Consider the following 576,716-nt stretch of genomic DNA (forward strand, 5'->3'; position numbering starts at 1 on the left):
GGCCAACACAGGGAAACCCTGTCTCTACTAAAAATACAAAAAATTAGCTGGGCATCCTGGCAGGCTCCTGTAATCCCAGCTACTCAGGGGGCAGGAGGTTGTAGTGAGCTGAGATTGTGCCCTTGCACTCCTGCCTGGGCTACAGAACAAGATTCAAAACAAACAAACCCAAGAAAAAATGAAAAAACAAATAAACTGTCTCTGAAAGATATGAAAAAGAGAAACAATTAAATTTTATGAAAGCTATGTGATGGCTTTACCACATCATCTTAACTTTCTCCTTTGTGAGAGTGTCACTCAAGCTCCCATCAAGCACATATATACGTTCGACACCTCCTCTTAGCAGGGGCGGGCAAGCTACAGCTCATGGGCTCAATCATCACGCTTACCCCTAGTTTGTAAATAAAGTTTTATTGAAACACAGCCGGGCTCACTTGTTTGTGTATTGTTGCTGGCTGCTTTCTGGCAACAATGGCAGAGTTGAATATTTGTGACAGAGACTGTCTGGCCTACAAAGTCTCAAATATTTACTCTCTGGCTCTTTACAGGAAAAGTTTGGGGACTCCCTGCTCTTAGCACCCACCTCACCTTCAAATTTTGTTTATATATATCCTCCAAGAAACTACTTTCCACAAGAGCCTGGGTTTATTTTTGCAGAACATTTTAAAAGCATTTGATTATTTACTTTTGCCTGAATTAAAAAATATGGACAATAATTTGAAAAATATGAGAGAGCAACATAGCTATCAGCTGTGATCTCGCTGGGCAGAGCTATGGACTGCAAGTGTTTTAGTCCTGGTTCAAGGATTCAGTCAGCCAAGAAAGGCCAGGCCCGTCAACCCTGGGCATCAGAGGTCCCTGAGTCTTCTATAAGCAAGTAGTGTGTGTTGAGTTTCAGGGTAGGAAATAGAGATAGCTTAATTGTTCTGTATAATACAGTGGGGAATTCTTCATCATATGTTTTAAAAATTTGGCTTTTCAAGCTTCTGGAAAGGAGGAAGTAGAGGAGAAAGAAAGATGAAATGAAAGAGCAACAAAATGGAGAGTTCAAGGGACTTTGAAGGAGAGAGGTGGAGGTTATGTAGTTTTAAAGTTTTGAGTTGCTGTGATATAAACTTTCAATCATCTCCCCCAAACCTTCAATAAATTCGACCTCACATCCTAAGATCCCGGGGGAGTAGCATGTTTGGCTACTCTTTGAATGTGGGGGAGATCCATGGCCAGTTTCCCATCATGTGGATCAGGTTCCTCACATGCCGGGCAGTGATGCCCTGGGCAAAACAGTCTAGCGGAAGCAGGGGCTCAAATAAAGAAGCAACCGTGTTAACCTAATACCCTTGGAAATTCGGATTGCTCTTGGCAAGGTCACTGAACTTTCCATAAATTGTGGAGTTGGGAGATCTGAGCCCATGTTGTCCAGATTTTAAGGCACAATGAAAGTACACACAGCCCAGAATATGAGTGTGTATGTGTGTGTGTATGTGTGTGGCCTTTGTATATGTAAACTAGTTTCTTTTCACCTTCCCCGTCTTCCAAAATAACAAAACAACTAAGTCAAAATTGCAGTTGGTTATTTCTTTTCTTTCTTTCTTTCTTTTTTTTTTTTTTTACACTTTAAGTTCTGGGGTACATGCGCAGAACGTGCAGTTTTGTTACATAGGTATACACATGCCATGGTAGTTTGCTACACCCATCAACCCATCACCTACATTAGCTATTTCTCCTAATGCTATCCCTCCCCTAGCCCCACACCCGCAACAGGTCCCGGTGGGTGATGTCCCCCTCCCTGTGTCCATGTGTTCTCATTGTTCAACTCCCACTTACGAGTGAGAACATGCAGTGTTTGGTTTTCTGTTCTTGTGTTAGTTTGCTGAGAATGATGGTTTCCAGATTCATCCATGTCCCTGCAAAGGACATGAACTCATCCATTTTTATGACTGCATAGTATTCCATGGTGTATATGTGCCACATTTTCTTTATCCAGTCTATCATTGATGGACATTTTGGTTGATTCCAAGTCTTTGCTATTGTGAATAGTGCTGCAATAAACATACATGTGCATGTTCTTTGTAGTAGAATAATATTATCTTTATAATCCTTTAGGTGTATACCCAGCAATGGGATTGCTGGGTCAAATGATATGTCTAGTTGTAATCCTTAAGGAATCACCACACTGTCTTCCACAATGATTGGGCTAATTTACACTCCCACCAACAGTGTAAAAGTGTTCCTATTTCTCCACATCCTCTCTGGCATCTGTTGTTTCCTGACTTTTTAATGACCACCTTTCTAACTGGTGTGAGATGGTACCTCATTGTGGTTTTGATTTGCATTTCTCTAATGACCAGTGATGATGAGCTTTTTTTCATATGTTTGTTGGCTACACAAATGTCTTCTTTTGAGAAGTGTCTGTTCATCTCCTTTGCCCACTTTTTGATGGGGTTGTTTGTTTTTTTCTTGTAATTTTTTTTAAGTTCTTTGTAGATTCTGGATATTAGCCCTTTGTCAGATGAATAGATTGCAAAAATTTTCTCCCATTCTGTAGGTTGCCTGTTCACTCTGATGATAGTTTCTTTAGCTGTGAAGAAGCTCTTTAGTTTAATTAGATCTCATTTGTCAATTTTGGCTTTTGTTTCCATTGCTTTTGCTGTTTTAGACCTGAAGTCTTTGCCCATACCTATGTCCTGAATGGTGTTGCCTAGGTTTTCTTCTAGGATTTTTATGGTTTTAGGTCTGACATTTAAGTCTTTAATCCATCTTGAGTTAATGTTTGTTTAAGGTATAAGGGAGGTGTCCAGTTTCAGTTTTCTGCATATGGCTAACCAGTTTTCCCAACACCATTTATTAAATAGGGAATCTTTTCCCCATTGCTTGTTTTTGTCAGATTTGTCAGATCAGATGATTGTAGATGTGTATGTTATTTCTGAGGCCTCTATTCTGTTCCATTGGTCTATTTATCTGTTTTGGTACAAGTACCATGCTGTTTTGGTTACTGTAGCCTTTTAGTATAGTTTGAAGTCAGGTAATGTGATGCCTCCAGCTTTGTTCTTTTTGTTTAAGATTGTCTTGGCTATGCGGGCTCTTTTTTGGTTCCATATGAAGTTTAAAATAGTTTTTTCCAATTCTGTGGAGAAAGTCAATGGTAGCTTTTTGAATAAAGCATTGAATCTATAAATTACTTTGGGCAGTATGGCCATTTTCGTGATACTGATTCTTCCTATCCATGATCATAGAATGTTTTTCCATTTATTTGTGTCTTCTCTTATTTCCTTGAGCAGTGGTTTGTAGCTGTCCTTGAAGAGGTCCTTCACATCCCTTGTAAGTTGTATTCCTAGGCATTTTCTTCTCTTTACAGCAATTGTGAATGGGAGTTCACTCATGTTTTGGCTCTCTGTAGCTGGTTATTTCTTAAACTGTGTACAAGAGGATACAATTGTTTAGCCATTTTCTGGATGACAGGAAGGGGAAAGAATAGACAGGAAAGAGTGATGATGAGCTGCATTATTCAGCCTCCATACTCTAAAAGCCAGTAGTGGAACAGAAGTCTGAAAAAGAGTTTTCTTCCTTTAAACAATGACCACAACACTGTCATCATCCTATAAACACTTTTGGAGACTTACCATGCTCACAAGTGTACAATTCACCTTTAAGTGTCTTGTTATGTACACTATTGGGCACACCGCACTACTTAAGTCATGAATAGGGACAGATGCCTAAATGTGTCAATGAAGAAATGTTCCTGAGGAGCACAGATGAGGGGGAATATCCTCTTTTATAACCTTCAATTTGTCCTTTTTTCCATCGGTGCCAACACACACTGCACAATGAACGTAATTTTATTTTCAATTGACAAAAAACTGTATATATTTATCATGTACATGTTTTTTTGAAATAAGAACACAGTTTCAATACATGATCCTTTAGTTTTAAGTTTTTTCCTGTACTGCATTGAACAGGATCATACATGATCCTTTATATAGTGTTTAAATCTTTACTCTTTGTTCAAATCTGATGAGTGTTGCAGATGTTCCATATTTCTGAAATATCTTAAGTAAAAGTATTTTTTTGTTACTCTAAGAGATTAAGATTGGGCAGAAATCACACATTTTCAGGTCAGTCTTAAGTGAAAACAGGGTAGTTGGCCCCTTACAGGATATGATCTGAGAAATATCTGCACCAATGTTCTCTGTACAACCTTGTGATTCAGTTCTGTATTTTTGCCAAATGAGATGAATTTCTCTAAGTTGAAGCATCATTCCTTGTCAAAGTCTCCAAGGAAGAATTAACCCTTTAGGACAAGCCTATCACACCACTTTCCAAATTAAAGCTTGCCAGTGGCCCTCAATCCTCCCAGAGAGAGGCCAGGTCCTTTGCCGGTGCACCTGGCTTTCACAACCCAGCCCCCGCAGCAGCTGGCCCACTTCTATAGGAACTGCAGAGAACTCACTGAAGGGCACACTTGAAAGTGTTTTCAAGCCAATGCCAGCTCCTAGCACCTGTTCCTCCCTCCCTGACAGCAGGGCCACCTCCTCTCCCGCTAGGAGATTAACTGCATCTCAACAGAGCACAGCAGGGCCCCATGCAGCACTAGTGTGTGTGTCTACTCAGCTGGACTGTGTTTGTTCTTGCTTCCTTAATGAGGTAGCGTAGCAACCCAGCACATCTTACCTCCCGCGCACCACACCCACGACTTCCCTTTCATCCCAGCTCTTAGCAGCCACCTTCCCCTACACATAGCCTGGGCTTGGACCACGAGGCACAGTGTGGGTGCCAGCAGGGGCTCTGCTCTTTCCTGCCTTGGTGTACTTGTGCCTGTGTTCTTTGCTGGACTGCCCAACCCACCCTCGGATGTCTGTAAAACTCTTACGCAACCCTGAAGACGCTGGCTCAGACACAACTGCTGGCCTTCCAAGGTATAGTTCATGACATCCGCGTCTGTGTTTTTCACTAGCATCTTGGGCACACTCTTGCAGCATTTATAGTATTTGAGGTTTTTGTTGGTGGTGTTTATTTTCTTTCTCTTCCTCTAGATTTAGTCAAAGAAGAATCATCGTAATAATCTTTATACATTCAGAACCTGTTATAGTGCCTAGCTCCTAATAAATAAATACTGGTTGAATCAAGGTAATGTAATAGCTACTAACACTCTAGGGAGAAATACTTTATTATAGCCTTTGTGGGTGACCAGCTAACATCAGGCTCTTCACTTCAAAATTAAAGTCAGAAAATATCCAACCCAGTATTTCCACTAAACTCTCCATTCCTAGGCCCAACCAAGCTTATCAGTATCACTCTTGAATGTCTTACAGAGTTTTGAAGCAGTGTGCACCAAACTGAATTCCAGATTTTATCCCCCAATTCTTATCTTTCTGGTTTTCCCCATTTCAGTTAATGGCAACTTCATTCTTTCAGTGGCTGAAGCCAAATATTTTGGAGTTAGACTCTGATTCTTTCCTTTCTCTTATTTTCACATCGAGGTCTTTAGCAAATCCTGTTGGCTCTTCCTTGATTCCAGCACTGCTCTGCTGGTCCATGCCACCATGCTTGCTTATGTTTCCTGCCAACAGCCTCCTAACTTGTTTTCCTGCTTCCACCTTTGCCTGACTCCCACCCTGTTTCATGGTCTTTTCTCAATATAGCAACTCGAGAGGTTCTTTAACATGATAATTCAGATCATCTCACTTCTGCCCTCAAAACTCGCCAATGACCATTTTGTTCCCTGCTGTTCCCCAGCGTCTGAACAGTGCCTGGCATATAATAGGCATTCAGTATTTGCTGAATGAATAAATGAAAGTTTAAGCCTTGGTTTAAAAAACAGATGCCAAGAAGTTGCAATTTATCATATTATTTTTTGGTCACCTAATAGGGTATATAATCTGAATGTGCTACATTTTAAATATAATCATGTTTTTAATATCACCAATATGTTCTGGAAATATCATAGTACTGAAGATAATCTCTTTCTATCTAGCAATAAATTGGCCACAAAATAACCATTTGGTCCTGGCTGGTGTCCTAGCTCTTAGGGAGTTGGTTTCTTCACCTTTGAAAGGAGAGAACTGGATTCAAAGATTTTTGTAATCTCTTGCAATTCAAAATGTCTATGATTATTTTATTTTATGTTATTGTTTGGGGCGAACTTCAGCTCTTTCCCTATCTCAAAACATGGACTGGACTTGCTTTTCCTGAATGGCTCTTCATTGGACCTGGTTTTTAACATACAAGTTAATTTTACAGAAGAAACCTACCCAGACACTGGAAGAATTCAGACCTGGTAAGGTGGGGTAGGAGAGCACTCCTGGAGAGGCAGACCCAGTGTCTTGGACCTAATGGGATTTGGGGAGAGAGTGTATGAGACTGACTGTGAGGACAAACCTCTTCTACTGCCAATCTTTGTCCTTTTCTTCCTTTGAGACCTGGGCCGGGGGGTTAGTGAAGTGTTCTTGACTTTGGAAAGTAATGTCAAGGAACAAATTTCCAAGTGCAGCTCACTTACACTGTTTGGGAGATTGTATTTGTTCAAAAAGCCATTTTAATGCTGAGGTTATTTGCAATAATTTTTTCAGTGGTATATTTACATAGGAAGCTTATATAAGATGAAGTCATTGGTGTCAACTCTAAGGGAGTTTTGAGTAATTGGGTGGAAAGGTTGCTCACCTAGCCTTTGGGTGGAAAATTGTAAAAACAAATCAAGTATGTAAATTATAAAAACTTCACATTTCAGTATTTTAAAATTAAATTGAATTCTATTTAAAAATATTTATAGTATAGGTTTCAGATGCTGCACTTCAAAACCTGCAATTATTTGTGTATGACTTTTAAATACTTCATTTAAAAATGAGGAAATTGCCTGCTTATGTAACTTTAAACTCTAATAATTTCAGTTCTCGCTCATAATCAGAAGATAGCAAATGGCATACAAAAGCAAGGTAGTTCGAATTTCCCAGCTTCAGCCCAGCGACTAACCCTCATCAAGCATTGTTCAGAACAATTTTCCAACTCATTGATGACATTCTCCGGTTTCTGCTGAGTGATTTTGCAAATTGCTTTCATCATCCTTGCTCCAAGCTCTTCCAAACAATGTGCCATCAGTGAGTAAATAAATATTTTCTGCTTGCTTATATCACACCCAAATCCAAAGTTAATAAAACTTGAGTGTGATTAGAGCTTGTAAATATCAGATCTAAACAATCATTTATAGAACTGTTTGTCCTTAATTACTAACATAATAAATAATAACAGTTGTAAAAAATTCAAGAATCACAGAAACGTACAGTGTAAGTTACAGAGTTCTTCCTGTCTACTCTCCCATCATCCCCAGGCTCACACCTGGAGGTAGCTGGAGTTATCAATTGGGTATCATTTCAAAAATCTTCTCTATTCACAAACACACATACTTGTATACACAGAGTACACCTAAGTATGAATTTCTCCTCTCTCTCTCTCCCTCCCTTCCTCCATCCCTTCCTCCCTCTCTTCCTCCCTCCCTCCCTTCTTTCCTTCCAAAAATGGGATCTCCTCTGGTTATGTCATTAAATCCTTTTTCTACCCAACAAGCATCATAGTGATCCTTCCACAATAGCACATACAAGTTTGCCCCATTTTTAAAATGGCTTTTTGGTATACTGAATCTCAAACGTGCTATAATTTATTAACTATTCTCCTACTGTTTGGCATCTAGGTTGTTACCAGTTTTTCAAGGTCACCAATAATGTCACAAATTTTGGAATAAGGGATGAATAAAATAGTTAAGGTAAAGGAACAAGAAGAAAGTTGATCTGTGCCATTAGATAATCTGAGAACTCAAAGTCAAAACACAGTCAGAATTATGTTTCATCAGGCCTTTGATAACTGAGAGTTGACCTCAGGTTACCATACCTCAGATACGATGGTGGCAGTCCACTTGCTGGCTGAAAGTTGCTGCCTCGTGAGTGTCCAGAAGCTACAACCTACACAAGTGGGCAAAAGAGACTATGGCACCTCCAAACTCATAATCTCTGGCAGAACATATGAAAGACTTGACTTCTGAGATTATATGTGGGAGGGCTCCTGGGCCAGTCTACACCTGGACACATCCTCATATGTTCTGGTAAGAATCCTGATGCCACTGGGTTTCTGGAAAGGCCTGAGGTCTTAGACTACCCAGGGGCTCACCTAGAATCTTGAGGTAGGTCAGTTCATTCCACCCTGTTTCTCATCCTTGTCAGCCAGACACAGCCCAAAATGCAAGCCCTTCTGCCCATTGAACTTTTGCCTCTCATTTAATCCTTCCATGGCTGTCTTCCCACCCAGCCTTTCCATTGGTCCTTCAGAGTCCTCTACACACTCCTCCTGATCACAGAGCAATTCCTTTGACTTACTCGTTCTACACCTGCATCTGACTATCTGAAGAAAACATCATTAATTTTGTAGTCTTTTCAAGGATTGTGTGGAGCCTGTTGATTCTTCAACATCTTCACCATCTCTGAGCCTGAGTCCGAGGATGGGATGAGGAAGAAAAACATCAGAAGCGAGAGGAGAGTTGGCTTCCAAATAATATCTTTATCCCCTTATGGATGGCTCCCTGTAATGTGGGCTCTATTACTACCTTCCCTTTCTTGTCACTCTTATCTTCTAAACTCTTGGTCATTTTTCTAAATTTATGGAAAAGTTTGGTTCCTGTGTGCATCATAATCTTCCCATCTTTATAAGTCCCACCTTCAGCCTGGGAGATTCCATTTGCAATGTGGATACTCAGTGAAGATCCTGGTCTAATGGACTCTTGACTGTCTCTTCTTCATGAATCACCACCTCCGCTCTCCCATTTCCGTCCTCCACACCCATGTGCACGTCTCATCCATCAGAACATTTTTCCTCTAAGTTCTTAAGTTCCCATCTCTCTCTCTTTCTCTGCCTGAATTTCCTCTCCTCCCAGCCCTCTCACTCCTTCACTCCCACCTGCTTAGGAGCCTCATCATGATCCTCACGCTGACATCGTGAGCCCAGAGCCTCTGCCTCGGACTTCAGACACTCATTGTATGTCTTACCTGATGAGTCTTGGTGCAGATTTATGTTTCATCTCTATTCTACCTGTCTTACCCTCTCCTTCCCTGTGGTCAAATCCATGTCCAAAAGCCAACTATCCTCCACCTGAGCTGTTTTAATTTTCTTTGGAAAGCCCCCCGCCCCAGTTTTTCTTTGTAATTTCACCTTGATCAGCTTCCCCGGATGCCATACACACTATTCCATGACAGGGAAATCTTGACTTTCCCTTTCTTCCACTTGATTGAAGATTCTCCCTATTGCTGTCGACCCCCCACACCCCAGTCCTTATTGTGATTGCCTTCTGCTGTTCATCAGTCTGGCCTTAACCTTCTTCCGCTCACTTTCATGGGGCTCTAGAGCTGCCTGCCAGCCCAGAACAGCTTCATTTTGGAGGCCCAGGGGTGCGTCAGAGGATATTTTCAAATTCTCTTATAATATATTATGTCTTGAAATCAAAATGGGACAAATTGACTTTGGCAATTAAAATTCTCAAACAGACCAATATTGCTACAAAATATAAAACCTAGAAACAGGAACAATAATTATGATAATAATAATAATATTGCATACCAGTATATAATAAGAGTTATATACTGCTTTTATTATTGAAAGATGGATTTCTATCTATTATCTTATTTGATTCCTATTCCACAAAGTTCTAAAAAGTAGCACTCTTTCATTTTTATAGATGGGAAACTGAGTTACGGTGATGTAAAGTGACTTCTGTTGGTTTACATACTATGTAGCCTAGGGAAAAAAAAGCACATTAGAGCACATGATTTCTGAATCTAAACTTTGTGCTCTATTTTGTACCTTGTTGGCTTTCCAAAAAGTATCTAATTTTATTCCAAAGGGGAGGAAAACTCAGTAAAGTTTGAATTAATATAAGACTTTGTGACCCAGAAAAAACCCTGTCCTTCAGGATAATAGTGAAAAGACATCATGATTTTGCACTATCCTTGAACCATTCTAAAGTTCAAGCAAGGACATGGTTAGTAAAATACCAGCTCTAATTTTAGAAAGGATGAGAGGGGGGACAGGGAGACATGTGAGGTTTAATCAAAAGTGTTATCATTTGGGGATGTTAATAAGCCATTATCAAGCCCCTTGTGGGTCTGGCACATTTGACCTCATTATCTGGGGAGGCACATGACATTGGATACCAGCTTCTGGTCACCAGGCAGATGACTCAGAGCCATGGTTGCTGAAAGCCTGCTGGAGACAGAATTGCAGGATTCAATCACAGCCAAGAACTCCTTCCACACACTCTCTAAATAGCATGTGATAACTGCTTTTATCAAACAAGAGCAGCACCTGGTTTTTCTTCTAACCCCATTAAGTTTGGATGCTCAGAGGGTACAGTAAACGCCTCATCAAGAAAGCATAATATTTATTCTGTTTTCAGACTCTTCGTAAAGGTACCTTTAGATAGCAGAGTCTAGTCTGTTTTCAAGGTGAACCTTGTTACAAAAAAATCCAGGGTGGGGGTAAAAACAATTGAATAACCTGATTGAGTACTCAGGCTTAGGTCTGAACAACAGGATATATAATCATGTCCTTATGTCCAACCAAGGTGACTTCTGACCAGAGCTATTGGAAGCCACTTAGTGAGAGGATTCCAGATGGCTTCAACCACAAAATCTTCACTAACATGAGATTTACCCGTAATTGTACAGGAAAACCTCATTCCCACCAAACATGACCATGTTTTTGGAATGTCTTAGACATATACTCCTTTTGGAAATGTGAATCTAGATTCAGAAAGTCCTGGAGTCTTCAGCTCTGAGAAAGCTGAGCAGCCCAGGTCTAAGTCAGCGGATGCTGCGAGAAGACTGCACTGCCCTTTGGTCATCTTGGTGGCTTGTTTTTGGATCAAGAAGATTCTAGGGGGTCATTACCTTCTCCAGTTTCTAAGACTTCTTCTCTGGCCCTTGGGAAACTCATCCTCTTTTCCAGAATGACTTCAGGGGTTGGGTGTGTTAGGATTGTTGAGGGTTGATAGAGCCCTGGAAGGGCCAGGATGGAATAGAACTCAAAGGGTCTGAGAGGCGCTAAGATGCTTACGTACCAGTGCCTGTTCCCTTGGCTGTCCATGCTGGGTTGACATGCGTCTTAGATATTGAGGGCCATGGAACTTGGATTTTTTTTTTTTTTTAAATTTTAATAGGTTTTTGGAGAACAGGTGGTGTTTGGTTACTTGGATAAGTTCTTTAGTGGTGATTTCTGATATTTTGGTGCACTTGTCACCTGAGCAGTGTACACTGTACCCAATGTGTAGACTTTTATCCCTCTCCCCCTTCTCACCCTTCCCTTTGAGTCCCCAAAGTCCAATGTATCCTTCTTATAGTGCTTGGACTTTTCCCAACACTCAACGGAAAGGTGATTACTCCCAAGAATGGTTGAAGTCATTCAAAGGCCTTACTAGGTTAACTATAAACAGATGCTAGAGTATTCCCTAACTAAACATTGGTAAGTGAAAACGTCTGTGGGCATTAGGTTTATTTCCTCTTAGGCTTTGACCAGGTAAAGCTATTTAATCTTGATGAGAAATAAGTACCCAAAGAGCCCCCAAATGACATAGCTATCAGATACCTGTTTTAAAAAGTGGTTATTAATAGCAGAAAAAAATCTGTCCTCAGAGTAGACCTTTCTTCTGGAAGCTGAAATATATGAATAATACATTAGTTGTTGCTCCATTTTCTCAGAGGGACAGCCTCCTGCATGTCTCTGAGATTCTGAAATAGCCACAGGCATGTGCCATTCTTTATCTGCTTTCGAGCATGAGCCAGAATGCTCAACACAAGACAGAACCCAGGCCATTCTACTTGGAATGTTGGCTTCCAGTTTTCTACTCATCAAGGAAGCACATGGTGGGAAAGATTAAAGTGACTGGAGGTGCCCTTCCCTCTGCTCTGGCAAAGTGGACATTCAGGCCCTCTTCTTCTGTGTGCCAAGAGGCAGAGGAGCAGGGAGTTGGCCTGGAGAGAGGTGGGACATTGGAGCTTTTCTCTGAGTGCTCTGCCTTATTGTACTTCACACTAAATGTTTATTTGTGTATATATTAATGAATGACTCCTAGATGTGTGACTACCAAATAGTGTTACAGTGCAGTTTGAAGAAAATAAAAGTGGATTTTAAAAGATACAACATCTCTGGAAAACCTTCTGTTTATTTTCTTTCTTTTTTTTGGTATTTACTTCAACTTTTAGGTTCAGGAGGTATGTGTACAGTTTTGTTACATAGGTAAATTGCATGTCACTGGGGTTTAGTGTACAAACGATTTTGTTACCCAAATAGTAAGCATAGTACCCAATAGGTAGTTTTTTGACCCTCACCCTCCTCTCACCTTCCCCCCTCAGGTGGGCCCTGGTGTGTCTGTTCTTCCCATCTTTGTGTCCATGGGTACTCAGCACCCACTTATGAGTGAGAACATGCATGCTTGGTTTTCTGTTCCTGCATTATTTTCCTTCGGATAATGGCCTCCAGCTACATCCATGCTGCTGCAAAGGACATTTTTTCATTTTTAATGGCTGTATAGTATTCCATGGTGTGTATGTACCAAATTTTCTTTATCCATTCCACCATTGATGGATATTTAGGTTGATGCAAATAGTGCTGCAGTGAACATATGCGTACATGTGTCCTTATGGTAGAATGATTTATATTCCTTTGGGTATATACCCACTAATGGGATTTCTGGGTCAAAAGGTAATTCTGTTTTAAGTTCTTTGAGAAATCTCCAAAGTGCTTTTCACAGTGACTGAACTAACTTGCATTCCCATCACAGTGCGTAAGTGCTTTCTTTTCTCTGCAACCTCTTCAACATCTGTTCTTTTTTGTAATAGCCATTCTGACTGGTGTGAGATGGTATCTCATTGTGGTTTTGATTTGCATTTCTCTAAAAATTAGTGCTGTTGAGCATTTCTTCATTTGCTTGTTGGCTGCATGTATGTCTTCTTCTGAAAACATCTGTTCATGTCCTTTGTCCATTTTTTTATGGGGTTGTTTGGTTTTTGCTTGTTGATTTAAGTTCCTTATAAATTATGGATTTTAGACCTTTGCTGGATGCAGAGTTTGCAAATATTTTCTCCCATTTTGTAGGTTTTCTGTTACTCTGTTGATGATACTTTCTGTTGCCACACAGAAGCTCTTTAGTTTAATTAGGTCTCACTTGTCTATTTTTGTTTTTGTTACAATTGTGTTTGGAGACTTTGTCATGAAATCTTTGCCAAGGTCTATGTCCAGAATGGCATTTGCTAGGTTTTATTCTACAGATTTAATAGTTTTAAGTTTTAAATTTAAGTCTTTAATCTACCTTGAGTTGATTTTTTTATATGGCGAAAGGAAGGGGTCCCTTTTGAATCTTCTGCCTATGACTAGCCAGTTATCCCAGCACCATTTATTAAATAGGGAGTCCTTTTCCCATTACTTATTGTTACCAACTTTGTCAAAGATCAGATGGTTGTAGGTGTGCAGCATTATTTCTGGGTACTCTTTTCTGTTCCATTGGCCTATGTGCCTGTTTTTGTACCAGTACCATACTGTTTTAGTTGCTGCAGCTTTATAGTAGAGTTTGAAGTCAGTCAGTGTGATGCCTCTGGCTTTGTTCTTTTTGCTTAGGATGATTGCTTTGGTTATTTGGACTTTTTTTTTTTTTTTTTGGTTCCATATAGAAAAGAAAATGCTTTTACTATAGCATTTTCTAATTCTGTGAAAAAAATGTCATTGGTAGTTTGATAGTAATAGCATTGAATCTGTAAATTACTTCGAGAAATATAGCCACTTTAACAATACTCATTTTTCCTATCCATGAGCATGGAATGTTTTCCCATTTTTTGTGTTGTCTCTGATTTCTTTCAGCAGTGTTTTATAGTTCTCATTGTAGAGATCTTTCACCTCCCGGGTTAGCTGTATTCCTGGTGTTTTATTCTTTTTGTGACTCTCGGGAATTGGATTGTGTTCTTGATTTGGCTTTCAGCTTGGATGTTATCAATGTATAGAAATGCTACTGATTTTTTATGTTCATTTTGTATCCTGGAACTTTACTGAAGTTGTTTATGAGTTCTAGGAGACTTTGGCCAGAGACTATGAGGTTCTCTAGTTATAGAATCATATCACCTGTGAAGAGAGATAGTCTGATTTCCTTTCTTTGTATTTGGATGCCTTTTATTTCTTTCTCTTACCTGATTGCTCTGGCTAGGACTTCTAGTACTACGTTTAATAGGAGTGGTGAGACATTATTTCTGGGCTCTCTATTCTGTTCCATTGGTCTGTATGTCTGTTTTTGTACCAATCCCATACTGTTTTGGTTACTGTAGCCTTGTAACGTAGTTTGAAGTTGGTAACATAATGCTTCCCACTCTGTTCTTTTTGTGCAGGATTGCCTTGGCTATTTGGGCTCTTCTTTGGTTCCTAAAATAAAAGTTAGAAAAAAAAAACCAGGAATGGTGAGAGTGGGTATCCTTGTCTTGTTCTGGTTTTCTTAAGGGGAATGCTTTTCGCTTTTGTTCATTCAGCACAATGTTGTCTGAGAGTTTGCCATAGACAGCTATTATTGTTTTGAGGTATGTTCCTTTGTTGCTAAGTTCCTTAAGGATTTTTAACATGAAGGAATATTAAGTTTTATCCAAAGACTTTTCTATGTCTATTGAGATGGTCATGTGGTTTTTGTTTTTAGTTCTGTTTATGTGACGAATCCCATTTATTGATTTGCATATGTTGCATCCCAGGAATACATCCTCCTTCATCGTGGTGAATGAGCCTTTTCATGTGCTGCCGGATTTGGTTAGCTAGTATTTTGTTGAGGATTTCTGCATCTGTGGTGGTGGGATATATATGCTTGTACTCAATGGGATTTTAAAAAAATTTATACTTTAGGGAGAAAGCACAGTTAGGAAAGAGTAGAGGGTCTGAGACCATGTCATGTTAAGACATTTAGAGTTTGGGCCAAGGGAAAAGTCACTAAAGGAGGTGGAGAATGAGTAGTCAATAGAGCCCAGCTGAGGGAGACATAGACACCCAGAGAGGAGAGAATTTCAAGGATGCAGTGAGGACCAAAAAGTTGCCTTTGTGTCTCACTGCATGAAGGTTATTGGTAAGCTTGACTATAGCCATTTCAGTGCTGAGGTGGAGAAGGAAGTCTGGTTTTGTCACTTGAGGAATGAGATAGTAGGATGTGAATTTGTGGTCATGAATAGCAAGTGAGCCCAACCAGCTTGATCGTGGGCTTTCTGATAACAGACACACCCACCGGGCACCAGCATTGATAATAGTCTGGGTGTCAGGTTAATATTGCCCTGCTTAGAATGCCTGGCCCCACTGCTCACTGAGGCATCACTGGTGTTTGAATTTGCAGTGTTAGGAGCTGGATGATGGTGATTCATTTTCCCCATGTGCACAGCACTCATGAACTGTCTTTTACTGGGGATGATGACACCTGCCCTGGACGTGATTTCCGAAGCCTATGGACATGACCCACATAAGCTGATCCAATCCACTTTAGCTGTTACGTTAAGAGAAAAAGCAGAGGCTTTGAAAGAAGAATAACTTGAATCAAAATTCAATGTCTACCATTTATTGCTTTGTAGACTAGTTTGGGTAAATAATCTTAATTCTCTGAACTCTGTTTGCTGATCTACAAAACTGGGATAACAGTACCTCACATCAGGATGTTACATAGATTGGAATTATTGCCTGTAGAATTTCTAGAAGATTGTTATGTACCTAATAACTGGTCAAACAATGGTAGTGTTATATATTACCAAAAAGCCAGAGTTGAAATTAATTGTTAAAAATTTTTATTACTTGGAGATATAAAGGTTTGGATGCAAAGATTTTTGTACCTTGACCAAACTGACACAGCAAAACTTGTGACTGGTGCTTGGGGAAGCTCAACTAAATGGTAAACTTTCTGGAGGCGAGATACTCATCAACATTCAGAAGTCATTTTAACACATTGTGATCTGAGGAATAACCCTGGGACTGCAAGGATGTTACAAATGAGAGCATTGGCAATGCTTCTCTCTAGTCACCATTGACTTATTCCATCGTTAAATGACTAGATTTGTTTTGACCTTTTTAGGGAAACCTCTTAAAAACATTGGCAATCAGATCTCATATCTTTGAGTCTTCTTTGAAACATCAGCTGGCCTAAGGACATGATACCCCACATTGGATGTTCAGAGACTGGCCCAAAATTTCCAGGTTTTTCCTGGACAGCCATTTCCTGATGGTGTTTGGTTGAATGTGTTCTAATTCACAAGTAAACAGCTGCAGATTTGAGCAGAGAGGCTGTTTTCATCAATTGATTTTTGTGAGTGTGTGCCAATTAGAGGATAAAGCAAGGTACTTTGAAACTACTAATGGAATAGTTTCCAGTTCACTAGTCACACCATCTGCAATACTATCTTCTTAAGAGAGTAACCATAAGCCTGAGAAATACTAAGAGCAGTTTATGGAAAGGCCAAGAGAAGCTCCTCTGGACATTGTTTTTTAACCCTCTCGAACTTGTCAGTTTCAACAGTCTCTCTCCAGAAGCCACATTTGACCTTATCTGAAATCTCAATGTTGGCTAGGAGTGGTGGTTCAGGCCTGTAATCTCAGTGCTTTGGAAGGCTCAGGTGGGAGGGTCCCTTGAGACCAGGAGTTCAAGACCAATCTGAGCAACATAGAGATCCTGTCTCTAAAAAATGTTTTAAAAATTAACTGGGGGGTGCTGATGTGGAGGCTGAGGCAGGAGGATAGCTTGAGTCCAGGAGTTCAAGGCTGCATGAGCTATGATCATGCCACTGCACTCCAGCCTGGGTAACAGAGCCAGACCTTGTCTTAAAACAAAACAAAACAAAACAAAACAGCCGGGCATGATGGCTCATGCCTGTAATCCCAGAACTTTGGGAGGCTGAGGCAGGTGGATTGCTTGAGGTCAAGAGTTCAAGACTAGCCTGGGCAACATGGTGAAACCTCATCTCTACAAACATACAAAAATTATCTGGTTGTGGTAGCACAAACCTGTGGTCCCAGCTACCCGGGAGACTGGTGTAAGAGACTCTCTTTAGCCCAGGAGGTCGAGGCTGCAGTGAACCAAGATTGCGCCACTGCACTCCAGTCTGGGTAACAAAGTGAGACCCTGTCTTGAAAAACAAAACAAAACAACCAAAAAACCCTCAATCTTTGCAGACAGCAGACTTGATACTTTTCCTTCACTTGCAAATGCCTATAGTGCTCTGCATCTTCTACACTAGGAAAGCCAGTGTTTAACCAAATATTTTGTTCTATTCATCTAACACATATTGTTATAATTTTAATTCTTATAAATCCCTGTTAGTACATTTTCTTTTATTTTTATTTGTGCTTAAGACAGAGTCTTACCCTCTTCCTATGTGTAATGGTTGGGAAAAGGAAGAAAAACAAGCACGGCCTCATTATTATTGGTGATGTAGTTATTATAGGCTAATAATAAGGTGGAATTTAACTTGTAAATCGAACTATAATTCACTTTCCGGGCTCAGTCAGCTGTAAATGTTCCAATGACTAGTTTTTCTTTTCCAGGAACTTAGAGCAGTTTTAATGAATTCTAGAGGTTTATTAGCTGCTGAATATAGCATGTGAAACTGCAGAGGTCAATATCAATTGAGAAGTGAGTGATTGTATTATGCTGTTTGTCTAGACAGAGCAAGGCTCTGAGACCAGTCTTCTTTTACTCATATTTCTTTGAGAGATTGGAAGGAAGACTGTTAGGGCACAACTCACCTGAAAGGGCTGAGGCTGCAGTGCTTCTGGGCAGGCAACTGGAAAGAGCATTTGCCTCTGAGAGACTGAAGCAACCAACCAACCTTCCTTCCTTCCTTCCTTCCTTCCTTCCTTCCTTCCTTCCTTCCTTCTTCCTTCCATCCTCCCTCCCTCCCTCCCTTCCTTCCATTTCTCTTTCTCTCTCTTTCTTCCTCTTTTTATCTTTCTTCTTTTCAGGGAAGCGGGCACTAGAGAAACAGAAGACCCAGATGAAAATACTTTCATAGAGGGTGATCATGATGGAGTTACTCTGACACAGCCTGAGTTTAAGTCTCAGCTCCACCATTTGCTAAATATTACCTTAAGCAAATGACTACTTATCCATATCTTGGTTCCCTCTTTGTAGAATGGAAATAATAACGGTGTCTACCTGTTTGAATTGTGTGCATGGGAGTGTTATGGTATCTCAATTGGCTTTAATTTGCATTTGTGAGATTAGTGATGTCGAACACTTTTTCATGTACTAATTGACTGTGTGTGTGTATATACATGTATATTTTTTTTTTTCCTGTAAAGTGTTTGTTTAAATCTTTTAAACATTTTAAAATTGGATTGTTTTACTATGTTGTAGAAGTTCTTTTTGTGTCTTGGTACCAGTCTTTTGTCAAATATATGTTTAGTGAATGTTTGCTTCTAGTATGTGGCTTTTTGTTTGTTTGTTTTTTAGACAGGGTCTTGATTTGTCACCCAGGCTGGAGTGCAGTGGTGTGATCATGGCTCACTGCAACCTCCACCTCTCAGGCTCAGCCTGCATAGGATCTGGGACTACAGGTGCACACCACCAGTCTAATTTATCAATTTTTCTTCTGTTATTGCTTTCGGTAACCTAATCAAACTTTGCCTACTCCCAAGTCAAAAAGATATATTTTTTTTATGTTCTCCTATAAAAGTTTTGTGATTTTGGCTGTGTTAAGACTGGAATACACCTCAAATTATTTTTTGTATATAGTGTGACGTACAGGTTGTTGTTCATTTTCTTTATAATAATAGTTATTTCAGCACTATTTCTTGAAAAGATTTATTTTACTTCATTGGATTGCTTTAGAGCTTTTGTTGAAAATCAAATAGCTGCATAGATATGGGTCTATTTTTGGCCTCTCTCTTCTGTTGATTATTTTGTTGATCTTTATGTGCATATCACACATTCTTGATGAGTAAATTTTTATTGTGTGTCTTAAAGACAGGTAGTCTAAGTCTTCCAATTTTGTTATTTGTTAGAATTGCTTTGGATATTTTAGGTCAGCACTTTCTAATAGAGCTTCCTGCAATGATAGAAAAGGTGTGTATCTACACTGTTCAATATGACAGTCTCTAGCCTTGTGTGGCTATTGAGCACTTAAAATATGGCTAGTGAGAAAGGAGAAATAAATTTTTAATTATATTTAATTTTAATTAATTAAAATTTAAGTATAAACAGCCAACTGTGGCTACTGTATGTATTAGACTGCCCAGTTCTGTGTCCTTTGCATTTCAGTATACATTTTAGAATCAGCTTATCAACTTCTATTTTTTAAAAGGCCTGTTGAGATGACTGGGATAGTACTGAGTCTACACAATGTGTGCAGAATTGATATCGTAAAAATATTAAACTTCAAATCCATAAATGTGCTCAATCTCTCCATTCACCTAGATCTTTTAAAATTTATCTCACAAATGTTTTGTAGTTTTCGGTATAGAAGAATTGCATGTTTGTTGTTAAATTTATTCCTATGTATTTTATGTTTTTGATGCTATTATAAATAATATCAATTTTTAAATGTCAATTTTTAATTGTTTATGTTCTTATGAAAAATTACAGCTGGCTTTGTATATTCATTATGATTTCTGCAACCTTGCTAACCTCACTTATTTACTTATTTTAACAGCTGTTTAATAGATGTCCTAGGATTTTCTGTGTAAACAATGGGTCATCCAGAAATAGAGCCAGTTTTATTTCTTCCTTTCTAATATTTATCCCTTTCATTTTTTAAAAACCTGTCCTCTTGGATTGACTAGGTTTTCCAGGACAATGTGCAATGAAGTGGACATGCTTGTCTTATTTCCAGTCTTACAGGGCAATAATTCACATTAAGTAGAGATGTTAAGCAGGGGTTTTTTTATAGATAATTTTATCTGATTGAGGAAGTTCCCTTTTATTTCTAGTTTACTGAGTGTTTTTCTTTAAAATCAGGAATGAACATAAGATTTTGTTAGATGCTTTTGCTGCATCTATTGAAATGATCATCTTTTTTTCTTTTACTTTGCTAATATGAAAAACTACATTAATTTTTAGATCTACCTTCTACTCCTGGCATATCCCTATCTGGTAAAATCTTTTAAATGCATTGCTAGCTTCAATTAGCTGTAGGTTGGTTAAGCATATTTGCATTTATGTTCAGAAAGGATATTTGCCTGAACTTCATTTTTTAGTAATGTCTTTGTCAGGTTTTGGTATTAGGGTATGCTAACCTAATTAAACATGTTCGAAGGGGTTCCATCCTCCTCAATTTTCAGAAAGCATTTGTGTAAAATTGGCATTATTTCTTCCTGGAAAATTTTATAGAATTCACTAATGAAACTGTATGGGCCTAGAGTTTTCTTAGTGGGAAGATTTTGGTGATGAATCTACTTTCTTTAAAAAATATTTACGGTTGTTCAGATTTTCTAGTTTATGGATATTTTTCAAAGAATTTATCTATATTGTATAAATTGTTGATTTGGTATTTAAAACGTGTAATTTTTAATTAAAAAATTTTAATTTAAAAGTAAATTGCATTTTTGTTTTCATGAATTTGGCTGTATCACAACTTGCTTATCAATTCACCCACTGAAAGCCATCTTGGTTGCTTCCAGTTTTTAGCAAATATGAATATAGCTGCTCTAAATATTGTGTGCAAGTCTTTGTGTGAATGTAAGTTTTCAGCTCATTTGCATAAATACTTAGGAATAGGATTGCTGGATTGTATGGTAAGACTATGTTTTAACTTTGTAAGAAACTGCCAACCTGTCTTCCTAACGACTGTATCTTTTTGCATTACCACCAACAGTGAATGAGAGTTCCAACTGTTTCACACCCTCCCCAGCATGTGGTGGTGTCAGCGTTTTGGGTTTTGGCCATTCTAATAGGTGTGTGGTGGTATCTCATTGTTGATCTAATTTGAAAATCCCTAATGACATATGATGTTGAACATCTTTTCATATACTTATTTGCCATCTGTATATGTTCTTAGATGAGCTGTCTATTCAGATATTTTGTCCATTTTTCAATAGGATTGTTTTTCTTGTTGAGTTTCAAGAGTTCTTTGTATATTTTAGATACAAGTTCTTTATCAGACATGTGTTTTGCAAATATTTTCTCCTAGCCTGTGGCTTGTTTTTTCAGTCTGTAATATCTAAAAATAATTGCCAAATGCAAGATTACCTATATTTTGTCTTGTGTAAATTCCAGAAATCTTATAAATTTACCTTTTACATTTAGGTCTATGATCCATTGAGTTAATTTTTGTGAAAGGTGTAAGGTCTCGATTCACTACTTTGCATGTGGATGTTCAATTGTTTCTGGTCCAACTGTTGAAAAGACTATGCTTTCCCCACTGAGTAGCCCTTGTTTCTTTGTCAAAGATCCATCAACAGTATTGTCTGAGTCTATTTCTCAACTCTTTATTCCGTTCTATTGTCTATTCTTTTACAGTATCATACTGTCTTCATTATTGTAGTTTTGTACTAAGTGTTGACGTTAGGTAATATCAGTCCTCTTCAGTATTATGTTGGTTATTCTGGTCTTTTGCTTCTCCATATAAACTTTAGAATCAGTTTGTTGATATCCACAAAATAACTTGCTGACATTTTGATTGGGATTGCATTAAATCCATAGATCAAGTTGGGAAAACCTAACATCATGACAATATTGAGTCTTCCTATCCATGAATGTGGAACAGCATAGCCATTTATTTAGAAATCTTTTAAATTCTTTCATTGGAGTTTTATACTTTTTCTTATGTAGATCTTATATGTACTTTGCTAAGTTTATACATAAGTGTTTAATTTTTATGCTGCCAATTAAAATGCTATGTGTTTTTAATTTAAAATTCTAATTGTTGCTGGCATAAAGAAACTGACTTTTTATATTAATCTTGTGTCCTAAAACTTTTTTATAATTGCTTATTAGTTCCAGGAGTTTTTTTGTTGATTCTTTGGGATTTTTCTACATAGCAAATCTGTTATCTGTGAGAAAAGAGTTTTATTCCATCCTTTTCAATCTCCATACTTTTTATTCCCTTTTTTATCTTACTGCCATGAGCCTGGGCTTCCAGGATAATGTTGAGTGAAAATGGCGAGAAGGGACATCCTTGCCTTCTTGATCTTAGCGAGAAAGTACCTCATTTATCACCATTAAAGTATAATGTTAGCTGTGTTTCTTTAAAATATATATATATATTTTTTTGTCAAGCTGAGGAAGTTCCCCTCTATTCCTAGTTTTTTTTTTTTTTTTTTTTTTGAGAGCTTTTATCATGAGTGAGTGTTAGATTTTGTCAAGTTCTTTTTCTGCATATATTTACATGATCATATGATTTTTCTGGTTTAGCTTGTTAATGCGATAGATTGCATTGACGGGATTTTGAATGTTGAACCAGCCTAGAATACATTCCACTTGCTTGTGGTGCATAATTCTTGTTTTTAAAGAACACTGTTGGCTGTTATGGATTTTTCTATCTGTCATGAGAGATACTGGTCTGTAATTTTCCTTTATTGTAATGACTTTATCCAGCTTTGGTAATGCTGGTCTCATAGAATGAATTAGGAAGTAATATCTTCACTTGTATATTATTGAAGAGATTGTAGAGAATGGATATCATTTCTTCACTAAATGTTTGGTAGAATTCAGCAGTGAAACCATCAGCTTAGTGTTTCTTTTCTGAAGGATGATTAATTGTTGAATCAAAATTTTAAATAAATATAGAGCCATTGAGATTGTTTATTTTTTCCTTGTATGAATTTTCATAGACTGTCTATTCAAAGAATTTCTGGACAGAGTTGTTCATAATATTCCTTTATTATCCTTTTGTAATGGTTAATTTTATGTATCTATATGACTACCTGGGCTAAAGGATACCCAGATAGCTGGTAAAGCATTATTTCTCGATGTGTCTGTGAGGGTGTTTCTGGAAGACATTAGCATTTGAATCAGTAGACTGAGTAAGGAAGATCTGCCTTTACCAGTGTGAGTGGGCAACACACCCAACCCATTGAGATTCTGGATAGAACACAAAGGTAAAGGAAAGGAAAATTTTACCTCTTTTTTCTTGAGCTAGCACATCATCTTCTCCTGCCCTTGGATGTTGGAGCTCCTGCTACTTGGACCTTTGCACTCTGGGGCTCACACACCCTCACCTGCCTTTATTCCTCCTCCCATTCGCTAGTTCTTACGCCTTTGGCCTCAGACTGGGAGTTACACTATGGGCTCCTCTGGTTCTCAGGCTTTCAAACTGAAGACTGAATTACACCACCCATATTCCTCTTTTTTTACATTTCTCATATTATTTCATTCAGATATTTCATATTCTGATAATTTGTGTCACCTCTCTTTCTTCCTTGGTTAGCCTGGCTGGAAGTTTGTCACTAACATTGATCTTTACAAAGAGACACTTTGACTTCATTGATTTCCTCTGTTGTTTTCCCATCTTTTAATTTCATTGATTTCTGCTTTAATTTTTATTATTTCTCTTTGTTGCTTCAGGTTTTCATTGTTTATTTTTTTCTAGTTTCTTAAGGTAAAAACTTAGATTTATTTTAAATCTTTCTTATTTTCTAATATATGCATTCAGTGCTGTCAGTTCCCCTCTATGCACTGCTTTCACTGCACCCCACAAATCTTGATAAACTGTGTTTTCATTTTCATTTAGTTCAAAATATTTTTAAGTTTCTCTTGAGATTTTTTTACCTATCTGTTATTTACACGTATCTTATTTAATCTGCAAGTATTCTGAGGTTTTCCAGATACCCTTCTATTATTGATTTCTTGTTTAATTCCATTGTGGTCTGAGAACATACTCTGTTTGATTTCTATTATTGTTCAGAATTTGTTAAGGTGTGTTTTATGGCCCCAAATGTGATCTATCTTGATGGGTGTTGCACGTGACCTTGAAAAGAATGTATATTCTGCGGTTGTTTGATGAAATATTCTATAAATGGCATTTAGATCTGGTTAACTGATGGTGCTGTTCAGTTCAACTACATCCTTTTCTGCTTGTTGGATCTCTCAATTACCGATAAAGGGGTGTTCAAGTCTTCAGCTCTAATAGTTTTAGTTTGTAGTTTTATCAATTTTTGCCTGATGTGTTTTGACATTCTGTTTTAGGCATGTACATATTAAGGATTGTTATGGCTTTTTTGGGGGGTTGGTTGTTATGTTTTATTGGAGTATTGACCCCCTTTGTTGTTATATAAAGTATTCTTTCTCTAGCCCTGATAATTTTTATTCGCTCTGAAGTCTGCTGTGCTTGAATCTACATAGCTATTTCTATTTTCTTTTGATTAGTGTCAGCATAGTATATCTTCATTCTTTTACTTTTAATCTATTTATGTCTTCATATATGAAGTGGATTTATTTTAGACAAAATATAGTTGGGTCTTTTTTTTTGGTTTGTTTGTTCACTTTATCCACTCCAATAGCCTCTGTGTTTTAATAGGTGTGTTTAGACCATTCACATATAAAGTGATTATTGATGTAGTTGTATCAGTATCAACCATATTTGTATCTGTTTTTTATTTGTTACCATGGTTCTTTCTTTTTTGTCTTTCATACTTTTCCTGCCTTTACTGATTTTAACTGGGCATTTTATATGATTCTCTTTCTTCTCCTTTACTACCATATATATTATCCTTCTTTACCAAAAAAAAAAAAAAAACAACTTTTGTTGTGGTTCCCCTAGAGTTTAAAATACACATTTATAACTAATCCAAGTCCAATTTCAAATAATACTATACTGTTTCACGACTAGTGCAATCCCTTGTAACAGAATATTCCTAAGTCCCTCCCTCTCTACCTTATTATATTGCATTTCACTTCTCTATAAGTTATAATCACTCAATGATTGTTTCCATTATTATTTTGAATAAACTCTTGTTTGTTAAATCAATTAAGAACAAAAAAAAGGACTTTATTTCACCTTCATTTATTCCTTCACCAGCTCCCTTTCTTTACGTTGATCTGAGTTTCCAACCTATATCATTTTCCTTCTCTCTGAAGAACTTCTTTTAATATTTCTTGTAAAGCAATTCTACTGTCAACAAATTATCTCAATTTTTGTGTACCTGAGAAAATCTTTATTTCTTCTTCACTTTAGAAGGATAAATTCAATAGAAACAGAATTCTCACTTAGTGGGGCTGTTTTCTTTCAACATTTAAAATATTTCCCTCCACATTATTCTTGCTGCCATGATTTCTGAATATAAGTCTGATGTAATTCTTATTCTTGTTTCTCTATAAGTATTTGTATTCTATGGCCTTTTAAAAATATTTTCTCTTTGTATTTTTTTTGCAGTTTTAATATGATATTCCTAGGTATAGATATTTTGGCATTTATCCTGGTTGTTGCTCTCTGAGCTACCTGAATCCATGTTTTAGTGTCTGACATTAATTTTGGAAAATCCTTAGCCATTATTACTTAAAATATTTCTTCTGTTTCTTTCTCTCCTTTTTTCTCTTTCTGGCATTCTCATTACACATATATTGCATCATCGTCCTGCAGTTTTATAATTGTCCCATAGTTTTTAGATATTCTATTGCTTTTTATTTCATTCTTTTTTCTCTTTACTGTTCGTTTTGGAATTTTCTGTTGACATATCTTCAAGCTTACTGCTTCTTTTCTAACCTGTGCTCAGTCTACTGATGATCTACTGAAAGCAGCCTTCATTTTTGTTACAGTGGGTTTATTTTCTACTTTATGGCAAAACATACACAACCTAAAATTTATAGTGTTAACCATTTTTAAGGGTACATTGCGGTGGCAATAAGTACATTCACAATGTTGTGGAATCATCACCACTGTCCATCTCCAGATCTTTTTCATCATCCCGACAGAAACTCTGTTTATTAAAGAGTTACCAAGTCTCAGTCTCCCTTTTTCCAGCCCCTGGTAACTTCTATTTTCTGTCCTTATGAATTTGCCTATTCGACATGCCTTACATAATTGGATTAACACAATATTTGTCTTATTGTGTCTAAGTAATTTTGAATTCTATCTTGGACATTGCCAATGTTGTTTTATGGAGACTGGATTCAATTATAATCCTCTTAAGAATGTTGGCAATTTTGTTTTGGTTGCCAGTGAAGTTTGTTAGACTTAAACTTGCAAACTATGCCTCTTGGCAGTCACTCAACTCTCCATTCCATCGTTTTATCCTTAGGTGGTTTGCTTGCAGACTACCCACCCATGCACAGTTCAGGGCTTAGCCAGAGATTCAGGCAAAAGTTTGCACACAGATTTTGGCTCTTTCCCTCTGGGTCGCTACTTTTTAGCTTTCCTCCTATATAATCAAGTGACCATGGTTACCCTGAAGTCTGTTCTCCTAGACTTCCGTTTTTTCATTAGAGTTTTAGCTGCTGTTTACCGACAGACTTCAGCATGACTGATTTGAGACTAAACGCCATAAAAATGGAAAAGCAACTCCTTACCAGTTTCTTTTCTCAGTGTTATCTCCCCCTCAGAATCTACTTGCTTTTGTTATTCTCCAGAATCTTCAGGTAGTGTTTCATTCTATTTTGTCCAGAGTTTTAGTTATATATGGGGGGGGGGGGGTTAATTGTTAATTAATAATCCTATTATTACTTTTGAAAACAGACACAATAAGTAATAGTATCTGAGTAACTCTTCAGCTTACCAAACCTCCTTGAAGATAATAATCAGCTGGGATGCGTATTGTATATGCAGATTACCATTCTCCTCCCATGGAAATTCTGATTAAGTAATTCTGAATTGGGAACCAGTAATTTGTTCTTTTAGTTAGAGGTTGCAAGTGACTCTCATTTTCCGGGATGTTCAGACAAACATTTTGTTAGACCCTTGCTACCCAAAATGTGGGAGCTTGTTAGAAGTATAAAATCTCAGCCTTCTCCCAAGTCATACAGAATCTGAATTCATATTTTGACAAGACACTAGATGATTTATAGGAACATTACACTTGCAGAAGTGCTAGTTTGGGCTACTATGAATTTTTAAGGTAGAATATGAAATGCTCACTGATTTTTTTTCCATTGTGTGCTCACTCATCAAATACTTTTGATGATAAATAAAATAGACATAAATCCTGCCTTTATGGTCAACAGCCAATAAATAAATAAACAAGCACATTAATCACTATTATAGCCTGCAAAGTGCTATAAAGGAAACAAATATGGTGAAAAGATATAGGCCAGTGATTCTAAAATTTCAGACAATTTAGAATCACCCGGGGGTATTTTAAAAATTAAATGCCAAGGCTCTACCGCAGACAAATTAAACCAGAATTTTTGGGGATGAGATGCAGGCATCAATGCTTTTTAAAATCCTTAGATGATTCCAATGTACAGTCAAGTTTGAGAATCAAGTATACAGCGCTAGTTGAGGATAACTAGAAAGGTCAAGAAAGGTCTCATTTGTTCTGAGACTTGAAGGGTAAATAGGTATGTAAAGACTCAAGGGAATAGCATTCCTGGAGGTGGGATCAGCAGGTACATAAATCTCAAGAAAGGAATAAGCTTGATGTATTTGAAGAACTGAAAGTGACAATGTGGTTTGAGGTATGATGAGTAAAATAGAGAAAGGCATAAAGTTGAGCAAAGCCAACAATGTTTGTTTGCATCCATGGGCCACATAAAGGGTGTTTGGCACACATGGAACTATCAATTTGAGATATGTTAAAAATTTGTCACAGGTGTTACAGGAATTTTGAATTAATAATAGTTGCAATGGATGGCACAGTGTGTAGATTTTTATCCAGGCTCCCTCTATCTGGCTCAGTGAGAGATTGTCTAAGCTTGGGGTTTTTACATGCAGCTAGTTTCTTATACTCTATTTTTTACTGAATTAGAAAATTCCAACTTGTCATCAGGAATGGCAGCAAGGGATTGATGGTTCAGGTAGATGATTTTGGATATTCTAATGGAACATGGACAGAGAAATTATAGCATAGTTGCTTGATAAAGATTATATTAAAGTTGCATTAGACTCTAAGTCAGCAAACCCTCCATTGCTTTTTCTGAGACTTCATCTAGTTACTAGTTGTCCATATCCTATGTTGGTCTGGCAACTGGGCTTCATTTCTTGTAGTAGGCAATTTATAGTTTATTAATAAGCAATAATTCAAGGTTTAGTTTTTGTTACATCTATTGTTCAAATTTACATGGATAGGTACCAGGCTGAAATGTTCACAAACTTTCCCTTTGTAAACTGCCTGCTATGCTCATAGAGACCTGGAGTGGGACTATCAGGAGACATTGGCTGTGGATCCCTCATCATCAGTTCCCTGGACACTGGTGGGTGTCACTAGCCATACCTGGGCCATCAGCAGACATTCATCACAGCCCCCTTTCCATCAACACCTCATTGATACATGGGCCATGAATTCCACAGGAATTGGCTCATTTTTGCTCTAGCAAGGAACTCTCCTGGCTACCTCATGTTGTCTTCCATTTTTCTTCTCTTCTGCTATAGTCTAGCTTATTTTTGTTGAGTCTACTGTTTAAAAATTATTTCCTGAGTAAATAGTATTAGTATTAAAGTGACTCGATGTAAGGAAAATCAATGTGCTGCAGTTAAGAGTAGGCCGAGGTGGCCTTCCAATGCAGCATGATTCAACAGGTTTGGAGTGCAGGTGCACAACTCTGCACATTATGAAACCACACCATGTGAGGCACATTAGGTGATCACCCATGTGAACTCGTGCTTGACTCAGAGCCACTGTTGTCTGCAAATGGTATAATTACTCTGCTAATGCTGTACATATGGGTTATGCCCAGGCTCACTCCCAGAGAGAGAATATACATACTGCTTGCGCTCAGGTTGGCTTGCGGCCAGGCTCACAGCCAGGCTTGTGCCCAGGTTTATGCCCACAGCTTGCACCTGGGCTTACTCACACCCAGAGAGAGTAAAAGCCATGTTGAAACTGTTTATGATTCCTTGAGTGTTTTTCCAGCTACCTGCCACTGGTCTACCCACTCCCCTCAGTCCTCAGCTTGGGCTGAAACCTGACACTTGGCATAACACTTGGTCAAAGGGCATGAATTTTATTCAAGATTCAAATCAAATTGCTGAATTTCTTTCAACAAATTTTCACATTCATCAGAGACATATAAATCCTTATTTCATGACGGTATTATCATTTACAACTCTTTGGCAGTCTAACAAAATAAAATAGCGCTGATTTGGTTGTATTAATCTTCAATTCTTTATGTTTTAATAAGATGGATTTCTTAAAATATATTTTTGGGGCATGTAATTTTTTTTGTCTTTTGCCCATTTTCCTCTTAGGTTATTTGTCCCATTATTTATAAGAATTATTTATGATGAAAATACAAATGAACTGTCACATTTTGCAAATATTTTCTCTTTGTGCTATTATACTTAAAATGTATTTATGGCACTTTTGGCATATTAATGTTGTTCAAAATTGTTTATAATAAACTGTACTACTCTTTTCCCTTATGATTTCCTTGTTTTTGTTTAACAAGTATTTACCCTGAGGTAAAAGAAAATATTCAGCTTTTACCCTCTGATTTTTTGGCTTACACTTATCTTTTAATTTTCACATAGGGAATTGATTTGTTTCATAGTGACAGGTTTAGTAGTTACCTTCATATAAGTATAAAATTGTATGATTTAATTGTCGATGTACCTTTCTCATTCCTGACTATAACGAGAATACCTCTAGCATTTTCCTATTTAGCCTAATGGAGGTTTATAGGTTGAAGTAGCCATATTTTAATTCATGAGCATTTTAGTGGAATGTAGGGAGGTGATTCAGTTTTATTTCATCTATTACTAGTATAACCCAGAAACCTGATAGATTTAAATGTATACAAGGGCTCTTTCCCTGATTTATAGATGGGTCTGATTTCTAAGCAAATTTTAAAAACATGTTTTTTAGAGGAAAAAGGGGACATATAAGTGGAAGCAGATATTCATGAACTATAAACTACTAGGCAAAGAGAGAAGCTTTCTGTTTTATCTGTTATAAAGAAAGTCTCATGTGATGTAGCCAGGTGAAAAATTTACACAGATTAATGAGTAAGACCTTTTTCATTTTTAAGCTGCTTATTTCACAGCACCGCATAGACCATATCAACTCTGGTGACCAGACCCATTTTGGGCAGTCTACTAGGAAAATGATTGTTAGTGGCACATACATTTATTTGAATTTAGAGTTCATACCGTAGTCATAAGTCAATTCAAAATCAGGAGATACCTTGCTATATTTATCCTTGTAAACTTTGATTTTGTAATAAACCAAATGATTTCCAAGAAAAGTAAGACAAAGATATACTTTATAGCATTGTGGATATGCATGTCATACTTTGGCTGGCCACTGCCTTTTGATCAGTCATTCTATATTTAGGGGCATTTCCACTTGAGTCCTACCTCTCCAATGTAGGAATTAGAATTCAGCTTACCAGCCTTTTTTGAACTAGGATGATGGCATGTGACCTGGCCTTTGCCAATGAGCCCACCCATACAAGCCTCTTCTGAAAGTAGCTGAGGTGTGGTTTTGCTTCCCATGGAGGGGTCTGAGTGGAATGAAAAGGCAGCAGCTTTCAGAGACAGCAGTGGTGGCTGACAGTGTGGTCCGATGCCCAGGACTGGGACAGCAATAAATCTACGGTTCCTGGCTGCTTAGTACCAAGTCCCATCCCCCTGTCTTCCTAGGGATTTTGGAAAAAGTTATCTAATACTCTCAAGAAATTGCTTTTCTGCTTACGCTAGTTACACTACACCCTATGCTTTGTGACTGACAACCCTAATCAGCAGCTGGTCCACAAGAAAAAAGACCACTGAGATGACAGTCCTTCCAAAAGCATAGCGGGAAGCTGAATTTTAAACTTGAATATTTAGGTGTATGCTCTAGGAACATGACTGTCTGTATAATGCCTGGGCAAGTGAAAAAAAGAAAACTTCAGTTGGCCAACTCTAGCTTTGTTGGAACATGGTCTACAGTATAGTTTTGTATATGTCAAACAATAAGTTGAGTTGATTGTTCATGGTCATTAAATCAGCCCTGTGTTTTGGCACCCCGGCAACACAGGTACAACTTAGAGCACACTGTAGATTCCTAATGAGCTTCTGTATCTGGGCCAGGCTGAGTTTTATAAACGCAGATAAACAGAACTCATCTGCTTATAATTTGCTAGTGTAAACGCGCCTGCCTGCGGGTTCCTGAAGCTTTGTGTCATGCTCTTTATCTTGGATGGTGGCTGGCGAGAAGCACATGATCCTATTTACAATGCAGCATATAGTTTCTCAATTGCAATCCTCACAGCATCTCCCCGAGGTTAGAACCCTTCCTTTACTCTAGAACCCATCTCTTTACTTTAAAGAGGACACGCCAGTGGATTTTCCACTTCATTTAGTGATGTTTTGATGTGAGAGCAGAGTGTAGATAAACTAGGATTAGAATACCCAAGGGCCTCCCACCTGTTGGAAGATAAAAATCTTCTCTTTGGTAGAATTTTTTTTTTCTTTTTTTGTGTGTCACCCAGGCTGGAGTGTAGTGGCATGATCTCTGCCTCCTGGGTTAAAGCAATTCTCCTGCCTCAGCCTCCTGAGTAGCTGGGATTACAGGCATGTACCACTATGCCTGGTTAATTTTTTGTATTTTTAGTAGAGATGGGGTTTTACCATGTTGGCCAGGCTGGTCTCGAACTCCTGACCTTGGATGATCCACCTGTCTTGGCCTCCCAAAGTACTGGAATTAGAGGCATGAGCCACCGTGCTTGGCCTCTTTGGCAGAATTTGGTACATAAATGGATCTGTAAATGGTAGACACAATTAAACCAAATTGCTTCTAGCCTGAGAAAGAATAGCATGTGTGTCACTTAGATCGGTGGGCTGAGGTTTTTTTTTTTCCCCCCAAGAAAGAAGCATTAGCTCCATTTTGATAGATGAAGAGTAAGTTCTAGTGAAGCCTAGAGAGGTTGGGGAATATGGCCAAGCTGACAGGTTAGGAAGTGGCAGAAGAAGGTCTCAAACCCGGATATGCCTGACTGTAGAGCCTGCCCTCTTATCCCCTGCTCCTGCTTCTTCCCTGCTGGGGCTCCCCATGTTAGTCCTGGGTGGGGCCATGCTGGCCTAGGGTAGACACTTTCTGGCATGGCCACTGGGGGCTCATTTGACTCTTGCTTTTCATGCTGGCTAGGAGCGGCTTCAGCTTTCTCTCCTGTTAACAGTAATTTGACTTTTACGTCTTTAAGACTCTCTCTGAATTTCCAGAACACACATTTCTATAGGCTAGAAGCCTCCCCAAGACAGGTTTCTTGGAGAAATACATCCTCTGGTTTTTGAATAACCACAAATGATAAGTTAAATTCTCTAATTCAATTACTTTCTTGAATGTCTACTGCAGGCCACATCCTTGTAATTTTCTGAACACCATGAAAATTAAAGTGTAGCAGTTCAGTCCTCAGGGAAGGCAAGCACTTAAGACACAACAAACTTTTTTTTTTTCCTTTTCAGTTAAATGAATTCTTTGTCCTTTCAGTTTTTTATTTTAATTTCCAATTATAAACAGTTGGAGATGCTGTGAAATTTTGAAAAGAAACAGCACAGTTTCAAATATACTGGACCCTGAAAGCTAAAGGACTCTACATTAAATAAACTATCTTTTAAACTACTTAGTCAAATCACTGCCCAAGAACATGGCTATTAGCTAGAGTGGGTCCTGTGTATCTGAGTGAACCGGGGCCATTTTGTATTTTTTCCAAAAGCTAAAACATTGCCAAGCTTTTGCATTAGTGGTTGAGCTATGCAACCTTTTCTCCACTGAGAATTTTCACTCCCCAAGTTCACCCCCAAGAGCCAGCCGCCCTTCCTGAGGTCATCCGGAGCTGTCTATTGTCCTGACTAAAGAATATTACCAGGTCGTCCCTTATGTCTTCACAGCTTTAGACAGAGTCAACTTCCACTCACTTTTCAACATAACTGTGCCCTTTGATGTCTGAAGTTCGCTATTTACCTCTGACTCCCTGGAAAAGCCAAGCCTCGATTCAACACATGCCCCAGGTGCAAACAGTCCCCAACTCCTGTAAATTCTGCCTCCCAGAAAACCTTCATAGCTGTAAGCTCCTCTTCTCGCCTGTCACTGCCTTGATTCAGGCCTTTGTCATTTCTCAACTGGATGGATGATCACAGAGCTCACTAAGTGGTCCTCCTTCCTGTCTAACCCTTGCATCTCCTTGCTGTCAGGGCGTTCCTACATTTCAGGCCTCTGCTAAAACATCTTTCATGACTTTTGATAACTTTAAGGATAAAATGCAAACTCCTTAATATGGAACGAAAAACAGAAGGAAGGGAGGGAGAGAGGGAGAGAGGAAGGGAGGGGGAGAGAGAGAGAGAAGGAGGATGAGAAGGAGGAAGAGAGAGAAGAAAAGAGGAAGACAGGTCTTTTCTTCCTCTGGCTCCTGCATCCACATTGGCACCATTCCTTGTTCCACACTCTCACTCTCCCTTCAGCCAAGTCACCAACACCTCCCTTCTTCCCTCCATCTGGCTAACACACACTTGTGCTTCATGGCTTAGCTCCTTGGGAAGCCTTCTCTAAGCCCCACAATTCCACATAAGGAGCCCCGCTCTGTGTCCCCTTGGTCATGACACCCATTGCTCAGTTTTGTCATGTGTATTTATTTGCTGCCCCACTGGACAAGGAAGAAGTTGGGGGAGATGTCTTCCTCATCCACGAATCCAGAGGATACACAAGCCTAGCAACTAGGAGGCACTGAATAAATGTTTGAATGGTGGCTGACTGAGGAAATCTCACTTCCTACTGCTCATAAGACTCCTTGCATCTTGGATTCTGCTCCTTGCTCTTCACTTTACAGATCCCAGAGCCCGACAAAGTTATTCATTCCCATGATCTACTTAGTAATATAAAGAGAAGACTTGGCCAGGCACGGTGGCTCACACCTGTAAAATTCTAGCACTTTGGGAGGTGAAAGCAGGAGGACCACTTGCATCCAGGAGTTCCAGACCAGCCTGGGCAACACAGCAAGACCCTATCTCTAAATATTTTTTTAAAAAATTAGCCAGGCCTAGTGGAACACACCTGTGGTTCCAGCTACTCAGGAGACTGAGGCAGGAGGATTGCTCGTGCCCAGGAGGTTGAGGCTGCAGTGAGCCATGATCACACCACCGCATTCAGCGTGGGCAGATAGAGTGAGACCCAGTCTCAAAAAAAAAGAAAGAGAGGACTTAAAGTCTCCCTCTTCTTTTCCTCTTACTTTGCTCCCAGTTGACCAAAAGCCTCACTTCACTTTAAGACATTGCTAGCCTGTTTTCTATTTGAGAGACTTTATCATATCTTATCTTGGTATCTCCAGTACCTGGCACAGGACTGGCTTATGGAAGATGCTCAATCAGAGGGTAGAATACACGTTCATATCCAAGATGAGGAATCTGAGGTCCAGAGAGGTTACTGACTTTCAAGCACCACTCAGCTGCTACCTGGTGCAGTTGGTGTGAACCCATTTATTCTGACTTCTAATCCCCTGCTCTGTTTGCTACAGCAGCCTGCAAGGTTGAAGTGTGTGATACATTTTATTAAAGTAATATTAATCCCTGAGAGGAGATTTGGGAATTTCTCATGGTAGACTTGAGCTGGTAAAATAAGGGTTAGCCTCTCCTTCCTCGCCTCTCATTTCTCTTGAAATTGAATTCTCCTTGTAAAAACTTTCCCCAAGAGTTAGTGCGTGTATTTCAGGTATGCCTGCCTTTATGTTATTCAAGTTTGTACAGTCTGTGTCTTAGCTCTGTTTGTAGAGTGCCTCCGCATTAGTTAGGACAGGCTAAAGTGCTGTGAAGATAGGCCCAGGCTGTGGTGACTTAAGTACAATAGAAATATCTTTTCCACATAGTAGATGTTCCAGGTCAATGGGGTGACAGGAAGGTGGCTTCTTCTTGCGGGTAGGTTGACAAGGGCCTCTGCTGTCTTCAAAATACAGCTTCTGAGCTTGCTGTTTGTGATGGCTCGTTAAGCAACCGGAAGGAGAAAAACATGGCAGTGATGTGATGTGCAGGAGGTTTTATGGGGTAGAACAGGAACTAGGGTTACCAACTCAGTCTGATTTTCTTCAAGTTATACTGGTTTTATTTTTATTTTTGGCCAGGAAAGGTAACTTTTGTATACACTGTTTTTAGAACAGAAAATTCCATATCCAGGGGAACACCTCAGTCCTAGATAAACAGGGACAGCTGGTCACCCTGCTTGGTCATGGCATACCCCGCTTCTGCTCATGTTTCATTGGCTAGAACTTGTCAACTGGTCACACAGACTGCAAGGGATGCTGGGAAATGTCGTTTATCTGTGTGCCCAGGAAACAGTCCCAGACTCACAAAGAGCTCTCTGCATAGACAGTTGGTGAACGTTTCTTATAGCTGTGAATACTGAAGCTGAGAAGCCTAAAAACTGGTTTACAAAAGGAAATTGACACAGAAGGGTGGAATAAGGACCCCAAATCCAGGCCAGGAAGTGATGCCAGAATAAAGCCTTTGTTGGTAGTTACTAACGATATGGGGTGCAGTTCCTGTGTTTCTTACCACAACCTTACTCAGGGTTTAGAGTAAGGATTTTTGTGACTAAGACTAAATACAATCGTGTTTTGAAATCTCACCTCAAGGATTCATATGGAGCAAGGATTCATATGGAGCAAGCCTCTGAGGAACAGAGAATTTGTAGTGGTGAAACAAAATGACTGGACTTCATCTACAGGCAGCTTTCAGGATTATGTTCAGTACCTTTATTCTTGGAGAACCTTGCTGGATCTTATTCTACTAACAGCCATGATTTGACCCACTGTGTATTTAAATCCATGCTGTATTAATCATAGTATCACTTGTTGTAAGCTTTCTATGTGCCAGGACAATGCTAAATGCTTTACTTGCATTATCTCATTTTATCCTCACGACACTAAAGGGCTTTAATTTTCCCTGTATTACAGATGATGAAATTAAGGGTGATAGAGGTTAAATGGTTTGTGTATCACCGCACAGCTGTATGTCACAGAATTAAGATTTAGCCCCAGCTCTGTTTCATTCTAATGCCTGACTGCATATTCTACACAAGAGAGAGGCCTGAGAGGGAATTATATTGTTAATTTTGGGATAAACTAAAATCTGCCCCAAGGATATCATATTTCTCTAGGATGAAATGAAAGGAGAGATAAGAAATACATACTCCAGCAAAATACTAGTTAAATGAGTTCTGTGTTACAGTTCATTATCTTATTTCTAGAAACACATGCATATTACCAAAGTGTGTATGCATGTGGGTGTGCATGTGTGTGTGGTGTATGCATGTGTGCGTGTGGCAGGGGTCAAGGCCAGAGTCAGTCAGCAAATACCTGTATAGGAGACACTGAGGTAAGCTGTTCCGAGCTCTTCTTTTTGGAACTCAGGTGTTTATTCCCCCAGCTTCTGGGAATGTTGGCAGCTTATAGCTCTTAGCTCAGTTCTTCTCCAGGACTTTCCCTCAGGCTAAAGAGAGATTTCTTGCCCAAGGTCATGCCCTTTTCCTGAGGGCAGTCCACACCCAATATGACTGATTCACTCAAGAGTACAAATGCCCTTGCCCCAGTTGGGGACAATTCTGAAGGCCATCCAACCTCTGTGTAGGATCAGTGGAGGCTCTAATTGCTATTGTGTCCTAGATCAACTTCTTCCTCTAAGCAATAATCCTTTTGTGCCTCTGCAAGTGATGACTCTGAGAGCAATCCCTGCCCCCGTAAACTTCCTGTGTGCTAATCTCCATCGCAGAGTTGCTTTCTTGGGAACCCAAACTCCATTTTGTATCATTATATAAATATAATATATGCCATTGCCAAAGCCTTATCTATTATCTTTATTATGAAGACTAGAACCTAGAACACATGGCCTCACAAATGTCAACACATACATATTTCTTAAATAAGCATAGATTTTTCAAACATGAATTATTTGTTATACCCCACTCCACTATTCCTTCTGCGGTGGGCCATGTAGAGCGAGGAACCCTGGATCTGGTATGTGTCTCTGAAAGTAAGGATGTGAACCTGCATGAAAGTCTTCATTTTGAATTTTAAAGAATGTTAGTTTTATCTCTCCCCTCCCACCCCATTTAACATTCATTATTGTGTTGCAAATACAAACACAGAAATAGAATCAGGAACAGGGTCAAAACAGGTCTGCAAATAAGTGGTTAGGTAGGAGGATGGATGTACTTTAGTGGAGAGAGCATCCTGTAGATTTCACCTCTTAAATATTTCTTGACTTCATCTGCTTCCCTCTTTCCTGTTTATTTTCTGTTGCCTGGTTTGGTCTAGCGTGTTATCGAGATTACTACAATAGATCCCTGGGTTTTTTTCCCCCATCTCCTGTCTTATTTGCTCCAAAAAATATCCATATTGCAGCCAGTGATTTGCAGTATAAATCTGTTATCCCACTTGTTTAAATCTTTGAGTGGCTCACTGTGGCACAGATGGCTAGCTGTCCTCCAAAATGTATGTTCCTCTTCCATAGGATGGTGTTATCTTCACAACATTGCAACCCCATTTGACCATTCTTGTTTCTGGGTGTGACCATGTGATTAAGCTCCTGTCAATGGAATGCTAACAAAAACAGTGTAGGTCACTTACAAGCCATGGATTTTAAGAAATAAATGTAGTTTTCCATGCTGTCTTCTTATCTTCTGACTGGAAAAAGATAAGTCCCTACAAGTTGATGGAGCAACAAGACAGAAGAAGCCTGAGTTCTTAAGGACTGCCCACCAACAGTTTGAATGTAATAGTTTGAATCTTCTGCTTCAAACTATTCCATGAGCAAGAAATGATTTTCTGTTGAGTTTCAGCCAATATACATATTGAAGTCCAATTGTTACAGCAACTAACCCGCTCAAACTAATAGATTCTTTATTACTCTTAGGATAAAATGTAAACTGTGTAACAGGACTTACAAAGCCCTGTGTGATTTATCTCCATTTTGCTTCTTTAGCTTCACTGCTGTGGTTAAGACTATAAGCTCCAGAGCACATTCACAAGGGTTCGTATCCTGGCAAGTCCAGGTGGATGCTGTACCCACAGTGGATTTGAATCACAGCTAACAAACCCTGAACTTAGGAATTCTAGCTCTTTTTAACGGGGCTGACAGCAAATCCGCCTGAATTTTGCCTCAGCAGGAAATAGTATCTTTATTATAATAGCGAACAAATCTGCCCTCTGCTCTAGGAGAGACATAATCTCTATCTCTGAAAGCTGTTTGCAATCCTTAAAAAAAGTCTGGAACATAAACTGTCAGTGCCTCTGCTCATAAGATGGGCAGAAATTCAAGAGAGCCGGGGAGATATGTCTCCCAACAATGTTACCTACTTCATTGGAATATTGTGAGGACTAAATCAGTTATTGCCTCTAATGACTTAGAATAGTGCCTGGAACATAAACCCTCAATACATGAGTCAGTATTATCATGAATCTCCATTCTCATATACTTACATGTGTTAATCATTTTGAGCTGCTTTCATTTACTCAAACACGTCTTGCTTTCTTTTGGCTCTGGGCTGTCAAACTGATGCCTGTGTCTAGAATATTTGGCTCCCCTTGATGCCCACCTAATTCCTGCTTCTCCTCAACTTTTATCCCCAACCTATGAGCTTAGACCCCGTACTCACATAGTCCACTCACTCCACTTCTCTCTTAGAATACTTAGCAACCATGTTTTGCTGCTTCTTGCTAAAGTGTTTTAAATTCCCCTTGAAGGTAAACTCTGGGAGATTAGAGGAAACATGAAGCAAGAGAAAGTGGCTCTTGTTAGCTTAAGGAAAAAAAAGAATGTATTGGAAGTTTTCTAGGTGATATGGTTTGGCTGTGTCCCCATCCAAATCTCATCTTGAATTGTAGTTCCCATAATCCCCATGTGTCATGGGAGGGACCTGGTGGGAGGTAATTGAATCGTGGGGGTGGTTACCATGCTGCTATTCTCATGATAGTGAGTGAGTTCTCACGAGATCTGATGGTTTTATAAGGGGTTTTTCCCCCTTTTGCTTCACACTTCTCCTTCCTGCCATCATGTGAAGAAGGACGTGTTTCCTTCCCCTTCCACCATGACTGTAAGTTTTCTGAGACCTCTCCAGCCATGAAGAACTGTGAGTCAATTAAACCTCTTACTTTATACATTACCCTTCCTTTATAAATTATATAATTATAATTAATCTCAGGCAGTCCTTTATAGCAGCATGAGAATAGGCTAATACACTAGGCTATCTCATGAAATCAAAGCTGAAATGGAACAATCAAGAATGTGAGGAGGTGGCTAGCAAGAAGACTGAATAGGAACAGTTCCAGTCTGCAGCTCCCAGTGAGATCAATGTGGAAGACAGGTGATTTCAGGATTTCCAACTGAGGTACCTGGCTCATCTCATTGGGACTGGTTAGACAGTAGGTGCAGCCCACGGAGGGCAAGCAGAAGCACGGTGGGGTGTCGCCTCACCTGGGAAGTACAAGGGGTCAGGGAACTCCCTCCCTTAGCCAAGGGAAGCCATGAGGAACTGTGCCATGAGGAACGGTGCATTCCGGCCCCGATACTATGCTTTTCCCATGGTCTCCACAACCCGCAGACCAGGAGATTCCCTCCAGTACCTACCCTACAGGGGCCCTGGGTTTTAAGCACAAAACTGAGCGGCCATTTGGGCAGACATTGAACTAGCTGCAGAAGTTTCTTTTAATACCCCAGTGGCATCTGGAATGCCAGCAAGACAGAACCATTCACTCCCCTGAAAAGGGGGCTGAAACTAGGGAGCCAAGTGGTCTAGCTCAGTGGATCCCAACCCCACAGAGCCCAGCAAGCTAAGATCCACTGGCTTGAAATTCTCACTGCCAACACAGCAGTCAGAAGATGACCTGGGACACTCCAGCTTAGTGGGGTGAGGGGCATCCACCATTACTGAGGCTTGAGTAGGCAGTTTTCCCCTCACAGCATAAAGAAAGCCATCAGGAAGTTCGAACTGTGCGGAACCCACTGCAGCTTGGCAGAGCCACTGTAGCCAGACTGCCTCTCTAGATTCTTCATCTCTGGGCAGGGCATCTCTGAAAGAAAGGCAGCAGCCCCAGTCAGAGGCTTATAGATAAAACTCCCATCTCCTTGGGACAGAGCACCTGGGGGAAGGATCATCTGTGAGTGCAGCTTCAGTAGACTACAACGTTCTTGCCTGCCAGCTCTGAAGACAGCAGGGGATCTCCCAGCACAATGCTTGAGCTCTGCTAAGAGACAGACTGCTTCCTCAAGTGGGTCCCTGACTCCCATGTCTCCTGACTGGGAGACACCTCCAAGCAGCGGTTGATAGACACCTCATACAGGAGTGCTCCAGCTGGCATCTGGCAGGTGCCCCTCTGGGATGAAGCTTACCGAAGAAGGAACAGGCAGCAATCTTTGCTGTTCTGCAGCTTCTGCTGGTGATACGCAGACAAACAGGGGCTGGAGTAGACCTCCAGCAAACTTCAGCACACCTGCAGCAGAGGGGCCTGTTAGATGGAAAACTAACAAACAGAAAGGAAAAGTATCAACATCAACAAAAAGGACATCCACACCAAAACCTCATCTGAAGATCACCAACATCAAAGACTTTGGTCTTTGATAAATCTTTGTCGGTAAATCCACAAAAATGGGGAGGAACCAGTGCAAAAACTGGAACACTTCTTCTCTTCCAAAGGATCACAGTTCCTCTCCAGCAAGGAAACAAAACTGGATGGAGAATGAGTTTGATGAATTGATAGAAGTAGACTTCAGAAGGTGGGTAATAACAAATTCCTCCAAACTAAAGAAGCATGTTCTAATCCAATGCAAGGAAGCTAAGAACCTTGAAAAACGGTTAAATGAATTGCTAACTAGAATAACCAGTTTAGAGAGGAACATAAACAACCTGATGGAGCTGAAAAACACAGTACAAGAACTTGGTGAAGCATACACAAGTATCAATAGCTGAATCGATCAAACAGAAGAAAGGATATCAGAGATTGAAGATCAACTTAATGAAATAAAGTGTGAAGACAAGATTAGAGAAAAAAAAATGAAAAGGAATGAACAAAGCCTCCAAGAATTGTGGGACTATGTGAAAAGACCAAACCTATGTTTGGTTAGTGTACTAAATGTGACAGGGAGAATGGAACCAAGTTGGATAACACTCTTTGGGATATTATCCAGAAGAACTTCCCCAACCTAGCAAGACAGACCAACATTCAAATTCAGGAAATACAGAGAACACCACAAAGATGCTCCTCAAGAAGAGCAACCCCAAGACATGTAATGGTCAGATTCACCAAGGTTGAAATAAAGAAAAAACAGTTAAGGGCAACCAGAGAGAATGGTCGGGTTACCCACAAAGGGAACCCCATCAGACTAACAGCAGATCTCCCTGCAGAAACCCTGCAAGCCAGAAGAGAGTGGTGGTGGGGGGCAATATTCAACATTCTTAAAAAGAAGAATTTTCAACCCAGAATTTCATATCCAGCCAAACTAAGCTTTATAAGAGAAGGAAAAATAAAATCCTTTACAGACAAGCAAATGCTGAGAGATTTTTTTCACCACCAGGCCTGCCTTACAAGAACTCCTGAAGGAAGCACTAAACATGGAAAGGAACGACCAGTACCAACAACTACAAAAACATACCAAACTGTGTCATTATGAAGAAACCACATCAACTAATGGGCAAAATAACCAGCTAGCATCATAATGACAGGATCAAATTCACATATAACAATATTAAACCTTAAATGTAAATGGGCTAAATGTCCCAGTTAAAAGACACAGACTGGCAAATTGGATAAAGAGTCAAGACCCATCATTGTGCTGTATTTAGGAGAACCATCTCACATGCAGAGACACACATAGGCTCAAAATAAAGGGATGGAGGAACATCTACCAAGCAAATGGAAAGTAAAAAAAGGCAGGGGTTGCAATCCTAGTCTCTGATAAAACAGACTTTAAATCAACAAAGATCAAAAGAGACAAAGAAGGCCATTACATAATGGTAAAAGGATCAATTCAACAGGAAGAGCTAACTATCCTAAATATATATGCACCCAATACAGGAGCACCCAGATTCATAAAGCAAGTCCTTAGAGACCTACAAAGAAACTCAGACTCCCAAACAGTAATAGTGGGAGACTTTAAAACCCCACTGTCAATATTAGACAGATGAATGAGACAGAAAATTAACAAGGATATTCAGGACCTGAACTCAGGTCTGGACCAAGCAGACCTAACAGACATCTACAGAACTCTCCACCCCAAATCAACAGAATATACATTCTTCTCAGTACCACATCACACTTATTCTGAAATTGACCACATAATTGGAAGTAAAACACTCCTCAGCAAATGCAAAAGAATGGAAATCATAACAAACAGTCTCTCAGACCACAGTGCAATTAAATTATAACTTAGGATTAAGAAACTCACTCAAAACCGAACAACTACATGGAAACTGAATGTCCTGCTCCTGAATGACTACTGGGTAAATAACGAAATTAAGGCAAAAATAAAGATGTTCTTTGAAACCAATGTGAACAAAGACACCAGACATACCAGACTGAAGGGGTGGCCTGCCCTTCCACACCTGTGAGCGTTTCTCGTTAGGTGGAATGAGAGACTTTAGAAAAGAAATGAGACACAGAGACAAAGTATAGAGAAAGAAAAAGTGGGCCCAGGGGGCCGGCACTCAGCATACAGAGGACCCACCCCGGCACCGGTCTCTGAGTTCCCTTAGTATTTATTGATAATTATCTTTACCATCTTAGAAAAAGGGAAGTGACAAGATAATAGGATCATTGTAGGGAGAAGGTCAGCAGTAAGACATATGAATAAAGATCTCTGTGACATGAATAAGTTTAAGGAAAACTGCTGTGCCTTGATATGCATATGTAAACATCTTCGTAAACCTTTTTAGTGCATAAAGAGCAGCATTGTGAGCTAGCAAGTCCCACCTTTCGCCCTAAGGCGGTTTTCTCCTTTCTCAGTAAACAGAACATACAATTAGGTTTTACACCGAGATGTTCCATTGCCCAGGGATGGGCAGGAGACAGATGCTTTTCTCTATCTCAAACGCCAACGACCGCCAACAACCGCCAAGAGGCCTTCTTTCCTCTTGTACTGGTCCTTCTCAGCACAGACCCTTCACGAGTGTCAGGCAGGGGGATGATCAGGTCTTTCCCATCCCACGAGGCCATATTTCAGACTATCATATGGGGAGAAACCTTGGACAATACCTAGCTTTCCTAGGCAGAGGTCCCTGCGACCTTTGGCAGTGTACGTGTCCCTGGGTACATGAGATTAAGAGAATGGTGATGACTTTTAACCAGCAAGCTGCCTTCAGGCACTTGTTTAACAAAGCACACCCTGCAAAGCCCAAAATCCTTTAAACCTTGAGTCACCACAGCACATGTCTCTTGCAAGGACAAGGTTGGGGGTAGGGTCACAGATTAACAGCATCTCAAATACAGAACAAAATGGAGTCTCTTATGTCAACTTCTTTCTATATAGACACAGTAACAGGCTGATCTCTCTTTCTTTTCCCCACACCAGACGTACCAGAATCTCTGGGACACAGCTAAAGCAGTGTTTAGAAGGAAATTTATAGCACTAAATGCCCACAAGAGAAAGCAGGAAAGATCTAAAATTGACACCCTAACATCACAATTAATAGAACTAGAGAAGCAAGAGCTAACAAATTCAAAAGCTAGCAGAAGACAAGAAATAAATAAGATCAGAGCAGAACTGAAGAAGACAGAGATATGAAAAACCCTTCCAAAAATCAGCGAATCCAGGAGTTGGTTTTTTGAAAAGATCAACAAAATAGATAGACCACAAGCCAGACTAATAAGGAAGGAAAGAGAGAAGAATCAAATAGACACAATAAAAAGTGATAAAGGGGATATCACCACTGATCCCACAGAAATACAAACTACTGTTGGAACCGAACTGTCGATTCCTTCCTGGGCAGGGGTTGCCGCGAAGGACCACCTGACACGAGATTCACAGCAGAGAGTTATTTATTACTAGCGCGCTAGGGTCCCAAGCTCTAAGTTGGCCCTGGGACCCCGACTGCTTGTTACAGGCTGTTTATATAGGCAAACACAAGTTCAAACACAGCTAATGGCGCGAAATTCAAACAAAGCTTAAGGCGCAAAATGATTGGGTCTAGCTATGGCCTGAGCAAGGTGTCTTGTTTTAATTGGTTAGAGCTGGACCTTATGAGGTTCTTTCCTGGAGTTGTTGATTCCGGGAACTTCGAGGCAGGGTGGGACCCCCGGAATTGGCAGGGTGGGACCCCATGAGGTTGTTTCCCGGAATTGGCAGGGTGGGACCCTACCGAGGCAGGGTGGGACCTTATCCAGGCAGGGTGGGACCCTATCCAGGGCCACCTGGTGTTAATTTTTTTTTTTTTAAGTTTTATGAGGCCTAGTTTCTAAGTTTTATGAGGCCTAGTTTCACTACCATCAGAGAATACTATAAACACCTCTATGCAAATAAACTGGAAAATCTAGAACAAATGGATAAATTCCTGGACACATATACCCTCCTAAGTCTAAACCAGGAAGAAGTCGAATCCCTGAATAGATCAATAACAATTCTGAAATTGAGGCAGTAATTAATAGTCTACCAACCAAAAAGTCCAGGACCAGACAGTTTAAAAGTCGAATTCTACAAAGAGGACCTGGTACCATTCCTTATGAAACTATTCCAAACAATAGAAAAAGAGGGAATCCCCCCTAACTCATTTTATGAGACTAGTATCATTCTGATAACAAAACCTGGCAGAGACACAACAAAAAAAGAAGATTTCAGGTCAATATCCCTAATGAACATTGATGCAAATATCCTCAATAAAATACTGGCAAACTGAATCCAGCAGCACATCAAAAAGCTTATCCACCATGATCAAGTTGGCTTCATCCCTGGGATGCAACGCTGATTCAACATATGCAAATCAAAAAACATAATCCATCACATAAACAGAACCAATGATAAAAATCACATGATTATCTCAATAGATGGAGAAGAGGCCTTTGATAAAATTCAACACCCTTCGTGCTAAAAACTCTCAATAAACTGGTATTGATGGAATGTATCTCAAAATAATGAGTATTTATGGCAAACCTACAACCAATATCATACTGAATGGGCAAATGCTGGATGAATTCCATTTGAAAACTGGCACAAGACAAGGATGCCCTCTCTCACCACTCCTATTCAACATAGTATTGGAAGTTCTGGCTGGGGCAAGAGAGAAAGAAATAAAGGGTATTCACATAGGAAGAGAGGAAGTCAAATTGTCTGTTTGCAGATGACATGATTGTATATTTAGAAAACCGATTGTCTCAGTCAAAAGTCTCCTTAAGCTGATAAGCAACTTCAGCAAAGTGTCAGGATACAAAATCAATGTGCACAAATCACAAGCATTCCTATACACCAATAATAGGCAAACAGAGAGCCAAATCATGACTGAACTCCCATTCACAATTGCTACAAAGAGAACAAAATATCTAGGAATACAACTTACAAGGGATGTGAAGGACCTCTTCAAAGCGAACTACAAACGACTACTGATGGAAATAAGAGAGGACACAAACAAGTGGAAAAACATTCCATGCTCATAGCTAGGAAACATCAATATTGTGAAAATGGCCATACTGCCCAAAGTAATTTATAGATTCAATGCTATCCCCATCAAGCTACTGTTTACTTTCTTCACAGAATTAGAAAAAAACTACTTTAAATTTTATCTGGGGCTGGGCACAGTGGCTAATGGCTGTAATCCCAGCACTTTGGGAGGCTGATCACGTGAGGTCAGGAGTTCCAGACAAGCCTGGCCAATAGGATGAAACCCCATCTCTAGTAAAAGTACAAAAATTAGCCAGGCATGATGGCAGGCATCTGTAATCCCAGCTACTGGGATTACAGGCTGAGGCAGGAGAATTGCTTGAACCCGTGAGGCGGAGGTTGCAGTGAGCCGAGACTGGGCCACTGCACTCCAACCTGGGCAACAAGAGTGACAGTCCATGTCAAAAAAAAAAAAAATTCATATGAAATCAAAAAAGAGCCCGGATAGCTAAGACAACCCTAAGCAAAAAGAACAAAGTTGGAGGCATCATGCTCCCTGACTTCAAACTATACTACAAGGCTATGGTAACCAAAACAGCATGGTACTGATACCAAAACAGATACACAGACCAATGGAACAGAACAGAGGCCTCAGAAATAATTCCACACATCTACAACCATCTGATCTTTGACAAACCTGACAAAAACAAGCAATAGGGAAAGGATTCCCTATTTAATAAAAGGTGTTGGGAAAACTGGCTAGCCATATGCAGAAAACTGAAACTGGACCCCTTCCTTACACCTTATATAAAAATTAACTGAAGATGGATTAAAGACTTAAATGTAAGACCTAAAACCATAAAAACCCTAGAAGAAAACCTAGGCAATACCATTCAGGACAGAGGCATGGGCAAGGACTTCATGACTAAAACACCAAAAGCAATGGCAACACAAGCCAAAATGGGCAAATAGGATCTATTTCAACCGAAGAGCTTCTGCATAGCAAAAGAAACTATCATCAGAGTGAACAAACAACCTACAGAATGGGAGAAAATGTTTGCAATCTATCCATCTGACAAAGGGCCAGTATCCAGAATCTACAAGAACTTAAACAAATTTGCAAGAAAAAACAAACCCCATCAAAATGTGGGCAAAGGAGATGAACAGACACTTCTCAAAAGAAATTTGCTCAGCCAACAAACATATGAAAAAAAGCTCATCATCACTGGTCATTAGAGAAATGCAACTCAAAATCACAATGAGATACCATCTCACACCAGTTAGAATGGTGATCATTAAAAAGTCAGGAAACAACAGATGCTGGAGAGGATGTGGAGAAATAGAAATGCTTTTACACTGTTGGTGGGAGTGTAAATTAGTTCAACCATTGTGGAAGACAGTGTGGTGATTCCTCAGGGATCTAAAACCAGAAATATCATTTGACTCAGCAATCCCATTACTGGGTATATACCCAAAGGATTATAAATCATTCTACTATAAAGACACATGCACACGTATGTTTATTGCAGCATTTTTCACTATAGCAAAGACTTGGAAGCAACCCAAATGTCCATCAGTGATAGGCTGGATAAAGAAAATGTGGCACATATACACCATGGATTACTATGCAGTCATAAAAAAGGATGAGTTCATGTCCTTTGCAGGGACATGGAGGAAGCTCAAACCATCATCCTTAGCAAACTAACACAGAAACAGAAAACCAAACACCACACGTTCTCATTCATAACTGGTCGTTGAACAAGGAAAACACAGGGACGCAGGGAGGGGAATATCACACACTGGGGTCTGTTGGGGGATGTGGGGCTAGGGGAGGGATAGCATTAGGAGAAATACCTAATGTCGATGATGAGTTAATAGGTGCAGCAAACCACCATAGCACATGTATAGCTATGTAACAAACCTGCACGTTCTGCACATGTATCCCAAAACTTAAAGTATAATTTTAAAAAAATTAATTAAAAAAAGTAATTGTCGTTTCCATGTGAGTTTAACTCTTACTTACCTGCAACTTCAGATCGTTGGGGGGAACTTAACGGTAGAAACATTCACTGACACAGTAGTATTTCTGAATTACCTTACATTTGGTTTTCAGAACCTGTAAACATGGTGACTGAAGCACACTGAGTATACAGGAGTCACTGCATAACATTTAATATGTTTCTAAGACATGGAAGGGGAAAAAAAGAAAACAAGAGGCAGCCGCACCTAGTGGAAATGAACCAGATGGTTATCGAAAGCATACAGCACTTTCAAGAGGCGGAAGAAGAGAAAATACAGAAGAGGATCAGTGGGAGGGAAGATGGGTGCTATAGCTGAGCAAGGGAACTGCTTGTTACAATGGCTTAAACCCATTTTGGCCGCGGCAAGATGGAGTTGCACTAATGAGGTGGTAGCACACTGAGTGAGGCATATGCTTGCCCCCTTCCCCTCTCCTTCCTCCCATGGTGCTTGTATATTTTTAGCCTGTGGGGTTGGAATAATGAATACCCAAGTGAATGCAGTGTTGGAGGGAGATTTTTCTTGGCAAAATGGCAGCAAGGGCTGCCAAGTATCTTCTAAAATGTAAACAAATCATCCACCTCCATCAGGGAAAGATTACACACAGTATTCCTGAGTCAGTGTGGGATTTTCACCCGCTGTGGTTTGCAGTTTGAATTCTCCCCCATCATCACAAGCTTTACCACCTGGTATGTATTAAGCACTCCATTACTCTGAGAAATCATTGGTGTTCCAGCTGCTAGAATCAAATAATGAGGCACAATTTAGGAAATAAAAATCTTCTCCCATTCCACATAAACAAGTTAGGAGGATACTGTGGAAGTGCCACTGACTTGGGGGTCTAGGTTTTCTTTTGGTTATATCACAAATCGCCATTCTTTGTATTTCTGCATTTACAGTTGTAAGGGAAGGGTGTGGGATTGAATGACATTTAAGATTCCCTCCGGCTCTGAAGCCTATGATCTAGTGTTCAGCGTGATTCTAGGCTACTTTGGGCAGAAAGCAGCTCAGTCTTCATATTCATAAAAACAAACTTCCAGAATTGCAGCACCCCCTTTCCCGTCTTTTGGAATGTCTCTTTGCCCCAGGGTCACACAGTGCCCTTACCATGCTTTCTGGAAGCTCATGACTTTCCACTACAAAGTATGGATTCTCCCTCTCGCCAGGCCTCATAGGCTTACTATGTTCTAAAACGTACCTTGTTTGAAATATCTGTGTCTCCTCCTGATGTTATGCCCAGACCGTTTATTCCCCGAAGAAGACCACCAGAGTCCAGAGTCAAAGCTAAGCAGCAAGGATCTTTATTACAGGTTCGAACCTGGAACTCTCCCTCGCTCGCGAAACGAGACGGGCAGGAGAGCTCCCCCACTGAGCTCCGAGCAGTGTTATATAGTCTAAGAAAAGTGGGCATAGAGTTATACAAATCAGATATATGATTGGCTAGTGTTTGAACAAGGCGATTTGGCTAACTATGATTGGTTCCCGCCATTTCTGATATTTCGGTTCAACCTTTGAGGCGGGAGAGCAGGTTTATGGCAGCAAGAGTTTTATCTTACTTAAACACGTCTTGTGACCTTGCCTCAGAACTTACAAAATCTCTGGTATGTGCAAAACAAAATCTCTGGTACGTGCAGAAAAACAGGTACTTCACAGAACTTATGAAATCTCTGGTATGTGCAAAGATTAGAGAGCAGAACAAAAGGGTGTAGCGGGGAGGGGGTGGGTACACATCTATCTTTGTGTCCTTTCACTGACATCAACCTCACCCAAACTAACCTGTTTTCCAGCTCCTTTCCCCAGTCATACTCTCAGCCAGATAGTTTTTTAAGTGATGCAATCAAAAAAATGCCCTTATAATGATTAGATGTCTATCTTTAGTATGGGCTTAACCCAAAGGAATGGTAGTGATTTCAGTTGCTATTAATACAAATGACAAAGGGATAGTTTCTTGCACCTACAACCATTAGAGGCCCCAAATTATATACATAAGCGACTGCCTACATGTAAAGGCTACTTATCTACAGGTAATTCAATCCAAGAAACATATATCAAACACCAGACATGCACATTTTGTTGTTGTAGACTCTGGTGGCATGGAAGGTATGTTGCAAAGATAAATAAGACAGTCCCTTCCTCGAAGCAACTTAAAATTAATTTAGAGCTACAGAATCTTGATGGATTTTATCTTAATGGATAGCATTAGATTTTTTATTGCAGTAAAATATATATAACATGAAATTTACCATTTTAACCATTTTCAAATGCTTAAGTCAGTAGCATGTAAGTACATCCATTGGATATTTTTATCCATGAAAACGTATTCATTTGTTGAGAGTTGTAAGTTTGAGTGTATAATAATGAGTGTTATGGTCTTCACCTCAGAGAGCTCAGCTTCTAGATGTGACTCAGCGAAACAAACATGATAGGTCAAGAATTTTACGGCAGTCTGACTACCTTCCTTCTTTCCTTCCTTCATTTCTTCTCTCTTTCCCTTCCTTCTATCCTCGCTCTGTTCCTAAAATAATCTACAGCAGATTACAAACACATACAAATAACAGGGTGAAATTAATGGAAATGTGTCAGGGAAAGTAAAGGCAAGAAAGCAAGATAGATCCAGAAGTGAGTTAGTACAAAAAATGCGTGCCTTAGAGCCTTGTAAACATGTAAGAGCCGGCCTTCAAGTTTTATTCTAACCCTCCCAGAGCCAGCTTAGCAGGGAAATATGATCCGTTACAAGATTCACAGTGTCCTGCTGGTGACATAAAACAAAAACAGGTGCTCAAGAGCACAGCTTTTCTGGATACTGAGAGCAGAGGAAAAGTTCTCCTGTGGGTTGCAACTGAGAACATACTGCATTCATTCATGCAGTCTACACAGTAATGAATTGTTGTGGACTTTCTCTTATTAATTCCTTAAATACAGATTAATGGCATTGCCCAAAAGGCCATTTCAGTGAAAGTGGAGTGAATCCAGTGCTCAGTGTCTGTTAACTTGGACTAATCCAGTTTAGATTTTAGAGAGTCTAGATGTTATTGTATTGAATGTGTGCCTATGATATGAGAAAAGGAGGGAAGTATTGTTTAGGGCTACTCTAGTTTGTGATGACGAAGCCTCATTGTCTACATATAAGAGACTGCCAAGTTCTGTTTCTGTAAATGGGAAGGCCTAGTATGAAGTGCTTTTCCTAAAGTAGTATTAAGTGTAAGCTCAAAAGAGGAGAACCAGATTGCATGGCTTTTTGGTTCAGTGGAAGTAATTATCCACATCTGTCATGAAGTTATTTCTTCCAATCTTGAGTCTCAATGAAAGTCACATTATGGTTTAGGTTCTACATGGACAGAAATGACCAGATTCTCTAGGAGTCTTAAAGATTAACTCATTTGTCATGAATTTTGGCTGTTGAGCATTTCTAGTGTGAGGAAATCCCTTATTTCGAGAGTCATGGTGGATGACAGGAACCACTGGAGAAGCTGTGAGTTGGAGGTGCTCTACCCCTTCCTTGTACCTGACTTGACTGAGTGTATATCCAGACTCTAAGTCTTAAGCAAGTGGTGTAGTGATGAAGGGACTGTGAGATTTGTTCCTCAGTGTTTCTCATGGTGGTTTACAACAGCGTCTATGGCTAGTGACAGCATCCAGGGGCAGCTGAGTAGAGTGGCCAGGGAGGTATTCAGCAGCAGCTTCCTATCTGACTATGTCTTTACCTTGGGTTTTGTGTGTTTTGTGAGCTCAATTTTTCAGCGTTCTCATTAGGCTTCTGAGTTACCCTATATTTTCCCAATAATTCTTTTTCTGCTGAAGGTAGTCAGGTTGCAATAAAGAATCTTGGTGATACAGCCCATAACTGATTCCTTCTCATGGAACTCAAAGCTAAGGAAAGGTTATTTTAGTCTTGTCCAATTTCTCCAGAAAATGATACAGGGGTAAGCTGCGACTCAAGTTTTAGTTATCAAATTAGCCATGTTTTCCATGCTCAGCCATAACACACAGGCCAAACCTTAACTGGTAATAGGGAAAGACACAGTTTAGATGGAATATTTCGTTAGCCAATAGGTCTTTAATTTAGGGAACTTACAAAAAATTGGATAGCCTTTACTCTGGATCTAACTTGAGAGGACCACATCTGTAGCGCTGATAAAGGTAAAACAAATGATCAGAAATCAGAGTCCACATAGAGAGTAGTTCTGGAACATCTCTTAAGGGTAGAAACTCTTTCTTCAGAGTATTATGGTGGGCTTGAGAGCTTGATCTTACTCATCAAGTAGAAAATCCTGGACTGAAAGGCAAGCATCCTAAGAATCATAACAGTCAGGTGGTTGGCTTTAACTTATGAAGATGAAAGAACAATCCCCTAAAATATGAACTTGGATCTGAATGTCTAAGTATTTACCTACTGCATTTATAAATATGCCTTATGGCTTCATAACTCAAATCTATGTCTCCATCTTCATACAGCCTTCTCCTCTGTGTGTCTCTGTTCTTTCCTCTTCCGTTTCTTATAAGGACTTTTGTCATTGGATTTAGGGCCCAACTTAGCAATCTAGGATGATTACATTTCCTTATTTGGATGCTTTTTCCAAATAAAGTGACACTTGTAGGTTCTAGGTAAACAGATTTTTGGGGGGCACCCACCATTCGACACACTATAGCACCATTTGGTCTGCCAGAGCCAGGCCTCTGTGTGAACACAGGACAGTGTCTGTGGGCATCTATGCTGACCTGAGAGCTGACTGAGCTAGTGTTGGTTGTTTGGGTTCAGTGGGGGTTCCTCCTTCTCTCCACAGTCCCCATTACTGGGAAGGTCAGGCTGAGGCAGAGCACTAGGAACATGATAGCTCATCCCACCTTTGCTCCCAGCGGAAGCTTTTCATTCGCAACTCTCTGCATGGCACAAAAGAAAAGAAAGTTCCTTATGTCCCCATTTTCTAAAGATTCCCGTCCTTGCATTTATTTAAAGTATTAAAAATAATTTTCTAACTAACTCTTACTTCTATGGTTGCTTATTTTAGAGGTTCTCCACGTTTATCACATTTATGCATAGGAAAAATTTATTCAATAACTCGGGCATTTTAGATTAAATTACAAGCTACACAATTATTTGGCTTTACATTGTTTAAAAGCCCAATCTTTTTTTGACTCTTAAGTATGGTGTCATAAAAGGATTGGGCTTTTAAACAATGTGAAGCCAAATAATTGTGACTCTCTTTCCTTTCATTCTCAGGTCACATTTTCCCTTTCCCTTGGAACTAATTCTTGAAGAATGACATTGACTGTAACCTGTACCCACATTCATTTTTTTCCAGAGGAAATTGCAATATCTGATGTCTAAGTATTCAACATCAAGTGTTCCTTAAAATATCTTCTCAAGAGGCAGAAAAGGATGTAGAAATTACAGTCAGCTCTTGACTATAGACCACCCACATTCCCATTCTCTAAAAACTGTCAGGGGTAGGCTGAAGAAGGAAGAGGAATCAAAACTCACATCTACCAACTTTGCCACTTGTTAGGCCTCTGGAAGAAACATCTTGTGAGGAAAAGCCCGGAGTTATTGACTAACATGAATGTTTTACTGTGATCTGAACATTTTACTCTTTCTAAATCATTTGTATCTCATATGTCAGATGACAGGAAGCTGGGCTTCATTTTGATATTATAAGTTTGAAAATTCCTCAAAGACTGAAATGTGGGTATAATATGAAGGATATTAAAAATTATGAAAGTTTGCCCCTTATCTATTTCCTTGAATTCGTACTTTTCATTACATTTATTCCTTTTCTTTTTTAGTTTCTTTTTATTTTTTTTCAAGACAGGGTCTCACTCTGTCACCTAGGCTGGAATACAGTGAGATGATCTCAACTCACTGCAACCTTGACCTCCCTAGGCTGAAGTTATTCTCCCACCGCAGCATCCTAAGTAACTCAAACTACAGCCACCATGTCTGGCTAATTTTTCTATTTTTTGTAGAGATGGGGTTTCGCCATGTTGCCCAGGCTGGTCTTGAACTCCTGAGCTCAAATGAGTCACCCCCATCAGCCTCTCAAAGTGCTTGGGTTACAGGCATAGGCCACTGTGCCTGGCGTATTACTTTTCTTTTTATTCCAGAAGAGGATCATCTCCTGGCATGATGTGTGAGTCTGTGGGTGTGATGGTTAATACTAAGTGTCAACTTGAGTGGATTGAAAGATGCAAAGTACTGATCCTGGGTGTGTCTGTGAGGGTGTTGCCAAAGGAGATTAACATTTGAGTCAGTGGGCTGGGAGAGGCAGACCCACCTTTAATCTGGGTGGGCACCATCTAATCAGCTGCCAGCATGGCCAGAATATAAAGCAGGCAGAAAAACATGAAAAGGCTAGACTGGCCTAGCCTCCCAGCCTACGTCTTTCTTCCATGCTGGATGCTTCCTACCCTTGAACATCAGACTCTAGGTTCTTCAGCTTTGGGACTTGGATTGACTTCCTTGCTCCTCAGCTTGCAGATGGCCTATTGTGGGACCTTGTGATTGTGAGAGTTAATACTTAATAAACATATATATATATATATATATATATATATATATACTATCAGCTCTGTCCCTCTAGAGAACCCTAATACAGTGGGGATAACACTGATGAGTCACAAAAGAAATGAAAATGCTTCTTAAAATTTGTGTTTAAGAATTTGTATAAACTCTTTTACAGAACCTTATTTTTCAATATGGAAGTGTGTTTATTTTATATGATAGTTAAGCTGACAAACCCTCAACTGTTCTTCATCAATAGTGCTGGAAAGTAATTACATTCAGTTCATATTACTAGGAAATCCTGTCTCTTTGTGTTTTTTTTTTGTTTTGTTTGTTTGTTTGTTTTTTAAGACTTCATCACTTAGGGAAAAGATTCAATCCCAACTTAGTGAATTGCACACCTACTATGGCAGGACTGTAATAATTGAAGCTTTATCATGAGAAAGCATTCATGCTTCAGACATTATTGTTTCTAGAATGTACATTGTGCTACATGCCAAGAAAATCCAGAAATAGCTATTCAATAAGAATATTTCATATCATGTTCAGGGAGCTTCCTTATTAATGTTTGCATTCATCTTATTTAAAAATAAGTTGCAAGCTTGATTTCAAGGGTTATTTCACTTTTACATAAGTATAGAATCCATTGTCCAGGCCCAAGATAAATTGTTTTCTGATTTTCCTTTTTATCAGAATTTGATGCTCTGGCTGAGTAATTTCTTTAAGAGATAGTGTTCATCAACATTGTCATCTTACTTCGTATTTTTCACATAGAAATGTTTACTTCTTCTCTATAAATTGTTCTCTGTGCCCAGATTTCAGTAAATGGCCATTGGTTTATTGGTTAAAAGTTAGTCATTCACCACCCTATATATTTATGAAGGGGATAAATAATTTTTAAAACAATATGTTTTTGCTTTTTTTAAAAAGATGCTTCCTGGTGATTATGTGCCAGGTTTTGTCTTTCAAAGACATTTAAGGTGGTACCAGGAACATAAATGCGGTCAAAATTCTACCTCTGAGTCAGAAACCTTCCAATGAATCCCTTTTTCCTTAATGTAGTCAGAGTTGCTTCTGTTGCTTCAGACAAAAACAACAGTCTCATGTTCCTTCCAGTCTTACAGCGTTTATACTCTAGTGGAGAATATGGATAATTAAAGAAATATAGTAAGATATACTGTGGGTTCAATTTTGAAGCCCACGGTTTCTCTTCCACAGAAATTTACATTCTCTTCTCTAAAGACAGAGAGAGGCAAAATCTGCAGTGCCAGAAAACCTTGAGGCAGACTTTAAGACTGTCCCCAAATCCTGAGACTCAGTGTAGAAACCATGGATCAGGTCTAAAGTCCCATCTGATTCTTGGTTTCTATCAGCTTCCTTCCTGCATGTTCTACCACCTGAGACAGGGCACCCCATACTGGGTCAGCTGTGACTTTGAGGAAGTCCTTCTTTATGTTGAGCTGAAATTTGTCTTCCTGAACTTCCTCTTCTTGGTTCTAGTTTTATCCTTTGTAGACTGAACAAGTCTAACATGTGTTTCTTCTTCATTCAACAAAGCTTGCTGGGTGTCTGCTCCAGGTCAGACACTGTGCCAGATTGTGCCTAATGGGCTGCATTTTCCACGGGGTTGGGAGGGGAATACTGACATTAGCCAGTCTATTTTTTTCTTTTTCTTTTTTTTTTTTTTTGAGACAGAGTCTTGCTCTGTCACCCAGGCTGGAGTGCAATGGTGCCATCTCAGCTCACTGCAACCTCCGCCTCCTGGGTTCAAGCAATTCTCCTGCCTCAGCCTCCCAAGTAGCTGGGATTACAGGTGTGTACCACCACACCTGGCTAATTTTTGTATTTTTAGTAGAGACAGGGTTTCACCATGTTGGCTAGGCTGGTCTCGAACTCCTGACCTTGTGATCTGCCTGCCTTGGCCTCCCAAAGGATTTCAGGTGTGAGCCACCCTGGCCAGCTAGTCTTTAGAAAGAAAGGAAACAAGAGCTAAGAAGGCAGAGAGCCGTGGAAGCATGCACCGGTGGACTAGACCTGTACCTCACCTGGGAGCCAGGGAAACGTTTCTCTAATAAGTGATGTTTAACCTGAGCTCCCAAGGATGAGTGGAAATTATCTAGGCAAAAGGAGAGGAGGGGAGAGTCTTCCAGCAGGAGAGAAAGTGCCACGGCCCTGGAGCAGGAAGGAGCAGGATGTGTTCAATGAACTAAAAGAAAGCCAGTTTCACTGAGGTACAAAAGCAAAGTGCAGAGACATGGGAGATGAGGCTGGAGAACAAGGTGGTGATTCTCTCATACTGGCCCTTGTGTACCATGGTCAGGGCTTTTGAATGTCATTCATTTGTTCATTCATGAATTCATCCAGTCATTCAACTGATGTTTGTTGAGATCCCTCGATGTTCTGGGTACTCTTACACATGCTTGGGATAAAGGAGGGAACAAAATGGACAAGATTCTTGCCCTAAGGAAACTTACATTCAGGTTGGGGGAGAAAGACAAACAAAATGTGTACTGTGTCAGAAAGTCATAGGTACTACAGAGAAAACAGGGAAGGAAACGGAAGTGTGGGGGTTGAGGTTTTATCTTAAGGGTAATGTGAGTGGCCCCCAAGAGTTGTGCAATAGGATAATGCTGCCATGGACAGCCAGGGAAATGCGTTAAGTGGGACTATGACTGGATGGAGATTGTGCTTTAGCTGCTGAGTGGAGAATGGATCAGAGACAGGCTGAGTAGGAGGCAACTATTCAGGTGAAAGATAAAGTGAGCTGAAATTAGGATCATGCCAATGGGGCATGGGGACAAGGGGACTGATATGGTGACATTTAGGAGGTAAATATTTCTTGTCTGGCTTGGCTAACCAGGAAATAAACATTCCTACTCATTTAAGGGCCTATATGTTTCCATTGAAAGTCTGAAAAGAACTACACCAAAACTGACTTATTTTGTGAATAAAAATATTTGTGTACATAAATATTTATTTTCATAATTGCTGTTGGGGTTCCAAATATCAAAAAATATACCAGGAATAAAAGTTGGCTTCACTGGCCCCATGTAGATATATAAATAAACATGAAGTTTCCAGGGCAAGGTCATGATTTATGGATGGATACTTCTAAATCTGGTCTAGATGTTTTTATTACTTGCCTAGGGGAAGAGGCTGAGAAAAACTGAATGTTAGTGCTTGAGCTGTAGCATCATCATTTATTCTTGCTCTATTTTAGGCTTATTTACAGGCCCAGGTGGGGAATTTCTGCCTGATGCTGGTAGCATGTTGGCATTGGTGATGGCACCTCAGGCCAAGTCTGGGGAGCAGTTGGGGGGTCAGAGCATCTGAAAACATCACTGCCTCTGAGTTTTCTAAGGTGAAAAAATAAACAGTGGAGCCAGGGTAGGTAGGCAAAGCAAAAATGAGCCCTTTAGCACTCACAGCAATTCCAACTTTTCTTTTTGTCCTGTCTCAAATACTTCTTGAGTGGTCAGAGGCACACTGCCTTTGGTCTGCAGTGAATTCTCATCTTACCTCAAATTTCATGTATTTGCACTTGGACTCCATTATGTGCAAGCAGGAAGAATAAAGAATACCAATCTCAGCAGGGCGCAGTGGCTCACGCCTGTAATCCCAGCATTCTAGGAGGCAGAGGTGGGCGAATCATCTCAGGTCAGGAATTTGAGACCAGTCTGGCCAACATGGTGAAACCTCGTCTCTACTAAAAATACAAAACTTAGCTGGCACCTGTAATCCCAGCTACTTGGGAGGCTGAGGGACTAGAACTGCTTGAACCATGGAGGTGGGAAGGAGCTTGGTCTATTAGAGAAAGAGACAGGTGTCCTATGGTGAGTGAGGGGAGAGCAGAAAAATGCAGGTGTGAAACAAAGCAGGATCCAGGTTTTGTGGGTCCTGCAAACCATGGTAAGACATTTGAATTTTATTCCAGTAACCACAGGAAGACACTGGAGAGGTTTACACAGGAAAATGAGAGGATGTAATTTACATGTTAAAAAAAAAATCTTCTTGTGTAGACAATGGATTATAAAGAGGTAGACAGGGGAGAGCACCTAGGATGCAGTTCCCACAGTTCAGGATAGAGAGCAAGCTGTCTTGGACCAGGGTAACAGAAGCAGTTGTGGCCAGGCATCCAATTCAGGACAGGAGTTGTAGGAGAAGCCTTACTGGTGCACTGGATGTGGGTGCTGACGACAAGAACAAAATCGATGACGCATCTGTGGTACTTGGCCTGAGCCACCAGGTAGATGGGGAGTTGTGAAGTGATAGGGGGAGGACTGGAGGAGGAACAGGTTTGGGGGGAATCAGGAGTTCTGTTTTGGACACATTAGGTTTGAGAGGTTTATTGGACATTCACATGGTGACGTTGAGCAGGCGGAGAGAGGTCTGGCTGGGGATGCCAACGTGTGAGTCATGGGCATGAAGCTGGTGTTGAAAGCAGTGAGAGTGAATATAAATTAAAAGGAGAAGCAAACTAAGTACAGAGCGGGGGGACCCCAGGGAGTTGTTATGGGAGAGAAAGAAGATCCTACACAAGATCCAGGTAGGAGCGGCCTGTGAGGCGCAGGAACACCACATGGTGGTTCCACAACCTCAGGAAAAGCAATGTTTCCAAAGGAGGGTGTGGCCAGCTGAGCCAGGCTGCTGAGAGGTCAGGCAGTGAGGGGCAAGAACCCAGAACGAGGTGCAGATAAGATGTCGGGGCTGGGGAAGGTCACAATGCCGCCTCAGCAGGAAGAAATGGGACCTGTTGAAGGAGGCAGGGATGTCACTCCTGACTATATCTTCCTACTTCTAGAGTTAATTTTTTTTTTCTGTTGGCCAATAAATTGTTTGTTGTTTTATTTTATTTTCTTCAGACCAGCTGTTTTTGTTGGTACCACACGAAAAGGAGTTTTCCAGTCACCCATTTCCCATATCAACGGTGAGCTGTTAACATAGTTGGCATAGGTTTCTTCACTAGCTGATTTAATCATTTTAACATAACTGACTTTTGACTTGAATTCATTCACTTCATTCCTCTTGTACACACTTCTTATCACTGTGTTTTTGTGGATAACTCCTCAAAGATTTTGTCAAATTAAATCCTTTTCTCAGTTATCATCAGACACACTCTGTTGTCTTTGCAGTCAGACATGCTTGGGTTGGAATCCTGGCCTCATCATTTGCTAGCTGTGTAACCTTGGCCATTTTGTGTAACCCATCTGTGCCTCCGTTAACTCATCAATAAAAATGGGGTACAAGTTCAAATCCTCCCCCACTAGGGTTTCTTTGTAAATGAGACAATCTCCACAATGCTTAACCCAGTGCTTAGCACACAGTAGAATGAATGATACCGGTTATAGCTGCAACTACACAGAAATCTATAATAGATTTCAAAAAATGCACTCGCTGAAAATTTGAACCAGGATTCTCCAAGACTGGCAGTAAGCAAAGAGTATCTAAGAGATAGACATCTTGAGGTCTGACGCCGAGGGCGAGGTTCATCCTCACCTCGAACATCTTGCAATAATGACTGCAGCTCCACATTATCCCCCAAGTGACAGGACGGTCTCCATTGTCAATTGTCAATATCAGAGGACCAGGGCTTGATTTTATAAAGGAAGCAACTGGGTTTTCTTTAGAGATGCAAATGGAAACGTTAGGTTTGGCATGTTCCAGGGATTTCATTTGCTCAACTGAAAAGAGCATTTCATCACCCTAAGCACAGCTCTCAGAGTTACATTCAGGAGGGAGGAATGTAACCTGACTGCTTTGTTCTCAGGCATTCATCTCATTCTGAACCACGGGATGCTGGGCCAAATCAATGCCTTTGGTCTTGTTATTAGTTGGTCTTGTGCTTCGCAGAGAAATCTTGGCGCCCTGAGTTGACATCTTTGCTGGAGACTGACAGCTGGAATGAGATGTTCAAGTGAAGAACATGAAGAGAAACACATCTCTTTAAAGTAAAAATAGACCTTGTTACTGGATCAAGTTATAGAGGAGTAGAGGTGGAAGAATTTTTGAATTTCCTTCCTTGGAGGAAATCTTCACCTAGTGTTCATAACTCAAATAGGACTTAATCTGTAAGCAAGTAGCTTAAAGGTGGTCTCAAGTCCACACGTAGAGATAGGTTTTGGATTTCCTTATGGTAACTCCAAACAGGAACACTATCAGGGGTAATTATGGGCTAATAGAAGGTGCCCCAGGTTATCGCGATTAACCTGGAATCTCTTCCCATCATCCTAAGTTTGCCTCCATGGGAGGCATGGTACATGGCTTTGCTGGCACCTGTTTTACCACACAGCTGAACATGTGAGCTGAACTAAGTCTGTCAGGATCCCTGTTTACCCCTGTTCATTTCCTGCAAGTCAGCCAGTCATGGACAGAACCTGGATTGGTGGAAAATATCTCACTTTAACCAAAACTCCTATTTAGGTTGGTTTTGGGGCCTAACCTTATTAACTTCTTGGATCTTCATTGTTAAAATTAACGTCTTTATTTATAATTTTGTTCTTCTAATGATTAAAGCATATAAGAAAAAGGGAAAACTTTCAGTTCATTGTAATCAAGATAGCATACAAGTTGGAATTACTTGCTATATATTATAGTCTCTACATTATTCCACCTGGTCATAATTTCCCCTCAAGAATATTTCTTTGGATGAATTAAAAAGTAATATAATAATTTTTCTTTGAAATGTTGGAAGTAAAAATATAAGAGAAAGGTAAATTAAAATAGCTAATGATTCCATTGAAGAAAATAATGTCCATTTTCAGGACAGATGGCATGTGCCAACTTCATTATCAGTAAAATATTTCACAGTATTCTGCTAATGTGGGAATCTTATAGTGTTGACAGGTAAGGACATTGAAAAAAATAGTAATTTTTAATCTTTTAAGGCCATGATTTGGTTTTAAAATATTGTCATTCAGGAGCCAGAGTGTTTTCATTTAATGAATATACAGTGTGATTTTTTTTTTTTTTTTTTTTTTTTTTTTTTTGAGACAGAGTCTCGCTGTGTCGCCCAGGCGGCTGGAGTGCAGTGGCACAATCTCGGCTCACTGCAACCTCCGCCTCCTGGGTTCAAGCAGTTCTCTGCCTCAGCCTCCTGAGTAGCTGGGATTACAGGCGGGCACCACCACGCCTGGCTAATTTTTGTATTTTTAGTAGAGACAGGGTTTCACCATGTTGGTCAGGCTGGTCTCAAACTCCTGACCTTGTGATCCACCTGCCTCAGCCTCCCAAAATGCTGGGATTACAGGCATGAGCCACTGTGCCTGTCTGCAGAGTGATGTTAAAAAAGCTAATTTGATTCAATTTTTTAAAACAAATGCTCATAAAGCCTGGAGACAATATCTGAGATATATTCATGCTCAGTGGAGTTTTCTCCTTTTCTTAAATGAATTTTAAGATAAAAGATCAAAGATGGTTACAATTAGTTCTAAAGTAAAGAAAACCATTTTCTTGAAATGCTCAAAGAAGCTGTCACCATGAATGAACTAGTGAAGTAGAAAGGCCAAGCTGAGAAGACGACAGCAAATGTGGACTGCTGCAGTGAAGCTGGGTCAATCATTTTAGGAAGAATAGACACAAATCATACGAAGGTGCCAGAAAGCAGATGCTACTGCAGTGGCGTTAGAAATAGATGGGAATTACGCTGTAGCCAGAAGAAGATACTCTACTTTGTCATGATAATGGAAATAATGAAAATTGCATTAGTACATAAAAGTCTATTTCTTTACAATGTCAAAAGTCAAGGAAAAGAGATGATGTTACAGAAACATTACAGACCAAAGGAAGCCATTCAACCAACTACAAGGGAAATTGTTGGAAGGGTGTTTTTACCAAACACACACACACACACACACACACACACACACACACACAAAACAACAACAACAACAAAAAACCAAAAAGCACCTCTCTAACCCAAGAGTAGGAGGCGGTGGCCCTATAATGCTCCTGTTTAGAGGGTTGTAAAGAGACTCTGGTGTACTTCTCAGGACAGGTAGGGACAGCTGTTGCTTTTAAAATTTCAAAGCTGCAATGATCTTGACTTCTTGCTCGATGATTTTCATCTCCCCACATCCTTACCGCTTAACTGAGTGGTTCATGTGGCTCAGGAGAAAAATAGACACTCCTTCACCTTACAGTGAAGTTTGGTTTTCATTCAGTGGCAGCCGAATTTTTTTCTAAGGGCAGCAGCCTCACAAGTGATGCTGACCTGATACAGGCCATTGGCGAATATAGTGAGTGGCAGCTAGTGCACGTCTAGGGATGAGAAATCCCCATGGAAGCAGTGGGCTCTCAACCCCGGCTTCGGCAGTTACAGATGGACAGTTGCAGCTCTAGCGGCATGTCTGGTTTGGGGAGTCACATGGGCAAGGCCAGTGCCAACGACCCCTCTGACACTTGTGTGTTGAGTAGGAATAGCAGCGGGACAATTCCCCACCTGCAAATTTTCCTAGAAGGACTCAATCCAGAAGGACAAAAGCAATTCACCATGGGCATGAACCACATGTTTTTTCTTTCTTCTTTCTTTGGGATTATACTTAAAAGTTGGTTGGCAATAGGGATCCTCCTAAGGACCTCTTATCCAAGTGCCTGAGAAGCTGCTCTGAGCCGCTTAGTGGGAAGGATCTACATTCTGCTCTCTGATCTTCATTTCTAGTGATCACAGAGCAGCCTTCCTAACTAAGGACTTACACACTATTGTGTTATCTGCAGAATTTTGCCAGTAGTGGATAAGGCTTTTGCTTCTCAAGGCTAAACATCTCTCTTTCTAGCTAAGCCATCTTCACACATGCCATGAAATGACTGGACTTGAGATTTGTCAACAAAATGATCTCCAATTCCTCTAACTTTCAAATTCTGTGTCTAAACTTGTGACTAAAATGAAATGAATTTCATGTTGTTTGGAAATCATGACTGTGAATTGAAAAGCGAATAAAAAGTGAAGTCTTAGTCTTCAACTAAGGATACCAAATTCCCCACGTTGAGTTATCCTCTATCCCTGACAATTTTCCTTTTAATTAAAACGCAGCCTGATAAGCAGAATCTTGGGGAACATAAAGCAGTTATGTGATTCACTCAACCATTTGTATGCAAGTGTGACCTATTTAGCGTTTAAAATCCTATTTAATGCCAAAAACCACATTAGAGAATTCAAACAAAAGCTCACAGGGAGTCCCATAATGACACTGTTTTGATTATTCCAGTGATTAGCTCATTTCCTCTCTCTTTAGTAATTTCATTTAGAATAGTAGTCATTTTAAGAGCAAGTAGATTTTCTTATTGCTTTACTAGTTTGCTGTGAAACTGGCAAGTGGCCAACCATCTGTGAAACTGCAATTATTACTGTTACTTAAAATTTATCAAACCTCTTCAGGTGCTATGGAAGTAATTCTCCCTGCCTATAAAGACAAGGCCAAGAAAAGCATTAACGAGATCCAACTTTGCACAAGAACAGACATTATCGCCCCATGTTTCAACCTACTAGCCCAAAGTTCCAGAACTGGTATTTGTGGACCCTGCTGGGAAAAAGTTGAGTGAATGATGGTTTTGATCGACTGCCATAGTCATCTACTCTTCAGTGCCTGGGAATCTATTTCTTCCTCTCATGAGAGCTATGCATTCATTTATGCAGGCGTTTATTTGTCATCAGCATTTCTTGAAAGGGATGGGTGTGTAGGCTTCTACTGTAATTTATGAATAATTTTAAATAATTCCAGCAGTACTGCCTCTTTTAGGGTCACCTGTTTCTTTCTTGCTTTTTTACATTTTTACACATTTAGCAATGAAACAGCGGGGAAGATGCTTGAGATACCACCACTGGAACTCCTCTCATTGCTCTACCAACCCTGGCCATAGATGATTCAAAGAAGGAGGTCTGAACAGTCAGGCTGAGGCCAGCGTGCTGCCCTCCAGCACTAAGAATCTACAAACACCCTTACCATTGTGAGCAGGTGGTTGCCTCCAGCCCACTGTTCTGCTGCAGACAGTGGCAGCTAGTGTCAGGAAGATGCAGCAATCCGCCATGCTGCTGGCCTCCCAGGGGGAGGGCAGGACCAGTGCATTTCTTAAAGCCAGTGACCACACAGGCAGGTTCATCTGGGATGGACCAGGTCTACACCTGTTGTCCAGGCATCATTATTAAGTGCCTACTTTCACTTTTGAAAGTGTCAACCGTTGGATAATGAATTGCATACTCAGCTTACTTAATGTCCCCTTGTAGCTCTGTCATCTATTATGTGACCTAACATTTACATTTTTAACCTATACCAGCGGTATGAGGCAGTGAGTTCAGGAAGATTATTCTCCATTGTGTAAAGTAATATTTACCTTTATCTGTCCTGAAATTTCTTCAAGCGTTATGGGATTGGTCCCAGCTCTAATGCTGAGGCTCAGTGAACAAGCTCATTTGCATGCTTTTACAGATTTTAGTTTTGTCCACACCAGGCCTTTGTCCATCCAGATGGATGGCCCTAGTCTTAGAGCCTATTCGCAGAGACCTCCACCCTGATCATTAGCTTTCCTTGTTAATCAGGCTGCAGTGGTGTTTGGAGGCAACTTGTCTGGCTGTCTGAAAAGTGATGCACAGTGGTTTGTCCTTTCAGGCACTGATGAAAGGCCATCTGGTAGGGGAAGGGCTTTTCAGCTGTATTACAATGTTTTTGAATTAAATGTTTTTTCTTTTCCTTTTTTTTTTTTTTTTTTTTTAACCACATAGACAATGAAAGGACCTGCCTAGCAGGTGGCTCACAGTGAACCCTCTGTTTATGCTTGCAGAAAAAAGAAAGACAGAAAAATAAACAAAAGAAAAAGAGAAGAAATCAAGGAAAAAAGGAAGAAAAGAAGGAAAAAAGAAAGATCAGTGTATATACTAAGAAGGAATATTATAAATTCAAAACACTATTTGCAGGAGAAAACGAAACAAAACTTTGCTTTGCTATTTCATACCTTGGGCCTGAATTTGAAGGGCCAAATATTGTAAGCGATTGTAAAAAATTCCCTAGAAGGGTGCATTTAAGTGGACATGGTGATTTCTTCCTTTCCAAGACGCAGGAATTTTACGGAAAAACAAAGTACTCAAGAGTAATAGAAGAAGAAAGGAACATTTTGTAATAGAATTCTTACCCTTGTAGTTTATATTTATGGTTTAGAAGCTTGATTCCTGTAAAACAAGATGTATGAGTGTCTTCCATGTGCAAGGTATTTTGCTGGGCACTGAAAATATATAAACTGGATCTAATTTCAGCTCCTGTTATTTTAGACATTACGATTTGTTTTCTTGTGGAACATCAAGACAATAAATTACAGCCTTCCTGCTGAATTTTACTTGTTTCTATTTTTCTCTCATGCTAATAGTCATGAGAATCACTCAAGTGCTTCCTTATCTTACTATTGCAAGAACTTTCAAGTTCTTTAGAAAACCCAGTTCTTTCTCTTAAGAAAACAAATCTTAATTCATTGGGGAAACATGACATACATTTATTGTATATACGATCTGAGCCCCCATCAATTGGAATTGCTGGACATTTGGACAGAGGCTAGGCTGAAGTTCAACTTTATTTCGTCTTTGATCGAAGAGCTTACTAAATGGAAGTAAACAATACTTTAGAGAAAGATTTACATTTTTTCAAGGAAAAAACTTATTTAAACTGAGTGTCACATTTCTCAAGCAAATTATTTATGTTAAGTACATGCTATTCCAACTATTTATAAAAGCAGCTCATGATGGATCTCAACCTGAGAGCACTTTATAAAGCACTTACTGTGCTACAATTCCTTTTTTCCTGAAAAATGAATGTTTTCTTTAAATATCAATCTTAATATATAACTCAGACACACAGTCTTCTTGGCTTATTTAATTTTTGAGGTCTGATTGCAAAAATTGACAAGAACATGTAAATGTATTTACAATCTAGGTACTTATGGGGTTGCAAAGTGACAGCAGTTAGTGGAGGAGGGATGATTATAAGATGCTGTGTAAGTTCTGAGCAGAAATATGAGCAATCTCTGCTTCATAAACATTGCACTGGAAGAATGCTCATCCGTTAAGTCTGTTGTGTGCCAAGGCCAGCATACACAGAACTTTCTTCTTTATGAGGAACCGTTTCTTGGGGGTAAATTTATATTGTCTTCCATGTGTTTTAAATGTGGGCTTGAAGCCCCAGAGAGTTCTTATGTACCCAGGTAAATAATTAACTTTGCAAACTATGAACATGTTTAATTTGGCTTTTGAAACGATAGTTCTGAGACCAATTGTGCCCTTCCTAATTTGGAAATATTTTCTTTCTGGTTTTTATTTTGACATGTACCCAGCCATCTACTTTTGTTGCTATTTCTAGCATCCCAAGGGAGCTGCTTCCATGGTTGTCATAGTGCAGACAAACACAAAAGAAAACCAAGAATTCGGTGCTTTCATAAAGCATTTATTTTTATTTGAAAACATTATACAGGCATTACATTGCCACAGCCAGTCCATAGGGGAGCATGCAAATATCAAAAATGGACAGTTTGTTGAACTTATCGGTGTAAATTTTTTTTGGTTCATATTTTCCATCTGCAGTGTTGTCAGAATTAGTGTGCTTTGTTATGTGGCTTAACAATAGAATCCTACCCATGGGGTAAAATCTGTACTGGTAGCTAGCTGGGGACTACTAAATAGTTATAAATCAAAAAGAAACCCAAAACAAACAATACTACACGCTTGTCAAAAGGTTAATAGCACAAGTTAGCAATATCTAAACTAAACATTGAAACAATTTCATGGGACATGGTGGTGCAAATTTTTCCATTGCTTGGTCACCTGGTCATGTATTTGAGAGTCTGTAGATGTGGGAAGGTCTGACCAAGGCAAGCGCTGTCCCCAGTGCAAGTTTTCATTGAGGAAGTGAGAACCACCATTTAATCTCTAGCAGGGTTTAGGAGAATTGTAGTTTGCTTTTACCCGATCAAATTTTGCACAAATTGCTAAAGTCTTATTCATTGAGGAGAGATTGATTGTGGACTTAAAAACTGAAATTTTTGCTGGTGTCTACTGAGGTTATGAAATCTCAGAAACTAAAACAGCTAAAGTTAATGTTGTCCTACTCCCATTTCCCACCCCATTCCCAAAGGATCAATGTTTTTTACACAGAAAAAGAATTTGTTCTTTGTAATTTTTTTTTTTTTTTCCTGAAGGGTCAGTCTGGAACTCCTGATCTTGAACAATTCAATATATTATCAACCTTTCTAAATGGAGACAAACCAACACATTGAGGTCACCCAGGGACATGAAAGTCTCAGTACAAGGACACTGAATGATAAAGGGTATACAGCGAATTCATTTTAACATTCACACTTGGTTTCCATACAATGGAGTCAATTAAAATATCCTATAAAATAATTCAGATGGCAACCTTTAGCCATCTGTTGATTGCAAACTTTTTGGAAATTTATGTTTTTAAAAAACTTCAGTCTACTGAGTGGACTTGGAAATAATTTCATCCACTTGCTTCTCATAAGACTTTACTAAGTGTCTACAAATCAATGTCATAAAAATGAATCAAAGACGAAAACATCTGGCTTAAAATAAATACTAAAAATGCAATAAATCAAGCAAATTATTCAAACCAAAGGAATGTAAACACAAAAATAAAACCACAGTCTTTAAAGGTCTTCGGATCTGAATGGACAAAATATTCAGAGAAAGGTATTTAATTGGTTGAAAGGTAGCAGAGAGATGATGTTGGCACAGTTGTTTTGATTTGATAGAGCTTTAACGCTGATACTTTCCCCACGGAAAATAAAACATGTTTCCTAGGGGGCTGAACTGAGATGACCATTACATCTGAATATCAGAGAAGAGAATTTTTCTTCTCCATCTCCAAGGGTAAGTCCACTCACCCAGTGTAGAAGGCAGGCAAAAAGGCAATGTGGGTGCTGACAGACAGTGTGGGATGCTTTTGCCTGCCAGATTTAGGCCTTGTACAGGCACTCTGGGATCAGTCCTTCTACTGTAGTCTGTCCTTTTACTTTCCAGAGACCCCACTGGTGTTTTGCTTTGCTTGCTTGTGTAACATACATTGATTTAAATTGCCCAATGTCTCATAAACATGTATTTTTCCCCTATAAACCCTGTAACTCCATTGAGGATCTTTTTGAATGGTATTGAAGTCAGCCAAACTAAAAGAGTACGTTACATACTGACACATAGACTCTTTTCTAAATAATAGAAGTCTGTGGTGTTTCTTAATTTCCTGTGTTTGAAAAAAGGGCTATTTTAAGGGTAACAGATTAGACTAGTGACATATCATTCATAGTCTTATCAGGATCCTGCAGTATTCTCTGTGTCCATAAGAATGTTGTGTCAATATACCTGTTATTGAATGGATGCCAAATATGACCAAAATGCCAGACTTTTTCAATGATGACTTCGTTACCACTGCAAAGTGGCCAGATCAATTAAGCCATTTTCAAAGACTGCTCCACATCAGCACCTTGACTTTGTTAGGAGGTGGCACAACCAATGATTTTCCACAATAAAGGTAATTTCCATGCTGGTGTATTTTTAAAAAGGTGTCACAGAATTAAAAGGGCAGAGAACCATGGCTTTTTCCAGCGCCTTGATTAATTTCCATATTATCACTAAGGAAATCTAGAAAAAAAAGAAAAGATAGTTTTTGAAGAGAGGCTACAGGGAGGGGCAGAAAGATTTTATAATTATATATTGCCCTAAACACAAATGATATTATTTCTGGGGGCTCCCAAAAGCCACAGAAATGGAACAGTCCTTATCTTGTTATTACAGGGACTTGATTAGCAGAATCATGTGGCACAACAGAAAGGCAATGGCCTGGAGTAATCAGAGATCAAAATATAAAAAGGCTAAAATGTTTCTTTTATATCTATTCCTAGAATAGAGAATTATATGGTCAGTTGCCCCTCCCTACAAAGGTCACAGCACAAAATACTTATTGAGCAGGCAATCCAACAGGTAACAGAGGAAACCATGAGCCACCAGGTCCCTAGGATAAGGAAACTTCTCAGGGGTGGAGCTCCTGTGGCATGCATCACTCATATAGTCTGTGCAAAAAAATAAAGTATGACTCTTAAAAAGTGAATTGCCATAGAAAAGTGGGGTTTATGTTGACTACATGTGGGTCTGGCAATAGTTTCCATCAGGAGTACAAAACATCCTCCTGAAAGTTGGTGTGATAACAGTAACAATAATAATAATACAAATCATAATAACAATAATACTTGCTTTTGATTCAAAGGTTTTCACAGTAATGAACGCAGGGGAGTTGTGATCAGGATACACATTAGCTAGGCATCTTTCCGAGTCAGGTGGATTAGAGCCTGTGTCTCCAGTGATGTTGAGCTTGCTCCTTTCACAAGCTTTCAGAGGATTTGCTACCTTGCAGTCTACCTGTGTAAACTGCACCTAGTAAATACCTTTCTCTATGTACAATACAGAGATGATGGGCAAAAACATGGCCAATGAGTTGGCCTCAGTGGGCAGGGCGGGCCTCACCCTAGGCCACACGAACATGAGGCTCCTCTTCGGTCTCCTGGCCCAGGCTGGTGTAGGTGACTGAGGGTTCCACCTGAGCTGTGGTCGGTAAGTCCACAACAGGTCCTGAAGGATTGCGGAACTGCTTATACACTCGGGGGTCCTGGGCTATGTAGGTGGAGGTGGAGGAGTAGAGCACCAGCCCAATGAGGATGGTGAAGAAAGACAGGAGATAAAGTCCTGAAAACTAAAAAAAACACAACAGTAAAGTCATTTGACAGCCAGGGCAGAACCACTGACACATTAACGAGGCACAGAGAGATGTGAGCAGAGCTGCTTCCTCTCAGAACAGGCAGTGTGATGAGTTGGCCAATACCCTTGATGGAGAATGAATTTTCTCATCCTACACTGGCTTGGTCCCATTGATTTCCCCTTATCTTTCCTAGACCCTGTGGCTAACACAGAGGAACACTTCGCTAATGGTCTCTAAAGTGCCAATCTGAGGATCTGGTATGGTGCGAGAACTAGTTAAGCACAACTTAAAATGCATCAAGTTAAAAGCAAAAAATCTCCAATATCACTCAATAAAAAGTTGGTTGTTTGTGGCTTCATTAAACTTAGAGAAATACAGATATCCCCTTTAGGGTTGTAATGAAGCCATAAACAATGAATGGCTCACTGACAGCTGCATCAGGGCACTCTCGTTACACCTTAATCCAATTCAGACACTATTTGTCTTCCTAGTAGGAATTGTTATTGACTTTGGTAAATATCTTTGCAAGATTAGATTATCCTCGGACAGAAAGAAATAGTATAACATTCCATTCCTGACCCACTGATCTATAAACAAAACCAAACAGGGCTGTATATACAACATTCTGCTTCCTAATCTACTTGCTTGACAATTCAGAGAGTTTGGGGGGAGAGGGAGAGAAAATACTGGTTTATACAAGTCGCAAGAATTTACGTATGTTTGTGGAAACTTATGACTTCTGGACCTTCTTGAGTAGTTACACTGGAAGTAGTTACTTCAGTAGTTACTGGGGAAAGAGTATGGTAACAATGTGAGTATTGCCATTTCTTGTGTTTCATTCATTCATTCATTCATTCACTCCTTCATTAAATGAATAGTTTCTTATATGCCTTCTCTATATCAGACACTGAACTATGTACTGGGGAAAGAGAAATGAAAAATATGTTGATCCCTACCATTTAGGACTTAATTGTCTCAGTGGCCAAACAGGTACAGATAGACAAAAACAACACAATGCACTTACAGCATGCCAAATCTCATTTCAGTCAATAGCTAATAACCCAGTCTTGACCACATCCTGTGTCCATGGGGAAAAAGGCATCAATTTTATTGTCCTTTTTAATGCTAATACTGAAAGAACTAAAAACTGCTAAAAAGACAAAAATTAATTGGAAGTTGGAAGAAAGGAAGACAGGAAAATGGCCCAGAGATCCTATGAAGTAAGTTACAAGGCTATAATAAAAAGCTAAAAGATGGCTCTAACTGTAGTTCAATAATAGGAAAGGGAGTCTTGAAAATGGCTCATAAAAAAAGGTATCCCTGCAACTAAACGTCCCTGCTACAGTGTTGTTTTCTTTCTTTCTTTTTGCAGCAGCAAGGGAGCTAAGGCTAAAGATGCTTTTCTGATTTTCTTTCTAGAGCACTCCACACCCTGTCCCTCAATTCCTTTATTTTTCACATTGAAACCATATGATAACCCTACTTTAGATGGATTTATGTACTAGACTCAGCTTGTAACAGCTTCATTTAATTAACTTGACATAATTCACTTTTCCCAATGAAAATAAATGTGCCTTATTCTTTGATTCATAAATTTGTAAAATAAAATGGTAGAAAAAGAAGACCACTAACGGTACAGTCATGTATGATCTCAGAAAACCTATTTACACTCAAACTTGCTTCTTGAAATTCTATATTCAGGAGCTTCACCCTTTACCTGAAACTTCGGTGAATGAAATAGGTCTGTTCCTAACATTACCATCACTTCAAATATTTTATTAATTACTTTCACTTTCAAAACTCCACCCATATGTCTCTAGTTTCAAGCAAAGGGTCTTAGGTGTGAACCTGCCTCTACTGCAGCATATGGAGGTAGAGAGACGACGAATGAGCACTTTATAGTTATCCCTGCATTCTAACCACCAAGCTGGCTTCAGATCTCAGCTCTACCACCTTCTAGCTTCAATTCTGGACACATTTCTTAACCTTTCCAGGTCCAAGCTTCCTTAGCAGTAAAGCACACCTATTATAGGGTGGTTAAAAGATTAGATTCGATAAGGCATGTAGAACACTTATCACAGTTTCTATCTTGCTGCAAACATTCAATTCACATTAGCTTCATTCTTATTATTTTTTTGTTATTACTATAGCACTTATTTTATCATAGTAATACTGATATATCTTATAATAATCTGATATAATCATTGATTAAATTGTCTTTTTTTTCTGTCTTCTTGAGACAGGGTTTCACCTCTGTCACCCAGGCTGGATGCAGTGGCACAATCATGGTTTACTGCAGCATCAACCTTCTGGGGTCATGTGATCCTCCCACCTCAGCTTCCCGAGTAGCTGGGACTACAGGCACCTGCCACCATGCCTGGCTAATTTTTGTATTTTTTGTAGAGACAAGGGCTTTGCCATGTTGCTCAGACTGGTCTCAAATTCTTGGGCTCAAGCTGTCTGCCTGCCTTGGCCTCCCAAAGTGTTAGGATTACAGGCGTGAGCCACCGCGCCTGGCCTAAATTGTCTTTTTTCAGTAGTCTCTGGATTACGAGGTTGTGTCTTGTTTGACCAATGCCAAGTACAGAGCTTGGCACCATGTAGACATCTACTAAATATTATCTGCTATTTCTTTTTTTATCTTGAATGAATAATGGGGAAGTTTCAGACTAAAGAAAGAAACATAATAAAAAAATCAGCCTGTACCAGTGGAGTAGTTCAAACATTTTAGCTTTAAACCAGATAATGCAATGCCTTTCTAGTACATAAAATGCTCAACAAAAACCCGTTAAGAAGGAAGTCCTAGTATGAATCTACAATCATTGACTCCAAAAATCATCTTCAAACCTGGGGTCAGTCAGAGGAGTGTGATAGGACGATGAATTGGAAGAGACAATGAAGAAAGCCAGAGTCTGGAGAGAAGACTCAGGGCTGTTGGTCAGTGGACTGGCATAGAGATGTCATAAACTTGGGGTGGGCAGGATTTGGCAATTGAAATAATGTAGTGGCAGAGACAGGAAAGGATTGAATACAGAGTATCCAGGTAGAAGGATTGGATTCCTCTCCATTTATGATTTTAGACTTGATCAATATGACAAAGAATATACTGTTAAATTTTGTAAAGCTAATGCCCTCACCATTGTAAGAAATGATACTTTAATGTACTGCTTAAAGGATCATCCCTTTTTTGGACATGGAACCATCAGGTTGAGTGAGAAATTCATTACAGAATTGTTTTCTTGGGACATAGCTTTAGCATAATAACACATAGTTTATTTTTAATGCACTTCTATTTAATTCATATGGAATTCAGTCAAAAAATAGCTCCAAAGATAGAGAGCATGGGATTTTATATGATGGAAGTATCTTGGAAGTCACCCAAGAGGCTTTATTAATAAATGGTAGAGAAATTTTTCATTTTAGATACAAGCCCAAAAAGACAGCAGTCAAGCAAGCATTATGATTAATCAGGATAAATGTTGAATGTTATAAATGTTGAGAGAAAGGTTTGCTGCTTAAAAAATAAAAGTAAAAAAAAGTTTTATTTTTCCCTCTTTTTAGCTTAACTTGAAAAAGAAAATTGAATCAGGGATACCTAATAGAATGACCTTCTATTCTGGATGGTGCACTTTTCTTGTAGAGCATTCATTTCAAAAATCAATCAATCAGACAAAAGTATTGCACAATCTAGGCTGCTTAACTTACTAACTGCAAATAAATACTTATTTCTACCTCCCCAAGTAACGAGAACAGGAACTTCTCTGGAATGCTACATGAGGACTGAAAGCTGTCTCTGAGTTACAGGTAAGGGAAGCTCAGGCAGAGGCTGGCTGTCTCCATTGGAGAGCTGGGGCTGCTTGCTGTCCAAAGTGTACTTGGAGGGCTTTCCCTTTGCAAACTGTAGCCATCAGAATATGCTGTTTTTTCTGTGCTGCAGACACACTTTTTCCTGCATTTTATCTAACTGGAAGCCTTAAGAATCTGAGAAAGGATAACTCCTGTATGAACACGACCATATTGCAGACGCTGTTTACTTTGCTGCTGTCTTTTTCACCTTCATGAGTCTCTTTGAGAACACAGGTCAGAAGGCACTCACTGTACATACTGAAAATCCCTGAGTGCTGCTTAAAACAATCTGACTGAGACACAAGCTATTATACAGGATGAGGTGGCTTGGAGGATGGATAATAAGGCTGTACAAAGCTCTTTAACTTCCAACCAGAGTTAAACCTAGCTCTTAGAAAGAAAGCTGGCCTGTCAGTTTGATTGCTATTTAGTTCCTGTGGCATTCAGCACATCACAGACCAAATTTTCATTTCATTTTTGGCATTCAACTTCTAAGTCAAATTTTAATAAACCTAAATCTATACAAGTAGAAAATCATGTGGTTTGAAAGTCATTTCAAAGTCCATTTATAAATACATCAACTAGACTATGTGAAGAAGAGGGCAATGCTTCAACGGCAACTTTCTTTTTCTAGCTTGACTGAAAACATGGCAGAGGTCAGCAGAGGAGAACATGAGTGATCCCTAGAGAGGCGCAAAGTGGACTCTGGGTTTCAGCTCTACTTTTGTTGAATATATGTACCAACCACTTCTATCTGGTGGGCCTGGGTTTTTCCTTTATCCCTGGGAAGTGTACCTTAAAGAGTCCCTTTAAGCATATGTCTCTGTGTAGCTTTTTCAAGGCTCCTAGCCTGGTGTGGTGATGCATGCCTGTAGTCCTAGCTACTCAGGAGGCTGAGGCAGGAGTTTGAGGCTGCAGTGAGCTATGGTCTTGCCACTACACTATACCTGCCACTACACTATACACAAGCTGTCTCTTTAAAAAAATACTCTCTCTTTCTCTCTCTCTCTCTCTCTCACACACACACACACACACACTACAGGCCCCTTCTGCTGACCTGATACCATCTGCCTTCTGAAATTGCATTCCTATAATGAATGCTTGCTTTCCTTGAGCACAGTGAGTAGCCTGAGAGAACACTGCCCCGATGGCTGCTCATGTACCACACATGAGCGAAGGCCAATGCTTTCAAGCCCTCAGATGTTCCCAAGGCTCTCTATGATAAGTGAAGGAAGCAAACACCAAATATTTCACACCATAGCTCAAGGGTGCTATTACTGTTAAACTTCAAAAGACATGTTACCTTTTGAGGCTGTATTGGATATGAGCCTGCCATTGAAACAGGCATACTACTTGGAAACATGATAATGGCAAGAGTTAAAACTGGTCCATGAACTGCATAAGGAGGCTGCACAGAAATGAATACAAGGATATTTCTAAGTGTTATTAGACATTGCTTCTGATGAAAAGGTATTTCGCATATATGAAGGATATGTGGCCATAACGTGGCCATAATAACCATGTCCTTTCTAGTTGTTATTCAGTTTATTCTTTTAAAAAGACAAAGATGTAATTAAACTTTCCCATATTTTTAACTCTTTGGTAGAAAACATCTATGAGGGTAAAGTCTTGGAATCTGCAAATTTAACAGTTGCTTCAAAATCAATGCAACCATGGGTAAGTAGAAAAATACCTTGCAATGATTGGTTATTCTCAACGTTACGTAGCACAACCCAGAAAATGTGGGTTTAGGAGCTACTAGGGAGAATTTCCACATAGAGAGATTGGTCTGTTAACTTCAACAGGCACATGATTCCTGGGAAAAATGAGACTTTTAATTAAGTTTGTGAAAACTGTCCTGCTTATTCTTTGCCATGGAAGACAGAGTGTCCTTTACTTACCTACTCTGTGAAATAAAATGCACATAGGAAAATAAATCAACTTGCACACTAACCATAACTTCTAGATCAAGAAGGAATAAATAAGCCCAACTCTGTTTCAATTGGAAGCAGATTACCAGTTTGGAGGTTCTGGGTACCAGAGTAGTTTTAAAGATCCATCAGTGACTAAATTAAAGTAACATGTGAATTAAGAATAAATCATTCACTCAATGTAATGCTGCTATAGTGAAGAATAACTAAAAGGGGAGTCCCACTTTATATGTGAATTAAAGGGTGGACCTTTTGGCAACTATCTTAGAAGAAATGAAGCCAACTCTCTGCGTGTCCTTATGGGGAGGGAGAGGACAATTCAGCATTGATAACACAGCTCGTCTCTTGGCAGCCCCGTGCTTCTCAGAGGGCTGAGGACCGTACCGGGAGCTTGGGTACAATTGCTTGGTGTAGGGCAAGAAGATGTTGGTCAGTGCTGAGCACGCTGTAAGCTGTGGCCTGTAACGGTAAGACCCTGGGACGAAAAGCTCTGCCAGGTCCTGATCTATTGCCATTGGGCCTGAGCCAATTGCTATTCAGGCCAAGACAACTAGACGGACCTGGCTCCATGGAAAAACCAACACAAACAAGTTGATGCCTGACCTCCTAATTTTGGCTCTGCACTAAACTAACAAGATCATTTTTATTATTATGAAGTACATTAAAAATGCAAAAGTTCAGCTTCTGGGCTTACTGAACTGGAAATAAATCGCCAGAAGAGACCAGAGCTGTTTCAGATACTTTCAAACTCCTCAATTACTGCTCTGTCTCCTATTCTCATGTCCTTTATTTCTCCTCTTTTCTTTTTTTCCTTATTTCCTTTTTTGTTAGAAAAAAAAGGACTAAATCTTTCTGGTTAAATATTGTGATATTTTGCTCTTCTAGGTCATTCCATGCAAAATATGAAATATGGGAAAGTCACATAATCTACTGACAGATACCAAAATCAGCTGTCTTTAGAGACTAAGAATAATGACCCCCACAAACCCCTGCCTCCCATTCTTTCTCCAGTTTGAGAATTTGAATCTCAATTCATGTTAATTTAATCAAGACAAAAATAAACAAACGAGTGCCTCCGTCAGAATGCCAAATGGATTCTGTATTCGTATCAGAAAACCAAGTCACTGCTAAGATTTCAATACTTGGGAAATAATTTAATCTCCAAGCATTGTGTTGTTAAAGCAAAGAGAAGTAGCAACCAGGGCCCTTGCCTCTGTGTGCCTATGTCATCACCCAGGGCAAGGCTCTGCTCTGAGCTGCAATCCCAGTTTGGCTTATGAGGTCTTCTGTTCAGTCTGCAAAACCAATTCATTTGGCAGTATAATTTGTGCAGCCAATCACATCTAAGGCCAGTAAGGGTTCTTTTATAGGCAAATATCTTCCCCGGTGGGTAATTTCACACATGAGTACAGCAATCGGGAACTAAAAATGGATTTCTGCCATTATCTTTTATATGACAAACAGACATTTTCACTTGGTCTGATGAACTGATAGAAATCCTTGTTCACACAGATTTCTATTTTCTGCATTCCAGCAAAAAAGAGAGGCCATAATAGCCAAGTCAGAAGTGGAACAGAGGGGCTTACTCTGTGGGAGTGGTTAATTATAGGCTCAATTACAACAAAGGCCATTCAATGGCTCATTTATGTCACCTTCCCGTGCATCCTTCTTATTATCAGTAGTCAAAAAGACATTACATTTGTGTGGGAGGCACACTGAGCAGTGACCTTCACTCCGTTTGGACTTTTGCATCACAAGACATCTATTTTCCCTCTGCAAAACACAGAGGTACATGCTGGGCTAGAGCAATTTTGTAAGAGATTGAATTTTAATGCCAGGGAAAAATACTGAGTTTGTAGAAGTGGTAGTGTAGCAGCTCAACAGATCCCAGAGACTCCTGCCCCATTACAATGGAATCAAGGGGTGGAAATGGAAGTGTCATCATTTTCTATTAGCTCTGTTGGCCACTAGCAAAATTTTTGCTTCCTGTCACTGCAACCTTTGCTCTGTTGATCTTAAAATTTTAGGGTCAGAGAGAAGAACGCTTCTGCCAGAAGATAGAACAAAGATTCCATGCAGGGAAAGTTGAGGCTGCCGTCTGGCCACTTTGGGCTCCTCATGCTTCTGAAACAATAGGCAAAGAAGAGAGTTTCAGTTCCGGGTGGGTGGCTGATCTCAATTACCAAGGGGAAACTGGACTACTACTTTCCCAGGGAAGTAAGGAAGAGTCTGTCTGGCGTTCAGGAGGAGATCCTTTAGGGTATCTCTTAGGATTATCTCTTAGGATTATCATGACCTGTGATAAAATTCAATGGAAACTACAATAAATCAATACAGGCAGTACTACTAATGTCCCTGACCTTTCAGAAATGAAGGTTTGGGGTCTCTTCATGAGGTAAATAATCATGACCAGTTGAAGGCAAAGGGAACACAGAAACCGTAGTGGAAGAACATACCAGCAGAAACCATGTGACCAGTTACAGAAACGAGAACTGTAATTCTCATAAATATTTCTTCCTTGTTATGAACACATTTATGTGTGTGTATATATAGCAAACATATTTGTTTTCTTCCTACCCTTGTCTCCTTATTATATAACATAACATTATATAGCATTGACTTTACATCATAATATGAAAGGATATGAAGGAAAAGAGAGAACATCATCATTTAAGGACTTTGCATCTGCCTTTAAGGCAAGGGTTAGTGTGTTTTCCAATTGTATGCAGGACAGTCATTCATGTTAGGCAAAAATAGCATCTTATTATTGTCTTTATTTAGAGATTAAGTATTATTTAAAGACATGTGTAATTGATGCCAAGTTGAAAAGGGACGGACTTGTGATGGTTAATTTTATAAGTCAACTTGGCTGGGACACAGTACCTAGGTATTGGACCAAATAGATGTTTCTGTGAGGGTATTTTTAAAATGAGATTAACATTTAGGTCAGTAGACTTTGAGTAAAGCAGATTACCCTCCATAATGTGGGTGGGGTGAGCCTCACCCAATCAGTTGAAGGTCTTAAAAACAAAAAAAGACTGAGCCCCCCCCCCAGGAAGAGAAAATTGTATCCCTAGACTGCCTTCAGACAACTCTTTCTTGGGTTTCTATCCCGCTGGTCTTCCTTGCAGATTTTGGACTTGTCAGCCTTCAATGGCCTGAACCAATTCCTTAAAATCAATCACTCTTTCTCTCTGAATACACACACACACACACACACACACACACACATTCCTGTCGATTCTGTTTCTCTGCTGACTAATATAATTGGTAACATGACAATCTGTGACACTAAAGATCTTTGACTCTGATGTAAACTTGTAACAACTCCTCTTTGTGGTAAGCTTTTAGAAGTGCAATGATATTTTTCAGGGAATATCAAGTGGTGTTTCATCATACGAGCTCTAGAATCAAAATCAAGGGATTTACATTCCTGTTTGCCTCTTCCTTGCTGTGTCTTGTACAAGTTCCCTACGTCTCCAAGCCTCAGACCACCCATCAGTTAACTAAGGACAATAATAGCACCTGCTATATGGAATCACTGTGAGCACTGAATGAGATGAGATATAAAATTCTTCGTGCAGTGCTTGCCACATACTAAATGTTAAACAAATGTCAGTGATTGTTATCTTTACATCACAAAGAGTAAATTCTAAAGCCAAGATTGGTATAAAAATCTTCCTCAGATGCCTTTCTGGAAAGTTCACCACAAATCAATTTGAATTGCAAATGCAGTTATGGAACTGGCTATTTAAAAAAAAGAACAGAACAATCAAACCATCTGGAATGGAACACATTTTTGTCAGTGCAAATAATCAACCTCTGGTTTATAGACTCCATGTTTGGGCCTGTTTATTTCAAGATTTCTTTTCCTTCTTTCTTTCTTCTTCTCTCTTTTTTTTTTTTTTTAAGAGATGAAGTCTTACTATGTTGCCCATGCAGTGGCTATTCACAAGTGAGATCATCACATACTATAGCCTCAAACTCCTGTTCTCAAGCAATCCTGCCTCAGCCTCCCAACTGAGATATTTTTAATAATGCATAATTACATAAGTCACAGGAATCCTCATAATTTTCTATTCTGTTTACATTGTTTATCAATTTTGAGCAACTACTCTGCATTGGCACAAATCATGTTTGAGCACCCATGAGCATATATGAGTAACTCTAGCAATTCACTTTGCTTCCTTGGTGTGGTAGGCTGAAAAATGGTCCACCAAAAGACATCCACATCTTAATTCCTGGAGCGTATACACATTATAATATTTGGAAAAAGAGTATTTGCAGATGTGATTAAATTGAATATCTTGAGACGAGAGATTATCATTGGTGCTATGGACTAAATTGTGTCTCTCCAAAATTCATATGTTGAAGCCTAACCCCCAGTGTGGTTGTACTTGGAGATAGGGCCTTTAAGGAAGTAATTAAAGTTAAATGAAATCATAAGGGTGGGACCATGGTCTGATAGGATTGGTGTCCTTTTAAGTAGAGACACCAGAGAGCTTGCTCTCTCTTATTCTAAGAAAACAATATTCAGGAAAGCAAAACGAATAACAATTCTAAATTAGGTATGATCATCTTAGCAAACAAAGCTGCAGTCTACTGCTTCCAAAGTATTTTTGTATATATCATTTCATTTCATTTTTAAAACACCAATCCCTCAGAGAAGCATAGAGTACCACGATAAGCATCTTGATGCTAAGGAAGGTGGAGGTGTCAGGAAGTTTAGTAGCTACTAGGAGGTTTAGCAGTGCACGTAGGTCTCAGATCTTGTAGTGACAGCTTACACAGTGCCCAAAGGCCTTGACCCTTGGCCCAATTCTCTTCCCTGTCCCCTAATTACTTTGTTAGCTACATTACAAAGTAGTAACTCTTTTTGTTTCTTCCATTCCCTATACTCAAGCTTCTAAGGGCAAGCTATCTTTCTTTTGCATAGGGGAAGGACTCAACTTTAATTCAGCATCTCTTGGAACACCCTTAATGAATTATTGATAAACTTGGAAGCTGTTCTTTTTCTATTTATAGCGATGAACAATCATCAGGAAATACTATCACGGCTGTGGGAAGGAGGAAACCCCTTGACAAAATGAAAAATGAGCTGCCCTGCATCAGTATTGGAATTCTATACTTCTTTCTTTTTCATGCACCTGGTGGTGGCAGGAAAGACAAAAAAAATGAAATAAGTGGATGAGTAAGTTATTTGGAAAGAATATTATGAAATGGCAGCTGTCAAAAAAGAAATCATATTATGGGTTTAATGTGTGTGTTTTTTTTTTTTTCTAAATAAGCTCTTTAGTTCCTGATAAATAGTTGCTACCTTCTCCCAAATAGCCTTCAATATTCACTTTTAAATTCCATAATATCATGGAGAAGTATGGGCATTGGGCTCAGAGTTTTGGGTTATTCCATGCTAAAACTTTACAAGGTCATTATTATTGAATTACTATGTGAAGTACTATACAGTACTGTATAGTCCTTGAAATCCATGGGGTAGTAGACAAAATGTAACTGAGACATTCAATAACATTGCTAGGTTCTTTTTCCTTTTCAAAATTAAACTTTATACTATTAATATTACAAAAATTAAATTGTCTAATGCCTTAAGACTTGAAAATAAAGTGAACTTTGAGTTATGCTATTATTATATACACAAATTTTTGTCCTCAAAATCTAGAGGAGTCTGCTAAGTTTGACATTCATGAACCAATATATTCATAACCATCTATATGTGTCTATGTATTTTTGAGGAAGATGGGCATGATGAGACATCACCAAGCTGTAAAAAGACCTGTAACCTGGAAAGGACTTCTTTGCTGTAAAATTAGCCTGTGTGTATAATGGTCTCTTTTATCTGGACATATGATTCTGGGAAAAATTAACTTGATAATATTATTGTTATTACCCAAAATGGTTTCCCCTGGGGTTCACTATATGTAAGAAATCAGTTTAGAATGCTCTCCCTGTCTCCCATGCTTTTCCTTCCCAAATAGCTCATTGTTCTTTATAAGCTACTGCTTTAACATTCCTTCTCTCTCACATCTTACCTCAGGGCTACTGGTTTGCATTGGTACCCACTCATTCCTTGTAAGTAATGAAAACCATAAACTATCAAACTGAAGATATTTCACAGCATGGTGTGTATGCTACAGATATCCTTATAACAAAACTAATAGATACTGCCTTAGATGCCACCAAGAACTCAAATAGGGGCCAGGCACTTCACTTAAAACTGGGTAGAAATAATTACAATTGGCTTTGAAAACAAGTTTGCACATTTAAAGTGCAAGGAAATTTGTAGTATTTTGTGTATAGCTTCAACCTTTAAGCAGCTTTATTAATGACATACTTTGTAGAGGAAATGGTTGTTTTCTGGTGCCAAAGACTAAAGAAAAGTTTGCAAGGACAGTTACAGTCTACATCAAGGGCCAGAAAACTAACAAATCTGGCATCTACCTGGTTTTGTGAATAAAGTTTTATTGGAACTCAGCCATGTCCACAGCAGAGTTGTGTAGTTGTGCTGGAGACTGTATGGCCTGCAAAGTCTAAAATATTTCTAATCTGCCCCTCCATGGAAAAGTTTGCTGACTGCTGGTCTACCAATATATCTGTATCTATACCTACCAATATAGATGCCTAAACATTGTATGTGATAATGACTAATTTTACAATGTGAGATGATATGAAAACTAAATCTAAATATTAGCTATAGTATAAAAATTTATTTTTTTCTACAAATAAAATTTCTTACCAAATGTTCAGCTTTTAATGTGAGTTCCATTCCTCTTACATAACCCCTTACACTGCATACAGTTACAATGGTATTGAACTGATTTTCTGATTTCCATGTTCCCTTGAGATGTTCCCTAAGCAATCCATCAATTCAGTCAAAGAATGAATCAAAACAGTGGCTCACTATTGTGTGGGATCTGAATTTTTGTTTTTCAGCTGGTTTCACCAACTTGAGACATAGAGTCGACATTGATCAAAAGCTTTCTGGCTTCCAATGTGAAAATTTCTAGATAATGTTCAGCCTAGAAAGTGGAAGATTAAACTTCAGTGTTTCCTGTGAAAATAAACCTTTCATTAAAAAAATAATTACCAAACACCTACTGTGCCAGGCTCTGCAGTAGGCACCAGAGACACAGCGCCCAGCAGAGAAGGAGCCCTGTGAGGTCTCTGTTATCCTGGAACTTAGTCCTGACCGCCAACGTAAAGCCACTCTTTCATTTAAAGATAGAATTGATTGAAACACAAAGGAAACACCAGTACAATTCATAACTCCTGAAACCCCCACAAAGCAAGGGGACACAGCTACACTCCTGCACCTCGAATGTCTGGTTCCATGAGCATCCTCAAGGAACTGGGTGTGAAACTGGTCACCAACATGTACATTCTAATGAAATTGAGTCACATTGCTAAAGCTGAGGCCTCACAGCATGGTTATAATGTATTTATTTAAAAAATAAAACGCTATTCTAAAATAATTCAAATGAGAAGGAAACTAGGCATATGACCGTAAGTTAGTACTTAGCAATCTAATGAGTGAAGAATTCTTAAATATAAAAATAGTCAAAACAGAAACAAAGAAAAACTTGGAATTTTTTGTTCATATTTGTCAATTAAAACTGATCATAAACCGTTTTAATCTTCTAACCGGGGTCTGTTATAATTTTGTCCATTTTTTCAATAGCAGAGATTCCTATTTAGAGTTCCTTCTTATTCAACGGGATTGCTAGCTTTGTTTTCAAACTGAAATAACTTTATTGTTTTGTGATTATAAAAGTAAAAGTAACAAATGTTCATGTAGCATTTTAGCAATACATAATTTATGCAATACTTAAAAGTGTGAAGAACATGAAATATAAGTATAGTCATCACTCAGTATCCATGGGGGATTGGTTCCAGAATCTTCCTTGGATACCAAAATCTGTGGCTGCTCAAGTCCCTCATACAAAATGGTGTGGTATTTGCATATGACTTCCTGTATACTTTAAATCAGCTCTAGATTACATGTAATACCCACTACGATATACCCGCTACAATACAGATGCTATGTAAATAGTTGTTATTTTGTATTCTTTAGGGGATAATGACAAGAAAAATAAAAGGTCTGTATAAGGTTCAGTGCAGATGTAATTTTTTCCCCTTAATTATTTTCAATCCATGGTTGGTTGAATCCATGCATGTGGAACCCATGGATACAGAGGGCTGACTGTATTAACAATTCTACCAGCCTTAATAACAGCATTATTTGTTGAATATTCACTGTGCTGGATATTGTAGTAAATGATTTACATATACTATTTCACTTAGGCCTCACAATTAATCTTATGAGAGAGATACTATTATGATCCCCTTTTGGTGGGAAAACTGTAGTTTAGAGATGTAACTTTTGCACAAGGTTGTGTAACTGGTTGTTTCAGGGATTCTTAACCAGGGGTCCCTGTATAGAATTCATGGAGTCTGTGAGCCTGGATGAGAAACCTGGACTCTTATTTTCACTGACCTCTAACTGACATTTAGCAGCTCTTCAGTTGCAAATGTAGGCATTGAGCTTCAGTGGTATTCGACGCACTTTAGCCTTTTCCACGAACATAAATCATATACAGTGTATATTTTTACTTTGCATTACAATCGCTGCAGATCTCTCCAAATATCTCTTATGCTAATCACTGCTTTGAAATGACAGTAGTTAATAGATCTGATTCTAGATCTTGTGATTTGTATATTACTCTATCATCACATTTTAAAATATTCTGATGTTATTTTAATATAGTTGTTTTTGAAATCCCATGTACTTTATTTTAGACATTTTAAAACATTATTAAAACAGATCTCTAGGCTTCATCTGACTGCCAAACTGAGCCACGGCACAACAAATTTATAGACCCATTGGTAGGAAGCGGAGCTGGAATTCACAGCCGGGCTGTGACAACTCATGACAACACTGCCATTCTGCCTGCCCTTGGAAACATTTACATTTTCATAAACATCCTTTCAGATATGTCTCTATGGACACAAACGCTTGCTTAAATGTTTATATATGAAAGTATGCATGTGACTATGCCAATAAAAGTTTTTATTGTTTGTTTGTTTTTGAGATAGGGTCTCACTCTGTTTGCCTAGGTTGGGGTGCAGTGGTGTCATCTTGGTTCACTGCAGCCTCGAGCCCCCAGGCTGTAGTGATCCTCCCACCTTAGCATCCCGAGTATCTGGGACCACAGGTGCATGGCACCATGCCTGGTTAATTTAAAAAATATGTATGTTTGTAGAGATGAGGTCTCCCTATGTTGCCCAGGCTGGTCTGAAACTCCTACGCTCAAGCAATTCTTCCACATTGGCCTCCCAATGTGCTGGGATTACAGGCCATGCCCAGCCCAATAAAAGTATTTATGAGTAAAGATGTCAGAGGAGAGCAGTGCTTAACGGAATGAACCCTAAAGTCAAAACCAGGCAAATTTTTGGTAGCAACCAAATAAGAAAAGGGGTATAATCATATGGCATAAACTTTGAAAAGTTAGTTAAGGGAGAATCTAGGAGATTCCAACATGACTTAGCATTATTGCTAACCCAGCATCACCTACCAGAAGTCATTCAGAGGAAAGAAGTGGAGTTGGCTGACTCTGGAGATTAACAGAGAACTTTGCAATTCAGAGAGGATTGATTGAAGTGGTGTTTGGGTGAACACAGGAAACAGTCAAGAAACTATTGTCAGGAATAGAAACCATTATGTACTTCCTAAGATTCTTGGGGAGGTAGAGAGTCCTTGGGGCTTGGCATTATCTGGGGATTTGTGGTGGACTAGAGGAGCAATTGAACTCCTCTAGTTCAAGGGGAAATAAGGTCACAAGGGGGTTATACTCCTGAGAGTGGGATGGGTCATAGGTCAAGATGACCTATGAATGTAAAGACATTAGAGATGTTGTCAGACAAAGAGAACCCTGAGATATAATACTTGCAAGCTCTTTTTTTGAAAAGTAAGTCACACAACTCCTTAAATGATAAAATCCAGTGACTCATGACATTGAAAAAGGACTGAGTGTGTATTAGTCCATTTGCATTGCTATAAAGGAATATCTGAGACTGGATAATTTATAGTTATAAATAAAAGAGGTTTATTTTGGCTTATGGTTCTGTAGGCTGTATAAGCATGGCACCAAGATTCGCTTTGCTTCTGGTGGGGGCCTCAGGAAATTTACAATCGTGGCAGAAGGTGAAGGAGGTGCAGGCATGTCACATGATGAGAGAGGGAGCAAGAGAGCAAGGAGGAAGTCCCAGACTCTTTTAAAAAACCAGATCTTCTCATGTGAATTCACAGAGCATGCAGTCATTACCATGAAGATGGCACCAAGCCATTCATGAAGAATCTGCCCTCATGACTCAAATACCTCCCACAAGGCCCCACCTCCAACATTGCAGATTACATTTCAACATGAGATTTTGAGGGAACAAACATCCACACCATATCAGGGTGCAGTGCTCAACTTAAAAAAAAAAAAAATATATATATATATATATATATAAAATTCTGAGAAAAAAAGTGCAACCTAGGATAGAATTATCCTTTGAATTTAAAGAGTAGACATGAAGTAAAGATTTAGGAATGCAACCCCATGAACATTTCCTGGTAGACTCATTGCGAACCCAATGGCACTTCTGCAGTGAAACAAGACACTTGATGACCACCTGCTTTTGCATTATAGGGAACATATTCTCTACAAATGGACAAATTGCACTGTGCACAGCCTATACAACCATACATAGCTGTGCTGCTTCCTGACAATACCAGTAGTGATGAAGTCCAGCCTACTAAGGGATTAATCAAAATAAATTCAGAAAAGGAGAATCTATATTTCAGAGACTGGTGGTACAGCAAATGTAGTAAGTGTGGAAATACGGTTTAAAAACCATAGGGATTATATTTACAGAAGTTAACTATTAAAATATTGATAATATAAAAATAATACAGTAAAAGGAAATGAGGGAGGACAATGTTAATCATCTTTCATGGAAGCGAGTAAATCACAACTGTTAACACTTTAAATATAGAGCTGAAAAAAGTCTTCAGTCCTTGGTGGCCCCTAGAGATGTGTAGAGTAGTGGTTCTGCTTCAGCCTTTAATGTTCGAGCCACTCTTTGTTTTATGTCTTAGCAAACTGACACTCTGATTTCTGTGAGCTTGGTTTATTAATATTCTGGTTCATGGAAGATGGATCCACACAGGTCTGCTGACAAAATTAGGTGACTGAATGGGCAAGATTGTTGCCATTCAATCTTGTGAATGTGACTGAACGGCCGGGCTGTTCACTTTGGTGACAAACACATCCCAGGCATTGTCCTGGGAGACAACTAGCTGTTTTTTTCCTGGCTATGCCCCAATCCAATCACAAGCCTTTCCATTTGAAACTTCTGCAGTACCTCTAGCCCGTTCAATCTTTCCTCACGGCTTATCATGATGACGTGAGTTCAAAATATTTGTTTTGTGAGGTGGAGTTAAAGAATAGATTTACGTAGAAGGAACTTTGGCTTCTGGCTATAATTCTGGGCTTGCCTCACCATTTATTCCCAACTTCTCTAGTCCTTCTCATATTTCTGGGAAACGGAAATTGCTAATGTAGCAGAGACCAGCTCCTTGTTCACTAAACCCATTTGCTTTTCATCCTGCATAGCTTGACTACATTTCCCAGCCTCCCTTGCAATTATTAGGTGTGGCCATGTGACTGAGTTCTGGCCAAGAGAATGGGAGGGGCTATAGACACATCATTCTAGACACAGCCATAAAAGTCTCCAGGCTGTCTAATAAGGAGTCCTACAGAGGACTCCAAGTGCCTAGCCCAGGCATGGGCAGACTTCTTAAAGAGCTAGACAGTAGTAACTATTTTGGGTTTATGGGTCATACACTTTGTCACAACTACTCAACACTGCCATTGTAGCACAAAAGCAGCCATGGATAATATGTGAAGAAATGGGCATGGCTGTGTTCCAATAGAACTTTATTTACTAAAACAGGGGGTGGCTCACAGGTTAGGGTTTTCTGACTCCTGCTCTAGAGGATGGCAGAGCCACAAAATGGAAGGCACCTGGGTTCCTGAATGGCTGCATGGAAATGCATCCCTTCGCCACTGCTAGAAGCTAGCAACACTTACCCTAACTTATTCAGCAAGACGGAAGCCTCAAAAGGGGCTGTACTGTTACAGTGCAGGGGAAAGCCAAAGTCAAACGTTCACAGATCTTTCACCTTGGTATTCCATGTGAAATGCTCTGGGCTTCAGAGACGCCAGTCTCCCTAATTCTCTTCTCACCAGCAAAACTTTAAAAAGTATTGTAGAGTCATAAAAGACTAAGTCTTAATTTTTAAATCTCCTATTTCTAATTACATTTGGGCACTATGAGCTTAACATCCACAGCCTTTTAAGATACAAGAAACCTAACAGGCTACTTATGAGGGCATTTTAAAAAATAAGAAGTGAAGTATTGCTTTTATTATGCTCATCAGCTGCCACAGGTTGAGGCTGCCTGCCCTGGTTTCAAGTGCAGTGACATTACTGAGATTGCTCACTGCCACAGAGGATTGGCTCAAGATACTGATTCATGTCTAATGAAAGATTCCACTCTTAATGAAACTTTCCAGTCTCTGTAAACTCTCTGGTACTGGGACTCAGATGTTAAGGATAGTTGAAATTGCTGTCTACTAAAGTTTTAGTGTTTTGGAATCTTATCCTTTGCATTATCTGCCTGGCGATATTTGGTGTTTCTATCATCTTCACCTATAAATAAAAAGTTATGCACCCAAACAGTGGCTGGCACATAACAGGTACAGAATAAATAAATATTATCTGGATATCTTTGTTTTAAATTTAATGCATAATAATATGTTATTATAATGACCTCAGGTCCAGAGTTTCTAAACTTTGCTTGCCAAATCTCTCATAACAACCACCACAACAAAACAGTAAGAGAAGCTGGCACATGTGGGATGTAATTTTAGGAGCTGACGGGGAGGGTCAGGGTGGATCGTGGAGCTCTACACCTGTCCTCATAGGATATCACCTGGATTGCCAACACAGGCTGCTGACATTTAAAAACTTTTCTGATTGTTTTGTAACTCAAAGCAATTATTTAAAAATTATCTGGTATAAATATGAGACTAAGACATACAGAACGCTTTTTAATGAAAACATGCACATGAAATCCCACAAAATTCACATTAATCACACTACCCGGAATAGTTGGAGTTGCGTTTTGGATAAATGATTTTGAAATCTCTCTCTCTTTTTTTTTTTTTTAGTAATTATTTGTATGATAAAAACACTCTCCTCATGCAAGAATAGTTTTATGGAGCCCATACCTTCCTAAGATATTCTTCAAATAGGATAATCTGTGGCTTCAGGCTGTTCAGCATGGAGAGCCACATAAGCCAATGGCCCAAGTGACGTGTTTAAAGGGGACTTGGAGACTACTTATGATGTTCATTTTTGTCTGTTAGTTTCTAGTTTATTTTAATAAAGTTACAAAAATAATATGTCCTTATGAAATTACTCTCAACTTTATTACAACAATTTTGTGGCAATATTAAGCCTTGACATGTTAATAGTAGATGCGTGAAATAAGCCATCGTCATTTAAATGTCAGGCAAAAAGGAATTTTCTATATATTTCATGTCAGCTGCTATTTTGCTCAAGAATGTTCAGCACACGATGGCATACAGTGAAAGAACTGATTGGTATTTTACTTTAACAACCCTCAGATGTTTTGTATTTCTGATTGTCACTTAAAAATTCCATGGTAAGCAATAAAGGAATCAAATAATTCAGTTGAAAATGCCTAACACAATGTTTTCTACATTTCAATGCATGAGACCCCAGGCTTGCCTTTTCAAACAGGAAAAAAGTTGGAGAGAACTCATACAAAATTGTTAAGCACTACATCTAGTTACAAAATCCTAGAATAAGGTTAATAGTCCAAAAATGTAATGAGATAGGAAATACTAATCCTGAAACACATGTTTAAGCAGAGAACTGTTATCACTGCTGGTCACCTTTTATACATTACCTAACTTAATCCCCTCTAAATTTCCATAAGGCAAATCTCATCACCTTGAAATTTAGAGAGAATAAGTAACTGGCCCAAATAACTTAAAGCATACACAGAAGCCAGTTTAAATCTAGGCTCCTTGGACTCTGAAGTCTATGCTCTTTTGGCCACACTATGCTGCTTAATTCATACTTTACATGGTAGATGTTGAAATAGTTTTCCCACTCCAATTTATTCTCTCTCCACATGATTTAGTGTTTTCTTTATTAAAATCACATACTAGCAAGAAACCTGAACTACTTTAAACATCAGTTAGGAAATTCAACAGAGCACAGTGTCTGTAGGCAGAGAATGTGTCTTCACTGCCCAGACACAGCTTCTGAACCACATGTCCACACATCCCAGCTGACCTGGCTTCTAGTCAGTATACCCATATTGTCCTGGTAGAATTAGTACTAGTCCCATTGGGGTAGGCAGAATAATAATCCCCCAAAGATGTTCACACCCGAATCCCTGAAACCTGTGAATATGTTACTTTACAAGGTAAAAGGGACTTTGCAGATGTGGATTTTGAGGTGAGGATATTATCCTGGATTATCTGGGTGGGCTGAATGTAATAGCGGGTCCAAAAGAGGGAAGCAGGTATGGCAGAGTCTGATTTGAAGACACCATACTGCTAGCTTTGAAGATGGAGGAAGGGGCCATGAACCAAGAAATGCAGGTGGCCTCTAGAAGCTGGAAAGGGTAAGGAAATGGATTCTCCCCTAGAGCCTCCAGAACCAACATACCTCTACTAATACTTAATTTTAGCCCAGGTAGGCTTCTGACTTTCAGAACTGTAAGACAGTAAATTTGGGTTATTTTTTAAGCCACTAAGTTTGTGGTAATTTGTTACAGCAGCGACAGGAAGCTAACATCCTTTCAATTTCAACAGTGTCTTGTTTGTACAATATTTATAAGACGGTAGACCTCAGACCAAGCTCTGACCTTGAAAAGTCAGTACGCCCTCCAATGGAAAAGCCTCCATGTCAGTCTCTTCCTGGGCTTAGTGTCGGGGGTCTCCGAGGCCCAGGCAAGTTCATTTCCTGTGCTTTCTGTGGATGGCTATAGATTTACTGCTCTGGATTCAATAATGTTGTCAGGTAATAAATAATAGAAATACATAACCACTTCTCAAAGTCTTGTAAGATTTAGAGTTTGCAGAAGCACTATGCCTTTCAGATAGACGAATTTAGAATTAGATCATTTGCTTCCCAGGAACATGGGGCTTTACTGTCCAGTCAGCACAGCAGTCAGCACAAGAGGCAGAACTGTTGCAGATAGTGGAATGATGGGACGGAAAAGGAATGGATTTTTTCCAAGAGTGGAAAGTGAAAAAAAAAACCCCAAAAACCCAAATAATCAATGTTAGGCAGGCGAGCTTCATTTAGTCATTTAGTTCTGCGTGGATAAGCAACATCTGTGAAAAACTAGCCCTCTCCTCCAACATGCAGATATTTATAACCAGACCAGAAAGCTGCTTAAAGACATCATCATTAAGTTAAAGAATAATCTGTAATTGTAGACCATAGTAAAACCAAGTGAGCTCTCAGAGGTTACTAGGTCACTGGTCCAATCCTCAGCACAGCAGCTGAGGCCCCTTGGTCCTCTCTCACATCAGTGTCCTGCTTCCTCTAGCCATGGAAACTCCTGCTTCCCAAGATAGTCTATTGCACTTTCAGGTACTTGTTAACAATGTGTCTTTATATTTAGCAATAAGTTTGTAACCTTCACCCTTTGGTCCCAGTTCTACCTGCTTGCAGCCATGTATGGTAAGTCTGAACCAGGGGCCTAACCCTGGCTGCACCCTGGAATCACCTGGGGAGTCTTTAAACCTCTGATGCTTGGGTGCTTAGAATCGGTGAGAGGGGGACCCAAGCATCAGTATTTTTATTTATTTATTTATTTGTTTGTTTGTTTATTGAGATGGAGTCTTACTCTGTTGCCCAGGCTGGAGTGCAGTGGCACGCTCTTGGCTCACTGAAACCTCTGCCTCCCGGGTTCAAGCAATTCTCCTGCTTCAGCCTCCCGACTAGCTGGGATTACAGGTCCCTGCCACCATGCTCAGCTAATTTTTGTATTTTTAGTAGAGATGGAGTTTCACAATGTTGGCCAGACTGGTCTCGAACTCCTGACCTTAGGTGATCCACCTGCCTCGGCCTCCCAAAGTGCTGGGATTTCAGGTGTGAGCCACTGTGCCTGGCCACATCAGTATTTTTTAAACTCTTAGTTTAAGCTTACTGACTAAGCCCTTTTCCACACAACATTTCATTTAGTTTAAAGACGCCTCTCCTGGTGGAAAAATTCAATCCCTAAGGGTAACATACTGTGTAATTCCATTTATATAACATTTTGAAATGACAGATTTATAGGAATGGAGAACAAACTAGTGATTTTGAGGAGCTGGGGGTGGGTGAGGGAAGTAGGTGTGGTTATAAAGGGCAGCATGAGCAATCCCTGTGCTGATGGAAATGTCCTGGATGTTAAGTGTATCAGTGTTAACATCCTGGTATTGTACTACAGTTTTGTGGGGTTTTTGTACTACAGTTTGGCAAGATGTCATCACTAGGGGTAAGTGACTAGGTAAAGGGTATAAACCAAGAATAAAATTCTAAGGTCCCCCAACCATCTGGATGGACCCTTCCTCTCAGCCAAAGGCATTCCAAAGTTAACCTGAAAAGCTAGTTCAGGCCATGATGGGAAGGGGGAGTTGGGCATGCCTCACTATACCCTCCTTCCTTTTGGAATTCAGGAAGAGCCAACTGGCATTAACATCAACACAGACCTTAAATATGATAAGAAACATTTATAATCTATTCTCTCTGAAGCCTGCTACTTAGAAGCTTCATCTCCATGATAAAACCGCAGTCTTCACAACCCCTTATGGTAAAGCAGACATTCCTTCCTACTGATAATAACTCTCTCAACCAACTGCTAATCAGAAAATGTTTAAATCTAACCTGTGACCTGGAAGCCTCTGCTTTGAGTTGTCTGGCCTTTCCAGATCAAACCAATGTAAATCTTACATGTATTGATCGATGTATTATGTCTCCCTAAAATGTATAAAAAGCAAGTTGTTCCCCAACCTCCTTGGGCACATATTGTCATGACATCCTAAGGCTGTGTCACAGGTGCACCCTTAATCATGGCAAAATAAACTTTCCAAATTGATTGAGACTCACAGATACTTGGGCTCACAGGGGTTAACTGGGCTTTCTCTATTATTTCTTAAAAGTGCATGTGAATCTACAATTATAGTCAATTTTTAAAAAGGCAATAGAAATAAATTTTAACTAGAAGAAATGACTACTCTGTTGGATCAATTCCTGCTTTAAGAAAATTTATCTTTCAAATAGTAACAAAATGTATGTGTATTTTGCCATACCAAAAAAACCCCCAAATCATTGCTGTATGAAATAAAAATATCCATTACAATTCTAAATTAGTGAATACAGTAATTTAATTTTCAGAAAACAGAGTTTCCCTTCTGAAGGCATAATGGGGGGTTACTACATGGTTTCCTCTTCAGCAAAGTTACTTATCCTCAATGAATAGGAACATACAAATAATAGGAGGAGAGGATGGATTGCAGAGAATTAGCATATCAGCCCTCTCATTTTCTGATGCTTGTAAATTTGAGGAACCCCAGGTTTAACCCCACATCAGCAGAAGTGTGGGAAAGGACAGGCTCAGACAGGAACAGGCGCTGTTCGAGTACACTCTTATCAAGGACAGTGGTTCTCAAACTCAGAGGGCATCAGACTGCCAGGGGGAACCTGTTACCAGCCACACTTCCCCAGACACATCTCCAGATACTGACTCTGTGGCTTAGGGGTGTGGCCCACAAATCTGCATTTTTATCAAGCATCCCAGTGAAACCAGACTTCCAGGAACACTGTTCTCAGGCATGCTGGGAGCTGGCCTGGATCTGAACCGCCCAAGCAGTGACTGCAGTCCTCAGCAGAACAACAGATTTTAATCATCTTTCCTTAAGGAAGATTAAAGGGATTCTTCTAGTTCAGAAGCTTATAAAGTAAATTACAAGATTAATTGCTAAGAACTGAGTTCACACCAAGTAACGGACTAGATGTGGATGCTTAACTGAAGAGGAGAGAAGAATATTGCTGGCCACCTGCTCTAAGGATGAACCCACTGCCAGGTGCTCCCCAGAGCTCTGGAAAATGACTGGATGTGTGAGGAGGGGGATTTTGAAGGAAGCTGGTCTTTCCGCACTGGTTAGGAGCAGTATGAGAGGAACATATTGTGACCTGGCTTTTTACCCTTTATGAGGACCAAGGTAGCTTGGGAAACAGCTTGTTCCATACAGACAAAACAAATTGCAAACAATAAACATTGCCCAGTCCTAGATACTTTCTCTAAGCTCTTAGTTTTGCCACTGTGTTCGGCAAAAGGCTTCATATAAAATAGGAACTTGTCGGGGGAATGGAGAGATGATAGCTAGAGGGTACAAACTTTCAGTTATAAAATGAGTAAGTTCTGGAGACCTAACCTACAGCATGATGATGATAGTTAATGGTAATCTGTACTCGAAATTTGCCAAGAAAGTAGATCTAAAGTATTCTCACCACACACAGACACACACACACACACACACACACAGAAAAAAGGGAACGATGTGAGGCGATGGATATAATTAGCTTGATTGTGGCGAACATTTCACAATGTATACATACATCAAAAAATCATGTTATACATCTTAAATACTGTATATAGTACAATTTTTATTCTTCAGTTATACCTCAATAAAGCTGGAGGAAAAATAGGAACATTATTCCTGTCTGCTGTCACAGCCACTTTCTCAACTTGTACCGTCTCTCAGATCTGTTTCTGATCCTCCTAGCTACTAACCAGCTTCATTTGTATTCTCTTTTTCACCCGTGTCTGCCCTTTTGCATTGGTTTCTTGGCTATGACTTTTGCTTTTCTCAGTAGTAATCCTGATGATTCACTTCAGCTGCTTTGCCCCGGTCATGTCAAGTACATGCTCTTTTTAGCTTATTGTTTCTCCAGGAACGTCTATACCCAGTTTCATCTGGATGAAGATGCTTTGCTCACCAAGGTGCCCCATCAGCTGGCCACCCCCAAGTGCTGCAGATGGTGGCTGTAATACCGTTGGTGAGGAACTTGGCTAAAAGTGGCCAGAGTAGTGTCTCTTTTCTTCTGCCTCTTCTTCTTTCAGCTGTCCAAGTTTGGTCTTATCTGCTTGGACATTCCATATTTGGCCTGTTTCACACTGGGTCATAGTCCCTGTTGACTCTTGTCTTATAGGACTAGTTAAGGAATGGCAAGTGGTATCTTCTAGCATGTCAATTCTAATTGATTGTTATTGGCAGCAGCGAGTGTGGGGTTAAGAGGAGTAGGATCTGACCTCAGTGTGCCATAATCAATTAGTCATGCTCCCTAGGGTGAAGATGTGGGCAGAGTTTTGCATTCTGAGAGGCTGACATTTTTGGACTGGACAGTTTCTTCTTTTCTTTAGGGCTGATGCATTCACTGCCAGTGCCTCACATGATCTCTTCGCATTCCTTTACTCAAACCCCAATCTTTTAGTAAAAAAACTATTTCTAGTGCATTAACATTTTCCATTCATATTTGCTATAAAAATATCTGCAAAGCAGAAACTGCAGGAATTGTGTCTTTTCTCCAAAGAGAACATACTCTGCCAAGGCCTTTGGCAGAATCCATTTGCAGCTGTAGTTTGGGAATTGTACAACTCTTCCTAGGTTCATATTGGAAAAAGAGTAGCTTCTGGGCTGAATGTTGTCAGGAAAACTGTCCCCAGTATTCAAAAGCTCTTTCCTTTATGGCTGTTTCTTATCTCTTACTATCAATGGTCCATAGTTACTGATCTCATAGGACAAAATGTCTCTGTCTTATAATTGAAATGTGAATACCCAAATCATGGAGGTTCGCACACCCGGTTACATTCTTATTCCCTACACAAAATCAGGGCATTTGACATCCAGGCATTCCTACCCATGTTCATTGTTTCCTACAAAGTATCATCTTCACAAAGGAGCACTCACTCAACTTACCTTGTAGTGGAAGAGAAACAATCCACAGAACAGGCTGTACAAGTCTGCTGTGAGCAGAGAGAGGTTGACTGAAGTGGCGCTGGTTTTCTTTATGACGACTGGCATAAAGCTGTAGAGACCAAACATGCAGGCACTAAAGCCAACGTAGAGCAGTCCTGGGGGAAGAGTAAAGAGAAGGCAGCGTCAGGGCCTCCTCCAGGGCATCTTCAGCATCCACAGCAGGAAAGAAGGGGAAGAGGGCACACCCCTATTCACTGGTGCTTATTATTGGATAACACAGTACAAAATAAAATAAGATCAAAAAATAAAAATAAAAATAAAAAAAAATAAATAAAAATAAAAATTTAAGTGTGAAAAATGAACTAATCTGCTTCTTATTGCATTGCTGACATTTTGCTTCTTCTGGGAAGGAGTGCCTCTTAGTGGCGATAGTCAGAACACAGAATCAAGGTTTTTGAATTCTCCCAATTGTGCTGTAATCAGCTTTTGCTATTCATCTATTTTTAAACATTTTTTTAGCTCTTAGTTTTTAATTTGAGTAATAGCAACAAAACCGCTTGCTATCATGTATTGCCCACAATGATGAACAACTACGTAGTCTTTAAAGTTGAAGAGCTTGCATGTCAAAGAGACCTGGACTTAGAATACTGAATTGGAATCTTGACTGTGTGGCTTTGGGTGGATGAATTCATTGCTGGGAACACAGGATGATCTGTCAGTCTCTTCTAGATTCGTGAATTCTGTTCTGCCCTACCCACAACACACAGAGTCCTGCCCTTCCATCACATATCCTGGCCTACTGTGAACTCTCACATGTGGGCTTTCATGACCTTAAAATATTATGTGGCCAATCTCTCATCCTCAAAATTTCTCTCTCTTTCTCTGTAATTAAGCCTAGACATGGGTACTCTATTTTGCAGGGTCCCAAGCAGGAGTTTACAGCTAAATCTGTACTTTCCCCAAATGTTGATACAATGCAAATGTAAAAAAAAAATAATAATAATACTCTTTTCTCTACCTTGAAAGAATAAGGCATAGGATAAGCATAAGTGCTACAATTCAGTGTCTGCCTGGGCATTACAACATAATAAAAACAAACTTTCCAAAGGAATTCTTGATTAAATGTGTCTGGTGTGGGCTGTGGGCAGATTTGCTTCCTCTGACTTATGGATTTTGGGGAGTGTGGTAGGTACCGAATATCTGGTCTTTCTGACTATGAAGACCAGGGATTCATCCAAAGATAAATTGGGTTTGCCCATATGAAAAGTGCTTAAGGGCACAAAATCATCATTGCATATGAAAAGCCACATCAGATCTACAAGAAAATTATTCTGAACATAAGTAAGTAAACTCAGTACAACAGCCCCCTCTAGCGTGGTGGAAGTGCCCTCGGACGAAGGGGGACCAGCCACTTTCCTATTTAGGAAAGGTAAAAGTCCTATGCATAGATTCTATCGCAGTAATATTAGTTTGGTTTTTAATTCCAGAAGTTTGAATTCCCTAAAAATGGATAGTTTTCCTGGATGTGTTTTCATGCTACTTGTAGTTCATTTTCCTTTTAACCAAGCTACTAAAAATGCAATAAATGTTACATAACTTATGACTAATACATGAAAAGACATAAAAATTAATTTGGTACTCCTTAGAGAAATCTGTGACAAGATCCATCCTTAGATTAATCCACTAAAAATAATAAAACTTGATCAGAACACAGTCTAGGCAACAGAGCCTTGTTTCTTTTGTTTTGTTTTGTTTCTTGAAGGTGTCACTAGTTTAAATACCATGACTGGGTTAGAAAGTTCTAGAATAATACCCTTCCATCATTTTGCGTGGACTTTGACTTGTGGGCTCTGTTGGTAGATTCACTCATTAATTCGACTATTATTCTCTGAGTACTAACTATGCCCTGAGCACTCTGCTATGGGCTAGGAACAATGAAAAACAGGATAGACAGGAAGCTTAGAGTTGCTATTAATGCTATGCAGAAAGACAAGGGTTTCTTAAAGAGAATGGCAGGAGCTTGCTTTAGACAGGGTGGTGGGGTAGGGCTGCTTTGTGGAGGTGGCATTTACCTCAAGTGCTGAAGGACCAAAAGGAGACTGCCATGAGAGGAAACCTGCACATGAAAAGTTCCTGAAAGGGACAGGGCCTCAAGTGTTCCAGATGCTGACCAAGGCCAGAATGGCTGAGCAGAATGAAGAGAACAGGCAGAGGAAGCTGGAAAATTGGGAAGGGAATGGATTATGCAGGGCTTTGCAGGTCTTGGAAAGGAATGTGTATCTTATTCTAGTTGTACAAGGAAGCCATTGAGGAGTTCGCAGCAGGTGACTAAAAGAATCTGATCTACATTTTCAAAAGATGATTTTGGCTACTCTGTGGAGAAGGGATTGGAAGGGGAAAAGCATGGGACCAGTTACAAAGACTAGTCAGAATGGCGGTGTCATAGTCCCGGCAAGAGAGGCTGGTAGCTTGCTTGGTTTTACTTGAAACGGCAGTAGAGAAGGGAAGTGTCTGGGTTTGTGAAGATTCAACAGGCCCTGGTGATAGCCTGATGTAGGTGGTGAGGGAAAGGATAGCATGAAGCATGCCCAGGGGTTCTGGCTAATTTAGAAACTGGGTGAACTGTGACGCCATGTACTGAGATGGAGGGTGCTAAAAGAGGACCAGTTTTCAGGAGAAATAAAATGCTCCATTTTGAGTGTGTTGTTTTAGACGCTTATGCATTATCCAAAAGGATCTGTCCAGTAGGGAGCTGGATATATAATTGGAGGACTCAGAGAAGTGGTGAGATTTTACAAGCCCAGTTGGTGGGCAAAAGAGAGTAGGAAAATAAATACATGGAACTTTGCTAACCATCCTACCTTAGGATGCTTCCAGCTAAAATATTCTCAACCTATTTTTAAATACTGCAGAAATTAGAGGTAGGGGGATAGGAGTGGAATATATACACTATCACAATTGACAACTAGGTCAACCAATGTTTTTGCGTGTGAATATACTGTTTCCTAAGCAAAGCATAGCCAGCCTAGTTAACACATGATTAAATTGAGAGTTGGAATGCAGCATCGCTGCCCTTTCTTGACTGTTCTTAGATGGACATTAGATAGTTAATGGACATTAACAATGCTTCTGAAAGTCCACCTTTCTGTCCAGGTAGGGTTTTCAATTGATCAGCATGATCATACAAAATGAACTGAATTGCTTTTTGACTGACAACTACAAAATGGCTGCAGTAAGTACATTTATAACAGAGTATGTGTATAAACATTTCCTCTTGGAATGTTCTCTCTGTCACTAACGATAGAATTTGGTCACTCTTGTGCTTATGCACTAACGTAATTTAAGCTACAGAGATGGGAAATACTATTATCAGCTAATATGGATTGTGCACTTACTATGTGTCATGTACTTTATGTACAGTAATTAATCTCCACAACAGTATAATGCTGATAACTATTGCTATCCTCTTTATATAGGTTAGGAAATAGGCTTATAGATTCAAGAAACACAGTCCATACTGGGTTAAACAGAGGATATGTTATATGGAGTACAAGTTACAAAGGTGTTCAAATGGGTGCTGGGGAAACAGGGATGGTGAGACAACCTGAAGATTAGCAATAGCAGGGAGTTACTCACAACCCAAGAGCTAGGGAAATACAAGAGGAAGGCCACGTTACCCGGGGTCAGAAGTTAGGGAAGCCCAGCAGGGGTAGAATCACAGAGGAGACTCAGCCACATCTAGAGGAGATCTGACCCCAAACAGAGGGATACAGAGAGAAACACCGGTTTCTTTCTTTCTCCCACCTCCAATCTCCCTCGACTGCTTCCCATTGGCCAAAACTGACTGGAATCCAGTCGACAAGGGAGGCTGGGATGTGGATTTGCATGAGCAGAGCAGAGGAAAGGGTGAAAGATGGATCTGTGAATAAACAGGCAAAAGACCAGCTTATAGAGGTTAAGTAACTTGCCCTTAGGTCACACAGGCAGCCTGACTTTAAATTCTGAGTACGTAACACTCATCTATATTGTTTAATTATTCTAAAGAGAAATAAAGTTTTGAAGGAACATCCTATTTGACTCTAACCAATATCTCAGTTAATATATTATATATATCTCTCTAGAGAGAGAGAGTTACTATATATATAGTATGTATCTGTATAGGCTACATATATTTGATCTCATCTTTTTCTTTGGGAAAAAGAAAAAAAAAGATGCTCTGACGAGCATCACCTCAACTCCCCAGGCCTCAGGTTCAACATGGGTAAAAAGAAAGGTATACTTTTTTTTTTTTTTTGAGACAGAGTCTTGCTCTGTTGTTCAGGCTGGAGTGCAGTTGTGCGATCCCGACTCACTGCAACCTCCACCTCCTGGGTTCAAGCGATCCTCAGCCTCCTGAGTAGCTGGGACTATAGGCATGCACCACCACACCAGCTAATTTTTGTATTTTTAGCAGAGACAGGGTTTCACCATGTTGGCCAGGCTGGTCTTGAACCCCTGGCTTTAAGTGATCCACCTGCCTCAGCCTCTCAAAGTGCTGGGATTACAGGTGTGAGCCACTGCGCCTGGCCAGGAAAGGTGTATTCTTAATTATCCTCTAGGTCTTTTCCTGCTCTGTAATCCCATAATTCCATATTCAGGGAGAGGCCAAATCTTTTGTTTTGGCCTCCAGGAAAAACACTAAAACCAAAACCAAGACAAGCATCAACCACAACATCAAAAGTGAAGAAGGTTCCTGCTTACCACAAGCCTGTGCTCACTGACCTGCAACACACTTTTTCTTTCCTCTGACATTTGGCTTTCACATCGATTACACTTGTTCACACATCCTTTAGCACAGTATGACCCACAGTATGACAGTATGACCCATGGGATAAAGGGAATGTTTAAGTTGTTTATTAGACTTATGAATGTGACTCTAACATTCCCGCTCCCCAGGAGGGTATTCTACTGTATGAGGTCATACGTTTGACTTGAATTTACTGATTAGATCATCACAACCAGTCTTTCTGTTCAGTAGAGTAAAACAATGGAATAAAAACAAACAACAGTAACTATTATCCTCTTGCTTTTAATTGCTCTGTATTTTGCAATTGACCAGTGTTTTCGGAAAATAACAAAATCTGTTTTTAAAAGTGCTTTAAGCTAAGAAAATAGAAAACATGTATCCCAAAGGAAAAAAATAGAAAACATATTTATTATCCCAAGGAAACAAAAACAACCACCATCTTTCCACTTTGATAAAATGGCAACCACATGAGTTATCTAAGAGATTACACAAGGTTAGATTACTAATGTGGAGAGTGGGGAGGCAGAGAAAATCATTGACAGACGCTGAGAAATGAAGATCTCTTGGATTCTGTTCTCCTAAACAGAAGAATGTGAGCTTTCCACCAGGACATAGTCATCAGAGCTTGGCCTCTCAGGTGATTTCTCAAGGAGTGTGGGGTGGGTTTGAGAGGGTGCTGACCTTCCCTTGATGTCTCCCTGCCTCTCTGGCCCATGAATTGCAGTGGTTGCTATGCCATCTCCCAGTTCCACAGAAAGAAAGTGCAATGTTAAGCTTAAAGTCTCCTGCCATTGTCTCCACTGCTTCCCTTTTGTCTGTATTTTGTGAGATGAGAGAGGAAAGAATAGGACCATCTTTGTTGCTTGTCATTCATTCATTTGCTCACTTAGTAAACATTTATCCCCTGCATGCCATGTGTCTAGAATTGAGCTAACAACAGAACCTTGCAGTAGGTCAGGGCGAGATAATGAGGGCCAAGGAGGCCCTGGTGTAAACACATCCCAAATGCAACCCTACAAATGCTTCAGAAAGAGGAAGATGAGTATTTGATTTCCCTTCGAGGCTATTTTTTGTTGATACATAATAATTGTACATATTTCTGAGGTACATGTGATATTTTGATACATGCATGCATTGTGTAATGATCAAGTCAGGGCAATTGGGATATCCATCACTTCAACCATTGATTAATTTTTTTGTGTGTGTTGGGAACATTCTAAATCTCTTCTAGCTATTTTGAAATACACAACAAATTATTGTTAACTATAGTCACCCTACTGTGCTATGGAGGCCATTTTGGCCTCATTTCCAATCAGAAATTAAATGGATGGCTCTGTAATGTGTTCCTTTTACACTGTCCTTCATCATCTTCAACTATAGGGGACTGACGTTTTAATGGCAATATGAGAGCTCAGAATAAAACTATCTTTTGTTGACTCATTTAACTAACACTGAATTATAACAGAACCTCAGTGGATATGCACATGGCATCCACATAGTTTGAGGACAAATTCTTTTTGATCATTACTATTATCATCAATATAAAATTAATTTATACTCATGGACCACTGCATGTGAAGTGCCACCAACAGGTAACATTTTGTTTTCTGGTGTTGTGGGTCACAAAGACAAATGCTTTCTGTAACCTGCATCTGGTTTCCTTTCCCTGTTGCCCTCCTCTTCTCTCTCCCCTTGCCCTGTTGATTTTCCTTTAATTATATCATTCTGTAGCACAACTGGAGAGAAATTAAACGGCAGGACTCTGAGACACAGGGCTGGTCAGCCCTCGAAGTCACTAGAGAGAACCCCTAGGGAGAGTCAGGCACCATTCTGTGGCTCACAGTGTGCCTTCAGAGGGAATGATGTCTGCAGTTAGTTGGCCTCATGTGCTTAGGGGATGGAGACAGGTAGGTAAAGTGACGCAAGGGAGTTTATGTTTTTATTGTGTTTCCTTATGGACACAGAATTTGGCTAAAGCTGTATCAAAAGTCATAGAAGGGAGAGATGGCTCAAACAGCCAGCTTCAGTGTGGGGAAGAGTCTGTAGCGCCCTCCCTTGCCACTTGCATTCACTCTGCACACATTTTCCATGCAATTCCATAAGCCACGTTACGTTCTGTGCTCACTGTGGAGACACGTTCTGAGGGTATTAAATGTCAGTCCCTTTTTTAGGGCTTGCTGAGATTGATCATTAGAGCATCTCCTAGTATCTTAAATCCTTGTCCTAAATTTCTTTGAGGAAAGTGGTTTTAGAAACAGGTGGAACCTGAGAAGTCCTGGATGACTTAACTAGCTCAAAGCATGTCTGGTATTTTCTAAGTCCATTTGGAGATCAATTAACCATTTCTTTTGTGCAAACTGCTCCCTTCTGAAAGGTTTTATGGGCTCAGAATGCCCATTACATTGTTTCCTTTCATGGTTTTTTGTTAAATTCAGTTTTTTTCCCTTTACTAAAGTAGCACTTTTTAACGGTCACATCAGTTTAGTGTTTCTTGGCTAAGGCAAATTGCTGTCATTTATGTGCTACCACTGCCTCAGGCCAGTTTTTTTTTTTTTTTTTTTTTTCTGTTGGTCTTTAACCTAATAACACACTTCTGTGTCTCCCCTAATGGCATCTTGGCGATGATAACGGGCAGAAGCTCAATTAGGAAACACTATGTATCATACAATTTAGTCTCTCAGAATGTACAGGATTTCCTGAAATGATGAAGGGATTTCATTTTCCCTTGTCCCCTACCATTCTAAATCCCTTCCTTGTTTGTGCTCCACTCGACCCACATCATTCTTCAAACACATTTCTCAGGTTATAAAAAGAGCATCTTAGGTGAGCCAACTCCTTACCTATTTGCCAATCCCAGGGCACCTTTAACAGCTCCTTATGCTCCATTATAGCTCTGCAAATTCAAAGAAAATGAACCCGATGAGCAAGATTAGAACGCGCTCTACTTTCGTTCTTTCTTTCTTTTTTTTTTTTTTTTTCACTTATCAGATTTATACAAATAATGAAGCAACCAGATGAATTTCAGAAAGAATTTTGGGTCACGTAGAAGCAAGTCTAATTAGGCAGCCTGCGGTTTTTCCCTGAAGAACCTGGTCTGTGTGTGAGGGTGTGCCACAGGGCCCTGGGGAGCTCAACCCTTCCTGCCCTTCTCATCCAAACAGTCTGCCTGCAGCCTTTGTTTCTGCTTGACAGATGCTTTTTGAAAAGCAAACCGTGAGGTTCAGAAAATGTCTGTGCTTGCAGGTTTAATCAATTTCTGATTGAGCATTTTCTAGGGCAATGATTCTCAAAGTTAAATGTACATGACAGCCATCTGGAGAGTGTGTTAAAATACAGTTTCCTGGTCCCAACCCTAGCAATTGATTCAGAGATTCGGTGAGATCCATGGATGTGCATTTCTGGCAAATTCTCATGTGATACCAGTGCTGCTGGTCAGAGGACCATATTTTGAGAACCACTGATCTAGAAGAGAATGGGGAGGTGGCATTGGCATCACTCCACCAGCATTACTTTGATTCCAGTGAGCCCTCAATATATCCCACTTGCCAAGGACACCCTAATGCCACTTCCATTATTTTGGCGGCAGTGTCCCCCAAAGGGAACACTCAACTCTAAGAGACTATAACTGAAGTAAATGAGCACTAGATCTCTGAACATATTTTTTGGACTCAAGAATAATAACCCATAAAAGAAGTCATCTATCTACAAAATGTTGGCTATGAATAGTTGAACTAGGTAATTCCTTTTCCTCTCACAAAGCTGACACACCAAATTTAGGGGCTTTAAAATGCCATCACTTTCAAAAATGAACCCCAAATAAATCCTTCTCAGACTGTGCCTTGTTTGCTGTGAAGTTTTTCACGAGTATCTCAAGACAACAAAATTTGGAGGATTGTTGAAACAGTCTATTTGTCAAACCTGTTTAAGGTGATGCCAAACTATCTTCCATAAATAATTTCAGACACTGAAGCCATGCAATTAGAAAGTGCTTGCTTTGTAGAAAGAGACTGGTAAAATCAGAATTACCTGTTTGTAGAAAGGGATTCAGTAAAATTTGACTGGAGGGTATACTATCATTCTTTATATCTTTCATGAAGCTAAAATATTGGTCTTTACCAGTGGAAAATTCTTTGATTGAAACTTATTCTCATAAAAAATTCTGAGGCAATAGTCAGTGATGACTTACCTGTTTCAGTCATAGAATTACTGCAAAACTGGTGCTTTTGACTTTGTGGTGCTTAGTGAATGTCTGTATTATATCTTCACCTTTTTAAGGAAAACAGAAATGCTAAATTCTAAGAGATAAATTTGAAATATGGTCCACCCTTGCAAATCCATGGGCAGTAAAATCACACATTTATAAAAGGATAATTTTAAACTATAGGTTTTCTACTGGTGGTTGTCACTAGTAGACAGAATGTTCCTTTCTGCAAATGCATTGAATTGGGGCATTTATGCTTAGTTTTTGTACTTCTCTAAGTAATAACCCACTCATTGGTTTCAGAGAATCAATCCTAACGCTTCTAATGCTTTCTAGCAAACTATCTTCAATGTTTTATAAAACATTAGGTGTTTTATAAAAATTTATATTAAAATTGTTTAATTTGGAGGAAATTTACTAATAAAGATATTGAGTTGGCAGATTTCATCAGTCCTTTGTACAGGAAGCTGGCGTCTGGATTCCAGCATTGATTTTTACATCCCAAGAACAAAAATTGTAAGAATAAGTCTTGACAGTCCCTCTACTATCTATATTTCTTGTTATTTTTACTCACAATTGAATTCCACTGAAAAATGCTCCAAAGAGACCAATCATTCCCAGGAATTCCACTCGGCTCAGGGTTCGGATGATGTATTCTTCCCAGACGTTAGAGATACCATAGAGTGTGGCTCCTCCTAAGACCAGAAGGTCCCCTACCAGCTTATTTTCCCCTAGGAACCAACCAAACAAACAAACAGAGGGAGCATCATTAAAACTTTCTTAACAAGAATCTGGCATCAGCAAATTGAGCTTCCCTTGCCTATTCTATTTTGACATTTTTATAGAAGTTTGTTTATCTGTGCTCTAGACATGTTCTGATATAAAAAGGTTGCCTATGTTGACACAATTAGAAGTCTTCTCTAACTAAGAAAGAGATCAGTCTCTTCCAGATCACACCCTGTCTACAAAGCCCACTATCTTCTGTCCAGGTATCAGATTTTCACTTATCAGATTTATACAAACATGAAGTGGCACAATCTCGGCTCAGTGCAACCTCTACCTCCCAGGTTCTAAGGGATTCTCCTGCCTCAGCCTCCCGAGTAGCTGAGATTACAGGCACCGACCACCACACCCAGCTAATGTCTATGAATATATGCTAGTACATGCACAAGTTATGTTGGTTTCAGGACATTTTCCAGCAGTTTAGTGAACATGGTGTAGAACAAACAGAAGCAGCATAAATTTCCACCCTCTGCTATTCAGGGAGGGAAGCTATAACAGAAGCTGTCAAGACTCCATTTTGACCATGGGCAAAATGTGTAACTGTTAGAAAATGAGAGTGAAAGGATTTATGGGTTGAAATTTTCAACTCCCCTGAGGTAAGTAACATAAGAGTGTAAATATATGAAATTCACTATCACATTAACATTTTTTCATTACAAATTCTTTTTGTGTTAAACTCAATTTTGGGCTGGGCGTGGTGGCACACGCCTGTAATCCTAGCATTTTGGGAGGCCGAGGCAGGTGGATCACCTGAGGTCAGGAGTTTGAGACCAGCCTGACCAACATGGCAAAACCTTGTCTCTACTAAAACTACAAAAATTAGCCAGATGTGGTGGTGGGTGCCTGTAATCCCAGCTACTTGGGAGGCTGAGGCAGAAGAATCCCTTAGAACAAGGGAGGTGGAGGTTGCAGTGAGCCAAGATTGTGCCACTTCACTCCAGCCTGGGGGAAAGAGTGAAATTCTGTCTCAAAGAAATAAATAAATAAAAATAAACTCAATTTTGGTTGATTTAAAACAAAATAAATGCTTTACCCAGGTATTTCCTAGAGTTGGGCAAACTTCCCACTCTAGGAAGTATGGAGCCAGGGAAGGAGGAGAGTAGAAATAAGCAGCTAGAATGACCTCCCTGGTGGGCTCTGTACCCAAGTGGTCTCTGGCTCTGTCCTGCATAAGTCAGCAGTTCAGGAGCTCAGCTTACCTGCAGCTCTGGGGCAGTGGAAGCTGAGGTTGGAAAGGGTGCTTACTCCAGCGTGATTCTAAGGAAAGGACTCACGATAGCTTAGCCCTGGATTTCCTGATGAGCCTGGATTCTCACTGTTCAGCGGGGAGCACTGAGTGTTCTTTAGGTAGTGGCTTCACATCAGAAAATCTGGGCAGGGCTTGCGGAAAGACTTTGGCACGTGGTCGCCTTGGAAGATTCTATCTCTAAATGGTGCCACGTTTTCTAAGGGAACTTCCTTTTCCTGTCAAGGATTGGAGAGACAAGGGAAAAGACTCCGAAGGTAGCATTGTGCTGGAGTCATCCTCATGGGAATGGAGCTGAGAATGGGATTTTGTGAGAGCTGGAAGTTCTCTTTGGGTTCATGGGGAGTTAGGCATCACTGCCCAGGAGATGAGCCGAGAACTTGAGGAGGCCCTAATGAGAAACCAGACTTGGTGAGAGGTCCCTGGGCAGATCTTTTAGGAAAATTAAGGTTGCTGTGACAGAATGTAAAATCTTTGGCAACCTGATTAATCTTTTTTATGTGTCAACTATAAAATAATGACAAACTTTTAATTTTAAGTAGTTCATCTGAAGAATGACCCATAAATAGAACGTATCTATAACTAAAATTGTAAAGTTATAATGAACATGATCCAGTGTCTTTTCACTCAGAAGACATTTTAGAGCCTTGTGATGACATGGGGTCATTATTATGAATATCAATTACTGTTGTACTAGTGAAGTGTGGAAGTGCTGCATAATATAATTCTTGGTTAATAAAATTAATTTTATAGAATGAATTGAAGAAAGCTAAATCATAATGACATATTTTAATAGAAATTAGGGAAGCATCAATCTACCTTTTAAAAGTCCTAAAAAGAGGACACACTATTTCAGTGAATAGTCTCACCAATATTTTTCAAACGCCACACGGTTATGGCCTCTTCTGTTAACTAGCCTTTGACTGTAAGAAATATACTCATCGGTACTTTGAGTTTTCACCAATTCAGTAATAATTATTGATCATCACAACACAATTTTGTGTAACCACAAGTTCACAAGTATTTTCTAAGTTATCACTAACAAAAAGATTAAATATTATTTATTATAATTTGCTGATAATTATATTTGTCAGTTTTTAAGTCATTTGAAAGTAGTACATATACATATAACATACATTAAAATTTAGTTAAACATAATTAACCAGAACATAATTTTATCCAATTATATAATGAAGTGCTTGATATAATAAAAAGTATAGGTACTAAGACTAATATTTTGTGTCTAAAATTTGTATCTAGTTAACTGGAAATTATAACATATTACATTAATAATATATAAAATATTAATATAGTTTATGTACTGTTAATGCAGTAGATACCTGACATGGTGATAGCAATTTTTGCACAATGTTCATGGGCAAAGTTATGCTAGAACATCTGTCATTTATGTGTGTATAAAACCACAATAGGTGATAATGATTTATAAATTTTGGGTAAATGGACACATTTAAAATTATGAAATGTCTGCCCAAACCGATAGTTCTCTCCCTCCTCTAAATTTCACAGCAATGGTATCTGTCTATGGCACCCACCATATTCCACTCCTTGTCTGTTACTTGTTAACTTGTGTATCTCATCTTCCCGCAGCCAACTGTTCTCTTACAAATCATGGTTGAAGGGCAGGGACTATGGCTCACTCAGCTGTATATTCTGTGTGGTCTCTAGCATGGACCCTGGAGCATTATACATGCTCAATAAAAAGCTAAATGAATTGAGTTGACTGAACATGTCTTAATACATCCTATGATAAATGTTTTCAGTGAGAACAGTTTTCAATTTATTGGTAGAGTTGGGTCTGATCACATCTCTATCACTTACTAGCTGTGTAATACTGGGCAAACTACAGAGTCTTTCTGAACTTCAATTTCCTTATTTTAAAATTAGGTTACTGTGAGAATAAAATAAAATATGACATGTAAAATGCTTAGCATTGTATCTGACACTTAGTAAATGTTCACTAAATGGTAGTTTAAAAAAGTGAATACATTATTTCCTGAACCACCTGTCTCTTTGGGTTGGGCATTTCTCATTTTGGATTGCTCCTTGATTCTAATCAACCTAGTTATAATTGTTTTGCAAAAACTGGCTTTCCTTATTAGATTTTTGTTTAAGTACTAGAAACATCATGTTTGGAGACATGTTTGTGTATGCGTGGTGGTGGGAGGAAAAAGGAAGGCTATTTGAAATCATGACTTACCACTAGGACAAGAAATAAATGGTGAGTTATACTATTCTAGAGTGTTGAAAGACTGTTAGTGCAGTTTCGGAAAATGTATCCATCCCATTGAATACATCTGCCTCTCAAATAGGGAGAACCAACTATCTCGTTTTCCTGGGACTCTGTTGGTTTTAGCACTAAAAAGTTCCACATCTGGGGAACTTCTCCATTCTGGGCAATCTAGGGCAGTCACTTACATTAATTTACTATGATAAAACATCTTTACATTTGTTATAGAAGTCACAATTATGGAAAAAGAAGGACTAAGTGTTATAGCAGAAAGAATAATGGCTAAATTTCACATCTGGGCCACGTAATTTGGAGATGGTGTGTCCTTAAACATATTGCTTATCTTCTCTGAGGCTTGATTTCTTCAGCTGCAAGAATGACAATAAAAATTCTTTGCATAGTTAGGAGGATTAAATGAAATAATCTGTATTAAAGTACCTGGTACCTGTGGGCACTCAGTAAAAAATGTCATTTTTACTTGATTTTGTTTGATTACCTGGCTCCTTGAAAATATTTTCTTTTCCTTGAAATAAATATAAAGTTAAGTGTAATAAAAAATTATTGTTGGCATCTAATATCTTTGATAAATGAACTAAAAGATGCAACAAATGTATTGTGTTAGAAAGAGGATATTTTGAAGGGCAAGAAGGATATTTCATAACAAGGAGTTATTTGGATTAGGTTTTATCTTAATCTTATTACCTTCTAACCTTGCCTTTTATATCCATTAAGTTTTCCCAGGCAAGTAGAGAACTCCTAGTGCTGAATCTTTTCAACTTTACTAAGTCATTTTTACACACTCTAACACATCTATAATATTTATAATATTCTCAGAAGCCACTTCCATTGCCTGTTAATTGCCCCACACATCAGTAAATGCAGAGATGATCTTTCAGAGGAGGCCTATACTGCTGACATGGAGCCAAGGTGACAAAGAGAATACACGTATTAAGACCACTGATTTTTTACCAGTAAGCTTGGAAAAGACATTTCCTTCAGGTGAGCTCAAAGGGCGTCCTATAGTGGGTGATCAGTTGTACATGTGACACACATAGAATGAGAACATAAGTGCTGTTTGCATCCTTCCCACCACATACACCACTCTATAGTCTCTAAGGCAGAGTCTTCCGGGCTGGGGACTAGGGTGCTTTCTTTCCACTTCTGTCTAGAGTGGGAAAACTTGCTGGTCAAGTTTCAACAAAAGCCCTATTCCTGGCACATCATTCTGTGTCCCGAAACATATTTTGTACATGAAGTACTTAATGCCATCTAAGAAGTTTCCTTCAGCCAGACTTAAATCAAAACAAGTAATTCCTGGATAGCTAATGAAGAAACATGCTGACAAAGTAGAATTAAAGCAATTGCTTTAATTATAAGGAAGTCAAAGAAACTTTGAAAGGCCAACATCAACGTGCTTGGAGACAGAATTGTCAAAATTCCAATGAAGATGAAACATAGATTAAGCCTTATAAAAAGGAAGAAGTTAGACAGTATCTTTTCCTGTGCAAAACTGTTGATACAGTGATGATAATTTTATTATTATTATTATTCTGATTTTTTTTGAGATAGAGTCTTGGTCTGTTGTCCAGGCTAGAATGCAGTGGTGCAATCATAGCCCACTATAACCTTAAACTCCTGGGCTCCAGCGATCCTCCCGCCTCAGCCTCCCAAGTGGCAGGACTATAGGTGCACACCACCATGCTGGCTAATTTTTTCTGTAGACATGAGGTCTCACTATGTTGCTCAGGCTGATCTCGAACTCCTGGCCTCAAGTGACCCTCCTGCCTTGGCCTCTTGAGTCGCTAGGATTTCTGAATGTGCTTGGCCTGGTGATGACATTTTATATGGAGTTGGATGCCTGACTTATGTTCTGGTGATTACCTGCAGTATTTTAGAAAAGTTTTGTGATCCTGGCTGATTAATGCAATTGAACCAACTCTGCCATAGAGGTGAAAAAAAGGAATATTTTTGATAATGATATATAACAATTTTAGGATTCTACTGACTTCAAAACCAGTGGGGTTTTTTTTTCTTTAAAAAAATATGTTCTCTGTGATAGCTTAAATTTCTGCCTACTTTAATATTTTTATAGAGGCAGAGCATGTCCAATCATAATTTTATAAAATGAGTCCTTGGATCCTATATCTGGGCTGGTCTTAAAACATCACTCTATGTACTTGGGCACCATTTCAATACCACGGAAAGTGCTCCACACTGATAAAGATTAATTCTAACACTGATGCTTTGTATATCACAAAAGCAATGATGCTGTGGGCCTTAAACAGATTCACATGCAGAAACCAAATTCCACTCCAGTATGTTTTAGCCACATCTACATTGTTTTTTAAAAATGACACTTTGGAAAGACTCTCAAATGGACTTACTTTCTTTTTCTTAAGTAGTTTTGCTTCTTTTCTAGCACTTCATTTAAAATCAAAACAACATTTTTTACAGGATTAATGAATACAATCTAGTGAAATCAATTCAAATTAGCTTAACATTTTAGGCTTAAATGTTCATCTTTATAGTTGACTATCGAATGCAAGATGATGGCCAAGATGAATGGCTGGGTTTCATGAAGGTAGAGTTTTTATAACTAAGGGTACTTGTTTCTGCTTAGCCTGTGTTTACACAGTGTGTGGAAAGCTGAGAAAGTATAATTACATTATGACTTTAGGCTGGCTGTGGTGGCTTATGCCTGTAACCTTGGCACTTTGGGAGGCCGAGGCCAGTGGAGCACTTGAGGTCAAGAGTTCAAGACCAGCCTGGCCAACGTGGTGAAACCCCATCTCCACTAAAAATACAAAAATTAGCTGGGCATGGTGGCAGGTGCCTGTAATCCCAGCTACTTGGGAGGCCGAGGCAGGGGAATCACTTGAACCTGGGAGGTGGAGGTTGCAGTGAGCTGAAATTATGCCACTGCACTCCAGTCTGGGCGACAGAGCAGGACTCTGTCTCAAAAAAAAAAAAAAATATATATATATATATATGTATGTATGCATATATATGTATATATATGTAATTATATATACATATATGACTTTAGAACAACTGGCCACATTGTATAAGACAAAAATATTATCTGGTCTGAAAAGATTATTCATATCAACATTACTACATGCATATAGCATAATATTGGCCCTTTCATATGACATCTATTGATCTGTTACGGAACCAGTGTTTCATAGAAGAGAATCTGGGAAACACTGAGGTTTTCAGATTTCTATTGAAGTGGGGACCGATGGTGTTGTATAGGTGGTATGGATGTGTGAGGCTGAGGTTGTCTCTCTTTTGTTCTATGTTGTATCTTCAGCTCCCAGCAACATGGGACAGAGAAGGAGGTCTGCCCTGGAGGCCAGGGGCCTTGTGTTCCAGTGTCTGCTTTGTCAGCTCTGTGACTTTGGGCAACTCACTTGGTTTGGATGCATCTTGGTGTTCACATATGTCAATCATAAAGGAGCTGAACAAGGTCCTTTTCAGTTATAAAGTTCTGTGGTGCAAGATACATCACATCGTTTCAGAGACTTCATGTGACCTTGTCTCATAAAAAGAAATGGTCCACTTTTGACTCTTTATCATCTAATTTCCTAGAAGAAAGGGCAATTCCAAGAACTATAGAAAAGTGGATACTTTCTATCCCATTTCTAATGTTAACAAAGAAGGTCATTTTTTTTTTCTGTTCCAAAAACCCTTCTGTAGCAAAAATTTTGGTACATTTTAAAGAACTCCAATGCTTTAAAAAGGGTCTTCTGGAAACCACCCTGGCTCAAGGCTCCCCCAGCAGATTCACAGCAATTTGATGAGTGAATCATGCAGCTTTACCTTGTAGGTTTATAAACTCTAATTGATACCAATAACCCCTCCTTGTAAAACAAATTAAAAACCGTGTGTGAGGAGACAGAACTTAACCCTCCCCACTAAAATTATGGAGCACTCCTAACTAGTCCTCAAACTTTATTTACTTGTGGGCCTATAAACCAACCTTCACCCAGTAGTTTGAAAGCTCAGTCTTTCTCTGGCTTGACAGAGAAAGGTTTGGGGTTGGGGAAATGTGTGGAAGGCCCTGTGACTCAGGAGTGAATTAACTCATTACCACCAACTCTACAAAGGACCAGGGCTTGGGCCAGGTAGCTGGTTCAGGAATGGATTGACCTCCAAAACATCTTCTTGGTAGGTCATGACTCTCAGTTTTAAACACTGTCTGTATGTTTCTGAATGGATGCAGAAAGGGCATGAAAGCTGTATTTTGCATCCTCATTCACTCAAGAAACATGCATTCAGCACCTCCTATGTGCCCCGTTTCAGGTGTGGGGGGAACAAACATGAACAGGACACAAACAGTGGGAAATCCAGGTTCCTAAGGTCCTTGTTTTCACCCAACTATGAACATTCCATTTCTTGTCTTGGCCTCACCCGCAGAGGTAAGGAACCTGGTGAACATCCGAAGACTCACCTGCTCCCTGATGTCTTCCCACAAGCACATCTGCTCCCACCATGCAGCCCATTCCCAGGATGCAGACGACGATGCCGATGAAATGCACAGCCTTGTACCGGATCAGCAGGAAGAACCAGGAGAGCAAAATCACGACTGGGATCACAAAACAGTCCAGGAGCTATTGAGAGGGATGAAGGTAAACAACAACAGGAGGTTCAGGAGGAAGCTTTCCATGTAAAAGGGAAAAGTAATTTAGTTCTGCAGAAAGGGTTCTGTCTTTCCCCTGAACCTGAGATTTTGTGTAGACCCAGACTTGATGTAGTTAAAACAGAATCTGAAATAAATGGAAATTAGCTTTATTTATTTACTTAATTGTAAACATCCCCCAAACTTTAAGGGAAAGGGGAGAAGGCAAACTGATAAGACAGGCTGTTGGTGAAGAGTCCCCTGCCTCCAGGTGCTGGGGCAACTCTGCCTCCTGTCTTCTTCAGAGCCAGGCCATGCTCCACGGGAACACCTTTGGTTTGGGGAGAGTATACCCGGTCTTTTTACACTGTCCCCCTATTTTACGAGAACATCTGGGAATAGGAGGTGAGGGTGCAGAGGTCTTATAATGTTTTATAAATTATTAGAAATTAGACAAAAGTTGAATTTAACTTCTCCTGGACAGCTGTCTTCCTGCTACCAGTAAAAATTGATCGGTTCTTGTCATTTCATTCTTAAAATAAAAAAGTGCTCTAAATATAAATGCAAATTTATGAGCCTCAAAAGTAGAAATACTTGAAAGAACTATTAGAAAAAAATTTTTAAAGAAAGTTGAATAGAGTATAGCAAAAAAATTTGATTTCATTTTTTTATATATTTTGTACAAATAGTGAGATTCCATCTGACATGTAAGTCCGAGGAGTTGATAGAGAATTTGCCCCAATTATGTAGAGAGATAATGTGGTGAAATAAGAAGACCCCTGTGCTAGGAGTCAGAAGACCTGAATTTGAGTACAAATCCTCATTTACAGCTGTGTGATCTTGGGCAAATCACAAGCTCAGGAGCTTCAAATTTCTGTTAGTAAAATGAAGATAACAACTTTCCCCAAAGATCAGTCTGAACCTCAGAGATACTACACATGAAAGTAATTCTTAAATCACGAGGCCCTCATTGCTGGTCTATAACCCTGCTTTCAAACACAGGCTTTGGGCTCCATGGAATTAATTCAGACTCTACCACACTGTGGTAAGACCTCTGGATACACTATCCAAGACAGGGTCTCTCTTAGACAAGGTGATGTCACACAGAAGTGCAAGTTCCTTGTACCACATGAGGAACTTGTGATTTGTCCAACTGCCCAGTATATCTCCTTGCTGGAATTCTAAACAAGTGGCCCCTACCACCCAGCTGCCAGTCAGTACAGGGCAGTGATCCTCAATACTCCTTCACTTTCATTGCCTATATCCTATTGATTACCAAATTCTGCCAATTTAATCTTCCAAACATCTCTCAAATCTACTCATGCCACCCTCTCCCACTTCTGCCACCTAGACTGAGCTAACATCCTCTGCTACATGGAACAAGCCTCTCCTTCCTGCCCCAGGGCCTTCACTTACGTACACCCCTCCTTCTGGAGTGCTCCACTGCTTGAACTTCCTCCTCCTTTTCCTTCAGGCCTGCACTTGTTAAGTTGCCTCCTCAGGAAAGCCTCTTAGATCCCCAAGCTAGGTCGAGTCCTGTTTGATGCTTTTGTTGAACCCTGTACTTCTCCTCTGTAGTTCCACTTGTAATAGTACTTAATGAGTACAGGATTATTGGCATCAGAACACTGCTGGGATTAGGAGGAGTATTCAATAAGAGATATTGAGCAAATATATACAAAGATTTTTAATGATCAGAAACATCAAAATAGAGTCTCCAAGATTCACTGAAGGCTGGAAAAGGTTTGTGTATTTGCAAAACATCCCTGAACATCAGAGTGGCTTCTTGGCACTGCAAATAGCATGCTGAATCCCCTCTATCCCCAAAGCTTTTTGTGACCTGGACAGATGCTCATGTTTCTCTGTGCACTGGTCTTCTCCTCTGCAAAATGAAACAAGCACTCAGAATAGTAAGCTATCCCCAGGGTTGCTGAGATGATAAGGTGAGGAAGGACCATGTGAATGCTAAGTAGCACTGTGATGGCTGGGGGCTGAGCCCAAAGGTCACAGCACTCTTGGAGGGGCTATAGGAAGGAGGTGGTGGCAGGTAGGATTTTACTACAGCACACAGTTGCTCACTGCAGTTAATTAGCAATGTAAGTTAATGATGTGGTAATATGCTCTAAGGTAGGTTTCGCAGCTAGCCTCAGATGCTATTTAAGTATATTAGGAAATTTCAGTTTGCCATTGAAAACTGTTCACTGGGCATAAAACAGTTGGTGTTTTGTGTTAAAAATTAAAAATGATTGAATCAAGTTGAAATATTTAGCTGCACACTACAGAATTAGGGTTTCATTATCTGGCTGGAAGCCCTTGGTCAGTGGAGCTGAAAGCCTCTATTCCTGAATTATTGAGGGCAAGCTAGGCCATCATCCAATCTTTGAGGAGGGCTGAAGTGAGCTTTTAAGTTCTCAGTGTCATTAGAAAACCCAAAGAACTTGATGAGTCCTGAGATCTATTCCCCTAATGGTTTGAGTTGGAAAATCCTTATTTGTAACTGTCAGGTGGTTCTGTGGGTAAGTGCAAACTTTTAGAAAGAAGAGAAGGGAAAGAAGAATATAATCATAATTTTTCTTAAAGAAGGATACAATAAAGCCAGGGTTTCTGGGGTATCTGAGGAGAGAAGCTTGGTGCTTATGATACAGTGGGGCCTCAGTAATTGGTGGCTGAATAAATCAATGAATGGTCAGACATGTGGTATCACTGACCGTCAGAAGGGACATTAGAGATAATCAAGGTTGCTACTGGCATTTAGGGTGGGACAATTCATTTTGCAAGATTGTCTCATGTTCTCTGCAGGGCAGTTAGCATTGCCGGGCCTTGACCATTAAACATTCTACACATTTGCAAAGGCCCCTGGAGGGCAGTCTCTCCCCAGTTTAGAATCACCAAGACCCCTTTATTTAACAGTTGAGGATTCCTAAGTCCCGAGAGGTGAAATGATGTGCTCAAGGTCACACAAATTGTTAGAATCAGCAGAAATTGTGTCATAATAATTTTTTGAACAATGTTTTAGTGAAGGTCAATGACAGGAATATTTAATTGCTACAGCTGAAAGTCTCACCATGGCATCTGTAACTATTGAGAGAAACTGTTTGGCAGCTGCTCTTACTAAACAGGCTATTCTTTTTTAGTGATTTTTGCCTTCAGCTTTCCCCTCGTGGTCATATAACATAAAACATGCTGACAAAATAATTTTCCAATGGTTTTCTCCTAGCTTAATTCCTTGGCTAAGTGGTTGTTAGAGTGGTAGAAAAGAGAAGCATTATAACTGAAACTGTTAAAAAAGAAAACAAACAAACAAACAAAAACTCCTCTTCTGATTGCCATTAATCTTTTCAGTAGATTTAACTTTCTTTGCATACATCTCTGAATCTAAAAAGAAATTATAAAATATCCATACAAAAAAATAAACAAATATTATTTTATAACCATCTTATGCTCTGAAAACTCTCCAAGGACATTAAAAATACTTTAATGGAAAAGTGAAGTGTTTATTACTCTTAGATTTACATAGCATCCTTTTTCCCCCCCCTAAGAATTTAAATGAATTTCATTCTCCTTATGCCTTGAATCCTCAGGCAACGTATGCCAGAGGTGTCTACGATTCTGTTTTCTAATTTTATAGAGATGGTTGAGCACAGTGGCTCACACCTGTAATCCCAGCACTTTGGGAGGCCAAGGCGGGAGGATCACTTGAGGTCAGGAGTTCGAGACCAGCCTGGCCAATATGGAGAAACCCTGTCTCTACTAAAAATACAAAAATTAGCCAGGCATGATGGTGCGTGCCTATAATTCAGGCTACTTGGGAGGCTGAGGCAGGAGAATTCCTTGAACCTGAGAGGCAGAGGTTGCAATAAGCTGAGATTGTGCCACTTAACTCCATCCTGGGCAACAGAGTGCAATTCTGTCTTCAAACCAAACCAAACCAAACAAAACAAACAAAAAGATAGAGACACGGAGGCACAGAGTACACAACGGCTTGGGGCAAAGTCTCTGAAGTCATGGTGATAGCAGGATTATTATTTGAAACTTGTAGGTGTTTTTAAACTTTATTAGATGGGGTCTCATTAAATTGCCCAGGCTCATCCCAATCTCCTGGGCTCAAGCAATCCTCCTGCCTCAGTCTCCCAAAGTGCTGGGATTACAGGCATGAGCCACTGCACCCAGCTTGAACCTTGTCATTTTAAATAACATTTACAGTTGGTTGCATTAAGTTTACACTTAGAGTTTGTAAAAACGATTATGTTATTTTTATGGTAGACAAAGTGAATCTTCACAACAGCCCTTTAAGGGAGTTATGACTGCATCTACTTTATAAATAAGGGAACTGACAGTCTAAGAGAAAAGCAAATTAGTATTAGAATTGGGGCTAAAACACTAGCATCTGGACTCCTAGAGTTCAAGTGCAGCTTCCAGAAGTTATTTAAATAAAAAAGGTTCATGTTGACATTACTTTTAAGATAACAGAAGAAAGTCAACATTAAGTAGCATTAAAATTTTAAAAATACGTATATGTACAGGAAGATTGAAGCATCATTTAATTTCCCCTCTCTCTCCCTACCTCCTTTTCTTTTCCACTCCAGCTGATCTGACCATCTTATCACTGCACCTTTCTCTGCAGCCTTTAATCACATTTGGTTATGCCCTCTCCTGCACACACGCATCCCATCCCTCCCTTCCTGCCAAAATCAACTCGAGCTTCTCTCTGGACTTCTATGGATGCCCCCTCCCTTTGCCAGCACTCCGCAGACCCCTTAACCTGGCTTTAGACACTCACACTTCTGAAAGTGTGCTCATCACGATGCACACAGCCCACTCAAACATGGTCATGAAGCTGCCTCAGTAGTGGACAGTCTCATGAAGATGGAACATTTTCTGAGTGTCTGTGAGATCTGCCTTCAGGCTGCAAACCCTCCTTACAGCTGGTGGGTCTCCCCAGTTGTATCCCGGTTTTACAGAATATTTTACAAGTCTTTGGTCCACAAGAGTTCACAATTCTATGTCTGGGATGCAGGAAGAGGCACAGGCTGTGGAGATATGGGATGGGGATTGGGGGGCTGTCTCCCCTTAACAACACTGCCAGTGGCTTTGGGCAACCACTGGCACACCCCAGCCCCAGAGGCGTGGGATAGAGGGAGCTAGGAAAAGCAGAGAGAGGAAGTCCTCTGGGTCATCAGTGCTTCTGCCTCACCCCTGCCAAGTGGGCGATCAGCTGCTACAGCCATCCTCCCTTCAACATCCAAGGGAACCTCACCCTCTTCTCTGTTTCCCTGGCTCTTTCCTGCAACGCCCCCTTGGAAGTCATGAGAGTTGAAGAATTAAAGGAAAGATAAAGCCAGAAAAAGTTTATTCTTCATTCAGCTGACATTTATTGAGCATTTACCGAAGCCCAAAGCCCCTAGCCCCTGTGTGCCTTCCTATCAATTTGTACATTATCTTTTTTATTGCCAATTTATATCAAATATAAACTTTTATAATTGTTTTAAATTTGTCATGTGATTACTGATGAAGCAAAACTTTTTCTTTCTATTGAATTATTAGTATTATTACTGATATATAAAATATCTTTATATATTATTAAGACTATTAGACTTTTATCATATTTGCTGAAAATATTTTTATAGCTTTAAAAAATTATGGGTTTAAATATTTATTTATAAGCTCATTTAAAAAAAAAAACTTCTTCTCTCTCCCCAAATCAGCAAAGTAGTCATCTATGGTAAGTGATCTATGTGTTCTTTTAGCTACTTATTCCTTTTTTAACATTTAAAATTGTAATTCATCTGGAATATTTTGTTGCATGAAATTAAATTAATAGCTAATTCAGTTTCTTATTACAGTCCACTTTCTCACTGCATTTGTTGAATAATCAGTCCCTTTCTTGTTGCTCTGCAATATTTTCTCTATAGTATATTTTATATATATTAAAATCCATTTTCGGGCCATGTTATATACCATACTACCAACAGTATCATGTTGCTTTAATTGCTGTAGCTTTACAAATGCATTTTTAATGTCTTCTAAGGCAAATTGGTTTTCGTTACTCATTGTTCAAAAAATTATCTTAGCTATTCTCATCTGTTTTTCCTTGCAGATGAAATTTACTGCCATATTTTTTAGTCTTCAACATCCCTCCCCCTCTTAAAAAATCCCCAGGGATTTCAAAGAGCTTTTACATCCATTATGTCATTGTCAAATGTTAAATGAAGGCTTTGGGGGAAAATCTATATCTTTCTCCAAACTCTTACGGAGTTTCAAATGAAATTTTGAATTTGGATATTTGTGTTTATTGCTGGATAATATCAGTTGGGTATAAATTACCCTTTTCAAAAAGAGCACAGTGATATTGATGTCAGATAAAAAAGATAGAGGGAATTTGTTAGAAAAATGAGATAGTCATATAGCACTTAAATGTTATACTTTAGCCTACTGTTAACTTTTCTTAGTTGATTACGCAAAATTCCATCAAATAATCTAAAGTAATAACAAAATTCATTGTACTTTCAAAAGAATGAGTAGCTTTGCCCAGAAGTGCAGGAAAAAGCCAGTAAGTTACTTCTTTCCATAAAAGCAGGAAGTGCTTTCTTCTAAAAGATCGAATTTGTAACTTCAGTTTTACCTGTTCAAAGAATTACTTTAACTCATGAAAAAAATAATCAGAGTGTAATAAAGTTAGTACATTACGGTATTTTATGTTTTCTGACTTATATGCTCTGCAACATGGATGAAAATGACAAGGAAATCTAGGTAACTAAGATGGGAAAACTGCTCTGCAAATTAAGAACAGTGATTTCAGGAAATCTCCATAGCATTCCCATTTTCACAAACCTAACAACTTGACAATGCTTGTTCTTCATCTTCAACTTACGGCTTTTAACTACCTTCAGAAAAGCTGAGTATGGTATTATGTTTCCATTCTAGTAAAATGTCTATTTAGAGACTGTCTTTTGTGTCTAAAATACTACCTGTTCTGTTTTTTTCTTTAATGTTGGATGCTGTGGTTCCAATCACTTAGTTTTCCTCTCTTCTTGGATTTAACTGGCAGAAAATAATAGCTTGATTCATTTGAAACTGCCATATTTGTAGGTCAACTTGGTTGTATTCTACATGGTTCACCTCAAAGACCCCAAGAACCAAATGGAGATCAAACAGCTGTATTAATTTTAAACCAGCTGTATTAATTTTAAATTGGAGAAGGCAGTGTTGCCTCCAGTCTCCCACTCCAATTTAACTTAGCCTAAACTTTCTTAGCCAGATATCCTAGGGGAAATGGTCTTCAGGTCTTAGACTCTGTATTTCAGGGGTCTTTCCAGCAAGGGACATAGAGCAGGCAGAAATGAAGCACTGCAGATTTTTTTCCCTCAAAACTTTCAGTTTTCTTTTAAAGCATCACATCTCCACCTAAGTGGTAAAGTCCGCAACTGGATATTAAATTTAGCTATTTCCTCTTTGGGGTGGAGCAACAAAGGAATGGAAAGATGGAGAGAGGGAGAGAGAGAGAGAGAGAGAGAGAGAGAGTTTTCTCCCATCATCTCAGCTTTTCGAAGGGAATTCAAGTCTTCCCTGATCTAGGTGGTCTCATGGGAAGGACAGGAGTCCTTCTACATTCCCTCTATACCATGCTTGCTTTAGATGACATACATGTTCATGTAAAAATTTGTTTCTTCATTACATATCTACATATCATAGTATTAGGCATAAAAATTTCTGGATGGAGAAAATCAGAATCTATAAGAATAAAATGTTAACAATAGTTATCTTTGAATGGGATAACTGAATCTTCACAACTCCATGGCCCAAACTCTCTGTGGTTTCCAGATTTCCTCTCTGGAGCATATACAGACAGTCCCTAACTTAGGATGGTTTGACTTACAGTATTTTCAATTTATGATGGGTTTATAGGGATGTGACACCATCGTAAGTCCAGGAGCATCTGTACTTCTTTCAAAATATATAAAACAACACATGTTATGTATGAGAGGGTAAAAATCTACAAGAGTCAGGTTAGTGTTTTCAAGGGAAGCTGATGGTTTATTTTAAAAAGTTTATTTTAAAAAACTTCTCCCATTCCAACAGAGCATAATGAGGTGACCTCATCCCTCTTTCTAATGGTCTGTGCCCAAAAGAGACTCCTCTGCCAGCCTTCAGATCCTCATTAACGCTCCCCTCTGGCTATCACAGGCCAAGAGCTCTCCTCAAGTGGCCCAGCTGTCAGAGGCTAAACCTGCAGCCACTGGTAGGTGATTCCAGGAAAGAGAACATCTCCCCACTCTCCCTTCCTCTGCTTCTAATTGGCAATTCTCCCATGTTTCTAAAAGTGACAAAGAGAAATCCATCTCCAGTGAGTAAAACTGAAGTGTTAACAGGGAAGGATCTTCAAAAGGACAAACTTCAGTAAAACACACACACACACACACACACACACACACACACACACACACCCCAGAAGTCTTCTTTAGGCTGACAGTCCAGCTGAAGAGAGTAGAAAATATTTTGTGCAACATACATTCACATACAATCAATAACCATTTTAATTCTGTGGCCTGGATTTGTCACCATCCCAGAGGCATTTGAAAATCTGACCAGGAGTGTAATTCCAAGGAGTCGTATATTTCGTCTGGAACAAACTTTTCTGGTAGACAGCCACTGCCTCTCTTACACTCTCTCCCTGAGATTTTTTTTTCCTTCTCAGAGCTATATTATTCATAACCCTCTCCCCTCCCAAACCCTATACCTTAGAACTTACTGTTTAGGTTTTACTGTCTTAAAATATTCATGTTGGATAAAGCCATGTTTCCATCACATTGTCCAAGAGAGCTAAGCTAATCAAATGTGTCACTGTGCTGACTATATATAACAGACTTTTTCCAGGAAATACCCTATTGTTTTGGATTTAGAAAATTATTTTTACCAAACTACTTTTCTTTTCCTACAAATAGGAATTTAAATGTGTAAACTATATATGTCCCCTTGTGCCAGTCATTCGAACTTTCTAGTTGCTCAAGTTTATTCGCTTTACTTTTTTGGCTTCAGCTCTCAAAGGAGAAAAGAAAGAAAGAAAAAAATGACACTGCTATGCACTGAAAATCTGGGACAAGTACCTAGAAATCTAGGTGACCGGAAGATACAGATAATTAGACACAAGCTCTCTAGCTCAGTTGCGGGGAAATCTGCCTTCGGTGAGAGCAGAGCTGTCCCAGGGGGCAAGATCCTTCTGGTTGAGGATCATTGGGTATCATCAAAGCCTTTATCAGCTTTAAAAACACGTTCTGATCATCAGCGAACCAGATTCTACAAGTAAAAAGCAAGGAATTAACATTTACTGAGTGCCTACTATATGCCAGGCTCCTGATACATGTTCTTATTTTTCCCATTTTACAGATGAGGAAATGGAATTCTAAAGATAGTAACTTTCTTGAAGTCACCTAGCAATGTCACAGCCAGGATGTGATCACAGGTCTGCTATTCTCCTTACATAAAACAAACTTAGTAATCAAAGCCCAGGTGGAGCAGAAACTATATAGGATTTATATATCGTCTAGTTGTCTAGACTGGATTAGCCTCAAATCAATCTAGCAGCTGTGAGCTCTCTCTTACATTGAGAGTACCATGGGAGACAGAGAAAACTCTCAGACTATTGAAAAATGGTCACGGGTTGGGGGAGCTCCTCTGCATTTTTTGTGTTAAATAAAGTATAGGTTATAAGACAAAGTGCATGAGAATTAGAACCATTCCTTTTCTGACACTGTGTGGCTACCTTGGGTATTTTTGGAGAAGTGGTTGTCTTAAGTCAGCCAAACTCTAACTTGTATGTCTAATTTTTAGAATTCATGAACATAGGAACATTAACAGTAACATTAAAGCAAGTACACATTTCAAAGTGCATATTGAAGGAAATAAAAGTTTTCTGATAAAATATTAATTCTACATTAATTTTGCATTACTTTTGATTCCTCACTGCATTAAAATAGTATGGAGAAACAATTTCAAGAGCTAGAGGAAAACATCTTGTACTTTTTGGGTTTTATTTCTAGGTTTATTTCCAGGTTTTGTTAGAAAAGAGCAAAAATTGCCAGCTGTGGTGGCTCACATCTACACTAGCGTTTTGGGAGATGGAGGTGGGAGGATTACTTGGAGCTAGGAGTTCAAGACCAGCCTGGGCAACAAAGTGAGACCCTATCTTTACAAAAAATATGAAAATAAGCTAGGCATGGTGGTGCACACCTATAGTCCCAGCCACTTGGGAGGCTGAGGTGGGAGGATCACTTGAGCCCAGAAGTTTGAGGCTGCAGTGAGCTAGGATCATACCACTGCATTCCAGCCTATGTGACAGAGCAAGAAAAATGCAAAAATCAGATTTTTATTACCTTATACTAGCCACTTATTTACTCATCCAAAAGATATTTATTGAATGCTTACTAAATGACCAGGATTGCTATAGATGCAGAGGATACCAGCATGAACAAAACACTCTACATCCAGGTGCAGGTGGACAGCTGCCAATGAACACGCATTTCTTTCCTCCAGTTGACACTCAGTTTCTTTCCCTAAGGACTTGCCTGGTGGGGAAGGTGATTCTGCCCTCTGTTCTTTGGAACCCTCCCCTCTCCCCTTCTGCTGTCTCTGAGGCCTTGCTCCAGCAGCTACCCCACTTCCCTCCTGGATCCTCATCCCTTTCTGCTTGCTGCGTTCCTTCACCATATAGGTCCTGGTCTTACTCTTGATGCCCACTGGCTCTGTGGCTATCTATCTTTTCCTCTTCACAGCCAGCCTGTGAAGATCAATCTACACTTACTGCCTCTGGCATCTTGGTCCCATTCATTCCTCAAGCTACAGCAATACTGACAGCTCCTTTCACTATGATCACCAAGGCTAAATTGCCTGGCCGCTTCTGACTTATCTTACTAAACCTCTCTGCAGTAGTTGGCATTGCTAACTACTGTCCCCTTGAATTTTCCCTCTCCTGATTTATCTGTCTTTTTTCCCTCCTACCTCTTTGGCCCTTTGTTCTGTCTTTTTGTGGATGCATCTTGTTCTTTTGGTCCCTCTCAAAGTTGGTGTTTCTGAGGGATCAATCCTTGGCTGTCTTATTTTCACATTCTACATGTGCCACTCTTTGGCTGTCACCCACCTCTTACTTCCTTTCCTGCCAAACTTCTTGAAAAGAGTTGCATTTAGCCACTGTCTCCATGTCATCAACATCCATTCAACACCTCGATTCACTGCAATCTGGTTTCTGTTCCCCAAACATGATCAAAATGGATCAAAAACATTCCCTGTTTTTGAACCCAGCAGACACATTTTAATCCTCTTCTCACTAAGTGAAGAATCTGACACTCCTTCCTTCTTTTGGTGCTTTCAACCACCCCCGCCCTTGATTCCATCCCTCGGGCCTCTTCAGACTCCTTTATGCGTTCCTGGCTTATGGGCTCCTGCATCTACTCTCATCTCTCAAATGTTGTGTTCTCAGGATTTTGCCATAATGTCTCATCTCACTGTTGTACATTTACCCTGAATGATTTCATCTACCATTCTGACTTTAAAAATCATCCCTATGTTGAGTACTTCCAAATGTACCTCACAAATCTGGATCTATCTCCCGAACTCCACAGCCATATCACCACCTACTTATCTAATGTGAATGTGCCTCAAATCCCCACAGCTCAGCATGGCTCAAACTTAACTCATCTTTGTTCCCAGATTATCCCTGCTCTTGTGATTCTTCCTTCCCTGAATGGGACCAGCAGTAACTTAGTTGCTCAGGTCTGAATCCTGAGTGTCTGACAATCAGAGGTCATACTTCTCCCCTTGAAACACTTTCTTGACTTGGCTTCCAGGACATACTACATTCTCCTTGTTCTCCTCTACCACACTAGCCTCTCCTCAGCCTGCTTTCCCCTAGTCTCTGAATGTGGCCCATGGCTCAGTTTCATTTTCTTCTCTTTTCTATTTATACCCACTCCACTGTGATCTAATCATACAATGACCTTTAGCGCCATCTATATGAGAAGGACATCCAAATGCATAATTCCACTTTCAGCCTCTCTGTTGAACTCCAGACACATATACTCAGCTACCTATACCAAGCTCTGCTTGGATGTCTAACAGGAAACTCAAATCTACATGACCAAAGCAGAATGCTTTGATTTTCTGCTTCACATCTTCTCTTCCCCAGTTTTCTTCATTTTACCACATGGCACAACCATCCCCCAGTGACTGAGGCCAATAACTAAGGAACCATTCTTGACTCTTTTTTTTTCTTTCCAACTTCCCCTATCCACTCTATGAATGCTAGAAAATCCTATTGGCTTTATCTACTGAATGCATCAAACCATCTCTATCCACATCCACAGCTAGCAAGTGGCTTCAAGTCATCATCATGCACTTAGTGGCCCCCTGACTGTCTAATCACATCCACTTCTACTCCTTAAAGGTCAGTTCTCCACCAGCAGCAATCACAATCTAAAAATACAAATTAGATCACATCGGTCCCCTGCCCAACACAGTCCAATAATTTTTCTAAGAGCAAATCCAAACTCCTTTCCTTGACTTTGCCTTATACAATCTGCCTCATCTTCGTCTTGAATTTAGTCTCTTACTACTAGTAACTTCTTTCACTCTTTCCATTTCTTAAACATGCCATGCTCAAGTTCTTCACCCTTATACTGTCCTCTTTGCTTGGAACTCTCTTCCCCATATCTATGCATATTTTACTCCCACACATTCTAATGGGAGGGTCAGAAAATAAAACCTAAGTATGCCTTAGAAAGGAAGCTTCATGAGGGTAAGAACAGTCTTCTTCATGCTATATGTCTAGTTGCCAATGGGAAAGTATACATAATATATGCTCAAAAAATACTAGCTGAGCCCTGAACAAATAAACATGAATTGATCTTTCTTTTTCACTCACACACCCAATAAGTCACCAAGTCCTTTCTTTTTAGCCACTTAAAACTATTTAGAATCTCTTTACTTGTCCTGCCTGTCTGATCTCATGTGAAAAGAGATCAGATCGTGCAAGGGATCTTTCTAAATTACAAATATCATCATGCTATTTCTACAGTAGAAATGCTCAGAATTAAGTCCAAACTCACGAATATGGCTTATAAGTTAGTCCCTTTGTGACACTGGGTACTTTTTCATCTTCTTTTTTGCTCATTTCCTCCTTCGAACTCCATGCTGTTAGTTATACAAGAGTTGTTAGTTTTAGAGATCTGTTGTACAACATTTGCCTATAGTTAATAGTATTGTATCGGGCACTTGAAATTTATGAGGGTAGAGCTCATGTTAAGGGTTCTTACTGTAATAAAAAAAATTAAATTTAAAAAACACACAAAACACAACCACAGACTCAGTGCTGAAGCCATTCCTTAACACACCATGGTCTTTCTTGACTCCTTTATTCACTTCGTCACCCAGGCTGAAGTGCACCTGGGCTCAAGTGATTCTCCCACCCCAGCCTTCTGAGTAGCTGGGACAACAGGCACATGCCACCATGTCCAGCTAAGTTTTTGTCTTTTTAGAGATGAGATTTTACCCTATACTTTAGAGGACCGTGTAGAACACCTGAGCTCAAGTGGGCCTGCCGCCTCGGCCTCCCAAAGTGCTTTCGAGGGTTACTGGTGAGCCACTGTTATTGGCGGCTCATTTCTTCTTTCTTTCTTTCTCTTTCTTTCTTTGCTTTCTTTCTTTCTTTCTTTCTTTCTTTCTTTCTTTCTTCCTTCCTTCCTTCCTTCCTTCCCTTCCTTCCTTCCTTCCTTCCTTCCTTCCTTCCTTCCTTCCTTCCTTCCTTCCTTCCTTTCTTTCTTTCTTTTTCTTTCTCTTTCTTTCTTTCTCTTTTCTTTCTTTCTCTTTCTTTCTTTTTCTTTTCTTTCTTTCTCTCTCTTTCTCTCTCCCTCCCCTCCTCCTTCCTTCCTTCCTTCCTTCCTTCCTTCCTTCCCTTCCTTCCTTCCTTCCTTCCTTCCTTCCTTTTCCTCCTTCCTCCTCCTCCTCCCTCCTCCTCCTCCTCCTTCTCTCTCTCTCTCTCTCTCTCTCTCTCAGTCTGGCTCTATCACCCCATCACTGGGAGTGTGATGGCATGTCACCGACTTACTGCAACCTCACCTCCCTGGGTTCAAGCCATTATACCTCCAGTCTTCTGGTAGCTTGGATTACAGGCCGCACCACATCCAGCTTTTGTATTTTTATTGAGATGAGGGTTTTATGCATGTGTTGGCCAGGCTGGTCTCAAACTCCTGACCTGAAGAGATTCACCTGCCTTGGACCCCCGAAGTGTTGGGATTACAGGTGTAAGCCACTGCACCTGGCCGCCAGGACTCATTTCTTTGCACATGTTGTTTCCCCTGTTTGGAGTTCTCATGTCCTTTTCCCTTGCCAGAGTTCAGTTTAGCCAATGCTTCCTCCAGGAAGCCCGCTCTGGCTCCCTAAATCCAGATTAGGTGCCCCCTGAGGGGCTCCCGTACATCTCTGTATTACTGAATTGTACTGATTACACTAAAATGCAATTCCTTTCCTTAAGGACAGGAATTTTTCTCTTTTCTGCTCAGTTTTATCTCCTGCAGCTAGGGTGGTGCTTGACACACAGTAGTGATCCTATAAGTATTTTATGAATTCATTCAAAAATATTGATGGAGCACCTTCTGTGTATAGGCACTATTCTACGAAATACAAATTCCAGGTAATAAGAAAATTCCCTGCCCTTACAGAGTTTATAAGAAAAGACAGCCAATTAAGTAAAATTAGTTTTGTCAGTGGTGATAAGAACTATGGAGGAAAATAAAACAGGAGAGAGGGGAGGCAGCATAGGAGCGGGTGTGAGGTTGCAATTTTAAACAGGGTGGTTAGAGAAGAGTTCACTGAAAAGATGACAGTTGAGAAAAGTCTTGAGATGCTCATTGCATCATCTGGCAGATAGTAGATGTTGAATGAATGAATAACCAATGAAGCAATGAATAATTTCTATTACTCTGAACCACTTGGGGAGCTCCACTGTCATTAAGTTAGCTGTACTGTATAAATCTACTTATTGAGATGATTTCTTCACGGGGAATCAAAGGTGAGCGCCCTAGGCAGCTGCTACTCCCTGTCATCGTTCTCTGGCCCAGATGGTGTCACAGCTCCTAAACTACTCACAGATCCCCCTACTTAATGGCCTCAGGAAATGCCCAGTCACGGTCTGTCTTCCTGTTCAGAGGCTCTTGAATTAGAAATGGCCCCAACTCAGAAGATATAAACAAGAGGGAAGAAAGGAAGGAGAGAGACAAAAATAACTCCTGCTATTTTCTCAGATGCTGGGGTTTCTATGCATTCTCATTGTCTGAGTCTTAAAAAGTTTCAATGGCCATAAGACTGTAACCTTCCATCATAAAGCAGCTCACAGGCTTTTACTGATTTATGAAAAAAACCATCTCCTCAAAAGTGTTGCCAATGGAAGCAGGCTTTGCATAGTTTTTCTTTTTCTTATTTTACATGAAAGGACACTTTCCCACTTTAACCATTTATTACAGGTGATTTTTTTACAGTGATAGACTCAAAATGAGCACGGCTGTCAGGAACCAGTCAAGGTACAGAAGTGTTTTCATGTGCATCTATTCAGGCAGAAAGCACCAGGGTGCTCTCCAAGGAGCCCATCTAGGCAGTATTGGGAGAATTGGCACCTTAGTAACCACAAAGAAGGAACATCTCCTGGGCAGGATACTTTTCTCAAACAAGGGAAACACAAGTACGGGTGGGCAGGAGAACCTGCTCTTACACTTATATTTCTGGTTCTATTTGGAGAAGGCTCTCAGATGATCAGTGCCTTTGAACTTGCCTGGAAGGTGGCGCCTCAGTCCATTAGGGCTGCTGTAAAAAAAATACCATAGACTGCGTGGCTTATAAACAATGGAAATTTATTTCCCACAGTTCTGGATGTTGGTGTCTAAGATCAAAGACTTAGACAGCAGATTCTGTCTGGTTGGGACCTGCTCCCCGGTTCATAGACAGCAGTCATTTCTCTGTGTCCTCGCGTGCATGGTAAGGGGAGGGGAGGTCAATGGGGTGTCTTTTATAAGGGCACTAATCCCATTCAGGAGGGCTCCACCCTCATGATCTAGCCAACTCCCAAAGGCTCCACCTCCAAATACCATTATATTGGGGGTTAGGATTTCAATATATGAATTTCGGGAAGACACAAACACTCAATCTATAGCAGGTGGGGAGGATTTAGATATTGCCTCCAACTGTGTTAGTTTTCCATTGCTGCTGCAATAAATGGCCACAAACTTAATGGCTTAAAACAGCACACATTTATCTTACAGTTCTGGAGGTCAGAAGTCCTAAAATCAAGGGGATGGCAGGGTTGTGTTCCTTCTGTAGGCTCTAGGAGAGAATCCCTTTCCCTGCCTTTTTCAGCTTCTAGGGGCTGCCTGCATTCCATGGCTTGTAGCCCCTTTCTCCGTCTTCAAAGCCAGCAATGTGGTGTTTTCAAGTCTCTCCCTGAGTCTGATCTCCACTTCTATTGTTACATCTCCCTCCACTCTGACTCCTGCAAAGGACTTCTCTTCAAAGAACCTTTATGATTACACTGAGGTCACCCACATAATTCAGAATAATCTCACCATAGCAACATTATTAGTTTAATAACATCCACAGAGTCTTTTTTGCCATGTAAAGTAACATATTTACATATTATAGGGATCAGAACATTGACTTCTTTGAAGGGCCATTATTCTGCTTACTGTTCCAGTTATGTTCATGCATAATGAAAGGTGTGCCTTGAAAATAATGGAAAGTTCTTTTAAGGGAAGAAGAAAATTACCACTTATTGAGCAGGATGTGCAGGTGTTTACATATCTAATCTTCTGTAATGCACTGGAATTCACTCATCCGAACATGGCTGTCATTCAAGATAGTCACTCTGGAAGGTTATGGCTGTATTTTAATGAATCTTTCATCACTCAAAAATATATTAACTCTTTGAAATTGCCTCTCAGCACTCATTGGAATATCCTTAATGGAAGCAATTGCTCATGCTTTTTGGGTAGGTTTTATTATTTGGAAAGAACCAAAATGCTGGATTATGCTAGATAATACTTTCTGGATTCAAATGAAGGATAAATTATAAAGAAACTTAAATGACTTAAAACTGGTTCTGAAAGATATTTCAAAAGAGAAATTCTAAATGGTAGCCACATTAGAATAAGTACATACTATTGAAAGATAGCACTTTGAAGAATGATATATTTGCCTATCCAACCTTATCCACCAAATACGCCAGGTAATTTGTCCATTAGTTCTGAGAATTTAAGTAGGAAACTGTGTGTGTGGTATAATACTGGACTACAGAAGTGTTTTACTCTTCACAGATTTAGTGTATAGAAAGAATATCTAAGGAAAAATATGATTTATTATTCATAGCACAAAATGATTTCTTTATTTATAAGAAATTGTCTAGTGTATTTCCCAGTATATTAAAAATAAAATCATTTGCAAAAATATATTTGAAAATATTATTTTGGGAAGCAATTCATTGCAGACAAAGCTTAGCTCCTGGTACTGGGAAAACATGATTCCAAGTAGGATACTACCACACTTGTTTGTACAATTTCCCTTGGTACTTTCACTCTAACACAGAGTGGGCTGGAAGAATTTTGTTCATATCTAGCAGCAGCGGCATTAATCTTTATGAGAGTTCACCTCCATTGATTGGTAATGGTCTTACCTGATATAACACCACAATCGGTCAGTGGCAAAGCTAATTGGAATGCGGGTTTCCTAACCTTGTCCTTGTCTCCAGCAAATTCTTTCACTTAGATTACTTTGCATGCAACTGAAATTCACCATTCCTCTTAAATTTGTTGACCAAGAGTAAGAGTGTATGAGAGGATGGGATGGTTAGGCAAAATGTATCTTCTTTATGTATTTTCCTTAAATTGGACTGATGGAAAGGACAGATGAAGTGGAAAATATGTGAGTAACAGGAGCTGGCAATTATTGAGCATCTATTATGTGCTGGAGACATTGCTAAGATAATAGGTGTCCCAGCTTGGCCATCTGACTGTCATATGGATCTCAGGCAAGCTTGAGGGCTTCAGGAGACCAGTGGGGACACTGTTAAAAGTTACTTAGTAGGAAGGACTGAGGAATTTCACCAGGGAGGGAGTTAGAGACTGCATTAGGAGCTGATGGCAGGATAAGAATAATAGAATGTTTTTTTGTTGGTTGCATCATTTTTGCCTTAGTGGACTATCAAATACAATGTTACATTTGCATACCATGATCACACCAGGGGAAAGGATTTTTATTCTCATTTATAGGTGAGAAAATTCATGCTCAAAGAGAGAAAACAAACATGTAAGGGCACCTCATTGATTTAAAACCTGTCTATGTGCACCATTGGAGCTGAAAATCACCAGAGAACCAAGTGGCCTGCTTTATCGTCAGATTCATGTTGTCAGTAAAACCTAGGTTTACAGATCCTGTTCAGGTGTCACCTCTGGAGTCCTTTCTGTCATGGGGTAGAGCCAGTCACTCCTCTGTAGTTCCATGGCATTTCGTATGGAGCTCCATTTTACTACATTTCACACTGCATTGTAATTCATTTACTGATCTATCTTCCAGCAAAATAGGCATAAAAGTTTGGAAATTTAATTTCCCCTGTTAAATCATGCTCCATACAGCCATCTACCTGTAAAACTGAGCCATGAGGAAAAAGGGGGCCGGTCCTTTATAGAACAAAGAGGTCATGATCAGCTTTAAAACCGAAAGCTACCTTTCTTGACTTCTTTAGCAAGGAAGCATCCTGGAAATCAGGGTCCTGGAGAAACAAGGGATTCTAAATTCTGAAATTCTCCTTCCAACAAATCAAGAATCCATACTGCCAACCATAACAGAGTTTCTTCCAGAATGTGAAAGGTTGCCTCTTTCTCCCTCGAGGCTGAACCGGGCCTGGTATCCCTGGAAGGAGGATGGAAGATGAGATGGGAGACAAGGAAGTCCATGCAAGAGAGAGAGAGGGAGGGAGAGCTTGTCCCTCCCTCCCATCCACTGATTGTGCAAAGAGGAAAGGAAACCGACAAGGGAGAAACAAGTGTTAAGTCGTATGTGCCCAAGATGTGCCCTCTCTGAAGTCCCAGAGGATAGAAGGAATGCTAGATAGTTTGAAGGGAAACCCCCCGCCAAAACACACACACACACACACACACACACACACAAAAAGCATCAGGTTTTTTTTGGGGGGGGGGGGGGCCCAAGCCCCACACCAAGCTGAGGAAGCTACATTGGAGAAAAACTGGAGTAATGTGCGCTTAGCAGAGCACTAAAGGTGCCGGAATTCTCCTTAGCTCCTGTGTTGCTGGAAGATGTTTAGACATCTGTGTGCCTTGCCTGAGAAGGTGTGCAGGCTGGGAGGTGGGGAACAGTCTATGTTGCAGGAATCACAAGGTTGGAAACCAAGTGCATTCACATCTGGAGGTTCACTTTATCAATGAGAATCAAGTGTAAGTGGGAGCAGTCCACCAGAAGACAGAGACAACTGCTGGGAGGAGAGAGCAGCAGAGGCCAGCAGAACGCCAGACAGTAGCTCCGTGTCCAGCACAGCAGGTGCACATCCAACTACTAGCCAGCTGCCCCTAGGGACATTAGGCACAGGACCAACATCAGGCCACAAGGTCACACAAACCTCCTAGAAATCCACAGACCATCTCAGAAATGAGTGTGGGGGTTGTGATGTCTGAGAGGCTGAGCATTTGTCCAAAAGCAAACGAATTATCTAAAGAGAGTTTTTAAACTGGAAGGGATTGGCAAGTTTTACATTTAGTCAGTCTTTTCCCTCCACCTACTGCTACTTAGCCAGCTGGAGGGTGTTGGGAGGAAGGTTCACTATAAAGATTAGATCTATATTATTATAGAATATAAAGAAAGTACAGTTTTTTGAACATCCAAGTGTAGCATGAATGAATCTGCATCCATTCTATGCCTATAATACTTAAAGCTTCTTCAGAGAAGGGATCATTTTTTAGTCATCTTTACACTTCCAGACTGTAGCAGAATACTGAAAAGGTGTTTAGTGTTCCATACCCATGTCCTGTGTCAATAAATGCACTTACTGGTGATAAAACTACTAGAGGTCACTTGTGTTGCCTTGCCCAATAACTGGCCTTTAGAAATTCATCCTTTCATTCATTGACTTGTTTTCAAATGTTTGATATATTTTTATCATCTATCACATACATGATACTGTGAAGGAAACAAAGATGAATTGTTTCTGCATTTATTCAAACACTAGGAATTGATTCAGTGCTTATTAAGTTCCAAGTACACAGGTCCCACTTTCAAGGATTTTTACAAACTTGAAAGAGAAAATATATAAATAAACAATTATCATATAAAGTAGAAAGTGACAGTTCCTATAAGAAAACTGAAGATGAAGAAATGAATAAAGAGTTCAGACAGGATCAAATACAATGTCTTCTAATCTTGCAAACATGGCTGTTACAGAATGTAGTTGAAGGAAAGGGAGAGAGATACGTCCCTTGCTTTCTGATGGCTTTGCCAAAGTTACTACCCTTTCCCTAGAAATTTCTGAATAAATCACTCCTTAATCTGCATGTAATTTAAAATGAGTATCAATGTGACTGCAAAACTGCCATAAGCTTCTGATCTCTGCCTATGGGGTAGCGCCACTCTACAGGAACAGTCAGAGAGCTGTAACACTGCCAGAGCTGTAACACTGCTGCTTCAATAAAGCCATTTTCTTCTACCTCTGGCTTGCCGTTGAATTCTTTCCTGGGCAAAGCCAAGAACCCTGTGGGCTAAGCCCCACTTTGGGGCTCACCCGTCCTACATCACCTTCTGTGGTAGGCAGTCGTGGAGAATGCATTTAACGATGGTGCAGGAATGGGCATAGTAATGGAATTAAAGAGAGATTGACAATAGCTCTACTGTGTTCCTCTGATGATATGCAGGTGTTTATGTCCCATATCAGGAAAAAAGTCTGACACAAGCTGTGCAGCACCCAACCAAATAGCTAGATTTGAACTGCTACATATTTAAGTTATTTTCACAGTCATGGCAATAGAAAGTCTGGAGCTAAGAAATCTGAAAGAGATTTGGAATATCATGTTTCCTCTGGGGGCAAGAACTTGTCTGGTTTTAAAAGCTTTGCCTTTTAATGTACCTTAAGAATAGCATTTGAATAGTCATTAAACTTCCACCGTCCTGCATCAGGGACAGATAAAAACAGTGAAAATATAGCCTTAAGAGCTGAGCTTATAGTCATAAACCCTAGCTCCTGGGACCCGTTTCTAATGTAAATAGGCAAGCTTTCTCTCTGGCTCATCCACAGAGGTCAACATTTAAGTTGGCTACAAACTTCAGAAGTCTGCTTAGTGACTTTCTCTCATCTGTCATACTTCTTGACTATGGAACCACACTTATGTGAAACCTGAGGGTGGAAGGTGTTTCTCCTGTGTCTCCGTGGAGCTGACTGCAGACGTTTATCATCACGCTTACTCTACTGTATTCCAAGTGTTACTATAGCTGTCTGTTGCCTCATAGCAGAGCTCAGGTCTGATCAAGGGTTGTGTCCCTAGCATTTAGCTAAGGCATTTTTTTTTGTAGAGTTGGGGTCCTGCTATGTTGCCCAGGCTTTCCCCAAACTCTTGGGCTCAAGCAATCCTCCTGCCTGAGCCTCCCAAAGTGCTGGGATTGCAGGCATGAGCCACCGTGCCTGGTCTAGGGCATTTCTTAATCAATAAAGTAATATATATGCCAAATCTACTCATATGGCTTAAACTTGAGATTCTAGACATATGAAAAAGTACAAATGACTTGGCCTTTCTCTGTATTTGATACAACTTAACCTACGGAAATTCAGAAAGAGTGAACTCAGAAAGGCCTGAGAGTTACATAAAGTGATGAGACTAACTGTTGCATGCATATGTTTTATACGCCCTGTGGAATTAGTCTCAAGGTTGGCTATCACGCTGCACATTAGGGAGACTGGCATTTGTTTTGTATTAATCTCTACTAACATGCCCACGTCAGAGGAGTGGTGCAGAAAAGAAAATAATCAGTGTTGGAAGGATTACCTCCTTGTCCTTCACTCTTGATGGAAACTGCTTAAAGAATCTGAAGAGCTGTGAAATATGCACTGTGTGAAGGAGGGCATAAGGTGTCAGAGGCTCAGACCCCTCAGCATGGTTAGCAAGGATACGGGAAATTGTTCCCAACGTGAGTGAATTTTAATTACCAAACTATCATGTTTGAAGAGATACACTTTCTTCTTATTTCACAGAAACACTAGTTTAATCTGTTTGCATTTGAGTCTGTATGCCTGAAAAAAGATGAATAATCTTTGGATAAGAAGTCATACAGCTAGTATTTCTACTGTAATGGTTCATATAGCACAGTTATAAAAATAGCATAGCTTTGAAAATATATCCAAATGTCATTGCTAATCTCTCTCAAAGTCACAGCACAATCTATTCATTCTCCACAAGTCAAGATACACCAGCCTACAAATGCATCTTTAGAATAAAATCCTTATAAATCCAACATGATAATGCTACCATCTCTCTTTTTACTTTCTAATAAGGAAAACAGCTAGATTTCTTCACTTCAATATCTTTCTTTCATCATCTTTTTCCTGCATAAATGTTATCATTTTTGTCAGTGTTAACTTTTTTTTGCTTCAGATTATAAAGCAAAGTTAGAAATATTTTCCCCAAAAGATATTCAACATAACTAGCCATTCTGCAAATACAAATTAAAACCACAGTGAAATATTACTACATGGCTTTTAAGTTGCCAGAAACAAAAAATAATGGTAACACCAAATACTGGTGAGGATGGAGAACCAATAGACGCCTCATACATTGCTGGTGGGAATGTAAAATGGTACAGCTGCTAAGGGAATTAGCTTGACAGCTTCTAAAAGTAAATATGCACTTACCATATGACCCAGCTATTGCACTTTTGTGCATTTATCGCAGAGAAATGAATACTTTATTGACACAAAAACCTGCACATGAATGTTCACAGCAACTTTATTTATAAAAGCCTAAAGGTGGACACAACACAAATGTCTTTCAACAGGTAAATGGTTAAACAAACTCTGGTTTATTCATACCATAAGAACAAACTATTGATACATGAAACAATTTAGAGGGATTTAAGGACACTATGCTTAGTGAAAAAAGTCGATCTCAAAAGGTTAAATACTGTATAATTTGGTTTTTATATAGCATTCTCTAGCTGACGGAATTGTATAGATGAAGAACAGATTAGTGGTTGCCAGTGACAGAGATGAGGGTGATGGGCTTCATAGGGGTAGCTCCAAGGGATTTCCTTTGTGGTGATGGGACAATTCTGTACCTGATTGTAGTGGTGGTTACATGAACCTATACATGGGACCAAAGTGCATAGAACTACACACACACACACACACACACACACACACACACGTGAAGGTAAAAATGTATGAAAAGTGAAATAGTTCTACAGTCAATATCCTGGATCTGTCATTATTCTAAGTAATAGAAAATGTCACCATTGGGGAAAGTTGTGTGAAGACTTCAAAGGATCTTATATTTTTACAGTGATTATAGATTTATAGGAAATTGCAACAATATTTCTTCAGTGATTATAGATTCACAGGAAATTGCAGCTCTCTCTCTCTCTATATATATATATATATAAATAAAAGGAAAATATATACATATATTTTCCTCTCAAGCTTCATGTATCCATTGTTTGTGACATTTGTGCAGAAACTGAAAGGGCAAGGGGATAGAGCAGGGAGTGACTCTTTATGCCTTTTTGTTTACATCTCTGTTTTTGAGAGAATCTGAGAACAAGAGCATTTGGTGCTCTACCAGTTATTAATGAAATCTCTCTTGTTAAAACAAATGTGCTTGGGTCACATCCTATCATTTGTTTCCTAAGAAAAATATAGGTTTTCTTTTACCTACAACATTAAGTCATCCTGGCATCGAAGACCTTCTACAATATGGCCCAGCTTAACTCTTGGCTCTCGCTTCCTCTATTCCTTTTTGAGTACCTATTGCTTCAATCTGTTCACATACCAGCCACAATGGTCTTTGAAACTCAAATCTGTCACATTACCTTGCAGATTAAAAATTTTGCAGTGGCTTCTGGTGGTACTAGCCTAAGGATCTAAACACTTGACCTGGCCACCCAGATCTGTGGGGGCTGACCCCTGCCTCTTTGTCTCACCATCTTGTGCCACTCTTCTCTTTGGTGTTTTTGCCCAGACACGTGACCCTGCTTGGACCCTCATCCTTGCCATGGTCCATCCCAACATAGGGGCTTGAACACGCTGTCTGCTTAGCCTGGATCTCTTTCCCTTCCAACTAATCTACTCAGTTCCACCATCAGTTAGTTCTTCAGGAAGATCTTCCCCAACCTTCCAGTTTGGATTAGATTGCTTTGACAAACATTCCCAGATAACTGTGTTGATTTCCTTCAGAATGTTTATTCTTGATTATATCTTCATTCGTTTGGTTATTTGATTAAAAGTTGCCTTTCCCACTTGACTGGAAGCTCTGTGAGAATATGTACAGGATTTATTTTTGCGTACAAGTGTATTCACCACCTAATAGTGTCTTGAACACGAAGTATTCAGTAATTACTTTTGAAGTGACTGTATTAATCAGATAAAAATAATTGTTCTCCAATCATATTCCTTGAGTTTTAGGCCCCCAGACTTCTGTCATGAGGTGTGTTTCATATGCAAAGTTATACCCACATTTTATCCTCTCTACATTTTATCCAATCTCAGAGACCCATCTGAATGGACACTTTCTTGACTTTTCATACAACTATCATCTCTGCCTCCTTTGAAAATCATGGCACTTAAGTGTCTGCTCTCTTGCCACACTTGGTGTTGCTATCATTAAGCTGTGCCTCTTATCCCCTTTAGAAGTTCATAAGCTCCAGTAGGACAAGGCTGATTCATTTCTCTTTATATCACCTGCAGTAACTAGTGCATTTCTCAGATGCTAAATAAACGTGTCTTCTTTATGGATTAATATAAGTAAAACACATATTATGTGTTCAATTAATGTTTATAGAAACAAGGGAAAATTGTTTTAGGTACTTGTCAGTTCCACCAATCTGTAGTGAATAAAAGATTGGTGGAACTGACTAAACAGCACTATAAATAGGGCTCACAGAGGAAATGCCTTCTGTTCTGATCACTTATTATTTAATAGATTTATTTGTTATAGGTGGCAAAGCAGTTCTAGAACTGTTAGACTCAACTTGCCTTTTTACTTCCCTGTTTCTTGCTCAGTAAATTACAGTGAAGACTAATTGACATTTCACTGAAATAATTTTTCTTACTACAGAATTAAAATAAACCTTTTCATAGAATGCAGCATTAAATAGGGTGCCAAATGGCTAACTTGAGAAAGATGGCAGGCTGGATATAGTGTCAGGTGTAGAACATAGGTTTGAACTAAATACCTGAGGATCAGGGGACCAGCTATTAAGAATGAATTGTCACTGTTCACAGGCAAAACACACTTGAAAAAACTTAAAAAAAAAAAAAAAAACTCACTGAACTTAAACAATTTGTTGTAATTTTTTCAATGCTCAACAGAAAAGTAAACCAAACAAACACCAACTATGGTTCCCCCTTAGGTCCTTCAATACGTCTTGACTCTGGGCTAATGGGTCCAGTTTTGGTGTGAAGACAACATTCCTCCCTCCCTTTCCACAGCTACCTCTATGAACATTCTGGGGGCTTCTAAATTTAGATAAAGGACCCTTGGGAGTTCCTGTGCTCCAAAATACTGGAAATCAATGTATACAATTAACTTCTTTAAACATTTATTGAGTATCTAGTATGTGCTGGGGTTTCCTCTAGGTACTAGAGATTCAAAGGTGAACAAGAAATTATCCTTGCTATGAAAGAGCACAGTTTGGTGGAGTAGATGGGAATATGCAAATGTCCTTCTTAGGTAAAAGACTGCAAATAGAGCTAAAAAGCAAAACACCTCGGAAGACAAAAGAGAGAGAGACTTGTTCTGATTGTGGGGTTTGTTGATGGGAGGTGGGAGCTACACTGGGTGTAGAGACATTGTGGTTCTTCCTCCTGCATCCATCTGTCTCACCTCTCCCTTAATGGGTGACAGATATGTGACTGGATGGCATTGATCCCACCCTGACTCTATCAGTGGGTACTGTTCACTCAAAATGCCAGGAGTACTTCTATTGAGAAACATTCAGCTAAACCAGTGAGAGAAATCTCATCCTCTATTGATTCAGCTACTCCAGGTCTAAGCCAATTAACTCACAACATTCCTCTTGGCCATTAGTGTGGCCTAATCAGAATACAATGTCAGACTTTTATTCAATGGTTGTGGGCAAGCATCTTTTCTGTCTCTCATTGGATATGAAGGAAGAAGGACATGTATCCCCAATTTGTGCTCAAACCCATCTCATGACCATGAGAGAAGCCTGCTTTAATATACTAGCAGAAGGGATAGTAGAGGGGAAACATGGGAAAAACGAAAAACAAAAATGAGCCCCTGATGACATTATTTGGCCAACTATCCTGAACATCATCCTTTTTCTAGATGTTTCAGTTATGAGAATCAATAAATTCCCTTTATTATTATTATATTATTATTATTATTACTATTATTTAAGAGATGGGATCTTACTATATTGCCCAGAACAGCCTTGAATTCCTGGCCTCAAGCAATCCTCTGGCCTCAACCTCCCCAGTAACTGGGCAGCTGGGACTACAGAGGTGCACAACTGTATGCTCAGCTTAAATTTCTTTATTTCAAAAGACAGTTTCCACCGGGCTTTCCCTTATTTATAATTTGAAAGCATCCTAAGGTACAGAGGACCTTGAAATAAATAGGACTTCAATGGGTAGGGGATGGAGGCGGAAAGGATATTCCAAGTAATAGAAACACCTTGAGCAGGGCATTAATTTAAAAAATGTAGCAAATTGTGTGTGTGTTTAAGAGAGAGAAACCTAGGTGTTTATGGGACATCTATAGTGGGAAATATTCTTATACCATTTCTAAGATGAGAAAGGGAAAGGGGAGGTGGAAAGAAAGAAGCAATGTTTTTTTCTAGTGACAACTTCAGATTGCACTGAATAATGAATGCTGATATACATAAACTGCCAATAATTTTTATTGCCATAATTTTTTCCAGTGTATTAGTATTTATCATAAAAATAAGATTTCAAAATTAAATGAGTGGTAAATTCACCAATTTTATGAAACTCATTTCATTTGTACACAGCATACCAAATTACTGGTGCTGTGTACAATAACAATTACATAGTTATGACATATCTAAAAGGTTTTTCCATTTTAAAGCTTTATTGTATGGAGAGGTGAATATGAAGGACATTATAACTATTGCTGTTAAAGAAGACATACAGGCTGGGCGCATGGCTCATGCCTGTAGTCCCAGCACTTTGGTAGGCTGAGGTGGGTGGATCTCTTGAGCTCAGGAGTTCGAGACAAGCCTGGGCAACATGGGGAAATCTCACCTCTAGAAAAACTACAAAAATTAGCCAGGAGTGTTAGCAACTTGTTGCTGAGGCCAGAGGATCGCTTGAGCCCAGGAAGTTGAGGCAGCAGTGAGGCATGTTTCTGCCACTGCACTCCAGCCTGGGTATAAAAGTGAGACAAAGGAAAAAAAAAGTTGTGCACTGAATTATTCTCCCTCTGGAATGTGCAGCCGTTGTGTGTGTGTGTGTGTGTGTGTGTGTGTGTTTTCTTAGAATTCATGAGGTCTTACACAAAATAAAGAAACTGTAATTGGGGAAGTCCTAGGTGATGGCTTAATCATATTTATAATTGGTGCGTTTATGTCTAAATGCTAATTTATGCATGATGCCATACCAGGTAGATTTATAAATTAATTTTAAAAAGTCATAGTCCTTGCTTTCAAGATCCTTAAAAATGTCCTAACAGCATTGACAATGTATAGAGAATAGAGAGTATGAGTATCCCCAAATATATTTTTTAACAAAAAGAAATGTAATATATTGTGCATGGGGGCATTTTGAGTCTCCTTTTCATCTTGGAAAAGATGAAAAAGAAACAAGAAGGCCAACTTTAGGGAGAGCAGGGCTCTAAAAGTTGGAGAAGAGAAAGTTCTAAAAGGGAGAGAAAGGATTTCATACAAGGAAATGTTTTTAAAAGGCAAGTGCCAAGAATGCACTCCTTCTGGAGTCTCATGGGGCATCTTGCTACTGCCTTGTATCTCTTCCAACATCAGTCTAAAAGTCACAGGATGCTAAGGATTAAAGTGGCCAGACAGGCTCAGGTCTCCCTTACCGGTTATCCATTTTCTTAAATATGCACCTTACTAGGAATCTGATCGCACAAAAGCTCTTGGAACACAACGTGCGTATGGAAGTGGTCCTGGAAAAATGCTACCATTAATTACTTTCATTTCAAGCTATCTTTGAAGTTCATATGAAAATCAGATGGTAGGAGAACTAAGTCAGGTTTAGATAGTTTCCCACCCACTGTATTTCATCTAAATTTTTTCAAGTGCTTTGCTGCTTATTTGTTTCTCCATTTTTGTTATTGCTGTTCATAAGCAAATAGACAAGATGGCAAGAAGTATCAAAGCTAAACTAAATCTAGTATAAGAACAATGTTTTGTTTTGTGTTTTATCCTAGAGCTTTGCAATGGTATGGAATTAATAATATTGTCATATAAAAAGAAGTGAAGATGAAACAAAAATAGTTAAGTTTATCATTTACAGTGCAATGAGGAATATATATGTCTGTCAAAAATTGTGAAAAGCAAAGGTAAACTTGCAATTCTGTGTGTGTGTGTGTGTGTGTGTTCATGTGTGTGAGAAAGAGAAGGAGAGGGAAGAAGGGAGAGAGGAACACAGTAGCTATCTTCAGGCATAACACATTTTAAGAATTGAATTCTTGTCCCTTTAGGAAAAATCCTGTCCCTTCAGGTTGCAAATTTTACACATTAAAAAAGCTAAAAGAAAAGATTATTAAGCAGTTCGATTATTTAATCAAAGTCTATTAACATTCTAAAAAGTTATAAGTTGTGATTAAAATTGATGTTTTTATATTTATTAATAATTCTCCTAACATAAGATTAGTTGACAGCATTCAAAGACACAGATTTTTTTACATTGTCAATAGTAATTGTAATATATTCAAAACAAAGGGATAAAAGATGTCCAATTACACTTAAATTAAAAAAATTATAAGACATATAAATAAAGTTCAAGTTAATTTTTATACAACCAGTTTCCCTCTTGTTGCAAAACTTACAGACTTATAGTATACAGAATCTGTATAGTACAGTCTGTATACTATAGTGTAGTATACAGATAGTAACTTATAGTATACAGATTCTCAAGGACTAAACTGAAAGTAAACTACATGTGGATAGAGGAAGTTGAGAAGGAAAGAAGAACCATTGGTACCTGGATACTAGTCAGCGTTGTGTATTGGTAAGCCTTGACCACCAGGTAATTTGCTTCCAGGTCTATGAGTCCCAAAATCATGTACTTCCACCATCTTCGTCGTAAAATTGCCAGGAGGTTTTCTTCTCCTGTGTTACAAAGTTAAGAAGAAATGGGTTAGGTTCCTGAAACAGACTAAATTGTATATTTAGAAGAATTCTAATATGTTGCAACATTATATATTTTTAACCTTATGTTTACCAAATATTTAAACAAATAAATCAAGGTATCAGATACCCACATGTTTTTACTTAGCAAATTATCTTTATTGTAGATTTGGCTTTTCAAGTTAGTTTCTATGCCAGAGTTATAAGACTGGGCAGGTTATTAGCTTACCACGCAAAACATCTTTTGTGTGTGAATAAAGGAACGATAAAATATTTACATCATATGAAAATAAAAAGAAAGGTGTACCAGAAAGGCTGCATAAACACACACATTCCAAATTATCCTAAATTTCAGGATTGTGATGAAATAGATAAAAATGAAAAGAACCAAATAGAAAAAGGCTTGTGCTTGGCAGCAGTTCTGTAGTAAGACTCTGAGATGCTATCCTGAGTTCCTGATCAGCTTTGAATGTTGCATGCACTCTGGTGGTCTGTGGATGATGAGAAGAGAGGAAGTTGGGTCATCACTCTCAGATGAAAAGGAGTGCCATTTGAAAACACTTTTAATACTGCCAACAACTATAATCTTCACCATCTTGCATTTTAAACTGGTAGCATCAGAATAGCTGAATCTCTTAGTTCTTCATTCTTATTTTGACATATATTTCAGGCCTGAGATAAACCTTATTTTTCAAGGCGGGGCAATCAGGATCAGGAACAATAATAACTCTCTGTAGCCAACCTGTGGGGTCTTCATAGAGGATGTAGATATACAGAAATTCAGTGAATGGTGACTAACCATATTTATGACTGTGTAACAAGGTATCCAGAGACAGAGATGTTTAAAACAAGAAATACTGATTATCTCTCAGTTTTTGTGGGTCAAGAACCAGGTTAGAGCTTAAATGAGTGTCTCCAGCTCAAGGTCTCCCAGTAAGTTGCAGCCAGTTGTCAACCAGGAATGCAGTGTGATCTGAAGGAATGACTGGGAAGGGACCTGCTTCCAAGCTCACTCACATGGCTGTTGGTGGGTGTTGGCCCCTTACCCCAGGGACCTTTGCACAGTACTGCCTCAAAACATGGTATTTGGTTTATCCCAGGATGAACAATGAGAGAGAGAGAGAGAGAGAGAGAAAACCAAAGACGGAAGATCAGTTTTTTATAACCTGTTCTCAAAAGTGACACTTCTACTCTACTCTATTCTTTAGTAAAGGGTCAATAAGTCCAGCCCACATTCAAGGGGAGAGAATTCCATAAGTAAGTGAATACCAGGAGGCAGAGATCCTTGCAGGCCATCTTAGAGGCTGCCTAAACAGTGACACACATCTTTAGTACTAGAGATGTACTTCAGCTGGTCCTCAAAGCCTCAGCAGAACACTGGATCCTCAGCTGTATTTGGACCACTCTCAGAACCTTGAGCTACTGATTTCTGCTCTTAGCTGTATTCCAGTGACCATGATATGACATGGTCTTTCCAACCCTATGGAGACATGTGAGCACAAAGCTTTCAGTTACATACAGACTGCCAAAGCATGAGTTGTGGCCAGTTGGCAATAGGAGAGAAGGGTCTCTTGACCTTTGGTGGTCAAATCAGTTTTCCAGCCTACTTTTTCAAGCCACACTTCTCATAGCCTTCAAGCCTTCAAGCATGCACAAAGTCTTTCTGTCTCAGGGAACTGCACTCCCCATCTTGCAAACTCCTATTCATTTTTCAAAATGTAGCCCTTCTCTGGTCTTTTGGCTAACCCCTTTCCTCAATCGGGCAATGCACATCCATCTCTGATTAATCCTTTCATAGGATTGTGATTACTGACTCTTCACTAGACTGGGCGCTTTTATCCAAAGGTAGAGTTAATGTCTTACTCATATACTTATCCATAGCATCTAGCACACTGACATATAGCAAGGGTTAGCTAAGTGTTTTGCAGCGAATGAATTAATGAATAGAAAAAAAAAAAAAAACCCTGTGAAATATTGTCTGAATATGTCAAGAGCCAGTGCGAGGATATGAGTCACTCTTTTCACGGTTTTGCACATGAGAAGGCTGGTAGATGTGATCCCCAAGGTCAGTTCTTCACTGCCAGATCATTTTGGCAGTCTTTGAACAGCTCTTCTGCCTCTCTGACTTGCCTTACATCTTTGACAATCAACACATCTGTCAGGATTTGTCTTGTCAGTCGGTGATTCTCAACCTGACTCTACATTCGCATCACCTGGAGAGCTTTTAGAAAGTCCTGGCCGAGTGCGGTGGCTCATGCCTGTAATCCCAGCACTTTGGGAGGCCGAGACAGGCAGATCACGAGGTCAAGAGATCGAGATCAACCTGGACAACATGGTGAAATCCTGTCTCTATTAAAAATACAAAATTTAGCTGGGCGTGGTGGTGCACGCCTGTAGTCCCAGCTACTCGGGAGGTTGAGGCAGGAGAATCACTGGAACCCAGGAAGCGGAGGCTGCAGTGATCCGAGATCACGCCACTGCACTCCAGTCTGGCAACAGAGTGAAACTCTGTCTTAAAAACAAAACAAAACAAAACAAAACTCAAAAAAGTCCTAATGCCTGGGACCAGCCCCTAGAGATTCTGATTTAATTGGTCTTGGGTGGGGGTCTGTGCATTGTGCTGAGGATCAAAACTAGGACTTTCAGATGATTAATGTTCAATGGCCATTCTCAGGGTGACTTGAGCTAAGAATCCCAAAGAGATACAACCACAGAGTGCTGAAGACTCTTCATACCAAAGAAATGACCTGAACATTTGGCCCAAAGTACGCTTTCTCTTGTCTCTGGGCCTTTCCATGTGCTGTTTCCTCTGCTTGGAGGACTATTCTTCCTTCAGTCTCCAAATGACGTCTCAGCATACACACTTCTATCAGGAAGCCTTCCTTGATACTCTTATCACCCTAGACTGGGCTAGGTTTTCCTGCTGTGTGCTCTCTTAACACCCCCTTTTTTTTGAGATGCAATTTTACTCTTGTCACCCAGGCTGGAGTGCAATGGCGCGATCTCGGCTCACTGCAACCTCCACCTCCCCGGTTTAAGCAATTCTGTCTCACGGTCTCCCGAGTAGCTGGGATTACAGGCATGCACCACCACACGCAGTTAATTTTGTATTTTTAGTAGAGATGGGGTTTCTCCATGTTGGTCAGGCTGGTCTCAATCTCCTGACCTTGTGATCCACCTGCCTCGACCTCCCAAATTGCTGGGATTACAGGCGTAAGCCACCATGCCCGGCCAACACCCTTTATTTATACCTAGTGCTTATCCTCCTGTCTTATAATTACCTACTTTCTTGACTCTGTTACACATTAGATTATTAACAATTTGGAGACAGCAGAATTGTCTTGGTCATCACTTTATTCCCAGATCCAACAGTGCATGACAGGCAGTCAATAAATAATACAACTGCATACATAAATTTCATGTTTCATAATCTCAGCAATGTTAAATGCCATTGCAATCGAGGCACTGAAAATATATCTATTAGAAATATTCATGTTTCAGCCTATGAGAATTGTTTTCTAGTTGGAATGTAGACAACATCTGACAAAATTAATTTGGTGAACATTTTACACACAATACACTGTACCTTGGATATAAAAAGGTCAATGGCATATTTAACCTCCACACTGCAATTCTAAAAATAATAAATAAAGGGTCACAGACCCTTGTCCCAGTTAATTTACACAGTGAACACAGAATTGCCAGACTCAGAGCACACCAGCCACATCTCAATACATAGCACTGAAAAAATGGGCTATGGTGCTGTTTGTTCCATCAATCAATAACATACTCAAAGTGTTATTCATTACATAGATTCAAAGGAATGATTAGTTGCCTTGCCATTCTGCTGAAGTTTGCAATGCAAAACACCCTAAATAAATGCTTCCATATTGTTTCATCTGAAGTACCTGAAAACAGACAACATGCTTGCTTAGCAGAATTATTCAGGAGGGCAAGAGGAAGGCTTTTTTATTTTTGGCTGAGCAAAAAATGCAACCGCTGAAAAGCCTGCTTGGGGATTTATCTACATGACTCCCATTAACACTGTTCTACAATAGACCATTAGAACTATTTCTAGAATAATGAAAATACATTCCTTAGAGTCCCTGTGCCAGCACTACCCAAACCTCATGAAACAGGGCCATCTATAAGAAACACCAGTACAGCTGGTAATATGCTAATGTTTTGAAATCCACCCCATCTTTTTTTTTTAAATTAACTGGGAGAAGTAATAAAATCCATGGGTGGAAACTTTAGAATTATGGTTTGGCAATTAAATGCATTCTGTTTACTATTTTTATTATCAATATGTCCAAATATAAATAAAAAGATTAGAGAATAATGTATCCTCCTCCCTGATTTAATAAATGTTAACAGCTTGCTGTCTTTTTCTCAGATCTTTATTTTTTGAGAAAGAAAATTTTACAGATGAAATCAAAGACCCCTCTCTGTCCCTGCCAGATTTTATTTCCATTCCTCCTTCCTCAAATCATTGTCCTGATATTGCTTTTTTGTTGTTGTTTTTGTTTGTGGGGGGTGTTGTTTGTTTGTTTGCTTGTTTCATACAGGGTCTCGCTCTGCCTCCCAGACTGGAGTGCAGTGGCATGACCGTGGCTCACTGCAGCCTTGACCTCCTGAGCTCAAGCGATCTTCCTGCTTCAGCCTCCTGAGTAGCAAGCCCAGCTAATTTTTGTATTTCTTTTTAGAGATGAGGTTTTGCCATGTTGCCCAGGCTGGTCTTGAACTCCTGGGATCAAAGAATCCACCCGCCTTGGACTCCCAAAATGTTGGGATTTACAGGCATGAGCCACCGTGCCAGCCTTATCATCTTGATTTTGTTATGTAACTTTTAGGCTGCTGTTTTTGTTCACATTTCTACATGTGCATGTATTCAAAATAGCATATGACTTTCTTTCATGTGTTTTTAAATTTTATGTGAAGGTTTACTGTAAATGCTGTAAATATTCTTCTAGGCTTCTTCATGCTTATCCTTGTTTTAGAAATGCATCCTTGTTTCATGGAAAGCTAATTCATTTATTTTAAATGATGTCTATTATTATGTTTTATGAGTATGCCACAATTTATTCAGTCTTCCACTGATAGACTTCTAATTGTTTCTAATTTTTCAAGCAATGCAGTAAAATTCCTTCCTTCCTTCCTTTCCTCCCTTCCTCCCTCCCTCCCTCTCTCTCTCTCTCTCTCTTTCTTTCTTTCTTTTGTTGTGTAGACGGAGTCTTGCTCTGTCACCAGCCTGGAGTGCAGTGGTGCAATCTCTGCTCACTGCAACCTCTGCCTCCCGGGTTCAAGCGATACTCCCGCCTCAGCCTCCCGAGTAGCTGGGACTACAGGCATGTGCCACTCTGCCCAGCTAATTTCTGTATTTCTAGTAGAGTTGGGGTTTCGCCATGTTGGCCAGGATGGTCTCGATCTCTTGACCTTGTGATTCACCCACCATGGTCTCCCAAAGTGCTGGGATTACAGGCATGAGCCACCGCGCCTGGCTGACATGTATGTCTTTATACACATGTATCTTTATAATTGATATAAAGTTTTGTTTTCACTCTCTCTTTAAAGGACTGTAGAGTATGGCAAATGTGTAAAACATAATGAAAGTTATTCTAATTTGAAGTAAGATAGCATTACAACAACTTCAGTGTTTGAGAACAGACAGGAAAAATCTTGGCCATGTGATTTATGTCTAATTTTGCTAAGCATCTGCAGGATGACCAATCAAATGTGTTTTATAATTTGTTAAACAAACACTTACTAGGATACTTACTATGTGTCAGTGTCCACTTGCTTTACAAATGCTATCTTATCCTCATTATAACCCTGTATATATTGGATACTACTACTAACTCCATTTACAGATGACCAGAGTGAAACCTGTAGGAGTTAAGTAACTTGCACAAGATCACATAAATAAACCAGTATTTGAACTCATGACAATTTGGCACCAGGCTTCATATTCATTCATATTGCAATATTTTCTTTTGCTTGCTGTTTTATAATTATACCATTATCCTCGTGAGTCATGCATTTCTCATTAAGGGATCTTTCCTGACCTACTGGTCCAAACTCACTTGCAGGGCACCCCACTGCCAACTCCAGGGATGCCCATCATACCGGAGTGCCAGTATATGCATGGTGCTCCCCAGGAGTTGCCAGTCCTCAGCTCTGAATCAGCTTAGAGACCAGAATGTGTCCCATCACTATCATTTCAGTATCAGGGATTTGAGTCTCCTTGCCTGATCTAAGTCTATGACAGAATTTTTCCTGTGAAATGTGAAATAAGGCTTTACATCAATTTTTTGGCTTAAAAAGTCTCATTACAAAAATAATCGTCATATGTTCGACTACTTGCTAAGGCCTCAGACATAGTAACAGTGGTCGCACATGGAGTGGGGTGAGGGTGGTGGTGGCTAATAAATGCTGAGCGAATGAAAATTTTTGTCCAAGGGCTGAAACATGGTCCACATTCAAGCCAATGACTGGAAAACAGAAGAACCTTGATTCATAGTATTCTTGTTCACTCCAGTGGTAGTCTGAGTATATAATAAAAGCACTGCAAGACAGCACCCTAAATGAATTCAGCTGAGGGGACAAGAAGTTGCGTTATTTTGGGAACTGCTTTTTCATCAAGGGATCTCATGGGTGGTGCCATCCTTCGCGGTGTTTTTACTCAAGAACAAATCTCAGCACACATTTCAGAGTCTGCAGCAAGAGTGATGCTCCTGCACAGGGGGCAAGATCCTTACTTGAATAAACACCTTTTTGGTTCACAGTGTGATGCCATAATATCATCTCTTTTACCAGAACTCCAAAGGGGAAAGTTTAAGTATTTTTTGTGTGTTTTGTTTTTGAGACAGGGTCTCATTCTGCCACTGAGGCTGGAGTGCAGTGGCGCGATCTGGGCTCACTGCAGCCTTACCCTCCCAGGATCAAGCAATCCTCCCACCTCAGCCTCCCAAGTAGCTGGGACTACAGATGCATGCCACCATACCTGACTAATTTTTATAGAGTCGGGATTTTGTCATGTTGCCCAGGCTGGTCTCAAACTCCTGGGCTCAAGTGATCTGCCCGCCTCTGCCTCCCAAAGTGCTGGGATTACAGGTATGAGCCACCACACCCAGCCTGTTTTACTTACCAGTGAATTTGAAAATAAGTATGACTTACGATGGACATGTAATTACTTACTTTAAAAGCTAAAATATAGTATTGGATTTAGAGTTTAAAACTATTATCTTTAGTATGAAAAGTGAACAAAATTAATGTCCTCATTATATAAAAAAGAAAATCTAAATTGTTTATGAGAAAGATTGCAATCAGTTGCACCTCATAATGCAAAGCTGAGTGAAGGATGAAACACAAAAAAGATACATAAATTTTATCTTGTCTTCTTTCATTTATTTTTATTATTAGATCCAGAGAGTGAGATTAGGAAAAGTATAAAAGGCAGCCCTTTGATATTTTGGCTTAGTAATAAACGGATGTGAGTTTAGCCACAGGCTGCCTCTTGCTGTATGGCACCTAGGAATTGAGTTAATGGCTCTGAACCTCAATCTTTCTACTATTAATGATACCACACATATTGCACACCACGTGCAAGACTTCAAAGAGGAAACTGCACAGAAGGGTGGAAAGAAAGCCAAGAGAAGAAACTTTGTGTTCATTCTCATTTTGTTCCCCTCTCACCAAACTCATAAAGCTCCTACTCATTCTTCAGGACCCAGTCTAAATGTTACCTCCCACGTGAAACCTTCTCAAATTCTCTGCCACCCCTCCCCAGTTCCTCAGCACTTTCTTTTCATTCTTTGTTGTTTTGTTTTGTTTTTGCCCACCCTGGACTGCCTAGCATAGTGATTGAGACAAATTAATTACTCAATGTAAGACCTTTAAAATCTGCTCAATCGCCTTTTTTCGAGAAATGCCTAATATGGATTTGGAAAAATATCTAAAAGCAAATACAATGAATCATCATTGCATAAGGTTCTGGTATTTTTTACTTTAAGCTGAGTACTAGGGAAAAATCCATAAATGCATAGATATCATTGCAGATAGAATAGATACAACACAAACCAACAGTTTTGTCCCGTATTTCTAGTTTTAACAGACGCATTTCTTCATAAATACCGTCAGCCTCCTAAAATGTAATCAATTTAAACTAAGTACATATTCATGCCCCAAACTCCGGTCCAGTTGATACCTGTTTTTGAGCAACTCCCCTTGAGGGCCATTTTACTTTACCTGTTGCAGTTTTCTACATGTGCAGGTTCTTGTTCCGATAAATAGTCCCAAGAGTTCCTGCCTTTTGATTTGGACAGTGAGTATGCCAGGTTGGGCCTTTCCCTCAGGGCTGCCATGTTGCCAGGCTCCAGAAAGCAGTCTTCTCAGAGAAATCAAGCCCGGTGTCCTGTGCAGTTAAGCATCAATGGCAGCCACATCTTCCTGCTGGCAGTGCACCATGATGGAAGGCAGTGGAGCCATTCAGCAGTGGGCTCTCACCCAGGCTATTCCAGGAATGGGGTGCACAATGTCGTGCACCTTAGTCACTATTTATTTATTTATTGATACATATTAGATGTACATATTTTGGGGGTACATATGACAATTTGATACATTCCTGTAATCAAATTAGCGTAACTGGGATAACCATCATTTTAAATATTTGTTTTTTCTTTACACTAGGAACATTTGAATTGTTCTCTTCTAGCTATTTTGAAATGTACAGTTGATTAAGGTTAATTAATTATACTGAGCTATCAAACAACAGGTCTTAAGTATATATTTGTACCAATTAATTAACCTCTCTTCATCCCCTACGACTCCCCTCTACTCTTCCCAGCATCTGGTAACCACCAGACTACTCTCTATCTTCATGAGATCTGCTTTTTTAGCTTCCATGTATGAGTGAGAACATGCAATATTTGTCTTTCTATGCTTGGCTTATTTCACTTAACATAATGACGTCCAGTTCCATCCATGTTGCTGCAAATGATAGGATTTCATTCCTTTTTGTGGCTGAATAATATTCCTGTGTGTGTGTGTGTGTGTGTGTGTGTGTATTACGCTTTCTTTATCCATTCATCAGTTGATGGACACTTAGGTTGATTCCATATTTTGGTTATTGTGAATAGTGCTGCAATAAACATGGAAACGCAGGTAACTCTTTGATATATTGATTTCCTATCTTTTGGGCATAAACTCAATAGTGGAATTGCTGGATCATATGGTTAGTTCTATTTCTAGCTTTCTGAGGAATGTCCATCTGTTTTCCACAGTATTGCTATACTAATTCACATTCCCACCAACAGTGTACAAGGATTCGCCTTTCTTCATATCCTCACCAGTATGTCATTCCTTGTCTTTTTGACAAAAGTCATTATAACTGGGGTGAGACTGTAGTTTTGATTTGCATTTCTCTCATGATTAGTGATGTTGAGTATTTTTTCATATACCTGTTGGCCATTTGTTCCTTCTTTTGAGAAAGGTGTTTTTAGATCTTTTCCCATTTTAAAATCAAATTATTTGACATTTTGCTATTTAGTTGTTTATATATAACACTTCATCTCTTTTGATTATTAATCCCTTATAAGATGAATAGTTTTCAAACATTTTCTGCCATTTTTTGGGTTGTCCTTTCACTTTGTTGATTGTTTCCTTTGCTATGAAGGTTTTTTTTTGTTTGTTTTTGTTTTTGTTTTTTTTTTGAGATGGAGTCTTGCTGTGTCACCCAGGCTGGACTACAGTGGCTTGATCTTGGCTTACTGCAAGCTCTGCCCTCCCAGGTTCACGCCATTCTCCTGCCTCAGCCTCCCAAGGAGCTGGGACTACAGGCGCCCGCCACCACGCCCAGCTAATTTTTTTTTTTTTTGTATTTTTAGTGGAGATGGGGTTTCACCGTGTGAGCCAGGATGCTGTGAAGAAGGTTTTTAACTTGATATGACCCCATTTGTTCATGTTTGCTTTTGTTATCTGTGCATTTGAGGTCTCACACGAAAAAATCTTTGCCTAGAGCAATGTCCTGGAACATTTCCCCAGTGTTTTCTTCTAGTGCTTTCATAGTTTCAGGTATTAGACTTAAGTCTTTAATCCATTTTGATTAGATTTTTGTATATGGTGAGAGCTAGGGGTCTAGATTCCCCCTTCTGCATATGGTTAACCAGTTTTCCCAGGATCATTTATTGAAGAGACTTCCCTTTCCCCATTAGAACACATTCTTGGCACCTTTGTTAAAAATTAGTTGGCTATAAATACATAGATTTATATCTAAGTTGTTTATTCTGTTCCATTGGTCTATGTGTCTGTTTTTATGCCAGTACCATGCTGATTTAATTGCCATAGCTTTGTAGTATATTTTGGAGTCAGGTAGTGTAATGTCTCTAGCTTTGTTCTTTTTGCTCAGGATTGCTGTGGCTACTGGGGTCCTTTATTTCTGTGAAGAATGTCATTGGTATTTTGATAGCGATTACATTGAGCCTATAATTTGCTTTGGGTGATATTGTCATTTTAACAGAGTTAATTCTTCCAACCCATGCTCATGGAATATCCTTTCATTTTTTTGTGTGTTGTCCTCTTCAATTTCTTTCATCAGTGTTTTATATTTTTCCTTGTATAGTTCTTTCAGGATGCTCACTTTTACCACTTTTTCTTCAATAATACTGGAAGTCTGGACCAGAGCAATTAGGCAAGATAAAGAGAAAAAGGGTATCCAAATTGGAAAGGAAAAAGTCACATTAGCCTTGTACACAGATGATATGATCTTATATTTAGAAAAACCTAAAGACTCCACCAAAAAACTTTAGAAGTGATAAGCAAATTCAGTAAAGTTGCAAGATACAGAATCTACATACAAACATCAGTAGCATTTATATACACCAATAGAGAGCAATCTGAAGAAGAAATCAAGAAAGCAATCCCATTTACAACAGCTACTAATAATATAATACCTAGAAATCAATTTAGTCACTTTAAGCCTTGATTTTCCTCATCTATACACTAGTGCTACTAGGTGGACCTGCTTCCTTGAGTGTTTGTAAGAAATAAATGAGTGTGCCTATAGTCCCAGATACTCAGGAGGCTCAGGTGGGAGGATGCCTTCAGCTTGGGAGGTGGAGACTGCAGCGAGCTGAGATCATGTCACTGTACTCCAGCTTGGACAGCAGAGCTAGACCCTGTCTCAAAAACAAAACAAAACAGTAAAACAAACAGTCAACTAGTTCCCTTTCCAGGTGATTTAAAACAATATATGTGATTATTTGCTATCTTCAATGAGTGCCAACATGTTGCACTTCATACCTAAATTTTCATCGTCATGAAGATGTCATTTACAATGAAAAATACTGCTCACTAGCTCAAAATGGTCAATGACAGGTTGGCTATACGTGGGGTGGATGCTTTGATTTGAAATTATTCAAAGTAATCATAATTAAACTATGTACTCATATAAATCTCCCTATTTTCCTAGGGTGAGCCTGCTGAGAGGAAAATGTATTTGTCCTTTTTAATGACAAGACTATTTTGCTATTCTTAATCCCACTTTGTGAAAAGTGACCCTATTTGCCTTTTGGAAGTTTCCTGTGATTGGCTCTGATGTCTCTCGACATTAGCAGATGAATCTGTCAGTTTTGTGAATTTTGTTTTGAACAAAGAGCCATGTAGCAGCTAATGACACACAATGTAAGGGGAAGAGGCCAAGACAGACTTGCCTCCGGACTACTGCCACTTGCTGAGTAGATTTAAGAGACAACATGACAGAAGGTGCCAGCCTGCACTCTTGAGGGCTGACCTTGAGCTCTGACATGAAAGCATCTGTCATGGTGGACACATAGGTTAGACCCAACATGGGAAATTAGCAAGATGGAGTGTCAACGGGCCAGAAGCCTGGTAAAGCAGAAAGCTGGCTGGCCTCCTCTGCCCGTCTGCCCTCCCATCTCCCATCCCAAATGCCAAGCACAGACCCACCAAGGCTACTTCTATGACCTGACATTTATTTTCCATTGAACACTGTTTGTCAGGCATTGAGCCAGAGGCACCATACATTCATTCTTTCATGTAATTACCACCCTATACTCTAGGTTAAGAGCATGGAGCCAGAGAGACCTGTTAAAGCACTGATTCTGCCACTTAACTGGCTGTGTCACCTTGGGAAAGTCTACTATTTGTAAAATGAGGCAAACACCACTTACTTGAAAATAACTGCTATAAGGATTAATTGAAAAAAAAAAGTGTATGTAAAGTGTCTGGCTTGCAGTAAATGCTTGGTAAATGTTAGCTTTGTTATTAACAGCCCTGTGAGAAAAGTATTTTTCAGATCATGAAATTGGATGTGGAAGAGGTTAAATTGTTTTTCCGAGGTCTCTTCTGGCTTTTTATTATAAAGTATTCACCATAAAAATCATGTTTTTGTTTGCGTGGCACATTTAATAAAACAAATCAGAAACATTTTTATTTATATTATTTTTCTGAAATCAAGTTCAGTAGAAAAGCAGCATTTTATGAACAATGCAATAATAGTATACTATACTTCTAGGATACATATATACGTGTGTGTGTATGTGTGTGTGTGTATGTGTGTGTGTGTATATATATATATATGTCTGCATTTCTAACTGAAAATATTAAAGCATGTATTTGTGGGGTTACAAAGTTTGCATTATAACAACCTAGGGACAACGAGCACCATAGAACCCAGATTATCATCATTAAATACCTTTCCACTAAAAGAAACAATAATAGTCTTTGGAGCAATGGCTGATTGCAGATCTGGGTCAGGAAATGTAATATACAAGTTAAGCCTGAAATATCTTGTTACACAAAATAGCAATGAGGCACTCAAAGACTACTAGGGTGGTATCAAAAGGACTGAGAGGCCAACCTGGAGAGTCTTTCACATGAAAGTAACAACAGAAATGGATTAAGATGCATGAAATATGTTTAAATCCATGAATTAGTGATGAATTTTAAAATAACAGCAACAACAACAGTCACCACTAGGGAAATATTTTTTAAAAATCTAAACCCTAATTGGTCACCATTGGAAGATGTTAGTAAACCAACTTATTATTTTGAAAATTGGTGAATAAAGGAAAACAATTAAGTTTTTTTTCTGGGATTCTTATATGAACTATACCACTAGGTGGTAGATGAGGGGAAATTTGTCTTTACGGTAATATTTTTATACCCCCTAATACATTAATAAAAATAGGCCTAGAAGGTCAAGTTACTAGCATTGCAAAGAAGGAGACAACCAAGCATTATGTTTTATGTGGTTCCAAAAAGAAAAAAAAAAAAAAAAAACACCTAAATTTGATCAAGTCTTTGTACTCAACTACCAATTTGGCAAATGTAAAGGTCAGAGGAACATGTTGAAATACACTAGAAAGATTCAGTCAGCAAAATCCAGATTGTGGGATATGCTATAAGCTGGCTACTCAAAGTTTGGTCTGTCGAACGGCAGCAAAAGCATTGCCTGAGATAGACTGAGAGATTTTTAAAATGCAGAATCTCAGGTCCACCCCAGACTTTCTGACTCAAAACCTGCACTTGAACAAATCCTCAGGGGATATGTGTGCATTAAAGCACCGATCATATAGGCCAAATGATTATTTCTTCAAAAAAATGAATAAAAATAAAAGAGAAATGTATAGGTCAAAAGAACTTAAGGAAAACATCAACCACCTGTAATATGCAGACTGTATTTGCATCCTGACCCACATAAACTGTTAAAAGATTATATATATATGTATGCAAAAATTAGACATTTGAACATTGACAGGATATTTGAAATTCTTGTTAATTTCACATGTGATCATGGTATTGTTGTCATGTCATTTTTAAGTTCTTTTAAAAATACACATTTGAAATAGTTACAGATTAAAACGATAAAACATCTGAGACTGGATTCAAAACAATACAGGAAGGAAGAAATGGTGAGGGTAGGGATAAAATAAGCTTGGCCATGAGTTGAAATTTGTTGAAGCTGATGTAGTGCTACATAGATCTTCATTATACTGTTTTGTCTACTTTTTTATAAGATTGAAATTTTTCATAATAAGAAAGCTACAAAAAGAAGAATTCTATTGTAAAGGGAGGGTTTAGCTATGAAGTGGCATTGGCTGGAACATAAGAATAGCAAAGGTGTCTTTGTGTCTGTGGCCTCCTTCCTCCCTACAGTGTCCTTGAGTTATACGTAGTATTATTCTCTTTAGCAGCCAGAGAATGCAGAATTTTGAATTCTATTACTTCCATGTCCTTATTTCAGTCTTGGAGGTCAGGAGGAATACTTGGCAACTCTTCCAGCAGAAGTTTTGACAAGCTCATAATAGCTAAGAACCTCTCTTGTTCATTTCCCGGCATTCTGTTTTTGTGGAGGTGCCTTGCCCTTGTGCTACTGGCCAAGTTGTTCCCTGCCCTTGTTGTTGCATTTACAGACAAAGCCTGTCTATGCTTGGACCACAAAAGTCCTTATAGAGGACCTTTTGTTGGGGTAGGGTAGTACAGTATCTGCACCCAGTATCGAAGCTTCAGAAGCTAGTCACCCTCTCAAGGCATGGTAGTACTGTCTTCAGTTAGGTAGATACTAATAAGGTAGACGCAGCTGGACACAGTAATATCTAACACAATTGTAAGAGAGGACATGATTTGAATTATGGTTCCCGCCAAGAACCAGGAGAGGAAAAGATGCCAAATAATAAGCTAACATCCCAAGCGAAGCCTTCTGTGTCATGCGGCAAACGTGTTGGGAAGCACAGATATCACAGGCCATAGTACAGTGAGGTTCCAGAGAACGACTCTATCCTTAACCACATACAGAGGCCTCAAAGAAGGCATTCAACAATGCCAAGCTACTTTGGAATAAAGATAACAAAGTAACACAAAACAAGCTTCAGTTGTCAACAAGACTATATAAATGTTTATTTACTTCCTGACTACATCAGATTTCTGCCATTCTCTCCCACCTCTGTCTACTCTGATTTTTAAACTTGATTGTGTTACACAGATAATCACTCTGGGAGCTTTGAAAGCTGTTGCTTTCTGGGCTCCACCCCAGACATTTTCACTCAGTAGGTGTGGGCTGGGGCTCAGGAATCTGTATTTTAAAAGCCTCTCAGAGACTGCAATGCTGCTTGTTTCGGGTTACATTTTGCCAACTGATTTAAAGTAATAAATAAGTTGGGCCTATTCCTCTCTGAGGCATTTTGCTCCAGGGCTTGCTACCTTCTTGTCTGGTGACTGGAACCAACTGTCAGAGTAACTATTCTTTTGGTATAAGAATATATTTGATATCTGTTCTAAGTTGCTCAGAGCCCAGGGGAATGGAAGGGGCTATTTTATCCACAAATACAATATTAGAAGACTTCTCCCGATTCCTGCCTTCTCAGGGAAATTTCCTCAATTTGACCCACATTGACTTTTCCTCTGAATTCTCACCGTCCTTCTGCATTGTTCTCTTGATTTGGGAACCTAATTGTATCCTTTCTGATATATTTTCTTTTTAAAAAATTATTTATTTATTTATTTTTATTATTATACTTTAAGTTCTAGGGTACATGTGCACAATGTACAGGTTTGTTACATATGTATGTACACATGTGCCATGTCGGTGTGCTGCACCCATTAACTCGTCATTTACCTTAGGTATATCTCCTAATGCTATCCCTCCCCCGTCTCCCCACCCCACAACAGGCCCCAGTGTGTGATGTTCTCCATCCTGTGTCCAAGCATTCTCATTGTTCAATTGCGACCTATGAGTGAGAACATGTGGTGTTTGGTTTTCTGTCCTTGAGATAGTTTGCTCAGAATGATGGTTTCCAGCTTCATCCAGGTCCCTACAAAGGGCATGAACTCATCCTTTTTTATGGCTGCATAGTATTCCATGGTGTATATGTGACAGTGTATCAATGATGGACATCTGGGTTGGTTCCAAGTCTTCGCTATTGTGAATAGTGCCACAATAAACATACGTGTGCATGTGTCTTTATAGCAGCATGATTTATAATCCTTTGGGGATATCCCCAGTAATGGGATGGCTGGGTCAAATGGTATTTCTAGTTCTAGATCCTTGAGGAATTGCCACACTCTTCCACAATGACTGAACTAGTTTACAGTCCCACCAACAGTGTAAAAGTGTTCCTATTTCTCCACACCCTCTCCAGCACCTGTTGTTTCCTGACTTTTTAATGATCGCCATTCTAACTGGTATGAGATGGTATCTCATTGCGATTTTGATTTACATTTCTCTGATGGCCCCTTTCTGATATATTTTCTAATGTTTCATGTGTGTATTTCTTTTGTCCTGGATAGTAGTAAACTTAAGAAAACAAAGCCTCTGCTCTGTGATCTTTTTCTGTTACACTCTTACGAACATACATTATTGTCTGCTTAACAAATATTTACCGAAATTCTATTACAAATAAATCCTGAAACATAAATAATATAGATCTATTCCACAGAACCTAAGGTCACTATTTCTATCACCTTCTACTACATTTACATATTCTACTGGGGACATTTTAACTTTCCAAAGATTTTATCCACTTATTTATCACCAATGGTGGCACTAGTGATTCAGCCCCTGTGCTCTGCCAATGACAAAACCTAAAGGTCCATGTTAAAATTCATAGAAACAGACTTCCTCCAAAAGGTCCATTTTAAAATATTATAAGTTTTTAAAACCCACGACAAACAAATAAAAACCCTGATGATCCACACTAATTGTCTTTCTTGAAAAATGGTTCTATTCTTGGATATGTACCCATGGATAGAAATTAAACCCCTGAGAATTGAAAGATCACTGTCTCTGAATAGTATCTAACTCTGACTCATGGCAGATGGCTTGTAAAATAATAATACTCAAGTAATAGTTTACCAATACATTTCCAGGACTCGAGGTTAGTTTCGACAACCACTGATGTGAGAGGTAAACCTTTGGGAACCAAAATTGATCATAATATATCCCAGAATCACTGGCTACACAGCTTTTAATACGACGTCCCATTTGTCTGTAGATTCCTTAGGACCTAAAGAAACAGTAGGAGCTTAAAGGTGAATAAAAGAAAACTCTTTGCATTACCAATTAGGAGTCAAGATAGGAGGTAAGAAAGAGGCATAGGCTAAAATTAGGATTCCTAATGTAAATCTGGAAGATAATTCAAGCTATTCTTCAAAGTAAGCCCATCAGCCCTTTTTACTTCCTCTGCTTCTTACATATTGGATCTAATTCAAAGACCAAACTTGGAGTACCCATCCCTGCCCTCCCTCCACCAGTCTATTTTTAGATCTGATTTCAACTGCTTTGCAAAGGGTATGGCTGGAAGTCTGAAGGGTGCCTGAAGGTTGCGGATAGTCCTCTAGCTGAGAAATGAAGCTTCTCACATTACTAATTTCTTAGTAAGAAACTTGACTGTGAACAGGTGTAACGTCAAATGATATTACGAGTGCTTCTTCCTATTTGTCTGGGCGCACCATACCTAGACACCATTGATACTTTCTCCCTTCTCCTTACTTAACTATTTTCCTGAGAGGCCTCTCATTTCTTCCTTGATAACAGAAACTTAGACTCATCCATGGCATGTTATGACTGAACTAAAATCTCAAGACTTGCATTCTACTTTGGAATGAAGATCAGGCCATCCGTCCAGTCTGTGGAACTGCCGTCTGTACCATGCCATCTGTCCTACAAGCTATAACCAGAGCAGGAAAAATTAGGCTTCTCTCTTGATATCTTCATGATGCCCTAAGCATGTGGCTGGCATTAGCAGGTAACTGGATAAATAAATAATGTTTCAAGAAAGCAATAGAAGGTGAAATTTCCAGGAGAGAAAATTGCTGATCTGATCTTGCAATATCCTACCAGAGTTTAAATTAAGGCATGTTGCAATGACACTTTTATATTTTTGAACCCGAGGTCAGAAAGGAAAAAACAGGACGGCATAGTTCCTGCAAGGAGAAATTCAAATGTTGAGTTAGGTGAGGCAATTATACAGTTTTTTAAATGATTATTGTTTTTTCCATGTGTGGTAAAATATACATAGCATAACATTTACCGTCTAACTATTTTTAAGTGCACAGTTCAGGGACATTAAGTAAATTTGCACTGTTGTGCAACCATCACACTATGCATCTTCAGAGCTTTTCATGACCCCATTCTCAAACTCTGTACCCATTAAACAATAACTCCCCATTCCTCCTTCCCTAGCCATTAGGAGCCATTGTTCTACTTCCTGTCTCTATGAATTTGATGATTCTAGGTACCTCATACAAGTGCAATCATATATTATTTGTCCTTTCGTGTCTGACATTTCATGTACTATGTTTTTAAGGTTCATTCATGTTGCAACATGTATCAGAATTTCATTTCTTTTTAAGGCTGTGTAACATTCCACAGTATGGATATACCACATTTTGTTGATATATTCATTTACTGATGGACACTTGAGTTGTTTCCACCTTAGCCATCGCAAATAATGTTGCTATGAACATTGGGACAAGTATCTGTTCGAGTCTCTGGTTTCAGTTCTTTTGAATATGTATGTATATAGAAGTGGAATTGAGATGATGATCCTTTATAAATAAATCATGGGAAGTCAAATGATAAATGAAGCTGTAGGGAACTTTTTTTTCCTGTTGTTTCGGTTCTTCTTTGTAGTCATCCACATTGGCTCTTCTGAATCACCGGAGCCTCAGGCCATTGCATGACAACTCGGTTTGAATCACGTTAGAATCTAACTCAACTTAAGGCCACTCTATGTGAAAAGGGGTGAGTATGAAAGTGGGACATATGCCTTATTATGTTCACACTTTGTGGGAAAGCTGGGTACGTACTGTTTTTAATTGAACTGAAATTCTGTAATATATCCATGTGATACTTCCCACGTAAAATGTGATACTTTTGCAATCTTGTAAACCTCAAAAATCATGACCATAATAAAGTGCTGCTCTGTGTTTAGCATTTTGAAGTCTTCAAATAAAGACGATAAGGAAATAATTCCTGTGCAATGAGTATATTATTGACAGTTAATAAATATAGTCAATTCTTGTAATATAGGTTTTCTTTTAAATAAGTTGCTATAAGGCCTCTGACACAATTTCAACCATTTCCTGACTGCTTTTGCTCCTCCAGCTTAAAATAATTAAAAAGTCCTCTGTTCACATTCTCCAATGGTTTTTCTTTCCTTTTTTTTTCAGTGGGGGTAGGGGGAAGAAGGGAACTTATTTTCTTTGCCTCCCATACAACATTTTAGAAGTAGAAATTATAAAATAAGAATTCTAAAGACTATAGCGATTGATCTTGGCTGGGTGCTGTGGCTCATGCCTATAATCCCAGCACTTTTGAAGCCAGGAGTTTGAGATCAGCCTGAGCAAAACAGTGAGATTCTGTCTCTACAAAAATTAAAAAAAAAATTTAGCCAGGCATTGTGGTACATGTCTGTAGTCCCAGTTACTAGGGAGGCTGAGGCGGTGGGATCACTTGACCCCAGGAAAACAAGGTTGCAGTGAATTGTAATTGTGCCACTGCACTCCAACCTGGGTGACAGAGACCCTACCTCAAAAAAAAAAAAAAAAAAAAAGACTAGAGTGATCTAGAATAAAAATGTGCATACCAAATATTCAAAATCTTTAAATCCTTAAAATGAAAAATATTATGCTCTTATGAAAATCTATGATACAAAATACACTTTAACAGCTGCCATCACCTGTCCTATGAATTTCACTTTTAAGAGGTAACTAAATACCTTTGATAGAAGAGTGATGGACTGAGTCCTTGTTTTTCCTTCTGAATACACCATATTCACAGTGCTAAGATAATCTAGCTTCGCCTCTGCCCGTGGTAGTTCTCTAAGAACTGTCTGTTCATTAGACATTGGTATCTGAAGTCCTGCAGCTCCTTCCACTAACAGAGTCATCAACTACAAGCTGCAAAGTTAGAAAAATCCCTATTAGCATAAACAGGCCATTCTACATTAATAAAAGTATTAACTGCATCATACAAGAACTGGGTATGTTAGACAAATAAAATCCAGATGCTTCACCTCTCTGTCCATCATATCGTCATTTCTGCCATTTCCCATTTTGGGAGAAGCTTGTTAGCCTGGCTGCTATTGTGACAGGAATTCATACTAAAACACACATGAGCTCCTCTACCTCCGTGGCCCACCATTGTCTCGGTATCTCCGTTGCCTAGCAACAAGACTGTCTTATCTATGCGGGCAAATAACCTTTAATATATATATTAGTTAAAAGCACTTCTTGATCTTTCTTTTATTTTTGAAAAGTTTCAAAAATACTCTTTTCTCACATACATTTTAAATTGCCTCATATTTCTGAGAAATAAGACCTCAAGGAGAAATTCAGCGTGCAGTTTTCAGATCTCTTCTGTTTCATCTACCTTAATACCTTGCAGTCTGGCCAAATATAGAAATCCCCATGGAACAGAACTTGTCTGAATGTCAAGGAACACTGTAGTTGACAGGTTTTTTTCCCCCAGGTTCTCAGTGACTCCTAACTCAAAGTCCGCTTTGCCTGAGCCAAGGGTATCAGTGACCAGACCCAGGAGAGAAGATAGGATTCTCCTTTGCCTCCTGATACCAGGGAAAAGAGTGTAACCAAGGTCCCTAGAGAAATGTCTTGGGACACGGATTGCTCACAAAAAAATACCTAGGCAGTGTCTGTCAATTATCAGTTGATTACTTTTAAAAGAGGTTAGGGAAAAGGGAGCAAAAACAAAACAGAAAAAGTCATACATTCATAAACAGAACTAAGGATGTCATTGATTCACAACCCTTAAGCACTCATGGCCTACCATTTTTTGTCTCATTGAGAGACAGTGTTCGGCTTACTATTCTTCACCTTCCTTCCCCACTGTAGACAAAGGTGTAATGGAGAGACATCCCAGGGAATGCTTTCCCATTGGGTTTTCAGAAGGTATTTGGTCAAATTTACCCACCTGGACCCAAAGCTGACAATGGAGCTACAATGAAGGTCCTCATCTACAAGTTTCTATGTGTGCTTGACTTACTAACTATAAACACTGAAAATACTCTCAGGTGAAATGTCTCTGTCTTATACTGGTATACCTTACTTTATATAATGGATATGTTGCCCAAAAAGGTTGGCGTAATGTGACTTTTTAAAATATACCATCACATTTCATATGTTCAGAAAGAGGCCTACAATGAATCATTTTTTTGAGAAGGGAATAATTCTCTTTTAAAGTGTCAATCACGCTCTAATTTAATCTTTTGTAGGTGGTAATTTTCTTGTTATGTTTTCATAGAGTGAAGCCCACCTACATGTAATTTCATGATAACTGTAACAATTTCATATCATAAGACTATTGAAAATATCATCACAATGAGGCATACCTGAACCTACACATACTTTTCCCAATAAGAACTTTTAATTTTTAAAGTTTTAAGATATTTGAAGACAGGACCATGTGTTTTTTAATACATTTTTGTTGCTTACTATGGTACCAAACAGTATCATATACATAGCAGACAAGTAATACATACTTGCTGAAGAGTGAATGAATAAATCAAGCATCTTGTGTCATAGTGGTGAACTTGAGAAAACATTTAGTTTTGAAACAATAAAAAATACAGAAAAGTAATTGGCTACACCAATGTAGCCATGACAGAAAACTGGTAATTTTAATAATTTTTTGAAGTATCTTCAAAATTATTTTAAAGAACAAAGTAAAATTAAAAAGTAAAACACTCCATGTCAAATTGAAGTGTTCACTTTCCTTCATATCCAATACTATTTCCTCCTATCCTAAGAAGCAATGCTAGAAAATTTATGAATTGCCTTGCAAACCATTTTTGTTTTTATACACATGTATATGCATATGTATGCATATCTATATATAATGTGTTTTTGTAATTTTTATCAAATTTATAATACTGGTATTATACTCTAGTTGATCTATATATAATTTTGCAACTTGAATTTTTTTCACTCAACACTATGTTTGTGAGTTATCCATGTTATAAACAAGTAAGTCTGCCTTGTGTTTTAATCTGCAGAGCAGTCTGCTATATTTTATTTACCCATTCTTCCCATTGTGGCACTCACAGTTTATTTCCAATTTTTGCTATTATAAACAATGCTACAATAAACATGTCTCTGGGCCTGTGTAAAACTTACCAGTACCCAAATATACAGGTCCATAGAATATGCACATTTTCCACATTATAGTTTGAATCAAATAAATCCCCAAAGTGTATGAATTTATACTCCACCAGCACTGTGTAAGAGTTCCCGTCTCCCCATCCTTGCTAACACAAACTGGACACAGCCTGCATGCTTATCTCACAACAAATAAGAAGGATAATCTCTCATCAGTTTAATGTTTTGTGATAAAGTCTAGAAAAAGTCCTTAAATGACTGCTAGTACAGGGCTAATAATTATAATATGCCATAACTTGTTGATTTTAGCTCTTTGATATTAATATAGTGGGTTATAATTAAAAGCTTAGTGAGAGGAAGAGGTGTAGAGCTGAGAAGTATAATCTGACCAGAACTGGAATACATACTTACGCATTGTTAAATTTTTTTTTTTATTATTATACTTTAAGTTCTAGGGTACATGTGCATAACGTGCAGGTTTGTTACATATGTATACTTGTGCCATGTTGGTGTGCTGCACCCATCAACTCGTCATTTACATCAGGTATAACTCCCAATGCAATCCCTCCTCCCTCCCCCCTCCCCATGATAGGCCCCGGTGTATGATGTTCCCCTTCCCGAGTCGAAGTGATCTCATTGTTGTTCCCACCTATGAGTGAGAACATGCAGTGTTTGGTTTTCTGTTCTTGCAATAGTTTGCTGAGAATGATGGTTTCCAGCTGCATCCATGTCCCTACAAAGGACACAAACTCATCCTTTTTTATGGCTGCATAGTATGTGGCACATATACACCATGGAATACTATGCATTGTTAAATTTTAAAAAGATGCCCAGATGGATTCAAACTTGTCTTAACTTGTACTAGCATGTTTACAATAATGTGATGAAGTATCCCACCTCTCAGTGTTCTTTCTTCAATACTTAAGGTTTTAACTTTTTATAGACAAGATTCAGGTTAAATAGGAATTATTTCCTGATATAAATGATGTTCAAACACTAGGATTTCCCAAAGTTAGTTATGATATCTACTCCTATAAGAAAACTAGATTAATTATTGTCCTAAATAATTTATAATAGTGCTGCTGAGAATTTGGATGAGTGCGCTTCCTTCCTTCCATCCTCCCTCCCCTCTCCTCTCCCTCTCTTTCTTTCCCTCCTTCCTTCCTTCCTTCCTTCCTTCCTTCCTTCCTTCCTTCCTTCCTTCCTTCCTTCCTTCCTTCCTTCCTTCCTTCCTTCCTTCCTTTCCTTTTCTCTCTCTCTCTCTTTCTTTCTCTTTCTCTCTTTCTTTCTTTCTTGATGGAGTTTCACTCTTGTCCAGGCTGGAGTGCAATGGCGCAATGTCACCTCACTGCAACCTCCGCCTCCCAGGGTCAAGCGATTCTTCTGCCTCAGCCTCTCAAGTAGCTAGGATTATGGGTGCCCATCACCATGCCCAGATAACTTTTGTATTTTTAGTAGAGATGTGGTTTCACCATGTTGGCCAGGCTGGTCTTGAAGTCCTGACCTCAGGTGATCCGCCCACTTCACCCACCCAAAGTGCTGGGATTACAGGTGCGAGCCACCGTGCCCAGCTATGATTATTTCTGAATCAAGATTTTTATAATTAAAATCAACAGACAGACACCAGCTGTAGTGGTTGTAATTAGAAAAAGTAAATGTTTGGAAGGCAGGGGAACTGGTTTTCAGAAAAGTCAGTATTCAGGACTTCTGAGACATCTGTGTAGTAAAAGCAGACAGTCTTTTTAAGATGCAACTACTGAAACAAATCAAAACCAACTGTTTTCACAGTTGTCCCACTCCATTCAAGATTCAAAGACATGCAAGAAAAGAAACTTTGGCCAAGCTTGAATGACATGCCCAGCTCTTGGTCAAAGAAAGACGAAGCACCTTGAATAAAGTTGCACCAAGAATGCATACATAGGAAAAAGAGCTTATTTACCTGAGGAAATAAGAATACTCTAGCTAAACTAGAGGGGATTGAATGTTGATTGGCTCAAAACAACAAATGTCTGTTACAAGTGGGTAGAATAAATATATATTTAATGTCTACCACATGATAGCCTTTTTATTATCCGTGGATGCCTGTGTATTAAATTTATTCTGAGAAAATAAACAGTTAATATCCTTACCTGAGAAATCCAATTATTTAGGTAATGCATCAACTAAGTTCTTAAACTCCTTTCCACTCAGCACTGCACAATTCTGGCTAAGGTCAGACATGGAATTTATTATAATAATGACCTGCTCATATCACTTGAGCTTCCAGCCCTATAGGAATAAGCAGCATGAAAATATTAAAATGCTATAGTCAGCATGACATGTTCTTGGTATTCTTGGCATAAACTCTCCTCAAGGGTATGTCCATATGTTCCTGGTTGTTGTTCTCCAATTGATCATGCATTCTTTAAGAACTGACATTTCATAATGATTGATGTCAGTCACTTGTTTCTTTGGAGTCACATTTATTTATTTAGCATATACTTATTGAGGGTCTAGTAAGATTGTTGTATATGCATAGTATGCACACGATAATCATTTACTGAATTAATGAGTGTGATGTGGGCAGTTCAAAAATGAATTTGACTAAGATTTTGTGCATAAAGACCTTATGGTCTGGGAGGAGAGTTATGAGACACAGATATATGCATAATTGAAACATAAGGTAGAAAGTAAGAAGGGGCAAAAAGGGCAGTGGAAGTTTAGAAGAAAAAGGGCTCAGTTCTGACTAGGGTTGTCTATTAGTTTACTAAGTCTTCCATACCAAAGTACCACAGACTAGATGGTTTAAGCAAAGAAATTTGATTTTCTCACAGTTTTGGAGGCTAGAAGTCCAAGATCCAAGGGTTGACAGAGTTGATTTCTTCTGAGCCTCTCTTCTTGGCTTGTAGATGGCTGTCCTGTCCCTGTGTCTTCCAGATGGTATTTTCCTTCATGTTCTAATCCCTTCTTAAAAATACACCAGTCATTTTGGATTAGGGGCCATCCATAGGACCCCATTTTACCTTAATTACCTATTTAAAGACCCTGTCTTCAAATACAGTCACATTCTGAGACAGTAGGTGTTTTAACATATAAAGTAGGATTTTAACATATAAATTTGGGAGAGGCATAGTTCAGCCCATAGCAGGTGGTTAGGGATGGATTCATGAAGAAGGGCAGCACTTGGACCATGGCTCCACACTGACCCAGATTTGGAACAATCAGCATGTAACTTTACCGTCGACAAAGTGGTTGATTTGGAATTGGATACATAACTTAACCAGAGTCAAGGAGACCCAACAGTTTTCCTCTTGAGTGAACAGGAAGAACCTCTTCCCCTAAATGCCTTAATCTGGAAGTTCAAAGGCTAGAGATGATGTGGATGTCTTAAATAATCACAAGGAGAGAAAAGGCTTGTCTGCGAATGGCTCTTACCTAGGGGAAGGCAGAGTACAGAGATGTAGAAATCTGGAAATCAGATGGTAAGGCACCACTGAGCCAGTCAAGCTACATTAGGTCCACACTACCCTTCAGTTTTTCTAGTCTTTTGTTTGTACTTCATTTCTTTTTTGCCGTTTTGTTTTTAATTCAAGCAAATTAAAATTACATTTTTTGTCCCTTGCCCCCACAAGAGTCCCAATATCCAAACAAGACTTTCCATAGATTAGGCAGTAAAATCTTAACAGGGAAAAAGTCTTCAGAAGGAATTAGAAAATGACGAACATGAAACATTTAAGTATATCAGGTGGACAATTCTTAACTGTTGAAGAATAATAGTGATAATCACAATTAGGTCTAATTTTAATTATGAGGAGGGTTACTCATTTAGAGAGATAGAAAACTATAAACCTGCCACCTTCTCTCATTTTCTGACAAGCTCCTTAAAGTGGAAGAGCTCTGAAAGGGCACATATTTGCATAATTGGGTTCCTTTTGTTCTTTTGCTTGCTCCAACTAAGTGTCTTAGCAAACTACTGTTATTGTTTCCACTGAATTATAAAATAAAGATAACTTTATATAGCAGGCCACTGAAATAATATTTGCCATTACTTGGCTTAGAATAGCAAAGGTACGAATCAAATCTTTGGAAATCACTTCTGTTCCTTTTTGTCATATGGATTGCCCTGGAGGGTAGAATTAAGAGAAATCTTGGAAAATTGTATTTAAGATAATAAAACATTTATGAAAACTTGGATAGGACATTGTTGGACTCTCACAGCACCAGGGACACATAAACTCTTTAAAGATTATTTAAGATAATTTTAGTACTCTAATGGCCAGGGGTCAGTGTTTTATTTTATTTTTTAGCAATTATCAAAACTCCCAAAATGTCACGGCTACCAAAAAGGAGAAAATATATATAATCTTTAATATAATATTAAACTGAAATACTATTCTATAATACTTAACAGACTTTAAGTATTATAGTTTTCAAAATTCTGGGCATTTAAATACTTAATTTCCAATTACAGAGGTATGCTTCCTTACACCCACTTGTTAGACTCTTTAGCAGTTATTTTTTAAAGTATTTTTATAAAGGCCTTGTAAAACAATGTAAAGATGCCTATGATAAAATACTAAGCATATAAAAAGCAGGTGTGGAAATTATAAACACAGTATGACTTCAACTATTTAAAAAGCGTGGGGTGGAGCAAGATGGCCGAATAGGAACAGCTCCGGTCTCCAGCTCCCAGCACGAGCGACACAGAAGACGGGTGATTTCTGCATTTTCAACTGAGGTACCCAGTTCATCTCACTAGGGAGTGCCGGACAATCGGTGCTGGTTAGCTGCTGCAGCCCGACCAGCGAGAGATGAAGCAGGGTGAGGCATCGCCTCACCTGGGAAGCGCAAGGGGAAAGGGAATCCCTTTTCCTAGCCAGGGGAACTGAGACACACAACACCTGGAAAATCGGGTAACTCCCACCCCAATACTGTGCTTTACCAAGGGTCTTAGCAAACGGAACACCAGGTGATTATATCCCACACCCATGGAGCCTCCCTCATTGCTAGCACAGCAATCTGCAATCTAAGGGCAAGGCAGCAGTGAGGATGGGGGAGGGGCGCCCGCCATTGCTGAGGCTTAAGTAGGTAAACAAAGCCACTGGGAAGCTTGAACTGGGTGGAGCCCACAGCAGCTCAAGGAGGCCTGCCTGTCTCTGTAGACTCCTCCTCTGTGGACAGGACACAGCTAAACGAACAAACAAACAAAAGCAGCAGAAACCTCTGCAGACGCAAATGACCCTGTCTGATAGCTTTGAAGAGAGCAGTGGATCTCCCAACATGGAGGTTGAGATCTGAGAACGGACAGACTGCCTGCTCGAGTGGGCCCCTGACCCCTGAGTAGCCTAACTGGGAGACATCCCCCACTAGGGGCAGACCGACACCCCACACCTCACATGGTGGGGTACACCCCTGAGACGAAGCTTCCAAAGCAAGAACCAGACAGGAACACTTGCTGTGCAGCAAGTAGCCTCTGCTGCTGACACCCAGGTAAACAGGGTCTGCAGTGGACCTCAAGCAATCTCCAACAGACCTACAGCTGAGAGTCCTGACTGTTAGAAGGAAAACTAACAAATAGGAAGGACACCCACACCAAAACCCCATCAGTATGTCACCATCATCAAAGACCAGAGGCAGATAAAATCACAAAGATGGGGAAAAAGCAGGGCAGAAAAGCTGGAAATTCAAAAAATAAGAGCACATCTCCTCCTCCAAAGGAATGCAGCTCATTGCCAGCAACGGATCAAAGCTGGACAGAGAATGACTTTGACGAGATGAGAGAAGAAGGCTTCAGTTCATCAAACTTCTCAGAGCTAAAGGAGGAATTATGTACCCAGCACAAAGAAACCAAAAATCTTGAAAAAAGAATGGAAGAATGGATATCTAGAATAATCAATGCAGAGAAGGCCATAAACGATCTGACAGAGATAAAAATCATGACATGAGAAATACGTGACAAATGCACAAGCTTCAGTAACTGACTTGATCAACTGGAAGAGAGTATCAGCGATTGAGGATCAAATGAATGAAATGAAGCGAGAAGAGAAGTCTAAAGAAAAAAGAGGAAAAAGAAATGAACAAAACCTTCAAGAAGTATGGGATTATGTGAAAAGACCAACTCTACGTCTGATTGGGGTGCCTGAAAGTGACGGGGAAAATGGAACCAAGTTGGAAAACACTCTTCAGGATATCATCCAGGAGAACTTCCCCAACCTAGTAAGGCAGTCCAACATTCAAATTCAAGAAATACAGAGAACGCCACAAAGATACTCCTCAAGAAGAGCAACTCCAAGACACATAATTGTCAGATTCACAAAGTTGAAATGAAGGAAAAACTGTTAAGGGCAGCCAGAGAGAAAGGTCGAGTTCACGCACAAAGGAAGCCCATCAGACTAACAGCAGATCTCTTGGCGAAACTCTACAAGCCAGAAAGAGAGTGGGGACAATATTCAACATTCATAAAAAGAATTTTCAGCAGAATTTCATATCCAGCAAATTAAGTTTCATAAGTGAAGGAGAAATAAAATCCTTTACAGATAAGAAGCAAAATGCTTAGAGATTTTGTCACCACTAGGCCTGCCGTAAAGGGACCCTGAAGGGAAGCACTAAACATGGAAAGGAACAACCAGTACCAGCCACTGCAAAAATATGCCAAAATGTAAAGACCATTGATGCTAGGAAGAAACTGCATCAACTAGTGAGCAAAATAACCAGCTAATATAATAATGAAAGGATCAAGTTCACACATAACAATATTAACCTTAAATGTAAAATGGACTAAATGGTTCAATTAAAGACACAGACTGGAAAATTGGATAAAGTCAAGACTGCATCCCGCTTTGCTGTATTCAGGGGAGCCATCTCACATGCAGAGATACACATAGACTCAAAATAAAAGGTATGGAGGAAGATCTACCAAGCAAATGGAGAACAAAAAAAAGCAAGAGTTGCAATACTAGTTTCTGATAAAACAGACTTTTAAACCATCAAAGATCGAGAAAAGAGACAAAAGAAGGCCATTACATAATGGTAAAAGGAATCAATTCAACAGGAGGAGCTAACTATCCTAAATATATATGCACCCAATACAGGAGCACCCAGATTCATAAAGCAAGTCATAGAGACTTACAAGAGATTTAGACTCCCATACAATAATAATGGGGAGACTTCAACACCACTATCAACATTAGACAGATCAACGAGACAAGAAGTTAACAAAGGATATCCAGAGATTGAATTCATCTCTGCACCAAGTGGACATAATAGACATCTACAGAACTCTCCACCCCAAATCAACAGAATATACATTCTTCTCAGCATCACATACATACCTATTTAAAATTGACCACATAGTTGGAAGTAAAAGCACTCCTCAGCAAATGTACAGAACAGAATTATAACAAACTGTCTCTCAGAACACAGTGCAATCAAACTAGAACTCAGGACTAGAAACTCGAAATCAAAACCGCTCAACTACACATGGAAACTGAACAGCCTGCTCCTGAATGACTGGGTACATCACGAAATGAAGGCAGAAATAAAAGACTCATTCTTCGAAACTAATAGAACAAAGACACAACATACCAAATCTGGGACACATTTAAAAGCAGTGTGGGGAATTTATAGCGTAGAAATGCCCACAAGAGAAATGGAAGATCTAAAATTGACACCCTAACATCACAATTAAAAAAAATAAGAAGCAAAAGAGCAAACACATTAAAAAGCTAGCAGAAGGCAAGAAATAGCTAAGATCAAGATTCACTTACAAAAGGGACCCCGAAGGAGAATAAATAAAAACCCTCCAAAAATAAATGAATCCAGGAGTTGGTTTTTTGAAAAGATCAACAAAATTGATGAATAGCTAGCAAGACTAATAAAAGGAGAGAAGAAAGAATCAAATAGACACCAATAAAAAATGATAAAGGGATATCACCACAGAGCCCATAGAAATACAAACTGCCATCCAGGGAATACTATAAACACCTCACATGGCAAATAAACTAGAAAATCTAAGAGGAAATGGATAATTTTCCTGGACACTTACTCAAGACTAAACCAGGGAGAAGTTGAATCCTGATAGAGAGAGCAATAGCAGGCTCTGAAGGTGAGGCAATAATCCAATAGCCTACCAACCAAAATAGTCAGGACCAGACGGATTCACAGCTGAATTCTACCAGAGGTACAAGGAGGAGTTGGTACCATTCCTTCTGAAACTATTCCAATCAATAGAAAAGAATCCTCCTAACTCATTTTATGAGGCCAACATCATCCTGATACCAAAGTCTGGCAGAACACAACAAAAAGAATTTTTAGACCAATATCCCTGATGAAGATCAATGCAAAAATCCTCAATAAAATACTGGCAAACCGGATCAGCAGCACATCAAAAAGCTTATCCACCATGATCAAGTGGGCTTCATCCCACAGGATGCAAGACTGTAGTTCAACATACGCAAATCCAATAAATGTAATCCAGCAAATAAACAGAGACAAAGACAAGAACCACATGATTATCAATAGATGCAGAAAAGGCCTTTGACTACAATTCAACAGCCCTTCATGCTAAAACTCTCAATAAATTCGGTGATGATGGAGCGTGCCTCAAAGATAATAAGAGCTATTTATGACAAACCCACAGCCAATATCATACTGAATAGGCAAAAACTGGAAGCATTCCTTTGAAAACTGGCACAAGACAGGGATGCCCTCTCTCACCCTCCTATTCAACATAGTGTTGAAAGTTCTGGCTAGGGCAATCAGGCAAGAGAAATCAAAGAATTCAGTTAGGAAAGAAAGAGATCAAATTGTCCCTGTTTGCAGATGACATGATTGTATATTTATAAAACCCCATCATCTCAGCCCAAAATCTCCTTAAACTGATAAGCAACTTCAGCAAAGTCTCAGGATACAAAATTAATGTGCAAAAATCACAAGCATTCTTATACACCAGTAACAGACAAACAGAGAGCCAAATCATGAATGAACTTCCATTCACAATTGCTTCAAAGAGAATAAAATATCTAGGAATCCAACTTACAAAGGATGTAAAGGACGTCTTCAAGGAGAACTACAAACCACTGCTCAGTGAAATAAAAGAGGACATAAACAAGTGGAAGAACATACCATGCTCATGGATAGGAAGACTCAATATCATGAAAATGGCCATACTGCCCAAGGTAATTTATAGATTCAATGCCATCCCCATCCAGCAAGCTATTCAATCAGGCTGTGTCAAAACAGCATGGTACTGGTACCCAAAACAGAGATATAGACCAATGGAACAGAACAGAGTCTCAGAAATAATACCACACATCTACAGCCATCTGATCTTTGACAAACCTGACAAAACAGGAAATGGGGAAAAGATTCCCTATTTAATAAATGGTGCTGGGAAAATTGGCTAGCCATAAGAGTAAGCCTGAAACTGGATCCTTTCCTTACTCCTTATACGAAAATTAATTCAAGATGGATTAGAGACTTAAATGTCAGACCTAATACCATAAAACCGTAGAAAGAAAACACCATTAATACCATTCAGAACATAGGCATGGGCAAGAAGCACTTCATGTCTAAAACACCAAAAGCAATGGCAACAAAAGCCAAAATTGACAAATGGGATCTAATTAAACTAAAGAGCTTCTGCACAGCAAAAGAAACTACCATCAGTGAACAGGCAACCTACAGAATGGGAATAACTTTTTGCAATCTCTCATCTGACAAAGGGCTAATATCAGAACCTACAAAGAACTCAAACAAATTTGAAAAACAAAACAACCCCATCAAAAATTGGGCAAAGGATATGAACAGACAGTTCTCAAGAAGACATGCATACAGTCAACAGACACATGAAAAAATGCTCATCATCACTGGCCATCAAGAGAAATGCAAATCAAAACCACAATGAGATACCATCTCACACCGAAGTTAGAATGGTAATCATTAAAAAGTCAGGAAACAACAAGTGCTGGAGAGGATGTGGAGAAATAGGAACACTTTTACACTTTTGAATTTGGGATTGTAAACTAGTTCAACCATTATGGAAAACAGTATGGTGATTCCTCAAGGATCTAGAACTAAGTACCATATGAGCCCAGCCATCCCATTGCAGGTATACACCCAAAGGATTATAAATCATGCTGCTATAAAGACATGCACCATTATGTTCATTGTGGCACTTGTTCACAATAGCCAAAGACTTGGAATCAACCCAAATGTCCATCAGTGACAGACTGGATTAAAAATGTGGCACATACACACCATGGAATACGATGCAGCCATAAAAAGGATGGTTTGTGTCCTTTGTAGGAGATGGATGCAGCTGGAAACCATCATTCTCAGCAAACTGTGCAAGAACAGAAAACCAAACACTGCATGTTCTCACTCATAAGTGGGAACTTGAACAATGAGAAATCACTTGGGCTCTTGAAGGGGAACATCACACACCGGGGCCTATCATGGGGAGGGGAGGAGGATTGCATTGGGAGTTATACCTGAACAAATGACTTGAGTTGATGGGTGCTGACGAGTTGATGGGTGTAACACACCAACATGGCACAAGTATACATATGTAATAACAAACCTGCCGCGTTATGCACATATGTACCTAGAACAAAAAGTATAATAATAAAATAAAAATAAAAATAAAAAAGCATGAAGTACTCAAGAAGAGTGTCGATGCTGAAAGGTGTGCTACCTTTCCCCACCCATCAAAAGGGTCACTGCTGACACTCCTATACCAAAAGACAGGCTGACAAGAGAAAAGCATAACAAATTTGTTTAATCAAAATTTTATGTGGCATGGGAGCTTTCAGAAATGAAGACCCAAAGACTCAGGGAAAACTCTTTTTAGGCTTAGGGTTGAGGAAGAATGGGCAGCAATGCAGACTGTGATTGGGGAAGAGGGAATGATCTAGTGGTAGCAGACTGAGGGGAAAACCCAGCAAGCCCTCGCTGTTCAGATTCTTTTTATTCTGTGTAGCATTTCTTCCTTTGGGTATGGCGCAGGACCCCTTGGAATGAGGGTCTTCAAGGGAAAAGGGAGAAGGAAGAGAGTGACCTTTCTACGTTTTATGGCTTCCTTTGGAGGAGAGAAGCTGTAGTTTCTATGACCTACCTTGGGGAAGAGAAATTTTTCTGGTTCTATAACTTGCTTAGGGGAAAAATAGGGGTGGGAGACAGAAGGACAGGAGAAGGTCAGAGAGAGACTTTGTTTGTGAGGCTGCTTCTGAAGCCTTCCAATCTCCTTTAGATCAAAGTACTCATCGTGCCACAGTGCCACACTTGGGGTGTTATTTTCTGAGCCCCAAAAATAAAGGCTCTAAAGATGACATGAGAATATTAACAGAGGTGTTTGTGATGGGATGGTAGCACAACGGGTATCTTTTCTATCTAGTTACATGTGTTTTCTGATTTTTCTTTAATAAGCATGAATTACTTTCATAATTAAAAAGCACTTATTACATTAAAAAGTCTGTGCACTCTAATAAAAGGGCTATTTTAAAATAAATTTCTTGTTGCAAGATAAGATTGAGCTCTCTTAATTTAAAAAGGTTTATAAAGAAATCAGAGAATTAGTTAATCCACAACACCAAATAATAAATGTCTTGGTCAAAGGAAATTGCAAAATCATTTGTCATTATTTTATGAGCAGTGCTCACACTCTGTGATAGGTTTTCGTTTCATTACCAGGTGTTTCTGGATTAGAGGGATACAGTTACTTCCCAGGGTCACATATGAATGGAACATAAAGAACTGGAGATCTCATCACAACCTGGCTGAGTGGAGGGTACCCGCCGGTCATATAGGACGTGCCTTATCCTGGTGCTCCAGCCCCTGTGTGCACAAGCAGCGGAAGCCAGGGCCTGCATGCAGGCAGTGGGGGTACCACTGCAGCAGAGGGGTGTGTGTGTGTGTGAGACAGAAAGAGAGACAGAGAGATAGAGAGAGAGAAGGGGGGCTCTCTTTCCCTTGATGTTTCCATTTTCTTTTTCTAAAGAAAGCATTGCCCTTTTCAAGGGCCTTGTGACTTTCTACTCAGAACAGAAATCATCACCCCCAATCCCAAAAGGGAATGATTTGCTGTTATCTTTTAATGTTAACTGGATTTCATTCATACGAGGTAGCTAACTCCATTAAATATTTAAGTGTTAATGGTATTTTTGCCTAACAATGGAAAAAAAGGTCTTTATCTGCAATTAAGGGAATTCTAGGTGATAGTAAGTCATAGTTTAGATGACGGGGAGGGTCGAGGTGGCAAGAGAAATAGCAATTTGTCCTTGAAATCAGATGAGGTCTCCGCTTTGGAAAAACAGAAAACTGCTTCAGTGTTTATTAGGTCCCTTGGAAGACCTCCTGACGCTGTCCTTCAACTTTCCTCCCTTTTCTGAACTCCACGCTTCTCTCCCAATCCCTGCACAGCCCCCAGCCCAAGTTTCTTTCCATACTGATGCCTACCACTTTGTTCTACCTTGCCTTTGAGTACGACAGTCTATTTCACATGTGGATAGAGAAACACTGCCTCTGATGTTTGTTGTTTGTGCATCATAACTGCTCAGAACTCCAGAAAACGATTCTAAATCATATTCTGCAAAACATGCTTCCTAGGCCTTGCAATTTATTACATACAAATATTCTGCAAGGAATTTTTCTTAAGATCAGTCAACTAAACAATCAACAAAATTCTGACTCGTTTACTAACCTTCAGTGACTGATTTATTTTAAATATGCCTTTTTATTCTAACATACAACTTAGGAATTTTAATATTGATCCAATCATTCCTTACAAAAATAAGCAAATATTTCCTAGGGCTCTTCTGAATCTGTGCTTCTACTCCATGCCCACAGATTCCTCTTTATGTTTATAATATACATTTGCCTATGTTTGTCCTACTTTATCCATTTATTTTACCTCAAGGCTACTTCTTGCTTCCCCTCAATTTGATTTTCTCAATTGAGACATTCTGATTTATTAAGGGTAAGGAAAGGAAGCCTTCATTCACTGCACATGTCAGAATTTGTTAAATTAATCACTTCAAAGTTGTTTTTTTTTTAAATTTTTTTTAAACAATAAGACAATTCAGTTGTTCAGAGTATTAGCTTCCCAGCTGCAACAAGTTGTTTAATCCTGAATTTTCTAAATGCTAAGAGCTTCAACAGGGAAAACAAGCATTGTATGCAAACGCTGTGATCTTGCCAGCTCACAGTACAGCTCCTTCGATTTGTCTCTTGGTCCCCTGTGATGGGCAGAAGATATTTGGTTTGGTAACAAGATGGCCTCTGTGATACAAAAGGTTGGAGTGTCCCACCTCTCAAGTGGCCCAACTACATGGTCCATCATAGGATTCCTAAAGTTTATTGAAATTGTTTCTGTTTTAGAAATATATATGTAAATAAAATCACACCATTCTCCCATGTGTCCTAAAAATCCAAAAATGATTTTTTATAACTTTGCTTAGCATAATATATTCATTATTGTCAGCATATGAATAATGAGAACTCATAGCTTCAAAATCTGATTTTATGTTGAAAGTTTTGTCTTTGGGTGGCTCTGCACTAACTCACAGTGCTGAGGTGATGTCCTGCTGGGAGAAGCTATTGAGAATAAGAAGTAAGGTTAGGGAAGGAATGGGTATAACCCCTAAGTACTTTCTCCAAAATTGGCCCCTTGTGAACAATTTTTCTACAGATAGCACATTAACATGATGACTAATAAGAGGGAAAAGTTATGTTAGAAAAAGTTGCATAAAAGCCAGACCATCAGCTGTATAGAAAAGGGAATCAAAGAGTAGTGGCTGTTTTCTTTCTTTAAAAAAAATTTAATGTGAAATATACATAACATAAATTATTTTAACTATTTTTAAGTGTATAATTCATTGGCATTAAATACATTCCAAATATTGTATAGCCATACATTTATAATATTACAAAATCACCATCAAGATCTGTACCCAAAACTCTATCATTATCCCCAGGCACAAACACTGTACCCCATAAACAATAACTCCCTATTTGCCCCTTCTCCAGTCCCTGGTAACCTCTCTTCTACTTTCTGTCTCTGTGAATTTACCTAGTCTATGTACCTCATATAAGTGGAATCACAGGATATTGGTCTTTTTTGTGTCTGGCTTATTTCACTTAGCATAATGTTTTCAAGGGCAGTCCATATTGTATCATATATCAAAATATCCTTCTTTTGTGGCTGAATAATATTCCATAATATGTAAATACATTTTGTTTATCCATTCATCTGTGAATGGACACTTGTATTGTTTCCACCTTTGGCTATTGTGAATAATGCTGCTACGAACATTGGTATACAAATGTCTGTTTGAGTCCCTGCTTTCAAGTCTCTTGGATGTATCTAGAAGTGGAATTGTTGGCTCATATGGTAGTTCTACATTTAACTGCTTGAGGAACTATTTTCCATAGCATGGCACCAATTTACATTTCCACCAGCAATGCACAAGTGTTCCAATATACCCACATCATGGCTAACACTTACTTTCTGTTTTTTGTTTGTATTATTGTCATCCTAGTGGGTGCAAAGTGGTAACTCATTGTGGTTTTGATTTGCACTTTCTCTAATGACCAATACTGTTAGAGAAAGTAGCATAAAAGCCAGACCATCAGCTATATAGATGTGCGTAGTGGCCATTTGTATATCTTCTTTTCATGAGAAATGTCTATTCAAGTCCTTTTCCCATTTTGTTTTTTTATTGTGAGTGGTGGCTTTTTAAAGGGCTGCTTTACCTTGAACCAATAGCAGAGACATCTTCCTCCACTAGAATCTGCTCATAAGCTCACACTCTACCCTAAAACTCCCACACATAGGTTTGCAATGTCCTGCGAGCTGCCTTCACAGCATTGTCTTGACTTCACGGAGGATGGGGAGGGCAGGCAGAGCTGCATCAGGAGAGAAGAGTAACATCTTCTGGGGCCTCCTGGATGTTGCAGGAGCCAAAGAAACCCTGACAAAAGAAGTAGAGGTGAAAGGCTTTCATGCTCTACTAGGGAGCTCCACTGTAGCTTTCTGTCAGCCTGGGTCTTATCTCATATTATTCATGGGATTGCTTGCCCTTTGGACCTTCTTACCATTTTTCTTGGCACGCAAGGAGCTTTAATGCTTAGTGTGGCTAATCAGCTAGTCAGTGGATGATGTAATGAAAAGATTCTTCGAACTCTGTATTTTGAAAGTAGACTACTAGAGGTTATGGGGATGCAGATTTCTGTTCTGAGGAGTGGGTAATACTGTTTCTTGATTTGGATACTGGTTACAGAGGTGGTTCAGTTTGAAAAATTCTTATAATTTATTCATACTCTCTCTGTATGTTATACTTCATTAAAAGCTCAAAAGAGAACGAAAGATAAAAACTCTGCCTACTCAACAGAGTCAATAGTTTCATGATATGTCTATTCAGTAGGTAAGTCACTTTTGAGGGCACAGCCAGATTTAGTAGCCTGAGAGCTGTACATATTTCAGAAAATAAACATAGGAATTGGCTAGTGGTCAGAAATTATGAGAAGATATGCTTCATTTGTCCCTTTATCACAGGGCAGGATGACATTATTTAAAAGTCAACGTTGATCACATCCCTCCCCAAAGTACAAAGTGTCCAAGGCTTCCCATTGCAGTTACAACAACACCTGCAATCCTTGCCATGGCCCAGGAGGCCTCACATGGTCTGGCCCACCTTTGTGTCTTCATCGTGTACCTCTCATTCACTTCCTTATCATGCTGTGGTAACACAGATCCCACTGTGTTCCTCAAGCCCACTCGGCTCACTCTCTTGCCCTTGCCTTTGTGTCCACTATTCCCTTGGCTGGGCTGAGCTCCCTGGCTGTCCCCATGACTTTAGCTCTCCTGCTCACTCTCACTCTCCCTTATGTCTTGGGTCTCATCTCAAATGTCACTTCCCTAATTAAGTCTTCTCTGACCATCCTAGATAAAGTAGGCCCTCCATCCTAATTATTGCTTTCTATATTACCTCCTAGTTTATTTCCTTTACGGCATTTATTACTATTAGCAATTTTCTTGCTAACTTGTCTTCCCCACTAGTATATAATTCTCCATGAATGCAGGGACTTTGTCAATCCTGTTCACTGCTATACTGTCTAGACCTCACACTGTTCAAAGCATGTAGGAGTGCACAAAAGCCTATTTGTTACATAAACGAATGAAGCCATGAATGGCTCTAAATTAATTGCAAAGAAACTGAGTCATAGTGGACCACAGAAAATGACATGTATAGTTGCCATAGTGCAATTTGGATTACATGGATATTCAGTGAGGAGTAAGAGAGAGTTTGCCATTTTTTTCTCCTCTGATGTCTCCCTATTGACAGGCGTTCCTACAAGTCTTGGCAGGAAACAGACATATGCCTCCCAAAGGCATGGTTCCCTTTCCTTCACAGAACAACGCTTCACTCCAATGACCTCAGATGCTTGTCCATTGCAAAAAGAGCCCTCAGAAGGAGACAGTGAGATTAAGCACTGTGGGATTTTGAGGGGCCCTCCTGAAAGGTGAGAGAATGAAATAATGGAAAGAGACTAGAGCAAGCCACTTATAGAAGAGGTTGTGTGGCCCTCAGATTGTAAGATCCTGCTTTGATTTCTGGAAAGGCAGCCCTGAGGGGAGGGTATCTTGTGCATTTGGCATTCTTTCACACAGCTGACCTTTGATGGCAGAGTACTAATACTTAAAAGGACCCTGTTGCTCAAAGGAGCCTGTGCTTCACTCAAGATAACTACTGTCCTCAGAGCCCTATGAACCTCAGACAGCAGTCAGCCCAGTTGGCTCCTTCATGAATAGGGTGGGAATGTGCACAAAGACACAGCCTAGCTTAGGAGTGAATATGAGGAGAGAATGTGGAAACTCACAGCTCAGTCATTAGATCTTGACTGCTCTGTGAGGGCAGCTGAGTTGTCTTTAGTTGAATGCTGTCTTCCAGAAATAAATGAGCCGTAGGTAGGAACAATGATCTCTTACTTCAAAGATGTTAGTTCAGGCTTTTTACTGCATTGGTTCTTATGCACTATTTGTTATAAAGGAATAAACACCTAGGGCTTTGGAATTACCATTTACACTGCTTAAAAAATTGTCATCCAAAACTTGATGTGGCTAGAACTTATTATTCAGGTCTCGGCTCAAATGTCGTCTCCTCAGAGAGGTCTTCCCTGATGACAGAGCTTAAAGGAGCATCCCACATTCGCCCAGCTACTCTCTGTCACTCAGGTCTATGTAATGGCTTTCAGAACACGTATCACTAAATGACATCACCCAGTGTATTTGTTTATGTGGTTGTCTGGCTCCCTTCACTAGATTGGAAGAACCATGAAAGCAGGAATTTTGTCACATCATAACTTTGGTGTTTAGAAGAATGTGTGGCACACTGTTAGCAGTCAATGAACTTATCTACCATCCAGTAGGTACCAGACACTGTGTGAATACTGGAGATTCAAGAAGTCACTCAATAATGCAAAACAGCGCAGCCACTTTGTTTTATTTTATTTTGGGACAGGGTCTTGCTCTGTCACCCAGGCTGGAATGCAGTGGTGCAAACATAGCTCACTGCAGCCTCAAACTCCTGGGTTCAAGCAGTCCTCCTGCCTCACCCTCCTAAGTAGCTAGGACTACAGGCATGTGCCACCATGCCTAGCTAATTTATTTTTTTATTTTTGTAGAGACGGAATCTCTCGATGTTGCCCAGGCTGCTTTTAAACTCCTGGCCTCAAGCAATCCTCCTGCATCAGCTTCCCAAAGTGTTGAGATTATAGGCGTAAACTACTGCACCTGGTCTGGTGCAGCCACTTTGGGAGTTCTTCAAACGTTTACACAGAGAGTTATCATATGATCCAGAAATTTCTCTCCTAGGTATATACCCAAGAAAAATGAAAACATATATCCACACAAAAACTGGTACATGAATATTCACAGCAGAATTATTCTTATTTTCCAAAAGGTGAAAACAACCCAAATGACCATCAAATGATAAAACGATAAATACAATAGGATATATCCGTAAAATGGAACATCCTCTACAATAAAAAGGAATGAAGTGATAGTACATGCTACAAAATGGATGAACCTTGAAAATATTATGCTAAGTAAAGAAGCTATTCATGAAAACCACATATTATATGATTCCATTTCTATTTAATATCTAGAATAAGCACATGGACAGATTAGTGGTTGCCTTGGGTTGGAGAGTGGCTTGAAATGGGGAATAACTGCTAGTCATACCAATGGGGTATGGGATTTCTTTTTGGGTGGCAAAAATGTTCTAAAGTTTATCGTGATAGTTGTACAACTATGTGAATATACTAAAAACCACTGAATTATATACTTTAATTGAGTCAATGCTATGTTCATTATATCTCCATAAAGATATTATTTTAAAAGTCATTCAACCATGCATGATACCTGACATTATTCATTCATTCAGTCTTTCAACACGTATTCATCACCTGCTTTGTAACAGGTTCAGGGCTAAATGATGGGGATATAAAGGTAAACTACTGTAGTTTCTACCTTAAGGAACAATCGATTTAAATGTTTGTTGTCTCTATAACATCTTCCTACCTTATTTCACATCTGTCAAAGAAATCTGATTACAAGAAATGATACGTGCTGGAAACTGCTACTTGTTCAGTAAAATCCACTTTCTCCTATTCTTGGACACACAACTAGATAACATTTCCTAGCCTCCCTTGCAATTGGGTGGCTGCGTACCTGATCTTCGGCTAATTCTGAGGGAAAGCAATATACCACTTCTGCCAAATTTGGCACAGAGAATCTCCATGCATTTCACCCCCTCTGCCCATAGAATGGAAATAAACATGCTCAGCCTGGGCAACATAGCAAGATCCTATTTTGAAAAGAATTTTTTAAATATGAAAAAATTAGCTGGGCATGGTGGTATGCACCTGTAGTCCCAGCTACTCGGGAGGCTGAGGTGGAAAGATCGCTTGGGAGGCTGAGGCGGGAAGATGGCCTGAGCTAGGAGTTTGAGGCTGTGGTGAGCAATGGTCACACCACTGCACTCCAGCTTGGGTGACAGAGTGAGACTCCATCTCTAAAAAACCAAATCAAATCAAAAAACAGAAAGAAAAGAAAAGGAGTAAGCACACTGATCTTGGAAGCCACATGATGTTGACGATTGCAGGATCTTTATCATTTTGGATGCTGAATGACTACATGGAGCAAAACTCCCAAACTGACCCATAATTGCACTGTTATGATAGAAAAATATAAACCTCTAATTCTAAGGCAAAACTTGATGTTACTCTAACTAACACACTGGGTTATAATAGAAATACGTAGGCTGTGAAGCCCTCCTGGTCCCTTAAAAATCTGGGCTGAAAGCGTAAAGGTGCTGCTTTCCTTTAGATATAAGGTGATAATTTTATTAGTTCTTGATTAGACTTCAGTTATGGTTTTTATTACTTAACCCTGGTATGATTTCTCCTATTCCTTGAGGCACTCCTGCTGTTTCAGCAACCAGGAACCTGGAAGGACACTGGAGGGGGACAGGGTATTACAGCAGTAATCCTGTCAAGTCGGTGTAGCCAGAATCCTCCCTTACTCCTGATGTTTCCTCTTAGTATTTTCGGTTCACTGACCCCACCCTGTTCCTTGGCTCTAAATCCCCAGTTGTGCATACTGTATTCAGAATTGAAACCAGTTCTATACTGAGATCTCTTTTCTCCTATTGAAATAGTCCCAAATAAAATCTGTTTTTGCCACTCTAACTACTGTCCAGCTCTGGTTTGCTATATATGTATGTATGTATGTATGTATGTATGCGAGTATGTATGTCTGTCAGGGGTACTGGCACTCACCTATGCTGCTGGTGACAGTGTGAATGGTATAATCTCTCTGAAGGGCAATTTGGTACTATGTATCAAAAGTCTTCACATGTATGTAACTCTCCACTCTCCCAAGCCCAAAACTGCATGCTCTTTGAACCAGTCATCACATTTCAAGCAATTTATCTTAAATTAAAAAATTTTTTAAAAGATTTAGTTGTCAAATGTACAATTTATTTGAAACATTTAATACAACAATGTGGTTGTAAGGAAAAAAATTGGAAATATTTTGAAATTTATTATGTGTCCTGTCTAGCTAGACAGCCATTATTTGTTTTTTAGTATGCTATTTGATGACTTCATAAAGATAGAAGTTCACACGTAGAAAACTCACAGTAATGCAAATAATTGCTGTCCATAGAAATACTAATAGTGTCTGGTGGAATGCATTGATTATCTCCCTGTAGACACTGACTAGTTTTACCAGTTTTGCATACATATGTGAATTTACTTCAGCATTATAAAAAATGTGACTAAATGTGGGATAATTTGAGGTCATTTTTGAACTGGTTGCTCAATATCTTACTAGTTTCTTCATTAATTAATGAGATAAAGAAAACTTTAACATATGTTCACTTAAACCTATATGGGAATCATTTAAAAAAATTTATCCCTTGATATGGAGATTGTTTAATTAATTATGACATGTTCATATAACAGAATGGTACGTAGCCTTACAAGTTGTTACAGAAGAAAATCTATTCACATAGAGTAAGGCAGGTTTCAGAACAATACACACAGTATGAGTTTACCTTGCATAAAAATGTTAATATAAGTGTGTGCAAGAGTACAGGCCCCCAGAGAACCTTGACTGACCCAGCTTTTCCCCCTCCCACTTGGAGTTCTCAGGTTTTCAGGGTAACTGTAGAACGTGTTGAAAATGCAGTGTCCTGAGATAAGAAAGAACTCTCTGGAATAGCCCAGGTCTTCTCCTCATCGATCCTAGAACAGGATATCCTACAATACTTTGGGTCAGCTATACAAGTTTCCCTAGGTGTGTAAAACTCAGAGCAGAATACTTTCAGGGTCCCTCAGCTTTGGTGAGAAATGGGGTGTGTGCAAATAAGAATCCATTTGCCCTGGGCAGCTTTTCCCAGGCTTGGAGGACTGGCTCACCATGGGTCCTAGGCTTCTGTTGATTCTTGCTGTCTGTGAGTCATAACGTTGCTTTGCCTGCTTGTCGTGACAGTGTTCTCTATCACTAGAATTCATTCTAACAGCTGGGTTTGTGCAAAACTTCCTTCCAGATGTGGGAAACTTAGCAGGAATTAGTAAGGTGCTTAGAGTCCTCCCCTGGGATTTACAACAGGTGCTGGTATACTGCTTAACAATGTGCATATGTGTGGATAAACACACATACACATACATATACACACACAGGTGTGTAAACATTAATGTGACATATGTGTATATATTTCAGCTCTGGAATACATCAAAGCAATAAAAAAGATGATCTCTGGGATGGAGGTATAAGTTTTTAATTATTCTATATGCTTAAATGTATTTTCTCATTTTTCTAAAATAAATTACGCTTACACTAAGAAGCAGTTATTTTATTTTTTTAAACTGCAGTGGGATAAATAAGAATATTTTTTATCTTTCACTAATTTGCTTTCAGATTTTAAACACTCAATCTTTCATATATAGCTCAGGGAAGTCCTGTTTGCCTGTTGTTCCCTCATGAATAATAGGGCCTCCTTTTATTCTCAAAAATGTTTCAGTTTAAAACACTTTAATGGTCATTTTACTTCTGTGATATCAGCTCAGAAGATCTGAAAGATGTGATGCCTCAGTGCATGAAGTGAGCAGCATTAAAGAGAAACTGGCATATCTGTGAGCAATGACATAATTCACTGGCTCAAAATCTGAATTTTACGTAGTCCAGAAACAGATTCTTGCAGAAACAAAGCATGTTTACCTTCACAGATTGCATGATTGAAGTCGAAGCTTATTTAATTGTCTGAATGTGTGGGGAAAATGATCACAACATTTCCTGCCAATTATATTTATCATAGGACTGAGAGTCCACAAGTCACCTAAATATTTTAGGGGACAAGCATTCACACGGAGAGTATCAATGATATAGAAAATGCTCTTAATAAAAGAAAATTTTCTTTCCTCTGTAAATTTTTCATAACTGCAAACAACATACAGATTTTAGGAACCAAAAGAGGCCTTAAATTTAAAGCACTATTTATCTTGTCAGCAAGTTATTAGAGTGATGCCTTTACAAATCCACTGCCAGGCACTGGCTCTCCCAGTGGGGAACCAGCTGTTTCAGAAAGTGAGCTTTTCAAATGTAAAGCAGTGATTTTTCTGCTTTCTTCCCCCTGAAAGCAGACAACTTAAGTCTTGAAAATTCAACCCTGTCTCAAAAAAAAAAAAAAAAAAAAAAAAATCCAACACTGAATTGTTGCAAGGGCATTTGTAAGGACTGAGTACTATTTGGGCCTCAGGCCACAATCTTTATTTGTGCCAAAGCCTCAGGAGGCAGGAGATCGATTTTCATAAGCTCAGAGTTCTGTATTTTCCCGAATCCTCTTTTATCGTGTTAATATTATCCTGGAATCAGATAGGGAAACTTTTACTTAATCCCAGAGATAGTAGAGTTGGTCTGATCCTCTGTACTTTCTAAACTAGATAGGGGAAAATAACTTCATATTAAGGTAAAACCTTATTTTATTCATGTATTTTACAATAAAGGTAGCACAAAGGCTCACTGAGTTTTTTAAAGAGAAAAATTCTAATGTTACTAGTTTCTCAGATCATCTAGTTTCCAGATATTGGGAGAGTCAAAGATATCTCTTAGGTTACCTACAGACAAAAAAAGAAACAGGAAGGAGGGATAGAAATGAAGGAAGGGAGAGATGGAGGGAGGGAAGTAAAGAAAGGAAAAGAAAAAAGAATGAGGAAATTAGCTGATTCAATTACTAGGCAAAATAAGATACACTTAGAATTTTTTTCTTATGGTATATATTTATGGTGTACAACTTGTACAACTTGACGTTTTGATATGCATAGTGAAATGGTTACCACAGGCAAATTAACACCCATCATCTCATAGAGGAATTTTTTTTTTTTTTTGGTGTGGCAAGAGCATCTAAAATGATCAAATAATTTTTAATAAGGGTACCCAGAAGACACGATGGGGGAGAAGATAGTCCCTTCAATAAATGGTATTGGGAAAATTGAACATTCACATGCAAAAGAATAAAATGGGACCCTTATGTTAGGTCACATACAAAAAATCAACTAAAATTGGATTAAATACCTAAATGTTAAGACCTGAAACCACAAAACTCCTAGAAGAAAACATATGAGAAAAGCTCCTGACACTGGTCTTGACAATGATTTATTTATTTAATTAATTTTTTTTTGAGACAGAGTCTTACTCTGTGGCCCAAGCTGGGGTGTGGAGCACAGTGGCGCAATTTTGGCTCACTGCAACCTCCACCTCCAGGTTTCAAGTGATTCTCATGCCCCAGCCTCCCCAGCAGCTGGGATTATAGGTGCCTGCCACCACACCTGGCTAATTTTGTATTTTTAGTAGAGATGAGATTTCACCACATTGGCCAAGCTAGTCTCGAACTCCTGGCCTCAAGTGATCTGCCCGCCTCAGCCTCCCAAAGTGCTAGGATTACAGGCATGAGCCACTGGCCCCAGCTGATTTTTTGAATATCACACCCAAAACACAGGCAACATAAGCAAAAATAAACAAATGGGACTTGTTAAAGCAAACTAAATATGGCCTGAGAAGGACTCTGTACATCCGTATTTGAATCCTTGTGGACAAACGGCAACCTAACTTAATAGGTAGACAAGATTGAAAGCCTAACTTAAGAGCATGTGCCTACAACAATAGCTGAGTCTTGGCCAATCCCAGCAGCAATACTTCAATCACTCATACACTGCTGAGTGTTCAAACTGTGTTCAAATAAGGCAAATGCCAACCTATAACTAATCCAGCTATTTCTGTACCTCACTTCTGATTTCCGTACGTCAGTTTACCTTTACTTTTTGTCTATAAATTTGTTCTGATCACGAGGCCCCCCTGGAGTCTCTGAATCTGCTGTGATTCTGGGGGCTGCCCAATTGTGAATCGTTTTTGCTCGATTAAATTCCTTTAAATTTAATACAGCTGGAGTTTTTCTTTTAATAGATGGTGTCAGAAGCAGGGTCTGAAGTACAGCTTTAACGACCCCAGGAATGCTGAGTGAACACGCAAGGTACCTGCAGGACCCACTTGTGTCCACTGATCTCTCAGAGCAGCTGGGAATCATGGGTAAATTCTCTCTTAAATGTTGGAGCTCCATGGATTTGTGTTTTGAGCTCTCTGAGTTTCTTTGAGCAAATTTCTGTCCCAAACTGGGTTTGGAAGTCACAATAGAAACTGAACTAGGTCCAGGATCAGATTTGATCCAGTAATTAACTGGCTTGGATCCAGTTAGAGGCCTCTTACATCTGACTGGGTCAGAAGAAACTGGTAGTAAATGATAATATTGCAGGGGTTGTAAAATTTGGCTTTTAAAAATTCACAGGGATTTTTGTGTTCTACTCCTTCATTTCACTTTTCTTGTGCACTTAGGTAGGGAAAAATCATTGGCTAAGTTAATCAAGGGAACCTGAGAGCAAAGCCAATATTTTAGGTAAAAATGGGATCCTTAATTTCTGAAAAACTGACTTCCCTTTCACTTATACATTAAACCCAGGAAGCAGCAAAATCTTACAGAAATGGTGAAATCTTACTAAAGATAACTTACAGTGGAACGTTCTGGATAAACAACAACACATTGAAGTGTATTTAAAAATGAGGGCTCCCAAAAATTAACTCTGCTAACCTTTTAGCTTAGTTACTATCCTGATCCAAAGAAACAGACTGCAGCACCTATTGGCTGACTTTGGATAAGTAATGGGGGTATATTTTACCTGAGTAAAGGATAAGTTTGGGTTAGAGGCCCTCCCTTCAGTAAAGTCCTTCTTGGTTAAAAGGGACTAAAGATGACAAGGCCCAACCGGGGGCAAGTTTGACCCTTGCCAGTTTAATACCGAGTGCTAAGCAGAGTGGCGAATGTCTCTGTTTTGTCACACATATTTTGCTCTGGCAGGAATGGAAAGTGTTAATTTGGTTACTGAATGGAACTCCTTGGACAGCCTCTTACAAAATTGAGAGGCTTCTGCCTGGGGTTCCATGAAACAGAGAGGGGAAAAAAAAGATTTTCTTTTGTGTTGCTGCTTGGTCTCCAGGGCTATAGTGTGGCAAGCAGGGTAGCTAGGGCCACTCAGGAAAAGAGAACTTAGAAACCTGACATGCCAGCAAAAGGGCAAGAATTTCTTACAGTCAGACTTCTGGCCTCTCTCTCTGTGCAAACCGGTTAAATGAATGGTAAAAATCACTGTTTATCTCCTCTGTAAAGTTTTGATTAATGTGAAAAAGGATTCTGAGGCTAGTTTTAAGCTGTAGCAAATCTGGTGTATTTTGTGCTAAGAATTTGTCTTTCTTTGTCATTCTGTCATAAAGAAGGGTACCTTAGGATAGAACATGGGCTTAGGACCTCATAAGCTCGCTCGCTATTCAAGATGGCCCAGAAAGCTGGTCTGTTACAAATTTTGCTGCAGATCTCTGAAGAAAAAAAAAATGGATGAGGTCTCCATCTTGTTTTATGTCCTTGGGAGCTAAACCTTGTAACCACGTGGCAGTACTTTCTTTTGATGTCTGCCATTTTACAATGGTGGTCCAGGTTGAATCCTGGCTTAGGGAATGAGTACTTTCTGGTTTAATATCTGCATGACCTTTATCTCTTCCCCTCTATGAGCAACTTCTGACTTCTCTTCTTGAATTTTCCTTTCTTTGAGCTACGTTTGAAGATTCTAAATTTTGTAAAAACTGCATGCTTTCCTGGTGCTATTCCTCTAAGGACTCCACCCTAAATCCAGTAATCCAATTAAGAAACTTCAAAACTGGCAAATGAAAAATCTTAACAACTATTGGATCTTCTTCTGTCTGTCTGTGTAGTTACATATGTATTGTGTGTGTGTGATGTTCATATAAAAGAACTCTCATTAATTGGCTTAAAAATAAGCGCTTAAATCAAATATTTTGATAGAAAAATAAAAACTGTAATGCCTTTTAGTTCATGTGACTTTTGTAATCTTTGAGAAATAAAAAGTTTTAAAGATAACTTAAAATAAAGACATTTGGTCAAATTAGGTCAGATATTAGGTTTGCTAAATGCTTTAAGGTTATAAACTGCTTCTTTGGCTTTTGAAAATTGTTCAACTTGCCTGCTTTACAGCTTGGTAAGGCCTGGGCACATGTGGAGTTAACCACACCCCTAGCTATGCTGGAAAGAGTCAGACCTTATCTGCCCTTCTGCCTGATTTCCTAGGCTCCACACCTGGTACATAACTAAAATAACTTACCACGTTTTTCACCAAAATTGAAAATTGCTGAGTTACCATTATCATATGTAATGGAGACCATTGAAAAAAATTTTTACATGCAAGGTAGGTAAAGAAAGTAAAATGTGTTTTTAGTAAAGTACTATAAGTGCATAAAAATGTGGATTTTCTTGCCTAAGTTTAGAGGGTCAAAGGATTGTTCTGTATTAGATAGGATAAAGCTAAAGGTTTGAACAAGTTGTGGAAGGTTTGTGAAGAATTAATCTTATAAAAAGAAATTCTGTGTGGACACTGACTAAAGTTAAAGGGGTATTATTAAGTTTTTCCATAAATTGAACATTGGAATAAGAGCACAACAGGGTTTTCTTAAAGCACTGATCTGCTCTTTAACCAAAATTTGTAAAGGCTTATAAAAGGTTTGACCTTATTGTCAAACTGATTAAGATTAGATAGATTTGTCTTGTCTATAAGGTTTTATTAAAAGTTGAGGTTGACATTAGTGGTACACTAATGCAAGGGTGAAATGTGGTTTTCTCTCTTGAACAAGATTTTCATGTAACATTAAAAAATAATGAAAGATTTTTGTTTACCTTTTGAATAAACTACCAAAAAAAGAAGGGAAAGATGAAAAACAGATTTTTTGGAAAGCTAAGTCTTCCCTCCATCAATGATTAAAGGTTTTTGCCTTTTTAAAACTTTTTGAGTCATCATTTTGGCTAAATGAATGACTTACGGTAACCTGGAATTCTATTTCATAATATCAAGTGTTTAAAACCTTTAATATATTTGATGGGCTTCCCAAAATCAAATTTCAGCTTCAAAATTGTCTTTTCTGACCTCCAACTTTGAGATGCTACAGAGGGCTCCTGAAGCATGCAAAAGAGAGGTAAACAAAATTATTTGACATGTTAATTTATAAGGGAAGCACTGTCAAAATAAAAGATAATGTTTAACCTTCTTCAGGTTATACTTTAGTGTATACCATCAATATGTTCCAAAATTGTATGGGTTTTCTAAAATTCTAGTATGTCTGAGTATATGCTATCAATCATAACTATGGTTATTATGTTAATTTATTGTAGACCACAGAAATAACCAAATTTCCTTGTCAATTTTGTCTTTAACTATTTAAAGTCATTTCCACAGTTAACTGCTTAATGCTGATGCAGTTTCTGAAAACTTCACAAGCATGGAAAATCCTAGAATATGGTGTCTTTTAGGAGGTTCATGAAAGGATGAAAAGGACTCTGAAAAGCACTCCTGAATATAGGTTTCTAATAATTTTAAAATCATATCACAGGTAAAAATTCCCCATGAATTCCCCAATTCCCCAAGAATTGGACTGGGTAAGAATTCCTGAAACTTTAATAAAAAGATTGACTGGTTTATAAAACTGCTAACCCCAGGAGAACAAAAATTAACTGAATACCAAAGAAATACTTTGCCAGATTTGCATGTTAAATCAGCCAATACTGAAGCTATACAATTTGAATGAACTCCATGGTCTAAATCAAGTTACCTATGATAACTCATCAGTTATCATTGCTAGGCACCTAATTTGGAATAACAACTCCTATTCAAGAGGATATAAGTCCAATGTTAAGCATGGACTCATGCCACCTTGTCCTTCCAGAGTCCTTAAAGCTCTTATTATTAAAAGTTCTGCATTCCATGACTCATAATGGAAAGGATAAAATGATCCAAATTAAATATATTGGTGTGGTGACTAATAAACTGCTAAAATAGTTTATAACAAATATTTGGTTTGTCAAATCCATATTCTTGGAAAAACAATCAAAGCCTCAAGTACATTTGGTTACCTGATGGGCCATTTAAACATTTTATAAAGGGATTTCATTCAATTGTCATTTTCAATGCATGTTTTCTGGTTGTATAGAAGCTCTCCCGTGCAAGAGGGCTGATGTGTTTACAGTAGATTATTATGCTACACTGTATGTTCACTCTGTAAAGAAAGGTTTTTATGGTTCACTGACGACAGTCAACCCCTTTACAATCTAGAACCCAAGAACTGTAACTTCTGAGAACATCAGAGAAAGACTGCCCTTGCTATCCACACTGCAATGCAAACTTTGGAACCTTGAACTTTTGGTTCATAATCTCACGACTGAGAAGGTCCCTCCATACTCTTGGAACTGTACACCCATTGGAATGCGTAAGGTAAAGCTAACCAGGGAGATTTCTTCTCAGAAGAAGATGGTTTCCTTGATGTGAACAGCTTTTCCCAAGATCACAGATCAAGACTTCTCTACTATCAGGAGACTCTTATCTATGAATATTTTTTTCGTTTATGCCTCTATGAACAATAGAAATGAATAGGGGGTCTGATGTGTGCACTTATGGGATATACTTTTATTTGTGAAGGATTTGTCAGCCAGCCTTATACATAAGTAATCTTATACTTTGATAGATGAAAGATGAAGGCCCAATGCAGATGAGAAACTTTAATGGTACATATATTGCCGCATAATCAGTAAGAAACAGAACATTGATTCACTTCTCTTAATCCACATCATGGGTTAAAGAGAACACTTCCAGGAGGACACTTCCAGGAGGCCTTTACTCTTATAGAAGGGCATCATTTGTTAGGTCCTTTTTCCATGGTTTGGAATAAAAGAGGCAATGATTAGAAGTGTATTCCTCATGATAGTCTGTATAGCAGATTCTACTGTAAAGGCTATGGTTACACAACAGACTTTAAATTCTCTTGTGAAAGTTATGCTAAATAATAGAATTGGCTAAACAGAAAACTATCTGTGCAGGTGCTGGCACTTATGGCCTATGGAGAAAACATTGGGTATTATAGAGATTTAGTTGTAGGGGATTAACAAAAAGAGTGCTTAGTTAAGCGAGTAGACTCTTTAATTCTTTGATCTATTTGATTTTAGGTGGTTTGGTTTATGGGAGCTCTGAGTAAGGAGCATACTGCAAACTCTTGGTATTATCCTCCCCATAGTCATAATAGTAGACCCCCAGGTGCGCCGCATTCTCTCAAATGTCTTAAATGTTTGCATGCAGCCCTCTCTAGAATGTCAAATGGTCTCTCTTCAACTGGAATGACAAGAACTGAAAGAAATGTGTGACCATGAGGATACCATAATGTATGAATGATATGCTCAGACTAGAAACCCAAAATCATGCTGAGAGTGGTGCTAAGGCCCGAGGTTTTTTTTTTTTTGTTTTTTTTGTTTTTTTTTGTTTTTTTTTTATCGTACTCTCACCTAAGTAAGAATCTGACCAAAAAGCGGGATTTTTTGTTTTTGTTTTTGTTTTTGTTTTTTTTTTGTTTAGCAAAATTATGGCAGGCAATTGTTTTGGACTGAGCTCATGCAATAGGCCCCAACAGACTAAACCAAACCAAAATGGAGTCGCTCATGCTAGATGTGACATAATCAAACTAAGATTTTAAGGAAACACATAGATCCTAGTCCAGAACAGACCAGGTTTTGTTTTTCTCCTGTAAATAGGATGTTCCAGTATAAGGAGGTACCCTTGTTCCTACCTTTGCAAAACTCACTGTTCTACTGTTTCCCAGTGGTTTTCAAGACCAAATAAGTACATTTACAATGGTGACAGTGACATCAATGACTAACGTTTTGGTCAATCTCTCAAAATTGAGAAAATGACCAAAAGGGGGGAATTGTTAAAGCAAACTAAATATGGCCTGAGAAGGGCTCCATATTTCTATATCTGAGTCCTTGTGGACTAACTGCAACCTAACTTAATAAGTAGACAAGATTGAAAACCTAACTTAGGAGTATGTGCCTATAACAATAACTGAGTCTTGGCCAATCCCAGCAGCTGTGCTTTAACCACTCATACACTGCCGAGTGTTCAAACTGTGTTCAAATAAGGTAAATGCAACCTGTGACTAATCCCGCTGTTTCTGTACCTCACTTCAGATTTCTGTATATCACTTTACTTTTTTTGTCTATAAATTTGTTCTGACCACGAGGGCCCCTAGAGTCTCTCTGAATCTTCTGTGATTCTGAGGGCTGCCCGATTTCTGAATCATTCATTGCTTAATTAAACTCCTTTAAATTTAATTCGGCTGGAGTTTTTCAATTGAACTCTGTTACATTTAATTTATCTAAAATTTTTCTTTTAACAGATCAAACTCAAAAACTTCTGCATAGCAAAAGATACAATAAACAAAATCAAAAGGCAGCCTTCTGACTGGGAGAAAATATTTGTGAACCATATATCTGCTAAGGAGTTAATATCTAAAATATACAATAAGACACTTATACAGTTTAATAGTAAAATGATAATAATAATCTGATTTTTAAAATGGGCAAAGGACCTGAACAGACATTTTTTCAATGAAGACATAAAAAATGGCCAAGTATATATGAAAAGGTGCTCAACATCACTAATTATTAGGAAAATGCAAATCAAATCACAGTGTGATATTACTCACACCTGTTAGGATGGCTCTTATCAAGAAAACAAGAGATAACACGTGTCACTGATGGTCTAGAGAAGAGGGAAACTTTGTACATTGCTGGTAAGAATGGAAGTTGGGTTGGGCATGCCTATAATCTCAGTACTCTAGGAGGCCGAGGCAGGAGGATTGCAAGTCCAGGAGTTCGAGACTAGCCTGGGCAAGATGGTGAGGCTCCCTCGCTACAAAAAATTTAAAAGCTAGCCAGGCATGGTGGTGCATACCTGTTGTCCCAGATACTTGAGAGGCTGAGGTGGAGGACTGCTCGAGCCAGGAGGTTGAGGCTACAGTGAGCCATGACTGCACCATTGCACTCCAGCCTGAGTGAGAGTAAGACCCTGTCTCAAAAAACAAACAAATAAAAATGCCAATTGATGCAGGTTATGAAGTTTCCTCAAAAAAGTAAGAAATAAAACTATCATATGACCCAGAAATACCTTTTCTGGGTATATACCCAAAGGAAATGAAATCAGTATGTTGAAGAGATATCTCTACTCTCATGTTCATCAAAGCACAATAGCCAAGATATGGAAATAACCTAAGTGTCTGTTAATGAATGAAAGGATAAAAAAAATGTGGTGTATATATACAATGAGATATTATTCAGCCTTAAAAGATCTTGTTTTTCTTTTTTTTTTTTAAAAAAAAAAAAAACCATGATACTGAATTACCAATGCTCTGTTCAGTAAATTTAAGGGATTTCAACCAGAAGTATAGTTTTTCTTGTTTTTTTTTTGAAACCGAGTTTTGCTCTTGTTGCCCAGGCTGGAGTACAATGGCACGGTCCTGGCTCACTGCAACCTCTGCCTCCCAGGTTCAAGTGATTCTCCTGTCTCAGCCTCCCGAGTAGCTGGGATTACAGGTGCATGCCACCACGCTCAGCCAATTTTTGTATTTTTAGTAGAGATGGGGTTTCACCACGTTGGCCAGCCTTGTCTTGAATGCCTGTCCTCGGGTGATCCACCCGCCTCGGCCTCCCAAAGTGCTGAGATTATAGGTGTGAGCCACTGCACCCGGCCTAGTCTTTCCTATACTGTGATTTTCTTTCACTGAACTTTAGTAAATGAAGACGGCTTGAAAGACAGAAACATAACAAATGTAAAAGGAATTTTCTGAGAATCTGGAGTGCTACTATGAGGAAAAAGTGAATCATTTTGTCAGGAGGTCAGCTGGTGTCCATGGCAGCAGACCTCCCCTTCAATCTGCGACTCTGTGTCAAGTTCTAAGTGACCCTGTAGCATTATTGCTCAAGTTAAGGATAGTCACACATAATGAAGCAATCACATTCAGTATTAAGTTCTTTGGTAAGTGCTGACTGCTCAATGACTTGACAGAATGTGAATTAAATGCTTTATGTAGTGGTCCCAGAGGAACTGGGCAATAGGAATTTATGCCATTATTTTTGAAACAACTCTGTGTCTGGCAAAAGCCAGAGACACCACCAGCCTAAGTTGACATCTTCCATGTGGCGCTGGTGAATGATTTATATGCTAGGAGGAGTTTCCCCTTTGCTTGTAACAAAAACTATTTTTAACTCTCACAGTCAAGAGAATTTTGTTTTCTGGCTCAGGCACCTTTTAGATTAATATGCTTCCTAAAATTGAAATGACTCATTAGGATCTGTACTTTGAGTGGGCTGGAGTCTTGGTTCATACACCTCTCAGAAAGTCATTTCATCTTGAAGCTTCGGGAGAAGTCCCTCCAGCCACCCACACACCGGATAACTAGAGGAAAACTGATTAAGGGCTGTCAAGGAAAAAACAGAGCAAAGTGTACATTCCATTATCATTGAAGAACTCTTGTCGTGACGAAAAGGTGAAACAGTGCAGGAAAAAATTCAACTTCTTTTTGTTGTTTCACTTTCACTTATCTGCTCAGATAACTATTTTCATGAGTTGGTTACAATTTTCAGGCCTCTTTTTTCTTACATCTGAGGGAAGGGGGGTTGGCATTAACTGGAACATTTGTCAGTCTCGGCAAAGATGGTGAGGGAGAAAGAAATAGAAATAAAAACAAGCTTTCAAAATGTGAGGGCTCCATTTGTCAGAGAAGCAGTTTCAGCACTGGCATTTTGGGGAAGGAGAAGGGAGAGGTAACATTCATGTGCCTGCCTAGTGCAGGGTGTTGTTACATACATTATCTCATTTCAGATTTCGAGTCCGTGACAGCATGGGGTAGTGAACAAATCACAACTTGTACACATCACAAGAAAATGAGATATTTCCAGAATAAAGGTCTAGAGAGACAGAATGAGATAGAGAGATAGAATGAGTTGAGATAGAATGAGAGAGAGTTGGGCACAAGTAATTGGATTGATATGGGAAAACAGGGGAATCTCTGGAAGGGCTGGGAGTCTATAGAAAATGTATGACTACATCAGCTTTAGAAGATAACCCAAAACCCTGGGAAGCTGGCTTTGGTTCAAGTTGTCTAGGAAACTTATCTTAAGTCCTTAACAGTTCATCAGACAGGAAAAGCTGTACTTTGATTTACATTGTGGGGTTCTCTGAGTTCACTATTTCCCTGGGGATGGATCATTTATGGCCTCATTTAGAGACTGTGGACTACAGGCCCTATTCACTTGTATATCTCTAGCACCTAGCTTGGTATCTAGCAAATAAAATCAGCTCAGTAAATGCTTACTGAATGAATGCCATGAATGTTGAGCCACTATGTATTCATTATTTGAAAACTGGGCAGACCCAATACCAGTAAATTTAGTCAAAATGAAATACTTACATTATCTTAGGAATAGTTTTAAAAATTAAAGATTGGGAAGGGAGGAGGAAGACAGTGATTCAGTACAAAAGGAGTAAATGCTTTTGCAATGCAGCTATGGCAATGTGTAAAATAAAGGAGCCTGAAGTAAAACATGTTTTGGTACCATGGAACTGTGCACCTGAGAAACATTTGGAATTTAAGTAAGGGTGTGGGGGTGGGGGCGCTATTATCCTTCTTTTACTCTGATTGAGTAGAAAGTATTCTTTCCGATGCCGGGTGCTGTGCTGGGCTTGGGGGTACAATGGTACCAGAACTCTTCTTTCTCCTCTCCCAGAGTTCACATTCTAGATGGGGAGACTGACTGACATTAGACACACAATGAGCGTGACTCCAGATACAGCTAGGGTATATGTTAGGGTGTGTGTGTAGAGGTGGCAGCCCCAGACATCATCACCATGTGGGTATTTCCTCTGGCTGGAGGCCACTAAAGAGAAGACTCGCTCTGCTCACCCTTGTATATGGCAGGTGTCAGGATACAGTTGTCATGTATAATAAATACATCAAATCCTTTTGGGAGGGAGGATTAATAAGGCAGAGCTGAATAAAAACAAAATGTGATGGGTTTGGGGAGGGAGAGGAGGTTTGAATATATTCATTCTAGATATACACATCAAGTCCTAATATGTACCAGACGCTGTGCTTGTTGTAATCAACAAAAAAGACCCAATCTTTGACATCACAGAACTTATACTGGCCTTGTCTATGTGGCCTTGTCTAGGTGGCCTTGTCTAAGTGGCAAGCCACAGCTCCCTTCCTGGGGTTGTGCAGGAAGTCACGAAGACTCACTGTTGCCAGGTCTGATTTTCAATAGAATATTTATAAAGGAGTGCCTACACTACTCAGGGAATGCTTCCCTGAAAAAAAAAACAAAACACATTTTCATCAGGTTACTATATGGATAAGGAGAGAGCTACTTAACACTGATTTTGTTTTCCTGTTGATTTCGTGGCTAGATACTGTTTTGAGATGTTTTCCTCTCCCCTTATTTTCCTCTATTCCTACCCTTATTTAAGCTGGTAGCTGACTTTCTGTTATGTTACCTCAGGGGAAATGTGGCAGGGCTAATGCAAAAATTAGCCTGCAAATCTTTCTGGCTTTTATTTTCCCAAAGCCTAAAACCTGAAAAGTAATTTGCAGAAGATAAGGATTTTCCAGTAAATGCACAGTTCTGGATAACCAAGGGACAAAGTAGCATTTAACTCCTGCCCCACACAAGAAAGATATTCCTCCCGGACTCAGAAGTGCTAGGGGGAAGAAATGGGGAAACACACAGGTCTCAGAGCAGTGAAGATACTGACTTTGCCTCTTGCTAATGCTATCACTGATACATCTAGGCAGAGTGGTCTGTTGGCAGCTGTAAAACAATATACCTGTGCTTCAAGCATGGCATCAGGAGCTGCCAAGAGCTGCTAGACAAGAAGGAGCTATGCAGCCAAGACAGCAGGTGCAATCTGGTGGTGACTAAATCTCCCGACTAAACCTGACCCTGACCATAGTCACAGAATCTCTACCCTATCTCTGATATGGGAAAAGATTTTGGAATCATGGCCTAAGATCTTTTCTAAGGGGAGGGGAGAGCCCTAAATGTGACTAATTTTAGAGCCCTAAATTTCTCCCTACTTTCAGTAGCGGCTAAGTTAAAATGGGTTGAGTCACAGTAAATACACGGATGTATTTTTCCTACATATGTGGATGTGCCCTGAAGTTCAAACCCACAGACATCACACACTAAAATACCCACGTTTTCCTGTAAAGTCCTTCCAGAAGACTTATTTGTGTGTGTGTGAAGACAGACATGTATGGTACATATTTTTCTTTTTTGCCACAAATCCCATATCCTGACGTTGAAAGACTCGAAAGACAGTTCATGCTGGACCCTCCCTAGAAATTCAGGTGCAGAATACTCTTGTCCTTTGGAGGACTAAAAGGGAGAAGCAGGAAAAGTGGAGTTGGGGCATTGGTTGCTTACTCAGAGGATGGATGGTATCCTGGTCCTGAGGAGAGAAGGTTTCACTTACTGTGTTGCTCCCTTTAGCTGAGTATCTGGGAGAGATTCCACACTGTGGTGGAGCTTGGAAATCCCTTGGACTGGATTTCTGGGAAACCTGCTCCACGTATGGTAGGGCCAGGTAGTCCATCATCTGGAAACACTTTTGAGAGTGTCGCTCTTGACAGTTATTCCTGTACACTGGCACAACACAGCATTGTTGTAGGCCAACCAGGATGTGTGGTCATCCTGTCCCCACCGTGGGGAGACCCTCTCATAGTATGTGTTATATTGTTACTTGTGTCCTGTGCTTTGTCAAGAAAACATCACATCCTAGAAAATAGCCAGAAATTGCTGTTTTCTAAATCACTCAGAGGAATTTGAACCAGTACCCAGGGCAAGCTGTATGCCGATTCACTAGCAGTTTGACAAAAGTCTTTGCTGTTGTAAGGTAGGTGGAGAGAGAAACAGATTTCTCTCTGCTTCCTGATATTCAAAGACTAGGGAAATGAATAAAAGGTCAAAGAATAAGAGAGTATTTGTACTCTTGCTTATAAGAAGGAATTCAAGTAAATGACTTTTTGAAAAACACAAAAGAAACAGTAGCAGATTATGGCTGGAAGAAATGTTCACAGTAATTTGTAAAATGTTTCTGCTAATGTTAAATTAATTGCAGAGTCTGTGGTAGACTTTAGGCCTACTGAGCCCTGTTCCAGGAAGGTGTCTCTAGCTAGGTTGGGTCTTCTTGAATTAACTAGTTTGAGATTCTAGGTAATAAGAGCTTACTGGGAAGTATATGCTTTGGGTCCCAAGGACTTACTATTTAAAAGGTGTTTCTTGATGGTCACTGTTGAGTATTGACCTCTACTAATGCTGTTGTCATTTCATGAGTTCTGTGCAATTTTTCTCTAAGTAATTTCTTTCTTTTCCATGCATGTCTTGGCGCCAAGAAAAATTTGGTTCAGAAACTTTTACTCTCTGTTGTCAATAATGGCTCTTAATCATCCAGGTGGAATTCTCCTCTAACCTTATCTTCAGGGAGTGAAATTTTAGCTTAAACTGTGACCATGAAATATAAACATGCCATCTAATCATTTGCTATCTGTTATGGGTTTCAAAGCTACCTAGAAAGCTTCAGAAAATACAGATCTTTACTGCTGGTGGTATTTCAAGACATCTAGAGTTACCATGATGGATTGCAACAATCGGAGCCATACAGTTCTACTTACTTTGAAACAGATTTTGAGGATGATGTTTAAAATTTTGAAGTCAGACCAAAGAGATCCTTCTAGAGTGCACATTTCCGAAAAAACAATAATAGATTTTAGTTTATTCATTTGAACAGAAGAATCATGAGAATAACTTAAGTTTTACTGTAATGGTCTTTAAGGATTAAATTTGGTTTTGAAAACATACCATCAAGGTGTTATTTTACATTATAGGTCTTTGATAATATCAGTCTATAAGAGTATAACTATGTTACAAATGTTCTTGGTCATAGTACGTATTACATATATGAAAATAAAAATGTCATTTCATAACGATGAATAATATAGAACATCCACATCCATTACCTTGTTTCTAAACTGAGTTTTTAAAAAAAATTTTTATTATAAAAATAGAGATGAGGTCTTATCATGTTGGCCAGGCTGGTCTTAAACTCCTGACCTCACACAATCCTCCCACCTCGGCCTCCCAAAGTGATGAGATTACAGGAGGGAGCCACTGCACCTGACCTAAATTGCTTTTATTTGTTGTTATTATTATTATTATTATTATTTTGACAGGGTCACTCTGTTGCCCAAGCTGGAGTGCAGCGGTGTGAACACAGGTCACTGCATCTTCGATTGCCGGGGCCTAAATGATCCTTCCACTTCAGCCTCCAGAGTAGCTGAGGCCTCAGAGGTGTGCCACCACTCCTGGCTAATTAAAAAAAGAAATTCTTTTTTGTGTGTAGAGATGTGGTTTTGCCATGTTGCCCATGTTGGTCTCGAGCTCCTGGGCTCAAGTGATCCACCCACCTCAGCTGCCCAGAGTGCTGGGATTACAGGCATGAGCCATAGCGTCTGGCCCTAAATTGCTTTTTTATGCTTGAGTTTATTAATACCTTGAATTTATTCTATTCTATGCTTGACTAAATTTCTTAAGCTCGAAGAATAAATCAGGAAGAAGATAAAAAGAAAAAGTGGAAAAAATAATGAAAAAGAAAACAAAGACATAACAGAAAGAATCATCCAAGTGAAAAGTTGTTTCTTTAAAAAATAAAACTAGCAAACACACTTTACTATTTCTTGCTCTACCATTATTGAAAGTCACTTTCAAAATCTCCCACTTTGATGGGACAATTTTTACTTTATCTATTTTGAATCAATATTACTATGTACTTTTACAGGCTTAGGATTGCTTACCTCTAACTAAAACTTTAATCAATAGGTAGTGAGTCTCATCACTAAGGAACTTTTTTGTCTTAAAGTTTATATCAAATATATTTAAAGTAGCTCTTTTTTTGTTTGGAGTTTACCAAATTTATTTTTTTCCATTATTGTATTTTCAATCCGTTTTGCTCTTTCCAATTTTAAGTGTACCTTTTGTAATCATCATACAGCTGGAATATTAAAATTTATGCTGCTGACTTATTTTTTAATTGGAAAGGCTTGTGCATTGACATTGATACTGATTTCTGATATATTCCTACTCATTTTGGCGATGTTTTGGACTTTTGGTTTGTCTCATATATTATTTCTTCTCTCTGCTGCACATTTTTCCTTCTCTTGGAGTTACTGAATTTCCCTCCCTCTTTTTATTGTCTTTCCTCTAATAGGTTTTAAATTAGGTGTTCTATTTCTATTCTTTTAGTGGTTACTTGAGAAATATAATACTCCAGTGTTTAAAGTTAATTTTACCCTCCTCCAAATCAATACAAGGACCTTGGAACATTTTAATCCCAACCACTACTTCCTAATTTGAATGTTGCTGTTGCCTATAGTTTTATTTTTTCCAAATTCATACCTCACAAACAAAATAGTATCATTATGTTTTGCAAAATTAGTATTTGTATAGATTTGCCTTCATGTTTGCCATATTCTTTTTTTTTTTTTTTTTTTTTTTGAGACAGAGTCTCGCTTAGTCGCCCAGGCTGGAGTGCAGTGGCGCGATCTCGGCTCACTGCAAGCTCCGCCTCCCGGGTTCACGCCATTCTCCTGCCTCAGCCTCCCGAGTAGCTGGGACTACAGGCGCCCGCCGCCTCGCCCGGCTAATTTTTTGCATTTTTAGTAGAGACGGGGTTTCACCGTGTTAGCCAGGATGGTCTCGATCTGCTGACCTCGTGATCCGCCCGCCTCGGCCTCCCAAAGTGCTGGGATTACAGGCGTGAGCCACCGCGCCCAGCCATGTTTGCCATATTCTTTACTTATCATTCCTTCTTCAATTTAGTTCCCTGAAGTACATTGTTTGAAGTTCCCTTGTTGAAAATCTGTTAGTAGGAAACTCTATTTTTATTTATCAGAAAATATCTTCAATATACCCTCTTTTTTAAAGGATAATTTTATTACATATGTAATTGTAGGTTTTGTTGGTATTATTACACTTCTCTAGATGTCATTGTTTGCCTAATTGTTATTATTTTGTGGGTAGTCTTTATCTTTCCTTTCCTGTATGTAAGATCGTCTCTTTAGGGTTCTGCAGTTTTATTATGATGTGTCTAAACGTGGTCTTATTTTTATTCCAAAGGTAGTGAATACCTTGCTTGGTATTCACTAGACTTTCAGAACCTAGGGATTTGGGTCTTTTATTAATTCTGAAAAATTAGTTGCCATATCTCTTTAGTGCCCCTCTCCCTTTCTCTCTATAATCTCCTTTCAGAATCTGAGTTCATATGGCACATTCTCATTCTCCATGTCAATTAACATGTTTCATATTTTCATCTTTCTATTTTTGTCCTGCATCCTGAATAAAGTTTGAAGAACTAACTTTCACTTTGCTAATTCTCTCTTTAGTAGAATCACATCTGTTGTTTTATTTCTATATTGAGTTTCTAATATCAATTATTACATTTTCATTTCTAGAAATTCTATTTGTTGTTTTTTTCAGATCTACCTGATCAACTTTTGATAATCTCTTTCTCCCTTGTCATACAATGAAAACCCTCTTATATTTCTTTAAAAATATTTACTTTAATTCTTTATCTGGTAATTCCAACATCTGTAATCTTTGCAGGTCTGTTTCTGTAGCTTATTGTTACATTGCCTCTTTCTCATGTTATTTGTTTCCTCCATTTGTTTAAAATGTTAAAAAATTAGTAGCTCATAGTCCTTAGAACTTGACCTATGGGAATTCTTTGAGATCTTATTTTAAAATGCATTTCTCCAGAGGATCTGTAATTGTTTATGCTAAACACCTAGGGAAGCTACCAATCTGAGACTACTTAAAATTAAATTTTAGCTTCAGTGGTTGGATAAAATGCTTTCTAGCTGCAAATATGCATACATATGGGCTATGGTCAGAAATTCTCAAAGGAAAAATTTTTTTCCTATTGATTTTGCTATCAACAGACCAAAACTCAGACAGGCACATTTCCCTATTTCCTTTCTTATGGGACAGATTTCATCCTAGCTCATCCACTGAGAGTTTCCCGGATTTACTCCAGGTCTCTGGTCCAACATTCCACATTTGCTGTGTTCCAAGCCTTTCCTTTTGAATGCTGTATTGGCAACTGTTAAAACCCAGGTTGTAGACCACTAAGAGCAGCAGTCACATGCCTCAGTTACATAACCAGTGTGAGAGTGTCTGTCTATAGGAGCTGCTGGCCTACAGCTTATGTCTGGCCTCCACAAATTCCTGTAACTTTACGAGAAGGTCAGTTATGCTTTTAAAAAGCCTTTTAAAAATATTCATTCCACAATCCCAAGAGTACTGTGCTGGGAAGAGTTTCTCCCAACATATAAACAAAAAAATTGAAATCTGTGATGGTCAATTTTATGTGCCAATTTGACCTAGCTAAGAGGTGCCCAGATGGCTAGTAAAACATTATTTCCAGGTATCTGTGACGGTGTTCCCAGAAGAGAATAGCATTTGAATCAGTCCACTGAGCAAAGAAGATTTCCCTCACCAATGTGGGCAGGGACTTCCAATCTGTTGAGAACCCAGAGAACAAAAAGGCAGAGGAAAGGAAAATTCAATCTTTCTCTCTTCTGGAGCAGGGACATTCATCTTCTGCCCTCGGATATCAGAACTCCTGGTTCTCAGGCTTTTGGAGGAACGGACTGACACCAACAGTTCCTTTTCATCCTGTTCTCAGGCCTCCGGACTCAAACTGAATTACATCACTGGCATTCCTGGTTCTCCAGCTCACAGATGGCAGATCATGCGACTTCTCAGCTTCCAAAATCATGTGAGCCAATTTCTCTTTTTATATATATGGTCTCTTATTGGTTCTGTTTCTGTGGAGAACCCTGACGAATACAAAAGTGAAGCATACCCAACCCCTGTTCCAAAAACTCCTAAGATAAGCCTGGCTCCAGTCACTTCTGCTCAGTTTTCAGTGTATAAGGGGTATTCATAGATTTAACTCAGAGGAAACATTAATTTAAACTCTATTTAGAAGAGGAATCAATTAAGTCATGTATATTCTGCATTTAAAAAGTCTTCATTAAAATTTTTAATAATGTGGACATAACCTTTCTGTTACGGCCCCCATAGAAATATTCTAAAGAAGAACGTTCAAAACTGTTTTGCTATTATCTAAGTTTAGTTTTGAGAGACTGAGTTGCTAAACCTCCATGGGTGAATCTGATTATATGTCAATCACAGACCTGGGTTTTTAGTGCACAAATCTACTCTCAGAGGGACCGAAATATCCTGGGAAAAAGATAAGAGAGTTATCTTTGGGATACATCTTATATCTGTCCTGTGGCTGTCTGGGTTTCTTTATAGGTATTGTCAGTCTCCTGTAGTTGACTGGGTAGGAGCAGGGTCTTCTCTGAGGCTCAGTGTAAGGAATTTTCTTCACATCCACGGTTTTGTGGAATAAAAAATGTACTTGGGCTTATTCTATGATTCTTCCTGAACTATCTGTGATTCCTCCCTCCTCCCCCTTAAAAGTAAATGATAGGTAAAAAGTATCATTAGAAAGATAAAATATGCTAAAATTCACTTTTAAGATTAAAGACATACCATTTACTAAAAATAAATTCTTATAAATAAGATGGTCAGCTGCATTGAATATAAAAGTAAAAAGGATATGAAAACTCTTTCAAAAAAACAGCTGTAGGAACACAGGGTCTTCCCACACATGGGCAAACAGTTGGGCCCTAGAAACAAGGGCTCTAACAAGAGAGGTGTGGAGGAGGAAGTGAGGCCAATAGTCTAGGTAGGGAAGGTGAGAGGGACAGAAGAGTTGGCAGGCTTTGGGGGATGGTAAAAAATCTAGATCACCAACCCCCAGGAGGTGTGGATATCTAGTGGTGTAGTGATCCCAGGAATTTGAACAGAAGGGACATAGAGCAGTGCTGGAGATCTGATTAGCTGTGGTTTCCAGTTTTGGGAGATACTTGAGCTACAAGATTGGGAAAGCTGCTATTGTAGGAGTAGAACATCCAAACCTCACAAAAGTGAGCATGAGATCATTTGACACCTACCTCACCCCAGTACTACCACGGCAGGCAGTACAGAAGTAAGGAGGAATGGGGAGTGGCTTTATAGTCAGCACTTAGCCCAGGCCTTTCCTTTCTGCCAAAAATCAGTGTGTTCTACATGACCACTGCAATGGGAAACATTTCTGAGTACGGACAGACAATTTTTCAGAGTTCTCAGAAGAGTTCAAAGGGACTTAGAATCTACAGTAGTAAGTTTAAAAAAAAAAAAAACCATCTAGAACAATGGAACTATAGCAGAGGAAAATTCTGTTTAAATTATGAATATTGACTATTTTTTTTTTAAAAGAAAACTAAGAATTTTCTGTAATTTGTAACCAGTCAATGGCAGGGTCAACAACAGGAGTTTAGAGGCCAATACACAGAAGAGGCCGGACCACACTAGAACAGAGATCAGTCTCTGTCCAAGGTTCTGGCATTTCCTCAAACTCAAGAGGAAATTCTTAAATTCAAGCCATCCTTTTCATTCTAAGAGTTTTTATAATGAAGCATCCAACTATTCCATGCAGCAGGAAGGGAACTGCTTAACTGTAGGGTATGTGGGAGGGATTATCTCCTTTACTTTCTTGGCCACTCCAGTAAGTTTTGATTTAGAAGAGGAAATATAAGATAAAATTTGTCTAAGATAGCAAAAGGATAGGGAGGCTTGCTCAGAAAAGATGAAGTTTGGTCAGTTATAACATATTTAACAGTATCTAATTTAGAGTTTCACATTTTTAGGAAGTGTGAAGAGATCAAAGAGAGTCAGGAGATGTGCAAGGAAAGCGATGATAGGCGTAGAAAATAGGACCTATCAAGAAAGCTTTAAAAAGCATGCAGCAGTCCTTAAAGATGGGAAGGTTTTGGTGATTTAATCTGACTTGAGGTGACTTTGAGGAATACAAAAGATTGTTAGAAAGAAGTGAGTTTATAACACCATGGAAAAACTTCTGGTCAGGTATCAGGAAAAAGATACAGAATTAGCTGCTTGGTAATATGCTTTCCTGCAATAAGGATGTAGGAGGATGTAAGAAAATCAATCGATCCCTTTTTCATTTGTGATCATTTAGGTGGAGTGACCTGTGAGTATATATAAAAAAAAAGCACAAATTTAAACTATAAATAAAAATGTGGCACTAGAAAGAAAAAAAAGGGGGAAGTGTCCCAAGGAAAGATGCCAACACAGCTAAACGATGTGCTTATTCCCAAGCTCAAAACAAAACAAAAGAAAAGCAAACACAAAATGAATGTACCTTGTAAGACTTAGTTATGTTAGCTATGTCATAAAACAATATGTACTGTATAATTACAATTTTTAAAGGTTTAATATATACATAAATGTATATACCAAAATGTATCTCTCTGGAGAGAATGTAGATGATTTTTTTTCATTGTATTTTAAAGGTATATTCCCAAATCTCTATAACCAACACTTTATGACCAGTAAAAATAAACAAATATTTTAAGCAAAAAAGGAGGCCCAGCACTATGGCTCATGCCTTTAATCTCAGTGTTTTGAGAGGCCAAGGCAGGAGGCTTGTTTGAGCCCAAGGGTTTGAGGCTTCAGTGAGCTATGATTGCCACTGCACTCCAAAAACAAAAGAGAAAGGAGGAAATTAATCAATCTCCTCCCAATCTGATCAGCAGAGAAGTGAGTCCTTCTGTCTCAAAGGGAAATGAACTGAACTGAAGCTGTTGAGAGGAGAGTCATAAGAATGAAGAGGGGACTGGGGATATTTACTTGGAAAGAAAAGTGTGCATAGGGTGTGCCTCTAAACATTTCAGTGACTATCTAATAAAAGAACAGTTTAATATTCCATGGGGTAGGGAAATAGATTTAAGATCGGAAGTATCAGCTGAAAGGAAACATTTTGGCTCATTATAAGGATGAAATTTAATGGTCAGAGCTCCCCAAAGATGAAATACATTTGCCTGGAATCCAATGAGCTCAAAATACTTAACATTGAAGAAATGGAGACCCCACAGTTGGAGTAGGTGACTCTAAGGATCTCCACCAACTTTTTTTTTTCCCCTCTCGCTAATTGGTCTCACTATAAATAAGAAAAGCTATTTTTCACCTTTGACTGTCTGAAATTACATTAGCAAACTATGGATAATGGAGTGACTATAGATACTTTCTCAAGTGGAGCAGAAGTGCCTGGTCAAACTAAGCCTCCTCTTCTGACCTTCAGGTATGACTTCTCATCTTCTACCTCAAGAAGCTTCTAGGAATACAGACAGAAAAGTGTTAACTTTTAAAATTGCCAACCGTGTTTGCTGGAAGTGTTCCCATGTATGCCTGTGACAGTGGTGGTGTTTGTGAAGGTGAGGCTGATTAATGTAACTAAGGTTGAAAACATCTGAGTAATGGCATGTGGACTTACATAACATCAGATAGCCTTGGTAGCAGGAAAACACATAAAACTTTCTGCTTTCTTTTATAAATCAAATAATTATGTTAGTGGCATTTTGGTAAATTGGTTAGAAAGTTTCATTTCAAAAGTTTTGATTACAAAGTTTCTGATGATTTTTGTTGACTGATAAAAATAGGATATCCTGAATTTGCATATTCAAAGAATTGAATTTCTTATTTTTGCTGCCAGTGAGGATTTTCCATAACAGAAAAGGCTTGACAAGTATTCTCACCACGACTTTTCACATCCCAGCCTGAGAAATGAGATCAAGGAAAGTGGAGCTTGCCTAATTGCTAATTTGCCAATTCGAGTCTGTAGGAAGTGGAAAATCGAGGCTTTGACTTTACTTTAATTTTACTTTCTATACTTCTATATGGACTGAATTTTTAACAAGACCATTAATTATTTTTTACAATAAAAACAAATTGTAAAAATTAAACATTTAAAGGTTAGCATTGCCAAAGACCTGTGCCAGTACCTAACAAATGCGATGAGGTATAGGCAGGGTGGAAAGTGGCTGAAAGCAATCTTCCCACTTCTGTAGCTCTGGTTCCAGTCTTGGCTGTGCTTCTTACTAGCTGTATGACTTTTAATTGTCTTCACATTTAAAGAGTACTTTTATTGTTTATAGATTTATATGATGACAGAGTTGATTTTTCTTTTCCTCAGCACTTCAAAAATGTTTTTAAAAAATGCCTTCTTGCCTCTATTGTTTGTGATGAGAAGTATATTTTCCCTTTGTGTATATATTTTCCCTTTGTGTAATGCATTTTTTTATTGCTGCTTTCAAGGTTTTCTTTTTCTTTTTGTTTTTTAGAAGTTTGACATAGAAAAGAAGGGTGATTTTCTTTGCATATTTTCTGCTTGGGATTTGCTGAGCTTCTTGGATCTGTTTGATGTGTTTCAACAAATATGGAAATTTTTCAGCTATTATCCCTTCAAATATTTATTCTGCACCATTGTCCCTCTTTTTCTTCCAGAAGTCCAATTGCATGCATGTTGGATCATTTAATATTATCCCATATACCTTGGATATTCTATTCTTTCTTCCTCTCCTCTCCTTTTTATTGTGTTTTAGTTGGATACCTTGTGCCCATCTACCTTCTAATTCACAGATTCTTTCCCTCTGTTGAGTCCTACATTCTTCATTTCTTTTACTATGTTTTTTATTTGTAGCATTCCCATTTGACTATCTTACAAATAGGTGCCTGATCTCTAGTGAAATTCCCAAGTCTTTATGAATGTCATTGACTGATCCCACTAGAACTTGATTTTTATCATAGTTAAGTTTGATAATTTGCTGATAATTCTAACATCTATGACATCTCTGGATCTGCTTCTATTGATTACTTTCTCTCTTGACCATGTGTCACATTTTCTTGCTTCACTGCATGTCTAGTCATTTTAACTTGTATCTGCACATTTTGTATAAAAAAATAGTAGAGACTGAACTAAGCAATATTTACTTCCAAGTCCATGCCCTTTCACTTGTGTCAGGCTTGTTAATCGAGAAACAGAATCAATCTGATCACTGGGATTGGGCTTTCTTGCAACTTTAGCTTGACTTAGTTTACCATTGTCTTCAAATAATTTGAGAGCAGAATCAGTACTTACTCTTCTTCAGGGCAAGGAATCTGAGTGGTGGGTAAGGTTCTGGAAATTGCTGCACTTTACAACTACGCTTCCAGCTTTCTGAAGCATTAGATACATCTCTTTGCTTTACAGTTCCGCTGTTATTTGGACTTTTGAGAATTCTCTTTGCTCTCCAGTCCTGTACCAGGATTTCTATACCTATGGAATTCTCTCTCTTTCTATGCCTGAAATGTCTCAAAAAGATTTTTCTCAGTTCTCCAGTCCTAGCTTGGCAGCTGAAAGTCTGGTGTATCTTAAATTCATTTCTCTCCGATCTCTTGTACTACTCTCCTTCATCTGCAAAGGATGGCTGCCATGCACTGGGAGGCTTCACAAACTTAGGCAGGATCGCTTTTAGCTCTCCTGCATTACCCTACAGTGTGTGGTATATCACATGCCCAGCACTAGGTGAAGACCCATGTAACAGAGTTTGCAGGTATGTATAGACCTGCCCTGTGGCTGAGGTCCTTTAGAATTATAATCTGCCTCACCAGTCCATATGTGGCCACATTTTTTTTTTTTTTTTGTAATCTGTTAGGGATGAGATAAATGTGAATATTTTTCCTTCTACAAATGAAATTTTCTGGAGTTTTGTATATTTAAGTTTCTTTTCCTCCTTAGCTTTCTGTTGGGTTCAGAAATCTGTAATTTTACAGCTTATTAGGCTTGTTTTTGTTGTTAGAATGAGAGATGATCTTTTGTGGCTTGTTATATGCTAAATAGAAGTCACTACACAATTTTTGGTAAGTTAACTAACTTCTCTGAGTCTCATCTGTAAGATGACCTATGGGATGCTTGTGGGGATTAAAGATGATGTGCTGTATATTCTCATTATCTTTTTCTTTCTCCTTCGGATGGTACTTGAAATAGTGCACAGTATGATTATAAAAACAAACAAATTCACTGTGCACTATTTCCTTCTCCTTCATTTAATTTTGTGCTTCTCTTTGTCAATGTTCATCCAAGTTGAATAAACTGAGTTTCACTTGTTGCTTCAGAAAATCTTATTCATCCTGAAATATACTAGTTTTATTCAGAGCTACGGCTTAAATAAATTAATAGCCAGCCCTAAAAAAGTCACATACAATTGGATACTGACTCTCAAATATCATCAGATAGATTAACATTTTAATGAAACAACCACAATTACAAATTCATATCTCCAAGCATATAAATACATTAATAAATACTTTTTATTTGACAGACATCCCCATTTTTTTGAGCCAGGAAATCTGAGCCACAGAGATATTAAGGTGGCCTGCTTAAGGAAAGAACATAAACCACAGTAGAGACTATACTTGAACGTAATTTTACTGTCTTGATTCACACAGCAGTCATCTAGAGCATGCTGCTAATTTACACAGATTGGGGATTTCTGGAACCTACTTCTATATAACTTTCATTATTTTTTAAAGAGACAGGAAGCATATATATTAAGTTCGCTTCATTTTTTTGGATGAAACATTAATAAAAATGTCACAAGACTGCAGAAAACCATATGTAAGTGACATTAGGTTATAGAAAAAGGCAGGATACATTTAGCTGAAGGGCATAACCTTGCACCGATAGTGGTTAAATTCCTCTATGTCTCTAATCCACTCTTCCCATTCAACACCAGCAAACCTACTATGGGATCCAAAATCCAAATGTTGGAAGATGTCCAAGGGTTATCCCTCATACTCTGCTTTCTAAGCAAAAAGAATCGGTTTTTTTGTTTGTTTGTTTGTTTGTTTTGAATGGAGATTCTGATTAAACCTTAGCTAAACTGACTCGAGTACTCTGGCTTACATGATGCCCTAAAGGATTATTACTGATGTCATTTATGTGATCGCAAGCTGTGTTTACAGCAATAAAGAAAGCCAGGCTTGGGTAGTATTAATAGCCCTACTAATTATACTACTATAAAAGGTTTATGGATGGTATAAATTCCTATATTATTATCCAGTGCTCTGGCAGTGGCATTCTTCCAGAGGAAGGTATCACAGGGCTCATTTGTTTTCCCTTTTTTTGCACTAATTCATGAGAAGATGAAAACAAGAGACTATGTGAAAGAAAGAAGAAAAAGAGTCAACTGGGACACACTCTTACACTAAGATCATTATGATTTCACATTTTTACTTTAGGACTTAAAAGTTATTTCCTGTTGCCAATAAACATATAAAAGGAAGCTCAGTTTACTGGTAATTAAGGAAATGAAATATAAAACAATAAAATACTTTTTGCCTTTCAGACTGACCAGAAAATTACCGATAATATTCAGTGGTGACAGTTAAGTGGGGCAATAGGTACTCTTGAATACCACGAATAGGCTTTTGAATTGGTAATGTTCTTTTTGGGGAAGGACTGTTAAGGGGAATTTTTATTAATGTTTAGAATGCCCATTGACTCAGCATTTATTTTTAGAAATGTAAACAAGAGGCCGGGCGCAGTGGCTCAAGCCTGTAATCCCAGCACTTTGGGAGGCCGAGGTGGGCGGATCATGAGGTCAGGAGATCGAGACTATCCTGGCTAAGAAAAACGGTGAAACCCCGTCTCTACTAAAAATACAAAAAAAATTAGCCAGGCGTGGTGGCGGGCACCTGTAGTCCCAGCTACTCGGGAGGCTGAGGCAGGAGAATGGCGTGAACCTGGGAGGTGGAGCTTGCAGTGAGCCGAGATCGCACCACTGCACTCCAGCCTGGGCAACAGAGCAAGACTCTGTCTCAAAAAAAAAAAAAAAAAAAAAAGAAAGAAAAAGAAATGTAAACAAGATACACTCACATGTATACAAAGATATACCTATAAATATGTTTTCTATAAAAAAGGATGGAATAATTCAAAATTGGAAACGATTTGTATGACCACTAACTGTGGGCTTATCAATATTATCACAACAACTAAAGTGAAAAAAGTAAGCTGCAGGCTGGGCATGGTAGCTCACACCTGCAATCCCAGCACTTTGGGAGGCCAAGGTGGGTAGATTGCTTGAGCTCTGGAGTTCAAGACCAGCCTAGCCAATATGGCAAAACTCCATTGTCTCTACACAAAATAAAAAAATTATCAGGGCATAGTGGCATGAACCTGTAGTTCCAGTTTCTTGGGAGACTAAGGTAGGAGGATCTATTGAGCCCAGAAGGTCAAGGGTACAGTGAGCCATGATCAAGCCATTGCACTCCAGCCTGGGTGATAGAGCGAAATCCTGTTTCCAAAAGAGAAAAAGAGAAAAGAAGAAAAAATAAAAAAGCAAGCTGCAGAACAACTTGTTTAGTTTCTAGCATTTACACAAAAACACATGATAATTATGTATATAAATGCATATGCACAGAAACATACCATGAAAGATAAATAACAAAATTTAACAAAGATTCCCTTTGGAGAATGGGATTTATGGTAGACGAGACAAACTATTACTTTAAACAAACTATATTTATGTCTATATTTGAAATGTTTATATTTACATAAACACTTAATGTTTATACTCATGTCTTACTTGGGTAATTTAAAAGATAAAAGTAAACTTAAAAAATGAGGTCATGTGCGGCTGGGTCATACCTGTAATTTCAGCACTTTGGGAGGTCAAGGCAGGTGGATCACTTGAGCTCAGGAGTTTGAGACCAGCCTGAGTAACATGGTGAAACCCTGTCTGTATAAAAAAATACAAAAATTAGCTGGGCATGGTGGTGCACACCTATAGTCCCAGCTACTTGAGAGGCTGAGGCAGAAGAATGGCTTGAGCCCAGGAGACAAAGGTTGCAGTGAGCCCAGACTGCACCACTGCACTCCAGTCTGGGCAACAGGGCCATATCCTGTCTCAAAGAAAAATAAAAAGAAAATGGTTTTAATGTTATCACCTCACATATAGCCTCACAGTCTCTTGGCTCTCCATGGCTTCTTTGTAGAATTTAGCATGTAAACATAATAGCAAGTGGACACATTAGCATGTTATATCTATTCTATAAAGTGGGCATGTGCCTTAGAAGCAGTCCAACAAATATATTTGATTCAAAGATTCCTTATTAAGGAGATCTTTCCATTTATTTTAACTCTCAATCAAATTGGATTGATTTTAATTGGAAGTTCTAGATAGTAAGAGATGAATGGAGTTCTTTGAGTTTAGCAAAAATGCTGAATATAGAGTGCAATATCAATCAAAATTATTTGTTATAAAATTTGTGCCTGAAATATTAAGTTTATTTGCTTTTTTACATTAGCAACAAAGTCTCCCACTCCGAAATCCAAGGCAACTTGGCTTGCATTTTAGAAGACACTCTGCTCAAAGAAGAAAAATTAGCATAGTGCATCTTTGGCCTCCTTTCCTCAACTAGACAGGCTAATTAGAAAGCAAGTATAGCAACATCCTAGTACCTTGATTTTGAGTTGCTTTGAATCCTTATTAAAAGATCTTATTTTGGCTCACAGTATAAAGCACAGAAGTACATGTTGATTTGATTTCAATAGATATGAAAAATAGTCACTTTTTATTAACCAATTCCTCCCGTTTTTTGAAAATCCTGATTTCAATTTATATCATAAATGATGAAAGGTTTACATGGTCATCCAGTGCCTATAATGTTTTAAAAGAGAGATTATCGGGATGAAGGTGGCGCGGGTTATCAGAGACAGAAAGCAGTTCAAAGGTGGTAGCAGCAGTCCAGGTAAGAGGCGATGGGTGGCTTGGCTGGGGGCAGTGATAGAGCTGATGTGGATGGAGAGAGGGCATCTGTAAGGGTCTCATAGTGTTGGGAACACCGCTCAATAGATCATCATGAAATTTAACTGAAGACAACTATGCATTCAGTCAATATATTCTTCAACCAAATTAATCTCCAACCCCAGAGATAATGTGAGTTCTTTAAGTTTGTTTGTTGAGTTTGCTTAAATGTTAGCCATGAGAGGCTGCATAGATATATGAGAGATATTTGTGGTGAGGTTGTAGAGACCTTCACTAGGGGAAAATTCCCTTTATGTTTTGCAGGTGAAGCCATGAATAGATTTTGCTCATACATTTTGGTATAAGATTAATAGGACACAATAATGTTTTCTTCAAAGGAATGATCATTGCTACATTTAGTTGGATATTTACCTGTGATACTTTCTGAAAACACATTAGGATGAGTGGAAATTGTGCATATTGTGATGTTGCAATCAGAGACACCATTAATTTACTCCTCTAGAATACTACAAAATGGTAATCGAATACTCTGAAAGATGTGAATAACATTTGCTGAATGGAGCATGTGGCATACTCAGAAAATGAGATGAGCTAGTTGGTTAAAAAATTGATATTTTTCTCTCTCTTCCTGCCCCTCTGCAGATGCTAACAGTCCCAGTGAGTGGTTGTATATCTTTGTTCTCTGTCAGATACTGGGATAAAGCCAGTGAACTCTGATATCTTCCATTGTGTTTTCACTTGGTCACTTTATAACATAAGATTATTGTGGTTTCTAATATTTTATGGGGCTTGTTAGACATTTCAAAAGAGTTTAAATTCAGTATACCAGCAAGGGCTGAAGGTATATTCCCAAATCACCAGGAAAAGGAGTAAAGCCAGTTTGCCACTACATAGAGAGGTCACTTGGGTCTGAAGTCACTTGCTGTAGACCATGGACCTATATATAACTGCTCGTAAAGGAAGAGGAGACAGTTAAGAGTCTTATAAGTCACTCATATCCTCCATCTGCACTTTCACTTTCCACGGTTTCAGTTATCCATCGTTAACCACCGTCTGAAAATAACTGAGTACACTACAATAAGGTATTTTGAGAGAGAAAGACCATATTCACATAACTTTTATTACAGTATATTGTTATAATTGTTCTATTTTATGTTATTTTTGTTGCCGTGCCTAATTTATAAGTAAAGCTTTATCACAGGTATTCATGTATGTATAGGAAAAAACATAATATATACATAAGGTTCTCTACTATATGCTGTTTTAGGCATCCACTGGGGGTCTTGGGATGTATTCCCTGAGAATAAGGGGGGAATATTATAGTTATCAAAATAGCCTATGGGTCTAGTTCATAGAAGCCCAGCAACCAAGAAGCTGCCACAACTAAGTCTAAATAAAGGAAGTGGATGATGTCTGTGCGGTATTCTCCAAGAGAGATAGCTGGGGCAAGAGGTGAGGGAAAGAGAGCACAGGGACTGGAAGAACAGAAGCTGCTCTTCTTAATGCAAAGTCAGGGTCCGTTTGCACAAAGTCCCTTTGCATGTGAACCACTGAAGAAAAGCTAAGGGGAGGCCATGAAACAGCAAACTATTGATTCTAGTGGTTATAATGAATTATCCTGCTGTGAATAAGTGGGGAAGACAGGACTGGAGCTGGATGGAGAGAGGAGTGGTGAAGTGGATGACAGAGAGTTTCAGTTATGTGCCTTATAACGATGTTTTGGTCAACAACTGACTGTGTATACAATGGTGGTCCTACAAAATGTTAATGGAACTGAGAAATTCCTACTGCCTAGTGATGTCATAGCTATCATAACATCATAATGAAATTACTTAATTTTTAAATAAGTTTAGTGTAATCTAAGTGCACAGTGTTTATAAAATCTACAGCAGGATATAGTAATGTCTTAGGCCTTCACATTCACTCAGCCAGAGCAATTTCCAGCCTTGCAAGCACCATTCATAGTAACTGCTCTATATAGTTGCAGCACTTTTTATTTTTATACCATATTTTTACTGTACCTTTAGTATATTTAGATACACAAATATATACTCATTATTGTGTTACAATAGTCTACAGTATTTGGTACAGTAAGTAACATGCTGTACAAGTTTGTACCCCAGGAGCAATAGGCTCTACCATATAGGCTAACCATGTAGCCCAGGTGTGCAGTAGGCTATACCGTCTAGGTTTGTGTAAGTACACTCTATGATGTTTGCACAATGACGAAATCACCTAAAGACGCCATTTCTCAAAACATATCCCTGTATTAAGTGAGGCATGACTGTCAATGCTTTTGCAATGAAAGTTTGGTGAAGATAAGGGAAAAGTTGGCCCTCAGATTTGTACTCTTGCAGTTACAGGGACTCTTTACTTGTCACTCTCCTCCTCTTATCTGTGAACTTGGAGGGGTAGGAGAAGGGAGATCATCTTTACTCAGGGATCCTTCGCACCTCATAGTACAGTGACTGACAGATGAAGAAAGCCTTCCAAAAGCACTTGCTGAATAAATGAATAGTGAATGAAATAATGAATGAGTGAATTCATGAAGAAAGAAATGAGAGACTGAGGAACTGAAATTTATATAAGAGAAATTTGAATAAGACGTAATCAGGTTGCAGCCTTCTGGAAGGTTCTATATAAAGTAATCATGGGCAGAACTAAAAGTATAAAACTCTTCTGGGGAGAAGTTACATCCTTGGCTTGTGCACCAGGTTGGTTCCTTCAGTTAAGAGACGCTCTCAGTATAGGAAAACATTCACCAATGACTTTCCTTTTGGGTGTCTAAATTACTCAACACATCTGAGGTCCAAACAATAGAAAACAGGGGTTGAGACTTAATAAGTTTCCATGTAGTAAATAACTTACAATTTTAACAGTTCAGAGACTTCTACATTTATGTCACTTACATAAGCTATGCCCACACATTTGTCTGTTGAAAAGAAGTTACTTACCAAGTTCCTTAACTTTATTTTTAGAAGGTGAGTTTTTCGCTTGCTTCTGAATGATCTTAGTTTCTTCTAGCCTAACAAAAGTTTAAAATCAATAGCTTGTTTAAAGCTGTGCTATAATTGTCCTGAGTTTAACAATGCACAGCTGGAAATTTCGACCTCAGCAAATGACATCCACTAAGCCAAAAGTTGAAATCTGCTTGTAGGTATATAACCTGCTGCTTTGAAATTGGTAAGGCCCCAGTAGTCCATTGAGTTTGCCCGCAGCCCACTCCTCCAGCTCAGCCATGGCTGAGCAACAGCTCCATGATCTGTGATATCGTGGCCTTCTCCTCTTCTCAAATGATACCCTAGTGGCCACTTCTCCACCAGAAGTGGCTTTGTAACCTCCAATGCATTGTATTCTCTCAGAGCATTTTGCAACTCTTTTTTTTTTTTTTTAATCTTGCATTATTTTTAAAGTTTTTTCCTCTCCTCACCCTGATTTTATTTTCCAACTCTGAAATAGAACATTCTTATCTTGCCTAAAAATGGGAGCACAATTTCTTTTAGTGACCTCATCTAAGGATAGTTCTTGTCTTTGGAGTAGTTCATTAGTAAGGCCAGATCTCCACTGATACAGTTCTTATTTCCATTGTGATGGCCTTAACAGGGATGTGTTGTTCATTGATTATTCCAAATAATTGGTGGAGATTTGGAATTCTGGTTATAAACAGTCACTCAATTTTCCCTCTGGTAATGTATCTGAAGATTTCTACTGTTGTAATGATGGGGTCTTCCAAAGTATCTATGGTTCCTGTGCTCAAAATTGATTCCTTGCTGGAAGTTATCAGGGGCAGGAATGCCATCCTGTCCTGGCTTTGGCCAAATCACACTTCTTTTTCCTCACCTTGTGCAGCTGGCACGTACCTCGGTCAGCAGGCCAAATGGAAATTGGGTGCTCCCAGCTGCTTCGGAGCTGCATTGCTTTCTGTATGTGTATTCAGTTGATTGCAGTTTACAATGCATTCATTTATAGCATGCTTTATTTTGATTGGTACCCTAGTGCTTTCAGCCTTTTCTTGAGCAAAGAATAGTAACGGGAGTGTTTTACTCCAGACACGATTTAAGCAGAATCTGGATCTTCTCTGCAATGTCTGGATTTGTAATAAAAGTTCTGTGTCACTCAAAGGAGTAGGAATGTTTTTCTTCCCATTTTTCCCCATTCGTCTATTATTTAAGGCTGTGTGAGAAGGAAAAGGGGTGAAGAGAGGAAATGTGAGAAGAGGTAGAAAACACACACACACAAACAAGGGGAGAGAAAGGGTGGGAAGTAATTCTGCCTTAAGGTTTCTCAGTCCTGATGAAAACTCTAGAACAAGCACTGGCCTAGGAAATTGTTTTCTCCAGTTCTTCCTTTGCCAACCCTCCCTTCCCCTTCTAATCTCTCATAGCTTGGACCATTTGGGTGCAGTTGTGCCTAAAAGTCCAAGGGTGGCTCTGGCTCCTTCTGAACAAAGATTTGGGGTTCCTATTGTTCCTCTTGGCTTAGCTTTCTCAGACAGAAAATCTCTGACTCTATACCCTGGGGGAGGGGCCTCTGAGCTTGCCCATTTAGGAATTAGTCGTGGGCTAGTGAGTTCTCTCACAGTGGCCACTGTAGTGGTAAGAAAACATCTAAAATGGCTCTTTTATTTCTGATCCTTCCATGAATTACACTTGTGCCTACTCTGGCATCCAGGACCAAGCGAAGGAGAACATATATGCTGGAATATGGTCATTGAATTTCAGAGTCCTCATGGTAGAATTTATTCAAATTAAGGGTTACATGTATAAAATCCACCTTGCTGAGAAGAATCAATATTTAGTAAGCAAATCTAATGTTGATGATGGCATATTATATTCAGTTTATTGCTTTCTGTATGCCTGACACTGTCCCGTAAGTATTTTATGCATCATCTTAACCCACATGAAAACTGTAAGGAGTTTACTATTATTATCCTGACTTATGAAATGACGAAATACAGCACAGACAAGTTATAGATACTCATTAGGGTGACTCAATGACTCTTGAATTTTGCTTGAATTGAGAAATAAAAAAAGTCCAGATCCTAATTGTTTAAAATAATATTTTAATTTAGTTGACTTAAGTAATAATTCCTAAATATGACTCTTAAAGATAAACATTGTTTTAGAAATGAGTAAGTAGGCAGTTAAAGACAAAAAAAGTGATATTCACTCTATTTTTTGAAAGAAGCTTCAAATAGTGAAAAAAAAATAGCCAGAAACATAAATTCTAATCATATTTTCTTTTATTTGGAGTTATTTCCTTTATGTTTTTCCTCATATAGACCACTGAAGGAGCCCAATCACTTTAACTTGTAATAAGCCCTAACCCGTCTGCAAGTATCACATTTAAATTTGGTGAGTTACATGATGATCCTCCTTCCAGTCCTCAAAAATCTTGGAAAGTGAAACCAATGAAACTAGACATTCAAAAAATGCATAGGCAGGAAATTATGATCCAAAGATAATTATTACGCAGTTCTAAGTCTTAAAGAAAAAAAACTGCTTCATTTTTTTCTTTCCTGCAAATATCATGCAGTAGACTGCAGTAGTGTCTGCAAGATGGCTAACTGCTGAGTCTTTGATTTAATGAAAACTTAGGGAAAGCAATTGAGTTCACTGCAGGGACTGCTTTGTTCTTCCATTATGATTCGTTTTTAATGAGAAAGATGATGGTAAAGATAAACTCTATTCCTCTGAATTTTTACACTAATTACATACAATGCACTATTTTGGCAGAAGGGGACTTATCTCCTTCAGGCAATACAGTTATCATCTTGTAACCACCCTTCAATCTCCCACATGAACGATGGAGCTGCGTGCCAGGAATGACTATTGCTCTATGCCAGCTCTCAGCATGGATAAATGAATGCTTAAAGATTTCCAGAATTAACAGTCAACATGGACTCCAGATAAAACAGGCAGACAGCCCCTCCCAATGAGCTTATACGCTGTTTAAAATAAAAGAACCAGGAAGACATTCATTAATAAAGTATTTGGCATGGGGGAATGAAGCAACACCTGACATATAAAGAGTATATGTGTGTCTGAGTGTGTTTGCGTATAAGTTTATGTGAAGATTAATTAAGAGTAGATGGTGTTACATATTCATGTCAATTTCCTTCCATCTAAAAGTCACTTACTGTACTAACTGATACTGAGAGTTCTATGTAAGATATCACTCTCTTTAAGATTCATACACATTGGTCAGATGGTCAGACACTGTGGCTCAGGCCTGTAATCCCAGCCCTTTGAGAGGCCGAGGTGGGTGGATCATTTGAGGTCAGGAGTTCAAAACCAGCTTGGCCAACTTAGTGAAACCCCGTCTCCTCTAAAAAATACAAAAATTAGCTGGGTGGTAGTGGCGTGTGCCTGTAATCCTGGGTACTCAGGAGGCTGAGGCAGGAGAATTGCTTGAGCCTGGGAGGCAGAGGTTGCAGTGAGCTGAGATCATACCACTGCACTCCAGACTGGGAGACAGAGTGAGACCCTGTCTCAAAAAAAAAAAAAAAAAAAAGAAAAGGTTCATACACATTAGCACACACACGAAATGGATACTATAAGTTTCATTAAGACTGTGGGAGACTCTATTTGGTGCAGATTCACCCTGTAAGCACTGTAAGCACTGCTTATGTATAGAGTGTGTGTGTTTTGTATTGTTTGATGGACTTAAGCTTGATAGCTCATGTAACACTAGCAAGTTCCTTGATGCAGGTGCAATTTTTGGGAAGCAGAACTCATTCTTGTCGTCTAAAAGGATGCCACAAGGAAGTAGGAAGTTTTACCAGCATGTCCTAATATCTGTAAGTGACTGAGGGAATAGCTGCATATTGTAAACTCTAGACCCAATGATAACTTATCCCATCATGGTAACTGCTGAGCTATAGTAGTTAGTTTTTTTTTTTTTTTTTCCCCTTCAGTTAGATGCACTGAAGTATAACTTAGATACAATAAAATTCTCTCCTTTTAAGTGTATAGTTTGAAGAGTTTCAACAAATGTGTATAGTCGGGTAACAGCTACAAAAATTGAGACACACAGAACATTTCCATCCTCCCAAAAGTTCCCTTGTGCCCCTTTGCAGTCAGTCTCCTCCCACCACTACCCCAGGCTCTGGAAACCACTGATCTCTGTCCTTACAGTTTTGCGTTTTCCAGAACATTATATAACTATACAGTATGTAATTATATAGTAAGTAAACTTACACGTGTGGCTTCTTGCACTTAGTGTAATGCTTTTGAGATTAATCCATACTATTATACATATCAGTACCTTATTTCTTTTTATTGGTGAGTGACATTCCATTGCATGAATTTACTGCAATTTGTTTATCCTTTTGTTAGCTGATGGGCACTTGGGTAGTTTAGTTTTTTGCAATTATGAATAAAGTTGCAATGAGCATTTGTATGTAGATCTTTGCATGGACATTATGTTTTCATCTCTTGGAAAAATGCAATTGTTGAGTCACATGGCAAGTACACATTTAACCTTATGAGACAATGCCAAGCTATTTTCCGAAGCAGCATTCCCACATTTTTCAAAGCAGCATTACCATGTGTATTCCCACATACAGGCGGTATATGAGAGTTCCAGTTGCTCTACCTACTGGGAGGAAGTTTTGCTAGAAGTGGATTCCAATTTTCTTGTGTGACTTTCTCTACCAATTTCTCAGCATGATACCTGTATAACATCCCAGCCCAAATCTGTTCTTCTCTTTTCCTAGACAACATAAGCATAATTCCCATGAAGCATCTACCAAAGATTCATCTCAGAAATCCCTGAGGTGCAATCTTTATACTGTGGAGGCTAAAATTTTCCAATCATACTTAAGAAGTAAAAATAAATGCAACCTGACAAGAAATAGGAATGGAGATTTGCCAAGTAATTTCCCACAAGGGACACTTTTTAAGAGGCTCCAGTGAATATTACCTCACCAGACTTAGGTAAGTGACAATACTATTTCTCCCACGACTCCCAAGGGAGTTATAATTTAGTATTTACATTTGCCAAGTGCTTTCTTATTATGCCCACATGCTAATAACAGTCCCTTCTTCTCAGTGATTTAGTCAGTATTACCCAGAGAACTGAGAACTGGGCTGTGAGTGAGCAGAACTCAGGCTTCTGCTCTCAGAAAATCCTAGGTCCTGGTTTAATTCTTTCACTGCTTTTTTTTTTTTTTTTTTTGACTGCCTATGAGAAGCATTAAAGAACTCTGCAATGAAAGTAGGGGGCAAAGATTCACAGAGGCAGAGGCACATTCACAGATCTGGGGAAGTGAGATCTTCAGGTGACTCTAGGGTCTGACATACAGGGAAACGCTGGTTACCGAAGTTTCAAAGACTGTGTGTGGCTATCTGATAGGTCTATTTTATTTCATATGAAATTCTCTATTTCTTCCAATTATGTAAGTATTTTAAGTGTGATATTGGTCATGGAGAATTTAGCCTATGTAATTGTATGTAAGAAACGTAGTATTTCTGTAGAGAACAAATACGAAGGCTTTCCTGAGTTGGAAGAAACAACAATTACCTCTTAATTAATGCTTCCTCAGCTACCACCCCCAACCTCCTCAAAAATAAATAAATAAATAAATAAATAAATAAAAATAGCAGGGTACTTTCTTGGCACAGACTCTCAGAAGAATTTTTATTTAAAATGCCAAGGTTTGTGGGACTGGACCATTGGGTCATGACTTGCGTCCAGCTGTATGCGTAGACAGGGCTGTCATATTTATATATTTCTCTTATCTCTTCTACCCTAGTTGAATATTCTGGGTGGAGAAAGGGGATGGTGAGCAGAAGGGGCCAGGAGAGCACATGTGCTTGAATACCCAACTAACTTCCTTGCTTCAGCCTTCTCACTTAGAATTAACATTTGAAGCTAGACCTCTAGGATTTCCATCTGCTAGAATTTAATGTTCGAAGTGAATATTTCCCATGAAGAGTAAAGCATGCAGTTCACTTTTCAGTATTACTTCTTTGAACAAAATCAAAGGGATTCTACATGGTGATATTTTTATGAGTGTTCTATTAGCACTATTAGAGACGTTTCATTTTTACACTCACACAAAGAAACAGATACATGATTCAATAAATAATTTAATGTATATGTTTCAATAATTCACTGAAAAACAAAATACATGCCATACTCATCAAATTGCTTTTAGCTGGAAGCTTGTCTTTTATGAAAATTGGAAGAGCTTATAAAAACACTTTTCCATGAAAAAGCAAAACTTGCAGAACCAGTCACCAAGAATACTGAAGTTGTTAGTACTCTAATAACACTCAATGGTGGCAACATTTTCTTTTCTTTTCAGGGTCTGTATATAAAAAGAAGCAGATACTTACGATTCTAGTCATGTTTTCATTACTGATACCTATTTTTTCCCTACCACTATGAATTGAAGAGGAAAACAAAGGCTAAAAGTGTTTTCTTTTTACCCTCAGCATCCTGCCTTTACTGTTCCAGCAGTGAGTAAATTGCTGGTGTATAACAAAAAGGAATTAGAGAAACAAGAATGTAGAAAAATGGTAGCAGAAGAAAGAGAAGAGGAAATTATTGCTTATCAAAGTTTTTACGATTTATATACACCCAGAAGATTAAAAACTGCTAAAAGAGGAACCATGAGTATCTATTATTTGAAAACTTAAAGGTAGCTCTGGGAAGCAGCATGATTTTTGTCATCACAGACAAGAGAAGCTTATGGGCAAAAAGTTAGATGATACATGTTTTCTTGATAGGAACTGTATCCTATTTTCACCTTTGTCTTTAAAAGCCTGGCACATTTCTTGCTCTTACATCACAAAAGCAAGAACTGGTGGTCTTCATTGGACCCCAGTCTGTCCTCACCTCTGATTCATAGTCTTGGCATTTTGTTCCTCTGCTTCCTGATTTCAGCTGTAATTACATGGAATTTTAAGAAGAGAGTAGATATAAGGAGAAGTCATCTTTTGAGAGTTTCCTAGGCAAATGCATTTGTTTTTGGAAGCTTCACTATACTTTCTTAGTCCTATTCCTAAAGGCCCACTTTGTATGAGTTGTTTGGATTTCAGGCTTTATTTCAGTGGGTACATTTTAATTTCCTAACTAACTTCTCAAAATGGTTACAATTAAGCTATTAATGTAACAGTTATCTCTATTTTCCCTAAATTCTCAAACTTCATGACAACAAAACTACTTTGGTGAAGTACATTTCTTTCTACAAAGTTGTATTTCTGAAGATCTTTGTTTTGAACAGTAAACATTTTTTAAAAATTGTAGAACCATCTGGAAGAACACCTAGCTCCAACTATAAAGAGGGCTAGACTTAAAATTTGCTCAATCGGATATGATATTTTGTAAGGAAGATGGTACCCAAATTTTTGTAGGAATCAATTAATAATCAAGGGCAAACTCAACTCCAATTCATTTGGGAACTTATACTGGAGACTGCTGCTTCAGAGTCTTTGATCATGAGTCCAGTGAAATTTTGATAGGGAAAATTCAGTTTAACTTTGAAGTCAAATTTAAGCAAGGCTTTCATAGTAACCTCACCCTTAATGCTCTTGAAAGGTTTCTTACATTTAGCACATTGTTTTAAATGTGACAATCATTAAATTTTAGAAGATATATGATTAAAACTATAAAGAAAGATTTGCTTAAAAATGTATTTCTGAGTCTAACTTCATGCTGTTATGTGGCCCAGAGTGGCAACACGTGGCTGAGACCTAACCTGCAGCTCTCAGGGAGTGGTGAGAAAGGAGAACTTGGGACTATGAGAGACTCTCCCTTGCACACACCACACTTTCCATCCTTCCCTCTTTGTTGTTCATTCTTTCCCAAATTTTCAGGTGCCTGACTAGAAAGATTAGTATATCTTCAGAACATAGTATTGAATCAGCCTATGGAAAATTAATGTAATTATGATGTTCATTTCCAGATGTTGGCTTAATGCCAGCCTATTAAAACTTCTAAAGATGAAGCTTAAAACAAATAATCATTCTGAGGAAACACCCAGATGAAGACACGCCAGCAAACTCAGTGACGATCTGAGGCGATGGTAAAAATCTCCAGAGGGTATTTCAGAAATTGATTATCTCCATCACAGACTGGTATCGGCAGTCAGAATTTCCTTAGCTCTCTTCAGCCTTTTCTTTCTAAAGAGCCTCTAAATTCCTTGCTGCTCCTAGTCCTTAGCCTCTTTCCATTGGTCTTTCTTGCCTGTCCACCTCCAACCCTCTCCCTAAATAATCTATGACATCCTTGTGATGGTTAATATTGAGTCTCAACTTGATTGGATTGAAGGATGAAAAGTATTGTTCCTGGGTGTGTCTGTGAGGGTGTTGCCAAAGGAGACTAACATTTGAATCAGTAAACTGGGAGACTCAGACCCAGCCTCCATCTGGGTGGGCATCATCTAATCAGCTGCCAGCATGGCTGGGATAAAAGCAGGCAGAGGAACGTGGAAGGACTAGACTGGCTGAGTTTTCTGGCCTCCATCTTTCTCCCACACTGGATGCTCCCCGCCCCCAAACATCGGACTTCAAGTTCTTCAGCTTTTGGACTCTTGGACTTATACCAGTGATTTGCCAGGGGCTTTGGGCACTTCGGCCACAGACTGAAGGCTGCACTGTCAGCTTCCCTACTTTTGAGGTTTGGGGACTCGGACTGGCTTCCTTGCTCCTCAGCTTGCAGACAGCCTATTGTGGGACTTCACCTTGTGATCCTGAGTCAATACTCCTTAATAAACTCCCTTTCATATATACATCTATCCTATTAGTCCTGTGGTTGTACAGAACCCTGACTAATACAGTCCTCCTGACCGCACTGTGGTATCTCACTGCATCTTACACAGAGGGCTGGTTTCCTATTCAGGGTTTTGAAATTCAAAGGAAAAAAAAAAACCTTTCCTTTTGTTCAGAAGGGTCTCTGCTTCCTCCTCCTGCCTTCCCTGTACCTCACAAGGAGAGGCAGAGTGGCCCTGAAGCCACACTGTCCTCACAGCCCTGCCTTGGATGGGCCTCTACTCTTTGCTCTCCTATATCCTCAAGCAGTTTCCTGGGCTGTCAGAACCTTGGTTTTCTCATTTATAAAATTCTGGATAATCATACCTATTTCCTTGGATTGATGGAATAAAAAGGATAATTTACATACACAGTGGCTGGCACATTATAGAGGCTCAATAGATGGTACTATAATTATTAACTCTAGGCATTTTACTACATTTCATCTTCCAAGCTTTTTTAGCCTCTACCCGTAAATTACTGGTATGGTTGAAATAATTCTCCCTGCCCTTTAGAATGGCTTAACTTTTTCTTTTTGTTCCTGATTCAAGTTTTTGTTAAATCCCTGGATTCCTGAAAAGTGAGAGGTACAAGAACTCAAAGACTAAATACAATGTACCATCTCGCAGTAGAGTTTGTTTGGTTCTAAAAATGACTAGGGAAGAGAAATTCTTCACTTTCATGGGATTCTTGGGGGGTAATATTCAAGTGTTACAAAAATTATTCTTAATTTAATCTTCTTATTCTTAATTATACTCCTTATACTGGGCTAAAATATTATATTCTTTTAATATTAATTCAAGCTTCTATCGAGTGATTTTTAAGTCCAACTGCTTAGTTCTGTATGGCCAAGCTACACATTTCTAGTCTGTCATAAGTGAATTTCTAATTATATTTCTCCCTATTTCTTCACTTCCTGGAGTCTGTTCCAGGACTGAGGCACCAATGGTAACATGATGGGGATAACTTTTGTAAACCAAAAATAAAATTCTAAGTCCTCCCTCAATCATCTGAATGGACTTCCTCCTCAGTCAGGGCACTCTTAAAATGTAACCTGAAAGACTGGTTCAGGCCAAGATGGGAAGTGGGGATTGAACATGCCTCATTATACCTCTCCAGCATTAACATCAACACAGACTTTAAGTCTGATAAGAAACATTTTACAATCTATTCTCTCTGAAGCCTACTACCTGAAGGCTTCCTCTGCAAATAAGAACTTTGGTCTCCACAATCCTTTATCTTAACCCAGATATTCCTTTCTATTAATCCCAGATCTGTCGAGAAACTCAACCAATTGTCAATCAGAAAATTTTTAAATCTACCTATAAGCTGGAAGCCCCCTGCTTCGAGTTGTCCTGCCTTACTGGACCAAACAAATGTATTTCTTTTTTTATTTTATTTTTTATTATACTTTAAGTTCTAGAGTACACGTGCACAACGTGCACGTTTGATACATAGGTATACATATGCCATGTTGGTTTGCCATCAACTCATCATTTATATTAGGTATTTTCCCTAATGGTATCTTTCCCCCAGCCCCCCAACCCACAACAGGCCCCGGTGTGTGATGTTCCCCGCCCTGTGTCCAAGTGATCTCATTGTTCAGTTCCCACCTGAGCGAGAACATGTGGTGTTTGCAAACCAAAGTATTTCTTAAATGATTGAAGTCTCAGGTCTCCCTAAAATGTATTAAATATAAAAGCAAGCTGCACCCTGACCACCTTGGGCACATGTTCTCAGGTCTTCCTACGGGTTGTGTCAGGGACCATGGTCATTCATATTTGGCTCAGAATAAATTTCTTCAAATATTTTATGCAGTTTGACTCTTTTTTTTTTTTTTGAGACTTTAGATAACCCATTTACATCATTCAAAATTATTAGCTTCCAAATCACACTCAGGAAATATAGCTGAGATTCAATGTCAATAACTTCAGTGGCCTGAGATTTTATTTTTAAAATAATGATGTCTATTGATGTTAAACTTTAATAAACAAGCACTGATAGCACCAATTTTTGAGAAGTAAATAAAATTAGCTTCTACAATACTTTAAACAAATATAAAATTAAACTGGAATTCAGTCTCAACTTGTTCATATTTATTCCTCCTATGAGATGAAATCCAAGATTGGTCAAATCATTATAATTAAGCAATATTATTCTGGACAGTAATCCAGATAGATAAATGTAAAAATTAAATACTGATAAAGTCTTGTACATGTTTCATAAAAGTGTGACTATTAAAATTGATGCACACAGCTATACATGTGTCCTTATCTATTATTAATGTAAATAATTGTCTCCAAATGTATTAATGATTTTTTTCAATGCACATTTTACAGTTGACAGCTACTATTTTGGGGAAAATTGATGGCTATTTCTGAGCCACAGATAAAAGTGTTTACACCTTGTCATAGATCATTTTGTGCTGCTATAATGAATAACATATTCCATAGTACCTGAGACTGCACAATTTATAAAGAACAGAGATTTATTTCTTATGGTTCTGGAGGCTGGGAAGTCCAAGGTTAAAGGGCTCACATCTGGTGATGGCCTTTTTGCAGTATCCTCACATGGCAGACAGTCACAAGAGCATACATGAAAGAGCAAGAGAGGGCAAGAGGGGGGCCAAACCCACATTTAGCTGGAACCCACTCCCATGATAATGGCATTAATCCATTCAGGAGGGTGAAGCCCTCATGGCCTAGTAATAGGCTCACCATCTTTCTTAATAGTCTCACCTCTTAATATTGTCACAGTGGCAATTACATGTCAACATGAGTTTTGGAGGTGACATTCAAACCACAGCATACTGATTCAGTGGCATATCATATGACTCTGAAGCATCCCCTCCAGGGATGTACCCTGAGGTTTTTCAAAGGCAACTGCCTCTTAAAAAAAAAGGTTTTCTTGCATTGGCTCTTGGAGGACTTGTTTTATTTCTTTAATTATTTCAAGTTTAAAATACTTTCACATCTCGTTTGACCATTCGTGGTAGTGTTCTTTTTTTCTTTTTCTGTGATGTTATTAATAGAGTTGTCTGTGTTTACAATTTGTATCTTTCTTGTGTCGCTTTTCCACAGAACATATATTTGTCTGAAATTCCCTTGGATTTCTCAGAGCAAGCATTATTTAGAATATCTGCATCAGGTCTATTCCAAGTTCCAAGGAAAAACTCATTTAATTCCAATGAGAGGGTAGAAGTAATGTTAACAGGGATTCAAAATGTGAGAAATTGTACATTTTTGCCTATACATGCAGTTCCCACTTCTTGCTGAATTCATATGATTAATTTTCTTTGCGATTTATTCAGTCATTTTGTTTACTATATTACTGCAAAATAGAAAAGTAAGATCTGGGGTTTTCAAAGATCTTAACTGATGCTGTAAGTGACAAAACGTTATCTGGTCATGGCTCATCTTTTTTTTAGGTGTTTGTAAAAGCTATATTCCTGGTGTTTTTGTGAGCTTACCTTGTCTGACGGCTAGTGTGGTGGTATAGACCAAGAAGAGAAGAATGTAATTGAGGAAACTCTGGAAGACTGGTGTGTTGGCATGGAAATCTTCTGACAGATACTTGCTAGTCAAGCCAATTCCACAAATAAGGAGGGATAACACCTGGCCCAGGGCCACAGAGATTAACATCTCCCTGAGAAATAAAGAAAAAAAAAAAACAGCAAAGGTCAGCAGGAAGCCCATTAAAACAACAGCAGTTAAAATTTTTTGAGCACTGGTAGCATGCACTGGGTTAAGTGCAATTAAATATTATTCCCTTTAGTCCTTCACAGCAATCCCTTGAGGAAGGTGCAATGATTACTGAGATTTTACAGAGAAGGAAACCAAAGCTTAGAGTGGTTAAGGAGTTTGCTCACAGTCATGTAACTAGGAAGTGGCAAAAAACTGGGATTTGAGACCAACTCTCTGAAAGAGCCTGCCTTCTAGCTACTGACCTCTTGGTGCCAATGGGAGTGGGGAGTGGGTGGCATCATCTTGATGCTCACCATAGTATTAATGAAATATTTAGTGATGGCGAGACAGTACCTGAACACTGACTAGGAGGGACCATATTCCCACCTCATCCTCAGGTTCTTGTACCAATAAAGGGAGACTCTTTTCTTCATAGATTGAAATCCCAGATCCAGAAACCCCTGTGTGAAATGGCTATACACTATACATATCCCTGAAAACCAGAAGGACCATCTGCTGTCCATTCCCAGACTCTAGAACTCAGTTTGCTCTAGGAAGCTTTGATGAGCATTAGGTGTCTGCTCTCTTCTGCTCAAGTTACAATTGCCTGCACACTAAAACTGCTATTCATGAAGGAGATTCAGTACTGTGATGATGTAATACAACCTTTCAAATTAAGCCAATTTTTTTTGTGGCTTTTTCATAGGCACTGCCCCTATAGACCTCTGTAGCGGGGACTACAGGCAAGGTTCAAGGCGTTCATTTTGCATACAAATAAAATGCCCTCACAAGCTTTATGGGCACATACACCCCCATGCTTTTACACAGAAAAAGCCCCTGGAAATACAAAGCAGATTTCTGCACTCCCTGAAAGTCGCATCTGACTTGTCTGGTTTATTTATAGAAAGAGTGATATAATAGAAGCAAGCAGTAGTATTTCTTTCAAGAAAAGTTTTATTTTATTTTTAATTGACACATAATAATGGTACATATTTATGCAATCCAGTCTTATGTTTCGATACACGTTCACACTGTATAATAATCAAAGCAGAACAATTGGCAGATCAAAAATTTATCATTTCTTTGTGGCGAGCACATTCAAAATCTTCTCTTCTAGCTCTTTTGGAATATACAACACATTATTGTTAACTATATCACTCTAGTTTGTAACGTAGCATTATTTCTAAACAAAAAGCTTTAGGCAAAGGATTGGCGGTGTTACATATTTAGTCCCCCATAACAGATGTGAGTCCAATTTTCTGGAATGAGCACAGAGTCCTGGGCAGTACTTTGGTTGTATTTTGCTTTAAAAAAGAAAAAACATCAGCTATATTTTGTTCATTCCATCTGCTTCCAAGAGGAGGAAAAACTGTGGCAAGGCATGTGGGCATGCAGAGAAGAATTTTCTGAGGTTAACCTATTTCCAGGTACCGGCTCCTGACCTCTGAATTCAATCTCTATAAAGAAGCCAAATACATACTTCTAAACATCCACGTTTAAAATGTCAGTATGCTGCTTAAAAATCTTACAATAGTTCCTTACAGAATGCAGAGATCTATAAGGTCTGCATTGAACATCTGCAAAGATGCCTGCCGACATAGCCTTTACATTCCTGCTGCTCTGCCCAAAGGGAGGCAGGGGTCTCTTTCTCCTTTTCTGGAAGCTGAGCTGGTCTTGGGACTTGCTCTGACCAACAGAACATGAGGGAAGGGATGTCATGTGACTTCTGGGTCTAAGCCTTATAAAGCTCTACAACTTCCATTTTCTGCCCTCATAAAACATAGCTTCCATGTACTTCAGTTTTGAGAGCATGTGAAAAAAAGAGAAATCCAGCCAGCCATCACTGTCCTGACATGTGAGTGAGGCTTCTGGATTCTCCTGCCCCAGTCAAACCATGCCAACATATGCCACGATGGAGCAGAGATGAACCACCCCGAAAGATTGCTGCCTAATTGAAGAACTGTGAGAAATAATACATGAAGCTGTTTTAGGGCATGCAGATGTACAATGGCTTGTTACATGGCCAACAAATAACTGAAATCATGTCCTAAACACTCTCCCTCCATTCCCACTACCTCTGGAACATGACCCTCTGTTTCCCTGTATTACTCTTCCATGACGCATTTTCAGCCTTACAGAGCTACTTGCACTTCAGCAGTGAGTCATGGTCTTCTGTGCCTGCATTCCCTTGCATGTGTTATTATTTCCAAATGTTCATTGTGCCTTTGCCAGTCTGACTCTTATGCATCTTTCAAGATTTGGCTTCTATGTCACTCCCTTTGAGAAGTGTTACCTGTCTTCTCTTCCCTGGGATGCATCTCTTTGTTACTTCTATCTCATTGTATTGAAACTAATGCCTTTACACTTCTCGCCTCAGCTGGACTGTGATGCTTGTACCATGTTCTTCACTGTATCTACAGCCATGCAGTACCATTGAAAGGAAGTAGAAAAGTAGACAGTGCAGAGGAGGCCTAGGCAACATGAAACAGTTTATTGAAATAAAGGGGATGATTAATAAAAGAAAGAAAGAAAGGTAGAGGTAAAAAGGAGTACCAGAATTAACTCAAATGATTTTTAAAGGCCAGGTACAGTGGCTCACACCTATAATCCCAACACTCTGGGAGGCTAAGGCAGGAGGATCACTTGAATCCAGGAGTTTAAGACCAGCCTGGACAACATAGTGAGTCTTCATTTCTACAAAATATTTAAAAAATTATCCAAGTGTGATGGCATGTGCCTGTAGTCCCAGCTCCTTGGGAGGCTGAGGCAGGAGGACTGCTTGGGCTTGGGAGGTCAAGTGTGTAAGTGAGTCATGATTACACCATTGTACTCAAGCCTGGGCTACAGAGCAAGACCCCACCTCTTATAAAAAAATTAAAGGTTTTTAAGACTGCCTAAGATAAGTATAATACCTACTGACAAAAATAATGATAAGGAGCTGGTTTTAGTGGAGAAACAATACATATTTTAGGTATAGTGAACTTGAGATGCCAGATGAACTTCCAAATGATCCAGCAGCATTAGTAGCATGGGATCGGAGTGGGATAGGGAGGTCAACCAGGAGATAAATATGCAGAGGTTATACTCATAGTGATGGTGAAAATACCGGAAATGGATAATAGCCCCAAGAAAGGGAGAGTAGGAGAGAAAGTAAGAGAGCCTTGGGAAATATCTTTGGGGAATCCCAAGGTTGGAGGTGGATGAGGGAGAAGAAGCACATCACTGGAGTCGGAAGTGGTTAGAAGGCTAAGAGGAAGAGCAAGAGAGTTTTGGTATTAAGGAAACCAAAAGAAAAGAGACATTCATGGATTGAATAGTTGTAATACTTAATGTTGCTTAGAGGGTAGAGAGAATGAAGACTGACAAGACATAATTTGTAGTCACTGTCATCCTTTAAGAGTTTTGGTTGAGTGGAGAGGAACAGAGTAGCATTGGTGTCATGAAAACCAAGAGAACAGAGAGTTTCATGGAGGGGATAGCTAGTAGGGACTAAGTGAAAAGGAAATGGTGAGAAATTAAAGGTGTTGACTTTGCAGAATTTTGAAGAATTCAAAAAATTCATGGAAGGAATTTGATATAGTCACCATGTAACAATATCAATGATAGTTAAAATAATAATGTTTAAAATGATTTAAAAATTAATTAAGCTTATCCTATCACTGGATCATTCTTGATTATTTGCATAATAACTTACATTCCCAAATGGAAGAAATATGACTAGAGTTACAACTAATATATAAGCGTTGTTCTTGATGCTGAGTATGTCTCCTGGAGAATGCTATGTATGGAGAGCATCTCCTTGGGACAAGAAGGGTGAAAACTATTGCTATGACATGGATTCCTGCAGCTCTATAAATTACAACTATAGTGTTCAAAACTTTGGCAATATGCTATGCCTTTCCTGAACAAAATCACACCACAAATAAATGACAGATTACTTATATAAGAGAATACAATTTTAGTCTTTCTTATGTATATGCGCCAACATAGTATAAAATAGCATTCTATATGCCATACACTATACATGTAGAGATGAACAAGACACAGTCCTTGTCACTGGAGAGCTACTAAACTAAGATTTGGGAGCTAGGTCCTCAAATAACTTAGTATAAAATGGAGCCAATTAAGCTAAAACAACAATAATAATTCATATTTAGTAAGTTCTTACTATGTGCCAAGCCATGGGCTTAGACTTACACATATTACCTTAGTTAATCCTCATAATAACCTTATAAGGCAGCTATTATTACTGTTTGATTTTATAGATAAGTTAACTGATGCTTAGAGAAGTTAAACAAGCAGCCCAAGGTCACAGAGCTAACAAGGGGAAGAGTTTGGATGCAAACTAGGTTATGTGGTTCCAAATCTCAACTTTTTAATTACTATGCTGTACTACTATTTTGGTGGCAAAAATATACTCTGTGCCCTCATAGAGTGCAAGAACTGAGAGTTAGCAACCTAAGTGGTTGGTTTCCAGAAATATTCTAGAGGCGGTAAAGACAAAAACAAGTCTGGGACTGACCCTCTGATGAAACCTCTTGCATCAAGATATCTGTAATGTGTGCCTTTCAACAAGAGGTCAATACAAATCTATTCTTGTTTCTTCAGTCAAACAAAACATCAAGTCTGCTGTATTCAATTTCTGCTTTTAATTAGTGGCCATGTCATTCAGCTGCTGGTGGTGTGATTTGATGGAGAATACAAATTATGGTTTTACTGGTCATGCTAATGAGCACGACATGTAAAACAGGAAGGAGTGAAAGGAATCTTTTATCAGATTAGTTCATGAGTCTTTTTCCTACCGCAGGGAGCTAGATATTGTAGCTATTGCAGCCTGCATATCTGAGCTAGTTCCTAGAGTCACCAAATAAATAAGTAAATAAAAATAGAAATAAACCTAAATGCCTAAATGTTGACACTCCGCTCACTATGCCCCTTGCCCTGCCATCTTGCCCTGATCAAATTCTCTTTTGTTCTCTGTTAGGACAGGACAAATCCATTTGGTGATGTGTTGTACAAAAATGTTCTCCCTGCTCTCTCTGCCTTAGGATCTCTTTGGTTCATTTGCTGTTGCCCTATCCCTTCTAAATATTTTTTTCCTTAGATAACTGCTACGGTAGATCTGTGATCCTTTCACCTAACTCCCCATGGTCTTATGACAATGTTTTCTTCAGAGACTCTCTGTTTAGCCACTCCCTGCTCCCAAGGGTGAGGCAAGTGTCCTCACCTGCATTTCCCTATCACTATTTGCACTCATCATATTGTGTAGCTCATAAGCTCCTGAAGATAAGGGAATGTATTTTATTGTTTTCTGTTTCTAGTGCCTTGAGGACTGCTGGACAGAAATAAAACAGATGCTCAATAAACACAGGATGAAAGAGTGAACAAATTTATGAGTAAACAAATATCTGTAAATGAAAATGGCAAAGTCTTAGAAGATTTGAAAGATGGTTGCTTATCTTACCTTGAAAAACTACTAGCTCTGAAAGACAAAAATCATGTTGTTTTTCACTGTATTCCATCTGCCAGTTAGACATTGAGATTAATAAGCTATTTTCTGGTGCTTTTCAGAGCAAGCCTGGTAAGGTGCTATCTTGCAAAAATGATGCTAAATATGGTGCCGGTTGGAATTTTGCACAGCGAGCTGTAGGTTATTCATGTAGTATATGGAATAACACACCAGATGCATTCTAACATAAGATACATAGTTCCTATAATTTTAGTGGCAGAAATAGAAAGGAGACTATGATACACATTTTCATCTTCTTTGTTTATGCATTTAAAAGGACATCCTATCCACTTTAAACTCAGAATGACTAGACAATGAAAAATGCATGAGTCTCAAGAAAAATAGTGCTGCTGGAAGCTGAATACCTGTTATAATAGAGCTTGTATTCATAAAGACTGGCATAACCATTACCACTGGCACTTTGTTCTGTTAAAGAAACAGACTTTAGAATTTTGAGAGTAAACTTGTGTTACAAATTAGATATTCAAAATAGTAAGATTTAAAATAAAGCATAAACTGAATCTTGTTTTCTTCTCTTAGTTATAAGAATACATTCTTTTAAAAGGTATGAAGAATTTCAACATAGTGTTACATAATCATATTGCTTTGTAATTCTTTGCCACAAAAGTGAAACAATTATGTTATCATCTTCAATTACAGCACATCAACCTTTCTGTGGCGACATCTTCATTCTGATAACTATTCTCAGGCAAGTCATGTCAGATCTGAGTCAGCATATGAATTCAAACATGCATACATAACGAACACTTAAGTATATTGCCTGGACTAAAATCAATGCCCCTTGAACGTGGCAGAAGCGTGTTCTACCATGTTCTTTGACAAGATTCTTGTTTGCAGAAGTTAGGCCATTGACTTCTATAAGCTTTTTGCTGAAAGGTTTTTTTGTTTTTTTGTTTTTTTTTTTTTTTCCCGACACAGAGTCTCACTCTGTCGCCCAGAATGGAGTGCGGTGGCGCAATCTTGGCTCACTGCAAGCTCCGCCTCCCGGGTTCACGTCATTCTCCTGCCTCAGCCTCCCGAGTAGCTGGGACTACAGGCGCCCGCCACCGCGCCCGGCTAGTTTTTTTGTATTTTTTTAGTAGAGACGGGGTTTCACCGTGTTAGCCAGGATGGTCTCGATCTCCTGACCTTGTGATCTGCCCGCCTCGCGCCTCGGCCTCCCAAAGTGCTGGGATTACAGGCGTGAGCCACCGCGCCCGGCCTGCTGAAAGGTTTTGTTTTTTGTTTGTTTGTTTGTTTGTTTTTGTTTGTTCTTTTTTTTTTTTTTTTTTTTTTTTTTGAGACGGAGTCTCGCTCTGTCACCCAGGCTGGAGTGCAGTGGCCGGATCTCAGCTCACTTTTTTTTTTTTTTTAAAATCACATTCCAGCGTTAATTAGGCTTATATGTAAGAAGATTATTAGGCAAAAAGAAAATATACACCTTCTGAGATTTGTCATTAATTGGGGTTTCTTTGCCTCACGTTTTGCATTCATAGACTTGAATCTGTTCTTTGGCTCCGTGGTATCCATTTTGTTTTCTGAATTAGGTAAGAGAAACCAAGTAAGACGCAAGTGCTTTAAACATAATGTTTTACTGGGTCATTGAGGCACTAAGTGTAGGAGATTTTTGAGACTGGTGTGAGAAGAGCAGTCACAGATGCTCTTGGATACTGTATGTTCTATGTTTACAGAAGTAACACAGAAAACTGAAAAGGCACCAGATAGGGAGCTGGAAGCCCCTGGCTCCATGAGTTCTACTAATTAAGCTCCATGATTGTGTATATCTCTCACTCTGGGTTTGGGCTTCTTCATGTAAAATAAGGATATGATGATTGACACATGTGTATGACACTTCGTATGCTCCCTTTCCTATTCATCCTTTTGATCTCACCTATCTCCAGTGTCTCTGGCCACTTACTCCAGCTCCAGTGGTTGCTGCCATGACCAACTCTGCATAGACTATAACCAACATTATGTGGGCACAACCTAGGGGCCCTGTGTCCGATGCCCAGCCTATGTATCTCATGCCTTCTTTCCTGGGGATTCTCAGTTGATACAGAGGTCTAGATCCTACAGGAACCTGTTTCGTGCCCACTCATGAGCAACTGGAACGTGCAGGGGAATTACTGCACCTGACCAGTAGGAAACTCTAGCAGACAGATACATTCTTCCTTCTTTCTCCTCCACACAGAGTGCACTGTGAAGCAGTCATTTATACAGGCTCTGAATATGGCCCTGACTCACAAGGTTCTCAGTGTGTACCCTGTACCCTTGTGCTGTGTCTCCCTCTTTGCCTTCCTCAATCCTGCTCCTTGTGATTGTATGCCTTAATAAAGTAGAACATACAAGCCTCTATCTGTCTTCTACAGGACTCAGGCTAACATAATGAGATTTATGTTTTCTTCTACGCCACAATTCAGACTTACTTTTAGAAGATACTGATCTGTGCACATCAACTCTTGGAATTTGTACCTTTGATCCTAAAGTCTATTCCTTTTGTGAATTTGATTAAACTCTTTGGTAGCCAAGTTACCAGCAATGTTTATTCATTTATTATGTGCAAACTCTGTGGGTTTTGGGATTAGCCACAGAGAAACAAATCAGTCCGTAGCATTTGCCAAGGCCTGCTGGGTGCAGGTTATGAGAAAGGAATGCTTGGCCCTGCCTCCAGGAAGCTTAGAGGGAGCATGAAACAAATAAATTAAACTAAACAGAGAATATAAAAATAACCATGTAGTCAAATAAATTTATATGAAAGTGCTGGAAATTGGGAAAATTTTAGTTTTTAAAAGTAGACGAAGCCAATCTGAAAAGGTTCCCTAGAGAACATAGTTTTGAGTCTTTGTTTTTGAAATAATGAGAGAGATGTAATTTGAGAAGTTGGCATGTCATCACAGGAAAGGGAATGCCCTGCTGTCTCAGAAGCAGGGACTGACATGGAATCACTTGGCTGGTCAGGGAGAAATCATAATAGAAGAGATGGGTAAACAGAGGTAAGCACAGAGGAATTTAAAGTGCAGGGTACAGTTTTAATTCAGAAGAACTCATTCTTTGACATTTTTGAGCAAAGGACATGAAGTAAGCACCAGCCATAATGTCCTCATATTTATCTGCTCATTCCATTAGTCAGAACCAAATCCTCCTTTTATTATGGCTAAAGAAAAAAAGTTTCAATAAGAGGCAAGAGGGAAGAACCAGACATCTCTTTCTGCAAATGAGACATTCCCACTCACTCCGTTAGCTCCATAATACAGGCCTGTCTGAGGGAGGCACGCTGGATGCATCCGTATTTTCATCCCAATATGGCAAAGCATCAGTGTTCTACTATTTACTTCCCCAAATCTTCAGCGTGTCTTTTTATGGATCTTTCAACATTAATTGTCAACAGAAAAATGTGTTTTAATCTGTGGCCATCCCGTTTTTCCTGTGTATTACAACCATCTTTACAGTAACAGGAAAAAGGGTTTTTCCAATAGTATAAAAATTTTATTTTTTAATAAGTTGAGGCTAATTAAACAATTATTATTACATTTAATAAAAAATTTTTAAAGTAATGAGTTGCATAACTTTAAATGTAACCTCCCCACACCCCCAAACTGCAGAAGTTATCTTTATGTTATGGTTGCTTAGTTTTTTAATTGCTTGCTAACACTGAGTCAGGCAGTATCTTAAGGTACACTGTACACTTAGAACAAAGCCAATCTTTAATAAAAATGGAAGTAAATCCATATTTAAAATTGTCTTTCTGACAGTTACAAATTTTAGTTAATACTTATGTTACATATGATTACATTTTATTTTATTTGTTTTACTCTGTAATGTGGCTGATGAAGGGTCAGATTAAAAACAAGAGAAGTTTTAATTGACCTTTTTTGTGTTACTTATGGTATATTTTGGTATTCTCTTTGACTTTCAGCTTTTCTGTAGGAATTATTTTTAAATCGACAATACTATTTCTTTGCAAAGTTTAGTTACTGAACTAGTAAAACTGCGAAATCCTTTAACCAGATCCACATAAGTGGAGCAAAGTCAGGAAAAGCCCCTTCTGGTAGCAGAACATTTACTCCTGTGTCAAAGACTCTGATATACCTTAAAAGAGTCACCCATGGAAAGAAACCAGTCAGAAAAGACCACATGATTCCCTTCTTACGAAGTGCACAGCACCGGCCAATCCACAAAGACAGGAAACAGCTGCTTGCTTAGGCTTGCAGGTATGGAGAGGTAGGGAGTGACAGCTAATGAATGGGTACGAATTTCTTTTTGAGGTGATAAAATTGTTCTATGATAGACTGTAGTGTTGGTTGAATGGATCTGTATATGAAATACTAATATACTAAAAACCATTGAATTGTACACTTTAAATGGGTAAACTGTATGGTAAGTAAATTAAATCACAACAAATTTGTTATTAAAAATAAAGAGAAGGAAGGAAGAGAATAAAAGAGAGAAGAAAAATATAAGGAAAAGGAAAATAAAATTATGCAGCTGTTCGAAAAAGAAAAACAAGAAAGATTTGAATATCTAACTTAACTGAGTGATTGCACAAGGGTCAATTTACATGTTAAAAAGTAACAAAACTTAATTTCTTATTTTTTCCACATATAAAATAAATATATTTTTTCTTCCTTTTTACATATAAAGTAATGATAATATTTTCTTCCGTAATACTAGGGGATCATCTTGTTTTCCCCCTGGGATGTGTACTCTTACTTTAGAGACAACTGACAAGGTAAGGTTTTTTTTAACATTTTTAATTTTTTTTTTTTTTAAGTTCTGCAATACATGTGTAGGATGTCCAGGTTTCTTACACATGTAAACCTGTGCAAGGTGGTTTGCTGCCCCTATCAACCCATGATCTAGGTATTAAGCCCAGCATGCACTAGCTATTTATCCTGATGCTTTCCCTCCCCCCGACCCCCTGCAGGCCCCAGTGTGTGTTGTTCCCCTCCCTGTGTCCATGTGTTCTCATGGTTCAGCTCCCACATATAAGTGAGAACATGCTGTGTTTGGTTTTCTGTTCCTGTGTTAGTTTGCTGAGGATAATGGCTTCCGACTTCATCCATGTCCCTGCAAAGGACATGATTTTGTTCCTTTTTATGGCTGCATAGTATTCTGTGGTGTGTGTGTACCACATTTTCTTTATGTAGTCTATCACTGATGGGCATTTGGGTTGATTCCATGTCTTTGCTATTGTGGATAGTGCTGCAATGAACATATGCATGTATCTTTATAATAGAATGATTTATATTCCTTTGAGTATATACCCAGTAATGGGATTGCTGGGTCAAATGGCAGTTCTGGTTCTAGGTCTTTGAGGAATCGCTGTCTTCCACAATGGTTGAACTAAAAAGATAAGTTTTTAATCACTAGCTTGGTTGGTTCAAGAGGCTTTGCCATCTTCCATCAGAAAACCAGCATGGTATAGTCAAATGAGAAGTTTTGAAACTAAATAGATCTGAATTTGGATCCTAACTCTGCCACTAACCAGCTGAGACTCATTTTCTTCATCTATAAAATGGAGATCATAATACATATCCAACAGGCTGTCATGAGTATTAAACAAGATAGTTTATATAAACTGCCTCCTACAGTAACTACCTCACGGTAGATATTCAGAATAATAGTTTTAATTATCTTTAAGTATACTTGGAAGTACCAATACTGTTAGTGATTACTTAAATTTGTCTATAAAATTGTATTATGATACATTTAGAAGAAAACTAGAAAAAATATTGTTAACATGCCTCTCAGCATTATTTCCCCAAGTTCTGACTAAGAAGTTTATTCTCCAATTTGGAAAGTTTAGAGGATTCCTGCCCTTTAGAAACTGGGGAAGGAAAGCAAAAAAGAAATGAGGAATATTTAAGGAGTCTTACATGAAATGAGTATTATGAAACTAACAGATTTTAGTTTTAAATAGGAACTTTTGACCCTAGTTCTCATACTTAGTAACATCTTGGAGAGTAGGAAAGAGGGGGCAACCTTTTAAGGATTACTTTTGCTGTTTTCTTCTTTAAACATTGTTAAAGGACTTTGACATTTTTCCTTACAAAATGCTTTTAGCTTTGCATTTTGAATTATGTTAGTGAACCCTGAGGCCAAATGGCAAACATCTAACTTTAAAATCTATTGAATAAATAAAAACAAAGAAAGTATGCAAGTGGATTGGTGACTCACTTTCTCTTAAAATAAAAACCCATGTCAAATTTCATTATTTTATCACTTATTTACTACATTTTTATGCTTGAAATGTGCTGTATTCGAAGATGAGCAAATTGGGAAAATTAGATTCCACTGAGTGCTGAACTTCTCCACACATAATTAAAACCTGCTTGAAAAATGTATAATCAACTGAGATAATCAATTATGCATTTTACTTGAAAGAACATGCAGGGAGCCTGGATAAATAAGTAGGAGAGTTATGCCTCATTTTAGAAGACAAAGATATCTGGCCTTTGCTTTCAAGTAGTAAAAAAATTCACTGAGTGGAGGCTAGCTGACATTCTTCTTCATCATTCTTTGCATCAAAAGATGACTCCAATTGCCCTGTTACAAGAACCTGACAATAAAAGAGTAATTTTATCTCAGCACTTTTGACAGACTGACTTGAAAGACGCCTCAAAATTACACCAAAATCCAATTTTTGCAGCATGGGCAAGATAAAATTTATTCTAGATGAAAAGGTCTTCTATAAGAATGAAAATTGGATATTTACCATAATTAAATATTATAATGATGGGGAAGAAATTTTACCTGTTGAAATTTCTACTGTAGGGATGATTCTAACTAAAAAAAAAAAAATGTGAATAAATATAATTCTGTTACTGCCACTTCTGCTTCAGGCTTAACAGAGGAAAATGCAATTACAAGAAAGGGATGTCATAAAGTGGGAAATCTCAAAAGGTTCTCAGTTAAGATGGAAGAGAAAAGGAGGATAGACCAGTGGGAAAGAAAGCCCTCGAGGCAGAGCAATCTAAGGAGAATGTTTAAAGACTTGATATGTTAATCTGTTCCACTACAGTAACTATTTTACCATATATATGTGTATATCTTATATAGGTAGTAGCATCATGTTGCATACCTTAAATATATGCATTAAATTTATTTTTAAAAAGACAATGATGGGGGCCTGGGAGTGAAAAGATAACTCAAGTTGGTTCATGAAGTATAACATGTTCTACCTTTTAAAAGCTACCAAGACCAAACATTGTGGTAAAACATCAGGCAAAACAAAAATGTCAGGCAGATTACAAACCCCGGATTTTTATTCTGTAAATAAACAGTCTCATTAAATGTATATTCTATATAAAAGCAATTAGCCTGTTTTAGGAGGAGCCACTGCCAAGGTTAAAACTAAAAACCAGACTCAGGCCCTCAAGTTGTGGGAACCACTGACACTTTCTTTAAGAACAAAGAAGGAAAAAAAATGAAGTATCACTTTTGTGAACATAAATGTACACTCCACTTCACCTGGCTCAGTAGAATTCAGTGTAATCCAGTCCAGTGAAATGAGTACTTGTAGGGAAAGCAGTCATTTATTGTGTTCTCCAAATGAAACCATTTACAAACCACCTTGTAGTGGATTGAATGTTTGTTTCTTCCCAATAGTCATATGTTGAAATCCTACCTCCCCCACAATGTGGTGGTATTAGGAAATGGAGCCATTGGATGCTGATTAGGTCATGAGGATGGAGTCCTCATGAATGGGGGTAAAAAGGATCCCAGAGAACTCTCTTGCCCTCTTTCTGCCATGTGAGAATACAGTAGCAGTCTGCAACCAGGAAGGCGGCCCTCACAGGAACCTGACCATCGTAGTGCCCTGATCTTGGACTTCCAACCACTAGAACAGCAAGAAAATGGTTTCTGTTGTTTATAAGCCACCCAGTCTATAGTACAGTCATGCATCACTTAACAATGAAAATGCATCCTCAAGTGATTTTAGTCATTGTGCGATCATAGAGTGTACTTACACAAACCTAGATGGTATAGCCTACTACACACCTACACTGTTGCTCCTAGGCTACAAACTTGTGCAGCATGTTACTGTACTGAATACTGTATGCAGTTGTAACACAATGTTAAGTATTTGTATATCTAAGCATATCAAAATATAGAAAAGGTACAGTAAAAATATGGTATAAAAAAATGGAAAAATGGTACACCTGTATAGGGCACTTAATCATGAATGGAGCTTGCAGGTCTGGAAGTTGCTCTGGGTGAGTCAGTGAGTGAGTGCTGAGTGAATGTGAGGGCCTAGGACATTACTGGGCACTACTGCAGACTTTATAAACTTAGGCTATAATAAATTTAGTTAAAATATTTTCCTTTCTTTAATGGTATATTATAGTAAATTAAATAGTAAATTTAGTTAAAATATTTTCCTTTCTTTAATAGTAAATTAACCTTAGCTTACTATATCTTTCTTACCTTATAAACATTTTTTCATTTTAAAAAATGTTTTGACTCTTTTGTGGTAACACTTAGCTCAAAACATAAACACATTGTACAGTTATAGAAAAATATTTTCTTTATATCCTTATTCTATAAGCTTATTTCTACTTTTAACATTATTTGTTTTGCTTTTTAAACGTTTTTGTTAAAACTAAAACACAGCACACACATTAGCCTAGGTCTACAAAAGATCAGGGTCATCAATACCACTGTCTTCCCCTTCGACATCCTGTCCCACTGGAAGGTCTTCAGGGCAATAACACCCATGAAGCTGTCATCTCCTATGATAACAATGCCTTCTTCTGGGATATCTCCTGAAGGACCTGTTTGAGGCTGTTTTACAGTTAACTTTTATTAAAAAAAATAAATAGAAGGAGAACACTCTAAAATAAAGATTAAAATTATAGTATAATAAATACATAAACCAGTAACAGATGTTTATTATCATTATCAAGTATTATACTACATAATTATATAGTACAAATATTACTGTACATAATTGTATGTGCTATACTTTTGTACGACTGCCAGCACAGAGTTTGTTTACACCACTATCACCAGAAATGTCTGAGTAATGCATTGCGCTACTACATTATGAAGTCTACAGCATCTCTAGGTGATAAGACTCTTTTAGCTCCATTAAAATCTTATGGCACTACTGTCATATGGCCGTCCATCATTGACTCTAATCATTATGAAGCCTATGATTGTATGCTGTTACAGCAGCCTGAACCAAGACGCACCTTCCTTCCTTTTATCCTATGTCAAAATTTGGGTAAATCCAAGTAATTTCAGATCTTTGACTCAAAGCACCTTGCTCATCTGTCTCACCTAGTAAAGGCTACTATAATGTTTCCAAACTCTTCAAGGGCACATAGGACATCTGATGGGTATGTGACAAAATACCAAATAAGAGAACATTAAGATTTTGTTTTTCAAATAAAAGAAATGGGAATGGCTTCATTCGTTTTTTTGGAGTTCCACTAAAGGGAAAATGAGGTAAAACTTCAATAGCTGAAAAATAAACACTAAAATTCTAAAAATTTGTTGTGCTGAAGTATATTTTCTAGCTCCCTACCTCCTCTCCACCACTATCCCCAGGTTTTTACAGCCATTTAATGCTCCTTTGATATAACAGCTGCACTAATGCTGCCTGATGGTGAACAATGCTGAGGATAACAGCTTCAGCAGACTGGTAAACCAAGAGCACACTGGCTTCACATTCTACTGGTGCATGCTTCAGCTACAAGTAATTTGGGAGCAAGAAAACACAGGGAAAAGACACTTGCTATCCTCACCATGTTTCTGGAATAACAGAAATAGCCATGGGAGATTTCCGCCATGTTAATCTGATCCATGGCCACCAACAACCCAAAAGATAGTCTCAAGGCCTTCTTGGAAAGTCAGTCATCTCCTGGAAAGTCAGCATCCTTCCTGTGGCACTTACATAGTACCCAAGACAGATTGTATCCCAGTTCTGCATGTCTACTCTGTAACAGAAAAGCCATTTCCAGATGATTTAGTATTTTGAACTATCTATAAAGAAGACAGCTTTAAACTCCATCCTTGGTTCCCTTGACACCCTAAAGTTTTCGTCGTGACTGTGAAAGTGATTTGAACAGAATCTGAGTATCATTTCTTTTCCTTGATTGATGCACTTGAGTGTGTGTGTGTGTGTGTGTGTGTGTGTGTTCTCCTGAAAAACAAGGGAGGGGCTAAAAAATATCCTTTATGGAAGTATAAGTGAACTGATATGATGCACCTATCTCACGGGTGCACACGTTGCCAAAGAGATTAAATTCAAATGAGTTGTAGGTGACATGCATAATAATGAGCATATATTTTTTTCCCCTTAGTGCTCCTGAAGACCAGGTTGTTTATGCATGAAATGGATTATTCTGGTTATAATACTGCAGGGTCAAATAACTCCACTGCATCTTTAGATAAAAATCAAATAAAATAAATCAAGGTGCACCAAGTAAAATGATGTATGCATTCTGTTGAATTTAATTGAATTCTAATTAAATTAGTTGGAGCAAGATAAATTAGATTATTTTTCAAGCACATTTCAGATAAATCTAATGAAGTTCTCAGAGTGAAAAAGGCAGAATTGGCCTTGTTTAATGACTCGATAGCTGATATAGTCCCTTGGAATGAATAAGAGGTCCTCCTGACCTTGGGTCATTTCTTCCTTGAGTGAGATAGATACTATGTTAACTTCAGAAAGGCTGGCTAACAAGAGACTAGGTTTTAGTTTATGTCGAGAGTAAAAAATGTATTGAGGCATTTAGTTATGTGATTTTCCTCCTATGGTTTTTTCCTCTAAGGTTTTTAATTTTTTTTTTTTTTTTTTTTTTTTTTTTTTTTTTTTTTAGGTGGGAGTCTCGCTATGATAGAAGGCTGAAGTGCAGTGGCATGATCATGGCTCACTGCAGCCTGGAACTCCTGAGCTCAAGTGATCCTCCACCTCAGCCTCTTAAGTAGCTGGGACTACAGGCATGCACCACCATGCCTGGCTAATTTTTTAACTTTTCATAGAGACAGGATATTGGTATGTCGCCCAGACTGGTCTCGAACCTCCTGCCTCAGGTGATCCTTCTGCCTTGGCTTCCCAAAGCCCTGGGTATACACTGAGCCTGACCTGAGCCACTGAGCCTGACCCTCCTCTAAGGTTTGGAGTACCCTGGCATCTGAATAGATTCTATTAGGCAGGGAAACTGAGGGGGCTAAAGCAAATGCTCCCAGAAGTATCCGTTTTGTTTCTGGCATCCCATGGAGGGATTATGTTAGGGGTAAAGGCAAACATTACCTAGAGGAAGGACAGCAGAGAACTACCAAGTTGGGGGAAGATTCTCCAAGACTACGGTAGGTTCTATAAATGATAGGGACCTAGATCTACCCCCTCATTCCACTTTGGGGAGGGGGAGGTTGCAGACCTGTAGGCAGAATGGGTTGTAGGCCATTTAGGAAAGGTGTATCCTAGGGACCAGGGCTCCCAGCTTGTGAAAATTCCTGTGTGCAAGGTTGGCATAAAACCAGCAAACCTTCTGGGTTCCAAAGGACAATGCAGGCTTGGAAAATATGCATATGGGTGGTCCAGTGCACTTTGATAAGTTAAAACTCTGAGTCATTTGTATGGCCCTAGCATAATGGGTAGGAATGGAAGGGCTGGGATGTGAGAGTTTGGGGTGACCTGGGAATAGGAGAGGAGAACTCCTTTCCCAAATGGCCTACAGAGAATTTTCTCTGAGTCCAGATCCAAGAGAATTGGTGTCAGATTCAATTTGTTTTGTGAAAATCTGTGGAACAAAAGGTCACCATTTCTTCCACTCTTGGAAAAGTTTATTTCTATTTTGATTCAGCCAAGAAGTCATTCATGAGTAAATTATCTTGCTCTCTTAACAACTCCTCTTTTCCTATACTTTGGGACATGCTTGGAATTTTATTATGGTCAAGGTTCTTAGTTCCTTTGGTTTGGAGTGGGGACAAGTAAAGTTCAAGAGGATGTGGAAGGGGCAGAAAAGAAAGATTTACACAGCTAGAAGATACTTAAATGATGTGATAAAAGATGAATGAGGAGTAGGTTACGGATCATATGTAATAATATCTAGAAAAGCAGAGCTATTGACATGATGATTATTCATTTTTCTAGAACAACAACATATAAAATCAAAGGAGAGTGGGTTAGGAACCTGTGAAAGTTATCTAGCTATAAAGGAATGGATATTGCCTAATATATATTTCCGTTTCATAGCCAATCCCAGGAAGGTGAGAAATGAGGCCCTTTGAAGAACAGAACATGATGGCTGCTGTGATACATATTTCATAAAATGTTTCCTTACAGACTGTTCTCCTCTGTGCATTCCCATTGCTATCTGAGATATACTAGTGAGAGAGATGAGAGGCACTAGTTTTCTCACTAACTCTCCCTTTCATGTTTGACACATAAACTTTTGGTTCCATTGACAATCCCAGAATGCATCTGCAAGCACTCTGTCATTGATACTTATGGGCAAGTTTATTAAAAGTATATGCCTAGAAATAGAGAAAGACTGCTGAGCTACTTTGGAAGACTTTCAGACCAAAAAAGGACGGGCAGAAGGAGATGCGTTAATGAGGTAGAATCAAGTCTCCAGCCTCTACTAGTATGAAAATTCCTTCAAGATACAAATAATGTGACTCAACTAGGATAAAATTAGAAATTAAAAGAAATGCAAAGACTTATTCCTACTAAGGCATACTTGTTAGCATAGAGACCAAAAAAAAAATCTCAAATAGAAACAATTAAAAGGCGTGAAGGTGTTTTAAAATGAGCCTATGTGAAGTGTTTCAGCACTGTAGGGACAACTTCATGTCTCTATCTCTTCAAAGATGAGAGGTCTAGACATAGAACAGCATGCTCAATGAGTTAGTAACCATAGATTACATGGCAGACAAGGGTGGAGAGACTTCTGAATTCTTCACAAATACTCCAGTGTAAATGTAGATCATTGCTACATGAGGACGGTTGCCAAAAAATGCTGCAAATTTACTGTACACCATGGTCAGCTAAAGGCAGGCAGTGGGGAGGGGAGCAGGTACTACATGCTCACAGCAGGGTATCATCGGAAGGGGCTGTGGGACTCTGTCTTTCATGGTGCGTAGTTGACTGCATCAAACCCTGTAGTCAATATGATGGCAGTAACTTAAGAGTTTGTGATCTTACATGTCCCCCATCTTCTTGCAGGCCCAGTGCATGGAGTGGTAACCCAGCTGTCTTTTACAGGATCTCTGGCAGAAGGGAATACCAGGATGCTGGGCCTGTGAGGGAGACCTGATGGAAGATACCATCTCTCCAACTATGTAACACAAGTGGGTCAATACCTGGTGCTATTCTCTCTCTACAGAAATATCTGGAGGAGAACTGATGAGGGAAATACATTGTAGAGAATGTGAATTTTGTACAGTACATTTAATTGTAGCAAGTGTCAGAAATCACCCAAATGTACTGTTAAAGCTGTAACTTCCATTCACTCTCTGGGCAGCAGAGGTCTTTAGAATGTTTAGAAACCAGCAGGTGTTTAATCTGTGTATACAGAGACAGATGCTGAGATCCAACTGGACTGGGGAGTGAGTAGGAAGTTCAGCTGGCCTGCAAAGCAGCCAAGCTAAATGAAGGGCTGGGCAGGGTCCCATACAACAGTCAGCACAGATGGCTGGTACCCGGCATCTAAATGCTTCCAACAGGGGAGATTTCACCATGCCTCTAGCCCCTTTATTTCCCATGCGTCTTTTTATTAAACAATATAAACAGTGTTTCTGTTGTAGAAACATAATATGGAATCCAAGTAGCATGCAAGGTTCTTGAATGGTATTTTAGAGAGTATGTTATGATTGACTAAGAGTTTATAACCCAGTGAATGATTTTGAAGGACAGAATGATTATTAACTTTTTAGTTTGTTAGCATGTTAACAAATAAGAGACAAAATTGAAATTTGGACATTTTGAGTTTTAATGACCCTCTGGTAGACTTGTGTGTCCTGAGTGTACTTGTACACTAAAGATGGGATGTAAGGCAGTATTCTTTACAAAATGCCTAGCAGGATGCCTTATTTCAGAAGTATAGATCATAACAAAGAGGAGGTTGTTTTACTCATAAGCCCATAGAAAAGTGATGTCTTTGTTCTTGAATTCTAACTGTTTGACCTTTTCCTCCATCTACTGATTTAGCGTTTGTATAACTCCTGTTAAGAAGCATGTTTATTGCGGCACTATTCACAATAGCAAAGACTTGGAATCAACCCAGATGTCCATCAGTGACAGACTGGATTAAGAAAATGTGGCACATATACACCATGGAATACTATGCAGCCATAAAAAAGGATGAGTTTGCGTCCTTTGTAGGGACATGGATGCAGCTGGAAACCATCATTCTTAGCAAACTATCACAAGAACAGAAAACCAAACACCGCATGTTCTCACTCATAGGTGGGAACTGAACAATGAGATCACTTGGACTCGGGAAGGGGAACATCACACACCGGGGCCTATCATGGGGAGGGGGGAGTGGGGAGGGATTGCATTGGGAGTTATACCTGATGTAAATGACGAGTTGATGGGTGCTGACGAGTTGATGGGTGCAGCACAGCAACATGGCACAAGTATACATATGTAACAAACCTGCACGTTATGCACATGTACCCTAGAACTTAAAGTATAATAATAATAATAATTAATAAATAAATAAATAAATAAATAAATAAAGAAGTAAGCTTTCCAATTGTGTACCTCACTTTGACAAAACAAGAAGTAAACATTCAAACTTTAATTCTGGAAAGCTGAAACTTAGGAGGGGAGTAGAAGTAAGGGGAGGAGGAGGTAGCAGGCCAGACCTTGATGTTCATTTCTTCTGCTTTGTGGAGGGAAGTGACTGCAGATCTCTAAAACGGCACAAGTCATTTCTGAACCGCTAGCCAGGTGTGCACATCTTGGAGGGCTTTTCTTTCAAGTACTGTAATTTTCTAGTCCCTGGCTCCATGCCCCTAAAAAGGCTTGCCTCAAAGGGTCATACTCAGGAAGCAAAGACAGACACAGAGTGGGCTTCATACGTGTTGCTGACCACATACAGTCACGTTGGTCTAGGTCTCTGCTGCAAGTTCACCTTCGGATTGTATTTATTAAACTCTTGCCTATTGCATAGTGTTATTCTGGGGCTCAGCACTATTTACTGACCAGTCTGCATCAACCACCTGCTACTATGAGCAGCTCATTTGTGGACTAGCATATTTCTCCTGACTCTTATGCTCCTGGAGTGCTGAATCAGAGCTGGAAGCAGCCAACATTTCTAATTCCCTGTTTTCAACTGGACTTGACAGATGATAAAGTAAGTGCTTCAAAGGCAGAGAGGAGAATTTCATAGTAAGCAATGAGATAATGGACTATAAGATGCAGCCAAATTACTTTCCTCTCTGAAGAAAGATGTCTTGTCCAACAGGGCATTCTTCTCTCAGGCCTAACAAACACCCACCAGAAGCAGTTCATCTTTAAACACAGTATCAAGGCCTTCCCTGCACAGGCAGTTTTTCCTTCTTCTGATGTGCTGTTGCCTGTTTCTCTTGCTGATATATCTTCATTAACTTCAGATTTCATAAGGATTCGAACTTCCGAAAATGAGTTGTGTTTCAATTGCTAGAGAATAGATAGAAGGACACACACAAACATGTGGCATTTATATTCAGACTGTCCTGATGGGCTGAGAAAAAAGGTAGAAAGCATGAGGACTAGAAATAGGTGTTGACCGAGAAGGTTCTCAATGGAGAGATAGGCCAACGCTTCTAGGAAGCAGAGCACTGGATTGCTCCACACTGCCATACCATGGTAGGCACTGGGCCTCCTGAGAATGCCCACGGTTCCAGAAACTGTGACAAGGGAGGTCACGGCAGGTATGGTCACCTCTTGGGAGTCAAGTCAACCATCAGTAAATTGAAGAACCCACTATTTTTGTATTTTAAAAAGTCTATAAGCAGCAACAGCAACAAGAAGATGGTGTTCTGGATCTCTGCATTACTAGAAGGAAAAGAGAAAAAAAATTCAACACAATTTCTACTTGAGAGCTAAAAGCTGTTCCCTGTAAATTTAACTCCAAAATGAAAATCAGGAGAAAATGTTCTTCCCTTTGGTAATTCTGCACACTGAAATATTTCTTTGCAGTGAAAATTGGCCTATTTTATTCTATCAATATGATTAACCTTTCTATAAACTTGTTCTAGGTGGAAATTCATTTTCTTTTCTAGCCAGAAATGTTGTCATTTATGTATCTAAAAACTAGTGTTAGTGGGAAGAAATGACTTTTTTTTCCAGAACCTAAAAATAGTTGTGCCACTTAATTTTGAAAAAGCTTCTCAGTCAAGGCAAGTTTTCTACTCATTCATAGCCCTGGGATTACATGCATTTGCAGCTGGGTTTCATTTTTAATTCTTTTCTTTCTTTTCTCTCTTTTTTCTTTGCCATTAGCCAATTTCTGCCTGCAGAGATCTGTGGGCAAGATCTTCCCTGTGAACCCAGGGGCAGATCAGATTACTGATTCCAGGAAAATATCCTTTCCAGTATCATGCAGAAACCTCTTGTTCAGATACACTATATAACTCTTGAATCTGTTCTTCTCAGAGAGTTAGAGCCTTTCCAGACACATCTCACATCCAGATGCGATATCCAGGGGAGCATATAGAGCCAGCCAGCTGTCAACCCTCTCCTTTCCTCCACCGGAAGGACTGCCTTTCCCATCTCCATGCCTTCCTCTGAAAGTGGCATGGGCTCCTGTGTGGTCTTCACCACTCAAAAAAGTCCCAACAACCATGTTGATACCAAGGAGATAGCAAGATAATACCCCACCTCTTCTGCATTTCAGCAAAGTGAGTAGGGCAAGACTAAATAAAAGGAATGACTGTAATAGTGGAACTTGACAAATTAGTGGAGGATACAGTTAAGAATAGAATCTTCCAGATACTGCTCAAATCATTCCCTATGGGAAAATATCTTGGGGCATCTAAGAATATGTGCCACAAAAAGAAAGGGAATAAAATGTTTCTACTGAATCATTCTTTACTGAGAGAAATAAGCTCTTACACAGTGACAATAACAATAATCATAGTTAACATTTATTAAGCATTTACTATGTGCTATACACTCTAAAGGTTTTCCATGGATTAATCCTACAACCACCTCAGAAAGCAGATATTTTTATTATCTCCATTTTATAGATGAGGAAACTGAGGCACAGAGTGGTTTAGCAACTTGCTCAAGATCACATAGTCAGCAAGTGGCAAAAAAAAAAGGTAATCTGAACTCAGTCTAATTCCAGCACTTGAATTCTTAACAAGAAACCATACAGCCACACACAGCCACAAATACACATACCACCTAAAGGCACACTCGTGTGCCAAACATACATTGTACTGCTTTCCTCACATCACTATGTGTATTTTACTTCTTTTTCCCTTCATATATTTTGCCCTCACTAAGTCTCCATTGTTAGAATTTACATCACTCAGATCCAAAAGGCTATGAAGTGATGTGAGATGGGATAGGCTAGGAAAGGAGAAAGGAGATGCAATCCATTCTTAAAGACCTCTAACTATCTGCTTGGGTTTCTTGAAACAACAGCTTCTTATGAGTACAGTTCTTAAGGCTTGTACTTTGGATTATTTACTAAATCTGTATATCCATTTCTTGAGGTCCTTACAAAATAGTAGTAAAAAGAATGGATGATACACCTGACACTTGCGGAGTTTACAGGATTTTCTTAGCAAAAGACTTAAAAATATTATGTGGTAGTACTTATTTCTAGAAAAACCTGTTTAAGAAAAAAAAGATCACTGATCTAAGCATAGAGACAAAATGATTTATCAGTAGGGTGATATATATCACTTATATTAATATATACTTATGTATTTGCACATGAATGTGTATAAATAATATAATATAATTAGTATAATGGAATAAATTCACCTAACTTTGAATACCAGAATGCCAAATTTACAGTTACTATATTAGCAAATGCAAATTTTCATCAATTTATACTCATGAAAGTAGAAAAAGTGAGAGCACCCATGTTTAAATAGTGGGAGCAAAACTTGTATCCTGTATTGCTGAAGACAGTGAAAACTGAGAAGCAGTAATATTCATATTATTTGACACTCTCAGTAATCTCTTATCTGATAATTTACTGTAAGGAAGTCATCCAAAAGATGGGAAGCTAGACTTGCATCACAATTATTACTCATAATATAAAAATTGAAAATGACCTAAATGTTATCATAACTTAATGGCTCATTAAGTTATAGTGCATCAACTTGATTGAATAGTAGGCAGCAACTTCCTGTCATTGCCAAAAGATTGCAGAGGTATAAAAATGCTTAAAATATAATGCTGAGCAAAAAACTCCTTAATAAAAATTTTTTCTGTGCTTTGACTACAACTGCATAATAGTATTTTATGAATGTCAACAGAGATTTCCTTTTTTGTTTTATGCTTTCTTTGTATGTTACAACTTTAATGAATCAATAAAAAATTATTACTTTTGAATAGATCCTCCTCTCTTAAGTTAATCACGGAGTAACTTGAAATTGCAGGAAAAAATGTAATGAATTTAAAAAAACTTGTGCGTGTTTGGAGAAAGCGTGCTTTTGGACTAGCTAGCATATATTCTGACTATGCCCAAACTTCTACTTTAGCCAAACAGTGACATTTTGTATTCGTGGTATGAGGGCAATACTTGCTACCTTGCCACGTCAGATATTTTAGGAAGATTAATTAGAAGATTGTAAAGTATTCTGAAGTAATTGCATGAAAAATTTCTACTTATAGACAACATAAAATATTTATAAAACCTTTACATCATTTCTCCCTTCCTTTATTGGCTTCAGTTCTGTTACTTTTATTTCAATGATTTAAGTTCTCTGAGCACTTTATTGTAATCCAGCTCAAATCCTGTCTGCCTGTAGGACAGTAGAAAAAGGTACTAGAAATAGTAATAGTGCTTCATGCATACAAAGTAGTGGCAGTTCTCTGAATACAAAATTGCAGATAAAATTGAAAAGAAACTATCTTAAGAGATAGGTTTTTCTGCATTTCTGAACATTTGGCATTGTGTAATGTGATTGGCCAAGTGTTATGCCTTTGGTGAGTTCTACCCAAAAAATTACTAGTGACTTCTTAAATTACAAATTCCCTAGAAAGACACTATATTTTTTTCAGTAAACCAGTTTTTTTCACTTGTTTCTGTCGAAGAAACTATCTTCACTTTTGCAGATGAAAAAACTGAAGCACACACCTCTTAAGAAGCCTATCTAGACTACTACTAATAATAGCTAAAATGTATTGAAATCATGCCATGTGACAGGCATTTACATAGCATTTTACAGGTACTAAGTCATCTCATCTTCACAGCAACCCACTGATGAAGGTACTTCTACTAAGTCCCATGTTACAGCTGTGGAAACAGCTCAAGAGAGGTTAATACTTTGCCCAAGGCTTCAAACTAGGAAGACAAATATCTCAAATTGCCCATAACATAATGCTAAACATGTTTTAGAACTGTAAAGCGTTTTTAAAATATTATGTAGTTTAGAATCCATAATCTAAAGGGATGGAGAGTTTGGGAGACTGACAGGTGATACATCTGAGACCACAGGCAACCTAGAAAAGAGAAAAATGAATGACACTTACCCAGTGTTCTCACAGTCAGTGAAGAAATTCCTAAAATATCATATGGCTTTTACAGCTATTATTTTCTGTCTCAGAAGGCACAGTATAGGATTCTATGTTTAACTGTATTATATGTAAATCATCTCTTAAATATGTAAAGGTTGTTCCTGTGGTGTCGTTGACTTGGTATTCATCATATTTATCATCAAAAATTAAGATAAGGACTTCCATTTCATATTCTTGATTTTTCCCTCTCTCACAGCCTAGGTCCAATCTATTTGCAGCAAGTCCTGTTGATTCGATTTCCAAAACATCTCTCAAATCTACCCCTTACGCCTACAACAACCGCCAACACCCTCATCCCGGCCACCATCCCCTCTCCAGATCTAGATTCCTGTGACTGCGCCTCATCTCCTCACTCCCATCAGGATCCCCCTTCAATCTGTTTTCTATTATGCAGCTAAAGGAATCTTCAGGAAATGCAAATCACCCCAAGTAACTCCTTGGCTTAGAAGCCCTTGACACTGGAACTTCCTCCTCATCTTTTACTTATCTCCAGCCACTCTGGCTCCTGGACAGTGCTTTCTGCACTTGGATCTTTATGCCTGCTTCTTTGTATTCCCACTACCTGGAATGCTCACTCAGCCCATCCTCTTATACTACCCTCCTTAGAGAAGCCACTTCTCATCTCCCCACCTAAGACCCTATTATCATTATCCTCTACTATTGCTCTCACTGATTTCCTCTAAGGCCCCAATCTCAATCTATAATTATTTGATTCATTCATTTGCTTACTTATTTACCATATGTTTTCTCAACTAGACACTTGGCTCCTTGAGGATGGGGCTCAGGCATCTCTTGTGCATTGCTTTATCTTGCCTGCCAAGCACCTTGCCTCTCACATAGGGGACACTCAATAAATATTCTATGAATGGATCAATAACAATCTAGTGAAATATTAGAAAGGGAATAACAAATGTGTTGAGTAGATATTGCTTAGTCATGTATTTTCATGAAATAGCAAAGTTAAAACACTAAGCTTCAAAGGTAAAAACTTTAAAGTAGCCTAGTGCAGCACTCATTACGTGGCAGGTTATTTTCTAAATGTTTGATGTGCATTAATCCATCTAATCCTAACAAAAGCCTCTAAGGAGAGCACTGTTTGTATCTTTCCTTTACTGATGAGACACTAGACCCAGGAAAGTCAGCAGTCTCTTGTTAGTGAGGGGAGTGCTGGGGCTGTCATCTTTGAAGGCTTACCCACCGACTATTCTGCTTCTCAAAGTAAAACTCTGAATGTATATGTTCTGAATTTATTTTTTAAAAATGTTCTAATCCGGTATCACTTCCAACTCAGTTAGCATTTCCATGGCCAAATGCTAGCAGAAATGCCTATTGCCCTAGGAATAAAGCCAAACAAACCAAAAAAAAGAACAGCGATTATCCACGGGCAGTAGCCCAAGAGCTGCTTCAGGCCACTGAAACCTGCTTGCCCTCCTCCATTCCTGAGCTGGCCAGTTGAGAGTGGATGGAATGGTATCAATGAGGTCACGAATTAAATATGCCTTTTCTCCAACATCTCATCAAATCACAGATGTCATCTGGCTTGGCTTGCTATGTCTCTGGTGCATTGGCAAACTCTTCATCTTAGAAACATGTTAAGACAGAACCAGCTTGGGGGTCTAGTGATGAGGCTGCCCACCCACTGGGAATCTGGGAGAGTTCTCTTATTTTCTGAATGCTAACAGAAGGGAGAAACTCTGGAGAAAGAAGGCTATGAGGCTTAACTTATACTACCCAAGGAAGCCAAAAATACTTAGTATATGCTCACAAATAAACAGGGCCAGTTTGAGTCTAGTTCTTGCTCTTCCCAAAACTTTCTCAATGGCAAAATTTGCTCATTTTCACCTTTCAGAAAAAAAATCCAATAAATAACTACATATCACATGTCAACCTATATCTACAGTAAGTATCTGACCTCCTCCAAAATACCATAAATGAATAAAAATTGTGTTCACAATTTTGTCTGTGTAATTGGCATCTTTTCCCAAACAATTGTGTGGTTAAAATAGCACAGAGGGAAAAGTGACACATCACTACTGTAAACAATAGATTTTAGCTGGTAGAGGAGTTTTGAATCAGTAGGCTGAAAGCAAAATCTGAATTCTTAATTCTGAAAATATCATTTTCTTCTTGTATTCTCAAAATAAATGGGTTCTTGACTTTTCTCTTACATACACCCATGCCTGAAGCACGGTATATTTTAAGACATATGAGTTTGTGCAAATAGTTTCTTATGCCATGAAGATTCTGGAATGTGAGAGTAAATATTAGAAGTTGAGCTGCAGGATATTCTTCTAGCATTTCTTTTGTCCATGGTTCCTGGGTGATTGAGTTTTGCTTCATTATAATTTACTGTTGATTAATCTTGCCACCATCTATTTTGCACATTCTGAAGAATATTGAGTTGTGTAAAGATATAGGTCAGGAGTCAAAAAGAATGGCATGTAAAATTGTAACTTTAGGTCGTTTTTACAGTTTAGGTTTTTATCAATATTGTAAGAATATATGGAATTTCCTGAAGTGTTCCTGAGATGAAATTTGAGTATATGCACTTGAGTCCTACCCAAAAGGAGAAGAAAGAAAGGTTTGTAAATCAGGATTTGCAACTCTCATCAGGTTTACAACCTTCAAATGATCATGACAGGTCACCCTGGGACATTATCCAATGCAGGTCTTGTCAGTCTGGGCCGGCTCAGTAACAAAACAAGAGCCTATGACCTCAGTCAAATGGAAGACAGTAGAGGTCTTGGGTCCTCTTCTTGTTTCCAATGTGAGTATTTGTTGTTAATATTTTGTTTCTCTCCTTTCTAAACAGAGATTGGAATGTGAAGGTTCCAATACATACAGGGGCTCTTGGACTCCAAGGCTGAAGAGCACAATTCAGAGAAAGAAAATTATTACCCTAGCACTTCAATGATTTTATCTTTTAAACCAAGTCAATCAGATTTAATGGTCTTTGCCTTTGAGCCCAAAGGGTAATTACATAGTAATTTAAGATCATGAGATTCTGAGAGTTTGCATGACCAAAAGGGACATATAGTCCAATATTTTCATTTTAGAGTTGAAAGAAATAAAATTCAGAGAAGTTACATGAATAATCCAAGGTCATAACTTGTTAGTGGCAAAGCTGATACTGGAGGCCAGATACCCTATTTCCTAGTTCAGATATCATCTCTCAGTCTCCCAGAGTTCTTCATCTTTGAGAAAACAGGAAATACCCCGAGACGATGAGTGTCTCAAGAGACAAATTCTCAAAAGAGAAAGGGCAGCTTTCTTCAGGTCTGTGATTTGGGTGTCTGCTGAAGATGCATTTGTGGAAGCCAATTTGCTGTGTATAGGACTGACCATTTTACTGACCTTGCCACCTCCCAAAAGACCGTGGCAGGCTGAGCCAACATTGCTTACCCTGAGCTCACTAAACAGATTCCTAAAGGTCCTCCTACAAGAAGTTCTGTAGTTCACCTAAAAGCAAGTGCCTCTAGAATTACCACGGTGACTTGGAGTTTCCAGAAACTCTCACCAAGGGGACAAAAGTGGACATTCAGTTTGTAATGTTTTGACAAGAGATAGGAGCTCATTGTGGGCTACAAGGTGTCAATTCAGAAGTGTTTACCATTTTAAGACTAGAAATCTCTCATTCTTTTTAGGGAAGATCAAAGGTTGCAGAGATGCATCACATCCAAAATTGGCATTTTCCAAAGCGCTCGCATGTAGAACAGCAAAAGGCAAAGAAAGAAGTCACCTCTTGCACATAGGCAATTTCTTTTCTTGCCATTTATTAAACATTTTGTCTGTTTGTGTAGAATTCATCTCCATGGTAACTCTGTAAAAAAAAAAATCTGTCATTTGGCGTTGAATTTCTAAGAGTGGTCTTTTAACACCTACCGAATATATTACCTTGGATGATCAATTCTACTCAACAATGGTTAAGCACTGGAGTTAAAGCAAAGTATAAGCTTTGGGCTGAATTTGCCTGTTAATTTAGGCAAGAGTGAGACTGTTTTCCTTTAAATCTTCTGGGTGATTGCCTTCACCTTCCACTTTAATTGAACCTGGAGACACAGCCAGAGAAGTGTTTCTCCCAGGGTTTTATCTCTAGTTTATAGATGGGTATTTATTATACAACATAAATGGAACATAATACAAGCTAACAAAAAAAGGGCTTTTGAGAATAAATACTATTCAAACTACCAACTACCCAGCATCTCACCATTGAAAGTGAAAGCTGATCTTCTTTTCCAGCTATTAGATGAGTTAGCTGCTGCCAGATAACTGTCTAATTTCTTCTCTCCTATCACCGTCTCTGTTTCTATTTAACTCCCTGCTTTTAGCCCACAGCCTTGGACTCCTACTAGTTGATAAATGTTCCAAAATTTTCAATACTCTTCCCTGAGCCTTATTCATCACTGGGCCTCTATTAGGTATCGGGCATTTTATTTTAAAGCCAGCTCTTAATTATTTGGATGCCAATTAGCCAGGGTCTGGAATTAACCAGACTTTGCTTTTTCTCCTTTTCTTTGTGGCTGCCTGCCTTTTGGCCACAGCAGAGCTTGTTAGTTCCTTCATGAGGGAATGAAGGGCAGAGTTGAGGTACAGACAAAAGCCTGGGGACTCAAATAAGTCCATTTTGCTGTTTGCTGGAAGCTCTGGTTAAAAGTTTGGCAAGGTAGTATACTAAAAGCGTACAATAAAAGTAAACTTTCTTTATCATGCACATCTCATTTTCCAAGCTTTTCCAGATTCCCATTGCTGGGGTTAAATTGGAAGCTGGCAGAATTGCACTTGGTACCTTATACTGTGGCAGGAAAAATAAAGTTTCTCTGACTTGGCAAAAGCTTGTTTAATGAGCAGCTTTGCTTGGTACTGAATTCTTTCATTTCAGCGAGCACAGGGCACTCAGCCATTGGAAATCAGGCCTACCATGCTGTCACAGGTTCACCACAGCTGAGCTGCAGTGCTACCAGCTAACAATAGAGTCTATGTTTTTGTTCCATTTTCACGTGTTTTTTCTGAGTAAAACAAAAAAAGGAGAAAAAAAATGAAGGAATTGGGAGTAAAGATATTCTTTACTATTGGACATACAAAAATGTCATGCAAAATTCTTCAATTATAATAAGTTAGTGTATCATTATTTTGCATCAGTTGAGATACAAAATTATCACTGGCCCTTTAATTGCACTGTAAAAATAAAACTAGAGTTCATTTTTGTCAGCTTCCTATTTTCTGAGAGTAATTTTAAATTAAAAAAGTATATAACTTTGAAATGGGGGAAATCTCTCCCTTATAGGATTTCATGGCAACATTGACTTCTGAAAGACCAGCATAGCTATTCAAATGTAGGGAGTGTGAGCAGTTCATTCTGAAATCCCCAAATGAACTGTCATTAAATCATCTAATAATTTGTATTTTATTGGTATATAAATATCCGATCACTGTATTTTCCCTCATCACAGTGTGTAGTTAACGTCTCTGTGAGTCTTCCTCTCAACTGAGCAAAAGACAAAAGAGAAAGAACTTGGGAGAACATATAAAAGATACACTTAGATGGAAAGAGCAATTTGATTCCCTTGAGGAGGGTGTTAAGCATCAGAATGCATTTCTAAAGGAATGGCAGGGATACCTTTGCAGTTAAAAATTTACATTAAATGTGATATAAATGTGATTTTGCATGAGAGGTTGGTTAGTTGAAATGATCCTGAAGGAAGCTCACTAAGGAGGTATTTGTACAGTGGAAAAGAATATTGCCAGATAGCACTGGGTTCACATCTTTGCTCTGCAATTTACTAGGGATGTGACTCTGAGCAACACAGATAATCTCCATGGACTTCAATTTTCTCAACTATAAAATGACAATTAAAACTTTCAGTGGTTCTATGAAGGTTAGATAGCTCTGTGTAAAATGCCCTTACGATGGTGTCTAGATTACAATGTGTTTTCAGAGGTTAATAGTTATTTTACTTAAAGTTCCTTCCAACTTTCTAAAAATAGAGTAGTACCACATATTCTAACTTATACTTAAATACCTCTTCAAAGCATCTAATAAAAGTGAACATCGTCATGCTAATGCTCACCATGGTGAATTGGGGAATCAATACAAGAAACAGATTCTAAGTCAATTTTACTTATTCTTTGGCTTTTTGATAACTCATAACTCTAAACCTCTTTTCATTGTTACAATTTTAATCTACTTTTAACTGGCACCCTATCTTCTTTCAAAAAGATTTGTGTTTACTTGAAATAAAATATATATATATACTTCTGATAGGACTGCTAAAAACTTCAACTAAAAAGAGAACTTAAAGGACAGAAGCAGGAGGAAAAAAAAGATGATCATGCTGGGAATTAGATATAATCATTTAACTACTGCAATTGAGGCTTCAGTTCTACATTGAGAGTCCTGGCAGCCAAGGCAAAAGGGTTCTTTTCATTATTAAATTATTTAAGAATCTTAATGGATTAATTCTGCTTGTGTCGTCTCAGTGCAGAATATTTCAAGCAGTTACTGTGCCCTTCCTGGGGTTTCAATTCACCCATCACCCTCAATCATCAATTGTTGTCCATTCAGGTATTTACTTTTAATGTGTAATGAATTTATGGTTTGAGCCCTTGTTCATTATTTTGAATTATCTTGAGAAAAGGTGGAAATTATATGTAGTCAGAAAACAAACCAACAAACTCATGTTCACAGGGACTAAACTGTATGAAAAAAGGGTTGATAAGCTGTAGGGGGTAACATGACCAAATCTTTCCCTCCTAAGTTTACATATACAGCTATAAAGGGAATTCCCTACCTTTGAGGTTATTTTAAGCATCAACCTGCATCTGCATGCATGCATCAACATGTATTTCTAAAAATAACATATGTTCTCATCTACTCTTAGAATGAAAAAAATGTGATTCTCTGTGATGAGAGGGCAGTTAGTTGATGTGGCCCTTAAGGACATAGTATTTGTACAAAAGTGGGTGGGTGGATTTTCAGAAATTATCCAGATAGCTCAGACTGCATTAGCCTCATCTCAGCTAACTCTCTTTGTAGTATCATTGCTTGTTCTTACCAGACATAAAGGATTAAAAAAAAAGTTTTTCTCTGAATATAATTCTTTAGGTTTTGAGAATTTCCATGTAGTTCACCAAATTGTACCCACTATCTACCCCAGGCCAGGCCCTGTAGAAGGTGGGAAACCATCTGTGTGTTTATATTGGTAGTCAAATCAGCCCTGAATAAATAAAAAGATGCTCTTGAATTGGGGGCTTATATGACCCAGACTGAGTCTGGAGGCTGGAGTGGTCTTTCTTTGAACTATGGTCATTAAGTTGCTGTTTTCACGCCATCTGCCTCTTCTGGTTTCCATGTCAAACATTATCCTTTTTGATATGTGACCTTACTATTTTCACAAAGACTTCCATCGTGTTTGATTTCCCAACTTATTTTATCTCTTGTCTCTTCATCTGTTTATTAAGCTAAGAAGTGCCAAATGTGTTATTTACGTAATTTGAATTGGATGCCTACAAAAGACGAGCCACAGTGGCCTCGAGGTCTCTCAAAAAATGTGTGCCTACAAAAATCAGCTGGGCACGGTGGCGGGCCCCTGTAATCCCAGCTACTCAGGAGGCTGTGGCAGGAGAATTGCTTGAACCCAGAAGGCAGAGGTTGCAGTGAGCCGAGATCGCACCATTGCACTCCAGCCTGAGCAACAAGAGTGAAACTCTGTCTCAAAAAAAAAAGCAGGGGGGTGCCTATGACTGCATCATGTAAAAATGAGCATAATATTATATGTTGCCTAGACATTTTAGGTAAACTGCCAAGACTGAGATTATGTTCAGTAATTCCCATGGGTGCATCAAAACGTACACAATGGTGCTGAATAAACAGCATGTGAAAATTACTTTTTGGTACAAAATTTTCATGTTCTAGACAGCATTACTGTAGATTAGCCAATAATATATACATCTCTTTAGCTATCTAAAATAAGAAAACATTGTTACAGCTGAATTACTTTACATCATCCAGTATATAAGCATCCTATTTTAAACTTTTTAAAAGCAGAGCACTTATGCTCCATTGCTGCCCATCAAACATAAGAAGGAATGACCACTGAGCAATATTTATCTTACTTTAAGCCACTTTGTGCTTTGAGATGTATAGTCACATAGCTTTGTTAACATCTCTTAGTCCAACCTAAGTTTAATGCCACCTCAAATTTGGAGGAACTTCTGCTTAAAAACAATGGTTTATTATATTTTTAGTTCAAGAAGAATTCATGTCTGAATTCTGTAGCAAAAAAAAAAAAGGCAAATAAGCAAACAAACAAAAAACCTAAAGCATCTCTATCCCTAGAAGCTGCTATTTTCATCTCAGGGTTTTGCATTTACATCTTGCCATAGGTATCAATAAATCAGTGGTGCATGGGTACACAGCAGTAGTGTGCTATTCAGCTATACTGGGAAAGAGACTCCTCAGATCCCAGCCCTGTCCCTTCCTGAAATAAGTTCTGCTCTGTTTACCCACCAGATTTGTTACTTTCACCACATATGAAAGTGTTCATGAGAACTCAGCAACTCCTGGATTCTTTTAAAAATCTGTTTCAATGACAACTCAATGAAAAACAGGACAGAAGATTTGAACAGACATCTCACAAAATATACAAATGGGCATGAAGCATATGAAAAGATGTTCTGTATCACTAATCATCAGAGAAATGCAAATTAAAACCACAATGAGAACAGAAATAGACACTAGCAGCAACTGCATTCTGAAAATATAAATAGAAGGAAAATAAATGGCATGTTTCCTGGGAGCCATCTTCTGAATCTATCAGAGCTGATTTTTCTTGGTAACAAGGGTCAATAATTTGGAGCCAAGTTTATCACTCTATGATAAATAGAATGAATTGACACAATAGTCCAGGGTAAAATTTTTTCAATTAAAGTATTATTCACACGCAATAAATTTATCAGTGTTAAGTGTATCCCCACTAGAATGGCTAAAGTTATAAAGATGTCACTGATGACAGTGAGTATTAACAAAGATTCAGAGCAACTGGAGTTCTCATATGTTGCAGGTGGAAATTCAAGATGGTATTGACACTTAGGAAAACTTTATAAAATTACACATACATTTCCTAAGTGAGCCAGGAATTTCCATGACTAGGTGTTTACTCAATAGGAATGAAAACATATGTCCACACAAAATTGTATATGTTAATGTTCATAGTGGCATTATTCATAATAGCAAAAAACTGCAAGGAATTGAATCTTCCTCAATAGGTGAATAGATAAGCAAATTGTGCTATATTCATATCGTGGAACACTACTCAGCAATAAAAAGGTATGAAATAGTAATGCATACAACATCATGGATGAATCACAAAAATATGCTAAGTGAAAAAAGTCAAACCCCAAAGATAATGCACTGTGAGTGACTTCATTTATATAACATTCTAGAAAAGGTCAAACTATAGTGACAGATGCAGATCTAGGACTACCTCAGTCTGGGCACTTGAAGTGACTTACTGCAAGGTGGCATGAGGAATCTTTTTAGGGTGATGAAAATATTTCATATCTGCATTTTGGTGGTGGTTGCATGATTGTATATAATTATGCAAATTCATCAAACCATACATTTAACATTGATAAATTTATTGTATGTGAATAACACTCTAATTTAAAAAATTTTACCCTGGACTATTTTGTCAACTTATTCTACTTATTATAGAGTGATAAATTTGGTTCCAAATTGTTGACCCTTGTAACCAAGAAAAATCAACTCTGATAATTTCAGAAGACTACTCCCAGGAAACACGTCATTTCTTTTCCTTCTATTTATGTTTCCAGAATGCAGTTGCGCCAAGTGTCTATTTCTGTTATTTTTTTTCTCTCTCTATTTGTTCTATGCCATAAGCAATAAGCACATTATCATTGAAGAAGCAAGCTGTTCTGCAAAATTGAGTATTCCTTCACTCAGGAAAATGTAGTAGAAATTCTTTGTAAAACTCTTGAAAATATTTGTACCGACAAAGCTAGCAATATTTAAAATCCAATATATGCAAATAGTGTTGTTGGAACAGTTAGGTATAAATTACTAACCGTTCACTCAACTGCTGCAGGTCTCAGAATGACCATCTCATTTTGGTAAAGAAGAGTGGGGCCTACATAATGCCTCAGATGGCAGAATGAGTCATTTATCCAAGTTACAGGGTTTGTATATGTACAAAGTCAAACCCTCTCAAATCTACAACTATATGAAATTAGAATGTGCTGCCTTGTGAAATCACCTCCCTGCACTAGTGATAATAAAGCCAAGGGTTGGATACACATTAGTGCAAATGTCACAGATGTTATCTCGGCATTGGCTAACAGGGTGAGGTTATGAGATCTCCAAGGTCTCACTCAATATTGAGATTCTATTATTCGATTAAATCATTAATGGTCTCCTATCTGCAGTTTCAGCAAAGTCATGGGTCAAACTTTAGACTGCACAGGGAATGAGCTAGTGGTCATAGACTGCTTGTTTGAGCAAGTTTGAGAAGTTGGCCACAAAGAAAAGAAATAAAATGAGAATAAAGTGATGAGCATCACAAGATATCAACAGGGCCTAATGAAACTCCTCTTCACCTTTCTTTAGGAACATGGGTTTCAAAAACAACAGAAAGAAAGCAAGTTGAAAAGGGAAAACTAAAGTGACAGAGAGAAAAGAAATGAGAGGATATCGTGTAGGCTCCTAGACATTGCATTCAATCAATACACATTTAACGTCCACAGAAGACGGGCTTTATTCCTACCAATGCCCTCAAGATTTTTATTCACTGCAAAGTTGCAAAACGTTGACCACACTTGCATTTATTCTATAACCCAGGGATCTTCAAACTAGACTATGTGTGTCCATGGAAACTTTACAAAGGTTTGCAAGCATGGTCAGTTTGAAGGCTATCTATTTCTGTGTCATCTGCTTCTCTGGGTATGCTTTCCTAAGCAAATCTGTCAATGACTTATGGTTGAGCAGCAGGCCAGCTCTCTTTTCTCACCTCTCTTTCACAATCCTCATTCTCCCATTCTATAAAGTGGCATACCTCTTACCTATACTACCTCTCTCTATTGTGGGCAGGGAGCCCTGGTATGTAAAGAGCACTTGGGGGCACTACACAAAAGGACAGTTTGAAGTACTTCTTTTATCAAGGCACTAAGTTTGTCTCTCGTATTTGAAGTCTATCTCACATATTTGAATTATTTCAAGGAAGAAATAAAAATTTCCATGGATTTCCAACAGATCTAAATTAAATCTTCAAATAAAAAAGAAACACATATTGAAGGGAAGTTGATGTTTTATATTTTCTTTTCAGGCAAACTATATTAACTTTTTAACATTAACACTTTTTCTAACTTTAGCCAAATGTTTATTGGATATGATAAATCCATAATCATTTTTTTCACCTAACTGCAATTCTGTCATTTTGCAACAAATACTCTGCTCCTGTATTCACTCTTACATAAGGCCTCAGAGGGCAGCATGAGGGTCATTTGTTCAAGTTTCATATTAAGCTACCAGAGTTATGTGGCACCTGGGTAAAATGCAAGAAGAACATTTAAGACGTAAGATTAAGAACCAACTGAACTGCACATACAGAGCTGCATAAATCTCAAATTTGAAGGGATACCTAGTGTAGCACCAAGAATGCACCCTGCTGGCCATTTTCAGTGGCTGTAAAACACTGAGACTTAAGATCTGGTGGGAAACCCCCCAAAAGACAATTGATGTTAAATGTTATGTGTATTGTAAAGTACTAAAAAAAACACGTATTTTTATTCTAGGATAAACAGAAGAAAGTGTTATCATTAAAACCACCACTCTGTCTTTGATTCCTCCATCACCTCACCTTTCTCCTTGCTGGTATTGTTATTTCCCTTCTACTTCCATGTGTCAACCAACATGTGCTCTATGTGGTCAGTGCACCTTCTTCCTAGCAGCAGTAGGAACCCTCTCTTCCTCTACAGATCTTCCCTTCATCTCCTGTCACTGCAGATAGGTAATGGTTAGCTTTGATGCAACAAGCATGAATCATTCTTCCTGGGGGCACTTTGACAAGCTCATTGAAGAGGAATTATAGATAAAGTTGTACCTGAGACACTCTGCTGGACCAGCCGCAAGGTTTGAAACAAAGTTGTGTCTCTGTATACAATAGAGATCGACCTTGATGGTGACACTTAAGGTCAAGGCTAGCCTCCTTAATTGCACATATACTACAATCCTAGTTTACAGAAGCAATGATATCCTAGATGCTGCTTCTCTGAACAGTCATTTTAACCTTTCAGTGGTTAAAACTTAATTCCCACAGTGTGTTGCAATTATATAGAAATGCACTTCAAGTTACAACCCATTGCTTGATTAGAAGACATCAGCAAAGCACCTGCCAGAAAAAGTAGCACATTGTAAATACTAGTAGTTCCTGTTTTATATCAATGCAGAACCATGCTGGCAATAGAACCAGCTGATTGATGCTCAGCATTATCTGAGGCAAGAGTTGAAAGAGTTTCTAAAAGAGAACTGTGAGTTTAAAAGTCAATGAATCTGGCCAGATGCAGTGGCTCACGCCTGTTATCCCAGCACTTTGGGAGGCGGAGGCAGGTGGATCATGAGGTCAGGAAATCAAGACCATCCTGGCTAACACAGTGAAACCCTGTTTCTACTAAAAAAAAAAAAAAAAAAAAAAAAAAAATTAGCCGGGCGTGGTGGCAGGCGCGTGTAGTCCCAGCTACTCAGGAGGCTAAGGCAAGAGAATGGTGTGAACCTGGGAGGCGGAGCTTGCAGTGAGCTGAGATCGCGCCACTGCACTCCAGCCTGGGCCACAGAGCAAGACTCTGTCTCAAAGAGAGAGAAAGAAAGAAAAAAAAAAAGTCAATGAATCTGGGAACAACAGTCTGGATACCAAATTAGAACTATCCAAAACAAACACGTTATGTCCCAAGTGGCTTCCACATATCTCCAGTATTAGATTTGCATGGATATTAAATGCAACAAATTATGTGTCTCTACATCACTCTAATTTTTAAAAAATATTAAGTTATTTGCTTACATATGATGAAGATACTAGATTTTTTAAATCAACTGTCTCCCCACATCGCCCATGATTCCAACCAAAATAAAAGGATGGCTCCTTTCCAAACCTACATCACATGAGATGTGGAATGAAAGTTAAAAGCTGTAGGGGAAAGACTAACTGGTTAATATAGGAGGAATGAGAGTTTGAGCCACTAGAAGAAGAGTTAGGAGGTTAAATAGCTTTGATGTGAAGCTAAAGAACACAGTACAGTCAATGCCAAATATAAGATATCAAAAGGAAATAAAAGGAGTAATTCACTTGGGAGCTAAAATATTCCAAGAGCATGAACCCATGCATAAAATGAAAATGAAACATAATTGCGATGATAATTTAGTCTTTATAAAGAGAAAAGGTAAGGTGTAGTGGTTAAGTGTTTGGGCTCTGGAGTCCAACACAGCCTAGTTCAAGCCCCAATTCTGCCACTTAAACTAGCAAGCTTGGCTGAGTTCTGCAGCTTTTCAGAGGTAGTTTCCCCATCAGTACAATGGGGATAATACTAGCATATACCTCCTATGAAAACTAAATGACACAATGCATATAGAAGGGCTTGATTTGAGTTAGCTAGAGGTAGTATTTTTACTCCATTATTGCAGTATTATATGTGTATCACATTATGCTAAGTAGAAGCCAAACAAGTCATTGAACATTGCAGATATATCATTTAACAAATGACACTGGCACTGCAAATATATTAACAGTTTCGGTATAGAATAGAAGCCAGACAATACACTTCTTAAATAAGTAAAATAGCACAACATTATTAAACCATACTGGACAACTAATTTTTAATTCTGGGCTCTAAAATAAAAAGTTGGGGAGAAATGTCAGAAACATAGCTAATATTTGAAAACAGAATCCAGGAAGAAAAGTTAAAGAAACTGAAAGTATAGTTAGAAAATATAATATTGAGAGGTTACTACAATTTTCTTGGCTGTGAAGTCAGCTTTGCCTGAAATTAATATAGTTACTCCAGCTTTCTTTTGATTAGTGTTAGCATGGTATATCTTTCTCCATTTCCTTAAAATAAAAAACTTCATTTCTAGAATAGTTTTAGGTTCACAGCAAAAGTGAATAGAAAGTACAGAAATATCCCAATTAACCCCAGCCCCCACACATAGATAGCCCCTCCTGTTATCAACATCCACCACCAGAGTGGTACATTTGTTATAACCAGTGAACCTACATTGACACATCATTATTGCCCAAAGTTGGCTAGGTGAAGTCTCACATCTGTAATCCCAACGCTTTGGGAGGGTGAGGCAAGAGGATCACCTAAGATCAAGAGTTTAAAACCAGCCTGAGCAACACAGCAAGACCTTATCTCTACAAAAAGTTTAAAAATTAGCCCACTGCAGCCCCAGCTACTTGGGAGGCTAAGGTGGATCACTGGAGCCCAGCAGTTCAAGGCTGCAGTGAGCTATGTTCATGCCACTGCACTCCAGCCTGGGTGATAGAGCAAGACCCTATCTTTAAAAATAAATAAAAATACATTTAAAAAAATTTTTAAATGTCATCTAAGTCCATATTGTACATTAGAATTCACTCTTGGTGTTGTATATTCTATGGCAGCCCTTTATTTTTAAATTATCTGTCTTTAAAATTAAAGTAGGTTTCTTGTGGACAATTTGTAGATGGGACTAGTTTTTTAATTCATTCTGACAGTCTCCATCATTTAATTGGTATATTTAGACCATTCATATTTAAAGGGATTATTGAGTTAGCTGGATCGATATTGATCATATTCATAAGTGTTTTCTATTTGTTGACTTTTTTGTTGTCTTCCACTCTTTTTCTGGCTTCTTCGGTTTTAAGCATTTTACATGATTCTATTTCCTCTCCTCTCTTAGTATATCAATTATATTTCTTTAAAACATTTTTATTGGTTGTCCTAGAGTTTGCAATATACATTAATGACTAATCCAAGTTTACAGTCAAATTCCACCATACTGCTTCACAGGGAGTGCAAGTGTTACAGGAATGGGGTCCCGATGCAGACTTCAAAAGAGGGTTCTTGGATCTCACGCAAGAAAGAATTCAGGGTAAGTCCACAGTGCAAAACAAAAGCAAGTTTATTAAGAAAGTAAAGTGGAGAAAGAACAGCTACTTCATAGAAAGAGTAGGGCATTCCCGAGAGTAAGAAGAGGAATGTGTCCACCCTAGGTACAATGCTTGTATAGAGAGAATTTAAAAAGATCATGGGGAGATATACTCTGCTACGAGGGTTTGTAAAAAAAAGTTTAATTTTATTAATTACTATACTTTGCAAGAATCAATATTATTACCTTTAAAGCAAAATTAGAAATGTCTTTGTTCTCATCCCAGCTACTTGGGAGGTGGAGGAAGGAGGATAGCTTGAACCTGGGAGGCAGAGGTTGCAGTGAGCCGAGATCACGCCACTGCACTCCAGCCTGGTGACAGAGTGAGACTCTGTCTTGAAAGAAAGAAAGGAAAGAAAGAGAGAGAGAGAGAGAAGGAAGGAAGGAAGGAAGGAAGGAAGGAAGGAAGGAAGGAAGGAAGGAAGGAAGGAAGGAAGGAAGGAAGGAAGGAAGGAAGGAAGGAAGGAAGGAAGGAAAAGAAAGAGAAAGAAAGAAAAAGAAAGAAATGCCTTTGTTCTTAAGATATTGGGGTATCTGGACACTCACTCCCAAATATGGGTCTGTTTAGAAAACATTATTAACTTGTTCCCTTAACCATAAAGATCTAGAGGCTAGGAATGCCTAACTTCCTGGGAATGCAGCCCAGCAAGTCCCAGCCTCATTCTTCTAGCCCTCACTCAAGATGGAATCGCTCTGATTCGAATGCCTCTGACACAAGCACCTTATAACAAAGTGTTCCTAGTTTTTCCCTCCTATGCTATATAATATTGGTGTAATTCATTTCACTTATTCCTAAGCTTAATCACCTAATATAGTTTCTCTTATTCTTTTAAATACATTGTTATCTGTTAGATCAATTAAGAATAACAAAAATAAAATATTATTTTACGTTCATTAATTTTGTCTCTATTTCTCTTCCTTTATGTAGATCTGAGTTTCTGATCTATATCATTTTCCTTCTCTCTGAAGAACTTCTCATATTTTATGCAAGCCAGGTCCATTGTCAACAAAGTTTCTGTTTTTCTTTGTCTGAGAAAGTCTTTGTTTCTGTCATGTTCGAGAGAGAACTTCATCGGATATAGAATTCTAGGTTGGTGGAGTTTTTCTCTTTCAACACTTTTAAATACTTCACTCTATTTTCTTCTTGTATAGTTTCTGAAGGGAAGTGCAACGTAATTATTATCTTTGTCCTTCTGTAGGTAAGATGTCTTCTCCTAACCCCTCTGACCTCTCTCAAGATTTTCTTTGTCTTTGATTTTCTGCAGTGTGAATATGATATACAGGGGTGTAGATTTTTTGGTATTTCACTTGCTTAGGGTTCTCTGAGCTTCCTTGATCTCTGGTTTGGCATCTGTCATTTATTTTGAAAAACTCTCAGTCATCATTACTTCAAAAATTTGTTCTCTTACCTTTTCTCTTTCTTTTCACTCTGGTATTACCATATATGTATGATATACCTTTTATAGTTATCCCACGGTTTCTTACTATGAAGATGGGAGGAAAACCCCTTACTATGGGGGAGGAGAAAATTATAATTTTAAAATACACTCAGTGCTTTCTGTTCTCCTGCACAAGGCCTACCCTGGAGGAAAAGTGTTGTACTAAAGTCTAATCACCTGGGGTTTTACCAAAGCCCAACAACACCCCCGGAGGAAGGGAAAAAGCCAACTTCAGCACCCTCTTGCCTTCCACAAGGGGGAAGGGAAATACACAACTCAGGCTTACAAAAGACTGAGACCTAATCATAGGACTATAGAATGCTTTCTCCTTGTTACACCTTATTAGCATATCCATAAGACTCCTGTATAAAAATAGAGTATTAAAGCTAAGAAAGAACTGCAAGCCTTAAATCTTATCTAAGGAATGTCTAGGGATGGTCAGAGACAATAAGAGAGACAAAAACAAAGGCATTGGAGGCTATTTCAGCCTCTGACACCACAGCTCCAGCAAATGGTAAGCATAACCTAATTCCTAAACATATAAAACCTCCTCTAAAGGCCTCTCTATCTCACTTTCTTTTGTCTGATACATTATGTCTGGCTCTCAACCAAAAATTAGCAGAATCTGGCAGAGCTCCTGCAAATAAAACTCCCCAACTAGTGCCCTCTGTCCCCAAAGACTGTGCTCCCCTTTGGATATATTTTTTAATTCTCATATTAGTTCTCCCTGAGCTTCCAGCAATTTGTCAATTACAGTTTATTGTTTCTATAAATACAGGTTTTAGCTGTGGGCCTCTGCTCCCTGTAAGCTTTGGTTCTCTGTGTGTAGCTGTCCGTTTCTCCATTTTTCAGGGCAGCATTTTCCACTGTGACCTCAATTCTCTGTAAAGGTTGTTGATTTTCAGTTTGTTTAGCTTTTGTTGTTGCTGTTGTGAGGAAAGGAGCAATGACTTCCAAGCCTTTACATGTCAGACCAGAAACCAGAGGTTACTTATAAAAGCCATCAAGAGATCCATGGCATACATGGGAAACTGGCTGCTCTCAAATACCTAGCATTTTAAAAGCACTGACTCTTTTCCTTTGTAAGACTTACTATGATGTATCTGTACATTTGTTTGTGGTGCTGCCTCCATTCGATCCATTAGGTCCATGAGAGCAGTGGCTGCGTTTCCAAAGTGTCTCCAATAACTAATATAGTCCTTCACAGAGGGGAAGCCTTTAATAATTATGCATTGAATGAAAGACTAAAGATAAAGGTAAGTGCTAGCCATAAAGAAGGGTTTTCTGAAGCCTGTTAACTGACTGCACTGGGTCACTAAGCAGGTCATGAAATCTCCTTTCTCAGAAGCCTTTTAAAGAGCCCAGCTCCTGGTGTGTCTGGCATAGTTTCTGAGATGTCCTGCCAGACAGTGAGAGGCTGGATCTACCAGTCTCTTAACGTGTTTTTCATGTTCCTTTTCTGTTTTTTTGTTTTGTTTTGTTTCAGCAAATGTTTGTTTATTCTCCAAGGTCTTACATTCTAAATGCTAGGTGTTGAACTCCTAACATAACCTTCGTATACAACTGAAGCTGAATTTGAGCATAACATAACCTTCGTATATAATTGAAGCTGAATTTGAGCTTGCCTATGTAGAAAATGGTGTGACTTTTTCTAGATAGTTATCAGCAGAAGATTATGCTTGAGCCTTGAGCAGCAGTTGGTTGTATCTCCGGCATGGGAAGGAATAAAGGCAAAGGTGATTAAGGAAAACTTTCTAGAGGTATCAGTCAATGCTTTTGGAATTCTGAGAGCTAAAATTCCCAAAGTCACTCCCATTCTTGGCCACTTTGATTGTGACCAATGTGCTGGCATAATTATAAACCTTTGGACACCTACATTTTTCTATATGCTCCACATCTGTTTACATCACCCATTTCCAGTCCGAGTAGGTGAACCTCTTAAAACCAATTACTTCAAACATTCAGATTTTATTATAAGGCTTTGCCTTACTTTTTCTCATCTGTTTTCTCTGAATTTCATCTTTCTTCTACTATGATTCCCTAATAAGGAGAAAGTTGCTTCTACATGTGAAGTTCCATTTTAAATTAATCTGTTCCTAAATTCTTCATCATTAGCTTTCACTATGTGTTCCCAGTTCTTCAACTAGAAACTGTTATAATTTACCCAGAAGAAATACCTTCAAAGGAGCACGGGCATTGAGGACTTTAGAATAATTCAAAACAAAGAAAAGCAATAAGTATTGCAATTTAATCTTATGAGAAGTTTAATTTTCCCAGTGTGAGAAAATAATATACCCATAAAATGTCACTGTAACATAAGAAGCTAAACTCATTTCTTCATCTACAGTTTGATAAAGAAAAAAAATTTAAAGGGGAGTAGTTGATTGAAAGTTTTCAACCTGGGGAGAACACAGCATAAATAGGCTCCAAACAATTCCCCAACCCACAGCCTAGCGATAACATCTAGCGATAACACACAAGGTATTTCAGGGAAACAATGTTCTTGAGAAAAAATTTTCAAGTAGTATCCTTTCATTTAATCATATATCCAAGACATTTCTATACATGCATATTTAAAAGTATCTGCAAACCAAGACCTCCTAGTACTTTTAACATTTTTGAAGATTCTTGCTTCTTAAAGAAATTTCTGACTTTTCCCATTCCAGGAAACTAGGGATATACAGGTTGATTATCCCAGGGCCTAAAGCAGTGATAAATCACCATTTTAAAAATCCACAGAGACACCTTCAGATTCTTAAGAAAATTTACCCAGAAGTAGCTTAGGCACTGGCATCAATATGATGAGTGTGATAAACAAGACTTGACCACAATAAAAGCTCACTTCATACTTAATTATAGAAGAAAATTATAGAACTAGTAAACCTGTACAGTTAAATATCAAGTTCCAGAGAGTTACTGGACCAGCCTCGCAAAACAACAAATTGTTATTTGGCAACACAGTTATTTGTGTGTGTGTGTGAATCAAATATTTGAGTTATATAGAATTACAATGTACAGTAGACACAGACTATCAATCTTCAAATAATTATATGGATCGTATGCCCCAATTTGACACTGTTCATTCTTTTGGAATGATTCAGAAAGCACCTCAACCCAGAATGGCACCTCTGAGTAGGATCTGAAGTTTTCTTGTGCTAGGGCTCTGTGGGAACTAGGGGCCACACAGTTCCAATAGGAAAGGTCTCCTATTGATAAAACTCAAGGCAAGGTACAATTCCTTCCAATTTAAGGGAATGATTAGAGATTTGTTTGACCCTGAAATTGTCTATAATTTTTCCTTGATCCCTAACACCATTCATACTATTGTCTTCATTGACCATTCCTACACAGACAATTCTGATCTCACATAGACACACACACACATACCCTTTGCCCATATGTGTAGATACATGTCTAACTTACACACAAGTGCAAAAGTGGACAGTATTATTTTGATAGTCTTTTTTATTTGAAAAAATTGTCCAATCTTCATTTCTGTCCCATTCTTATCACATATATGATCCAACTAAAATACTGTCCCAGGGAAAAAGACCCAATATCAACAGGCTAAGTTTTCATTTTTCTAGGTTTGTTGGACAATGGAGAAAATCTTTTCTAATATATGAGTTGTTATAAGATCTGTCAGTATTCTATTTGAGGAACAAATAGCTAGAAAAAAAGATTCTGCATATGTTCCCCCTGCAGTCACTCAGGGTGATACTGAGTAAATATCCAGTCCAAAGGACAATGGGAGAAAAGGGTTTGGAAGTTGAGAGTACAGGACGTGAGTTTCAGAAGAGAAAAATGAAGCTGTAACTGATAAGGGTTGTTGGGCAGAGGGAAGTGGGGCTGTTTTGTTTTGTTTTTCCTTTGAAAAGTCACAGACTTAAACAGCTTTAAACATTTATAAAAAGGATCTAGTTTTTTGTCTGTACATCCATTCATTTAAAAAACATTTCTTGCACATCTACCATGTATCAGACACTATTCTAAGCACCAGAGGCTAGCAACAAACAAGACAGGCTAGATCCCTATCCTTACTGAGCTTGCCATCTATTGGGGAAAACCAGAATTAAGTAATAAGCAAATAACTTAGTTTCTATTGATGATAAATGCTGTAAAGAGAATTATACAAAGTGATGTTGGGGGTAGAATGTTACTTATATAGAATGGCTAGAAAAGGCCTCTGTGAGGAGGTGACATTTCAGTATGGAGTCAGTCATAAAATAATATGAGGTAAGAAAACCCAAAGCAGATGACAATCTGAGCAGGAACACACAATGTGGTGTGTCCAAAGGGCTGAATGACAGCCAGTGACTGTGGAAGCCAGGGGAAGTGGGAGAAAATAAAATCTGAGTGGTAGGCATAGCCTATTGGTTACAGAAAGGGCATAAAGTTTTATTCTAATCACAATAGAAATGTATTATAGGCTAGGCTTTTCAACAGAGAGAATGGAATGTTCTCATTTAAACTTTAAACAGTAGTCTTCTAGTTATGCAAAGATGGATTATAAGAGATCAAAAGAAACAAAATTAAACCAGTAAGAGTTATTAGATAGCTACTTTGTAGTACACGTGAGAGAGCTGTAACAGTGAAATGGTGAGAAGTGATCAGATTTAGCTTAGCAGTGGCTATAGAGCCAGCAGGTCTTGCTGATGGAGTACATGGCAGGGTAAGAAAAAGAGAAACAAGGCTGTCTTTGAGGAATTTGTCACAATCAACTGGGTGAATAATGATGCCATCAGGAAAATGAGAAAGCACTGTTGATGGGCGTGGGGCGAGAAATCAAGAATTCTCTTGCAGTTGAAGAGTTCTTGTTGAAAGAAAGACATTGAGTATACATGAGAGAAAAAGAATTCATAGTTTAAAAATCTAGAAAAAGCAGAAGGGACGGGACCCAAAGATAAGGAAGAGGGGTCATTATTAGTTATGAGGAGGGTGTGCTCTTCTAGTCTACCAGGAGGTGAGGAGGAGAGGACAGGTCATAGGTTTTCAGGCTTCTAACTTTTATATTAGGAATGCTTCGTTGCAGGTTTGATACCACATTCCTATGACTACCAATTTGTCTACAAAGTACAGGGAGGCAGGTACAGAGGGATAATTGAGATTTGAGAAGACTGGCAATACTGAAATATTTATTGTGCAGTCTGGGACAATAAACTGATTAGAAAAAAGCAGGAAGGTTGCCAAGTAATGTTGAGGGTCTCTTTGAAGTTGGTGATCATGAATAAGGTCATCATACTATCTACTTTGATGTATGATCATGAATAAGGTCATCATACTATCTACTTTGATGTATGATCATGAATAAGGTCATCATACTATCTACTCTGATGTATCATTTTCCTTTCTGAGCACTCCACTGGTCAGGAACAGGCACACATTAAGCATAAAAGTGTGAAATGAAAAATTGTTTTATCTGAAGAGTGTGATGAAAATACAGAGATGGAAGGAAATTAGGGGTACTGGTAACAGTCCTATTAGAAAATAAACCTTGGAATCTACGATAGATAAGAATGCTATTAAAATATGCCTGGGCAATGAGTAGAAAGATCAATGAACTGGAGGGAATGATGCAGTAGAAATAAACGTCAAAGAATGACCATGGTGTGAGTGGTGAAGCAAACTAAAATGAGACAAGGGTTCAGACAGAATGTAAGGCGCTTGAATTATTTATTTTGGAGATGGTGGTAACAAGGTCCAGGGGATAGACATAGAGTAGGTCTCTGGTATGGAATATAAAATATTAAGAATGAGGAGATAAACAAGTAGAAGGAACTAAGGCCCAGGATGTTGAATGCCTGTGTGGACACTGAACCCATCCATTATAACTTTACTTAATATTGAGATGAGGATTGTGAACCAATTACCAAAGTCCTCAATGAATGAGCGGGAATGGGAAGTAGACAACAGCAAGAAGGAGAGGGAGGGATCCGTGAATGGCATGTTCACTAGAGAAGGGGTTGGGTCATAGATGCAACCATGCAAACAGAGTAACAGATCTACCACCCCACTCTGAGGAACCACAGATGCAAGGTAACACTCAGCTACTCTTTGAGAAGACTAAAAGGAGAATGGTGTCTTCAGGAGAATCCCAGGTGGAGTACAGGGAAGGCTTTAAGAACAAGCTTGAAACAGGAGTGGAAAAGCAGCTCTGGAGGGTGCAGTGGGAGGAGTCCAGAAGAGGAGGAACAAGAATGCTCATGTGTAGGACAAGGTGCTGAGAACCTCATGGTCACAGCAGACACCTGAGGGGCTGGACTTGGGGGGTTTAGACAGAGAGAAGAGAACAAGCAGATTTAGCCTCGGGGTCTTTTTAACTTGCAAGTACATTGGTCCAAATGGTGGGTGGGTGACACTCACTGGTCCAAAGCTTTGCAGCTCCTGTCTTCAACATAATGATGCCGAGATAATTCAGAATGATGTATCAGTTCTTTATTTACTTTAAAAAATCACATTAGGGGCCACATTATTTCTCCCCTTTTACTTATGTGGTTATGATATAACCTCTGTAGTGGCTGAACTTGAGAAATTCTTAAAATTATCAAGAATAATATTAATAAAACTTATAAAATCTTCCCTAAGTATATAAAGAAAATAGCTAACATTTATTGAGCATTTACTGTGTGTTTGTCACTGTGCTTTATGTATTATCTGAAATCCCCAAGAATAGTATAAGGCCAATATTATTATTTACATTTCATGGACATTGCAATTAAGAATCAGGGAGGTTAAATAATTTGCTCAGGATCTTGTAGTTAACAAATGGTGAAGCCAAGATTTGGCCCTGTTCAGACTTATTCTAGAATGATATGTTATACAGCCTCTGAACCATGCTGGAAACACAATTTGATCTCTAACTAGCCCATTGGAGTATTTAAATACAAGCACTTAAAAATGGAAAGAAAAGAAGGAAAAGAGGGAATGTGGGAGAGAGGAAGATAGGAAGGGGAAGGGAAGGGGAAGGGAAGGGAAGGGAAGAAGAAAAACCTGGCATATTTCTGAACTGGCATGCATGTGCTTGCTATTTAAAATGCTACATGGTTATTCTTGTATGGATATGAAGCATTTCAACGTGTTTACTTTTTAAGTGTAAGTTTACTAGAAGCCATCTGCTGATAAAACACAGTAACCTACTGCAAACTCTGAGACTTTTTTTAGATGGCATTATTAGCTGAAAATAACTGCCACAGAACCGAATGACAGAAAACTAAAATGTGAGATCAGGAAAAAAAACAAAAAACAAAAAAAAAAATGTCAAGGTTGCCTGAACAATCATCTGAGTTTAGAAAAGCTGCAACAGTAAACGAGGCAAACCCAGACCTATTGGGTCATAATCCACCCTTTCAAAAGTCCACTCTTTCCTTCAAGGGGGAAGAAAAGGGTGGAGAGTCAGACCACTCAAAGGGCTCCGGCTGGCATTTTCATAGACCAGCAAACACACTCTTGGATTCATTCCGCACCTCAGCAAGTGGACGGAATGTGCCCTGTCAGGCTTCTCAGGCCTGGGCACAGAAGACAGTGGCCCGGGTGGGCACAATCCAATGGGAGTGGCTGCTCCACACACTCCACAAACTGACAGAATCAGCCTTCTTCTCAGGCAGACGTCAGGGCAGGAGAGCCAAATGGCACTTTGTGTATTAACAAATAAATGTTCTCAGTTGGGTCATAGGATCCTTGCAGCAGGAGGTCACTAGCTGACAGCTCATAAGATAAATTAGGCATCAACTTTTAAGGTTGATGATAATCAACTGCTTGCTTCAATTTTGCATTAGAAATATATGTACTTAATATTCAACATATTCTTGGGAGGGGGCACCTGCTATGTTTCAGGAACTATAGAAATGTTGACTTATTTGATCCCCAAAACAACTTTGAAAGGTAGACCTGGTGGTTACCCTAATTTTACAGATGGGTAAAGGGAGGTTCAGAGATATGCAATACTTGCTCCAGACTATTAAGCACAAAACAAGGGTGCAAATCTAGACCTGCGCAGATGCAAAGGTCCCAGTTCTTTCTACTCCACTGGCTTCCTGATATGATAGCAGGCTGTCTGAAATAGGCACTTCCTTTACAGCTTTCCTTCTGGATTGAGACCCTTGCCTCTCAAGGAGACAGTCTCCATCCTGCAAAGCACTGGTTTTGCCTCTAGCTGATGGAGACAGACCTACAATTGGGAAAAATTAGGGAGGAGAGGAGGAATTTAGCCTCAAAGCCCACAGATGAGCTTCTGAGGTGCACAGCAGTGGCTGCTTTCTCTCCATCTGAGGCTGATTTCAGAGCAAAAGCTGCTGTGCCATAACGTAAAACTGTCACTCAGCATCCGCAGACATTTTTAATCCCTTGTCATCCAGGGGTGTCACATTAAAATCATAGCTAGTTGCTGTATCTGGATATACATCCTGTTTTTTCTTTTAAAAAATGGGGCCAGGCACAGTGGCTTATGCCTATAATCCCAGCCAAGGAGGCCAAGGCGGAAGGATCACTAGAGCCCAGGAGTTCAAGATCAGGTTGGGCAACATAGCAAGAACTTGTCTCTAAAAAAAATTTAAAACATAGCTGGGTGTGGTGGTGCATACTTGTAGTCCCAGCTACTCGGGAGGCTGAGGTAGGAGGATTGTTTGATCCCGGGAGGTCAAGGCAGCAGTGAGTCATGATTGCACCACTGCACTTCAGGCTGGGCAAGAGAGTGAGACCCTGTCTATAAATAACTAAATGGAAAAAGAAAAAGTCCTTCCTGTACATTGTTATTGTCTGCCAGTTTACGTGGGTTACATCAGCAGCATTAAACCCGATGAAAGGGGCTCAACAGTTCAAAGCTGCCGTGGCCATCATAAAACTCCCGCTCTCCCAGCCCTGTGGTTAGTGAGTAAAGGAAGCTTGCCACTGAGAAGGCAAAACCAGTCAATCTTGCAAACATTCTGGGTACTCAGACGCATGCCTGGGCCAAATTAAGCATTCCTTCACTTCTTCCTTTGTACTGGAAATCCTGATTAAACTCGTATGATTCGAGAGGCTTCAATTTCAGAGAAAAGAGAGCTTGAGTGTAATAGGAAATCCCATGTTTTGAGTGAGTTATAAACACAGTATGTAATGCACATATTTTAATAACAGCAAGTCCTTTAAAATAAAAAGCTCCATCCATGCATAGCATGCTTTCCTTTGAGCCCACCCCTTTATTTATACCTCCTTGCTCTTTTCTCATTTGCTTGCTCTTATTTGGAAAGACAAGCATTAATGGCACACAGGCAGATTTTCATGGAAGATTGCTTCTTCTGATGTTTTACCCTCCCCTTCTCCCATCCCACCTCTCATTATTTTTCATTTTAGAAGTCCCTTGGAATTAGAACAGCTCTGTCTCCATCCCTATTACTTGCAAGTACAGTCTTCAGTTCTTAGATACCCATTCTTTTCAGAGGCAGACTTGCTTAACTCAAGCATTTTCTCATTTACATGTGAACCAATCCCAATTCACAAGCACTGTAATTTACATGTTGGGTGTATAAAAGCTTCACAAGGCAGAGTTCTGTGGCCTTCAATTCACACAGCAGATCCTCACTCCCTCCCTGTGGCAAGGACCACATTGTATTTGGTTTGTCTGCGTGTGAGCTCCTTGTAAATTACTGCAGGGCTGTTTTCACCAACAGTCTCCACCATGCAGAGCTCTCTAGCTTCCTCCTAATTTAAACACTTTCTTCCCCAGTGTTACCTTTCCTGACATAGTGCTTGATTATTTGCAGAAATGCCAGGAGAAAATTCTTCCCCTTTCTGTGACAGTGAGACTATTTCCTGGCACAGGAATAGAGCTGCTGACCTAAAAGATGTCATAAAATTCATATCCGAACAGGCAACTCTGTTTTACCACCTTCCTGCTCTGTGCTTTAGCATAACAAAGAATTTAGTGGATCTTTGTCCCAAGTTCCTGGGAGGTAACCTTTAAACCCTTGGAATTTCCTGAGTGACTAGAGTGCCTTGTTATTCATAGTGGGACCCTGGACCACAACTAATAATTTATGCTAATGAGGTGACTCAAGATGGGGGCAGGCCACAACAGAAAGACCAACCACATGACTTGATGGTTGTAGCTTTGTACCACATGATACAGGCCCTGCCATCAGGGAACAGAGTGGAGCTACAGAGTGAGTTCATTTTCAATGACTCAATCCAGCATGCCTATATTAAGAAACATTAATAAAAACTCTGGACACTGAGGCTCACGTGAGCTGCCCTGGTTGCCGATACTCACAGAGCACTGTCACACTTTGATGCCAGGAGGGTAATGTGCGAATGAGGATGACAGAAGCTTCACATTTGAAACCCCACTAGACTTTGCCTATGTGCCACTTCCTTTGGCTGGTTCTAACGTTGATACTTCTGCTATAATAAAACTGTAATCAAGAATAGCACTTTCCTGAGTTCTGTGAGTGGTTCCAGTGAATTACTGAAGCTAAGGGAGTCCACAGAGCCCTCAAATTGGTAGCCAGCTGGTCTGAAGTTAGGGTAGCTTTGGAGACCTCTCAACTTGAGGCTGGTGTCCGAAGTGAGGACAGTCTTGTGGAGAACTGGGCCCTTAACCTCAAGTTTGGTTAACTATGGGTAATTTTCTCAGTGGTCTATTTGGTTCAAAACTCAGGGACCACTTTGCTGAGGTGTATGAAGAATGCCTGATAAAGGGATAAAAACAAGGCAGTATGGCATGGTGGTTAAAAGCAAGCCTAGGCTTTGGCACCAGACTGCCTTGGTCTAAATCCAGCCCCTGTCACTTATAGCTCATGTGACCTAGAGCAAGTTATTCCAACTCTCTATGCTTCAGTTTCTTCATTTATAAAGAGAGTATAATAATAATACCAACCTTATTGGGTTGCTGTGAGGATAAATGCATTATACATGCAAAATTCTCTCAAGGGTTCATAAATGTTATTTATTATATGCAAATGAATGCATTGCTTATTTATTAAAAAATAACCAAGAAACAAGTAATACCAATGTATTTTATCTCTTCTTTAGTATCAAATCATAGCTTTTTGATATTTACTCAAAGGTTGTTTCCACCACTGTTTTTAGAGTACAAGAGAAACAAGGGTGAACACCTATCCAATCTGCCCATGTGTTACAGCGAACCACAGCCACTCACAGAGCATTTTCTCCCAGTGCAGGATGCACAAAGTGGAAATCTGTGGAAGCAGATGGCACTGACAGTCTCAATTCATGTCTGACCTCGAATATGCTCTTGGCTACTGGGCTATTTTTAACCCGGAGGTTACTCCCTTCAGCCCCCTTGTTGTTCTGACTCTATTTAGATGAGAGACTGCATGAATGAGCATTTCAGGCTCTGAGAGTCAGTGGTAACCAATGAGTGTAGGAATCCTTGGGGGGGAACAGGAGGGAGGAGAGAAGGAGGAGAAGGAAGAGAGAGGAGGTGGAGAGGAGGAGAAGGAGGAGTGGGGAGAGAGAGAAAGAGAGAGAGAACTTAATGCAAACCATCTGGTTATATACCTTCCATACTTGACAGCTACAGCAAGAGCTTGTTTTGTAGTAGTTTTCAAAACAAGGTTTCCCAACTAGCAGCACTGACTTACTGGATCAGGAACTTTGGCTGTCGTGTCTAGCAATCTATTTTCACAGGCCTTCCATATAGGTGATTCTGTTGCTTAAGTTTGAGAACCACTACTCTAGATGATTTTTCACAGCAAGTGACGTTGCCCTCAAATCAGAAAATCTTGGTCTGACATCATGGCACTGCCACATTCACCACCTGCCTGCTCAAATCTCACAATTCTTTCCAGCCCTTAGGGAATGTGGATCTAGCCCATGAGTAAGATTTCCTCTGAATTCCCCTTCATGTAAACACATTTCCTAATGCTACTTTCTCCCTTGGATCTATGGCCCATCCTACACTAACATTCATCATTATATATAAGGTACACCTAGAGGATGTGCCTTATAAAATAGGCCAAACACAGTGGTAAGAAAATGAAAGGAACCAGGAAGAGACACATTGAATGGGGACAAGGAACTCCCCTCTGCTTCTTCTCTTCACATGTGTTACTAATAAAATAAAATATACATAAAAATAAACACATTAAAAGTCTTATCTTATTTATTTCACATCAATAGTACCCTTTGTCCAAATGTTATAAATAAAGTCCACATCTAGTCATCTTACTCAAAGGCACATAATTAAATACATTAGCTTAGTTTTCAAATAAGACATATATTGGAGAGAACACAGGCAACAGCAACTTCCCTGGAAAGCCATTCAAGGTGTAAGCTGCACACAAAGAGAGAGTTATTAAAAAAAAGACATAAGACAGGAGTCAAAAGAAGATGCAAAAAGTCCTCAGAGGTACAAAGAAAGGGAAACTGATTGAAAAATAGTGGGTCTCTCCTCATGGTGCGGTGTTTTTAACTATCTTCACTCCCAGTGCAAAATGCATGAGACTTAGAAATAGGTTTACTTCTAAGTACCACGTCTCAATATAATTTCTGGCTCAAGGAATTATTGCCACTGGAAGAACGGGATAGTGAAGACAGCACTGGCACTAGCATCAGGAGATCCTGATTCTGATGCTAGATCTACCATTTATGGGTTACGTATTCTGATTTAAGTCTTCAGGACATTCTGCACCCAGGTTGTCTTAATTGTAGGAGGATGGTAATAATCCTTGTCCACCTTACCTCATGAGGTTATTGTGAAAATCAAAAGTAGGCAGGTATATAAAAGTGTTTTGCAAACACCTATACAATTGTGAAGTAATGAAATAAGTTCTGTTAACTGATTTGTTTCTTATCTTCACCACCTACAACTACGTTTGCATGTGATAGATAATAAAATACTTATTGAATGAATCAAAGCACTCTGCTATTATTTAAGAGTAATAGTATTGTTGTGAATTTTCTATTCATGTTGCATCAGAGCTCAGAGCAGAGGAGATATACAGCCTTCATCGACTTATTTTTAGAAAATAGACATACTGCTTAAGAAATAAATCTATTTATAATTAGATGTGAGAAAACTAAGGAATACTAAACCACACCTACTCACTTGGTAAGAATGAAAAATTCACTCTACAATAATTACTAGGTAACTGGTAATTGTCTTGAATGGTTTTAAGCTCAATGCTATTTTTAACGGATTAGGATAGCACTTTGTTTAACTGGGACAAAGAATGACCACTGTGGCATTATCAGCTGCTGCGGCTGGTGATGGCAGCAAAATAATTCTCTAAATGAGATTTGTGATTTGAATACAATTTCCTGCATAAAGCAATCTTCACACAAAAATCACTCCACCAGAGTCAGTTCTAGCTGTGCCCTCAGACTTTCCATTCATGACAGCTGACATTTAGACCAAAATGGTTTCCATCACCCTCTGGCTCCAACAGTAAAAGAGACAGAGATAAATGCAAGCCCCCAAGACACAACTGATTGGAAACTTCTTTCAAAATAAGGAGGAAAAAGGTCTTTAATTCTTTGGCACAGGAAAACTGGAAATGGAGCTGAATTGTTTTAAAAGGAAGGGGCAAACTCTCCTGCCTGGAGCCCCCTTCTCCCCTTGGAAGCAGACATTCATTCATTCATTCATTCACTCAACATTTATTAAGCTATACTGAAGGGAGTATAATGTGGTCTGCACATAGCACAAAAGGAAGGTGGAAAGGTACGCGGCCAGAAAGGCAGGTGGAAAGTGAGGTGGGAGTCCAATAAGGGGGTACTTTGCAGGTCAATTTCAGAATGTGGCCTTATCCTGGGGCAACTGGAAGCAGTTGTGTGAATTCTGAAGAGGAGAATGATAGCTTTGAGTTTTAGAAAGATCACCTCAGCTGCAAAGAGAAAACAGCGAAGGAAAATTAAAGAGGAAGAAGAGAGGCCAGTTAAGAACCAAGAGTGAAAGGCTTCTGAGATCCTGAATGGAGGTAAAGAAGACGAAGAAGAGGGAATAGATCCTGCAAATGCTAAAGAGATGGAAGTGATAGGATTCCATGATCAATTTTGTTTGGAATTGGAGAGTGAGTCTTTTGCTTGAGCTAAGGCAGGGAACAGGGGCATAGTGGAAAAAGAGCAGCTTTAGGGTAGGAGTGAAACCACAAATAGTAGAATGTGTTTCCCATCATGATTCTGCGTTTTTCAGTAACGCTGTCTCATGTTGACAGTTACACACTTAATGAATAAATGGTCCAAAAGGAAGGTGAGTGGTGTATCTTCCTTGGCTAACTGAAAGTTTCTCAATAGGAAAGCCCTAGAATGAAGAGGACAAGAGATGAAATGTGATTCCCGGCAGTCAATCCTTGGGCTTTTGAAAAATAATGAAGGCCCATCTATTGTGCATTTGAAGGCGCTTTTACAACAATGCTTGGATGACCAGGAACTGCTCAGTGTGTAGCCAGTCAAAACTGAATGCCCCATCACTAGAAACTCAGCCAAGAGAACTATGATTATTTATTCATAGCCTTTCTGTTTCCAACAAAGATTGGAGGTGGTTAAAAGGGTCAGTAAGTCTACAAAAATTTCTTTCACAAGTGGCTTTACTCTTTTTAACTCACATTCACTGGATTCTGCTATGCCTTAACTAAAGGAAATGGGAATTCCGCTATCGGGTAAAAATTTCACAGACCAAGTTGTATCAAGGCTTACCTAAATATATCTGTGTCCATATTCCTCAAATGTATTAGTATTTCCTTATTTGTATTTATTTAATATTGGTTAACTGCAAATTCAGCCCTGAATTAGCAACTATTTTGATTGAAGGAAAGGGTTGAGATTGGGACCGAAAAAGTCTGGAGAAACAAGGTTTAGCAGCAGTATTCCAATCCTTCATTGATTCAATTTTCTTTTCCGCATTTTGGAGAGAGTATAGAGTTACCCAATATTATGCCTCTCACATGGCCCACATTCTTAGCTTACTTCTGTCAAAGTAGACTTTGTAAATCAGAGATCCAAGTCTAGGGCTTGGCACTCGGTTGGTAATAATGAAGACAAGTCAAAGAACCCTAAACAGAAACACTGAACTGTGTATGTGACATTCATCCAGTCCACAACTACCTTCCACCACTCCTGGCCCTTCTTTTCTGCTTCCACGTTTTCCTTTCTTCCCTAGTTGCTTCTTTCTGACTCCACTTCCATTGTCACACTATTTTCGCTCTCCATCACCAATAATTTCAGGCTCAACTTCTATTTGAGCCCCTAAGTGCCCTATTGTCTATGTCTGATTTGGTCAAGGAACCTCCATGATGTTCCTTTCCTTTCGTTACCGCAGATATCAAAATTTCAGTGCTCACTTTAGGCCACATAGGCACATTAGGTAATGAGTATCCAATTCCTTTAGTACATGTGCCTATAGCAATCAACTGGTTCCTACAGCTGTTTGTCTAATGACAAACTGAAAGGGGACTGAAGGCAAGTTTCTTAAAGAAAAAGGAAAAAAATCCTGTCAAGCATGTTGTCTAATTTGATATGGACAATCACCTGCCTGGTAGGAAATATCATCTGGACTGTACAGATAAAGAACATGAGAATCTGAAAATGGAATGATGTGCCTGAGGTTACACTCCTCCTCCATGCCCTTGTTGGAGTGCCATGGTCTTTTTACTGAGATATTCAGTGCTGGCACCTGTTTGGAACAAAGAGCACAAACTAAGACTAATGTTCTGCATCCACTCCAGAACTTCTGTCCCCACCTCTTAACAGAAAGTGCTATTGTTAAGTGTAGACATGACCTTTGTCTTGTCAAATACAATGGCCAATTATCAGTCTTCTTTTTTCTTTTTGAGACAGAGTCTTACTCTGTTGCCCAGGCTAGAGTGCAGTGGCACAATTTTGGCTCATTGCAGCCTCCACTTCCTGGGTTCAAGTGATTCTCCTGCCTCAGCCTCCTGAGTAGCTCGAATCACAGGCACACACCACCCCCACGCCTGGCTAATTTTTTTTTTTTTTTTAAGATGGAGTCTCGCTCTGTCACCCAGGCTGGAGTGTAGTGGCATGATCTCAGTTCACTGCAACCTCCACCTCCTTCTGGGTTCAAGTGACTCTCCTGCCTCAGCCTCCTGAGTAGCTGGGATAACAGGAGTGCCTCAGCATGCCTGGCTAAGTTTTGTATTTTTAGTAGAGACAGGGTTTCACCATGTTGGCCAGGCTGGTCTCGAACTCCTGACCTCAAGTGATCTGCTCACCTCAGCCTCCCAAAGTGCTGCGATTACAGACATGAGCCACCACAGGGGGCCTCAGTCCTCCTTCTTCTTACTCATCATCTGGAAACCCCTTTCCCCTGGCTTTCGGGACAACACACTCTCCTGGTTTTCTCCGACCTTGCTGGATACTCTTCTGCATTCTCTGAAAGTGGAGGAGTCTTAGAATTTGGTCTTTTGACTTCTCTTGTGTCTATTTTATTCTCTTGATGACGTCTTGAGGACTGCCCAGTAATCCTATCCTATCTTCCTGGAAAACTTGCCATCTCTCTCTCTCCTTAAACTTTTAATACCACTTTCTCTGCTTTCCTTATTTGCAGCTGATGACCTTTGCTTCATATTTTACTGAAAATGGAAGCTATTTGGTAAGCTCTACATCATTTACTTATCACATACTTTACAAACCCACTTCATCTGGTCCCATTATATTCTCATTTCCATAATGTTTCAATGGAAGAACAATCTCCCCTGTGATCAGTGCCAGCCCTCTATTTGTGCCCTGAGTTCCATCTTCTCTCAATTTACTCAAGGACTTTGCTCTTGAAAATATCCCTGCTCTCTTTCTTTGCATCTCAATTTTCCCCCATATCATTCTCAACAGCATAGAATTATGCTATAACTGCCACCTTAAAAGCAAAACTGGGATAAAAACTCACCCTGCAAATTATCTCTGATTAACCTCCAGTCCTCTACAGGAACACTTCAAAGATTTGCCTATAATGCATGCATCACTTCAGAATTTTTGTTACCACCTCTTAACAGAAAGTGCTATTGTCAAATATAGTCATGACCTTTGTCTTGTCAAATATAATGGTCAATTATCAGTCCTCTTCTTATCATCTTGACGCTCCCTTCCTCTGGCTTTCAGGACACCACACTGTCTTGGTTTTCTCCAACCTTACTGGATACTCTCCTTCTGCACTCTCTGAAAATGGAGAAGTCTTAGGATTTGGTCCTTTGACTTCTCTTATGTCTATTTCAATCTCTTGGTGTATTAGTCCATTCTTATGCTGCTAATAAAGACATACCTGAGACTGGGTAATTTATAAAGAAAAAGGGGTTTAATGGACTTACAGTTCCACATGACTGGGAAGGCCTCACAATCACGGCAGAAGGCAAAGGAGGGGCCAAGGCATGCCTTACATGGCAGAGGCAAGAGAGCTTGTGTAGCGGAAGTGCCCTTTATAAAACCAATAGATCTCATTGGACTTGTTCATTATCATGAGAAAAGCATGGGAATAACCTGCCCCCATGATTCAGTTATCTCCCATTGGTCCCTCCCAAGATACATGGGAATTATGGAAACTACAATTCAAGGTGAGATTTGGATGGGGACACAGCCAAACCATATTCTAACCCTGGCCCATCTCAAATCTCATGTCCTCACATTTCAAAACACAATCATGCCTTTCCGACAGTCCCCCAAAGTCTTAGCACATTAAGGCATTAACCCAAAAGTCCAAGTCCAAAGTCTTATCTGAGACAAGGCAAGTCCTTTCCACCTATGAGCCCATCGAATCAAAAGCAAGTTAGTTACTTCCCAGATACAATGGGGTACAGGGATTGGGTAAATACACCTGTTCCAAATGGGAGACATTGGCCAAAACAAAGGGGCTACAGGCCCTATGCAACTCTGAAATCCAATAGGACAGTCATTAATCCTTAAAGTTCCAAAATGACCTCATTTGACTCCATGTCTCACACCCAGGGCACACTGATGCAAGAGTGAACTCTGATGGCCTTGGGAAGCTCCACCCCTGTGGCTTTGCAGGGTACAGCCCCCATCCTGTACCCTTGCAGGGTACAGCCCATGAAATGCTACTTTCATGGGCTGGCATTGAGTGTCTGCAGCTTTTCCAGGTGCATGGTGCAAGCTTTCAGTGGAGGTCTGGAGGATGGTGGCCCTCTTCTCATAGATGTACTATGCAGTGCCCCAGTGGGGACTCTGTGTGGGGGCTCACACACCACATTTCCCTTTCACACAGCCCTAGCAGAGGTTCTCCATGAGGGCCTCGCCCCTGTAGCAAACTTCTGTCTGGACATCCAGGCATTTCCATACATCCTCTGAAATCTAGGTGGATGTTCCCAAACCTCATTTCTTGACTTCTGTATTCCTACAGGCTCAACACCTCATGGCCTGGCCCACAAAACCATTTTTCCCTACTAGGCCTCCAAGCCTGTGATGAGAGGGGCTGGAGGAAACCATTTTTCCTTCCCAGGCTTTCAGGCCTGTGATAGGAGGGGCTGCTGCAAAGGTCTCTGACATGCCCTGGAGACATATTTCCCACTGTCTTGGTGATTAACATTTGGCTCTTCATTACTTAGGTAAATTTTTTGCAGCCAGCTTGAATTTCTCTTCAGAAAATGGGTTTTTCTTTTCAACTGCATCATCAGGCTGCAAATTTTCCAAACTTTTATGCTCTGCTTCCTCTTGAATGCTTTGCCACTTAGAAATTTCTTCTGCCAGATACCCTAAATCATCTCTCTCAAGTTCAAAGTTCCACAGATCTCTAGGACAGGGGCAAAATGCCACCAGTCTCCTTGCATAGCAAGAGTGACCTTTACTCCAGTTCCCAACAAGTTCCTCATCTCCATCTGAGACCACCTTAGCCTAGACTCTATTGTCCATAATATTATCAGCATTTTGGTCAAAGCTATTCAAGAAGTCTCTAGGAAGTTCCAAACTTTCCCACATCTCTTTTCTTGTCTTCTTCTGAGGCCTCCAAACTGTTCCAACCTTTGCCTGTTACAAAGTTCCAAAGTTTCTTCCACATTTTCAGGTATCTTTACATCAGGTATCTTTACTACCTGGTACCAACTTACTGTATTAGTTCATCCTTACACTGCTAATAAAGACATACCCAAGATTGGGTAATTTATAAAGAAAAAGAGGTTTAATGGACTCACAGTTCCACGTAACTGAGGAGGCCTCAAAATCATGGTGGAAGGTGAAGGAGGAGCAAAGGCAAGTCTTACATGGTGGCGGGCAAGAGAGTGCGTGAAGGGGAACTGCCCTTCATAAAACCATCAGATCCCATGAGACTTGTTCATTATCATAAGAACAGCGTGGGAAAAACCTGTCCCCATGATTCATAATTCAATTACCTCCAACCGAGTCCCTCCCACAACAAATGGGGACTATAAGAACTACAATTTAAGATGTGATTTGAGTGGGGAAGCAGTCAAATCATATCATTTGGTAACTCCTCCAGTAAGCTCTGACAACCCATTAGGCATTGCCACTGAGATATCTAACAGGGATCTCATATTACTAAGTCCAAATATAAGCTCTAAATGCCTGTTTCAACACATCCAAACATGTTCTTCATATAAGACCCATTTCATTCATTCAGTTAAGATCAATTCACCCAACTGCTTAAAAAGCAAGAACTTATGTGTCATCTGATCATCTTTTATTTCTCTCTTTTTCTCATCCCCAAAGTCCAATCTACCAACAAGTCTCATCAGCTCCTCCTTCAAACTCTATTCACTCTTAGCCACATCTGACCAGCACTCCCACTACCATTCTGGTCCAAGCCCACCATCTTTTCGTGCCTGGAGAATTTCAGTAACCTCATGGTGAGTCTTCCCCCTTCCACTTATGCCCCCCATTGTCCATTCTCCACATAGCAGTTAGAGAAGTATTTCTTAAAGTATTAATTTGAAGATCCTATTCTTACGTAAAACTCGGTTTGAAACCTCCACTGATTTCTCACAGAGTTAAACTCAATCCTTATGCTCTAGAAAGCAACACTTAGTCTGGATTCTGCCAACGCTTCTCATCATATTTCCTACCACTCCTCTCCTCCCTCACCAGGCTTCAGCCTCATCTCCTTCTCACTGTTCTTCAACTATGGCAAGCCCATGCTCCCCCTAGAGCCTTTACATAGACAGAATTTTCACTCAAGTATTTACATTGTTGGTTCCATCCTTCTTACCATTGAGGTTGCTGGTCAAATGTCACCTATTTGGAGAGGACTTTCTTAATATTTCAGTTTAAAGTAGTATCTCACCATTTCAGCTTTATTGCTATGAGAATTTCTATATGTTCTTTATTTATTAGGCTATTGCTATGAGAATTTCCATATGTTCTTTATTTATTAGGCTATTGTCTGTTTCCTCCCACCATGACAAAAACTCAGTGAGGGTAGGAACTCTGTCTTATTCATCACTACATCCTCATGGCAGTTATGTGATAGGCATTCAAAACCCATTTCTAGGACTAAATGACAATACTAGGAAATTTGACTTACAGCATCCTGGCCAGTTAAACAAGAGTCATCCATGAGTTTCCATACACCAAAACTCTTCCAAAATTTATAACCCACCTTGGGGTGTGTTAAAATATGCCAGCAGTTGCCCTAGAGAGATTCTTCAGTCCCTGTCAGAATTTTTATAATTATCTTGACATCTTTGAGTTCTAAACACCCATTCTTACTCAGTCTCAGAATTAGTTCATGTTGCTCAAAGGCATGCAGAATCTAGACAGATTTTAAGGCATTCCAACTGATCAATCTGTTTCCAAGACATTACCAGCTGCTGTTTTAATCATTTATGGGACTATTATAGCTTTTCGGCTTTGAGTCAATAATTGAGGCATTGTGTTTTGTTTCATGAAATTGGCTTATGGAAGAAAGACTTTCATTCCAATTTTGTAAAGTCAAATTGGAGGCTGATGGTTATCTGAGAGACTGCTATTAACAGGAAGCCCTGTAATCCACAAATGTCCCCAAGATCCAAAGTCATGGTGAAAGAGATGACATGTGTAGACAATAAAGGCATGAAAATAGATCCACAAGTCTTCCAAGGGTCTGTCTTTGAGCCAGTACTATTGCAAAAAAATAGGTTAGGTAGCAGTTTGAGGCCTTTTTGTGTGTGTTGTTGATTTTGTTTCTTAGCTTGGAGAATCTGCATTCATTAGTTTACCATTACTTGTTAACGCCACCCTCTCCCTCTGAGAGTGCATCATAAAAAATGAGCAAAAGGAAATAGAAATTAATAGTATTATGTTATGATAGGAAAAGACTTTGTAAGTAATGAGTATCTAATTCCTTTAGCAAAAGGCCCATAGATGCTGAATGACTTGTGGGAACTCCCAGCCCTACTTCTTTTGTTTCTTTTAGGTTTTGGGCATACGTAGGGATGAACTTTCTCATGGCTGCTTTATGGTGCTCCAAGTATGTATAAAATATAAAATCCCCAGTTAGTATCTATAGTGAGACTCCTCAAAACAAAACTCTTCAAGTTCTCCCTCACCATTCTGGCCCTCACCCTGAGTCTTCCCCACCTTAGTAAATTATAACAATGGTTATCAAATGCTCATGCCAGTGTCCTGGGGTCCTCTCTCTTTCCCACACCTGTTGTATCCAACCCATCAGCAGATTCATCAATTCTATCTACACGGCCATTACCTTGTTCTAGGCACCATGATTTCTTTCTGGGTTTCTGCAACAGCTTCTTAAATGTGTTTTAAGGTTTAAAACACATTTGGCCCCCCAACTGTGCAATGTGTAGTAGATCTATCTCTCCTTAATTCCTACAGCTGCTGCTAGTCCACAGGGTGTCCTTACTTAAGTTACCAAAAAACGTGCCTCCTGTGGGTGAATCCAGTCCTTCAATGCAGAGCTTGATGAATGCAGAAGTGTCTTTATGCTAACTAGGAAAAATCCTCCTTTTCTTCCCTTCCTCTGGGCTAACACATGTTTATGCAATGGTACATGGCATGATGAGACTTTATCAGTCTGGTGTCAGTCCCATCACCCCTATGGCTGAATGCCCTTGTTTAATGTAAACTTGCACAACCAAACAAGGTGAGTAGCCTTGCCTTCTCACCCCTCACACCTCGTACTGCCACCTTACTCTGTTTTAATACACCCTATTTATTTTGAATATGAGATTCATTACAAATGGTGCTTATTAAATATTTTTATATGAAAGATGAATGAATGAATGTTCAACATCCACTCTGTGGATGAGGTAGAAGGAGGGAAAAGGCTGAGAGATACCCTAAAAGGAAAGCTGCCTATTTGCTAGACTCAACAATTCTTCCAAGTGGGCTATTTCCCAAGAAACTACTTTTGTGGCCATGGTCAGATGGCAGCCCTGCACACCGGATATGACAGCAACCCTCTGTGACCCACACTGAATTACCTCTGTTTACTACACAGTGCCAGGGATGGAAATATTTACAAATCATAGCCTCTCTTCACCAAGGAACTACATTTTAAAATAAGGATCTAGGATCATGAATAAAAGGATACTTCACCATAAATAAATGTGAAATTAGTGCTAGGAATAAATAGTTCTTTGTGTGAGATCACCATGAAAAATATATTTAAAAAATACACAGTTTAATTATGGTAAATACTTTAAGTAACTATTAAAGTAACCATTAAAAGTAACTATTAAAGTAACTCGGTGATTATATCAACCATATCAATGATTTGTCATGTAGTACTTCTAAGACTATGTGTAACTATAAAATGCAATTTAAGTGCTTATTGCTTTGATTGCTATTCTGAATCTATGAGAAGATTCAAACCAATTCAGTATTTCCTGAGCAGTTTCTGAGTCCAAACCAAGTATTTAGTGCTTTAGCGAAATTAAAGATAAACATAACAAAGTGTTTCTAAAGGTGCTCACTACCTCATATGAGCAAGAAGGCCTAGCTAAATGACATTAGCGTAATAGAAACATTAAATAAACACAAATGTTCTTATATAGACAGAGTACTATGACAGCACAGACCAGAAAAAAAGTAGGCGGTATCTGAGTTGAGCTTTTTGGATGAGTAGGATTTTGATAGAAATTGTTTGGCAAAGACATGGAAGGTATGCACTCAGGCTGCTTTTTGGAGAGGCAGGCAGAGGAGGGTCCAGTGAATTCTGTCTTGGAACATTGGGCTGAGCAAGAGCAGATCAGCACAGACAATCATAATGACTTGCTGGTAATTCTTCTCTAAAAGATAAAGAGGCTAAACAAACAACAAAACCACTTCATAAATGTGACTGTGACTCTAACTCTGACTTTTGCTATCAGCTGCTAAAGAGGAAAGGGGCCTGTTATGGGCTGAATTATGATCTCCCCAAAACTAATATGTTGAAGTCCTAGCCCCCCAGTACCTCAGAATGTGACTGTACTTGGAGCTAGCATCTTTAAGGAGGTAATTTAGTTAAAATGAGCTCTTTAGTGTAGGCTCTAATCCAATATGACGGGTGTCCTCATAAGAGGAAATCAGTGACAGAGAGGGATCATGTGAAGACACAAGGAGAAGATGGTCATCTCCTAGCCAAGGAGAGGCCTCTAAAGAAACCAATCCTGCTGACACCCAGATCTAGAACTTCTACCCTCCAGAACTGTAGAAAATAAATTTCTATTGGTTAAGCCACCTAGTCTGTGGCATGCTGTTAGGGCAGCATAGAAAGGCAATACAGGGACTCAGCACCTTAGGGTCCCGGAGGACTGGGAAACAAAGAACACAGTCAGACATGTAGACCAAACATGTAGATCAGGCTTTACAGATAAGCTTTAAAAGATAGAAGAAATGTCAGAATAAAGGCAGGCGTGATACACTTTCTAAGACTAGATGATTCCAGTGAACCTGACGAGGAAGAAAGGAAGGAGGTTCCAAAGGAGCTGCAAGGGCAAGCCCCCCAGTGAGCCTGTATTTTAAAGGATAAGTACCAAATAAGGAGAGAAGGACAGACAACGAAGGAAAAGCATCTGACAGACATAAACGAGTCAGAAACCTCAGTAAGAGGAAAGACCACAGTGAACCAAGGCTTCTAAAACGTATGGGAGTCAACAATAAGAGCCTCCTAAATTAGAGCTGGTGCCCAAAGAACAAAGGAGGCTGGAGGTGGGGCTGCAAAGACATTCTAATGTTCCCAAACAGTAGCTGCAGGTAAAACCTTTCATTCCTCTTCTGCCTCAGTTTTTGTTGTGAGGAAGGGATATGGATTGAAGAAACAGGAACGAGTCTTGCTAAGAGGCAATTGACATTTGAGGGAGGTGAAGGATAACGAAAGGGAGTACATGGCTGCTCTAAGTGAGTTCAAGTATCCTGACCTCGATAAATCATATCTTGAGGTAACTGCAGAACTTGCAAATGAGCAGCAGAACTGCTGACACTGACCTTTGAGAAAGCACAGAAAGTGGAAGAGGTAGACAAGACAGAAGACAAGCACAGCCTGGCCTGATTTCCACCAAAAGGAAGAAAGAAAAGCCTACACACTATAAAATGGACAGTTCGACAGCAATCGCAGGGACTAGTTTCCAATGAGTGAATTGTGAGAATTTAAAAAAGGGAAATTATTTTTTTTATACTGGAGAAACCTTTAATCATAATAAAAAGGAATATATTTGTCATTTGTGCCTGAAAAAAATAAGTACACCAAGTAGCATTTTCTTGCATGTCTGAACATTCTTTTTCCTACCTGTAGGAAGTGTTAGAGAATTTTCAAACCTTTCTCCTCTGGCTTTATTTGGAGTTTCATCAGTGACTCCTTGAACTTTCATATTTTTCATGAACTCAAGAAGGGGAAAATTTGATCATCTGAAGTCAGCATAGAAGCACTATGAAAAAATACATAGAACTGTAAAATTTCAGGACTGGACAGGTCCTTTAGGATAATTTAGGCCCCAAATCCATCCATCGAATGCTTAAATTTCTGCAAGTTTGTGACCCAACTTATGTTTGAACTCCTCCATAATGAGAAACCTCCTACTTTTCAAGGGAGCTCATTCACATAATCATATTAATTCATCTAGGGCAAGCTGGCAGCTCATTCACATAATCATATTAATTCATCTAGGGCAAGCTGTAAAATCCATGATTAATATTTGGCATGACATACCTTAAAGACAAGATAGAAAACTGTAGGTTGCTGGTGGTGCATGCCTGTAACCCCAACTATTCGGGAGGCTGAGGCACGAGAACTGCTTGAGCCTAGAGGTGAAGATTGCAGTGAGCCAAGATCGCACCACTGAACTCCAGCCTGGGAGACAGAGTGAGGCTCTGTCTCAAAAAAAAAAAAAAAAAGAGAAACCTATAGACTGGATGATTACACAATTAGCAAAATCTGTAACTAGTTGACATAGGCTTTGCACAAAGGACATTACTAATGAATTTGTGAGAAGGATGTTATTTTAGTTTGCACCAGGAAAATCCCAGGGAATTTGGTCCAAGCTGGAACTGACAGGCCCTAAATATATCAGAACCAGCTGTTAGCCCTGAAAGTGGACCACCCTAGCAACAGCCTTGTTGAGGACACTCCTAGACCAGAAGAAGCCTCCTCCAAGGGGGAACAAATTCCTTAGGACCTTTTTGACATGGACCAAAATTCTAGAAGAGTCTTGGCGGCTCCTGCATAGAAGAGAGTTGGCAGGGTGACACAATGTGATGGCAGTAAGGAACATGCTATCCCATTCTAACTGCTTGGCCCAGTCTCTGCTACAGACACAGATCCCTACCACCCAGGCTACCTACAACTGAAAGAGGGGGTGGTTAAACAAATCAAAGAATAAGAATGCCTAATCAATGCCTTCCAGTTAATGTGGTATTGGCTGAGGGCAGGGAAAGGCATTAATCTGTCAAGGCTACCCACGGAACCAGGGACAGAAGTCATAAGACCTGGAAGACCCCCGCCAGACAGGTTGCTGAGTTTCCTGGACCCACGGAATCATCTCAGGTCAAGTAGTGACAGCTGGGGAAAGGAGCAAGGGTCCCCATTTCCCCAGCACCCTGTCTACCTCCGACCCCTGCCCTAAATATCTCCTAACAACCTGCCAATCCTTTCAATGACTTCTACATTCAGCATACCCTCATTGCTTGAGCCAGAATCAGGATCACCTACCTTTGAAATCCCCTAGTTTGGATGGATATTAGTACTTTAGTGTCGCTTTGAAGCATACCACATACTGTACCTTCTAGCAGGTATTTTTGTTCCTGCCTCATCTCCCCCACTAGAAGGTAAAGCATTTGTAGACAAATATTACGTTAAAATTATTCTGTATCTCTTTGAACACATTAGCATATAAGTGGAGATGAGAAAAGTTCAGAGAACAGTCTTGTGTCGTTTAGAAACATCTAGAAATGTCTGAGTGTGCATGTGTAAAATTACAGGCAAATAAGAATCAACATCTATTCTTTTAAAATATCCATTCCAATTTAATATGAAAGACAATCAGATTGGGCAATACACATAATTATAATTTGTATCGTTGTGTCTCCTTCACTTAATTTAACAACTTTAAACTTTAAAAAAAAATTTAATAAGGTCATGGGATTTTATAAAGTTAGGAAGAGAAGAGGACAGGAAAGTGCCTGAGGATCAAGAATCTGGGCTTTGCAGCCAGACTCGGCTAAAATCCCAGAGCAAGGACTTATTAGCCATGTGACCCTGGGCAAGTCACTTAAACTAAAACTCAGCTGCTTCTTATGCAAAATCGGGAAATTAAAACTTCTATCTCATCTGGCTGTTATGAGAATTAAACAAAATACACATGTAAAGGGCTTAGAATAGTATCTGTCACACAACTAATTCTAAAGTGTTACTGCTAAGTGTGTATAAAGAGACAGTAGAGTGGCCAAGGTTCAGAATGCCATTCAATAACCTCAGAATAAATGGTGAAATCTTGACAATAGCAAAGACAGTTTGCATTTGTGAAGCTGAGAAAAGTCTTCCATAATTTGAAGTGGCAACAATGAACTCCTTTAAATGATACTAATTATTGATAGCTAAAGGGCAAATTATTGTTCATCTGTATCTAGAAGCCTAACTTTAGTTATATATTGTTAAATACCAATCAAGATCCACCACAAAACATTCTTGAAGGGCACCTCATCCAACAGAGAACAAAGTACTAAATTATTTTTTGACCTTGACTTCATAATAGTGACATGAGAGCATCACTGGATGTAGTAAAAAATGATTCATTTAATTATTTGCTTTTAATATCTGTGAAGGAAGTACTTTAGAGATGATTTTAATGAATTTTGAATTACACATTTTTTACCTTAACATTTCCTCATTATTTCTTACCTTATAAGCATCACTAAACAGGTTTTGGAATGCTGTGGGCGGCTTGAATTCAAGGACGTATTCTCAGTACCAGAACATATTTGCATACAAATATATTGGGATAGCATAATCCTTATTACTTTACCACTTAGGTCAGCCCACTTATCTTGGAAAGGTTCATAAAATGCCTTTTTTAGTATCTGTCCAAATATTTGTTTACTTCATCAATTCAGTTTGGTAATATTAAATGCAGTAAAATTTAGTTTCCATTTCAGTCACATATCCTTCCCAATGGGCCATGAGAAACACACAGCCAGATAAGAAGCTTGACCCAGAAGTGCCTAGTGTGTGACTCCCCACAGATTACAAAGTTTAATCAACACTAGAATTTTCGGCACACAAAGCAAAATCATTCGATGTGTTTCTTAGACAACAGCTGTTGTTTTTCTCTGCCTAGCATTTTTTCCCCATTCCCCCTTTGAGGAGCCATTCTTTTCTCCCTTCAGTGGTCCTGGTGGGTATGCCGGGGGCGGAGGTGAGTGTCACCCAGGCTGACTATTCAGAATCTTCCTTCTCCAGGCCATTGTGACAAGTTCAGGGATGAGCAGGTGATTCAGGCAAGGCCAATCAAAGCTTTCCCTGAGATTTGGACTATGCAAAAGATAGGAACCCATTTCTTTTGATTTGCTTAAGGGAATAAGCTTGGGACTATCAGTAGCCATCTTTTTTCTTGCCATTTGGAGAAAGCTTGCCTAAGAATAAAGCCAACACAAAGAGAAAAACAGCTGAAAGACAAGGAGAGAGAGCTCTGCCACTTTTTTTTTTTTTTTTTTTTTTGAGTTTCTGGATCCAGCTCTACCTGAAGGCTCAACTTTTGGTGGTCTTCTCCTTTACGGGGAAAAAAAAAATCCCTTTTTTGTTTGTTAGAGTTGAGTTTGTTACTTGTAACTAAAAGAAGCCTGATCACAAAGCTTTAAGGAAAAGATAGACATTACTGTTTATTCAATATTCAATGTTTCTTTCATTTCGTAAGTTCTCCTCTCCTATCAGTGATAAACTCCAGGCCCTGTTTGTTCTATAACTTTCTAAAATTATTCTCTGAGCTCTTCAAATTCCAGTCATTCTGTCACTAGTTATCAGCATCTTATAATAAGTATATAAACATATTTTAAGTCAAGACAACTTTTTGGGGCATCTTTATAACTAACCTTTGTTCTTATCTGTAAAGAATCATTTAGATCAATGTTTCACCTGGGACTGAGTTATAAACTAGAATCACCTACTTGGTTTTTTAAATAATTGTAATTGCCTAGAACCTAATCTCAATGAGCTGTTTCTAATGTTCAAAGGTTGAGGCTCCAATCTGTATTTTTAAAAGCTTTGTAAGCATTTCATACGCAGTCTTGTGGTTTAGAAATTATCTGTTTTAGACAAGTATCTTCTTTAAAGAAGGAAAATGGATTAAGGTGATCATCAGAATCTTTAAAAACATAGGTTATTGATACAGATTAATGGAAATTTTGATTCTTTGGGTCTTTAAAATTTTTTATGGCTCCCTAGGTGGTTCTCATGACCATTCACGTGTGAGAACTACTGGATTAAATGATGCGCCAAATCACCCTCAGTGAATCTATGTTCACAGCCGTTCTGCAGACTCATAGCAAAGAACCTTTAAAAAGGTAAACTTGGGCTGGGAATTCATGAAATTTAGAAGGCTTGGTACTGACCAGCATTTCTACTTGCACAGTGACATGTACTGAGCACACCACTCTGAAAGAATGGGCCAGATTATACCATTTGCAGAAAAAGAACAGATAAGGTTTTATCTGGTGGTTTTTGTTTGTTTTAAACAAACAAAACAGGGTCTCGCTCTGTCACCCAGGCTGGAGTACAGTAGCACAGTCACAGCTTACTGCAGCCTCAAACTGCTGGGCTCAAGGGATCCTCTTGCCTCAGCCTCTTGAGTAGCTGGGACTACAGGTGCATGCCACCATGCCTGGCTATTTTTTTTTTTTTTTAATTTTTAGTAGCAATGGGGTCTCATCATGTTGCCTAGGCTGGTCCTAAACTTCTGGTCTCAAGCAGTCCTCCCGTCTCAGCCCCCCAAAGTGTTAGGATTAAAAGGAAACAGAGTGAAAACGTATAAGGATTCACAGCTATTTAACTTCTTCATTCTGGTCTTTTCTCCATGAGCATTTTTGTATGTGTGAAACTGTCATTTAACATCTCTATAAGGTTTGTCCTAAATATAAAATGCTATTTGCATGAGGAATTGTTCTATCATTGAAAACTTCAATGAACAATCCTGGATCAAACAGGGGTAAAAGAGAAAAAGAGAAGATTAAAGGGACGATTTCATGTGATGCTCTGAGCTTCTGAAATTAGCCACAATGAAGAGATAGAGCAGAGGACCCTGGCTAACCCACTTCTCAGGTTTAGACAAGGGTTCTCCTTTGAAAGTAAACCAATATACACAATATATTACACAATAAAGGGGTGACAGGGGCTGGCAGTTAGTATTTTCAGGTCAACACCAGTGGAAAAAAGTAGGCTGCTGATTTCTCCATTAGCTTTTTCTCTTTGCACTGACTGTTAACAGCTTTTTCCGCCTTACTCTCCAAGCTGAAGACACTGGAAATGCTGCATAGGATAACTCCTTGTTTCCCTGAAAGGAGATGATGTATTTTAGCCACTAGGAGTCCAAGCACAGTAAGGGCTCCCACTATCTTCCCAATCACTATTTCAATCACACTAGAAGAGCCCCTGCATAAGCTACAAGCACTTTCATTTTATTCCAAACCTGGCTTAGACTCTAATAGCTCAATTAAGGTCACAGCAAAGCCATCAGAAATCAATAATCACACAGAATAGTAGTCTGAACTTTTGCAGTTCTTTTTTACCGTGCAGCCAATTTATCATCCTTTACCTTTATCATACTATTTTAAGACATGGATCAAAGCTTTAGCCATGATGTGTTCCAACATGACAATACTCATCATATCTGAAAAGAGACCCTACATAGGCATATGCTAATAGAAGGATGCTGAAAATCTCTCTCCAGAACCCATCAAGCCAAATGTGATCCCACTAATCCTCCACAGCAGTGTGGTTTCACCAAAATCAGAGCTGAAGTAGTGGGATATAGGATGAAAGCAAAAAAAGAGACGTGACCAGAAATTGGCCAAATAAGTGATATTGCTAATGCAATGGGGATGGTAGTTTTGACATATTACTTTGACATATTTTTTTTCTTCCCTGCAGTTCCCCACTTACTGAATTGATGAAACTATTACTTCAGAAGCTGGTAGGTATCATTCAGAAATAAAGAATTTGGAGCTCAGCTTTGAGGCTCAAGCTAAATTTTTTTAATGTTCACAGTAAGGTAACAGTTTTGAAAGCCTGACTTTGTTGAAAATAAGAGGACTTCTAAATTCCTAGTCCCCTTGAACAGTAAAAGCAAAGTTTGGAGATATGGACATGCTTTTCTACATGCCTTAACATAGAAAGTAAGAGAATATGATGCAGGAAAAATTCTTGACAAGAAGGAGACGTAGAAAGTCCTGTGTACTAGACAAAGAAGAGAGGATGTGAGGGTCAAGCGGTCACACGTGTCTCAGTTCATCCCTTTCAGGGCAGAAACCTCAAACCAGAGAGGTTAGGGAAAATAACAGAACAGGGGAAGTTTTTCATTTGGCCACAGAACAGCTTGGCAATATTTAAATACCCATATTCAACCAGCACCAGGACACATGAGAGAAGACTGAGGAAAATGTCCATATCAGCAGATTTGAGGGCAGCCTCACAGCATCCTGCCCACTTTAGTCAAGTATGGAGTAAGCAGTCACAAGTTCTTAGGTCTCCAAAGGGTGCAAAAAGTTGATAGACAAAAAGTGAGCCCCTCTCCAGCAATTCCAGTTATATGTATATGCCCAAAAGAATTGAAAGTAGGGACTCAAGCAGATAATTGTGCACCTATATTCACAGCAGCAATATTCACAAGAGCCAAAATATGAAAATAACCTGGCTCCACTGGCAGATGAACAAATAAAATATGATAAATACATACAATGTAATAATATTCCATCATAAAAAGGAATGAAATTGATACATGCTATACGGATGAGTTTCGAAGACATTATGCTAAGTAAAATGAAAAGACACAAAAGGAAAGATAGGATATGATTCCACTTATAGAAGGTATCTGGAGAAGTAGAATAGAGGCTACCAAGAGCTGAGAGGAAAGGAAAATGAGGAGTTATTGTTTAATATTTACAGAGTTTCTGTTTAGGATGATGATAAAATTCTGGAAATGAAAGTGGTGATAGTTACACAACATTTGTATTTAATGACATTGAATTGTACACAAAAAAAAGTACACAAAAAATCGTAAACTTTATGTTACATATATTTACCACAATACATTTTTTTTAAGTGAACCCCTAGTGGCCTGACAAAAGGACCAGCAGGCTACACAGTATCTAAAGACTGGCTTCTGCAGTCAAGCGTCTCACAAGGCATTCCAAAAAACCAGTCCTAAACAGCCATGACTCAGGATGCCCCATGTTCAGGCAGGCTGAGTGACATTTCCATAAAGGCCAGCAGGGACTCAAATGCCAGCACCAGGAACAGAGGGACATCAGATGTCTCCCCACCAAGCTGCACCAATGCTGAAAGGGTACACAAGCTTCCTTCTGCACCTTGACACCATCTTGGTGCAGAGGAGTAGTAGAGGAGACGCTATATTACAAGGGTCTTGACAGAGAGATTAACTCTGAATTAACTACCTCCAGTGACTAAGTTTTACAGAGATTGCAATGATGTTAAAAATCAATGTGTAATCTACCACCATGAGAATAAAGAGTCAAGGAACAGAATAAGATCAATTGCATAAATTTTTTATTTTAATTTTATTTCTTAATGCAAGCTTTTGTCTCCTACTAAACTTGGTGTGTGACTATAAAGCCTTTTGGCCCTCAGTCAGAAATGGCAATGGAGTATATATTGCAATATTTCCCCTTCATCATTTCCCATGCATGTATTCCTTTAAAGATTTTTTACAATGTTAAACAACCAAAACAGAACAGGTAAATTTTCCTCTCTTTCCAAATTGCTGCCCCCAAATTCCATCCATTCTATTTTTTATTAGTGGTCTATGAGGTTTTTCTATCTCTTTGACTTTCATTGTATTCAATTCGAGCTGCCTCTATGTGGGAACATACTTTTTGCCTTACATTATTTCTATAAACTTTGAATAGAAATATGGAAAGATTGAACTTTGAGTATTTCTCTCATCCACGAATTTAAAAAATAGTAAAAATGTACTCCACCAACTGTGTTATGCACTTGAGGTGACATCAGTGAAATGAGAAGCCATTAAAAATAAAAAGTTTCCATTGCTTTAGTCTTTGCAGGACATCAATTAAAGAGTGACACTTGCCTTGTGACGTATTTTCTTAATCCCAAAAGGTAGAACTTAAATTGACAACCTATAGTAAGCTTAACCCTCTACTGAAGAAAACTTAGTGATCTAGAAAATTAAAACACAGCCAGACTAGGTGAAAAATGTTCAAGTAATACATTTATGGTTGGATGGCAAGGTCTTTAGACTGTGATTTCTTGCTGTTTCAGAGTTTTTTGGGAATTCTTTTCCTCTATTCCTAATGCAATTAATTTATTTTTCAAGTCTGCTGATTGTGTCTGTCTCAGGACCCTCCAGGGGCAGCTGTATGCTCTGCACTGCCTTCAATATGCTGACAAAGCTTCTAAATAAAACGACCGTAAATCTTCAATCTGCTGTCTAGCATTTTTATATCACATTTGCTTTGTTGAGGTTGAACATGAGTAATTACTTTACACGTGTATTATGAGTAAACTAAAATCCCCAAAGTCTTACTGTAAGGTCAGTTAGACAAAAATATGTCTTTAAAAAATGAATATTTGATAGGATTTTATCCATTCCATTTCCAACAATGAACTTACAAACTTTCAACTTAGGTTCTCAAAGGGTATTTCCCTGTCTCTCTTATAGAGTAGTCAAACAATAATGTACAGTTTTGTATTTACTAAGGTGATGTATTGGAAAACTATGACTCAACAAAAGAGTTCAAGAGTTCTACATGGATCTTATACTACCTGTGTATGTTCCTACCCACCTGTAAGCCTCTGCCCATGTGCAATCTCTTTGCAGAGCCTCTTCCCAGCAGCCCTGATTAAGCTGGGCTCTCTCCTACCCCTGAACACACTGCACTTTGCACCTGGATGCCTTTGAGTGTTCATCTTGCTAGTAATGTTGTCTGTTTACAATGAAGGACATGTCAATGCTTTATTCACAACTACTCAAAACTGGAAGATGTAAGTTCTTCAAAGATTAATCTATCAACTCATTAAAATTTCAATTTTTCATTTTAAAAAACATAAAATTTGGGAGCAGTGATATAGATGGAAAAGGGGAAAAAGGCTTGAAAAGTCATCCTCAAGTAAACCTAAAATACGGTTGCACAAAAATAGGCAAGGAAGTTTCAAGAAAGAGAAAAAAACTGTCCTTACATAAAATAAATATGGTAAAGCATCTAAGCCTAAATAATTACAGTGTCAACAGGGGTAAAAAAAAAATGCTGCCTATTAAAAAGGCTAGATATAATTGTATGGAATCATTTAGTATATCGTAAAGACAGTATTTTAAATTCATAGTGAGAATATGAATTATTTAACCAACTGATATGGTTTGGCTCTGTGTCCCCACCCAAATCTCATGTCAAATTGTAATCCCCACGGGTTGAAAGAGAGGCCGGGTGGGAGGTGACTGAATCATGGGGGTGAACTTCCCCCTTGCTATTCTTGTGATAGAGTTCTCATGGGATCTGGTTGTTTGAAATCACGTAGCACTTCCCTCTTCTCTCTCTGTCTTTCTCGTCACCATGTGAAGATGTGCTTGCTTCCTCTTTTCCTCCTGCCATCACTGTAAGTTTCCTGAGGCCTCCCCAGCCACGCCTCCTATACAGCCTGTAGAACTGTGAGTCAATTAAACCTCTTTTCTTTATAAACTACCCAGTTTCAGGTAGCTCTTCATAGCAATGTGAGAACGGACTAATACACCAACAATGTTGGAAACAATTCGCTAGATAAAGCTTCCCACCTCATAACTAACTAGGTTAAAGGTAAATTCTTAATGAATTAAATATTTAAATGTAAACCTTAAGCATAAAACACCATCAGACAGAAAACTATAATTTCTATAATTTGGGGGTAAGAAAAGTATTCTAACAAACAAAGCTCATACTATGAAGCAGAAATCATAAATTTAAGTAAGCACAGGGGCCAAACAGGCATAATACATGAGCAATTATCAGACTAGATAAAATAATTCTGGTTTTTTGTTTTTTTTCTCCCCCCCAGCAGAATCTTAGTAAGCTTTTGGGTAGTGAAGTTGACACTCAGCCTCCACACTGAAGTAAGTACCTGGCAGGAATCTGCTCCATCTACATGGAAGCTGTATGTAGAAACAAAGGCTAAGCATTATTGGATCTTTTGCATTTTGGAAGAAAAGCCCATTTTAAATGTTTCCTTAAATTGTAAAACAATAACACTGTGTGGGGCAAGGAAAAACATCTGATTCAACTCATTTAGCCATGAAGGAAAATATGGATATATTTGACAATATAAAGTTTATTCCCTTTACTACAAAATGTCATAAGCATGTTTATTTAGATATATACTTTAAAATCTATATCCATTAAGCACCACAATCAACTCCAAAGAGCAATCACGTTGTTTCCAGAAATAAAGCAATGATAGATAAAAAATACTGCATTTGTATAACAGTATGTCCTGTAACTCAAAATTAATGCACAAACAAAACTACAAATGTGGCTTTAAATACTATATTAGTCAGGACTTTACTGCTGTTTGTGCATCTAATTACAATATTTGTCATCTTAATCTTTGCATTAGGTTTCCAGTACCTATTGGTTTACAGTTATGAAATGTTTCTGGAAGAAAAAAATCTGTATATGTGACCACAAAATGTGATGGACTACTTAGTAATGCTAAAAAGATGCCAATATAAAATTCATAACAGGTTTTCTTTTGGAAATAACACTAGTTTTCATTTATCATGTAGCATTAAGCTCTTATTGTATCATCATTAATGTACAGTGACAATTAACGAAAAAATACTGAAGAAAGTAAAAATCCTCCAAAGTATAGTGAGAAATGTTCTTAGCCCCATTTATATTCTGACAAGCATAAATAAGATACTGACTGCAGGTTCAAGAAGAATTCAATTAACTATCCAAATTCTTCTGAAGATCCAAAATTCCTACTAAATAAATGCCATGTTCTAAAACAGAACATGGCTTCATCATCCTTCATTTAGACTGAACACACGTAGAGCAGGGATGCGTAAAAAAGGCATTGGAAAGTAAAGTTTTAGCACTTGTGTAGCAAAATTGAAGCACACAGATCCCCAAATGTTTACTTTTTAAATCTCTATGTCTCGACTGGGAGCAGTGGCTCACGCCTATAATCCCAGCACTTTGGCAGTCCAAGGATGGAAGACTGCTTGAGTCCAGGAGTTAGAGACCAGCCTGGGAAATATAGCAAAACCCTATCTCTACAAAAAATATATTAGCTGGGTATGGTGGTGTGTGCTTCAAATCCCAGGTACCAGGAGGCTGAGGTGGAGGGTCACTTGAGCCCAGGAGGTCAAGGCTGCAGTAAGTTGTGATCATGCCACTGCACTTAGCCTGGGGTGATGGAGTGAGATCCGATCTCAAAAAAAAAAAGAAAAATCTACATGTCTTAAAGTAACTGGATGATTACCAGATCACTTTACTTTGTACTGTGCTCAATCACCACAACAAACATTTTAATCCTGAAGAAGATCCTGAACTGAGCATGAGAATGTCATATATCCTCATCATCAATGAAGACAAATAATATCAGGTAAGTCAAGCTTATGATATGAGCTTGATTTGAGGAGGTCACATAGAGTTGACATATGTGACCTCCTCACACTGATTTGAGGAGGTCACATAGAAGCACAGTGGCTTTTACAGATCTGACAGTCAGGCTGCACAAGGTAAATTCAGTCAATATTCCATGCTGGGAACATAAAGACATTGCTTTGCACAACCTGAATTACTCCACTTTCTTTATACAGGTAGGAATGGTGTAAGTATCTGTGCAACAGCTTAAGAAGGCTGTAGTGAATTTGAAAGAAACAACACTGCCTCACTGCTTTGCACATTTCAGGGACTAGAAGGGATGCACTAGTAATCTACAACAGAGGTGAACTAGAACTCAAGTTTCTCAACTTTCAATGCAATGTTTCTTCCCCACTGCAGGGCATAATTATTAAAATATGCTGCAACAAATGGAAAAAAATATATAGTCTATGGGGAAAAGCTAAAGTAATTGAGTTTATATAATCAACAGGAAATATTTTTATTTTATTTTATTTTATTTTATTTTATTTTATTTTATTTTATTTTTTGAGATGGAGTGTCGCTCTGTCGCCCAGGCTGCAGTGCAGTGGCCAGATCTCAGCTCGCTGCAAGCTCCCCCTCCCGGGTTTATGCCATTCTCCTGCCTCAGCCTCCTGAGTAGCTGGGACTACAGGCGCCCGCCACCTCGCCCGGCTAGTTTTTAGTATTTTTTTTTAATTATTTTTTATTATTATACTTTAAGTTCTAGGGTACATGTGTATAACGTGCAGGTTTGTTACATATGTATACTTGTGCCATGCTGCTGTGCTGCACCCATCAACTCATCAGCACCCATCAACTCATCATTTACATCAGGTATAACTCCCAGTGCAATCCCTCCCCCCTCCCCCCTCCCCATGATAGGCCCCAGTGTGTGATGTTCCCCTTCCCGAGTCCAAGTGATCTCATTGTTCAGTTCCCACCTATAAGTGAGAACATGCGGTGTTTGGTTTTCTGTTCTTGTGATAGTTTGCTAAGAATGATGGTTTCCAGCTGCATCCATGTCCCTACAAAGGACACAAACTTATCCTTTTTTATGGCTGCATAGTATTCCATGGTGTATATGTGCCACATTTTCTTAATCCAGAAATTGTCACTGATGGACATTTGGGTTGATTCTAAGTCTTTGTATATTAGAATAGTGCCGCAATAAACATACCGTGTGCATGTGTCTTATAGCAGCATGATTTCATAATCCTTGGGTATACCCAGTAATGGGATGCTGGTCATATGGTACATCTAGTTCTAGATCCTTGAGACCGTTGCTGTTTTCCATAATGGCGAACTAGTTTACAATCCCACCCAACAGTGTAAAAGTGTTCCTATTTCTCCACATCCTCTCTAGCAATTGTTGTTTCCGACTTTTTAATGATCGCCATTCTAACTGGTGTGAGATGGTATCTCATTGTGGTTTTGATTTGCATTTCTCTGATGGCCAGTGATGATGAGCATTTTTTCACGTGTCTGTTGGCTGTACGAATGTCTTCTTTTGAGAAATGTCTGTTCATATCCTTTGCCCACTTTTTGAAGGGGTTGTTTGTTTTTTTCTTGTAAATTTGTTGGAGTTCTTTGTAGGTTCTGGATATTAGCCCTTTGTCAGATGAGTAGATTGCAAAAATTTTCTCCCATTCTGTAGGTTGCCTGTTCACTCTGATGGTAGTTTCTTTTGCTGTGCAGAAGCTCTTTAGTTTAATGAGATCTCATTTGTCAATTTTGACTTTTGCTGCCGTTGCTTTTGGTGTTTTAGACATGAAGTCTTTGCCCATGCCTATGTCCTGAACGGTACTACCTAGGTTTTCCTCTAGGGTTTTTATGGTATTAGGTCTTTCCTTACTCCTTATATGAAAATTAATTCAAGATGGATTAGAGGAAATATTTTTCAATTTTGACAAGCAGCTTTCCCCTGGATTTGCTGATATCAGAACAATAAAAAATGGGCCATATTTCTTTCCTTAAATTTTGATATGATAAATTATTTTTGCATCATTTATATTATAAATCAATTTAAAATGTGTGGACCAATTTAACAAACAAAAGACTAATTTCTCTTATGCTAGATAAATCATTAGGTGGTAAATGGTATTCTTAAAATACAACAATGAGGCTACACATAAAAATATGTATTACTCATTTAAATATGAAGGGCAGAAATTTTTTTCAAATATTGACATCAAAAATAACATGTACCTGTTCACTCATGTTACATAAAATTTCACTCATAAATCTAATTTTGATTTTGGGTTAGATAACTAAATACTTTGGATTTACAGACTTACTCATGGTATATCTAAGTATATAGACAGCATTTTATTTGTTCTTTGTTTCTTGCAATGCCAAGGTAAGGATATGGCTACTTTAATAATAACTAATAACAGTGAATACTTACAAGTGTTTACTATGTGCCAACCACAATACTAAACTCTTTGCAAGCATTATTCCATTTCATTGCTATTATAACCCTATGAGGTAGTTATCATAGGCATACCCTATTTACAAATGAGCAACTGAACTTTGGTGAGTTTTGGCAATTTCCAAAGCAGTAGAACCAATACTCAAACCTATGCTGTCTCAACTCCAAAATCAGAACTCTTAAAACATTCAGCTATATTTTAGCCTGTTATTTTATATATTTTTTTCTATAGAGGATAAAATCCAGAGACGTAATTAAGTATTTGACTCTTTCACAGTAGAAGCTGGCTTCCATTTTGCATCTCCTTCCTTCTAGAGCCTTACATAATTACTTAAATGCTAGGAAAGGAATTACAATGTGGAAAGCAATAACTGGGCAAACAGTAGAAGGACTATCAGAGGACAAGGAATGTGAACAAATTTCCAGAACAGAAATTGTATGGGGAGTAGTTATACTATTATAACAAGTCAGAGGATTCTTTAGAATACAGAAGATGTGGAATCCTATCTTCCCTACTCCACTTCCAATTAGAGGATGCCCAGGACCTGTTCATCCACTCATCCCAGGCAAGATTTCTTCTGAAGAAAAAACTGAACACTCACGAATGGAAAAAGAAACCAAATCTGGAATTCTGTGTTTTCAATGAATCAGTCAACTCTGCACTCAAACACCTCAAATAAAAACCCTCCACACAACACATTCAACATACATACACAGAACTCCCAATTCATTTTCAAATGTATTATTCCTAAATATATATAGACAACCAAAGGTAGCCTCCAATATTACAACAAAAAATGAAGTATTATCCTGTAGGAAACAAAAAAAGAGAACAAAAATGTAATTAAGAAAAAGAAATCCTCCAATTTTTTGTTTGTTTGTTTGTTTGGGGTGTGTGTGTGTGTGTGTGTGTGTGTTTTGAGACAGAGTCTCGCTCTGCCGCCCAGCTAGAGTGCAGTGGTGCAATCTCGGCTCACTGCAAGCTCCGCCTCCCGGGTTCACACCATTCTGCCTCAGCCTCCTGAGTAGCTGGGACTACAGCTGCCCGCCGCCACGGCTGGCTGGCTAATTTTTTGTATTTTTAGTAGAGACAAGGTTTCACCATGTTAGCCAGGATGGTCTCGATCTCCTGACCTCATGATCCGCCCGCCTCAGCCTCCCAAAGTGCTGGGATTACAGGCGTGAGCCACCGTGCCTGGCCAAAATCCTCTAATTTTTATGTTCAGAGAGATTTGAGAAGATACTATATTCATAAAAGGAACAAAAAAATCTTTTGGAAATTAAACATAACCATCTGTGTATTCCAAATTTTTAAAAATAGAAATTTTGGAGGACAATTCAAGGAAGTCTCTCAAAATAAAAAGATAAAAATATGTCAAATGCAAAAGGTAATGTAAGAGGCATAAATAATTAGTCCAGGAGGTTCCAACATCTAAATAATATAAACTTCAGAGAAATAGAGAAAGAAATTAGCAAAGAAATAATATAGAAAAATATTCCAGAGCTAAAGGATATGAACCTCAAAATTGAAAGGTCCCACCAGGTGTCCAGAACAATGAATGAGGAGAGAGTCCACAGCAAGTGACATCCCTGTGAAATTCCAGAATCTCTGGACAAAACATATGAGACACTTCTGGGGGAAGAACTGGAGAATCAGGTTACCAAAACAGAAGGAGAATCAGATGACATCAGACTCCTCAGCCATAGCAGGCGCTTAAAAGACAATGGAGATGCTCTTAAATATTATTAGGAACAATGATTCTTACCATATAATACAGTGTAGAGCCAAAATCATCAATTGTCAGGGTGAAATATAGAGATTTGCAGCCATGGAAGGAGTCCTGGAAATTTATCTCCTTTCTGATGATGTGCTCTAGGGGGAAAAGGGAATAAACCATAGAAGGGGAAGAGAAAGGTAAAAGAGTCATAATTCCTGGATACAATCCAAGAGATGGTGAAGGAAAGTCCTAGAGATGGCAGTTGTGCAGCAGAGACCAGAGAGGAACAACCATAATTTGAGCTGAAATATGGAGGGATCGAGAACAGGAAAAGGTGCTCTTGGTGGAACCTCTAATATGACTTTGAAGATAAGACTGATGTGGCCATGAAAAACCAGGGCAAGAAACAAAGAAGAGTAATTAGAAACTCCAGGAAAAGCAAAAGGCTGTGTAGAAAGAGAAATGATGTTAGCATAGTATAGTACCATGTGAACAACATTTATAGCAATACTGTAAGCAGTGCTGATCAATTCAAAACTATATATACGTAGTAATATCACTGTATTGGGAGGTTGGGAGATGGAAGATGGGCTAGTGTAAAAAAATCTAAGTCTTCATCTATCATAAGAAGTTAGTACTGTAGATGATGTCTAAAATTAAAAAAAAAAGAGATAGCAAGAAAGACATATTATTTAGAAATATGATGGTAACTACAAGAAGAAACAGCTACAATAGTTAAATACCTGGGAAGTAGGACTGGGTGCTGCTGGGTGGGATGTGGTGCAATAGGAAGGAATTATAAAAATTTGATAGTATTCAGTTATTATGGTATGTACATATGTGTGGTCAGGTATGTATGTGTATGTGCATACTTTTGATCAAATTTATATAGTTCATGTGTTTAAGCCCTATTCAAGAGTGTAGAATTTACTGTCATTGTTTAAAGTAGACTTTGGCTCCTTGACAGAAGATTTATGTGCTCACACCTACTGTGCCACAGAAGAAACGTAACTGTCAGCTGGAAATAAAACTCACTTGATAAGATTTAGTGCAGGCTGCTGTTTCTCTAAAATTTAAGTTTTACCTCTATCTGAAGGTAAAAGAGAGAAGCAGTTTGCTTTTTTACGCTTAGATTCTCTTAGCCTCCACGCATAATATATTATGCATCAATTAAATTATCTTTAATTAAATGAACATTCTTGCACAAATGAACTCATTTTGGGTAAGTAGCTGTGTACTGGGAGTCACTGTTCTTTCAGACATAAAAGGGATAAAGTTCATTTTTACATTCTTAACATTGAGCAAACCATTTTTCAATCATTCAGAACTGGTAAATAAGTATAATTATTTCTGCTGCAAAGAATAGTTTAATAGCTAGATATTAGCTAGAGAAGCCAACAATGAGGCTTGCTAATCATTGCTATGACAATCTTCTGCTTTATTTTTATATGTGTCTCATAAAACTGTCAAAGTTGAGTGGCAAGCAAGAGCTTCGAGAAAACAACTCTTACCAGCCTAGGGAACTTTAGTAGAACATCTTATCTTTGGGGGCCTGATCTTAGACATATTCCAGGGGAAAGAGCCTGGAAGAAAAGATATTAAATAACACATCTGATTTTTCTCTCTTTCTCATATTCAAGCATATACTGGTCTTTAGATCAAAACAAATTAAAAACTTCCAGGATGTCCTTGGTCATCCCCAAGATGGACTTTGAAAATGATGTTAAGACTTTAGATGCAATATGTCCTGAAATAAAAATTTAGTGTTACCCTCATATGATGAGGAAATTGTCAAAAACAATTTGACGATTGATTCGGATCAAAGAAATAGTTGTATATTATACAAATAGGGTGGTTAATTAATATCTGTAAGCATTAAATGAACACAAGTCAATATGTTTCGTGCTGGTAACATTTGAAATCATAACTAACAACCGTGTTAAAGGAAAACCATTTTATATCATTTTTAATTCTCTTAACTATCTCAATCTAACACAGGGAGTCAAAAAATTTCTTCAGTCATTCCAGTACCTGTATGACTTTTGGCACATATTATATTTCTATGGTTAACAAAATATTTTTCTTTTAATTGATTTACTTTTAAACTTAAAATCATGACCTGAAGCCTTGTTCAAAGAGAAAATAATGGAATTTGTTTTCTATTTAGTGATACTTGTATTCCTCCTTTGTAAAGTCTGTAAAATAGAATGAAAAAGTGATGTTTGCAATCAACACCAACCTCACAAACCAGTTATGAGGTTTGGATAAGATAATATGCGCAGAATGCTTAACACAGGTGCTTAGTAACTAAAGACCATTTTCAATGGTGTATTTTCCCTTTGGATATGGTTGTTTCTAATCATCTTAAGGGGGATAATGAAAAAAGTTCCCCTTGGAAAAATCTCATCTCCCTCACCTTTTCTTCTACTGAGAGGTGGTAAATATACAGCCAAAAAAAGTTTCAAGAGGCAAAGATCAGACTCTTTTTGCCAAGTTTTGGAAAACGGTTAAAATGAAAAACCATTTGTTTCCTCCAGCTGGGATTAGGTAGCAAGGGGAGAGTTGATTGAGACCTCTGTCCTCACCTCTTCCTATCTGATTCTCCTCTACTTTCCCTGAGACAAAGAAGGAAAAAAAACTGTATTCTTCTTACACATGTCTAACCTTCATAGAAACTACTGCAGCTGCTGCTCTAACTTTATTCTTTGTGATGGTTAATTTTAGGTGCCAGCTTGACTGCATTAAGGGATACTCGATAGCTGGTAAGGCATTATTTCTAGGTGTGTCTGTGAATGTGCTTCTGGAGGAGACTGGTGAGTCTGGGGACTGAATGGGGAAGATCTGCCCTCATTGTGGGCGGGCACCATCCAATACACTGAGGGCTCGAATAAAACAAAAAGGCAGAAAAAATGTGAATTCACTCTCTCTCTTCTAGAGCTAGGACGCCCTTCTTCTCCTCCCCTCAGAAATCAGGACTCTAGGTTCTCTGGCCTTTGGAGAATCACCTGCCTCCCATGACCTCCATAATTGTTAGATAATAAATTTGTGTTGTTTTAAGCTACTGAGTTTGTGATAATTTGTTACAGCAGCTATAGAAAGCTAATACAGCCGTGAACTTGTTAGAAATGCAAATTCTTGGTCCCCACCCAGGTCTACTGAATCAGACACTCAGGAGTGGGGCACAGCAGTCTGTTTTAACAAGCCCTCCCAGTGATTCTGATGCTTGCTAAAGTTTGCACAATACTTTCCTGCCTCTGCTTTCTCACTGTCCATTTGTTGTCCTGCTTTAATCTAATTTAAGCCCCCACCATTCATTGCACCCACTCTTGAAATCACCTAATTGCCTGTTTGAATCACCTGTTTGAATCACCTGTCTTTAGCTTTTATTCCATCTGAATTTTCATCATCATTTGAGACTATTAACCATTAAACACTTTCACTTCTTTTTTGTGGCTCTTCCTTTATCCACCCCTTACGTATGGGACTTTCTTGTGCTACGTTCTGCAACCTTTTCTCTTTTCCCTCTGACTCTCTCCCTGGGCAATTTCACCTACTTCCAAGTCATGTTTCAACCTAAACTCTGGTGACTCTTAATCTGCGTCTCTAGCACCAGCCATTTCTCTGCTCTAGTCCTGAATTCTAAATTGTGTTCTACCTATTTGTATTCCTATCTGGGCCTCAAACTTAATATATCCTCCCCAACTTTACCCCAAAAAATCTGCAGTTCCTCTTGCATTTCTTTGCATTTTATGACCTTATCTGACCTTATTAGACATTCCATTGCCCAGTGATCCATGATTCTTTTTCACCCTTATCTTTCACAAATAATTGTGCACAAATTGTTTCAATTCTATTTTTAAAATATGTTTGAACTCCACCGCTTTAGAGCCTCTCCTCTGTGTCACCAGTTGCAGCCCTAGTTCAGTGTTTCTCAAAGAGCAATGTTAAACAGTGCACCAAAATCACCTATGGTGCTTGTAAAAATTCCTGGGATCAGGTTAGACTCACCCGAATTTGACTTTCAGTGGGACGGGGTGAGTGGTCATGGTCTGATAATCAGCATTTTAAGTGCATAGCTTGGTTGGGTTTTATGCTACCAAATTTTAAGAACTACTGCCTTAGATAAGCGATCACTGTTTACCTGAACTCTATTCCTTGGTTTTTGTATTAGTCTTTCTCTTGCTGCAAAACAGATTACCTCCAATTTAGTAGCTTAAAACAACACACATTTATTATCTCACAGTTTCCTTGGATCAAGAGCCCAGGCATAGTTTATCTGGATTCTCTACTCAGAGTCTTTCAAGGCTGCAGTTAAGGGATTGGCTGGGCTGCGTTCTTATCTGGGGGCTCAACTAGGGAAGGATCTACTTCCAAGCTCATTTAGGTTGTGAGCAGAATTCATTTCTTGTGGTGTACAACTGAAGACTGATGCTTCTTACTGACTATAGCTTGGAGCATGCCTTCAGATCCTAGAGGTCACGTGGAATTCCTTGTCACTTGCATTTAAAGCAGTGTTAAAGGAGATAATTTTGTCTTTTACCTTAAACATTTTATTGACATCAAATAACAGAGATTTGGTTTTTGACGATTCTGTAACTCTGATGATATTTCAACTGACTTGCACAGCAGTTAAATGATTTAAATATTAGAAATAAGCCAAATTCCAATGTTACAAAAAAGTGTTTTACTAAGATTAAATAATATGTATTATTTGCAATGTCTGTGACACTCTGTACAAAAATCTCAAAGGGTGCTTGTTAAAAGTGCATGTTCTAGAACTCCAGTCAGTCCCCAATTTCTGATTCAGTAAATCTTAATATTTAACAAGCACCCCAACTGAATCTAATTCAGATGTCCTAAGAATGATGTTTTGGTAGCCACTTGTCTATAAGATATAATAAAAAATAAACACAAGTAAGTTGAAATATTTTAGAAAGTAAAAAAGTCTTTGAACATAGTTATAAAATCATATGCAAGGGAAATGCCATCAATTATACTAGTGATGATTTATCTACTTTAAAAATTATGCAAAAATGAGTAGCTCAAATCAACAGCATAATTTTACTAATCTAAGACAGTCTATGGTGACAGATCATTACTTAATCTTTGTGAAATTAATCTGCATTATAACAACAAAATTGCATTAAATTTAATTCACTGAAAAGTTTTCAGCCAGCTTCATGTAAATTTTCCAATACAGAACTAGTCCAATCTTTTCTGTTTTTGATAGCAGTACCTTTATTTTTATAGTTTTTTATGTAGCTTTTTAAAAAAATTGATATGTCATAGTTGTACATCTTTTTGGGGTACATGTGATATGTTGGCACATGTATACAATGTGTAATGATCACGTCAGGGTAATTGGGATATCTATCACCTCAAATTTTTACAGTTTTCTACTTTATATTCAGAATGCCTGACATAGGCAACACAGTAAGTCCATCAGCCACTAAAAACCAGTGGAGGAAAAAAGTCTATAAAATCATGTTAAAAATTAATTCAGCCCTGTCTATCTTTGAGTGTCTCTTAGCTTTTGCAGAATCCAGATTATAGATTATCGGATATGAGTTCATGTTTTTAGTTTACTATCCTGCATTAAAATATCCAACAGCAGGATTTTTTTTCTACTCAGCCTACCTGGGAAGTTCCATGTGATCACATTAATGGATGCAACACTAACCTAGAAGCTAGAGACACAGAATTTTACTCCTGTATCTTTGTACCCTACTATCAACCTCTAGTGGAAGATCATGGAATAATTTAGATTCTTCTCCAGAATAAATCCAGTTAATTCAGGTATCTATGGTGACCTTCCTCACCACCTCCATCCCAAATTATGGAGATTAGCTGTAGGATTGTTCCCTAATATATCAATTGGGGGTGTAACCTTGCATTGGTTTCCCGTGTTTTGGGTAGTTCAATTCATCAGGTTTATATGGAGCAGCTAGTAAGTACAAGATACTGAGGAAGATTAAAATAAACACAAATAGCAGCCCTTAGCAGTTAGAGAGAAAAGGCATGACCACAGATAACCATTATGCATATGGCATAATGCAGAAAGTAATAAATTCCTCTTGGCTGCTACAAAGTTTAGAATACAAGTTCAGAATTTTGGCTTTATTATTTAGTATTCATAGAAAATTAAGTCTGAAATCTAAGCACCCTAAGTCTCTGACAAAATCCAAGGAGATCTGAGACTTCCCAATAGAAACAGCCACTATGAACCCACTGAGTCCACCAAAGTCCAACTTGTTTTGCTCACATTTTACTTTCAGTTGTCCTGTTACCTGCAAAATAGAGCAGAGTTGTTTAGCAGCTCTGACCAAACACATGGGACCATTCTAAGAGAACTGCAAAGTGTGATGGCTATTGTGCTGTGGTTTTGAACCTAAAATCTACTATATACGTCAGGATATGATGTAAAAGTAATTCCCAATTCCTCAAGTGTCATTAAATTAAAATGATCACAGCCTGCAAAAGAACTAAGACTATCAGTTTATGATACAGTTTGGCTGTGTCCCCACCCAAATCTCATCCTGAATTCCCATATGTTGTGGGAGGGACCCAGTAGGAGGTAACTGAATCATGGGGGCAGGTCTTTCCTGTGCTGTTCTCCCGATAGTGAATAGGTCTGACAAGATCTGATGGTTTTTAAAATGGGAGTTTCCCTGCATAAGCTCTCTTTTTGCCTGCTGCCACCCAGGTAAGATATGACTTGCTCCTCCTTGCCTTCTGCCATGACTGTGAGGCCTCCCCAGCCATGTGAAACTGTTAAGCCTATTAAACCTCTTTCTTTTGTAAATTGCCCAGTCTCAGGTATGTCTTTATCAGCAGTGTGAAAACGGACTAATACGGTTTGCTTTCTGCAGTCTAGGCAGGCACTTTCTTTATAGGATTAATCATGTCACTCCCCGTGCATTACCACACCTTCACTATAATTAAATTTAAAACGAAACAATTGATACTAAATTTTCAACAAAATTATTCCAAAATTACTTGAGTTCTTTTTTTTTTCAAGCGTTTGTTAAAAACATAATCGGGCTAATTCTTCAGGGTAAAATCAACAATATTGGAAGCACCAGACTGTGATTCCTTCTCCTGGGTAAAATCTAAAAATATTATGGTTATGCGCATCAGTTACTCCCAATAATCAATCCTTGGTGATTACTGAGGAAAAGGAAGAATGACTCACTGTATGAGAATGCAGTGCCCATTTGTATACCCAGCTTTGATATGGGTGGGGATTGGGGGTGGAAGATGGTTTTTGACCCATTTCTAAATTTCAGAAACAATCACTCTTTTTTACACTGAATAACTGAAAAGTATGTCAATAAAAACAGAGAAAAAATGCATACATTTTTCATTGCATAATATTGCACTGAAAATATTGTATAATTTCCCTTACAGACTTTTTGCCTCTTTATCTGGTGACTTAACCATAGAAAATTCACAGAGATGAGTCTTGAGAGGCATCTCTGACTAGGTGAGGACAGTAGCATACCCAGAAAAGAAAGAAAATCTTGCTAGAAAGACTTTCTTGCCTTTGTTTAAAAAAACTCTACAATGAAGTGGTAAATCTTACTCCATTGTAAATTTACAGTGAAAAAAATTTAGGATATTTCTGTGGATATCTGATAACAAATTCAATACAAACAATATATGGGAAGGTATAAGATAAACAAGTAAATCTATGGAAATTTTCACCCTAGGTAGATTGATCCCTTCTCTCCTGATTATAGACAATAACTTTCTAGTCTTCTTGTGACCACATGACATCAAATCTTAGCTACTTTTTTCCTATAATGTAAAAGTGAGATGCAGAATTATCTGACATATCATACCCCCAAAATTCCTGCATTAGGAGACAAATAAAATGCCTTTAAAAGCAAATACTACTCACCACCTAAAAATTATATCTTGTTCTATTTCATTTTTAAGAAAATTAAGGAAAAGTGCCAAATAATATTTATGTAGTAAGACTTTAGGAGTTGGTTTTTCATTTTCACTTCTTATCCAATTATTTAAACTTGAGCAACTTCTCTCTTAATTAAAATCAGAACATCTTTTGTGTGATTTTTATAAGGCAAGGTTTTTTTCCCAATATTTCATATATTTTCATATAGAACTACTGTGTTTGGTTTAAAATTACATATATTCATGTACTGTACTAAAAAAATCTCATTCTTATTTTCTTATTAGAAAAACAAAAAGGGTTTTAAAGACTCTGTTACCATTATTTTTAAAAGGAAACATTCTGTTCAGCTTAGTGCAGTCAGTTCAGCATTTTGTTGCAATAACTTAATGTAATTGGATTATTTGTAACAAAAAGGATAAATGCTTGAGGGGATGGATACCCCATTCTCCATGAGGCAATTATTATGCATTGCATGCCTATATCAAAATACCTCATGTACCCCATAAATCTACATACCTACTATGTAGCCACAAAATTTTAAAAAATCAGATAAAAAAGAAAAATTTGAAATAGATGCAAATACAAGGCATCTTAAAGGACCATTTAATCTTTTTAGATCTCATTTTGAAAATATGTGACCTCAGAAAAAAATGATAGCAACAGGTTTGCTTTCTTGTAACATTAAATTTCTTTTAATTGAAGTTTGGGCACCTTCCCAGAATGACAGATTCTGCAGACAAACTGGTAGGCAGCTCAGTTATCAAAAAACACCCCAAATGTTGTATATATGAATTCTTTACTTCTAATCATTTTTTTCTAAAAATAAAAAAAAAAATAGGTATCCACTGGAATATGGATAAAACTACAGCCCAACTATGGTTTAAGCCAAGGGTCTCCAACTGTCAGATCGGGACCAGTCCATGGCCTGTCAGGAACCAGGCTCCACAGGTGAGTGGCAGGCAAGTGAGCATTTCCATGTGAGCTCCATCTCCTCTCCGATCAGGGGCAGCATTAGATTCTCATAGGAGTGCAAACCCTATTGTGAACTGCACAAGTGAAGGATCTAGGTCGCGTGCTCCTTATGAGAATCTAACTAATTCCTGATGATCTGAGGTGGAACAGTTTCATCCCGAAACCATCCCCAGCCTGGTCCATGGAAAAACTGTCTTCCATAAAACCAGTCCCTGGTGCCACAAAGGTTGGGGACTGCTGGTTTAAACTGTAATGAGAAGTCCCAAGTCATATGTACAGCTAGATGAAAACATATAAGAAGATACCAAACATATATATATACATAAATGTAGCATGTTTATACCTATATCTATATTTAATAGGTTGTCTGATAATCATGTATCTAGTTTTATAATGAGAGTGTTTGTTTGATGCTATCAAGTAAACAATCTTTAGTTCATTCTAATTTTCTAATTCAGAAAGAAAACAAAAATCCATCAAGAAAAAGCAATTTTAGAAGGACAGGAATTGAGGCCAAATAGGTTGTACAATCTATTTCCTCTAAAACTAACCAACAGAAGGTCTGGCAGCCTGTTTTAGTTATCAGCAGCTTCCATTCATTAAATCTAATTGCTATGCGGAGGCCATCTCAATTGATGCATGTAAAAAGCAATTTCAAGTCCATGGTGGTGGCTTCCAGCCTCTCTGGGGAATGGATAGTCCATTCTGCTCCTTTTTATGTTCACCTTAGTACAGGAAGGCAGTTGAAACTACTAATGACTGCCTATCCTATGAGTGTCACTTGGCCAGAACTTGTCAATAAGTTTATCAAGAGGATTCTCTTGGAATTACATATTCCAAGATACATTTGGAATTGTGAAACACAAAAATTTTACTAGAGAGAAAAAGAAAATGAAAATAAATGAATGAACAGTTGAATGAGTGAGTGGCTGGGCTATGGTGCCTGAGCTTGGCTTTAGGACCACACTGTGTGGCTTTCATCTTGGCTCAACTCTTAATCTTTGGGCAACTATGGACAAGCTATTTAATTTGTCTGAGCCTCAATGTCCACACCTGTAGAATGTGTAAAAGAGCAGCCCTGTCTGAGGATTAAATGAGTCAAAGCGTGTTAGCTAACATATTGTTCCTGCTTTACTAAATATCTTCCATTCAGGCTGACAAAATAATACAGAGTTGTGTCCTATTTCAGAAAAAATTTAGTTTTCTAATGATTCATTCATTCATTCATTCATTCAGACATTTTGTATTTTCTGTTTCTATACTTGTGCTTATTAAAATGGCCACATCTCACCAAGTGGACCTAATATGTGAGGTTTCTGAATGTTTTAGAGAAAAATCTAGATGATAACTAACAACAAACACTACAAAATAACAAACCTAACAAAAATGTGAGTATCTTTTGTGTAGTGATAAAGAGATAATTTTAATCATTTGAAAAAATATAATAGTATTCAATTAATATATTCATATACATATTTAAATGACATCAGATGTAGACTCAAATTTACATTTGCTAGGAATAAAAACTTGTCATATATGGTCACACTCATTCACTAAATACCTAGCTACATGTATACTATGTTGAAGCATAATACTTTGTAGATTAAAGTGTTCTGATAATTATTATCATTAATCAAGTGCCTACTATGTAGCAGGCACTTTATGTTTGGCATCTATTAGTCCTCACAATAAGCCAATGGTAAAGATATTGTTGCCTGTTTACAGACCTAAAGAGGCTACTAAGGAGGAGTAAGCACAGGAAAGCTCAAGTCTGGTGCTAAAGTCCATGTTTTTCCTTGCTTGTTATGTGGCTTTGATCTTTATAATAGAAGATATTTTCTCTTTAATTAGACAGCATTATCTGGCTTCATACAATTATATACTTAACTTCCCTTTGAAGATATAAACCACGCTTATTTCTAATACATAGCCCTAAAGCACACTTTATAAACACGATAGGTACATAATGTTGTATAGTGTTTCTTCTCCTACCTCTCTAAAAATGGTATCATTAGATCAGTAGCAGAGTTTGCAATCAGTGGCCTCCATGATTGTGTTTAGGACTGTTTACAAATACTGGATCTCTTGCTCTGGGCATGTGGTAAAATTCTGAGATTCTCTGTTTCCTTGAAAGCAGTGTGGCCATAAGTGGAAGTGGTGAATTTTGCTTCCAGCTTTTAGAATCAGCACATGACTGTCCATGACTCTTTTTCCCTGCCTCAGGAATTGTGAAGTCATAGGTGGTGATGGTACTTCCGACACCCAGGTTTCTCAGAAACTATGATGCCAACTTGCAATGGACATGTAGAGTGGGCAAGATATAAACATGGTCATTGTAAGCCACTGAGGTTTTGGAATTGTTTGTTACCACAACATAACCTGGTTTGCACTGACTGATATAGCATCTTGGAATCTAACCAACTTGGCATTTACCTTAAGATCCCAATCTACTTAAAAAGGGTAACTTCTTGAAAAGAATACAGAAAAGAAAGCTTACCTTAGCATTTTATGACAATTTACAGGGTGATAGCCCACCAAATCAATCTTTCTTAAATTGTATTCTTCTGCCATTTTCCCCTTTGTGCAACCCAGGCATGAACTGGGTTAGGGTGGGAAGTTGTAGTTGACACAATACAGAAGCCATTCGTCTACATGAACTCAGTGTACTGAATAACATAATGTGAGATTTAGTTTTTTTTGTAAGAAAATCCAAGGTTGAGAAAATTACCAGCTAAGGTGCATTATCTGTTCTGTTGCAGTGAATACAAGAAGTAACTCAAATGTGTGGAATGCATTTTTACTGGCCTTAATAATTAAATACTGTGGTGTATGCCTTTCCATATCCTGAATAACTAATTAAATTATTCTGAAAATGATGAAATGCAATAAAATCATCTTGCTGAGGTTAGCTTTGTGACACCTTTTATTATCAGAGAATATTTTTAAAGCCCCACAAATAATTTCAGTAGAAAATGAAATGTTTTGTTATATCTTGAAAAGGTTATGAATTGCATCTTGCTACTGACAGCAAATTTCTCCAGATTCTATGTTCTGAAGTTGAAACTTCCATTATATTTTCATTGTATTGAGACTAAATTAAAGCAGATCTTATTATAGAAAAAGAATCACATTCTATTTTAAGAACTATTCTCACAATTCCAACTTATTATAATATCAGAGGACAACAGAAAAACAGCAAAATTTATTAGAAAGAAAAACATAATTATCAAGAAAAATAGCACTTTAAATAAGTTGACTATTTCAAGCTACCTAGAGATCCTAGAGCTATGAAGCTGCTTTGGAAAGTCCTAAGAGCTTGATGAATAATGTATTCTCTAACCACTTTTAACTTTATTTATATTTCCCACTTTGTTCTATAAAAATCTCAAGGTGGTATACAGAAAGGCATACAGAGCAATGGGATTAAAAATAGAAATGAGGAAATAGGGACTCTGAAAAACAAATGTCTGGAAATAAGACAGAAATAAGATTAGTTCCTAAGTTAAAACAACAATTTACAAGATTCACAGGTGCTATATGAGAACAAACCAGTTCCTTGGGTTTCTAGTTTATGGAGTATTTTCAGAGAGGCCAGGCTGAGTTACTAGAGGAAAGAGAAATCTAAAAATCCAAAATTTTTAGATATTTTTACCATAGTAGCTTAAAAAAGTTGAACATCACCCCCTCATATTCTATGCATTTATTCCTACATTGTATGTGTATAAATATGTGCCAATATATTTATTAAAAATACATTAAAAAGATAAATAGAATAATAGATATTGAATTACTTTCTTCCCTCACCCCAGGGGACAATTTTCCCTGTACCAACCTCACCAAGATATGACAGGAAAATGCATGGATGCTTTCCTAGCCCCTCAAAGGAAGGAATATCTCCTGCTGCTGAATAATCTCATCCCTCACCCTCCCCAAATATCCCTGCCTGCCTTTTAATCTGAAAATTTCCACACATTTAGCAAAGGAAGTTGTCTTCCACAAGCGTTCTGTCTCTACACAACAGAAATCCATTCCTCAAATGTCTTTTCCTTCTCTAGAAACCAGTTGTCTTCATTTCTCAAAGATTTTACTATGAAAAATCACAAACTTGTTCCACGAACACAATATATTGGAGACAAAAACCAGACCTCTTCCACTCTTGATTTTTCCCAGAATCTTTTGATAAATCAGGATTTTTCCAGTATTTTACTCCCACCATAGCAACCTCTTAGTGCACTTCAAAACCTCATTAACCCAAATATCAAGGCCAAAGACTAAGACAATAGCGTTTTGGCCAGATTAATCTCTTATCAAATTAGAAAGAGATTTTTTTTCTTTTTACTATACTTTCTCAGATGCTTAATTTACTATAATTCTTCAGTTTTCACCACACAACTCATCTGCAAGAATCTCACTGTTTAATGTTATCATTTGAATTCCACAGCCTCCCCTCCTCCTGCTTGGGGCCATCAAGGTCACTGTGGCCATTAGAAGGATCTTCTGGGACTGGGATTGGCAGAAGTGTGTATCTGCCCAAGCAGGATCCCATGCTTGTGCAGCACTTCCATCTAATTTCACTATTAAAGCCTATATCAAAGCTTTTGAATGGCAAGTCGTAAACATCTCTAGCATGACATTGGTACAACAGTGCAGCAAACACTAATCAAACTAATTCAGTGCTTAATTTCATTTGCTTCCGCTAAATGGCTTATGTGATATGGCAACCTTAAAGACAGCCTTCTCATAGACTCTGGAGTTTAAATTTACACGGGGCAGAGGTAATCACTCCCAAATGCAATTATCTCATTACTACCAAATCTATATGTGGAGAACTAAATTAGGACCAGAACACTTTTCACCTTTAATTTCTTACTATCCTTGTTTGCTTGTTCTTTTTAAGCAGCTATTATTGACAAAGTAAAAAGAAAAAAGTTTTCCTACTTGTCAGCGCTGCCAAACAAGATGGTTTAATAATCAAAACAAGGACAAATCATTCTTAACCTTTTTATTTCTTAGTTTTCCCAAATGCAAAGCAGGTATAAGATAAAGACCAATTCCCTACTATCCTGGGGCATTAATTACCAAGATAATGATTATCAGACTCACGGAAATGCCTATAAAAAAGTCTTTGTATAAAGACAACCCATTTTTCTCTTCCACACTTGAAAACACACTATTCTTGGGTTCACCGAACTAGAATACAAGGTATCAACTTCACCATTTATTATGATAGAGTTGGCAGTGGTTATTTTGTCTGCCTGAGAAGGCAACCAGATTTGAGTTGAAGAACTGTCTGGCCTCTATCAAGCCTTTATAGATTGATTTAGTGTGGGCTGCATATTTATAGTTTCAAAGAACTATCCAGAATATAGAAGGGGACTGACTTCCTCTGGGAATTTGTGTTCGATTGAATTAAAATATCAAAAAGTCTTCTTTTATGTTAATCTGAAATATCAAATAAATATTATGAGACTAGCATTGCTTTCGAGATGTGTATTTATCTGCTTATACTATGTCAGGATTTAATTCTTAGAAAAAACATTAATTTTTAATGAAAATAAAAGGATATTATTGTTGAAAAGATATGAAATAAACAAAATTATTTTAAAGAATGATATACAAATTTATACTTTTAAGCTATATTTTAAACAAAGGGCATTTCAACAATAAAATAAACCTAACAATAATATATGCTAGAGATAAGAGATTTAAGAAAAAATAATGACTTCTGATTATACAGTATCTGAGGCAACACAACCACTTAGAAAAGTTTCACAAATGGTTCAAATAAGCAATTGACTATTTCCAGTTTTAACTACCTGTCTTGTTCATAGACTTATTACCCAAACCTAGGGTAAATAAATGTGTTAAATGGTAGATGGATGATGCACAGATAACCAACAATTGTCTTTCTGAAATGCAGACTACAGGCAGAGGATACCAGTCTCTGTCCCTTTTCTCAACACTTCTTTGCCCTCCTAGCAGGGAGCAGGAGTTGCTGATCTCACTGGATTGGTTCCAGGATACTGACAAGGCCAGGCTCATCACTAAATGTAGTAGGAGCTTACACATGTGAGCATGGCTCTCTCTCCTGTCTACTTCTTCCTTGCAGTTGGGTTAAAACTCATTCTGGGCCTTTCCTGGGGGCAGTTCTGGAGTCAGCTTTGCCTTTCTCCTTTTCTCCCAGCTTTTCTGCTTGTAGACCTCATGGGGCTCTCATCTGGTTAACCCAGTGATGGCAGATCCTGAGGTTAGGGGTTGGGTTTAGGAGAAAAGAGACTCCTCCATTAGGTTTGAGTTATGAGCTTTAGCCTAGTTCTTTGATTTATGCTGTGATTGCTAAATTAACTTGGAAAAATCAAAATAATTTGCCACTTTAAAAATAAGCCCCTTCCTAAAATGAAAAATTCTATTTGTGAGTATAATGAGAGGCCAAGAAAGAGGCTTTTCTTCCAAATGCTCATGATACTACCAGAGCCAAGTTCCTTAAATCAAAACCTGACTAAATAAAATAATTTGCCAAGAATCAAAAACAATATCTGTATTGTAAATATTTAATCACTGACTCATTGATAAACCAAATACAACTACATTAAGATGCTTATTAATGTTTAATTATTGTTTAAACATAACATCCTCAAGAATGTGTGTATTCATTCAAAATTTAAAGTGGAATCTAACAAATAAATTCCCAAACACTGATGAAGTAACAGCTACTAATATTTAAACTAGATATTAATATCCAAATATTCTTTCAATACTCCAATACATTCATCAACTGACCGAAAAGAATGAGAGGATGGGCACGGTGGCTCACGCCTGTAATCCCAGCACTTTGGGAGGTTGAGGCAGGCGATCAAGAGGTCAGGAGATCAAGAACATCCTGGCCAACATGGTGAAACCCCGTCTCTACTAAAAACACAAAAATTAGCTGGGTGTGGCGGTGTGTGCCTGTAATCCTAGCTACTCGGGAGGCTGAGGCAGGAGAATCACTTGAACCAGGGAGTTGGAGGTTGCAGTGAGCTGATATTGCGCCACTGCCTCCAGCCTGGCAACAGAGTGAGACTCTGTCTTGAAAAAAGAAAAAGAAAGAAAAGAAAAGAATGGGAGAGAGACTCACACAATCAACCCAGCAGTAGGCTTCTCTCTAACAGTTAGGAAAACAGAGCCTTCAGCATGTTAAATCTGCTACCCATCGGTTCTAACTAAAGAGGGTGAGTTCGTGTCAGAAAGGGAAGAAAGTGATAGGTAATGTAATGTGAAATACCATAGACACGTGAGAAAATAACTCTCCCAATCCCACATCACCTTTTTTGCCAAAATGGCATATAGAGAATACAAGACCCTGAAAATGATCTCCTTTCTCCAATCCCAGTTTGTAATTGTGCCAAGAGCAGGGAATTATGTTCTAAGATGGAAAATAACCTTTATATTTTATCCCAAAGTAAATATTTCAATCATACAATCAATAAACAGTCTTTAAGGATTCTGAAATTGCAGTATGATATATGACTAAAACAGTATCTTTTTTATTTCCATTCGCACAATGGACAGACATTTATAGCAGAGAATTTTATTACTATGCCTTCTCACCCCAGCCAAATAAATTCTGTTCCCAGGGCTCCCTCTCTCTGAATGCCTTATTGTCTACAAAGTGCTTCTTCTGCCCAAAAAGCCTTGCTCATTGCTAACCAATTGCAAAAAGTTATAATGACCACAAGAAAGAAATCAAGACTCCAACAGATAAATGAATTAATGTAAATCAAGAATCCAAAAAATACATTGTAATTATCATGAGAGAAAGAACAAATATTCAACAAACACATCTTCAGCCTTACCAATTATCAAAGAAATGCACTTTAAAACAACAATAAAGTACCATTCAGCATATGTTAAATTAGAAAAAATAACAGAAATTTTCAGTCCTATCAAAGTGGCACAACAGAAATGTATTGCTAATAACAACGTAAAAAGTAGATTTTACCCTTGCAGCATAATATGGCAATATGTATCCAGAAGCATAAAAGTGTTCTTGCTCTTTGACCCAGTAATTATAAAATTCACCCTAAAAATCTCTCAGGCATAAAAATAATATGCACATTAAAATGTTTATTACATAATAAACGTTTACAGTACAAAAAATAAAAACACTAAAAAGGGAAATGTTTAAGTAAATGCTAGTGCTTCAGATAGGATATAATGCAGCCATTTAAAATTACAAATATGAACACTATCAAAACAATATGGGAAATGTTCACCATAGACCATTAAGTGAAAAATAAATATTAAGTTATGTGAAATAAACATGTGGAGAGAGACAAAGACTATATGAAAAAATACTTTTATATGTAATCAAATGTATCAGGATAATAGGATTAGGGAGGGTTTATTCAATGACCTTCTGTATTAACATTGTTATAATACTATTTTTACAATTTAAGATTATTGGAGATAAGATTTTTTCCTCCATGGACATTTGAGTTATGGTCTTAAAGGCCAGGTGTCTGTCTTATTCATCTCTGTGATATTCTAAGTGCTGGCCTAGCTCTCTATACAATTATTATCACATACCCTCATTTTTAGACAATAATCCAGATTTCTAGTCATCTTAAATCTTACTATGCCTAAGAAGCAGCAAAGTAACACATCCTCTCTTTGGAGTGCCAGAGAGCAGTGGAATTTCATAAACTGGATTTCTAATTCCTAAAAAATCTGAAATTATCAACATTTCATTTAATTTGGAGCCCTTAAACAAAATCTTTTTCTTTAGGTAAATTTCCTTACCAGATTTTTTTTTTTTTTTTTTCAAAATGAGGCTCCTCACAATATTGATGCAAATCCTTTACACTGCCTGATCAACCTGGAATACCACATCAAAGTTAATGATAACTATTTTTTTTTGAGACGGAGTCTGCTCTGTTGCCCAGGCTGAGTGCAGGCTTCATCTCAGCTCACTGCAAGCCCCACCGGGTTCACGCATTCTTCCTGGCCTCAGCCTCCCGAGGCTGGAGTACAGGCGCCCGCCACCGCCTGCTAATTTTTTTGTATTTTAGTGTAGAGATCAACACCAGCGTTAGCCAGGATGGTCTCGATCTCCTGACCTCGTGATCCGCCCGTCTCAGCCTAATGATAACTATTTTTATGCACCACTGATATAGACAAGGGGCTTTGAGAACAGGACAAACATTCTTTGAACATAACAGACAGTTTATGGAAAGAACAATCTCATGTAAATGTTTAGCTCCTGAAAACCCTATTGCAATTACATAATAGGAAACTCTACATTTTCCAGAAAAAAATACTCACTAATATTTTGTGTTAACCTAGAATTAACTATTCTCTCATAAAATTCTAATTTTTGTCCCATGATGAAAATAACATAATTAGGTCCTCAGGTTTTTTTCCCACAACTAAACAACTTTTCTCTTAATTTAGGAAAAAATGCGTAGCAATAATATATAGAAATTGGTATACTTAATTGATGACACATTTTTTCCTTAAACTTTATTTTTGCTTTTCTCACTGGTCAGACATGAAAGTGATTTGAAAAGAAGGTGATAATATCTGATAATGCTAACTAGTAATTCAGTTAAAATTCTGTGCTGGTTTCCACTTGAATATATTACATTTTTAAGACTCTTTTAAATTCACCTTTTCAAGGATATTCCTATCCATAAGTTGCTTTGTCTTTGTGCAATAGGAACTAGGTACTGCACTTATTTACGTATCAGAAAATGAGGCAAAGTGTCAAGGAAAGTACAAATTCAGGGTCAAAGATTGCTTCACTTTCTCAGTCACCTATTAGCATTTAGGGAATTCTTGCTTTTTAAATTCTTTTAGTGGTTTGAGACTGTATGTGAACGACACCTGGGGAAGAAAAAGTTTCTTTTTACGTAATGAGTTGTTTATAGATGATGTTTACTACCAAATGGTTTTAGGTAAGGAGCAGTTGGGAAGGGGTGGCTACAGGTTGTTATTTTTGACCATCATATCTGGAGTAGAAAGGGCATTCTCTACTAGACTAACAGCCTAAGGAGAAGTGTGAGATGAGAAGACCCAGCATTTACCACCTCTAACCAGGAACCATGGCACATTGGTTGGAGACAAGCCCTGGAGTGATGGGGTCTTGATAAGACATGGAAGGTAGTTTGGAACATGACTCATGCAAAGCAGTGACATTAGGGCTTGGACCTATATGGGAAGGAACTGAGGTCATGCAGTTCCTGACCAGCACTCTGGTTCTTCCGGCACTGTATTAAGCAACAGAATAATTTTCACCCATAAATCCTTCCCTAGCAAGACAAGCCATTAAAATCCAAAGTCAGCTTGCAAGCTGAGCTCCAGCATTCCTCCTGCAAGAAAACTTACTTGATTATTCTGGCTAATACTGAGATCCTCCTTTTCATCTTTCTTGCACTTTGTAATTTCAACCATAACTCTGAGTTCCTAATAATATTTTCCTTGTATTATCCTCCATTTTTTTTCCACATATGTTCTGGTTCCTCACCAATATTGTGAATTTCTAGGGAGTAAGTATTATTTATTTTACATGTTTTCATAACCCCACCCTCACCCAAAGACTTGCACAGTGATGAATATATGGTAAGTGAATGGCAAACTTGTAATTATGATTAATTTATTTTTCTTCTGACTATAATATTTAGAAAATTCTTTTATTTATCTTTTTGAAAAAGTAGCATGCAAGCATCACACTCACTGCAACATGTAATTAGAAAATTACTCAATTATTCAGTGAGGTACCAAGCAATAGTAAGTGCAAATCTGTCAAGAGAGCTGGCTCCACAATGGGTACTTGGTAAGAATCAATGCATACTGAACAAAGGAACAAAAGGAAATATACTTTGAGCTTCTTTTTTAGAAAATTAAATACCATGTTTCTAAGAGATAATTAAATAGGTACAACACTTAAAGACAATGCTTGATAAATGGTAAAAGTCGACAATGCAGATAACTAGGAAACTGACTTGGAAGTAAATTTTAAATCTAAAATGCAGAAATTCTTTTTTTTTTTTTTCCCATTTCCTACACCTGTCATTTAGCAGGAGAGAATGCACAAATTCTTAACATATGTCCTTTAATGAAGTATGTACAATTTTTGTAAAACTTTATTTGATAGCAGAAGGGGAATAAATTTCTAGATGTCAATGTACTCATCTTTAAAGTTAGTTACACACTGGAGAACATGCAGTTCCACTGGATTTCATCAGCTTATGATGTTTTCTCCACCCTACAGCTGCCAGGAGCCCTCTACTCATTGTGTTCTCTCTCCATCTCTCCAGTCAAGGTCAACAGCTAACGGATGACAGAAGTCATGCTCTGTCTACAGTATCCTTACTTTAATGTCTACACACTCTTCTCAGGATGAAGGTCAAGTTCCTTAAATATGGTTTACAACAAAACCTGGCCTGACCTGGTCCCACCTTCCTCTTCAGCTTCTGCTGGTCCCCATTCCCCTTGTCACCTAGGATTCAACTGGGAATTTCTTTCAGCTCCTCAAACCTTGTGCTCACTCTCCAGTCCTTTAAGTATGTTGCTCTCCCTGCCTAAAACTCTCTTCCTCTCCTTTTTGCTTTGCCTGGATAGTTTCTGTTCTTCCTTAGTTATCACTTCAATAATTCTTCTCTGGTCCTGCACCTCCTTCTCACAGCCAAAGTTAGCCACTCCTCTTTTAGGCTTTCATTGTCTCTGCTCTTCTGTCACTGCCCTTATTGCACTGTAATCTATTTTGCTTTTTGGTTTTGTTTTACTTTTTCAATTCTTTGTCTTTATCCACCCCTACATGCCCTGCAACATGCCCAACCACCACTAAGTAGTAAATTCCTTGAAGACAGTTACCATCTTGTTTATTGCTATTATTTCCAGTGCCAGTTTTATATTTTGATTACTAGAGTTGTCCAAAGATAAGGACACTAAGGTAAGTAAATTCTCGTTATTACAAAGATGGATGTTAGAGTGGAAATCAACATGTCTATTTTCTTTTCTTTTCTTCTTCTTTTTTTTTTTTTTTTTTTGGAGATGGAGTCTCCCTCTGTCGCCCAGGCTGGAGTGCAGTGGCGCGATCTCGGCTCACCGCAAGCTCCGCCTCCCGGGTTCACGCCATTCTCCTGCCTCAGCCTCCTGAGTAGCTGGGACTACAGGCGCCCACTACCACGCCCGGCTAATTTTTTGTATTTTTGGTAGAGACGAAGTTTCACCGTGTTAGTCAGGATGGTCTCGATCTCCTGGCATCGTGATCCGCCCACCTCGGCCTCCCAAAGTGCTGGGATTACAGGCCTGAGCCACCACGCCCGGCCAACATGTGTATTTTCTAATAAAGTCCAGGGAAAAATCATTTGATATCAAAGAGGCACAGCTCAGCCTTGGAAGAAATGTTTTAAGAAGTTTGTTCAACCAACATTATTGTTTTATCCACAGTAGTATAAAGCTGACTAAAAAAAGTTCGTATCTACTAAAATCGTTCAAGTGCTTCAAATAAAACCTAATACCCTAGAAACACTTAGTAATTGTAGCCATCACTCAAGGGCTCAAAACCTATTCTGAGGGCACCAAATTTGTGAGGGGAATGCACTAGGTTTTATGTCTACAAACATCATTCCCTTTGAACTTGGAAAGGATGTTATAAATTCTTTGTACCTAAAATTTGTGAAGATAAGAATGACAGAATAAAAATTGCCACATCCCACCTTGACACATCTACCACAGAACTACCAATCAATTGGAATTGATGGGTAGGAAACAGCAGAAAGTTTCAGTAACCAAAACAGAGTTTTCTTTTATTCTTAGCTTCTTGTCTTCATATATTCTGCTGGAAGCAAAAGGTGTGTAATAATTATTGGAATCTCTGAGAGTATGTCTCTTCCTAGATTTATGCTAAGCTCAGGAAAGCACTTCCGAGTCTCCAGGCTCAATGAAATCAGAAGACTAAATACGATTTTTTTTCTATCTCAAAAATCTATCAGTAATTGTAAACTGTGGATAAAATCAAGCTTGATATATGATAGAATTGGGAATTTTTAGTCAGAAAACAGGTTGGAGTCCCATTTTCACTACTTAAATTACTGTGTAACTTTTGGCAAGTAGCTTCAACTCGCTGGGACTTTGCTTTCTTGTCTGAGAAATGGGTATAACAATAATTCCTGCTTTACCTGTCTCACTGGGTTGTTGTTAAGATGAAATGAACTGATGTTTATAATAGTTACCATATATGGAGTGCTTGCAATATCCCAGACACTATTCTAGGAGCCTTACAAACATTTTCTCATTTAATTCTCACAACTTTGAGACTGGTTACTATCAACCTAGTTTTTCAGATAAAGAAACTGAAGCTAGACAGCCTTAGACACTCATGTACACTCACCTCAGAGCTGTAAAGTGTTAGATCTGAAACTCAAACCCAAGCTGTTCAATTTCAAAACCCATACCCAGATTTCCATGCTTCTCTTTGCAAGAGCACTCGGTAATAAGTATCAACATTATGAATCTCACATTGAAGCATTATCTAATTTGTTTCTTATTTTCAGAAAGACAGAATAGACAAGTATGTAAAGGAGCCTGAATAATAGAACCGATACTGGCTTTACAGCACCATGAATTTTTGGCCACTATCACAGCTTTATTGGTGTTATGCCACTGCTATTACTGAATTTTGAGTAGGGGCAGATCTAAGACATAAGCCAAATTTTACTTGGTAATGAACAGTATATGAAAAGGTATTCATTTAGTCTAGTTTTAAAGATGTAAGACTTCGCCTAAAAAGCCAGTTCACTTTCTAAAAGGACAAATGTCCATAGATCCTTGCATTATTTTCGGATAGCGTTCACAGATTTCTTTAAATGCCTTTGCACATTAAGTATTTGGCTGTAAGTAATTGGTGTACTTTCCAACACAACAGGTTTCTATCCATCTGGTTGAGTCACAATTCCACGAAAAAACGATATTCTGTCTGTTCACCTACTTTCCTCATCAGCAAACTGATCTTGTGGTCAACCCAGAGATGAGCAGTATCTGGAAAAACAAACAAATGGTGACAATGTAAAAGAAAGGAGAAAAATTATCCAAAGCGTGTGAGAATACCATAGCATCCTTCTCCCATCCCCACAATAAAAGACTGACTATGATAACTTCATCAGCATCATCTAAAAGCAAGTATAAAAGGTGATCTATTTAAGCTTCTGGGGTAGGCCTGTGCATGTTGATACTGTCCCTTCCATCCTCCTTCCAGAAGCTCATAATCACCCTGATGCACAGGCAGAAGATCCCCAGTAGATCTCAAAGACATAGGAATCAGTTGCGAGGACTTTTATGTGCATGTGACTGGGAAGAGAAAGGAGTGTGACAGGCAAGTTCAGAAATTAAGACACACAGCTGTGGGAGATAAATGTCCAAAAGTAAAGTTTTGGACTTCAGAGCTTCTGTAGCAGCTCAGTTCAGAGATCATCCATCAAGAGCTTCCTATAAACTAGGCTCTGTGCTGTGCCCTTGAGACCTCCCTGTCTATAAACAGCATATATCTAGTGAACTTGACCTGAGACCCTCTTAACTCTGGCAACTGACAAGTATGTTCATAGCTAACAGCCTAGGAACACTTTGTTAAATGTTCTTCCTTTCTGGTTGCAAAGCATGTCTAATTTCAAAATCTCTTTACTACAGCTGATATAACCTCTGATGGAAGATACAATCCCAGATTGTGAAAATTCACCCATTCTGACATCACAAAGTCAATTATTTAAGAATACATTCGTCAAACAAGGAGTTGTTTCCTGAAAAGCTAGTATTTTGTCTTTGAAAGAAATGGTATATCAAAATAATTTTAAATTTATTTTAAAAACTTATCATCATACCTACTAGTATATGTAAGACTTCATTTTGAAGCATTTAAAATATATTTTCATACTATGTAACATAATAGTACAAAAATTATCACAGGAAGAGTGTTCCCAAACTTCCTTTCTCCCATTGTTTCTAATTCCCTCTCCCCTTCCTAAATTAGAAGGATTGCATCTTGTAGAGACAGAGGCTAATTCTGAGCCATGATGAAGTGCTAGGAAAGAATGTGGGAAGCTGAGCAGTAAACCGAGTTCAATTGGATCCAAGAGGACAGCCATTTGGAGTTTGAGGAATGTGGACAGGAGGAGAAAGAAGATTTTGTAAGTGCAGCTATGGACTATGTCGGTTTTTTTCCTCTTCAAAACCCTTCAAAAGGCTGGAATAATTCTTAATTATTTTGGCTATTACCTGGTAATTATTTTGGCTATTTAGCTATGCAACTGACCACTCTGAGGCTGGACCCCTCGTTCCTGGACATAAGGACCTCAGGGAAAAACAGAAATGATTCCAGGGCCTCCCAGTCACAGCCTCTGAGTCATGGTGGCCCCAGTGAAGGCATACCTCAGGAAACACCCTCCCTGCAACTCCACCCAAAGTGAAGAATCCTGGAGAATGATTTCAAGCAGATGTAACAGATGCCAAGAGTTCAGAGACATGGAGAGAGAGGAAAAAAAATTACTTAACCACAGGAAGACAGACAGGAAGCCCAGGTGGGAGGAAAGGACGATGGCAGGCAGGGATAGGGTTGCAGAAAGAATGAGTGCCCTTGAATGAAACTCCAGTGTAGTGGAAGAGGTTCCCCACATTGGGGAAGAAGTCCATAGTTCCTATGGATAATGGGCAAAATGAGAACCTGAATAAGCCATCTGTTCCAGAAGTATGTAGACTAAACTGAAGGGGGAAGGGTCCAAGAAGGCACTGGCTTTGGGGCTGCACTGTTCTTTCTCCCCCCACCCCAAGGTACTGGACTGCACCTGCAGGTTGCATCCTCACATCTGTAAAGTGCTGCCAGTTCACCGCATTCCGCTCAATCAAGAGATTTGTTGGCAATCCCTTTTGCCTTCCTCTGTCAGTAATCACCACAGACTTGTCAAAACCAAGGGGAATAGGTCACATCCTGTACAGACAATAGGGAAAATCAGATTCCTCTAAAAGGCCTGATTTAAAAGCAATTTTGAAAATGGTGGCGGAGAGAAAAACAATTTATTTTACCTGTAGATCTGAGCAAAGAACTTTAGAACATTTCTTCACACTGTCTGCCTGGCAAAATTGACAAAGGTCAGAATGGTAAATTTTCTAAAAGTGCATAAGTGTACAATACATTTAAAGTACTTTTAGAATTTAAATATGATTGAGTGTGAGGGAATATGTCTAACACTCCCCATCCCAGGCATATGAAAATGCCCAGTGAAATACACAAACACGGGGAAATCTATATTAGCTCACTCATCTGTTAAATATGTATTGACCTTTTACTATGTACCAATTCTAACTCTAGATACCAGGTAAACAGTTGAAAATAAGATGGATATAGCCCCTCCTTTTTTCTACATGAAGCCTTGAAAAGGTACCATTTACATGCCATGAAATGCCTTCCCTTTCTATTACATAAACTGCAAAAAAAAAAAAAAAAAAAGTCAATTTAAGAAAAATATAAATCCAATTTAAGAAAAAATATAAATTCAAAACTCTTCTCTGTGAGAGATTTGGTGCTAAGACATTCTTTCTAACTCCAGAATAAAGGTGGACACAAGAAAACCAGGCTGGCACTTAACCAATGAACTTAATATTCTATTGGTGCATGGGGAGCCCAAAGAACAGTTAAACAACTCGTAAAACAGAATCATCAATCTTAAACTGATTTTTATTTCTTCTGCAATATATATTTATTGAGTACCTGTTAGGACAGATCATGTGTATACTGCTAAGGAACATATGGAAAAGTGAAATGCATGATTCTGTTTTCTTATGGCCAACACTCTGCCCAGTGAGATAAGTCATCTTTATAAATAGAATCCTAACCACACAGTACACACAGCAGCTGCTGCTAAGTACCAATTGGGCTGTAAATGCAATAAACAAAATGTGTGTCTGGGGTGCGCTGCAGGAATTTTCAACACACCCTGTTAAAAACGGAACTAATTTTCTTTCCTTTAACCATGTTCCTCCACCTCTGTTTTTTGTTTTAGTTAATGGGAACACCATTCACCCAAGCCAGCTCTTCCAAAAGCTATCATTTTCCCATATGTTCCATATTCAATTGGTCACCAATACTGGTTGCTTCTAAGGCAGAACTGTCTCTTAGATCCAGCCCTTTCTGTTCATTCATTCTGCCATTGCTGAAATGCATGCTTAAATACTTGCCATCATTCATTTGGACTATTGCAACAGACCAACATGATCGCTCATCTTCTCTCCCTATTCAAGATCATCCTCCATACTCCCACCAGGTAACATTCCCTCTAACCTATCAAGTCCAAATTCCTTGGCAATATGTGGAAGGCCCTGTACAATCATCTGCAATTTAATGCTCAAGTTTCTGATGTTCATCTTGGATCTTCCACCATTACTCAAACTCACAAGGCACACTCATGTTTTGATGTCTGCATATTCAGACTCAGGGTCTGAGATGAACTTCTTCACTCTCCCCAGACACTGAACTCCTACTCATCCTTTGAAACTCTATGCAGGTAGAGGTAGTTGTTTCACGCTTTGTGCCACCACCCAATGTGCTTCATTTTTAATTGGTTAGAGCATTCATCATGCTTAACCATAATGATCTGCTCATATATGGCTATCTTCTTCACCAAATAATGGGCTTTGCAAAGGTAAGGACAGTGTCTTATTTATCTTTGTATTCCTAGTGCCTAGCACAGTGCCTGGAACATAGTGCGTTCTCAGTGACTAATTGAGTTTCCAAGAATGAATGGATGGCTACATAGAGAAGGAAAAAAAAATACATCCTGTAAGAGCAATCAGGAAAGACTTTATGGATGATATTGGATTTGAGCTTCATTTTTTAAAATGGGCTAAGAGTTCAACAGGAAGAAATGAGGCAGAGAGTGTCCATATGGGGACAGCTATGTATGCAACAGCATAAAAGTTTAAGTAGAGATGACGTTTTTTTAAAAGAAGATGGTCTGTTTGGCTGTAGCAAATGACCATGAATAACATCTGAAGTCCTCATCCGTTGATAAGGTCCCAATTATTCAAGTATGACAACTTCTCTAACCTGCTGCCTTTCCAATCCCTGACTCCACTCCACCCACTCCACCTTCCTTCTGTCTTTCTGATACACCGAGCTTGTTTCTGCCTCAGGGCATTTTTCCATTGCTGATCCCTTTGCTTGCGAGATCTCTGAAGGGGCCTTTCTCTATATCTATCTCCCTCTTTAATGCACCTTCAACCCCCCCTCTTGATTAGAAACCCTACTTTATTCCTTTGTACCAAACATCGCATTTTGATGTTTACTTATTTACTTGATTTTTATCTAAATCTCTCCCCAGCCCCATCCCACCACGATATCTCCAATATCTAGGATACTGTCTGGCACAACAGTAGGCATTTATTAATAATAAGTATTATTTGAATGACAGAAGTGTTAGATGAGGCTGGCCATCAGGGTTTACAGGCAGTGAAGGGCTCTGAACTAAATTTTATAGGAGGGTTAGAGTACGTGTACTGCACATATTTTACATGGAAGTAACATTACTAAAGATGTAAATTTATAAGATATCTTTAGTAAATATACAGAATACTTTCAAGACAGGGAGATATTGGAAAAGGATTCTGAGAAACCCCCAAATATTCAACCTCCTTATACATCTTCATATTTTAATAAATTAGCTAAAAACATATTTTTAAATAGCCAATTTGGCTACTTCCACCACCATCACCTGCATCAAATCTTGCAGACTCTAGATTAATTGAATCATTCATTATTTTTTAAAGTCAGTTTTGTTATATTCTTATAAAAGCACAGAACATAATTATTTAAGTCTTTTTCATATTTCCTATATTACTAGAAAAAATCAGAAAGACAACTATTAAATCTTAACTTGTATTTATGCCCCTGAACCAAAATAAATGTAATTTAACAATAAACCTAAGTGGTTAAATTTGCAACAAATATTTATTTGTTTGGGTTCCCTCTTTTATAAAATTGTGTCTAAAGTTTAGGTTTTGGGGTTAGGGAGATGTAAAAGTGTTCACACTCCAGACACAGACACTATGACTTCAGGACACATACTTATGTGAAAATACATGGCACATACAGCAACTACATGGCGAATCTTAACAGTGGACTGAGTTAACTGAGGCCTTAATTTTCACTCTGGGGCATGATATGCAAAACGATGAGGATGAGGTTAAACTAATAACCTTTAACGTCCCTCCACCCCAAATTTCTAAGTTTCTATCCTATGCATATGCCTAGAATAATTAATTTGACTATGGAAACATTGTCTCCCACTATGATAAAAGAAATTTAAATACTTCTAGAACTAGATTTGGTACTCATGCTACCCCATCACTGTTTTGTTCTTTATAGAAGTAACTTTCATCTTTATTAATAAAAGGATACTGGATAATTTCCAGTTCTACCATAGCAGTGTACTTTTCCTATAATCCATCCCTTTTCACTGATTATGCCTACAAATTCTAGAAAAGCAACAACACTACCTAAGGACTCCGAACAGAAGCAAGGGTAAGAAGTCTAGGGCAGGCAGACAAAACTTGGAGAGACACTCAGTATAGGGATTAGTTTCCCAGTTATATTTTCCTCTTGTACCTTTGCCCAGAGGGTGGAACCCAGTCATAGAGCAGCTTTACAGTGTAAGTAGCTAAAACTCTGATTCTTTGCCATCTTTCTAGCTAGAGGCACAGGGAAAGGAGTCTCTGCAACTAGAGGGTGGGAGAGAAATCCCAGAGGGTAAAGAAAGAAGGAAACACCTAATTCTGTGTAAGACCACACAGGTCTTAGCCTAACTGAAAATAATACACATGTGTGAGACAGACCCAAAGCAGCATACCAAAAGCTGAAAGAGCTGAACTGAGATTTGAATCACTGCCAACAGAAAGCAGGACAGAAGTAATCAAGTTGATTGTCTACTGAAATCAAAACAAGTTAATTGTCTACTAAAACCAAACATTCTTCGGAAGATTATAACAGAACCCAAAGTCTATATAGCATAACATTTAGTGTCCAGCATACACACAGAAATAAAAAAAATTAAAGAAGCTCAAACAAAAAAAAAAAAAAAAAAAGCAATCCTGAGATGCTCAGATGTTAAAATTATCAAAGATATTGAAGCAGCTACTACAATTTTGCTACAAGAAGAACAGAAAAATAAACTTGAAATGAATGAAAAAAGGAAATCTCAGGAGACCAAACCCGATATTTGAAACTAAAAAAAAAAATACAATGCATATGATTTTTAAAAAACACTACAGATGAACTTAATAGTAGATGAAAAGGCAAGGAAATTGAAAATAGAGCAATAGAAATTATCCAATCTGAAGAAAAGAAAGAAAACAAAATGAAAAAAGAATGAACAAACCTCAGAGACCTTTGAGGCAATATAAATGACCTAATATATTTTTAATTAGAGGGAGGAGAAAGATATTGAAACAGAAAAAAATATATTTAAAGAAATAATAGCTAAGCACACCTCAGATTAGGTAAAAGACACAGACTTATAGATTCATTAAACGCAGTGAACACCAATCAGAATAATTAAAAGGTAACCATTCTTAAATACATCATAAGCTGCTGAAAACCAAAAATAAAGAAAAAAAATCTTGACATGACTAGAGAAAAATGATACGTTACATATAAAACATTCTAATAATCACAGAATTCTCATCAGAAACCACGTAGGTCAGAAGATAGTAGGACAACATCTTGAAAGCGCTGAAAGAAAAAAGCTGTTGAAACAACATTCTATATCCCAAAAACTTATTCTGTAATAAAGGCAAAATAAAGACATTTTCTTCAAAACTCTAAGGAATCTTAAAAAATCTATTACAGTTAATAAATGAGTTCAGCAGTATTACCTGATGTTGCAAGATACAACATCCATATACAAAAATTAATTTTATTTCTGTATACTAGCAATGAATAATACAAAAAATAAAATGAAGAAAATGATTCAATTTCTAATAGCATCAAAAATACTATAATCCCAGTGCTTTGGGAGGCTAAGGCAGGAGGATTGCTTGAGGCCAGGAGTTGAAGACCAGCCTGGGCAACAAAGCAAGACCTCGTATCTACAAAAAAATTAAAAATTAGCCATGAATGGTCCCTCACAACTGTAGTCTTAGCTGCTCAGGAGGCTGAGGCAGAAGAAACACTTGACTCCAGGAGGCAGAGGTTGCAGTGAGCCATGATGTCACCACTGCACTCCAGCCTGGGCAGCAGATCAAAATCTTATCTCAAATAATAATAATAATAATAATAAAATATTTAGAAGTAAATTTAACAAAAGAAAAGGCAGGTACACTGAAAACTACAAAGCAGATTAAAAGAAATTAAAGAATACATAAACAAATGGAAAGACACCTCATGTTCTTTGATTGGAGATTTAACATTGTTAAAATATATATAGCACTCCTCAGATTGATCTACAGACTTGACACGATCCCTACCAAAATAAAGACAGTTTCAGATAAAGGAAAACTAAATTATTATTATTATTATTATTATTATTATTATTATTATTATTATTATTATTGCCAGGAGTCCTGCTTTACAAGAAATGCTAAATAAAGTTGTTCAGGCCAAACAGGAACAATATGAGAAGGAAATCTATGATTGAATAATGAAGAAAAAAATCAGAAATGGGAAATATCTACAATAATATAAAAGACTATGGGTTTTTCCACTTAAACTATTTAAAATGGTTTGAGTTACTGCTTTAAGTAAAAATTACAGCATTTTTCAGTAGGCTTTTAATGTATATAGATATAACTCATATGACAACCATAATATAAAAAGAGAGCAGAAGGGCTTGTTAATGGGATCTATAGGGCTGCAAGATGGCTACATTTTACCTGAAAAAGTATTTTTTTTAATTTACTTTAAGTTCTGGGATACATGTGCAGAATGTGCAGGTTTGTTACATAGGTGTCTATGTGCCATGGTGGTTTGCTGCACCCATCAACCCATCATCTAGGTTTTAAGCCCTGCATGCGTTAGGTATTTGTCCTAATGCTCTCCCTCCTCTTGTCCCCCACTCCCCAACGGGCCCCAGTGTGTGATGTTCCCCTCCCTGTGTCCATGTGTTCTCACGGTTTAACTCCCATTTATGAATGAGAATATGCAGTGTTTGGTTTTCTTTTCCTGTGTTAGTTTGCTGAGAATGATGGTTTTCAGCTTCATCCATGTCCCTGCAAAGGACATGAACTCATTCTTTTTTATGGCTGCATAGTATTCCATGTTGTATATGTACCGTATTTTCTTTATCCAGTCTATCACTGATGGGCATTTGGATTGGGTCCAAGTCTTTGCTATTGTAAATAGTGCTGCAGTAAACATACGTGTGCATGTTTCTTTATAGTAGAATGGTAAAATATTAACTCAAAGTAACCCCCCCCAAAATTCAAATTGTTACAAAAGCCAATAAATAATTTAAAATCTAATACGAAAGCATATTTAAATAACCCCAAAAAAGGCAAGTAAGGGGGAACAGAAGAACAAAAAGCAGAGAAAATTAACACAGATAAAAAATGATAAAAAGGTAAACCCATATCTAAAAAATGATAATCATTATGTTATATGGTAATGGTCTAAATTTCCCAATTAAAAGGCAGAGATTGTCAGAGCAGACACAAAGCTAGACTCAATAATATATTATCTTAAAAAGATACACTTTAAATATAATGACACAGAGATGTTGAAATAAAATGGATGGAAAAAGGTATAAGATACAAAACTTAGTTACACAAAGGCTGAAGTTGCTATATTAATATCAGATAAAATAGATTTCAAGACAACATGTATTAACAGACATAAAGAGAGCTGCTTCATAATAATAAAAGGACAATTCATCAGAAAAAAGATTAGAAACATGTGTTTGATAATAGACCCTCAAATATATATGTAACAAAAATTAACAGAATTAACAAGAACCAGACCATTCCAAAATCATAGTTAGAGGTCATAATGCCCCTCTCTCAGCAATTGATAGAACAACCGGATTTTTAATAATCCAGCCCCGGCATGGTGGCTCACACCTGTAATCCCAGCATATTGGGAGGCCAAGGCAGGAGGATCACTTGAGGCCAGGAGTTCAAGACCAACCTTGGCAACATAGTGAGACTTCATCCCTAAAAAAAAAAAAGTTTAAAAATTAGCCTGGTATGGTGGCATGCATGGCATGCACCTGTAGTCCCAGCTACTTGGGAGGCTAAGGTGAGAGGATTGCTTGAGCCCAGGAGGTGGAGGCTGCAGTGAGCCATGATCATGCCACTGCACTCCAGCCTGGGTGGCAGAGTGAGACGTCATCTTTAAAAAAAAAAAAAAAAATCAGTGAAAACATAAAAGTTCTGAACAACACTATCAACCAACTTGATCTAATTGACATTTATAGAATACTACATCTTACAACTGCAGAATATTCCCTTTTTTCAAGTGCATTTACCAAGAGAGATCATAGACTTGGATTTAAAACAAGTCTTAAGAAATTTAAAAGGATCAAAATCTATAAAATTTGTTCTCTAACCACAACTTCTAAGTAATGTATGGACTAAAATCACAAGAGAAATCATGAAATACATTTAACTAAGTGACAACAAAACTATAACATATCAAAATTTGTGGGATACACCTAAAGCAGTGTTTTCAGGGAAATCTATGTACATGTATTAGGTAAAAAAAAAAAACCCAATAACCTGAAGTTCTACCTCAAGAAGCTATACACATAAGAACAAAGTAAACTCAAAATAAATGGAAGTAAGGAAACAGCAAAAGTAATAGCAGAAATAAATGGAAGAAATGATAGAAAAATAATATTAAAAAATTAACAAAGCCAAATGTTGCTTTTTTGTTTGTTTGTTTTTTGAGATGGAGTTTCACTCTTGTTGCCTAAACTGGAGTGCACTGGCAAGATCTCAGCTCACCGCAACCTCTGCCTCCTGGGTTCAAGCAATTATCCAGCCTCAGCCTCCAGAGTAGCTGGGATTACAGGCATGCGCCACCATGCCCAGGTAATTTTTTTTATTTTTAGTAGAAATGGGGTTTCACCACTTTAGCTGGGCTGGTCTTGAACTCCTGACCTCAGGTGATCTGCCCATCTTGGCATCTCAAAGTGCTGGGATTATAGGCATAAGCTACCGCACCCAGCCCAAATGTTGGTCCTTTGAAAAGTTGAACAAAGTGCACAAACCCCCGAGTACATTGATTAAGGAAAAGGAGAACTGATAGAAAGCACCAATATCAAGAAAGATGTATCCACACAGATTTTACAGACATTAAATGATAGGAGAATACTAAGAACAATTTTATGCCAACTAATTTGATAACTTAGATGCAACAGGAAAAAAAAATATTGAAAAATAAAATTCAGCAAAATTGATGCAAGAAGAAACATAAATTAAAGAGCCCTATATTTATTAAAGAAATCAAATTCTTTATCAAAATTGTCCTCAAAAGAGAATTCCAAGCCCAGGTGGTTTTGCCAGTAAATTCTAACAAAGATTCAAGGAAGAAAACCAGTCTAACACAAATATTACAGAAAACAAAAGACTAAGAAACACTGCTCAACTAGTTTTACAAGGCCAGTATAACCCAACATCAAAACCTGAGTAAGAACATTATAAATTATATCTTAATAAAGTTGTAGGAAAAAAGGGGAAGCAGAGCCCGATTACTATGTACCCCTGAAATAAAGAGTCTGGGAGGATTATATAAATGATGTTAGTTAAAGAAAGATCTCAAGGAACTGGTTATAATATAGTCACAGGTGAAACAAAGCATAACGTGAACTCCAAGGATAATTTTCTAATTATTTTATTCTACAGCAGAGAAACTACAGACCACAAGCCCACTCCAGTTCAGGCCTGATTTAGTATTTTCATTTTATTTATTGATTATTTATTTATTTATTTTGTGATGGAGTCTCACTCTGTCACCCAGGTTGGAGTGCAGTGTCGCAATCTCTGCTCATTGCAACCTACATCTCCCGGGTTCAAGCGATTCTCCTTCCTCAGCCTCCTGAATAGCTGGGATTACAGGCATGTGCCACTATGCCTGGCTACTGTTTGTATTTTTAGTAGAGACGGGATTTTACCATGTTGGCCAGGCTGGTCTCAAACTCCTGACCTCAAGTGATCTGCCTGCCTCAGCCTCCCAAAGTGCTGGGATTACAGGCTTGAGTCACCATGCCCGGCCAGGCCTGTTTTTGTATTGCCTGAACATATTTTTGTATGCTAAGAACAGGTTTTATATTTTTAAGATGTTTAAAAAAAAAGTAACAGTGACCATATGTGGCCCACAAAGCCTAAAATATTTACACGCTGTCTTTACACACAAAAAAATTGCTATCCTTGCTAGGATAACAAGTTTATGGCAAAAAGTAATAAAAAGTCATTTTATTGTTCTACTATCTGAAGTTGGTACACAAAATATTCTGACAGTAGCACATCTGCAGCCCTTCTGACCTCTTCCCTCCATTTAGCTGCTGCCTCCTGTTGACTGATTGATTCAATAAATAGGTAAGAGAGTCCTATTATATTTCAGTCACTGTATCACTAAATCCGAAATATAATGATGAACAAGGTGGCCAGCACAGACCTCAGTGAGCCGACAGGTTCACAGAAGAGATCTAAATGCTTATTCACTGAGTAAATCAATCACTCTAGCATAGTTTTACCTTGACTATGTGGGTAACACTGATTATGTAAGCCTAGCATGTCTTCCCCCTCTTCTTGCAGCTGTGGCTGAATATGCACTCCATACCAGGTGCCATGCTTCTCTGGATCTGAGGTTTCTCATCCTTACAATAGACAGAAATAACACACTTCAGGATAAAAGATGGAAAAAAAAAAACTAGTGTGAATGTATACAAATGCAAACATATGATATTACTGTGGCCCTGTTGTTTCCTCAACTGGATGTTTTAAAATTGTCAATCCTTCTCTCAAATTTAAGTTTCTTCTTGAATCTCATCATATGTAAAATAAAAACTAACACAGTTGAAGAGTAAGGAAAGATAATGCCTCAGAGGTTTTATTAATGCACCCAAAAATAACTCCTTATTTTAAAGTTAATGTAAAAATCTCCAAATCCAAGGGATACGCATCTTAAAGTTTTAAAAAGCATTAACTAACATTTACTGAGCCACTGATAATAATTTGAGTTCTAAATCCAGAGCGTGTAAGAAAAACTATAAAAAGGAGTCAAGGGCAGTACTAATATTGGAAGAAAATAAAATGCCATTCAATAAAATGCAAATGAGCATATTTTCCTGGAAAAGTGCTTGGAATCATTTATTTATTTATTTCAGAAAGAGAAAAACTTGGTGGAGGGAAGTCTTGCCAGAGGGAACATATATGCGAGAAGGCTGAATAAAATAATCATGTTGATAAGGCAACATGGTGGCCAAAATAATCATAATAATTTAGGCTTGAAGAAAAGATGTCATCAAAGAGAAAAAAGACGCAAGATTAATGGCACATCACCTGCAAGCTTCCGTTCCCAAGAGAAGCATACAAATTTGCAAAAGGTGAGAAAAGCCAAACAAGAATGATGATAAAACTCAAAACTTAGTTGAAGGAAAGGATTTTAAACTACCTAAAATATAGATAGAAAAAAATGCAGGTTAATAAACCAAGTCGGCTCATGAAAGGTATTTAATAAGTAAAGACCTTAAATGCCAATAGCTTTTCTAGGTTACAGGAGAGCATGATGACAAATTACAGGCTAAGGAAAAGAAATAGACTGCATAATATCAAATAGCTTTGAAAAACACCAACTGTAACATTTCTAAGAATCATTTTTATTACACTGGAATTAACTGTAACAGTTAAATCAAGTTGGAAGAGAAACAGCATATTGTGTATAAACTATTTAAGGCTAGATTACTATTATTTTTTCTACCCCAAAGAGGAGGAGAGAAAAGAAAGACGGAAGGGAGAAAAAAGGGCAGGGGAGATGTTTTCTGTCAAGGCATCTCTATGCATTCCCCTTCCTTGAAGGTAGAGACTGTGAGTTATTCACCCTCATGTGTCTAGCCCCAAGTGCAGTGGCTGACATAGATGATTAACTGAAGTTTTCTAAATGAACACACTAACTAAATTAATACAAATTGACAAATTTCTGCTTTGCTTTGTGTCCTTATAGCTGTAAACGGACCCTGTTCTCATGCCTTCTGTGTCCACCCTCATTTTTTCTGCTTTAAAAAAATCTATGATTACAGAAATCAGACTATAAAATATAAAGTATTTTCTCAGATGAGTTCAAAAGATGAATAACCAAAGGAAGAAAATGTATCTGGAGAAAATGTGTCTGGGTTCATTGAGCTAATTTAAGCATCATTTGTTAATATACTGTGAAATATTTTATACACATACACACACTTCCTCCTAAATAGCTATCTGCGTAAGAACTTCATGCTTTGTTTATATTTACACTACTGAGGGAGGAGGCAGGACTCAACTCTAGAGGCGGGATTGAATACCAGACCAAATTGAGGACTAGCAAAAACAGGGACAGGGCAGAAGCAGCTTCCCATTAGACACGCCCACCAGCGTGCCATGTCAGTTTACCATTGCCATGGCAACACCTGGGAGTTACCACCCCTTTCCATGGCAATGACCCAGTGACCCAAAAGCTACCACTCTTTTCCTAGAGACTTCTGCATCAACTGCCCCTTAATCTAATGGAATTAAAAATAGGTATAAATATGACTGCAAAGCTGCCCTGTGCTGTTACTCGCAGCACACTCCCTATGGGGTAGCCCTACTCTGCAGGAGCAGTCACAGAGCAGTAACACTGTCGCTTCAATAAAGCCGTTTTCTTCTACCCTAACTCCAGCTTACCCTTGAATTATTTCTTGGGTGAAGCTAAGAACCCTCACAGGCTAAGCCCCACTTTGGGGCTCTCCTGTCCTGCATCACTAGGATTTTAGTGTATTCACTCTTCATGTACCCCTTAGAACTAGCCTCCGACTCACCAGCTGCCACAATAATCCCTCACTGCAGTAGAACTTCCAGAGGCCCATGTGGCAAATGAGAATCTGGAATCTCCTTCAACTCAGAGCTGTGTGAATCCTTTGCTAAAATTACTCATCTGTAAATTAGCTAATATCACAGTAAACCTCATACCTGCCCTTGAAAGTAATATTTCATGCAGAAATAACTTATCATTTAAGACATACATTTACTTAAAAATTACTAATAAGTTCAGATGTAAGGGATAAAGAAACCAGGCTTTAAAAAAAATACTAAGAGGGAACAGGTCCATTCCAAATCACATCCGCCTCAAAAAGATACTGATTTTTCACTTCTCATTCCATCTGATTAAAAAATAAATTTCACATTGATTTTAACAAATGTATCATTCTAGTGTGAGATGTTGATAGTGAGGGAGGCTATGCCTGTGTGGGGAGTGGGGTATGTAGGAACCATTTGTTTTCCACTCAGGTTTGATGTGAACCTCAACTGCTCAAAAAGTAAAGTTTATTCATTAAAAAATAAATTCCAGAGATTTGAATGTTTTACATATTATTATGAAAAAAAAATTAAGACCTACTTAGAGGACACTTATTTCCCAAGAGTGAGACAGGATATAAAATGACCCTCTGCTGTTAAAGATAATAGACAATTTCTTAAAATTACATATATGAAGAAAGCTTCAAAGAGAGAACAGCTATAAATCACCAAGGATCTCTAATTTTATAAATCACATTTGAGAGAATCCCTAGCAGAAAGATCTCCAACAAATCCATGTTTGATTATTTGGTGTGAAACCCATAAACCTAGGGGGATGACTGTGTTTTCCATCTCCTCTCCCCCATCTCCCCACCCCCAAAGATCTTTATACTCTTCCTTTATTGCCCCCAGACTCCTGGATGAAACTCAACAACTTTCTCCTTTTTAAGAGATCCTTAGCCAATCTGTAGTATGTTCTACTTATCTTCTTGTTTCTCCAAAGTCACACAGAATCATGCTTTGCTCTTCCAGAATGGGTCAGATGAGAAACTACTCTGGCCAGGGTTCCTCCTGTGTCAATGAGCCATTGGCCAAAGTAGTGGGAAGGAGCAACAACAGATGCTAACGTGCTGTCACTGATGGGAAACACAAAAGCAGAAACCAACTCTATACAATCTCAAGTCAATGCCCCAGTGCTAGGAACTGCACTCTGTTCAAGTGCTGCCAGAAACAAACTCAGACACAGACCTCTGACTACATCTCCTCCCACTCCCACCTCAACCTTACTGTCCTTCCTGCCTTGCATACACACCAGGCTGCTCTAACCTCAGCAACTTTGCACATGGAATGTGATTCCCCCAGAGGGAAGCATGGTTTGCTTCCTCACCTCCTTTAAGTCTTTAATATGTCCTCTCTCCCTGACCACCCTTACAATTGACCACTTCAACACATGTATCTCCTTTCTCTACTTTACTTTTATCCACAATACTTCTCATGTCAGAATTAATGCACAGGATAAACTTTACTGGCATTAGTTCTCTCTTCCCTTGTTGGAATGTCCTCTCCAAGAAGACATTCTGTAAGTAAAAGAAAGGAAAGGGATGCAAAGCCTAGTAAGTAGGAAACAGTGGCATACTATAGTTCCCCTCTTTAGGGCTTAGTAGTTCACATTAGCATAGTGAAGGGTGGAAAGTATTGGGAAAAACAACAACAACAACATTTTACACTTTTTTAGTAAAGAAATGTTTTTAAGTTCATTCAACTTTTGTAAACAGTATAAAATTTTGTAGCATTACTAATAACTGTCAGAGTACACAAGTTGGGGAACACTGCTAAGAGACAGTGTCCATGTTTCCCTTCTCTTGTACACTAATCCCCCCCTTATCCTTGAGGAATATGTTCCTACTCCCTTTCAGATTACTTTCAGATGACTTTCAGGCATCTGTGCCTGAAACCACAGATAGTAACAAACCCAATATAATCAATATATACTATGATTTTTCCTGTATATACAACATACCTGATACAAACATGATAAAGTGTAATTTATAAATCAGGCACAGTAAGAGATTAACAACAATAACTTATAATAAAATAGAACAATTATAGCAATATATGGTAATAAAAGTTATGTGAACATGGTCTCTCTGTCCCTCTCTCTCTCAAAATATCTTACTGTACTGTACTCACGTATTTTACAACCATGGTAGACTGTGGGTAACTGAAACCTCAGAATATGAAACCTCAGATAAGGAGGGCTACTGTATTTTTTCTTTCTTCCCCACTGTTCTTCAAGATCACCAATGACTTTTTCTAAGAAAATATAGTAGCTTTTTCTGTATGTTTGTTTGGCTTGATCTCTATGCTCTACATCTAGAGGATAACGAGGTCCTTCCTGAAGCTTCTTCATCTGTTTACATGCTACCTCTTCTGTGTCCTCAACTAGTTCTCTGGACACTCTCTGTATCCTTCAGTTGTTTCTTATCTGCCCTTTAATTTGAAATGTTTAACTGTATGAGTCTTCATAAGACAAATCCTTGTCTTACTTTTCTTCTTTCACTTTTCTTGTCCTTGGAGAGACTAATCTTATTTGTAGCTTTCATTTCTATAATGATCCTTAGGACTCTAACCCAAACTCAGGATTATATTTCCAAAGAGCAACTTGGATAGGATCAATTGCTATCTTTTGCAAAAGCACACAGTTTAAAAACCACTGTCTTTATCATCTTCCAGTGGATTTTCATCCCAAACTCCCCTATTTCCCTGGGACGTACTATTTTCCCTGTCTACAAGACTCTAAATGTTGGAATTATCTTTAATGCCTGATTTTCTTTCCCTATGTCCTTCCCAATTCTCATCATTTAGGGTTATTTCATCAGGAGCACATTCTCTTGAATGGTTACTTTGTTCTGTGGGTCCTTCCCCATCCTTTAGCCTTCTTTTCTTCCACCTGTGAACTCTAAAAATCAACACTATCCACCCACTTCCTCAATATGGTCGCTCTGAACCAGTCATTTATCCTCCCTAATTTTTCCTGTATATTCAAGCCACACCTTTCAAAGTACATGCTTCACTCCCTCACTTACCTGCTTACTATCTTTACCATCTCTATTTCCTCCAGTTTTCCACATAGCCCTATTATCCCTCCCTACTTATTTTCATTTATCTTACTAGATCCTCTCTAGAGCCTCCCAGTCTTTTGAAAAAGGCTGCAGATAAAAACTGGAAACAATATTACAAAGAAAGTCTCACTGATGTTCATTATAGTGTGGAAGAAGAATACATGAGAAAGGGGAAACAGAGAAACTTACCTCTTAAGGAGTCTCTCAATCCATCTATTACAGTTAACTCTCTCCTAGATGCATTAACAGAATAAAACAGGACAATGTATATAAGACAATAAAAAATTCAGATATCTATTTTGGATTTTGCATTTGAATATAAAGTCTTGGAATTCTAAAAACATTTTTAAATTAAAACAATAACTTTGCTCCATATTAAACAAAATTAACCTAAAAATTAACCCCAGGCCTAAATGCAACTCCTAAGCATAAAAGTATAAAGCTTCTAGAAGAAAAAGGAGAAAATCTTTGTAATCCCCTTGGGTTAGGGAAAGAACTCTTAGATAGGATACAAAAAGTGTGAACTGTCTACTGCCATACCACCCTGAATGCACCCAATCTCGTCTCTCAAAAAGTGTGAACCATAAAAGAAACAATACAAACTGGACTTCATCAAACCAAAAACCTTTGCTCTTTGAAATACACTGTAAATAAAATAAAAAGACAGCCTCAGATGGGGAAGAAAAAATTGCAAAACAGTATCTGACAAGGTGCTTGTATCTAGAATATATGAAGAACTCTTGCAATCCAATCAATAAGAAGACAAACCATCCAAACTTTTTTTAAAAGCTTGGCAGGGTGACGTGAGGGGAGATTTGACAGTTACTTTGCCAAAGAGATAAAGATGGTCAATAACGACATGAAAAAAAAAATGTTTACTATCATTAAGTCATTAAGAAATTGCAAGTAAAACTACAATGAGATACAATTAAAAGCGTATTAGAAGGGCTAAAATTAAAAAGACTGACCATACCTAGCATTGGTGAGAATGTGGTGGAACTAAACCCTCATACACTGCTGGTGAGAATACAAAAGGGTACAGCCACTGTGGAAAACAGTTTGGCAGTTTCTTACAGAGTTATACAAACATTTGCTATATGATACAACAATCACACTTCTAGGTATTTACCAGAGAAAAAAGAAAACATATGTCCATGCAAAGGCCTGCACATGAATGTTTATAGCAGCTTTTACACAACTGCCAAAAGCTGGGAACATTCCAAATGTCCATCAACTGGTGAAAAGATAAGCACATAAAATGGAATATTTCAGTGATAAAAAGGAATAAATTACTAATACATGCATCAACAAGGATGAACCTCAAAGCATTAGGTTAAGTAAAAGAACCCAGACACAAATGGCTACATACTGTATCATCTATTTATGACATTCTGGAAAAGACAAAGACAGAACCCAAATCACGGGGCACCTGGGCTGGCAGTAGGAGAAGGCAATGACAACAAAAGGGACCAGAAAACTTTTCAGAGAGACAAATGTACTATCTGTCTTAACTGTGATGGTGATTACAGAATTAAGTGCATTTGCCAAGACTCACTGAAATTTACACCTAAAAGAGGTAAATTTTACTGTACATAAATTATACCTCAATAAACATAACTTTAAAAAACCAAGGCTTCTTTTTAAAAACCAGAAAAAAGGAATAAAAATATTTTATTTTTTTCATCCCAAACTCATTAACTTTTGTTCTCAACCATCTTCATACTGAAAGTAACTTCTCAATACCAGCTTAATGACACTTTAAAATCATTTGAATAATAAAAACAAGTTTAAGATTGAATGTAAAAGTCTCCTTTGCAAACAAAATAGAAATAAAAATTTAAACTGCAAAATTTCAACAACACTGGGATTCCGAAAGAGGGTATTAATGAAATAAGGCATTAAGCAGAGAACCAAGAGTGATGTCCATATTCTTATTAACACATCTTAAAGTCAGAATAGCTTTTTTTCCCATTTAAAAACAAAACAATAGTTAAAAGCTAAATTTGAACTCCATCTCTAAAAGTACAGCCACTCACTTAAACTAAATATATTATCTGTAAATTCACACCAAAAGAAAACAGTAATTCCAGTCAAACTGAACCACCTGACTTCTCCCATAGTGGCCTTTCTTCTCCCACCTCCAAGTCCTCCTCACTGTGTTCTGCGCACATGCCATCCTCCCCCATCTCATCACATCTGAATCTTTACTGTCCTTTAAGGTTTAGCTCATACACCAAATATTCAGGATCCTTTCAAACATCCTCCCTTTATTTCCACAGCCCTTTATCTACAACTCTCTTATGATTCCTAATTTCTGTACTGTAGTTATATAAGTAATGCCTTAATTAACCTACTAGCTTGGAGGCTGACAAAGGCTGAAGACAGTGTGAATCATCCTCGAATCTCCCACAGCACCTAGCAGAGTGCCTTGAGATAATAGGTACCATGTGTTGAATGTCTGAATATTAAATTTACTCTTTACCTGGTGCAACCACAGAAAATTGACCCACTTGAAAATGTTACTGACCTCTATTTTATTTCAAGGTAATAGATTTATGCTAAATATAAGATATATTCTGGTGTCTCTTAGAAGTGATTCGTATGTGTTTGAAAATTATCAATTAAAATATGCATAAATACAACTGAAAGAGTTCTCAAAGGCCAAAACTAAAAACACTTTGAGCAACAAAATAAAGGGTGTGGAATTACAATCAAAAATAAAATATATGGGCCGGGCGCGGTGGCTCAAGCCTGTAATCCCAGCACTTTGGGAGGCCGGAGACAGGCGGATCAATGAGGTCGAGATCAGACCATCCTGGCGAACACGTGGCTGCAGTGAAACCCCGGGCTCTACTAAAAAATACAAAAAACTAGCCGGGCTGAGGTGGCGGGCCGTAGTCCCAGCTACCGAGGCTGAGGCAGGAGAATGGCGAACCCGGGAGTGCATGGAGCTTGCAGTGAGCTGAGATCTGGCCACTGCACTCCAGCCTGGGCTGCCAGAGTAAGATCCCCGCCTCAAAAAAAAAAAAAAAAATATATATATATATATATATATATGTATATAACCATAAGTCTATCCTGACAAAATATATCATAAACAAATAAATGTGGGAGAATAGACAAATCTCTCACACCAGAGAAATTCCAAGTAATTTACATAGATAATCATCCCTCAAGTAGATGGAACGCCACTCCCCACTCAACTGTGGACTGTACGTGGTGACTTCCTTCCAAAGAGCCCAGCGTGGAAACCACAGGGGAATAACTCTCTGGTAAAAACCTGGCAAACACTACACCTCAGCCAAGTAATCAAAGTTAATATCAACGATGATGAGTTATATTGATAGCATGTACCCTTGGTATAATGTGATGAGAAGGGCACTTTTCCTCCCCAAAACACATAAACTCAGAAGGACATTTTTCCTTCCCAAAACACACAAAGTCAGTGTAATCCTGAGAAAAACATCAGAAAAATCTCATCAAGAGACCTTCTACAAAATATCTAATTGGTGCTCCTCAAAATTGGCAAGATCATCAAAAACATGTAAAGTCTGAGAAACAGTCACAGTCAAGAGGGGCGTACGGAGATACACAACTACATTTAATGTGCTAACCTAATACAGGACTCTGGAACAAAAAAAAAGGGGAGTCAGAAAAAATTAAGCAAATCTGAATAAAGTGTGGGGTTTAGTTAATAATAATGTATCATTATCGGTTCAATTAATTATACTCACGTAGGATGTTAACAATAGGGGAACCTGGGTGGGGAGTATATGAGAACTCTGTACTATCTTTGTAATTTTCCTATAAAGCCAAATCTATCTAAAATAAAAGTTTTATTTAAAAATATACAGAAGTTTCAAATGTTAAAAAGTTATCATGAAGCATCAAACTTTACTTGGCCATAGACATTTCAATTATATGAGATTCTCTCTATAGATAAGGACATCCCTAGGCATATTTTTGTCCAGGGTAAGAGTTGCAGATGAAGTTTCTAATACAAGTAAAATTCATATTTTTAATATTTGTTCTAAGGTTGTTGCTTTCAAATGTATCATTTTAAATAATTGCTTCAATATTTCATGTGATTCCCTTTATCTCGGGTTCACAAAACAAAAATGCAATTTTATACTGAAAACTGTTGAAAACCGCATGACTTTATTTACAGAAATTCACTCTGTGGTCAGCTTTACCTAAAATAAAATACGACTGAAGACCTGAAACAATGACTGATTTTTCTTAAATTCTTCTCTGTTCCAAATGAAGGGACATTATATTTCATTATTAGAAAGAAAAAGGTTTTTATGTTCTTAATTTTCACAACTATCCTTCCAAAAGAAGTTGGAAAGAAATTTGACACTGCTAAGATCTTAGTCATTTTCTATTGCTAAAATTATATGCTTTTCTTTTCATCTTAATGAGCTTCTCCTCTTTACATAAATTAGCACTATGTTGGAGAAAATGTAGTAGGAAGAACTGGGAAAGGATTTTTTTGTTTGTTTAGTTAGTTGTTTCTTATGATGGGAAATAACAGAGCATGTTGGGATGCCGTAGGAGTGGTTTCCTAGAGGCTCACAACTCCTCCCTGTCTAGCTAACTGATTTGGAACAAATCACAAATCTGAGCCTCAGATTTCTCACTTATAAAATGAAAAGATTATAATGCATAATCAGTTATCTCTAAATTCATTCCAGCTATAAAGTCCGAGTATAGGAAGTACAGTGAGCCTAATTCCCTAGTAACCCCACAGCCTCTCAAGAAGACTCTTCAAAATTAATGGAAACGGGGATGGGAGTTAATGTCTCTGCAATAGAAATTGTGCTTCAGTAGATATGACTCATTGGGGCCCAGCAGACCTAACTCAACATTGATTTCAAAATTGGTTTCTTATTCCCTTGACTTCAGGAATAGTCTTCAATAAGCTAGAGAGCAGTTTCCTTTTTTCACAGCACAAAGAAGTCAGCATTCAGACAGACTCAAAGAGAAGGAAAGGTATGGAGCTGAAGGCTCCAGGTTTATAAGAAAACAGAAGATTTTAGGAATACTGTGCTTAAGATGATAACCTTAATATTAATGTTGCTTGGAAACTCACCCAGCTGTCATGGAGCAGACACTGTGACATAGGATTTGAGGCCAGAGACATCAGTTTTTCCATTTAAATAGGCACAGATGAATAGTGAGGGCCAGTCCTTAAATATATCATGCCACCAGATCCCTTCCATGCCAACCACTTCCCTAGCATATATCATCTTTATTATCTTAGTTATTTATATATTTGAGAAAAGAAGAGGAGGAAGGAAAAAGATGTTCAAAGAGAAGTATCCAAATTTTCTCTCAGTGATTATATTCTGCCAATCCCCATATGGATTCCCTATTGCCAGACCAGCTTCACATGCCTGTGACCTATGGAGTCACACGGAGCCAAACTCTCAGAGGGCCTCAGCTTGGCTTAATGCTTTATTGTCACCACCTTGAGCTCTATGTAATGTTTTAACAAGGAGGTCAGCATTTTCCTTTGGCATTTGTGTCCAGCAAATTACACAGCTGGTCTCGTTCATTGCCTTTTAAGATACCTTATTTTGATCTTCAGAAATCTGCGCCTAAACTTCTTATTCTTATGCTGAGCAAAGAAATTTTACCAAGCCCACATACTAAATGTCAGCATCTATTCAAAGAATTATCTATTCCTGTATAAGCGTGGCTGGGCATTATGAAAAAATTGCCCGGCCGGGCACAGTGGCTCACACCTGTAATTCCAGCACTTTGGGAAGTCCAGGCGGGCGGATCATGAGATCAGGAGATCAAGACCATCCTGGGTAACACCGTGAAACCCCGTCTCTACTAAAAATACAAAAAAAAAAAAAAAAAAAAAAAAAATAGCTGGGTGCGGTGGCGCACGCCTGTAGTCCCAGCTACTCAGGAGTTTGAGGCAGGAGAATGGCGTGAACCCAGGAGATGGAGCTAGCAGTGAGCCGAGATTGCACCACTGCACTCCAGCCTGGGTGATAGAGTGAGACTCCATCTCAAAAAAAAAAAAAAATTGCCCAAGCTTGTAGCCTTGAGTCACTTGCATTCATGATTTCTATTCCCTGACAAGTGCTCAGCACTGTCCATAATTCCATATTTCCCAGTGTCCTGTGGTCTCCATTCCCAATGACAGCTATTTCAGCAGTTTTCTTAAACCCCATTAATTTCCTTTCCTCCTCAGGTGAAAGCTCTGCCTTTTTTTTCATGAGTGCCATGCAGGCCTGTCAGACTCAACATTCCAGCAGCTCTCAACTTTCCATCCAAGCCTGGTTCTCCTGCAGTCTTCCTTGTGTTGGTCAATGTCATCACCTTGCTCACCATTTGTCCAAACCAGACACTTGGCCTTCCTTCTTGACCCTTTTCTACATCAAATCCATTTCCAAGTTTTACCATCTTAATATTGATTTTGAGTCTATTCACATGTGTTCATCACTTTGCAATTGTGGTCACTAATACACCAATAATTACTCTCTTGGTTTACTACAAAAACTTCCAGATTAGTCCTCAGGTTTCCAGTCTAAATTTTCTTCCTGATCACTAATTTCATTTTCATGCTGCAGTCAGAAAGACTTTATAATAAAACTCGGATCATGTTCTGTGATGCACTGCAAACTTTTTTAAATTGCCACAAATTCTTTCCACTCCCGTATGTATGCCCATTTGCAATATGGTTTTGGCAATCCTCTCTTCAAGAAGTGGAGTCTATTTCTTTTCCCCTGAAATGTGGGCAGCCTTTTGACTTGCTCTGACCAACAAAATGTGGCAGAAGTTTGACATTGCAAGAATTCTGAACTCAGGTTCCAGAGATCTGGCAAATTCCCCACTCTCCCCACTGCCTCACTCCCCTAAAGACAGGCCCCGATGAAAACCAACACCAAATTCCAGACATGGGAGAGAGACCACCTTAGATTAGCCATAGCTAACAGCCATAGCTGAGCCACCAAACAACTGCAGCCAGACGACTGGCCCCCTGTGAGACCAGTGGAAGAATTAATTGCTCAGCTAATTCCAGCCAAATTGCTGACCCACAAAATCATGCACAAATAAAATTGTTGTTGTCTTAAGCCATTATGTCTTGGGATGATTTGTTATGGGACAATAGAATTGTGTGTGCAGAATTCCACGGGCATAAATGGAGGCAGGATCTCTGTGTGGTTATCGCAGACACTAACCATCCTTAGCAAGTACAGTATAATTACACATATTGAATAGATGAGAACAACACAAGCCCTGAGTTCTGCTGCCATGTAGCTGTTCACTGTGATAACGCTCTTCCAGATCCACCAAGAACAAGCCTGTGCTACTGACGGTCACCCTTTCCCAATACAGAAGGTCATAGGGACATGCATGTTACTAAAGTCACTTAGGATGCTCTGTATTGGTGTCTGAAGAAATTCCTCTATGTCTGACCAAAGCACTAGATGAAAGGCTTTACTTGATCACTAATTTTCAAAATGGTTTTCCCATTTCAGTACCAGTCTACAGCATCATGGATTAGGACACTATGGGTTATCTTTGACCCTTTACTCTACTCAATCTCTGAAATCCAATTATTGCTTGTTTCAAGATGTCTCTGATCTGTCCTTTTATCTCAATCCCCAGTGCCATCCTCTCCCCTGAGGCAAGGTCCCCAACTGAGTTACAGCAGCAGTCCTATGGCTAGTCTCCAGGCTCTATTCTTGTGCCTTTCAAACATTTTAAGTACAGAATTCAGACTAATCTTCTGAACAAACTTCCTTTAATTTCTTCCCCGTGCAAAAGCCTGTGATAATTCCTTATTTCCCACTTTATTGAGCCAATACATTCTATTATATTTTGAAGGACCCCTATAATTCTCCCCTACTAAGTCTACCAAAACTTATTTCCCAATATTCCTTCACCACACCAGTCAATTTTCTTAGATAACTACAAAATGCTCAGTCATATCCACCTTGCTCCTATAGTCAAAAACATTCCATCTCTATTTTACTCTCTGCTAATCCATCCTTGGGGAACCTACTCAAGCCCAACTCTTCAACTCCCTGAACCTTAAATCAGAGACATGATGCTAATCCTTGCTCTGCTCCAAGGAGTTATTTGAAACCAGATGAATGACTTCAGTTTCTGCATCTGTATTATAAGGGGATTGAATCTTCCAGCGTCACATCTGAGAAATCAATAATTCTTCCAAGTCTCTCATCCAGATCAAGCCCTTTCCACCCTGTCAAGCACTTGTGTTCTAAATGTTTCATTTGTGACACTTGCCTTCACTTTCCAATCAAACACTTTTTGAGTGTGGGCACCATGTCATATCCCACTCAGATAATCTACAACATTTGGCATATAATTATCAGTCAGAAGACTCCAACTTGCAAACTGGTTGGTTATAAGCTGATACCACACTGACTGTGCAGCCTCGACAGCGTGATCGGTGTTCAGCTTTAGTTCTATATAATAAGTACTACATAGTATGTCCTAATAATGGTGTCTCTGAGAACGGGAGCAGAAATGGAGATGCTATAAAGGACTCATTAGGCTAAAAGACGAAGAAATATCATGTCTGTTTTCATTGAATCTTCAAATGTGTCAGAGGCCAGCCTCTGATATTGTTTCAAATGCTGTGACATTTGTGTAACACTTTTAAAAACACTCCTACTGAGAAAAAAATACATTATGGTGAATTTGTTCCATGATGATAAAGGGTACAACAAAAATAATATGAATGTTTTGTTAAAATGACTGCACCACAAACAAATAGCAACTTATCTGAAGAATATTACCACTGTCCAAGTATTACATAAACTACATTTTCCCCACTAGCATTGCCCAAGGGGCTCAATCTGAAACAGAAGAGTTAAAGTGGATGAGGTTAGTGTTTTTAGAATAATATGTTATTCTATACATTACATAAGCTGAAATAGGGACCACAGAACTACTAGAAAGGTGTATATAAGGGTTATTTATGCCTAAAAACTAAAACACTATGCCAAATTTTTAGAAGTTTCTCTTTCTTCCCGCTTCTCCATCCTTAATATATCCGCAAGAACGTTTCATCAATAGTGGGTACTAATTATCTTCTGATAATGCTAATGAAATACATCTATCTAAAGTGAAAAGAAATCTTTTAACTTGCTTCAACTACCCATTTCTTTGTTTTGTTTTGTTTTGTTTTTGAGACGAAGTCTCACTCTGTCGCCCAGGCTGGAGTGCAGTGGCGCAATCTTGGCTCACTGCAACCTCCACCTCCCAGGTTCAAGCAATTCTCCTGCCTCAGCCTTCCCAGTAGCTGGGACTATAGGCGCACACCACCACGCCTGGCTAATTTTTGTATTTTTAGTAGAAACAAGGTTTCATCATGTTGGCCAGGCTGGTCTCAAACTTCTGACCTCAGGTGATTTGCCCACCTCGGCCTATATCAATATCTTATTACTGTTTATTCACACTTATACAGAAGATGCATTCAAATGGCCACACCATAAACATGTTTCATTTTTTAGCTCTGAAAATATCAAGTAAAAATTTATTTACCTACTATATAAAATATATATAGATAGGTGGATATACAGAAGTCTTGTAATGTAAAATGCCAAATATATTGTATATTTTCATATATTTATTCCAATATTAAAATTATATTTATTCAAATCCAGTACTAGGAAGCACCAAAACTTAGTTTCACATTATGAAAATCATATTATAAATTTATACTTGCAAAAGTTTAAAACCATTGTCTTCGGGGATAAGAGAAAACATACGTGAAGAATAGCAAATCCATTGATCTTGTTTGAACTGACCCATTCAACCTAAAGAGCTCAAATTATTTCAAATGATTTTAAGTCTATTCTGACAGTCTCCATCAAGCACTACTGTCACAAAGCAAAACTGGAATTCTCTGTCATGGCATGTGTATCGGAGTGTCCTCAAAGCTTCCAAGTTGAGAAAAAGTCAGTAAAAGTCAATCAACCCAGGATGTCAGGATGTACACCATGTGGCCTAATAATATAAATCTGGACAGCACACCACTGCAACTGGTCCCATTAGCCACACATCTCCAGCTAGCTCTATGGGGGCAGTAGCAGAGCATGCAGTTTTCGGATGAGATTTTCCTACATGATATTGTTCGTTATTGTTACTCTTACTAAGACAAATATTCAAAGATTTCAGTAAAATCTTCTATGTAGACCCCTAAGCATAAAACACTTAGCTTACATAGAAAGGCAAGGCATATTTAAAATATCCCTATCTGAAGCAGTATGGCATTAACAACAACAACAATAGCAATAACAATAATAAAGATGTACATAATTTGCCAATCTACAAAACGCTTTGGATATATATAAATCAATATATATGTACATAAAAGAACTGATCATTTAACCTCATAATAACCCTGTAAGGTAGGAATTATTACGCCCCCCACCTTTTTTTTTTCCCGAGACAGAGTCTTGCTTTGTCATCCAGGCTGGAGTGCAGTGGCGCAATCTCGGCTCACTGCAACCTCTGCCTCCCGGGTTCAAGCAATTCTCCTGCCTCAACCTCTCAAGTAGCTGGGATTACAGGTGATTGCCACTGTGCCCTGCTAATTTTTGTATTTTTAGTAGAGATGAGGTTTCACCATGTTGGCCAGGCAGGTCTCGAACTCCTGACCTCATGATGTGTCTGCCTCAGCCTCCCAAAGTGCTGGGATTACAGGCATGACCCACCATGCCCAGCCTGTTATGCCCATTTTTAAGTGATAAGAGACATGTTCAGACAAATAGAGGAACTTATGCAGCTCCTAAGTTCTAGAAATAAAGTTTGTCCTTTGATTGTCAAAGTCTAACACTCCTTCCACTTAAAGAATCCAGATTCTGATAATGACCACTTATGAGGCACCACATGAACTGTTACTATGCCAGTTTGGGCTAATGGTGGAGGACTTTAAAAGCAACATATAAAGTAATGACAAGGCCCATTGACTTCTTTATGCATTTTTAAAAATTTAGCTTATATTAACTTGCCATTATTCTACAAAAAAAAGCTCACTACAGTCCAGTCTCTCTCTTATTATAATGATCTTAGAAAACAAAATTAAAAGGGAACTTAACTTAGAGCACTTTATTTAATGAGCAGGGCTTACATAAGTGTGCAGAAATAATACCCTGGAGCTATTTTATACAAGAGCCACAAAAGATCTACCACAGATGAGTGACAGAAACATAATTAGTACGAGCTTTTGCAGTTGCCAATTTGCCATTATTTAGAAGAGCACTCTCTACTTGAAGTTGAGCTTTTACTACACACTGAATATCACAGTCAGCAGAAACTGAAGAATGGTGGCCCAAGAGCAGATGATCCTGCTGTAAATTCCAAGGGATTTCATTAGCTGCTAACAGCCAATACTGAATATTGCTGATAAGTCCCTACTGAGCAGCCACCTTGGCTTGCCTAAGACTCAGCATGTGAGAAAAGGACCAAAAAAAAAAGTTTTCCTGTCTTGGGAAATGCAGAAGCACCCAGTCCAGTATGGATTTGCTCGCCCCTTATTCCACACCCCAGACCACGGCCTGCTTGCAGGTTTACTCTAGGATCGGGAAGGCCCCAGGGGTTAGTCCTAATGTAGCCACTGGATGTAATCCAGGCCTAAGTGAGGCAACATTCAGAACACCACCAGTTTACATGGGTTCTAGAGTCCATTTAAGACATTGGGCCTATCTTTCCTCTCCTAGATTCGTTCTTAAAGCAACAGTAACTTTTCCAGAAATATTCCAGGGACGGAAAGACAGGAGATTCTGCAGACCCTATTCTCCCAGCAAACCTGTGTTGGTAGCAATATGCCTGATAGCTTGAACCAGTTACATGTGGAAGGAAAATCATCCTGCAATTTCACCACAAGAGGATTTTTCGTTATTGATGTCGAGGGTGGTAGAAATTTGGAGGGGAAATTGTGGGGAAGAGACAGGATGGCTTGAAGCCCTTTTCTTTTCAAAATATTCATTAGAAACTATGCCTTTTAGCCTCAAAAGTGCTACTGTGAGTCTTTAAAAGAAGCTCTTGGATGAGAAGAACCCAGGGCAGCAGCAAAGAATCCAATGCCGATTAATTCAAGTGCTAAGCAAATATTAACTTCCAGGCATGGTAAAGGCACTGATTCCTCAGAATCATTCTCACACAACAGCTTGGAACCAAAGTTGTCTATAAAAATAAAAGTTCCTGAACAAAGAATATTTGCAGTTCAACCCTAAAATATTGATTTAAGAAATGAATTCTATGCCTTTTAAAAGAAATGGGACATAAATCATGCTACATTCCCTCCCACCCTTGCTGATCAACTAGATATGACAAATATTTTCAAATGTATCAAGTGCTTACGGAATTCAGATTTCTTGGCCTTTCTTTAAGTTAGCATTTTTGTGGGAAACAATGTTATATGGGGGATGATTTTTTTTTTTCTGTATTCAACAAGAAACAGTAAATATTTGGCATGCCGTTTGCCCCAAGGATCAAAATGACACCAAAGAAGTGTGAGTGGTGATACCAGACTGTGCTGACTCCCTGAAGCTGACTTAGAAACCTTCTAGAGGAGAAAACATTAATGCATGGGTTAGAGAAGAACTCCTACAAAATACAGCAAACCAATTCCAAGATGAAGTTGTGGGAAATAGCAAAGGTTGAGCTGAATTCTCAAGAAGTAGAACTCACTGAGTAAGAAAACTAGAGAGTGGGTGCATGTTTGGGAAGTGTGTTATGTCAAAAAGCAGGTGTGATCATTCAAATTTGATAGAGTTTGTTTTGAAATAAAATCATCACCAGGGAATTAGATTAATTTTATAAATAATCTTCCAAGAGGATGCATACCAATTTATTTAGCAAATAACTGGATTTCTTAGCTATTCATACCACTATAAGAGACACTGGCTATTTCTGAGAAACTCTACCAAATACAAGGATTTACCACTATAGTCCCTGCCCTTAAGGAGCTTTTAGTCTAGTAAAAAAGTGTAGAGAGGGCTAAGGGTGAGGTCATGAAAAAAATTTAGAAGTGTGGTATGAGTATTTCCTTCTGGGAAAACAAAGACTTTTCATTTAGTCTGGTCTTTGATGGTTGGGGTCAAAAATGGAGAAAAGAAGTGTATTTAGAAAACTCTGTTTAGAGAACAACTGTTTCCAGAATGGGTGAAAATAAGTAGGGAGAGATTAAAAAGACATCATGTCTTTTGCAGGAACATGGATGGAGCTGGAGGCCATTATCCTTAACAAAGTAATGTAGGAACAGAAACCCAAACACCGCATGTTCTCTGTGGGAGCTAAATGATGAGAACTCATGCACACAAAAAGGGGAACAACAGATACTGGGGCCTACTTGAGGATAAAGGGTAGGAGGAAAGGGAGGAGCAGAAAAAATAACTACTGGGTACTAGGCTTAGTACCTGGGTGACAAAATAATCTGTACAACAAACCCTCATGACACGAGTTTACCTGTGTAACAAACCTGCACATGTACCCCTGAACCTAAAATAAAAGTTAAAAAAAAAATCTCTCTCCTGAGGATCAACCAAGACTGGTTCCTAAGTCCATTTTCACGCTGCTGATAAAGACATACCTGAGACTGGGTAATATATAAGGAAAAAGAGGTTAATGAACTCACAGTTCCATGTGGCACAATCATGGCAGAAGGCGAAAGGCACGACTTACATGGCAACAGGGAAGGGAGAATGAGAGCCAAGCAAAAGGGGTTTCCCCTTATAAAACCATCAGATGTTGTGAGACTTATCCACAACCATGAGAACAGTATGGGGGAACTGCCCCCGTGATTCAATTATCTTTAGCTGGGTCCCTCCCACAACACATGGGAATGACAGGAGTACAATTCAAGAGGAGATTTAGGTGGGGACACAGCCAAACTATATCACTAAACCAGTCCAATTTACCATGCAGGTGAGCCTCAGAGGATGGCTAGTGCCTAAGGCAGTGAGGATGTCCCCCAGCTTATTCTTAGTCTGTTTTATTGTGTCTCTGCCTCTAAACACTTGCTGTAAGGCATCTATTTACATCTCCATTTCTGCTTCCTTAAAATTTGGTGTCTCTGAATCTCCTTGAGAAGATGGCAGCTCTCTCCTTTGGCTTTCAGTTAACCTCCAACTTCTGCTCCCAGAGTTCTCCACAGCTCCTGAGAAATCCAAAGCTGTTTCCTGTCATGACCACGCCTAACCCCAAGAAGATATCTGATTACAATTGGGTTTTAAAGAGTTGTAGAAGTGACAAATGTGAGCTTGGGATTCAAAATCTGAATACCCACAATTTATTCCCAGTGTACACTTTCTATGTGTACCAATTCTTGTTTTCAGTATGTTCCTGTGGTTCCCATGTCCCAGCATCCTTTGTGGATTTCTTAACCATGTAGAGCCCATCATCTCTCACAGGCCATCAAGAGACTCATTTAATTCTCATGAATAATTACTCCCAAGTGCCTCCAACCCATGAAGAGAACAAACTTTCCTGAATCTTGAGAGCCTTCAAACTACAACACACATTTTGAGATCTTTATAATAGTAGGTTATACGTACTAAGTGTTCACTATGTGCTGGGTGTTTTACATACAATATCTTATTTTATCCTGATTACGTGCCTTCAAAGTAAGTATTATTATACTCATTTCGCAAGTAAGGAAAATGAAACTCAGAGGTCAACTAAGTTGCCTGAGGTAACTTAGCTAATAAACACTGATTCGAATGCAAGTCTGAAGCAAAAGCTGTCCTTTTTTACCACTATGTAGCAATAGCAGACTTAGATTATTCTGTAATTTTTTCTAATAAGTCACGACTGTAAACTATCTTATTCTGAATTTGTATAACACTCAACACTGTATTAGGTGTATTGTAAGTGCCTAATTAACTATTGTGCACACAGTAATGTAGTGTGACTGGCAATTCTCTATGTAAGTGGGGAAAAAAACCATGATGTCATTTAATTTCACTTTGATCCACAAACAGTTGGATGGATTTGTCCACCACAGAGCCAATATAATAAGCTATGACTAGAGCATGCTAAAACAGTCCAATCAGCCAATTCAATGAAAAAAAAAAAAAAGCAATCGAAGTAGAGTAGTTTTAAGATGTTGCATGAATCAAAAACTGATTGCTTCAGGTTTTCCCATTTCAATCGGCTGTGCTAAGAATACTTTCCTGCCTGTATTTCTCCTGAGCATTAGCACAGCCTCACAAAAGGTGGGGTAGATATTGAAAAGGAGAAATGCATTTTCCTGTTCACAGACATAATCATAAAGAAAATAATTTATATAAATTTGCTTTTTAAAAGACCTTATTGGTTTGGCTACATTGAAAATACTGCGGTTTCTCTTATTAAAGGTAAGGGAAATACATTTCCTCTGGGGGAAATTCAGACTAAATAGAAATTATGACATCTCACCCCATCTGACCTTGTAATTCATACACTACAGATCAATGTTTAAAAGCCTGCTGCCCAGTCTCCAACCCCCGCCCCCTCAAGAATGTCATATACACAGAAAACTGGCACCTGGACGAGCTTCAAAGTCCCCACATGGGCACTGTGGTGAGCTCATCACATCAGGCTAAAAACCAGCCTTTGTTCTCAGTGTCACGTTTTGCCTTAGTAGGAGATGATGTCCCCACAATCACGTCCATTCATGAGGCAAGAGCACTGGGGTCTGCATGGAACAACTCTTCATTGAGCTGCAGAAAACAGGGAAATAGCTGTCGTGTTTTCCCAGTGATGCTATTAATATTTAAGTGCTGTTCTCTAGTGGGGGTGGGGGGAATAAGAACCCAACTCGAAGAGGGCTCTGACCTACTTTCATGATTACTGCTGCAATCATGAACAAATTGCTCAAAAAGAAAAAGAAAAATCACATCTATCCAAATTCCAAGTAACAACCATAGAAGGCTAGTGTTGGCAAAAGATGTTGCTTGGAAAATTTGCAGCTACTGCTGTGGATCACATAAAAGATTTTATATCTAAGCAGAGTACTTAATGGTTTGTAATAAGCACTAGCCCCCATTTCCATTTCAGTGCTTGAACATGTTATTAATGAATGATGATGTTAAGTATGACATCTACAAAATGGCATATAGCTCTGAAATCAGAGCTCTCACTTCATCTCACTATTCTCATTGAATTACAGAAAGCAAATAAAGTGAAGCATATTCTCACTTCAGGCAGGTTAAGTGATTTGCCAGGAGACACTTAGCAAGTTAGCAAGCATAAATAAGGAAGGAAGCCGCAGGATCCTTTAATAAAATTGGGTCCACACACCAAGCATGGCTCTCAAAGCATGGCATCTCAGCCCAGGTATCCTAATAAGTATGGAACTCTAGAAACAAGGGGGCAGAAGCAACAGCTTGCTGATCCTTCCTGCTGCTGCCACTAGGAAGACTCTCACAGTCACGTATCCAGAGGGTCTTTTTCTTCCATTTAGTTTTTCTTGTTTTTTTTTTCTTCCATTTATTGTCCCTGCATGCTGTTTCCTACAATAGCTCCAAGTTCAAGAAAAAGATGAATAAAATGACAGTTGCTAAGTTTATTACAAGGTAAAAAGAATCACAAATGTAGTTAAATAAACAAGTAACTACAAATCTCCCTGTCTTTTTCCTCTCTTATTCCTTTACCTCCAGCTTTTTCCTTCTCTCCATCCTGGTCATTAATATAAAAAAATTTTTTCCCTTAATCCCTTCCTTCCAGGTTTCTTTCTTTTGCTTTAAAGGTCTATGCATGCCATTAACCCTGTTGTTAACAACATTACAAATATTAACATCATTTTTTTAAATGTCAGGATATGTATAAGGTATTCATTCTGAGAATTCAAAGGACTTTTTCTTTCTTTTTCTGATTGACCTCTAAGAAGCAGAGACAAAGGTATCTGTCTCTTATCCCTCAGACCAGTGCTTCTGTCTCTACATTAGGCTTTTCAACTACAGGACCATTGACAATTAGAGCTGGATAATTCTGTGTTGAGCAGGGCTGTCCTGTGTACTATTGTAAGGCTCCTCAATTCCCAGGCCATGGACTGGTACTGGTTGGTGGCCTGTTAGGAACTGGGTAGCACAGCAGGAGGTGAGTGGCGAGTGAGTGAACATTACAGTCTGAGCTCTGCCTCCTGTCAGATTAGCAGCAGCATTAGATTCTTATAGGAGCACAACCCTATTTTGAACTGCACATGTGAGAAATCTTGGTTCTGCACTGATATGGATTGGCTCTGTGTCCTCATCCGAATCTCATTGAATTGTAATCCCCAAGGTTGGAGGAGGCACCTGGTGGGAGGTGACTGGATCATGGAGGCAGACTTCCCCCTTGGTGTTCTTGTGATAGTGAGTGAGTTCTCATGAGATCTGGTTGTTTGAAACTGTGTAGCACTTCCCACTTAACTCTCTCCTCTCTCGCGCCAGCCATGTGAAGATGTACCTGCTTCCCCTTCACCTTCCTCTATGATTGTAAGTTTCCTGAGTCCTCTCCAGCCATGCTTCCTGTACAGCCTGTGAAACTGTGAGTCAGTTAAATCTATTTTCTTTATAAATTACTCAGCCTCAGGTAGTTCTTTACAGTGTGTGAGAATGGACTAATAACATGTTCCTTATGAGAATCTAATGTCTGATGATCTAGGGTAGAACAATTTCATCCCAAAACCATTTCCCCACCATCCGGGAAAAAATTGTCTTCCACAAAACCGTCCCTAGTGCCCAAAAGGTTAGGGACCACTGTACTATTGGATGTTTTGCAGCATCCCTGGCCTCTACCCACTAGATGTCAATATCAATCCATCTGCCAAGGCTCTAACAACCAAAAATGTCTCCATATATTGCCAAATGTTCCCTGGGACAAAATCACCCCCAAATGAGAAGCACTTGTCTAGATCATACTGCCTGGTTGTCTCTGTGTGTGTGAGAGAGAGTTAGAAAAGGAAGGAGGTTATTTTGAGTTCAGCCTGTGTAATTCTTGAGGTGGGCTTGAGATCAGTGAGGTGAGAGATTATTTTCTCTAATGTCTACTCACTTCACATTGGTCTTGAGAGAAATGCTATAAACACAACAAGATTGGTTAAAGAATTCTGAGTTTCTTGGAGGAAAAATAAAACCCCCAAAACAATAATAAAAGCACTGAATTACAACATACATTTTATACAACATGAGTGGACTGTGCCTAACAGAACCAGTACGCACAGCCTACCTTTTGTATGTGTTAACATTTTTTGTATGTGTTAATATTTTTTGGCATTTATGTATTGAAATAGCCTTTAAAAGGGTCAAAAAATTACCTAGAATAGGAGTTCATTCTTGGAATATCATAAACCACTTCTATTTTACCTTGTATTTGTCCTTACCTCAAGGATGTATTGGTCAGCTCTGAAAATATATTCAAGAGCTTTCAACAAGCAATTAATTAATCCTTGCAGTGCATTAATATTGAAGGAATGGTCATCTCTTACTGAGCAGACAGATATAAAAACAAGAGACATTACTGTTCTGTAATGATTCAAACTAATAAGAGGCTCTTAAATGGAACATTTGTGTCAAACTATCAGTAAATCCCAGATTTACACTTAAAGACCTTGCTGGACCACAAAGGAATATTTACCATGTCAGATTCTGCAATTAGAGTTCTAAATACTAAAGTTCCTCTATGTGCTATCAAAATACATTTAGTTGAGAATATTTTAGTCAACTCACACCTATAAAAGTATGCCTTACATTTAAAAGAATCCTAAATAACAATATTAGCATCAAATATGCATACAGTTTCTACCTTCAGAGATCAACTGTAAAATAGGTAGTCAATAAATTCCCAAGTCATTACTTTCCTGGCATGCAAATTTCCTTGTAAAGAACGAAACTTCTTTGTCAGGGAGGTGGACACTTGACATCAGAAAAATGTATTCTTAAGTAGGCACAGGTGGAACATAAATCTAAGAGAAAGTATCTGAAAACACAAATGGACCAGTTTGAACTAGAAATCTTTTAGGAAAACAAGAATAACATTTATACTAAGGAACTGAGGTTGTCATTTTGTGCACTCAGTTTACTGAGTGGATAATTATAAGCACACTAGAAAATGGCAACAACAAGACAAAAGAATAGAGGGTGTTAATGTATTTTAAGAAATTGTAGTCAAATGATGATTGGATGTGTAGGATTCAAATCACTGCCTTGCCTCTAATTAACTCTGTGACTATGGGCAAAACTGCCCACTTGCATTAATGTGGAGGCACAGGGAACTGAAAGTGAAGAGCAAATCAGTGTTTTCCATTTTCTTATACTTATTTATTCTCTCAAAACAGTTCTACTTAGATTTCCTTATATTTAAAAATGGGGAGATATGTGACAAGCTGGACCAGGTGGCACTCTGGGATTTACTGAGCAATGTGACATTACCTATGCCCTGACCTCAGGCATCCTTGATTCCATGGTGAACTACCATTTAGCCATCTGTAAAATAAACCTAATGTTTAATTTTGGAGAATTAAAGAGTACCACCATCTTTAGGATCTCCTTAATCTGCCTAATCCCTTTATTCTCTATCCGTGAAGGCAGAAGCCAGATCTGTTGTGTTCTCTATTGTATCCCAAGTGTGAGCACAGTGCCTGACATGTGGCAGGCACCGGGCAAATATTTGTAGAATAAATGAATAATTTGACACACCAAAATCACCACAGTATCTTGATTTGTTGCTCGTTAACTAGACATAGATACAGATAGTGATAAATGACACTTCAGGATAGCACATGAGTATCAACACAAAAGATATTTCTAAGGGCTATAACTATTTTAAGTTCTCCAATGTGATATGTTCAATAATTATAACAGTACCATCTGAAATCCTTCATATAGGTCTTTAGTTTATATTAACAGAAATGAAAACATGAGCAGAAGAGTCATATTCTGAGGGAAAGTACAAAGAAACAGACTCCAGAGGGAATTTAGACAGTGGAAGCAAAATATTAAAGATTGTTAGTCCCCAAAGCAATGGACAGACTTTTAAACTGAGGCTGTTGCCATCTGCAGTTGTCACTGACCATCTGCTTAGGTCTAATCTGGTCTGTCACTAGCATTAAATATAAGTTAAAATTCTGTTCTTCTAAGTAAATTCCAGAAAAGGTTCTCTTATCCTGAATTGTGAGCTAAATTTTCATTCTTGTACTATTTCAGCAAGAATATTATTAAATGGCTTCATAAGGTCAGGCCCATGGACCATCTAGCCCAACATTCTGTGAGTGATGGCAGCCACACGCTGCAACTTCTATTATGAACTTCCTCAGAGTCCAGCTTCTGCACTGTTTGTAAACATCAAACCTGAAATTAATTTAAATATTGACCCCAACATATCAATGTCATGCATGGGCATGGTAAGCAGATTTCTCAGTTGCTCCTCCAAATTCAAGCCCCCCGCTGTGCATACCCTACATAATCTTCTTCCCTTGCAGGCAGGTGGAGCCTATAAATTTTTATATGATAGTTGCCACATTTTTTTTGGTATGTACTACTTAAAAATTATTTTATTGGTATACAACAGTTGTACATATTTGGGGGCACATATGATATTTTGATACATGTATACAATGTGTAATGATCAAATCAGGGTAATTGGGATATACATCATCTCAAACTTTATCAAGTTTACAATTATAGAAGACTCTGTCGTAGCTGACCAGAGGAGGATTAAAAGTCTGAGATATGCACTGGTCCTGGAAAGAGCAAATATCCACGTGTTGAAAGGGCCTGTGGAGACCACAGGAACTAGAGTTGGTCTCCAATTGCTAGAAGTAGCCCCCCCGCCCACACCTAGCAAGAAAAATGGGATGTGAGTTGTATAGCTGCAACGAACCGAATTCTCCAACATGAGCTGAGAAGACCTGAAGCTCCAGAAAAGAAATGCAGCCCAACCTCCAGATAAGAACTGCAGCTCAACCTAAAACTGAATTCTCCAACATGAGCCAAGAAGAAGACTCTGAGCTCCAGATATAAGAACTGCAGCCCAACCTGAGCAGAGGACCCAACTAGCCCGCACCTGGACTCCTGACCCACAGAAATGTGAGATAATAAATGGGTGTTTGTTTTAAATTTGTGGTCATGTGTTACACAGGAAAAAAAAAATCTAATAAATCAGATAAAGAATAATGGGCATATTATAAAATTTTATGAATGAGTGGATTGATAAGGTAAGTGAAATCCAGTTTACTTTTTTGAAAGGATGAGCTCCAGTTTACAATGATTGAACTGTCCTTTAATACTCGGGGGTATGCTTGGAACATGAGCCATCACATAATAAAGAGTGCTCCTCTGAAGTCACTACAACCATGGGGATTACAGCTTGGTGGAAGACCACATGCCCTGCATTGCCTAGCACAATGTCTGGCACATAGTAGGTGGCTGCTGTGGTTCGAATATTTCTCCCCTCCAAAACTCACGTTGAAATTTAATTCCCAAAGTGACAGTACTGAAAGGCGGGGGTCTTTAAAAGGTGACTGGGTCATGAATAGTGGATTAAGAGGTTATCACAGGAGTGGCACCAGTGACTTTCTAAGAGGAGAGTGACCTCAGCTCCCCAATCATGTGTAGAGTCCCCCCTTAAGCAAGAAGGCCCTCGTCAGATGTGGCCTCTTGGCATTTGACTTCTCAGCCTCCATAATTACAAGAAATAAATTCCTTTTCTTTACAAACTACACAGTTTCAACTATTGTTATAAGCAACAGAAAATGAACTAAGACAGTGGTAAAAAAACAACAACAACAACATGTGTTGTCAAATTAATAAACACTGAATAAATATATTTATTAATATAAAAATGTTTTCTGAAAAAATGAAGAAAATGGTGAACATATTTCTTTGATTACTCATTATACACTTTATAATTTGTAGTGTCTAAAGTTATTAACATTTACACACATGTAGCATGTGTGTAACTCATGAGCTACTTCTGGGAGTGAATTCTGGGGGGGTGTGTATGGAAGGACATTTACTTTTTATTGTGTGTACTTTACATACTTGGAAATCTTTGCATGAAATGTCAATTTTTAATGATAGGAGGATATACTTTAAGAACAGAAAGATCTAAGAGCATGCCTGGAATCAGACACTTTATTTTATTTATTTCTTTTTAATTTGTTTAGTTTTAGAGACAGGGTCTTGCTCTGTCACCCAGACTGGAATGCAGTGGCATGGCCACAGTTCACTATAGCTTCCAACTCCTAGGCTCAAGTGATCTTCCTGCCTCAGCCTCTCAAGTAGCTAGGACTACAGGTATGCACCACCATGCCCAGATAATTTTTTAAAAATTTTTGTAGGGATGGTGTCTCATCATGTTGTGTAGGCTGATCTTGAACACCTGGTCTCAAACAATCCTTTCCCCTTGACCTCCCAACGTGCTGGGATTACAGGTATGTGCCACCACACCTGGCCAAATCAGATACTTTGTAAAGTTTAACACTGCAAAAGAAAACTTTCTCATCATTACTCTCGACATTTTCCCAGGTATTTGTAGTAATGGTGATTATGCCACTCAATCAGGATGGCATGTCTTTTTGAGGATGTATTTTACTAGATACTTTATGAATGCAAAGAAGCAACACCCTAAAAACAAACCAAAAATGATAATAGCAATAATTCTAACTTAATCTACTATGCATCATGCATTGTGTTAAGTACTTGACACATTATCTCATAGATTTTTCCCTAAGGGAGCTCACAATTTATTTGAAGAAATCAACTGTAATTATAATTGTAAAATTATACAATCAAATATAATTCTAAGTTATAAACTTATATAATTAACAAAAATAATTAACAATTCTAGGCAGCATCTATGTGCCAAGGTAGGCTGGGGTGTGAGTTGTAGAAGCAGCAAGTGAAATTCAGAGGAAAAAGTGATCCTATGGGAATGAGGCACAGAAGAGGATTCGTAGGGGAGCTGGAGGATCAGCAGAAGCCAATTTGGCTGTAGCAGAGGGTGGGTACAGAGGACAAGGAGAACCCAGGTCAGGTAATGGGTTAGTGCTAGATCATGGGCTTGGATAGCCAAAGGAAGCATTCCAATCCAAATCAATACTTAACTTATTGTATTGTGGGGAAATACTGTGAGTAACAGAAAGCTGCTAAAAGTTTCTGATGCTAAAGTGGTTTAAGTAGGTTAACTTCTCAGGAAGGGGGAGAACAGGGTGGAGGACAGGAGAGAAGGAGGGAAGGAGAACATTCAGGGAAACACAGCTGTGGTTTCAGCATGGAGAAGATGAGCCTAAAATTGGGCAAAATCATAAGACTAGGAAGAATAGGGAATGTCTAGAGACACCCTAAAGGATGAATTAAAAGGGTAGTTATTAAACAGTTTGGGTAACATCGGAGAAAAAGTAAATAAAGAAGACACCACAGTTTCAAATCTACATGACTGGGAGAAAAGTGGTTCCACTGACAGAAACAGGGATGATGCTGTTCAATGGCCCCACGATTTCTAGAGTAATGATCAAGCTCCTAAGTGTCACACTGAAGGCTTCCTTGTGACTTGACCGGTTTTCTTTCTTCTCCACAACCTGTATGCATGTGAGCAGGCACACACACATAGGGACCATGCTACCAGGAGACCTCTGAACACATCAGGCAGTTCCACCCCTCCATACCTTTTCTCCTCTTCTTCTTGCTTTCTTCTAGCCATACATCACATTGTCTTTCTGTAAGACCTCCTCTGGAAACTCTTCTCAGAATGACCAGTCTAATTGAGATAACCTTTTCCTTTTCATATCCTAGAGTGTCTGTGACTAAATACCTCTGTCATGAAATCCATCATGTCGCCTAATTTTTATGTGTTTGTCTGTTTCTCTGCCTGAGACTGTATATTCCTTTATTTGATTTTGTATGACCAGTAACTAGATCTATCTCTAGCACCTAACAGACACTCAATAAGTATTTGTTGAGGCCAGTTATGACAGTGGCTTGCCTGTATTCCCCAGCACTTTGGGAGGCCAAGGTGGGAGGATCACTTGAGGCCAGCCCAGGAAAAATATCAAGACTTCATCTCTACAAGCAAATTAAAAAATGAGCCAAGCTTGGTGGCGTGGACCTGCAGTCTCAGCTGCTCAGGAGGCTGAAGTGGGAGGATCACTTGAGCCCAGGAGTTTGAGGCTGCAGTGAGCTATGATCATGCTGCTGCATTCCAGCCTGGGCTATGGCATGCGACCCTGCCTTTAAAAAATTAAAAAAAAATAAATTGAAAACAAGATTGTTGAATAAATTTTAAATTGAGTTTATCTGAATTTTAGGTGATGGTAGTACAGAATCTAGTAGGATTCGAACTTTGTTTTCCAAAACAATGGTTAGTGCACTGTACATATAGGATTTAAGTTTCAGACGATAAGCAAAATATACACAATTTAACTTAGCACTGTCAATCATCGCTAAAACTCTCAGTGATAAAACAGACATTCTGGATATTAAATGTAGCCCCAAACGTTTTTGCGGATATTTCTCCATAAGAACACTGAGAGATTACTCAATTTCAGGATTTGAAATGAATAAAAATGAAAACTTCAAAAGAGCACTCTCAGACACCTAAATTATCCTGTGCAATCATCAACTTCCAAGAAGAAATATAAGCTTAATAAAAATTTAACAAACTGAAGGTGGCCTGGTGCATATTTATCCAGATTGCTTACTGTATTTGCAAAATACAGGACCTGCATATAAAGACTGCTAAATAATAACAATATCTTAGTGATTTACATTGGTAAGTTACTTTCACTTGCATTTTGTATTTGAGTCGTACAATATCCCTGTTGAGATATCACTATATCACAAAATAAGGATAGCCAAGATATCACTATCCCTACTTCATGAATAAGGATACTGAGACTGAACCAGTTCTGAATCTCTCCTCTTACCTCATCTCCCTCATGTGAGCAGTAACTCTGCTGTCTTTTTGATTTTGCTTTCCTCATTTTTCTCTGCCAGGCAGGGCAGTTCCATGTTCTGTCAGATCTGAAGCTTTATATAATTTTGAGTGCTCTCCTTAAAAAAAAATGTAAAATCATTAATATAAAACTAGGTATGAACTGTAACTTTAAACCTTCACATATAGTAAGTCATGTAATCTTCATAACAACCTCATGTTTGTAACAGGCACTGGGATGATCTCCATTTACAGATGAGAAAACTGAATTATAATTTAAACTTTCTCTTTCTATTATTCTCCCTCAACATCTGGACAGCACACTCTTAGCTTACATCCAGAAATGTGCCTTAAGGGGCACATTAGTGCCCAGACCTCTAACCAGGGCAGCACTACATGAAGGACAATAAGGACAACCTACCTAGCTTACCATGCATCATTGATGTGACCCATCCAAAGACCACCGCCTACAGGTTGCCATGAGAACCAAGACCAGAACCGACCAGAACCTCCTGCATCTAGACTTACACATTGCATGATGTTATCATGATAACTACAGAGTTAACTATGTTTATAGAGTCTTATAAATAATCCTCTTTTCATTATTCGGGATTTGCTGGAAGAGTTATCTTAACCTCTTCAGACAGTCCTAAGCCTACACACGTGAGGACTCAGCCATGCCACACCAAAAGAAATTCTGATGTGCTGGAGCCTTGAGAAATCACATATCCTGAACTATTTTATCCTGAGATTTCAATGATATTTTACAACTAAACCTTTTTGGATGTAATTTAAGACACACTCATTGTCAGTTCATTCATTATTCTGTTTCCTCCTAAATGAATAAGTAGTGCAATGTATGTATATGCTATTTGATTTACTGAGCACAATCTAGTTATTGTGTGCAGAGATAACAATATTGCATAAGACTGACTTCATAGCCACCGGGAAGTGTAAAGAGGTGAAGTAACCTTTGAGAATGCACATATAACTGAAATAATAGAAAACTGATCTGATAATAGCATGGTTGGGGTTCTATGAATGACTGTCAATTTTTTTAATTCTCAAAAATAATGTTGAGTTTCTTTTTAATAATACCACTTTTTTTTCTGATCCCTTATGCCTTTTCTTCCAGACAGGTTAGAAATTCTCGTATAATTAAGAAGGTTAAGTTTATGCATATGTCTGAACATTATCTCTGATAGCAAATAGTCACCTGAGAAAGGGTCTGATATGACCTTGAAAAAAATTATTATTTAAACTAGAAAGAAAGAAATTCTTATTTAGCACAATTGTGCAAGTTTTTGCTTTTGTACTAATCTAGTACCCTAGAATTTCAAAAGTTTGTGCTAAAGTCATTGCAGAATCCTAACACTAAAGGTTTTTTTTGAGATTTTTGACCTTAAAATATATAAATGTGAACTTTTAATATTCTTCTCTTAAATGTGGGTATTTCAGAAGAAGTAATCATATTAAATAGACAATTGTTTATATGCAAAAAAAATGAAGAAATTAAATGTGCAAGATATTCTTTGTAATGTTCCATCAGCCATGGAGAGCACTTATTTCTACAAAGATGGGAAATGGCATTAATGAATCCTCCCCTTTGCTGTTATTTTATTTCATTGACAATTTATTCAATAGTAATTTGCTCTTGTGAAAAATAGAAAATATGCATTTTCTTTTCTCACATACACACTTTCAAATAAAGAATACTATGATGATTTATGATACCATATAATCTATCTAATCCATCAAAATGTTCAATTAAAATGGATTTGGCCATTGATTAAACAGACCTTTGACTATGACTGCCCTTTGTTTTTTATTTTCATTTTTATTTATTTATTTCATTTATTTATTTTTTTGAGACGGAGTCTTGCTCTGTTACGCAGGCTGGAGTGCAGTAGCACAATCTCTCAGCTCACTGCAACTTCCGTGTCCCGGGTTCAAGCAATTCTCCTGCGTCACTCTCTCAAGTAGCTGGGATTACAGGTGCCCACCACCACACCCGGCTAATTTTTGTATTTTTAGTAGAGACAGGGTTACACCATGTTGGCCAGGCACGTCTCAAACTCCTGACCTCGTGATCCGCCCACCTCGGCCTCCTAAAGTGCTGGGATTACATGCCCTTTGTATACGTGGAAAATCTAAGTTCATTAATTGCTTCATTCATTCAGTAAATATTTATTTAGCATTTGCCATGTGTCAGGTCCTAGGTGTCCGGTATACAAGACAACATCCCTACCTCATTGAACTTAACTTTGGGTGGAATTCATGAAGGCTCTCACCAGTATTTAGCAAAACATTTGGATATATTTGTCCAACTTACCTTTCTAATGAGAAAATACATGCTCAGCCTTATAACACATTTCAGTGGTAGAAAACGGCAGAAGCAAAATTTTTGTTTAATGAAGGAACACACGAGTATTGAAGCTATTCACCAGTTAAAAATAGCTACCTTGCAAAAGAGTAAATTCTGTGACCCTGTTATTATTCTAATAGTAAGAGAAAACTCAAGCTGGAGGATGTTGGGAAGCCAAAATACTGCATATGAGATTCCTACATTAGTTGAGAAGCCAGGAGAGATGGTTCCTAACATGTATTCTAATTCAAGGAGTGCTGATATTAAATTTTATTTACAGATCGAAATGTCAGTTACATGAGTGATAAGGCATTGGCATTTATTTCACAATAACATTTTAAATTGTATTAAATGGTTTGCTTGAAAATTGAAAAAAAATAGGCATGTAAATTTTGGACACAGAAATGATTCAATAAGATATATATGTGTGTGTGTGTGTGTGTGTGTATATATATGTGTGTATATATATATACACACACACACTCATTTGTCATAGCTTTTTGGGGATCCCTAAGCATTCTGATGAAATTTAACCCAGCAAATTATTCATGTCAGTGGACAGACATTGCACCAGTCAACAATATTTTATGCTAATATTTTTTCATAGCTGAAGCATAGTAGCTTTGGAGACAGATTGAATTCAAATCCCAACGCCAAAAATATCAGCCACAAGGCTTTGAAAACATACCTCGCCCTCTGGGCTTTAGTTGCTTCACCTATAAAATAGGGCTACTAATTAATAGTACCTGTCTCCTAGGGTTGTAGTAAGGATTTGAATAGTCTGGAAATAGTTCTTGTGAGAAGGTCTATGAAAGCTGTGGAAGGCAAAATGGCTTCCCAAAGCTGTCCATATCCTAATCCCTGGAATATGTTATGTTACGTGGCAAAGGGGACTTTGCGAATGGAATGATGGTCATGTATCTTAACATTGGGAGGTTATCCTAGGTGATCCAGGTGAACCCAGTCTAATCACAGGAGCTCTTAAGAGAACTTTCTCTAGCTGGAGCCAGAGAGATGCAGTAGAAAGGAAAGTCACAGAGATTTAAAGTATAAGGTTCTTAGCAATGTGACATTGCTGGTGAGGATGGAGGGGGCAATGTGATAAGAAACGCAGGTGGCCTTCAGGAGCTGAGAGAAGGTCCTGGCTTACAGGCAGCAAGGAAACAGGGACCTGAGTCCTACAACCACAAGGAACTTAATTCTGCTTAGAATTAAGCTGAACAAGCTTAGAAGTGGATTCTCCCCTAGCACCTGCAGAGAAGAGTTCAGGCCATCTGACACTTTGATTTCTGTCTCTTGAGACCTAGTACAGAGAAACCATCTAAGCCCACTCACACTTCTGACCTGAAGAACTGTGAAGTAACAAATTTGTATTTGTTACTTCATGGATAAATAAAAATTCATTTCTGCTAAGGAAACGAGAAATCAATTAAAGGCAAAGAAGCAGGAAGACAACTGTCAAAGAGTGAGACTGCTCAGATTTCTAGAGTTTTCTTCGGGCTAGGATCTAAATTATGCTATAATTATGAACAGGTAAAAGCTGAGTTGTCCTCTGGGAATACAGAAAAATTCTCAAAGAATTAGTCCACACTCATTTGTTGTACGTGAATTAAGCTGAAAGATATAGAAAGCCTTCCTCCTTGCTCACTGCTATATCTGTGGTACCTGCCACACAGTAACTGTTCAATAAAAATCTATTAACTGTTTAAATAAAAGAATATTTACAATGACTGAAAATAGGAAACTATTATTATGCTTTTCCTTAAACTGGTACTTCTGTAAAAATATCAGTTAAAGGAATGGCTATAATTTCAAAAAGTTCAAATTTACTTTGGCTAAAGACTATGAGTACCATGTGGTTAAGGGTAAACATTACCATAGGAAGCCACATGTCCAAGCAGTGATTCGAGAGTAGGGGGTTAAAGAAGGATGCTGCTGTTCAGGCTCCAGAAGAGCTAAATGCATGTTGGCTATGCCCCAGCTCTGGCCAGGCACCCATGAGGGCAGAAAGAGCATGTTTCTATGGATTGGCTCATTAGGCTAATGGGCTGTTGGCACTTCTCTCCCAGGGCAGTTGAAACTTCTGAGGCTGACTGAGCAGGAAGAGAGAGCTCCCAGATCCCTTGTGATAAACGGGGTCTGTGGCTTTCTTTGCATGAATGGTTGCATTATGTGCAGATGTTCAGTGCACTTCCACAAGCTTTTATGGATGAATAAGTGGCATCATTATGGTGTGATTTGACCAGAAATGAAGCATGGCCCAATGCCATCTGCAAAGTTCCTATCTTTCTGATAGAGATTGTAGAGGGGTAAAGCTAATGAAACTAAAGTACTCTTCAGAGATACTGATGACTGCTGGAAAGACTATCAATTAATTTCAAAATAAGAAATTGAATTTCTCTCTGCACTATTCTAGCTTTAAAAAATTTTCACTCTATTTCTTCATGACACTTAAAAAATAATTATAAGCCATTCCATTAAAAATCTCTCTCATAGAGAAATAAATGGAGCAGAATAGAAAGTATTTCTAATGTCTACAAAAGTCAGCAATTTCTCACAGTCAGAAAGGCATATTATGTACAGAGTAATCAAACTTCCTAATTTGGCTTCTCTGTGACCAAGATCTTCATACCTGCTCAGCTGAGGAGACCAAGAATAGATTTCATGTTTATCAAATGGTAACTGAGACAAGACAAGAGGCGAAGAAGGACAAGAATGCAAAGGAAATAAACAGGGATAGGGAATACTAAAGAAGTGGTTGAGAAGTTCACATCTGCTCCAATGTGTAGGGTATTTCAGAATATTAAAAAAGAATATAGAATCATAACGACTTTTGGTTGATTTTTTAGACCATCCTTTTTCATTTCCCAAACCCAAGAAATGAACAAATTTAATGATGTCAAATATCTCATGAATGAAACTAAATAATACTTTGTGTAAAACAGAAAACAGTTACAAGCCAAAGAATATACAAGAAGGTAAAAAGATGGAAAAGATGAAAGAAAAAAAATTTTTGTAAACCTAGAGAAAAATCTGCTTGAATATTAGATCTCAGGATGGGAAAAGGCTTTCTACATAATGAACAAATTGAAAAGAATATATTAATAAGCTTAGCTATATTAATTTAAATCTTTCTATATCAAATATGCCATAACATTAAAAGGCAAAGAAAAACAGAGACAAAATATTTCCAACAAAAATAAATTATTTGATATCCTTAATATAGAGATAGAGCTTACAAACATTTTGGTATCATGAGAAAAAAATGTTCAGTTGGACATAAACAGAGATATTTTTAAGTGGTCACTAAATATATTTTTAAAATGTATCCCAGTACTAATCAAAAAAGTATAAAATAAAACAAGATACTATTTTCTATCAAGTGAGAGAAGTTTTTTATTCCTTGTTAAAGTCATACCACTTTGGATTGTCAAAGATACCAAGAGACAGACTTGCCAGCAGGCATACAAAACAGATCCAAGTGACGAACAAAAATAAAAATCAGAAATGGATTAAAAGACGTATGCAGCAGGCTGTTCATAAAACCTTATTTAAGCACATGAAACTAGAAACACGTGGAGTCTGGTTAACTATAACCACGGCTCAGCCATTGAAAGTGTCTTCAAAGATTTCTTAAAGGCATGAGAATGTTTTCATGGTATGGGAAGTGAAAAATCAAGATTTAAAAAGACTTCACGTTCAGTACTCAAATTTAATTACAAAATTTATTTTTATCTATATAAAAAAAGCCCTAGAAGTATATATACCAAAATAGGAAGAGTGATTGTCTTTGGATTGTGGGAGGGAGAGGCAGTACTTGATTACTCAGTAGGTGGCCAGGGCACCAGCAGAGCAGAGGCATTATTTTTTTTTTCTGAAAGAACTTCATAATTAAAAAAACAAAAAGCAATAAATTAGTCATCACATGCAAAATCATATCACAGTTATACTTCTTTACATTTACTGTGCAATTTAGTAGAGTTTTCATTTTGAAATACAAATGTGGGTTGAGGGCACTATACTCTACCCATTGCTTCGTGACCTTGAATATCTTGATCTGGTCCTGGTTACAAATAATTTTTATTTTCTTCTTTGTTGCACTTTCAGTAAATTCTGCAATCAGAATACCCACTTGGTTTTCTAATCAGAAAAAAATTAAGAACTGCCAAACCACTCACTTTACACTCTTTTTTTATATTTGGTGGACAGTACCACTAATCCTCAAAAGTTGACCAAATCCCATTAAGTCCTGGTCGTTTATGAAGACTTATAGCAGAACCAGCCGCAGACTAGTGGATGGAACCAACACTCCAACTGCAGCTAATACAGAGACACCAGCCACCCCAGCTGAGTCTGGGTCTTCTCTCATCTCTCCATACAACCTCTCTGCTATTAACACCCCTAACCTCTAACACTTCATAAAATCAAGAATTGATTAATTGATTTTAAAAGAACAAAGGCCTTCTTCCCCACCTTCTTTTGCACACCTTCTGATACCTAGCACAGGGCTCAGTACACACTAGGCACTTGCTCATAGAGTAATTCTAAGAACAAATGAGCTGGTGTACAGGCAATCACTCTGTAAAATGCAAATTGCAATGCAAATGCAAGCAAGGAGCAATTGATGAGTTGCCTTGAGCTGCACTATTTTGTAAGACAGAATGTCCTATTTCTTCTTTGAATTTTGAAATTATTGAAATAATATACTTCTTCAGTTACCTAGTAACTTCCATGGAAATCTACCACCAGATAAACCAGAGAAGACCTTTCACTGGGGAGGAGAAAGGATGGAGAAGCATATGGTGCAAACACAGTCTAAACGTGAAATTCTTATCTAAAACTACTCACACTTCCCAGTGGCCTCCAGCATGAGACAGAAGGTCCTTAGTATACAGGTCTGGTTATTTACTAGATAAAATACCTATGACTCTAAAGCTCAGGATTCAGAATTCTAGTTCTGCAGTAAAATTCAGAAGTACAATGGAATGAAGGATCTTCACCTGATGCCTTTAATATTCTTAATTTTTTAATAATTCAAGTGCCCTTAAAATGGAAACCATCCGCTTAGCAACTTTTAACCAAGGGAAATAAAAACTGTCAGGTGCCATTTGGTATCAGATATTCAGGCAGAAAGAAAATACTGAATCTAGATGCTTCATTGTCAGGATGATATGCTAAGTTGGACTCAGCTCTGCTACCAAAAAATATACCACATATATATAGTTTTATTTATATTGCAAAATTACAAAATGGATAAAACATTGTTATTTGTCAGACCACATGAACTTGATATTTCTGTGAGGGCTTTGCTAGAAAATCAAGTTACAGGCTTTGCTTTAGTCTTTGATTTTTTCTCTTTTCTTAAAGCATACCAAAGCCTTATTAGTTTTCTTTTAACAGTCATTGCTTTACTTTACTCTACCTACAAACTATAACTATAAATTTATATCCATTCAGTGAAAAAATGAATTAAATCCAACATTAAGTTTAGTGGTTGTTCCCAGTTTTAGGATATTTACCTTTAAACACTGTACTTAGAATTTTAAAGAATATTAACAAAATAGCAAATTATTTATAAATTCAGAAATTACAGTCCAGTTTCCATTTTTAAAACTCCCTTGGTGAACCAAAGAGGCCTCAGAATGTCCCAAGATTAAATGTTTGAGATAAAGCTGCCTCAAAATGAAAACTACCTAGGACGATCAGACCAAAAATTATTTTGAGTAGGAGGTCTTTTCTCCCAGACATGCCATTTTACATGCAGAAGAATCCCAAATTATCTGACAGGCTACAAGTGGAAAGCACATCCTCCACTGGTGACAGCCTTCCAGAAAGCACAGTGCATGCTTTGACAGTATAGAGATGGTTTCCCATTTGGGGACGGAGAAAGGAATAAAATGTGTTCAGCTAAAAATGGTACAAGGATGCTGTTTGTGAAACTGTTTTGTCTGGAAACAGAGGCTCATTATTTACCACAATGTAACGTTCGAGCTGCTGGGATTTGGGGAGTGGTCAGGCAGTAGAGGGATTGCTGAATGCAATGACCCTTTCCTATGTGACCTAGGGGAAGTCATTGACTATGAATCATCCAAGACTTGAGTCCCAGTCAGCTCCCTGGGTACTACCAACTTCCTCTCTACCTATCTTTTTGTGGAGATAATAACAACTGCTTCAAAAAGGACACTCCCCAAAACTTACAAAGTAGGACTGTTTTTCTGATTAATATACATAACATAAAATTTGCCCATTTTAACCACTTTTAAGTGTGCAGTTTAGTGGCATTAAGTATATTCATATTGCTGTGCAACCATCACCATCATCCATCTCTGGAACTTTTTCATCATCCCAAACAGAAACTCTGTACCCAATAAACCCTAACTCCCCATTTGCTCCTACTCTAAATAGGACTTTAATAATAGAAACTAAGAAACCAACTTTCTCCCACACTACGAAGCCATGGTGTTTATCTTCTTCCAAGGAAACTTTTTGTGCTGGCACATTCCTCAGTATCATAAAAAAAAATCAGAGTTAATGGTCAGGCTGGTCAATATTAATGATATTGGTACATCTCTCTCCATATTCAAATAATATCATTAAAACAACTTTCACACTTCTGGCTTATCTCCAAAGGACCATCTTGGTTGAGGGGCTGGGTCTGGGAAGTGTTTTTTAACTCTGCAGAAAAACAAATATACGTGGGAGATTTGAGAGTTTTGTCATCCTATTGGTTTTCTCTGAAGAAAAGTCTCTATGGCTTAGAGAAATCCTTATATTTTTGATTGAACTAAATTAAGAAAGATAACTGAATTATGACATTGTATTAGCCTAGATGGGCTTGTTGCTCTGGGATATAAGGGAAGTGACTGCAAGCATAAAGTCCACCATCTTGTCTCCAACCTCGGGTTAAAATAATTGTAGTTCAACATGATTCAAACACAAGATATTCTGCTTTACACTTACACCAAGTTCATTCACTTAATAAATACGGTTGGGCACCTGCTGTGCCCTGCTCTTTGCTGGGGCTTGGAACTCAGTAGTAATGGAGCCCACACAATCCCTGGCTTTGTGGAGTTCTCAAGGAGTACTGTGTGTCCACCGGATTGCTCTAGAAAGAGTGTAGCTTTGGAGTGATGGAGCTTTTCTGGGCTCTCCTCTCTGTGGAGCTAGAAAGCCTGGTCATCCCTTTATGAATGTCCCACCCCTGTTGGGCTCTGACTGTACATTCCAAGCTTCAAGCCTCCTGGAAAAAACAACTATTTCTTCAGCCTTGGAAAGTTCACTGCCTGGACTGCAAAATTTATAATTTTATATTTGCCAATGAATATTGTCAGTTATTTTAAAAACACATAAAATAATGTGTTTTAGAAAAATTGCCAGGCATATGATTCACACGTTTACTCTTTATACATCTGGGAGAGGATAGCACTTTACTATCCATGCAGTTTATATCTGCAGAGCAAAATAATTATGGAAATATGAGTTTGTCTTTGTTCTTGCTAGATTCATTCCCTTGCTTTTCTACACCATTCCCACCCCATTCTTAAGCAGGTAATCACCAGGCTTTCTGATGCATCATTTAAGGGACTGGAAAGTGGAATAAGCTCAAATTCAAAAGCTTTGGTAAAACCCTAAGTCCGTGCAGAATTTGGGCTGGGTGTCCTGGAGGAAGAGGGAAAAGAGATAAGGAGAGGAGGGAAGAAGAAAGAGGAAAAGAGGAGAAGGAGAAGTGAAGGGAGGAGGAGACGGAGAAGGAAAGAGAGAAAGAGAAAGAGAGGAGGAGGAAGAGAAAAAAAGAAGAAGAGGAAGGGGAAATGGAAGAATAAGAGGACGAGGAAGAAAAAGAAGAACAAGAGGAGGAGGAAGAAAAAAAAGAGGGAAAGAAGAAAACTAGAAGACTTACATTACTTGATATCAAACTTATTATCTAGTTCCAATACTTAAGATATCATGGAACGGACCCACGCACAAACAGATGAGTGAACAGGACCGAAGCAGATGTGCACACATATGGCTGCCTGATTTATGGCAAACGTGATCCTGCAGGACAGAGGCAAACAAATTGAGAAACAGTTAGCTGTGAGGCACAGGCTTGGCCTTTAACATGATTTTTATAAGAAGCATCCCTTCAACCCTAGCAGTTTATCTGAATGCCCTTCCTCTGCACTCCTTAGTACCCTATGCATTTGTTAATTATTATACCTACCTAATTATGTAAGTCAATGCCTTACCTGTCTGTATAACGAGCACCCACCTGATAGAAAAGGAAATGAACTAAGCCTAAGAGGCCCAACACAGGCTGCTGGAAATCACCTCCAGCAGTAGGAGCTGCCAGTGATGTCGAGAGCAAAAGCTCTTCAGAGCTGGTAAAGAGAAATGGCACCTCAGATATATCTGATGCAGTCACATTTAACAAGTGAGGTAAACATAGTGATTCCTCGTCTTTCAAAATTCTCCAGCATAGAGGAACAGACTAACAATTTCCCACTAGTGGAACTGGAAAATCAGGCATGTGACACAGCATTGGGGTCAGCCAGGCAGAGGCAAACTGCCCTCAGATGCCCAGGGGAAGAGGTGATCCGGAACAGGGCTTGGATGGAGGCCAACCAGTGAGCTTTTCAAACATCCAGTTTCAAACATCCAACTTCCATGGTGGCTCTAGCACTTGCAGAAAATAAAAAGAACATATAAAAACCTAAAACTATAACCTCAGTAAGCTTTTCCGAGTTAAGTAAGAAAAGTAAAGCTGATGAATAAGCAGCCCCTGCATTTTTGGTCTGACATGAGCAATTAGGGTTGTATAGTAAATACCTTTCTGAGACTCTGCCTGGCCTGACATTTATTTTTCCTGAAAATTCTCCTCAATCCAAGAGTGGTCCCTGATGGCCATGTTTAAACCATGGGAGCTATATCCCTGGCCACAGCTCATTGGCCCCAGAGCAGCCATCTGATCCAAGCTAAGCCAAACAGATTCTGTCTCCCAGGAAATGAGAACTGGGACACTGTTTCGTCTCTGGTAGCTGTGAGAAGGCCATATTCCAATATGTAAATGGAGAAGCAGAAAAGACAAGCTTAAAGCAGACACTACAAAGAATCTGAAACAAGAGACCATCTGGCCTGACAGAGTGAGAAAGAGATGAAAACATAGCTGCCTAGCTTCCAAACATTTCCAGCCCTGCCCAGTCCTTTGTGATACCCCATCACATTAATTGCCTTTGGATTCCATGAGATACCCCTGGATCCCATCTCTGTTTACAATAAAGTTCCCCATTTTCATTCACATTAGTGATATTTTCTGTTATTTGCAAACAAAGGAGGCCTAACTTTATGACATATCCAACTTAAGTGCACACATATTTACTTTTTTCTATAAATTTAAAGATACATTAAGAAAAACAAGAACTAATTTGATGAGCTGTTTTCTGTCTTCACTAATTGAAAGACTTGCTAGTCAAAAAGAAGTGAGTCAATGGATAGAGGTACTATTCACAGTTTCTCTGAAGATATTTTAACAACATATGGAGCATATGGCTTAAAAGTATGTATATATAGATAGTTATGCCACTCAATTACAGGTATTTAATGGCCTCAGATGATCCTTTATGTTGTTTAATGAACATCTTGAGATGCTCCAATTAGAAATGTATAATGTAATGACTTTTTAATTGTTGCATTTTTCTACACAACAAACAACTCTGCATACAAGTTGAACTATAAATTCAGATAGCACTTCTCAAGCACTTTCTCCCTCCATGTGCCCATTACAAGTGAATTGTGAATTGCCTAATGTTTGCTTTTAGCTGAGTATCACCATTAAAAACAGAGACATTTAAATGATTACCATCTCTGCTCAATTTAAAAAGTTACAGGCAATGAATTCAAGAGGCTAATCTGACCCACAATATTCTTATCCTGTGATTCAACCTCTCTTTCAGTTTCAATCTACACTCACATCAGTTTGCTCAGCATTTACTATAAGAAGTTCATCAATAGGTATTAATGGAATGGGGAAAGAAACACATTATTTTTTATTCTCACATATGTGGTACCAAAGGCTCAAGCAACTACAGACTGTGATAGACTCCTGATTCAATTAAGGAAGTTTTTTATCAAATTGTGATCTGTAGTATTCTTAGCTTTCTGTGCAATAGTATGCATATATTGCATTTAATGAGGAAAGGAAGAATTAAGAAGTAGTGTAGAAGACAGCAACATCATTGTAGAAATGAGTTGTTAGCCAATGAGAGATGCAGTTTAGTGTAGGATGAAGGCCTAGCGCTTCCACATCAGACATGTATAAGTTACTCTCCCAGCTCTGTCATTCACTCTGGTTAATTCATACCCTTTCGAAGCCTCAGTTTATGCATCTGTAGAAAAAGAACAATAAATGCACACACTGTCTAGAGTTATTGGGAAGACTACGTGATCTAACATTGTAAAGCCTGTATTGAGCTGGGGTTGGCAAACTTTTCCTGGACAGGACCAGATAGTAAATATTTTAAGCTTTTCAGCAACTACTCAACTCTGCTGTTGTAGCACAAAACCAGTCACAGAGAATCCATAAACGAATGGGGCATGGCTGGGATCCAGTAATACTTAACTTCTGGGACATTAAAATTTGAATTTCATAAAAATTTATGTGTCATGAAATATTATTCCTTCTTTTTTTTTTTGAGACGGAGTCTCACTCTGTCACCCAGGCTGGAGTGCAGTGGCGTGATCTCGGCTCACTGCAAGCTCCGCCTCCCGAGTTCACACCATTCTCCTGCCTCAGCTTCCCAAGTAGCTGGGACTATAGGCGCCTGTGTGTTACTATCAAATATATAAGGAGTTTTTTTTTTTTAAGTAAATGTGGTTTTACTTATTTCCTATGGTTTAAACTGTTGTTGGAGAGCAGGTTATAACAAGTTTTGAATGGATGCTCTGAAGTAATACGATATACTTCTCAAAGGGTTCAAGAAGGAACAAGGAAGGCCAATTATCATCCCACTGTAGCTTTCATCTTTAGCTAGTCTAATTTTATACAGTGGCCTAGACACACGAGTTTAGATTCACCTACATGCCTAACATTCAAAAAATCAGGGCAGTCACAACAGGTATAAGGGATCAGCACACATTCTAACTAAACATAAAGAGAAATAATGACTGACCATTTCTGTTTTGATTTTTCAGCTACACCACAAATGGGTTTTATTACTTTATCTTTAAAGACCTTTCTATTTCACCAATGAGGTCAGAATGAGGAAAGTTTTGTGGATCAGGAAAAAAGTTTTTTTTCCTATCTAAAAACATGGCATAGATTTACAGCTGCTTCTGAATTTTCCTTTTTTTCTCTCTTTTTTTAATTAATTAATTTATTTATTTATTTGACATGGATTCTCACTCTGTCATCCAGGCTGGAGTGCAATGGTACAGTCTCCGCTCACTGCAACCTCTGCCTTCTGGGTTCAAGTGATTCTACTGCCTCAGCCTCCTGAGTAGCTGGGATTACAGGCAACGGCCACCACACACGGCTAATTTTTTTGATTTTTAGTAGAGATGGGATTTCACCATGTTGGCCAGGCTGGTCCCAAACTCTTTTTTTTTTTTTTTTTTTTTTTTGAGACAGAGTCTCCCTTAGTCGCCCAGGCTGGAGTGCAGTGGCGCGATCTCGGCTCACTGCAAGCTCCGCCTCCCGGGTTCACGCCATTCTCCTGCCTCAGCCTCCCGAGTAGCTGGGACTACAGGCGCCCGCCGCCTCGCCCGGCTAATTTTTTGCATTTTCAGTAGAGACGGGGTTTCACCGTGTTAGCCAGGATGGTCTCGATTTCCTGACCTCGTGATCCGCCCGCCTCGGCCTCCCAAAGTGCTGGGATTACAGGCGTGAGCCACCGCGCCCGGCCGGTCTCAAACTCTTGACCTCATGATTCGCCCACCTCAGCCTCCCAAAGTGCTGGGATTATAGGCAGGAGCCACCACATATGGCCTGCTTCTGAATTTTCTAAGGCAGGTGAACTGGGTAACCAGTTAGGACTTAAGGAAATCCACTTTTCAAAGAGCCTTCCCATGTTGGATGAGCACAATTCATAGTTGCAACTAAGAACTGACAACGCTTCCTCCACAAAAGACTGTGTACAAGCCACTTGTCCAAAGGAGTGTGCTTGGAGTTGGTTTTCTCGGCCTCAGACTCATCTATCACCATCCTTTTGCTGACTGCCCTTTGAGACAGAGGGAATACAATGACAAGTCTATTGACAGAGTGCAGGAAAGGGAAAATTATATTTTTCTTTTTTCTATATCAAGTGCTCCAGTCTAGGTCTCTCCAGTTTAATGAATAGAATCAAGAAAGGTAGGCAGACAGAGAAATAGGTGAAATTTAAATGTCACCACCTCATTAAGGTATTAGGGAATGATGCTGGATAATGAAGATCATGTAGTTGAGAACCTGAAGATGCAGAAAGGTTAATAAATATATTTGTAAAGAGTCTCCTGGGTAATAGCCCAAAATCAGATTGTTAATTTGCTGATATTTTAAAAGAAATAATACATATAGAAAATTTGGAGGAAAAAAAAACTATTTTTTTGTTTCAGTCCCATATTCATTCTCCATGGATCTTAGTGTCAGATTCATATTCATTCTCTTTGAGTAGAAGTACCTCAAGCTCCAGATCTGATGCCTTAACTGCTCTCCCTTCTGAGAAGTTCTCACTGATAATATTTACACAATTCTGCCAGTTGGAAGCACTTTCCAATCAGAGTGGAATCTATTCTGAAGTCTGAGCTCCTATGAGGTTCTCTTTGACCATCCGTACGTACCACAGATTCTGCTCCAATTAAATGTCAACTCATCATCCCACATTATTCACCACTGCTAATGTTCTGAATGCTGCTGTCAAGGAAAATTAAAATAGTTTCTTCCCTTTGTACATCCATAACATTTTATGTACATGGAAACGAAGAATGAAGATTAGGGGAAAAGAACCTGTTGTTCTCTAAAATCATAGTTTTTATTTCTTGAAATAAAGGCTTCAATGCTAGTCAAAATCCTCACTAAATATTGACTTCTTGGTCTCCTTTCATACTGTCTGCAATTCAGCAATTTTCAAAAATATTTGTTGTCATCTCAGAAGGAAAAGCTAACAAGAAATACAAGATAGAAATATACCCAGTAAAGTTAGAGTCAAAATTAATTCCTTTCCTATAACTGACTTACAGATCACATCAATGTGAAAAGAAATAAAGAAAGGCTAATTTATTTAGAAAGAAAAACAGAAACTGTAAATAAATATATTTTAAATATAAGTTTGACAGAAACAGATTTGGGGGTTGTGACAGATCACAGATTAAATATGAATCTCATATTTTTTATATTCTTAAAAGCATAAGCATGGAGCTGTGATCTTGAAACATACAGATAATGCAATGCCTAGCTTGTCAGACTGTCATCAGAATCCTTAACATCCATCAGGCAGCAGAGGCACAATGGAGTCTATGGAGAATTTCTCCCTGCCCCAAAATGATTTCTTGGGAAAAAAATAAGAAAAAAAGGCAATGTAAAAACAATGCTGATAACTGCTATAAAAGATTGGGATTATAAAAGAATAGTGCAGGTTGTGGTGTGAATATATTAAAAAAAAAAAAGTTCTTGACCACTGTTAGATACTTTAACAGAGGTTAGAAAATGCAATGCTTAACACTAACTCCAAAAATAAAACATTGACCATTAACTATACTCCACTTCATGTAGCCTCTTTTTCTTTTCATGACTACTGCTATCCCACATACTTCAGCCCCTCTAAACATGCAGAAGCCCTCCACTGATGCTTGGGAATAGAACCATACAGAGGCATTTCAATAATGTAATCCCACTAAGCTATTTAAATGCCCTGTCAACTCCCAGCCCTCCCCGATGCCACCTCCCTCAATCCTCCCTCATGCACTGTGACAACACCATGGAAGCCTCTCCACTCAACCTTCCTGCAATCACTTTCTCTTGCTCCCTTCCCATCTGAAATGTTCTAAGAACTCTACTCTCAGTTTTATATACTCCATTCTCCCTGGATGGCCTCCTCCAGTACCATAGCTTCGGCCATCACCTATATTTGGGTAATGATCACATCTCCAACACCATCTCCACGTCTCTATCACCATCTCTCTCCTGCCCTCCAGATCAGGATTTCCAGCATCTCCAACTGCATCTTCCACCTCTGAGCCAAGTGTTTTGTATTTTGCAAAATACAAAACACCTGTGCAACCTCAGTCTCCTATCTTACTTAGTGAAAACCCAAAATACCCTAGTAACATGGAAATAGGGAATCTCCTTTCGCCCTACAAGCAAAGCTTTCTCAAACGCATCTCTTCCTCTCCTTTCCCCACCTCTGCTTCTGCTGCATGCTTTTATCATAGACCACTAACTGGTCTTCCTACATTTTGCGGTTTTTTCCCCAAAATTCAGAACTGATTATGTCACTTTATTGCTTAAAATCATCCAGGGTTCCCTGTTGCAACAGGATACCTCTAAACATCTTTCCGATATCCCTCTCACTACCTTAAATGCTCTCTGGGCCTACCTGTTGAACTCCTCCACTTTCATCAAGATTTAACTCAGATGTCACCTCCTCTGAAAAACCAAATAGTCCCCACAAAATTGATTCTCTTTCACAGACTATTCAATAAACATATGACACTTTAAAAATATTTCTAGTTAGTCTTTACTATAGTGTACTCTGATTACTTATTCCATGTGTATATTCACTTTAAAATTTGAGCTCCCTAAAGTCAGAGACCTTATAAGCCCAACAGCCAACACAGTGCCAAGGATATAGGAAACTAATAATTGTCTGATAAATAAGTGAATGAAAACAGAAACTCCTTTCTGTTTCATTTTCTCTTTATCTTATATCAAGTAACATTTCCAGAAATTACAATATCCTCCCATGAAATGTACATTGTTGAATTAGTCCGGCACCTCAACATATACAACATTAGAACTGGATGTTCAACCTAATTCTTGTAATTCTACAACGTAATCGGGGCTTTGTGAAATGGGAATAATTAGGCTTTCTTCAAAGATAATCAAGGGTGCCTGTACCTCCTGCCACCCCTTACATTTCTTTAATGATGTGCATCCTAGAATCCCAGATTTAGCAGAGGTTTTGGAGGTCTAGCCCATCTGATCACCCAAACCTCAGTGGGAGGTTTACTTACGTAGATTTCTGAAGTTTCCCTCTCATATATTGTCTCAAAATCAACAAGGATGTTGAGAACACATCATAAACAGAGTGCAGTCTTACACATGAAGCTCTAGACAAGGTTCCATGGTTACCATAAACATATAAAACAGAAACCCATTCGATGAGTAAAAAGAATCAGAGGCCTCAAACTCAACAGGGGTAGAAGAAATTTCACAACTGTGCTAACAGCAACTTTTTACCACAATAAAGGGAAAAAAATTCTGATAAGTAATTATTGCTGGCACAGCTAAGAAAAACATGAATCAGATACTCCTGGTGAGACGTACAAAGCACTCCATCATCCCATCATGCTGGGAAGCAAAAGGCTCCGGGCTCTGATACTGAAAACATCATCAGTTGGATCCCATGGATACAAGTTAAGGGACAATGACATTGATGATCACGCAGCACATCCTACGGAAGCAGAACTGGATTTTCTCTTTTCTCCTACAACAGACCCTCTTACATGACCTTGGATTAAGAGCCGCAGAGAAGAAAAGAAAGAAATAATAATAAAATTTTAATCCTCTGTGCCTTAAGAAGAATGATTTAAGCAAGATTTTCTCTTTTTGATGTAAAGGCAAAACACAGCAGGATTGGGAACATACCAGTATGCTGATTACCAGACAGCAAACTGCGTTAGTGAAAGAAAAAGCACTATTAATATTTTCTAGATGCGGGTTAGGTGAAATGAATGCATCTGAAATCTACTTCTGTTGGAAAAAGGAAAAACATTGTGAGGCAAAACCAATCCTTAAGCTATATCTGCTCATATTTTTTTTACACCACAGTTAAATGTTCGTAACAGTTTTCAAGGGACCAGAAACTAGCATCTGACTCATAAGAAAATCTTCTAATGGGATAATGGAGGGTTGTGATATTATGGACTGTACAAAGAAAAGCTCTCCAACCTGAGCCCGGTTCCACCACCAACTTTGCGAATTATAATTAACTGAAGCTTTTTTGACATAGGAGGTGATGTCCAAGCAAGGTATAAGTTTGGGGGATGTGGTGGGGAGCTGCTCTTTGCTAGCTTTCCATCTAAACTAGCCACAAAGGCATCTACTAACATTTAAATGAGTCAGAAGGTAGTACAGGTTAAGCTGAAAAATGGATTCACATTGTGTAAAAGAATTAATAACACCAGGCATGCGGGGAAGAGGTCAAGCCTGACAGGGACCAGATTGAGAGTTCAGGCAAGAGTCGTGGCTACCAGAGCAAGCTCCACATGCCCCCAAAGGAAAGTAACAAGAGTCATGAAATGAGCCACAGGATGAGGGCAGGGCTGTCACATAAAATATGGGATGTCTTATTAAACTGGAATTTCAGATACATGAAGAATAATTTTGGAGTGTGAGTGAGTAATGGGACAGGCTTATACAGAAACATTATTCTTTGTGTACCCTGAAATTCAAATTCAGTGGGTGTCCTGTATTTTTATTTGTTAAATCTGACAACTCTAGATAAGGAAATGGGGCTCAAGGTAACCTTAAATGAGACAAAGAGAGAGACTAGGGAATGATAGTATAAAGGTAGCCTTAAATGAGACAGAGAGAGACTAGGGAACAGTGTAAGTGAGACAGAATGGGAACCAAGGTTTCTGCCAGAGGAAAGCTGACTTAGGTCTGAAGCAAGCTAGGAGTCAAAGGAAAGGGCCAGTGAAGAAAATAACGTGAAGGGAAAAGTAAGGTTTTTGTAGTTAGCAACTGTGTATTGAAGATAAATAGCACTTAAGGCCACATGGCTTGTTGCTCATTATGATGAAGATGTAAGGGGACATGGTGTTGGTGTCCACAAAAAAGGGAACGACTAATCCAGCCTGGAGAAAAATACTAAGTAAATGTGGTAAAGGGGACCTGGACTCTGTGACAGACTCCATACAACTGGTAATCTGGTAAGATTTATTTTCTTTGCAAACTGGAGAGGGTGGAGGGAAGGGAAGGGGGGAAGAGTTATTTTCCATAGGAATATTCTTTCAAAGTGGAACCAAAGGGAAAATAGGCCCTTATTTCTGTTATTGGACATTTCTAAAGCATGAAAAAATGAGGGCCCACTCTGCTGCTCTGGAGGGAGAAGACAGGTCCAGTAGCATAGGAAATCAAGTTCAACTCAGATAAGCCCGTCTAAAGAAATAAAATAATTTACTCTGAAAAAAAATGACTGTAATAAATACATGTATTAGTTTATCACAAAGACTTTGAGACAATATGAAGCACAATCTTCCTAAAATTTAAGTAAAAACTAAATCTACTCCCAAATTAACATAAAAATAATTTTTTCATCTTAATATTTATTATTCCAACTGCTTGTTTCTTCTGGAAATCCATTACTAAATGAAGCTAAAATTTAAGTCTCCACCTCTGAAAATCTCTCCCTATCATTAAAAATTTTGATAAAGAATTATCTCAATATCCTATGCATTAAAAGAAAAATCAATGACCAAAATCACAAAACCAAGTATTTAACAGATTTAAATACATAAAAACTTAAAATTGCTCAAATGCATATATTTTTTAAAACCATAAACAAGTAAATGGCAAAGTACAAACCTGGAAATACCCCAGATATAGCAGATGGAGATATATTACTCTTACACTATTAAGAGCTCATTTTAGAAGATAAACTCTTTTACAACACATAAGAAAATGGAAAAAAGTCATGAGAAGATAATTTATAAAAAAGGAAATAAAAGCGGACAATGAACAGAGAAAATAGCTAACTTCCTTAGAAATTAAAAAAGTCCTTATTATATCAATACTTAGCTAACATTTTCATCTATCAAATTAGCTATTATTTTTAAAAATTAAAATATTTAGCACTAATTAGTTAGTGAGCATCAAACACCTTCCTATTGTATAAATTTGTTTTAAAAAACCTTTCTAGAAAGTAGTTCAGCAGTATATGTCAAAAGCCTTGGGAGGCTGAGGCAGGAGAATGGCTTGAACCCGGGAGGCGGAGGCTGCAGTGAGCCGAGATCGTGCCATTACACTCCAGCCTGGGTGAGGGAGCAAGACTTTGTCTCAAAAAAAAAAAAAAAAAGAAAGAAGAAGGAAAGAAAGAAAAAGAAACAGAAAATTCATGTTCTTTCATCCAGGAATTCCACTTCTAGGAATCTGTCCTAAGGAAATCATCACATGTATCATCAAAGATTTACAAAGATATTCATCACACTTATTTATAATAGTGTAGAAAAATAGAAAAGCATATAAAAGTATAAATGTTCATTAATAGAGAATAGTTAAAACTGGACAGTCATTAAAATTGCAGTTAAAACAATTTAAATGATCCTTGATTGATATAATATTAACATTTTTCAAAGTAGCACACAAAACTATATTTATATCTGTCTATATATAGGATGGTTACAATTATACATGGAAAGAGTGGAAGAAAATATACCCCAACGTTAACTGTGATTAAATGATTTATAGGATTATGGAGCGATTATTGTTTTCCTTTAAATATTTTGCCTGTTTTCTGAGGATTCTGCAATAAATGTGTACTACTTTTGAAATCAGGGGAGAAAATGAGCAGAACTAGATTTAGCTAAAGAACTTTTTTTCTATTACAGCAAGGAAAATAGCAACATGGATTAATCTAAGAATATGCATAGGCTTAGACCTGTACAAGGCAATAAATAAATAACGCTGGTATTTATTTAAACATTTATATTTACATATTTAATGATTACCTTGTGTACTGCAACTCTTCATTTGTTATCATCTAAATAATACAGTAAAAAATAAACAGGAATTAAACTGAACAAAGAAAACAAAACCTTTGCTCCCCAAATCAAATTTTCCTCCCTCAAAACTGAGTTTGCCACATAATCCAACAACTATGTGATGTTATATTTGTTTTTTTACAACCTAAAATTTGTAAAATTTGAAATTATTCTTCTGAAAAGGAAGAAAGCCAACCGGCAGTTTTCTTTCAGCCAAGGTTTCTCCAGTTTACCTTGGAGGTAAGAGACTTGAGGAAATTTCTTGTTGCCACTGTAGGCATGAATATGAATTAGCGCCCTCTTGTGAGCATGGGATGAAAACCTTAAAATCCATTTGAAGCTGAAAGGGACTTCAGTTATTTCACCATGAGGGAAGACAAAGAATTGTGCTCACTGAACAAAAAAGATCACACTCCTTAAAGTAAAATCATCTCAGAATTCTTGATTATTTAGATTTTCAACATACAATGCATTTGCATGGGAAAGTGCCTGACATTCAATAGATTTACAGCTTGTCTTAAAATTCATGAGCGGCAACGCGAATGTTCTGTACTACTGCCACTGCGTGGGAGGTTATCACAGTGGAGGACATGATAATCTCCCCTGTGGCAAGTACGCTGTACTGTGCTCACAGGTAAAAAGCAGAATTTCCAGAAAAGGGACCAAGTATTTCAGAAATGATAGAAGACAGTAACTTTTCTAAATTCTTATAATAAAGAGTCATAAATCATTTCTTAAAAAATAAAAATGATGAAAACAACTTGTTAGGGCAGCAACAAAATAAAATTGGAGATTATTTAGAATAGAGACTACACCTTCAGCATAGCACAGAGCACTTGTAGAACAGAATAAGTTTCCTTTTACATAGGTTAGCAGATTCCTATCTACAAAAATAAATAAATAAATAAATATAAATAAAAAAGAGAATCACATCTCCCATCACTCTAATCTGAGAGTTTTTTTAATTACACGTTACTACAGTAATTTCACATCTGACTGACAGGTTGAGATACACAATTAATTCTAACACATCAAAGTGGGAGGGAGATCACACTAAAATGAAAAAAAAATTTCAAGGCACTAACTCCTATAGTATTCTTCAACAACACTGCCAGACTTTTCCTGGGATGCTGCCAGCCAATCCCAGGTCAAAGCTTAATTGGCATTCCCAGTTAGGGGACTCCAAATTTGAGAAAGGCCACACATTGTCTTTAGGCATTTATAATGTAGTTAACGCTAATCAAAATTTCTTTATTTTTGTCAAATAACTTCAACAAACTTTTTTTCTAGCTATTTAATGTTCTCATTTATCTGAGGATGGGCATTAGCACTGAAGGGTGAGTGAATGACATTGGAAAATCATTTTAGTCAACTTGTTTCTAAACATCAATGGAAGGAAGTAAACATTTCCATCTGTTCAGCTCATTAGTGCTGATAAATGGAGACTGCAAAACTCAGAGGCTATGGACTCCTAATGGACTTGACTTACATCAGTGGCTCTCAAAGTGTGGTGTGGGAAATCCCTAAGATCCTTTCAAGAAGTCCAAACCTTCAAAACTACTTTCATAATCATACTAACACATTATTTGCCTTTATCACTATTCTTCTCCTACAAGTATACAATGCAAATTTTGCAATAGATTGATGCAGAAGCAGATATGTGAATCCACTTGTCTTCTATTAAGTCAGACATTAAAGAGATTTGCAAAAATGTAAAACAACGCCACTCTTCTCACTTTTTATTTTGGAAAATACAATTTTAAAAGCGTTATTTAGATGAACCCACATGGGCTTACTTTTGTTCTTTGGATATGTCATAAACATTTTTAAATTCCTCTATTTTAATTTACAACATAATGAATATAAATTGAGATAATCCCACAGAAACCAAAGCTCTTTGGGTCTTTAATAATTTTAAAGAGTGTAAACGAGTCCTAGACCAAAATTCTTGAGAACAGCTGTCACAGATCTCTATTTTGATTCAGCATTAAAAAGTTATATTAATGTTGAACTCAGACACTCCAAAAAATCTTTCCAGATTTTCAGAATCAAAGCAACCTCCTGCTGTGCTCCGGAGTTCAAAGGCATTTTTATTTGACGTTATGCTACTCAGAATCCAAATTAAATTTCACTTCAGTGCAGAACTAATAAGAAATTTTCAAATATCATTCATTCATCCATTCAATAAAAAATTTACTGAGTATCATGTGAAAATACAGCTATGTTTGGAACATTGCTAGTCTGGGGAAATAAAATGGTATCTTTTCAGACTAAAAACCTATATGCCCTGCTCCTAAATAGTAAGACCTAACACTGATTAGGTATATACTAAGTGCTAGACCTTGTACTAAGTGCTCAATGGCATAACTAATTTATTCCTAAGAAGAATCCTATGTATTATTATTATTCCTATTTCATAGATGAGGAAACGGGGGCATAGAGATATTAAACAATTTGTCCAAGGTTAAAGAGCTGACAAGTGGCAGAGCCAGGGTTCAAACCAGCAGAATTTCTGCATATAACCTCCCCAGTAAAACTGGCACCATTCAGCAGGGTACTGGAACGGGATATGCCTACCAGCTGCATGCGACAGAGCTAAACCCAAAGCAACGTCAGGATTCGCTGGATGTAGTTTACCTTGGCAGAGCTGGAAGAAACCATCACTTTGAGTTTACTGGGTTCTGACTATTGGACTAAAAAATTAATTGACAGGTACTTCTGGTCATCCTTCACTTGTCCACAGTTATAAAAGTTCTGAAGAAATGGCCCTAATATTACCCATAATCCTAAAGTATGGTTTCTATAAAACAAGTTTCGACCAGCTGGGCATGGTGGTACAAGACTATATTCCCAGCTACTGGGAAGAATGAGGCAGGAGGGTCTCTTCAGCCTAGGAGTTCTAGGCTGCAATGAGCATGACTGCATTCCAGCCCAGCCAACAGAGCAAGACCTTGTCTCTAAATAAATAAATAAATAATTTAAAAGCAAGTTTTGACCTTGAAATGTGGAGACAGGCCCAGAAAGCGTTGTTGTGAATAACAGAGGATATACCTGGCAGCTGCATTGTGGTCTGCGGATGTTAGTAGTTCTTATCATCACTATAGTCAGGAGAGCTCCTAAAAAGCGAGTAAGTTAAAGAGTAAGCATTATAGGTGAACTCCGTGAACACAGTATTCAACATCAAACACTGCAGTTGGCAGAGTCACTGGCACGATGAACACATCATCCAGTTATACTACCCCATTCAATCCACTGATTACAACCTCAGTATCAAAAAGTAAAGTCACCAAATTCAGAAAAAATCACTAAAAATTTATGAACTTCCTAAAAACAGACACCGTTGTCCTTGTAAGTTAAATTTTAAAAATCATCTATTTGAACCTACGAAGTCTGATTATCCATACAACTGTTAGAATACCAATTAGTTCAACTTTCCTGGAAAGCAACTTGGCAATAGGTATCAAAAACCCTAAAAATGTATCTTCTTTTACAGGAATTATACTTTCTGGAATTTATCCTAAAGGGATGATCAGGAATGCCTACAGATTTAGGTATAAAATATTAACAACAGTTATGTATATTCTAGAAAAGAAAAACATACATCAAAAAGTAAAAAATGTTTTTCTTTGGGTTATGAAATTACGGATTTTTTTTTTAAGAGACAGGGTCTCACTCTGTCACACAGGCTGGAGTGCTGAGGCATGATCATAGCTCACTGAACCCTCAAATTCCTGGGCTCAAGTGATCCTTTCACCTCAACCTCCAGAGTAGCTAGAACCACAGGCCCACATCACCATACCTAGCTAATTTTTAAATTTTTCTGTAGAGATGAAGTCTCACTATGTTGCCCGAGTCAGTCTCAAACTCCCGATCTCAAGCGATCCTCCCTCCTTGGCCTGGGTTTATTTTTTTTTTATACTTTTCATTATATTTCAAAAGTTAGACCATGTTCATATATTACGTTTTTGAATCAGCAAATAAAAATAAATGAATGTTTTCTTTTTTACAAGACCAACTATGTCACTGGAGTCCTGACTGGAAATTGAATAAGATCTCTATATACCTTCCTATCAAAGTTTGTTTTTTTGGAAAGTATGGACAAATAAAAAATATATTTTTGTTTAAAGATGCATAAAGTTGTTTCAGCCTACTGGCAAAAATGTTGAACTATATTACAGATAAATTTATTGTGAAAATGTGAACATGTTTCATAATAAAATTCCTTTTTCTCACTTCAGAAAGGACCATCTCTCTCAGTTTGTTTCTGTCAGCTGAAATACACATCCGAGACTAAGAGGCACATGGAGGAGATAATATAGTACTGAAATTATGAAATAACTTTCAAGCAACAAGAAAACATTTTCTAGGCTATATAAGCTACCCATATAAAAGAATCATCACCTAACCCTTCTCTGGAGCACAACCAGGAGTTGGAGAACTTATACAACAGACAGAAGGAAAAATGAGATTTATAGACAAGTGGACTCCAATGCTTCCAACATAAATTGTCTGTGAGCAGAGTTATTTCCCAAAACAGTAGTTCTCAAATCTCTACGTGCACCAGAATCAACTGGAAACCCCTATACAAATACAGGTCTTTGGACATAGCCACACTGAATCAGAATCTCAGGGACCCAGAAACAGCAGGCTTATACCATAGATGTTTCTGATGCAGGAAGACTAGGGGCCGTATTTTCCAAAAGTCTTTAAACATACAAAAGATTGAGTATTAGATATCCCAAACCACTTCTGAGTATACAACTGTCAATCCAAATCTCACTGGACGTATAAAAATAAACAAAATCTACCTCACTTGTGACTTTAATGCACAATTTGTATAAAAATAGTTGCAACTAAATATTGGTAGTTTTGGCACTCCCCAAGCCTTCTTTGAAGCAAGGTTTTACCTCTCTTCGATTTATTTTCTATCCCTCCCTACTGCTCCTCAACATCCAAAAGAAGTCTTAATGATTAATCACCCTGCATTTGAATTTCCCTAAAATGGTACAATTCCTGATACTACGAAATAATGAAACTTCTTACCAAACAATAAACAAATAAAATACACTGTTAGGAAAGCCTTAATATGGAAAGCCGTTCTCAGTGAGAAAGCCCACAAAATCAGTTAATCTGGCAAGGTTTGCTGTTTTTACAAATTAAAATAAGGTTCTTATTTTCCTTAAAAAATAGGAATATCGTCTAGAAGGAGGATAAAAAAGTGAATGGTACTATCTGAAACACATGCATGAATGCATTTCTGCAGTAATTTAAGCAAACAAGAAAGTTCTACTAGAGTATAGAAGTCAAATACAATTCACATAAATACCTGATTATGAAATGATTGCCAGAACTTATGCTATTAATCTCTCTCTCATTTATTTTAGAAATAAAATAAAAATAGTGTTCTGGGAAAACATTAACTTCTTCATTCTTTGCAATATTTCATTAAGCTCATATATATATCCATCTCTCTATTTCTCCCTATAACTGAGAATTTGAAGAACTACAAACAAGAGAGTTTCTGAAACAAAGAAAAATATTTGTTTCTGTATTATGCTCATATTGGATTGAAATGGCTCCCCCAAGTTACTCTTAGCTCTTTTCTTGGCATGTCCTTTGGGTAACTCACCCTTTTTGGGTAGCTGTGTCTACCAAGGAGCAGAATAATTAAGTTAACTTTCATTAACTCATTCATCACATAAGATTGTTTGATCCTTTTGCTCTCAATGGCTTATTTATTTAAATGGACATTAGTGGTTCTTAGCCCTCAGAAATCGTCAAAAAGCCAACAATTCACTTTGGAAACAAGAATAAACAGGGTCACAATGTGTTGATTTGTTCAGTTTGTCAAGCTGAACAAACATTATCTTGAAGTGTTAAGAAACCCCCATAAAGATCAAGGCATTAGTTAAACAAACCATAAGAGGATGAGGACGTAGTGTCAGTGGGAATAACCTACCAACTTCTTTGTTACTGATAGGCAACATTAGTACCTTTTTGGTGATTACTTAAATTCTTAAAACACTCTCTTCAGTGGAGTTTTTGATGGCAGAATCCTGTTTATTCATTTTTTAGAAATACAGCAAAAATTTTTTCTATGGTTTCAAAATGGATTTTTGATATTTTCATTTTTTCCTATGATATTTTCTATCCTTCCAGTTGTTTCCCATGCTTTGTAGTTAATTTTTCCTTTCATTCTTTTCAGCTCCTTTTGCTGTGTGCTCTAAGAATTTTCCATTTTGTGTGTTTCATACTTTCAACTATTTGGATGATATAGCAAAGTATCAAAGTACTATAGAAAGTATAAGTCTCAAAAATATTCAGCATTAACTACTTATATTTCCAGTGAAGGAATATTGAATGGGTTATTTCTGTCATCGTAAAATTGGAGGATAAGGCCCAAAGCTGAAACAAACCAAAAACATCAAAGTTTCTAAAGAGAAGCATTAGTGACACCTGGGGCCAGGAAACAACCCTACCCTCTTGTGATGCGCTGAATTGTGTCCCCCCACAATTCATACGTTGAAGTCCTAACTCTCAATACCTCAGAATGTGACTGTATTTGGAGATGGAGTATTTAAAGATGTAACGGAGTGGAAATGAGGTCTTTAAGAGTGGCTATAATCCATTATGACTGATGGCTTTACAAGAAGAGGAAATTTGGACACAGGAAACAGAGGCAAGGCCATGTGAAGACACAGAGAGAAGATGGTCATCAACAAGTCAAGGAGAGAGGCCTCAGAAGAAACCAATCCTGCTGACACCAGAACTGTGAGAAAATAAATTTCTATTGTTCAAGCCACCCAGTCTGTGGTACATTATGTCAGCCAGAGCAAACACATACACCCACCATCTACCACCCCAGCTGGGGTGGGAATAATAAGAGTCCTCGGCTCTGTGGGGGAATCAGCCTCATGGTCCAGAACCCTTTCAGGGAGGGAGGACGGGTGCTCTTCCTCCCTAATAAAATGGAGAGGGTCTCCAGGACATTCGTTCCAAAAGACTGGGGTAAATGCAAGAAGGAAAACTTCTGCTTTGGCAGCAGCCTCACCTGTTTCTGCCATCTAAGCAGGGTTCATAAGAACTGAAGAGAGATGGTAGCCCTGATAAAAGGCTTACCAGTAGCTCAATGTTTGCTCCTACCACTTGGTTGGAGGCAAGGATTTGTGAACTGTCTATGACTTGCATGTCCTTTCCTGGAGGCCACTGGACTTGTGGCATGTTACTGGCACCACCACAGAGGCTGTAGGGTAAGCAGTGTGGTGGAAACTGACCCAACTGTCGCATATAACTGATGTTTATGGGTATTTTGAATAAACATAGAAATCCACCCTCCTAGTCCTGAAACTCAGAAAAATAATATTTGTCTTATCTGAGTTCCTTTCTTAGAAAATCAACTATCAGTCCTCCCAGATCCTATCAAGGAACTGAAACTTATCAGATCACCAGATCTGGACAATGAAATGTCAGACTCCTCACTCATTATGACTGCCTAAGTGACCATCTCCTTCCTGCTGGCCAACTCCCCTTCCTTATCCCTCCCTTATTTCTGTTTTCCTGCATGTAGTTATATTTATTCCCTGCTATATGAACCCCTAATTTTAGTCAGTCAGAGAAATGAATTTGAGACTGACTTCCCATCTCCTCTGCTGCAGCCCTGGATTAAAGCCTTCTTCCCTGGCAATACTTGTTGTCTCAGTGATTGGCTTTCTGTGTGGTGAGCAGCAGGACCTAGACCAAATCCCTAGTGTTTCTGTAACAGTGGCTTGAGCTAAGTGGGAGGATGCTGATCAAGCCAGAGCCTAAAGCTTCACACCAGAGGAAAGGGGAGTTAGGAAGCCCTCAGGGTCCTCCAGAGTGCTCTCTGCTCTACTGAAGAGGCAACACCTCTTCCAGTGACTAGTCACTATGAGTCAAAGAAACAGCAAAAGGAGAGGCCTAGGCCTCACTCAGTTACATGATGAAACATCACCCTCTCTTCCCAGGTCCTTCTTGCAGCCAATAATGGAGGAGGCTGTCTAGAAAAACACAGGAAAGAACAGTGTACAAATAGTAGTTTAGGTCCCACCTCCAAGTTACTTAGGTCACTAGTAGAGTCTGCATTAGAGAAGGGAGGAGGTTTTAAATTGCATGTGAGAGTAAAAATTTAAACTGGACTGGTTAAATTTTTAATAAGTCAAAGCAACCAGAAAGGTTAGGGATGTTACCAATATGTTGTGAAGGCTGGGCAAAAAGAACATGAGAAAGCGCAGTTGAAAGTGGTGGGCAATATCAATGATAGACTGGATAAAAAAAATATAGTACATACACACTATGGAATACTATGCGGCCATAAAAAGGAATAAGATCATGTTCTTTGCAGGGGCGTGGATGGAGCTGGAAGCCATTATCCTCAGCAAACTAACACAAGAACAGAAAACCAAACACTGCATGTTCTCACTTGTAAGTGGGAGCTGAACAATGAGAACACATGGATACAGGGAGGGACATGGAACAGCAACCACTGGAATCTGTCGGGGGTACAGGGGGAAGGAAGAGCATCAGGATAAATACTTAATGCATGTGGGGCTTAATACCTAGGTAATGACTTGATAGGTACAGCAAACCACCATGGCGCATGTTTACCTATGTAACAAACCTGCACGTCCTGCACATGTATCCCAGAACTTACTTAATTTAATTTTAAAAAAAGAAAGTGGTGAGCAAACAAGCAAAAACAATCATGTTTATACCCAACCAAAGTAAGAGTCATCAATAAAACCTCCTTAACACGGTTCCCCAGTGAAAGGAGAGTACAGAATCAGTCACTAAAAATACATAAAATGTTCAAGATTTGGTGAAAAATCTTCAAGAATTCAGGGGGGACAATTGTCTAGAAAGACTTTAGGAATTTAAAAAGTATCAATTAACAGTTTCTTGGAAATGTTTACTTTCACATTTTAAAAAATCCCTTTTTCCCCTCTAATATTATCGTGTAGCACACAATGATTACTTTAAAAATTAAAATAAAAATTAGTTTTACCCTTAGAGTGTGCATACGTAACTTTTTTGTGCATATGTGATGTGTGATACTCTGAAGCCAGAGTTAGAATCACTGGCACAAAGTCTCCCTAAAAGTGATATGCAGCCAAACAAACAAACAAAAAAAACAATAAAAATAGTAACTAATCACTAAGTACTTACTATTTACACCAAAACTTAAGGTGCTGACAACTTTGCATACGTTGTCTCAGTAATCCTTACCACCATCCTACGTGGTAAATTCTAGTATGATCATTTTATAGATCAGCAATGATGTACTTGGGCCACTTAATGAGCCTACTATTAAATATTCCAGAGTTTTGCAAGCCACAACCTTAGGTATTTTGAAATTGCCATATTGGAAGCAGATAAATCATGGGAATTGGCAAGTGTTACAATTCCAGGTCCCTGGCTTCCTTCCTTTCCCCTCGCCTCCTCTCTTCCTCCTCCAGTGGGTTTATGAACACACCATGGCATAAGGAAACTGGGGCTCTGAGAGTTTAAGATGTGTGGTCAGATCACAGAGGTAGGAAGTGGTGGAACGAGGCTCCGAGCCCATATGTCTCAGGTCCCCCAGCACAAGCTCTAACACACTGTCCCCTTCACACATGTAGCAGAGTTTCTAGCACTATGCAAGTGGGCAGAGCAACAAAATTACAATTAAAGAGTGCCTAGCTGATCAAGTCTTATGTTTCTGCATTTTTCAGTGTTTCTTTTCCAGCAATTACACAATGAAGACACTTTCTTGTCAGGGAGTATCCTAAGTCTTGCAGCTGACGGGAGCTGACAGGCCCTCCAGGGGAGTCCAGTGCCTGTCAGTAGAAGAGGAGTGGTGGGCGTTCACATCTTCCCTGCATTGTTGCCCTTTTCATCCAAGCTTTGTTTGCCAAGAAAGAGAGCAGCATCTGCTCTCTGGGTGAGCAGATGATTATACAAGACCCCACGGTTTTACATCAAAGAAGACTGAATCTTAAAATCTTTTGTACGTTTGTGTGTGTGGCGGTGTTCAAGGACTTGCATTTTTAAAAAGCAAGGAGGGGGTCATTTCAAAATGTAAACATGCTGAAACAGCTACCGAAACAATGGGAAGTTTTAATCAGTAAAGGGAAAAAACAATTCTCACTGCCTTGCAAAACAACACACTCAAGTTTTGGGTTTTTTTGTATTAAAATACTGGGGAACTAATTTCATGAGCTGTGCTGCTTCCTCATCTACATACAGTACTCAAGAAGGGAGGCTGATAGACAGGATGGGAAAGGCAGTTCCCTGCTCATCTCACCTCTTGTATGTGGTTATATGTTAGTTTGGCAATGGATTGATCCTGAATTCTAAAGCAATGTTATACATTGAGGACTCAGACCTTTAAATGGAAACCAAGTGATCCAGTCCATAATACAAGAGTTACTAAACATCTAAACGTTAAAAACATAACTACACAGCATCTTCAATAGTATCATCAGACACAGGTCCTCACACACATGAATAACAATTGCTATGGGTATTTATTCTATGCATAAACTGAGTTCTGAAATAACGTACCACTATTTTCCTCTGGCCAAGACTTTTCTCCACATATATTTGTGTATAAACTGTAAGACTAGGTATCACAAGCTAGACATAAATATAGGAAGAGCTATTGATTGAGTTGCATTGAATCAGAATCACAGAAAATGAAATATGTCATACATTAGTATGTTCAACCCTAGAAATAAATCTCTCCTTTCACAGTGGATTATTGGAAAAGATTACATTTGTATATGTTGGATTGTATACCTAATGTGAGACTTCAGAACGGACTAATATCCAGATTAAAGAAACTGATAGTAGAATTTAAAAAATGACAGGTCCTTAAAGAAACACTGTATATCTGTGCTTTATGGTAACTGAGCACACAAGGCAACTAAGAGGAGGAGTGGAGGAATAGGAAAACAGACACAGGATTGAGAGGTCCTGGAAATCAGTTCCCTTCTAGACCCAACCAAACAACTCCAGAGCTTCGGGCTGAGCTCTCTTCTATTAATCAGTCCTTTGTCCAGACTGCCTGAGCGTCAGCTGGGAAGGAAGAGCTCACAAGTTTTCCATTTGGTTTTACTAAATGTTCTCATCCTGTAGAGATGAGCAGAGGTCTTGGTGTCCTGCCTGCAGTCGTTCTAGCTTTCTGAATAGTTTCAGTGATAAAGCAGAATAAAAATGTTGTCAGAATAATTGAATCTGCTAGAGATTCTTTAGTTATCCATTCATGGCGATTCAGCTGTCTCATTTCCAAGTGTTCCATGGAGTTCATTATAGAGGTTCCCATTATAAATGAGCAACTGCCCAAGTACTGAGGATAGAAAAAAAGAAAGGGGCTAGACCTAAAGGGAATGTGTGATTCACTTAAGAGAAATGTAACACATTCTGATTCTCCTTTTGATTCCCATTCCATTTTTTTATTTTTTTGCACACAGACCTGAAGGAGATATCGTTAATACTATGTTAAGTAGTGCCAAGCTAGTCAAAGACAAGTGACTCAGAGCAGGGTATCATATGGCACATGTCTTTCTCCTCCTAAGCTCTTAAAAGTTCCTAGGTGGAAAGAGCCCAGTCAATGAAGGAACGCAAGTTTCATATAACTATGTAGACGTAAGAAACAAACAGTGCAATCTTTCCTAAAATAAGCTCTGAAACATCCCATCACCCCTCATTCTCTCCCTGTTTCTCTGGTCACCTGACTTTTGTCTCTCCCATGCCTATACTATTAATTTGTTCTTTCTCTATCAAGCATCACTTGACACATGACTTTTCCTTCTGTAGAGAATACACGTCATTCATACTGTACCCACTTTTGGGGGGATATACCAGATAAATTGCTTTTCTTTCCCTCTTCCCCCTTTCTGCATGAGCTCTACAATATCAGGATAAATCTACCCAGCTTGAGTTGTAGAGTTGGAAGTAAGAAAGCTAATATAGTAAGATGTTTTATTTTAAAATGAAATACATAGTAACTTGCTAAATTATAATCCTCTCCCTGATTCTTGAGAGAAACCAAATCGATGATGAGCCTGTAATGTACATAATCTAGTCTGTAAACTGCCTTGTCAGGTGGCAATGTTAGGTAATGGGGTTAAGAATGTGAGATGTGCCTATTTCTGTACAAACAAGTACATTTAAAGATACTATCTTCAAGGGAACACAGTGCCTTACCAACTGTCTAAACCATACAGTTTAAACTATACAGTTTAGACAGTTGGTAAGGTACTGTGTTCTGAATACACACATCTAGGAACGCACAGAAAGAAAGAAGCAAACATAGATAGTGTCTAATATTTGTCAACCCCTCTAGACTATCAGATCCTCGAAGGCAGGGAGCATGCCAGTCTGGTTTGTTTTGTAACCCTAGAACCCTCTTCAATGCCTTGCAATCAATAGGGGCTTAGTAATTTTCCACTGGACTGAACTAAATTATCCTTGAAAGAGTACGATGATACTGGAAAGTGTGTGGATTCAGAGTTAGAAATTCCTGGATTTGAATGCTGCCTTGTCACTTATTAGCTGTTTATAACCTCAAATAAATCTCTCATGACTTCAGTTTTCCTCTCTCTAAAAACAAAAATGATAACATATAATTCATATATCTATGGAGAATATTAATTGAGAAAGTATGTGAAATTGTTTATCACATAGTAGGGGATCAAAAATAATCATTTTAATTTATAAGTAGCATTCTTTATGCATTTGTATATGTCAGGTATTATACATCGAAACTTCTTGGTTCAGCCGACTGCTCCTCAACTGTACATGGAGGGGAGGAATTTCAAATGCCATTGTGCTTTCCTTTTCTTAATCCATACATTATCCATCCAAAAAGTGTCTTTAGTGAATCCTACCTTTATATCTATGTATTTATGTACAAATGTATTTTATTTAAGTTTCCTACATCTCAGGTATGGCAAGACATGTCTATTTCTGGATGCTAGAATTGCTTTCTTTCCCTCAGATACAACACGCTGAGCACTGGGGAACTTTGCCTCTGGCCCTACAGACAGAGATTTCGTTACTGAAATGTCAAAAGGCCCCTGTAACATGGAAGTCTCACTTATAAGTCCTGGACCTGGAGGACAGCATTTAGTATAATGTGCTTTAAAAAGGAGGGTACTCAATTCCCAGACACAGTCCTAACAAGAGAACTAGGAGGCTGCCTCAGTCTCCTCTTCTTGCAGTTCCCCATCCTGCTCAGAGTGCATTACTATACCCATTTAAGAGACTTACAGTGTTAGGAAATAATGGACATTCGTGTAGTCTTCCCACGTGTCACACTGCTCAAGGGAACATGCGTGATTTAGATCAGCTTGATAGATCTCATAAGAGCCCTATGAATATCCTCATTTTATGCATGAAGAAATTGATGCAGGGAGAGTTTAAGTGATTCACCCAGGATCCTGCAACAAGCAAGTGGAAGTTGGAATCTAAACCAACCAGTCTGCCTCTGAAGTCCATGCTCTTAGTTCACTAAACTATATCTCCAAAATAGGAATTCCACAGTTATGGTAACAACAAATTAGGGATTAGATATTCTCAAAATGCAAAGTTCTACCAAATGAATGAGTATTTTACTATAGTCTTTCACTGAAACACTCTGTGGCTAACTAGGAATTGTCAACAAAGTGAGATGTAACACTGTTACTCTTTAAACATATAAAGAAGTATATAGTCATGTGTAGCTCAAAGATGAGGAAACACTCTGGGAAATGTATCACTGGGCAATTTCCTTTTTGTGCAAACATCATAGGATGTACTTACATAAACCTAGATGGCATAGCTTACTGCAAACCTAGGCTCTATGGCATGGCCTATTGCTCCTAGGCTACAAACCCATACACCATGTTACTATACTGAATATTGTAGGCAATCATAACACAGTGGTAAGTATTTGTGTATCTAAACATATCTAAATATAGAAATGGTACAGTAAAAATATGGTATAAAACACAAAAAATGGTACATTTGCATAAGGAGCCCACCATGAATGGAACTTGGAGGACTGAAGTTTCTCTGGGTGAGTCAGTGAGTGAGTGGTTGATGAATGTGAAGGTCTAGGATATCACTATGCACTGCTGTAGACCATAAGCATGATTCATTTAGGCTACATTAAATTTATTTTTAATATTTTTCCTTTCTTCAATAACAAATGGACATTAGCTTATTGTATCTTTTTTACTTTTAATTTTTTTAACTTTTTGACTCTTGTGATAACAGTTTAAAACACAAACACATTGTACAGCTATGCAAAAATATTTGCATTTATATCCTTATTCTATACACTTTTTCCTATTCTTTAAATTTTTTATTTTTATTTTTTACTTTTTAAACTTTTGTTAAAAACTAATACACAAAGACACACATTAGCCTAGGTCTACACAGGGTCAGGATAATCAATATCACTGTCTTCCACTCCACATCTTGTCCCACTGGAAGGTCTTCAGAGGCAGTAACACTCATGGAGCTGTCATCTCCTATGATAACAATGCCTTCTTTTGGAACACCTCCTGAAGGACCTGCCTGGGGCCATTTTACAGTTAACTTTTTTTTTTATAAGTAGGAGTACACTCTAAAATAACAATAAAAAGCATAGTAAGGTAAATGCATAAGCCAGTAACTTGTTCACTTATTATTAAGTATTATGTAGTGTACATAATTGTATGTGCTATACCTTCATGCAACTGGCAACACAGCAGGTTTGTTTACACAAGCATCACCACAAACACAGGAGTAGTATGTTATGCTACAATAGTAGAATGGCTATATCACTAGGGGATAGAAATTTTTCAGCTCCATTATAATCTTATGGGACCATCGTGTATGCAGTCTTTCATTGACCAAAATGTCATTATGTGGCACATGACTATATCTTAACAGCCAGTACCAAGAACTCACAACTTTATATAACGCTATGTAAATCTTCCAAATTTCTCAATAAATAGTCCAAAGGAACAGTGGACTGTATGACAAAACTGTTTTTCAGATATGTCTATCAAGCTCACATCTAAAATTCAAGCTTTTTGGATGCTTAGTAGAAACTATTTTGAAAATTCTTATACATATTCAGTATCATTACAATGCTTTACATTTTGATGCTCTTTTTTCTTTTCTTTAATTCTTGTGGCTTTCTAAAGCACAATGCTCCAGTGTTGTAGTTTGAGGCTCATTCACCTCTGAAAACTGAATATGACAAAGGTATTTCTAGAAGAGATGAAGAGTGACCAAAAAAAATTAGAATCAATAAATATTAAAATATTCACGTGGGTGACTGGGGTCATTCTTTCTTTTGATAAATGTTTGTTTTACCCAGAAATATGTCTGAGGAAGATGGAAGAAAAAATGAGGACATGCTGGATGCACAGGCAGAGTCATAAATCACTCAGGATACCCGAGTCAGGAGGAGAGATGCCCACCAAGCACATGGCTAAAGAAAAAGCACCCTCCCAGGGCCAAGAAGGAAGTCATCACTGCAGGCTTAGAATATTGCTCCATGGAAAAAGTGGAAGAAATAGATGTCCTCATTCATCTTCTCTCCTTTTTCAGCTTTCATTTTGATGGTAAGAGTTACGACAAATGCCTGGCTTTGAAGTTAGATAGCTGCTTGAAGAAAATACTGGAAATATGTGCACTAAGAAGGATGGGGTTTCCCTGCCCACCTGGAGATCTGCCTAAATATTAACCGTCCACAGCCTTTGCTGAAATCCTAACCTACCAACAGGGGCCTTAGTGACATTTGGTGAGTCCTGAAATTTTCCAATGAGAGATTAAAAGCTTCCCTTGTAGGCGCTTTAAAATGGCCTCTGCAATGTCTCTGATTAGTCACCGGCTGAATCAGATGGCAGAGTTGGGCAGTGGCCCGTTAATGAGGCCTGGATGCACTTACACAAAGGAACAGTCATGCTTTCAATCTCGAGTTTTATCAATGAACTGACTAGATTCCAGGCACTGTCCCCGCGTTGCCTAGTAAAGGAGCACTCATTGAAGGTTTAATCACAGTTTCACATCCACAATGCAAGGGGCAGAATCCTCCCTGCAAAAGGCAGTTCAACAGCACATCAAAAGACAGCACCATTGCTCTGCATTGCCCTTTATATGTTCTCTCCAGCTGGGCAAGGCAAAAGAATCAGGGCTTGCTCACCTTCTGGGAAAGCCTAATGTCCACTGTCCAGAAGGCAGTGAATGCTAGACAAAGAGCTTGAGGTGCTCCATTCTGTGTGGTAGGAAGACACCCTGCCCCACTCCTAAGCCAACACCTGTTTGTGAACTGAAAGACAGGTATTTGCGCACTAACCTGGAGTATCCAATACAACTGCAGAAAAGACATGTAATAGTGGGCCTGGAAGCAGGGACTACATTCAGCTCTAGTTGGAGGGTTTTAATCTTCCTATAAAGCAACTCATACTCTCCCAAGTGACAAAACATTGCCATCCCCATGAGCCAGAGCACAGCTAGCTGGTTTAAGCCAGCACGATATTGATCCCTCATGCTGTTTCTCTTAATGATTATTGTGGCATTGGTAGATGAACTTCCAGTTATAAAATGCCTGTACATGTGCTCTTCCATCTTTAGTTCTATGTTTTCACTTCTACTTTTTATTACATTAGACTACCCTCAGGCAGTGCTGGTGCTTGCACTTGAGTTCAGGTACAAAACTTTTAATTGAGCAGGGTAACAAGGGTAGTAACTGAGTCAGCACAGGCATGCATGAGAAAAAGTGGCTAACACCAGACTGAGGCAAGATCACACTGGGCTTGAATCCTAACACAATCCCCATTTTTCTCTTACCCTTTCCAGTTCCTGATTATTCTAACTTATTTTCTCCACCCTGGGTCTCTGGTGAAGTGGTGAGATGGAGAAAGTTCTTAGAACAGCGTTGGAAGTCTTGTCTGTAATTGTTGACCATGGAGCATCAGGTGTCCTTTCAAGACCCAAAGAAGCAATAAAGAACTTGAAGCCAGACACAAAACAATCCTGCAATCCAGCAAGTTTCTTCTAGCTTATGCAAAGCACTGTGTCAGCCTCTCTGAATGTGGTAAACACAGGCTAGACAGTCTTCATTCCAAACAGAAATCCATTTCTCAAGACCACTTGTCAGACCACGCATCGAACAATAGGTTCCAAGTTTAGCTTTGGAAACAGAATCTCCATAATTTGTGGAGTAAATAAGTATTAAAAATGCAGTTTAAGTATTCATTTTTGCTTGTAATTCCTAAAAGGTACTTCTTCTGGCAGTAGCATTTTAAAAATCTCTTAGAAAACCAAGAGTTATGAGTCCTGAAATAGAAAACAGCCAGAGCAATCCATAATAGATGAAGTTGCATAAACGTCATGTACAAATGTTAGTCAATTTAATGCTAAAAAATGTATTAACTATAAAAAAGAACTTATCCATGGTACATTTTTATATGAAGTATTAGCTCCCAGGTACTTGGAATAGTCTAGGGATAGATGGTGAAGTTTAATTTAACATAAAGGCTAACCAGAGTTCAAAGTAAATTATAGATGAGGTAATATTTAATATTTTCAAAGAATTACAAGAGAATATGCCTAACATTCCAAATTTTATACTGAGCATGTAACAGTCAATGAGTAAGAAAATCTTGGGGTCACCACTGTATTTCCTGTAGATTTAGCCTGTGATTAGGCACCATCAGACCATCTAAATGCAAAGTCTGGATCATGAACCTTCACATAGAAGTTTTGGGTCTACAGATTCCCATATACTCAGATGTTAGGATGCAGTAGAACAAATATCCAGTGGAAATAATAATTTCCACCTGCCAGCCCTACTTCTTAACTTATGATATTTTAATTCTGTAGATCTAGATTAAGCAGTATCATCTCAGTGACTCTCTAAAAAGAAATAATGGCCAGGTGCAGTGGTTCACACCTGTATTCTCAGCACTTTGGGAGACCGAGACGGGTGGATCACCTGATGTCAGGAGTTCAAGACCGGCCTGACCAAAATGGTGAAACCCCATCTCTATTAAAAATACAAAACATTAGCCAGGCGTGGTGGTGGGTGCCTGTAATCCCAGCTACTCAGGAGGCTGAGGCAGTAGAATCCCTTGAACCCAGGAGGTGGACGTTGCAGTGAGCCGAGGTCACACCACCATTGCTTTCCAGTCTGGGCAACAAGAGCGAAACTCTGTCTCAAAAAAAAAAAAAGGAGAAAAAAAAAACTCTTGTCTTGTCTTCTTGGTCACCATATTCACCATGTTCATTACACTGATGGTTGTTCAACTGGCTCTCTCACTGCACTGCTTTCATAATCCATGATCAAGATGAAGCCACTGCAACCTGTTAAGATTGCTATAAAGCATCAGTTTGCTTTAACAAAAATAAGACTGCTTTCCTTTTCTGGAGTTGTTGAGATTTTCTTCATAATTGCTCATACAACCTAAGCTATACTTTGAAATCTATAGGGTTGAAGATTCTCTTCATCCACGGGGTCCTAGGAGATAGCAAAAATTACAAGGCGATTGACCACATGCCCTGGTGGATAGCTTGTTGTTTCAGGATCCCATTCATGTTCCCTTTCTTTCACTCTCAAAATGATCCCAGTTTTAACAATAAATTATCTTCTTTGTGCCCCATTATGACAATGGCAGGTTACCCACCTACTTAGATACCTTCACATAGTGCCTACTTGGAGATGTGAATCTCCCTGTACTCCCAGATTGCCAGGGGTCCAGAACCACATGGTGACTCTGGAACATTCACTTATAAGACAAATACAAATATAACTACAAAAGTCTGCTTCCTTGGCCTACTGTTGTGGTCCCTGGCTGACCCATAGATGGAAAACAACAACTTTTATACTTGGTGAGGCTTTGCTCATACTTCTGGACAGGTAAGTGGTCTATAAAAATGATTTTTTCAGGGTTCGGTAAGTGGATTTGTAAATAGGAGTTTCAAGACTCTCGATATTACTGTCTACCACTGGATATATGTGTCTCTCAGAAAGAGCTATGGAAGAGTTATACAAATATGTGTCTTACATATATGTACATGTATATAAACAAATACATGTTGATATATATGTGTACAAATACATGTTTAGAAAAAAATTCAATAAAAAATAAAGCAAATAATAAGGTTGTCATGTGATAACTGTGCAAGAAAATGTCAACATATAATCACAAGAAAGTAAAGGTATTTTGCCTTTGAATTTTAGAATGGAAGAGATTTTAGCTCTCACCTATTACATTATCTGCCAAATGTAGCCCCAAATGATGAGAGAAAAGGATACCAGTGAAGGATATAAAATAACATTTATGCAAACAGTTAAAAGGCAGAATTAAAATGAACAATAACAACTACTCTCTACCATCAAGGTCAAGAAAAAGAAATACCCTCGATGAGTATCTTTACAAACTGCCCAGTGGAGCCCATGAACATGGGCCAGTACCCACTTCCTGCTCACTTCTCTCACTTCTCTCTGCTTCAACCAGAGCAGTTACAATTGTATCTGGTTTATAGGTGAAGGTTCTCGGTAATATTTTGTTTGAAATAATTTTTTGTTGAAAACCAGAAACTAGATGACCTCATTGAGTCCAATAACCAATCTTCAAAAGTTTTTCCCCAAATTAGCTGCTTCTTTAGTTCTGGTAGGCTAAAGATTATAACCACAGGGCTATTATTGACAGGCAAAATAGGATTTTCTCTGTTTCTAAGGATGATTAGACCGAAGACCGAATCAATCCTTTCTTGGTAAAGTTTTTTATTTGTCTTTGGAGGTGTTTCTTTCTCCCCTTTGTAATTAAGAAGAACCTGTCTCCAGTCTCGAATTTGATGTACACCACAGGGAAAAGAGATATTGACAGTTGCTACAGAGGGTTCTTCTTGCTACTGCTTCAAAGGCAGCCAAATGGATTTACAGACATCAGCCAAGGCAAGAGGAACAAGAAGAGATTAATCAAGCCAAGTTAATGTCAGGTGATTTAAGAAAAAGAAAAATCCTCTTAAATATTTTATTCCAACAGAACTATACTTCACCAGCATTTCCTGAAAGAAGCAAATCCAGCCTTTAGCATTCAGGCTATGGAAAAGGGGACAACAGACACGCAAAATGCAGAGGAAAGAGGGGCAGCCCGATGGTACAGGTCTCCAAAGGAAAAACTGATTGCTCATTCTAATTAAAAACAAACTTAAAACATTAACCTTCTTGACAATATCCAAGGCCCCACCTGAGAGATCTCAGACTTACACTGTCTCCTCCTCCCCAGCCCTACACACACACACACACACACACACACAAATGTGAGCAAAAGACTCAATCCGTCGGAATGCAGATCACGCCATGGAAGCTATTGTTCTGTCAAAAAACAAAACAAAACAAAATGAGAGAGATACATTCATTAATGCTGCAGCAGATGGCTGCTCTGCAGAAGGACACAGCATGAGGCAGGCTGCCGGCTGGCAGCCACAACTCAGGCAGCATTCACTCCAGCTGTACTTTCAGGTTCCTTTCAGAAGCTCTGCATTCCACTGGCAGACACTTTGCAGGAAATCCCTTGGGCTTAATGGGCAGCTTTAGGCACAGTCCATTGGCAATCAGGACTGAATCCCTTGTCATTTCCCTAGGTCTCCTCTCCCACCCAGTCTACTTGCACCACTGACATTCTTTGGCAAAGGTTAGGCTTCAGGCAAAAGAGCATTAGTGTGGGGTCCTTGAACACTAGCCTGGGTTTGCACAGGGGTCTTTCCCCAGTCTCTTATCCTTAGCATATTCCTTGTCCTGCACAGCACAAAGAAGCAAACTGGTTAACACTTCTTTCAAAGAAGCCAAAAATTTAAAAGAAAGAAAAATTAGATCATGCCTTCAACTTGCAGAAATGTTTCCTTTTACTTTTACTTCTGTAACTATTGTGTTTTCTTGGAGCATGTTAACATCTCATATTGTATCTTATACATACTCCTAATTTTCCCCACATCACTCAGTTCCACTAAACAACTAAATCTCATTGTTTCTTTTTGTTGGTAAGATAAAATCACACTGCTGAATTTCTATTAAGTCAGATTTGTTCTTTCCATCTCCAAGACAGTTTTAAGTCCAGACCATTATCAAGACACATGACTAAGTTTTTCGACCTCAAACACAGCAGAAAACTCTTTACTCCTTCTAGTATGATTTTGGTTGTTTTGGTGTTTTTCTTCCTGCAAAAGCACAGATTAAGCCCTTCCTTTTTTGAGTTTCATCCACAAATCTTTAGACTTTTCCAGCCTTTCTCCAAAGCTCCTCAGTACATTCTGGAAAGATTCTGGGCTCTGTGCAAACCCTACAATACATCTTTTTCATAGATTGCATTCATGCTATCGAAATAAATTACTTATGAACAGAAATGTTCCCATTCGAGCCTAAGAATAGAACATCTAGACATAAGTGAATAGTAAAGTAATTCATTCAGTTGTACATGTCTATGATTTTATTTTAGTTTAAACATATTTAAGAATGTATTCTTTGACTATATGTTAAATAATATGAAAAAAATTATTTCCATTTCTTAGAAATGACTTAGACTATTTTAAAGGCCCTTATTTATAAACATTGATGTCTCAACACCTGCTTTCTTCTGTGCCTTAACTGTAATTTAAGGAATTATAATTCCAACACTGCACATTTTCAAATTAAATGTTTTAATCATGTTTACTGTTAATGTTCAATATTCATTTAAATTGTAAAAGTTATTTCAGATGGTTTCTCTATATCTATCATCTTAATTTTATAATGGAAATCCTCTATTTGACTTTAATCTGTGGCTATGTGTGCCAAGAATGTTTGAAATAAGTCAATAGCCAGAGCCACTGCCATTCACATCCATCTTTGAGTCACTCCACCGAAGAGTGAGGCCCCTTGAAGGCAGAGATTTATATATGCCAAGGATCTTCCATGGCAGCTGGTAAAGAGTACTCAATAAATGGTGCTCAATAAGTGCTTATCAAACAAAACCAACAAAACCACTAGTCCTTAATGTTAAGAACTGGGAGAGGCAGCAGAACACAGTAACCAAGAACTGTGTCTCTGGAGTCCAGCCAGTCATGGTTCAAGCCTCAGGATGATAGCAGTATGCATTCTGGGATATTATTTAACTTCAACAACCATCCAAAATCTAGACGTTAGTAGAGTCTATAATAAATGCCATTTCAGGCATGCCCTTGCTAGATGTATGGCCCCCCAATTATCTTATTGCAGCTTACAGTCAAACTCCTTGCTAGGAAAGAATGTGAAAGATCTTGAGGAATATATCTCTACCAGCTTATTCAGGAAAATGAATAATCCCTGGCCAGAAACAACACCCCAAAGAACGAGACTGGGTATAGGGCAAGAAAATGGGTAGCATAGAATCAAGTCCCAAATGAAGGGCTGTAAACGGAGACGGTAACACAGAAGAAAAAGCTACACCAAGAGAGCTACTCAAAAGAGGTAAGACTTTGCCCAAAGTGGGTGGGGAAGGACTCTAGCCCTGCAGATGGAGAAACACTTCATTCTGCACAACATCCTCTGACAAGAGGATGCATTGTCAAGTGCATAGATCCCCCATTATCCCCCAGACAGAGAGTAAAGATGACCCAACGTAAATCCTCTGTGGCTCAGTGGTGCGCCATCTTCCTGAACCCATGCCACACACACTACCCTTTGCAACTCACTCAGTAGAAACCTACAGTGATAGGTTATGAAACCAAAAACTTCAGTGGCACAGGTGAACAGGCAACATATTCAAACTGTGTCCAACCTGAAGGCGATAATTACATGATGAAAATGAGCATATAAGATGTGAACAGTCGGTTCCAGCAATGGTGTTAAAGGATGGAGGTTTTCTTCTGAGCTGTGAACTGCTGGAAAGGGTCACAAGGGCATCTCACATAAATCACGCCTTGGCAGAAGGTTTGCTAAGCTAATAAAGAGACTTTAAATTCAAATTTGTGGAAAGAGGAGAAATAACTGGTCAGAAAATAATAATAAAGCCCTTGTCAAATTGGATATGATGGAAGACAGCAGGTGTGCCAAGAGAGGAATAAACAATAACTTGTAATCGTTATCACTTGTATTGTTACTCCTAATAATTTCAAGAAGAAAATACTGGAGAAGCATGTTAAGACTAACGAACTAACATTGTTAGCATCAGATGCACAATGTATTACAGCTCTACCACCAACTCTGAACTGGCATTTCTTCTGGACTCTACTAACTTCCAGGTTTTGGATGCTTGGTGAAGTTAAGGAATGTCCCAGAGTATATGACTTTGAAAAACCACTCAATCTTTCCATGCCTCAGGACACATATCTGCAAAAATTGGATAACCACTGTATCACCTCAGAGGGTTGTTTCAGAATTCAGTGGGTAAACACACAAAAAGTATTACAAATAGCACCCCGCATGGGGCGTAAAATGACCTTCATGATCCAGCTCCTGTTAATCCTTTTGATTTTATCCACCAAATGCCTTTGAAACTGTGTCCTTCCTCTTTTGTACTAAGTTCCCCTGCCATGTACTGCTTCCCTGCTTGGAATATCTTCTGCAGTCTTAGTCCCTGAGAAACTCGGATTGATCCTTCAAGATTAAGCTTGAGTATTATCTCTTGCATGAAGTACTCTTCAACCCTTACCAGGAAGTTGGTTGCTCTCTCCCTTGAGTTTGCTTAACAAATCCCTTCTCAACACTCATTTCTACTATAGCGCACATCAGCCTATATTATAATTCCTCATTCACACACAAATGGGAACTCTTTCAGGGCAGGCAGTTATCAGCTATATTATTTGTATCATTTGTCTCTTCTTTACAGCAGCCAGAGCTCTTTATTTGATACTTGTATCTCCAATGTCAAATGCAAAACTTGGTATGTGATAGATTCTGGACAATGTTTGCTAAATAAATGAATAAGGGCTATGATGACAAGTCTAGACCCTCCACCAGAACCAGAATGCTCTTAACCTCAAGCACCGAAGAAAAGTAGATAATTGGGAATCAAATCAGAGAGAAAATAACCAATCCTTTCCTCAATTATATGAACATGAGTTACAGAGCAAGGGACTCGACCTCAGAATAAAGTAAAGGAGTAGGTACTGTTTGCTCAGTACTACTCAGATATGATAGCTTAAATAATTTTTCAATACTAGTTCAAATCCAAAGAAATTAGAATTCACAGGTCTTCAGTACTGTAAAAAAATGAAGTGGTATTACTTTTTCACCCCAGCCTCCATGCACTTAGTCTTGCTACTTAGCACAGTTAAGATTTGTCTTGGTTAAAGCCCTGTCATTTATGAACATTTTCCTGGGTTTTCCCTACACCATTGGCCACACTTTTTCAGATTCCTTGACTGTCATTTGTTTCATAATGAAAAGAAATTTGAAACATGAATTAAATCTAGTAATATACAAAATGTTTTTGTATTAGCTACAGATAGCTCCTTCTTAATCTCTTTGCTGATTCCTCGTCTTGAGCTCTAATATAGGAGTAACCCAGTACTCAGTCCTTGGTCCTCTTCTCTCCTTCATCTACATTCAATTCCTTGGAGATTTCACCCAATAACATGGCTTTAAATATCAACTATACAATGACTCTCAAACTGTGTACTTCGCAATACCTCTCTCAGGCTCCAGACTCCTACACTCAATTGCCTACTCCACAACTTGACATGAATACATACTATACATTCCAAATACAACACTGAACTGCTGGTCCTCCCCCACCCCTGCTCACTGCCCCCTCCCTATCATAAATGATGACAAATAAATAAATAAATAAATGATGACAAACCTTTAACACTTCTTGTCTCATACTTGACACCCAATCAGTACAGAAATTCTGATGTTTCTGCCTTCAAAGTACATGCAGGATCCTACCACCTTTTATTATTGACACTGTTGCCATCCTCACTTAGAAGATCTTACCTTCTAAGTGATCTCTCTAATTCTATTCTTGCCCACTTATGACTGTCTCTTCTTTACAGCAGCCAGAGAGCTCTTATAAATCAGATTACACTTCTTCTCTGCTAAAAAAAAATCTCCCAAATGACTTTCATTGTGCTAGGAGTAAAACCCAAAGTCTTTACAATGCTTTGCAGGGCACTTCTCCAATTACCGGTCCTCCTTTCATCTCTAGAATCTTATTTCTCACTGTCCTCCAAGTACTCTCCAGCCTTCATGGGCTCCTGCTATTTTCTAGACATCGAAGACACCTATGGGCTCAGGCATTTGCATTTCTGGTTCCTTCTGTCTGGGAAGTTCTTGCCCAGATATCTAAATAGCTTATTCCCTTACGTCCTTCCAGTCTTTACTCAAAAGTCGCCTTCTCAGCAAGGACTTCCCTGACCATCTCATCTAACATTTCATTACCCTTTCCATACTTTATATTACCCTTCCAATTCAAATTTTTCTCCTTAGCCATTACCATACCATATATTTTACATACATATCTTATTATTGTCTATCTTCCCCCAAATGGATATAACCTCCATGAAGACAGATCTTTGTCTACTTTGTTCACTGTTTTCTCGAAACCTAAAAATGTGCTTGGCACAGAGTAGGTACTCAGTAAATACCTGTTAAATGAATGCATGCACCAGTAAAATTAACAGCTTTCCATGTTGCAAATGGACTGCTTTTTGAAAATAAAAACAAATGACAGTATTCCATAACTTCTAAAAATGTCTGCAATAGTTAAAATTCAGTATCAGGTGGGGTGGCCTAAATAATCTTAGTGTGCAAAAAGGTCAATGTTTTTCTACAGAAATTCATCCCTTCTTTGGTACTGTATCAAAGTTCATACTTCTTTAGTAACGTAACAAAGCGCAAAGTTTTCAATTAGCCACTAATGGCTTTCCTCTAGGTCAAACCACTTAAGAGTTTACATGGAGGTTGTCATCTCAAAGAGAGATATATTAGATGGTCTCTCAAACTTATGACAGCTTAAAATAGGAAAGTAATAGTGAACTGAAGGACACTGGACCAAATGTCACAGGACCTGAGTTCTTATCCAAGCTCCAACCCTTAGGACCTCTGTGAGCAGACGCATCAATCTCTCAAAACTTCAGCTGACTCTTATTTGAACTAAGAAGCACAAAATCAGCCATTGTTTTTTATCTTAGAATTGTTGTGAGAATTATATTTGAGTGGCAATTTGCAGATTGCTTTCATGATCAGTTTATTTATATGTATGTCATTGTTATTAAGATAATAATTTTTAAATCCACATTTTTGGGAGTAGGTGCAACCCATGTAGACTACTCTTCTCCTACTCAAACCTCAACCTTTTCCAAAAAAAAAAAAAAAAAGTATCTGGAAACAGGTCAGGACTTGGAAGCTAGGTGTGAAGAGAATGGAGGAAAATGAGTGTCACAGGGAAAACAATCCAGTTCATTTTCCTTTTATTCTTGCACTACAGTCTGTTCAGGAAAATGGAGCACAAAGAAAGAGAGTTTCTCTTCTTCAGTTTAAGACAACAACATAAATTGCAATTACTTTCAAAACTCTCTGCAGCTCATGGAAAATGCTCATGATTTCAACAACTATCATTTTCTCTTAGGACCCTGGTCTCTCTCCTTTTGATGTTTCCGTCTTAAGTTCTTCTGAGACCCATCTCTAAAAGTTCATTCTGAGGGACTATAATATTGAGCAACTTACACGTTTTCCGAAATTAAAAATGGCCCTACAAAGTGAAAGCAAAAACTTGTCACTATCCAGGAGAAAAGGGTTTCCCTTCAGTCCTGCTGTGAAGACACATGGCAACTCCAGGAAGCATGGCATCGGTGGGGAAAAGAGAGCAGAGTCTCATTAAACCTGCAATACTGAAAGCATGTCTTTACTTGCAAGCTTAAAAACTAGAGAATCTGGAAAAGAATGCTGCTACTAACTTTTAAGCAGTGATCATTTGAAACTCTTGCAACTCTCTCTAAAATAGTCATCATGAGCAGTAAACTTTTATTTTTCAGAAAAGCTATGAGGAATATTATATACACATCATATGAGTTACTCTCCCTAAATAACAGTCTACTCATCTGTAAAATGGGATAGTGACTACTGCCCACCTTGCAGGATGGGGATTCAGCGATACAATGTATGTAGCAAGTACTGAATAAATAGTAGTAAATTTGTGACTATATGTGGAAAACAAATAATTTAAACAAGGAAAAACATACCCTTTGCTGTAACAGATCTTTCCAAACAGCGCCAACCTCATCTCTAAGTGACTTAAAAAGAGTCAGTAGTGCATCTCACCTGAAACTGAGCAGCATTAGAGGAGGACTGGGCAATTGCCAGATGACCCACGGACGGGGACAGCACTGGTCCTCAGAGCCCTACAGCTTGTCCAAATACCCTGCCAAGAGGGGTCTTCCTCAGCCATTACCATACCATACATTTTATATACGGAACTTATTATCATCTGTCTCCCCCCAAATGGATGTAAGCTCCATGAATGCAGATTTTTGTCTACTTTTTTCACTGTTGTTTCCCCAAAACCCAAAAATGTGTTTGGCACAGAGCAGGCACTCAGTTAATACCTGTTAAACAAATGCCCTCTGTCCCCTAAAACTGCTATACCTTGTCAAAGACAGATCCAGACCATTTGGGAACATAGTAAAAGCACTCAGATTTAGATAACAAAACTGAAACTAAAAGAAGAATGGCTTCATACTGAAATAAGAATCAAATCTCAAAAACTGCTTACAAATTACTCCTTAAAACTGGAATCCTGTAAAGTTTAGTTAAATTTCTCTGTTTATATGCAGGCATTCTCTTTCTAGAACAGATGCATCCATAAAGATGGTAGTAAAGTAAGCTGAAACAAATCAACAAATACTTATCATGTGTTTGCACTTAGAACATATTCTCTGTGTGTGTGTGTGTGTGCACACGCGCACACGTGTGTGTGTATGTTTTGGGAGAGGTGGATCTCAAAAAACAAACTTGAAAGCTTTTCCGAGAAAATAGAAACAAAAATAATAACTAGCGTTTCAATACTCAGTGTTTTTTCAATATATTTTGAACTTTTAAGCTATTCATAGCATTTTTCAATTGCAGCATGGCTCTGAATTTCTGAGCCCAACAACCAAATTTATACTATGTTTGGCAACAAAGTGGGATATTTTGACCTCCCAAGGTTGATCTCAGGGACGATTCTTCCCTTCCCTACACCCAGACAGTTTATCTTTTCTTTGCTAATGGTTTTTGAACTGCCAATGATGTATATAGATAGCATATAGTAAGCAAACTGACAGCAAATAGACACAAGAACAGGACTAAGTTCAATTATAGAAATAATTCTCCATAATTGTTCATGTTTTGTTTCTGAATAGCAACCACAAATATATGACAACAAGAGTATCAAATATAATTACAGAAAATTATCTTATCATGGCCACTTATTCTGCTTTTCAAAAATAAATGACAATGAAACCATCAATTTTTAGTGCTTTTTTTCACACTTGCAAAACTAGACTTCACATCGCCATGAAAAGACCAGATCTGTGGATGGCGAAGAAACATTCCCCTGGAAGTGTTGTTGCCAGAGCTCCTGCCGCCATGACTGATACTTATAAAGTCTGAACACTCTTTAACTCATATATGTGTTTATCAGAGCACATAAGAGTAGGCAAAAGAAAAACAACTAAAGCCAGATGTAATGATAAAAAGTGATGTCAAGCTTTAGGAATCTCTTCTAGCTCCAGCAAAATCAATGGTTTTAAACTGAGGTTCCAGAACATTTTCAGAGCTACAAATATGGGAAACTTTTATTTGGTTTGGATCTGGCCAGTAGTCTTCATGTTCACTTCAACAATCACATGAAAAGACTTCTCTTTCATAAAATATTTCAAAGAGAGCCAACTCTTTCAGCAAGGATTTAGCAAATTTCCACTGCAAGATAATTTTAATTATTTCTGACCTCCTACTGATGTATTCTTAAAGTCATAAGAACTTTACACAAAATTTCACAATGGTATCAATGTCCATCATTTCAACAACAGGCATTAAAACAACTGTTCAATTTCCCCTGATATTAAATGTTAGTTTTTTTCAATTCAGTGAAAGTTGGAGCAGAAAATGTTAACAGCACATCTGATAACACGTATTTTGCTCATGCAGAGGAGATGATTGTGTCACCTGCCTAAATTCCGACTTATGAGCTAGGGCTTCATTGGAGACCTTAGCAGTTAATATACTAGAAAAATTATAATCACATTTAAATTGGTTCAGGAAATGTGTTTTGGTTACCTCCACAGGTCTGGTCAATCAGCAGTAATGAACTACCAAACAATCCAGTTAGAGATACACTTGTCATGTTCAAATGGAATTTGAAATCGAGCACTCCTCTGTATTTTAGAAATCCATTAACAGGATCGGCAAGACCCAATCCAAAATGGATCGATAACAAGATTGGTGCATTTGACAGGAAAAAATTGTCTCAGAGGCACTTGACTATTGACTGTGTTAGAACTGAAAGAATTGAGATTGGCATGGTATATTGACAAAGGATAAACTGTGAACTAAGAGACATTGATCATAATTGTCTCAGGCCTTGGGTAAGAAATAAAAAAAAACTATAGGCTGTTAATTCATTTCTAAACAAAGGCATTACTTGCAACAATAAGTAAGATAAAATAAAGTTCATAATAGCTAAAACCTCAAATGTGATTTTGCTAACAACAATGATAATTACAACACCGATTTTAGAAAATTAGATTTAGTAGAAATAACACAAAATTGGCAGTATCTAACCACTGACAGAAGAATTAAATCTTCCTAGTAAAGTTTCAGTCATGCCAATATTTGACCAAGAAGTTTGGACTTCATGAAACAGCAATTTCAATAACAAAAGCCATAATCATTAACATTTTAATTCATGCCAGAAAGTTGAATAATACGTTAAATTATTGTTTTAAAAGCTATACAAAATGTAAGCCATCCAATGAAATAAATCTCAGTAAACTAAGGCATAAAAAGTGAAATTTAGCTGTTCTGTATGGAATGAGGTTAATTCTAGAAAAGACTAATCAGTGTTAATTAAGTTTTAAAAATTTAAATTTATGAACACAAAGTCATGAACATTCTCAGGGTCAAAACATTCTATAATGAAGTGGTGTTGATCTCTTGACTACATATTCAAAAAACTCCTCTCCCCCTTTCCTGGATATTTACAGTATCTAAGCTCACAGTGTCTATGTAATTCATATTCTGTAACAACAATAGAGTTAGGTCAGAATCACAGAACGAGGGCATGGGCCTTGGTGTCAGTGGGACTCAAGTTCAAGCCCACTCCACCACCAGCTGCATCACCTTAAACAAGTGACTGAGGTTCTGCTGGATAAGTACCAATGACTGTAAAAATATGTGATACTGCAAAGTGTTGTTGAGAGCATTAAATGATAATTTGATAAAATGTGTGTTATTGACCTGACATTTTACTCTCCTCTATGATAATGATGGCTTAAGATCTTGAAAAAAAGGTCTTCCTTGCACACAGATGTATTCAAATATAAGGTTATTATTAACCAAATGATGATACAATGAAGAAGAATATCTGCTTAGATAACTCCGGGGTGATCAACCCAACAACTACTGAGTCATGCTAATTTTATCCAGGTTTTCCATATATGGATGAGGAATCCCACATTGGGGGTTGGGGGAGGAAGACTGTTTTCTTTCAGAAAAGCTTCAAGTAAACAAGAAACACTATTAAATACAAATGATGTTTAAATACAGGCTCAAATTTTTAGTGATACTTGAACAATTCACTCCACGGAATGAATTCGTTTTGTAACTGAAAACTAATCTATTGCATTATTAGCAACCAAATCAATAATTTCCAAAGGCAAATAAGATATTGTATGAAAGAAAAGAATGAAAGCCACTGGCTTAAAGGTAAGTAGGCATGTCACAACCAGGTAAGATGTCCCTGACACCTCTATGATTCCTGGTTTACTTGAAGGGTCATTGTTGTAGTAGTTGCTATTGGTTTTGCTATTGCTACTGAATGGGTTTGGCTTCATAGTTTCATCAAGATGTGACCCCTATTCAGTAAGCCTGTCTAACTTGATCATAGAACTGAATAGTAAAGATAGAGCTTTATCTTGAAGGTACACAATGTGGAAGGACTCATTTGCTTCTAAAAACTTTTAAACACCAGAAACTATTTCCAATATGTTTTCTCATCTAACCCCAAAAAACTAAAAATAATTGATTCTAAATACAGATTTTCTCAAGAGTTACTAGAGCTTTCATTTTGCTTTAAGAAATACTTTCTTTAATATGGAATCTATAAATTAGAAAAATATGTTTAAATTCCTAAAACCAAATGTAAACAGCATAGCCAACATGGGGACACTAAGTCTTAAAATAACAAAGAAGGAGATAAACCATGACCAGGGATCAAATTTGACATGCAACCTTCAGGTAACAGTGAGCATCATATAAATATAAATGCAAGTTGCCATTTTGTATTTTGAAGAGAAGTTTTCAGATGCGTGAAATAATCTAAAAACCACATCTTTGGGCCGGGCATGGTAGCTCATACCTGTAATCCTAACATTTTGAGAGGCCCAGGTGGGTGGATCACTTGAGCCCAGGAGTTCAAGGCCAGCCTGGGCAACATGGCAAAACCCCATCTCTACAAAAAATACTAAAATTATATGGGCATGGCGGCATGTGCTTGTAGTCCTAGCTACTCGTGTGGCTGAGGTGGGAGGTTCGCCTGAGCCCGGGAGGTTGAGGCTGCAGGGACCTGTGATTATGCCACTGTACTCCAGCCTGGGTGACAGAGTAAGACCCTGTCACACACATACACACACACACAAAAAAAAAAAAAAAAAGGAAAGGGAAAAAAAAAGCACATCTTTTTCCGTTCATTTATCTGTTACGGAACACAAGTTGATTCCATGTCTTGGTTACTGTGAATAATCTTGTAATGAACATGAGGGTACAGATATCTCTCTGAGATCCCGATTTATTTTTATTTGGATATACAACCAGATGTGGGATAGACAGATCACATGGTAGTTATATTTTTCTATGTCAGTTATGCTTCAAAAATGCTGAATAAATAGATAAATAAATGAATAAATAAGCAGGAACAAACGCAGCAAGTATAGACATTCCTAGTATAGATTAAATGTCCCAGATGACCCTCAGTGATGAAAGAAAATGCCATCCTCCATCAGCACTTCAACAGAAAGTACCTACTGCTATCCCCCAACAGTGAATAGAAGACTCATGCTTTTTTTGGTTTTGATCCCTCTAGGTATTAAACAAACAGATATATAAGGAATCAAAAGCAATGAGCACAGAAAGAGTTATTGACCCTTATGTATTTCTCTTCCTCTAAGATACTCATTTTGAAATGAACAATGGTTTCCTTGCATAGTGCCTCCATGTATTTGGTTATATTGCCATGGCTAATTGACAGCAGGGTATCTCTAATCAGCAAGGTAAAGGCTGCCTTAAAAGAGCACCCACTGTGTGCTCCTAGACTGGCATGAAGACAACCGAGGTCATGCACATTCATTTGCCCATTCTATCTTTCATGCTGTGCTAGGCCATGGGGCTACAGGACCTGAGGAAAAGTGTGTGAGGTCCCTCCACCGCTCTGCCCCCACCAGGCAACAAGGATGCAATGACCTGTCCCCACTCCACTTGCTTGGTCCTACCTCTCTGGGCTAATTTAAAAGGAGAACACTCCTAATTTAACAAAAGAAAGTAATGTGGGGAAAAAAAGCATAACCTGTCACTTATTTAAAAAACCATCTCCTCCCTATTTTTCTCTTCCATCAACTCCACGGTAAGGTGTCCTTGTTGTATTTCTGGGTTTATTCCCTTTAGGTCCTTTCTAATTGGTCCTTTTCAGGAAACTATTAGGACAAAAGTATTACTTGGATTCCAACTGACTGAAATTTTTTAGTAACCTTCAGTGTCAGAAAATTTCAAAGATGAATTGAGGATTACGGAAGATCAAGATCCAGAATGGCCACAGAATCTTAGCATACCTTAACTTGCTGTTTAAACATAAAAATATCAGAGGAAGAGCAAGAACCTGAGGAAAATAAATAAATGCAAAAATCATATGCAGTCCTTGGCTCAGGTGAAGTCAGACTCAGATCTGTCTGGGAAATAGAGCTAAGTGCTGCTTTCTCTCAAAATGACACATTTGCATCTACTGATTTTCATTAGGGCTGAAAGGCCTTGGTGGGGTAGTGGAAACACTGCTCCGATTCTGCTCAGAATTCAAGTATAGCTTGGGTAACACCATGAGACCCTGTCTCTACAAAATAATACCATTAAGTTTTAAAAATTAGCCAAGTGTGGTGATGAGTGCCTGTAGTCCAGCTACTTGAGAAGAAGAAGCAGGAAGATCATTTGAGCTCATGATTTTAAGCCATGATCACGCCACTGCATGCCAGCCTGGGTGACATAGCAGGAGGTTGTCTCTGAAAAAAACAAACAAACAAACAAACAAACAAGAATTCAAGCACATACAGGCATATCTGGTAGAACTTTGGAAGTAAAAAGAATAGACACTGGATTCAGGGAGGACAGAGGAGACTACCTATAAAACAAAATCGTTTTCAGGAGTAGAAGTTGTCTAACACAGCAAGCCAGGGACCTGAGGGGAGAGGAGGGGGACAGCATTCAGTAAGCTGGCACTTAAATCTATTCAGACAAAGCTACCTTGTGATGTGCATACATCCCAGGCAGGCAAAGAACTAAGTATGACCTGGCAAAGCCATTCCACTCAACTCTTTCATAGTTTGGACCCAAGAACCCTTGTTCTGGGACCTTCATAGCTGAGAATTACCAAAAAGGAAGAAAATATCTTCCTTCCCACTTCCCAAAAGTTGGCCAAGCTGTCAGGAGCAGGCTGAAGCTTCTCAGGAGCCTTAGTGACTCAGCAGGAATCTTCCCCTCCTGCTGTCAAAATCCCAATCAGGCGGTTAGGTGGGCTGGGGGCAGTGAGCCCTGCACAGAATGCATGAGGAGGCAGCACAGGGGGTTCCTGACTGGCTTGTGAGGTGTGTGAGGCAACTCCTGAAAGTCTGCCAGAAGAGATAAGCTTCTGTTGGAACAAATCAAGGTTTCGAATAGTCAGATTTAGTTATTAATGTCAACATGATTCAGTATGGTAGTATTAACCAAAATCATAAGAGTGACTTTTTTTGGTCCTATGAAACTTATCCAGTTTAATTTTAGTGATATTTACTTACATGTCACATTTCTCAGATGACTTAGACTGACAGATCAGTAACTAGTACTTAGCAGAGATAAAAACACTTGGGATTTCAATGAATCATCTCCTCTATATTACCCTAGACCCCCCAAAAATAGTAAAGAGGCAGAGAAGTCAAGAAACACTGAAGTTTATTTTTAAGACCTGTTGTCCAAGGCCTGATTTCAGCAGGCTTGTATTTAGTTTTGATGTCATTTTATGCCATAGATGATTGAACTAGTCTCTAAACATGGTGCCATGACCCACAGAGAGAAATTATGCCTCTGACGTACGGTGTGTGGTGGCATAAGGGGAAGGAGGTACACATTGGAAGACAGTATGACCTAACTCTTCTCTTCTAATCAGATCTTTAGGACTGGAGGGTGAAGACAAGTACAGGGTGTAACATGGAGGCCATGTTTGGCCTGAAATTCACAGAGAATTATCCTAAATTTGAGTTCATTTTGAGTTTGAACAGCTCAAAATGAAGAAGTTAGACATTGGGGCCTTGTGTTTTTGCTCAGTGTACTCATAATCTCTAAGGATAAAAGCAGCAGTATTTTTCCAACATAAATCCAATCATTATAATTCTTCTATGTTTTGTTTTTACATCATAGATGTTGAGATACTGGGAGAATTTTTTAGCTCTTCTGAGCTAAAGGCCTGCTGGGTACAGTATCTCTTGATTTATTATCTGTTTATTCAAATAAAAAACCCTGGGGAGAAAAGAACTCTTTTCCTTAAATAAGTGTTTGATTGCTATGCCTTAATTTGGGCAGGAGTTTTTTAGCGGTTGATAATGACAGTAAATTGATCATTAATTTGTTTTGAAAGACGAACTTTTAAATAGTTATTCATTCTAATATGAAGAAGAACCCAATAATAGAAGGCTGCAGCATATGCTTCAATGTTTACCACATAGTCCCTGCAATGTACATCTAACTCCTTGTAGTGCACTGCCTTCCTTCCTGATTCTTACATGTATGAGCACACAAGCAGAAAGCTAATAATCAGCATTATGGAATGAATGCCAATCTTCCATAAGAGTGTGGCAGACTGAAGAATCTGGAGTCAGAGAGTTATTAGGTCAGACCCCAACTCTACTACTTATTTGGAACCCACAAGTAAATTAAAGTCAGTGAAAATGTTTCCTCATTCTCAGAATGAGGATGACAATCACTACCTTATGGGACCTCTGTGAGAATTTAGTGAGATAATGAACTGTAAAGTGTCTGGCATCCATTGTTATGATGCAAACATGTTAGAGTGCAGAAGGTGCTCACATAAAAGGTAATTAATAGAAAGCATTTTTCAATGATTATGAAGCAGATAAACTCATATAGTAAAACAGTAACAATAATAAATTGGAACTACTCATTTATTCTTATAGATACCTACATAAGCCATCAATAAAGGATTCCACGCAAATCCTGCCTTGATATCCAGATTTGAGACATCTTTGTCTGCATATTTTTAAAATACAAAGTTCTTTTTTAAAAGAACTGTATTTTTTTCTAATTAAAATAGCAGGGAATTAGATCCAAATGTCAGACTAAGCCTTTATGCCTATCTACTCCCACCTCGATTTTCTAAAAATATCAAAAATCTGTTTTTAAAAAGAATAAATTCACAACAGTGCTAGATAACAAGAATGGGTGGAATTGATGAACAGAAATTTTATGGATTTCGAGACTGACAAGAATTCAGTCTTTGATGGGGAAAACCACAATCCAGATCACATGGAGGAGAACTCAGCTGCAAAGATGAGAGCAACTCTGAGACACTCAAAATGCAGGGATGATAGACAAGGCAGCAGGAAGAAGTACTAGGAAAGTGGGCCAGTAATTGGCTGGGGAACAGTTCAGCGCATCCCACCCTCCCACCTTCTCTAATCCTACCACTAACTACCCAAACCACCAACAGCACTAGCAGAAGCATCCACCCCTGGACCTACACAGCATGTGAGGACAGTAGACTTTAGAGGGACTTGGACTGTCAATGTTCAAAAGAAACAGAAAGTCCCTATCTGCAGAAGAGGAGCATTTAAACACCACACTTGGCAACACATCCCAGCTCTCCCCCTCCATCAGAGAAGGCAGATCCTAGTAAGCAGAAATGTTATTTAAAGGTGAGTAAGCAAGGAATCTCAAATACAGTAATGACCACATACAGGAATCATCAAATAGTTCAAGAAAACCAGTCCCATAAGAGAGGGCCCCAAATTCAATCAAGAGAACCACAAACATCTTTTTGTTCAAACTTGTTTGAACAAAGAGAAGGTGACTTTCAAAGAAGTACAGTTGATCCTCATTGTTTGTGGACTCCGTAATTGTGAAGTTGCTTACTTGCTAAAACTTATTTATAACCCCATTTCAATACTTTTGCCACTTTCATGATCATTCACAGACATACATCTATAGTGGCAAAAAATTTGAGTCACACAACGTGCACATTCCTAGCTGAGGTCAAACAAAGCAACACTCTGCTTTCTTGTTTTAGCTCTATACTATAAGTAAGTGTCCTTTTTGCGGTCTATTTTAGTACCATGTTTCACATTTTTGTGCATTTTGTTGGTGATTTCACTGTTTAAATGCTCACCCTCCCCTCCACCAAGTATAGTGCTGAAGTGCTGGTCTTGGTTCCTAGGTGCCAAAAGGCTGTGATGTGCTTTAAGAAGAAAATATATATATTAGATAAGCTTCCTTCAGTCATGAGTTATAGTGCTGTTGACTGTGGCTCAATGTTTATGAATCAACAATATATATTAAATAAGCTGTCTTCAACAGAAACACATTTTTAAAAGGTTATGTATTGATCAGTTGATGAAAATGTTGTCATCAGTAGCTCACAGGAGCCTAACCCTGTATTTCCCCTAGGAGTAACGATTCTATATTCACGAATTCAGTATTTGCTTACTCACTAATTTGCAGCAACTTTATAGAGCATAACTTCAGTGAATAATAAAAATCAACTGTATAATTAATATAATGTGGATTTAAAAAGCCATTGTATCCAAGACTAGGCTCTATGAGAGTAGAAATCTGTCCAATGGAAAAGAGTGGTAGGTTTTCTTGGTGTAGAATTTGTGCATAAGTTATTTCAGATGGTTACATGAGTAGTTTATTTTATTTATTTATTTATTTATTTATTTATTTATTTATTGAGATGGAATTTTGCTCTTGTTGCCCAGGCTGGAGTGCAATGGTGTGATCTTAGCTCACTGCAACCTCTGCCTCCCAGGTTCAAATGATTCTCCTGCCTCAGCAATCAGAGTAGCTGGGATTACAGGCATGCACCACCATGTCCAGCTAATTACGTATTTTTAGTAGAGACGGGGTTTCACCATGTTGGCCAGGCTGGTCTCGAACTCCTGACTTCAGGTGATCCACCTGCCTCGGCCTCCTAAAGTTCTGGGATTACAGGCAAGAGCCGCCATGCCTGGCCAAGTGAGTAGTTTTCACACCATAGGGCTTTATCAGGTTAAACACTGAACTCTGTATGTTACCGTTGAGTGAAACATTAAAAATGTTCATATCTTGACATCTGTTTTGTACAACAATGTCAGAAAAGAGTTTATTTATATGAAACCATTAAATATAATGGTTTGTTTTATTCAGATGTTTGATATTTATATCTTAAACAAATATAATCCTAAAATAATAAATTATGAATTTCATAACTGAGAATTAAATTCCAGCCAAAGCAACTTTGCTTTTATTGAGACCAGAATTCACTTTACAAGTTCCTTTTAAAAATACGTTGTGCAAAGTGAGGTAAACCTATATATGAATTATTGAGGCTTTTTTGTGACTATTAAGTATATCTAAAAATACATCCTTAATAATTATCATTCTCTTATAATGTATCTCCCCAATACTGTCCTAGAATATCTTTTTAATATGAGTCCCTGCATTTGTTCTAGCTAAAAACACCTTCACCCTATTAACCTGTTTCCATTAGCTTTTCTGTAAGAAATCCTTTCAATCAAGAATGGCTCATGTCAGCCACGCTAAACTGCACCATACTTCTGAGTGCCACAGACTGTCTTTAAAAGAATTGAAAGCTATGGGTCTGATTTACAAGAAGCAGTTAAAAAGTTCAATCCTATCGTAGATACCCAACAACAACTGCTCAGTACAGTTTAAATTTCGGAGATCACCCTTCAGCGGCTCATTCCCTTTGCAGCTCTTTTTCTGTAGTTCATGAATTTCCCTCCACAATGCCTTACTCTGTCAGAGCAAACCCCTGATCAACAGCCAACTTTCCAAATGATTTCCACTTTTGTTATTTCTATTGAATGGAAATCAGTGGTCTACTGATTCCACTTTAATTTGAAACAAAACATAGGTCAGGACAAGCAGAAGCACATCCACCAAAGCAGTGAGCACTGAGCTCTACATTCTCACGCGGGGTCCTAGAAAGTGCACTAGCAATTTAGAATCTGAATGAAGAATATTCATAAAGTCATGGAGCCCACCACACCCAAGTGTATTTCGCAATTTGTTATCACAAGAGCCCTCTCTGTCTGCTACAATGGCTGCCTGACTGCTGCTCAGCTTCTGGCACTCACCAGTGGGAAGAGAGAGAGCTGGGCAATCAGAGCACAAAAGCAGCTTTCTCTATCCTGCTTTCCATGAAGGCGAAAGAGAGGAAAACATCCCTTTTTTTCTAAAATTTCTCATAAACCAAGGTGCCCAGAGGGCAGTTCTAACCAGTGTTCTGAATAATTTACATGGATTTATATCCTCCACTATTCTTTTTGGGAGGTGATTAATTACTATGGCAACCACTACGTCACAAGAAATCTATGCTCACTCAGAAATATTGTGAGTGTGGTATACCCTCTTAAAAAAATGCTTAAAAGAAAATGGGAGTCCCTTAAGTATGTTGCTTTAAAGACAAATTGCTACTCTAAAACAATACAGTTTGAAGAGCTTCGTAGAGTTTACTTTTGTCACGAGGCAGCAAACAGGAGGGAGAGGAGTTTAAATATAGAATATGGTATGTACTGATAAATATTTAAAGATATAAATATATAAGGCTCATAACTCCAGACATGTCCAAGAGACACTACCAGAGTGAAAAGTACAAGAAAGGAATCAATTCAGTAGAAATAAATGTTTGTATCCTCATCTGTAACATACCTCAATATACATCATATTTATTTCATGAGCATCAGAAGTCTTTGTACAGATTTATGCTTCTAGTTATAAAGCATAAAAAGCAGAAGTCAAACAAGTCGTGAGCTTACCCTTACAGTTTTAGTAAAATCAACATAAGAAACTTGTTTTGTTATCACTAGTTTTCTGAGCAGCAATTTCCGAGAAGTCCATCAGGGAGATCTGGGATGGTGCAGGACAGGAGATAGGCCTTGGGAAAACTGCTGGCTCACGGGCCCTGGAATCCCACTCAAATATGTGCGAATGTCTCTTGAGTCAAAGGAGCTTCCTAAAGATTGCATTTGCCAGTCACCTCCAAAGGAATATGGGAATCAACTTCAGGTTACTCCAAGTTCTGGAAGTCCCACATGGTGTTTTCGTTTCCTGAAAACTTCATATCATCCTTGAAAAGATGTAGTGCGGACAATGCTAATTATACTACAAAGTACATTTCTAGTAATGAAGGATTTTAACGTCTTGGTCACCCAAAAGAAAAGCCTCTATGCTTGAGATTTGGTTTATCTAACATTTTTCATCTTGGATTTGGGTACAGAAAGTTAATTTATCTGAGATGAGATGACAGACGTTTTAAAAGGTCTTCTTTTTTGCCATCTATGTCAGTATAGTATGATGGTTAAGAGAACAGACACTAAAGCCAAACTGTCTGAATTCAACTCTCAGCTCTACTACTTGATCTGTTACCTTAAATTTCATGTGCCTTGGTTTCCTACTCCTTGAAATATAGATAATGGTCAAAAAAAAAATTGAAATATATTTCTTAGTCTATTCCTGCTGCTATAACAAAATACCACATTCTGAGTATTTATAAATAGTAGAAACGTATTTCTCACAGTTCAGGAAGCTGGGAAATCCACATTCAAGGTGCCAGCAGATTTCGTGTCTGGTGAGCGCTGCTCTCTGCTTCCAAGATGGTGCATTTTGCTGCGTCCTCACATAGTGGGAGGGCAAAAAAGATGAACACTGTGTCCTCACATGGCAGAAGATATGCAAGGACCAAGCAGCCCTCTGTAACCTCTTTTATAAAGGCATCAATGCCATTGATGAGGGCAGAACTCTCATGGCCTAATCACCTTGCAAAGACCCCACTCTTAATCATCACCTTGGGATTTAAGTTCCAACATAAATTTTGGAGGGATACAAACATTCAAACCACAGCAATGTATTAGGCAACTATAGCGAAAAACAATAAAGGCATTTTCTCACCCTGATCTGGAGGTAACTCTTTATCCATAGATTTTCAAAAATCACTAGCAATAATTAAGCAGCAACTGGCTGCAGTAATTCCTTCAGGAGTCTGTACTGCATGCAGCAAGTCTAAAGACCTCTCTGCAGGCACTTCTGGTACTCCCCACGTCTCCAGAAATCCAGAGTGGATTCCAGAGAAGCCTTGACACACTCCACCCTACCTTCACCTACTCACACAATTAAGTAGATCTACCTGCAAAGTTATAAAAAAAACAAAACAAAACAAAACAAAACAAAACCCTGTGAGTGATTTGAATGCAGTTGGAAAGTAAAGATTATCACATGATGTGTCAGGAAGTGACTGAATTATAAGAGAATGAACATGACAAGGTTAAATTCACTAGTCAACCATGAGCTTAGAGAGAAATGGGCCATATCACAGTGAAAATAATTCAGCCAACTTGAAGAAAAAATGTCTTTGGGGATTATCAAGATGAACCAGCTGCAGGTTTATCATGCCTGAGATCAGGATCCTTGCAGAACAACCTGTACACTAGATTGTTTTGTATTTGTTTTTGTAACCGCTTTATTGACATATACATTATTCTTTTAATAAAAAGGAGCAACTGGTTTTTTAAAAGGTATTTATTTTTGCAACGCAAGCACGAAGAGACCTAAGTTCTTATATGTTATAGAGGCACAATTATAAGCACAACAAACCCATTCAAACAGAGCCATGTTCAAATAGGGCGTGGTAACCTCCTAGCACCAAAAACGATGAACAACACCGATAATGACAACAGCCAATGTCTACTGAAAACTAACCACAGGCCAGGTGCTTACAATATATTCTGAGAGCATCTCTGTGGGGTAGATGCTACTATCTCCATTTGACAGATAAGGGTATAGAGGCTAAAAGGGTAAAAGGTAAAGGACTCAAGTTCAGCTGACCTGACCCAGAACCAATGCCCTTAATCTTGTTCTGTGCCTGTTCCTTCAGAAAATTACACAGGAGAACTCCTGAGTGCTGCATACAATGGACTTTTTTACTCCACAATGATCAGATTCATTCACTTGCTCAGAAGCACTTACTAAGTGCCCACTGCGACAGAAATCTCCACCAGGAACTGCAGTGAGTTACTAAGAGAAATAAGATTGGGCCCTGCCCACCAAGAGCCACAGTCAAGAAGGAAGATAAGACTGGAATACAAACAGTCATATTTCAAGGCAGTCTGTGATCAGCAGTTAGGAAGGATGAAGTGATAACGAGCACTAGGTCACACTATTACCTCTGTAAGACTGCTTTTGCTGTTCAGGCACCTACTGGGAAGCTAATTTAGCATTAAGGCTTGGAAAAGAGGCCTATCTAGGTCCTGTACTTTGAATCAGAGAAAAAAAATTAAGTACATATTTAAATTCTAGATAGCTTAGGGCTTTCCTTTCAAGAAGCCCAAGGCACTAAAAACAGGGCTCCCACAAAATGAATTCAGCTATAATGCTGTGGAAGAGGAAAGCCCATTTCTACTCCACTTGTTCAATCAAAAGATATGAGTCCTGCCTTCTTCTTAGAGGGAAACTGTCTGCAGAATAATGCTAAGAGGAAACAGAGCCAAGAGATGGAGCAAAATGTAGACTCCAGACAACATCCTTTTAGCCCCTGGATCCACTTAACTTGGACTTCCTAAGGACATAAGACAATAAACTGCATGTTTGCTTATCCTAGCTTACGTCAACTTTCTGTCAAAGGGACAAAACAAAATGGTACCAACGAATATCTGCTCTATAGAATGCTATGTAAGAGCATGGGCTCAGATCCAAATAGGTTCAAGCCCTAACAATGCCACTTGGTATCTATGTGACTTTGGGCAATTTAGCAGACGTCTCTGGCTCAGTATCTTCATCTTTAAAATGGAGATGGTTTGAAAGGATTAAGCAGGATAATAAATGTAAAGAACTTAGCAAAGTGGCTGATACATAGTAATTCCAGGACATCTGAGAGTAACATCACTATTACCATTAATTGTCATTATCACCGTGATGATTAGTTTTATGTGTCAGCTTGGCTAAGCTATGGTTCCCAGCTGTTTGATCAAATATTAGTTTAGATGTTTGCTATGAAGGTATTTTATAGATGTCATTAACATTTAGAATCAGTTAGCTTTAAGTAAAGCAGATAACCCTTGATAATATGAGTGGGTCTCATCCAATCAGTTGAAGGTCTTAAGAGCAAAAACTGAGGTTTTCCAGAGAAGAAATTCAGCCTCAAGACTGTAACATAGAAACCTAGCCTGAGTTTCTAGCCTGCTGGCTTGCCCTACAAATTTGAGACTTGCCATCCTCCACAGTTACAAAAACCAGTTCCTTAAAGTAAATCAATCTCTCTCTCTTTCTCTCTCTCTCTATATATATACATATATACACACACATATATACACACATATATACACACACACATATACATATAAATACATACACACATATACAAATGTGAATATATTATACGTACATGTAAATATAGTAGATAGATAGATAGATCCTATTGACACAATTATTACCAAATGCCAGGGACTTGGTCTAAGTCCTGCTGCTCACTACACAAAACGCCAGTCACTGAGACAATGAGTATTGCCAGGGAAGAAGGTTTTATTCCGGTGCTGCAGCTGAGGAGATGGGAGATCAGCCTCAAATCCATCTCCCTGACAAACTAAAATTAGGGGTTTATATAGCGGGGAAGAAATGTAACCACATGTGGGAAAACAGGAATTAGAGAGCGGTAAGAAAGAGGAGTTGGTCAAAAGGAAGCCAGTGGTCAGAAAGGCAATCATGATGGGAGAGGGGTCTTGCATCTCATTGTCCGGATGTGGTGATCTCGTAAGTTTCAGTTCCTTCATACTATCTGGGAGGCCTGATGATTGGTTTTCTGAGAAAGGAATTCAGATAAGACAAATGTGGTTTCTCAAGTTTTTAAGACAGGGAGGGTCAATTTCTATGTTTATTCAATAGAAACTATAAACATCAATTCTATGGGACAACTGGGCCAGTTTCACAATCACCATGACTACCTAGCTGTTCTCCAACCCTTCGTAGTACTGGTGAGACATGATCCATAACTGCAGACCATGTACAGCTCATTGAAGCAAGTTGTTAGCATGCTTGATTAACTTGTGCAACTGCTCTCCAAAAAGCAAAAAATGTCCATACTGTCTTCATCAAAGACCTAAGTCTGGCATCTCACAGTGGACCGTATGAACATAGAGCAAACTAGTATCTATGGCTTAAATGTGTTATCAACTTCTGGCATACATCTAATTTATGCTTAGAAATTTATCATGGAAAATAACTATTTTGGAGGCCTGGTTCTCATCTCAGAATTATGTATCAAACTGGTTCCCTAAGGATCAATTTTTTTTTCAAGGAATTAAGTTACTTTGTTTTCACCAATTGATTTGGAGGGGATTTGTTTGTTTTTAAGCAATGCATAAAGAAAACTAATTGGCCCTTCCCTAAGTAAATAGGTATTGATGTGTAAAATTATAAGCCAAGGCTCTGGGTACAGAAATTGATTCAGAATGAGGAAGCTAAAAGCAACACATTATCTCCAGTGATGCAGAGAGATTTCCTCCACGTTCAGCATGAAGCAGTGTCTACCCGCAATCTCTTTCCTCCATCCACACTCTGTGAATGACAGTTCTATATTCATTCTCATTTATTTCCCATTTTCCACGGGGCCAGGTTCTGAGCTAAGCACTTCATTTTTTTTTCTTGATTCACTTTCCCACAATTCCCTTTTCTACTCAGAAAACACTCACAAAGCAGCATGTTTCTGGAATGGAAGGATGAAAGGTACATATTTTGGATGAAATGGGAGTAGAAGGAAACCCTGCCAAATGCCTTTTAAAAGCTGCAACACCTGCTGACTAAAATTAGCTGCTTACACAGCTCAAGGAAAGAATCTGTTCTTTTCTTTCAAACTCTGGCTTGAGAAATCTATCTCCATGAATCAGTTCATCAGCTATTGATTAGCTTCTCTAATTAGCTCCTCTAATGGCTGCAATCGAAAATACAAGGCTGCTTTGTAGGCAACAAATGGAGGGAACCCAACCCAGCATGTGTCTATGCCCCGGCAGAAATTTTAATCCCAGAACTCAAAACTTGGTGGAAGGACATCCATCCCATCACCTTTCATTCATTCATTCAACAAATATTTGTTGACTACAATATCTACCATACGGCAGGCACTGTTCTAAGTGATTAGAAAAACAAACATAAGTCCCTGCCCTAAAAGATGTACACCTACTTTCATCAGCTTCCAGGTGTGTCTCTGCAGAATGTTCTCACTGCAAAGGCACAGGTCTTTGAAGCCCCTGCTCCCAGCATCTCCCAGGGATAAGACTCCTTCTCTCCGTGCCCTGTGAGGTCAACACACCTTCCCTCCTCTTCCTCGTAGCCAAAAATAAGCACACCTTCTACTTAGCAGTTTTGTCTTGATTTTTACTTCTGCTTCTTCCAGGATCAAAGATTATTAGAAATGTGATGCCTACATAATAACTACAAGTCCCACTCCCAAAGAATAAAAGGATAACACCATAGTTACACTTCGCAATTTTCATGTGAATCTCAACTCTCAGACCATGAAGGAGCTCAGAAAGACTCTCTTCTTCTGCCTTCATTCTTGTGTTTCTTCCTTACACATGCATTATGCTAAATATTAATCGTTATAATGACTAATATGTTTCAGGCATGGTGCCAAGAACTATAAATATATTACCATCTTTAATCCTCTTCAGTATAATTATGAGGTAGGTATTCTTACTGTAATTTCACAGATGATGGAACTAAAGCTCAGTGAGTTTAGATAACTTGTCTGAGGTCACGAGGTTGGTACACCAAATGAAATCAAACATTGACCAGCATCAAACTCGATTCACCTTTCTTTTATGCAGTAATTACCAAAACCCCATGGTTTCAAAAAGGGTAGTTAGAATGTAACTTCAGAGTACCTCATAACTCTCCATTTCTCCTCTGCAACTGTCTCCTACCTGGGCTCCCCTACTCAAATTTACTGTTTATACTGCAGGCAGCCAGATCTTATGAACACATCAGTCATGATACTCTTCTGCTTAGTGTCTCCAATGCTGCTCAGTGCTCTTAAGACAAAATACACAACTTAAACTTCCAAAGCCCTGTGTGATCTGACCCCTACCTACTCCTCCAGCCTCTGACATCTTTTCCTCTCATATATGGCTGCAGTCATCTGAACCTGTTTCATTTCCCAGAATTCATCACATATTCACCCACTCACAGGCTTCTGATGTATTGTTTCCTCTGCCTAAAACACTATTCTCTATAACCCCCACCCCATCACATATGTGCACATGCGCGTGCACACACAAACACACACACACACACTCCTCTTTTAATTCTGGCTATGTCCTCTTTTCCTAGTTGTCAGCATAGCTGTCTGTATCACTCCATTCTCATGCTGCTATGAAGAAATACTCAAGACTGGGTAATTTATAAAGAAAAGAGGTTTAATTGACAAGCAGTTCCCAAGGCTGAAGAAGTCTCAGGAAACTTATAATTATGGTAGAAAGCATCTCTTCACAGGGCAGCAGGAGAGAGAATGAGTGCAAGCAGAGGAAATGCTAGATGCTTATAAAACCATCATATCTCATGAGACTCACTCATTATCATGAGAACAGCATGGCGGAAACCACCCTCATGATTCAATTACCTCCAGCTGGTTCCACCCTTGACATGTGGGGATTATAGGGATTACAATTCAAGATGAGATTTGGGTAGAGACACAGAGCCAAACCATATCACTGTCATATGCTTAGATGCCTTCCCCAACTCCTTTTATTGAGTGCTCCCATGGTTTTCTATTATACTGTGTGAGATCTTTCATATACCCAATGCCAGCACCAGCCTGGGCAAAGCAGGCTCAGACGAAATGCTTATCAAATAAATAAATGGATGACAACATGGAGTGGGGGCTTTTCACCCAGTACTTCAAGCTCCTCAATATATTTGTCTAATCCGACCTGATTTGGATTATCAAAGGTGCCACAGACTGGTATGGATACACAGACCAGTATGGATGACATCTACCATAGAGCCCATTCTCTCTACCCTCAGCGGAACCACATCTTGGGCAAACCACTCTGCACATCACACACTAGAGCAAACCTGCCCCTGCTCTTCCTTGACAGATGTGTCCAGACTGAAAGAAATGAAAAGGTCCTGAATGGTATTCAAAGGTCATCAGTCTCAGGCCAAAGTAAAAGAGGTGTATATTAGTTAGGGATGCTTTCAGCTGCAAGTTAAACCCCAACTAAACCTGGCTTAAAGAGAATATTAATTATCCCACATAATGACAGTCCAGTCAAGCTTCAAGCATGTAGCACTGCAATCAGTTGCTAAATAACATCTCCAAGGACCCAGCTGGTTTCCTTCTGTCCACTCTGCTGTCTTTAGCATTAGTAACATCCTACTGCTGGTTTCCTTCATGGTCATAAAGTGGCTACTGTTAGCAGCTGGTAGCAGAATGGCTTTATCAAATTCAGCAAGAGAAAGAGACAGCTCCTTCCCCATCTAAATGCAAGTCCTTTATCTTCAATCTGGTTGTACCAACCTGGGACCTTTGCCCACCCCAAGACCAACAACAATCTCCATGCCCTGGACTCCAGACAAATGCCATAAACTAATTGGCTTAGATTAAATATCTGAGGTAAGATGGATATACTAGATGAAAAAACCAATGCAAGACTCTGGGGAACAAAATCTCAAATGTCAACGATAGAAGGGAGAGAACACACTTATTTCTATGTGACACAATTACGTTTTTCTCTTTCTGAGGTGGCTTCTGAAGATGTCACATGTAAATACTCTATATTCCTTTTGAACGTGTGGTTGAATTTCTTCTTGCTGACGCTAGCTTCTCTTCAAGTTAATCATCTTCTTCTGCAGACATGCTTATGTTGAGTCAGCATTTAACATTTAGAGGCTTATTGCTTATAGCAGCTATAGAAACTGCTTCACCTACCCCTGCACAGAGGCAATACAAATGATATCAAAAATGTAAGCCAAATGACTTCATTATTCTTTTTTATGTAGGCAGATTCTTGATAATATTATAAAGCAAGTTTCTATCACTTCACACTGGATAAAATACCCTGCTTTAGTGAAGCAACATATACTAGAGAGAGGAAAAGAAAGCTTGTCACAGTGAACAACCTTCCGGCATTGCCCTGCTCCTCAAGGTGCTACATTTGTGTTTTCTGGAGCAGGAATTTAAAAGCCAACTAGGTTAATTGACACTTTAAATATATATATACACATATGTATATATACACATATATGGAATAGAATGGAATTGACATACATATATACACATACATATATGTGTACATATATAATATACACATACACATACATATGTATATATACACATATACATTACATATACACATGTGTGTATGTGTATATACGTACACACGTGCATTATGTGTATGTGTATATATACCTGTGTATGTATGTACATATATGTATTTGTATATATGTATGTCAATTTCCATTCTAGTCATATATGTGTATATATACATATATGTGTGCATATATGTATGTGTATATATGTATGTCAATTTCCATTCTATTCCTATGTGTGTGTGTGTGTGTGTGTGTGTGTGTGTGTATACACATATGTATGTCAAATTCCATTCTATTCCAGTACAGAAAACCTGTCAAGTTAAACCGAGCCCGCTTTTGCAAGGTTATCCCAATATACTGAGGTATCTAATAATTCCTTCTTTGGAGCTTAGCTTTAGCACACAAGACATTTAACTTCTAAACTCTCTGCATCGGCTGTCTGCCTCTAGGCCACAAGCACACACAGAATGAGTGCTGAAATGGCTGGGCTGTAATTTTATTCTGAGGTGCCAGCACATTAAGAAGAAAGACTATACATATGCTTTAGAAATAAACTTCATCTGATTTGTCAGAAGGACTTTAGGCTGTATTGTCATGTATAATCATGGATTTTAAGAGTTAGCAGGTATTTAGAAACCATGTATTTCAGGCCGGGCGCGGTGGCTCAAGCCTGTAATCCCAGCACTTTGGGAGGCCGAGACGGGCGGATCACGAGGTCAGGAGATCGAGACCATCCTGGCTAACACGGTGAAACCCCGTCTCTACTAAAAAATACAAAAAAATAGCCGGGCGCGGTGGCGGGCGCCTGTAGTCCCAACTACTCGGGAGGCTGAGGCAGGAGAATGGCGTGAACCCGGGAGGCGGAGCTTGTAGTGAGCTGAGATCCGGCCACTGCACTCCAGCCTGGGCGGCAGAGCGAGACTCCGTCTCACAAAAAAAAAAAAAAAGAAACCATGTATTTCAGATAACTTGTCAAAATTTGCATAGCTCTTGCACAGATATATTCTCAAACATTTATTGACCAGTGTGCCTCTGAAAATCTGATGAAATGATGTTTGATTTCATTGGTGGAGGGTCCTGAACATATTTCAAAGATAGCAAAGATGATCTCTAAGCTCTCCATGCTTAGGTGTTCCTCTCCGCTAGCTCAAAATTGTTTCCAACTCTCTAGTGATACAATCTGCTCCCCTGTAAAACTCCAACTTCATGGTCATAAAGTGGCTGCTGGTAACACAGAAAGATGCTTAGGGATGCTTTCAGCTGCAAGTTAAACAAATCCCAACTAAACTTGGCTCAAAGAGGATATTAATTATCCCACATAATGAAAGTCCGGTGATAGGACAAGTTCTAAGCATGTTGCACTGCAGTCAGACCTGTCCTAATGTCCAATGTCCCATGTCCTAAAGATGCCTTCAAGTAATGCTCCCATCCTTCTCTGTGACTGATTTCAGCTCTTAAAGGAAAGCAATCAAGTTGATTACTAAAATAATAACTGATTAACGAAATTAAAATATACTTAACGATATAGCAAAATTGAACTTGTACTCCATGAATATATACAAATAAAAATATATGTATACTTGAGATCAGGGACCTAACCTTATACTTGTTTGCATCTGCTAACCACATTTAGGACTACACTGTCCTTAAAGTAACATGCAAATGATATAAATCTAATTTTGTTTAATTTTCCCAGGGTGATGAATATAAAGAAGAAATTTAATGCAGATTAATATCTAACTGGTAGAACTTGTTTAGGAACATATTTATGAATGACAATAATAAAATGTTGTTCTCCCTTCTCCTTGCTTACTCTGAGCTGGGACTACCTAACTACCATACAACTCTCTTAGCTTGTCTTCCCCAGCCTACCCTAAGCACACCACTAATTGATTAAACAAGTGTTATCTCCTCCAACCACTCTTGGTAGTGGAATATACCAGGCAATGGAAATTTCTTTTAGAAAAAAAGTACTTTGTAGACTCTGGCCTTTACATGCTTGCTCAATAGCAACTAAAAAGGAAGAGAATCCTTGGATCTTAAATCTAATGAACAGCTTTCTAGCTGTGACAATAAAGATGACAATTTGGCAAAGAAATCTTTTGTTGTTGTTGTCTTAATTCACCAAGCCAAGGCTTAATCAATTGCAAGTCCAGTACACCAGTTTACTCTACCTACATTCCCATTTACATTTTTTCATAATCACTATTTTCTTTGACAATTGATATCCAAAATGAACAATCTCACACCCATTGCTACAAATGCATTAAAATGGTGTTTTTCTTCTGTCATTGTGGAAGGCATGTTTTCAGGCTGCAATTAACTTTGGGGCCAGGGAAGTAATAATTAGGGTCTCTTTGCATTGGACACAAATGAGTTCATTTATCAGTCTAAGAGTTGCAAATGATCAATTTTCTAAAACCAGTGCAAGCAAGCACTTCATTGCCTATACTTCTTTAGGCTTGAAACCGCCCAGCTTTCACTAAGGAAAGTCAATCCAAAAGGCATGTATCCCATTAGGGGCAGGAAATAGATGGGAAGCAACAAGGAGAAATTTTTTATATAAAATAGAAGAATTTTGCCTGAAAGGCACTATATTCACACAAACTGTTAGAACAGGTAAAAAAGAGTAAAATCTGAAATCCAAGCCACAGTACTTATTGTCACCTGGAACTGAAGTGTTATAACGAAGCCATATATGGCTCAGGGACATGGGGGGAAACCCCTTAATGGGGTGACTGTTCTACAGGTGCATTCACACTTCCAAATATAGCTAGCTCATGGGTAATTCTACACCGAATGCTTCTATTTTTCTTAGGTGGCATCAATTCAGTGTGACTCCAAAATAGAAATGAAGCACTTTAAAAATGAATCATTCTTCTTCAACTAACTCTTGAGCTCTTCCTCCCAAAAAACATGGTAAAAAAAAAAGTTGGGGGGCTATCATCAATTAAGTGGAAGACTATCCTCTACCTATCCGTCTAAGTGTGTGTGTATATGTGTGTGTGTGTCAAAGAGAAATAGAGCAAGGCACAAAAGGAGGTTCAGATAGACGGACAGACAAAGACTCATTACAAATAATATTTCATATACATTATTTGAGAAATAACATATATAATATATATAATATTTATATTATAAATTTAAATATCTATGTATCCCCCACGAATATTCAGAAAGGAAATATAGGACACAAAAGGTCACAATATCATGGATCGATGATCTTCATCTGTCTATTTTATCTGCGAACTTATATTTCCAGAGACAGTTATGACCCCAGACTTTATAATGCAATCTAGAGGCAGCATTTAAGGGTGGCTGGAGGGGCTTCGGTTACCCAGTCTTTTCATTAGCAGATGGATCAGTACGAGTAAACATACTCTTTGTAAATCCTGCGCTGTGTTCTTGATAGGCAAACACAATTTCAAGACAACCCCCCCTGACCCAGCTGCCACTCAATGGGTTCTCTAACTCCTCCCATCTAGCAATCTTGGAGCCATCTCTGAATGAAATAACCAGAACATGAATTTCATTCCAGCACTCACTGGGAGGTGGTCGTTTTTGTTTGGTTGATTGTGACGTTTCAGACTTTCTCCGCAACTAGTTAAAAACTGACTTGCACTAGTTCCAAGGACAGATTATCTCCTGTTGGATGGGCTTGAAGGCCGTTCCCCGAGCTGGGCAGTTGTAGAGGAAAAACGGTTAATTTCGCGAAGCTGCAAAGGTCCTTTCCAGCTCTGACCCCACACAAGCTCGCGGAACACTTGCCCCCGTCCCGTCCTCTGTCGTCTGAGCGCCCCTCCCCCGCCTCCTGGCGCCCTCTTTTCCAGTCACCACCCAGCCCCGAGGCTCGCGCACGCCCTCCCCGTCCACCCACGTTCCGAGGGTCTACGGGGCTATCTCTGGAGGGCAGGGCCCCTCTCTAAGAGCGCAGTGTTTCCCCGGCCTGCAGCAGGATCCAGATAGGGACAGAGACTCCAGCCAGCCCCAGGAACCCGGCATCACAAAGAGCTCCACTGAGCCCGCTGGCATCTGGGCTTCCCCTCATTAGCACATTAAAGCGGCTCTGTCCCTTCCCTCTGAGCCGCTCTGTCCATCCCGCTGCCTGCCTCTGTGGAGCCTTTTAGGCCCACGCTCGTTTTGTAATCTCCCCAGTTCAAGAGGCACTAACCCTTTCCTGAAGCCTGTCAAACTCTCTTTCAGGAACCACAGGTACCGCGGAGCTCCTGGACCGAGAGGCACAATTAGACAGCAGAACATATGCCAGTGCTGAAATCGCCTTCCCAAGAGGAGGCTTGCTATATACTTTCCATAAATACATAGATTTATACTTTTATTAAATATATATACATTTATACTTTCTATTATATATATTTATAATTTAAATGCACATATATATAAACAAACACAAACACATTGAAGTAAACAGCCCAGTGCCCTAGTTCATAGATCGGTGGGTTTCACTTCAGACCCTGACTGACAAGGCTCATGACAACAACGACAGGGGCAGAGTAGGTACTGTGCATCAAAGTCACTGCGAGCCGAGGAAGCCAGTCAGCATTTATCACAGGCCAGATGACAGCGCAAAGCCGCGAAAACCCAGGCTCTGCTTTTAATTTTGTGACCAGGATAACAATTACATGGTGCTTGGCAGCTTTCCAAGCCCTCTCCCAGATGTTACTGCATGTAAAAATCTCAAACATCCAATGGGAAATGAAAAACTAGGATTATTTTAACCAGTTTACAAATCAGAGAATTGAAACCCCCAAAAGTTAAGTTGTTTTCCTGAAACAAAACATACGACACAGGCTAAAGGGGACACCATCACTCCAGTGGCCCAGGCGCAAAACCTGGAAGTGATTGCTAAGTCACATCTCATTGCCAGGTGTGATGGCTCATGGCTGTAATTCCAATACTCTGGGAGTCCAAGGTCGGAACATCACGTGAATCCAGTCCAAGACCAGCCTGGGGAACATAGCAAGACCAACATCTCTACCAAAAACAATTAAAGATTAGCCCAGCATGGTGGTGTACACCCGTAGTCTTACCTACTCGGGAGGCTGAGGCAGGAAGATCACTTGAGCCCAGGAGTTTGAGGCTGCAGTGAGCTATGATCACACCACTGCACTCCAGCCTGGGTGATGGTGTGACACTTTGTCTCTTAAAAAAATATATTTTAAAATTATCTTAATTCCCTCTTCTCTCTCTCTCTCATACCCCACTCCCCAATGCAATCAGAACCCAAATCCTACTGAGCCCCCTCAAATATGCACTGCCCCACTATCCTCACTTACATGATGATGGTTCTGGCTTCTTGGGCACAGATCTGAGTTCATCTTTTCCAAGGCAGCAGATTCTAAACAGCAGTAGCTTCTTTCTGCTCATCACACTCCATACTGAATCCCCACCACAAATGTCATATTTACGCATAACACTTCTTTAGTATATTTCCTTTCTTACTCTTCAAAATGACTGTTTCCCACTTCTCTTTGTACAACCATCCTACACACCTCCCCCACCAACTAGCATCTTCGTTCACTATTGATAGCCTGCCTCAGAGTTCACAGAGAAAGATAAGCCACCAGAGAGGAACTGCCTATTATTCCCACCACAAAATCATGGAATCTACCAAATTATCTTCATTTACACCCCCCATTCTCAGCGTCTCCTCTGTATTATGGACAGTGTCCTGGTCCTCTCAAAGACTAGCTCCTCCCCACCATGCTTTGAATTCTACCATCTGAGCCTTCTCAAGGTTTCCTCCTTCCTTCATCCCATTCCTTCCTGCGATTTTTCCCTCTTCACTACATCATTCTCATCAGCACACAGACCTGTTGTATTATCTCTTCTATTAAAAGACTTTCCCTACACTCTATTCCTTGTTAGGACAACATTTCTCAAAAGTCATATTCTGAACACCTCCACCTCACATTCCCTCCCAAACCATTCCATCCACGTTTCCATCTGCACCACTCCTCTGACCCTGTGGTTGTCACAGCCCCAGGGTTCCCTGTGTTGCCAAACCACTGGTCATTTCTCTGCCCTTTCCTCAATTACTCTCAGCACAGTGGACTGCTTATTGCCTCCTTCTGGAAATGCCTTCTTCTCTTGGCTTCTGGACACCATACTCTCCTCGTTTCCTTCCTACTTCAGATCCTGCCTTCTCCAATTCCTTTGCTGAGTCCTTCCTCTGTGTTTGACTCTGAGGGTTAGTGTGCCCCCCATATTGCTCTTGGTACCCCTCTTTCCCTCTATCTACATATGCATCCAGGACTTACGATCCCCAAATCCAAATTCCAAGCTCTGACTTCTCCCCAGAATTCCACACTCCAGCTTTCTTTTGACCTTTCCACTATACCTCTCTAACTTTACTTGCCAAAATAAACTCTTTAATTCCTACCAGCAAACATGTTCCTCTCCAAGTCTTTTTCACCTTAGAAAATGGCACCATCACTCACCCAATTGCTCAAGCCCAAAAAACTGGAAGTGTTTTCTTTATTCCTGTCCCTCAGCTGCCCCATCAAATCACTCGTCCAGTCCTGTGTACCCCACCTCCCAGTGCAAACCACTCCAGATTACAACCACTTGTCTCCACTTCTGTTGCTACAGGCCAGCCAGCTTCCAACATCTCTTTCATCCAGTAGCTATGTACTTCTCCCGCAATCCGTTCTCCAACAGCAGCCAGAGTGGTCTTTTCAAAACATTAGCCAGACAACTCCTCTGCTTAAAATCTTCCACTTGTTCCCCAGCCCATTTAGAACTGACACCTGCCTCCCTCTCTGATCTCCTCACTTACGCTCTCCTGTTTCCTGCTCTCCAGCCTCCCTTTCTTTCACATCATTATGCAGGCTTGTTTCATCTTAGCATCTCTGCCTGGAATGACCTTCCCCCAGAACCTCCAATGGCCATTTCCTTTTGGCCATTCTAATCTTAGCTTCAGTGTCATCAGAAGAGAGAGAGAGGACTGACCAGCCAAATTAAAGTACTCCCTCTTCCCTCTCTGTCACATCACCCCACTTTGATTCTCTGCGTATTATTTGCCACTGTTGGATACCTTTTTCATGTTTTCATTGCCTGCCTCTCTAGTAGAATGTAGTCTCCATGAAAGTGGAGGTCTTTTCTCTTTTGTTTCCCAAAGTATCCCTAACAGCTAGATTGTGCCTCTCACCTGACTCGGTAATTCTTTGTTAAATGGCTGAGGGGCTCCTGGTCTGTGCTCCTCAGAGCTTGAGATGAAGCTGTATCAGTGGTCTGGCCACTCATGTTGGGACCCCAGACAACCCTGACCCACCTTCCTGTCACCCAAACACAGAATGTGACCTCCTTAACTGTGTGATCTCTGAAAAGTCATACTCCCCACTTACTGCCCATTCTACAGACCTGGGCTGCTGCTCTGTACTCCTCACTTCTAAATAGTTTCCCTGCCTCACATTCCAGGGCATCCCTTTAAGGCAAGGTGCCCCAGCTGAAGACCAGGCCATTTTGCTGGGGCCTTGATACTTAATGTAACTACTGTCAGCCTTACTCTACTGCTTCCACATCATCACCATATAGGTATAGATTTTCAGCGTCATGACTAGTACCAACCTGATGCCCCCACAATGAGGAACACCCCCCACCAATCCATGATTAGATGCACTCCCAGAATCCAAATTCATGCTTACTTCCACTGGGATATCTGGCTGGCACCAGTGCTTCTCAAACATTCTGTCATAAAATATCCATTTTTTTAACAATTCATTGAAGACAATACTTTTATGAAATACAATAAAAATCAATTATGAGAAAAAAATGAAATGAAAAAAACAAAAACCGAAATACAAGACCCAATTCTTCAATATTAGGACAAAAAAACATAAAAGTGCTCTGTTAAACTGCTATAGCTCTTTCTAAACGCTTACTTCCAATTTCTGTTCTCATCACAGTCTGGCCACACAGTCTGTAGTCCGGCAGGAGTCCATAGCCCACAGTCTGAATAGCTGGCTGCTGTCCTCCCAGCAGCCTCTAGCTCACTCAGCACCCTAGGCCCCGGAGAGCAGATCTCTGTCCTGTAGTGGCTTTCAATAACCTTTCAACAAACAAGTATTAAATACCCACTATTTGACAAGCACTGCTGAGTGCCTTCTCAAAAATAATCAAATCTTCTTTTACCTGACCTGGTCCAGATTCTGTTCAAATCAGAGCATTTCCCTCTCCATCCTGGCTGCCTCCACCCCACTTAGACTCACCTTTCTTCCCCTCTAAATGACTGCAGTAGCCTCCTAACTGATCCCCAAACTCTGGTCCTTTCCTTCTCCTTTGTCCTATAGATTTTCCCACAGAGTATCGTATTTGGACACCTCTCTGATCATGTCATTTCTCTACTCGGTAACCTAAAATAACCTAGTAAGTCTAACTGCTTATTAGAGCATCTAAGACTTTCCATTATCTGATCTCATCCTACAATCTAGCCTTAATTCCCTTTTCTTCCCTTTATATTGACGCATCCTACAATATTGTCAAACTAGACACTTAATTCTCCCCCAATCTCTTACTTCCATGAATGGCTCATCCTGTCTCACCTCCCCCTCCCTGTACATATTCCTTTCCTGCCCATCTTTCATTGCCAAGGACAAATGCCATCCCTGATCCCTCCTGACATTTCTCCAGCCTAGCATGGTCTCTCCTTCCTCTGTGGTTTTATAAAAGCACTTAGCTGTATCACCACATAAATTTGTTTCCTTATCTAGAAAGGGAAGAAAAGACTAATCTTTGTTATTAGAAGAATAACATACAATATAATGTTTTATAATATAAAGTATATGCCTTATAAGGTAAAATTTGAGAACTTGAGTCATTGTCTAAATGCTAACTTTAACTCAAACATCTCAAACACTCTCATTAGGTTGTATCAAATTATATATAAAAGTCCAGTCCTTCCACCAACTCCTTGTTATGCTCTTGCATATTTTAAATTTCTCCGTCTGCAATGCACAAACATGTCCCCAAGCCCCCACAAAGTTGCCTATGCACTGTCAGCACATTAATATTTTCAGAAAATTCTATTTTCTTGAGTTATATGGCAACGACCTTCATAGGTTCACCCTGAACAGAAGAATGGGATTCAAATCTGTTCTCCTTTTCCTTCTAGCATTCTGAGGCTGGATGAACATTAATAGCTGTGTCTTTTTAAAAAATATTTAAGCCCTAAGTGAAACAAACTCAATGGTATTCATCAAAAAAGGTCTGCTTCTTGAATCTATGTAGACGTTGAGTAATTTTATCATGTTTCAGTCTTCTACCTGGGCAGTTTTCCTAAAAGTGAAACAACTAATTTATGGGGATTTTTTGTCAGATCAGCTTGAAAACGTCATTTTTGAAACTATATTATTTTGAGAGGTATATGTTATCTTTATTTCTATTTTATTTAAATTGCCCCCTTGATGGGCTATATTGAAAGGGCAATAACAGAAACTCCACCAATGGCACCCAGAGGCCATACCAGCCATTGTGATCCAGCAGTGCCCAACATATAATAGTCACTCAATAAACACTCATTGAATAAAATTCTCCCTGGATGAATGAATCAATGAATGAGAGAAGGAGATCTATCTTACAGGACAGATCAGAGTACTTTGTGCTTTCTCAGAGTCAGGTATGATCACAAATTGTAGCCCTGTCACTCTAAATCTGTATATAATTAGTATGATTTGGTTTTAAAAATCTATTCAATATTTGTTCAGTTATAGTAGGTTTCTCTAATTATTTTTTAAAAATGGAATGTATTAGGAATTGGTGGCTTATGATCTCGGAACTTGCAAAACTATATTTAAGGGCTTGTTTTTTAATCCTCAGAAGGTCACATAGTAAATATTCTTGAGACAAAGTTTAGAATTTAAATTCAATAAAAACTCTCTCTCAATGTCCAAGTTTCCTACTTGGACATTGATTTTATGTAGGCTTGCTTCAAACTCTTCTGTGTATATCCCTAATGCTCTTTGGTTTATATTTCAAAAGGGTTTCAGAAATTTGAAAATAAATCTGAAGAAAATAAATCTAAATATAAGTTGGAAATCAGTTCATTCTAAATCAAATGAATGGATGAGTCAGAATATACACATGTATATATGTGTGTGTATATATATATGCAGATAGATAGAGAGAGAGAGAGAGAGAGAGATTGTTTTTGTTTTTGTTTTTTGGGGGATTTTTTTGAGATGAAGTTTCACTCTGTTGCCCAGGCTGGAATGCAGTGGCATGATCTCGGCTCACTTAACATCTGCCTCCTGGGTTCAAGTGGTTCTCGTGCCTCAGCCTCCCAAGTAGTTGGGACTAGAGGTGCATGCCACCGTGCCCAGATAATTTTTGTATTTTTAGTAGAGACGGGGTTTCGCCATGTTGGCCAGGTTGGTCTCAAACTCCTGACCTCAGGTGACTCTCCCACCTTGGCCTCCCTAATGCTGAGATTACAGTTGTGAGCCACCACCCCGGCTGAAAAAATATTTTTAAAACTTAAATTATAATATAATTCAAAAATATATACTCATGCTGCCACTAACTGAGTTGCCACTAACATTTTTCCAAGAAAATACATCCTAAAGAATATTTATGGCCGGGCGCGGTGGCTCAAGCCTGTAATCCCAGCACTTTGGGAGGCCGAGACGGGCGGATCACGAGGTCAGGAGATCGAGACCATCCTGGCTAACACAGTGAAACCCCGTCTCTACTAAAAAATACAAAAAACTAGCCGGGCGAGTTGGCGGGCGCCTGTAGTCCCAGCTACTCGGGAGGCTGAGGCAGGAGAATGGCGTAAATCCGGGAGGCGGAGCTTGCAGTGAGCCGAGATCCGGCCACTGCACTCCAGCCTGGGCGACAGAGCAAGACTCCGCCTCAAAAAAAAAAAAAAAAAAAAAAGAATATTTATTGTTATTGTTTTCTTTGACATTTCTTGTGAAATTTCTTCTTAACTATTGTACATTCAAGCAGTCCTTGTATAATTCCAAAGTGTCAGAACAAGGTTAATACGGATTACATATTGAACAGTTCATTTACATGATTCCAATATCTCAACATTTGGAAGCATTTATTTAGGCATTATGTGTAACAATTCAGATTATGAATTACAACGTTCATTCTAAAGAGTGATACACATGTCAAGTTTCCCAGTTAGATTTTGAGGTTTTGGCCCAAGAATAATGTTTCGTCACATGTGTGTCTTCCATAAGAGGGCTCAGCACACAGTTAGTGCTTAAGAATAAACAAATATAGACCTGTGTATGTTCATGTTACCACTAAGAAATATGCCCAATATTCATAGGGTTTTGTCCATACATCTACTGAAGTCTGACTTCCTAAGCATACTTCTTGAGAAGCATAATCAAGAATTAATGTGTTTGAACAATGTACAGTGAATACTCATTGGCCTGAACGCAAATGAACAAGCAAGCTAAACTAAAATCTGGTGATGGTACTTTCGCATGCTGCATATTATTTTTATGAGAAATGGCAACTAACTAATAAAACATCTCTTGCATTAAGTAACTTTGGAGCTATATGAGCTATATGAGCAGCAGCTCAGTTGCCTATACCTTCTACGTCTATAGATGTGTACAGTGAAAACACACATCGATTAGCATGCCCCTAAGACACTGACAGATTTTGAGAAAGTAAAAGTTCAAAGAAAAATCACACAAAGACAAGAATATTTTAATACACGTTACTTACCTGAAAATGCATCATCTTTATCTGAGGTAATACAAATATTCCTTTAATGTGAATATTAGTTTCTCCAAGCACTGGGCATAAATACAAGTATACTGGGATAATCTTTTAGTTTTATAATTTTGTCCTTTTAGTTAAAAATAAATGCATCCTTCAGACATCCTTTATTTACTATTAATCTTAGAAAAGCCTGTTTTTTTTTTTTTGGTTTTTTTTTTTTTTTGAGATGGAGTCTCGCTCTGTCACCCAGGCTGGAGTGCAGTGGCCGGATCTAAGCTCACTGCAAGCTCCGCCTTCCGGGTTTATGCCATTCTCCTGCCTCAGCCTCCCAAGTAGCTGGGACTACAGGCACCCGCCACCTCGCCCAGCTAGTTTTTTTGTATTTTTTAGTAGAGACAGGGTTTCACCATGTTAGCCAGGATGGTCTCGATCTCGTGACCTTATGATCCGCCCGTCTTGGCCTCCCAAAGTGCTGGGATTACAGGCTTGAGCCACTGCGCCCAGCGAAAAAAGCCTGTTTTTAATCACACCACCCAGTTCCACTTGGAATATTTTGTATGAATCAACCTCATTACTAGCTGATCTTCCCCTTATCATTTTGACATGTGTTAGAAGCAGCAGCTTGAGGAAGAGTTTCACCGTTAATTTCCTAACAAAAGCCTTCTCACTTGATAAGAAAGGATCATCTAAATTATATGTTTCCACTAACTGTATGGAATACCTAGAGTTCAGTCATATCCATTGGTTCATGATGTTCTGTCCACCTTATTTAATGACTCAGAAAGGCTATGTCCACATATTGTCCCATTTTACATGGTAAGTTTCCTACTTGGACATTGATTTTATGTAGGCTTGCTTCAAATTCTTCTGTGTATATCCTTAATGCTCTTTGGTTTATATCTCAAAAAGGTTTCAGAAATTTGAAAATAAATCTGAAGAAAATAAATCTAAATATAAGTTGGAAATCAGTTCATTCTAAATCAAATGAATGGATGAGTCAGAATCAGTAGTGACTCCATTCTAATGATTAAACATTCCCACCATAAGACTCAAAGAGGCAGAAACCTCTTTCACCAAGTCTTGAATATAATTACATTCTAATCTAACTGTTTCACAGAAAGGGAGTAGTCAACCAATGAGATGCCCCAATTGTTGTGTACAAAATGCAGCAATCCAGCTTGACAAGCCTTTCGAGTAAGGGGAGAGGCTATGGAGTATACTAAGGAAATAAAATGATGCAGAATAATGTAAGGCAGATTTTATTAAGATAACACTATATTTCATTCTAAGCTATCATTTAGAGTAGAAAATGTTCAGGCACTTTAATTAATGTATGTGAGTGAGCAATTCCTCTCTGTGTCGAACAAATCTCCCTGGGTAGACAGGATATTTGAGAGGGTAATCATACTGTTGTCCTTGCAGTATTCTTCCTCTGGGTTGTCAGATAGCTGCTCCTGTAGACTGTGACCAATGGCAGGCAATTCGCCAGGCTTGCCTTGCTCACAGTCTAATATTTCTCATCCCATTGCACCATTCTGTGTCTCAGCGTTACCCCTCTGGCCCAGTGGGACGCTAAGAGCTGACAGTGGTACAGCCCCCATTTCAGTCACTGAAGAGACTAGCCCTACCAGCCCACAGCAATAGCATGCTGCTAACTAGATATTCGCATGTCAAAAGTTGGAGGGATATTTTTTATATTGGCTCCTAGCTTCCCGATTTGGAACAACTTTCTGCTAAGAGCTCAGTTGCTGCATGCCAAGGGTAGAGGAAAGAAGACAAATGAAGACAATGAGTGGACAGGGGCAATGTGGGTGAAGTATTCAGGAAGGAGGAAGAGGAAAAGAAGAAAGCAAAAAAAGAGAAAGTAAGCAAATCGTGAGTTCTTAGAAAATTGACAAAGATGCTTATGATTAGGCCCCAGTGGGCCTGCCTGATATCCATTACTGACTAGTCCAACACATCATGAGGGTTCAAACCAGATGGGAGCCACATCCAAGCACTCTGCAGAATCTCAAAAATTCACTCTCCCTCATACTCTTACGACCTAGAGTCTAATCACTCTATAGCCACTATTAAGGCTCTCATTGACATAATTATGGCACAAAAGCGAAGCTCATCAGCATGCTAAATAAATTACGCCATTGAGATTTTAAAACTTGCTCAGATTTTTCAGTCTCCTTACTAAAAATGTTCTTTCTTGAAACAAATAGTTTGTTCTTATCCTTTAAGGATAAGGAAAAGCCAGTTACTCAATACAAAATATTATATTGAAAATTCTGAATAACTTTTAAAGACAAATAAATAAGTAAATAATTGTTTTAGCTTAAGTCTAAAGGCTACAACCCTAGGGTTCCATTCATGGTTGTATACCTGAGACGAAATGCCGTCAACCCAACGTAAGTGTAAGTTCCTCCTGTATACACTGGGACTAGTACAACTCATATCACAGATTGCTGAAGGTTTAATGAAACACAAGGTTCTACCCATAACGTAGCATGACTTCAACTTCATTTGCCTATGTTTATTTCACAGACTTACCTTGGAAAACAAAAATGAGTTGAATACATTAATTCATGTAGATCTTTATACTTTTCCAAGTCTTTTCTTCAGCATTATTTAATTCTCAAAATCATGGTAGGGAAGTAAGACAAGTACCGTATTATTAAACACAATTTACAATGAAGAAACCAAAACCAAGTAGATAAATGGCTCTGCTGCAAACCACTTGTCTAGCTACTGGCCAAGGTATGATGACAACATACCCCTCACTCCTACCTCAGTGATCTTGTTTTTCTGGGCTCTATGATTCATTACATATCAAGAAATAACCTACATGGAATCAACAGTAACTTATAATTTAGCAAAGAGAAAACTGAACAAAATATTATATCAATATTTTCTGGTTTGATGAGAAAAAATAATAATTAAAAATATATTGTGCTTAAAAATTTAAACAGCCAATGACAAGGTATTTGCAATTCAAAAAAAAAAAACCCACAGGTATTCGTTAAAAAAACACAAAACCCACATAATATGTACTGAGCCAGCGTCTTCTTGATTTATTCTACTTTATCTTTTGGAAGGTGGTATTCTCAGCTACAAATCAAAGACTTAGTTCTATTACCAACTCGTGTCTCCCGTCAGAGTGAATTTCTTCTTGTTTGATAATAAATGGAAATCTACAGAAGTACCCACAAATAAACTAACACACGCATTAATTCTTCACCAGGGATTCTTGAATGGTTCGGGATTTGATATGACTAAATTAAACTATACTCCCCAAATAAGGATATTTCTCAAGATTCTATTTCTGTACATAGTTTGTACTCCCACCAGAGCTTTAAGACCCAGACAGTTCGGTGTGAATTCGTTGGGAATCTCTGCTACCCAACACAGTGCCGCACAGAAACCTGTATGAACAGAGTGACTGGAAGAGTTACCCCTACAGATGCATCGAAAGGCACCCACGCACCCAAATAAAAAAAAAAACACAAAACACATTCCCTATAGAATTTTTTTAATGTGTCAGCTGGTCAACCATTTCAAGTTATTTAAGTAGAAAAAGTCCCTTTCACATTACAGTTGAGTCAGAGGTGCCCGAGGTACCCCCATTTTCACGTCAACCTAGGTCCTCATCCTAAAACGTCCTGGTCCTGAATCCACTACGCAGATTCCAGCACTGGAGGCGCCGGAGATCGGCACCCGCCCCCTTCGGCTTGGGTGCTTCGGAAGAACTGGGCGCCGCCGGCTCACACACTGCCTGCAATGTTTTGCACTTTGCCTGGGTCTGTTCCAGGCCTCTAGCCCTCTCTTCGCTGCTCCCAGCCAGAAGGAGTTCGAGGGGCGACTGGAGCGTCAGGCTGGAGAAGTGGGTTCCCTCCGCCTGCTAGGCTGTCACGGCGACCCCATCCCCGCCCCGCAAGGGGTCGAATCCGCTGGGCGGGGTGGGGCGGGGGACAGCACGAGGCCCGGGACTTCCACGCCATCTCCGCAGCCCCGCGCCTCCCTCCTCCGCCCTGGCTGGGTCCCCGCGTCCCCTCGACCACCGAGCGCAAAGCCGGGGTGCGAGAGGGAAAGGGAAGTGAGGCGGCACGCGTGTGGAGGGTGTGAGTGCGGATACACATACAGGGCGACTAGGTACGAAATACCCCGCCTCTCACCGAACTCCCTCCTCGGACCAGCGGCAGCTCCACCACTCCAGGGCTCCCTGCGCCGGGACAAAGCTGCCGCGGCCTCTCCACGACCGCGGAGCGCGTCGTCGCCCGATCTCCTCAGTCTCCCCCGGCCGCAACCCCGTCCCAAAGGACCCGTGGGCCGCCTGAGGGATGGAGGGGACCCGGAGTCGGGCGCCCGCAGCCCCTGCCCCCCGCGCCCTCGCCCGGCGCCGCCGCTCACCTGTTCAGCACTTTGCGGATCCTCTGGCGCACGCCAGCCCGGGAGGAGGCGGATAGGCTCCCGCTGCCGCCGCCGCTGCCCTCGGCCGGCAGGTTCTCGATGGTGGTCACCACATGGTTCGGCGGGGCTGGCGGCGGCGGCTGCAGCTGCTGCTGCGGCTGCTCAGGGGGGATCATCGCGGTGGAGGCTGAGGCGCGGCGGCGATCAGAACGCAGCCGGGCGCATCGTGCGCCGGCTCCGGGCCCGGGAACGCGCAGAGGACCCGGCCGGGCGGCCGCGGCCCGGGAGGCGGTGCTGCCTGCTAAGCGGTGAGGCGGGGAGACACCCGAGGCTACGGCCGCCGCCGCCCAGCCCGCCACTCACTCCTCTCCAGTCGCAGTGCGCGAACCCTCGCGCCGGTGCCGCCGCCGCCGCCGCCGCCCGCCCCGGCTCTTTCCTAGCCGCGTCCCCAAGTCCTGGCCCGCCCCGCGAAGTGGCTGCGAAGGGTGTCGCGCGGGGGCGCGAAGCTGCCGGTCGGCTCGGGGGAAGGAGTCCCGGTTTCGCCTTGTTTCCTCGTGCCCAGGTCTCCTCGGGGCGCACGGCGGCAGTTGTGCTGGCGCCGCCTCAGCCTGTACCCCGCTCGCTCGGAAAGCTGCCGTCTGTGTCTCACGGAGTGAGAGACCGAGAGTGAACCCAGAGAGCCTGGCGGGGGCGCCGCGGCGGCGGCGGCGGCGGCGGAGGCTGAGCGGGGCGCGGGCGGGGGACTTACTCGCTCTCCTCTCGCCAGAGGGCGCTGCCGAGGTGCCTTGTTGCCCCCGACCCTCTACTACCCAGTCCACAGAGGCCCATGGTCTAGGTTGTGGTGATTGTTCTGGTTTGGGTGCTTGTTAGGGGGACAAGGGGGCTGGGAATAGATCCTCCCTGTGGAGTTCGCGGGGATTCCTCTTTTCTGCCCAAGGGCCGCGGAATCCAGCACCACAGCCTGGGACAGCGGCAGGACGCCGAGACAAGTGCCGACCCTGGATTAGAAACCCAAACCGAAAATCTTAGATGTTGCTCCTACTACACTCGCCATAATTGGCCTGGAGGAAATGGGAGGAAAAACTACTCACAAAGAATCAATTCTGGGAACTGGAAAAAGCATATCAGACCAACTCAAAACGTCTCCGTTTGAGGCAATGTAGTGCTGTGAAAGGAACGTAGGCAGATTTGAGTTTCAGTGGCACATCTGAAACTTATCCGCAGAGAGACTCCAAGCAATTAAATTCTGAGGCATTCGCCTCTGTGTAGCGAGACTACGCGTGTCTTTCTCCCAGGGGAGTTGTAAGACTTAAATGAGGTAAACCACGCAGCAGGGGAGCCTAACAGCTCCTGTAATAGTCCCCCAACTCCAAAAGGGAAAGTCCTGTGTATCTGCCACAGAAATCTTGGACCATATTTCTACCGAAGGAAACTGACTCTCTGTCCCGGGCATTCTTATGCCAATTGATCCAGATCCCAATTAATAACCGACTCTTAAAAGAGAGATACTTTTCGAATTTTCCTTTATTTAGACCGTTTAGATAGGGATCTTGCCTTGAAAAATGATATGCATTTTTTAAAAATTTTCGCTTCAGTGCGGTATGAGGAATTGAGTAAGTTTAACAGGTAAATTCACACAAAGGCATGCTGATACCACTACTGAATCCAAATGCTCTGAAACCAGAAAATTAAAAATACCAGTGATAGGATTTGCCACTGAGAAAGGGAACTGGGGAGAAAATAACACTCAAAAAAGGAATGGACTATGTCCTTTCGACAGACGAGAAGAGGAATATGGAAGGATATAAATAAGATGGGATTCTCTGTTCAGTTAACAGGGTCCCATTCCTTTAACAAAATTCGGAGTCTTCTATTAATCATCAAAAATATGAGAAAACGGGTATTTGTAAAATCTCTTCAATCTATATTTCAATTCTGTAAAACCTACTTGCTACCTGAAATATTCCTGAGGTTTCTTTCTACAGAAATTAACCCCAATGGGAACATTGTCCCTTTTATAATTAACAATGTCATCCTATTCTTTCTCAACAACCTTTCATTCTCTGATTTTTCCACCTCAGCTTTGCACAGGACACTCTGAAAAATTATTACAAACAGGACCAAGGCTTGTAGCCTCATGGGCATTAAAATTCCAATAGTGGCAATACATTTGCCCTTAGTGGACCCATCAAATGTAGCGGACATGAATAAAGTGCACTTCAGCTGAACCTGGCAGCAAATCGTGGTAGAAGTCTCTCTATTAAAACAACATTTATGGTAATTTCAGGTGTCTGCCTTGAATAACTGGTTGCTTCAGTGCCCTCTTCCTTCACATTTGGCTTGCCTCCCTTTGAATGTTTTTGGCACGTCAGGACTCAGTGCTGTGTCTGCACTTCAATGTCTGCATTTGCATCTGGTCATTTCTCTAGAGGGACTATTGAATCCAAATGCTCTAAATCTCCTCTGCGTCAGGAAGGGAGAAAACCAAGATGAGAGAAGAATAAGATAAGAGATGTAAAATTTCAATCCTGTTGGTAAGACCTCAATGCAGACTCAAGCCTTATGCATTTGTTACTCTATTTCTGGGGGGATACAGCATCAGATCCCTTCTTATCCTCTAATTCTGTACTCCATGCTCATTTCTTAGGAAGTAGCTAACCACCAAATGTGGTGATGTGTGCCGGCTACTCTTAATGCTAAGATAGGAGAATGGCTTGAGCCCAGGAGGTGGAGGCCAGCCTGGGCAACATAGCAAGACACCATCTCTAAAAGAAAAAAATAGTTAAGTAGCTAGATAACATTTGTGAAGTAAGTAAACAGGAGTCAGAGGTCCAAGTGTCATAATGGTGTGTCTGACATGGAATTAAACATAAAAGATGTAGAAAGGGCTTGTTTCCCTTTTTCCTGCTGCAAGACATTTGTCCATCCCTGGCCGCAAAATCAGTCCTCCACGAGCTCTGACCAGAAGGAAAGGAGATGAAGGCAGTAGGCTAAGGAGCTGTATGTAGTTTTCAGTGGTGGCGTGTGGGTTCCAGGGACAAACCTACTTCTCAGTTTACCTCCTCTTTGTCAGTTGTGGTTAGTGGTATGATGCTATTGCAGAATTTCCATGCCACAAAAAATTCTGCTTCTCTTACCATTAGATCACCCGAATTTCTCTTCAGACACAGACTAGTCTGTTGAATTCCTTAAGGAAGCAGAAGTTGGCTATCAGCTATACCTTCTTTAGTGTTTCTCATTTTGAAGGCATTTCCACTGATGTGGGGAAGAGTGGAATTTGGCCTGTGTCAGAGTCACCAGGCACTGACTAATCTGTTTAGCATAGACTGCACCTGTGCATGTTATGAAAAAAAAGCTTCACAGTCATGCACCAGAGGTAACTGATGATCCTCCCCCAATTGCTGAACAACTATCTGGAATTGCTTGTGCTGCTGCAAATGACCAGTGACCATATGTTTTGCCCATATCATTCTCTTAATCTTTTTCTTTATCTCCTAAGTCAGACTGAATCTTCTCAACATGTAGTACTGAATCTATGGCCTCTAGAATGATAGAGCTTTGTGGTTTTGATTCACATAATAGAACTTGACTGGGAGAGAAGGCCAGGCAAAACTGGTGAAAAATTTGTGAAGAGGGGAAATGGCAGAGGAGTAGAATGGGTAAGTCAATTTACATCCAAGAAATGGATACAATAATTGGCATGTTAAGGCACAGAACTTCAGTGAACAATCATCAATTAAGATAGTCTGTAAATGGTATTAGTGGATATGAAAATATGCACAGAGCAGGGAAAAAGACACTAGGCAACAGATATCAAAGGCTGTGCAAACATTCTCCACCATGTTTCTGTTTATGTAATTTTTTTGTTTTGCATTTTAGAAACTTACTCCTTTGGGGTAAACCCAGAATACTGTTCGTAGGTTTATAATTGACCTTTTTTGCTAAGAGAGATGGAAGATTAGAGATTAGTGCTGTTACTTGTGGATAAGGGCTAATTTTGCAGAGTCAGACTACATGTTGATGAGTTTAAAATTTCTAAGTATTATTTGCAGAGTATTCCATGTCCAAAAGCCTGGTTTGATATGTCTTTGTCATGGTGACATGGTAAGTCTCCGTTAACAGGAAGTTTGCCACATTCAGTGAAGGAATTATTCAGTAGTATCAATTTCCTCTAAATGAGTAGGGTTATCTTAATATCCTAAGATATTAGGAAAAAATTCTGTAGATGATGAGATCTCAGAAGCACTTACTATTTTACATACAATCAGTTATCAAATATCTGAATAAGGGAGAAAGATCCTTATACAAACATCAGTTATTTCAGCCAGTGACTTCAATAGTCTCTCCTTCTAAATATTTTAATACATAAAATACTGATGGAAAATTGTGGGTAAAATTGTAATGACTCTTGTGTGGAATTTATACACTGAGTTATTAGTGGCTTGGTAGGTGGAACTCAGAGTCCAAGTAATCTCAGTTCCAATTCCAGCTCTATTAACAAACTGGGTTAATTTTAGGCAATTATCTCAGATTTTCTGAGAATGGGGATAAGATATATACCTTTCAGAACACATAAACACTAGAAATTATATATATAATTTTATATATTATAGTACATAAAAATATATATAGTTTCTAATATTTGTAGTTTTATAAATATATAAAATATACAATTACAGCTATATGATTTTATAATATATAAAATATATAAAATTTCTAATGTTTATAATTTTATAAACATAAAACATGATTATATTATTTTATGTGTATTATATAAAATCATGTTTATAATTTCTAATGTTTATAATTTCTAATATATACATATATATATAGCAACAGAGAGAATATCTGGCATAGGAGCTATTTTTAAAAACTAATTGATCTGAACATAGTCATGATAGAGTGGCTGTTATTGGAATTAACTTTCCCATATAAACAATTCTAAAAGCTGGGAAAAATATTGGACAGGAGTCAATATAAGACTATGATTCTTTGGAGAACAGAAACACATAAGAAATGAAGCACATTAGATGAGCTCCATGTTCATCCCAGCTTTCACCCTATGGGCATTTTCCAGATGACAGTGTAGATAAACAGTGCCCAATCAGAGTGGCAATCTCACTGGGTAAAAGAGACAGAGATGGGAATTCAGACCTGCAAAGGCAACTGGAGTTTAGTGGGCAGAGTTCCAAAAAGGAGGGACCTAAAAGAAGGAGCTTAAAAACACTAAGTGAAAATTCCCCTCAGAGCCAACTTCTATGCCATATATGTGCAGCACAAGAGTCTGGGATATCAAGCAAAGAAAGCTGCTCAGAAGCTAGAGGGCTGAAAAGAGATTTCAGAGGCAGCATAGTGCTGAAAGGAATATAGGTTGGCATTCAGGTACAGTGATTGTAGAGAATACTTGGTGACTCCCCAGACTTTTTGTAGAGACTCTTAAAAAGGCCATACCCTAAGTGTAAGAACCATGTAATAAGGGCTATCCCCTAAGACTAAAGACAAAACAATAGACCTTCCCTAACAAAGCCTAAAACCAAATCTCAACATGATAAAGGTGATCCACTGATGAAGTGATTGCCTTCCAGATGAAAACTTAATGCTCTTTTGAGAAAGATGCCATCATCCCAAATCTCTATATTGTAAATTGACAATATCAAGCAATTCATCAGAAATTACTGCAGATACAAAGAAGCAGGGAAAAGGTAACAGATAATCTGTAGTACGGATGTTTTCTGTAAAAGGCTAAGTAATAAATATTCTTGGCTTTGGAGGCATTAGTTTCTCTCATAATTATTCCGTTGCAACTTCTCTGCTGTTGCATGTGAATGTAGCCATAGACAATAGGTAAATGAACGTGGCTGTGTTTCAATAAAACTTTATTTATAGATGAACACTGAAATTTGAGTTTCATATAGTTTTCACGTCAAGAATTTTTTTTAACTAGTTAAAAATGTAAAAACCATTTTAGACTTGGGAGCTATACAAAAGCAGACCAATATTCATAAATATAGATGCAGAAATCCTTAACAAAATATTAGTGCATGAATTCCAACCACATATTAAAAAAATTACATACCATGACCAAGTAGGATTTATCCTAGGAATGCAAGGTTAATTTAACATCTGAAGATCAACTAATGTAATATACCACATTAATAGAATAAGGAACAAAATCTTCATGAGCATTTCACAAAATTCAACATTCGTGCTTGATATCTCAAAAAACTTGTAAGAGATGAAAATTATTTGCATCTGAAAGAATATTTACAAAAAACTTACAATGAAAATTATATTTAATATTTAAGAACTAAATGCCCTTCAAGGTCAGAAACAAGTCAAAAATATCTTCTCCCACCACTTCTACTCAACAGTAGAAGGATAGGAGGATATAGCCAGTTCAATAAGCAAGAAAAATAAATAAAATACATTCAGAAAGAAAAGAAAAAGGTAAACCTATCTCTCTTCACAAATAACATGATCCTTTATGTATAATATACTAAGAAATTCACAATGACACCATTTAGAATTAATGACAAATGCAGCAAGGTTTCAGGATATAAAATCAATATTCAAATATCAATTGTATTTGTATTTTCTAGCCATGCACAATCTGCAAATGAAATTAAATAATTATATTTACAATAACATCAAAAAGAATAAGGTACTTAGAAATAAATATAATAAAAGCAATGCCAGACTTTTACATAAAAATTCACAAAGTATTTTTGCAATAAATGAAAGAATCTAATGAAATGGAAAGACATCCCATGTTCATGAATGAGAAAACATAATTTTATTAAGATGACAGTACTGCTCATTGATCTACAGATGCCATACAATCCCTATAAAAATCTCACCAGGTTTTTTTGCAGAAACTGAAAAACTGGAAGTATATTTAGACATCTGGCAGAGAATTTGCAATTAAATTTAATGACAAGCAAAAATATTTCAGAAAAGAATAATAATTAACTCTAATGATAACCAAGAGTTTTTTGGGCAGGAGCTGAAAAGTAGTTCACTAATTGTCAAAGCTTTAAATAGTATTTGCTGAGCTATAACAACATAGATACTGAATTTTGATCTAGATAACTATATTTGACCGATGACAGAACAAAATTATGCATATGTGTATTTGAAGTTAGGAAAAATGAAAGCTAAATTGACAGCTTTCATAGTGAGAAAACACTAGAAGAATCAACTAAGAGAATGCAAAGTGATTGCCTCCAGTGATGGGGAAAACGGTGGAAATGGAGGAGGAGCACTACTGTTTTACATAATAAACCTTGTAGAATTATCTGACTCTTTAAACCATTTGTAGATATAATTTTGAAAACAAAATTTAGTTACAATAAATGAAAATACATAAGTGTAACCTTGACACATATTTTTGTTTCTGTTGAGTTCTTGGTGTTATCAAGGCACCTTCCTGAGGAGCTTGCAACTAAGGGAGAAAATTGGAGGTTGATGCCAAGAGCTGAAATAGCTTCTTATTTAGGCTAACGAATAAGTTTCACAGAAAATCTGCGAACAAGTTCGTTAATTTGCCAATTATTCTTTCATTCTGTAGAGATGTCTATTTTTTCTTCGTTGATAAATGTTCAATTTCCCAATAAATTAATTTAGCTGCAATTCAACAAATATTTTCTTGTCTTTTAAGTAGACATGAAATGGTAGAATATTCTAAAAACAAGAAGCCATTATTTTCTAGGTAATATTCTTTGTCAACAAGGCAGGGAAAAATAGGAAGATAGTAAATTCTTTTTTTCACTTTACAAATCAAAAGTTAAACGTGGTTGAGTTTATTCATTCAGTTGGTTGTAGTAGATTTTCCTTTTCCATTTAGGCTTATTCAAGGCTGTTTAAAGTCAATTGGAATAAAGTATCACATATTGGATATCTTTCAATATTGAATTGTAGAACATTTTAAAAGGTGAATAGTCTACCTCCAACCCAGTAATAATTTCTCATGTATTTCTAAAGTCTTTTTATTTTTAAACCGTTTATACTGATTCTTCCCGATAAATATACAAAAATGTATTTGTGTTATTTTTGTTTACCTGGAAACCCAAATGAGCTCCTAATTTTGTGCCTAACCCCAGTTTCTTATTTTCAGACTCAGACTTACATATTCTTTACTTGATGATAAACTTCACAGAAGCCAGAAACCTTTCTGAAAGCCAATCTTTCCCATGTCAAGTTCAGTTAGATCTGAGCTTTAACAAAGTCAGAAGACCCTGTGAGGATCATTAATCACCTGTGTGTGGATCCAGTCCTAAAATAATACTTGTGTCACCTAACACTGAGGTTTTCCTTGGCTCCAGTGATTTTCTTTCAACTCCTCTTTCACTTCCAGAGTCCTTATCTCAAAAACTAAATGCCCTTGATACATGGATATAAAAACAATCATATTCTCTCACCACTATCTCTAGTACCTTAACCTTCGCATTCCACTGACCTCATCAAGACTTCCTCTCAAATTCTCAACACCATCCTTACCAAATTTAGATTCAACGAGCCTCTATTCCAACATCTTTTTTCAAATTACCTTAATTTCTTTCATCTACATCAGTGGTCCCCAACTTTTTTGGCACCAGGAATTGGTTTCTTGGAAGACAATTTCTGCATGGATGGGGGTGGGCGGGTAGGGTGGATGGCTTGGGGATGAAACTGTTCCAACTCAGATCATCAGACATTAGTTAGATTCTCAAAAGGCACATGCAACTTAGATCCCTCACATATGCAGTTCACAATAGGGCTCACCTCCTAACCGGACAGGAGGCGGAGCTGACACGATAATGCTCATTCGCCCACTGTTCACTTCCTGCCTTTTGGCCAGTTCCTAACAGGCCATGGATTGGTACAGATCTAAGTTCCAGAGGACGGGGACCCCTGATCTACATGACAAAATGCTACCTGGCTTAATTGCTTATCCATTTGTCTATTCTATGCATGTACCTAGCAGTTGGATGTTGCTAAAGGAGAACACAAAAGCCTACTGAATGATCTCTTTATTTTCATGGCCCACAAAACTCAAATACATATGCATTACTTTCCAAAAACGATATTAGTGGTTCTTTCCATATTTGGTCTCCCTCTCTCTACACATTCCCCTCTCTCTGCAAAGCTGCTTCAGAGTCTTTTCCACCATCAGTTTTAGGATTTTTAAAAAATTCTTTGTTGAAAATAGAAACAATCAGACAGAAGCTGCTTTGTCTTCCTGCCACTAAAACTATCTGCATCTGTAGTCATACTCTTTACCTTTCCTCCAGGTGCAATGAGGGAAATATCTCTCCTCTCAAAGGCTGCCTGTATTAGACAGGGTTCTAAAGAAAAACAGAACCAGTAAGATGTATAAGAGAGAGGAAAAGATGTATTTTAAAGAATTAGCTCACCCAATCATGGAGGTTGGTAAGTCCAAAATCTGCAAGGTGGGCCAGCAGGCTGGAGATCAGGGAAGAGCTGATGTTGCAGTTGAGGTTCAAAGACCAACTGCTGGCAGAATTCCCTTTTGCTGTTTTGTCTGTTCAGGCTACCCAACTAATTGAAGGAGGCTCACCTACATTATGGAGGGCAATCTTCTCTACTCAAAGCACATCCATTTAAATGTTAATCTCATCTAAAAATGCCCTCACAGAAACATCCAAAATAACGTTTACCACATACCTGGGCACCGTAGCCTAGCCAGGTTGACACAAAAAATTAACTATCTCACTGATCCTCTACTTCCTTACTCTAAGGCTTTGCCCCTTTAGCTATTCCCAGCCTCTCTTATGTATCTAGTACTAATATCTCTCATCTCAGAAAATAAGACTTCTTAGATCCCTGATTGCATTTTCCACACACTCATCTAAATACCATCCAGTCTCTCAGCTTGTCTATAGTCACTTTTTCACCTCTCTTTTTTTTTTTAACATGTTCCCACTACTGCTCTGGTCTCCATTGTGAAAGGAAAATAAATCTCAGGACCCCAGAATCACTAAGCCAATGGGAAAAGTCAAGCAGGGAACTGCCTTGGGCAAACCTCCCTCCCATTCAATTCCTAAATAAGATAGCTACAAAGTCTTTTTTAAGCTACATACCTTGCTTATAATTTTCCCATAAGAAAATTCCTTATGAACAAAGGACAGACAGAACTCAAAGTCATCTCTCTGCTCACATGAGACAAATGCATATCTGATTAATTTCTTTGCCCTATTGTTTCACTAAGCCAGACTAAGGCATAAGTGACGATTCCTGTTAATTGTGTATTCAGTGAAAGGCCAATCAGAAACTCAAAATAATGCAACCATTTGTCTCTTATCTACCTATAACCTGGCAGCCTCCTCCCTGCTTAGAGTCGTCCTACCTTTCCAGACCGAACCAATGTACATCTACATATATTGATTGATGTCTCATGTCTCCCTAAAATGTATAAAACCAAGCTGTGCCCCAACCAACCTGGGCACATGTCTTCAGGACCTCCCGAGGCTGTGTCATGGGCACATCCTAAATCTTGGCAAAATAAAGTTCCTAAGTTGATGGAGACCTGTCTTCAGATACCTTTTGGTTTACACCATCATGCCATTCCACACTTGTGAAGGTCATGAGAGTGTGAGAGACTTCTTTGTTTCTGGTTTGAATACTCAATCCTCTGTATAATTCAATTCATCAGTGCATTCAACCCAGGAAGCGTTTCTTTCTTTTTGAAATTCCTTCTTCTCTTGGTTTCAGGACACAGTTATCCAGCTTTCCTCCCACCTGACTGGCCTCCCTTTTTTGAGTCTCTTGTCCAGCTCTCCTTTCACTGTTCTTCCTCCAGTGGTTGGAGAACTTTGGGGTTCTTTCCTAGGATCCCTGCTCTTTTTAATGTACACATGCTGTACTAGTCCATTTTGCATTGCTATAAAGGAATACCTGGGGCTGGGTAATTTATAAAGAAAAGGGGTTCATTTGGCTCTGTTTTACAGGCTTTACAAGCATGGCAATAGCATCCGCTGAGCTTCTGCTGAGGCCTCAGGAAGCTTTTGCTCATGGCAGAAGGCAAAGGGAGAGCAGGCATGTCACATGGAGGGAGAGCGGGGAGAGAGAGGGGAGGAAGTTCCAGGATCTTTTTAACAACCAACTCTTATGTGAACTAATAGAGTGAGAATTCACTCACTACTGTGAGGACGGCACCAACACATTCATGAAGGATATGCCCTCATGACCCAAATACCTCCCAGTAGGCCCACCTCCAACATTGGAGGTCACATTTTCACATGAGATTTGCAGGGGAATCACATCCAAACCATATACATGCCTCCTGGATGATCCCTCCAGTCCCATTACCATACGTAAGCCAGTAACTCCAAAATTTATACCTCCTGCTCCACTTCCTTTCCTGACCTCCAGGCTCATATATCTAACTACCACCTTGAAATTTCCCCTTGAATTTCTAATATGAATCTCGATTCATCGTCCCCATCTCAGCAAATGGCATTAACATCTATTCAGCTCTCTAAGAAACAAGCAAAAATATGTAGCAGTGACCTTTCATCCCTTTTCATTGCCCCAGCATCCAATGTATCCTCGAATACTATAGGCACTGCCTCTAAAACTTAACACCTCTTTATCCAGTGCATAAAACATACTTTGCACATGGCTCTTGCTAAGAAAGGTTGCTTTAATGAATTGAATGAATAACTCTCAAATTGTCTTCAGCCTAGTATTTTACTCTGTCTTCTAGATATATACAGTGAACTCAGAGTCTTCACTTAGATGTTTTAAATCTTCCGCTGAATATGTCCAAGACAAAATTTATAATTTTATTCTCAATCCAAACTGATTCTCACCAACCTTCCACCCAAATGCACAAACCTGAAATTTAACTATTATCCCTTATACACTTTTTTCATTCTTTGCCAAATTAATCCACCAGTAAGTCCTGTCCATTTGGCCTTCTACATATTTCCAGAATCCAATCATTTTTCTCTATCATCACTGCCATTGCTTTAGTCCAAGCTACATCATCTCTTGTTTGGGCCACTGTAGTAGTCCCTAAATTGTTCCCCTTGTATCCATTCTGGCCCAATCCCAAAATACTCTCCATCCTGCAATCAAAATAATCTTTTCAAAGTGACAATGTTATCATGCCACCCTCCTGCTTAAAACTCTTCTGTATTTGTGCATATCCTTCTCAAATCTTACAAGGCTATCTTCAGTTCCTTCCTGCCTCTCCCCTACCTGGTTTCATCCCATTCCACTTTCCTACTTTCTCCTTTGCGTCAGCCACATTTGCTTTCTGTCATTTCCTTGAAATTGGAGGGCTGTCTCTTATCTCACAGTCTTTGTACATGTTGCCCCATTGCCTGGAATATTTGTCATGTCTTCCACTTGTTCCAACCATCCCCCAGCTATGCTTAGAAATTTTTTATCTTTCATTCAGATTTAAGCTCAGCTTTTATTTCCTCGAGCTGTCTCCGATCCTCATTCAGAATAGATTATGTTCCTTTGTTATAGAGAAATAAGTTCATCTTCTTCATCACCATTTTACTACCTAATCAATTTTAAATTTGTATGATTATTTGAGTAATGACTGCCTTCCCCACTAAACAGTAAGCTCCATAAGAGGAGGGAAGGTGTTTGCTCCCATTGTATGTCCGGCACTATCAAGTTCCTAGCACATAGTAGTTTCATAATAAACCTTCATTGAATACATGAATAAATTATGGAAGAATGGACTCCACTATTCATTCAAACTCTACTCTGAACATTCCCTTCCTCATGACCTTCTCACTAAGATCTGGCCCTCCCCAAACATCCCAACTTCTCCTGAACCTTCCTCAACTTGGGGTTGCTTATTTAATACTTCCTCACAGGTACGGGGAGTAAGAAGTCAGCTTTGTTACTTCCCAATGCTGCTTCCAAACTTTTTGTACATATTTTTTTTACACGCTATCTAACTGACTCGCCCTTCACTGCTCATCTTCATAGGCATTGACTGACCTTCTCATCACTCTGCTTCACTTGATTTCCTTTTGCCTTTCACTTTGGGCTTGCCATTATCCTACACTAGTTCCAGGTTCATGTAGATTACTCATCAGCACCCAGGTCCTTTACTTTTATATCTGCTGGGACTTTCACCTCCAATTTAAAAACTCACTCCCATAGCCAAACCCTAGACTTTATTATAATGCAGAATTGTTCCTTATCTGAAATGGTCTCCAGCCCTAAGTGTGGCCTCAGTGTTGTCCATTCATCTTCTTGTGCTTCACTGGCAGCTGTTTTAAACATTTCCACCCTCATGATCTATCGCACTATATCTCCATTCCATGACTGTGACCACCACCTCCATCACCTCCACCATCCCACCACCTCCTCCCTCTACTCAGCAGGTACTTGCCTCCTACTCCACAGGGAAAATAGAAGCCACTGAGGAGAATTCCCTCAGCTTCCTACAACCAAACCTATGATTTTACCTCCTTTGTAGCTGCTTATCTTTTATAATGGATGAAGTGTACCTCACCCTTCCTGAGGCTACTCTCTTCACCCATACTCTGGACCCTATGTCCTCCTGCCTTCTCAGGGACCTTGATCAATCAAGCACCCCTGCCTGTACTATAATTTTAACTTCTCCACTGTACAGTCTCCTAACCATACACATTTAGACATGTTCAAATCTCTACCTTCTGAAAAATTCAACAATGCTTCCTCTGAGTTTATGTCAGAGGAATGCCTTTTACTTAAGGGTATTTTCTCTTCTCAACAATGAAACTCCCTGATGATGTTGTCTACATTTGCTTGCTCCTTTTCCCAACCTCACCCCTATGTAGCCAGACTTCTACCCACGCTGCTCCCATACACCACACCTTAGATATTGTTTTTCCAAAGTTACTGATGACCTGAATCTATAGACACTTCGCTGCATTTTCTGTAATGTATAAAATATATGACACAGCTGACCCTCTTGAAATGTTCCTCCCTTGGTTTCTGTTCTCTTAGTTTTTTTCTCCTAACTGTTCCTTCTCTATTCTTTTGCAATGATCTTTTCCTCAGCATGCTTCTTAAATGTGTTCCTTGAGGCTCTTCTCTTTCACTCCACCATCTCTCCTTACACAGTCTCATCTACTCCCATGGCTTTAATTACCATCTATATGCCAGTGACTATAAAATATACTGTGTGTAGGACAAGCTTGTTTTCCAGAAGTTCTGACTAGAATAAATTACTGCTGACTGAATATCTCACTTATTTATCCCCAAGCATCTCAAACCCAAAATGCAAAACCTTGACTCAATAACTTTCTCCTGAAACTTCTTCCTCTGTTCACTAACTCATTGAATGTACTATTTCCCTCTCATCTCCAGCCTCTCATCAAACACCCAAATGTCTCCTGAGTCCACTCTTTCCTTCTCCCACTGCCTCCTTCATAGTATATCCTGTTCTCTCTGACCCTTCCTGCTCCTCTCTAATTCATGCTCCATATTGATGATACAAGGTACCAGTATGACTAGTCGGCTACTTTGCTTAAAACCCTTCAATAGTTTCCAGTATTTCATAAAAGAAAGTCCAAATTCTGCCCTTTGCTTATCACATCTTTTATAATCTGACTCCTATTTATTTTTTCTGTCTTCAAATTTTGCACTATCATGTTTCATGTTCCAGCTATGCTAAATTATTTCATTCCTTGAATAGGATACACTCTCTTTCACCTCATGGATTTTTGCATTAAACCCTCTTCACCCCCCCACCTTTGCTTAGCTAACAGTTAATTATCTTGAAATAAAGCTTGGGAAACCTCTATATTTCTTGCCATCTATTGCAGCATTTTAAGTTTTGCCAAATAGCCTAAACCTTGTAGATTATCATTTCAATTACTTGCTTATATTTTTCCTTAATCTCCTTTGTCCTCCAGGTACCCGTATTCCAGAAGTCCCTAGCCTCAATAAATTCAACTCTTCAAATGTTCTTTTCCTTCTTTTAGGCCACAATGAAATTAGGGGGAAAGAAGAATCCTAGAAGCTGCTGCAAAATCACAAAACTTTGCCTCTCCTCAGATCCCTTCTCTTGCCACTTTCTCCTTTCTGGTTCTCCAGGAACAAAATGAGCATCATCAGGAGAAAATTTCCTCAACTTCCACTCTACAAATACCTTTCTTTAAATACAGTTTTCTATTCTGCATAGTACGTGCCATGTCCCCCTCATCTCCCTCCAATCCCTCCAAGGCTAATTTATCACCCAATGTTTGGATTCCATTTCCACTGGATTGTGTCCTCAACATATGAACATGTTGAAATAACTTTCATCTTTAAAAGTAAAGCCAAACAAAACAAAACTAATACCTCTCTCAATTCCATGTAGTCTTCTAAATGCTTGATAAAGGAGAGTTTTATATTCTGTCTGTATTTTCTCTCTCACTATCTCCTTCTCTCCGTGTGTGTGTGTGTGTGTGTGTGTGTGTGTGTGTGTGTGTGTGTTTTGAGACAGAGTCTCACTCTGTCACCAAGGCTGGAGTGCAATGACATGATCACAGCTCACTGCAGCCTTGACCTGCAGGCTCAAGTGATCCTCCCAACTCAGCCTCCCAAGTAGCTGGGACGACAGGCACACATCTCCATGCCTGGCTAATTTTTAAAAAAAAATTTATGGAGATGAGGTTCCCTTGTGTTGCTTCAGCTGGTCTCCAACTTTTGGGTTCAAGAAATCTTCCTGCCTTGGCCTCCCAAAGTCTTCGGATTACAGGCGTGAGTCACAGTACCAAGCCTATATTTCCATTTTGCTCTATTCACTCTACAATCTGCTAAAGGACAGCTTTTGCCCCAATATATCACTGAAATGGATTTCATTAAGGTCACCAAAAACTTTCATATGTCATGCATTTTCCAAAGGCAATTATATTAGCATTCTCCAGAGAAACAGATCCAATAGAATACATACAGATATATAAGAAGAGATTTATTATTGGCTTTATAATTTGATTTATAATTACATTTATAAATTCATTTACATGATTATGGAGGCCAAGAAGTTTCATGATCTGCCATCTGCAAGCTGGAAACCCAGGAAAGCTGGTGGTGTAATTCAGTCTGAGTCCAGTGGCATGAGAATCGGAGAGCAGATGATGGAACTCCCAGTCTGAGGCTGAAGGCCTGAGAATCAGGACCTCAGGACCTCGTATGTTCTCACCATTTTGTTTCATTCAGTCTTTCCACAGATTGGATGATGCCCATCTACTTTGGTGAGGATGGATCTCCTTTACACAGTCTACTGATTTAAATATTAACCTCTTACAGAAATGTCTCACAGACATACCCATAAATCATGTTTTACCAGCTATGTGGGCATCCCTTAGACCAGTAAAGTCAACACACAAAATTAGCCATCACACCAATTAACTTTTTTCCGTTCTCATTTTATCTGAATATTCTGGGGAATATTTGATACTGTTGATATTCTTCTCCTGATTGCTCTATTCTTTCTGCTTCTGGAAGAACATCTCCTTTGTTTTCTCCTATCTCCTTGGTTGTCCGTCTCATCTATAGGCTTTCTCTTCTTTCAAATGCCCCTTAACTGTTGGTTTTATCCAGAGCCTCAGCCTTGGTCATCTACTTTCAATGCATGGTCTCTGGGAGATCTTGTCCATCTATATGACTTCAACTGTCACTCGCCTCTTCCAATGGCTCTCTCTAATCAACTTTAAAAATTTTTTAAACTCTATTTATTTTTCCGAACTCTCTGATAATTCTAATCCCTACACTTCCAAACACATATCAGAAACAATATGTCCCAAACTCCTCCCACTCACCTCCTCCTCCTGCTGTGACACGTGGCATAGTGAATAACGTTAATCCCAAATCAGTTGCTCAAACAGCGTGCTGGGAGATGCCCAAACTGTGCCTTCTCAGTTACCCCACAGTCACCATCACTTACAGTATTATCTCCTAAAAACCCTTCTCATTCACACCTCTCCTATCACATCACTAAGCCTTGTCCAGGTTCTTGTCATGTCTCAGTCTGGTCACTACAGTGACCTCTGATTTGGGCTCCCACCAAAGTGCTTTGTCAGAAACACAAATCTCACATTGTCACTTTCTTTCTGTTAGTCCTTCAATGGCTCCATCAGCTTTCAGGATCAAGTTCAAATTCCATAGCTAAGTGGAAGTTCATTCATGGTCTGGCCACTTGCCAACCCCTTTCAGCCTCATTTGTCCCATTCCCTAGTGTGCACTTCCTTTGCTCAGAATGCTCAGCTTCCCTACTGTGCAGTGTTGTTTCATGCCTTTGGGCATTCCCACATGTTGCTCATTCTACATATCTCTCCCTCCTTTCTTGATTCAGCTGACATCTGTTAATTGTTTTAAAAAAAAACTACCTCAGGAATCACCTCCTCCAGGAAGTTTTTCTTGACACCATACCCTAATTAGATGCCCTCAGCAGTGTAACCACAGCCCTCTCTAAGTGCACCAAACACATCAATTTTTCTATGTATTTATCTGAAGACTATAAGCTCCTTTAGCTAAAGTACTTTGTCTCATGCAGCTTCTTTCCCAGCACTTAGTACGGTACAAGGCATGCAATAAGTATATGTCAAATAACTGACTGACAATTAAGAAACTGACTTAGGGAATTGTCCTACACATTCTCAAAATCAGATAATGTTAAAAAAAAAAAAAAAAAAAAACAAAGCTGGAACCAGGCCTTGTATACTAGACTTCATTTAAGGTTGGAAATAAAAAGCTAAAAGGAGAGGAAAGATCTCCTGAAGAAATATATTGCCTATTCAAGCTAGAACACACTTTTAAAATAAGCCAAGAGATTTCTAGAAAGCAATGCAGTTAACTTTTTATTTAAACAGAAAATGTTCTTTGCTGTCTTGCATGTTTTTCTAGACATAAGTAAATGACTCATTCATATACAGAGGCTTATTGAAAATGTATTGTATTCAGAGGTTCTTTCTATTTATCTTATTGTTTGACCTTGATAGTAAAGAGCTATGCAATATTTGTAATGCAGCTAACCATGCAAAGTGAAAGGGAAAGTTAGCCAATTACTTGGTGAAGGAAATCAGCATAAATAGGCTTCATAATTCAAGCCAAAAAAAAAAAAACTTGATTTTTAAATAAATCATGGTATTTTAGACTGCATTATTTGAATAAGTTAACTTTTTAGTGGCAGAGGTGAAAGTAACTTCAAAAATCATTGTGTTTTAGCTTTGGAAGGTTTTGTGATTTTTTCTTCATATATTTAACGTCCTTATTTGTTTTATTTTGGTAAATACTAAGAGTAACTTGCTTCCCAGAGCATTTATTACTATAGTGCAGCCAAAGGCTGTCTGCAAATGTATTGAATATTGGGGAGTGGGGGTGCTTAAAAATTGACTTTACATAATTAAGTTTAAATTAAAACATGAGTTTCTTCCTTGACAAATATTTCTTAAGCATTTACTATGAACCAGGTACTGTAATTGATCCTAAGATATAAAAGTGGTTAAGACAATGCCTTGCTCTCTCTCTTGCTTCCTCTCTGGCCATGTGTTCTCTGCACGTGCCAACTCCTTTTTACCTTCCACCATGAGCTGAAGAACCCTAAGGACCTCACTAGATGCAGATGCCCAATCTTGAACTTTCCAGCCACCAGAATTGTGAGCCAAATAAACATTTAAAAAAAAAATAAATTATCCTGCCCAGATATTCTTTTATAGCAACACAAAACAGACTAAGACTGCCTCATATAGGTAAAATCATACAGTCTTTTTGTGATTGGCTTATTTCACTTAGCATAATGTTCTTAAGGGAAATCCATATTACAACATTTATCTGAGTTTCCTTCCTTTTTAAGGCTGGATAATATTCCATTGTATGTATATACCATATTATCTTTATTCATCCACTCATGGACATTTAAGCTCCTTCTACCCCTTGGCTATTGTGGACAATGCTGCTATAAACATGTGTGTGCAAATATCTCTTTGGCATTCTGCCTTTGATTCTTTTGGATACATACCCAGAAGTGAGATTGCTGGGCCATGTGGCAATTATCTTTTTAATTTTTTGCAGAACTGCCATGCTGTTTTACATACCAACTGCACCATTTTACATTTCCACCAACTGTGCTCAAGGGTTCCAGTTTCTCTACATCTTTATCAACACTTGTTATTTTAGCCCTTTTTTAAAAATAGCCACTTTCATGGGTGTGAAAAATATTAACATAATCTTGACTTCAGTGCCTTGTGCCATACACAATACATAGCAGCTACTTCATGAAAGCTTATGGTTGAGATGTATTAAAGGAGTATATTTTCATAATGTGTTTGCTTTATAAAGTTGATGTTAGAGATCATTAATGGAGCCTATGATCTGTGCGTTAGGATAAAATAAGACACATCTTAGGGAAAAAAAGACTATCTCTGCTTTCAAGGAATTCTCAATTTGGTGAGCAAAACATCTATAACAACCAACTAAATCATCATATGATAAGTGCTACAAGGGAAGAATAAATAACATACAATGAAAATAGAAAGGTAAGTGTGATTCACTTTGTGAAAGAGTTGAGGAAGAAGAGGTTACAGAGAAAACTTCTTCAAGGATTTGATCTGACCTTGATGACTGTGGAGAATTTCACCTGGTGGAAAATGAGTGGTCAAGAGCAGAAAGGCACTCCTGACCAAAGTAACCAAATCCACAAAGGCCTGATGGAGAAGTAATGCACACTATGTTTGCAAGGGTGGACAGAGCTCAGGGAATATGTGGGAAGTGCATGGGATAGAACTGATACAAAAGTTTATTTAACAACTACATTTCCCAGAGTTTAGCTATTTATAAAATAAAGAAATAAATTTTGCTTTATCTGTAGAACAATAGTGCTACTTACTTAACATTGTTTAAAATGACTTTCTAAAATGTAAATGCCTATTTTGGCTTCATGTTAAGCAATAATATTCATGAAATTACACTTTTAAGATGCTAATCGCATTTTTCTAATACCCATTAAAATAAAAATAAGTAATATAATTATGCAAATGCTTGGCACTGTGCCACTTAAAATTGTCTCTCATTCCACCAGGAGCATATGCTCCACACTTTGGGAAATACTGCTTTGCATTAATAATGGACATGAAAGAAATACCTTTCATAAACTTTAGTTTTCCAAATATGTGAGGAAGTAGTGAAAATGATGAAATGTTTTAAATGAAGCAATTTTGAAATTTCTGCTAGAAGCAAGCATGTAATGGCTGAAAAATGCTAGGAAACAAGTGGTCAGAGAAAGTTAGCTGAATAAGGTGAGAGGAGAAAGGAATCACATCATGGTACAGAGGAAAATGCTCTGTTTGAAGATAAGAATTTAGTAGAAAGAGCAAACTGAGAGTTAACCAGAAATTGATTCTTTTTTTTTCCAGCTAAACACTAGAGCTATATTGCCAATTATGTTAGCTAGTAGCCATATAAGGATATTTAAAATTAAATTTGAGTTAATTAAAATTAAACTTAAGCCGGGCACGGTGGCTCACGCCTGTAATCCCAGCACTTTGGGAGTCCGAGGCGGGCGAATCACGAGGTCAGGAGATGGAGACCATCCTGGCTAACACGGTGAAACCTCATCTACACTAAAAATACAAAAAATTAGCTGGGCATGGTGGCGGGTGCCTGTAGTCCCAGTTACTGGGGAGGCTGAGGCAGGAGAATGGCGTAAACCCGGGAGGCGGAGCTTGCAGTTAGCCGAGATCGCGCCACTCCTTTCCAGCCTGGGCGACAGAGCGAGACTCCGTCTCAAAAAAAAAAAAAAAAAAAGTTAAACTTAAATTTCAATTCCTCAATCTCACTGGCCACATTTCAAGTCCTCAACAGACATATATGGCTAGTTATTACTCTATTGGACAGAGCGCATACAGAATATATCCATTATTGCAGAAAATGTCCTCCAGCTATATTGAGATATAATTATCAAATATGACATGTGTACATTTAAGGTGTACAACATGATGTTTTGATATGTGCACACATTTTAAAATGAGTACCACTATCAAGCTGATTAACATCACATCACCTGATGTTTGCATATGTGCATGGCAAGAACATTTAAGTTCCACTCTTTTAGCAAACTTCAAGTATACAATACAGCATTATTAACAATAGTCATCATGCTGTATATTAGGTCTCCAAAACTTATTTATCCTACGTAACTAAAACTTCGTACCTTGATTGACATCTCCCCATTGGACATCGTACTAGACTAATAGGATGCTGAGACTTCACATTGTTGAACTACAGGGCTTCAAGGAGAAAACTCCTAAAATTAAATTAAACATACAGAATTAGTTATATTTTATTTATCAGGGCAATTAGAGGACAATGCCTCAATTAATAGTGGAAACATGGCTTTCCTTAATCAGGAATAAGGTCATTATTCTGATAAGAGCTTTTGATGCCCAACTTGAGCATGATTAATAATGAGCAATGTAAAATGCTAAGTAATTGGAGAAAATCCAAATTCCCTTATGATATTGCTCAAATTCCCTGATATAGCTTCTTCAGAATGAAAATAACAAAAAAGCTGCAAAAGTGTGCCTCTAAGCTAAGGGTCCTACTATTGAAATCTATGGTTCTAGAACTCCAGATTTCTACTGAGTTATGTCTCAGGCCCAGGCCATCTCCCCCGTAGACAGATTATCCTAGCCTTCATTATGCTTTAAGAATTTCTCAGGCCAGATGCAGAGGCTGATACCTGTAATCCCAACACCTTGGGAGGCCAAGGTGAGAGGATTACTTGGGACCAGTAGCTCTCAATCAGCCTGGGCAACATAGAAAGACCTCATGTCTACAAAAAATAAAAATAGAAATAAAAATTGCCAGGTGTGGTGACACATGCCTGTAGTCCTAGCTGCTTTGGAGGCTGAGGCAGAGACTTGAGCCCAGGAGTTTGAGGTTACAGTGAGCTATGATTGAGCCACTGCACTCCAGTCTGGGTAACAGAGTCAAACCTTGTCTCTGGCGGCGTGGGGGGAGGAGGAAGAAGAAAGAAAGAATTTCTCCCATACATGTACATCCTCTAATATTTTTTTCAACTTCTGGAATGTAATTTATGTAGTAGTATTTCTTGTGACCATGTAATCACTTCTTCTGAGCCTGAACTCTACTCTCAGTAAAAATGGAATGATATTAAATTAAATGATACAGCACAGAGAAAGTGCTTAGTACAAACAGAAAATGCCAACAAAATGTAATACATGTAGAAATCCTTCTCTATTACACTATAGTTTTCTAGTGGCTTGTAGAGTTGAAATTCAGTATCCCAATCTGTTCCTGCCACTTCACATGTGACAATCTGAGCCTCAATAGTGATCAATCAACCAACAGGAATCAAGTCCTCTGTTCAGGACACCAGAGTCTGTAAGTGGCCCACAGACTTCTAACAAAACATAAGGCATGACCTCCACATTCAAAGAACTGAAATATAAGTGAAAATAAAAGTATTTCAAGGGCATTCACTAGTGAGAATAGTAAAATTTGTGGCTACCATCAATGAGGCTCCAGATAAATGCTGAAAGTCACAGTAAGATCACTGCCATCTTTGGAAAAAATGGACCAACAGAGAATAGAAGGCCTCAAGGCAGCAGGAATATTTGAAAACTTATGGTGAGTATTACGATTTATTACCTTCCTTCCTAGAAAATTTTGGAATGAAGGTAGGGAGATCAGAATTCCAATATCAGCATTGGTGAGGGCTCAAAGCTTGAGACCATGCCCTCAAATTAGAGAATCACATAATTAATAAATGCAGTGTATAAGTGCAAGTGCTAGTTTCATTTATATACGCATGTTTATGTCATTTTTTAATAAAGACCCTGAAAAAAATTGAAATATAATGTGTAGGAAGATGAAGAGAGAACAAAAGTGTTAGAAAATCTATGTAATGAAATCATAGATGAAAACTTACCAAGTTATAAGGGACTTTTCCAGTTTTTGCTCAGCACTTCTCCTTGCTGCCACTATGTGAAGAAGTACGTGTTTGCTTCCCTTTCCACCAAGATTGTAAGTTTCCTGAGGTGCTCCCAGCCATGCTGAACTGTGAGTCAATTAAACCTCTTTCCTTTATAAATTACCCAGTCTCAGGCAGTTCTTTATAGCAGCGTGAGAATGGACTAATACAGTAAATTGGTACCAGGTCGTGAGGTGCTGTTGTGAAGATACCAGAAAATGTGGAAGTTACTTTGGAACTGGGTAACAGGCAGAGGATGGAACTGTTTGGAGGGCTCAAAGAAGATAAGAAGATGTGGGAAAGTTTGGAACTTCCTAGAGACTTGTTGAATGACTTCGACCAAAATGCTGATATAGGCTGGGCATGGTGGCTCACACCTGTAATCCCAGCAATCTGGGAGGTCAAGGCAGGTGGATCACCTGAGATCAGGAGTTTGAGACCAGCCTTGCCAACATGGTGAAACCCCTACTAAAAATACTAAAATTAGCCAGTCATAGTGGCACATGCCTATAATCTCAGTTGCTCGGGAGGCTGAGGCACAAGAATTGCTTGAACCCAGGAGGCAGAGGTTGCAGTGAGTTGAGATTGTGCCACTGCACTCCAGCCTGGGCAACAGAGTGAGACTCTGTATCAAAAAAAAAAAAAAAAGTTGATATGGACAACAAGGTCCAGGCAAGGTGGTCTCAGATGGAGATGAGGAGCTTGTTGGGAACTAGAGTAAAGGTCACTGTTGCTATGCAAAGACACTGGTGGCATTTTGCTCCTGCCCTAGAGATCTGTGGAACTTTCAACTTGAAAGAGATGATTCAATGTATCTGGGGAAAGAAATTTCTAAGCAGTAAAGCTTTCAAGAGGAAGCAGAGCACAAATGTTTGAAAAATTTGCAGCCTGACAATGCGATAGAAAAAAATCCCTCATTTTCAGGGGGAGAAATTCAAGCCAGCTGCAGAAATTTGGGTAAGTAAAAAGGAGCCAAATATTAATCACCAAGACAATGGGGAAAATGTCTTCAGGGTATGTCAGAGACCTTCACAGCAGCCCTTCCCATCACATTCCTGTTCGAGTGCAGGAGGCATCCAGCGTGAGTAAAGAAAGCTTAGCCAAGAGTAACTGACATACTCTGTCTATTGGCAAATACTGGATAGAATGATAAATACTCAAATACCCTAACTGTAAAAAATATTCATATGCACCCCATAAATACATAAAATATTATATATCAATAAAAGAAAAAAGAAATATAATGCATAGAGATAATTATTAGGGTTTTTGGTTTAAAGTTCTGACACGATCTCTCTAAACATCCATTGGAATATTTGTAAAGACCTAAAAAGAATTTGGTATATATTTCTGAGACTGCAGCCTAAAAATGGCATTCAGTTGATCTGCAGAATTTGAGAGGAATTTCCTCTAAGTGTACTACAGATAAAGCTAACTACAGGGAGGTCCCATGCAATACTCACAGGATAACTGGGAGTGAGAAAACTTCACTACCCCCCACTGTTTAATTACTAGGTCACACAAACAACACCAATCAGAAAACTGGGCAAGTTACCATATGCCATGTGAATGATACTTCTTGGGATGCCAGAGTCCCTCCTCCACCTCACTCTTCCTCAGAACCTCTCTTTCTACTGTCACACAGAGGCTATGCCCAAAATAAAGGGGCAGGATGAGAGAAGGAGTGAAATGATTTATGGGTATATTTGGTTACTTGGTCCTCATCAAGTATTCATGTGAAGGTGTCAAGAACAGCTGATGACAACAATCGTAGACTGAAGTTGTTGTGTATGTCATTTGCTCAGGTGTCAGAAAGCCAGTGAGCAGGGTTAGGGAAAGATCTCATTTCAGTTCGTAGAACCACATGAGGAGAAAGTCTGCTAAACACCTAAAATGGAATTATGAATCCAATATTATTCAACTGCATTTCTGAGAAGGGCTTTTAACTAGTGCCCAAAGATAATGAGAGTTTGGCCAAGAGTAACTGACAAATTTGGCCTATTGGTAAATACTAGAATTGGATTGGATTCTTCTTCAGAAGTTAACAATTTTGTAAAAAGAAAAAAAATTCAATTCTGTATTAGTCAGGATTACTAATTTCAAGCAAGAGAAACCAAATCCAACTATCTTATGGAAAAAAAAAAAGCATTTACTACAAGAAAGAAGGGGAAGTGAGCTTTTTCATGCATTATTGCATTTACTTATTCATCCATTCAGTGAGTCTTAATTAAACCCCTAGTATGTGCCAAAGACTGTACTAGGCCTTAGGAATATGATAGGAAAGAGGAAAGTCAAAATGCCTGCCCTTGCAGAGTTTACATTCTAATCAATATTTAATGTAATGTCAGTTAAAATAAAACCAACGAAGAATATTCTATCAGAGTAAGAGGATAAGGAAATGTGAAGAGGAGCTGCTGCTATGTTACATGGGTGGTCAAAGAAGCACTTTTTGAAAGTGCGTCATTTGAGATCTGAAAGAAGCAAGGGAACTAGATATGTAAATCAGAAAGAAGGGAATCCCAGGCAGAAAAAACAAGTGCAAAGGGCTTGAAATGGAAACGAGAGCACAGAGGCCAGAGTGGTTGCAGAGGATTACACAGGCAGAGAAGCAACAGACGAGGACAGAGAAGTGGATGATTCACGGTTCGTGGCCATAAAGATTTCACATTTTAAACTAAATGCTACAGGTGGTCTTTGGAGAGTTTGAGCAACACGATTACATTTATAATTTGGGAAACAATTCTGTCTGTTGCTTAGAGAAACACTGTGTGTTCGGATGTAAATGTGTGTTTGTGTGACCCACATAGTGTTACACACACACACATATATGTTACACATATATAGTGTTACACACACACACGTTACACATATAGTGTTACATGCACACACACATATGTTACACATATATAGTGCTACACAAACACATATATGTTACATATATATAGTGTTACACACACACCACATACACATATATAATATTCTTACCCAGACTTACCCAGACTTCAGAAAATGTGCTACTGAGAACAGTGATGGATCCTGAGGCAAGATAAATACTTGAATATAGCACAAAGTTTCTGAAAAATGGACTCACATGGAAAAGATTAAAAGAAGAGAACGTTCTAGTGGAGCATTTCAGACTTAAGAACAGGTTAGCAAGGTCATGAACTTTTTCTTTTCCCTTGAACTACAGAGAAAGTTATATTTAATGTAAAGTTTTCACCATTTTCCTATTTACAATGCTATTCCCTTTGGTTATGCCCAAATCTTCACAGAATCAGATAAAGACATGAGTGGTGGAATGTGGAGAGTACAGAGACATGGTGGAATTAGTCCTCATATTGGTTTCCATGGAGACGGAGCAACATTCTCCAAAAGAGATTGTGTCTAGGCATGTAAGAAACTAACTAAAAGCTAAGTGACTCATTGCTCATGGGGGAACTGGCAGCTACACAGGCTGCGTATGAAAGAGAGGAGCAACTGTCAGATGGGGAACTCAGGGAGGATTTAAGACAACAACATTCTTCCTTTCTCAAAATACACTAGACTCAGGGTGTTCATTAGGGGCACTTTTGGCGTTTTGATGGGACCATTCTTCCTTTTATAAAGTTGTCCCACACTCCACAGGGTGGTGAGCATCCATGCTACCATCCAGTAAATACTGATAACTGGGCATCAAACTGTTTCAAATATCTCACTCTTAGCCACCACCTACTTCTCAAAAAGGCTTCTGTAAAATATACTTTCTTCCCTGTGGGGTTTCACCAGTATCAAAGAGTATGATCATCTTCTCAAAGCGTCAAGCCCCTTCCCATGTCACCATTGTTGAGTTGTCAGGACCACCTAGAAAAGAGATAAGCCAAAGACAAATCAGCAGACTATGTGACAGTGGGAGAACCACCTCAGTTGGAGCAGCCAAGTGAAGTGTGGAGGCAGCTAATGTTCCTAAAGAGAAGCCAGGCAGGATCTCATTCATGAAGACTGATTGTAATTGCTAATGTGTCACCATTTTTAACATAATTGAGGTATTTTTAAGACGGAAAAGTCAAATCTTTTCAAATGTTTTTTTTCCCCCCCAGAACTAAATGTCTCTTAGTTGACAAGATAAAAGAGAATAATCAGGTGTTAGCACTGCTGCCTAATGAGGTCATTATGGAAATGTTCCTGAGTGTTCAGCAGAGTTGGTTAGTGTGGACATGCTTAGTGAAGGGTGGGAAGGGTGAAAAGAAAATGAAAAGTAGTTATTTTTCTCAATTACTTAACTGTTTCATCTTATTTTATACTACACACACAATCTTTTTCTCTTTACCAGCAGTAGAAAATTCTACTTTTAGAACTTCCAGAAAGAAACAAGTAAAAGAGACAGATAGACCTGTAATGCTATATAGCCATCACTCCATTATGGTTTTTTTTCCTTCAGAAATACTAATGAATTGCTAAGAGAAAAATGTTCCCACTGTCCTCTTGAAAAAACTTTTTATTCCCTGAAGCACAGTTGGGAATTATAAGATAAATCAAAGGGTCAGTGGGTGACTTCTTTTCTTAGAGAAAACACGTGTATGTGGAAGAATCAAAAGAAGGGAAAGACAAAGGGTAAAAAAGAACAATAAAAATATTTTGCTCTTTTATTTTAAAGAATGACACAGTTTGCATCTTCAGTATAACATTAAAGCAGGTACGTGTGCCGAGATGCACACATTGGTCCATGAGCCAAGATGCTACTGATGGCACATTACTTCATGCACCCACATGGAGTCACTTAAGGAGAAAACAACTGGGGTAAGTGATCTGTTCACAACAGTAGTCACTGTAGATATGGCTGCTATTTGCTAATAAACTGCTACAAAAATTCCTGAAAATGGGAGAGAGAGGATCAAAATGGGAAAGAGTGTACCTTTAGAACAGAGGGTGGTTGTACAATATAAGGATTTAATCTTTCTAGTAAAGATGTGGACATACAGAGCTAATAAATTCCTGCAGGCCTGTATGCAGGAAGGAAGGCTCACTCTATTCAACATTAGGCTCATGGCCCTAAACTGCCTGGATCTCTGGGTAAGAAAGGGAATAACCTGAACCACTGGGATTCCCTGATGCTTCAGAGAGAGAACTGAAGACATTAATTCATCAAGTGCTCACATAATTCTTGGGCTTGCAAATTATTTCTCAGTGATTACCAGCAAGGCGTCTGTGGGACAACTTACATAAATTAATGCTTCATTTAATTTACGTCTTTTTCTCTTTTAAAAGAAAAGATTAAAAATCCTGTAGTTGGCTGGGCATGGTGACTCATGCCTGTAATTCCAGCACTTGGAAGTCTGAGGCAGGGGAATCCGTCGAGCCCAGGAGTTTGAGAGCAGCCTGGGCAACATGGTGAGAGCCTCTCTCTACAAAAATATCTAAAATTAGCCAGGTTTCATGGTATGCACCTGTAGTTTCAGCTACTTGGAAGGCTGAGGTGGGAAGATCATTTGAGCCCAGGATATTGAGGCTGAAGTGAGTCAAGATTGTGCCACTGCACTCCAGCCTGGGTGACAGAGACCATGTTTCAAAAAACAAAAAGCAATGGCAGCCAGTGATTTTGAATTTGGGGTCCCTATCTCCCATAATACTTAAGTATTTTCTAGAATGAGAACAATTATATCATGCCCAATTGTAACTTCTATTAACGTTTTCTAGAATATGTAGATGAAAAAAAGATTTTAAATTGTATAAATATTGACACTCAGCAGACCCTTTTATCTCCAGGTAATGTTAATCAGACTTTGATGGCTACTAATAACTAATGACCATGAATAGAAAATCTCTTGGCTGTATATTATATTTTGGTTCTTAGGATAAGTCAACTGAAATATAGTTTCAGTGACTACCTTTTAATAAATATTATTAAAAGGATTAGTAATGCCCTACAAAATATACAAGTGTGCTCTTAAGATATTTGTTTTTGAGAAGTCCACAAAAGTTACTAAATATTTATTACATCTGATATTTGCTACAAAAATTTGCAGAATTTGGACTTAAAAGGTAGCTTTTATCATTTATTGAAGCATAATTGATCCTCAAGTTTTAATCGGCATTAGCCATTATTAACGTGGATGTCAAAATTAAAGAAGGAATTCTGGTTAAGTGATTCTTACATTCCAGTGGTGAATTATTTAGAATGCATTTTTTTATTCTTCCCTCTGTCACCCAGGCTGGAGTGCAGCGGTGCAATCATGGCTCACTGCAGTCTTGACCTTCCAGGCCCAAGCAATCCTTCCACTTCAACCTCTCGAGTAGTGGGACTACAAGTGCATGCCACCACATCTGGCTAAATTTTGTATTTTTTTTTTTGGAGACAGGGTTTCATCATGTTTCCCAAGCTGCCCTTGAACTCCTGGACTCAAGCCATCCACCCACCTCAGCCTCCCAAAGTGCTGGGATCACAGGCATGAGTCACCACACCCAACTTAGAATGCACTTTTGATGGGGTCATTTCTTCTGCTTTAAAATAATATGAGTAAAAAAGGGTCAGTCACATTTTATGTCTCATATCCATCTGACATCAGTGGAGGAGTTTGCTGAGAGGTCAGCATGTTATACTCACATTATTTTGTTTGCTTATTTTTTTGTTTTGTGTTTACTAGCGTCTCAGCAAAAACTATAAACTTACAATGTTTAATTACTTATTTTATACAATTTATCCTATCAATAAAGTGCTTTAATTTTGAGAGTGTTTGGTCATATAGAAATTTTCTCAGTATTATTACTTTTAAAATGTAATCAACAACCACAAATAGAGCAACTGACTGCTTCAAACACTATGCAACAAGGAAAAATAGATTAAGCCCAATAAAATGAGAACATTTTAATAACAGTCTTTTTTCAGTCTCTGAGCCATAAAGCAGACGTTGACTCTCACTTTGATATATCCCATATCAGCGTCTTCCTTAGGAAGAGAAAATGCAGAATTTGATCTGCATCTCTAAATCTAGACAAATATTTTTAAAATGAAGGATTGAGCTATAAATATTGTCTATATAAATTCCAGTAAACGAACATATTTGCATATGGCTAATATTTGAGTTCTATATGAATTCTGAAACTTTGGCAGTATTTGTGTTTGCCAAGCACTGTTCTGTTCCAGTAGGCTTGCAAATTAAATATACTTCAGATTGTTCTAAAACAAAGGGGAATCCATTGTGAGTGTATCACGACCTTCTGCCCACCCCTATCGGTTGTTTTTCTTTTTTCTTTTGAGATGGAGTTTTGCTCTCGTTGCCCAGGCTGGAGTGCAATGGTGCAATCTTGGCTCACCGCAAACTCCACCTCCCGGGTTCAAGCAATTCTCCTGCCTCAGGCTCCTGAGTAGCAGGGATTACAGGCATGTGCCTCCATGACCAGCTAATTTTGTATTTTTAGTAGAGACAGGGTTTCTCCATGTTGGTCAGGCTGGTCTCGAACTCCCGACCTCAGGTGATTCGTCCGCCTCAACCTCCCAAAGTGCTGGGATTACAGGCATGAGCCACCTTGCCCGGCTAGGAAAAGGCTTAAAATTTTAACCATTGTATTTACCACACTATCAGGAAAGTAAAGTGGAAACACCAGAAATGGGAGTGCAGACAGTTCTGTCATTAACTCACTGTGCAACCTTCTGTCATGCAAATGTTCTGGTGCTTAATTCCTTAGGTGTAAATAGATAGTTTCTATTCAATACAGCAAATTATGTGAGTGTGAAGATATACACATACACACAAGTGACACATAGAAATGCTAGATAAAATGTAACATCAAATAGTTCTTCTTTTATATGCTAGAGTTCCAAAGCAAGAAAAAGATGTACATACGTACCAGAAACTACAAATAAACTTAAAATCAAAGGGGTGAGAACAGCTAAATATCTCTGAGGAGAGTCAGAGAAAGTCTTAAGTGGGCTGGATCGAATGCCTGAAAGAGAATTGTGGCTGAAGCTGCATACCCTGTGCTTCGTGGGACCCTGGATCTTAGTTCCCTCCCTAAAGATTGGAGCCAGAAAGAGGAACCCAGCCCATGAAGCAGAAAAACTCTGCTACTGGCCCAAGAACACATCATGGAAAGAAGGGTGACAGCACTGAGTGATGAATGGAAAAACAGTCACCATCAAGAAACTGAAACTGCAAGCCATGCATTGGTATTGGGTTCAATTTTTCATCACCTACATGTAATTAGACCACCAATTTAGAAATTAAAAATCAATATAGACATGAGTTATATAGATACATATATTTCCTACCTGTATCCATTGAGAGGTATTGCCCAACAGCAAGGAGCACACCTAACACCTAGTCTTGCCTTCTGAACACCATTCTCTAGTAAAAAGAGCCCGAGATCCACACAGCAATGGCTGCTTCTGGAACTGGAATAGAGAAAATACAAGATGAGTCTAGAGCATCTTGTAGTACCAGAAAATAAAGAAATATTTGGGTAAAAAAAGGATACAGGCATGTCAAAGCGACATAGGGACCAACCTGAAAGAGCTCCCAATGGCTATATCTGGAACAACTGGAGCAAAAATATAAATAACATAATATTGGATTATAAGCCAAAGTATAAATGATTATACATGTTCATACTAATGTAAATAAATGATTGAATAGATAAATGAATAGGAAAGAAGAGGTTTTTTTACAGAAGACTTTAAATAATATATGTATGTAGATACTCCTCCCTCTAGGACCTCCCTCTAGGGTGAAGTGGATGGAGTGATTTGCATCCAAAGAAGAAAGATGGAAAGGAAAACACAGTAAATTTACAGTGGCAAGCAAGACCTTAATTAACCAAGTGCTTAATGTTAACATCACCAGTGATAAATCATTTGATACCACACACCCCTGATATGATGGAGTGAGAAATGGCACTCCACTTCTGTAATATTCCTCCTAGAAACTTATAACCTTCAATCTAATTTTGAGTAAAACACTGACAAACAAAAAGTAGGGAATTCTATAAAATAAGTGATCAATGCTCTTTCAAATTTTCAAGGTCATGAAAGACAATAAAATAATGAGAAATTGTCACAGGCCTGAGGAGACTAAAAAAGCACGCTTTGTAGTTTACTATCAGAGGTAAATACCTTACTGCCCCATAGAAGTGCCTCCACAACTCAAGACTCATAACATTTTTACAGAAAATAATTCCATCTGTTTATGAACTAGAGTAAATATTCCAAAGTGTGTGTGAAAATTACCCTCGGAAAAGAGTCAGCACATTAAAAAGGGGGGTGGGAGAGAAATTACTTACACACCAGGAATTTTAGATACTACAATACTCTTAAAGGAAATCTAAATTAAGTTTGAATAAAAAAAAACCCAAAAAAACAAAAAACAGAGGGACCAAGAAAAATATTTGTTTTAAAATGGCATTTAACAGGAACTAAATAATCTTTAAAAGTACTAAGGGCCCATGGATGCAAGGCTGGTTCAACATAGGCAAATCAATAAACATAATCCATCACATAAACAGAACCAATGGCAAAAACCACATAATTATCTCAATAGATGCAGAAAAGGCCTTAAATACAGTTTAACACCCCTTCATGCTAAAAACTCTCAATGAACTAGGTATTGATGAAACGTATCTCAAAGTAGTAAGAGCTATTTATGACAAACCCACAGCCAATATCATACTGAATGGGCAAAAGCTGGAATCATTCCCTTTGAAAACCAACACAAGACAAGGATGCCCTCTCTCACCACTCGTATTCAACGTAGTATTGGACGTTCTGGCAAGGGCAATCAGGCAAGAGAAAGAAATAAAGTCTATTCAAATAGGAAGACAGAAAGTCAAATTGTCTCTTTTTGCAGATGACATGGTTGTATATTTAGAAAACTCCATTGTCTCAGCCCACAAACTCCTTAAGCTGATAAGCAACCTCAGCAAAGTCTCAGGATACAAAATCATGTGCAAAAATCCGAAGCATTCCTATACACCAATAATAGAGAGCCAAATCCTGAGTGAACTCCCATTCACAATTGCTACAAAGAGAATAAAATACCTAGGAATACAACTTACGAGGGACGTGAAAGGTCTCTTCACAGAGAACTATAAACCTCTGCTCAAGGAAATAAGAAAGGATACAAACAAATGGAAAAACATTCCATGCTCATAGATAGGAAGAATCAGTATCTTGAAAATGGCCATACTGCCCAAAGTAATTTATAGATTCAATGCTATCCCCATCAAGCTACCACTTTCCTACAGAATTAGAAAAAACTACTTTAAATTTCATATGGAACCAAAAAAGAGCCCATATAGCCAAGACAGTCCTAAGCAAAAAGAACAAAGCTGGAAGCATCATGCTACCTGACTTCAAACTGTACTACAAGGCTACAGTAACAAAAACAGTGTGGTACTAGTACCAAAACAGATATATAGACCATTGGAACAGAACAGAGGCCTCAAAAATAACACCACACATCTACAACCATCTGATCTTTGACAAACCTGACACACACAAACAATGGGGAAAGGACTCACTATTTAATAAATGATGTTGGGAAAATTGGCTAGCCATAGACAGAAAACTGAAACTGGACCCCTTCCTTACTCCTTGTACAAAAACTAACTCAAGCTGGATTAAAGACTTAAATGTAAGACCTAAAACCATAAAAACCCTAGAAGATAACCTAGATAATACCATTCAGGACATAGGCATCAGGAAAGACTTCATGTCTAAAACACCAAAAGCAATGGCAACAAAAGCCAAAATTGACAAATGGGATCTAATTAAACTAAAGAGTTTCTGCACAGCAAAATAAACTATCATCAGAGTGAATAGGCAACCTACAGAATGGGAGAAAGTTTTGCAATGTATCCATCTGACAAAGGGCTAATATCCAGAATCTAATATCCAGAACTTCAACAAATTTACAAGAAAAAAACAAACAACTCCATCAAAAGGTGGGCAAAGGATATGAACAGACACTTCTCAAAATAAGACATTTATGCAGCCAACAAATACATGAAAAAAACTCATTATCAGTGGTCATTAGAGAAATGCAAATCAAAACCACAATGAGATATCATCTCATACCAGTTAGGATGGCAATCATTAAAAAGTCAGGAAATAACAGATGCTGGAGAGAATGTGGAGAAATAGGAACGCTTTTACACTGTTGTGGGGAGTGTAAATTAGTTCAACCATTGTGAAAGACAGTGTGGCAATTCCTCAAGGATCTAGAACCAGAAATACCATTTGACCCAGCAATCCCATTACTGGGTATATACCCAAAGGATTATAAATCATTCTACTATAAAGACACATGTACATGTATATTTATTGCAGCAGTGTTCACAATAACAAAGACTTGGAACCAACCCAAATGTCCATCAAGGTGAGACTGGATAAAGAAAATGTGGCACATATACACCATGGAATACTATGCAGCCATAAAAAAGGATGAGTTCATGTCCTTTGCAGGGACATGGATGAAGCTTGAAACTATCATTCTTATCAAACTAACACAAGAACAGAAAACCAAACACCACATGTTCTCACTCATAAGTGGGAGTTGAACAATGAAAACATATGGACACAGGGAGGGGAACATCACACACCAGGGCCTGTTGGGGGGTAGGGGGCTGGGGAGGAATAGCATTAGGAAAAATACCTAATGTAGATGACGGGTTGACGGGTGCAGCAAACCACCATGGTACGTGTATACCTACGTAACAAACCAGCACGTTCTGCACATGTATCCCAGAACTTAAAGTATAATAATAATAATTTTTAAAAAGCACCCTGCCACAGCCAGACTTCTCTGGCTGCTTGGCGCTGCCTGTCTTGGAGCCACATTATTCTCTGTGCATCTGAGTAACTCACATGAAGGAGCCAAACCAACACAATGTCACATAATTCAGAGGACTAAGCAGAGAAACATATTCTAACAAGGTTTATAGCCTCAAAGAAGAGTGTGTTAAAGGTGGTTTTAGATTGCAAAGTGATTCTGTGCTGTGTCAAAGATTCATGGGGAAGGCATTCTTGAGTCACAGAGGATCTCAACTTAAATGGAAGGAGAGTAGGAACCAGCCTAATTGAGGGAATAATAGGAGTTATTCAGCATTAAAGGAAGGCTGCTAGCAAAAGAAAAACAATTGCTAATACCTGATTTGATTCTGGTGACTCTTTCTCTCACCACTTTTTCTGTCCTTGGCCTTAAATTTCACCATCCCGAAATGTTTAGTCTGGAACTCTAGAAGGTTATGACAGTCTTTAGATCACCATCCATAGCACTTGTCCCAGTCTGAAATGACCTGTTTCTTTTTTAGTTAAATATCATTTTTACTTTAATAATAAATAATTGTATAGATTTTATGGTAAGCTACACTAGCTTTTATTGTGTTTTTTTAATACACACAAAATAAAATTTGCCATCTGAATTATTTTACCCTGTTTCTTCATATTTACATCTGCCTCTCCACTGTCATGTAAGTTCAGTAAGGTCCCTGTCTGTCTTCTTCTCCTCAGAACTCCTTGAACTCGGAAGTGACTGGCACACAATAAGTAGTAAATAAATATTTGCCAGATGAGTTAATAAATCTTTAGAACTGCTGTTTTTTTTTTTCTTCAGATTTTTACAGACAAATGACCTAGGGTTAATTATTTTAAGTTGAAAAATATCCAAGCTAATTCAAGTAACAGTGAAGTTCAAAATAAATTAGCCAGGAAATTCTTTAATCTTCTGTGTTAGCTTTAGCTCTGTGGCCCCAATCTCAATGTTTATTCTTCTCATCATCACCAAAGGGAAAGTTTTAATTATTTTATCCATTTTTTCTTAATTTAAAGCTCAGTAAAACTTCAGTCTTTTAATATATATATAGCTATACATGTATATAAGGTATATATGTATATATAGCTATACATGTATATAAGGTATATATGTATATATACCATTGGTATATATAGCTATATATATACATATATACCAATATATACATCAGTTTACCATATATAGCTATATATACATATATACATATATACACATATATATACACACTATATATACACATATATACACACATATATAGCTATATATATGGTAAACTGAAACTTTAGTAAAACTTCAGTCTTTCAGCATATATATATATATATTTGAAACTACACTTTTTTTCCCTCTTTTAACTACTCGGAGATGGTAAGATCTGTTTATTACTTCAAGAGATCAGAGATGGTAATATCGTTTCCTTTCTTCATAGAGCTATGAGAATTAATTTTAAGAAATAAATCTATATATATCTTTGATTATCCTGGTGCTGGGTCCTATTAAAAAGCCCAAGATCCTGCTTAGATTTTAAATCATGTTTTATCTGTAATGTCTATAAAGGATGAATTATTCATTTAAAAAATAATACAAACTTAATTTTCAGTGTGATATTTAGGGAACTTGAATATCCCCAAATGACAGACTATTCAGGACCCAACTGATTGGTTACTTTCCCTGATAAATAGTAAAGGTATGCTTAGTTTACAAACAGGTTTATGTAGTAAGTTTACAAGCTTGTTAACTATAGGAGGCATGTGCTGGGGAATTTTTCTCATACTCGGGACTTTTTAGTAACAATGATGAACTTATTTTAAACTTCTCAGCACGAAGAGAAGGGTGGGTCATATATTGATGCTGTGAGAACCATTGGCCCAATACTATGTCATGATTACGTTCTGACATGGTAAGATTAAATACCACTTCTTTTTGTCCAGGCAACAATATGCTTTAAACTCCTTCTTCAGCAGGCGGTTAGTATATACCTCAACCCAGGAGGCTCTGGGGTAGTTAAGTATTTAATCTAAAAATTTACCCACCTATTAAACCTTACAGGTGCTATGGTGCTGCATGGCCTTGTCCGCCTGCCCCCCCACTCCTTCTGCTGCCTCTTTCTCTTCCAGAGTGCACTTAGTACCCATAAAAGAGAGAAATAAGTACCATTAAGTGCAGGGGCCACGGCATTTCTTGGAAAAGCCTGCAAATGCTTACCAATATGCCATGTGCAGAGTGAGCATCTAATTATAGTTCAAACCAGGACATACTTAAGAGGGAAAAGGAACCCTAACAGGCAGGGTGGCCAGGACAGGAGTAAACTATACTGCCCAAACAAAGCAGAGTTCATGGTGTGTGATCACCCGAGCATGAACACAGTGTTGCTGCTAATAATGAAGATGATAATCATGCTCTCATAAGAATATGTGCCCAGTGTATTTCTGCATTTTACATTTGTTACTGATCCTGTGACTGTGGAGTTGCTGTTTATGTTACTCCTGTCTCACAGTCGTTTGGTTTAGCTTTAGTTAAGAAACATTTTCTGTCTGATGTAACGAAGTGTCATCCTCAGTCACAGCCCCAAGGGGCTGTTTCTGTTACTTATTTTCTGGTGACTGCTTTGTCACCAGCTTTCAATTTCACTTGCCAGAGCAACTTGTAAATATAACACCATCTGAGAATGTCAAGGCTTTTCTGTTTCCGTTTTCTGGAATACATCTATTTCTAGAAATCTATCTATAACCACCAGCATTTCAGTCTATTTTTCAGCAGCCACTTGTGCTGCTGTCGACGTGGAGTTTTTGATGAACGGTGGCTTCATTTGGGTTTGCAGTTGCACATGACTGGGGACTGCCGACATTCAGGAAAGATGAATCTGAGTCTTTGTGGAGCCTTTGTACCACCTCACAAAGGAAGCATCTCCATCTTCAATATTTCTATTTGGTAAGAAACTTTTCTCAGTCTTTGTAGTTAAAAATAAATAAAACTTAACACCAGGATTATGTGGTTATGTTACTATCTAGTAACGTAGTGATTATGCACCTCAGGTTTTTATGCTTAAACTTGGGTTCTAGATTTATTAAAATCTACTCAGCCAGAATCTGCATCTCCATTTTTGTAATTTTTGTCCCATTACCACATTTTGTCCCATTACCACATTGCCTCAGTTTCCAGTCTAGTAAAATGAGACTTGAGTCATATTATTCTTCTTTAATTTTAATGAAGCAGAGCACTGAGACAATCATTTGTGGGGCGATTCTGACCAAGGAAATGCATTAAAATTTCAACTTCCACAAACATAGACATGCAGATCAAAACCAAAATTCCTTTTATTCACTTCCTGGAACTTCTCAAAAGATTTGACCATGTCTTTTGCTCTTCTTTCACCTTAGAGAAGGATTCTCAGATCATCTGCAGCAAATAAAAAGCTGGGTGAAAGTTTAGTGGCACGTCCCAGAGGTTTACTTTTCTGGGCCTATTATTGTTCACTGGCTTTGTAATTTCCTTTGGTGTGGAAGAAAGAGCATATACACAAAGTTGGCAGAGTTCTAGCTCTGAGGCATTGTCAGACTCATAGGAAGGAATAATCATAATCAAGTTCCTTAGACAACTCAGCTCACACTTTGTGAATGCATATTATAGACCCAGTACTCTGCTAAGAACTTTACATAAGTTATCTCGGACTATAGACTCAATCCTATGAATTAAGCATTATTGTTATCCCTATTTTAAAGATGAAGAAATTCAAATTTAGAAGCCTTAAGTAAATTGCTCAAGGATATACTGCTAGTAAGGGGTAGGGCCAGCATTAGGCAAAGAAGCAACTTGGCTCTATACAGTCTGTAATACTACTCTCTGTACTCTTATGTATTCCCCACTATAATAGGAACAAATGTAATGTGCTGTAGAAGAAATAATAAACAACATGAATATGCTGAGAAAAAACTTTAAGTAATACTCTAGTTAGGAAGAAAAATGATCTAGGCAACATAAATTTAGGGAAAATAAGACTTCATTTGGTTTTAGGATAGGATGCCTGCTGGGCACACCAACAATGGACAATTGCGAGAAAAATAGCACATAACTCAGAAAAACAGGAGTTTGTTTAGTTTTAGAATATGATGAGGAAAATGGTCCTATTGGTTTTTGAAAAGTTATGCTAGGAAACTGTGCAAGAAAATATTTTATCGATTTATTTACTAAGTCAGAAAATATTTATTGAATATCTACTATGTACCAAGAACTGTTTTACATGCTTAAGATACAGGGTGAAAAGTCAAAGTCTCTGCCCTAATAGAACTTAATTTCTACAGAAGGAGACAGATCATATATAAGTAAGCAAATACAAACAAAATTTAGATAGTAACTATTGAGAACTGTGACGAGTTTGGGATTGTCACCCTGCTTGCAAGCTAACAAGTTAGACTGTCACTGTTTCATGGATGCTGGCAGAAAATGTAAAATTTTATCTTCAGGTAGGAGAGGAGAATCAGCCTTCCATCAAAGGGGCTTTCTTGTCTTTTCTCAGAAAGATCCATTTTAGCACACAATGCACAAGAAACTTGAGGAACAGCCGGGCGCGGTGGCTCAAGCCTGTAATCCCAGCACTTTGGGAGGCCGAGGCGGGCGGATCACGAGGTCAGGAAATCGAGACCATCCTGGTTAACACAGTGAAACCCCGTCTCTACTAAAAAATACAAAAAACCAGCCGGGCGAGGTGGCGGGCGCCTGTAGTCCCAGCTACTCGGGAGGCTGAGGCAGGAGAATGGCTTGAACCCGGGAGGTGGAGCTTGCAGTGAGCTGAGATCCGGCCACTGCACTCCAGCCTGGGCAACAAAGCGAGACTCCGCCTCAAAAAAAAAAAAAAAAAGAAAGTTGAGGAACAAAAATAGATGTTCTTAGACCCTTCCATGCCTTCATACCCCCTGGAAACTGTGCATAATCCCAGGGGCACACATACCCAGTTTGCTCTAAATGAATTAGTTCGTTGTTTTTCAGAATCCAAATAAATCCCTTTGAGAAATGGATGGAAGCTCTGGACCATCTCCCACAGAAAATTGCATATACATGTACTCATAATGTTTCATGTAATTTTAGAGAATACAGACCACCCTGAATCCCATGCATTGAACTCAATTAAGAAACCCTGGCCAGATCCAACAACATAATTTGAAGGTGAGGGAATCAGACACAGAGAAGTTAACCGATTCAAAACAGCATAAGCTAGGTAGCTGGAGAGAATATATGCAGAGCCCTTGGCCCAGGAGAGTCATTTTTAAAAAGGCTCCTTTCCTCCTGCCCCTCTCAGAATTATAAGTCTAGTTGTTTTTTTTGTTTTTGTTTTTGTTTTTTTTCCAGAAGTAGGATGATAATCTGAATCTCCTGAATTTCTATTAAATAACAGTTATTTTAAAAATAAAGACAGTTCATTTAACTTATCCAAATACACCAAATATCCATGTTTGTAACCACATCTTTAATTCATTTGCTTTTTGACATAATATAAAAAGAGGCTTTTTCCATGTGTCCTAAATATTGAAACTTGCATTCTAATGAAAATTTTTTTAAATTGTATTTTAAACTATTAATAATGATATACATTTACGGGATACAAAGTGATGCTATGATTTATGAACAAAATATGGAATAATTAGCTCAAGCAAATTAACATATTAATCACCTCAAATACTTATTTTTGTGGTGAGAACATTTGAAATTTACTCTTAGCAATTGTGAATTGTATAATATGCTATTGTTAACTATATTTACCATGCTGTGTAATCTGTGTAATAGAACTCAAAAAAAAAGTATTCTGCCTGTCTAACTGAGATTTTATATTTTTTAACCATCTTATATGGTTTGACTGTGTCTCCACCCAAATATCATCTTGAACTATAGCTCCCATAATCCCCACATGTCATGAGAGGGACCCAGTGGGAGGTAATTGAATCATAGGGGCAGGTTTTTTCTGTGCTGTTCTCATGATGCAGAATGAGTCTCATGAGATCTGATGGTTTCATAAAGGGAAGTTCCCCTGTACCCACTCTCTTGACTGCTGTCATGCAGGATGTGCCTTTGCTCCTTCACCTTCCACTATAATTGTGAGGCCTCCCTAGCCGTGTGGAACTGTGAGTCCATTAAACCTCTTCTACTTTATAAATTACCCAGTCTCTGGTATTTCTTCATATAAGTAAATGAAGTATGAAAATGGACTAATATAGTAAATTGGTACCAGAAGTGGGGTACTGCTATTAAGATAACCAAAAATGTGGAAGTGACTTTGAAACTGGGCAACAGGCAGAGGTTGGAACACTTTGGAGGGCTCAGAAGAAGACAGGAAAATGTGGGAAACTTTGGAGATTCTTGTTGAATGGTTTTGACCAAAATGCTAATAGTAATATGGACAAGGAAGTCCAGGCTGAGGAGGTCTTAGATGCAGTTGAGAACTTACTGGGAACTGGAGCAAAGGTGATGCTTGCTATGCTTTAGCAAAGAGATAGGTGGCATTTTGCCTCTTCCCTACAGATCTGTGGAACTTTGAACTTGAGAGAAGGGATTTAGGGCATCTGGTGGAAGAAATCTCCAAGCAGCAAAGCATTCAAGAGATAACTTGAGTGATCTACAAAGCATTTAGCTTTATTCATTCACAAAGACATGATTTGAAATTGGAACTTATGTTTAAAAGGGAAGCATATCATCAAAGTTCAGAAACTGCAGCCTGACAATGTGATAAAAAAGAAAAACTCATTTTCTGAGAAGAAAGTCAAGCCGCTACAGAAATTTGCATAAGTAATGAGAAAACAAATATTAATCGCCAAGACACAAGGGAAAACGTCTTCAGGGCATGTCAGAGACCTTTACAGCAGCCCCTCCCATCACAGGCCCAGAGGCTAGGAGGAAAAATGGTTTCATGGGCCCAGAGCCTTGCTGCTTTGTGCAGTCTAGGGACTTGATGCTCTGCATCCCAGCTGTGGCTAAAATGGGCCAACGTATAGCTCAGGCCATTGCTTCAGAAGGTGTAAGTCCCAAGTCTTGGCAGCTTACACGTGGTATTAGGCCTGCAGGTGCACAGAAATCAAGAATTGAGTTTTGGCAACCTCCACCTAGATTTCAGAGGACGTATGGAAATGCCTGAATGTCCAGGCAGAGTTGTGCTGCAAGGGCAAAGCCCTCATGGAAGATCTCTGCTAGGGCAGTGAGGAAGGAAAATGTGAGGTGGGAGTCCCCACACAGAGTCTCTAGTAGGGCACTGTAAGAAGAGGACCACCATCCTTCAGACACCAGAATGGTAGATCCACTGACAGCTTGCACTGTGCACCTGGAAAAGCCACAGGCATTCAATGTCATGCTGTGAAAGCAGCCAGGAGGGTGGTCTACCTGGCAAAACCACAGGGGTGGAGCTGCCCAAGAAAATGGGAACCCATCTGTTGCATCAGCATGACCTGGATGTGAGACATGGAGTCAAAGGAGATCATTTTGGAGCTTTAAGATTTGACTGCCCTGCTGGACTGTGGACTTGCATGGGTCCTGTAGCCCCTTTGTTTTGGCCAATTTCTCCCAACTGGAATGGGTGAATTTACCTGATGCCTCTACCCCCATTGTATCTAGGAAGTAACTAACTTGCTTTTGATTTTACAGGCTCATAGGTGGAAGGGACTTGCCTTGTCTCAGATGAGACTTTTGACTGTGGACTTTTGAGTTAATGCTGAAATGAGTTAAGACTTTGGGAAACTGTTGAGAGGCATGATTGGTTTTGAAGTGTGAGGACATAAGATCTGAAAGGAGCCTGGGGCAGAATGATATGGTTTGTGCTGTCCTCTGCCCGAGAGCCTCACTCATTTTTTTTTCTTTTGTTTTCGTTGTCTTCTTCTTCTTCTTTTTTTTTTTTTTTTTTTTTTTTTTTTGAGACAGAGTCTTGCTCTGTTGCCCAGGCTGGAGTGGAGTGGGATGATCTCAGCTTACTGCAAACTCTGCCTGCTGAATTCAAGTGATTCTCCTGCCTCAGCCTCCCCAGGAGCTGAGATTACAGGTGCCCACCACCATCCCCAGCTAATTTTTGTATTTTCAGTAGAGACGGAGTTTCATCATGTTTTTCAGGCTGGTCTCAAACTCCTGACCTCAAGTCATTGGCCCATCTCAGTTTTCCTTAGTGCTGGGATTACAGGTGTGAGCCACCATGCCCCAAACCTCATCTTGAATTGTAACTCCCATAATCCCCATGTGTTGTGGGAGGGACCTGGTGGGAGATAATTGAATGATGGGGATGGGATTTTCCCATGCTGTTCTCATGAGAGTGAATAAGTCTCACAAGATCTGATGGTTTTATAAAGGGCATTTCCCCTGCACATGCTCTTTTTGCCTGCCACCATGTAAGACAGGCCTTTGCTCCTCCTTCGCCTTCTCCCATGATAATGAGGCCTCCCCAGTCATGTGGAACTGTGAGTTTATTAAACTCTTTTTCTTTATAAATTACCCAGTCTCATATGTGTCTTGATTAGCAGTATGAGAATGGACTAATACAGTAAGTTGGTACCGGGTAGCAGGTGCTGCTGTAAAGATACCCCAAAACATGGAAGCAACTTCAGAAATGGGTAACAGGCAGAGGTTGAAATAGTTTGGAGAGCTCATAAGAAGATAGGAAGACATGGGAAAGTTTGGAACTTTCTAGAGACTTGTTGAATGTCATTCCATTGTGTATATGTGCCACATTTCTTTATCCGTTCGTCTGTTGATGGACACTTAGGTTGATGTTATGACTTAGTTATTGTGAATAGTGATGCAGTGAATATGGGAATGCAGACGTCTCTTTGACAAAATGATAATAAGTCTGTTGTGTAAATATCCAGAAATGGGATTGCTAGATGAAAGATAATTCTAATTTCAGTTTTTTGAGGAACTTCCTATATTAGGCCTTTCTTGTGCTGCCATAAAGAAATACTTGAGGATGGGTAATTTATAAGGAAAAGAAATTTAATTAGTTCACAGTTATGCAGGATGTACAAGCATGCACCAGTATCTGCTTTGCTTCTGGTGAGGCCTCAAGAAGGCAAAGCAGGAGCAGGTGAATCACATGGCAAGAGCAGGAGAAAGAAAGAAAGGGAGAAGGTGCAACACACTTTTAAACAACGAGATCTCACATGAACTCAAAATGAGAGCTCAGTTATCACCAAGGGGTGCTGCTAAGCCATTCATGAGGGATCCATCCCCATGATACAACCACCCCCACTAGATCTCATCTCCAACAGTGAGAATCGCATTTCAACATGAGATTTGGAGTGAACAAACTACAAACCATGTAACTTCCATACTATATTTTTATTACTCACCACAATTTAGATTTAAGTATTAGCAAAGTATCCAGTCATTTATACATGTATCACATTTCTTTTTTAAACTTTTCTTCTAGGTTCAGGGATACATGTGAATTGTGCATGTTTGTTACATAGGTAAACGGCGTGTCACAGGAATTTGGTAAACATAAAATTTCATCCACCCGGGTAATAAGTATTATACCAACAAGGCCCCAGTGTCTGTTGTTGTTCTAGTCTCCATGTATTCTCCTGGTTTAGCTCCCACTTATAAGTGAGAATAGATGGTATTTAGGTTTCTGTTTGTCTGTTAACTTGCTTAGGATAATGGCCTCCGGCTCCATCCAGGTTGCAACAAAAAACATAGTCACATTTTTTTTTATGGCTGCATAGAATTCCATGGTGTATATGTACAACATTTTCTTTATCCAGTCTACCATTGATGGGCATTTAAGTTGATTCCATGTCTTTGCTATTGTGAATAGTGGTGCAATGAACATAAGCATGCATGTGTCTTTATGGTAGAACAATTATATTCCTTTGGTTATACACCCAATAACGGAATTGCTGGGTTGAATGGTAGTTCTGCTTTATGTTTTTTGAAGAATCACCACACTACTTTCCACAATGGCTTACCTAATTTACATTGACTAACAATGTATAAGCATTCTCTTCTCTCCACAACTATGCCAGCATCTATTATTTTTTGACATTTTAGTAATAGCTATTCTGACTGGTGTGAGATGGTGTCTCACTGTGGTTTTGACTTGCATTCCTTTAATGATTAGCGATGTTGAGCTTTTTTCTATGCTTGTTGGCTGCATGTATGTCTTCTTTCTAAGTGTCAGTTCATGTCCTTTGCCCACTTTTTAAGGGGGTTGTTTTTTTCTTGTAAATGTGTTTAAGTTCCTTACAGATTCTGGATATTAGAGTTTTCTCAGATGCATAGTTTGCATATATTTTCTCCCATTCTGTAGGTTGTCTGTTCTGTTGATAGTTTCTCTTGCTTGCTGTGCAGAAGCTTTTTAGTTTACTTAGATCCCACTTGTCAATTTTTGTTATGTCACAATTCCTTTTAGCATCTTTGTCATGAAATATTTACAAAGTCCTATGTCCAGAATGATGTTTCCTGGGTCAAATTCCAGACTTTTATAGTTTTATGTTTTACAATAAAGTATTTAATCCATCTCAAGTTGATTTTTGAATGCAATGTAAGTTAGGAGTCTAGATTCAATTCTCTTCATATGGCTAACTAATTATTCCAGCACCATTTATTGAATAAGGTGTCCTTTTTCCATTGCTTGTTTTGTCAAATTCTTTGAAAATCAGATGGTCGTAGGAGTGGCTCTGTATTCTATTCTGTTGGTCTATGTGTCTAATGTTGTACCAGTACCATGCTGTTTTGGTTACTGTAGCCCTATAGTATAGTTTGAAGTCAGGTAACATGATGCCTACAGCTCTGTTCTTTTTGCTTAGGATTGCCTTGACTATTTGGGCTCTTTTTTTGGTGCCACATGGATTTTAAAATAGTTTTTTCTAATTCTGTGAGGAATGTTAGTATTTGATAGGAATAGCATTGAGTCTATAAATTGCTTTGGGCAGTATGGTCATTTTAACAATATTTATTCTTCCTATTCATGATCATGGACTGTTTATCCATTTGTTTGTATCATCTCTGACTTCTTTGAGCAGTGTTTTACAATTCTCGTTGTAGAGATCTTTCACTTCCCTGGTTAGCTGTAGTCCTAGGTATTTTATTCTTTCTGTGGCAATTGTGAATGGAGTTGGCTTCCTGATTTGGCTCTTGACTTGGATGTTGTTGGTGTATGGAAATGCTACTGATTTTTGTATGTCTATGTTTTATCCTGAAACTGCTAAAATTTTTTATCAGATCAAGAAGCTATTGGGCAGAGATTATGGAGTTTTCTAGATGTAGAATCATATCATCTGCAAACAGGGATAGCTTGATTTTCTGTCTTCATTTGGGAAGCTTTTCTTTCTTTCTCTTGCCTGATTACTCTGGGAAGGACTTTCAATACTATGTCTTGTGCCAGTTTTCAAGGGGAATGTTTCTAGCTTTTGCCCATTCAGAATGATGTGGCTACGGGTTTGTCATAGATAGTTTTATTATGTTAAAGTATGTTCTTTCAAAGCCTAGTTTATTGAGGGTTTGAAACCTGAAGGGATGTTGAATTTTATTGAAAGCCTTTTCTGTATCTTTGAGAAAATCATGTGGTTTTATTCTTTAATTTTGTTTACGTAGTAAATCACATTTCAGTAGGAATGGCATCAACTCTTCTTCATACAGCTGGTAGAATTTGGCTGTGAATCTTTCTGGTCCTGGGCTTTTCTTTTTTTTGGTTTGTAAAGTTTTTATTACTGATTCAGTTTCAGAATTTGTTATTGCTCTGTTCAAGGATGTTATTTCTTCCTGGGTCCATCTTGGGAGGCTGTTTGTGTCCAGAAATTTAACCATTTTTTCTAAATTTTGTATTTTGTGTGCATAGAAGTATTCATTGTAGTCTCTGATGGATTTTTTTGTATTTCTGTGGGGTAAGTGGTAATGTCCCCTTTGTCATTTCTAATTGTGTTTATTTGGATCTTCTCTTTTTTATTTGTTAGTCTAGCTAGCCATCTATCTGTCTTATTATTTTTTTCAAAGAACAAACTCCTGAATTCATTGATCTTTTGCATATTTTTTGTGTGCCTCAGCTTCCTTCCATTCAGCTCTGATTTTTGCTATTTCTTATCTTCTGCTAGCTTTGGGGTTGGTTTGCTCTTGCTTCCCTAATACTTCTATTTGTGATGTTAGTTTGTTAATTTGAGATATTTCTAAATTTTTCACTGTTTTAATTTAATTTAATGTAACTTAATTTAGGAGAGCTAAGTAATTAAACATGAGGCCAAAGTACGTAAGAAAGTGGCAGTCTTTTATTGCAAATATGCACACACTCTCGGGCGAAGTTCTCTGGTCCTTGGGTGTGGGGGACCAGGGAAGTCGCGCCGGCGCTCTTGGGTGATGTTCTCTAGTCCACAAATGCGGGGGCCGAAGAAGTCACGCTGGCTCCTGCCAGTGGCAGACTTTTATGCATTGGTACTGGAAGGGGGAGGGCAGTGGGCAGGATAAGGGCGTGATAGGGGCGTCTCCGTAGGCGTGGCCGGGTAAGTTTTGATCTCTTCGGATTGACATCACCTGGTGCATGCTCGGTTGATCTGCATCTTCCCGGGGCGGGCTGCATTTTCCCACGCGCGGGAAAATTGATGAGGAAGAACCCGGAAGCAACATGGATTATGCCTTCTTGTTCACCTTCCTCCATCTTGTCCTTTCTCCTTCACCCAAACATTCACAAGGGTGTTTAGTGCTATAAAATTCCTTCTTAACACTCCCTTAGCTGTGTCCCAGAGATTCAGGTATGTTGTGTCTTTGGTCTCATCAGATTCAAAGAATTTCTTGATTTCTGCCTTAATTCCATTGTTTACCCAAAAGTCATTCTCCAGCAGGTTTTTACATTTCCATATAATTGTATGACTTTGTGAAAGAAAAATATCTGAAGGGGAACCCTAAATTATGGGGGAACAAGGCCTCTGAAGTGGGAAGAAAATGATCAGCAAATGGGGGAAAAAAAAAATACAAGATTCTTAATTTTAACTAGAAAAGGAGCTTTATTTACATAACAAGGCCACCTTTTGGCCAGCCATATCAAACTGAAAAAACAATGGCTATACATCTAAAATGGCATTTTGCCCTAGCTGAAATATGGTAATAAGATTTTAAAAAATTTTTTTAAGAAGCTCAATGATTAAAAGTTAGCTTAATTAAAAGGCTAACGTCCAAGATGTGTGTGTATGTATGCATGTATTCATGTTTGTATTTGAAAGGCCTTCTTCGTTGTTTTGTTTTTGCTGTTGTTTGTTTTTCTCTCCTAAGACCTAGTCTTTTTCTTGAGTAAAAGTTTTTTTTTTCTTTTCCTTCTCAGTTGACTGAATTCTGTTTTCAACTGATTTTTTGAGTAAAATAGCTATTGTAACAGAGGCTACTCTTGGATTTTTAAGGAAGAATGTAGTTTAATTTTATGTTTAATTTGGCTCAAAGTAAAATAAAAGCATTTCCCTCTAGCACCACCAGACTTTTTCTCTCTGTACCTTATGATGTAAATTTTGCTATTTGATTTTCACCTGAGTTCTTTCCTTTAATGTGCAAATTTAAGGCTATTTAACTGACAGCTGCCTAGGGTTATAAAACAGGTTACAGGTTACCAAGAATCTAAAGGAAAAAAGAATTGAGGGTACATCTTTATAAATCTATAAAATGTACTTGTATTGGCATTTCTAATACATCCATATATATATTTAACTGTTGTGTACACAATGCCTCACTACTGAAAATACATAAAGGAGTTCTAATTAGTTGGCTTAAAGAAAAATAAAAGCACTTAAATAAGATACTAAAAAAGAAATAACTAGGCTGGGCGTGGTGGCTCACGCCTGTAATCCCAGCACTTTGGGAGGCCAAGGCGGGTGGATCACGAGGTCAGGAGATCGAGACCATCCTGGCTAACACGGTGAAACTCCATCTCTACTAAAAATACAAAAAATTAGCTGGGCGTGGTGGCAGGCGCCTGTAGTCCCAGCTACTCAGGAGGCTGAGGCAGGAGAATGGCGTGAACCTGGGAGGTGGAGCTTGCAGTGAGCCGAGATCGTGCCACTGCACTACAGTCTGGGAGACACAACGAGACTCCGTCTCAAAAAAAAAAGAAAAAAGAAAAAAGAAATAACTAGTCAAATGTGTCAGGCCTCTGAGCCCAAGCCAAGCCATCCATCCCCTGGGACTTGCAAGTATAGGCCCAGATGGCCTGAAGTAACTGAAGAATCACAAAAGAAGTGCAAATACCCTGCCTTGCCTTAACCAATGACATTCCACCACAAAAGAAGTGAAAATGGCCAGTCCTTGCCTTAAGCGATGATATTATCTTGTGAAATTCCTTTTCCTGGCTCATCCTGGTTCAAAATCTCCCCCACTGAGCACCCTGTGACCCCTACTCCTGCCCGCCAGAGAACAACCCCCCTTTGACTGTAGTTTTCCTTTACCTACCCAAATCCTATAAAACGGCCCCACCCTTATCTCCCTTGGCTGACTCTCTTTTTGGACTCAGCCCGCCTGCACCCAGGCGAAATAAACAGCCATGTTGCTCACACAAAGCCTGTTTGGTGGTCTCTTCACACGGATGTGCATGACATTTTGGTGCCATGACTCGGATCAGGGGACCTCCCTTGGGAGATCATCCCCTGTCCTCCTGCTCTTTGCTCCATGAGAAAGATCCACCTACCACCGCGGGTCCTCAGACCCACCAGCCCAAGGAACATCTCACCAATCTTAAATCGGGTAAGCGGCCTCTTTTTTACTCTTCTCCAACCTCTCTCACTATCCCTCAACCTCTTTCTCCTTTCAATCTTGGCACCACCCTTCAATCTCTCCCTTCTCTTAATTTCAATTCCTTTCATTTTCTGGTAGAGACAAAGGAGACACGTTTTATCCGTGGACCCAAAACGCCGGGGTGGGTCACAGACTGAGGAAGACAGCCTTCCCTTGGTGTTTAATCATTGCAGGGACTCCTCTCTGATTACTCACCCACGTTTCAGGGGAGTCTGACCACGCTGCAGGGGCGCCTGCCTTGGTCCTTCCTAAGTGGCAAGTCCGGCTTTTCTGGGGAGGGGCAAGCACCCCAGCCCCTACCCTCCCTGTCTCTACCCTGCTCTGCTGGGGAGGGGCAAACACCCGACCCCTTCTCCTGAACACCACTCCTCTGCTTTTCTGGGGAAGGGGCAAGAACCCCAACCTCTTATTTTTGTGCCCCCTCTTATTTTTGTGCCCTGATCTCTTATTTTTGCATCCTGGCCTCTTATTTTTGTGCCCCAATACTTTATTTCTGCTCCCTGACCCCTTTCCTGCTTTTCTGGAGGGCAAGAACCCCCAAACTCCTTCTCTCTGTGTCTCTACTCTCCCTTTTCTCTGGGCTTGCCTCCTTCACCATGGGCAACCTTCCACCCTCCATTCCTCCTTCTTCTCCATAACCTGTGTTCTCAAGAACTTAAAACCTCTTCAACTCACACGTGATATAAAACCTAAATGACTTATTTTCTTCTACAGTGCCCTTAACCCCAATACAAACTCGACAGTAGTTCCAAATAGCCAGAAAATGGCACTTTCGATTTTTCCATCCTACAAGATCTAAATAATTCTTGTCGTAAAATGGGCAAACAGTCTGAGGTGCCTGATGTCCAGGCATTCTTTTACACATTGGTCCCTCCCTAGTCTCTGTTCCCAATGCAACTTGTCCCAAATCTTCCTTCTTTCCCTCCCGCTTGTCCCCTCAGTCCCAACCCCAAGCGTCACTGAGTCTTTCTAACCTTCCCTTCTACAGACCCATCTGACCTCTCCCATCCTCTCCAGGCCGAGCTAGGTTCCAATTTTTCCTCAGCCTCCGCTCCCCCACCCTATAGTCCTTTTATCACCTCCCCTCCTCACACCCAGCCCAAAACAGAATGATTTTCACTTGTGTTATTTTTAATAAATAAGACATTAATATGGGTTTAATGAAAATAGCTGCATCTTGAATTTAGTAAAATTACCATAACTTCTAATCCTGTGGCTTTAGGCAGTCTAGTCCACAGACAGTAAGAAGGTTTGTTTTGGGAAAGTACTGTTATCTTTGTTTCAAAGCTAAATTATAAACTAAGTTCCTCCCAAAATTAGTTCAGCCTATGCCCAGGAATGAACAAAGACAGCTTGCAGGTTAAGAGCAAGATGGAGTCAGTTAGGTCAACTTTTTTTCACTGTCACAGTTATAATTTTGCAATGGTGGCTTCATAACTTTAAATTGTGACTATTACTGTTTTCATAAATAATTTAGGTTAACAATTAAAATAAAATAATTAGGTAAATATAATGGGACAAATACTTGTAGACAAGCTGGTCATAATTTAGAATATAAAGTTATATTAAATTAAATAATATAGATTTCATTATTTGGGCATTTTCCAATAAACGTATATTATAGGAAAACATTCCTGCCTTAAAAATAAAAAGGTGTGTCCTTTTTTAAAAATAAAAAATGTGGGGCCATGGTGGCTCATGCCTGTAATCCCAGCACTTTGTGGGGCTGAGATGGGCAGATCACAAGGTCAGGAGATCAAGACCATCCTGGCTAACACAGTGAAATCCCATCTCTACTAAAAATAGAAAAAATTAGCTGAGTGTGGTGGCAGGCGCCTGTAGTCCCAGCTACTCAGGAGGCTGAGGTAGGAGAATGGTGTGAACCCAGGAGGTGGAGCTTGCAGTGAGCCGAGATCATGCCATTGCACTCCAGCCTGGGCAACAGAGCAAGACTCCATCTCAAATAAATAAATAAAAACAAAAATAAAAAAGTGTATCCTTTTTTAAAAACAAAAAAGTGAAAAAGTTTTGTCTAATTCGAAACTTATTTGAAAATTATGTATAAAACAAGGTAAAAGGTACCAGGAAATTTAAAAAGATGTAAAGAAAGTTATAAAAATAAATGGTTTTTTTGAGGTAAAAAAACTTAAAGAGAATAATTTTATATAAGAACAAATGTTATATGATAAATTTGATTCTAAAATAAAATAACTGGTTATTTAAAAAGGAGGGATGTTCAGGACAAACCAGAAAATAAAAGCATGTCAAGAATGATCAGTGTAAATCACAATAAAAGGATTTATATATTTTTAAAAAATCAAAAACTTTTATATAATCAAGTTGTCATATTATTATTACATTTTGGTTTGCTTAGAAAAAAACTGAGATAAATTTTTTAAATTAAGGTCATTATATCCATGTATCTTCCTACATGTGCTTTTAAAGTCCTTGTAACATCGAGTTAGAGGGCTTTAACTCCTGGGTCTAAAAAGGACACTAAGTCCTGCTAAATCTTAAACACTGACAGCAATTAAGGCCTCATCTTTAGGCCCCATAGAAGATGCCAATCAAAATAAACTGCATTCCTGAGACACAGGGCAAGAAATTAAAGCTATTCAAGTCCTCAATGCCCAGGGACTATCAGGGAAGAGGTTGGCACATAAGACAGTAAGGGCTGATTTTGAAAAATAAAATAACTTCAGTTTCTCTATAAATTAACCATTAGTGTCAAAATCACACTGATGCAAAACCAGTACATGGACCCCTGTGTCAGATTAACAAGGTTTTCTTGAAGCATTAACCAACCTCTTAACAAAGGTTATAAAGATTATAAAAGGCTTATGGAAGTTATATTTTATAATCAAGATTAAGTTTTATAGATTCCTTACAAAATTTTATAAAACCAATATAATTGGCTTCATCCTGTTTTTTTATTAGGGTTTCTTGTTTAGAAAATTAAGTCTCCTCTCTCAAAGAATGAGGGTTTTCAGCTTTTTATAAATCCTTGAATTATCACTTTGGTTAAATAAATTACTTTACAATGACCTGTAATCCTATTTTGTAATACCAGGTGCTTTAAATATTTTGTATTTGACAAACTTTTCAAAATCAAATTATAAATTATATCTTTTTCTAGCATACTTAACCCTTTAAAACATTAAGTTCCTTAAAGTCCAAAATTGACATAATTTAGCTCATTTGACACAAAAATTATACAGGAAGCATTGTCAAATATAAATGGTATTTGGTTTTCTTTGGGCTGTATTTGTATAAATACGTTATTGGTATATGTTCCAAAACTATGGGAAACTCTCATAATTCTGATATAACAGTGTACATTATCAGTGATAATCATAATTGTTATGTTAAAATTATTGTGTGCCACAGAGGTAACAAATTTCTTTGTCAATTGTGTCTTTTGACTATGGCTGCCTTAAAACTTTTTTGTGTCCATGGGCAATTGTTGTCTTGTTTTGGTCCTCTTTAGAAGACAGCTTTATAATCAGCTATAAAACTCCAACAGGTGCTCTTAAATGCAGGTTTCTCATAACTTTGGACATTGTGACATCAGAATAGGGGAAAAACTTTCAGGACTCATGGAGAGCTAAAACATTCATGACTATCAAGCATAACAGGAATGAACTACATGGACTGAACCGGTCTTTTTTACTTTTTGCTTAAAACGTTTGCTGATCCTTTGTTTTGTTTTTCAGAGTCTTAAGATTTTTCTTTTGATCTATTGACAACTTGTCACAATTTAGTATAGTCCTATGAACAAAATTTGGAACACATTTGTTTCTCTCTACCTGATTTATCAAGAATTTTGAAATTATTTGTGAGTATTCTTGTAACAATACAGTTATTTGCATAAGTGCGATAAGAATCTGTTTTTGTTTGTAACAGGACACAATTGGAGACACTGTTATTTTACCAAGGCTTTGACTGGAATGGTGGGCTTTCCTTTGAGGATTCAAACTTGACTTATCGGGCCAATAAAGTCCTTGGAAAAACTGGCCTACATATTTAGCATACAGAGTCCCTGTACTTACCACAGGTCAGTCCCTGTACAGGGTTTCTGACCTGTGGTAAGTACAGAATGTCTTTTTCTGACAGGCACAGAACCCCCAGGTTTATCTTGGAACCTGAAGAGGAGAGGAAATTCACCCAACTTATAGGTATTCAATGGCACAAATCCATGGCTGGGCTTAACTTTAAAAAGTCTTATCTGAGATTCCTACTATAGAACAAAGTTTCATCAAAGCCAATTTAAAAGCCTATGTAAAAGATAATTATTCTTGCTGCACTGTATACAAATAATTAAGCCAAGTATAATAAGCAAACCAGTCCTACCATGATTTGTCTTTAGTAAAATTGGAAACTGGAAAGAGGAAAAAAAAATTATGTTTCAAAATGATTATATACCTGTTGTTAGATTCCAGTTTTCCCTAAATTTTTTTTCAATTTATATTATTTTCTACAGTTTGGACTGAATTCTAATTTTTCTTGGCTATAAGTCTTCAAAATAATGTTTTTAATTTTTTTCCTTTCCTTTTTTTTTTTTACACTTTTTAAAATTATACTTTAAGTTCTAGGGCACATGTACACAATGTGCAGGTTTGTTACAAATGTATACATGTGCCATGTTGGTGTGCTGCAAAATTTTTTTTTCCTTTTCTATTTCCATTTTTTCTAATTTGGAGTCACTGAAAACTAAGCCGTGCTTTCTTAAAACCCTATGAACTGGAGCCAGACAACTTAAACTTCAGAAGAAACTAATGGCAATCTATTTACATACATAAGCCACTTTCTTACCTGCCTACTAATGTATGGACTTCAGAAAAATGTAGCCTATATCAATTTTTCCAGGATTGTTGTTGTTTTTTTCCCCCTTCCTCACTCCTGTTTTCTTTTCATAGGACATGAGACTTCACAACCCATGAAAAATGAGTTTTGGGGCATACCCATCTAAGAATAAACTGTCTTAGCCATAAGAGATCAGATGAAACCTGAGACCAGAGACTCGTTTTCTTGTAGAATGCTTTCTCCAAAATGTTTTTAAAAAGAAAGGGGAGGAAATGTGAAAGGAAAATATCTTGAACCCCCAAAATCACTGAGGAAAACTCAAGCTGGAAACTGCTTAAGGCAAACCTGCCTCCCATTCTATTCAAAGTTACCCCTCTGCTCACTGAGATAGATGCATACCTGATTGCCTCTTCTGGAAAGGCTAATCAGAAACTCAAAAGAATGTAACTGTTTGTGTCTCACCTCTGTGACCTGGAAGCTCCCTCCCACTTTGAGTCTTCCTGCCTTTGCTTCAAGTTGTTCCACCTTTCCCGATCAAACCAATGTACTTCTTACATATTTTGATTGATATCTCATGTCTCCCTAAAATATATAAAACCAAACTGTGCCCCAACAACCTTGATCATCAGGTCTTCCTGATGCTGTGTCACAGGTGTATTCTCAACTTTGGCAAAATAACCTTTCTAAATTAACTGAGACCTATCAGATTTTCTGGGTTCACAGTTTTGAGTGATTTTCTTAGTATTGATTTCTATGTTTATTGCACTGTGGTCCAAAAGTGTGGTTGGTGTAATTTAAATTTTCTAAATTTACTGTATTGTAATTTACTGTACTGTACAGTTCTATAGATGTCTATTAAGCCTATTTGCTTAACTATTGAGCTCAGGTCCTAAATATGTTTGTTAATTTTCTGCCTCAATAATCTATCTAATACTGTCAGCGGGGTGTTGAAGTCTTCGACTATTATTGCATGGGAATCTAAGTCTCTTTGTAGGTCTCTAAGTACTTCCTTTATAAATCTGGGTGCTCCTGTGTTGGGTGCATATATATTTAGGATAGTTAGGTCTTCTTGTTGAATTTAACCCTTTATCATTATATAATGCCCTTCTTAATCATTTTTGATTTTTGTTAAAGTCTGTTTTGTGTGAAATTAGGATTGCAACCCCTGTTTTTTTTTCTGTTTTCTATTTGCTTGGTAGATTTTTCTCCATCTCTTTATTTTGAGCCTATGGGTGTCATTGCATGTGAGATGGGTCTCTATAACACAGTATACTATTAAATCTTACTTCTTTATTCAGCTTGCCACTCTGTGCCTTTTAAGTTGGGCACTTAGCTCATTTACATTTAAAATTAAGTATTGATATATGTGGGTCTGATTCTGTCATTGTATTATTAGCTGGTTATCATGCAGACTTGTTTGTGTGGTTGCTTCATAGTGTCATTGGTTTGTGTACTTAAGTATGTTTTTGTAGTGGTTGGTAATTGTCTTTTCTTTCCATATTTAGAACTTCTTTGAGGACCTCTTGTAAGACATGTCTAGTGGTAACAAATTCCCTTAGCATTAGCTTGTCTGAAAAGGATCTTACTTCTTCACTTTTGAAGCTTAGTTTGGTTGGATATAAAATTCATAGTTGGAATTGTTTTTTCTTTAAGAATGCTGAATGTCCCTAATCTCTTCCAGTTTGTAAGGTTTCTGCTGAAATGTCCACTATTAGCCTGACGGGGTTCCCTTTGTAGGTGACCTTCCCCTTCTTTCTAGCTGCCTTTAACATTTTTTTCTCTCATTTTGATCTTGGAAATTCTTATGATTATGTGTCCTGAGGACGGTCTTCTTGTGTACCTTGCAGGGGTTGTTTGTATCTCCTGGATTTGAATGTTGGCCTCTGTAGTGAAGTTGGGGAAGTTTTCATGGGTGATATCCTGAAATATGTTTTCCAAGTTGTTTGCTTTCTCCCTCCCTTCCAGGGATGTCAAAGATTTGTAGATTTGGCCTCTTTACATAATTCTATATTTTTCAGAGGTTTTGTTCATTCTTTTTTATTTTTTTCTAACTGAGTTATTTCAGAGAGTCAGTCTTCTAGCTCTGAGATTCTTATCTCAGCTGTGACTATTCTGTTGTTAATACTTGTGATTTCATTATGTAATTCTTGTAGTGTGTTTTTTTCAGCTCTATCATATCAGCTTGGTTCTTTTTTATAATAGCTGTTTCATCTAGTGACTCCTATATTACTTTATTGTGATTCTTAGTTTCCTTGGATTAGGTTTCAACATTCTCCTGAATCTTGATGATCTTCATTCTTACCCATATTCTAAATTCTATTTCTGTCATTTTAGCCCATTTAAGAACCCATGCTGGGGAACCAGTGTGGTTATTTGGAGGAAAGAAGGCACTCTGGCTTTAAGTTGCCAGAGTTCTTGTGCTGATTGATTCTCATTTGTGTGGGCTGATGTTTCTTCAATCTTTGAAGCTGCTGTCCTTTGGATGTTTTTGTTTGTTTGTTTGTTTGTTTTCTCTCTCTCTTTTTTCTTCTTTAATGCCCCTTGGGAGTTTGCTTATGGTATAAGGTGGATTCAGTTGACTGGCTTCAATTCTAGTCCACACCCGAGTCTAAGAGGAACTTTCTCTGATTACTGTCTCTGTGCCTGCATTTCTTTTGTTTGGTGCTCTGGTCCACAGGGCTCCCACAGGCAGGGGCCACATTGGCAGACAAGCTGTATCCTTACCAGGTCGGCCCTAATCTGCTATCTGTGTGCTTCCTGAGAATACATGGGGTTGTGCTTGTCTGCAGAGCTCAGGCAAAAGCAGGACTGCTTGGTTGGAAGCTCTAGCTGGTGTAGGCTGTCTGGCTACAGGAGGTGGGATGGGTGAGTTGCCCACCCTGCTGTCTAGGTGTTTCCAGGGCAACAAGAGGCTGTGCCCCTTGGCAAATTCAGGCAGAACTAGAACCTCTGAACCAGAAGCTCTAGCAGGTGTGGCTAGCCTGGCTACCAGTGGTAGGGGTCGGTGGGGACTCCTGCCCTGACACATGGATTCTTTCCGGGACAAGAGGAGGCTATACTCCTCAGCTGAGTTTCCACAGAAGCAGGACCACTGGGCCTAAAGCTCTACCAGGGCTTGCCTGCCTCATTACCAGTGACAGGTGTGGACAAGGTCATGTACTCTGCTGTCCATGTATTTCCCAAGAACAGAAAGCTGGGTTCTCTAGCTGAGTTCACACAGAAGTGGGGCTGCTGGCCCAGAAACTTTATAAGGCATTGCCTATGTGGCTATCAGTCACAGGGGTGTGTGGGATCATGCATCCTGCCATCTGGGTGTTGCCAGGGACAACAGGAGGCTGCATCCTTCAGCTGAGTCCCCATGGAAGCAGGACCCCTGGGCCAGAAACTCTAGCAGGCACTGTCCACCTGGCTATCAGTGGCGGGGGTGAGTGGGGTTGCCTTCCCTGCCATCCAGGTTCTTCCTGGGACAACAGGAGCCTGCACTCATCAGCTGACTTTCCACAACAGCAGGACCACAGGGCTTGAAGCTCTGGCAGGCATTGCCCACCTGGCTACCAGTGGCAGGACTGGGTGGGGTTATGCGCTCCATCATCTAGGTGTTTCCTGAGACAATAGGAAGCTGCACCCTCTAGCTGAGTTCACATAGAAACAGGAGCACTGGGTCAGAAGCTCTAGCAAGCATTGCCTTCCTGGTTATCAGTGGTGGGCTTGAGTGTGGCCTCATGCTCTGACATCCAGCCATTTCCCAGGACATCAGGAGGCTATGCCCTCCAACTGAGTTCACACGAAAGTGGGACTGCTGGGCTGGAAACTGGTGCCCAGCCCCATCTGGCAAGGGACAGTGGAGCAATCTCTCTGCTCCCAGGCAGCACAGCTGTGGCCTCTACTGGGGCTCTGGCACCAGGGCTGATCTGCTCCAGAGCCCAACGTTTGTAGAGGTCCCCTTGGACTTGAGAGTTATTCCCCACAAAATGTCCAAGTGGCTCTCTGCCTCAGTCTAGAAGCATGGTTGGGAAGTGCAGAGGGGCCAGCAAGATTCTACCATTTCCAATCTTGCACAGTCCCTGTAGAGAGTGTGAATCCTTCTGGGGGTTTTCACTCACTTATCCTTTCCCATGTTGGAGAGGTTCTCCTGACTCCATGCTGAGCTCAGGCAGGCTGGTGTCCAGCTTTGCTCCTCTCTGCTCTCTGTGTTGCCCTGCTGCCTTGATGGATTCTGACGTAGTTTCTTAGATGATCAGCCTGCAGGGTGAGTGTTCACTAGCCCTTTTGTTCCTCTCCATGAGAATCAGCATATATGAGCCGCTTTTAGTCTGCCATCTTGGCCCTGTCCCCATGCTGTTTTCTATAAAGGCTGTACTAATTAACATTCCCACCAACAGTGTACAAGAATTCCCTTTTCTTCACATCACCACCAACATTTATTTATCATCTTATTGATAATAGCCATTCTGACAGGTGTGAGATGATAATTCATTTTGGTTTTAATTTGCATTTCCCTAATGATTAGTGATGTTGAGCTTTTTAAAATATGTCTGTTGGCAATTTGTATGCCTACTTTTGAGAAATGTTCATCTAGTTCCCTTGTCCATTTTTGAATTGGGTAGTTTTCTTGCTATTGAGTTGTTTGAGTTTATTATATGTTTTGAATATTAACCCCTTATCAAACTTACATCTTGCCAGTATTTTCTCCCATCTCATAGGTCATCTCTCCCCACTGTTAGTTGTTTCCTTTATGGTGAAGAAGTTTTTTAGTTTATTGTAATTCCATTTGTCTATTTTTGTTTATGTCGCTGGCACTTTGGGAGTCAAATAAAAAAAAATTATTACCTTGGCAAATGTTCTGTGGTTTCTCCAACTTGTTTTTTCTAGTCATTTTGTAGTTTCTTCTCTTACATTTAGTTTGTTAATCCATTTTGAGTAGATATTTGTATATGGTAGGAGATAAGGATCAAATTTTATTCTGTTGCCTGTGGCTATCCAGTTTACCCAACATCCTTTATTGCAGTGACTGTCCTTTCTCCATTGCATATTCTTGGTACCTTTGTTGAAAATCAACTGACTATACAAGTGTGGGTTCATTTATGGGCTCTCCATCTGTTCCGTTGGTCAATGTATCTTTTTCTATGGCATCACCATGCTGTTTTAATTACAATAGCTTTGCAGTAGATTGAAATCAGGTAGTGTGATACCTCCAGCTTTTTTCTTTTTGCTCATGATTGCCTTAGCTATTCAGAGTTTTTTGTAGTTTCATATTATTGTTTTTTTCTATTTTCAATTTTATTGAAATTTTGATGGGAATTGCATTAAATCTGTAGATTGATTTGGGTAACATGAACATTTAAACAATATTAATTTTTCTAATTCATGAACACAGGATATCTTTCCATTTATTTGTGTATTTTATTTCTTTCATCAACATTTTCTAGTTTTTTGGTGTACTGGTCTTTCATCTCCTTGGCTAAATGTATGTATAAGTACTATTTTTTATAGCTATTATAAAAGGAAATTTGTTTATTTTGGGGGGAAATAGTTTATTCTTAGTATATAGAAACACTACTGATTTGTGTGTGTTAATTTTGTATCCTGTAACTTTACCGTATTTGTTTGATAGTTCTGTTTTTTGGTGGAGTCTTTAGGGTTTGTTACAAATAAGATCATCTCATCAGGAAACAGTGACAATTTCAATTCTTTTTTTCCTATTTGGATGCCCTTTATTTCTGCCTCTTGCCTAATTGCTCTGGCAAGGACTTCCAATACTATGTTGAATAAAAGCGTCAAGGCTGGACATCTTGTCTGGTTCCAGATCTCAGAGCAAGGGCTTTCAAATCTCACCACTGAGTATAATAATTGTTGTGAGCTTCACATATATGGCCTTTATTGTATTAAAATACATTCCTTCTATACCTACATTAGTGAGAGTTTTTATTATGAAAGGATATTGAATTGGTCAAATGTTTTTTCTGCATCTAATCAGATGATCATATGTTTTTGTCTTTCATTCTGTTAATATGATATATAACTTACTGATTTGCATAAATTGAACCATCCTTACATCACAAGAATAAATCCCACTTGATCACGGTGAATGATCCTTTCAATGTGTTTTTGAATTGGTTTGCTAGTATTTTGTTGAAGATTTTTATGACTATGTTCATCAAGGATATTAGCCTGTAATCTTTTCTTGTAATGTCCTTGCCCAACCTTGGTATCAGGACAATGCTGACCTTGTAAAAAGTTTAGAAGTATTTTTGCCTCTTCATTTTTTTGAAAAGTTTCAGAAGGATCAGTATTAGTTCTTTAAATGTTTGGTAGAATTCAGATTGGCAACCATCAGGTCTTAAGGTTTTTATTACAGCAGACTTTTTATTATTGATTGAATCTCAATACCCATTATTAGTCTTTTCAGATTGTCCATTTCTTCATGATGATTCAGCCTTGGTAGGCTGCATAGCAATGGCAAAAACTGCAATTACTTTTGTACCAACCTAAATATATGTGAAGAAATTTATCAATTTCTTCTAGTTTATCCAATCTGTTGTTGTATAGTTGGTCATAGTAGTCTCTAGTGATCCTTTGTATTTCTGTTATATTAGTTGCAATGACTCCTCTTCTGTTTCTGACTTTGAGTCATTTCTTTTTCTTATTCTAACTAAAGATTTGTGGATTTTCTCATTTAAAATAACCAACTTAAGTTTTGTTGATCTTTTGTATGGTTTTTCTAGTCTTTATTTTATTTATTTTCTATTTTATTTTAATAATAAAAATCAGAGGGGGTTCTAAGATGGCCGAATAGGAACAGCTCCAGAATACAGCTCCGAGCATAAGCCATGCAGAAGACAGGTGATTTCTGCATTTCCAACTGAGGTACTCAGTTCATGTCACTGGGGCTTGTCGGACAGTGGTGCAGGACAGTGGGTGCCACCCATGGAGTGTGAGCCAAAGCAGGGTGAGGCATCACCTAACCTGGGAAGCACAAGGGGTCAGGAAATTCCCTTTCCTAGCCAAGGGAAGCTGTGACAGATGGCACCTGGAAAACTGGGTCACTCCCACCCTAATACTGAGCTTTTCCAACAGTCTTAGCAAATGGCACACCAGGAGATTACATGTTGTGCCTGGCTCAGAGGGTCCAACGCCCATGGAGCCTCACTCATTGCTAATACAGCAGTCTGAGATCCAACTGTAAGGTGGCAGGGAGGCTGGGGGAGGGGTGCCCACCATGGTTGAGGCTTGAATAGGTAAACAAAGCGGCCTGGAAGCTCGAACTGGGTGGAGCCCACCACAGCTCAAGGAGGCCTACCTGCCTCTGTAGACTCCACCTTTCAGGGCAGGGCATAGCTGAAGAAAAGGCAGGAGAAACTTCTGCAGACTTAAGTGTCTTTGACAGCTTTGAAGAGAGTAGTGGTTCTCCCAGCATGGAGTTTGAGATCTGAGAACAGACAGACTGCTTCCTCAGGTGGGTCTCTGATCCCTGAATAGCCTAACTGGGAGGCACCTCCCAGTACAGGCTGACTGTTACCTCGCATGGCCAGGTGTCCCTCTGAGACAAAGCTTCCAGAAAATGGTCAGGCAGCAACATTGGTTGTTCTGCAATATTTGCTGTTCTGCAACCTCCACTGGTGATACCCAGGCAAACAGGGTCTGGAGTGGACCTCCAGCAAACTCCAACAGACCTGCAGCTGAGGGTCCTGACTGTTAGAAGGAAAACTAACAAACAGAAAGGACATCCACACCAAAACCCCATCTGTATGTTATCATCATCAAAGACTAAATGTAGATAAAACCACAAAGATGGGGAGAAATCAGAGCAGAAAAGCTGACAATTCTAAAACTCAGAGCACCTCTTCTCCTCCAAAGGAACGCAGCTGCTTGCCAGCAATGGAACAAAGCTGGATGGAGAATGACTTTGATGAGTTGAGAGAAGAAGGCTTCAGACAATCAAACTTCTCCAAGCTAAAGGAGGATGTTCGAACCTATCGCAAAGAAGCTAAAAACCTTGAACAAAGATTAGACAAATGACTAGAATAACCAGTGCAGAGAAGAACTTAAATGACCTGACGGAGATGAAAACCATGGCACGAGAACTACGTGATACATGCACAAGCTTCAGTAGCCGATTCCATCAACTGGAAGAAAGGGTATCAGTGACTGAAGATCAAATGAATGAAATGAAGCCAGAAGAGAAGTGTAGAGAAAAAAAGAGTAAAAAGAAATGAATACAGCCTCCAAGAAATATGGGACTATGTGAAAAGACCAAATCTACATCTGATTGGTGTACCTGAAAGTGATGGGGAGAAGGGAACCAAGTTGGAAAACACTCTGCAGTATATTATCCAGGAGAACTTCCCCAACCAAGGAAGGCAGGCCAACATTCAAATTCAGAAAATACAGAGAACGCCACAAAGATACTCATTGAGAAGAGCAACTCCAAGACACATAATTGTCAGATTCACCGAAGTTGAAATTAAGAAAAAATGTTAAGGGCAGCCAGAGAGAAAGGTCAGGTTACCCACAAAGGGAAGCCCATCAGACTAACAGTGGATCTCTTGGCAGAAACTCTACAAGCCAAAAGAGAGTGAGGGCCAATATTCAACATTCTTAAAGAAAAGAATTTTCACCCCAGAATTTCATATCCAGCCAAACAAACTTCATAAGTGAAGGAGAAATAAAATCCTTTGCAGACAAGCAAATGCTTAGAGATTTTGTCACCACCAGGCCTGCCTTACAAGAGCTCCTGAAGGAAGAACTAAACATGGAAAGGAACAACTAGTACCAGCCACTGCAAAAACATGCCAAATTGTAAAGACCATCGATGCTAGGAAGAAACTGCATCAACTAACGAGTAAAATAACCAGCTAATATCATAATGATGGGATCGAATTCACACATAACAATATTAGCCTTAAATGTAAATGGGCTAAATGCTCCAATTAAAAGACACAGACTGGCGAATTGAATAGAGTCAAGACCTATCAGTGTGCTGTATTCAGGAGACCCATCTCACGTGCAGACACACATAGACTCAAAATAAAGGGATGGAGGAAGATCTACAAATCCTAGAGTCAATCTGTTGATATGTCTTTAAAAATCTTCTTGGAAATTTGATTAAATTGCATTGAACCTAAAGATTGACTTGGGAAGAACTGACATCTTAATAATGTAGAGTCTTCCAGTCCATAAATAGAATATGTGTTTCATTTATTATTTAACTTCAGCAATATTTTATAGTTGTTGAACCAATCTTGCAAGTCATTTGTATTTATTAATGCTATTATTAATGAAATTGACTTTCAAAATTTATTGCCAATTTTGTGCTGCCAGTACATAAAAATACAACTGATTTTTTGTATATTGAAAAAATAATAATAATGATAATAATAATCTACTCTGATTTTTATTATTTCCTTCCTTCTGCTAACTTTGGGCCTAGTTTGTTCTTTTTCTACTTCAGTGAGGAGTAACGTTGTTTATTTTAGATGTTTTGTTTTGTTTATTTTTGATGTAGGTGTTTATTGCTGTAACCTTTCCTTTGAGAACTGATTGTGTTGTATCCCATAAGTTTTGGTATATTGTTTTTTCATTTTCATTTGTATAAAGATATTTTTAAATTTTCTTTTAAATTTCTTTATTGACCCATTGGTTGTTCAGGAAAATGTTTAAATTCCATGTATTTTTAAATTTTCTAAAATTCCTCCTGTTATTGATTTCTAGTTTTAATTAATTATAGTTGGAAAAGACACTTGATATTATTTCAGCCACCTTAAATTTGCTAAGGCATATTTTGTGACCTAACATATGACCTATCTGTGTGTGCACTCGAGAAGAATACATATTCTGCTGTTGTTGAATGGAACGTCTTGTATTTGTCTGTTAGTTTCATTTGGCTTACCGTGTTTTTCAAGTTCAATATTGCCTCATTAATTTTATGTCTGAAAGACCTGCCCATTGTTGAAAGTGGGATATTGAAGTTCCCTATTATTATTGTATTGCAATCTATCTCCCCCCTCATATTCTTTAATACTTGTTTTATATATGAAGGTGCTTCTATGTTGGGTGCTATATATATATATTCACAAATGTTATCCTCTTGATGAATTACTTCTTTATAATTACAGAAGCTCTTCTTTGTCTCTTTTCACAGTTTTTGACTTAAAGTCTATTTTATGTGATATGGGTGTATCTATCCTTGCTCTCTTTTGTTTTTTCTTTGTATGGAACATTTTTTTCTATCCCTTCACTTTCAATCTATGTGTGTCCTTAAAAGTAAGGTGAGTCTCCAGTAGGTAGTATATGTAAAATTTTGGCTTTTTGATGGGGGTCCCATAATTCCCATAAGATTTATTTACTATTTTCCATTCTTCTTTTTGTTTTTCATTTCAAATGTTCTGTCTTCAAGTTCACTGATTCTTTCTTCCACTTGATCAAGTCTAACGTTGAAACTTCCTATTGAATTTTTAAATTTAGTAATTATATTGTTTATCTCTAAGATATCTATTTGGTTTTTTATTGTTTTCATTTTTGTCACACTTCTTAATTTGTTCATGTATTATTTTCCAGATTTTATTTAATTTACTATCCATGTATTTTTCAATGTAACTGAACTGCTTTGAGATTAATCTGAATTCTTTATCAGTCATTTCATAGATCTCCATTTCTTTTCCCTTCTTTTTTTGAGTAGCAACTACTGTAATTTTATTCTATTTTTTATATTTTAATTATTATTTATTTCTTTAGGGTGCATTACGGGAGCTTTATTGGTTTCTATTGGATGTATTATGATTCTCTAATTTTTTGTAATCCTTGTGTCCTTGCATTATTCTTTACATTTTTAAGGAGACAGCCCCCTCTTCTGGCCATTACTTGTGTTCTTTGACAGGGATAAATCTTTGATATTTAATCTAACTTGTGATTCTTGAAGGGCCGGTCAGGTGAAATAAATCTAGACAAGGAGAGCTTGTTGTGAGTTCTCTAGTTGACTGGGCTGCTGTCTTTCCTCTGATGTCAAGTGGGGTTATCTCCACTGTATGGCAAGATCGCTGGCTGGATTCTGCTATTGGGCAGAGATGCTGGCTGGGGACTGCAATAGCTTGTGGTCACATCAATCACAGAATGCATTCCCTGGCCAAACAATTTTGCTATTTGTGGTCTGCAGCTGGGCAAGACTGAAGTTGGACTCTGAAGTTAGGCATAGTTTCTGCTCAGGATGGGCAAGACCAGAGGTTATACTTCTTAGAAATGCATGATTAAGGATTGACTCCTTGTCAGGGTGGAGCCATGGTGTGGACTTTTCACTGAGTTGAGACACTTTGACCTCCTGGGTCAAACAGGTCTAATCTCTATGATTCTCTGAAATGGGCAGAGGCAGGCACCATCCTGTCTGGATGGGGTTATTGAGCAGGCATTTTAGCTGAGTAGAGCTACTGCTTGACTGCCCAGGGCAATCAGATCTAGCTTCTATGCTTCTTTGAAATCGGCAGAGGTGGGTGTCTCGACCTGGGCAGGGTTGTTTTGGTGGGCTCTGACACTGGGTATGGAGACTAGCCATCTGGGGACTCAGGATAGGTTTGACTTTCCTCCGTGCTTCCAAAGGTGACCAGATAAGTTTTGCAGGTGGTCTATAAGGTTTGCTGGTATCTCTGATTGAGCACCATAACTGGCAGGAACAAGGACCTACCACCAAGATTTTAGTGCTAGTGACCATGACCTCTGCCTTCTTTCTTTCTACCTGACCCCAGGCATTATAGCCAAGCCATTGGTCCCAATGTTTCCTGTGAGATGAGACCAGAGTGAGCATCCTGAGGAGTGTGTTGAGAAACTAGACAAACTTGATAACTTCAGTTCACTTTTCCTCCTGTAGACACTGTGGGCTCATGGAAATCCTCTTTCTCTAGTATTGTGCCAAATTGGTGGGTGGATGTGTAAGTGGCTGAAGTGAGACCACTCTCCTTCCCTTTGTAATTCAGTTTTCATTCAGTTCTATGGACCATGCAAGTATCTCCGGCCTGTTTCCAAGTAGTGGAGTTTTCAAAGTGATGTTCTGGTCTTTGGATATCTGCTAGTGAAATTTACATGGAGGCAGTGGGAATGAAGGCTGAAACTTTCTATTCTGCCATCTTGTTGACATTCTGTAGTGTGCAGAAAATTCTTGATGTTCTGTTTCAAACAAACGCTTGAGTCAGAAAAAAATTATTTTGACAGGATATTTAAAAAATTGATTATTATTTCTGTGACTTCAAAACTGCTCCAGAAACCCTGAAAGCACTCCCAAACTGAGATCATTGAGCATATAAACAATGGTGACAAGACAGCCCAAAGACCACCCCAACATGGTTTAAGAATGAAACTCAGGTAAGCAGTCGTATTTCTTTTCAGTTTTTGGGAAAATAAGAAAAAAAAATTTCGTTTCACCTCCAAGATCAGATTCCAACTGTTAATAGTGTCTCCAGAAATTAAAATTTAAAAACCATAGGCTCAAAAATGAATCATAGGTAATTGCTTTGTGCCTCTATGCTTTTTTAAAAAAAATGTGTACATGTCTGGCTGGTTTTGTCTTATAAAGTTGACAGCTTGCTTATTTAGGTCTGATATAAAGAAAACCAAGCTTCATGTCACTAACACAATAGAGTGAAAAGGTAGAAAGATGTATCCATTTTATTTCAGATGTGTTATATGATACCAAGGTCTGCCATCTATGGTATAATATATGCACTAAGATGTATATGCACTAAGATGTAGTTTCTCAAGATCTTGAAAAATATTGTTAAATGCTTCATTAGAAATTGCTTTCATGTTTTGTGTGGCTGTGTAAGTCAATGGTTCTCAGTGGGGGTAATTTTGCCCCAAAGGGGACATTTGCCAGTGTGGAGATGTTTTTTATTGTTACAACTTGAGAAGCTTCGTGCTGTTGGCATCTGGTGTACAGAGGCCAAGGATGCTGTTAAACATCTCACAATGCACAGGACAGCTCCCCACAACAAAGAATTATGCCATCCAAAATGTCAGTAGCGTGGAAGACTTTGGGAGGCTGAGGCAGGCGGATCACGAGGTCAGGAGATTGAGACCATCCTGGCTAACGTGTGAAACCCCGTCTCTACTGAAAATACAAAAAATCAGCCGGGCGTGGTGGCGGGCACCTGTAGTCCCAGCTACTAGGGAGGCTGAGGCGAGAGAATGGCATGAACCCAGGAGGCGGAGCTTGCAGTAAGCCAAGATCATGCCATTGCACTCTAGCCTGGGCGACAGAGCGAGATTCCGTCTCAAAAAAAAAAAAAAAAAAAGTGGAGGTTGGCTTATATGTGTAAAGGTATAGACGTATATGTATATAGTTGTAGGCTTATATGTGTAAATCTGTACTTATTTCTGTAACAACTACATGTTACCTGTGGGTTTATATCAATTTATTCTAAAATAAACAAAAATATTTGAAAAATCCACCTACTCTGCTTATGTAAAAACTTTTATCTATATCAAAAAGATCACTCAAAGTAATGCATTATTTCTAATATTTTCATGTTTGTCATTGTTCTGTGTGGGATAAAAACGTGTTCAAGGATGTAAGAAAAGGCATGTAGAAAAAAGTGACAATAATTAAAACAAAATTTAATCTTTACACTTTATGGATATAGAAAACAACTACTGTAAAACACATTTGAGTATTAATAATCTCACTTATTGATGCTTTAATCATATTCCATTTTGTAATATTATTTTTTTCTAGCCAAAGGAATATTTTTAAATATAAACAAAGATCAAAGATATATTTTCAAAATGTACTAATTTATGACATTTTCCCACCTCTATTCTTAACCAAAAAATAAGTTCCCAAAATATTTTAACTGAAGATTCATGAAAAGGGTGCTTTAGCAAATGTCATGCTAATGTACAGTCACGTGCCAAATAATGATTTGGTCAATGATGGACTGCATATATCACAATGGTCCTATAAAGGTACAATGGAGTTTAAAAATTCCTGTGGTGTAGTGACATCATAGCTGTAGTAACACCATAATGCAATGCATTACTCACATAGGAGCAACCGGCTATATATACAGTGTAGGTGTATAGAAGGCTATACCACCTCGGTTTGTATAAGTTCACCCTTAAGATGTTTTCACAGTGATGAAATCATCTAACACATTTCTCAAAATATATGCCTGTCATTAATTGATGCATTACTACAATTGATCAAATCTTCTATTGTTTGTGAAAATAATTGCAGACAACAGAATCCCCTCTAGCTGGTTTATGAAGAACAAGTTTAAAAAATATGTATTATGTAGTTTACAGGTATCTTGGAGTGTCTAAGTATTGGGTCTGATTATCCAACCAGGAATAGAGCAGCCAAGAGAAAAGTCAAAAGACACTACAGTATCCAAATGTAAAACACAACTGTGCTCCCCACCCCAATACCTGTGACGCCAAGTCAGAAGCTTCACTATCACTTCAGATGGGCACCTCTGACATCATTTGTGCCAGTAGATACACTCTTTCTTGGTATAGCCACCACCTATGTTTCTCATTGCTATTTGCAAATCAAGCATAGGTGGGTCAGTCTAGTAAAAAACAGATTGCTTGCAGTACCATGGCTGCTAGGGAGTGTGATATCATATTTTGTTTTTTAGCTTTTCAGTCTTTATAGCTCTAGAAATTAAGTTAAAAGGGATTGGAATGGGAGCTGTTTGAGCCAAATTATATTCTCTGCAATAGTCATGGAGCTCACATTCCAATAAATCAATTAAGATTAGGGTCAGCTACATAGAACAAAAACTAAACTAAATGACAATATCTTGTAATCTAAAAGATGTCTGTCTCTTACATAAAAGAAGTCTGAAAATGTGAAAGATTGCAAAAATAGCACCTATTCTTCACTGCTGCCTATATCACCCCCTTTGTCATGTAAATTGAAGTTCCTCTCACTGAAGAGGTGGGATGTATTTCCTTGAATCTAGTCCTGTCTTGTGACTTGCTTTGACCAATAGAATGAAGCAGAAGTGCTGGTATTCTAGTTCCAAGCCTAAACCTAAAGGAGTCGTGCATGTTTCTGCTGGGTCATTTGTGGTTTCATCATTACCACGAGAAGGATGTGCCCAGCTGGTCTGCTAAAGGATGAAAGGCACATAGAGCAGGGCTGAGTAATACCAGTTACTCTATTTGAACCCAGCTTAGATGAGCCAACTCCCAGTTGGTCCCCAAGAAGCCTGAGAGAGCCTAGCTTCTGATCAGCTAAATCTCATATATGTATGAAAAATACTTATTTTTTGTGAATATTTCTTACTTAGTATTATTGCAGCACTGGATAACTGAAACAGGAACAAAGCAGTCTGAGGCAAATACGAAAACTCAGAAGTGTGAGGGACCCAAATGCTGGATATTTTGTGGCTGTGCACCCTCATTGTACAGCTTCTATTTCATAGTTCAATATGGTTGCTTAACCATCACATCTAAATTCCAGCCAGTAGGGAAAAAAGGAGGTGTGAAGAAAGGAACAAATGCTCCTTTTAAGGAAACTTGCTGGAAGTTTTATGTAGGAACCTAGTTATAGTCACATCAGCAGCAAAGAATGAGGATTGGAAAATGTAGGCTTCATTCCTCTTTCCTGTGCCTAGATAAATACTGGGGCCTCTAACACTAAAGAAGAAGGGGAGGACAGATACAGGGGGACAATTGGAAGCCACATTTGCCAGTAAAACATACTGACAGATAAACGTTTGCTGTTTCCCTCACTTTTGTTCATATATAGGGCTCTTACCAAATGAAAGCAGTTTTCTAAATTTAAGGTAGATTTCTTTCTGGATATATGGCTAAATTATAATACTTAATAATTAAAGAAATATTGATATTCATAAATTCAAAATATAATTTTCTCTATAGCATTTTACTGCTATGCAATTCTGCTTTTTGCTACAGGGATAAAGACTTTTTTGGTAAGAGGCCAAAAGACAGTGTTCCACTGTCTAAATAATTCAGACAGTGTTAGCAAATGTTAGAACAAAGAAGCATTTGTTTTTGTCTTAAGTGGTCAGCAAGTACAAAAACAGACTCCATCTGGGCTTAAAGACTAGATTTTTTTAACTGACACGTAATAATTATATACATGTATGAGGTACATAATGATAATTCCTTTTTCTACATTTTTATTGATATATAATAGATGTACATTTTGGGGGTAAATATGATATTTTGATACATTCATATAATGTGCAATGATCAAATCAAGGTACTTAGGATATCCATTACTTTAGCATTTTTTTAATGTTGGGAACATTCAAATTACTCTCTGCTAGCTATTTTGAAATAACAATGTATTATTGTTTACTATAGTCACTCTACTGATTTATCAAACAGTAGGTCTTATTTCTTGTTTCTACTTGTGTCTTTGTACCCCTTAATCAATCTCTCTTCATTCCCTCCATCCTCCCTACCCTTCCTGGCATCTGTTAACCACCAAACTACTCTGTCTTCATGGGATCCACTTTCTTAGCTCCCACATATGAGTGAGAGGTTGTGATATTCATCTTTCTGTGCTTGGCTTATTTTCATTTAATTTAATGACCTCCAGTTTCATCCATGTTGCTGCAAATGATAGGATTTCATTTCTTATGATTGATAATATTCCATTGTGCATCTATACCACATTTTTTAATGCATTCATCCATTGATGGACACTTAGGTGGATTCCAAATTTTGGAATAGTGTTGCAGTAAATATAGGAGTGTAAATATCTCTTCAATATATTTTCTTTGTTTTGAATATATACACTAGTAGTGGGATTTCTGGATCATATGGTAGTTCTATTTTTAGTTTTTTGAGGAAACCCCACTATGTTTTCCACAATGGCTTATTTTGCATTCTCACTAGCAGTGTGCAAGAGTTCCACTTCCTTCACATCTCCCCAGATCCATTATTCTCTGTCTTTCTGATAAAAGCTATTTAAACTGGGGTATGATGATATTTCATTGTGGTTTTGATTTGCATTTATCTGATGATTAGGGATGTCGAGCATTTTTTAATATACCTGTTGGCCATTTGTATGTCTTCTTTTGACAAGTGTCTATTCAAATCTTTTGCCTATTTTTAAATATGATTATTTGGGCTTCTGCTATTATGCTGTTTGAGTTTCTTATATACTGGGGTTATTAATCTCTTGTCAGATGGATAGTTTGCAAATATTCTCTCCAATCCTCTATGTTATTTCTTCACTTTGTTCATTATTTCCTTTGCTGTACAGAGGCTTTTCAACTTGATGTAATCCCATTTATCTATTTTTGCTGTCGTTGCTTGTGCTTTTGAAGTTTTACTCAAAAAAAATTTGCACAGATTAATGTTCTAGAGCATTTTTGGAACTTCCAGTAAGTAGCTAGTTTTCTGCTAGAAGAAAACTTTGCAGCATCCCCAATGTTCTCTTCTAGTAGTTTCATAGTTTCAGGTTTCACGTTTAAGTCTTTAATCCATATTGATTTGATTTTTGTATACAGTGATAGATAAGAGTATAGTTTCATTCTTCTGTTACAGCTTTCTCAGCACCACTTTTCCCAATGGATGTTCTTGGACCTTTGTCAAAAAAGAGTTGACTGTACACGTGTGGATATATTTCTGGGTTCTCTATTTTTGTCCCATGAATCTATATGCCTGTTTTTATGCCAGTACCATGCTGTTTTGGTTACTATAGTTTTATTTTATATTTTTAAATCAGGTAGTGTGATGCCCCTAGCTTTGTTCTTTTTTCTCAGTATTGCTCTGGTTATTGGGGGTCTTTTGTGATTCCACATAAATTTTAGGAATGTTTTTTCTATTTCTGTGAAGAATGTCATTGGTATTTTGATAGCGATTGCATTGAATCTGTACGTTACTTTGGGTGGTATTGACATTTTAACAATATTAATTCTTGGAATCCATGAGCATAAAATATCTTTCCAATTTTGTGTCTTCTTCAGTTTTTTTCAAGAGAGTTTTATAGTTTTTCTTGTAGAGATCTTTCACTTCTTTAAATTTATTTCTAAGTATCTTACTTTTTTAAACTTTATAAAAGGGATTTCTTGACTGTTTACTCTTGGCATATATAAATGATACTAATTTTTGTATGTTGATTTTTGTACTTTGTGACTTCACTAAAATCATGTATCAGTTTTTATAGTTTTCCAGCAGAATCTTTAGGTTCTTCTAAATATAAGATCATGTCATCTGAGAACAGGAATAATTTGACTTTTTCCTTTCCAACATGGATGTCCTTTATTTCTTTGTATTGTCTGATTGCTCTGGCTAGGACATCCAATATTATGTAGAGCAAAAGTGATAAAAGTACTTATTCATTATTTTTTTCTTTTTCTCCTCTGACTCCGTATTTTCTAATAACCTGTCTTTGAGCTCACCAGTTCTTTCCTCTGCTTGGTCCATTCTGTTTAGAGCCTCTAATGAATTTTGCATTTAAGCAAATATATTTCTCAGTTCCAGGATTTCTGTTTGATTTTTTATTACAATCTCTTTGTTAAATTTATTTGACAAACTTCTGAGATGATTTTCTGGATGGTATTGGAAATAAATGAGTTTTTTTCAAACTGCCATTGTGACCAGAGAGCCCACCCATCACCATCTCGTTAGGTTTAGTTACTGGCTCTTTACTTTGTCCATTTGGGGAGATGATGGTTTTCCATCTGCTATTTTTCTCATGTTTGTATGTCTATGTCTTTGCATGAAAGGATTATTTATTCCAGTCTTCTCTGTCTTGTTTGTTTTGGTTTGTATTGGGTATGTTTGTCTAGAGATTTCAGTGTAATATACCTGTTGAATACGTGTTGTTTTTTTTTTTTCTTTTTTTTGGGCTGGGTTTTTTTTTTGTTTTTTGTTTTGTTTTGTTTTGTTTTTGACTGCATCAGTTTCAGCACTAGATGGTGCATTACACCCAGATTTGCCCCAGCTCTAGCAGAGCAACTTTGCACTGCCCATCCCAAATAGAGAAGACCCGCATGGACACCCTCAAAAAAAATATCCCGTCAGTGTGGGAACTGGCTAGTGACTTTTGCCCAAGGGACCCATGGAATGTGTCTCCTACTGTGTGGTGCTGCTGAAGAGCCACTCTTATTTGGCATTTTCTTTTACTGAGATACAGAGTGGAGTTTTCCACTCTGGGATGCTAGCACCACCTCCTCCATTTGTCTCTAACTGTCCTCAGGAATTATTTTCCCTTCAGGAACTCATCATGCTTCCCACGGATTGAGACAAGTTTAGGTCTCCTGTCAGGTAAACCAAAATGGTGAAAAAACTGGTTGTCCATTTTAATCTCACTCTTACCAGTATAATCATGTGTTGGGGTGAAATTTTCTGCATGCTTTGTGCCTGAGAGATTGGGGGAAGGGCATTGCAGACATAAAAATCCAATTCTGTTGTCATCTACGCTGAGTTTTAAAACTTCTCTGTGGCTCTGGGAACTTTCTTATCTTCATATTTAGGTTCTGGGATATTGCTGGTGATCACCATGGTGCTATACATTTGTGTTTGGTTGTCTGTAGTGGGAGAATGAAGACAGCTTGCTTCCAGTTGACCATTTTTGTTCAGAGTAATATTGCAATACATGTATACAATATGCAGTGATCAAATCTGGGTTATTAGCATATTCATCACCTCAAACACTTATCATTTCTTTGTGTTGAGAACATTCAAAATCATCTCTTCTAGCTATTTGAAAATATACAATAGATATTACTAAGCATAGTGAAAGGCTGGTTTTAAAAAGACATTGTGGAGTGTGATAAATGGACTAGAAGTGAAAGAGGAATAGCTACGGCATATACTTTCAAAGCCATGGCTCACCTCCTATGGTGTAGCATTCACATGGCAGTATGCAATCAAATATATTCTTGAGTAAGTATCCAATATTAATAAAAGAACATGTATCAATAGTTAAAACTATAATTTAAACTATGCACCAATATTTTAAACTGTAATTTCACTGTTCTTGAGTCCTTAATTCCAAAATCAAATCCTAAATTCATGTGAGCATAGATGTATTTTTCAGGATGTCAAATGAAATTTATAGATCAACTTTGGATGTTTTACCAGAATACACTGTGTACACACACACACACACAAACCCATTTGCTAGAAATTGAAATAATTTTCCCCCTAACTCCATGTGGCCTTTTAGAAACTGCTTATATATGCTTCTCTGAAAGTCGATCTGCACAATCTGTGGAAAGTGAGCAGTGGAGCAAATTATTGTCTATAAGTAAGTAACTGAAACAGTGGTAGACACCTGAGCTCAGATGAGAAAATTGTATAGTTCTATCTTCCAGAAACTTATCATTGAGACACAGCAACTCTATGCTCTTGAACTGAGGACCTGAAGGAAGTGTAGTGCAGCCATCACAGCAGTATCATCACAGCAGTATGGTGTCAAATGTCAACTTCAGAGAGATTGGAGAATGGCACAAACAAGAAGAGGTTACTGTGTTTTTCTCTATCATAAACAGTTATGAGAGAGGGAAACACAGACAGAGAGAGAGGCTGCTCAGTTTCCGATGTCTTTCCTAACTTTAGACCTTTGTAAACCTAAATCAACCAACCCACTTTGCATCTGGGGCTGACATATTGTCTTCCTGCATGTTACAATATCAGCTGTACAAGCTACTATCTAAGGTTAATCTCTCCAGTTGTAAACTGGATCACATAATCTATCTCCTAATCAAGGAAATTTTCCCAGACATTTTCCTTAATTTCTCCTTCAACATAATTTTTTCCTCAAAACCAATTTACTCTCCCAGTGTAAAAACAGTACCTAGAAAACAGTAGGTGCTAAATAAACATTTATTAAAAGGAACTCACCCCAGGGGGAAAAAAAAACCACTGTCAATATGGATGAGTGCTTCAGGGAAACAGATTGGCAATACTGCAACCAGAGAAAGGAGTAGGGAGTAAGTGTGTATTGTGTATAACTGTACCACTGGAGGAATACTTGGAACAGTAACACACCTGAGACACTGGCCCACTGAAAGACCAAGAGTTAATCATGATATAGAATGCTATCTCTCTTCCACATCTCATTGCAACACCAACAGGGCTCCAGTGTAATAACAATGGATTACAGTGGAAAGAGATTCAAGACATAGATTCTCTGAGGGAGAGTACTTAGGGAAGCCTCAAGTCAAGAAGGAGATAAAAACGAGATGAGTAGAGCAATTTTTAGACTCTGACACCTATTGCAGCAGCAAACATCAGCACAATCCAACTTCTAGCCCCATTAATTTAAATTCCCACCCCAGAGGCCTATTTTCCTTGGTTCCTATTACTTTATACATATACTTTTAGTAGTAGTCTAAGGAGATATGAGGATGAAATGTAATGTGGTATCCTGGATCAGATACTGGAAAATGAAAAAGATATTAGGGGAAAAACTAAGAAATTTCAAAAAAAAGGTATCTACTTTAATTGTGATATATCAATATTAGTTCATTAATTGTGACAAATGTACTATACCAATGTATGATATTAATAACAAAGGAAATGATATGAAGTATATGAGAATTCTGTACTGTCTTTGCAATTTTTCTGTAAATACAACTATTTTAAAATGAGAAATTTATTTGGAAAATCATAACAGAGCTGAATATCATTGTAGGTAATTATCATCACCAGGATATTTTAGAATGCATTTTATTAAGACCAAACTCTTTTCTGCTGCCTTCTTCCTCCAACACTTCTCCCTTCTAATTGATAGTGAGCAAAATTGACCCTAATGGCATTCCCATAAGTATATAAAAATTATTTTTAGGTCTAAGTACCTCCGAAATAGCTTTTCCCTATAGTTCACTTTGGAACCTTGAAGACAATTACTTCTTTTCCCATAACTCCTCATTTTTATCCAATATGTAAGATCTTGAAATTGTCTATCCTTTTGCCTACCATCATTCCTACCTAGCTAGCCTTTCATGTCCCTATTTCTTCACCTCTGAATTTTATCTCCATCTATTCCGTTGTGCCTTTTGAAACTCCAAATCCTCTGTATATAAATTCTCTTCCTTCCAGTGTTTTTCCCACCTCCTTCATCATGAATTCTTCCCTGATGGTTCCAGTGGGTCTATATTAAGAACTTTTCCACTGTGCTTCCAAATTTATTTCCTAAGTCTACTCTAGAGCTCATTACCCTTTTATAATTCTGTTTCCTATTCATCTACCTGCATTCCCAGGACCTAGGACCTAGAAAAAGCCTTACTAAGTGTTAAATAAGTGGCTGAATGAACACCAGAACAGCATACTAGTAAGTGTATCTAATGCAGCAAAAATTGTACATATATATTGTTTAGAGGAAAGGTTGATTGTATTTGTATGAGAGTTAATCAAGCAAAGATGTAGCTCTAAGTTGAATGAACTGGAGGATTCATCTATGAAAATATGACTCATATCATTCAAAATGAAAAAAAGGGGGATTACGTTTTCCTTTTTTCCCCTCCAACTGTCCCAAGACCCTAAGGAAGTGGAGCAATACCCTCAGGTTGACAGCCCCTCTTTATGGACTCTCTACATATATAGAAATACCTCGAATACATTGCAGGTTCAGTTCCAGGCCACTGTAGTAAAGTGAGTCACAGATTTTTTTTTGTCTCCTGGTACATATGGAAGTTATGTTTACACTGTACTGTAGTTTACTAAGAGTACACTAGTATTATGCCTGAAAAACCATGTACATAGCTTAATTCAAAAATACTTGATTGCTAAAAATGCTAAGTTGTAATCTTTTTGCTGACGGAGGGTCTTGCCTCAGTGTTGATGGGTGCTGACTGATCAGGGTTGTGGTTGCTGAAGGTTGGAATGGCTGTGGAAATCTCTGAAAAAAAAAGGCAATAAAGTTTGTTGCCCTGATTACCTTCCTCAAAAGATTTCTCTGTAACATCTGTTTGTTAGCATTTTAACCACAGTAGGATTTACTTCAAAATTGGAGTAAACCCTCTTAAACCCTGCTGCGGCTTTATCAACTAAGTTTATGTAATATTCTAGATTCTTTATTGTCATCTCAACTAGGTGCACAGCATCTTCACCAGGAGTAGATTCCATCTCAAGAAACTACGGTCTTTGCTCATTTATAAGAAGCATTTCCCAATCCATTAACTTTTGATTATGAGATTGTAGCAATTCAGTCATACCTTCAGGCTCCACTTCTAATTCTACTTCTCTTGCTATTTCCACCAAATCTGCAGTTACTTCATCCATTGAAGTCTTGTATCCCTCAAAGTCATCCATGAGGGTTGGAATCAACTTTTTCCAAACTCCTGTTAATGTCGATATTTTGACCTCCTCCTATGAACCATGAATGTTCATAATGATGTCCAGAATGGTGTCTCCTTTCCAAAATTTACTTTGCCCAAATCCATCAGAGGAATCATTCTCTATGGCAGCTATAGCTTTAAAAAATATCTCTTAAATAATAAGACTCTAAAATAAAAAATAACCCTTCATCCATGAGCCGCAGAATAGATGTTGTGTTGGTAAGCATGAAAACAGTATTAACCTCCTTGTATATCTCCGTGAGACATCTTAGATGACCAGGTGCATAGTCAATGGGCAGTAATATTTTGAAAGAAATATTTTTTTCTGAGCAGTAGGTCTCAACAGTGGGCTTGAAATATTTAATAGCCATGCTGTCAACAGATGCACTGTCATCCAGGCTTTGCTGTTACTCTTATAGAGCCTAGGCAGAGTAGATTTAGCATCATTCTTAAGGGTCCTAGGAATTTCAGAATGGTAAATGAGCATTAGCTTCAACTTATAGCCCCTAACAGAAGACCCTGTTCTTTTAAGCTTTGAAGCCAGGCATTAACTTCTCCTCTCTAGCTATGAAAGTTCTAGATGGTATCTTCTTCCAACAAAAGGCTGCATCATCTACATTGAAAATCTGTTGTTTAGTGCAGCCACCATCATCAGTGCTCTTAGCTAGCTCTTCTGGATAACTTGCTGCAACTTCTACATCAGCACTTGCTGCTTCATCTTGCACTTTACGTTTTGTTATGGAGACAGCTTCTTTCCTGAAACTTCAAGAACCAACTTTGTTAGCTTCCAGTTGTTTTTCTGCAGCTTCCTCACCTCGCTCAGGTTTCACAGAATTGAAAGGAGTTAGGACCTTACTCTGGATTAGGCTTTGGCTTAAGGGAGTGTTGTGACTGATTTGATCTTCTTTCCAGACCACTAAAACTTTCTCTGTATCAGTAATAAGACTGTCTCAGTTTCTTATCATTCATGTGTTCACTGGAGTAGCACTTTTAATTTCATGCAAGAACTTTTCCTTTTCTTTCACAGCTTGGCTAAATGTTTAGTGCAAGAGACCTAGCTTTCAGCTTATCCTAGTTTTCAACATGCCTTCCTCACCTAAACTTACACATTTCTAGATTTTGATATAAAGTGAGAGACAAGTGACTCTTCCTTTCATTTAACACTTAGTAGTCATTGTAGGATTATTCATTGGCCTAATCTCCACATTATTGTGTCTCAAGAGAATAAGGAGGCCTGAGGAGAGAAAGAGAGATGAGAGAACAGTCAGCAGAGCAGTTAGAACACACATATTTATTAAGTTGCTGTCTTATATGACCATGGTTCGTGAGACCCCAAAACAATTACAACGGTAACATCGAAGATCTTGATCACAGATCACCATAACAGATATAAAAATAATAATAACTTTAAAATATTCTGAAAATTACCAAAATGTGACACAGAGATATCAAGTGAGCACATGCTATTGGAAAAATGGCACCGATAGACTTGCATGATACAGGGCTCCCACAAACCTTCAATCCTTAAAAAACTCAGTATCTGTGAAGTTCAGTAAAGCAAAGTGGAATACAACAAGTGTGTCTGTATACATGCATGGAGTGATGCTGGCAATCACAGATGTTGGCAAGGTAGGAGGAGACAGCAATCTCAATAGCATGCACACAGTCAATAAGAGGCAATTCACACATTAGGAGGTATCCTGATCATCAACTACATTCTGACAGCTGCATTGCTAAGATGAGAATAAAGAACAAATATGTGGGCTGATGTTTTTGGCACATGAAGAGATCAACAACAACAACAACAACAAAAGGAGATCAACAGAAATGAAAACAAACCCATCATATTATTTTTCTTATCAGAATTCACTTTGAAAGGTTGATATCCAGTGATAATTAAATGAGCTGGTAAGCATTTATATTTTGTAAAGTTTTCTGCATATATATTATGTCACAAAAAATACAAAATAAATCTCTATGGCTTAATATTATGTAACAAGAAAAATTCATTCATAAAGAGCCACAAGTTAAATTTACCAATAATAACTGTATATGTAGTAAAGGTCAAAGAGGAATTAGATACCCATTATTAAATACAAAACAATTCCCTAATTTTTCATTCCAGTACTACCCTTATTCAAATGATATTGCTGTGGGAAATGAAAGAACAGACAGTAATCATGTTGCCAATTGAGTTATAAGAATAATTTTATGTTACTTAGTCCTCCTTTAAAGCAGACACGTTTTAAACATGCTTGTTATAATCAGTGCTTTCTATGGCTACAGTTGGGCTATAAGTGAACTCAATAATTTACACCTATCTCACCCCATCCAAATGGTTTTCTGAAGCGTTTGAAAAACAATACAAAAAAGTAAGATGCTTTTGGGTTAAAATATTACCTTACTATTCTTTAAGTACATATAGAAGAATGTGGCTTAAATGTGCCATAACCCTGTGATTATAATATATCACCCAAGAATTAGACCCCTCAAGTCCCAGACAGGGCTGAAATCCACAGGCCTTCCTCAAGGGCAGAACCAGCCTGGGATCCTATCAGCATGGAAGCTTAGATAAGAGCGTATACTTCCTGTGGATAGAAGTCCCACAGAGAAGGAGAATGGAAGGCATGGGACTACACGTGGTTGGTTCCTCTTCTCAAACTTACCAATCAGTTAAGATTGGATGGGAAAAAGTGGAGAGCAAGAGTGAAGACAAACAGGAGTGACACCCAGAGAATGAAGCAAAACTGAGAGATGCTGGGTGTTACATTAATGCATGTCCTCCAACAAGAATGGAAACATCAGGAGTTGGAAGGCAGTGCTCCCCTACTCTCAAAAGCAACCTTGTTTGTTGCTGGTCTAAGACTTATGCTTTGTCACCATTTTCTAAATCTCCTTCTTTACACTATATTATAAGGGGTAATATCTATATTCCCAGATAGATAATAAGCTCCAGGAGGGTAAGGAATAGATCTGTATTTTTCACTGTATTTCCAGCACCTAGTTTGAAGCTTATCATAGAGTGGATGCACAAGTATTATTTACTGAATAAATGAATAAGTGAGTGAATGTTAATAATATCCCAGCATGACTCAGCAAAATCACAAAGATAGTGCATGGGAGCCATCACTGTTGCCACAGAAAAACTGATTGCTCCCTTTGTATATGCTTGGATTGACTTGTTCTCTTCCCATACCTCATACATGCACACACAGACACACATACATGAGATAATTTGTGATGGAATAATGGTCTCCTATTGAACACAGCTTGTCTCATGACCAGGTAGCCAGGAAGATTTCCAAGCTGGTGAACAGTGTGAGTGGTGGGCTCTGTTAGAGGTGATTGCATATGGGGGTGTAGGAGATGTGAAAGATAAAATGAAAAATTGTAGAGAACAATTTTAGCCAAGCAACAGCCTTTTCCATTTGTTCCTTTTAGGTAAATACATTATTTTTCAAATCATAATAGTTTGTAACACTTTGAGAACAGGGCAGAGAACTGCTATAAGTGTTTAACATTAGAACGTATTTGTTGTGAGCATCAAACTAGGCAGTACGAAACAGTTTTAACCATTGGCTTTGAGTCACACAGATCTCAGCTCTGACCTAGTACTAGTTATATGACCTTAATTCAATTACTTACTTTCTCAAAGCTCAGTTTTCTCATCTGGAAAGTGGGAAAAACACTGGCTGCCTCACAGAGTTGTTGTAAGGATTAAGACAACAAAGTATATGTAATGCCTGAAATACATACAACAGGGAATAAATGGTAGCTATTGTTATTCTAAATCTTAAAACACTGTGTAAACTGTAAGTCACTAACTAAATGTAGGGGATTATTATTATTACTATTGTAGGAAATTTCACAACTGTTTCACAAAAAGGCAACAGCAAAACAGAGGATGTTTTGCTCCATATCTATCTGTTACACAGAAGTGAACAGCTGTGCATTAATGGCTGCTTCATTCCCCAGTGGTATATGAGCTGTATTACAAGAGAAAAGGTTAAGTCCTCATTAGGCATATAAGGTGTGTTGTAGAGCAGAAAGTCACCTGTCAAATGTGCTCAGCTGTCTTCTATCGCTTGTCATCTTGTCACATTTGTTAAGTCAAAAAATACATATAAGCTCATAACAATTTAGGTGTTGTGATTTTTTAATTGCTTTTTTAAAGTTTCTTTTTAAACTAAAATTTTTATTTGATAGCTCTAAGGTCAAATGTTTAATATGGGACATTGTCATTGCTGTGTGCTTCAATATACAACCATTATAATTAAGATTTCAAATGACTCTGGTTCTGAAGTACATTGCCTCTGGTTTGCATAATTCACATTATATTCATTGTTGCAGTTTACTTTGCATAAATCAATCTTGTTAATATCTTTAGTCCTCCTCTTGCTTTCCAGAGTCTTGAATCAAGTTAATTCTCTGCAGGAGGAAGTGTCAGGACTCAGGCAGCTAGGGGGATCTGCATAATTCTACTCCATTGTTAATAAAATCTGTACTACAGAAGGTTCCATGATTTATTGGCAAATTTTAACTCTGCTGCCTCTTTGTTTCTCTAGGAAATAAGAACATAGGTATATGTCTACATAGAATGGTCAGAGATAGGGAATAAAGGGGTTAAAGGAAAAAAAGTGGGCATCCAAGTTGTGACAATGAAACACAATTGATTCCCCTAATGGATATTCTACTGAGAATACCAGCTTGAAAAGAAGAAAAGTAGAAGCATTATTTTTTTTAAGAGTTGCAGCAATAAACATTGTATTCTGTTAGCATAAAAGTGAGGTATCACCATATTAGGGTGGCAGAACTATCCCTGAGAACTAAGCATGACGCTGACAACCCATTCTAGTTGTTCACATAGAGAATGGACCTATGGGATCCATATGCAGAAGGATTCTCCAGCTGGACTATGCATTAAACCACAAAAATCCCTCAGAAAATAAGATGAAAACTGCTGAAAAGGAGAAAATGTTGCCCTCATTACTATAGCCTTCTTACAAAGCAGATAACGACATCTACCATCAAACAAGATATGTCTCTTGTCAAGACATTTTTTCTTAATCCCCACAGAAACCTATGTGTATTTATTTCTTCTGATGTCACCAATATGGTTGTTTTTTTCCAAAACACCAACATGGTTGTTTTTCCCAATAGCCAAGTCTATTATACATGTCAATTTTCTCTCTACATATAATCTGCACTGCAACACTATCCCTCAATCTTCTCTATAGTGTTTACCAGTAAAACTATTCCAGAAATGGAAACATTTATTTCTATTTGCATAAAGTACTGCCTCTACTCCTGTTTTCCTTTCTTCTAAAGTTATTGTGAACCAGTAATGGATTTTTAACAGTAGATTTTCTCTGAAATCTTAGAAATTTATCCAAAATGTATTAAGCACCAACTGTGCCAGGAATTATACTAAACATTAGGAACACAAAGTCAAATTCATTCTTTATGCATAAAAATGTGTTGAGTATTAAACTTCCACTTCAGGACCCGATGGAATAAGTGATGTTGGACTTTTTCTTCCAAGAACAACAACTTATAAAACTAGAAATTTTAAGGGCAAACTTTTCTTCAGGTATTAAACACCAACACTGGTTTTGATGTTTAAAAGACAGGAAACACATAAATGAGTTGCACAATTCTGCAGTTTCCTTCCTCAGGGCACTTTCCTGACAACCCAGGTATGTGGAGCTCAGGAGGAAAATATGAACTCAGTGAGCTGAGAGAACAAAGTCATTTAGGGGTATTGAAGAGCCAGAATGCATACATCATGGTACAGCCTAGAGAAAGCAGTACAATGGGGTTCCCAGAAATCTGTGTGGTGATTCCCTTGGGTATTTGCCTGAGCATAAAACCTCTCTCTTTATGGGCCGCTTCATTCCCCAGTGGGATATGAGCTGTATTATAATAGAAATGGCTTGGCTGGTAGGTTGCCATCTTCTCTCTATGCCTATTCACATCATCTTTCCTCTGTGCAAGTCTCTGTACCCAAATTTCTTTTTTTTTTTTATAAGAACCCCAATCATATTGGATTAGGGGATCCTAAGGACCTCATTTTAAGTTTATTCCCTATGTTAAGACTCTATCTCCAAACACAGTCATATCATGTGGTACTGGAGTTAGGACATCAACATATGAAATTAGAGATGGAGGGGAACACAGTTCAACTCCTAACAAAAGGAGATTTTTTAAACCTGTCTAACTATCATTCCAAATACTGTGGAAATATGCTTCAAATTGAGGATAAAATTTTTTTTGGATAAAGCTAAAATAAATATTTTTGGCAACCAGACCCTTACTTTAAGAAATACTAAAGGAAATTCTTTAGATTGAAGGCAAACGCTACGTAGAATGTCAAATCTACAAGAAGACATGAAGAACTCCAGAAATGTTGAATAAATGGGTAGATATAAAGGTCTATTTTCCCTTTTCCCTAACTTCTTTAAAAGACAACTGACTGCTCAAAGAAAAAATGATAAAACTGTATTGTAATATTTATAATATATATAAGAAAAATATATGACAAGAGCACAAATGATTTCTCCTGTTACAAGTCTCTTAAGTGTTAGTTGAAGTGGCACAATGTTGATTCTAACTAGGTTAAGGATGCATAATATAGTCCCTGGAGCAATCACTAAAATAATGCAACAGAGTTAAAGCTAAAAGGAGGAAAATTGAATTGCAAAAATTAATCTGTGAAGCAAGGACCTCACCAAAAAAAGAAAAAAAAATTAATTAAACCAAAAGAAGGCAAGAAAGGCAAAAGAATACCAAAACAAAACAAAACAACAGATGGAACAAATAGAAAACCAACAGAAAGCAGAAGGCTTAAACCTAACTAATCTAACCATGGATGACTGTATTTAGCCACAATAATATCTCCTGTCTTCTACAATGGGTCTGTATCAGTTTATGAGTGCTGCTGTAACAAATACCACAGCTCGGGTGGCTCAAACAACAGAAATTTATTTCCTCATAGATCTGGACACTAGAAGAACAAAATCAAGATGTCAGCAGGGTTGGTTTCATTCTCAGTCTTCTCTGTCTTGTAAATGGTTATCTTCTCCCCTTGCACATACATGGTCTTTCCTCTGTGCACATCCCTGCCATTATCTCCTCTTCTTAAAAGGGCACTTGTCATATTGCCTTAAAACACCACCACTCACAAGACCTCATTTTTACCTTAATTAATACTTTAAAGACCCCATTGCCAAATTCAGTCACATTCTGGGGTACTAGGAAGAATGTGTGAATTCAGTTCATATCAGGATATTTGCCATTTATATTAAGAGGAATTTTTTCTCCAACCTATTGAACCTAGATGGGTGTTGTTACTGCTTTGACCAATATATTATGACAGAAGCAACACTGTCAATTCCAGGCGTGATACTGATCTGACATGTGCTGACAATGCTATACTACTAAGCAATAAAAGGGTTTGAACTACTGATACATTCAACTTGTATGAATATCAAAATCAGCATATTGAAAGAAAAAAGTCAGACACAAGGGAATGAATACTTTATAATTTCATTTATATGAAGTTCAAGAATAGGCAAAAGTAATTTAATCTGATAGGAATTCAAACAGTGATTCCCTCTGTTTGAGGGAATATAATTGGACTAGAAGGGGTCAGTGAGGAACCTTTTTGGGCGATAGAAATGTCCGTAACATGGTTGTCTAAGTCCTTTTTGTGTTGCTCTGAAGGAATATCTGAGGCTGGGCAATTTATAAAGAATTTATAAAGAAAAGAGGTTTGTTCGACTTATGGTTCTGTAGGCTGTAGAAGAAGCACAGGGCAAGCATGTGCACGTCAGGCTTCTTCCACTCATGGCAGAAGGTGAAGGAGAGCCAGGGTGTGCAGAGATCACATGGCAAGAGAGGAAGCAATACAGCTGGAGGAGGTACTAGGCTGATTTGTATGTGTGTGTGTTTTTTTTTGTTGTTGTTTTATTTTTGGGTTTTTTTTTTTTTTTTAAACAAGCAGCTCTAGAGGGAACTGATAGAATGAGAACTCACTCGCTCACTTCCCCCAACCCAGGGAGGACATTAATCTATTCATGAGGGATTCAACCTTGTGACCCAGACACCTCCCATTAGGCCCCACTTTTAATATTGAAGATATTAGTTTCCTATTGCTTCTGTAACACAGTGCTACAAATTTAGCAGCTGAAAACAACACAAATTTATTATCTTATATCTTATAGTTCTGGAAATCATTAGTCCAAAACAGGTCTCACTGAGATAAAATTAAGGTGTCAGGGAGGGCTGGTTCCTTCTGGAGCTTCTAGGACAGAATATATTTTCTTGCCTTTTCCAGCGTCTAGAGGCTGCCCACCATCCTCGGCTCCTGTATTCCTTTCACCTTCAAAGTCAGCAAGAGCCAGTCAAGTCTTTCTCACATTGCATCACTCTGACACTAACTCTTCTGCCTCCTTTTTCCATATTTGAAAGATATGATTGCAATCACAATCCATTTTGTGCTGCTATAAAACAATAAGACAGACTTAGTAATTAATAATGAATAGAAAGGTATTGACTCATGATTCTGGAGGTTGGGAAGTCCAAGATCAAGACTGATATCTGATGAGGACCTTCTTGCTGCATCATCCCATGATGGAAGGGCCACAAGAGGCAAGAGGGAGGCAAAGGGGGACTGAATTTGTCCTTTTATAAGGAACCCACTCTTTCAATAAAGGCATTAACCTATTCGCGAAGGCAGAAACTTTATGGCCTAATCACATTTTAAATGTCTCGCATCTTAATAAAGTTACAATGGCAATTACATTTCAACATGAGTTTAAAAAGGTACAAGCATTTAAACCATAGCTGGGCTCATCCAGATAATCAGGATAATTTTATTTTAAATTCAGCTGATTGCAATTTGAATTCCATCTGTGACCTTAATCGCCCTAGTCAAGTAACAATAACAGGCCGGGCGCGGTGGCTCAAGCCTGTAATCCCAGCACTTTGGGAGGCCGAGACGGGCGGATCACGAGGTCAGGAGATCGAGACCATCCTGGCTGACACGAGCGAGACTCTGTCTCTACTAAAAAATACAAAAAAAAAAAAAGTAACAATAACAATAACGAGATCGCTGGGCGACTGTAAGACATGAACATCTTTGGAGTAACCTTATTTTACCTACCATACTTTATGTAATTTTATCTCCATAAAAATGGGTTTTTTAAAAACCTTTGATATGCCAGTCACTATTCTGGGTTCTTAGATATAGATAGTCTAATATTTATTTATTTATTCTTTTCTGTCTTCTCTACTACAATCTAACCTTTATGAGATCAGGGTGGTTTGTTGGGTTTACTGTTGTTAAAATAGTATCTAGCACATAGAGGAGCTTAGTAAAAATTCATTGAGTAAATGAATATGAAGTCAAACAATAAATTGTATTTCTTTTGCATCTGTGACCTTAATCGCCCTAGTCAAGTAACAATAACAGATCCTGGGGATTAAGACATGAACATCTTTGGAGTAACCTTATTTTACCTACCATACTTTATGTTGATTTTATTTGTAATATTGATTGATTTGTTGGCAGAGCTTTATATAGACAAAATCACAGCAATTACAAATTTACAAACCCCAGGAAATAAAAGGTTGTCTTTCAACCATTGAACGTCAGTATTAGAATACCACAATCATCTTACAGGACATCCCAGGAAGCAGGGGACAGAGCCATTCATTGAATGGGGTCAACCTTTATATTTGAATATCAAAGTTTCCTTAGAAAACAATTTGGTTCAGGAGACACACTTAAGGTTTTATTTCCTGATTAATTTTGGTTGTTTTTACTGTTATTCCTTGTGAAGCTGAAATACATTATTTCAAACTAAAATATATAGTATAAGAAATACCACCAAAGACAATTTTTCCCCTGTTGTTTATTAAGTATTTTACTAAAGGCTTTAAAAGTCAACACCAGAAAATATGTTTCACACCATCACTTCCTTACATGTTTAGACCTTTGAATGCTTGATCTTCGTAACTTCATAACATCAAGCACAAACATACAAAGTCTTGGGGGAAAATAAAAGGGTTATTGCATTCGGCTATGCTTGGAGGAGAATAAAGGGTTCCTTCCTTCTGTCTCCCCCCAACCCCAAGATATTTATGTTCCCTTAGGAAATGAATGCAGCAACAATATGTAAATGTACCAACAACTTCTGACCTCCTTCTTACACTGGTTTGCATTTTGAATATCATAGCTAAGACTCCATGATTTTTTATAACTCTATTCATGAGGGAAAAAATAATTTATTCCACTAAACAATCAGGACAATTTTGATTAAGTTTTTTTTATAGAGTTACCCTACTAGAATTAGCACATAGACATATACTGCAATAACCTCTTTACTTCCAAAGACCTACTGATCAATTATATTTTATTTTTAAATCATTTTCTATCTTAAAATGTATATGATCTTCTCCAATATTAATGATCATTATAATCAGATTGTTTTTCTTTATAGAGAAAGTTGGTGTGTTTGTGTGCGTGAGTGTGTATTCCTAATGTTTTCTGTGTAAACAAGCAAGAGCTTCAATATAATGCACATTACAGAACTTTGAAGAAATAAGTACAACCAGTGGAATTTAGTAGAGTCAAGAAATCTAAAGGAAGAATACAGATACATCATAAAGGGGGAGCTAATATTGGGTCATATCCAAGAAAAAATGGAAATGTTGCAGACACAGCTTTCTGAACGAAGAAGGAATAACAGAATCTCTATGGGTGCCTCTGTACTTGACAAAATTCACGTGGACTGGAAAATACAACTGATCTGAAAAAGCAACATGACATTGAAGAAGAAGTAGTAATAGGTCAGATAATAATAATGGGGGATTTTTAATTCATAAGATACTGAAAGACACAATTTTTGGTAAAGGACAAAGAATTTTACCTTAGAACAGGGGTCTTTTGAAGCTCCAAAAAGCCTGCTGATAACTTAATACAACTTCTCAAAGTCCTGGGATAAATATGGGCCAAGGGACAAAATAACGAGACCAGGAGGTAAGGGTGGAGGAATGCCATGGGGAAGAAAGTATTGTTTTATTTTTTTGTCAGCTTTAATTTTAGATTCAGAGGATACATGTGCATATTTGTTAACTGTTATATTGTGAGATGCTGAGGTTTGGAGTATGAAAAATCCCATCACCCAGGTACTGAGCATAGTACCCAACAGTTTTTCAATCCTTCCCCTCATCCCTCCCTCTTCCACGCCCCTCTCCTCCCTTTAGTAGCCACCAGTGTCTATTGTTGCCATCTTTATGTTTGAGGAGAAAATATCCTTTTATTTTATTTTATTATTTTTTTGAGACAGGATCTTACATTGCTGCCGAAGTGGGAGTGCAGTGATACAATCATGGCTCACTACAGCCTTGACCTCCCAGGCTCAGAGATATTCTCACCTCAGCCTCCCAAGTAGCTGGGAGTACAGGTGCATGCCACCACACCAGGCTAATTTTTTGTAGAGATGGGTTTTTACCTTATTGCTCAGGCTAGTCTCAGACTCCTGGGCTCAACAATACTCCTGTCTCGGCCTCCCAAAGTGCTGGAATTACAGGCATAAGCCACCACTCCTGGCCCAGAAGTGTCCTTTTAAATGAAAAGGTAGCTAAAGAAAGAGAAGAAATAAGCAAATTCAAACTGGAACGGAAGGTACAAACCAGAAGTTAGTAGAAACCAAAAGAAGAAATTCAAGGACAATTTTGCAAAGGAATAAAAATGCAAATGCATTTTCTAAAAATTTAAAAAATTTAAAAGAGATAACCAGGCTCAAATTCTGAAGGATTATTTCATAATCACAGAGCAAAAGGTGCAATTAGTGGATTAAAAAGCAAAGAATACCATGTCTTTGGTGGTTGTTTAGAGCATTTAGCATGGTGCCTTGAGCATGAGGACCACTCTGTTTTTTTGAGACTGAGTTTCACTCTTGTCGCCCAGGCTGGAGTACAGTGGCATAATCCAGGAGGAGCACTTTGGTTTCAAAACGTGTTCATTTGGCCGGGCACGGTGGCTCACGCCTATAATCCCAACACTTTGAGAAGCTGAGGAAGGCAGATTTCCTGAGGTCAGGAGCTCGAGACCAGCTTGACCAATATGATGAAACCCCGTCTCTACTAAAAATACAAAAATTAGCCGGGCATGGTGGCATGCACCTGTAATCCCAGCTACTTGGGAGGCTGAGACAGGAGACTCGCATGAACCCAGGAGGCAGAGGTTGAAGTGAGCTGAGATCGCACCACTGCACTCCAGCTTGGGCAACAAGAGTGAAATTCCATCTAAAAAAAAAAAAAATAGTGGCCATTTGATTTCCTTTTTGGTCTTTACTTTGGAAAAAGTTAAAAAGATTTCCACTTTCAAATTGCCTTGAAGCAGATAGATCAAAGACACTATATTGAATAGAAATAACAAACACACTGATACTTCAGACCAAAGCAAAATATACTAAAAAGTAAGATAAAGATTTTAAAAATCTATCCTAGATTTGTGAAGAAACTTGAGAGTTTAATTGTAGGATCACTGACAAAAAGCAAAACATGTTTAACAAGAAAAAGACCTCATGGCTAGATTGTCCTTAAAATTCATTCATATGAAAAACCTCAGAGAAGACCTGGTCAGTAGATTTCATTTCCTGACTGGCAAGTAGGATCATCAGCCACATAAGCAAACATCCAGTTTGGGAAAAGGGACCTGGTTTTTGTTAGGCGAAATCCTGCCTGGCTAATCTAATGCCTCAGAGCAGTTTAAGAAATTATTTTCAAACATTGTGATCAAATGAAAACTACGTTCCTGATCGCACATGTTACTAGACTCAGCTCCATATATACAGTGATTTTAATAGACAAGGATCTTAATGTAGCGTAAACAAATACCCAAGACATATTACACTAATTTGTCATGAAACTGGGCCTGGAATCTTTTATCCATTTGTTCCTTCTTTCGCTTTTCAAATTTCTGCTTTAAACTTTACACACTCCAGATGCATCATCCCTAAGTCAACAGTGCCAACAAAATAATCTATAATAGTTCTGAAAAACATGTTCTCACCCATATTAAGAAATTCAAAGTGACCACCCTTTAAGAATCATGAGCCTGCCAGGCGCAGTGGCTCACACCTGTAATCTCAGCACTTTAGGAGGCCGACACATCTGAGGTCAGGAGTTCAAGCCCAACCTAGCCAATATGGTGAAACCTCGTCTCTACTAAAAATAGAAAAATTAGCTGGGCATGGTGGTGCATGCCTGTAATCCCAGCTACTCAGGAGGGTAAGACAGGAAAATCGTTTGAACCCAGGTTGCAGTGAGCTGAGATTGCACCACTGCACTCCAGCCTGGGTGATAGAGGGAGACTCTGTCTCAAAAAAAAAAAAAAAGGAAAAAAGAAAAAAATAATAATGAGCCTATAAATAACCCTTAAGGAATGGCAAAAGAAAAAGAAAAAAACAATTTTTCACTGGCAAGATGGCTGAATAGGAACAGCTCCGTTCTGCATCTCCCAGCAAGACCAACACAGAAGGTAGGTGATTTCTGCATTTCCAACTAAGGTACCCGTTTCATCTCACTGGGACTGGTTAGACAGTGGGTGCAGTCCACGGAAGGTGAACAGAAGCAGGGTGGGTGTCGCCTCACCTGGGAAGTGCAAGGGGCCGGGAACCTCCCACCCCTAGCCAGGGAAGCCATGAGGGATTGTGCTATCTGGCCCAGATACTACACTTTGCCCACGGTTTTTGCAACCTGCAGACCAGAAGATTCCCTAACGTGCCTACACCACCAGGGCCCTGGGTTTCAAGCACGAAACTGGGCAGATGTTTGGGCAGACACCGAGCTAGCTGCAGGAGTTTTTTTCATACCATAGTGGCACCTGGAACCCCAGCGAGACAGAACAGTTCACTCCCTTGGAAAGGGGGCTGAAGCCACGGAGCCAAATGGTCTTGCTCAGCAGGTCCCACTCCCATGGAGCCCAGCAAGCTAAGATCCACTGGCTTAAAATTCTCACCTGCAGCACAGCAGTCTGAAGTTGACTTGAAATGCTCCAGCTAGGGGAGGGGAGGGGCGTCCGGCATTACGGAGGCTTGAGTAGGCAGTTTCCCCCTCACAGTGTAAACAAAGCCGCCTGAAGTTCAGACTGAGAGAAACCTAATGAAGCAAAGATGCTGGGGCCAGCCTGCCTCTCTAGAGTCCTCCTCAGTGGGCAGGGCATCTCTGAAAGAAAGGTAGCAGCCCCAGTCAGGGGTTATAGATAAAACTCCCAGTTCCCTGGGACAGAGCACCTGGGGGAAGGGGCAGCCGTGGGCACAGCTTCAGCAGACTTAAACATTCCTGCCTGCCCGCTCTGAAGAGAGCAGTGGATCTCCCAGCACAGCGCTCGAGCTCTGCTAAGAGACAGACTGCCTCCACTATGGGTCCCTGACCCCCGTGCCTCCTGACTGGGAGACACTCCCAGCAGGGGTTGACAGACACCTCATACAGGAGAGCTCTGGCTGGCATCTGGCAGGTGTCCCTCTGGGACGAAGCTTCCAGAGGAAGGAATAGACAGCAATCTTGCTGTTCTGCAGCCTCCACTGGTGATGCCCAGGCAAACAGGGTCTGGAGTGGACCTCCTGCAAACTCCAGCAGACCTGCAGAAGAGGGGCCTGAATGTTAGAGGGAAAACTAACAAACAGAAAGCAGTAAGATAAACATCAACAAAAAGATACCCACTCAAAGACCCCATCCAAAGGTCATCAGCATCAAAGATCAAAGGTAGATAAATCCATGAAGATGAGGAAAAACCAGTGCGAAAATGCTGAAAATTCCAAGAACCAGAATGCCTCTTCTCCAAAGGATCACAGCTCCTCAACAGCAAGGGCACAAAACTGGATGGAGAATGAGTTGGACGAATTGACAGAAGTAGGCCTCAGAAGGTGGGTAATAACAAATTCCTCCGAGCTAAAGGAGCATGTTCTAATGCAATGCAAGGAAGCTAAGAACATTGATAAAATGTTACAGGAACTGCTAACTAGAATAACTAGAATAACTAGTTCAGAGAAGAACATAAACAACCTGAAAACACTGCACAAGAACTTCGGGAAGCATACAGGTATCAATAACTGAATCAATCAAGTAGAAGAAAGGATACCAGAGATTGAAGATCAACTTAATGAAATAAAACAAGAAGACAAGATTAGAGAAAAAAGAATGAAAAGCAACGAACAAATCCTCCAAGAAATATGGGACTATGTAAAAAGACCAAATGTACAATTGATTGGTGTACCTGAAAGTGATGGGGAGAATGGAACCAAGTTGGAAAACACACTTCAGGATATTATCCAGGAGAACTTCCCAAACCTAGCAAGACAGGTCAACATTCAAATTCAGGAAATACAGAGAACAGCACTAAGATACTCCTTGAGAAGAGCAACCCCAAGACACATAATCATCAGATTCACCAAGGTTGAACTGAAGGAAAAAAATGTTAAGGGCAGCCAGAGAGAAATATAGGGTTACCTACAAAGGGAAACCCATCAGACTAAGAGTGGATCTCTCTGCAGAAACCCTGAACCCAGAAAAGAGTGGGGACCAACATTCAACATTCTTAAAGAAAAGAATTTTCAACCCAGAATTTCATATCCAGCCAAACTAAGCTTCATAAGTGAAGGAAAAATAAAATCCTTTACAGACAAGCAAATGCTGAGCGATTTTGTCACCACCAGGCCTGCCTTACAAGAGCTCCAGCAGGAAACACTAAATATGAAAAGAAAAAATTGGTACCAGCCACTGAAAAAACACACCAAAATATAAAGACCAATGACACTATGAAGGAACTGCATCAACTAACATGCAAAACAAGCAGCTAGGATCATGATGATGGGATCAAATTCACATATAACAATATTAACCTGAAATGTAAAAGGGCTAAATGCCCCAGTTAAAAGACACAGACTGACAAATTGGATAAAGAGTCAAGACCCCTCAGTGTGCTGTATTCTGGAGACCCATCTCACATGCAAAGACACACATAGGCTCAAAATAAAGGGATGGAGGAATAGTTACCAAGCAAATGGAAACCAAAAGAAAAGCAGAGGTTGCAATCCCAGTCTCAGAGAAAACAGACTTTAAGCCAACAAAGATCAAAAAAGACAAAGAAGGTCATTACATAATGGTGAAGGGATCAATGCAACAAGAAGAGCTAACTATTCTAAACATATATGCACCCAATACAGGAGCATCCAGATTCATGAAGCAACTTCTTAGAGACCTACAAAGAGACTTAGACTCCTACACAACAGTAGTGGGAGATGTTAACACCCCACTGTCAGTATTAGACAGCTCAACAAGGCAGAAAATTAACAAGGATATTCAGGACTTGAACTCAGCTCTGGACCAAGCAGACCTAATAGACATCTACTGAACTCTCCACCCCAAATCAAGAGAATATACATTCTTCTCAGAACCACATTGCATTATTCTAAAATTGTTGACATAATTGTAAGTAAAACAGCTCTCAGCAAATGTAAGAGAACGGAAATAGTAACAAACAGTCTCTCAGATCACAGTGGAAGCAAATTAGAACTCAGGACTAAGAAACTCACAGAAAACCACACAACTACATGAAAACTGAACAACCTCCTCCTGAATGACTACTGGGTAAATAACGAAATGAGGTCAGAAATAAATAAGTTCTTTGAAACCAACGAGAATAAAGACATAACGTACCAGAATCTCTGAGACACAGCTAAAGCAGTGTTTAGAGGGAAATTTATAGTACTAAATGCCCATATCAGAAAGCAGGAAAGATCTAAAATCAACGCTCTAACATCACAATTAAAAGAAATAGAGAAGCAAGAGCAAACAAATTTAAAAGCTAGCAGAAGACAAGAAATAACTAAGATCAGAGCAGAACTGAAGGAGATACAGATACAGGATTTTTTGAAGGAGAAAACCTTTCAAAAAATCAATGAACTCAGGAACTGGTTTTTGAAAAGATTAACAAAATAGACTGCTACCCAGACTAATAAAGAAGAAAACAGAGAATAATTAAATAGACGCAATAGAAAATGATAAAGAGGATATCACCACTGATCCCACAGAAATACAAACTACCATCAGAGAGTACTATAAATACTTCTACACAAATAAACTAGAAAATCTAGAAGAAATGGATAAATTCCTGGAAACATACATTCTCCCAAGACTAAACCAGGAAGAAGTCAATTCCCTGAATAGACCAATAACATGTTCTGAAATTGAGGCAGTAACTAATAGCTTACCAACAATGAAAGCGCAGGACCAGATGGATTCACAGCCGAATTCTACCAGAGGTAGAAAGAGGAGCTGGTCCATTTCTTCTGAAACTATTTCAAACAGTAGAAAAAGTGGGACTCCTCCCTAACTCATTTTAGGAGGCCAGCATCATCCTGATACCAACACCTGGCAGAGACACAACAAAAAAAGAAAATTTCAGGCCAACATTACTGATGAACACCAATGCGAAAATTCTCAATAAGATACTGGCAAACCAAATCCAGCAGCACATCGAAAAGCTTATCCACCACAATCAAGTCAGCTTCATCCCTGAGATGCAAGGCAGGTTCAACATACGCAAGTCAATAAGTGTAATCCATCACATAAACAGAACTAATGACAAAATCCACATGATTATCTCAAGAGATGCAGAAAAGGCCTCCCACAAAGTTCAACAGCCCTTCATGCTGAAAACAATAAACTAGGTATGGATGGAACATATCTCAAAATAATAAGAGATATTTATGACAAACCCATAGCCAATATTATACTGAATGGGCAAAAGATGGAAGCATTCCCTTTGAAACCCAGCACAAGACAAGGATGCCCTCTCTCACCACGCTTATTCAACATAGTTTTGGAAGTTTGGGCCAGGGCAATCAGGCAAGAGAAAGGAATAAAGGGTATTCAAATAGGAAAAGAGGAAGTCAAATTGTCTCTGTTTTCAGATGACATGATTGTATATTTAGAAAACTCCATTGTCTCAGCCCACAAACTCCTTAAGCTGATAAGCAACCTCAGCAAAGTCTCAGGATACAAAATCATGTGCAAAAATCGGAAGCATTCCTATACACCAATAATAGCGAGCCAAATCATGAGTGAACTCCCATTCACAATTGCTACAAAGAGAATAAAATACCTAGGAATACAACTTACAAGGAACGTGAAAGATCTCTTCACAGAGAACTACAAACCACTGCTCAAGGAAATAAGAGAGGACACGAACAAATGGAAAAACATTCCATGCTCATAGATAGGAAGAATCAGTATCTTTAAAATGGCCATACTGCCCAAAGTAATTTATAGATTCAGTGCTATCCCCATCAGGCTACCATTCACTTTCTTCACAGAATTAGAAAAAACTACTTTAAATTTCATATGGAACCAAAAAAGAGCCCATATAGGCAAGATAATTCTAAGCAAAAAGAACAAAGCTGGAGTCATCACACTACCTGACTTCAAACTATACTACAAGGCTACAGTAACCAAAACAGCATGGTACTGGTACCGAAACAGATATATAGACCAATGGAACAGAACAGAGGCCTCAGAAATAACACTACACGTCTACAACCATCTGATCTTTGACAAACCTGACAAAAACAAGCAATGGGGAAAGGATTCCCTATTTAATAAATGGTGCTGGGAAAACTGGCTAGCCATAGGCAGAAAACTGAAACTGTACCCTTTCCTTACACCTTATACAAAAATTAACTCAAGACAGATTAAAGACTTCAAAGTAAGACATAAAACCATAAAAAAAACCCTAGAAGAAAACCTAAGCAATACCATTCAGGACATAGGAATGGGCAAAGACTTCATGACCAAAACACCAAAAGCAATGGCAACAAAAGCCAAAATTGACAAATGATATCTAATTAAACTAAAGAGCTTCTGCACAGCAAAAGAAAATATCATCAGAGTTAACAGGCAACTTACAGAATGGGAGAAAATTTTTGTAATCTATCCATCTGACAAAGGTCTAATATCCAAAATCTACAAGGAACTTAAACAGATTTACAAGAAAAAAGAAAACAACCCCATCAAAAAGTGGGTGAAGGATATGAAGAGACACTTTTCAAATAGGGACATTTATGCAGCCAACAAACATATGAAAAAAAAACTCATCCTCACTAGTCATTAGAGAAATGCAAATCAAAACCAAAATGAGATACCATCTCACACCAGTTATAAGAGAGATAATTAAAAAGTCAGGAAACAGGCTGGGTGCGGTGGCTCACACCTGTAATCCCAGCACTTTGGGAGGCTGAGGCAGGTGGATCACGAGGTCAGGAGATTGAGACCATCCTGGCTAACACGGTGAAACCCCATCTCTACTAAAAATACAAAAATTAGTGGGGCGCGGTGGCAGGTGCCTGTAGTCCCAGCTACTCAGGAGGCTGAGGCAGGAGAATGATGTGAACCTGGGAGGCGGAGCTTACAGTGAGCCGAGATCATGCCACTGCACTTCAACCTGGGTGACAAGGCGAGACTCCATTTAAAAAAAAAAATGTCAGGAAACAACAGATGCTGGAGAGGATGTGGAGAAATCGGAACACTTTTACACTGTTGGTGGGAGTGTAAATTAGCTCAAGTATTGTGGAAGACAGTGTGGTGAGACCTGAAGGATATAGAACCAGAAATACCATTTGACCCAGCAATCCCATTACTGGGTAGAAACCCAGAGGATTATAAATCATTCTACTATAAAGACACATGCACACATATGTTTATTGCAGCACTATTTACAATAGCAAAGACTTGGAACCAACCCAATGAAAGACTAGACGAAGAAAATGTGGCACATATACACCATGGAATACTAGGCAGCCATAAAAATGAATGAGTTCATGTCCTTTGTAGGGACATGGATGAAGCTGGAAACCATCATTCTCAGGAAACTAACACAGGAACAGATAACCAAGCACCACATGTTCTTACTCATAAGTGGGAGTTGAACAATGAGAACACATGGACACAGGGAGGGGAACATCACACACTGGGGCCTGTTGGGGGACGGGGAGCAAGGGGAGGGAGAGTATTAGGACAAATAGCTAATGCATGCGGGGCTTAAAACCTAGATGACAGATTGATGGGTTCAGCAAACCACCATGGCACATGTATACCTATGTAACAAACCTGCACGTTCTACACATATATCCCAGAACTTAAAGTATAATAATAATAAAAAAAGAATAAGAAAAAAAGGTAAAAATAAATTGTAAATAAATAACTTGTTTCTAAGGGCATTGCAATACGTAAAACACTAAAAATGCCTTTCTGGCTGATAGAATAGAGACAAGAAAACTTAAATCAACTTCCAAAGTTTATCCCTGGAAGAAAGTGAATTACTGAGAATTAAATAATCAAAGGATTGTCCCTGTTCCTTCTGCACATCGCTTAAGACAGTTTTCAGTGCCTCACAATTCTCTGTTGTGGTCATCTGGAACCATCCCTGTGGTTCTGGCCTTGGGGTAATAAAGAATAATTTTTGGATTAAGAAATGTCTCAAGAGCCTATTTGAAGTCTTTTACATACACAGGTCATTAATATGTTTTCACATTGTTTACATGGTTTGAGCTTGTTCAATGAAAAATATAATGCAGTTGAGAAGAAACTCTTCTCCAGTTGGAAGGATAATGAATGATGTAGAATAAAGTTATTATATTCAGAGCAAGGACTTCCAAGGTTGACAGTTACAGTTAGAGAACTAAGGACTATACATCTCCTCCCTACCACCTCGCTTCCAGATTGTATGTAAGTGAAAACAAGTCAGACCAAATTGTGACACACATACAAGCGATTTATTTACAAGCATGTACAGAAACAACCATGCAACCTGTTCCTGTAAGCAAACATTCTCTTGACACAAAAAGAACTTTGGACAAGTTGCTCCTCCCAGTAAGTACATGGCAAAATATGAAGGAAACTGCCAGAAAATTAACCTTGCAGTGTGGCAACTGAGAGCTGGCTAAAAAACGCACACCTATCTAGGCAAAACAAACCTATCTAGGCAAAATCAATGGTTGTTTTGAAAGTTGGTTAAAGAACAAAAACCCATCTAGGACATAAGCCTATGCAGGCAAAATCTCCTTCAGAGGTTTTCAAGGAAGTGACAGCAGTTCTGGGGAAACAGAACTAACTAAACTCACTCAGTCTGGATCTTCTTTTCAAAGGGTATTGGGGGTGGAATGAACAAGTCATTAACCTCAGTTACATTTTTTTCAAAGCTCAACTTTATCACAAAGATAAAAATACAGAAAAAACCCAAACTATACACCTTCAGTTATTTCAAGTGTGTGTCTGCATGTTCCACATTGGCAAGATGGTATCTGTTTTATATTTATAAGCTGATCATATACATATAGAAAAGTTATCATATTGATTTAGCCTCAGTGATTTTTAAACTGGAAAAATCATGCTTCAGATCATTTATGTGACAAGAAGAGAAGTAAATACAAACCAGAAACAAACTGGCAACACAAAACTAAAGAATATAGCCTTGATCTTCTTGTTCACATGTAGTTACTATGTAACTCAACCGCATGTGGTATAAAATGGAGTGTTAATTTTAAATGCTGCGTATTTATATCATAGTTAAGAAGTGACATGACTCAATGATACAGAAATTAATGTCAATTTCTCTTTACATTTCTTGTGTTAAACTCTGCTTTGAATACTTAGAAGCCATTAGACAGATTCTGAACATCAGACATCTCATTTTCTAAGGAATGAAAAAAAAAAATCTGGGTTTTCACTGCTTTTCCATTGTAAATGTATAGATTGAGGTCGCTGGCAAAGAACAGAACAAGATTTTTTATTAGCTGACAATGAGATTCACAAACTATGTGAATCGACAAACAGAGCAGGCATCTTTTTCAATGATACTAAACATTCACTTTGGAGCACAATGTGCTGAATACAGAATCGCATGGGTCAACTTTACTAGATTTGCATAGGAAAAGTGTCTCCTGCTGATGTGCATAGGAAATCCTCCTTCAATATTAAGCCTTAGTGCAGACGCTTTGGGGAAAACTAGAAGATTTCCCATTTAAAATAAAACAGCTTTATTGCAGCACTATTCACAATAGCAAAGACTTGGAATCAACCCAAATGTCCATCAGTGACAGACTGGATTAAGAAAATGTGGCACATATACACCATGGAATACTATGCAGCCATAAAAAAGGATGAGTTTGCGTCCTTTGTAGGGACATGGATGCAGCTGGAAACCATCATTCTTAGCAAACTATCACAAGAACAGAAAACCAAACACCGCATGTTCTCACTCATAGGTGGGAACTGAACAATGAGATCACTTGGACTCAGGAAGGGGAACATCACACACCGGGGCCTATCATGGGGAGGGGGGAGGGGGGAGGGATTGCATTGGGAGTTATACCTGATGTAAATGACGAGTTGATGGGTGCAGCAGACCAACATGGCACAAGTATACATATGTAACAAACCTGCACGTTATGCACATGTACCCTACAACTTAAAGTATAATAATAATAAATAAATTTAAAAAAAATAAATAAAAAATAAAATAAAATAAAATAAAACAGCATTTTTCAGTGCCTGCTAAAGAGTTATGCCATTGCCTGCAAAGCCAGCTGCAAATAATCATGTTTTTTCCAAGAGAGAAGGGAAATCTGCACATCTGTCAGTAGTAAGATAATAAGTTTGCATCTTCTGGACTACAGTGCACAGACCAATCTTTCCTAGTTCAGCAGGGGAAGAAACCCCCTTGATAACCTGCTTTTTGACTTACCATTAACTCAGGAATGGTCACCCTTGGGACTCTCACATGTGCTTACATAGCAGATGCTGAAAGAGCTGGACCAATAATAACCAATATTAAAAGCATTTGTTATGGTGTCTGGCATTTGTTCTAGGTGCTTGTTATGTATTAGCCAGTTTAACTTTTATAATAACCCTATGAGGTAAGTGCTATTCTTATTTCCCTTTGACAGATGAGGAAAGAGAGACAGAAATAAAGCAACATGCCCAAGATCAGTCTTCATAAATGTGGGATGTGAACCCAGGTGATCTGGAGCCACAATCTGTATGATTAGCCACTGCACAGTTCCTGTGGAGTCATACAGTGACTTTTCCTTTGTCAATACTGGCTCTGCAAATTCTGTTGTCAGCTCCTTTCCTTGCATAATCTGTGCCCCATCTTCCTCCTTGAATAAGATTCTGGGCATGTTTTACAGCCTTTCTCCTAGAGAATAAATGCCTTCCAATAACTTTGAGGCATAAGAACAGTCATCCTTAGGTAAATAATGCATGAAGTATAATGTAATATTAACTTTTTAAAGCTCCAAACAAGCATCTTCTAGCACCTAGCTCCCCCTAGCTACTGGCTTGTGCAGGCCTTGATCTGGAAGAGGAGCCTTGATTGTCTGCTTCTCTGTTTATTCTACCAATTCCTTCTGCTCCCCCCTAGAGGCTTACCCCTATGGCTTCCCCTCTCAGAGATTGTCAGTTTGGAAAGGAAAGTAGGTAAGGGAGGCCTTTCTTGCCTGCATTAAGCCATTTGCTCACTCTGGCCACATTGATGCTTAAAACTGACTTGGTCTCTGGGGTGGGTTGCTGTGAGCTCTAGGAGAACTCGATGATCAGGCTAACACCCAGAAATCCCCTACGCAGGTTATACCTTCCCAGTAGCTTCTTTTTTTTTTTTTTTTTTTTTTTTTTTTGAGACGGAGTCTCGCTCTGTCGCCCAGGCTGGAGTGCAGTGGCGCGATCTCGGCTCACTGCAAGCTCCGCCTCCCGGGCTTACGCCATTCTCCTGCCTCAGCCTCCCGAGTAGCTGGGACCACAGGCACCCGCCACCTCGCCCGGCTAGTTTTTTGTATTTTTTAGTAGAGACGGGGTTTCACCGTGTTTGCCAGGATGGTCTCGATCTCCTGACCTCGTGATCCGCCCGTCTCGGCCTCCCAAAGTGCTGGGATTACAGGCTTGAGCCACCGCGCCCGGCCCCCAGTAGCTTCTTAAAGCTCCCCTTTGGCTCTGACTCAGTAATCCAGCTCCATAGACAATTTTTTGTTCTACTTTGAACTTCTTTGCAGGTAGCCCTCCTGTGCCAAATCTTCTTTAAATGTTCCAAGTCAGCTCTCTCTCAAGCCCACCATGAAAAAAATGCACCCATTTGTCCTATCACTGACAGGGCTGCAGTTATCTCCTAAGCCACTGCTTTCTACTCTACTCAATCCAGTGGGCTGGATTGGGGTCTCCTGCAGCAACTCTCCATGAAAGGAGGAGTTAGCCCCTTCATGTCCTCATGTTACTATGTCAACATAACCACCACTGTCTTGAGACAATTCTCTAACTTCCAACTTCAGCCTCTTTGTAAGATTTGGGCTCAAGGACCTCAAAGGACTCTCCTAGTTTCTACATCCTTGATTTTCAGCATCTTTGGAATCCACAGTTTTATGGCTCTGCCAGGTGCTGTACCTCCTCACTCACCTGGGCCACAACTCTTCAATGTGGAGAAGTCACAGCTGTGCTGTGTGTGTGGCTGGCTGAAGAAATGCTTTCTGCTTTCAACTTGCTTCTGTTGCATGGTGGGTTGTCCAAAAGCAGAAGCTGAAACAGAGTTTGACATACAAGGAATTATTAAGGATCAACACCTATGGAAGAGAGAGGAAAGAAGTAGTATTGGGAGAAAGGAAAAGTCTTTGGTGCCCGTATAACAAAGCTTTGGTCAATCCCCGGGGAGGGGGTGCTCAGAAGCAAATATTGCTCATCAGAGTTGACCCACATCACACCAGAATGATCAAGCCTTTATAGCCCCATCTTGACCAGGTCGAGCCCTTGAGTGAGGCCACTCTCGGCAGTTGAGGCAAAGCCTGAAAGAGCAGCTGGAGGCTCTATGTGGCAGTTGGGCGGTGTATGCTGTGTCCAGCACAGTCTGCTTACTTAGAGTGGACACATTCATTCTCTGTCTGCTCCAGTTATACTGGAGAGGAGAATATGGAATGTGGAAAGACAGGACCCACTTCTCTTTTTATCCTGGAAGTCATCAAAAGTGCTCAACCGGTTCAAATGGGGTCAATAAGCTTTGTGAGATGTGGGGTCTGTTTATAGTCAGATATCCATTTCCAGAATCAATGGAGGACAAAGAGAATCCACCCAAACTGCCATAAAGAATTAAGCTATTTCCTATGATGGTGAATGGTAAGAACCATCATAATTGGCAACCCCATTTGCACTCTCCTGCCTCTCCTCTCAAATTTCAGACACTATTTGGGTGGATGTGAGTGAAGAATTATCAATAATAGGGGAAACTAACTATAAAATACAGCTATATCCTATGTTATCAGAATAGTTTTTGTTCTATTTCAATCCTACTTACAGTCATTAATTTCGTATTAGAGCCAAATTATTTAACACCTATAGCTAATTAAAAGACAATTTAACCTATGGAAAGAGTTTAGGCAGCTCTGGGAGTGACTTACGAGAGTTGGTTTCTGAGGATATTCAGAAAAAAAGTAAAAGATAACAGGGCAACATCAAAGCCAGCTAGAGCTCTGATTTAATTACAAGGCCAGCTCCATATCTGAGAGCCAAATGGAAAATTATCAAGGAAGATATTAAGAAAACAGCCTCAGGTATCCACTTTCCTGGCTCAAGAAGAGTCACAAAGCCCCAAACTCTATCTTTCCATATGTTCACTTGAGTCACCCAAGCTGTGAGTATGGAAACAGATAGACTGTCAACTCTTTACCCTGAGCTATTTATGGAAAACCAAAGGAGTAGGTGATGCTGAGTGAACAGGTGGATTTTAGTAAAATATTTCTCTGACTGCTTTAACTTATGCAAAATCCAAACTGAAGAAAGCAACATGATGCTAATTAAAGCTGTAGCTCAGAGCTTGCCAAAACTGCTGGCTCTGATGAATGAGCCTTTCAAAGCCTCCCAAGCTCATGGATGATCTACCAGTCAGCACGCATCTCATTCAAAACCTCTCTAAAGAGACTTATTATGTGACCAAGAAGTAAACCTTGAATTATTTTAAAAGAATAACTACAATGATTACTAAGCAATATTTATTTTTGAAAATCCAAAATTTTCTAGACACTTACACAAAATCATGAAAAGATGTAGAACCCTCCAGACTTTCTGTGACACTATTGGATAAAATCCTAATAACCTCTGCTCCCATCTGGTGGCTCTGAGAAACAAGCAGTTGGTCTCTATCAAGGCTTTAGGGGTATTTGATGGCAGATCTAGTCATTGAAGATCCAAAGATTGAGGGACCCAAGGAGACTGAACTATTCAGGAATTTCAGATCAAGAGCAAAAATGACAATGTGAGGTCATTTGTTCTGGAGTTGAATGTGCTCTGTCTACTTAGACCACAGGCCAAGTGTGGGAGACATTACTAGTGTTTACTAAAAGAATGCCCTTCAGGTTGGTGTGGCCAGATGCCTAAGTCTAGACAATGAAATGTGAGTAGAAATGCCCTGTGTCATTTCCGAGCTGAGGTGGTGGAAGCCTGTTAGTGCTTCTCCTGTTTCATTTTTTGGCTTCCGCAGCAACAGAGGTTTTGTGTTTCAGATGGCACGATGGAATATGGCTGTGCTTCCATCAGCCTGAATTCCTCATTCTCCGGATTCCTGTTGCCCCTCTCTTACCCACATGTAACTATTCTCTTGAGGTTGGTGAGATCCTTCATATCTGATTTTATAAATTTTCCATGTTAATATTTGTCCATAAACACATCACACTCTTTTGCATGTGCTTAAGCTTTAAATAAATGGAATCTTACCATGTATGTCAGTCTGTATGTTGCTTTATGTTTTTTGATATTTGTCCATGTTGTTACATGTAACCATGTAGGTCTTACAAGATTGAATGAATACACCACTATTTGTTTTCCTACTGATGGTCAACTGGGTACTCTTAATTTTGGCTGTAATAGGCAATACTGTAATACATAGGCTTATATAGGCCCCTGAACTTAGGTGCAAGAGTTTTTCAGGAGTTTGTACTTCAGAAGTACAAAGAGGAATCATTGGATTGAAGTATATGAACAGCCTTAGCTTTACTAAACCAACTAAAAATATCTAACATTTGTGTAATGTTAATTCTGCAGGACAGTGTGTTTAAAGCTTTACATTTAATCCTCACACAAACACTTTGAATTACTTTAGAGCAGGATCTGGCTGGGTATCAAGTAAGCTATATGTAAGTTTTGGCTATCATTGTCATTTCTGTTTCACAGATGAGGAAGTTGAGGCACAAGTATTTGAAAGAGCTTGACTGTCACACAGCTAGCAAGAGAGGAAGGCTTCCTCCAGAGTCCATGCTCTTGAAAAGTAAGCTTTCCTCCTGCTGGGCTCCAAAGGCCATGAAGGAGAATTCCCCTTTCTCCAAAGACTTCCAAAACTTTTGCCAATCTTATGTATATGAGATTACTGAATTATTTTGATTATTGAATTATTGTCAAGGGGGTTTGTTGTACAGATTATTTTGTCACCCAGATATTAAGCCTAAAATCTATTAGCTATTTTTCCTGATTCTCTACCTCCTCCCACTCTCTGGCCTCCAATAGGCCCCAGTGTGTGTCGTTCCCTTCTATATGTCCATGTGTTCTCATCATTTCGCTCCCACTTATAAGTGAGAACATGGGGTATTTTGTTTTCTGTTCCTGCGTTAGTTTGCTAAAGATGATGGCCTTCAACTCCATCGATGTTCCTGTAAAGGATATAGTCTCATGCCCTTTTTATGTGGCTGCATAGTACTCCACGGTGTATATGTATCACATTTTCTTTACCCAGTCTATCATTGATAGGCATTGGGTTGATTCCATGTGTTTGTTATTGTAAATAGTGCTGCAATGAACATACTCATGCATGTGTCTTTATAATAGAATGATTTATATTCCTTTGGGTATATACCCAGTAATGAGATTGTTGGGACAAATGATTACTGCTTTTAGGTCTTTGAGGAATCATCACATTGCCTTCCACAGTCATTGAACTGATTTACTCTCCCACCAGCAGTGTATAAGCATTCTTTTTTCTCTGCAACTTCACCAGCATCTGTTATTTTTGACTTTTTATTAATAGCCCTTCTGACTGATGTGTGATGGTATCTCATTGTGGTTTTGATTTGCATTCCTGAAATAATCAGTGATGTTGAGCTTTTTCTCATATGATTGTTGGCTGCAATACAAACTCTTTTTAATGTTGATCTTTATACAGCAAGCTTGCTGAACTATTTTATCATACCTAATAATTTGTCAGTAAGGTCATTTGGATTTTCAACATACACAATAGAGTACAATCTTTGTAGAAAATGTCTTTTTCATATTCTTATACTTCATTTCATTTATTTGTCTTATACTGGCTGTGACTCCCAGTGAAGTCTTGGACTCAGAAAGCAGAAGAGACATGCACAAAGTCACCCAGATAATGACAGAGAACCCAATGTTGAATACCAAAATCTTGTCTCTTTCTCACTATATAAACATTCAAACACTTTTATCGCAAGAATTCCCTTTAGTTTTCTGTTAGATTGTTAGATCTGTTTTAAATGACTGCACAAAAATTTTAATTAAGGGTGTGATTACCCAAACATTAAAAGTAGGTTGGTTGATAATGAAGTAGTAAAATTAAGATAGTTCTTTTTTACATTTTAGTTGTTACAGGAAACTGTCATTACATGCTTCAAGTCACATTGCTTAGCAACAGCTCTTCAAAATTTTCAGTTATCAGCATGATCACAAAAAGAGGATAAACTGCAAAACTAATCTACACAAGCCAGACACATTTGCATCTGGAAATATATGAATAAAAACCTAATTGTTTTAAAATATAGACATTGTCCTTGTGGCATCATTCATTTCTGAGATATTGTAAAGCTAAAGCCCCGCATTAGTCATATTAAAAAATTGTTCTCTATTCATATGTAGCACCATATATGTAGACAGTGGCTTTAACATTTTAGCCCTTACATTCCAAATTTTAGGCAGAGGTCACTTTACTCTGAATTGAAAAATAGAAAAATGACCAAGGGCCTCCAGTCCTTCCCTCTTGGGCATGATCTGCTGCTATGTCTAAATGTTTGTGCTCCCTCAAAATTCATATGCTGAAATTCTAATCCCGAAGGTGATGGTGTTAAGATGGGAGCCTTTAGGGCATGATTAGATCATAAGGGTGGAGTCCTTATAAATGGGATTCGTGACCTTATGAAAGAGGCCCGAGAGAGGTCCCTTGACCCTTCCACCATGTGGATCATAGTGAAAAGACAACCTTCTATAGACCAAGAGTGGGCCCGTAATAGACAGTAAATCTGTCAGCACTTTGACCTTGGACTTCCAGCCTCTAGAACTGCAACACATAACTTAGGTTATTTTGTTATAATAGCCCAATACCTGCCTCTGGCATAATATTGGCACAGTGTAAGTGCTCAGAACTGGACTAGGCTGCATGTCCCACTGTTAGGACAAAACTGCATGTCCTACTGTTAAGTAGATTCAGCCTGGGTTGCATTTTGGAAGGGAGAGAAAGAAACCCAAATAGCCATGCTTTTGTAACTACTTTTAATGACTGCATATTAGGAGTGTCATATTAGGTACTAGGGTACACAGATGAACAACTATTGTCCCTGTCTTCAAACAGCTACAGGTCTAAGACTCAGTCTGAAAAACACTCTAAATCCTGAGTTATGAGTACTTTAGTAGATGCGCATCCAAAGTGGTAGAGAAAGAAAGAGAAGGTACCACCTAACTCAACTCAGCTTGTTTTCCCCAGGAAGACTGGAACTCTGTGAGTAACTAAACCTTAGTAAACTGGATAAGTTATCAACAAGAAAGTAACATTTACAAACATATAAAAATAAACAATTGGCACTTTAACACATAAAAGCTCTTACAAATCAGTGTGTAAAAGATTGACTTTCCTATTGAAAATGGGCAAAGGATATGCTCAAGCAATTAATAAATAAGTGGTCAAAAACCAGGGAAAAGGTGTTCAATCTCACTAATCATTAATTAAATATAGAATCAAGCATCAGTGGTATTATTTTTATCTTTCAGATTGATAAATACTCAAAAGATTGTTACTGCTCAGCAACAGCAAAGACATTGGGAAGAGTGGGTCCTCTCATTCGTTGTGTACAAGAATACAAATTGATACAAGCTTTCTTTTTCTTTGTTATTTTATTTTGTTGTCTTAGAGACAGAGTCTCACTCTGTTTTCCAGGCTCCAGTGCAGTGGTAGGATCATGGTTCAATGCAGCCTCAACCTCCTGGGGCTCAAGTGATCCTCCCACCTCAGCCTCCCAAAGTGCTGGGATTCCAGGCATGAGCCATCATGCCCAGCCCTGACATAAACTTTCTAGAGAAATCTGCCAATATGTATTAAAATTTTAAAGCACCATCCTTTAATAAAGTAATTCTACTTCTTAGAATAAAGAAAAATAATCAGACAAGTACACAAGGATGCAGGTACATAAATGTTTCTTGTGGAATTGTTTAAAACAGTAAATGAAAAGTTTTCTTAATTTGTTATGCACAGACTATTATTCATCTCTTTTAAAAGATGAAGAATATAACTCTGACTTGGAAAGATGTTCAAGATACATATTGTAAGCGACAAAAGCAGTTTATAAAACAGTATGTTGAGTAAGATGCCATTTCTATAAATATACTATGTATACGTAAGAAACTGGAAGTCTGTGCAATAAATAGTAGTGATTTCCTTTGGGAGGATGAGCTTATAGAAGACTTCTACATTATAAACATGGACATTTGAATGTGTAGTTTGAATTTTTGTCATGAAGCATACGTTGCTTTTATAGTCAAAACAAAGCAGAGATACCTCTTTTAAAAAGGTGGGTGGTGAGGAAGGTATCCCTTTACAAGTTTATAAGTTGTTACTGAAACTGAATTGTGTACAAGTATTATGTTTTCTTATGGAGTACTGCTGGCTTGTAATAACTTTTTTTAAGCTCATAAATATGTACATCCAGTCAAGTTATTTGAGCAAAAATTCCAGAAGTTTCACTCCCCAGTTTTGACTTTAAAGTATGCCAGAGCTACAAATACATAAAACGATATTTGTGGTGGCTAAATAGAGGTCTCTAGAGTCTTCCTACAGGAAGTCTGCTTCCTCTTCTCCCAAAAGATATGGTTTAAGCTTCTTTGGTTTCATGTAATTATATCAAACATTTGCATTGAGGATAAGTGGCTCCACGTGTGGGTGGTAACTTCCAAGCCTACGCTGTTAATCAGTCTGTATTGGAGATTTTTTCCCACTTCAAGTAATTAGCCATTAGGACAAGCCAAACATATTTTGGTGTTAAGCATGCAGCAGATTTCAACAAGTTTAAAAGAAAAATAACAGGCTTGCCAAGAAACATTGTAAAGAACCAATATAAAGACTAAAGAAACAGCCAGCCAGAAAATATTGAGGTTTTGTTTGTGGATTGGTTTGCAGAATCAGTTATTCAGGCTATAACAACAAGCATGACCTTGTCTACAACCAATAGCAATAATATAACTAGAGATCCTTTCAATAAGGAAAGGTCTGCTGCCGCAACACAACTGTGTGAATAAGCTTGTTTATCAAAGACATGCCAGGATCAGGAGCAGCCACATTCTGCACAATCTTCCTTAGTACCAGGTTGATTCTGAGACAGGAGACATCTATCAGTAGAGTCAGACTCCTTTGCGATATATTAAAGGACAGTCCAGTGTGGAGATTACAATGAGAAGAATCTGACAGCAACACTTAACTAGAAATTATCAGTTAGACCTTGTACTAAATTACCTTCTCAAACTCTGACTAAGACATCAAACTGCACCTGGACTGAACTGGGGTTAAAACCGAAATAACAGAACAACACCTTGATTTCAATCTTGCCTAACATGAAGTCCGGAGGTAGGCACCTCCAGGGTGGGGTCTACGGCTCAATGAAGTAAGAACTCTATGTATGCATCTCTGTGACTCTCTCTTATGGTTGCAAGATGGCTGCAGCAGCTCCAACAGTACAACTTCACATGAAAAGGTTCAAAGCAGGAAGGATGGGTTGGAACCAAAAGAGAGGATTCTACCTGCCTGACTCACCCACAGCATAAAGAAAGATCTTTCCTAGAATCCATCAGCTGACTTCTTATGTCTCATTGGCTAGACCTCTAAGCCAATCACTGGCAATGGGGAACAGAATTACGATAATTGACTGAACTCAGTCATGATTTACCCCTTGAAGCTGGGCAAGCTGCAATTCAAATAAAATTGGATTTTATTAGCAAAAAGGAGGAAGAAAGAACTGTTGAGCAGGCTATGAGCAATGTGACATAGAAAATAAGATTCCCGTATTTATGGACCAGTCAGCCCTTTAACCAACCTAGTGTTCAAACCCTTCTTCTACAGGTTCCCTCCTAAGATTCATTGCCAGGTCTGTAGGCATATTCCCAGAAACCACTCCAGTTTAAGGAAGACTTTCCTGATAAATTGCTCCCGTCTCAACTTTGCACTCTGCTGAGAAAGCGAAACACATGAATCAGCAGCCTTTTGTAGTCCTCTGTAAAATGGTGGCGACCACATTCACCTACTGTGGGAGGCCTATGGATGAAACCAGAGTACACTTGTGTTACTCTAATGTGCTTCACTCATGCTCGCTCCTGAGTGAACAACCGTCACTGTGACTGTTAGGAATAAGCAACCATTTTCTTATCTAGTCCTGAAACCATTCCTCTAGGTTTGTGTGCCAGGAGAAGGCGGCATAGCCTCCAGTGACACAGATGGGCCCCTACCCTGGTAAAGACAGTGTCATCAAGGTTTGATGGACTTGGTTAAATTTCCAATTTGCACCTCTATGTTCCTAAAAAGTACACATACAGGCAAAACCATGATATAAATTCAGGAAGATAATAGCTATTTTTTTAAAGATTGAATACTTACCATATGCCAGTTACTAAGTGCTTTACACCACACACACACACACACACACACACACACACACACTTAATTCTGTACGAGAATCTTATGAGTCTGTCACTGACATTTTACCCCTATTCTGATGAGACAACTGAGATCATATGAGTTTAACCTGTAAGTGGAGAAGTGAGATTCACTCATACCTGTCTGGCTCTAAAACTTATGTGCCTATCTAACTACACTTTGCTTTCTTTACTGGCAATGTGTGCAAAACAGATAAAGAAAAGCAAATACTTGATACCTCACCATTATTAAATTATACCCTTTGTTCTTCAAAAGACTCTGTTATAAAAAATAAAAAGGCAGGCCACACACTTGGAGAAATATTTGCAAAGCATATATCCAGTAGATAATGTTTTTCTAGAATATAGAAAGGACATGGACAGTTTACTAATAAGACAAGAAACAATTTTAAAAGAGGGCAGAAGATTTGAACAGATATTTCACCAAAGAGGACATATGGAGGAAGTAAGTAAGCATACACAAAAATGCTCAATATCATTAGGCATTAAGGAAATGCAGATTAAAACCATAAGGAGAATTCTCTACACACCTATAAGCGTGGCTAAAATTATAAATATTGAACACAAGTGTTAGCAAGAATTTCAAACAGCTGGAACACTCATACATTACTGGTGTAAATATAACTTGGTATAACCACTTTAGAAAACAGTTTGGCAGTTTCCTAAAATGTTACACTTACAGACATGGTATGATGACCCAGCTATTCCACTCACAGATATGTACTCAAAAGAGATGAAAACATGTCCACACAAAGACTTGTATAGAAATGTTCACAGTAGGCTGGCTTGTTGGAAACAACCAAAATTTTCATCAACAAGTGAATGGATAAACAAATTATGGTTTACACACAATAGTAAACAACAATAAAATAAATAAACTATTAACACATGTAACAACCTGGATGCATCTCAAAATAATTATGCTAAGTGAAAGAAGCCACTCCTAAAAAACAGTATATACTGTATGAATCCATTCATATAAAAATCTAGAAAGTGCAAATTAATCTATAGTGACAGGAAGCAAAGGTTTTCTTGGGATGAATGGTGAGAAGGGAGAGGAGGTGAGGAGGAAGGTATAAGGGGCAGAAGGAAATTTTCGGGTGAAACTTGTGGTTATATTTATTACTTGATTCCAGTGATGGTTTCATGGGTGCATACATACAGCAAATGTCATAAAATTCTGCACTTTAAATATATGTTGCTTATTGCTTGTCATTTAAAGAGTATCTGTCTGTCATCTACCTATCTATATAGAGAAATAGTTATTTCTAGAGATAGATAGATACAGAGAGAGACTGAGATAATAGCAAAATGTTAACAATCCAAAATTTATTGTTGGATCTGAGTGAGGAGTATAAGAATATTCATTTAACTGTTTTCTCAACTATTTTGCATATTTTAAAGTTTTCATAATAAAATAAACTTGGAGAGAGGAAAGAAAAAAAAGGAACTCACTCCTTTTGAGCAATCTTATGCATTACACAAAGTCTCATCTGGAGTTTACAGTGGGTTCCCTCTAGGCTTTCACTATATTCGAGCCATCTGGAAGACTCGGGGGAAGGTGGTTGGAACCACCAGGGAATCTTGTCATGAAAGGCAGAAGAGTCACCCGAGAAAGACCTCATACCACAAAAGATGGAGATGAAGTATAGAACTCTTGCACAGACAACTCCGAGGTACCGAAACATAGAATATTCTCTATACTTCACTTTTTCCTTGAGCCTCCTATGTGGCTAATACTGGAGTTAAGTTAAACATGCCAGTTAAAAGTAACTTTTCCTTCCAGTGTAAAATAGTTTCTTTCATTTAAGTACCTGGCCTGTTTTGGGTAAATATTTGATTTTCAGACTTTCTTCCCTCTCCCAATCTTTTCTATTCTTCCCGAGTGAGAAAACAGTAGAGGCAGCTCATGCCATAACTTGTCAGCGGGCAGAGAGGTCTGTGGGCTGTATGTTATACACCAAGGACCTCATGATTTCCTCCATGATGTTCCTCATCCCTCCTGGAAGGCTGCTACACTGGGGCCCTTCCCAGTTTCCGTGAGGAGTGGCTGAACTGCTCTTGCATCATGCTGGATCTGTCACTGAGAACAGGGAAGTCCAAGCCATTATCCCAGGCCCAGGGTGTTCATGCTCTGATCCTCT

General features: G+C 38.6%; 1 protein-coding gene and 4 long non-coding RNA genes across 9 annotated transcripts in view; 2 read left to right on the plus strand and 3 right to left on the minus strand.

The window, feature by feature from the left end:
- LOC103884075 overlaps nt 1-7,676 on the plus strand; it is a 12,291-nt gene extending 4,615 nt beyond the window's left edge. The window contains exon 3 of the long non-coding RNA XR_646538.4: nt 6,885-7,676. This is a non-coding gene — a long non-coding RNA (uncharacterized LOC103884075). The remainder of the gene's footprint in view (nt 1-6,884) is intronic.
- Nucleotides 7,677-66,520: 58,844 nt separating this feature from the next.
- On the minus strand, nt 66,521-464,748 carry SLC35F1 (solute carrier family 35 member F1). Of its 2 annotated transcripts, XM_003898255.5 has the most exons (9): nt 464,063-464,747; nt 231,384-231,559; nt 143,085-143,212; nt 113,474-113,633; nt 105,318-105,474; nt 103,383-103,435; nt 95,757-95,911; nt 69,620-69,845; nt 66,521-68,740 (listed from the first exon to the last, which is right to left on the minus strand). In XM_003898255.5, the coding sequence occupies exons 1-8, from the start codon at nt 464,236-464,238 to the stop codon at nt 69,621-69,623; spliced, it is 1,230 nt and encodes a 409-aa protein (XP_003898304.1). In that variant the 5' UTR covers nt 464,239-464,747; the 3' UTR covers nt 66,521-68,740; nt 69,620. The 2 variants fall into 2 exon arrangements, with proteins under 2 accessions (XP_003898304.1, XP_017813860.1); XM_017958371.3 differs by lacking the exons at nt 66,521-68,740; nt 69,620-69,845 and adding an exon at nt 72,319-77,749 and having other exon boundaries at nt 464,063-464,748.
- Nucleotides 159,448-165,835, minus strand: LOC103884077. Its single transcript, XR_646542.4, has 3 exons — nt 163,264-165,835; nt 162,967-163,147; nt 159,448-161,170 (listed from the first exon to the last, which is right to left on the minus strand). It is a non-coding gene; the product is annotated as an uncharacterized LOC103884077 (long non-coding RNA).
- LOC103884076 lies at nt 336,251-451,765 on the minus strand. Of its 4 annotated transcripts, none has more exons than XR_002521796.2 (7): nt 451,513-451,765; nt 388,907-389,043; nt 378,634-378,760; nt 353,943-353,986; nt 338,698-338,745; nt 338,460-338,602; nt 336,251-336,663 (listed from the first exon to the last, which is right to left on the minus strand). It is a non-coding gene; the product is annotated as an uncharacterized LOC103884076 (long non-coding RNA). The 4 variants fall into 4 exon arrangements; XR_002521798.2 differs by lacking the exon at nt 451,513-451,765 and adding an exon at nt 396,190-399,180; XR_002521799.2 differs by lacking the exon at nt 388,907-389,043 and having other exon boundaries at nt 451,513-451,757.
- Nucleotides 464,749-516,639: 51,891 nt separating the features above from the next.
- LOC116275374 lies at nt 516,640-549,492 on the plus strand. The gene is made up of 3 exons (XR_004184431.1): nt 516,640-517,334; nt 530,550-530,650; nt 545,964-549,492. It is a non-coding gene; the product is annotated as an uncharacterized LOC116275374 (long non-coding RNA).
- Nucleotides 549,493-576,716: the final 27,224 nt, after the last annotated feature.

This window comes from Papio anubis, chromosome 6, assembly GCF_008728515.1.
Source record: "Papio anubis isolate 15944 chromosome 6, Panubis1.0, whole genome shotgun sequence".
In the NCBI taxonomy this organism is placed as follows: Eukaryota; Metazoa; Chordata; class Mammalia; order Primates; family Cercopithecidae; genus Papio; species Papio anubis.

Bases quoted from the DNA above. Each gene is read 5' to 3' on its own strand.
- SLC35F1 (XM_003898255.5), bottom strand. From the start codon at position 464,238: ATGATCCCCCCTGAGCAGCCGCAGCAGCAGCTGCAGCCGCCGCCGCCA. The intron at 143,213-231,383 runs GTAAGCTCACAA...TTTGTAACACAG, and splicing joins CACACTAGCCGTCAGACAAG to GAGAAGAAAACCTCCTGGCA. The intron at 69,846-95,756 runs GTAAGTTGAGTG...TGTTTTTTTTAG, and splicing joins TGTTTCTCTTCCACTACAAG to TTTTCAGGACTTTATCTCCT.